At 50.7% G+C, this 558,741-nt stretch overlaps 6 protein-coding genes and 1 long non-coding RNA gene across 24 annotated transcripts; 2 read left to right on the forward strand and 5 right to left on the reverse strand.

The window, feature by feature from the left end:
• Window positions 1-869: 869 nt before the first annotated feature.
• On the reverse strand, window positions 870-178,677 carry EML1 (EMAP like 1). Of its 5 annotated transcripts, none has more exons than XM_027571729.2 (23): window positions 178,557-178,677; window positions 76,262-76,444; window positions 60,122-60,257; window positions 47,729-47,863; window positions 37,481-37,509; window positions 36,502-36,558; window positions 33,822-33,951; window positions 30,461-30,610; window positions 29,656-29,725; window positions 27,470-27,580; window positions 26,539-26,634; window positions 24,846-24,980; window positions 24,056-24,155; window positions 22,856-23,010; window positions 20,795-20,920; window positions 20,385-20,516; window positions 17,699-17,766; window positions 15,405-15,493; window positions 6,377-6,474; window positions 6,186-6,273; window positions 4,658-4,753; window positions 3,110-3,240; window positions 870-2,460 (listed from the first exon to the last, which is right to left on the reverse strand). In XM_027571729.2, the coding sequence occupies exons 1-23, from the start codon at window positions 178,582-178,584 to the stop codon at window positions 2,335-2,337; spliced, it is 2,469 nt and encodes an 822-aa protein (XP_027427530.1). In that variant the 5' UTR covers window positions 178,585-178,677; the 3' UTR covers window positions 870-2,334. The 5 variants fall into 5 exon arrangements, with proteins under 5 accessions (XP_027427530.1, XP_027427529.1, XP_027427528.1 ...); XM_027571728.2 differs by lacking the exon at window positions 178,557-178,677 and adding an exon at window positions 128,114-128,224; XM_027571727.2 differs by lacking the exon at window positions 178,557-178,677 and adding an exon at window positions 127,161-127,311.
• Window positions 178,678-188,023: 9,346 nt separating this feature from the next.
• Window positions 188,024-214,474, reverse strand: LOC113909603 (cholesterol 24-hydroxylase). The gene is made up of 15 exons (XM_027570951.2): window positions 214,159-214,474; window positions 207,488-207,568; window positions 206,894-206,975; window positions 201,052-201,125; window positions 200,045-200,131; window positions 199,195-199,333; window positions 198,337-198,447; window positions 197,347-197,497; window positions 197,074-197,136; window positions 196,194-196,266; window positions 193,627-193,711; window positions 192,913-193,023; window positions 189,730-189,818; window positions 188,982-189,048; window positions 188,024-188,784 (listed from the first exon to the last, which is right to left on the reverse strand). The coding sequence occupies exons 1-15, from the start codon at window positions 214,278-214,280 to the stop codon at window positions 188,617-188,619; spliced, it is 1,503 nt and encodes a 500-aa protein (XP_027426752.1). The 5' UTR covers window positions 214,281-214,474; the 3' UTR covers window positions 188,024-188,616.
• A 3,060-nt stretch (window positions 214,475-217,534) lies between these two features.
• Window positions 217,535-246,255, reverse strand: HHIPL1 (HHIP like 1). The gene is made up of 9 exons (XM_027572154.2): window positions 245,986-246,255; window positions 239,110-239,756; window positions 236,289-236,432; window positions 233,771-234,099; window positions 233,280-233,406; window positions 230,307-230,452; window positions 227,287-227,368; window positions 223,795-223,877; window positions 217,535-221,535 (listed from the first exon to the last, which is right to left on the reverse strand). Exons 1-9 carry the CDS (start codon window positions 246,253-246,255, stop codon window positions 221,000-221,002), a joined length of 2,364 nt encoding a protein of 787 aa, XP_027427955.1. The 3' UTR covers window positions 217,535-220,999.
• Window positions 246,256-264,745: 18,490 nt separating this feature from the next.
• LOC113909685 lies at window positions 264,746-273,501 on the reverse strand. The gene is made up of 3 exons (XR_003515787.2): window positions 273,353-273,501; window positions 267,177-267,305; window positions 264,746-267,052 (listed from the first exon to the last, which is right to left on the reverse strand). It is a non-coding gene; the product is annotated as an uncharacterized LOC113909685 (long non-coding RNA).
• A 409-nt stretch (window positions 273,502-273,910) lies between these two features.
• On the forward strand, window positions 273,911-348,386 carry CCDC85C (coiled-coil domain containing 85C). 8 transcript variants are annotated; one of them, XM_027572848.2, is made up of 7 exons: window positions 273,911-274,808; window positions 328,903-328,976; window positions 330,376-330,450; window positions 338,449-338,556; window positions 343,382-343,477; window positions 344,313-344,411; window positions 345,041-348,386. In XM_027572848.2, exons 1-7 carry the CDS (start codon window positions 274,004-274,006, stop codon window positions 345,128-345,130), a joined length of 1,347 nt encoding a protein of 448 aa, XP_027428649.2. In that variant the 5' UTR covers window positions 273,911-274,003; the 3' UTR covers window positions 345,131-348,386. The 8 variants fall into 8 exon arrangements, with proteins under 8 accessions (XP_027428649.2, XP_027428650.2, XP_027428651.2 ...); XM_027572849.2 differs by having other exon boundaries at window positions 338,452-338,556; XM_027572850.2 differs by lacking the exon at window positions 330,376-330,450 and adding an exon at window positions 335,143-335,181.
• A 396-nt stretch (window positions 348,387-348,782) lies between these two features.
• CCNK (cyclin K) lies at window positions 348,783-377,713 on the reverse strand. 3 transcript variants are annotated; one of them, XM_035727911.1, is made up of 12 exons: window positions 377,165-377,530; window positions 376,390-376,476; window positions 364,950-365,198; window positions 364,395-364,476; window positions 362,684-362,815; window positions 358,274-358,379; window positions 357,720-357,777; window positions 356,841-357,010; window positions 356,266-356,537; window positions 355,655-355,688; window positions 352,906-352,977; window positions 348,783-350,132 (listed from the first exon to the last, which is right to left on the reverse strand). In XM_035727911.1, exons 3-12 carry the CDS (start codon window positions 365,144-365,146, stop codon window positions 349,507-349,509), a joined length of 1,749 nt encoding a protein of 582 aa, XP_035583804.1. In that variant the 5' UTR covers window positions 365,147-365,198; window positions 376,390-376,476; window positions 377,165-377,530; the 3' UTR covers window positions 348,783-349,506. The 3 variants fall into 3 exon arrangements, with proteins under 3 accessions (XP_035583804.1, XP_035583805.1, XP_035583803.1); XM_035727912.1 differs by lacking the exons at window positions 376,390-376,476; window positions 377,165-377,530 and adding an exon at window positions 377,583-377,713; XM_035727910.1 differs by lacking the exon at window positions 376,390-376,476 and having other exon boundaries at window positions 377,165-377,529.
• Window positions 377,714-377,766: 53 nt separating this feature from the next.
• SETD3 (SET domain containing 3, actin histidine methyltransferase) lies at window positions 377,767-456,017 on the forward strand. Of its 5 annotated transcripts, XM_027569830.1 has the most exons (15): window positions 390,858-390,997; window positions 391,480-391,571; window positions 392,105-392,178; window positions 392,284-392,393; window positions 394,188-394,280; window positions 397,126-397,274; window positions 400,151-400,223; window positions 400,524-400,780; window positions 438,739-438,797; window positions 440,111-440,225; window positions 445,227-445,301; window positions 446,329-446,495; window positions 447,310-447,395; window positions 453,856-454,016; window positions 454,695-455,126. In XM_027569830.1, the coding sequence occupies exons 3-15, from the start codon at window positions 392,165-392,167 to the stop codon at window positions 455,124-455,126; spliced, it is 1,791 nt and encodes a 596-aa protein (XP_027425631.1). In that variant the 5' UTR covers window positions 390,858-390,997; window positions 391,480-391,571; window positions 392,105-392,164. The 5 variants fall into 5 exon arrangements, with proteins under 5 accessions (XP_027425627.1, XP_027425626.1, XP_027425629.1 ...); XM_027569825.2 differs by lacking the exons at window positions 390,858-390,997; window positions 391,480-391,571 and adding an exon at window positions 377,785-377,913 and having other exon boundaries at window positions 392,152-392,178; window positions 454,695-456,017; XM_027569829.1 differs by lacking the exons at window positions 390,858-390,997; window positions 391,480-391,571 and adding an exon at window positions 377,808-377,913.
• The last annotated feature ends 102,724 nt before the right edge of the window (window positions 456,018-558,741 follow it).

Here is a 558,741-nt window from a genome sequence, read left to right on the forward strand (position 1 = left end):
GCTGCCCCTGCTTCCAAGCCTCTTGTCCCAGCAGAGTCTTGGATCTTGGAAGATCGTGATCTCAGAGTCGTGAGATTGAGCCCCACGACGGGCTCTGTGCTGGGTGTGGAGCCTGCTTGAGATTCTCTCTCTCCCGTTCCCTCTGCCATCTCCCCCCTCAAACAAACAAATAAAAATAAAAAATAGACAAATATGAAGATAACAGTAATAGTTTATATAAACATCCTTTTTCCATTACGAGCCTGGAAGAGTGGGATTATATAGGAATAAAAGTAGATCTTATAAGATCAATAATGGGTCCCTTGCCCCTTCCTTGAGCTGGTGATTCCCTTAATTATTAATGTAAAAATAATTGTTTTTGCCAGTATTTAACCAAGTAAAATAACTAGGTATGGTAATTAAACTGAAAATTAATTTTAAGTTTTTAATTTTTTTTTTTTAGAATCTCTACCCACAACATGGAGTTCAAACTTACAGCCCTGAGATCAAGGGCTGCATGCTCCTCCGAGTGAGCCAGCCAGGCACCCCTCAGCTGAATTTTCTTTTTTTAAGATTTATTTATTTTAGAGAGAGAGAGAGAGAGTGAGCAGGAGAGGCAGAGGGAGAGGGAGAGAGAATCCCAAACAGACTCTGCACTGAGCACATGCGGAGCCCAACGTGGGGCACGATCCCATGACCCCAAGACCATGACCCAAGCTGAAGCCAGGAGCCGGACGCCCATCTGACTACGCCACCCAGGCGCCCTAAGCTGAAGTCTTATAGGCTTCGAATCTGACGAATCCTGACACACCATGCAAGCTAGAGTTCCATTTGCAAATGACCCAGGTGAAAACAAAAAATATGTCTATGAAACAGAATATAGTGTGAATCATATCTAATTTTAAATATTTTAATTTATATATTTTCATGATTATAGGTCAATAAGAAATCCTTTTCAGATTTAATTTCATTATAGAATATATTTGATAAGGATACATACAAACAGATTCATCTTTGATACACGTGCCTACTGGTGTCCCACAACTTGCTCAGCAGGCTGGCGATGGAATACACATGCTTCCAAAGGTTGTGCTTAATCGGCCACTCTGAACAACCAGCGCCATGGAGTTCACATAATTCCATTCATTTACTTGCCTAGAACAAGTAGAAATCTTAGTGTTTGTTTTTAAGTCTGTTTATTACTCTTCTATTTTAAAATCTGAGATGCATTCCCCAATGTAAACAATAAATTTCAATCTGTCACACAATCAAAATGGATAAGGCCTTCTTGACAAATGTATGCCACCTCCGTTTGACTCATCGGAACGCAATCTTATTTTGTAGTGTAGTGAGCCATCCATGCACAAAAGACGGGAAAAGAAGCTGCCCTTAGTACCCGGTGGAGCCTCCCAGACTTCTCCCCGCCACAGGTTTATTGTACACTTAAGAGATACCATTTCGACTTGGTCTACTTGGTCTTAAAATACAAATATACAATGTCCATAAGCATAAAATAGTAAAGCCTAGCCTTACGTCTTTATGATGAATTTCTACAATCCTATACAATACCAGATCATGCCAACTCATATACAGAAGAAGGTGGCTAGATGTCTCCACCACTCTTCCGGGCACGTGAGCGCGGGACAGAAGGGAGTGAAGTGGCTGCCTGCGCTGGGTTAGGCAGACAGCATCACTGAAACTCCACGGTGCCTGCGTACCCTGCTGAAATGGTTAAATTAATCTGGAGTACAGTCTGCTTAACACAAGAAGAATACAACCCCTTTCTCGTCAGCCTCCCTCCAGGAGGACCGAATGAACCCTTAGAGAATGAAACCAAATAAAGTCACACTTGCATTTCCTGATTCACCTGTGCAAATCAGTCCTCCACGCTCTTCTCCATCGACTTATCCTTTTAGGACCAATTAATCAATAGCGATCACAATTCAGTACCTCATTATCATCATAAATATTTGACTTAGCGAGCTAGATGGGGAAATAGTAAAGCCTATGTACAATATTTTAAAAGGCATTCTGTGACCATTTTTGAAGGGTTCGTAGAAAAGTTACGAAGGATATACCAGTCACTTCTGTTGATGTCACCATAATGTAAACCCTGGCATATTTTTTTTTTTTAATATGAAATGTGCACTGTTTTATATACTGTACAACAAAGGAGAACCGTGAACCACTGCTCCGGTGTGACGCTCACTGATTCGCTAAGCTAAGGTAACTGGTAGAGGGAGTGGTTTTCCTGAGGTTTGTCAGAACTTCTCAAACAGAACAGAAATCACAGTGGTGGAGCCTAGCACGAGTCTGTGCCTGCCCCTGTTCTGCTCCCCACGCTTCCTGCTGGGACTAAATGACCCGCCACTGCATGATGCTCGTGTCCTTGCCGCCCGTGGAGATGAGGTGGCTATCGCCACAGAGGAAATCGACGTTGGTGACGTGGCTGCTGTGCCCACTGTATACGTGGCTCGGAGCCTGGGGAAGAAGGACAGAGAAAGAAAGAGCTTAAGGCGGAGCGCGCTACGTGGAGTCAGAAGTGCTGGAATTCGAACGCTCGTTCTTCCCTCACTCAGCAGCTCTCACCTGCGCACCTGCTTTGTGCACAGGCACAGGAGGGGCGTTCAAACAAACGACACAGAGGCCCCCCCCGTACCCCGAGAATCTGGCCTGGGTGGGGGGGGGGCAGACACGGGCAGGGCGCTGCCCCGGGCTGGGATACGTTCAGTGCCAGAGCGCTGTTCCAGACGTGGGGCCACCCAAAGGAGGGATGTACCAGGTGCCACGGGTTGAGGGGGAAGGCCGAAGGACTTCAGGTCTGGGAAGGACGGGGAAGGGTGTTCTAGGCACTGGTGCTGGCTCAGCTCAGCAGGTGGGGGAAGAGGCGTGAGGCCCACGAAGGAAGCCACGGAGGTAGACAAGCCAGCTCGAAGGGGTCTGTGGATGGGGGTGCTCCCTGGAGAGCAGCGCGGAGGCCGGAAGGGCTCCAGGGCAGCGGGACGGCGGGGTCAAGTCCCCAGGCGTGACTGGCCGGTTCATGCACACAGCCTACCTAGTCAGTCACCAGACCGCCAGGGGAGGCCAGGACGCATGCGCCCCGAGGACAGGGTCCGTGAGGAAGACGTACCCTGAACTGTGAGCAAGGGTACGAGAACAGGTGCACTTTGCCGAAGTCGTCGCCGGTGGACAGCAGCTTTCTCTCATGGGCCCGACACACGGCATTGATGTCGGTTCCGTCCGAGCCTTCCGGCCACACTCCTAAAATGAAGACCACAGACAGAGCCCTGAAACCCCAGAGACACTAGGCCACGCCGCACAGGGACGGCCACTGAGCTGCCATGGAGATCAGATCGCCCGCAGTCCCTGGCTTTCGAAGCCGGGGCCCAAAGAGCTCCCAGCCTGCCTGCGATCGTCTCCGCCGGGGCAATTCCCAGATCACCCGTCCCGCCCGAGGCGAGAGCTCCGGCAGGCTCTCTGGGCCCCCACGACTTGCGGGGGCCCCTTCCTTCTTGACCCTACAACAGAGAGAGTGCCAGAAACCGTGGCTTTGGACACAGTGCCTTTCCTTTATTCCCCCAAAGCATCTGAGGGGAAGCTGACTAGTCCCCAGCCTACAGTTTCCTAACTTTTTGGTTTTTCTGGGGTAACTCTACATGTGAGTCTCTCCAAAGGACTGTTTAACCCTGTGTGTGCCTTTCAGGGGTTTTTGTTTTTTTTTTTTTTTTTTTTTAAGATTTTATTTATTTATGAGAGAGAGAGAGAGTAGCGGGGAGCCGAGCAGAGGGAGAGGGACAAGCAGACTCTGCGCTGAGCGTGGAGCCTGACCTGGGGCTGGATCCCACGACCCTGAGATCACACCTTGAGCCAAAATCAAGAGTCAGATGCTCAGCGGAATTAGCCACCCAGACGCCCCTCAGGTGTTTCTTGGTATCGGCTCTTTGTGGCTGCTGCTTGCCTGGTCTATCCGGCAGCTGTGGTGTCTGCCTGCCATGGATCTGGAGTCTGGTTGGGTGGGCAGTGTCTCCTGATCATTGCTTTGGGAAACCTTTTGGTCCCAATAACTTTTGATCTGAGACAGCTGAATGTACATCAGTTTCTCAACAGGCAGATCTAGAGTGAACCCAGGAGTTCCTAGCATTTATACCAGAAAATGATGAATGCCAGCTCTAAAGAGATTTGGGAAATTTTGACCACCTTATTGACTTATGGTCTTACAGAAAGAGATTAGAGGTACTGTCTTTTCTTTTTTATTCTACTAAACTGTGGTAATTTATTTTACACCATTTATAAATATATTCCAACCTCAACTTTAAAGGAAGTGAAAAATTTAGTTAAAGAACCAAAAAAATATAATAACTCTAACAAATGATAAAGAAATAGATTGAGTGCCATCTGGCCCATCTCTCTAAGAAGTTTGGCACAACCTCATAGGAGAAGATTCTAGGGCATTATCTCAGGACTTATTTCATACAATAGAAAAGGGTTAAACCCATCTCTCTGGTTCTTGCCTGGCCCTTCCCCTGGGAGCTGCAGGGAGTGTGTCCTTTTTGGGTTCATGTGGTAGCAGAGCAGCTGGACAAAACCAGTGACCATGAGAGTTCATAACTATTAGAGAAATATTCTAAAAGTGGATACACGTTATGTGTGAAACGAATGAAAGCTGCAGGAAACTTACCAAAGACATGGAACCCCAAAGTGCAGGTGTACGTAGCCCATTCAATGTCTCTCGTAGTTTCCACACTTACGACTTGCTTACAAGCAGAGGGAACCCCTGGAAAAAGCAAATCCAAGTCTGGTGACGTCTAAGCCGAAGGCCCCCTCTCCTCTCCTGACAAGGCTGGCCCTTACAGCCCTGCCCCGCCAGCGACAGAGCCCTGTGGAGTGAGACCCTTTCCACTTCCCAGCCCCGTGGGAGCCATGCTCGCGGCTGCAACTGTGCCTGAGCCCCGGGGCCTCCATGGGCACCGCCTCCCATCTCTCTCTCTCTCTTTGGGTCTGTTTCCTGCAGTCTGGCTTCTCTTTCCTTTGACCATCCATGGGTACCTTGCCTTCAAATGCTCAGTGTCTCCCTCCCCTGCCCGCCCACAGAACCCTCGAACAGCTCAGCTCTGCCGCCTGCTGTTCACGTCAGGCCCCCCTCCCCGGCCCACCCCCTTCAGTCCTGAGTTAGGGAGTGGAAGCTTACAGAAACCAGTCATGTCCAGGTGATTTGATTGCTCCCCAAACGAGCTCTCACTCACAGAGTATGAAACCGTGTCCGAGAAGACTTTAGACCCACGGCCTGTTTCTGAAGTCCATCCCCCCTCTTCTGCCCTGTGTCAGGCAGGACCTTGGAGAGGGCGGAGAGGGAAGAGCAGGTGCCACCTGGCACACGCTATTTCCCTCTTTCCTCCACCTGCAGCAGCTCTCCCTGTGCAGGCTCCTCAGCAAGTGGACGGCCGCCTCCCTACCTACCCGCCGGCTCTTGATGCCTACGGCCTCGTACCTGAGCCCAGATTTCCTGTCTGTGAAATGGGGTAAGCCTGGAAGAGCTATATGGATAATGACAGAAAATGTGTGTAAACTTTCTGCTACTTTTCAGTATTGCACTTCTTAGTACCACCCAGCAGGCGGGCACCAGGCCCTCCTCATGCCCCACAATCCCCTGTGCTTAGCCCAGAGCTGGGCACACGACAGGTGCTTGGCACACGTGCGAGGAGCCCGTGCCCAGGAAGTACTGGTCTCATTACCCTCAGTGTTCTCAGGTCCTGCCTGGACACAGACACCACCAGCAGGGCTCCCAGGGGCTGCCCCCCCCCCCCCGGCAGGAGAGACCCCACTGTGTCTGCCTGCTTGGGATGACGCCCTCACAAGGCTCCCCACTCTCTCCTGCCCCAATTGCCCCCCCTTGGGCCTTTCCCTCCAGGATGTGGCATTTTCCTTCTTGGAGTCCCTTGGACTCGGAGTCTTCTTGGATCTTCTTGTACCTTCTGCTCCGCAGGGGCCCATGCCAGCCCGAGCCCCCAAGGATCTCAGTGGCGGGAAGGATCTTCGCGGTGGCCCTGCCCAACTCCCCTGTTTTATAGAAAAGGAAACCGAGGCCTGGCGGTGACAGCATGTGCCGAGGCAGTAGGGGAAGTGGGGTTTGCAGGAGACCCCATTTTGATCTCAGAGTGAACGTTCTATGTGATCCGAACCCAGACAAGCCCCGGGGTGCTACTCACAGTAAAGGATTTCATAGTCTCCAGAATTTGACACGAGGAATTGGGAGTTCACAGACCAGTCCAGGTGAGTAATGAAGCTGGAATGACCCTGGGAGAGAAGAGCAGGATGCGTTTCACGCGCCTCGTAAATTCCCGGCACGAGGGACATGGGGTGACCACACACATCCCGAGAAAATGAGAAGAGCACCTACCGAGCACTTGCCGACACGCGTGTACTTCCTCCCGTTGTCGCTGACTCCATAGATGTAGATGCAGTTGTCATGGGAGCCGATGGCTAAGAAGGTCCCGTCTGCAGAAATACGCAGATGACATTTGTTTTAAAAATAAACACTTATCAACGACAAGGGGTAATGCTAGTGACATCACAGATTTAGAAAAATCAGCCAAATCGGTAACTTAACTCAAATCAGTAACTTAACTGCTTTTCGGGAAGTCCTATGCCACTTCCCAAGCTGTCTTTTGGAAATCCACTCCTGCCCAGATCTCTCCCCTTATTAGCCCCATCCCTGCCACTCCCACAGGGAAGGCTCGAGATTCATTCCCTCGAGGATGCGGCCACATGGCTCCTCAGTGAGCGCCAGGCTCTCTCAGACCTCTCCAGTGCTATCCTCCCTCCCACCTCACCTCTGCACACAGTGTCCCCCCTCCCACCCCCTGCCCTGCCTGGAAGGCCCCTTCTACCTCACCTCTGTGCACACTGTCCCCCCTCCCACCCCTGCCCTACCTGGAAGGCCCTTCCGGCCTCTCTTCCAATAGGCCATCAGTTACCATTTTCGCCTGGGTTTCTGGCCTCAGGAAAGCCTACGGAACGGGGCTTTGGTGCTTGTGTGGAAACACAGGGAAGGCGCTCAATGTAACATAAAAGCAGAGCCCGCCTTTGTAGCCGGCGGAGGAACTTGCCAAGTGTGAAGGCAAAGCAGGGAGATCCAGGATATACTGGGAAGGAAAGAAGGCCTGAGAGACTAATCCAGAGGAGGTCAGACTTTCCTGAGGCCAGGAAGCAAAAGGAAGGAGATAGGAACCGTGTGAGGCGCAGAACTGGAACACAGAGTGGCGGGGTCTCCGCACACTGGTTCAGGGACTGCGATGCGTCCCGGCTCACACCGAGCACCAGTGCCTCCATCCGCAAAGCACAGCAATTCAGAGGATTCCCTGGACAGTGTTTGTAAAGGTCCTGGCGGTCACTGGCCGTCATAAGTCATTTCCTCAGAGTTTCCTTCTCCTAAGGTAGGGAGTCCTACAGGAAACAGCATGGCCTGACACCATCAGGAAGTCGTGTTTCAGGAAGTCCTAGCCTGGGCCAGGTCAAAATAAGGGTGTTGGCAAGACCAAGTCGGCTTGTCCCATGTGGGAATCCTGGCGGGATGGGGCAACAAGCCAAGGACAGCGGAGGCCTGGAGAAGGAGACCGTCTGTGGCTGACGATTCTCGAGAAGGCCGGAGAGCTGCATGGGAAACCATCCACCCTTGGTTCCCGCAACTGACTGGGCCCTGACAATGATGATGATGATGGACACTAAAGGCTAACCATAATTATTATCAAATTATAACAGTCCACATTTATGTAATGTCCACTAGGTACCATCCTGTACTCACGTATTTCATCCTCATAAACCCTACAGACAGGTAGATATCAAGCCCATTTTTCAGGAGAGGAAAGTGAGGCACAAGTGGCAAAGTAACTTGCCCAAGGTCACACAGGTTTATGGGAGCTGGGACTCGAACCCAGGCAGTCTGACTCCAGAGCCTGGAGCATTTTGTTGCTGATTCTGCTGCCCCTGTGACACAGATTAAGGGTAAAGCCCCGCTGAAAGCCTGCCACATGATGTGTCGGCATGCTGGCTTGTACATTCTTAAGCCAAAGATCTCAAGAACTACCTTATCATCTGTTAACTCTCTCTCATAATGGAACCATTCATTATAATTCTGACTGCCCCAGCTCTAGGATTTCGAATATTCTAAGTACCTCCTGCAAGTGGGATCACACAATATTTGTCTTTTTGTGTCTGCCTTATTTCACTCAGCATAACGTCCGCAAGAGTCATCTGTGTTACAGCATGTGTTAAAATTTCCTTCTTTTTAAAGACTGAATAATATTCTGTTGAATGGCTATACCATAATTTGCTTATCCATCCATCTACTGATGGACACTGGGGCTGCTTCCACAGTTAAGAATAATTATTATAGAATAATAATGCTATGAACATGGTGTACAGATGCCTCTTTGAGGCAAGGGTCACCTGGTTAATGAAGAAAAGCTCCGAAGCCCGAGAGCAGAGTTGCTGGTAAGGAGAGCGCTCTGGTCTCCAGGGAATGGCCATGAGTATAACTGACAAGAAACGCAAATATACTCCCCAAAGCACCCTGCTCATGTCAGCAGGAGCTGATAGATCTCTGAGGGCCTTCTAGGAAGAGAGGCTATAGACAAGGGCCTCTTGCACTTCACAGACGTTCAAAATCACAAGAAAATGATGAGAAACACATAAAACAAATAGAAGAATGCAGAATGTTGGCCAGAATTAATAATAAAATAGGATACTTAAAACACCAAGAATGAAAGGCAGTCTGAGCTGAGTAAGCACCTTCGCAACATCGATAAAAGGTTCCAAGGTGTCTGGGGGGCTTGTCTGCTTAGGGTGAGAAGTGTGAACTTTGCTCGGGCACAAGGAAAACACATCTGGAAGGGTGCTCCTTCTCTAATGAGACCTGTGGAGATTAAGAACACAGCTCCACCCCGAGGTAGAGACCACTGCAAATCAGCTTATATAATAGAGGATTCCTATAGAGCAGTAGCAGCTCAGTCTTGGCCAAGTATTTCCAAGGACAAAACTGCTATTTCCGAGAGTGTTCACATAGCTGGATCTCCTGCATATCACAGAAACATAGCATTTCCTAAAACACAAGCATCCAACGACAAGGCCTAGAAGCAAGGGCCTGCCCAGCAGCCATGAGCCCTCCTGGCACCCACACTGTCAGGACTCAGCCGCCAAACCCCAGGGGCTTCCACTGGCCCATGACGAGAAAACTGAGCAAATATATGTCAGTTCACAATGGCACCCAACCCACCAACACCGACTGATCACTGTTAAGGGGTACAGAGAACAAATTCATTATCTTGGAAATTGGTAAATAAAGTAAAAGAAACCAGGCAGGGGCGCCTGGGTGGTGTAATCAGTTAAGCATCTAACCCTTGGTTTCAGCGGTTTCAGCGCAGGTTGTGACCTCAGGGTTGTGAGATCGAGCCCTGCATCAGGCTCCACGCTTAGCACAGTCTGCTTAAGACTGTCTCTTCCTCTCCCTCTCCCTCTGCCTTTCCCTGCTGCTTGCTCTCTTTCTCTCTCTCAAATAAATAAATCTTAAAAAAAAAAAAAAAGTCAGGCATTTATCTTGACTTTCCTTAATGAACGCTACCATGCTATTGGATAACGAAGTAGATGATTAGCAGTTTTTCTTTATAGAAATATGATACCTAATAAGTGAAGAAGAAAATCTAACATTGGCACACCACTCATTTGTAGTCCCGTGTGAATCTGGGCATTGGGCACCAACAGCTACTAATATAACAAAAAGTGAGAGAAGCAGATGTGAGTCTCCGGTGGCTGGAAGACAGCAATACACGCAGAACCTGAATGGGATCCAGCCTCTAGATGCAAACATCACATCAGAGCAAGTTCGGGGGACAGAGGAACATGTTAAAGGACACCACGGGGACACACTCAGCAAAATCCGGAGTGGAGAAAACACTACGGGAAAAATGAGCCTGTTCCTTCAACACGTAAATGAACAGTGCACACAAGAGCGAGTGGGGGAGGGGGTGGGGGAGGGAGGGAGAGAACAAGTACAAGGAACCATGGATTAAAAGGGACTTCAGAGACATATCAGACAATTAACACGGGACAGCCTTTTTTGAATCCCAATTTAAACTGTTAAAAAAAGTCTAGTGAAAATTTGAATACTGACTATTCGAATACCTGATGATATTAAGAAGTTAATGCTACTTGGGCTGAGGAGGTGACAGTGACACTGTGGCTATATTAAAAATAAGCGGGCAGGGCTTCCAGCTGTGGCCCAGTGAGCCCAGTGGATCCTCTCCCCATAAAGCAATGAAAAAGATGTACAAAACTGACAAAAATAACCACTTCCACACTCTGGAAATTGATCAAAGACGTAAATCCATCTGAGAAGTGCTTATACTTAAAAAGCTTCTGAGTTTGGGATGAGGACAGTAGGAGTCGACGGTGCGCTCGCCTGGGGCTGCGCTCTCCCTTCCCACCGGCTCGGCTGGCTCAGAGGTTGCGGCCGGGCAGAGCCGGCTGTGGGCACCAGTGGCTTTGTTTCCGTGGTCAGGCGGCTCAATCCATACAAAGCCCTGGGCGACGCCTATGCCCACACAGCAGCGTTGTGGACAGAAGTGACGATCTCCAGGGCGGTTGACCAGGGAGGGCCCACGGCTCTAGCAGCCTGCAGTCACGGCGGAGGCTGGAGCGAGCCTATCCCTGGTGATGGGAGGCTGCGCACGTGTGCATGCGTGGGGCAGGCAGGAGAGGACCCCAGCTACCCAGACGCCTGTGGCCACACTGAGGTTGCACGCATGCCCAGGGAGGATGCCAAGGGGCCAGCAGCAGCAGAAGCTGGGCAGACCCCGAAACGGCCTGAACGCCGGCCGTGCCCTTCTACCTGCACACACGTCCGCCGGCACAGGATGCAAGCCTTCCTGGCTGGAGGTGTTTGAGCGCAACTCTGTCCCGTCCTCCATCCAAAATGCATGAAGCCAAACCGAGAGAGCCGAAAAGAGAAACTAACTGGTTCCACGGTACCAGTTGGAGATTTCAATCCTTCCCTCTCAGCAGCTGCTAGACCAGCCAGAGTAGCGGCAAGGACACAGATGACTCAAACAACACATCATCAGTCAGCTCTGAACACTGTCCACCAACTTGTCCCAGCCGACCCATCAAGAACACTGCACCCAAGAGTGCACGACGCACATTCTCCGCAAGCACACCTGGGACATCGGCCGGGATAGGCCACGTGCCAGGCCATAAAAACAGGTTTGGATGAAGTAAACGTGATTAAAGTCATACAAAATACATTCTAGGCCACAATGGAGGTAAGTTAAAGAACAAGGGGAGGAAATACGGGAAATCCCCCAAATATTCGGAAATTAAACAATACATATGTAAATAACCCATGGGCCAAAGAAGAAATCATTAAGGAAATTAGGAACTATTTTGAACGGAATGGAAATGAAAACACAATATATCAAAATTTATGGGATGTGACTGAAACAGTGCTCAAGGGGAATTTTTTTTTTTTTTTTTGAGAGGGGGAGAGGGAGAGGGAGAGAATCTCAAGCAGGCTCCATGCTATGGGCTAACCCTGATTTCATGACCTGAGCCAAAATCAAGAGTTGGACGCTTAACCAACTGAGCCACCCAGACACCCCTCGAGGGGAAATTTATAGTTTTATACATCTCTACCAGAAAAGAGAGGTCTCCAATAAGTAACCTAAACTTCAAGAGCAAGCTAAATATTAATCAAGCAGGGGAAGGGAAAAAAATAAAGATCAGAAAAGAAAAAAAAGAAAAAGGAAAATCAATGAAAACAAAAATTGGTTCTTTGAAAAGATCAACAAAATTGACAAACCTTTAGCCAGACTGACCAAGAGGAAAAGAGAGGAGACAGAGTTTCCAGAATCAAGAATGAACGAGGAGACCTCACTGCTCACCTCAGAAAAATAGCAAATATTATGAATGATTTAATGCCAACCGAGTAGACAACTTAGCAGAAATGGACAACTTACCAAACTGACTCAAGAAGAATAAACACTCTGAGTAGATCTACAAAAAGAAACTGCATTAGTAATTAAAAACCCTCCCACAAGGAAAGATGGCTCACTAAATTCACATGAATTCTACCAAATATGTAATGGAGAAATAATATCAATCCTTAAGAAACTCTTTCAGAAAATAAGCAAGGAAGGAACACCTCCCAACTTACTCTGCAACAGTACTCTCATAACTATGCCACACAAAACTATCACAGGAAAAGAGAGCTACAGATTGATATCCCTCAGGAGCAGGGACGCAAAAATCCTTAATATTAACAAATGGAATCCAGTGATATATAAAAAAGGATTGATACACCATGACCAAGTGGGATTTGTCCCAGGAATGCAAAGTTGGGTTAACATCTGAAAATTAATAGACCATATTAATAAAATGAAGGATAAAAAAAATCACTTAGGGGCGCCTGGGTGGCTCAGTCGTTAAGCGTCTGCCTTCGGCTCAGGTCATGATCCCAGGGTCCTGGGATGGAGCCCCGCATCGGGCTCCCTGCTCAGCGGGAAGCCTGCTTCTCCCTCTCCCCCTCCCCCTGCTCGTGTTCCTTCTCTCGCTGTGTCTCTTTCTGTCAAAAAAATACAGAAAATCAAAAAAAAAAATACAGAAAATCTTTTTTAAAAAAATCACTTAAATCATCTTAATAGATATATTTGACAAAATAAAAAGCATTTGACAAAATCCAACAGCCATTCATGATGAAAACCCTAAACAAATTAGGAATAGAAAGGACCTTCCTCATCACGCTAAAAGGGCACTAACATCATACTTAATGGTGTATGACTGAATGTTTTTCCTCCTAAGACTGTGAGCAAGGCAAGGATGCGTTCTTGCCACTTCTGTCCAACACTGTCCTGGAGGTTCTACCTAATGCAAGAGAGAAGAAATAATTAAAGGCACCCAGATTGGAAAAGAAGAAATAAAACAGTCTTTATTTGCAGATGACATGATCCTGTAGGAAGAAAATCCCAAGGATTTTACACACACACACACGCACACAAACTACTAAGACTAATAAAAGAGTTTAGAAAGGTCATAGGATATAAGATCCATGTGCAAAAATTGATTTTATTTCTCTAGAGTAGCAACCAACATTCTGAAAATAAAGTTAAGATAATTCCATTGACAATGGCATAAAGAGAACTGACTTAGAAATAAACTTGACAAAGGAAGTGTGACTTGTGCACCAAAAACTATGAAACATTGCTGAGAAAAATGGCAGAAGACCTAAATAAATGGACAGATATTCTGTGTTCAAAGAGTAAAAGACTCAGCATGGCCAAGCCATCAAATCTCCCTGTATCGATCTACAAGTTCAACATTAAATCCCTATTAAAATCCTGGCAGGCTTTTTAAAATTAGAAATGGATAAGCTGGTCATAAAATTTATATACAAACGGTGAGGACCTAAAGTAGTCAAAACAGCTCTGAAAAGGAACCGCAAAGCTGGAGGAGTTAGACTCTTCATCTTTGAAACTCACTCTGAACTCCCAGTAATCCAGACTGCGTGGTACTGGCACAGGGATGGACATCTGGGTGAACGGGACAGAACTGAGAATCCAAAAACAAACCTTTATATTTTACGGGTCAATTGGTTTGTGACAATAGTGTCAAGATTATCTGATAGGGAAAGGACTGTCTTTTGAACGAATGATGCTGGACAAGTGGATAATCTACATGCAGAACAAATCAAACCTCTACCCCTTGCAATACACGAGAATCACCTGGAGGTAAGGGCTAAAACAATCACCTTTCTTTTTCCTCTCTCTTTTTTTTTTTTTTTTTAAAGAGGGAGAAAGAAGCAGGGGAGGGGCAGAGGGAGAGAGAGAGAATCTCAAGTGGACTCCACGCTGAGCCTGGAGCCTGACGTGGGACTTGATCCCAAAACCCTGAGATCATGACCTGAGCCAAAACCAAGAGTCAGACCCTTAACCGACTGAGCCACCCAGGCGCCCCAACCATCGCCTTTCTGAAAGAAAGCAGAGGGGAAAACTTCATGACTTGCGTGCGACGCTAAATGCATGATCCGTCAAAGAAAAATCTGAGAAACTGGACTTCATCAAAATGGAAAGCTTTTGCTTCAAAAGAAGATGAACAGATAAGCCACACCCTGGGAGAAAACATTTGCAAATCACATAGCTGGTAAAGAACTTACACACAAACTACAGAAAGCAGTCTTACAACTCAAGAGTAAGACAAACAACCTAACTAGAAAACAGGCAAAATACCCGGAAAGCTATTTCACCAAAGATACAGGAGTGATCGACAGGCACAGGCAAACATGCCCAGCATCTCTTATGGTTGCAGGGAGGTGCAGCACAGCGGGATACTGCTCCACCACTACCAGAAGGGCCGTCATAAAAGAGGCAGGTAATAGCGGGTGTTGGTAGAAATGCAGAGAAAAACCAGAACCCTCACACGTTGCTGGTGGGAACGCAAGACTGTGCAGCCTCTCTGGCAAGCAGATTGGCACCGTTTCATAAAATGTGAAACACAGCTTTACCAGGCAATCCATCAATCCTACTCATGTACCTAGGAGACGTGAAAACGAATGACCACAAAGAGGCCTATAGGGAATGTTCCCAGTGGCACTCTTTGTAATACCCAGAAACCAGGAACAACCCCCATGACCACTGACTGATGAACGGATAAACACAATGAGGTACATCCATAAAGTGGAATCCTATGTAGCAGTTAAAATGCATCAACTACGGATACATGCATAACAACCCGAATTAATCTCAAAAAACAGTATTCCAGGTAAGAGGTCACATGCAACAGGTTCTGTAGTATATGATTCCATTGATACGGAATGTCCAGAATAGGCAATTTATAGAACAGACAGCAGATCAGTGGTTGCCTAAGGCTGAGGGGTGGGAGTGGAGCTTTAATCGCTAAGGGGCAGGGAGGGAACTTTTGGGGGTGATGGAAAGGTTCTTGAATTGGTTTGTGATGATGGCTGTACAATGGCATGAATTCACTCAGAGTCACTGAGAGTCCATTTATAATGGGGAAAGTAGTGTATGGAAATCACTCCTAAATAAAGCTGTTAAAAAATAGAGAGGCCTCATCTTTTTAAGATCTGGACAGTAATATTAATGGATGAAGGGCTGAGTTCTGGGAACTGCTTCGGAGGGGCGGTGGGGGGGGGGGGGCTCTGGATGAGCCAGATCGGCTAAGCAACTGTATTTCTGCAGCTGGGTGATGAATACATGGGGATTCAGTATGCGAATCGGTCTCATTTTGTCTATGTTTGATGGTTAGACGCAGTATAGTTTGGCTCTGCTCAGGAGGCTTACTGAGATTTCTTCCTTAAAAGACATCTACACAGGATTTCATAACTGTCATAATTGTATGGCAAGTGGTTTGCAGCTCTCACCCACCCGGTGAGTAACGCATGACGGACAGCTGTTCGTTTCCATCCGTGTGAACGGTGACCAAGTCTTTTGTTTCCGTGTCAAACACAAACCACCTGTTGTGAACACGAGAAAAAGCACAGTAAGTTGTTTGGTGAGAAAATAAAGGGAGCCTAGTACACTTAACAGTAACTATTAAAAACTATTCCTCTCGGGGCTTAATAAATACTCTGTGTTGGCTTAACAAGAACGCTTATTCCCGGCTTAAGGAAAAGTTCCTTCTTACGAGCATATCCTAAAGAAAGCAGCAGCATGCTGGCTTCCCTTCGAAATGATTTGGTTCCCATGTGGTGACGGGGTCTTCAGTGTTTGAGTTTTGTCACTTACATGTCAAAGGACAGGAAGCCCTAAGGCTGGGCCCGTGGCCAGAGGAGGCCGCAAAGGCTGCCTGCACGGGCAGAGATCTGGCCCCAGAGCAGCGGGGTGGGTCCCAGGGGGTGAGCTGGGACAGCCCTGGGGTGTCTGGCCTGCTGAGAATGATGCTGGTGGCACCAGCCAGGGGAAAGCCAGGGTGGAGAGAGAGGTGGGAGGGCGGCCACAGGCCTGGTCTGGGCTCTGTGTCCTTGATTATAAAATGGGAATAAGGGCCAAGTCCACCGCAGAGGCCCAGGATTAAAGCAAACTCTAAGGGATACAGATGTGCTTCGTATCTGCCAGCAAGGACACGGTACTTGGTACGTGTACTCTCCGGCCTGTGTGTTCTCAGGTGGTGGCAGTAACAGGACTCCAGGGTTTTCAGGGATGAAAAGGCCTGTGGGTGCCCTGCTGTGGCAGCTTCAGACCCGGGGGACCCCAGACGGTGTACATTCCACGGACACAGCCAGTGAGCGCTGCTAGTTTCCCCACGGCCCACTTCATGGGACTGGCTGGCCCCTGAAATTTGGATTTGGCTTCTCAGCTTGCATCTTCAACAACCATTTACCTTTAACATGCTATTGAACGCGAACAGAGGCCAGAACATAAGAAGCGGAGAGGCTGGGGCTGATTGGGCTATGCTCTGAAGCCCCGTGAATGGCCCCATCCAGAGCTAAGGCTGGTGCGAGGCCGAGAGATATGGGAGGCATACGTGGAGGGAAGGACTAGGTTCCATGAGCCATCTCTTCCACCCACGGGACCTTGTCTGTGATGCTGAGCATCCTGGCATGGTCCCCAGGCCCTGTCCTACTGTGCATAGTCAGCACGTGGGTCTGGTGATCACTGGCTGTCAGCCATTCAACAGAGCCTGCTGAGTCTGAAGCTTCCACTGTCCCCGGGAGAGTTACAAGGAAGGTGTGTGTGTGCGTGTGCGTGTGTGCGTGTGTGCGCGCGCGCGCGCACACAGCAAAACATTTTCATGAAGAATTCTGTTGGGTATGAGGTGCCCAACTCTTAAGATACTGTGATCTGTGACTTATAAATGGTTCCTCTTTCCTTATACATAATCCACAGGCATCACAGCGGAGTCCAAATGCTTTGCTTTTCAGAGAGGAAGGATGGGAGGAAATCACCAAAAATATTTGAATTAAGCCGCAACGAGCATAAATGTACTATGACAAACAATATAAAAGTGCAATCAAAATGTACAAAAGAGTGATCACCAGAGCCACCAACACTGCGTGCCAGGCCACCCCGGAAAACACCTCACACGCCATCTCCTTCAGTCATCAGCACCCTGTGTCTAGGCAGATGATACCGTCACAGTTTAGGAAATGAAACACCTCAGGCTATCTAGCCAGCTTGGAGACACACAGCTGCCGAGGGGCGGAGTGGGGATTCGAGTGCAGGCCTACTGCCTGGCCTACTGGAGGCGCGTGGTAAATAAGCGTTAGCAGAATCTGAGCATGAGGCTCGGGATCCGGGCAGTTTCTAAAATTTCGAAAGGGCAGCAAGAAAAGCATTTTTAAATTCTCAGCACTTTGAAATGCTTTCTTGCCCGATTCCAAAGCTGAGGCTTCTCCCACAGCCTGCAGATCAGGGCTTGGGGAGCTCCACAAATCCCCCAAAACTGTAGGTAGGCGTGCGTGCGTGCGTGCGTGTGTGTGTATGCATGCCTGCATGCACGTGCATGTCTGTGCCTGGGTGGGTTGGAGTGGCTTTTCTAGAAGGGTCTATATCTTTGTCAGATTTTCCCACAGTCCCGAATGCGAAGGACCGCTGTCTTCGTGTTAGTTTTGAGTTCTGGCTTAATTCTCGGTAAGTGGCTAGAAGCCGGACGGGGCAGGAGGAGGGACCCCATGCCTGCCCCTGGGGAAACACAGACCTCAGTGCTGACACGGACTCACCTCCCAGTCAGTGTTCCAACTGCAACCACAGACCCTGAAGGATGAAAACCAGAAGACTGAGCTGGATCCTAAAACATTTTAAAGGAAGTGTAAATTGATGGCCAGACACAGTGCTACCGCAGAAAACACACAAGCACAGCTGTTCCAAAGGGGCTACGTGGTCCCATTTAAACCAACAAGGCTCTTTTCTCTCCAAGACAGAAAAACGTTTTCCTACTCAGGCGAAGGTCACATGTCCGTCATACTAAATGGTGATCCCTCTAGAGGTTTTTCTCTTTCTGTCTTAATATCTTTTCATACCTACAGGAGTCAGATGACAGACCAGCAAGTAAATGCTCTTCCTCCCAGTCTTGGGAGCCCCTTCAGTTGACCCCCATGCTGAATGGTCAGCCTGTCGAATGGTGTGCTTGATGCACGTGGAAATAGGACCACTGTGCCCAATGCCAGTGGTAACACTGCGTGAGAACCCCCCGGGCACACGCAGCATCCTCGGCGGGCCTGGAAGGATCTCGAGACAAGTAAGGCACATTCAGGTTTGGATCTAATGGTCGTTACTAACGTGTGCATCGCTAACTCTGACACAAGGTGGAACGGGATGGATGACAGAGGGAAAAACAAGCCGTCAAATCACAGGAGAGGGAGAGTTAGAGGGAGCTTGATAGGGAGGCTGGGCGGAGGCTTCCTGGTGCCGAGACCCTTGGAATCAGGCCTTCCGGTCCAGGAAGGATCAGGGGTGGTAAAGGTCAGAGCAGACACTCCACTCAGTATTTTCTTGGATCAGGTGTTACGGGGACAACGGTGTGATCAAAGAGGTCGGAGCGACCCAGAGTGGGGCATATTCGAGGAATGGCGGGTAGAGAGGGTGTTACAAGGTAGAATGTCCCGGTGGGACGGAAGGCACATGGACGACACGAAGAATGTAGGCCGTGCCACCATGGTCAGGGCTGAGACCACCGGGAAACAAGAACACGGTGACATGACTGGGGCACCTGGCCGGCTCAGGTGGCGGAGCGTGGGACTCTTGACCTCAGCGTTGTGAGTTCGAGCCCCATGTTGGGTATAGGGAGGACTTAAAAATAATAAAATCTTAAAAAAAAAAAGTGTGACATGATTGAATCTGTGTTTTAGACAGAAGATCCCTTGGTGGAGCTGCTTAGAATGGACCAAAGTGAGAGGAGATTGGTGACAGGGAGACTGAGAAAGAAGTACCCACGGGAATGGAAATAGAGAGGCACTGAGACACTACTGGATAAACTAAAATAATAAGACATCAGAAACCTTAAGGTACTGATTCTGTTCTCGGCAATGCTTTCTTCAAGGTGGGAGCTGTGACTAAGCTCAGGGCTGCCGCTGAGACCCAGAGAGAAATCACCTTCACCTGAAGTTTACCACGTCATTAATTCACTCAGGCTCTTAACATTTGCCAGACAAAGACACTGAGGCACAGGGAGCTTCCTGTCCAAAGCCACATGGCCAGTGGGTTAAGGAGCAAGGACTTAACCACAGATCTTTCCAGTGCCTGGTTCTGAGCCCCTTCGCTTCTGTTAGGCTGAGGGGTGACCAGTCAGAGGAGGGGGATGGAGCCTCTGGAATTGCTTTCAGGGGGGCTGCGCCGAGGAGCAGCAGGGGAGGCCACCCCCCCGGATGCCACTGCCCCTGCTGTGTCCCCCCATCGGTTCCTCCAAGCCCCCCAGGGGGACAGGTCCAACACAGGACACCACTTCCTTCAGCCCATCCTTCTGCCTGGGCCGCACCCACTCTTCCCTCTGAGCAGCTCGGGCCTTGTTGCCTCAGTGCTCAGCTCTACCAATGACGGTCAGCTCTAGACCCTTGGTGACCTCCTTGGAGGATAAAGGGCAAGGGGGCTGAAATGCAGATCCGGCATGCTGGGAAGTGCCGGGACCTCTGTGGGGGCTGTGAGGAGGAGTGGGGGCTACAGAGGGGCTGCCCCTGTCACGGGGCGGGACATGTCACCAAGGGCAGAGGCTACACACACAGGACGTACTGTACTTTAGACTCAGTGCAGTACATGCGGGGGAAGACCGTGGGTTGGGGAATCAGACTGAGCTGGGTATAAGTGCTGGTTCTGTCACTTGCTGACCTAGTGACCACGGCCAGCTGGCTGACTTGGCTAAGCCTCAGTTTCCAATCCAGTAACATGGCGCCTCGGGTGCTGCCAGGATTACGGCTCGTACGTGCCCAGCGCCCAGTACTAGTAACTACATCACTGCTGGCCCCCTGCCGGCAGGACAAGGACGTCCCAGCGCTCTAGGACATAATCGGAGTCCCTTCTGGGAGGATCACAGCGATGCCCACTGGAAGACTAAAGCCTTAGCGTCACGTTGGATGTGTAATTCTCATTTCAGAAGCGCGCTGTAAATGGTGCGCGGGCTCACGGCAGGGGCTGCTGAGCATGGAAGCCAGTGAAGGAACTCTGCGCTCAGGAGACCCCAAAACCAACTCCGCAAGGCTAGCTTGCTGTTGAAAACTTCACTAGCAAACTTCAGGATGACATGGATGGGACCACTTCAGGCCATGTTTAAAGCAATGCCGACCGAAGGAGGTAAACCGGGTGACGTTTACTTTGGGACAATTTTCTATCACTATCAGTTGCATGCAAAAACATACACGAACGTGTTCCAGATGAACTTTTATAAGAAAAACGCCATGTAACGTGCATGTCTACCTCTATTATTTTGTCCCAGATGGGCCGGTGACCAACAGCGTCCCAGAGAGTGGCGTGCCTGTCATGCCCACAGGTCAAGAACTGAGGTTTTGAGGCGTGGATGGCCAGTCCCCAGAGCTCATCAGTGTGACCCTGCAAAGGACCAAGACAGATGAAGCTCTCTGAAACACTCCAGTCAACACTCGGGGAGTCTCGGGGGGTGGGGTGCCCAGGGCATCCGCATGCTTTCGACTGCCCTCCTCGGTTTCCCTTCCCGCCAACCTAAGCCATGACAGCAACTGAAACTCTGATGGCAAGGAAGGTTATGTTGGTATAAAACAAAGGATTCATCTCCTCTTTGTAATGCTTTCTGATATTCTGATATTGCATCAGATGAAAGTGCTTGGTGGGCCGGCTGGGCTGAAGCATACCTGAGTGATGGGTGTGAAGTCCCCTGACAGAGTGCCCTGCAGAACGAAGTTTCGAGTTGTGCCTATCAAGATCATGTCGCCCTTCCCCTCGGCCACTGTCCGGATTGGGCCAAACTGTTCTGGAATCTGCATTGAAAAGAAAGCATCAAAAATGTCCTTAAATATTAGCTCCACCATTCCAAATACGTGTTTATATATCATGATGACAGCTCCTCTCTCCGTTTCCCCCCCCACACAATATGGAGAGATAGAAAGGTCCACATCCAGGACCCCACATCTGACTTTTAAACTCTAAACACGTATGTACCTTAAAACAATCAGCAAGAGTAAGGTCGTTAAAAAAAAAAAAATGAAGTGTCTTTTTCTTGATAGGATTAAAAAATAAGAAATAACACTGGTTAGTTTACTCTTTTCTTCTTGTGGCTTTGGACAGCAGTAGCAGGTAAAATTTGGAAAGCCAAGAATAACAGGGCATAAGAAGAGTTCCTAAAATTTACTCTAACTTAAAAGGGTAGATTCTTTGGCAACTTCACACGACTTAGTTTTGAAACCCACTGTTCATGTCGGTAAACATATGGAATTATCTAAATTTTAAGACAAAGAATTTCAAGATACGCCAGCCAAGAACAATTTGCTGTGATAAGTTAAACAGAGGTTCTCGCACTTTATAAAGGAACAGACTGTAGCTAGACTCCGCTGGGGGACTCTGGGCACTCCAGCTCTAGAAAGGAAAGAAACTGCCTGCTTTCTACAAACTTTCTGGTCTGTTGGCACAGATTTAGGAAAAGGTGAAGATAATTCATGCTAAGGAAGAGGAAGGTATGGATGCTTAAAAAAAATGATGAGTATCTTCTATGAAACTGGATGATGCTTTGGAGCTTCTGTTGCCGTTATGATTTAACATGGGTTTTTATCTAAACTATTTTCAAAATGGTAAGCTGAAGATTTCAATGCTGGTCAAATCTTAGGATAAAGAATGGCATCACAATTAAAATCCCCATGAACAGGGAAGCGATTTCCAAACCTCACCCAGCGGCCTTCCTTTATTAAGAGCAATAATCAACAGAACCATATCTCATACTGCTAAAGCACTGGGCCACGCTGCCCTCCAAAAGAACAGGTTACAGGATGTAACGTGTTGTGTTGTGTTGTGTTATACACATCTGACTCAGAAGCTGGAGAAGTTCTATAATGTGACCACTCGACGCTAGGGATGAAGACCCCACCAGCCATCACACTGATGCCCGCCTTGATGTCTGTCTGCTCCTAACTCCCCGGGGCCTGGGGGAGAGAGTTCAGTGAGTGTGTATGAGACAGATTAAACTTCTTGCCTGTGGTTTCTACTGGTGTGCAGGGTAATAAGGCAGTAAAACGGATACTAAAAGGAGACAGAGCTTTAGAGAATATGTTGGCACTCAGCCACGTACAAGATAAATACTCAGTAAATATTAGTTCCAGGTGGTAATGTCCCTAAATTCACACCTGGAAATTAAAGTGGAAAAAGAATAAAGATTTTTTTTATTTAAGAGATTTTATTAATTGTTTTGGGGGGGGGAAGCATGAGCAGGGGGAGGGGTGGGAAGCATGAGCAGGGGGAGGGGTGGGAGAGGGGTAGAGGGAGAGGGAGACGCAGACTCCCTGCTGGACGCAGAACTCAATCCTAGGACTCTGAGATCATGACCTGAGCCGAAGGCAGATGTTCGATGGACTGAGCCACCCAGGTGCCCCAAGAAGAAAGATTTGAATGAAAAATCAAAATGTGGATAATATTCCCTTGGAAAAGTGAGACTGTTCTCTTATAAAGATATTCTAAATGTGAAATGTTACAACCTAAAATTTTACAAACCAAATTCCATTTTAGTAGTTACACTTAAACCGCTTCCAATGATTTTAATAAAATGTTACCCTATTTAACAAAATTTTATCTCAACTATTTTCAAAACAGTAAGCTGAAGATTTCAAACTAACAAGGAAACTGGTTAGTGTAACAGTTTTAGGAGGTTCAAAATGAATTTTGAAAAAAAAAAAAAGAATTTCGATAATGCTGTTTGCTTATCTTACCTCAGTTTTATGAAGTTTCTGATAGTTTCCATTCCAAGAAATGAGCTTGCGGTCCTTCCCTCCTCCCGACACCAGCGTACCATCCCTTAACATACAAAGTGCAAAAATGCCACCCTCGTGGGCCCCTTGAACAGCGTAGCTTATCCGATTTGTACCTAAACAGACCAAGAAAACCATCCTCAGGATGTTATCAAAAGGCTCGCCTCTGTCCATCCCATTTCACTTTGGTTTTTTAAAATGTGATCTTGTCGGTTACGACATCTCTGCAGGATGAATCTACAAAGGACACAACTTGTAGACGCTCACGCAGCAGCAGACAAGCATGGCCTGGGTTACTTTATGATTCAGGAGGACATGCTCACAGGAAGCTGAGGATAGAGAGAGCATGGCGGGACTACACCCAGTGAAGAACAGGAGCTTGAGTTCACGTCCTTGACAAGTGACTTCACTGCCCTACACCTTGGTTTCCCCTTTGTCGGTAACGGGGCTCCTGCTTATCCTGCAGGATGCTGCTAAGGGTGAAACGGATCGACGTGGGACGCACTGCCCCCACGGTAGTGGGGACACTAGAGAAGTCCTCACGTTACCCTGAAATCATATCTAGGGGTCTGTTTCCACCTTCACCCCCAACCCAAACTCTCAGCCCTTTGAGGACAGGGATGGTGTGGTTTTCCTTTCCTCCTGCCATAAATGCTCACTGAACTTAACCGGATGGATTTTTCCTGAGTAATGACTCCTCTTTACCAGGCTGTGGGCTCCCTGACGGCAGGGCCTCGGGATCATCGCTGTGCTCGGTGGCTAGCACGCTGTCTCGCACGTAATTAGTTCTCAGTAACTATCTGCCAGAAGCCATGGGAACCAGGAAAGTTATTTAGGCGTTTTATAGCTAAATATATAGTCATTGACACCTTCACCATTATAATTTGTTAATAGATCTCCTAATAAAGCTGTTCTCCCAAACTATTCTGGGCTTGAAGAGCCTGCTGCAGGGACAGAAAGTGAACAGTGCTTGGCTATTCTTCTTTTCCTCTGTTCTAGTTTTAAGGTTTCAAGTTACACAGGCACCCATCCATGTACGTACCTATAAAACTTGGGATTTAGTGTAATTATGTTCATAGTTCACAATTCTTAGAGAAGTCGCGTTTGACCGTGCATAATATTCGCCCCCAGGCTTTTGCTCTGGGGACAAGCCTGTGTTACCTTTTCCCCACACCAAGATGTTGCCGCTTGAATCTCCGGTAATGGTGTCACCGTTTTCAGAAAAAGTCACGCAGAGGACAAACTTTGGCTTTTCTTGCTTCTGCAGGATGTTGTAAATATATATTTGTATCAGTCAAGACATCCTCTTATTTGTATTCCTACCACCTAGGGGCATGGGGCTCCCCAGCTGCATATGCCTTTCATTTTTATCTACCGTTATATAACTTATGCCATGAGATTACCTTCTCTAAAATAGAGAAACTTCTGGTAATTATAAAGTTGCAGACAGGTGGAGCAGAGGAGGGTGTCGGAGGGGCTGTGGGGTGGGCTGTGTTATCAGGATTAGAGCCTCAGGAACAGGGCCCTGGCACCGGAATAAAGTGGTCCTCTAACTAGGCCTCGTGGGGGGGCAGTGGTACTAGGCCCCACAGGGAAGGAGGCGCTGTCCCTCGTACTCACAAGGCCCGAGTGCCTTCTTGGTTGTTCTCTGCAAGGACCACGCGTGGGAGGGGGCGCCTGGCCCCCAGGGCGACTGTGCCTACACTTCTTCTTGTGTTGGTCCATCTTTCCTTCTGGACATCACCAAGGCTACCCACAGAGACACAAGGGGCTCCACAATTCTGTTAGGGATCCCCGGGAATACTCTTCATCATCACACCCCCAGATAGACTTCCTGATTTGCCAATTACAGCAAATTCTTAGACTGCAGTACGCCTCACAGCTCCTGTAGAAGCTAGCTGACCACACGCACCACTCAGTGAAGAATAAAACAAATGTAATTTAACGTTACCTCGAATAATCCTTGCTTCTTAATAAGGGAGTTTCCTTCTAACGTCCAAAAGTAGAGATGTGATTTTCCACAGGTAACTATTATGTTAGTGTCCGTGGGGTGGAAATCCGCAGCAAACACGGCTTCGTTGGAACACTTTGAGCAAAACAGGAGAATCAAATGTCTCAAATCTCAGAAGACACTCAGAAAATCAATGACATCCGAACTACAAATAACTCATCCAGGTTAGGCCCTAAGCTTCTTGATTTTTCTTCCCCCTGAACTCACCTTCCATACACATGCAACTTATGTTTGCTGGGTGCCATAACCTCTCCTTGTCTGTCTGTCTCCCCTCCTGGTCCACAGCCCTGAAGACAGGGACCATGGCTCCTCTCTCTGTGTGTTGGGGGGGGGGCGGCAGCACGCTATTGCTGAAGGGGTGGGTTAGGCGTGGGTGGAAAACTTAAGAATCCAAGAATTTGCTCTCATCTCCCGTCACAGATTCCCAGCTGAGGCTGAACAACAGAATCACCTGACGTGTGTCACAATGTGGACGTCAGGCCTCAGCCCCATCTAGGGACTGGAATCTTTGGGAGGGGCCCCAGAATCTGGATTTTATATAGCTCCATCGCTCCTGGCTGACTGGCTGGGATTCCCTCCTGGTTGAATTCCCAGGACTCTGCCGGGGGTTTGGTGACCAGGCTGGGGTTCCAGGGGTGGGGATCTGGCTCTCGGGTGCCACTGCACCACCGCCGACCCTGTTCTCTGGATTTCCAGCACCTGCACTTTGGTTAGATGAATCTGACCGTGATTGCTCCTTCTGCTTGAAATTCAGTTATACGCCTTAAACCTGGGTAATAATTTGCCTCCTAGCAAGAACTTAAATACTCGGCCGGAATATTAGAAGGCAGGGCTATAGCATGTAAACAGGTGTTAGGAAACATGCCAGATTAGAGTACGGACCCTGCATCCCAGACATTCAAGGGAGAAAGATAAGGCAATCCGATGGCAACCCTAATGCTGGGGGAGGAAGGTGGTCTAAGGTTAATGGAGGACAGGGTGGGAAATCCGAAGTCAGTTCTGTAACAACCGGGATCCGTTCATGATTTTCATAGGAGGAAAATACAAGAAAGCTTAAGGCGAGTTCAGTGACCTATCGCACAAGAGGGACCGGAGGCGGTCAAGGGAAGCCAAGCGCACCCCCGACAGGAAGAGTCCCACCGGACAGGCTGGGATCCGGCAGGCCCCTCAGCTTCGGACAAGCCCCATGCTGGCTGCGCTGACCTCCCCCTCAGCTGCTCCTGACCTGTCCCCACGCCCCCATGCCCCCCCTGGCGGTGCAGGGAGCACACCGAGGGGACCACCCTGGCCCCTCGACCGCAGGAGCGCCCATTCGTGGAATGAAATAAAGCAGCAGGGAACAGTGAGCAAGGGAGTGGCTTAGCAGGGGAGGGGCTGTAAAGGGAGGAAGAAGGAAACCTTACAGGTGTCCTGACGAGGGGAAGAGACCCTGCCAGACTTGGCACCGCACCCTGGGAGGGGAGCTGGGCGGGCTCGGGGTTCTTGGGTGCTGGTGTCAGGCCCGAGGGCCGCACTGGGCATGGGGAGCCTGTGGTCCACCGAGAGGTGGGACCGGGGCCTGGGAGCCAGCTGAAGGAGAAGGCTCCACACAGGGAAATTACAGCAGAGCCCCGCATCGGGCTTGGAGAGAGACCTTCACGTCGGCCAGCCGCTCTTCCTTCTGCCAGTCCCACACGGACAGCACATGGTCGTTGGAGTCGTCCACGGCACACAAGTTGCTTCCTCCATTCTGGGGGGAAAGAAAGGTATTCCCAGGAAGACTACATTTGAGAATAAAACAGGTTAAAAGTGATGAACAATGAACATTAACTTTACTTTTAATAAAGAGCCCATTTTGGTTAAAGAATACGTATGCACTGCTTATGAGACCTGTTTTCTTGGCCACTCAGGGAGAGCAGGCGAACGTGGGGCAAGGAAGGGACTGGAGCAGCAGAGAGGGGTCAGGGGTGACCCTGCCCCATTGGTTCTATTAAGATTAAGTCCAAAGGGGCTGCAGGGCCCCCTCCTGGAGGAGTCGGTGCCTGCAGGGTGCACAGCACAGTCTGTGACTAACGGGCAGGGTGACTGGGAGGCTGGGCAGGAGCAAAGACCCTGGGGCCGAGGCAGGTGGCGTTCTGATGTGAACACGTGCACTCATGTGTAAGTTTCTAGAACAGTGGTTTATAGGGTGGATCTGTTGAATGGGTACACCCTGAGGAAGATCTGGGAGACCACGAGGCACCTCCGACTCCTGCTAATGGATAGGCAGCCCGTGTGCGGAGAGCAGAGACACACTGGAGCCGCCTACCAAGGGGTAGGTGAAATTCAAGGTCAGAGCGCGCAAAACCGCCTTGAAGAACATGCAGACAGTGCTGCAGGGCCTCTTCCCATCACGTGTGTGACCCTGATGGGACACGCGTGACCTCTGAATGAGGGGACCTGGGGAGTAGGGTGGCGTCAGCCTGCAAATCCGCGCACGCGCCCGGGCAGCCAGCGAGCACGTTAACTTTCTCTCTCTTTAACCTTGAGCTGCTTCTCTCCTCCCTACGGACAAGGGCTCCCGTACCCACGGGGCTCGCACTTACAGATTTTGAGAAGGCGATACAGGTGATGGCTCGGTCAAAAAACCCGACCCCGATGACGTGCAGTGTATTCAGTGTCACAGAGTCCCAGATGCGCACGTGTGGGGGCAACTGCTGTTGAGAAGGAAATGCAGAGAGACAGTCACCGACTCTGACGGGCATATAGATTTATCTTTACCTTGAAGCTGCAAGACTACTTCAGTTCTGGCAAAACAAAAGGGCTTTTCCTGCTCAAAAATTTGAAGACTCTGCCTTTTGGCATCAAGGAACCATTCCCAATGGCTGCAGGACATCACGGCCCCCGTGGCCAGCTTAACTTCAGGGAGGGCCACCGGGTTTTACATTCTGAGTAGCCAATTCTTCATAACCGTGCCACAGGAACTGATGTTCTCCCTTGGGCATCCAGATGAGTCCGAATTTTAAAAATGAAGAATGACAACGAAAGTGGAATCTCACACAAGGGCTCTTCTTGTAAAGTCTGTACAGTCGGACACCCCCAAATAGTATTGAGGGTTTAACATTGTTGGGCCTCAGAGGAGCAAAGCGAGCAATCTGTTACGCACAGATGAAATTCAGAATTGTTCCCATTAGCTCAAAACCCTCTCAGTTGTGTTCCAAGGTGAATGGTCCTAATTTTCCTCTCCCTCAACAGAAGAAAGCATCCTAGAACCATCAGCAGGTGCATCAGGAAAAGGACTAGCATCATACCAGGTGGACGGAGTGGGGTGAGTTTTAGCCTGGACTTGCTCTGAGTAGCTGTGTGTCTGCAGATGGTCAGATGGCCTCTCTGAGTCTCTCTGCACTTGAACTGAAGGACTGGCTCAGACAGACATCCCATCTTCCCTGGCTCGAAAGTTCTGATTCAATTTCAACGCTAGAAACTGAAATACCCTTTTAATCCACTAGAGGGAGGAACACATGGTTTGCTACTAATTTCAAAGACTAAAAGCCACTTAACATTAGAGGGCACGTTCTGCATGGAGCGCTGGGTGTTATACGCAAACAATGAATCATGGAACACTACATCAAAAACTAATGATGTAATGTATGGTGATTAACATAACATAATAATAAAAAAATAATAATCCAAAAAAAAAAAAAAGATGAAGACCCTATTCCATTTATGGGTATCTACATAACTGTAAACTGATTTCCATCTTCCATCAACCCTGTTACTTCTTTTTAAGTATATAATTTTAACGGGAAATAGCATAGAGTTAATATTTAAAATTCGATGTTATTAAAATATTTTCTGAAAAATGGCAGCATTCATGTTTTTGGGAAGAAAACATGCTGGTAAAAATGGACATGCTCCGTGTAATGAGGTTTGCTTCATATGTGGTGCAAGAATAAGCTATACAATAGATATCAAAAAAGCTACGAGGAATTTTGGGTAAGACATGGCAAGGACCACAGACTGCGGTCAAGAACCAACTGGAAGACAGTTTTGCGTTGTTCTCTGTTAGAGTCCACTACCTCCTTCTCTGATTCCTTAAAATTCAAGTTAAAGTCTTGCTGATGTGCTTATAAAACTTGTGCCCAAACTCTCCTGCTGCCTTTGAGGACTCTGGGGTGACGTCAGGAATACAGGGTATTTCAGGCTAAGGGTCTAAAGTTTTGCTGAAGAGGCAAAATGCCCCCTATCCAAATGCTTATTCATTATGACTTCTCCTTATTAAATGTACACTTAATATTTTAATGTTTTCCATGTGTGTAAGTATCTTGAGAATTGCTGAATTCTTAGGCAAGAACAATGCTATTTAAAAACTGGCTGAAATTAAGGCAAGTTCGAGGCATTTTTAAGGTCACTGTAAGAAAATCTGCAGTAAAATTTATTAAAAAAATTTTTTTTTTTGCGGGGCACCTGGGCGGCTCAGTCAGTTAAGTGTCTGCCTTTGGCTCAGGTCATGATCCCAGGATCCGGGGATCAAGTCCTGTGTCAGGCTCCCCGCTCAGCAGGGAGTCTGCTTCTCCCTCTGACCCTGCCCCTTCCCCTGTTCATGCTCGTCTCTCTAAGAAATGAAAAACAAAATTAAAAAAAATATTTTTTGCAACAAAATATTCGACTGAGGGCTTAAGAAGCTTTCAGATACTTTACCTAGGCAGGCTTATTCATTAGCGAAATGTTTCCAGAAGATGACATCGAATCAACAGTTCATTAAAAAATATGAAAAGATAATGTAACTCACTTTTCCATCCTTAGATGTGCCTGCGACTTGTCCCGTTGCTATTGTGATCCTGTCAGGGTGAACTGCTAGGCTAAAACAAAGGATATTTATAAAACAACCACTCTTTAAAGACAAGCTTTACTCTTCTCTTGGCCAAATATAATCTAGTCAAAAATTTAAATACGAGGACGATAGGGTGCCTGACTTCTCACGGACTCACGACAAACTCCCCAAGCACCCCAACAACCTTGGACAATTAGTGCCTATTTCACTCCAGCCTTTCTTGAGAATCTCCAAACTCAAGGAGAAAGCATCCTTCACTTGGAAAATACCAAGTCTCCTACAACAGTCTTTATTAAGTATGTTAAACAGCAAAAATATCATCTTTTTCCAACAGGATTTTTATAACTGACCAGGGATCTAGGACAAATAGAAATAGGGAGAGTCACCGATTCAACCACCCATCCTTCCAAGACACATAAAATCCCTATCAAAAGCTACATGTGAATTATGAATGAATTAAAAAAGAGCCAAATCAGAAGCTATTAACATCTGTGCGAAGAAGGCCTCCAAACGGGGATCTATGGGAAGTGCTGGTTTGGGTGATATGGTTGGTTAAGATTATGTGTTAGATGGACAGAACCTAAACTAGTCTCTAGCATCTTAGAGAGCCAGGTAACCAGCCAACCACTAGCTGTGACAATGCAGAACATAAAGAAGAGCTTTTCCAAAAGATCCTGTTCTCTCCGATCTCTTCTCTCCTCTAGTTCTAGCTCAGTCCTGGCCCCTTTCCTGCGATGCTACCTGCATGAGGGTGAGGACTCACCACTTCACGTCGTCATTGTGGCCGGTGTAATGCCTCTGGAGCTGCTCCTCCACGTTGTACAGCACCACCACGGAGGCGATGAAGTACACCGTCTCCCCCGTCGGAAGCAGGTACAGGTTGTTCCGACAGTCGCGGCCCCGGTACCCATAGCTTTCCATGTGTCAAGAGAAACTTGATTTCCTTTAAGAGCTGACAATACATCAGCTTTATTCAACAGGGACAGACAACACAATTCCTTAAGACTCTTCCCATCATCTTCTCTTGGTTCAATAACATGAGATCATAAATACTCAAGTGCCAGATACATGTGATTCAACCGGCAGGCAATCGAGTTGGAAATGGCCATTGAGTTGAGGTGAATACGTATTTTTAATGGATGGGGCTATGTTTTTAGAAATGACGTATTATATTTTTGAAAGCTGGGTTTTTCAGCTGGATCAAAAATGTAATTTATTATTTTATTTACTAAAGGTAACTGGAGTGGACATTTGTGAAATTACCAGAAAGCGCACTCTTTTGAATTGAGCCAATCAATCATAGACCTTGGGAGCAATAGCCAGGGCCAAATTTCTTTGTTGAACTGTTTGGATTTTCCGTGGATGCCCGTCTTCGTCACAACTAGTCTGCCTTTAAATGTTGCCAAGGGCAGCCCGGCTGGTTCGGTCGGTGGAGCGTGTGGCTCTCAGTTTTGGGGTTGTGAGTTCAAGCCCCACGTTGGGTGTAGAGATTAGTTAAAAATAAGATCTTTAAAAATAAATAAATTTTGCCAAGCTGGTTTTCTGGAAGGCCCGCTACCCTCACCAGCTTGACTCTAGAATTAAAATCAGCTGGGAGCTGTATTTTGACCCTTCACAAGAATGCTGGAATATTTTGCTCCAAAATTTGTTTTCCCTTTCTTCTAGTTATCATACCACCTGCTCAGATCTACCTCAGTATCACGAGGTCTAGAGTGTATTTATTCTCCTTCCCGCTTGAGTGTTGGTCTGTCACAGGTGAGGGCCCGACTCTAGAATGGGGCCAGCTGGCTGCCAACTGCCTAGCCCATCCTGCCATCGTCCAACTTGGGGACTGACATCACCAGTACTCTGCGGCTTCACCAGAGGACTCACTCTGGTTCTAGAATCATGGCTGGGAAGTGAATCGAATCCCTATGACAGGTTGTGGCATTTGCAGCTCGTTTGGAATACAAAATAGATCTGAAAATGCAAGATGCCTACATTGTCTCAACTACCAAGCAGTGTGAGGTCAAAAGGACTATTCCAAAAAAAAACAAAAAAACAAAAAAAACCCTCTGAACTCTGACATTCCTTATATTTTATAGTATTTAAAAATAAATTTTAAGATGCTGACTTGTATCGACCTCAGTTCTTGAGTCAATCTTATTTTTTACTGTCCTCTAGGAGCTAAATCTTTTATTTAAATTTGTTTTCTTACATTATAAAAGTACTTGTAAAAGGTACAGACAACACTCCCACATACATATGGAAAGGGTAAAAAAACCTGCGATCCTCCTTGCCACAACCATCCTCACCTCCTTGGAGATAGTGACCTCCATTAAGATTTTGGTATGTATACTTTCAAACCCTGCAAACTATTCTGTGAGCAAAACATCCCTTGAACTTAGATGTGAAAAACTAATCTAACAAAAGTCCCATTTATCTAAAGTAAATTCTCCCATTTTACGTCTTGAAAATATGAATAGAGTAGGCTGAAAAAATGTTTTGAATAATGTTTTCCAGCTATGATCGAACCTAAAATGTAAACCATTATTGACTTAAAGAAGAACTGAATCACTTCGATTGCATGTGCCAAAATAGATGCACGTAAATGCTTAGGATATCTGAGTCTGAAAATGTAAAAAACATATACCCAAAGAATATGATATCATTTCAAAGAGCAATTTTTCCGACTGAAATGACAACAGCATTGATTTAAACCAACTTCTTAGAATTTATATTTGGGGCTTGGCATCAAACTGGTACTCGATAAAAATTTGTTTGAGGGTGAAGAAAGGCTTTTTGTTGTCTTCAAATCGCATGGGCTGGAAGGCTTGCTCTAAAGTTAAATAAATAGAATAAAATAAAGTAAAATAAGGGGGGAAAAGGACAATTTAAAAAAACCCCAACACTTCATTCACCCTTTTGCATAGGCTTTATTTCTTTGTGTTTCGGGTTTTGTTTTCTCCTTGGAGCTTGTTCACTTTTCCAAATCTCATGGTATGAAGGGCTCCAGCAGCTGCATCTCAAGAACGTTAGTCCTAGGGCTGACTCGGATTCTGTGGCTTAGATTGGGGCGGGGGGGGGGGGGGAGACGACTTTTCTTTCTCTTAAAGTAGCATTCATGTTGATTTTCTTTACACCTTCCCTGGACTCCCTTCATTTAGAACTGGGGTATTCCTGATGTTACTCCTTCAATTACTCTCCCAAGGCTGGCCAAGCCCCCACCTGGTTTGAGGGGGAGTGCCTGTCCTTCCTTCCAGGGTGTCTTATCACTCTTTGTCTGGGTGTGAGAAAACTCCTGCCTGTAGAGTTGAGTTCAATTTCTGATGGTCTCATTTTCCTAAGTGTGTAAGTTCGGTGTCTTCTTGCCCTTTCCACTGTTTTCAGGCAAGCACGTAGAGCTCCTGGCTTTTCCATCTGTCCCACAGGGCTGTCTGAGTCTATGACAGCTACTGTGAAAAACAATCCATTCTTTCAATTTCATTAGAATCCTAAACTCTACCCATTTGTGATTATTTTCAGTAAGCTTGCTTTTCTACTAGTTTTTAACTACATTTATTCTGTCAAAAGATTAAAATTCAGGACAGAAAGTGATGCATTTTCCCATGACTCTCTAAAAACAAAACAAAAACAAAAACAATGTCCAGCATATGAATACTTTCTTTTCAGGAGAGTAAGGTACACATATTTGAGCAGGAACTATAATCTTTCTTTCAGGACTGAAAGAAAGTGTCCCCCACAATCAGGAGCCCTCCTCTGCTAGAACACTGGACTGAGCGCTAACATACGACCCCTTTTGTTAAATTAATTTTTTTAAGTGAGAATAGAATATTTTGGTTTTCTTAAAAAGCTTAAGAGAACTTGGGGCTCCTGGATGGTTCAATCAGTTAAGCCTGCGACTCTTTGATTTTGGCTCAGGCCATGATCTCAGGGTCATGAGATCAAGCCCCACGTCAGGTTCCGTGCTCAGCACAGAGTCTGCTTGGGATTCTCTCCCTCTGCCCCTCCCCTACCCCTCTCTAAATAAATAAATAAATGCTTAAGAGAACCTAAGTTTTATGAATTTCTACAGTTAAACTTTAAGCTCAGGGCATGAATCCACTTAAACCTTGTGACAGGTCCAGGCAGTGAATAAAGGATACACCCACTCCAGCTTCAGTCTCTTGGTTGGTAGTTCTACTTTTGCTTCCAAATTGTAAGAGTCCACTTGATCTTTGGGCATGTACATGGTAACAGGGCGACCACGAAGAAACATTTTTACGTATCCTTCTTCTACAAAAAGAACAAAGAGATCAGTAAGACACCTCAGTGCCCAATGTAGCTGAAAACAAATGTTATCTTTTCTTTAGCCCTGTAACATAAAAGCGCAAACTTTACCCTTCATGTGATTTCTAATTAATGTGTTGGGGGAAAAGAACTAAAACATAACGTTAAACAGTTTAAAACAAAAGTTTTCACCCTGTTTATGTTTGACATGCTGCTTACGTAAGTACATGAAAGATATGAGAAACTGTAAAAGGCAGGGAAAAACTAGATTCCATTATTTTTCCACAAGAGACTTGGTGCTTATGTTTTCCTTAGCATCAGGAGGGGGGAAAAATGCCACCTCAAAAAATTACAACTAACACAAGAAATCCACTAAGATTTTTTTATTGATTTCAATGTATATACAATTTCAGTATCAAAATTCATAAGATTTCTTTCAGTATTTAAATTGGTTTGTTATATCGCAATGTAAAAATATGCATCTTTTATGTTGGACACATTTTTCAAGTGTAAAGAACACAAAATCGGCAAAAGTACATGCTAGGGTGCACGCAAGAAGGAAAAGGCTCAAGGAAAAGCTAGAAAGAAAATAAAAGAACAAAAGACCCATTAGAGAGGCATTGTGAAATAGAACCTTCTAGAACAAACATTTTTATAATAAAACAGCTTCTGGTGTTTCAAGAAATTATGGGGCAAGAGGAAAACCCAGTGATATGGGACAAGTGCAGTTTTAAAAAGAAATAAGTTGGGGTTTTCTGCTGGCTTTCAGGAGAAAATAAGAGCAGAGAAAATGTCTTGTGAGCTCCTGGTGAATTCCGTTAGAACTCACTGCATATCAAAGGCCCAGGCCTTTGCGGCCGTTAAACCGGGCAGCTGGAACCAGCCACAGCAGCACAGAACTCAACAGAAAAATCATCCGCAGGGGAAACAGGTGAGGAGAAGGCACGGAGTAATTACACCGCCAGAAGCACCATATTTACAGGTTAGTTATGTAAGTCTTGTTCCTAAGGATCTTCAAACAATGCCACATGCAATATAGCCTACAGATTAAGAGGCCGTCCCGGTTTTAGGTTACCGTGTGCGTGCATTTCCGGTCTCACATGCATGCGTGTGATGCACACTCCACTCTGCATAGTAAGTCTGACTTTTGAATAAGAACCCCCACATGCTCATCCTGCAGACAGATGGGTGTGCCAGGCGCTGAGTTCCGTGGACCCTCCCGTGAGGATGCTGCCACCAGGCTCTGTCCTCCCCAGATCCACCGGGACCGGCCCATCACAGGTCTGGCACCCCAGGCTCTCTTACTGCTCCCCTGGGGCATTTTACATTCTGCTGCCAAACCCATCAAGGCCCAAAGTGGACTTCACCAGTCCTTTCTCCACACAAAGTCCTTTGCCCACTGTCTTACCTGCTGGATCCAAACGTCCAGCGCCCTGCTGGCTCTCCGCTACGTAAGCTCCCGGCCCGCAGCCGTCTGTCTGGCCAAATGGGTCTCTAGCACCCTGCTCTGGGCCTCTGCCCTTGCTCCCGTCCTCCCCTGGAACCTCGTCCCTTCCTTAATCCCTCCCCCAAATCTGAGCTCACCGGACCGTGGGGCCGCCACACCTGTAGGACCCAGGAGCCCCCGGCAGACGACAGAAGGGAAAAGGAAGCAGGCACGCGCGAGCATGGAGCGAGGGGACACGCGGTGGCATGTTCTCTTTGTACGAGAGGAGGCACAGGACATGGATGGGTATAGAGGTTACAATGCCATCTCCGCAACACGACAGAGCCCTCCGCGGTGGCTGTAATAACCAGTGTGCGTGAATACCGAGTCTATTGGAGTGGGTGCCGGTTAAGTCCTCACAAGGGAGGCTTGCTTAGCACAATTCTAAATCACTAACTGAGGCAAAAAAGCCCCGGATCTTGCCTTGGCACTGTTTTGCACTGATAAATCAGAATTCTACATTTAAAATCAAAACGTGGGGCATCAGGGTGGCACAGTCGGTGAAGCGTCTGACTCTTGGTTCTGGCTCCAGGTCGTGATCTCAGGGTCGTGGGATCGAGCCCTGTGTTGGGCTCTGAGCTCAGCGTGGAGCCTGCTGGAGATTCTCTCCCTCTCTCCTCCCCCCGCTCTCGAAAATAAATCAACCTTAAAAAAAAATAAAATCAAAATGCAGCAAGGGAAAGCAACGGTATTTTCCAGGCATGTTAGGACAATAGCTCACAGCTGCCAACCCAAAGGCGCGGACGGAGAGGCCAGCAGCGGTGCAAGATACCAGGTCAAGCAGTGGGGCATTCAGGGCTGCCCTATAGCTCTCTTAAGGTTTTTACAGATTTTTCAAAGTTCCTGCAGTCAGCCAATAATGAAGCCAGATCGAATGTGTAAGCTACTTATTAAAACCCATCCAAGTAAATGCGCAGGAATGCTTTTAACTTAAAGTAAGTCGGAGTGGCTCGTGTGCCCAAAACATTTTCATACGAGGAGATTACCTGCTTGCCTGTATGAAAAAAGTTCCTGCAGCCTGGATAGCAGTTTTGCTCAGAGAGCTATGAGGTTTCAGAAATGCCGCCTACCTTTGCAGTGTGTCACCCGGCGTTTCCCTTGTGATTTCGGAGACAGGGACAGAAGCGCTAGATAAAGAGATGGCAAGAACTGCAAGAGGGACCAGCCTGCCCGCTCGCTGGGGGGAGCGGCTCTCGCTGCGGGGGCAGCTAGCTCTCAGTCAGAGCGGCCGCCCCGCCCCCGGCAGGAGAACCTGCCCTCTGCGCAGGGGTTCGGACCAGTGCGCTCAACGCCCGGCTCTGCATGCTTTTGGGGCAACTACATTTTCAGTGCATGATCTCATGCTTCCTGAAAATGAAATGAATACTAAAGCACGTGCTGATAAATACAGAACGCTGGCTTTTATAGAGGTTTTGATTCTGAATCGAAGGGAAAAAAACTGGCAAAGTTATAATTAGATGATTTTACTTAACTGATGCCACACCTGTCAATGATTTTGCATTTTAAATGTGCTTTTCAATCAGGTTAATAACCTAAAAATAGCATCTACCTTATTATAAAATGTGTGTTAAGAAAGGTATATGGAAAGGTACATATGAACTATTAGTTTGCAGTTTAGGAAATCAAAGGCAGAAAGAGAGAGAGAAAAAAGCTACTTTTAGACAAAGTTATAACTTAACGCATCAGAAAGCTTCCCTTTCGGAGAGATGCAGATGTTGAGCCGGAAGCCCCACGGGTCAGGGAAGAATAACAAAGGCAACACGGTGTCTTCACCTACAAGTTCTGCTTCTGCTTATGTGGTGGCATTTTACTCTTCCTCCTTGTTGGCGCATCTTAACTCAGGTTTAAGGGCGTAAATAAAGGGTCCAGTCTCTGTGACCACGGTATGGCCAGTCTCTGCGGTCTGAGCCCCGGAGCCCGGGCACAGGCTCCTGGCACTCAACCTGCCAGCCCCACCCATGCGGACACCATAGGTGACAAGCTACTTATTTGTCCCTCGAGTCCTGAGGGGGGTGAGGGGCACCCGCACAAAGATGAAATCAGACTTACCTGCGCTGAAGACAGGCTCCTTGGGTTTGCTGTGGAGATGAAAGAGAGACAGACTTAAAGGGAGGCTTGGGGGTGGGGGGCAGGGGTTAGCCTCGTTCACGTGGAGGCCGGTCACCCTGATGCAGCACCGGTGATACTCGTTAATGAGAAAAACAAAACCAGGCAACGGCAAGAAGGAACACGTATAAACGAGAATGTCTAAAAGCAGGTGCAAGAGATTGTAATCCCAGCTTTATCACCCCAACCAAGCTTTTTACCAGAGCAAGTGAGGGTCTAGGGAGAAAAACGTGCTTCACCAAGATGGGAATGGCCTCATCTAAATGTGTAAAGGTCTGCTTCTTCCCCATGCTCTTCTGATAGATTATTTAAAGAATTTATTTAAAACCAGCAAATTCCTGACACAGGGTTTTCTGCGTAAGGACCCTTAGAGCCCAGCTCCTAGCAGGGCGGCTACTGTAAGAAGAAGGAATATCGGGGGTGCAGCGATTTCATCAGTGCTGTGGGGACCCCACTGCAGATTTCGGCCAGGCTGAGACCACCCCCTGACTGTGCCTGGGAAACCAAACCCCCAAAGCATTCAAGGTCATCCCTAAGGGTAGGCTTCCAGGGGATGAGCTCGCCCGAGGAAGCCCCTGGGCAGGAGGGCCTGCTACCTCCCACCACAGGCACCTGCAGGGAGAGGTTACCACCTGCCTGCCAGAGCAGGGAAGGGGCTCTCGGGGCAGGCCAACAGGTGTGTCCTGTTCAAACACAGGGTCAGTGCTTGATCCCAAGTCTGCGAGACTCCAGGGTCCGCACCGTCTTCCCCTATACCACCCCGCTTCCTGGATGACCTCCCCGCTTTCAGACTCGGAACAAGACAGACTACATAAATGAAAGCCACCCCTGAGAGAGCTTACGGAAGCACACAGGTTTGTGTGTGCATGCATATTTTTTAAAAAGTACCTGAGCAGATATAGTCCTAATATGACTTTTCCCCTCCATTTCTCTTGAAAAACGTTAAGAAACACCACTAGTAAGAATTAGCCGTAACCTGGGGTCGCCTGTGAACCTCAGTCAGTTGGGCGACCGACGCTTGACTTCAGCTCAGGTCATGATCTTGGGGTTGTGGGATGGAGCCCCAAGTCAGGCTCCACGCTCAGCACGGAGTCTGCTTGAGATTCTCCCTCTCCCTCTGCTCCTCTCTCCACCCTTTCTCTCTCTCAAATAAATAAAATCTTGAAAAGAAAAAAATTAGCTGTAAACCCACAATATGATAAATAATATTATCAATGTCCTTCATTCCCAGATAGTTTTATGCAATGCCACGGGTGGGGGGGGGGGGCTCTGGACGGATGCTTTAGAAGTGCTTTGCGCTCTGCTCAAATGTGTTTTAAATAGTTGGACCTGTTGCATGACTCTAACCTTTGGTCACTGAAAACTACTCTGAAAGCATGGCACAAGCTTTGATGTGACAGTCCAAGTCTTAACCGGCCTCTAAGGCCGTCCTGACAATGCTCTTTTTCTGTCCGTGTCTCCCGTCACTGTCCCCTGGTCACTGAGTTAGCTGCCCCGTCCCTGGTGGCCCTCGTTCGTGCCCAGAGCTCCTGTGTCAGTGTCTGCCTGAGCTTCCCCTCCTCCTGGACACAGGTCCCACGGCCCCTGAGTTGTCTGTGCTTTGAGCCGCTTCCCAGAGAGGCCTCTCGGCCGCTCTCTTCTGCACCCTCCGCCGGCCCTGCCCCCGACCCTCCCCACGCCCCAGCCAGCAGTGTATCTCCCCATGGCACCGCTGAGCCAAGTCCTTCCACGCTGTGTCCCCCTGCCGCAGGTAGGCGCCTACAGAGGGCGGGGACCTCTGCTCTGCTCCCTGCCGGGCTCCCTGCCGGGCTCCTGGTGAGGCCGGGGTGTGGGGGGGTCCCCTCGGCCCTCCCCGCGGGGTCCTCAACTTCACCATGCACTGCACCTCCAGGGCTGTGGGCTCTCCCGTCCCTCCTGCAGGGGTGGTCGGCTCCTGCCATGCCCGTGCCTCACAGAAGATGTCCTTCTGCACGCCTGACCTGCTCCTGATCTGTCATGGGCTCACTGCAAGTCCACAGAAAGGCAGGAGTGTGTGAGTGTGTGTGTGGAGATCCCCCTGTGCCAGGGGCTCCCAAGACTTCCAAATGACCATGCCAATCCACACTCAGCTTAACTATTCTGTGAGCTTTCGGCTGCTTTCTTCCGATGTGCATCCAGGAAGGCTCCTCACCTCCTGCCGCTCTGCCTGAGATGAACGCAGCCGTGGGCCTGTCTCTCCCAAGACAGGCTTGTCACTTTGTGGATTTTAGCTCAGCATTATTACTCTGTGACCTCAGCTGCAGGGTGGGTTTAAAATAGCCATGCTTTTGCAGATCGCCGGTTTGTGCTCCCTGTCGGAGCAGGAGCGACATTCCTGTGATCGTCTGAGTCGAAGCATGAATCTTACCTCTGACTTTCTCACATATTGTTAGATTCACAGGCAGGGTGAGGACACGTGGGGTTAAAGCTGAAACGCAAGACTGCAGAGCAAGCCTACTGGTTATGGGAACATAATGACAGGGAATCAGAAGACACGAAAGCCCATTTTTCCATCATGACTTTGATCACAGAAGTAGGGAGACATAAAGCCACGAACACAGGAATAAGCCTCCAGAAACTTTCCTGGAGACTGAAAAGAGCAATTACGAACTATGTTCTTCTCAGAATGAGAGATCCATAGGGCAGTTTGAATTCCAAATGCAGCAAGGCCTGTGGACTTTTGAGGCTGAGCTTATAACATTAGAGGAACAATCAAAGATCTCTATTAAAACACTAGAAAGGGCGCCTAGGTGGCTCAGTCGGTTAAGTGTCTGCCTCTGGCTCAGGTCATGATCTCAGGGTCCTGGGATCGAGCCCCACATCGGGCTCCCTGCTCAGGGTGAAGCCTGCTTCTTCCTATTCCTCTGCTCCCCCCTCCCAGCTCGTGCTCTCTCTCTAATAAGTGTTTATCAAAAAATAAATAAATAAATAAAACACTAGAAACGGCAGTGTGAGTATTGACAAGCGAAGGTCACACAGAGAGGCACCAGGTAGCACCAGACTGCTCATAGTTCTTAAATTTTGCTCTGAACTAGGCAACACGTTTTGGGTCTATTATATTTAGAAAGGATACTATTGCTGTGTTTCATTATTTTAGAAAGCTACATTTTTATAGAAAGACATACTCTACTTGTGAACCCGTTATTCCTATCTGTGCACCAGCACCCTTCCTAAACAGCACCAGAGTGCCAGGGGAGAGGGAGTCCCACTCCTGTGTGCAAGTCTTGTGAGTACAAACCCATGAAGCGACAGTGAATCTTCCCAACTAGTAACAGAGGGGCAAACCCCAGAAGGTGCAGTGAGAACAGTGATCCAAGATTAAAGCCGCTGTGGCTGCTGCATGGGTGTGAGCTCACGGCTCAGAGCAGGAGCTTTTCCTTGGCTCAACTGTTTGGTTTTCTCCAGCTGCTGGTCTGGCAAAGGCTCTTGGCTGCCTCACATCCTCCGTGAGGCCCCAGGTACTGCTTATAGCTTCTAAGAGTCCCCGAGATAGTCTGAGCTATCAAGGATAGACCATGCTGTGGTCTCCAGTCAAAGTCTATTCATGGGAGCGGCACGCTGAACACCTGTCCTTTCCAAAACTCGCCATCGACACATTGAGAGTGGACCCTTGGAACCTGATGCTGTTGCCTGGGCTGCAAGTTCGCTTGGTGTGGGAGGAGACTGCCTGTCCAGTGTTGTGTGATTGGTCTCTGATGACCTGTTCCTTCGTGTGAGCTAAGTGGGGAAATGTGAGTGTGGCTCCAGAGGGGAGGCTGATGCAGATGTCCCCCACCCTCCCTTGAAGCCCACGAGAGACGTAAGCCCTGCGGAAAGGATTTCCGCTCTGCCGGGCAGACCCTCACTTCTTGGCTATTCCGCACCAGGCAGTGGCCCATCCCTCCAAAATGAACAGTGTTGCAGTCGGCTATGGCTTTTACTGCTGTGTTTTGGCAGGAAGATTTGCTGAAAGAGTTTGGCTGTATGTTTCCTTGAGCGGTTGGCTCAGACTATCTCAGGGACTCTTAGAAGCTATAAGCGGTACCTGGGGCCTCACGGAGGATGCGAGGCAGCCGAGAGCCTTCGCCAGACCAGTAGCTGGAGAAAACCAAACAGTTGAGCCAAGGAAAAGCTCCTGCTCTGAGCCGTGAGCTCACACCCATGCAGCAGCCGCAGCCACCCGAGTCCACGTCATGCATTACCCACACTCCGATAATGTTCACTGTGGACTCTGGGCACAGGGCCTGTCTCCTAGTGGTTGTCTGTCTTTTCATCTGCTAACACTCACCTTGCCCCCACGGTAGGCTGGGTGTGGATAAGGAGGGGAGACGGGTGGGGAACTTGCTCAGACTCCGATTCAACCCATATTCACCGTGCTCCTCCTCTGCGGTGGGATCTGCACTCAGCACTTCCGTATCTGTTACCTAATTTGCCCCACGTGCCGAAAGAGAGCTCAGGGGCCCAGGTCCTGCACACTGCAGGTCTGACACATGAGTGCTGTGTGTGACAGGGACCCCGGGGTGACCAGGATTAGAACAGAGCCAACAGGCATCAAATGCTGTTTGAGGAGAGACACTTGCTTCTGAAAATGATTACTAAGGCTCGATCAAGGAGAAGACCATTCCAAAGTCAAACGTGTTGTTTCCCTGAAATTTATTTGCCTATAAAAACTGTCGTTCTTGGCACACATACCACGAGTCCTTTTGAAAAGGACCCCACTTGAAATAACATTTCCACTGGAAATCAAAATACTTTACCAGGTAAGTAATGATTCTCCATATAAATGCCCTTAAGCGGCTTTCTACTAGAAAGAGGGTCATTTAGGAACCATCTAAAAGATTTTAGATGTCACTGGAGACCTCCCTGGGGACAAAGACTGCTTCATAGACATTTCCAACCAGTACTTCCAGCTTGATGCGGCAGAATGAGCCCAGATTTTGAAGTCAGCTGGATCTGCATTCAGGTCGGGCAAGTTGCTTTACCTCTGTAAGTCTTTCTTTCATCTACAAAGTGGGACTAAATCCACTGTCAGGTACAGGCCCAGATCAGATAAAGTGTGTCACAGAGCGCCCAGGACATGGTGATTACTTAATGTCACTTCCCTCTTCCTCCGAATTTCACTGATAAGAAACTACACCTATTTGCAGGCTCTCTGCCTACCAGCCTCCTAACTATAACAGCATACGGAATATTAGCACTTATTACTTTAACACTTATTAAAAGATAAATGACTCCATGGCTTGGAGAGTGAACCACCCTTTCTGTAAAGGGAAGATGCTTAACTTAAGCCATCTCATTTCCAGTGCAAAAGGTTTCAGAATCTGAAGTGTAGTGTCAAACCTATCTACCAATAGGTGGTGCTGTTGACACAGTTCTTAAATGACTATGGTTTTGGTTTTTGTTTTTTAAATTATATATTCTTTCTTTCATGCCACAAATACTTATTGAGCAGTTACTATGTGGCAGGCCCTGTGTGAGGTGCTAGTGATACCAAGAATAATAAGGGACAGCTTCTGCCTTCCCAAAGCTACCGGGAGGGCAAGGGGCGTGCGTGGGCATGGGAAGGGAGTTCCAGATCAAGCGAATGAGCAGGTACAGAGCAATCAGAAAGGCAACTGACTCAGACCAAAGAGCCAGGGCAGGCTTCCCAGAGAAGGGGGCATCCTGAGTGGGTCCTGAAGGATCCGCTGGAGTTCCTCCAAATGTACCCAACCATCGACCCCCGCCAAATCTCGGGACATAGACACGTCACTCAGGTTAGAAGGTGAAAACCCTCCATTTGCTAAGTGCTAGAAGGTGTAATTCATTAAGCTATATATTTGTTTGTGTGGGGTTTTTTCCTTTTTTTTTGTACCTGTGTTTTATAATACAATAAAGATTTTTTTTTGAAGATTTTATTTATTTATTTATTTATTTGAGAGAGAGAGAGAGAGAGTGGGGGGAGGTCCAGAGGGAGAGGGACAGGGACAAGCAGACTCTGCACTCAGTGTGGAGCCCGACACAGGGCTTGATCTCTCGACCCATGAGATCATGACCTGAGCCGAAATCAAGAGTCAGATGCTTAACCGGCTGAGCCACCCAGGCGCCCCTATACAATAAAGGTTTTTCTAAATACACTATGTTCTTACTTAGATTCACATTTAAGACTGGGTTTGATCATTGGGGCACACATGTTACTTGTGTAATAAATCAATTATCTCAAAGAAAAAATTCTTGCTGGGGAGAAGTGAGAGCTGGTGTTAGAGAGGCATGAATATCAGGGCCCAAGAGAGGATGGAGAGCCGGCAGATGAGGGGCCTTGCACCCAGGCTGAGGATTAAGATTCAGATTGCACTCTCACTGATGCTGAAGTAAAAGAACAAATTTGAACCCTGAGGACCTCGAGGTGTCACTGAAAAGACTATTTCATTGAACACTAGAGCTTTAGGAAGGATGGAGCTCAGGGTCTCCAGCTCAGGCTTCTGGACCCTGTAGTCTGGATAAAACGGCTGGCACCGGCATTCAGGTGGTTCAACACAAAAGAGCCTCTAAGGGGACATTTGCACATCTTTGCTATTTTGAAGTGTCTTTTCACTTTTGTTGACTCTAAAGATGGAGAGTTTAAATGTGTGTGTTTTTTTTTATTAGTAAGTGTTCCTACAAGGTTTCCAGCTGAAACATTTCTTGTTCTAACAAAATGAGCCCATTACAACAACTTTTTGATGGAAACAAAGTATCTAGTTTACAAAACTGATATATGTCTCTCCAGTCAGAATTACAAAGGGGGGGCCAGTTTTCTAATTGAAACACTTAATCATTCTAGCAACATCTAACATTAAACTGCATTCTAAGTAGTAGCTGTTTTTCTGTCTGATACAGAACACTTTTTTTTTAATTAAAAAAAAATCCCTATTGGGTTAGTACAGTGGCTACATTAGATAACACAGGTCATTCATCAGAATGTTACTGTTGATTTCCTAAATTTAATAAGTACTTCCTTATAACACAAATCACTATATAACTTAATATTTATCATCAATAATACATAGAGTAAATATTACATTGCCATATATTGTTTTTGTTTTTATAGAAGTTTTGTCAGTGTAAAGATTAAGTACTGTTGTTCTAAGCAGAGCATTTTAAGGTGTTAAGCACTCTAAGACAAAAATCTACAATGTCACAAGAACGACCATCAAATCCAGTGGCCATTTCCAGAGAAAATGAGATGTAGGTGCAGGAACATTGAGACTCATAAAAGAATATGGTTTCTATGAAAGCAAAACATACCATTATTTCTAAGTAAATTGGTCTATCTCAGAAAATGGGAATGTTGAGGACCTCAAAAACACTATTATTTTATGTTCGACATGAAGATTTAGACAATGTATATGGAGTCATTTATATTTGCTGTAATTATTATTAAGAACTATATATGCTGACGTGGGATTGTTTTTCTGGAGTGAGAGGAGGCTCTTTCCAATTTTCGTAAGAGTTCCACATGCACTGAAGATAGCTCTGCATATGGTGTGCGGTAACGTGAGCTCCGGAGCCAAGGGTCTGCTTCTCCCAAGTTACAGCCCCGGGGTGGGTGCACCATGTGCCTCCTGCACAAAGCGGGACCCATCCAGAGTCACCCCTGTGCTCTCGCCCTCCCTTGCATTCTGGCCAGCTCACCCGCAGCCCTGCTCCCTCTGGTGTGATGCGGACAACCGTGCAGACGTGTCACCCTTCCTTCCCCCCCGCCGCCCCCCGCCCCGAGCACTTCTAGATCTTGCCAGAACTCAGGTTGCACTCCTGGGACTGTGTCACGTACATGAACATCAGTGAATGTGTGTCAGACCAGAAACGAGACTAGTCACTTCTGCCACCCTGTAACTCCCTTATTTTACAAGCGAGCGAAAGAAAGCAACTGGTTTGGGAAAGCCTCATCACTTATTGTCCTGTGCTCTGCTCAGGTCTCGTTCTCTCACACCTGCCACCACCGTGATGCCCAGGACCAGGTGCCAAGCCTTGGGCTGGGGGTTCTCCTCCCAGTCAGTTCGATGATAAGATTCAAGGCGATTGGGTGTGCCACCCCTCGTGCACCGAGGCAAAAGCTGAGGCTCGGAGAACTTCCTGGTTTACAAACCCAGACCTTTCTTTTACTCCAGAGCCCATGCCCTTTCCCTTTGGTCTTGCCGTCCCCAGTAACCGAACACGACAAGCTCTGAAAATGTAGGACAGCATCCTGGGACCATGGAAGGACAGACACTGGAGTGATAAGGAAGAGATCACACCATCTTAGATTACTAAAGACCATGGTGTTTCAAAGAGGGTTATTTCAGGTCACCTCCCTACACCTTTCTCTGCACGCTTTAAGTCTCGGCCACTGGGCATCGGTCCTTGGGACTCCAGCTTTGCTTTGGAGCCAGATCAACAGAGCTCAGGAGGGGGGCTGGTCATGGGGGAAGGGAGAGGAAGAAGGAAGGAAAGAGTCAGGCAGAGACTGAATCACCAGCTTGACCTTCACTGCTATTGCTTCTTGGGGCTGCTTCTTCCTGTCTCAGTTACTGGGCTATTATTCCCACGGGCCCCTAAAGGTATCTGCCAGTACCAGCAATTACCGGCAAGAAGGCAAGAACTTTCTTTCTCAGGTGTGTGCCACTCAACCTTTTCAACGGTACGCAGACCTCAACTTTTCCTGGGTCCGAACAAAACAAGGGATTCACTTGTAAATGGACACGTTTAGTTGCTTGAGTTATTTTTAGGAAATGAGTAGATTTTCCCTACCCTTTATTTCCAAATCAAAATTTCCTACCGTGGCATTAAAAACAAAACAAAACCAAACAAAACCTTTTGCAAATATCTTTTATGGAAATATTTACCCAGTGCATTTATCAACGCCATAGGGTTTGAAAGATAAAACAGATCTGGAGTTTGCACAATGCAGATTCTTTTTGGAAATTCTTAATAAAAATCAGATGTGCACAGAAGGAGCCAAGTTTTTAAGACCTGCCAAGATCTAGACCTTTCAGGCCAACTTCCAAGCTTACCCTAAATTCAGAGAAGCCTGAAGGCCCCGCGGCATGACCCATTTACACTCTACTGCCAATGTAAGCCACGTGGCCTTCTTTCTAAGGTATTATCGTCCAATTAGCATAATCTTCTGATAAGAAGTACTAACAGTCTAAATTAGAAGACGGAAGCCCATGTCAGTGGTCTCTGAGGCTGTTATTCGACGGTGGGTGGCCCTAACCTGCTACAGATGGGGGAAGTGCCCACATCTTTTCTACAGACAATATCTTTTAGGAATAAAACTGAAAATGAATTTAAGCGTCCTTACAGGACTGAATCAGAGTGGATTTACAAACCTGGAATTTTTACAGCCTGTGGGTTGGAGTCAATTGCTTTATGACTAAGCCTTCTCCGTACATAAACATTTGGGGGGAAAAAAGCCATGTTTAGCCTGTGAAGCTGAAATTCCTTCCTCAGCCTTGCTCAGTAGAGAGAGAGTAAAATTAAAGCACAATGTTTAAAAAGAGAGAATAAAGTACAGCATCAGGGTATCTGCCCAGAGAAACCAGTCTCCTATGCCCCACACATTCGTAAACGGGATGCAGGTCATTAAAACGCCAATGATCAGCTTTCCCTAATAAAAGGTTACTATTAGTTGTGTAGGTATTTATCATACTCCATTAGAAATTAACCTCAAAGGGAAAATTCAAAATTAGAAGTAAGCGTATTTCATGAAACCAGAAAGAAATGGTCCTATTTCTGGTGTCAGCTCAGTATTAAAAATGGTTTCTGACAAACGATAAAACTTCAGCTTTTCACCCAGTCAACCTTGAAAAGTACTGTTGACAAAGTTAAACAACCCACTGAAATTAATTTCAAAATGGCAGCGGAACGTACTGGAAGTATAAAGTGCTCCGTATGGAAATTCAGAACGGCCCTCCCCATTCCACGGATTTGGTGCTAAGCAAATTCTCAGGAACTATTTCTGTCTGCATCGGGGGTGCTGGGATTTCAAGTTCTCACCTTTTACCTGGATAGTGGTTGGTGGGAACTGTGACGCGTGGCCGCCTCCAACGGCCATTGGATGACTACCCACAATGCTCCCAGGAGAATGTCTATCCGCTGGAGAGAGCTCGGAGCTCGTGTGCCTATCGGGATCTCTAGGGAAAAGGGGTAACAAAACATCCGGACAGCAGGACCAGCAGAGAAGATGCCCCTTACCTCTCACTGTTCTTCTTGCCACTGGAAGAACTACTTGTGGACCCCGTGCGGTTTCGGTTTCCTTTGGAATCCCCACAGCTTTCCCTTCGGCCGCCAGGACTCACTCGCTCGGAGGAGCTGGTCCTCTTGATGGTACTACAGCGAGAAGTAAAGGACAATGAAATTCTTAACAGGGCAATTTTATTTTATTGCCGAGTATAAAAATATATTACATAGAACATCCTACTTCCACGTGGACATTTAAGAGCTTGGCTCCTAACTGCAGAACGTCTCTACGTGTGTGTGAGCATGTCTGTATGTATTCCTCACTGCAGAATGTCACTTGGGATCAATGGCTCTGCTCACTGCCTTTGGAACGGGGGCAACTGGTACACAGTTCAGTGTCATGGCAGAAACTGAAAGGAAGGTCCCAACAGCCCTCTGTGAGAGCACTCCAGCGGCTTCGCAGGAAGTCGCCTGCCCCGGAGCAGTCTCAACCAGGGGTGCTCAACCAGGGGTGACACCCCCAGAGGACACTTGGCGATGTCTGGAGCCACTTTTGATGGTCACAGCTAGGGGGAGAGGGCGGCTACTGGCATCCAGTAGGTGGGGAGGCCAGGGATGCTGCGAAACATCCTACAGCTCCCAGGACAACCCCATGACGAAGAGCAGTCCAGCCCCCGAAGTCAACAGCACGGGTGTGGAGGAGCTCTGGTCTAGAGGCACACGCAGGACGAATGCAAACAGAACGCCCCCGGTAAGGACAGAAACACCCCACCCCGCGCATGATGCCTTAGTTTGGAGGTAGCGCCCATGCAAGTATAAGCAGGGGGAACTAGACTGGTGGGGGGCCCGGGGGTGATGTCTGGGGAGACTGCCTGAAGACTGTGAATTTCTGGGAGAGATGAAATGAATGGCTTGAATGTGCTGTCATTACACAGTCGGGAAGAGATGTTCTAGGGAAGAGGCAGGCCCGTGCGGCATGAAGGCTGTCTCGGCCAGGGACATGGCTGCGGGTACCACGGGACGCTCCCGGAGCACCTACGTGTATTAGAGGCATCCCTGCGGCGTTCGTTTCCTCACCACTAGGCCACACATTCCCTGGGACCCTATCTAATGGATCATTTTTACATACTTCGAGAGCCCGGTAAAGAAGCTGGATCCTTACTCAGTGAAAAAGGCTGAAATAAGTGAGTCAATAAAGGGGACTATCACGCTGTGAGCCTGTCACAGGAAGAGACATGAGGTACTCTAACAGAGCACCTGCTCTGTAAGAAAGGAGAGGGCTGGCTGGCGGTGACAGGCCCACGCTGGGGCTCTGGTGGAGGGCCTGCCCGGGGCAGGCATGCGAGCCAGGCCACAGGGAAGGCTGGAGAGGTGGGGAGGGGGAAGCCAGGAGAGAGGGGCCGAAGGTGGGAGGAAGTGGGGTGCGGGGGGCGCTGGGGCTGCAGGTGGAGGTGGGGACAAGACAGAAGTGCCATGTGGCTGCTGAGAGCACGGGCCCAGGGAGGCTGGCAGATCAGACCACACTTCAGCCGGGGGACGTGGGAGCCAAGGGACTCGAGACCAAGGCTACACCCCTAGGGGGAAGGTCCGAGCGCCCCTTTCTCCCGATGGCACAGCCCAGCCGCGCACTGGGGCTTCTCGGCAGCCCCCCACCTGCTCTTCCTCCTCTGTCCTCGGCCCCTTCCTTCAGGCCAGCTTCAGTCCCTTTCCCTTCGGAACCGCCCATCACTCAGCAAAGAATCTCTTAGCATGTTTTTAAAACCGGCATGGCGTATCAGCTTTTGAAAAACCATCTCGCTCTCTGGGTGAGCAAATATAAATAACGTGACCATAATCGCGATGACATGAATAGGCTTTCTGCACAGGCTTTTTGGCTAACTGAGGAAGCTTTGGATTTACAGCACCAGAATCTTACAACTGGGATCTGAACAGACATGCCTTAAGGTCAAAACGTGCGTTTTTAGAACACTCAATTTGGGGACAAGGAAATTACAGATCTTAGGAGAGCACTGCATTTCTGAAATTTGGGACTGAGGTCTAAAAATTATAGAAACCTTCCTGCTTCAAGTTCAATTCCTTCCAGAGATGAGAAACACCGAGCTGATTTAATTTCACGGGATCTCTCTCTGCCAAGCATCTAGCATGGGGCTCGGAGGCGTGCTGCCTAGCCCTGGTGGCCCCCTGGGAGAGTAACAGCAGCCACCGGCCCGGAGCGTCACCCACGTGGCGTCCCTAGGGGAGTTCATGGCAAGTTCATGGCAACTTAAAGACTGGTATAAAACACTCTTACAGATCTGGAAAAGTCATGGCTATTCATCAATTACAGCACACATTAACCGATTTTCTAGTAACACTGAGCTTGGCGGCTAGAAGAGCTACCAGGGGACACCGGTGATGGAGACACGGAACTGGCAAGTGGCAGTGATGGGCCACATATGCTAAGAACTTCACAACTGGTGTATGTGATTTAATCTAGTCCCCTGCAAAGGCAGCGTGATCCCCCTGATAGATGAGAACACAGATTCAGGGATGCAGCAGTTCGTCTGGGATTACTTTGCTCCTCGTGCTCTCTGCTGGGCTTCCTACTCAGGACTGCGTACGGCTCATAAGAATACCCATGTACACGGGGTTGAGGGCCTGCTGAACATCTCAAAGTCCAGCAAACGTCAATAATTAACATGGTTATAGGATTTGAGGCTGGACCAACAGGAGACACTGAAGATCGCTATGCTGCGGTGTTCACGGGACCTCACGCTCCTGAGCTGTGAAATAAGTCTAAGGACCCCTCACCTGCGAGTCCATCTACTCGGTCTGCATGCCTTCAGAAGACTCACAGACCTGTTTGGTCTACGCGTGAGAGCCACGGAGACAAAGCGGAAGAAACCGAGAGTAACAACAAAAGCGTGGGAAAAACATTTTGGTAAGTTTCAATAAATAACAGAACACACACCACACATCAAAATGGAAAACACTTCCGTCTGCATATACAGACTTGGATATAATTCATCACAGCTATTCCCAGATATTTGTCATCTGCCCATTTGCATTAAAATGTGAAGCTTTAAAAAAAATCCACTATTGTATACATAGAAAAAACAAGATATTTCCTTTTGAGAGCCAAGAGCTCTTATGAATTAAAGAGGATTTACCAGGACTCCAAGTGAAGGACAGCAAATAAAGCTGGAAGAACAGACATTCACAGCATCAAGGGCAGCCAGAAGGAGTATACTCACTGTGAGAAGCCTCCTTCAATAACCAGCAGGGAATATCAAAGAAGTTACGTTCCCTCTGGACAGCAAGGGGAAAATTCTGCTCTTCATTTTGAAAGTGGTAGAAGAACTGGCTTGTGAGAGACTGTATAGTAATGGAGTACATTTTTTAGTGCTTAAAGCAAGTAAAATATTTTTGGTGTAGAAATGCATGGATACCATCATTTCTTCTTTTCCCTTCTGGTCTCTACCCCCACTCCCAAACGAAAAACCTTCTAAGTTCTGAAAATACAGTGGTTCTTTACATTTCATTCCATACCCATTCGATGGTTTTTGCCAACTTAAACTAAATTTTAGACTTCATAGAAGTTTATGCAAGGGTGACTGGTGGCAAGCCTTCTTCTTATGGTTAGATAGTAACTCTAAGCATAACAAGCTACAATTATGTCTTTCTCTCATTATGTGATTTGGAATCAAGGATTGGTTCCAAAGTTGTGCAAGAAGATCCCAAACATTTACAGTAAAGAAAAAAAAACAAAACAAAAACGAACAAAAACAAAACAGAAACCAGACAGGTAGCCCTTGGGTGTACCGCCAGGGATCTTCTGATGATGTCGTCTATCATGACAGCTGGGGTGATGATGCTTGATTAGAACAATTATCCACTCTACCAATACTTATGACGCAGTGACTGTACACTGGGTGCTGGGCTGAGCACTGGTGAGTCAACATGGGACGAGGACCAATCTGGCATTTGTCCTGCAAGTTACAATTCCTTTTTTTTTTTTTAAGATTATATTTATTTGAGAGAGAAAGAGAGAAAGGGAGAGGGAGGGAGAGCACAGAGGGAGAGTGAGGGGGAGAAGCAGACTCCTCGCTGAGCAGGAAGGCTTGATGTGGAGCCCAACACGGGGCTCGATCCCAGTACCCTGAGATCATGACCTGAGCTGAAGGCAGATGCTTAACCAACTGAGCCCCCCGGGCGCCCCTGCAAGTTACAATTCTCGCAGATCGCTCACTTCAGTAATTACAAAATGCTCTCATCTCCCTCTCTTCCACTGTATCTTTGTGGCAGAAACCAAGTCATTGTCGAGGAAGGCTGGTGATCTTAGAGAATCTGACGGATCTTCAGAAGAAGTTTCTCTTCTACCATGCGAAGCCAGGTCCCTGAGCCCAGAGGGGTGACTGCGTCACTTCTGATAAAGGGATAGGTGCCAACTCATCTTCCTCCGTTCAATGGCAGAATGATTCTATCTCTATTTTGCTAGAGAAACAGACTCAAAATGTTTCAGTGGATCTGAGTGATAAGGAAATATATCAGAAGTAATAATAATAAAAAAAAAACCCCAGAAAATCAGGTTTCACTTTTCTACTCTTGAAATTGTGTGCACGTCCAGCACCAACTGGTGCATTTACAAATGGGTCTTTCTAACAAGTGTAACCAGTTTTCCAAAGGACTGTCAGCTGTTTATTTGGAAGCAGTAGATGTTTACCACCCTATTTTACACTTAGAACAGAGCATTTTTAAAATAATGCTCTGTTTTGTACCAGTTTAGTTCTTTTGATCTCTCTTCTCACAGCTCTGCCCTATTGTAAAACTCTACTTAGGAGCAGAAAGAATGAGTGATTGTCTCTGTTTTGAGCCAGTGGAAATGTTATTCTATTGTCAGCTTCAGCATCCCCACTGAGCAAGGTATGACCTACAATGTCTTCCCCGGATTTTCTGCCTTTTTTCCTTTGACTAATGGAAACAAAGCTTTTCCCAAGGATTCCAAATCAAGCCCCCAATCGAAGTCTTAATTGGCAACACAAAGCACAACTGCTGGGTGCTGGACAATTTCCAAAGGAGATTTTGTTCTTAAGCACTAGGCTGAAAAAACCCCAGAGGAAAGAAAACAAACATATACCCATCCACACTCTGCAGATGCCCCGACTTGGTTAATTTGGAACTCTGATTATAGAAAAATTCCTGCATGATTGTAAACATATTTGAAACATCCTGGAAGCTATTTTATTCCTAATATTCAGGATGCCTAGCGTGCTTCTTGCTCTTTTCAGAATTCTCTCCTAATGAGAGATCTATAGGAACTTGACCACAGAGGAATAATTAGATGCTACTGTTTGGGTTTCCAACGTCCAAGTGGATGTGAACTCACATCCATGGATGCCCATAAAAACCAGAGAAACAAAATTAATGAATCACTCTGTTCTACCCTGAAATCCAAGAGTTTTGAACACTCAGAAAACCATGTATTTCTGGTTGGCTGCTCGACAACAGTTTATCAGATGAACCAAAATGATTATTCCGTAAATTAAAAAGAAGCATCTACAGAGGCCTTAGAATATTTCTGGAAGGAAGGTTATTGTTTAAGTGTTAACACGTATATGTGCACACAATATGATGGCTACAAATAACCAACACTCCTCCCTCCCTCCCTTCTTTCCTTCCTTTCCTCCTAAGATAATCTTGCTGAGAGCAGTCCCTAAGCACAAGCTCTCACCTATAAGGCTGACACAGGGAGCAGAGGACCCAGGCCTCTGCTCACAGCACATGGCCGGTTCTATCCTTGGAGTCCAGCCCCTGCAGCCCCTAAGTACCTGCCAGTCCTATCTCTCAGACTTGCTGCCAGAAGTCTCTGATACTGCTCCTGTCGGTGCCCATAGGGGCATCTCGGAACATCGCTGCTCCTGACAGCAGCGTGCAGAAAGCAGGGGCAGACAAGAGGGATCGTTTCCAAACAGTAATTATATCAAGCACTTTTTATGAGCCGATGTAAGTGCTGACCTGGACGTCTTGCGGGAAGCAGCCTAGCGTAGCGGTAGGGGCATGAGCTCTGGATGCACGTGAACCTGGGTCTGAGCACCTTCCCAGCTCTGTGCCTGCGGGACCTGGGGAAGTTACCTCGTTTCTCTGAGCTTCAGTCTTCTCATAAAATAGAAATACCAATATCTACCTTGCAAATCATTTTGAGGATTAGTGATACCGATATTAAAAACCTGGTACTTTGTAGGCTTTTATTACCACTGAAGGATGATTTCTGCCATCATCACTGACTTAGAGGGGGCCCAAAGTACCCATGGATGCCTGCGCTTTTTCACACCCTGGGGAAAGTGTCCATCTGATTCCATAGCCCAGCCTCACTTGTGTGGTCAGTTTCAGAAACATCATTCCCCAGCCTTACCGTACCCTGAATACATGTTTCAAACACTAGAACTGAAAATACAGTTTGCCAGGAACTCTAGCAATCATGCCAATTAATCCTATGAGGTCTAAGAAAGCCATAAATAGTGAAGGGCATTATCACACTACATCAAAGTTACTTTGGACCAACCATAGAAAATTCTACAAAATCAAAGAACAAGAATGCTGGACATAAGCTCTCATGAAATGAACTGAAAGCTAGAAATTACATTTGCATTTCAATTTTTACTTTCATTTTTTTGCTCTGAAAATTTTTTAAATCTTATTTAAATTCCAAATATATAAGAGGTATAAATGATAAAATTCCATTTTATCCAAGAATAAAGGGAAAGAATCTCCTTTTTCCATTAATAATTTGCTACTTTATTTATTCTTTAAAAAAGATTTATTTGAGTAGTCTCCACACCCAGTGTAGGGCTCAAACTTACGACCTCGAGATCAAGAGTTGCACGTTCTACCGACTGAGCCAGCCAGGCACCACAATAATTTGCTACTTTAAAAAGTCACTCTTGAGGGGTGCCTGGGTGGCTCAGTTGGTTAAGCATCTAACTCTTCATTTTGGCTTGGGTCATGATCTCGGGGTTGTGAGACTGAGCCCCACGTTGGGTTCCGCACTGGGTATGGAGCCTGCTTAAGATTCGGGATCCCCTCCCCGCCTCCAAGTGCACTTGTGTGCTCTCTCTCTCTCTCTCAAAAAAAAAAAAAAGATAAGATAAAATAAAATAAAATGATACTCTTGAAATGAGAGGACTCACTCTTGAACAATCAATGGGTCAAAGAAGAAATCACAAGGGAATTTAGAAAATATCTAGAAACAAATGAAAATAAAAACAAAACACACTAAAACTTGTGGGATCAGAGAACACAATACTAGAAGGGAAGTTTATAGCAGTAAAGATGTGCATTGAAAAGAAGAAAGATCTCAAAACAACAACCTAGCTTTCTACCCCAAGGAACTAGAAAAAGAAGAACTGAAACAAAAGTTAGTAAAAGTAAGGACCTAATAAAGATTAGAGTAAAAATAAAACAGAGAATAGAAAAATAGAAGAAAATAAATGAAACTACAAATTTCTTTCAAAAAGATCAACAAAACTGACAAATCCTCAGCTAGACTAAGAAAAAAAGAGACCCAAATAACTAAAATTAGAAATGAAAGAGGGAATATTACAACTGATGTCACAGAAGTAAAAAGAATTCTATGAGACTATTAGGAGCAATTATATGCTAACAAATTGGATAACATAGAGGAAATGGATCAATTCCCAGAATCATACAACATACCAAGGCTGAATCATGAAGAAATAAAAACTCTAACAGACCAATAACCAGAAGGAAATTGGAACAGTAATAAAAAAAAAATCTCCCAACAAAGAAAAGCCCAGGGCGAGACGGCATCACTGGAGAATCCTACCAAACATTTAAAGATGAATTAATACCAATTCTCCTCAAAGCTGTTCAAAGAATTGAAGGGGGAATGGGGGAGAGGAAATTCTTCCAGTCCCATTCTATGATACCAAAACCAGACAAAGACACAGCAAGAAAAACTATAGACCAATATCCCTGATGAAGCTTGAAGCAGAAATCCTCAACAAAATACTATCAAACTGAATTCAACAGTACATTAAAAGGATTACAGGAGTGCCCCCTTATCCACAGGGGATATGTTCTAAGACCCACCAGTGAATGCCTGAAACTGTGGATAGTACCAAACCCTATTTATACAGTACATATCTATGATAAAGTTTAATTTATAAATTAGGCATAGTAAGAGATTAACAATAATTAATAATAAACTAGAAACAATTTGAACAATATACTGTAATAAAAGTTTTGTGACTATGGTCTCTGCCTATCAAAATATCTCATTATACTCTACTCACCCTTCTTGTGATGATGTGACAGGATAAAATGCCTACGTGATAGGATGAAGCGAGATAAATATGTAGGCACTGTGACATAATGTTGGGCTACTATTGACCTTCTGGTGGTATGTCAGAAGGAGGGTCTTATGCTTCTGGACTGAGGTTGACCATGGGCAACTGAAACTGAAGAAAGTGAGACCATGGGTAAGAGGGGACCATTATACCACAGCCCAATGGGATCTAGACCTGCAAGGCAAGGATGGTTCAACATATGAAAATCAATGTAATACACCACATTAACATAATGAAGGACAAATACCACATCCCTATCTTAACAGATACAGAAAAAGCACTTGACAAAACTCAACATTCTTTCATGTTAAAAACTCTCAACAAATTAGAAATAGAAGGAAATTACCTTAACATAATAAAAGCCATATATGAAAAGCTCACAGCTAACATCATATGCAACAGTGAAAGACTAAAAGCTTTTCCTCTAAGATCAGGAACAAGGCAAGGAGATCCACTTGCACTGCTCCTGTTCAACACAGTACTAGAAATCCTAGCCAGCACAGTTAGATAAGAAAAAGAAATAAAAGGTATTGACATTAGAGAGAACTAAAGTTATCTCTGTTTGCAGATGACGTGATCTTACATGTAGAAAGCCCTAAAGATTCCATGCACACAAACATTTTAAAACTAATCAACAATTTCAGCAAAGTTGCAGGATACAAAAATCAGTTGCATTCCTATACACTAACAACAACGAACACAAAAAAGGAAATTAAGGAAAAAAATCCCATTTGCTACAGAATCAAAAGGATAAAATACTCAGGAATAAATTTAACCGAGGAAGTGAAAGACCTGTGCACAAAAACTATAAAACACTGCTAAAATAAATCAAAGATGACATAAATAAGTGGAAACCCATCCCATTTTCATGGATTGGAAGACCTAATATTGTTAAAATGTCTATAGTACCTACAATGATCTATAGATTCAATGCATCCCCTATCAACATGGTATTTTTTGCAGAAATAGAAAAAAAAGCCTAAAATTTAAAAGGAATGTCAAGGGAACCCCAAATAGCCAAAACAACCTTGAAAAAGAAGAACAAAGTTGGAGGCCTCAAAGTATCTGATTTTAAAATATGCTACCAAGTAACAGTAATCAAGTTGGTAGAGTATCTTCATTAGCCCAAAGAGAGAAAAATAGATCAATGGAACAGAATAGAGAGCCCAGAAATAAACCCTTGAGTATGTGGCCAAATGATTTTCAACAAGGGAGCCCCAAGAGCAGACGATGGGAAACGGACAGTCTTTTCAACAAATGGCAAAGGGAAAATTGAATATCGACACGCAAAAAATGAAGTTGGACCCTTCGACAATAAACAAAATTAACTCAAAAGGGATTAAAGACCTAAATGTATGACCTAAAACCATCAAACTCCTGGAAGAAAACACAAGGGGAAAGCTTTGGGATGCTGTATTTGTCAATGATTTCTTGGATGTGACACCAGAAGCAAAAGTAGACACTTGGGACTACATCATACTTAAAAACTTCTGTGTATCAAGGAAACAATCAACAGAGTAAAAAGACAACCTATGTGACGGGAGGAAATATTTGCAAATAATATACTTAATAAGGGGTCCATATCCAGAATATGTAAGGAAATTCTACAGTTCAGGAACAATAACAGAAAAATGAATCATTTGACTTAAAAATGGGCAAAGGGCTTGAACAGATATTTCTCCAAAGAAGATATACAAATGACCAACAAGCATATAACAAAATGCTCAATATCCAGGTACGTGGCTGGCTCAGTCAGTAGAGTATGTGACTCTTGATCTTAGGGGTCGTGAGTTCAAGCCCCATATTGGATGTAGAGATTATTCTTAAAAAAGATGCTCATTATCACTTATCATATGATAAATGCCAAGCAAAACCACAAAGAGATATCACCTCATATCCATTAGGATTGCCACTAGCAAAAGAATAGAAAATGACAAGTTTTTGGCAAGGATGAGAAGAAATTAGGACATTTGTGCTTTGTTGGTGGGTACGTAAAATGGTGTAGCCATTATGGAAAACAATATGGTGGTTCGTCAAAACATTAAAAATAGAATTACCTTATGACTCAGCAATATCACTTCTGGATATCTATCCAAAAGAATTAAAAGCAGGATTTTGAAGAGCTATTTGCATAGCCACATTCATTATAGCATTATTTATAACAGCCAAGAGGCAGAAACAAGCCAAATGTTCATCAACAGTTGAATGGATAAAGAAAATGTGGGGTGTACGGGTGTGGGTGTGGGCGTGTGTATTATGCAGCCTTAATAAAGAAGGAAATCCTGTGATATGCTACAATATGGATGAACCTCAAGGATAGGATGCTCAATGAAATAACTCAGCCACAAAGGGACAAATAAATACTGTATGATTCCACTCATATGAAGTATCTAAAGTAGTCAAACTCATAGAAAGGGTGATTGCCAAGACCTGGGGATAGGAATTACTGTTTAATGGATATAGAAATTCAGTTTTGCAAGATGAAAAAATTCTTCAAACTCATGGTCAGCAGAAGGGAGGCGGGTGGGGGGGGTGGGAAAAGTAGGGGATGCAGAGGAAGGAGGGTACTGGTTGGGATGAGCACTGGGTGTTGTATGGAATTGCTGAATCACTATGCTGTACACCCGAAACTAATACAAGAAAAGATGAAAAGGTTCTTGCGATCTGCTGCACAACAACAATGTGCAACAGTACTTAACGCTACCAAACCGTACACTTAAAAATGGCTGAGATGATAAATTTAATGTTATGTGTTTTATAACAGATGGCAATCTGAATCCTCAAATAAAGTCAGCCTTGGCAATCTTCGGCATCTAGATGAAAAACAAAGACGGTCCATATTGACTGCTGCCATTTAGAATGCAGAAGGTCACTTCACGTTGATTAGAAATAAATGATTCAAGCAAGTATTAAACAGATACAACATGAGGTTAAGAATGTCATTTTTTAAGTTTTAAAAAGCCCTGCAAAATCAATTTTCTTAAAATTCACAAACAGTAAGTACATGAAACTCTAGCTGGTAAAAACACAATGAAAATTTGTTTTTTGAGGGAGAGTACAAACACTACATATTTGAAAAAGAAGTTAGGATTGTTATGTTTTCCTCCAAGTCACAGCCCAGCATCTGATCCAACACCTGCAAGCCCACTGGTGGCCCCAGCATGCAGAGTGGCCTCTGCACACTCATGCTCCCTGACCCGACACCTGCTAGGCAGTTAGCATTGTAATGAGCCCTAAGAGCTTCTACGGTGGGCTTGTAACAAGCCGGGGGGGTATCACCACACAAGAATTTCTTTAAGGTTTTCTAGGCTATATTACCATCATGTATTTAATTTTCTAGAGCCTAAAAGCTAAGGCAAGTGGCCTGGCATATAATATATGAAATTTTAATATGACAATCATGAAGTTATAGAAATATTAAGAGCAAACTATGCTCTGACAGACAACATCAATATCTAGAACTTCACTGTTAGGCACAATTTAAAGGTATGAGCTTATCCAAATTTCATAGATAAAAAGTTAACATTGGTATGGCAATCTGAATTTTGCTCCATGCCAAGTATGAAGCTGGGAAGAGCATATTCTTTTTCTTTTTTAAGATTTTATTTATTAATTTCAGAGAGAGAGCACAAGCAGGGGGAGAAGCTGAGCAGGGAGCCCGATGCGGGGCTCAATCCCGGGACCCTGCAATCATGACCTGAGCCAAAGGTGCTTAACCGACTGAACCACCCAGGTGCCCCTTCATTTTTTTTTTTTTTTAAGAGCATATTCGTTTTAACACAGGTTACACTCCCTTTTGTGTTTTCAAGAGACCCTCAAGCAAAAATACAAAATAGCACACCATGGTGTTAGCCAATGAAATTTCAAAAGACAGTAAGAAAAAGTCTAAAAAAGCAGAAAAATAAATGTATATAGGTCCTGATATGGCAACACACCAAATATTGTACTTTTATAAGTTTTAATTCAGACAAGAAATTAAGAGGTGTCACATAAAAAAGCAATATTTATTTTAAACCTGAGATGGAACTCTTTTTCGGGGTGGGTTAAGGCACTCTGTACCTACCTTTTGGTTGCGGCGGGCACAGCTGTTTCTTTCCTGGCCCCTGAGGGGGACGGTAGAGAGCCACTAGGTTTCTTTGGTAACACAGTGCCGTTGTTAACAGTGGTCCTTAAAGGCAGGGTCTGCACCAGTGGTCTTGCTGTGAGATAAGCAGAAAACGCCATCAGAGCTTTCCCCTCTGTCAAGGTGACTCTTTACAGAACTTAAGACAGGTAGGACAGCAAAGGACATCAATTTTAAAATGCTGGCAAAACTGACAAAGGTGTCAAGAGAATTCAGTGGAGATTTTCAACTAAGGATGCTGGAACAATGAGCCTAGACAAAATCTTCCCCCTTATGCAGAAACGAACTCGAAATGGACCAAAGACCCGAGCGTAAAATGCAAAACTATAAAACGTCTAGATGAAAATGCAGAAAACTCTGTGTGACCTTGGGTTTGGTGACTTTTTAGATACAACAACAAAAGCACAATCCATGAAAGAAAAAAATGATTGTTTGGACTTCATTAAAATTATAAAAATGTTTGCTCCGTGAAAGACAACGTTACGAGGATGAAAAGATGAGCCACAAACTGGGAGAAGATATTTGCAAATCACGTATCTGATAAAGGACTTGTATACAGAATATAAAAAAGAATGCTTAAAACTCCACAGTCAGAACACAAGCAGCCCAATTAAAAAAATGGGCAAAAGATCTGAACAGACACTTCACCAAAGAAGATCTACAGATGGCAAATAAGCATATGAAAAGATGCTCAACATCTTTTGTCATTAGGGAAATGCAAATTAAAACAATAATGAGATATCTCTATACACCTATTAGGGTGGCTAAAATCCAAAAAACAAACAAAATTGCAATTGCTGGCCAGGACCAGAGCAACAGGGACTCTCATTCATTGCTGGTGGGAATACAAAATGGTACAGCCACTTTGGAAGACGGTTTGGCGGTTGCTAAATGTAGTCTTACAGTATGATCCAGTCATTGTGTGACATTAGGTATTTACTCAACTGATTGGAAAACTTATGTCTATATAAAACCTGCATTTACTATTTATAGCAGTTTTATTCATAATTGTCAAAAACTGGAAGCAACCAAGTTGTCCTTCAATTGGTTAGTGGATAAACAAACTGCGGTCCATCCAGACAATGGAATATGATTCAGCAAAAAAAAAAAAAAAAAAGCAAGGAAGCCATGCACACAAGGACAGGGCTGAGTCTTAAATCCATGCTGCTCAGTGAAAGCAGCCAGGCTGAAAGGCTACATTCTCTATGATTCCATTTAAGGCAAAACTACAGAGACAAAAACCAGATCAGGGGTTGCCAGAGGTTGGCCAGCAGCGGGTGGGGGGCTGAACAGGTAAGGTGCAAGAGCATGTTAAGGTGGTAAAATGATTCTGTATGATGCTGATCATGCTATGCGACACCAAGCATCTGTCAAAACCTCCAGACTCTTTTTTTTTTTAAAGATTTTATTTATTTATTTGAGAGAGAGAGAATGAGAGGGGGGAGGGTCAGAGGGAGAAGCAGACTCCCTGCCGAGCAGGGAGCCCCTTGTGGGACTCGATCCCGGGACTCCAGGCTCATGACCTGAGCCGAAGGCAGTTGCTTAACCAACTGAGCCACCCAGGGACCCTAAAACCTCCAGGCTCTTGAGGCACACAGAAGGAACTTTAATGTACGCAGATAAAAATCATTTAGGAGACGGGGAACCCATGACGGATAAAAGAATCAAACTATACTTCAAGTATGGGCTCTAACCTCATGGAAGGGGGAGGACAGGAAGGTGCTGTGAAAATGGGGAGAGACTGAGGAGCACATCTAAGCACTATGCTCGGGTTAGTAACATTGTTTCCCACAGGGCATGGTCAACACCTCTGAAACCACTGTCATGAGCCCTAGCAGTGAACAATTAAGGAACCGCAAGGAGGATGGTGGGAACCAGGCTTCTCACTGTTGCAGAGGGAGGCTATAGACAAGCAAGGGGGATGGCGTTGAATGAGCCAGGGGGTAGGAGACCTCCGTATGAAGCCATGATAGAGCTACAGATACAAATTACACCTATGGATGTAAACACGGATTGGCACAAACACACTTTTTTTTTTTAAGATTTATTTATTTATTTGAGAGAGAGTGAGCATGTGGGTTGGGGGAGGGGCAGAGGGGGAGAGTCTTCAAGCAGATTCTCCAGAGCGGAGAGCCTGATATGGGGCTCGATCCCACAACCCACGAGATCATGACCTGAGCTGAAACCAAGAGTTGTATGCTTAACTGACTGAGCCGCCCAGGTGCCCCAGAATAAACACATTCCTTAGCTCTGCGTGCTGAGAGTACCGGAAGCAAGGACACCAACCAATCCCTGGTTTCTAACACAATTCCTCAACAACCAAGAACTGGGACTCCTCGGGGAAATGCCCGAATCTGGAGCTGGGGCAGGGCACATCCAACATGAGCCTGGAGCACCCTGTACTGCCAGAGAGTAAGGAAGTGCTCAAAAGCAATAATAAAACCCAAACCCTATACTGATGGGGTGAAGTCACAGGGACCCAGGAGTCAACTGAAAGAGCTCCCCCAGCAGCCAGAGCTGGGACAATTTCAGCAACAAAATATAGACAGTAGCACTGGATTATAGCCCGAAATATGAAATAAATATCCAGGAGTCCAGACTGATAGAATCATTGAGTAAATGATTAAATGGGCAAGAAAAGCTCATTTCTCCTGTGCAGAATTCCAGATCATATATGTAGATGCTTCATCCTCAAGCAGGTGGAACACAGTCCTCTGCTCCATAAATGCGGGCGGCATAGTGACTGCCTTCTGCACGGCACAGAGCGGAGGCAGGGTGGGGAGTCACTTCGCTGTGGACAAACCTGGAGAACTCCATCCCGGCCAGCGTCACAGTGACAAGTCACGTCGACAGTATGTACCCCGGGTAGGATGTGACAGCAATGCACTTTACCTCTACAGTCTTCCTCCCTAAAAGCCAGTACCTACCAGACAAACCCAAGTCAAAAGACAATGAACTATCTGACCAGGGCTCCTCAAAACTGTCAAGGTCATCAGAAACAAGGAAAATCTGAGAAACTGTCAGTCTAGAAGAGCCTCGGGAGATATGATTGGCCAAATATAATCCCAGATTGGATCCTGGAACAACATAAAAAGGATGTTAGGGATAAACTAAGGAAATTCAGATAAAGTGTGCCTCTAATTGATAAAAAATGTATCACTAGGGCACCTGGGTGGCGCAGTCAGTTAAGCGTGTGACTCTTGATTGCGGCTCAGGTCATGATCTCGTGGGTGAGACTGAGCCCTGCATCGGGCTTTGCGCTCAGTGTGGAGTCTGCTTGAGATTCTTTCTCCCTCTCCCTCTGCCCCTCCCCTCCATGTGCACGCACTCTCTCTCTCTCAAATAAATAAATCTTTTTTAAAAAAAGGTAAAATAAAAAATAAAAAAAGTGTCATCATTGTGGCATGCTAATGTAAAATGTTAATTGCCGGCGAAGCTGGGCGCAGGGTAGATGGCAACCGTCTGTACCGCCCTTGCAACTTTTCCTTCTTCCTTTTTTTTTAATAAAGATTTTATTTATTTACCTGACAGAGAGACACACAGCGAGAGAGGGAACACAAGCAGGGGGAGTGGGAGAGGGAGAAGCAGGCTTCCCGCCGAGCAGGGAGCCCGATGCGGGGCTCGATTCCAGGACCCTGAGATCGTGACCTGAGCCGAAGGCAGATGCCCAACGACTGAGCCACCCAGGCGCCCCGGTCCTTGCAACTTTTCTGTAAATCTAACACTACTCTGAAATAAAAAAAATTGATTTGAAACGCTAGCAGAATTTATTTCGTGCATCACAGAATTAAATGTGCCTTGACTGAGGTTCTTAAAAACAATGACAGGGCGCCTGGGTGGCTCAGTCAGTTAAGCGGCTGCCTTCGGCTCAGGTCATGATCCCAGGGTCCTGGGATCGAGTCCCACATCGGGCTCCCTGCTCGGCGGGAGCCTGCTTCTCCCTCTCCCTCTGCCTGCCTCTCTGCCCACTTGTTCTCTCTGTCTGTCAAAAAAAAAAAAAAAAAAAAAACGACAAAACTAAATAGAATGTTTTTAACACACCAAAACTTTTCAGTCCCTAAGGCAGAGGGCCAGGCTTCCTTCTTTTTTCAAACGTGACAGAAAGTGGCAAAAGGCAGAGGCAGTGCCCCAGCCAGAGCACCACCCCCTCCCTCCGCCACCCTCCACGCGCTCTCTTTGCCCACCTCCTGAGCACCTGCCCACCCGAGGGCCTAGCGTGCTGGGAGCCAGCATTCCTCAGCAAGACACCGCGGGTCCCGAACCAGGACTCCCCATCTTCTCTCGTGCACGTCTGCCGCGCCTCCCGGACAGGACCCTTCTCCCCCCAGGAGGACAGGCATTGTCACCGTCATTGTCACTACTCTACCTCCTCTCTCTGCTTCGTCCACCATTTCTGTTCCCATTCTGGTTTGGTTTTGTTTTTTAAATACATGGACCCTCAATGTTCCCGTCCACCCAGAACCTGGGGACATGACCTTTTTTGGAAATAGGGTCTTTGTCAATGTAATTAGTTAAGATGAGGTCATACAGTATTAGGGTGGGCCCTGAACCCAGTGATGGTGTCCTTGTGAGGAGCAGAGAAGAGACACAGAGGCTCCGGGAGAGAAGGCCAGGCAACGGCGGATGCAGAGCTGGGAGTGAAGCCTAGAAGCCGGGGAATGCCAAGGATGGCCGGCAGCCACAGAAACTGGGAGAGAGTCCTGGAACAGTCTCGCTTAGAGCCTCCAGCAGGAACCGACCCTGCCCACACCTTGACTTCAGTCCAGTGTACTGGTCTTGGACTGCCAGCCTCCAGCAGTGTGAGAGAGTAAGTCTGCTGTCTCAGGCCCCCGGCCCCACTTTGTGGTCATCAGTCACAGCAGCCCTAGGAGGTGAGAATGACTCATGTCAGCCCGGCTGTCCCTTCCCTTCCTGCTATTCCTGCCTGTCCAGCCTGTCTCTGAAGCATGACTCCTAGACCCGAGGGTGGGTCTTCTGGGCGTTTGGTCAGCCCTGTCCAGGCTTGTCTCCGCGTGGCCCTCACCTTGACGTCCCTCGCCACCATCTCCAATGGTGCGCGGGCGCTGCCTCGTGGTGTTACACATACTCGTTGTTGGGCAGAGTGGGACAACTGGAAGGGTGCTGTCTCGTCCTACTGGGACCTGCACATGTGGGGGGCTCCTACTTGACAACCAGCCCAGAGAGCAGAGGACACGGTCCCGACCCCTGGGTTAGCCCGCCTCCCCGCCACTAGGCCCGTCAGGATCTGGTCTAAACCTCTGAGCTGCTCTCATTCTGTCCATAGGCTTTATTTCTCCCACTATGTGCCCAGACTCTTCACTGCGCCACCCCCCCCCCCACAAACCAACAAGCAAAACGATGCCACCTCCTTAGCTTTGCCTCTGTCGGGCTCACAAATCTGAACGTGCACAGACTCACCCGGAGGGAGTGTTACAATACAGACCTCCAGGCTCCAGCCCCAGGGTTTCCGATGCTGGGTCTGGGTGCAGCCTGAGAATCTGCCTTTCTAACAAGCTCTCAGGTCACGCTGCCACGGCTCTGGGGACCGCACTTTGAGACCCACAGGCTATGCCGTTGTCCCCTCCTCGTCATTCCTGCCCTCCTGGATGGCCTCTCAGAGCTCCTACCCCATGCCAGTTTGGACCTTACGATTCAGCCCTTGCTTATTACTGCTGTTCCAGGTGGGCTAATCTCATCTTCCAGAGTAACAGCGGGCGGCAGACACCGGTGCTGGGAGGAGTGTCGCCTAGATCTCTCCACACTGTCCATGAGCTTTGCACGCCTAGCTCCAGGGGTGGGCAGCCCGGGCGGACTGCTCTGTCTCTCTGGGCTGATAGCAGAGCAGCTGTCATCCCTCCCAGGCCCCATGGACTTGGAAGGAGCCAAGGAAGTAAATACTCTGATCTCCCTCTCTCCCCTTCTTCCAATCCCCAGTGAGGGCCCCCGATGCCCAAAGCTAACTGGGGGGTGGAGGGCAAGGGCCTGCTGGTGCAGTCGCACAGGTCAGCCCGCAGGGCAGAGCCCGGCGGACGGGAAAGAAAGGACCCAGAGAGGCTCATGGACGATGTTGGCTCCTCTTGGGCCCCTGACCCAGGTCCGCCCACACCTCCCCACCATGCTTGCCACCAAACCAGGCTGGGTGACCTCCTCCCTGCGCCCACAGCCCTGGCCTGTGCTGCCATCCCGAGAACACTGCATGGCAATCGTCTGTTTATTCACCTGCCCACTCCATGGACGACGGGAGGCTCCTTAAGGAGGCACGCCTCCACAGAAGGTGTTCAACAGGGATCTGTGGATCACACCACACTGAATTTCAAGAACAAAAGCCCTGCTTCCAAGAGAAGGCATTATGTTACCATTTCTGGGTCATTGTGAAATTTTAATTTTTTTCTTGAGTCATAATTTCAAAGTTCAGTCTCCTAATAACCTAGTTCCGTCCTTCTCCCAGAAGGGGAATTAGGACTGTAGAAGCCCATGAAAGATCAGCTGTGTGCGGCAGGCTCTCTGACCGGGGCTAACAGATGTGTACGTTAAGCTATGACAGAGGGCGCCTGGGTGGCTCAGTCGTTAAGCGTCTGCCTTCGGCTCAGGTCATGATCCCAGGGTCCTGGGATCGAGCCCTGCATCGGGCTCCCTGCTCAGCAGGAAGCCTGCTTCTCCCTCTCCCACTCCCCCTGCTTGTGTTCCCTCTCTCGCTGTGTCTCTCTCTGTCAAATAAATACATAAATAAATCTCAAAAAAAATTAAGCTGTGGCAGAGCATCATCAGAAGCAAACAGAATCCTTAAAGTTCTGATGAGAAACCATGAAAGAAAAACCGAGGATGGGGCGGGGGCCCAGTGACCGCCCTCGGAGTGACGGGGAAGGTGGAGAGATCTGTTAGGGCTACACGCCGATCTGGGTAACATCCCCCGGGGTTCCTCACCACTGACTTTGTCAATAGCACAGCAAATGCCACCAAAATGCCTTTAACTAAGTGCCTATTGTGCACATGACACCTCAGCAGGTTGCTTCCGTGTTTCCCCATCTAGATGTGATTAGCCACTCAAGGAAAAAAGGCGGCCACCATAAAGGGAAAGTTCTGGAAGAAAAAAATGCCCCCTGGTGTCCAGTGTGAACGAGCACTAGCCTGGATTGGGAGGGCAGGAGGACACAAAAGCCGCTACAATGAGTCATTTTCAGACAAGTGATCTTTAAAACTGTGGAAGAGAAATAGCACAGGGAAAGGTTCAAACACAATTTCCCGCTCATCAGGATAAATGACTCCTTTGCCTCCACATGACACTAAGAGATGAGACATTCTTCTGGTTCATAAAAGGGATTTTTAAAATAACATTTTAATTGTTCCTAGGGGCAAAACGTAGACCCACGGCACGAAAGAAGGATTTCTCAAATAAAAGGAGAATGAATGATAAATGGTGTGTGTTTAGAATGCATTCATGGGAGCGGTATCAGGACGGCTGGAATCTCAAATCTCAAGGGAGACTGAGAAGCACAGAGGACTGAAGGGCTCAGACGGGACTGGCCTCACTCTCAGTTCGGCTTACTTACGGAGCCTCGGAGAAGTCACCACCTTTCCAAGCCCCAGCTTCTTTGTGAAATACGGGTAACAGCGGCCAGGCTGCAGGGCGCTGCAAGGATCAGGAATGAGCAGTGGGAGTTGTTAGCGGCGTGTCCAGGATGCTGCAGGCACACGAGAAGTGGGGGCTCTTACCCTATGGCTACATCCAGATGATGAAATGCTTTTGGACATCAGGGTGCAATCGAGTCCCCAGAACGCGATGTGAGTAGAATTAGTGTAGCGTGTCAGTTACGTTCAGAGGCACCTACGGTGGAATCAGACCCACGCGAGTGTCCTCAGCCGCATCCAGCACACCCAGGGACGGGCAGAGGGAGACACCTGGCAAAGTGAGGGTGGCAGGGGAGTGTAGGCAGGGGCAGGACCTCAGGTCTGGGCGTGAAGGCCAGAGCTCTAGGCCCAGTGTGTCCCCAACTGGCAGTGTGACCGTAGGCCCCATTTTTAGTCCAAATGCGCTCTAAGGATGTCTCTCCCCACCCTGAAATCAGATCCTAATTCATGCGGGAAGAGTGTGCTGAGTTTCTATGACTTCGCCACCCTGAGTCAGTTCATAGACAAACTCGACAGTCCACCAGGGAGCTGAGCCACGAGGCTGAAGGGGACAGGCCCTTGGTCCAGCCACATGTGCCGGACTGATGGCTAGTAGTTCCTTGGCATACTCATTCATAGAAGGTCCTCGATAAACTACCAGGAGTTAAATTTCCGGCAAAATGACTCCACAACATGGTAGCTGAAAATCTCTGGCTCTAACAAAAGTATTCGCAATCTCAGGTCTAAAACATTCACAATTAAACCTGAAATAAATTTTTTTCAATCTTTCTAGGTGGTAGGATTGGAATATCCAGACTTTAAGAACTGTGATGACATATTTTCAAAACTAGAGTTGATATAATTACAGAAATTTGAGTATAGCTCGCTGAACCTACCAATGCTTATTATTATGAACTGTTACAACCTAAAGACCAAGAAACCCTTTTCACTCACATCATAGTAATAACTCAATGTGCAATATTTGATAAGTAAAACATCCCATTAGGTTTTGAAATAAACTTAATTATGCAAAGCATGACTGTGTATGTGGTTATGTGGAGAAATCCAAAGTTTAATTTTAGCATATCTGACCACTATGAATCTAGAATTCCTAATTATCCATGTATTTTATTTATTTATTTTTTTTTAGAGAGAGGGAGAGAGAGAGAGAGAATCCCAAGCAGGCTCCATGTCCTGCGCAGAGCCCACCACAGGGCTCCATCTCACCACCCTGACATCATGACCTGAGCTGAGATCAAGAGTTGGATGCTTAACCGACTGAGCTACCCAGGTGCCCCAAACTGGAAGGAATCTATTTATAGGCTTCATTTATTTTTTTTAAGTAGGCTCCACACCCAGTGTGGACCCCAATACAGGGCTTGAAGTCACGACCCTGAGCTCAAGACCCCCCTAATTATCCATTTCAAAATTTATGAGATGTCCACGTTTGGAACTGGAAGAGGCAAACTGTGTCCACTATGCTGCGAGACAAGCGGGTAATTACTTAAGTTCTGTGGAAGATCCCGCCGCTGACACTCAGCAAAGTCACACACACTCTCATCCTCTGATGGACAATCCCGCTTCTAGGAATCTGACCTAAAGACATACTGGCAACAACGCAAAATGCCACATGCACAAGGTCAACCACAGCGGCATTACCTGTAAAACAAAAGACCACCCACAGGGGATGCTGGAGTCAACTGCGGCGCATCCCCACTGTGGCGCGTGCTATAAGAGTAGTAGGGAAGATCTCTCTACCCCGCGGTGGAAAGAGCGAGTACAGAACTGCTTTATCTGCTCTGCAGAAGCCTGAGGACATTCAGCAGATTTAAAATCTTAACTCTTCTTATATGTTTTTTTAAAAGATTTTATTTATTTAAGAGGGAGAGAGAGCACAAGAGCACAGCGAGGGGGAGGGGCAGAGAGAGAGGGAGAAACAGGCTCCCCGCTGAGTAATGAGCCCGATGTGGGGCTCGAACCCGGGACCTTGGGACCATGACCTGAGCCAAAGGCAGATGCTTAACCAACTGAGCCACCCAGGCGCCCCTCTTCTTATATGGTTTTAAAAAGTTTTTTAAATGATCAGACTACACATGAATCAAGTTTTAATAGAGCGTTGGCGGGTAGATGAGGCTCTCTCTGGTATCACGGGTTATTTGAATTCCTGGGCATTGGTCTGGTAATACAAGAATCCTCTAATGCTGAATAGTCAATATAATGGAAATATGTATGGGCAAAAAAGACATTAATGAACTGATTATGGAAAGTCATTTATTAGCAACCCGAATGTCCATCACCTGATGAACAGATAAGCAGTATGTTGCATCTCTATGCACCAGAGTATTATTCAGCCATCAGAAGGAATAAGGTATTGACACCTGCTATGACACGGATGTACCTTGAAGACCTGCTAAGTGAGAGAAGACAGCAGCAAAAAAACCACATACTGCGTGATTCCTTTTATACAAAATGTCCACAACAGTCACATCCGCAGAGACAGTGGATTGATGGTTGCTAGCGAAGGGGGGGCACGGGGGGCATGAAAGGGGGTAACTTTTGGGGTGATGACAATATTCTGAAATTAGAGAGTAGGGATGGCTGTACAACTTTGTGAACCATACTAAAAACAGTTTAAAAGGTTGAATTTTATGTTCTGTGAATTATATCTCAACAGGCTGCTATAAAAAAGTCATTCATTAGAAAACTGGAAAAATCTGAATGCTGACTTGATATTAAGGAATTACTTTTTAATAATAAATTTGTGATAAGGGTATTATGGGTTTTTTAAAAAGAGAATCCTTATATCTTAGAAATATATACTGACATATTTATAGATAAAACGATACAATGTCTTGGATTTGCCTTAAAATAATCCTAATGGGGTGAGGGAAGTAAGTCATAGGGGGCAACGTGTTGATAAATAATGAAGCCAGGTAAAAAATAAAAGGTATTTTTCTTTCTACTTTTATATACATTTGAACATTTCATAATATAAAGTTTTTTTTTAAAGATTTTATTTATTTATTTTAGGGGGGGAGGGGCAGAGGGAAAGGGAGAGAAAATCTCAAGGAGACTCCACTCAGAGCCTGATGTGGGGCTCGATCTCACAACCCCGAGATCATGACCTGAGCGAAAATCAGGAATTGGACGCTTAACCGACTGAGCCCCTCAGGCGCCCCATCATAATATAAAGTTTGAACACAATCCTTCTTAGTCTCTAGGAAACTGAACATATCTACTAAACCTCCTCCATAATTCACTAAATAATGCCTGTCTAAACTGGGGAGGGCAATTAATGGGGCAAATGAGAGAGATTACAGTGTGTTCTGTCTTAAAAAAACCCAAAAGTTATGTTCTGTAATAGAGCCATCTGTAAGGCGAAAGACAAAGAGAAAGCACAGTGTAAGAGAGAGGGACACAAACTGCTAACTGCAGTTAACCAGGATAAAGAACTAATTGTTAATTTCATTCATTGCAGAGAGCTTAGAATTTTAATTTGTTACTTGTTCCTCTCTAATAAAATTTGTGAAGGGACCATACATAGTATTTCACACAATCATGTGCCAAATATGACCTATGCTATTTGGGACGCTTTGCAAATCAAGTTAAACCTTGAGAACAGAACCCTCATTTCAAGTCCTTTGGTTACTCATTTCCTAAATATTTGGTTTGATTTGAATAATGCGAATTTAAATAATACTGCTGAGCAAAGCAACATAGATGGTAGAAAGAAGGCATGTCCAGCCAGGCCCTGGGGGCCAGTCCCAGATTTGTGTGACCTGGGGTAAATTATCCAGTCTCCTAGAGGCTGTTTTCTCATCTGTAAAATGGGCATGATAGCACCTACCTCCAAGAACTGTGGAGAGGGGAAATGGGCTCATATATCCAAAATGTCTATTGCAATGTCCAGCACCCAGCCAGTCAATAAATGGTAGCTATGAGTATCATTCTGAACATTAGGAGTAAGTGTCAACATAGCAGAGACTATTGAAAGGTTATCTGTAGTCTGCTTTCAACAGCGGTCTCAGAGTCTAAGTCCTGAGATGGGAGGTTTTGATGTCCCAGAACAGCAGGACCCACTTGCATATGAGTATCTCTACTAGAAAGTTTTGGTTATATTTAGTAATTTTCTGATCTGTTAATTAATGGGGCTCTGAATATAACCAATAAAAAAGTCTGCAAAAGGTATATTAAAGTTTACAAAAGGCAAGCTGCCGAATTATGGTCTGAACACACAAGCAAAATTTAAAATGATAAATAGGAATTACTTGCTAGTTAATGCATAACAAAGCAGACAATCACAGATACATGGGACAATGACTATATTTTAATCTACATTTTACAGTAAAATCTTATAGCACTCCCCTAGCACTGGAATGGAAATTAGCCATGCATGTACACAATGGGCCTATCAGGAATTTAACTCCAAACCATGATTCCTTGTCTTCTTGAGAACACACGTGAGCCAACTCCAGCCTCCGGACATTTGCTCTGGGCTCTGCTGTTGTGCTCAGTGCAGTGAAGATCAGATTCAGGGTAAGAAAGGAATAATTTTTATTTTTTAATTTTTAAAAAAATTTGTAAAAGATTTTATTTATTTATTTGAGAGAGAGAGAACACAAGCAGGGGGAGGGGCAGAGGGAGAAGCAGACTCCCTGCTGAGCAGGGAGCCTGATGCGGGGCTCGATCCCAGGACCCCAGGATCATGACCCCGAGCCAAAGGGAAACATTGAACTGACAGAGCCACCCAGGCACCCAAGAAAGGAGTCATTTTTGAAACACAAATTTCTTCTCCTTATTACACCAAAGAATATTTAGAAACCAACTAAAAATTACATAAGAAGAAACGCAATCACAATCCTACCACTCAGGAAAAAAACAAACAAACCATCCGTGATAACTCTCGGTATAGCTCTTTCCCATCTTTTTGTACAGATTTTGTCTATTTACTTGAATTATGCCATATATACAGTTTTATATCCTGCTCTCAACTCTTAATGCAATGTACAGGCACTTTCCCTGTTGTTACCAATAACACAGACATTTTTAAAGATGACACCGTACTCAAGCCTACAAAGGGCTGCAGTTTTCTAGCCATGCCCCTATAGCTTGCATTCCTTCCATTCCTATCCATTTATCCTCCACCACGCTTGATGTGACAGTGAGCTCTTATTTGTGAAGCGCTCTTCTGTATTTATCCTCACAACAGCGGTCTGTAAGGGGGTCTTGTCACTGAATTCTGCTAGTGACCAGTGAGGACTGTCCCTGCTCCATCCACAACACCGAAAAAACTTTATTACCAAGAATTTTTTCAATATGTGCCTCCACAAACAATTTGATTCTCTCTTCTCCACTATATGGTAACCCAAGCTCAGAATAATTTAAAAAATGCCAAATCTCCCCATCTGAGAGTCAATCTAACATAAACAAAGCAAACTTTGCAGGCTGAGGTTCTCTTGAGTGAAGATGCATGACAGGGCAACCAGTTCTTAATACTTAGAAAAAAATACCAAAGGCAAAAGGAAACAAGAATAACAAAGTCTGGGGAGCTTAGGTAGAGATGGAGTAACTCCTAAGACCCAGGGCAGTATCACTGGTTAAAAATCCCAGGAACAGGAGAATGTTGCCAAGGAACAGTGGTCTGAGATGGAGCTCCCTCTATATGAACTCGACGTCCACAGGCCCAGCATTGGATGGGTCGGCCACAATCTGCCCCCTGTCTCAGGAAGCCATGACCTCGGTCTGTCAGTGAATTATTTTCCCGAGACTGCAGTTCTCATTGTTATGCTAGTGAAGTCATACAAAAAATAATAAAGTAAGTCAAAGCTGAGAGGTCACGATAACTTCCTACACACAAGTGAAGTTCTGTCATGGAAAGGGATTAGAATCATGATGGACGGCCTCACAGGCAACACTGGGGCTACTGTGTGGACCCTGCCGTCTACCAGCCAGGGGTGACTGTGGCATAGACATGGCACCCACCATGCACCGTCTATGAGCTGAACCACGCTGAGCGCTTTGAAAGCTCACTGCCCACCAGTGTGGCCTGTTTCGTGGTGGCACAGCCAATCCTGTCACTGGGCAGGTGTGCCCCCAAAGCTTGATACTCACCCACAGCTCGAAACACTGAACCCTAAGCTTTTGACAACACTTAATGTTTAACAATTAGAATGCCGTGTGTCCCGTCTTCCTCAAGTCTGTATCAGGATGGCAGGGCAAAACAATGTAAAGTGTGATCATAATAATAATGTGGCCTTTTACAACCAAAGGAAGTTTGCCTCTAATCCATCTTGTCTGAACGACCCCCCAACCGAGCCGTGGCTACTGAGTACAGCCATCCAGCTAGAGGTGCATATATGCACCCTCACGACTCTCCCCAGAAGGGAAGCAGTGACCCAGAACCTCGGACAGGCCCCCTTCCCCACCTCCCCACCCCCGCTTCCACCGTCCTGTAATTAACTGCTTGGGGGAAACCGTGGCCCATTGCATCCAGGGGATGCCACCCCACTCACCAGCTTTCTTCTGATCTTTGTTCTGTTTCTTGGGGTGACCCCCTGGCTATTATGTTCTGATTTACTTTTACTTATGAAAAGAATATTATACAGAAATAGAGCTCACTATGAAAACAAATTTTTCCTTAGACGAAGTTTTATAAAAACCAAACTCTATTCTTAATCAAGAGAAGAAAACTCCTTGGTAGGGCTCTTGTATTATTTTTTTCCCTAATTTTTTTAAAAACAGAAGTTTTGGAAGTCTCATGTTTTATATGAAGCAACAACTTCGAATATACCCTTTAGGGTAGAGTAGTCATTGGTTTTATTTTTGGAAAGCTGAGCGGGTCAAGAAAACCTAAAATAACCTGGGTTTCTATTTAAAATACCCTAGTCATTCTGTAACTTAGGATGAGGAAAAAACATGACTTAAAAGGATTATTCAAGGGGCACCTGGGTGGCTCAGCTGGTTAAGCATGTGACTTAGGCTCAGGCCCTGATCTCGGGGTCCTGATCAAGCCCCTCAGCAGGCTGCTGAGCAGGGAGCCTGCTTCTCCCCCTCCCTCTGCCCCCCTCCCACCCTTTGTGCTCTGTCTCTCAAATAAATAAATAAAATCTTATAAATAAATAAAAGGGTTATTCAAGAGGTAGTGTTATGTGGTAACAGATGGCAGCCACACTTGTGGTGAGCAGGGCATACAGATATTAAATCACTACGTGGTACACCTGAAACTAATGTAACATTGTGTGTCAACTATACTCAGATAAAAAAAAATTACAAAAATATATAGACATTGCCCAGCATGTATCTCTTCCATGGAGCTGGTGATAATTACCCAGAAGGACAAAGAAACAGATTTCTTTCCACAGATATGCGAAAATATAGCCAAGTACTTGAGAAAAAAGTAACATATGCAACATCAGACAGTACCCTCTCCTGACTCCAAGAAAAACATGGTAACTGTGAAATAATTTGTTAAATCCAAACAACTAAAAAAAAAAAAAGCTAATTTTAAAGGGACATTTACATGCCAGTGTGATCTCAAATATTTTAATCAAAGGAATTTAACAGCCAAGATGAATTCTGTTTTCTTAAGTTAGCCACAAGGAACAGAAATCCTGGTAAACGATGAGCAATGTATATGGGTTGAAAGCAGACATCAGGGGGACTGACTATGATTAGTAGGACAGAAGCTTTAATGAGGCGTTGTACTTCCAGATTTTAAGAAGAGGGTCACTACAAAGTTACTTCAAACACAAATATTGCTTTTTTTATGTTTCACACATAGGCACCACAGGGAAATGAAATGATGATTTAAATTTGCTGGAAACCCACTAGGTACAGAATTCTGCAGTAGACTACATTCTCTCCTGGACGGCAGAGCAGGAGATTCGAAAGAAACAGGAGGCTATGCCCAGGAGGAGCTTCCTAACTACAAGGGGGGGGGGGGCAGTGAGTGATGAACTTTCGGGTTCTGAGCTCCTCAGGGAAGGGCCTGCCCTCTGGGCCCCCAGTTCTTGGCTCCGAGCTTCGCTGTGGCATAGGATAATTAAGTGTTGGCTGTGCTGAACTGAACGGTAGCAGACAAGCTGAGTATAGAGAAAGAGAGGAGAGTTATCAAGAAGTTTGGAACAGCCTCCAGGGCGCCCAAAGGATCGTGGGGTTTTTGGTTCTAGGTTCTGCCTCGCAAGCTACTTCCATCCCATGATAAACAATTGTTCCCAACAGTCTACCGTGAGTGGTTCTGAGCATTTACTGATCACCTCCACGTGTACACCCCTGGGCTGAACAACTCACTAACATTAAGCCGAACAAACCCCGTCCCGCTTTGTGTGATGATTCTGGTAATGCCGAGACCAGCTCATCAATGTTCTGAGTCTCCGGTCTCTGTCAACGCTGAGGAGTGCATGTATGCACTAGGGGCAAACACCTGCTACGAGACCAAGCCGACCGCTGTTCCTGCACATCTAAGACGCCCACCTTTGGTAGGTCCTTTCCTGTTCAGCACAGCCTGCTGCTCCTCCGTGATGTTCAGCCGCCGAACCACGTCCGCCAGCGCCGATTTGAGCAGCTGGATGTCATCCTCTTGCATCTGGACACGCTGTTCCAGGGAGGCAATGCGGTCTGTCACCTCCATGCTACTGGCAGCCGAAGCGCTGTCATCTGAACCAAAGGAGAGGAACCCGTGACTCTTTAGCACTCCCCAGAGAAATCAGACCAACACCCGTGCAGGCGCACATGGCTAAAACGTATAACTGCTCTTAGGCAGAAACCATGTGGGACAGTGTTTACTACCCAGAACCACTACACCTCATTCTGCTACAGTCTTTCTCGTTCTGCTTGTGCTTTTCACTTCTTTTTAGCTATGAGGTTTTTTTTTTTTTTAAAGATTTTATTTATTCATTTGAGACAGAGAGGGAGAGAGACAGAGCACGAGTAGTGGGGAGGGTCAGAGGGAGAAGCAGGCTTCCCGCGGAGCAGGGAGCCCGATGCGGGGCTTGATCCCAGGACCCTGGGATCATGACCTGAGCCGACGGCAGATGCTTAACGACTGAGCCACCCAGGCACCCTTAGCTGTGGTTTTAATTGTCATTATATTATTGTAACACAAGGCAACGTATTTTCTTTCCTATGATGTCGGAGACCTTGTGGGGGGGGCTAGGGTGTACCCACTTCAACTGCACACACACTGCCGAAATCCACCGCATGGCCTTCTAGCTTTTGTGCTATTGATGCTAGCCGACGGGGTGGTCAGATAATCCTATGACTACACTATCTCCTGAAACCAATATTACGCACTATACGCTAACTAGAATTTAAATAGAAATTTGGAAAAAAAAACTTTTTGCATGATTTCACTATGTACTTAAAGTTAATGTATCATCTTTCCCATGTACAATAGCTTTAACATAGCAGTTATCAAATGGGTTTTGGTCTCAGGACTCCTTTGTATTAGTAACAATTATTGAGGACCACAAATACCTTATTTGTGAATTATGTCCATCAATATCTACTATACTGAAAATTAAAACAGGCATTTTATAAATATTTAATCATGACCTATTTAAAAATAGCAAAAGTATGACATGTTCAATAACACATTTTTATGGAAAACTGCTGTTTTTCAAAACAAAAAGTTTTGTGAAAAGATTGACATTTTGAATATTTAAAATTTTTCTTTAATGTCTGACTTATTAGAAAATAACTGAATTTGTTTCTGCATTCCAATCTGCTGTGCTATGTTATTTTGGTTGGAATATATGAAGAAAATTTGGCCTCATGCTGACATGTAGTAGGAAACGGAAGAAATATTTTAATAGCCTCTTCAGATAATTATGGATAATCTTGTTATTCAGTCAAAACATGATAGATGGTAATGTTATAAAAGTTAGCAGCAATGCAGAATCTAAGACCATACAAATAAAATTTTTTACTTCATTAAAAACAAACAAACAAGACTACACTATGTATCAGTCATGCCTGCTAAGGTCTGGCTACTCGGACAAAGCAACACGAGTAGTCAAATCTGTTTGGTAAGCATCCCCTTACAGCAAAGGCAAGCCTAGTCTCTTGTATAGAGCCGTTAACTGCCAATTCCTTATCAAGGCCTCCCAGGTCCCACAGTCTCCTTGCCTCTGAAACTCATTTCATGTCATTCCTTTCACTCTGACCTTTTGCAACTGCCCTAAGAGTTTTGGTATCTGTTGTTGCTTTTACTTGAAACATCTCCTTTTTTATTTTATTTTTTTGAGAGAGGGGCAGGGGAGGGGCAGAGGGAGAGGAGAGATAGAATCTTAAGCAGGCTCTATGCCCAGCAAGGAGCTCGATGCAGGGCTCAATCTCACAACCCTGAGATCATGACCTGAGCCAAAATCAAGAGTCAGATGCTCAATGGACTGAGCCACTCAGGCGCCCCTTCTTGAAACATTTCTCAATGAGCTTTTTGCATGACCAAATTCTTCTGTTCTTTAGGTGTCAACTCAACCAGAGCCCTTCAGAGACCCTTCCTAACAACCTAACCTAAGGTCGGTACTTGGATCACCTCAACCTTATTTATTTCTTCCATAGCATTACTGTGCTCTTGTTAGCTTATCAGCTATCTCCCAACTACAACGTAAGCATCATGGAGTGGCTTCTGCTTCCAGGTATAACAGACCCCTTCTAGACAGCACCAACCCCCCCTCCTGCCCGCAGAAGGCAATTTTAAGCCTGGAAATGATACAAAAAAACAACTACTTGAAAGTACTGGAGAGGAGACACAGGTATATAGACTCTGGGGGGGGAGTTTACACTCACTTGGAAAAAATATAAAAGTAAATCCCTTTTGCGTGGCTTCTAGCCACATCTAAGTGGTACACGGAGGGGGTGAGAGTACATGTGGGAAACCCTGTAGCCATTTTGTCTGAAGAAAACCAGGAAGTGAAGTCCAAAAACTGTGAACACTGAGGAGAGTGGGGAAATTCCAGAAGGGAAGATGCCAGAGGGGGATTCCCAAATTCTGCCTATCCCAGCTCTGGCTGACCCGGCAATTGCATCTGCATGGAACAGACTCAAGTACCGCCGCTAACAGCAGAGGAGTGGTACTCAGATTGGAGGCTCCACCCAAGAAGCAGTTTGCAGTTCAAGTCCAGCCAAGGAATGCAGCCACAAAGACAAAGGAAAGGATACTTCTCAGAGGAAAATAAGAGAAGACAAAATCCCCACAACTTAAGATTTGTAATGTCCAGGATATAATCCAAAATTGCTCAACGTTCTAAGAATCAAGAAATGGAACAGAGTCTCAAGAGAAAAGAAAATACATGGAGTCCAACTCCAAAATGAACAAAATATTGGAACTAACAGATAAGGAAAATGAGATATTTCCAGTGAATGAAAATTTCAACGGAGAAGTGGGAAGCATTGGCAGAGAAACAGAAACAATAAAAATGAACCAAATGGAAGTTCTAGAACTGAAAAATACAATGTTGGGAGTAAAGAATTCGCTGACTGGATGCAGCTGCATGGATGTGATGGAGGAAAGACAAGTAAAACTGAGATTTAGCGGAGGACGTCTCCAGGGTGAAGAACACAGAGGAAAGAACGGAGAAAAAAAAATTAACTAAGTCAGATGGGGATTTGTTAGATGATCTCTAACAGTCCAACACACATGACACTGGAATATAAAAAGAAAGCGAATGAGGCAGAAAAAAATTATCTAAAATATAAAGGCCCCAAATATCCTAAATTTGGTGAAGGACAGAAATGTAAAAAAACAAAAACCACCCCAAGGTATATCACGATCAAACTGCTGAAAACCAGATGAAGTGTACTTATTGAAAGCAGCAAGAGCAAATGGACATAGTATATACTGGGAAAGGACCATGAAGATAGAAGACAGTAGAACATCTCTAAAGTACTAAATGGGGGCGCCTGGGTGGCTCGGTCGGTTAAGCGTCTGCCTTCAGTTCAGGTCATGATCCCAGGGTCCTGGGATCGAGCCCTGCATTGCACTGTCTGCTCAGTGGGGAGTCTGCTCCTCCCTCTCCCTCTGCCCCTCCCCCCTGCTTGTGTGTACACACTCTCTCCCTCTGTCTGAAATAAAATCTTTAAAAAAAATAATAAAGTACTGAATGAAGAAAATTCAATCCAGAATTCTATATCCAGCAAAAATATCCTCTAACAGTGAGGGCAAAGAAAAAAAATAAAAATAAATGAAAACTGAAAGAATTCATTGCCAGCAGATCAACATTACAAGAAATACTAAAGGAAGTGCTTCAGGGTAAAGGGAGATTATATAAGATGTAAACTCAGACACTCAGGAAAGAATGAAGAGCACTGGAAGTGATAAATATCTGAGTGAGTTCAAGACTTATCTTTTTTCTTGCATTTTCCTGTTAATGTTCTTATAAACCTTTAAACTGTTGAAGTTGAAAGTTATAACATCGCCTGATAGGATTCATAAGTGTGTATATATAAGACATGTAACTACCATAACATAAAGGATGGGGAAGATATGGATCTATAAGGCTTCAATATTTTACATAAGATTTTAATATTATACATTATCAACTATAAGGGACCTGTGAAAAGTTAAAGATGTGTATTGTAATCCCTACGGAACTACCAGAGAACAATGCAAACAAGAATAGCTAAAAAAAAACCCAACAGAAATACTAAATTGAAGTTCTATATTCAAATAATCCAAAAGGAGGGAAAAGAGGGACAGAGGAACAGAAAATAAACAAATAGGAAAAAACAGAATGATAAATGTAAACTTATCATAGCAATAATTACATTAAATGTTACAGTAAAGCAATAATTGCGTTAAAAAATCAATTAAGGGGTGCCTGGGTGACTCAGGTGGTTTGAGTCCAACTCTTGATTTTGGCCAAGTCATGATCTCAGGATCCTGAGATTGAGCCCTGTGTCAGGCTCCATGCTCAGCGGGGAGTCTGCTTGAGATTCTCTCTCCCCCTCTCCTTCTGCCCTTTCCCCCTCCCTTGTGTCCATCTCTCTCTAAAATAAATAAATAAATAGGGGCGCCTGGGTGGCTCAGTCATTAAGCGTCTGCCTTCGGCTCAGGTCATGATCCCAGGGTCCTGGGATGGAGCCCCGCATCGGGCTCCCTGCTCGGCGGGAAGCCTGTTTCTCCCTCTCCCTCGCCCCCTGCTTGTGTTCCCTCTCTCACTGTGTCTCTCTCTGTCAAATAAATAAATAAATAAATAAATAAATCTTTAAAAATAAATAAATAAATAAATCCTAAAAAAAAAGAAAGAAAGAAAACCAACACACCAATTAAAAGTCCAAGAATGTCAGGAAAAAAAAAACTAAGACCCAACAATATGCTATCTACAAGATACACACTTTAAATACAAAGACACAGGTTGAAAGTAAATGAATGGAGAAAAAGACATAGCACGCAGACAGTAAGCATAAGAAGGCTAGAATGCCAATATTAATAATCAGATAAAATAAATATCAAATAAAATATACTACCAGAGATAAAGAGGACCATTTCACAGTGAAAAAAGGATCATTTTTTCAGAAAGACAAGACAATCGTAATAATAGAGGTTTAAAATACACGAAGCAAAAATAGAATTAAAGTGGGAAATAGCCAATTCCACAATTATTCCTGAAGATTTTATCACTCCTCTCTCAGCAACTGATAGGACAATTAATTTAAGAAGTCAGTAAAGAAATAGAAAGTTGAAACAGCATTATAAACCACTTTGACTTCCTGGATATGTACGGAAAGCTACACCCAACATTGGCAGTATACATGGTACATTCACCAGGACACATCGTGCTCTGGACCCAAAAAACAGACCTGAATGAAGTTAAAACTAAAAGAGTATGTTCTCTGACCACAGTGGCATTAAATTAGAAATCGAAAACAGTAAGAGAACCAGGAAAATCCCTACTACTTATAAATTAAACACCACACATCTTTTTTAATAAGATTTTACTCATTCATTTACTTATTTGAGAGAGAGAAAGAGAGAGAGAGAGCATGAGCAGGGAAGGAGCAGAGAGAGAGGGACAAACAGACTCTGTGCTGAGTGTAGAGCCCAACACAGGACTCTATCCCACAACGCTGGGATCATGATCTGAGCTGAAATCAAGAGTTGGATGCCCAACTGACTAAGCCACCCAGGCGCCCCGAGCAACACATTTCTAAATAATCGTTAAGCCAAAGACAATATCACAGGAGAAATTAGAAAATATTTTTAATTGTATGATAGTGAAAATGTAACATATCAAAATGTGTTGGGTTGCAGCAAAGCAGGTCTTTGAGGAAAATTCATAGCTTTAAAAATCTATTAGGAAAGGAGAGAATTCTCAAATCAGTGATTCTCAGCTTCCACATTAACTAGAAAAAGAGGAGCAAATTAAAACAAAATCAAGCAGAAAGAAGGGAAATAACAAGGAGATGAAATCAATGGGATAAAATATGGACAAACAATGAAGAAAATAAATGAAATCAGAAGCCAGCTCTCTGAAAACATCAATAAAACATAAGCTCCATTACAACAGAAATTTTTTCTGCTGGTCCACTGCTCTACCTTCCCACTATGTAACACCTCTTAGGAACTCAATAAATATTTGGTAAATGAATGAGTAGATGGGTAAGTGGGTATCTCTTATGAAGCAAGCATCAAATTAATTGCTGGGGATATAACAATGATTGCATTAACACAGTTATTATCCTTCAAAAGCTCTCTGTGTAGTAAACAGGTCCACAAATTTCTAAGACAATTTGATAAGTTATATAATTGAGAAATACATAAAGTGGTTAGTGAACACAGAGAAGGGGATATTGATTCTATTTGGGAAAACAGGAGCCAGTAGGGGTTGGCCTTGATGGACAAAATCACCTACGTGGAAAAGCAAGAAGAATAGCATTCAGGCAACAGAAACACTTGAAACAAAAACATGGAAACAGGGAAGCATAATGAGTAGTCAGATAATCATGGCCTTTGAAATTGAAATCTACCATTTTGTAATTTTTGCTTACTGGATATAAATCTGCCGTGCCCCTAAATTCAGGTTCTGTTAACATTATAGGTAATAGATCATTGTTTCATAATCAAACTTGAGGTATGAATTTGCAAATGACCTTTCACACACTCCTCATCTTCCAAGAACTACCAACTCCAATCTCTACGCCCCTAAAATGGGAGATTCATACTGTTTCAGTTGGGAATACTGGTGAGTGTATCTTTTTTTTTTCTGGTCTCTCTCTGTGGATGGAGACGTATAAACAACTTTTAAAACCCAGCAGTGAGAAAGCAACACCCCAATTTAAAAACAGGCGAAAGAGTTGAATAGACATTTCACCAAATGGCAAACAGACACACGAAAATGATGCTCGGTGTCACTGGCCATTGGAGGAATGCAAATTCAAACCACTATGAGATATCACTACACAGCTCCTAGAATGGCTAAAATACAAAATACCAACAAAACAAGATGCAGCCAGAATATAGGGCACAGAAACTCTCTTACGTCTCTGGTGGACACATAAGATGGCAGGCTCACTCGGGAAAGCCGTTTGGCAGTTTCTTACAAAGTTAAAACGCACACATAGCTGTGACCTAGCAATCCCGAGTACTTACTAGAGAAATGAACACCCATGTTCATAAAAAGCCTGTACACCAAAGTTGGGAGCGGCTCTATTCATACTTGGTAAAAACTGGAAACAACTCAAATGTCCTTCGACTGGTGAATGGATAGGCTGCGTCCACAGAGTAATAAACAGGAAGGAATTATTGATACCGCGGTTTGGGTGGATCACTCACTATGCTGCGTGAAGGAAGCTAGTCTCTGAAGGTGACACACTGTATCATTGCACCGATGTGACATTCTACAAAAGACAAAACTATAGTGAAAGGAGCACAGATCAGGGGCTGCCAAGACTTGGGGTGGGGGCCCAGCACTAGGGAGTTTTGGGGAAAGATGGAAATGTTCTGGATCCTGACGGTGGTGATAATTACACAAATCCACACTGTATTAAAATACATAGAATTGTCTCCAAAAAGCAGATTTGTTGAATGCTAACATAAAAAATAAAATAACTCTTTGAGAGTCCAAGGGAGATAAGGTCTGCCCATTGGCTTTGCTGGTGTTTGGCTTGCGGAGGTTGGTTGCTATTATACCTTGAGATCTCAGCAAAGAAATATTCCAAACTGAATACTTGTTGCTCACTGGAAAGAGACCGTCCTTAAGTTCTACATAACTTCTTGTGAATAGACAGCAGTTCTGTGTGACTTCTCCATTTATCCTTTGACCTGGATAGGAAAGCAAGAAAGCCCCACTTGACCAGGTCAAGCCAAATGGAGGGGAGGAGGGGGAGATGCAAAGGTATCCTCCTCCAGAGAAGCAGGGAAACAGCCGAATAAAATCTTTTAACACGTGAATGAAAGGAAGGAGGGCAAGCCTGTGTAGCAGCTGTTGCCTGGGGGCCCGGGCCATGGCAGACCTACCTGGGAAGGTCTCTGGCCCCAGGAAGAAGGCAGGGAGAGATCTATGGATTGGGAGAAGCCATCGTAGAACTAATTTAGCTGGGGGGATATACTCTAGTCACGGAGAGTCTGGACTCTGGACAGTCAGGTTGCCTGGGTTCAAATCCCAGCCCTGCTACTTACTAGCTGTGTGACGTAGAGCAAATTATTTAATCTACACGTGCCTCAGTTTCCCCATTTGTAAAACAAGGACAACAACAGTTCTCTACCTCAGCAGGTAGTTGTACTATTCAACTAGTTAATGTATGTAGAGCACTTAGGATATATTTTTGCATATGGTAAATGCTTTATAAATGCAAGGTACAATTGGGCTACTGTCACTGTTAGTGTTAATTATTATTACTGATAAAAATCACCAAAGTTGAGCTTAACATTTCCTTCAAGATTCCTGTGTGTGTTGTCTGAATGCTGTTATGCAAAATAGCACTGGAAAATTAATTAGAAATTAGTGTTTGATTAGTAGTATGTGTTTTCTAAGTCGTAAAAGAATCTGGCATATAGAATCGCGCATTTCTAGGATTTGGGGATTGTTGAAGCAGACAGCAGCTGGGAGGGAGGGTGCGCACTGACTGTGGGGGCCAGCACGGCACTAAAAAGGAGTAAGTCGGCTGGAATCACACACCGTGCATTGTCAAGCCAATATCATAACAGCATACGAAGTAAGGCGAGGCAGGCCTGCTCCATGTTCTAAAAACTTACAAAGCAAAATAGCATCACTATGGCCTTAGTTTGCTCTAGAGGTGCCTTTCATAAAAGTGCATAGGTCAGACTCTATTTTAATTATACTGCCAAATTTGTATAAGAAAAACATCGATTTTTAATATTTTACCAAAAAACCCCAAAACTCAAAGCACAAAACCCCAACCACTTCAATGTCTGCCTTCAAATACAAGCGATTAAAAACAGAAAAGTCTGGTCAGCTTAAGAAAACTTCTATGTGCAAGACTTGCTGAAGTTGTCTCTGTGACATCATCCCTGTGCTTTGCAAATCCTGCCCTAACCTGCAGTGGATTCTCCTACTTCTGCTCCTCGGCTCGTTACTCTCAAGAAAAGACTGGAAGGCTTCTTGGCAGCAGTGTGAGCTGTCTGTAGTTCTTAACCTTCAAAAGGCCAGTGTTGTTCACATGACTCTACAAATTCAAATTCAGCTGGCAAAAAAACGGATTGGCCCAATAATGAAAAACAAAACACAAAGCCTGGTCTAACCAACACAAACCACTTCCAGCCTCGGAATATCTCACAGGATTCCACAGTGCAAGAGGAGAGAGTGCCTCTAAATTCCATCGAGAAAACTTATTCGATTGGGAATCCAGCATAGTAACACGTTAGCAAGTTATGAATTCTAAAATAAGGTTTATTAGAGACGATGGACTCTGAAAAACAAACTGAGGGTTCTAGAGGGGAGGGGGGTGGGGGGATGGGTTAGCCTGGTGATGGGTATTAAAGAGGGCACGTTCTGCGTGGAGCACTGGGTGTCATGCACAAACAATGAATCATGGAACACTACATCAAAAACTAATGTATGGTGATTAATATAACAATAAAAAATTATTAAAAAAAAACAGAAAAAAAAAGTAAAATAAGGTTTGTTCCTGTAGCTCTAAAATCTACCCATGGATGTCATTAAAACAGTGTTAACAACAGAATGGCTTTATCTTTTTTTCAAAATTTTTGCATTCTTGTCCAGCATCATTGCACTTTGTGGAGTTCGGGCGCAGGGGGGGTCGAAAAAGACCATCTTCTTTATATTTTCCCCTCTTGGGTTTTTTTTTAAACTTCTGTTTGAACTGGAGCTAGCATCTGGGGCCGTGGCACCTGCTCATGTCCTTAGGAAGGCTGGGGGATCTGTTTACACAGGACAAGTAGAGAGTCCCTTTATCTCGGCATCAGGAAACCATAAGTGATCAGGCTGCGCAAACTGACGGAACGGGCAAAGGGACAGACAAGATGTAATCAGAGGTAGAACCCAACCCACGGTGGTGTGAGGCCCGTAGCGCAGAGGACTTAGCGGGCCAGCTGCTCTAAAAGACACTCTGCATCCTCGGCCAGAGCAGACCTCCGCAGGGCCACGGATCCCAGCCTCGTGCAGCGTTCTGTCAAGGTCCAAACACGGCTCAGAAAACTAGTCCTCGGGGAGGCTGACGCTCAGGGAACCCTGCTCTGGACTGCCTGGGCCCCAGGACCCGAGAAAGAGCACTGCCTTGGAGTTCAAACTGGGCAGGGTTCAACGCCCGGGTGTGCCACTTATTAGCTGTGTAGTCTTGGCAAAGGACTTGGTTGCTCCAGCAGTAACACCACCTGTCTTCTGAAGTTCTTGTAAGGATAAATGTTGACTCATACCAACATCTAACACAATGATGGCAAATAGATGCTCAACACAAATGGTAGTTTAGTATCACTACAGTTCATTGCTGTTAGTAGTACTGTTTTCTAATAGCAAAAGCAAACACGGACCTTCAGTGAAGTCAGCATTGACAACAGTTACTGTGCAATTTTTGCAAGTACTGTGCAGCGCTTGGTCCACGAGAGAGGCCTGCACTAGAGTGAAAGGGACCATTTCTGCCTCTGGAGCACCTTGGGTCAAGCTGAGGAAATACGACATTGACCTTAAGGTCAGGCAGAGTCCCGTACAAGCTCTCCCATGACAGCCCACAATGAGTGGCCAGAGGATGGACCGAGCATTACATCCACAGCCCCGTCTCTGACTTTACTCTCATGAGAACCTCACCTCACATCAGCTTCTGAGTTTCGAGAGAGGTCACAGGTCCAAGTAGGTCCTACATCGCCCCTGGCAGAAAGGTGACCCTGTGGCCCTGCCCTTACCCTAGATCTTCATGTAGCCATTTGTGGATGTGACTTTTAGGTTTCATTGCAGTTTTACAGTAAAAAGTGGCATAGTAACTTGTCTGTTTTAAAAGGCAAAGGAAGTACACTTTGTCGCTTGTTCATAGGATTCTCTCATTATGTAAAGAGAAACAGTCTCTTGACTCTGAAATGTTGGTGTCTGAGTAATGCTCCTGTAGGTCAAAGGGGGACTATTAATTTTAAAAGGCTAACTTAGAATCTGTCCCCTTCATCTTGAGATGTTCTCTCTTTAATTGTTTTTTACATCTTTTCTTTTTAAGATTTTATTTATTTATTTGAGAGAGAGAGAGCACAAGCCGGGGGGAGAGGCAGAGGGAGAGGGAGAAGCAGGCTCCCCGCTGAGTAGGGAGCCCGATGCGGGGCTCGATCCCAGGACCCTGGGATCATGACCTGAGGCAAAGGCAGACGCTTAACTGACTGAGCCACCCGGGCACCCCTCTTTTCTTTAATTATTTAAAACAATAAGGAGAACACCAAAACAATAATGCCTGCCCTTCCTCCCCTCTTGGTACTGTCAGATGCTCCACCTTGGGTGCATTATCTCCAGTCCATACAATACTCCCCCACTTAGGTGTTGTCGCCATTCCATAGAAGAGGTTGAAGAAGTTAGGTTTCTCATCCATCTCTTCTAAATCTTCTAAAAATAGAAAGTGGCGCACCAAGGTGAGCTGCAAGGCATCTACTCTTTGCCCCACATGTGCTGTCCATTTAAATGACAAGCATTAATTCCAGTGGGACTTGTGTGGTACTAAGTAAAATATACACAGAATTTTTGTTTTATTTTACCTCTCCTAAAATATTAGACAAATACTATTTAGAAAAATATCTCATGGGGCACCTGGGTGGCTCAGTTGGTTAAGCGACTGCCTTTGGCTCAGGTCAGGATCCCAGGGTCCTGGGATCGAGCCCCGCATCGGGCTCCCTGCTCGGCGGGAAGTCTGCTTCTCCCTCTCCCACTCCCCCTGCTTGTGTTCCCTCTCTCGCTGTCTCTCTCTCTCTGTCAATTAAATAAATAAATAAAATCTTAAAAAAAAAGCTTTAAATAAAAATCACTAAATTTAAAAAAAAGAAAAATATCTCATCAGGTTTTAGCATTTTAGATCATACAAGCAGTAAGGAATAACAGTCTTTCACTCAATAATTTGCAGGCAGACATTTCCTATAAAAGCTGGCTCTCCATTTTACGTTAGACTGACCGTCATACTCTGAACCATTCTAGAGCATCCAATCACAAAAGCAACATAGACACAGTCAGTATAAGAAGCCACATGCCCTCTGTCAGTTTCAGGTGCGGATTCCAGCTCTGCTGTCAGATTCGCAGCCCTGTCCGCCACTCCTGGCTGAAGTGCACCAGCGTTATTTTTGCTCTCAGACCCCCGGTTCTCCTGTGATCGCCTGGGTCCGTCAGGCACTCCGAGTCTTGCTCATCTCTGGGCTGGACCTGCCACCTAAGCTCCGACTCTGAAATTCACCACTTCCTAGAAAATTACAAGAACTGACCCTCTCTGTCAATAAACCTATCTCGATGGATGCTCATGCTATTCGTATCCCTGACTTTGAAAGAATTCTACAGCTGTCCTTGACTGATTAAAAATGTGGCCACTGCCTATTGATTAAAGAGCCTCCGAAATCTGGGGAGCAACGGCATAAAGGTCTTTGATGAGTCTTTGGTCGTGAAAGAGTGGTGTTGGAGACCAGAAAAATACACATAAGACCTAATACCCTAAGAAGCATCATGTGACAGGGTTGGAATTTCAGTGACACAGAGCTTAAAGCTAACAGACTTTCCATCCAGTTCAATAAGTGTTCCTGAGCATCCTTCTAGTGCACTGAACACCACGACCTTCCCAACTGTAGCCCGCTCAGTCTAGCAGAGGAGACTGGCCCACAAATAACCATTGCAGAAATAAAGGAACACAGACGAGAGAGCAATTAAATAGTCCCTGCTCCGTCCCCCCCCACCCCAAACTTGGCAAAAAGCCCAGCTGGAGATGTAATGTGAGGACTAGACACACCTGCCTCAAAACACAGGTGAGGAAGGAAGAGCAGGATTTCAGGTGAGCTGCTGGGTTTCAACTACGAATAATGAATGAAGCAAAGAGGATGAATAAGAACAATCACTTAGGGGAAGAACAGCCTTGGAATTCTCTAGTCGAGCATTTAGAAAATGGGTTAATTATTTTATTTTGAAATATACTCTAATTTCATTTTGCCTAACCAGAGTTATGAAGCCAACAAAGACTTCCCATGAAGCTCTGAGATTCCCTAAAATCTCTGAAAGGATTAATACTACACACATGCGCACACGCACACACACACACACACACACACACACACACCCCTACCTCTGCAAGTAATTTTGTTTCTTGTTTCTGCCAGAAACTAAAAAACCTAGACACGTTAAGGTTGTTAATTCTTTTTTTTCCACTTTACACTTTTAAAGCAAACGAGAGATCCTGCAGTTGAGCAGAAAAGAAACCCCCAATAATATGTGAAGCGATGTGCTTTAAAACTTGGCCTTTGCTCCGAAGTCCAGCAGTGTGAGGAGCACTGAGGGCAGGAGGGGGTAGCCAGTCCCCGGCACAGCTGGGTAGGGGAAAGAGAAAGAAAAGGACCGAAGGAAATCACACAGGATTGCCAATCCCAACCTCAAAAGGGAAGATTAAAAATACGGAGGTGGGGAAGGGGAGAGCAGACAAAATAATGAGCATAGCATAGAACTTGAAAGAGGTCTAAAGCTGTCAAAGCGGTCATCTAAATTTTATTTTACAAGGAGACTCTTGCAATATTCACTTGTCACATTTGTTGTCCACATCTAGATACCATGTGGTCAGGTCCTAAACGGACTTAACAAAAAAGTATCTAAAAAGGTAGCTTCAATAAATTTTTATTTGAGGGGCGCCTGGGTGGCTCAGTCAGTTAAGCAGCTGCCTTCGGCTCAGGTCATGATCCTAGGGTCCTAGGATCTAGCCCCACATCCGGCTCCTTGCTCAGTGGGGAATCTGCTTCTCCCTCTCCCCCTGATTGTGCTCTCTCTCTCTCTGTGTCAAATAAATAAATAAAAGCTTAAAAATTTTTTTTATTTGATATGATGCTTTTAAAACATTTAGCAAAAAGAATAAAATGAAAGCTAACCTCACTATTTTTCTATTAATTTCCATTAAATTCCATATAATTTCCATTATAACATGTTTCTATTTAAAGTACTTTGGGCTCCATTCCCCATAACGCTGGTCATCTTCGAGACTGGACTGTTTCCATTAGTTTCAGACAATATTCCCCTGCATGGGAGCCTGTCCTTCAACTGTTAGGATGAAAGTCAGAAAAACAAAGTTTAAATGGTTGAAAATCTGCAAATGGGGGAAAAAGCCATGTAATTGGTCCTCCAAGATAAAACCTCCTAAAACACACTGACGGTAGCAGTCTGTCTTCAGGATAATTCAGTAGAGGGGTTTGGCTCATGGAAGACATTAAAACTGAAAATGCCTAAGTTCTCACAGTAGGACTTCTTTTTTAGGTTCCTATCAAACAGTGGGGCCACAACATTCTGAGGTTAGAATCCAAAGGACATCTGAGTCCTAACCACTACCCACATTCTTTTGCTGATCACTGCTGTTACTCTACAATGCTTTCTCTGCCCTTTTTATTGATATTATGTAACTACTTTTTTCCTCAAGTGCCATCAACTTCTACTTCCAGCCAAGATGGAGACAAAATATATTATACGAAGCCTTTGAAGACATTGGACATCAGACAGTGAGGGACAGTGATCACTCAGAAATGCTAAGCAAAAGAGGTGAGTGACCCTACAATTGCCCTGCTTACAGCCTGGAGTTTCCGGAAGTGAGGCAGACCCTGTAACTGTCCCACATACAGCCTGGAGTTTCCCAGAAGTGACACGGGCAGTGAACAGAGGTAAAGCCTGAAGGTCTCCCTAAGCTGGGGAGACAGAGCTGGAAGTCCAGAAAATCCATGAGTTCACAGGGCAGAGCACTGAAGAGGAGAGAGCCGCAGGGAGAGAACATTTTGGAAATCTTGCAGGGAGGACCCCTGAGTCTTCTGCTGGGGATGGATCAGCACTTACATGTGAGGAAATTACCCCAGGCCGGGGCAAGAACCACCCAAAAAGAATAGAAAGAACAACCACCAGAGCCTACACAGGGATCATCATCAGCGAGGGTGGAAAACCATATAATCCACAGGGCACTGGGTAGAGAACTCAGAGGATTTTGCCCTAGACTAAAATGCTGGTTGCCCCCCAACGAGGCTTAAGAGCAAGACTCAAAAGGATCAAACTATTTCCAAGTAACTTAATCACATCGCAGAACAAAGCTTAAAAGTGTTTATAGGAATATAAAAATATCTAGCTCCCAACAAGGTAAAATTCATGATGTCTGGTATCCAAGAAAAAATGAGGACCAGGCATTCCAAGAAGCAGGAAAACATGACCCATAATAAGGGAAAGAATCAACCAAGCAAACTAACCCAGAAATGACAGCACTGATACAATTAGTAGACAAGGAAAATTACATAGTTATTATAACTGTATTATATATATGAGAGCCAGATGAAAGATTGAATATGTTCGCTAGAGGCATGGAAGATATATATACATATTTTAAAAAGTTAAACTTCTAGGGACGCCTGGGTGGCTCAGTTGGTTGAGCATCTGACTCTTGGTTTCAGCTCAGGTCCTGAACCCATGGGTCATGAGACTGAGCCCCGCATCGGGCTCTACACTCAGCGGGAGTCTGCTTGGATATTCGCTCCCTCTGCCCCTACCCCCCAAATAAATAAATAAATATTTAAAAAATAAAGATAAAATAAAAATCAAACTTCTAGAGATGAAAACTACAATCTGCTAGATGAAATTAACTGAAAAAATTAGTAAACATGAAGAAATAGCAATAGAAACGATCCAAAATGAAATACGGAGAGAACACAGACTGGAATGAGGCTGGGAGAGAGGAAGGAAGAGAGGGAGGGAGAGAATATGAGAATAGAACACCGGGGAGTTTGTAAGACAACCTCAAGCGTCCTGATATATGTAACTCAAGTCCCCAAAGGAATGAGGTGGGGGGGTAGGGAAAAAAATAATTGGAGAAATAATGGCTGAAATTTTTCCAAATTTGATGAAAATTATAAATCCACAGATCAATAAGCTCAATAAATCCCAAGCACAACAAAATGAAGGAAATCACACCACAGCAGAGCAAAATCAAATTAAGACCAGTGATAAAGAGAAAATCTGGCAAACTAGGAATACAGAAGTTCCTCGACTTGATAAAGAGCATCTACAGAAAAACCTACAGCTACACTACACTTAACAGTAAGAAAGTGGATGCTTTTCTCCCTCAGAATGGGAACAAGGCAAGGACATCCCTCTTACCACTCCTTTGGACATCACACTGAAAGTCCTAGTGAGTGCAACAAGACGAGAAAAGGAAGTAAAAGGTACACAATTTGGGAAAGAAGACATAAAACTGCAGATGACATGACTGTCTACGTAGAAAACTCCAAAGAAGCAACAAAAACTCCTAGACCTAGTAAGTGATTATAACAAGGTTGCAGGATACAGATATACTAGCAATGACCAAGTGGAATTTGAAATTAAAAATGTGATACCATTTATTATAGTCCTCCCCAAATAAAACTCTTAGGTATAAATCTAGCAAAATATGTATATAGGATTTACATGTAAGACTACTATAAAGAAATTTTAAAAAGATCTAAAGAAATACAGCGATATTCCATGTTTGTGGACTAGAAGTCCCAATATTGTTAGGATGTCAATTTTTCCCAAATTGATTTACAGATTCAACACAATCCCACCCATAATCCCAGCAAGCTATTTTGTGAATCCTGACGAACTGATTCTAAAGTATATATGGAAAGGCAAAAGACCCAGAATAGCCAACAGGATACTGAAGAAGGGCAACAATGTTAGAGAACTGATACTCCCTGACTTTATGACCTATTATAAAGCTACAGTAATCAAAACATCGTGTTACTGGTGAAGGAAAAGACATAAGGTCTAGCACGCCTGGGCAGCGCAGTCAGTTAAGTGGCCGACTCTTGGTTTCCCCTCAGGTCGTAATCTCAGTGTCGTGAGATCGAGTCCTGTGTTGGACTCTGTGCTCAGTGCAGAGTCTACTCAGATTCTCTCTCCCTCTCCTTCTGCCCCTCCCCACCTGTGCTCTCTCTTTCCCTCTCTCTAAAATAAATAAATAAATCTTTAAAAGAAAAAGGAAAAGAGGAGGTGAAGGAAAATGACCTCAGCTACCGAAGAAACCCAAAGGAAGCAGAAGAAAGGAAGTGATACACTTCAGAGCAGAAATCAATGCACTAGGACAAAAAACAATAGGGAAAATCAATAAAACCAAAAGCTCGTTCTTGGAGACAACAAATAAAATTGACAAACCTGTAGCCAAATTAGTCAGGATAAAAAGAGAAAGGGCACAAAATATTAGTATCCGAATACGTGGTAACATCATTACAGATCTACAGATACCAGAAGTATCTGTACAAAGGGAATATTAAGAACAACTTCATACCAATAAATTCAATAACTTAGATGAAATGTACAAGTTCTTTGAAAGATAAAACCACAAAAGCTCATGAGAGAATACACAGATAATCTAAATAGCTTTATTAAAGAAACTGAATTTATAGTTAAAAACCTTTCCACGAAGAAAACCCTATACCTAGATAACGTCACTGGCGGATTCTACCGGACATTTCAGGAAGAAATACCACCAACTTTATACAAAGTCTTACAGACAACTGAAGAGAGAGACTATTTCTCAATTAATCTATATGCCAGCATGACTATAAGTCAAAATCAGATATATTACCAAAAAGTGTGGTTTAGTGTGTGGAGCAACTGGATCTCTGATGCTCTGCTGTGGGAATGCAAAATGGTACAACCACTTTGGAAAACGGTTAAACCCACACCCACTGTGTTTGGTCCAACCATTCCACTCCTAGGTGTTTACCCAAGAGAAAGCAAGGCATGCGTCCATACTAACACTCGGACACAAAAGTTCAGAGTAGCTTGGTCTGTAATAACCAAAAACTGGAAAGAGCCCAAATGTCCATCACCCAATGAATGCACAGACAAACTGTAGTATGTCCGCAGAATGGATACACTACTCAGTAATAAAACATTTTAATATCGATAGAAGCAACAATATGGATGAATCTCAAAATAATTATGCTTAGTCAAAGAAGCCAGAAAATAGAGTACATGCTGAATTATTCCATTTATATAAAATTACACAAGATGCAAACTAAGCTACAGGGACAGAGGGTCATTGGTTGGAAGGTAGGGGGATGCAGGGGGGATGATGAAGGGGCACAAAAAACTTTAAGGGACGATGATGTGCATCCTCTTTATTGTGGTTATGGTTTCACAGATACATGCATATGTAAAAATTCACCAAATTGTTCATTTAAATATGTTCAGATTACTGCACATCAATGATATTTCCAGAAAGTTTCTTTTTTTAAGGGGAGGGAAGCAGCAAAAACAAACAAAAAACCCTTCTGTCTTTCAGTAAAAAAAGAAGAGGAAAAAAATTAAATATACTTTAATGAATCTAGAAAACTTACTCATGTGTTACAAGATATCAGAATCTTCATGGAATGAGTCAGGATGCAAAAAATATGAAGAAGAAGGATGAGGAGGAGGTGGAGAAGAAGAAGAAGAAGAAGAAGAAGAAGAAGAAAATATTCAGTTTGAACAAAGAAGGGGAAAAAGATAAATTGGACTGTTTCTGGACCTAAAAATTAAGCAGATTTTTTCTTAAAAAAAAAAGGAAAAGATTTTTAATCAAAGCAAGGAATTCCATATTCCAGCAGCCACAGTGGAACTGTATTTCTCCCACCTCCCACCCCCCCCCCCCCAATTCTACCCTCTTAGACTAGCTTTGGAAATCCCACTGGGAATTCCTCATTCCAAATTCCACAAAAGATACAACCCCCCGGCGCACAGCTGCTGACGGTCCCACGGGAGCAGTGCCTTGGGGCTGGGATGCAGGATGCATTCTGCAGCACCCATCCTTGGGGGCTGCTGTACCTTCCCACCCCCAGCTCCCCCTCCACAGAGGGGGATACTGACCCTGAACACCTTACTAAACCACGGAGCTGAGTATAGATTTAGCCAAGACGTATGCCTCTCTACATTCAAAACCCTGCTTCCAACCCCAACCAAATACATCCGGGAAATAAACAGCTGAGAGTACATTTCCATAATGTTATCACTTTTACAGAGTGTTTTTGAGTAATAGGAATTGACAATCTAGTTCTCCAATTTCTTAGATGCATGTGAAAAGGATACTTGTGCATTTGAGCTGTAGCATTTTCCAAAGTGAAACTTTGCAGTTTGACTCTTTATTTGAGATCTATTTAAAATTCAATCTGAAACATGAATACTAGAAAAAAAGTGGGAGAAAGCCAAGAGACTTGGGAGTGGGGAGAGACAGGAGATGATTAAAATAACCTTGTCAATCTAGACGCTCTGAGAATAAGCTTCCTAGAAAGCCAAGTGTTAAGAGGTGTACACATTTTCTAGGAGTATACTTTTTAAAGTTTTGACCATTTTGTTCAATAACAAAAAGAAACCACCCAACAAAAAAAAAAATGGGCAAGGGACTTGAATAGACATTTCTCCAAAGAAGATGCACAAATGGCCAATAAGCACATGAAAAGATGTTTAACATTTTGGTCATTAGGAAATTGTACATCAAAACCACAATGAGACACCCCTGCACACACACTAGGATGGCGAGAGGCAACAAAACTGAAAGTATCAAGCCTTGGCAAGGATGTGGAGAGACTGACCCTCAGGCACTGCCCCTTTGGAGAAGAGCATGGTGGTTCCTCCAAGAGTTACACATAGAATCACCATTCCACTCCTGGGGTATAGACTCCAAAGAACTGGAAACAGGGACTTGAACAGATATTTGCACACTCACATCCAGAGCAGTGTTATTCACAATAGCCTAAAGATGGAAACACCCCACGGGTCCACTGGCCGATGAACGGATAAAGAAGATATGGTGTATCCATACAATGGATAGTATTCAGCAATGAAAACAAATAAAGTTCAGAAACCTGCTACCATGTGGATGGAACTTGAAAATATTATGCCAAGTGAAACAAGCCAGTCATAAAGAGAAAAATATGACACGATCCCACTTATATGAAACATCTAGCCTGGGAAAATTCATAAATGCAGACAGCAGGTCGGAGGCTGCCAGGGGCTGCTGGCTGGTGCAGGGGTGAATGAGATTACTGATTTGTGGGGACCGAGTTTCTGTCTGGGGTTATGTAAAAATCCCGGAAATAGATGGTGGTGATGGCTGTACAACTTTGTGAATGTAACTCACGTCATCAGATTTGTACACTTTAAGATGGTTCAAATAGCCAATTTCGTTATATATATTTTACGACATTACGTAGGTACCCCAATATTTCTTCAACCATTTTGAATGACTGGCTTTCAATAAAATGATATACAGTTTGCCCCTGAACAACACAGGGTTAGGGATGCTGAGCCCCCACCCCCACCGTCAAAAGTCCACATATAACTTGACTCCCCAACAGCCTAGCTACTGATTATCTGCTGTTGACGGGGAAGCCTCACCGATAACAAACAGTCGATTCACACATATTCTGTATGTTGTATGTATTACACATTGTATTCTTACAATAAAGTGAGCTAGAGAAAAGAAAATGCTATTAAGAAAATCATAAGGAAGAGAAAATACACCTACAGGACTGTATTTATTGACAAAACCCCCCATATAAGTAGACCCGTGCCATTCAAACCCACGTTGTCCTGTTCAGGGGACACCCGTATTCACGCTTTCATGCACCCACCCGCTCTCTGTGCTAGAGGCAGCACTGGGTGGTGGAGATGCAAAGTGCAAAGCCTTGTGGGCACCTACAATGGTACTAACAAAAGTGTAAGGGCAAGAATACAAGCCGATGTTCCCAAGAGGCACAGACAGGGGCCCTCAGGTGACCTCGGTGCATCTAGAAGGCTTCCTGGTGCTGAAGACAGTGGTGGCTGAGTTTTACAGGACCAAAAGGAGTTTGCCAAATAGAAAAAAGAAGGCATCCAAAGAAGTGCCTGGTTCAAACAGCAGGTGACAAGCTCGCACCCCCATTCTTTAAATTACAAAAATGGAACAAATACTGGGGGATGATGAGCACATGATGATTTGGATCCAGAAGGAAAAAGAACTTAACTATCAGCTGTCTAGGAAATGAACCCAGAGATCAATACCCTGCCTGCAAGCACGCCAGCAACTTCCAATTCCTGCCTTCCTCTTTCCAGGCGAGGACCCTGTGGAGGGAGAGCGCTCGGTCATGTTCACACAGCACACGAGCGCTGCGAGCCCCTGGGTCCAGGCTCTCTGCTAGGGTATTTGCCGTACTCCTGCCGACGCGGTCCAGCAGCCTTACGAGCTGTGTTTCCTGGGGCTGCCATAGCGACGTCCCACATCTGGGGAGCTTCAACAATAGAAACATACTTCCTCAGTGTTCTGGAGGCTGGAAGCCCAACATCAAGGTGCTGGTAGGGCTGGTTTCTCCTGAGGCCTCTCCTTTGGTGAGCAGACACCCCCTCGTCCCCGTGTCCTCACATGGTGGTCTCTGTACACATCTGTGCCCCAATCCCCCCCTTATAGGATGCCAGTCATATCGATCAGGGCCCATCCTAAGGACCTCATTGAATCTCAATTACCTCTTTAAAGACCTATTTCCAACTACAGTTGCCTTCTGAGGTGCTGGGGGTTAGGACTTCAACATACAAGGGCATTTACCCAGCACTAGTCCCCACCAGGTCGGGCTGCTCTGCCCGGGTATTTAGAGCCTGCTATGGGGCCCTCTGTGCAGCAGGACCAAGACCACATTCTGCACGGAGGCACTGATTTTGCACCTAATAGTGTATGATGCCTGGCTCCAAATGAATAAAAAACTCACTACATCCGTATCTGGAATCACCTCAAATAGCCTTCTGCAGTGTTCTGAGCCACAATCACATGCTGTTCCTGGTCAATACACAGTGTTTTGTTTCGCGGAACATCTCTGGTCACAACAATGTTTTCACACACCTTCTGTTCCCGACTCACTTTCACTCTTTGGCCTCAGTGTGCATGTCAGCTTTTTTCCCTCCAAAATGCGATCACATTTGTAGCGCTCACAGAATTCTCAAATAAACAGTCATTTTTTTTTTTCTTCTTTGCCCTAAGATGTTTTTCGAGGAGCAGGGCAATGTGACCCTGGGACACCAGCACTGGGCTATGTGGTGGTGGTCTTGCTCCAGTCGGTGAACAAAGGCGAGTGTCCAGGCGTGGTGGGGCACGAGCATTTTCGCAGACTGGTGGGGATCCGGGGAGAGGCCATGGTGCGCTGCTTGCATAAGGATGCTCTGGGCAACTGGATTCGGTGGAGGGAGTGGTCACGACCAGAGCCCCGGCCCTCACTGCTTGCTGCTCAGTACAGCCCCACCACTCAGCTGCGTCCTGTCCCTGCTCAAAATCAATGCAGGCAAGCCCCTTGACAGGCTGCGCACTGCCAGCCCTCGCAAGAACGAATGCTCATGGAAGCGGGCACCGTCACCTGTTACAATTTAACTGTGCCAAGGGCTTTTAGCTGCTGTAGGGACAGATCTCCACTCACTCACCTCAAAGCTGAGAGGCCAGACTGTCAAAAAAGTCATAGCTCCTGTGAACAGAGATGACTCCAAGCTAAAAGAGACTTCATGCCCCATGTTTTCTCTCCAAACATATCCCATCTGACGGTTCCCACCGCCGTCTGCAGGGCAGAATTCTGGAACCTATAAGTGAAAATCCATGGTGCCCTGTACAGGCAAGGGGCTGGCTGGAGCTGGTGATGAATTCAGTAAACTCAGGAGGAGCTCCCAGGAAGGGCTCAGCCCTGCTCCAGGTGCTAAGGGTAACAGCTCCCATCCTTCAGGAGCTCAGGAGCTAACAGGGAAAACCACATGAAACCATCAGTCCACAGGCTACAGGGAGTGATGGAACAGAGGTGGACATAAGGACCCAGGGGAACTGGGAGGATCAGAGACATGGTACAAAGGGCAGACACTGAAGGCAGGCGCTCAGCTCTGCCGCGTTCTAGCTCTGAGATATTGGCAATTGCTTGATCTCCCTGAGCCTGGGTCTCCTGATTGTAAAGTGTTATATATATTATAAGTGCTCTGTGTTACAGAGAAGAGTGAAGATTAGAAACAATGCCTAGTAAAGTCCTGCTAACAAAACACAGCTATTCTTGTTTTAGCCTGGAGCAAGCAGGGAGAGCTTCCTGGAGGAAATGGTGCTGAACACTGAGTGATACAGAGTGACGCCTGGACTACCCAATCCAAATCATTTCAGTCACTTGTTCACTTTCTTCAGGGTACCTACTACTCTAGGAAATTACCTTGCTCACTGATTTGCTTCCTTGCTTGTGGTCCCTCCCCTACTAGGCCATAAGGACCTTTTCCTGTTCTCTTCACTGCTCTTTCTCTAGAGCCTAGACGTGGGCTTGGCATGCTGGAGGCACTCGATAAATACACGCCGGAAGAAACAGCAAACTAACTCTCTTCTAGCACTGTTAGAGCCTGCAGTCTTTCCGCGCACGCTGTTTCATTTGTTTGTACAATGAGCAAGGTGTTGTGATAGGTACTATGTGATCGCTTGATCCAATTTTGCAGATGACAGAAATTCAGGCTCAGACCAGCCTTGTGATGCCAAGACCCATGACCCTCTGCCACACCCCCCGCCACCGGGAAGGGCCCCGGCTCTGATGGCTACGCTGGGACACGGCTCTGGTGAGGCCAGGGCAGGACTGACACCCACGGCAGCCAAGGAGGCCCACGTACGCGGCAGCCGCCGCTGGGAGCCAGGAGCCGGGAGCCAGCACAGGCATGAGATGCAGCTATCCTGCTGGCAGCTCAGTCCCCAGGGCGGCGATTTTATAAAAAGAAATCCAGTTGGTATAAAAAGACACGAGCTACGCATGCGAAGGCAGCCTCCCCCACCACCCCCTGGAACTGACAGGCCTGGCGGTTGGTGAGTCTCAAGCTGGAAAGGCAGAGGGGGGGGCCTTGGTCTTCTTCCCGGAGGAGGTGGCTTCTGGAGGGCCCGGCACTTAGGCAGGCGGGAGCCCAGCCTGTCAATGCTTTGACACTCCGGTGCGAATCCAGAAGACACAGATGGACTGGACCGCTGACAACCAGCATGTCTGGTGGAGCAAACTGGGCCAAGAAGAGGGAGTGTTAATATATGAGGAGGCTAGAGGGAGGTTTCAGCCGGCTGAAAATGGGGACCGAGGAGTGGAAATCAGGAACACGGCTGAACACAGGAGAGCACGGCGGGCTAGCAAGTCACTCCTACGGAGCTTCCTCTGCTGCCAACCTGTGCGGGCAAGTTCAAGTCCAATGCCTCCCATGGGGGACCCGCATCATCACAAAAGGAAAATCAATGACGTCTTAAAGTAAGACAAAGGTGATGGGTTCTGCAAGTCCCCGTCCAAGAGGCGTTGTACCGGGGAGGCTTAGGACAATTGATGTGGAGGGATGAAGACAGGAATCAGAGCATGAAGCAGAGAAGCGGTGGGGAGGGCAGACCTGGCAGGAGCACAACGACCTCACTAAACTATCATTCAAATGACACCTGTGGAAAGTACTTCAAAAATGTCACTGTACCTTCTACATGTAAGAGGTTATTATTGCTGGTGTTAGTCAAACAACTGAGCGTTGTTACATGATTATCCGTTGGTTACCAGGTCCCCCCTTACACACACGCACACACGCACGCACGCACACATATTCTCCTAGACAGCTCCTGCATCTGGTACTCCAAAATACCATTAACGACAGTGCCATGGTCTAAAAAAAAAGTGGAATTTTTTTTTTTGGAAAAAGAACCCTAGAATGATAAGTAGTCCTAACTGTACTGAAGAGACATGTCTGCCCTCTGGTTGGATGCCAGAGCTCCTATTTGCAATCATTTGCAACCACCTCATAGGCTGCAAAATGCCTTTGTTCAAAAAAGAGCAACCCAGTCTCTCATTTCTGCACACCAGGCTGTCTGTCTGCTCCTATTACTCAGTGTTTCGCAGTGATGTGCCATCATCTGAAGCCGCCGCTTCCTCCTGTCCTCCCGATTCACAGCCCTGCTGATCTGGAGTGATCACTGTGGCTCTCTGACCACAGATATGCTTACTGTTAACGGTCTGTGGTTAGCCGCAGAAGTATACCATGGAACACACATAGCAGCACATAGAAATGTAGTTGTCGGTCCTAATCTAAGTGATTTTTAGATCTGCTCCGATTCCATTTCATCATTTGTTGTCACATGGGGGAGAATCTCTTGAGCTGGAAGAGATAAATGTCCCCTTCCTCCTGGCGCAGAAGATAGCAGGTGCAATAAACAGTAAGAGCCCTTAAAAGACCCATGCTAGGGGCGTGTTACCCCGAACAGACCATCTAACCCTAGACTCAGTGTCCTCATCCATACCATAGGGATAATGACCCTATTTCAAGGGGTCACAATGCCGAGACACTCAAGTTTAAAGAGCTTTATATAAAAGCAGGACAGATTTAGAAGCTCATGCAAGAATCCATCCAGCAGTAATGTTAGTTAGCACCCAGCCTCGGCCTCTGCCTGCCAACGATTTTGGGGGATGGTACTTTCCTAAAGCAGGTGGTTCCACAGTTAGGAAGTGCGCCGGCTTTGTAAAAATCACAGCCGAACCCTGCCCCGGGCTCTCTGTGCCTTCCCAGCATGGCCGCCCCCTTTCATGCTCCCCCCATCTCCCTGTTAGCAGTGTGCTTCAGGTCGCTTTCTGGCCGCGGCTGCGACAGGACACCTCAACACAGCTGTTACCCGGAGCTGAACCCAAGCAAACCACGGCTTCGATTCTCAGCCACAGGTCCCGCGGATCCCGCAGATCCTCATCAGATGTTAGGGTAGCCTGTGTGAGTTGCACGGACGAATGAGTTTGCTCATAGGAAGTGCGTTAGGTTCATGGGGAAATGATGAGTCTGTCTCTTTGATCGGACGCTCTCCCTGTCTGTCTGGATATGTGTAGGACTGGTTTGCTAAGAAGTCATTTCAAACTAAAGAGTAAAACCCTGATGCAGAAAGAAAGTCTGGAAAGGTGCTCCTTTCATCCTGGAGAACCCTCTCCCTGCAAGCTGCCCCATCCTGAGCTCTGACAGCTACCCACAAGAACCAAGATGTACAGAAGTTTCCTTCTGAAGGTACCTCTACCGGCAACATGGTGAGCGACTGGCTTTCGATGACGTGTCAGCATTGATCACAGCAAGAGTAACACACCCTACAATTCACTTTCAGTAGACACAAAACTGAGAATAATATATCAATAAAATAAAATACTGTGTTAACCTCCCTCTGCCTTCAAAAGACACAGTGTATAGGCAGAGTTAAAAAGTTCTAAATGAAAACATATTTCAAGAGAGATCAATTTGCACACCCACCTCTAGGTGGTTGCTAAAACCCTTGCGGCCAAGTTGCCTGACTGGCAGACAGCAACACTTACAGCTGGTTCTTCCAGCACAACCCCTCCTGGATGCTGATTTATAGGGGAGCACCTTTAATAGACAGCTGGGGGTTATGAGTGAATTGTCTGTGTGCCACAAGTTTGGAATTAGGAGATTCTTTTGATTCTTCTTTTTTATTTTTTAAGATTTGTTTATCTTAGAGAGAGAGCTTGAGTTGGGGGAGGGGCAGAGGGGCAGGGAGAAGCAGACTCCCCACTGAGTGTGGAGCCCGACGTGGGGCTCGATTCCACAACCCTGACATCAGGGATCTCAGATCATGACCCAAGCCAAAACCAAGAGTTGGATGCCCAACCGACTGAGCCACCCAGGTGCCTCCTTTTGATCTTTAATCCATTTTGATTTTAGAAGTACAGAATCACATTAGAAAAACATTTTTAAATGTAAGGAGAAATGCAAAACAGTAATCATCAGACTGGCTGCCTGGTGCCCAGCCATCGTTCAGGGTGGGCCTGGGCATTGCCAGGGATGCCAAACAGGGAGAGGCTGAGCTGCCCCCTTCCAGACTCCCCCTTCTTCCCACCCATGTCTGCCTCACACCTACTGCTGCGGAGGGAAACCGCTAGAAAATGCTCCTGACCCGACAGGCTACTTTAGCTCTGAGATGAGCATGCATCCCTCCGACCTGCCCCTCCTGACCCGCAATGCCAAGAACCAGACCTCTCCTGAGCCACGCGGGGAAGACGGCATTTCCAACATTACAATTCCCTCTCTGGCCATCAGATGGAATGAAAACCCTAACTTCCAAAACATCATGAGTATAAAGAAAGAAGGGTAAAATGTCTGCAAACTATGAAACCACAGATGGGGGAAAAACCACCCTATTTATAAAAGAAAAATAGTAGGGCTGGGGGAGTAGAAGTGGAATGTAAACTGTAACTGGTATTTCTAATCACCCTTCCCAGACTTAAAGTCTGTGTTTAGTTGAGGAACAAAAATATGTGTTCTATAGGCCATGTTGCTCATAAAGGATCCTGTTCAGCCTGTTACATTAGAAGCATGCTCAGATCATAATGCAGCATTTAGTGGAAGAGCGGCTGATTTTTCCACTTTCTCTCCTCTCTCCTAGAGATGGCAGGACCAGGAAGACCCAGATCTTGGGCTGCCTTCCTCCCTCACCTGCTGACCCGCCCTGACTCCTCTCTGCACTTGAGCCTGTCTCTTCCTGGGTGGTCTCGCCAACTCTTGGGGCTTCAGCCATGTCCTCTGTCCTCTATGGATGATCCTCAATTGATGTCTCTGGCCCAAATCGTCCCTGTTTTCAGACCTGACTCCATTAGCCCACTGATATCTTCACCTGGAGACACAGACACACACATACATGTATATATGTGTGTGTGTGTGTGTGTGTGTGTGTGTGTGTGTGTGTGTGTGTGTGTGTGTGTGTGTGTGTGTGCAGATGAATATAATCCGTGAAGTTAAGGTCGCTGTCTTGCCTGTCATCACCTTCCTTGCTCCCTCACCTCTGAACGCACCACTGACAGCCAGTCATTAATCTACAATCTCAGCATGTCCTTAACTGTTTCCGTAGTTCTTAACCTCAATGTCAAATCAATCGTCAAATCCTGCCCACTCTAAATTTCTCAATATTTAGACTATGAAATAGCTGTTCAATTGTCTATGGATCCCATCTCTGTTATCCCTGCCTGGGGTTGGGTCCTGGGGTTTGCTCTCTGGGCTCCTGGGGGCGCCCCAACTGGCTCACCTACCAACAGTCTTACCAGCTGCCCTCCCATTTGTCATTACATCAGAGTGATGTGACTACCTCACAGCCCCGCCCAAATCCTGTAGCGGTCTCCATGTCTTTGGGATGAAATACTTAGCACTTGGGGTCCAGCTTCTGCATACACTATTGCCCCCCGTGACCCCCGACCCCACCCAGCTCCTGGGCTCCAAGTTCCCCCAAGGACTTCAAACTCTCTCCTGCTTCCAAGCCTTTTCCCAAGCCAGTCAATCTTCGTGGAACCCCTTCCCCTGTTCTTTACCTGGCTTACTTCTACTCTCCAAAGCTCATCAGATCATTGTTATTTCCTCCAAGAAACACCCCTCATCACCACCGCTAGATCCGTGAGCTGTTTGGGTGATTCTTCTCCATATTTGCAAAGCATCCCCTCAGCTGACCGTTATCACCACACTGACCTAACCCCTCTCCATCAGACCGTGATCTCCTTGCAAACAGGGACTGTGACAGTCCTTGTTGGTCTCTCCAGCCCCTAGCACAACACCTGGCACAAAGCCAGCCCTCCGTGGCGGTGCCACGTGAAGAGCTGTTTCCAATACTGAGAATAGTGATTCTAAAAGGAAGGTCCAAGACCCCTGAGAGCCCCGGAGGCCCCTTTATGAAGTCATGAGATCAAAACTATTTTCATCATAATCCCAAGATTTTATCTGCCTTTGTCACTGTGTTCATGTGTGCGGAAGCAGCAGCGGGTAAAACCAGGGGCGCCTTGGCCCAATCGAGGTGGTGGCACCAGGTCACTGGGCTCTTTGCTGCCACTTAGAGTAAAAATACCAAGTGCATGCAGGGATGTCTTTGCTGGAGCTGCAAACAATAGTAATTTTATTAAAGCTCACCCCCTTAAGAACATGTCTCTTTAATATTCTGAGTGACAAACGGCAAGTACATACAAAGCACTTTTGCTACATTGACCAAAGTACGCTGGTTGTCTTGAGGCAAAGCTCTGTGCACCCGAGCTAGGACCTTTCTTCAGGAACCAGCATTTCCACCTGCAGGAGCAGCTGAGAGACAGTGTGCCTAATTGGACGTAAGTGTTTGGAATCATTTTCTCAAAAATGAGTGGAGTGAGCTTGTCGCTTCAAGAATGACAATTGATAGTATTTTTTGCCAACGATAAAAATTGGAGCTTTCGAGAACAAGACAGAACTTTGGAAAATTTGTACCAGTGTCTGTGAACTTGATAACTTCCCAATACTTACAGGCTTTTCTGGAGGTATTGGTGGTGATATTAACCCATGTGATTTTGTTGGTACTATATAATGAGACGTGTCAACATTTGGACCATCAGCACAATCCAGTGCATCAGTATTTTTCGAGTGATCAAAACCACATATAGGTCCAAGGGCCATTCAAATGCCAGATGGACTAAAAGGTGAGACTTCTGACCCCCAGTGTCAAACTGAAGGACCCAGACTGGAAAGGCAGACACATACATCTCCATGACAATGGGCTCCCTCCTTTCCTTAGGAATTGGCTGGTGACTGTGTTTTGTACTTGCATCTGACAACTGCACCATTTCAACCCAGGCTTCCCTCATTTCAAACAAAATCTACAACTTTCAAAGCTGGACCAAACTGAGAGGTGATATGGAGAAAGCCTGGGGAGCAGGAAGCACAGGAACTGGACCCCAGATGTCACCAGGGGCACCCGGTGAGCTGAGCAGAGCATCCAGCATTGGGACCCCCCGTGTCTGTGTCTGCAGGTCCTTAGAGTACTGGCTGCCTACCCAGAGTGCATTGTGGGAATCCAGTAAAACACAGGTAAAGTACTTCCAGTCAGACCTCTGGCCACGGGAGACCCCAGGCCACACTGCACATCTCATCAACAGCATTTGGTATCAGTAATAACCCTCTGAAGGGAGGGGGTGTAAAGATCAATGGGACAAACACGGTATTAGAAAGAAAGAAGAAAAGAAAGAAAAAGAAAAAGAAAGGAAAGAAAGGAAGAAAGGAAGAAAGAAAGAAAGGAAGGAAGGAAGGAAGGAAGAGAGGAAGGAAGGAAGGAAGGAAGGAAGGAAGGAAGGACGAGGGAAAGGCCAGAATGAGGGAAAAGTAAAACAACGTGTCAACCTTTATGCTCTGAAGTATCAGCAGACATCCCACGAGAAGTACTCGCTACACAGGAATCCCCACATTCTCCCTCCTTGAGATCTCTACCTTGCAGGAGCCACCTTTTGCCTCCAAGCAAGTACAAAATGAATTCAGTGAAGTCACAGGGTATAAAATTAACATACGGAGATCTCTTGCATTCCTATACACTAATAATGAAGTAGCAGAAAGAGAAATTAAGAAAATAACACCATTTACAATTGCACCCAAAAGAATAAAATACCTAGGAATAAATTTACCCAAGGAGGCGAAAGGCCTGTACTCTGAAAACTATGTAACACTGACAGAAGAAATTGAAGACAACACAAACAAATGGAAAGCTATTCCATGCCTATGGATCGGGAAAACCAATACTGTTAAAATGTCCATACCACCCAAACTAACGTACAGACTTAATGTAATCCCTCCCAAAGTACCAACAGCCATCTTTCACAAGAGCTAGAACAAATAATCCTAAAATTTGTGTGGAACCCCCAAAGACCCTGAATAGCCAAAGCCATCTTGAAAAAGAAAAGCAGAGCTGGAAGCATCACAAGTCCAGATTTCAAGATATACTACTAAGTTGTAGTCATCAAGACAGTATGGTCCTGGCACAAAAATAGACACATAGAGAACAGAATAGAGAGCCCAGAAATAAATCCATGTTCATATGGTCAATTAATCTACGACAAAGGAGGCAAGAATATCCAATGGGAAAAAGACAATCTCTTTAACAAATGGTGTTGGGAAGACTGGACAGCAACATGCAAAAGAATGCAACTGGAGCACTTTCTTACACCATACACAAAAAGAAACTCAAGATGGATTAAAGACCTAAATGTGAGAGCTGAAACCATGAAATTAATAGAAAACATAGGCACTAATTTCTCAGACATGGGCCATAGCAACTTCTTTCTAGATATGTCTGCTCTGACAAGAGAAATAAAAGCAAAATTAAACTACTGGACTACATTAAAATAAAAAGTTTTCACACAGCTAAAGAAACAGTCAACAAAACAGAAAGGCAACCTGTGGAATGGGAGAATTTGCAAATGACATATCTGACAATGGGTTAATGTCTAAAATATATAAAGAACAGATACAACTCACCTCCCCCCAAAAAATCCAATTAAAAAATAGGCAGAGGACACGAATAGACATTTTTCCAAAGAAAACATTCAGATGGCCAACAGCCATCTGAGCATGAAAAGATGCTCAACATCCCTTATCACCAGGGAAATGCAAATGGAAACCACGATGAAAAAAAAACAACAGCAATGAGATATCACCTCACCTCTGTCAGAATGGCTAAAATCAAAATCAAATCAAAAGTAAGAAACAACAAGTGTTGGTGAGGATGTGGGGGAAAAAACTCAGTATACTGTTGGTGGAAATGCAAACTGGTACAATCACTGTGGAAAACAGTATGGAGGTTTCTCAAAAAGTTAAAAATTGGTCTACCATATCATCTAGTAATTCCACTACTGGGTATTTACCCAAAGAAAACAAAAATACTAATTCAAAAAGATATATGCACCCTATGTTTATAGCAGCATTATTTACAACAGCCAAATTATGGAAGCAGCCCAAGTGTCCATTGCTAGATGAATGGATAAAGAAGATGTGGCATTATAAACACACACACACACACACACACACACACACACACACACACACACACACACACACACTATGGAATGTTACTCAGCCATAAAAAAGAATGAAATCTTGGAGCGCCTGGGTGGCTCAGTCGTTAAGCATCTCCTTCAGCTCAGGTCATGATCCCAGGGCCCTGGGATCGAGCCCCACATCGGGCTCCCTGCTCTGCGGGAAGCCTGCTTCTCCCTCTCCCACTCCCCCTGCTTGTGTTCCGTCTCTCACTGTGTCTCTCTCTCTGTCAAATAAATAAATAAAATCTTTTTTAAAAAAAAGGATGAAATCTTGCCATTTGCAACAGCATGGATGGATCTAGAGGGTATAATGCTAAGTGAAATAAGTCAGTCAGAGAAAGACAAATACCTATGATTTCACTCACACGTGGAGTTTAAGAAACAAATGAACGAAGGAAAAAAGAGACAAAATACAGACCCTTAACTATGGAGAACAAACTGATGATTTCCAGAGGGGAGGTGGGTGCGGGATGGGGGAAATAGGTGAAGGAGATGAAGAATCCGCTTATTGAAATGAGCACTGTGTAATGTATGGAATTACTGAATCACTATATTGTATACCTGAAACTAATTAACACTGTATGTTAATTATACTTGAATGAGAAAAAAACCACACAAAAGGCTCATCTCCAGGAGAGAAGCTATTCAAGGGTCACCAACATGGTTTATCTTTTAAACCATAAAGAAGAGACAGAAGAAAAATCACCAACACCCTAAAAATCCCCTTAGTTTATGAAAACCCAACAAAAAGCAACTCAGACATGTTCCTCCATTGATCACTTGGGAGTTATTCTACGAATCTGTAATTCTGCCATCCAATCAAAACTGTTCTCCCAGACTGCAGAAAGTATTACAAAGAGCTGCTTCAATTTGACTATTGAAAATAAATATCTATTCATTCCCATTTTAACAAAGGCAAACAAAAAGAAACCATTGTTTATAGACGAAAAAGAGATGATTGCAATTTTTCTCTAAAATAAATCAGTGTTAACTACAACACAACAAGGGATGCATCATTACTGCAGTAGAAGATTTTACAGTTTGTTTCTAAAACAAAGCTTCATGGATCTGTTTAAGCACCGGGGAAAATACAAGCTCACAGTTTTCAAAATGAAGAGGCAGTGCCCCAAACCCCAAGCTGTGGGTTGCACAGGAAAGTTCTGGAATCAAACCAACCAGAGTTTGAATGCTGGTTCTGCCACTCCCTTAGCTGTGTGACCTTGAGCCAATTACTCCTCGTTGGGTCTCAGCTGTTCCATCCACAAACCTGAGCTAACTCAGCCTGCCCACCACAGGACTGCTGGGAGAGTAGAGAGCACATTGACCTAGCACAGTGTCCAGCCCAAACTCACTGGGAGTTTGGCTCTGCTCGAGTAAGGACCACTGAGACCCGCCTGCTTGATGGACACTCTGCAGGGGAGTAGTTGTGGCCTAGGAATGTGGGAAGAGGCGTCTTCATGGCTGGGAGCTGACTGGTCCACATGCTGTAGGATTCACGGAGGGGGGAAGGGAGGGAGGGAGGGCAGTTGGACGGGCTTCGACAGACGCCATTGGGCTGTGATGCAAGCCTCCCTCCGTGTTCTGTCGAACAGCCTTAACTTGCATTTTAACAAACTCCACTCTTTGCTTTATGACCTATTAATTTAAAAACTGCTTTATAATAAACTTGGTTCCTGTGACCTTCTTTTGGGGTTCTTATTTAAAGGTGAATTTCTGCTGAATCCTTGCAGGTCCTCTCCATCTCTAGGTTTACAGAAAAATGGACAACGGCTCCATGTTCCCTTTGCATTCTTTACCGTGTGGGGGGGAGAACAGTGTGGTCTCTTAGGAGTTACAAGAACAGCAAACACTGCAGAAGGCTACAGGTCCGTGGCCGCCATGGGTCCCCCATGGACCCCAGCCGGCTCCCAGGCTGGCGGTCCGCAGAGCCTCAAAGCCCATCAGCACCTCCATGCTCTGTGCAAAAGGGACTCTGGGTCAGATGTTTCAGAGCATAAACCTAAGCATCCACGTTGTCCAAGGTTTCATTAACTTTAGTTGATAACTTGTTATTGACCTGGATTAGTATAATTATATGCAAAGTTTACTGGGTTTTTTTGTATCTCTATATTTTATTAACAGGTAGTTACTTCTGTCAGTCCTGATAATCTACTAGATTGTCCTTTCTATAACCAAAACCCAGATAAATGTACACGCTACAGCATTTGAATTTTTGCCTTGAAGATTTTTTTTAAAGCAAGCAACTGTTGTATTTTTTTGCCTTAAATCAAAGCCAGTATTTCTCTTGCACGAATCTGTCATTTGTTGCTCGCTCACCGAGAAACATGAAATTGACAGGGTTGGTATTTCAAAGCACACAAAACTGGTTCAGCCATACCCGTAACCCTTTTGCAGGGCATAATAAGACTAATCATCTTTCCTCAAGAAAGGTAGCTAGCGAAGATTCCCGGGCCAAACAGGGCACTTCGTTTCCAAGGGCGGCACCTAATTTATTCAGCCTTGAGGAGAAAGACGTGGGGCTGACAGTGTGGAACGGATTTTTTGGCAGAGTGAATTAGAGATCCTTTGGCTGAAGGGCCCTCTGCCCACTCTCCCCTTGCTAGCAGTAGATCAGGGAAGAGAATCATTACACTTAGAAAAGCTTCATCCCTTCCCTTGCTTTTAAAACCATGTGAGAATGTTTAGCTAAAGAAAAGCAAATTGTAACAAAGCAGTTGGTAACTGAGATGCTAGTCACTGGGAACTCCAAACAAACTATTCGGGGCCTCTATTCAAAGGTTTATATTATTTCCTTGACCCCTGAAACTTTCAGCCACCCTGCCGAGAAGCCTGCGTTCCCCCCACCCCTACTTCAAAAGGGCCCTAAATCTTAACACTCTGAGTCTCGTTGGTATGGAGAAAACCTCTGAGCCAGACAAATTGGTAGAACCCATTGTCTGGGGAGGGAAGAGGGCCATGCACCCTGGGAGTGCATAATCAACCAGAAAGGGTCACGGAGAGGCTCCTAGCAGGGGAGAAACTCCCAGGAACACCTGAATGCTACTTGGTTCTTCCAAAAGACGACTAGGTTCAGACGTTCATTCCCCAGCCTCCCAGTTACTATTTCTAGTTATAGTAGATCAAAAAAGGAATGAATCATCGTGTGGATATTGCCTAAAATCTATATTTTTAGTTAAACAACATTCATTTGATTGACTTTCCCTGGTCTATCCCCAGAGGCTCTGATGTCCTAAAGATATGGCCTAGTGAGTGCCCTCAGGCACATGTGACTAAGGCCGCAGGAGCCCCACACCTGCCAAGGCGCCCCTGACAATGTCAGCAAGCCCAAACCACCAAGATTATTCTCTGCTGTGTAAACTCCAACTCACATTTATCGTTCGCTTAGGAAGCTAGGCAACACTCTTGAGGATGTCAGGAGTAGAGGAGGTGAACCCCACAAGGCATGGGGGGGACACCCCACAGACGTGTCTGCCTGCGGGGGTGGAAAAGCATCACCACCACGCCCCCATCTGGGCAGGGAGAGTGCCAGTTTTCACAAAGCACAACCACACAGACCATTCCACTGGCAGGGATCAGGAAGCCCACTTCATAGCACAGAAAACCGAGGCCCACCGAAGCTGGCAGCTTTGTCCCAGGAATCTGAAAAGAGCCACCACTCCATTTGGCTTGGGCTTTGAAAAGGTGGGTCTCAGAAGGTAGAAACTTGGTCCAAACCAACAAAGAATTGTGGGGGCCTCCGAAGGCGGCCGACCAGGGAAAGCACGAAGCGTGGGGTCTGCAGCTAGAGAGTTGGGTGTCGCTGAACCACGCCACCCTCAGTTCCTCGGCTTATGGAAAAGGCCAGTCCCAGTCCCGCTGCGGAACGGTGTGGGCCCGGGGCGAGGAGCTCCAAACAGTCTACCAGCTGGAGACAGTGAGCAGATGTGAAGTGTCACTGTTACTTTTTGCGAGGCAAGTGCCAGGCCTTGTTAATGGGAGACACACAAATTCCTGAGGATGGAAGCAAGGGAGGCCAGGTGGGAGGGAGGGACACAGCAAAGTCAGTACCTTCTCCCGGAGCTTTGCTTTCTCGGGACAAAAATTCGGCACAAAACCAGGCACAGTTGGCCGCCTGGCTCTGTGGGCACCCGGCTGGCTCTGGAGGACTCTGTGACAGGTGGCTGCCCGATCGTGGCTTTATGGTTCCCTCCAGGGGAACCCTTCACCCACAAACCAGGCTTTCCCCTGCATGTCGGCCAGGCATCAGGCCAGCATCCAGGACAGTGGGGGGACCCGTGCAGAGTCTCAGCAGGAGCCGTCCCGGGGGCACAGGGCCCGCTTGACTATCGGGTCCCACTGGTGCACAACCCCTTCCCCCCTCAAGCCCCCGGGGCCTGATACGCTTCTGAATTCAGATTCTGACTTCAGAATGGAAGCACGGAACACACATCTATTACCCAATAGTCCCAGAAGCCCCCGGGGCAGCATCCATAAAAACACACTCAAAATATAGGAAAGCTGAACTCTCATCTCAAAAGAAATAAATATAAACCATGAAAACCACATGCTTCAATTCAGATGAGCTGTTTTTTTCCTCACCAAGTAATTGCAGAGTAGGCCAAGACTAACTAACAAACGAGTTACCAAAAACACATTTGGTGCTCAGAGCCTTCTGATTTTGAAATCACAGATAAGGGATATAGGCTGACTTAGCAGCTACTCCTCCCTCGGGGCTGCTGCGTGTCAGGGCACCTGAGACAAAGCCCATGCTAGGGGTGGATCTAGCAAACAGGCCAAGCCCCAGCCTGGGCTCCGAGGCACCTGTCCGCGTGCCGGACACACTCCTGGCCACGCGCATAAGGATGGACTACTGTGACATCAGCAGTTTCTCCAACCCTTTAAGAAACATCAGATGGTGATTTCAGGGAGAACAGGAGTTTAAAAAACAAAAAAACAAGCAAGGCCCTCTACCCAGAATGTAGTCCTGAAGAATAAGATCAACGTTCAGTAAATACAATATTTAAGAAGATAAGAAAATTCACTTTTAAGAAAATGCTATGGAAGCCTGTAAATAATCTTCTAACGGCTTATGCGTTATGTATCCAGGTTTCTAAATGTCAGCTTTTCCCAAAGCGGAGTGCATTAATAATTTTCAAGATCCAGCAAAGCAACAACAAAACTTGCAGAATAACAGATGCAATTATCTAGACCATATTTTCTTTTTAAACAGAGTGCTCTGCTAAAGGTAGATTACCAGATGGAAGGAATCGCTGACATGAGGACAAGGAAGAGAAGTACAGCTCCAAGGGCCCTGGACGGAGACCTGTCCTCGGGGCCCGTCCCTCACCCACGTGGCCGTGGGAAGCTGGCGGCACCCATCCGTCTGCCAGGCCCTCTGTAAAATGAGTGTCATGAACAGTATTTCACTCACCTCCGAGTCTACTTGTGAGAAGTAGGTGAGAAACAGGTCTGAAGGAGCTTTTAGAACTCTAAGATACTAGAGAGGAGAGTGTTTTACATTGGGGTTATGTTTTTGGGTCAGTAAAGGGTGTGAAAATCGCATCAAAATTACTCTTGAAAACTCCCTTAGTCCACAGTGCACAGTGTATGGGGTTTTGTGTAAAACTGTCCCATCTCTCCATAAATCCCTCCCATGTTGGACCAGATGACAGTGGTTGGACTCTGTTTAGAGGCCATGGTGAACAGAAATCAGGTAAATAAAACAAAATAAAATTGCGCATATGGTTTTATTCATAGATCTAGTTTTCCACCAACTACGTGCACAATATGTGTCGTCCATGTGTGTTGCAAGTCTGTGCGCTGACCCCATCCCACACTCGTTAAGGGGCTTTGCTACATACAACTGAGCTACCTCACTACTGTAAACAACGAAGAAGCGCTCTTGGTAATACTGAAAAGCTCTTCAGGGTCAGGAAGTCCTCACTTCGCCTTTCGGGATGATTTAAAAATAGCATGGCTCTTTCTAAAATTTTACTCTTTACTTTTCATTCAACAAGCATTTATTAAACATACTCGACGTGCAAAGCACCTTGCAGAGCAAGGGAAGAAAGCGAAGTAGAAAGACAATATAGGGTCCCTGCCCTGAAGGAACTCACTAGCTGGTGGTGAAAACAAAGGCTGGGGAGCTAACCATAATGCAGTGACGGAGTGAACCGCGTGCCAATCAGAGGTGTGTGTATCGTATTCTGGAAGCACAGAGAGGAAAGATGAAGTGGCTCTGGGTAGATGCGGAAGAGTTCACTAGGACACAGTGGGGCCCCAGGATGAACTGCATCTCAGTGTGGGAACAGGAGGGGATAAGGGTGGGTAAAGCACGACCACAGAGCCACGGCAACTCTTGGCACACCGGAGGAACCATGCACACGGTAGGCAGAGGGATGTGCTAAGACCCCAGATCCAACATCGATGGGATGCCTACTTGGCATCAGGAAGCAGGGTAGGTCAACATGGTTGCAACCATCAAGACAGCAGGAGGGCCACACGCACGACTCAACACGAACCTCTCCACTGTAGACCACACTGCTGGACCTCTCACACTGGCCCTCCGCATCGTCCCTCCACTCTTCCGTCCTATCCTCTGCGCTGGGAGGCTGCTGGGGTTGGGGGTGTTGCCACATATGCTCCTTTGTTCTCTGGCTCCCTTTGCGTCTGCCCAGCGGGGCACAGAGCAGCAGATGGGAGGGAGGGAGGACAGTGGGGTCAGGGTGTCCATTCCCCCAGCTTTTTCATAGGTGACAGAATCAAGATTCCAACGCAGACCTGTCCTTCTCCAAAGCCCATGCTCTGAACCTTGGAAAAAGTGATTTGTTGATAGACCACAGAGTTGTCTTGAAAGAGATGCACATAATCTTTTGTGCTAATTCTCAAGAGCGAATGACTCATTTTGCACGTAGGACGCCTCTGCTTGCTTATTTTTTAAAACAGTACTGCAAATGAGATGCTCCAATCAGACAGTCATGTCATAGATTGTGCCAAATGTGTAACAGTGATCTCTAAAAAAGAAAGAAACTCAGGAGATATTCCAAGACTCCCGCCCAGATCCTTCCTAGATCATGGGTCTCACATCTGCTGTTTCCTTTCTTAGGTTCTTAGCTAGTTGTGAGAGAATGCATGCTATTGGTGATCAGAAGGCATATGTCACGGAATTTCTTTAGCAAACATATGCCCCTCATCATTTTTCTAAACTGCTCTAACATTTTTTTCCCACCTCCTCCATTCCTAAGAGAGCATAGACACTTGTGACCCTGCTCTGATTGTCAGAGGGGCCTCTGTTGCTGTTGGATGGGTGTAAGGACAGTTCCGAGCCTGAGCCTTGTTTCTAGAACTCTGCACCGCTCTTCTGGAGCCTGGCCTCATACTGAGGCTAGCTTGGGGGAAAGAACACACTTTTTATTACAGGGATTCCAGAGATAAGCAGCTTAGACTTTACATAGGCTGATCAGAGCTGCTGGATGGCATGTGGGTGTGATCAGGTGACACCCAGCAGGGGCTCTGACAGCCTTGAACTTTGAGGTAATTATCCCACTCTTTATGCTCGGCTTTGAACCCTTAGTTAGACGTTGTTCAGTTTGGGATTCTAGAACTTCATGAAACAATAGTTTTTAAAAGCTTCAGCAAGTGAAATAAGCCAGTTACAAAAGGTCAAATCCTGCATGATTCCACTTACACGAGGTCTGTAGGGTAGTCAAACTCACAGGGACAGAGTGAATGGGGGGCGCCAGGGCTGGGGGTGGGGCAGGGGAGTCTGGCGTTAAGGGAGTTTCAGTCCTGCATGAGCGTTCTGGGGATGGATGGTGGTGACGTCAGTGTGCTCCGCGCTACCCGACTGCAGGCTCCACGTGGTTAAAATGGTGCATTTTATGCTATGTGCGTTTCACCACAATTAAACATTTTTTAAAAGGGTCCTGAGAAAAGCAAGGGAATACTGAGAGTACAAGGGTGCAAGGGCGCCGGAGAAGAACCAAAAGCACCCGAGCTGTTCACAGGAAGACCGCCCAGCGTCACGAAAGCTGGGGACAGCAGTCGCAGGGGCCACTCGGAGAGAATGCTAAAGCTTCCTCGGCAGGCGGTTACCAGACTGAAATGGCTGGCTCTTTGGGTCCGTGCGCAGGTACAGAGGGCCCGCGGTGGGGTCCTCTAGGAGCTGTGGGTCTGGAGGGACGTCAAGGTTTGCAGTGAGACTCAGACAGGAGGCTCGGGGCACTGGGGGAGCTGGCCTCCAGCAGCTCTGAGGTAGGGAGGCTTCCCTAAAGGACGAGGAGCGGTCAGGTGAAGAAGGACGGGGAAGGCACGGCCCCAACATGTGAGGATGCACGTCAAGCAGGCGGCGCCTTCAGACGCTGCTAGAAGAAGCCAGGGTGGCAGAATCCAAGGGCACGTGCGGGGAGAGGAGGCCCCTGGGCCAGGGAAGGCAGCGGGGAGGTGGTTCCAGACCCAGCCCCTGTCCTCTGAGCTATGGGGAACTTCTGTGGGACTTTGAGCAACTCAGAGATAAACGGGATTTCCGCCTCAGAAAGTGCTATGGTGGGATGATGCGAAGGGAAACAGGGGTGAAGACAAGGAAATGTGTCCGGAACCCCCACAGCGAGCCAGTGAAAGGCACACAGGTCTGAGCCGGTATGTGGCCCGTGGCCCCCCCAGAGATGCAAGGCACAGACTGAACCACCCATCTCCTAAGCTCCCTCCGCGTCCATGATCATCCCCACCTCTGACCCATCACTCGCTCATCAAGCATAACTGAGCACTCAGCATGCTGTGGACAGCAGAGCCGAGTGCCTGGGTTCAAATCCCAGCTCTGAAAAGCACAGGCCAGGGGACCTTGAGCAAGTCACCCAGACTTTTGGGCCTCTGCTGCCTCACCAGTCAAAACAGAGATGATAACAGGCATCACCTCAAAGGGGTGTAGTGAGGATTAAGGGGGGGTACCCGTAAAACACTCAGTCTTGGACCACCTGCTCCTGCTTGCTGAGAGCACCACCCCCTTCCCTCTCCTCCCCTGCAGCCCACCCAGTACAACAGGTCCCAGCCCTGCTTCGGAAAGCACAAGCTCCAGTGTGGACATGGCTCTGTGGTGAGAGCTTTATCAGTCAGTACAGGATGTGGTAGGAACACATATTTTTATATAATTAAATTATATCGACTCAATACAAGGCCATTTTCATGGAAGGTGAAGATACCACGCACGGAGCCAGATTTTAGTCTTTGAGAGCACTGGAGTGTGGGCAGTCCTGCTTAATTACTTTCTAAAGGACTAATGTGATGGAGCCATGCTAACAGGTCATTATCTTTATTAGATCTCCCATACGGTCCCTGAGGAGCAGTCTCCATGGCTTATGTGGAATGGTTCGGCATTGCGAGGGACTCCATAACAGATGAAGTACCATCACTCAGTTCTCCTCCTAAGGATTTTCTGCTGTTTATTGCACTATAACTGGGACTAAAAGGCGTAATGATGCTCTAGCATAAGCGAGTCCTAAGTCCACCCAACTGTTTCTCGACTGGAGCATATTTTTCTAAGAATGGTAAAAACTCTTGTTACATAAAACAACTTTTTGGGGGGCTGATTTAACAGCCAAATCTCTTTTAATGTTAAAAATGCTGGTTTTGCCAAGAACTACTTCATTGTGTCAATTACTTCGGCTGAAAATAATGTGTTTTAAGCCTGTTGAACCGCTAAGTGCTTTTTGCAAATGTTTCTCCTTATTGATTCAAGAGCCAGCGTCCGGCTCGAGGCATTCTGTGATGTTTGTGCAGATGAGGCCCGGCTCCTCAAGGTCACACATTCACCTGCTTCTGGCTTTTCCCGATGAGGTCCCCTCGCCTGCAATGCCTTCTCCTTCCGAATGCCTAAGTCCACTGGTTCTTTGATGAGGGGGAAGAGTTAAATGTCACGTGATAGACGCACGTGTGCACACTCGCGTGACGTGTGTTCATACACACATACCGTGTAGCTATACGCATATGTGATGCATAACATATAAACATACATGTTATTTCAAGCATACGGAGAAGTGGCGTGAGTGCTTTCTCCAACCACGATTCAGCATACACCTGTTACATGTGAGCCATTTCGCTGGCGTGTGTGTTTGAGAAGACACTCTGGGATAAGGAGGGTGGTCGCTTATCCCACTCAACCAGTGTTTGGCAGGAGACCCGTTAGGTACCAGGCACTGCTGAAGCATGGACCCTGAGAGGCTCACCAGGAGACTCTGCCCGGAAGGTGGTGACAGCCTAAGGAGAGATGTGAAACTAAGCCGCAGTGACAGGCCTCTGGGATAATCGTGCTAACGGAGATTTATGCTAGATAACCACAAGGCCACCAGGGAAAGACCTCACTCTACTCAGGCAGGTGGGTGCCAGGAGGAGCCAGGAGCTGGCTAAGCCTGCTGGGTGCCCAGGGAGGGAAGGGGGCGCACTAGAGACTTTCAATCAGGAGCCTGTTATGATCAGATCTGTCTTCCAGAAAGAGCATTCCAAAAACGTCACGTTTTTCCTTAGGTGAGCTCATCTGTGCCATGGATTCAGCTGCTATTTACTGATTGCTCTCGAATTTTTTACGCCTACTCCAGACATCTCCCTGGCTCCAGACCCCACAGCCCACAGCCCACTTGGCTCTTCAGTTGGCATGTTCCACAGTCCCTCACACCCACAAGCCACACCGCAACCATCATCTGTCTGCCCATTCTTCTAGCTCCTTCTACCTCTGCAGATGGCACGCAGTCAGATGAGCCAGAAGCCTGGGTGTCCTCCTTGGCTTCCTCCTCTCCCTGTCCCTTGACGACACAAGTCCTGGTGAGGTGGGCCCTAATCACCCAAGTGGAAATCACCACCACTGTCCCCTGGCTTCACACAAAGGACCCCCCCCACCACCGTCCCCTACTCCACTAGCCTCCCCTCCACACTGCAGGGGTGCCCTCTTTCAAAAATCCCTGAAAATCTGGCCACGTCACTCCCTTGCCTCAAAAGCCTCTGCCACATTCTCTCTGCTCCTCAGAATAAGATCAAACGCCTTAATGTGGCCGAGAAGCCCCAGAGACCCTCCCAACTTCATTTCAAGCCACTCTGCCCCTTCGTCTTTCCCCATATGAGGTCTTTCCATTTCCAAAGGTGCTCCCACCCTCTATTTCCTCATCGCTTTCCCTGGTCTGGACTGCTCTTCTCCACCAACCCTGCCCACTACCCGCTCCCCGCCCCCCTGCAGTGTTTGACTTCCACTCATCCTAGAAAGAAACCCCAATACACATCCCTTGAGTCCAGTGCCCTGCAACACTCTACACTGTTCCTTATATTCGTTAGTACCGTCCATCCCCAAGGTCATCAAGTAACTCATCGTTAGGGAAACACTGAATGTCTAGCTCCCGACGGGCAGCTCAGGCTTCCAGAAGGCAAGGGCCACATCGACCATGTGTGTCCTTGGAACACATCCACCCCCATCAGTGTAATAATGAGCACAGTGGATATTCTACTTGTTTAATAAAAAAGGAACACGTTGAAGGGGGCTGAGACTGGAGGCAGAAAGACTAGTTTGGGGCTGCCATTTTCAAAAACACAAATGAAAACCCAGCTGAGAAGTGATGAGCGTCTGAACTGAGCAGAAGGGTTGGGTTATCAGCAGAATCCACCGGGCTGATTGAGACGGGAGGACGGGGCACAGAAAAGTCTACGATGAATCTTAGGGAAATCTAGGGTAGTTTATTAAACCCAGAGAGTTCAAATCTTTTCCAGAAAGCTGGCAGAATAAATACTGCATTTTGAGACATGCAAAAATGTGGTTTTCCACACCAAGAGTATTTTCCAATAAAGATACAACTTTAGAGGAAACAGAATTGGAAGTGCATCTACCTAACTCTTCATTTAAAAAGTAGCACTTTAAAGAAGGCTAAACTGTTTGAAACAGCTATTTCTTTATAGTAAACCAAAGAGGATGTGCACCTGTTGCTGCTCATACCCCAGGACACCCCCAGGCCTGGACTGCTTTCAAACAAATATGCCGCTTCCAGCAGAATATTAAATGTATGTGTTGGGGCGCCTGGGTGGCTCAGATGGTTAAGCGTCTGCCTTCGGCTCAGGTCGTGATCCCAGGGTCCTGGGATCGAGCCCCGCATCGGGCTCCCTGCTTGGCGGGGAACCTGCTTCTCCCTCTCCCTCTACTGTTCCCCCTGCTTGTGCTCTCTCACTCTCTCTATCAAATAAATAAATAAAATCTTTTAAAAAAATGTATGCGTCAAACATCTAGTGAGAAAACTATCAAGCTTCTGGGGGGAGGAGGCTGTATAGATAAATAGTTACATAGCATTTAGAGTTTACAGCATAGTTTTTTGGATTACTAATGTTTCTGCTGGCATTCAAAACATGTTGCTACTATTAGAAACCCTCTGTTAATAAGCTAGGATTCTAAAGATGAATAAAAATATTTTTCCTGAAAGATTTTTCGTAGTACAAAATACCATTGATTTCAAGTCCTTACTAATAAAAAACAATGCTTTAACATAGAATTTTCAACGCCATCATGACTAAGTTTTTCACGCTACCAGTTTTATGGCCTGAACAGACTGTAACACTAGAAACCAAGATGTTATTTCTCTTTCCTTATCCTACCGCCCACTCAACTAAAGTGTGTATTTCTTAAGAGAGTATATGAAAAGGCTTACGCTATCTCAGAAATTAACAATAACTAATTAATGGTTACTTTTTAAACACAGTTTTGTGAATTTTCCACCAAAACGCTTGGGTTTGTTTATAATGTCATAAATGCTTGTGGTTTGGCTATAAAATAAATTCCTTGCTGGGTGGAGTACCAAGTGTACCAAGAAGTTCTCCTTTAGCACGGGTGCTTGCTTTGCACTTTCCATGAAAGCATTTTCTTTTGATTCTGCTATCACAGAAAGCCTAAGTCAGTGCCTGGTCACCACTCGAGAATGCAGAAGAGGTCTGAAAATACGTCATAGTGTTGAGTTCAGATGATTTCCTCACAGGAGCTCCTTGATCCTGTTGCATACCCAACTATGTACCAGCTTGAAAAGTCTAGCATAATCCCCGTTAGGAGAAAGTCACTGGTGTTACAGATGCCAAAAGATGTTCAAGATTTTAAATAAATTATTCTTAATTTTCAAGATATAAACCCCTAGAAATTAAAAAGATCTTCCATTTCAAAAGTAGAAAAAATAAATAGCAGCAGCTCAAAAGATTATAGTGACTGATTTTAAAACGTGACTGGGAGTAGCAGGTACCATAGACTTGACCTGCTATGGTTATTAAAAAGTCACACCTGCAGGAGAAGAAGATCAGGGAACAGGTAAACTACGTAGAGGCTTTAGAAGGAATTTGATAGTCTCTCATGACATCTTCCAAAGGAAGATGGAGAAAAGGCTGCTATCCAGAACCATAATCCTTTAAGACAATGACCAATTTCCACATTATGGTGATGTTGAAGTATTTTATATGAGCGCCAGGATTATTTACAGCATTGCACCGCAAATTACAATTGTGTTGTAACTTGACAGGGCTCTGCCTGCTGGAAGAAACTCCCCCTCAAAAAGGAAAGGTAAAAGGAAGAAAAGAAAGGGCTTATCTATCACACATAGAAAACAGATAAGAATTTTAAGTGAAAATCAGTAAGGGGTAACAATGTGGAGTGATAAGCAAAAGGGCTAATATCATCTTAGACTGCATTATAAGAAGTATAAACTTTAGAATAAGGGAGGTGAAGTATCCTGCTCTATTCTGCTCTGTTTAAAAACCAATCCAAAAATGATTAGGAGCCTAAAATTGTATCTTATAAGGAATTATTTTTTTCCAAAGGTAATGTTTAGCTAGAAGAACACTTCAGAAAGAGCTATAATTGTTTTCAAACATGTGACAACCTAGTATACGGAAAAGAGATTAAACCTATTCTCTTTGGACCCAAGAGACAGAACTTGGGCCAAATTTTGAGTGCACACAGGAACCGACAGTCTGAACCGTCCACAGAAGGAATGGCTTCGTGGAGAGATAATGAGTTTCCAGTCCCTTGGAACTGCTCAAGCGGGGGCTGAATAACATTTGGATCATCCTCCCATATGCACCTGAGATTTCAAGCCTGGGAGGCTTGGGTGGTCTGGAGCAGTGTAAGGGTAGGGGCAGGTGAGGAGGGCCAGCACGCTGCCCTCTTCCTACTTCAGCTGAAGCAGCTCCATGTTCATCCACTTTACATTTGGGTTCCTGGGTAAGCGGTACTTTGAAGAAACAGCTCAAAGGCTTAAGAAAGGAAACCACAAGATGAAATGCCTGTTAGGTCCCCTCAAACACCAAGATCCTTCCAACCTACGGCATCTGAGCAAGGGTGTGTGCAGACTCCTTTTGGTGAGCTGCAATGATGAAAAGTATCCCAAGTGACTCACGGAAATGAAATAGCAACATTTTATAATTTGCTCCCACTTCGCTCCGTCTTTGATCCAGCTCAACTCCCTGTACTTTCATCCCCCGGGTGCAATGTAAAAAGAGGTTGATACTTAGATTTCAAAAGATTCAGACTGGTTCCTTAAAAATATCAAAAGTCAGAGTTACCATATGACCCAGCAATCCTCCTCCTGGGCATCTACCCAAGAAAGATGAAAACATACGGCTACACCAAAGCTTGTACGTGAATGTTCACGGGATCATTATTGAGAATAGTCAAAAAGCAGAAACAATCCAAACGCTCATCAACAGGAGAATGGATACATAAAATGTGGTATATCCATAAAATGGAATATTATTTGGCCATAAAAAGGAACAAAGTATTGACACATGCTACAACTTTGGGCAAACCTTAAAACATTACGCTAAGTGAAAGAAGCCCAACGCAAAAGGTCAAATATTAGGATGACTCCATTTACATTAAAACATCCAGAACCAACAGAGACAGAACGCAGACTAGTGGTCATCAGGGTCTAGAGTGATAGGAGAATGGCAGGGGTTTCTTCTGGGGTAGTGAAAATGTTCTAAAATTAGACATCGGTGATGCTGGCACAATTCTGTCAGTATATGAAAAACCACTTAGCTGTACACTTTAAAAGGGTGAGTTTTTATGGGATGTCAATAATATCTCAAAAGAAGCTGTTATTAAAACAAACAAAAAGATTCAGACTGGCATCCAAGCCTTAATGGTTGTGTGGTCTTATAAAGTCACCAACTCTCTCTCCCTCTCTCTTTTTTTAAAAAGAGATTTTATTTGACAGAGAGAGGCACAGTGAGAGAGGGAACACAAGCAGGCGGAGTGGGAGGGGGAGAAGCAGGCTTCCCGCGGAGCAGGGAGCCCGAGGGGGCTCGATCCCAGGACCCTGTGATCATGACCTGAGCCAAAGGCAGACGCTTAACTGACTGAGCCACCCAAGTGCCCCCCCCTTTTTAAGATTTATTTATTTATTTTGGAGGGGGGAGGGCAGAGGGACAGGGAGAAGGAGAGAAGCAGACTCCCTGCTGAGCACAGAGCCTGCTCAGTGGCTCTCCATCTAACAACCCTGAGATCATGACCTGAGCTGAAATCAAGAGTCGGATGCTTCATTTCTGAAGTCATAAGTAAGTGGATTCAGGTTCTAACCCTTTGCTGTACACAAGCAGATAGAAATGCATCTGTTATATGAGTGAGAAAAGGCTGTATGCTAACTGAGCGTGCTTTTTCCCTTTAAAAATACTCAGCATATAAACTTGCGTTTGAGCTTGCCAATGGTTTTTTTGTTGTTTTTGTTGTTGTTAATGTGTGTTCTCTCTCAGATTTTCTAATGTGCGCTGTGAATAACTCAAGAAGACCAGTTCCTTTTGGGTTCCTTATTTGATTTACTTAATTATATATTAAGTACATTCTAACATTGCAAACATTACCATAAGTGGGTAAAAGTAAAATTGGTCTTCTGAAAATGTGTCCTGTGCTTTTAAGTTCCACAAATACAAAGTACATTCATTTTCATAGAAACTCAGTATCATTTCTAAACCAGAAGTGTTTTTTCTTGTGCTAACAATGATATAAGAAGGAAAAGTAAAGGAGTTTTTTTCTGCTTAAAAATATATAGTTATTTGATTTCTAGCTACATTAAAAATAAAGTATGGTTTCAAACTGGAAAAAAAAAAAAGAGTCGGATGCTTAACTGACTGCGCCACCCAGGTGCCCCATCCCCAAATCTCTTTGAGCCTCAGTTTTCTCATATGTAATACGATTTACCTCAAAGGGGGGCTTTGAAGAAATATGGAGTAAAGAATGGTAAGTATTTCCCAAATCATGAATTGGCTTAAAAATGATAACTTTTCTTCACTTTTCAACTATGGTGGTTTTTCTTGGAGCAACAAAAGAAGTTTGTGGTTTCTCGCTCTTTGACCAGAGTTCTAAATACTTTGGGGAAAAAATGCTGCACGAGTTTTCTCCTGAAACGAGAGCCACCAGTTATCTGAAAGATGAGAATGAATAGTCTTTTTGGGAGGCTAGACACCGCCTGACTTTACATTTAGGATCCACTGCAAATTAGGTAGGAGACAGAGCAAGGGAAACAAGGAGAGGAAGACCAAGAGTTCATTCATTTGAACAGTTTTCTCTTCCTTCTCATTTAGATATTCGCTTCCTCCCCAGGAGGACGCTGACTGTGACAGTCATCCAACTGATAAGTATGGGTTGTATTTGCTGAAGCTAATATAGAACTATGACTTTTTAGCTCCTGTCATTAACAAAAGCATGAGGCTTCATCACCATATGAAAATGGAGGAGTTCATATATTATGCTGTTGTAGTCTGGGCCATTGTCATGTAAATCTCTAATTTAAAAAGAAAAAAATTTTTCTCAGTGCAGCTAATGAAATACTCACATGTTAATTTCATTCTTGGTGAAGCGGTGCTTCTGTGATCCGCTGCTTTAATGGAATCATCATAGTAATTAGCTAAATTGTATTCATTTATACTTTTACTTAATAGAAGCCTCTTAAAATGAATAATTTCACATCAAAACATCTGTTGCTTGAGACATCATTAGTTAACGCCCATTCTGTCCCATAAACTACTCTTGCTGTAAAGTTTATTCATATGGTAACCAAAACATAATAAAAACAGAGCTAAGAACTTTCTGAGAAAAGAAATTCAACAGCAATGATTCATTCAATTGTGTTTTGAAGTGATCTTACAGTTTGATTCTAGCTATTTTAAAGTGATTTTGCTTAAACTGCTACAATATACAAGAGCTGGCCGTTACTTTCTTCTAGACATCATTACCAGGAAGATACTTTACCAATATCTCTAAACTAGCAATTAACAAAAAAAGGCAGAAAACCAAAACACCCACGAATAGATGTATAGGTCAACTTGAGGAATGAACTGCTATTTAGGAATGATATGACCAGGCCCCCAAACAACTGCTCAAATATCTAGGCTCATTTCCATAACCTAAATCAAACTGTCAACATATATGCCCACATATTAATTTTTAAAAATCCTTCATGCCTGGAATTCATTTAATTTTTCAGCCACATGCCTTTCACAACTAACACAAGGGGAATTCTATCATAAACACGCAAGAGGCTGTAATACCTTTAACACCAAAAATAGTAATTCAAATAGGATTGATTGTAAGGCATTTAAGGAAACCATTCAAAATTTAATTGGGAATTCTATTCACCGGTGGGGAGAGCAAAATGCTCCCATGACTCTAAACTATAAGGGAGTCCAGTGGCCCATAGAGAACCAAATACATTCTATCTGCCTTCAATACGTTCAGAGAACCAAAAACACAGGGGCTCTGCTCTGGGAAACTGCTGTTACATCTGGAGAGTAAAAACTTTCATTCCACTGAAGAGAACATTACCAATTTAACGAAGGCCTGCATGTGATTAACATGAAAATTAAATCACTGCTAAAACTATCAGAAAAACTCTTCCATGAAAAAAAGACAATAATCAATTCCATCCGAGATTAAAATATCGTTAGAGGAAGAATCTACACTCAGTCATCTTTATTGCTACAGCAAATACCTCCTATTTGCAAACAGGTGTCGAAGAGCTAGAAAAGTTCCCCTAAATCACTATTACAATTGCAATAATAAATTGCTCAAGTTGTCAATGCCTCTAGAATTCCAAATTATTTCGATCCCACTATAGGCAAATTCTATAAAATACGCATTGTTTCTTCTTTAACAAACTTTTGGGATCCTCTGATAAAGCAACAAATCCAACGTAGAAAAAAAAAAACTGGTTAACTTTTGTGCATGAATTATCATACATCGTGTTCTCATAAAATATGCTGTGTGATGTGAAAATCTTTATCAACCCTGCTAGTGAGACTAAAATCTTTCAAGCACGTAGGATTTTACATTTTGTAAAAGATGCCATATTGCCAGTTATTACTGTCTTCTTGTAAAAAAAAAAAATCTACTATCCCATAAACAAAATAAATAGTGCAAGCACTTTCCAGCCAGGTTTCACTCCGCCTGTGCACTGCGTTGCACGGGGGCGATTTCACGAAAGTAGCACTGAACGGCCCCTGAGGGTCCAGCTGCCACAAACACCGCGCACATCTCCCAGGAATGTTCTGCTCCTAAGTGATTTGTTTTCCGAGTTCCTCCCGCAGAGCCTTGCAGGCGGACCCGAGTCGGGCAGCGGGCGAGCAACACGTCCCCGCGCCCGCGGCCGCCCGGCCTCCCCACGCGCCGCCCGGCCCCGTGCGCTCGCTCCGCGGGTCCCCGGCACCGGCCGCCCGCGCGCACCGGGGGAGCCGGGCGCGGGCGCGGACGCGGACGCGGGGCCGGGAGGGCGCGGGGCGCGGGCGGCGGGGGCGAGCCAGGCGCGGCCCGCTGGCCTGCACAATGCGCCCGCGGCGGCGGGAACCGCGCGCCTCCGCCGCAACTTTGCGCGGCCTCCCGGCCCCGGCCTCGCCCCGCGGCCCGGCTCCGCCGCCGCGGCCCCCGCCCTCCCGGCCGCCGCCCCTCACCGTTGCAGAACTGGAGCAGCGAGGACGTGTCGTACAGGCTGCTGTAGCTCGAGAAGCCGTCCTCCATGCTGAGGCCGCCGGGCCGCGCCTGCTCCCCCGGCCCGGCCGCGCCGCCGCCGCTCACCCCCACACTGAGCCGAGCCGAGCCGCGGCCGGCGCTGGCGCTGGGGCCGGCCCTGCTGTGGCGGCGGCCGCGGCCGGTTACCATGGCAACCCCGGGCCTGCCGCCGCCGCCGCCGCCACCGCCGCGCGGGCCCGACGCCGGCACTGCCGGCACTGCCCGCGCTGCCCGCCAGGGGGCGGTCTCGGTGGGGCGGAGGGGCGGGGCCGGGGGCCGGGGGCCGGGAGCCGGGGGCGCGGCCGGCCCTCCCGGTCCCGGCGCGCGGGAGGCCTGCGGGGGGGCTGGGGGGGCGCCGCTGCCGGGCCCCGCCTCCTAGCGCGGCCGGGGAGCCCCCGGGAGGGCGGGACGCAGGGTGGGGGGGGCGCGCGGGGACAAAGGGAGCGGCGGGGCGGGCGCGAAGGGAGCGGGGCGCCGCCCCGGCCGGGGGAGCCCTCCCCTGCGGGCGCCAAGGCCCGCGCTCCCGGGAGGCTCCATCCCCGCGCCCGCCGGCCGCTCCAGGACCAAACATGGACAGCGCGCGAGCCCATTTCGGCCGCGTGGTCCCCTGGAGCAGCTCCACTTTTGGCCACGTCCTCCGGCCGCGGCGCGCCCCTCTCCCCGCACGCCCTCCGCCGCGGCGAGGCCCTACCCGGAGGGAGGGTTAGCACGGGGTGGTGACTCCGCTTGGCCCTCTGCTCACGGGCGGAGAGGGATGCGGCCTCCCACTTCAAACAGAGGCCGCGGCTCATCCACATCGGGCCGCAGAGTCTGGGCGGCCTGGGAGGGAGCGGCATCTGCTCCGCTCCTTCCCCTCTGATCAGCCCCTGCGGCACAGATTTGTCACATTACACACTTGTTAACTGGTTCCAGGAGCCGGGGAGAGCTGTGTGCATTCTCAGGAAGACAGCGAGTTCCGACGAATTTCCGTAGCAGGAGAGACACCCAGCCCCGGCATTCTGTAACTTTTCCGGCGCGCGCGCACGCGCACGCGCACACGCACACACACACATACACACACGCACGCTGCTTTAATGACTGGAGTTCTACCACGCTCCGCCTGAAGTTCGGGTGCTGGGAAATGGAGAGAAGAATACATGCGCTGGGTGATCCTCTGGCCGAGTGCAGAAGATACTGCCAACATTTGTGCCGCTTGCCACACAACACTGACAATTCCCTTCCGCCTCATAACGACACGTGATCCGCTTACATGTTCTAACTCACTTACATGTCTGAATGGTTTCAAGTTGTAGGTATTCACCGATAGGGGTGGAACACCCTGTAGGTGAAATGCGTAGAAAGTTACCGTCAGGAACGCGTGTGGGCTCAGGGCCCGGGCTCCACACGGCAAGTGGCACGTTGGGCATGTGGGTTAGCCACGACTGGTAGTGGATGCTGTGGGCAGAAGGGAGGTTGAAGACCTTTCCCCTGACCTGGTCAGGGAGACCAAGCACAGAGGACAAGAGGGATTGTTAACATGGAAAATGCATGTGGGACCATGAGGGGCTGCAGGGGTCGGTTGGACTGTGCCCCAGAACTTGAAGGACAGTGGGAAGGACAGCATGAGTGATCCTGGGTCTGGCGACAGGCCAAAGGACTGCTCTGAGAGGAGTGAAGAGCTTGTATTGCAGACGGGTGGGAAATGAGATGGCACTGGGTGGGGGGGCAGGTAGGAGAGGCCCCAAGGGCCCGCAGAGGAGCTGAACACAGCTGGTGGCAGGTGGAGGAGGGAAGTGAGAGGCTTGCACACCAGCCAGTGGCTGCTGGAGCTGCATTAGAGAGATGAGTGTGTGTGGACAGGACAGCGGGGGCCGGGGCCCGGAGCTGGTGGGGCGGGGCCTGAGCACCGTCCAGTCAGAGGGATCGGCCAGAGGGCCCTCGCCGCCATAGGACAGACCGCTGGAGAGGCAGGAGAACCGAGAGAGGACCGGACCGCAAGCATCCCACTAAAAATGCTAGGAGCATTTGGAGACTTGAGAGGGCGTGGGTAGAGGTTGTTAATGAACTTTCAAAGGTGAGGAGGGTAAATCAACAGAAGTTGGGCGGGGCCTTGGGACGGGAGGAGAGAAATTCCAAAGGAGCCTCAGGAAAGAGAGGCAGGAAACCTGCACAGGATATTGTCTCATTAAACTAGGAGCACAGAAAGTGGCAGAGAGGTGGGCATTTTCACAGGATCCTCTGCAGGACGGGTCAAGGAGGACGAGGCTGGGCAAAGGCCCTTCCATCTGGTGGCAGAGGGCTTGCCAGGTAGCCTGGAGCATCTTGGTGAACAGGGGGATGGGAGCCGGGCTGCTGGTCATCAAAAGGAGAGCACACGTAGATGCACATTTGAGAACTTTGGCAGGGAAAGGAAATGCGGGCCAACTACAGAGGGCGGTGGAGGCAGAAGGGTAACATAAAGCCACCCCTGCCACTGCCCAAACAGGTGGACCCTGTGCATCTCTAAAGCAAGAGGCAGGTGCTATAGAGAAGGGGCTTTCCAAGGGCAAGACTGAACGCAGGTGCACTTTGATCTTTGCCCTTGTCTGTATTCTCATTTCCCACCTTCTCCCCTTCGAATCCAGTCTTAATGCTACATCTACTCCACTTTGCGGATAATTGCTATAAAAAGCTGACTGTGGCATTCTTCAAACTGGAAAGGAAATGATTATGAATAAATGATTAAAAGATGGTTCTTCTTAAGAATGTTAATATTCTTTTTTTTAAAGATTTTATTTATTTATTTGACAGAGAGAGACACAGCAAGAGCAGGAACACAAGCAGAGGGAGTGGGAGAGGGAGAAGCAGGCTTCCCGTGGAGCAAGGAGCCCGATTCGGGGCTCGATCCCAGGACCCTGGGATCATGACCTGAGCCGAAGGCAGACGCTTAATGGCTGAGCCACCCAGGCGCCCCGAGAATGTTAATATTCTTGATTTATCGTGTTCAAGGTATGCTATTGGACCACAGCTAAGAAGAGTTAAGAACAAAGAAAATTCAGAAGTGGGGCAGGAGAGAAATTGAGCTGGAGGTTTTCGTAGAAGATTTTACTTTTGCTAAGAGCAAAATTACAAATAACAATGAAGAACTCAGTCCACTTGCTTTTGAGATGATAAAGATCGTTATCACACTCTTAACCTAGAATACTTAACGGCTGTGTTTTTCCCACGATGGCAAAAGCTCACTCTAAAAAAAGCAAAATTTAGGATAATTACAAGGATACACATGTTAAGTCAATTAGGTATAATCTACACCACACTGAAAAAGATCCATGCGGGGAAGTCCAAGAAAAACCTCTGAACGCTTAATCATGTGTGATTTTTGCGCCCAAACATCTTAACAGATTGTTCTTCCATGTCATTTTGAGATAATTTATGGCCCAAGACCAAGAACTGTTGTCATTGTAATGAGTGATGTACTCTCTCTAGGACAATATAACCATAGCATTCAGTGGCATTAAGAGCAGCATATTGTACAGTGTGTGAAAAAAGAGAAAGGAAAATGGGAGCTCTGTAGCCTTTATTCGTAGAGAAGTAATTTTTAAAATTACCCAGAAATGTAGCTTGTGTATCTATTGTTTAATTCAGCATGTCTCCAAAAATAGCTTATCCAGTGCCAGGCACCGTGCTTGGGGCTGGGAATACGGCTGCGGAACACAGTCCTTTCTAAACTGCAGGCGGCCGTGTGTAGTGGTTGTAAAGAGCCATATGTGCACTTTAACGAATGAAGCAGAAAATTCTACTTCTGGGTATATACCCAAAGGAATTGAAAGCAGGGTCTTGAAGAGGTATTTGCACACCCATGTTCATAGCGGCATTATTCACAAGAGCCAAAATGTGGAAACACCCCAAGTGTCCATCGAAAGATGAATGGATAAACCAGATGTGATAGGTACATACGGTGGAATATTACTCAGTTTTAAAAAGGAGGGACAGGGGCGCCCTGAGTGGCTCAGTCAGTTATTAAGTGCCCTACTCTTGATTTCTCAATTTTGGCTCAGGGTCGTGAGATCGAGCCCCACATCCGGCTCAGCTCAGAGTCTGCTCGGGATTCTCTCCCTCTGCCTGTCCCCCTGCTCGTGTGCATGCGAAAGAAAGAAAGAAGGAAGAAAGGAAGAAAGGAAGAAAGGAAGAAAGGAAGAAAGGAAGAAAGGAAGAAAGGAAGAAAGGAAGAAAGGAAGAAAGGAAGAAAGGAAGAAAGGAAGAAAGGAAGAAAGGAAGAAAGAAAGAAAGAAAGAAAGAAAGAAAGAAAGAAAGAAAGAAAGAAAGAAAGAAAAAGAAAGAAAGGAAGAAAGAAAGAAAGAAAGAAAGAAAGAAAGAAAATCTTTTTATTTTTAAAGGAATACTTTTTTTTAAAAGATTTTACTTATTTGACAGAGAGAGACACAGTGAGAGAGGGAACACAAGCAGGGGGAGTGGGAGAGGGAGAAGCAGGCTTCCCGCCGAGCAGGGAGCCCGATGCGGGGCTCGATCCCAGGACCCTGGGACCAGGACCTGAGCCGAAGGCAGACGCTTAACGACTGAGCCACCCAGGCGCCCCTAAATAAGATCTTTTTAAAAATAAATAAGATACAAAGAAAGGACATTCTGACATCTGCTACAGTGTGGATGAACCTTGAGGACCTTATGCTAAGTGAAAGAAGCCAGTCACAAAAAGACAAAATACTGCATGATGGGACTTACATGTGGTCCCTAGAAGAACCAAGTTCATAGAGATAGAAGTCGAATGGTGGGCACCAGGGGCTGAGGAGGATGGGAAATGAGTGTTTCATGGGGACACAGTTTCAGTTTGGAATGATGAGAAAGTTCTGGAGATGGATGGTGGTGCTGGTTGCACAACAGGGTTATTGTCCTTACTACCACTGAACTGTGCACTTAAAAGCTAAAATGGCAAATTTTATGCATATTTTAAAACCAATTAAAAATGAAATGGAATAGGAAATATCAGAATACACTGAACTTACTAAGAATGAGAGTTTTTACTCGAAACATTGGTTTTTACTTGGAGTGTGTGCTGGGTCGTGGTGTAAAATGTGTTTCTCCCTAGAGGTGACAAAGTCGAGGAGACGTTCAGGCACATAATAACGAATCGTGATAAGTGCTAGATTATTCCAGAGAGCGTGAACACCGGACTGAAGGTGAAAGAGGAAATCAGAGCAGGGGAAGCCGCTCGACCAGATCAGGACCCAGGAACTGAGAAGGTCACCCAGGCAGGAAGAGTGGCCTGCTCACATGGGGGTTCTGCTATATTCTAAGAGCAAAGGCAAGTTGCCCTTAGGTGAGTGTTGGGGGTTAAACTGTGTCGGTCCCAAATTCATATGTTGAAGTACTAACCTCTAGCACCTCGGAATGTGACCTTCTTTGGAGGCAGGGTCTTTGCAGAGGTAATGAAGTTAAAATGAGGTCGTTCGGGTGGGTCCTCATCCAATAGGACTGATGTCCACGTACGAAAAAGGGGCCAGGACACAGACCCACACAGAGGGAAGACCACGTGACGACACAGGGAATAAGACAGTCGTCGGCAAACCAAGCAGAGAGGCCCGGGACAGATCCTTCCCTCGTGGCCCTCAGAAGGAGGCAACCAAGCCTTCACCTTGATTTTGGACTTCTAGCCTCCAGAGCAACGAGACAGTCAATTTCTGCTGCGTAAGCCCTACCCCAGTGTGTAGAACTTGGTTACAGCTGCCCTGGCAAACAAACATAGTTAATAAAGAATCCCAAAGTCAAGAACTGGCTATTCCATAGATTGAGGATACCATTCATTACTGATATTGAAATACAAAATACACTTCCTATGATAAGATTGTCACTCCATAAAACGAGAGGTAATCAGAGATTCCTAGCATCAGTAAAGAACATTAAACTCTGTGGTCTCCCACCTGCCTGCCAATACAGCTGTATTTCTTTACAACATCCCTGACAAATGGTCCCTCGGCCATTTCAAAGTTGAAGAGCTTGAATTATTGAAAAGATTGCTGGTTATTTTTATCCCAAATCGCCTTCCCCAAGGCATCCTTCAGAGATTCCACTTTTGTTGGGTCGATTTCATCTCCACGGTCCTGGTGCAGGTTGTCTGTTCTGGGACGCTGCAATCACAGCTTGTGTCCCGCTTTCCCAGCTCTGTTTCGTGATTTCAGGGTTAACTGGCCCAGAGAGGGGTTAATGATGGCATTTCATTCTCTGTTGCCTGCCCCACTAAGTGCAAATATCTTGGCACAGACTTCAAGTGTGTCTGGGTTCCTGAGGCAAATGCTGTCTTTGGCATCTGACACACTCCGGCTGCACCACGCTATCGGCAGCTCCGGTTCATGACTCTGAGTCATGCCATGCACTTGAATGCTCTGGACATCTGCCCATGCCCCAGCCCTGAATGCCTGCCTTCCCCCGCCCGCCACCACAGAAGCCGAGCAATCCTGTCTGCTACGCTTCCAACATCTGCTGGTACTTTACTGTATCCCTTATGTTAAGTGGCCTTGCCTTGTAAGAACTTGTGTGTGTGTGTGTGTGTGTGTGTGTGTGTGTGTGTGTGTGTGTGTGTGTGTGTCCATCTCTTCCAGGAGATTAGATGCCCCAAACACCCCTCGTGCTGGACATAGTTGGCACTGAGAACACGCTGAGTGAATGAATGAATGAATCAGCTAGACAAAATCAGTTGCTCATGACACACAATAGGCTTTCAAATGCTTTGAAGAGAGCGCTCCTGCTCTCCAGGCTGAAGCCCTCCATTTCCTCCCTGGCCATCCCGTGACATAGTTTCTCAATCCCTTGTCTGAAGAGATGCCCACCTCACTCAACTGGGCTCTTTTCTTCTGAATCCTGGCACCCCAGAACTGAATACAATAACCTCAGAGGACAGAACTGTGTGGCCTTTCCCTTTAACAACTTAGATATTATGATTCCGTTAATGCAAGCAAAGTCCGTATTGATTTATTTTTTCTTTTTGAGCAGTCAGGATATATACTGTTGGTTCATGTTGGACTTCCGGTCAATTACAAACCTATCAGTCTTTTCAAATGAACTGCTGTTGGGTCTTCTCCATCCTGTATTGAGCTAATCGATTAAAAAAAAAATCTAAAGAAAATTTATCTTTACCCCTGTTAAATGTCACGTTGTTGGTTCCAATCCATCCTCTTAGCCAACCCAAATCTTTAAACTCTGAAATCTGGCGTCTAACGCATCAGCATTCTGAGGGCGAGGAGTGTGTGGTAACAAATCCTTTACTGTGGGCAACATCCTTGTAATTGACAAACGCATCCACAGCACAGAAGGGGGTGGAGCTCTGAGCTCCGCATCTCCAGTGATCTATTTACCCATACCTTAAATATGTTTGTCCAACTAAACATCAAATTGTCCCAGCTGTTTGTTTACCCAGCCCATTTTTCTCTAACATGCACAGTGTTTTGTGAAGGATCTTTACGAGTGCTTTGTAAATCCAGTCTGGTAACGCCGTGAGAAAGGGAGAACAAAGTTGGTTTGGCTCTTAGGGACCGCATTCCCTTCCAAGTTCATGCACACTAGCTCCTCAAAGATCTGTTAACATTTTTGCTCAGAACCAATATTAATAACAAATTTATCATCCATATTTTCCAGAAGCCAACTTTTTCTGCTTTGGGGAGAATTATGATATTTTTCCCTTTTCAGTTTTCTGCAATGCCCATCTGGTGAGGTTTGAGATGGTTTGTCAAGGCCCAGAGAGAACGTATTCGCAGTAACTAAAGAGCCCCCACCGTTTCTCACCTCTCTTTGGGCTCTTGACAATTCCTCCAGGGATGTTTCTTCTACTCTTTCCAGTTTTACAACTCTTCTCCTTATGGGAGAGAAAGAAACCCACAAAGCAAAGTCCAGAATAGGCAGATGGCTTTCAGAGTCCTTCATGGCCCCTGTTCCTCTCACTGTTCTTTGTGTTCATTCACCAGCCCCCCAGCAGCCAACACGATGCCTTCATAGCACTCGCCCTGGCCTCGCTCCTGGGAGCCTCATCCTCACGTTTGGAAGCAGATCTATAGCTCATCTCACAAAGGTGAGTCAGCTGCCGTGGACGAACCTGGCTCCTGACTACCTGTGCACCACCTGTCCTGGCCAGGCTGGGGCGGGTGAGAAGCGCTGGCTGTGGAACAGCACACACAGCCTTATCAGGGGCCTCTCCAGGCTCATTACCCTATCATCGAACTGTTGGCGCCGTGGAACCACAAACGTCTGAGCCTTCCACACTTAATGTGTTCATAGTCCAGATGGACATGAAAACTCCTTGTGATCTGAGCAACCCATGGCTTTTTTCTCTCAGGTCATTCCTTCAAAAGCACTCTTGATGATTTGCCTCCATCAAAATAATTTACATATTTGGAAGTGTCTGAAATGAAGTGGAAATTTAAAAGTCATATTCAGTTTTCCCTTTTAAAAATTTTGTTTCATTTAGGAAACTCGGCATTGTGATTGTGATTCATAGAGTTATACAGGTGTTGCAGCCGATTGCAAACAAAATCTCCATTGCAACAGCTCCACTGAACGACGTCATTTTTGGGAATTTGTGTTCATTTTCTCCATTGTGTTACCCGAGAGGTTTTATGGCAGTTTTTGGCATATCACCGACTAACCACAGAGTAAATACACCAGTATTAGGTCGACTATTCATCCCAGAGTGCTGGGGCAGCTGGATTTGTGTCTGTGCCCTGGGTTATCAGTAGTCCCCCTAGGACTCTGGAGTATTCTGGTTTGGATGACAAATTATATGGTAATCCCAGCTAGCATGGAAAGACTTAGAATCTATCCATATTGTATGTTTTAAAAATTATTGAGATTCACACAGGTATATTGAAAGTGCTACCTTATTAAGCTAACTCCTGGCATCAAAGTTGCAAGAAAGTTGCCAGAAATCTGAATATTTTTCTGGAATGCCAGGTAAAAGACCTGTTTCTGAGGTTTGCCTGGTTTCTGAGGTTTCGCACCACCCCTGGCATGGGCTTTCACATCTCTGTGGGCTAGATACACAGTACTCATTTGTAATTAACCAAGGGTCCTGGAAGCCTTGCTAAAATATTTACCTTTGGACTTTAGTTATCCCAGTGATTAAGGCAAAGGGTTAAAGGGTCTTCTGATTAGAGATCACTGGTAAGACAGTGCTGCCCCTCCCTCAATCATGGCTTATTCACTGTGCTCTTCATCACAGACAGGGTGCTGACCATTGGTTCACTCCCTCGCACACAATAAGTGACTACTCTGCTGGGAACAGAGGACACAAAGGGGAATAAGGCACCAGCCCACCCCCTGGGGGTCTCACGGTCTAGGAGAGAGCATACGCATAGGAACACAGCAAACATACAGGAGGGGACCAAGGCACACAGGAGCCCATCAGAGATATGTGCCAGTTGCCATTCGTGTATCAGCTCCAGCCCAAACTACAAGCCTGTGGGGTAGGTAGTACTGCCTCAGTTTTACACACAGGGGGTCGCCCAGGTATCTCAGTGTCTGACTCTTGATTTCGGCTCAGGTCATGATCTCAGGGTCATGGGATCAAGCCCCGCATCAGGCTCTGGACTCAGCACGGAGTCTGCTTCTCCCTCTCCCTTGCTCCTCCTCCACCTCCCCACCCCCGCTCTCTTGAGCAGACTCTAAAATAAATAAATAAATAAATAAATAAACTCCCCTGTGAGCAGAGAGGCAGGTGCCCAGCTGAGGTCATGGGGCTGGTGAATGGTGGAGACAAGATTTAAATCTGGTCCTGTCAGGCCCAAACCTTCCCTCTTCTGTTCTGAACTATTCCCTCTGCAGCTGAGGATGAGATAAGAACCGAGGGGGAAGGAAGGGAAGACTTTACTCAAGAATAAAAGCTGACACCAGTTGCTCACAGGAAGGAAGAACACCCCGAGATAGGGTGGGGCCTCGGACATCCTGTAGGGTGCAGCCCTGAGGTCCAACTGCACCTTACCCATAGTATGCATGCAGAAAGTCTTTGCTGCCTGGGACAAGTGAAGGCATGAGGACTACTGCACCCCCAGTGGCTGGGGCAGATGGAGAGGAACCGTGGGTAGATGGATGGCCTGGGAGACGAGACAGTGGGAGGAGGAGGGAAAGCCATTCAGGGAAGAGGCTAGCAAAGCATGCCCAGCGTGTCTGGGAAATGATACACCATCCAGCTCTGTTCAAGTCAAGCATGGGCTGCGGAGGTCAAACTGGAGGCTCCACTGCAGAGGGTCTGGGAGCCCCTACCTACGAAGGGGTTGGACTCGGCCCATGGGCAGTAGGAAGCCCCTTGAACACCACACACTGAGGCTGTGCTTCAGGAAGGCTGATGGGGGAGCATGTAAACTGGACTCAGGGCACCCTGAGGACATGGAAACAAACCAGTGGATGCCTAGCGTATTTCTGAATGAGATGGTGAGGGCCTGGGTGCCGGCCTCCCAGGTGGGTAGGGAATGGGCTGGTCAGACCAGGTTGCTGATTCAGGGGACACCGAGGGAGGATGTCTTCTAAGAGACAAGGAGTCGGGGGCAGAGTGGGTTGTCAGGAAGTGTGGGGGGGCACAGGGAGAAGGCCATGGCTTTGGCAGTGAGGATGCCACTGGGGACACAGAAGCTGGACAGCTGAGCGGTGGCAAGGTCTGAGGGCTGGAGGTGGCCAGGATCAGACAGTCACACAGGAAGAGGAGAAAAGAGCAGGAAAACCCACCTCCGGGGCAGCATGGCCAGGGGGGACTTTGTCAGGACGGGAAGAGCAAGCCCAGTTGGGAGGAAGGAAGAGCCTGAGGAGGGGAAGTTGGTTTCGATTCAAGGAGGTGGGAGGTGGCTGCTGGGAGCGGCTTCCAGAGGACATGGTATGCGGGAGAGTCTCCTTGGGCAGAAGGAGGGAGGGCACGTCTTCTGGGAGGGGGGGTCAGAAGGATGAGAGGGGTGTAAAGCCACAAAAAAAGGTGAGGTTTCGTTCATTTGTTCAACAGGTATTTGTTGGCAACATAACTGTCCTTGTAAAGATCTAACGGGGGCTTTCCCGGGAAAGGTGGCAAACCAGGCATGTTCTGCGGAAGCTCCTCACACTCACAGGCAGAGAGGATGGAAGGAGAGGACCTCCGCAGAACCGCAAGCTGGGGAACAGGACAGCGCAGGTCGGGGCTCGTGTGCCCCCAGCAAGCTGCAGCAGAGACCAGTAAAGCTGGAGCAACCAACAAGCCCCCCATTTGCCACCGCAGAGCCCCCAAAAGATTCAAAAACTGACAGCACCAGCACCTACGGAAATGAGGGGCACAGGAGAGGCTGGAAACAGGACGATCGGCCAAAAGTGTGCCTAGGAAGCTGCTACGGACAGAAAACTGTGTGTCCTTGAATTCCTGAAGCCCTAAAGCGGCTGTGTGTGCAGACAGGGCTCTAGGGAGTAATTAGGGTGAAATGAGGTCATAATGGTGGGCCCTAATCTGATAGGATTGGAGGCTTTATAAGAGGAAGATCTCTCTCTCCCCACCTCCCTCTCCATCTCCACCATGTGAGGACACCGCAGGAAGACCAGGAAGCGGGCCCCCACCAGGAACCAACGCTGCTGGCACCCTGATCTCGGACTCCCAGCCTCCAGGACTGGGAGCAAATAAATTTCTGTTGTGTAAGTCCCCCTGCCTGTAAAGGTGTTTTGTTATGGCAGCCCAAGGTGACTATGACATAAGCAGTTAGACCCCCTTCCCAAAGCCCTTCCTCTCCCTGCAGAAGATTAGAGGCTTAATCTCTGCAACAGGGGAACTAAGGGGTTCTCTGCACCAACAGATACCAGGTGGCACCATCCTGAAGATGAGAAAGACGCGATCGCCTAAAGCCGAATGAGGAGCCATCACCCCAGTCCCTTCCTACGCTCAGCTCCGGGAATCCTGGCAGCCAAGTATCTACTCTCTAGAGCAGAGTATGGAAGACCCTTCTTTAGGGAAAGACCGGGAGGTGGGGAAGGTCAGAAATCACAGGGAGGTCCTCCTGTTGACAAGCCTCATCGGAGGACTCCAACCTCCAGACAATTGTTGAATGTTCCTCTCTAAAATGTGACTGGAGAGCCAAAGTCTCTAAACACTTGAGAAAATACAAAAGGATAAAAGGGGGAGGGTATGAGGAAACAGACAACACAGAGAACAGTAGGAAATAAAACAATCATTGACATCCTCAACGAGTCAAGTTATTGCAGCCACAAGATAAGGACAAGAGGCTAAAGTCAGATGATAAAAGAGAGTTTTGGGAAATTAAAATATGACCATAGAAATAAAATGTCCACAGAAGAGTCTAAGTAGAGTTAAGGAAGTCTCCCAGAAAAATAGCACAAAAAGACAGAGCAATACAGAATACAGGAGAAAAAAAATCTAGTAATCATATGGGGAGGTTCAGTCTGAAAACAGGAGTTTCAGAAAGCAAAAACAGAATTAGAGGAAGAGAAATCACCAAAGAAATAATTCAAGAAAAATTCCCAGAACAAAGGGACACGGATTCCTAGACTGAAAGGACCTACTAAATGCTCAACACAACGGAGAGAGAACCAAATTTCTATCCTGTGACACTTTAGAACACTGGGGATACGGAAATCATTCAGAAAGCTTCCAGGGAGGGGGTGCCTGGGTGGCTCAGATAGCTGGGCATCTGCCTTCAGCTCAGGTCATGATCTCAGGGTCCTGGGATTGAGTCCTGCATCGGGCTCCCTGCTCAGCGGGAAGCCTGCTTCTTCCTCTCCCTCTACTGCTCCCCCTGCTTGTACCCTCTCACTCTCTCTGTTGAATAAATAATTTAAAAAAAGAAAAAGAAAAAGAAAAAGAAAGCTTCCAGGGAGAACAATAGGTCTCAGACAAAGGATCAAGAATCAGAATGGCCTTGGATTTCCGAGTAGCAATGAGCAGAGCTCATTGCCTTCTGATGATAAAGAAATGCAAAAAGTAAGTTTTGCAAGGGTGCTTGTTTTCAACTTATGATCACAGGCCCAGACAAACCATCAAATCAGGTGTGTGAATAGACTAAATATATTTTCAGTCCTGCAAGCTCTCAAAAACTTAGCTCTTGTGTGCCTCCTTTCTCAGGAAACTACTGCAGGATGTGCTCCACCAAAATGAGGGATTTGCCAAGAAAGAAAAAGACATAGGATCCAAAAAAACAAGGAATCAGATCCAGGAGAGAGGTGAAAGGAATCCCCAGGAAAATGGGATGAGAAACCTCAAGACATCAACCGTGCAATGCACAGTAACAGTCGTGCTAGTAGGTAGCCAATCAGATACCAGCCCGAGGACAAGAGGTGCTGGAGAAATGCCACCAAGAAGATGAAACCAGAAACTATTGAAAGGAGATTTACACATAAGCCAGAGTATTGGGGGATGACTTAGTGATAGATACATGCAAAACCAAAGACAGTTAGTTATTCCAGGAAAACAAAAAAATGTAGAAGAAAGGAATCATATGCCACATGGCTTAGCCTTGGAGAGCATTTCATCATCAGAATAATATAAACACATAGTGATCAAATAGAAAAATAATGACATGACATAAACTTAACCAAGGAGGTAAAAGAACTATACTCTGAAAACTATAAAACACTAATGGAAGAAATTGAAAATGATGTAAACAAATGGAAAGATATTCCATGCTCGTGGATTGGGGAAACCAATATTGTTAAAATGCCCATACTACCCATAATGATCTACAGATTCAATCCAATTCCTATCAAAGAACCAATAACACTTTTCACAGAACTGGAACTAATAATCCTAAAATTTGTGTGGAACCACAAAAGACCCCAGATAGCCAAAGCAATCTTGAAAAAAACAAAACTGGAGGTATTACAATCCCAGATTTCAAGATATACTACAAAGTTGTAGTAATCAAAAAAGTTTGGGGGGCACCTTGGTGGCTCACATGGTTAGGCATCCGACACTTGATTTCAGCTCAGGTCATGATTTCAGGGTCATGGGATTGAGCCCCGAGTGAGGCTCTGTGCTCAGTGGGGAGTCTGCTTGGTATTCTTTCTCTCCCTCTGCCCCTACCCCCCCACATGCTTGCTCTCTCTCTTTCTCTCTCTCTCAAAAATAAATATTTTTTTTTAAGATTTTATTTATTTATTTGACAGAGAGAGAGGGGGAGACAGGGAGGGATGGAACCCAAGCAGTGGGAGTGGGAGAGGGAGAAGCAGGCCTCCCGCGGAGCAGGGAGCCCAATGCGGGGCTCGATCCCAGGGCCCTGGGATCATGACCTGAGCTGAAGGCAGATGCTTAACTGACTGAGCCACCCAGGCTTCCCTAACTAAATAAATCTTTTAAAAAATGTTGGGTACTGGCACAAAAGTAGACACATAGATCAATGGAACAGAATAGACAGTCCAGAAATAAACCCATGCTTATATGGTCAATTAATCTATGACAAAGGAGGCAAGAACATGCAATGGGAAAAAGACAGTCTCCTCAACAAATGTTGGGAAAACTGGACAGCTACAGGCAGAGTGAAACTGGACCACTTTCTCACACCACACACAAAAATAAACTCAAAATAGATTAAAGACCTAAATGTGAGACCTGAAAGCATAAAATTCCTTGAAGAGAACACTTGGGCAATAATCTCTTTGATATCAGCCATAGAAACATTTTTCTAAATATGTCTTCTCTGGCAAGGGAAACAAAAGCAAAATTAAACTATGGGGACTACACCAAAATAAAAATCTTCTGCATAGCAAAGGAAACCATCAACAATGTAAAAAGACAACCTACTGAATGGGAGAAGATACTTGCAAATGATGTATTCAATAAGGGGTTAATATCCGAAATATATAAAGAACGGATACAACTCAAAACCAAAAAACCAAATAATCCAATTAAAAAACGAGAAAACATAAATGGACTTTTTTCCAAACAAGACATACAGATGGCCAACAGATATGTGAAAAGATGCTCAACATCACTCATCATCAGGGAAATGCAAATCAAAACCACAATGCGGCATCACCTCTCCCCTGTCAGAATGGCTAGACTCAAAAACACAAGGAACAATGTTGCCAAGGACATGGAGAAAAAGGAAACTTTGCGCACGATTGGTGGGAATGCAAACTGGTACAATTACTGCGGAAAACAGTATGGAGATTCCTCAAAAAAATTAAAAAATGGGACTACCATATGACCCAGTAATTCCACTACTGGGTATTTACCCAGAGAAAACAAAAACACTAATTCACAAAGACACGCGCCCCTATGTTTACTGCAGCATTATTCACAGTAGCCAAGATATGGAAACAGCCCAAGTGTTCACCAACAAATGAATGGATAAAGAAGAGGTAAGATGATTGATTGATAGATAGATAGATAGATAGATGATGGAATATGATGCACCCATAAAAAAGAATGGAATCTTGCCATTTGCAACAACACAGATGGGTCTAGCGGGTATAATGCCAAGGGAAATAAGTCAGAGAAGGAAAAATACCATATGCTTTTACTCGTATGTGGAATTTAAGAAACAAAACAAATGAACAAAGAAAAAAAGAGACAAAAAACCAGACTCTTAGCTATAGAGAACAAACTGATGGTCTGGGGGCGGGCATGGGTGGAATAGGTGAAGGGAATTAAGAATACACTTATCATGATGAGCACTGACTGATGTATAGAATTGTTGAATCATTATAGTATACACCTGGAACTAATATGCCACTATGTTTTTTATACTTAAATAATACTACTAATAAATGATGACATGACTACATTGGATAGAGGGGGAGAAGTGTGTGTGCATGTGTGGGTGTGTAGTGAGCCACATGAACAAGAGCTAGGTCTTCATCCACTATGGTGGGACACTAACAGGTAACACATTCCTGAACCTGGAAGATCAGGAAGAATCAGTATACCCATGCTATTTCAAGAAAGATAAATACATACTGAAAGGAAGAGATACAATATTTGGAAGTAGCAGTTGGGTCTGGGAGGTTTGAATGTGGGGATGGCGCGTGAAGGAAGCTAACTGCTATTTTTTTGTATTAAGTCTTGTAGAACTACCTGATTTTTTAAAATACGTGCAGTATGACTTTAATGAACTGAAATTAAGTTTAAAAATCATATGTGCATTTTAGTCTAACTTCCCAAGCTTCAATTTATTTGTTCTTTAGTTCGTTCGTTCATTCATTCATTCTACAGACATTTGCTGTGAGCCTTCTTCTAAAAGTCAGGTGCCATGCCAATGAAGGTAAAATCTTAGTTCCTGCCTCTAAAGGACCTTTCTTTTTAATAAGAAAAACTTCAAGGAGGTTAAAGATTTATGTACCTTTTTACTTCGATTTTGTATAGTAGGTGGGTTTCTGAAGAACTCTAAATTGTGCATTTGAAAATCAGTGGAAGGCTTGGGACAATGTGGCTGGAGCTTCTGATATAAAGGGCCTTATGATAAATCTGTCGGAAAAAAATCCCCATAATATATCAATGTGTAAGCTCATATTTTCATATATTGGCCACTCTGGTGAGAAACAGAGGTGGTGGCAGAAAAGGTAGTTTGAGAACAAATTTATGGGCAGCACATAGCTATTTGGGAAGAGGGGGATTAATTTATGACCAATATTATTAATGACAACAAGTTAGAATTCATTTATATACCATATACTGTGATGCGGTCCTTAATTACATTATTATGTGCATTCTTAATGATGTCATTTACTGATTAAAAACTAACCATATCCGATGAATGGGATAATAAAATGTTCATCTATACGTCATCAGGATTCTGCACTAATTAATTTCACAGGTTTTTACACTTTCTCCGTTTATAATAGATAGAACTTCCTCCTTTCAGCTCCATCTATAAGGACCTCGAGGACACACTTTTCTACATATTTAATATATGAACAGCTGTTTTACCTGCTAAGATTTTATTTTTGCCCAAAGGACATTTTATTGCACCAAATTACAGCATCAGGAAATATTCTTAAAAGATAACCATAGTTTGGAAAAACCATCTGTTTTAGTTGGAAGAGTAGAAACATAAACTGTATCATGCAAATTTGCTAAGAGAACGCTTTCTTCCAAATGTTACCTTTTGTGCGATGACTATTTATAATGTCCTAGATTAATCTATAAATGTGTTCAAAGTCCTTGTTGCTACCCCAATACTCTGCCATTATGTGGGAAAGAGAAGAGGCTCATAATTTAGACCCTGTTTTAGGCACGCCTTCCAAATGGGTCCAAAAATGATATTCAACAAAATGCATCCCACAGTAATGAAAATGTATCTCCCACAGGGTGGCCAGGTAGGTCTGCTAAAAGGCAGCTTTAACGCGATCACTAGCCTGCTCAGAAGTTCGCAGTGGCTCCCCACTGCCCGGGACCAAAAAGTAAGCCCGGCCTGGGAACTGCTGTGATGGGGTCAGGCCAGACCTTCCAGTGCGGGGTCTGCCCACGCCTCAGCCTGCTCACCTGTGACACGGACCCCTTCATTCTCTGGATACACCCCCCACTCTGTTCCATCTCAGACTTCGTGCTGTTCCTTCCCATTGCTCCCTATTACAGACAGAATTTTGTCCCCCCCAATTTCCTATATTGGAGCCCTAACTCTTGATGCACCTGCATTTGGAGAGAAAGAGGGAATCAAGGTTAAATGAGGTCACAGGGTAGGGCCCTCATGTGATAGGATTTTCTCCATTTATAAGAGAAGGAAGACACCAGAGCTTTCATCTCCTCCATATAAGCGTACATGGCAAGGTGGCTATCTGCAGGACAGGAGAGAGTCTCCCCAGAAATCAGACTTGCCAGCACCTCGATCTTCGCCTTCCAGCCTCCAGAACTGAGAGAAAGTAAATCTCTGTTGTCTAAGCCCCCTGGCCTGTCGTATCGTGTTATGGCAGCCCAAACAGATGGATACACTCCGCATTTTCCCGGTCACCGCCTCTCAAGGGTCATCTTGGATGCCTCCCTCTCTGGGGACCCTCTCCTCCCTTCCTGCCAGATGCCCCCTCCCTCCTCTGAGCCCCTCGGCACCCAGTGCCAGCTAGAGGAACTCCAGTGTGAGACCTTGTCTCGGCACCCAGTGAGCTCTGCACACCCTGAGAACCCAGACTGGATCCCTCCTGATGCTCTGTAATTAGCAAATGTGCGGACACACAGCTTCCTGCAACTTTTCAGGGGGGCTGTGATTCTCTGCCTGTCTTGGACACCATGCCAGCAGGCTACATTCCTAATTATATAACAGTATCAGAATATAAAATGCATGTCAGTACGAAGAGAGGAACAACCTCTTTTTTTTTTTTTTTTGTATTTTGTAACTAGAAAAGCTCTTTATGATCACTGGACTCGTTTCCATTTGAAGCTAATTAGTAAATTGCATTTTTGGCTCTTTAACTGGCTAGGTTAATTTTAGCTCATCTTTTCCCTTAAACTCAAGCTGTCGGTGGGATTCGCAATTAGAATTTTCACTCTCAACTTTCTTCACCATTCAGGGGGTTGCCAGGAACGTGCCCCCCCGCCCCACTTCCAGCCCTTTCTCCCTGCAGCTTCTCCGGACCCAAGGCTTTCCGTGGATGCCCCAAGACAGCTCCTTACCCCTAAGCTTGCGGGTCACCCAGGAGCAAGGCTGACATCCTTGGCTCACCCCCACAAGCAGACAAGGCGTATGCCCATGGCTGCAAATCAGCGGGCGGCCATGCAGCCAGCAGCCCAGGATAAAGAAGGCCCCAAGGGACTTTAAATTAAACTCTGCAATCCCCGGCATGGCCAGGACTGCAGCAACGGCCTGGAGCCCCTGATGTGTTCGGCAGGAGCCCGTTCCTTGCTGGACATGGGGAGGTCGGAGGGGCCCCAGAAGGAGGCTGGGTGGCAGGGCAAAAGGGTGCACTCAGGGGAGGATTGGGGGTGAGGCAGCCTTATAGAAATACAGAGCAGTACAGAAATAATTGAATCTTAACAATCGCCATGGTCAGCCAGCCCCTAAAGATGCCTAAGAACACCGCGGTGAAGAGCATGGATGTGTGTTAGTGGGGAGGTCACCGGGCCATGCCCGCGTGGCCGTCTCTGGTGACCAGAGAGAGTCATTCTGAGGGTGAGGGCAAGTCCTCCACCCCTAGAATTCCACCCTCTCGCCTCCAAGCCCTCTGCTCTTTGCTTGGAGCTCAGCTTCCCTCCCTCCCTCCCACCCTGGCCACCCCCTTAGCCCTGCAAAGGGCTCTTCCCTGACCCAGGCTCTTCCTGCCCACCCCATCCACCCCGAGCATGGTTCAGAGGCCCAGTACCCCAGCCCTCGGCAGGACGGTCTGAGGGTGGGAGGGGAAAGATGCTCACCCAGTCTTTGTGAGGCAGAAGAAAGACACCTAGCCAGTTCCTCCCGGCGTGAGCACCCGGCCGCCCCTCCTCCAAGGGGGATAGGAGGCAGAGACCAGCCTTAGGAGCAGAGCGCCCGCATCCGACTTCTCTTGTTGTTATTAAGTAGGATGGGCTGGTGATTTCCAAGAAGAGAGACATCCATTATGCAGGCACTAAAGGGGCTCTGGGCCTCTGGTGCGCTGGGAGCAGGGCGGGTCTGCGGGGGGGGGGGGGGCACGCCCACCTGGCCTGGCGGGATCTTCTTCCCACCCCCCGCCTCTGTTCTCTGCCACAAGGCCCTGCCTATCTGGGTGGTGGCAAGTAGGGCAGAGGAAGCCAGCCCGGGGGACTGGCGGCAGTTAGTGAAATGAGCTCAGTGATCCTGGGAGTCTGTGGAGCACAGATGGGACCTGGGAGCAAGCGCCGCGTCTTTGCAGTCAGAGCTACTTGGAATCTTGGGTGCATTTTCTGTGAAAACACTGGAAAACATTTTCTCTCTCTCTCAGATGTGGGACCCTGGGCAAATGTCCACTCCATTGTGAGCCTGACACAGGAGGGAGGGAGGTGGATTCTGAAACCTCCCAGGGTCTTTCTAGCCCTGGCCTCCTGTGTCCCTGGCTGAATCCGAGGCTCCCAAACACCCAACTACGGAGTGAGAAAATGTGCAGTGGGTTTTCATGATGCACAAAATGAACTTGACTTCAGGCCTTTGCCTTGTTCTAAGATTGTCCATCTGACATTTTTGTGATTTTTTTTTTAATGAAATGATGGCTTGAGTAGATGGTCATTATTTAATGAAATAAAAAGTTTGCAGCCTTATGTTGCTGCCTTGGGGGTCAGGGTCAGGGACATGCAAGCAAAAGCCTGTGAATCACATGTAGCAGCAAGGCCTGGACCCTGGAGGGCTCTTACTTTGGACTTTGGTCATTGCAGGCCCCAGGGTGGGGGCGGGGGCAGAGGGGGAGGTGGGGGGGAGGGGACACAGATGTTCACCCATCTGTGAGAGCGTCATTATAACCACCCTGCTCCCAGTATGTTCAGGAAAACTGGGGCGGGGGAGGAGGGACCCCTTGTATTTTGTTTAATGAGCTCTTCTAGTAAGAGCACCTGCCTCTTGCCTGCCAGGCATTTGAGCACCGTGGGTCAAACTGTGGGTCGTGACCCACTCTTGGGTCATGAAATCAATTTAGCAGGGGACTGAGACCAACGTTTTTTAAATGAAATACTGTGGAGCAGAGCAGAAAATATCAAAGTATACCACATGTAAACATGGAGTAAGGTAAGTATTGATTCATAAACCTTTTTTTAAAAATATATATTCAAATTGACATGTATTTAAATATATATTCAAATATGTATTAACAAATACTCAAATAGATACATACATTCATACACACACACACACACACACACACATATATATTCTGCTACCGTATGGAGGAGTAAATTCCTCACAAACCAACCTTCCCACAGACATCTACCAATTAACAAACTATGGACAAAATGGCAAAAACAACATCTTGAGGGATCTGAGAGTAAACATAAGCAGGCAGGTTTTGGAGTAGCATTAAAACCTAGAAGAGGGGTGCCTGGGTGGCTCAGTTAGTTAAGCATCTGCCTTTGGCTCAGGTCATGATCTCAGGGTCCTGGGATCAAGCCCCGAGTCAGGCGCCCTCCTCAGTGGGAAGTCTGGTTCTCTCTCTGCCCCTCACCCCACTCATGCTCTCTCTTGCGTACCTCTCTCTCTAATAAATAAATAAAATCTTAAAAAAAAAAAACCCTAGGAGAATCAACCCACATGGGGCAATTTCCCATTTTTGTGGCTTTGCCCTGAAGGCAGGTACATTTGTGGAGGGAGGACAAGGTGGCTAAATTCCAGTAGGAAGCCTATTGTACCCCTGGACTGAGGAACCAGAAGGAGGAGGCTTGGACAACCAGAATGGCTGGAGAGTGGGGAGGAACCCCATAAAAGAGAGAGCCAGAGAAGGAATATATAAAATACATAAAAATACTGCCCAAATTTCTGGCTGACCCCCAAACCACACACGTGTGTGGCTTGTTAAAAGCATCTTGAACCAAGATCTGGGTCCCCACCCACCACAAGTGTTTGAGACTAACCAAGTTAGTTCCAAATATCAACCCTCTTCAAAACAATATCACAGAATCCAGAGTTTCTACAACAGAACACCCACAACGTCCAGGATACAATCCAAAATTACTCTACATATGCAGAGCCAGGAAAATGCAATTTATTCTCAAGAAAAATGTCAATCAACAGAAACCAACCTTAAGATGACCCCGATATTGGAATCATTAGATAAGATCTTTAAAGCAGCTGTTATAACAATATTCAATGACATAAAGAAAAGTATGTTCTAATAAAGAAAAGATAGAATATCTCAATCAAGAGATATAAAATATAAAAATGAACCAACTGACAGGATTATTCATAACAGCTAAAAAGTAGGGGAAAAAAATCCATGTCCATCAACTGATGAATGGGTTAAGGAAATACAGTATATTCATGTGATGGAATATTATTTGGCCATTAAAAAAAAATGAAGTAGTGGTACTGGCTACCACATGAATAAACCTTGAAAACATTCTTAAGTGAAGGAAGCCAGACATAAAGACCACATATCTTGGGGCATCCGGGTGGCTGTCAGTTAAGCATCTGCCTTCGGCTCAGGTCATGATCCCAGGGCCCTGGGATTGAACCTCGCATCAGGCTCCCTGCTCGGCAAGAGGACTGCTTCTCCCTCTCCCACTCCCCCTGTTTGTGTTCCCTCTCTCGCTGTCTCTCTCTGTCAAAGAAATGAACAAAATCTTTAAAAAAAAGATGACATATTTTATGATTCCATTTATAGGAAATTTCTATAATCAGAAGATCTATAAAGACAAAAAGTAGATTAGTGGCTGCCAGGAGCTGGAGAGAAGGGGGAATGGGGAGTGATTGCCAATGAATACTGGGTGTCTTTTATGAGTAATGAAATGTTTTGGAATTTTGTAGTGGTGATGATTGTACAATTTTGGGCACATACTAAAAAAAACCTCTGAATTATACATTTAAAATTAATCAAATGAAAACTTCCGAACTGAAAACCACAGTATTTGAAATGAAAAAAATTCACTGGACTCAGAATGACAAGGGAAAAATAATCCATAAACTTGAAAAGGGGTGAATAGAAATTTTCCAATCTGAAAGAGAGAGAGAGAAAGATAAAGACAATAAAATTAACAGAGCCTCAAGGAGAGGAAAACAATATCAAAGGTTTAAAAGTTCCAGAGGACAGGAAGAGAACAGGGCAGGAAACATTATCTGAAGAAATAATAGCTGAAAACTTCCCACACTTGAAGAAAAACACAAATTATAATTTCAAGAGTCCCAGCACATCTGAAGAGGATAAAGAAAGCTATGTCTGGGGCACATCGTAAAACACTGCTGGAAACTGGATAATGGCAATAGCTGGAAAGCAGACAGGGAAAAACCATGCATCACATACAAGGGAATCAATCTTTGAGTGACTGCAGACATCTTATCAAAAACCATGGAGGCCAGAGGACAGTGGAACAACAGCTTTAAAGTGTTGAAAGAAAAAATACCATCAACCCAGAAGTCTATATCCAGCAAAAGTATTCTTCAAGAATAAAGATGAAATAAAGACATTTTAAAATAAAGGAAACCTGGGTCACTCGTCCCCACCAGACCTGCGCTATAAGATATGCTAAAGGAAGTTCTCCAGTCTGAAGGCAAAGGAAGCGGGAGAAAATCTCAGATCTTCATGAATGAATGAATGGCATCAGAAATAATAAATACAAAAGATCATTTTCCTCTTAACTTAAAAAATTACCCATTTCTGGGGGTGCCTGGGTGGCCCAGTCGGTTAAGTGTCTGACTCTATTTTGGCTAAGCTCATAATCTCAGGGTCATGACTCTCTCTCTCAAATAAATAAATAAAATCTTTAAAAAAAAAAAAAGGAGGGGGCGCCTGGGTGGCTCAGTTGGTTAAGCGACTGCCTTCAGCTCAGGTCATGATCCTGGAGTCCCGGGATCGAGTCCTGCATGGGGCTCCCTGCCCAGCAGGGAGTCTGCTTCTCCCTCTGACCCTCTTTCCTCTCGTGCTCTCTATCTCTCATTCTCTCTCTCTCAAATAAATAAATAAAATCTTTAAAAAAAATCTCAGGGTCATGAGATCAAGTCCTGCATCTGGCTCCATGCTCAGTGTGGAGTCTGCTTGAGATTCTCTTTCTCTCCCCCTCTGCCCCTCCCCCTGCTCCCTAAATAAATAAAAATCTAAAAGAAAAATTACCCATTTCTGTCTGAAGCAAAAATTCCACCGTCTTGTGGAATCCATAGTAGATATGATACATATTGCAACTGTACTGTAAGGATGATGGGAATGAGGATAAATGCACCAAATGGGTGCAAAGTTCCTACATTTTATGTGAAGTCATCCAATTTTAACCTTAAGCATGAGTGAAAATTTAAGATGTATATTATAATCCCTGGAACAATTACTAAAAAGGCAGTGCAAAGAGGTATAGCTAAAAAGTCGATGGGTAGATTAAAATGGAATTCCCCCAAATATTCAAATAATTTCCAAAAGGGGCAGGAAAGGGGTGTCTAGGTGGCTCAGTCAGTTAAGCATCAGACTCTTGATTTCAGCTCAGGTCATGATCTCAGGTTCCTGGGATAGAGACCCACATCTGGCTCTGCTCTCAGTGGGGAGTCTGCTTCAGGATTTTCTCTCTTTCCCTCTGCCTCTGTTCTCCATTCACTAGAGCTCTCTCTCTCTCTCTCTCAAATAAATAAATAAATCTTTTTTTTTAAAGGGCAGGAAAGGTGAACAGAGAAATTAAAAACAGGTGATAAAGGGGAAATAAAAAATAAAATGATGGGGCGCCTGGGTGGCTCAGTCGTTAAGCGACTGCCTTCGGCTCGGGTCACGATCCCAGGGTCCTGGGATTGCGTCCCGCATCAGGCTCCCTGCTCTGCGGGAAGCCAGCTTCTCCCTCTCCCACTCCCCCTGCTTGTGTTCCCTCTCTCGCTGTGTCTCTCTCTGTCAAATAAATAAATAAAATCTTTAAAAAAATGATAGACTCATATCCATCCAAGCAAATAATTATGTTAAATGGTAATGGGCAACCACTCTAATCAGAAGGCAGAGGTTACTAGAATGGGACAAGAAGTGAGACATTACTATACATATGCTGTCTGTAAGAGACCCACTTTAAAGATAAAGTTATGTTGACGGAAAGTAAATGAGTTGGAAAGGATGTAACATACGACCAGGTTGGAGTGGCTCTATTAGTACCAGATGAAATGGGCTTTAGGACAGAGAATATCACTTGAGCTAAAGAGAGACACCACCTAATGATGAAAGGATCAATTCATCGGGAAGACATACCCATAATAAAGGTGCATGTGCCAAATAAAAGAGCCTCAAAATACATGAAGCAAGATGGATAGCTTTAAAGAGGAGAAATAGGGACTCCCCACTGACTCATTCGGTAGAATGTGTGACTCTGGGTCTCGGGGATGTGAGTTCAAGCCCCATGTTGGTGTAGAGATGACTTAAAAATTAAAAAAAAAATCTTTGAAAAAAAATAAAGGGGAGAAATAGACAACTTTACAATCATACAAGGAGATTTTAACACCTCTCTCTCAGCAATTTATAGAACAGTTAGACCATTTAAAAAAAATCAGTAATGACAGAGGATCCCAACACATCTTGACCTAATTGATATTTATACATATGAGTTATGATGTAAAATATATTTCTCACTATGACTCACTTCTAAAAAAAAAGACAGAAAATCACTCTGCTGGGACAAACACAGAGGACTAAATCATAGAACTTTAAAATTCAACATCTAGTGGGTAAGGCAGACATGGATTATTATAATCACAGTGGACGTTGCTAGAGGCCAGAGTAGGAAAGGGAAGGACTTAGTGTTTACTCCGTATGTACTAGGTGCCAGGCCAGTGCTCAACACGTCACAGAGTTACAGAATTCTCATTACCTGGCCAGGTGGTATTATGATCCCCATTTTACAGATGGGGGACCTGAGGCCCAGGGAGGTAAAATTACGGTCTAGTGTCAGAACTGGAATCAGAAGCGGCCCTGACTCCCACAAAAGGACTGGAGGAAGACGGAGAGGGCAATCCCCTTACTTCGGAGGAACGTGGGCAATAGCGTTACGATGGAATACAGGTGTCGTGGGAACTGTGTGAACACAAGAGAGGGAGGCAGGAAAGTCTGTACGTGACATTTATGGATGTCAGGTGACTAGAGCTTGGAGAAGGCAGGAAAGTTGGGTGCGACAGGAGCTGGAGGAGTGACAGGGGCTAGATCAAGCCCCGCTGGGCCCCTGTTTCTACTCCCAGGCAAGAAGGGAGAAAGGGGAGAGTAACGAAATAAAGGGGTCTTGAGAGTCTTGCTCATCTGCCCCTCCTTGGCTGGCTGCTCTGGGAGATGCAGCCTGGGGGGAATTTTCTCGACATTTAAACTGAGTGTCTCCAATGTACTGTCCCAAGAAAACCTGAGCATTAGGAGCAGGTACGTCTAGAGGACATCATGACACTTGTCCAGATGCTAAAACACATATGCCTTGTCCTTGGTCCAGACTGGTGTCTTAAAGGGTGGGGATGGGTAGTGTGGAGAGCGCCCCCTTCATCGGTTGTGAGGCCCCCAAAGGAGTGACATCAGGTGGACCACAAAAACCAAGGAAGCTTGGACTGTCTGCTCTAAATGCATGGCTGGGGGTGAGAAAGGGGCCTCCGGAAATGAGAGGGGCACTTGTTGGCCACGTGGGGTCTGCAGAGAAAGGAGGACCAGAAGAGGATCCTCTGGTGGGGTCCCCTCGGTGGTGGAGGGGTCTGCAGCTCTTGGCTGTCCTGACGCCACACCAAAACCTCCAACCAGTGCCAGGCTCACTCTGGAGCCCCAAACTGGGGACAAAAACAAAGACACAACCAGCATGGGGGCAGGGGGTGGTTTCAAGCGCACTTCAAAGTTTTCCCCTTCGACCAGCTGTCTGGGGCACAGGACCCACGATCTGAGCACGGATTCTCTTTGTGCCCATTACTTGAGTGCTGTAGTGTGTGCGGTCACCCCTGGCCAGCCTACATTCTGTCCACCTCCCTCCTCTTCTGCGCTCCGGCCGCACGGAGTGACTGACAGCTCCTTCCATCACAGCCCGCTGCCCTGCACCTTTGCACACAGCTCTCCCGGCGCCCGCCAAGTCTCTGCCTCTGTGGCAGCTCAGGCCACGTGGCAGCTCCCGGCCTTCAGCCTCCAGCCGGGACAGCTGCTCCATGAAACTCTCTGAGACCCCACCCCATCACACAGAACGAACCCTTCCCTTCTCTGGGCCACCTCTGCCAACGGGGAGGTTCTGAGAAGCTCACGCAACACGTGGCACCGCAATTAACCAGTTTCTCAACTCCGCTTTGCTTTGGAAGGTTCCTGAAATAAGGTTGAAGCTTCCATTTCACTGTGTACTTTTAAGGTAGGTGTGCTTCTCTCTGTCCCCCACCACCCCCTCCCCCGGGAAAGGCTGCTGTGAAATCAAAGGCAGGTCTCAGAATGGGGGTGACTCAGCCCCCTCCCCCAAGTTGTGTTTGTGGCCCCACAGCCTGGTACAGACTGAGCTTGGCAAGTACTTGCTGGATCCAAGTTTGAGCTCAATGCAAGTATTCCTTGAGGCCTGCACTAGGAAAAGTCATGTGCTCTGCAAATCGGAGGGATCGGGATGACAAAGTAAAGTTCCTGTCCTTGAGGAGGTCAAGGCTACTCTGTGTGTGAATGAGGGGGTCGGGGCGGTCAGAAGGAACGCAGCCAACAGCAACACCAGATAAAACCACCTGCGCCGGCACCTTGGCCGGGACTGAGGGGCTTTGTATTTGGGGAATTTTTTGTGATTTTTTTTTTAAATAAAGTTTTACAATTTGTAAATGTCTTGCATTTTCTCGATCAATTCCACAGAGAACCCTAATTGCCATTCTGCATCTCATTTTATAGAGATAGGAGCCAAGGCTCAGAGAAGGAAAGAGTCTTGCCCAAGGTCAACAACCAGAACGTGCCAGAACCAGCTAGAAAGTGCTGGAACCAGGACCAGTTGCCCAGCTGTTGTCATTCCCTGACTCCTGCTCTCTCTGAGCCCCAGAAAACTCAGCTTGGTGGAACCTACCTCTTCTCTTTAAAATAGAAACCTGTAGCCCACTCTCCAGCAGAAGTTGAATCTCAGTTCTGTGGAATAAGAAGGAAACTCTGAAGTTTCTCCCTATGCCTTCTCCTCACACGGTCGCCATGGCAATGGGAAAATATTATGCGGTGAAGGAATTATGGGAATATGAATCAGCAAAACCAGCAAGAGGACCTTGGAAAACTGTGATTCCCAGTGGATGTGCCGCACTTTCAAAGTAAACACTCCAAGATGATGGATTGCACTTTGCCTCCTATAGAAACTCCACAGCCAGCCTCACCCCATTAGCGACAGACCCGCTGTCTCTGTGCGGACACTGGTCTCCTCCTTCCTTTATAAGAAAAGCTTTGGCCGTTTGTGAGCACGATCGCTGCTTGGCAACACAGGGTTGTGGGTATCTGCTGGCTTCATTGCATTTTAAACATTTTCCCTTGCCAATTGGAACAAATTATTGATGTGGATTTGGGTGGACATTTAACTTGTCCAACGCAGTTTCAACGGTGAAGAGTTCAAACCCCGGCTTTTAAGTCTAGGGTAATGAAGCTATTAATCAAGCATTAAATAATGTGAGAGCGTAGTGACCGGCTCCTCTTGCTGTTGCTAAGCCTCCCTGAAATTCTCAATCTGTGGGTGATAAAAAATACTAATTCAGTTCCTCAAAATAATTGCACATAGAATCGCCATAGGATCCGGCAATCCCACTTCTGGCTGTCTACCCAAAACAGTTGAAAGCAGATATTTGCCTGCCTATGTTCAAGCAGCATTCCTTGCAAGAACCAACAGGTGGAAATAGCCCAAGTGTCCATTGACAGGTGAATGGATAAACAAAAGATGGTATACCCAGAAAATGGAATATTATTCAGCCTTAATAAGTGAGGAAATTCTACAGAAACACTAATTCAAAGGGATCTATGCATCCCTATGCTTCTAGCAGCATTATCTACGATACCCAAATGATGGAAGCAGCCCAAGTGTCCATCGACAGACGAATGGATAAAAAAAGCGGTGATATATATATATATATATGTATACACACACACACACAGACACACACACACACAATGAAATATTACTCAGCCATAAAAAAGAATGAAATCTTGCCATTTGCAAGATGGAGCTAGGGAGTATAATGCTAAATGAAAAAATCAGTCAGAGAAAGACAAATACCATACGATCTCACTCATAGGTGGAATTTAAGAAACAAAACAAATGAGCAAAGGAAAAGAGAGGGAGAGAGAGACAAACCAGGAAACAGACTCTTAACTACAGAGAACAAACTGGTGGTTACCAAAGGAGAGCTGCCGGGGGTGCGGTGGGATGAGAAGTAGGGGACAGGGGTTAAGAATACACTTATCATGAGGAGCACCAGGTGAAGTATGCAGTGTTGAATCACTATATTACACACCTGAAACTAATATAACACTGTGAACTATACGAGGATTAAAATGAAAACCTTTTTTTAAAAAGTAAGGAAATTCTGGTGCTTACAGGGAAGAATACACTTCTCTTCCTCTAAGGAAAAAAAAAAGGGGGATTCTGACACCTGCTACAACCTGGATGAACCTTGAGGACGTTACGCCAAGTGACGATCACAAAAGACGGTCACCTAAACGGGTCACGAAAAGACAAATCCTGTGTGACTCCAGCTATGTGATGTCCCTAGAGGAGTCAAATTCATAGAGACAGAAAGTAGAACAGTGGTTACCATGGGCTGGGGGAGGGGAGCGGCAGAATTAGTGCTTAATGAATGATGAATGCAGAGTTTCCGTTTTGCAGAATGCTGAGTTCTGGACAGGGATGGTGGTGGGGACTGCACAACAGTATGAATGTGCTTAACCCCCTCCTGAACTGTGCACTTAAAACATGGGTAAGATGGCGAATTTTCTGGTACGGGTATTTTATCACAAGAAAGCAATACCGGTTGAGGAATGCGTAAGGCAGAGGTTTGGGGGTCCCCGGACACTGACACAGACCTACCACTGGCCAAGCCAAAGGTCTACCAAGAACTTTTTGTGCATATTCACCAAGCATGCCGGCTTCCATGGCCATGCGTAGTCCGTCCTCCCTTTCCTGCTATATACCGGGACTGCAAGGCTGGTGGTGGCCGCTCTCCTTCCTGACTCCGTCGGCCACCAACCCGCTTCCTTCCAGCAGCACCTCCGGCGTCCCCTCCGGGAAGCCTGCCCTGACCCTCCACAGCTCTCTTTGCCCTCTGTTTACAAGTCCCGGCGCTCCACTGGGCTCCAGCCTCTGAAGACAGGAATGCAGTACTCAGCATCAGCGGCACCTGGGAGCTTGTTAGAAATGCAAATTATCCACCCAGTGACTCAATTTCTGGGCTCAGGAATCTGAGTTTTAACGAGTCCTGCAGGTGAAGAGAAATGCACCCCCATCCTCTCCCCTCGCCCTCCCCTCACCCCGTAGCTCTTAACCAACAGCTGCCCAGTGAGTGAGCACAAAGGGCCTGCCCTTGGCCTTGGGGCCCACTGAGGTGCCATTCACATGCAGAGCCCCCGGAGGGATGCACTTGCATCTTGTTTGGCCTCTTTCCTTCCTTGCCCTGCTGTCCCCTCTCTGGACCTGGTTCTCCCGGGAGCACGGCTCTGGGGGACCCCACCTCCCATACAGGGCAGTGGCTCGTTCATGCTTGTGCCTGGGAACTGGACCCCCAGGAGGTGTCCACCATTGTATGTGTTGACGTCTACGGCTTAACATTGATCAGTGCATTTTGAGAAGTGTTCTTGTTCTTCCCAAAGGTGTCAGTTCTTTCAGCCAAGGGAGCGACACCCCCAGTGGGGCTGTCTAGAGTATGGCTCTGTCCTCCCTACACAGACAACCCCCCGCCGCCAACCTTAGTGGGTGTCGAGGTGAATTCATGTGTTGACCGGGCTGGGCTAAGGGATGCCCAGATCAGTGGTAAAACGTTATTTCTGGGTGTGTCTGTGAGGGTGTCTCAGGAAGTGGGTTTGAATCCGTAGCCTGAGTAAAGACGATCACCCTCCCCAGGGTGGGTGGGTGCCACCCAATCCCCCGAGGGCCTGAACGGAACAAAAATGGGGTGGAAGGGCGAATTTGCTCTATGAGCTGGGACATCATCTCCTGCCCTGGGTTACCTGTGCTCCTGATTTCTGGGGCATTGGGATGCAGACTGGGACTTACATCTCCTGGGACTTACTGTCCCCCAGATTCTCAGGCCTTCGAACTGGGATTGCATTCTGCCGCAGGCTTTCCTGATTCTCAGGCTTGGAGACGGCTGACTGTGGGACTTGTCAGCCTCCATAACCAGGTGAGCCAATTCCTATAATAAATTCCCTCTTAAAGATCCCTGTATATTATCCCATTGCTTCTGTTTGTGGGTCCTTCTGCTCTGCCCAACTGCTGTCTCTCTGCTCAGGCCCCATGAGAGGCAGGCCGGACCCCTCTGGCCCCACAGGGGTGTGCATTTAGGTGGCAGACACCGTTCATTGGGCAGAGTATGCTTCTCCTGCCACCTGCGGCAGCCTTTTCTTCTAGAAAGCAAGAACCAGCCGGTGCTTAGGTGCCTTAGCTACGGATCACAGCAGTGTCCTGGCCGAGGGGCCACACAGATGCTTGTCTTAGGGTTGTCATCCACAGAGACGGTGGCTCCCCTGGCTGAACCCCCCTGCACGGCCAGCCCCCTCTGGGAGCTGACACCCCACAGGGGGCCTGCTGGGACCATGTCGGATCTGGCCTCACCTCTCCCACAGCGCGAGGCGCAGGCTCTTCCTGCCTCCTCCGAGTCTGGCTTCCCCGTGGGTAGCGCGGGTACAGCACGGCTCCCCTGCACAGAGTCTCACACAAGACCTGGCCCAGAGGGTAGGCCCTGCTGCCATTTTCCTTGTCCAGCTGTCTAGGGTGGGCCCATGCGGGCGGCGGCCCGGGCTTTGTGCTCCTTTGGGGAAGCGACCAAGAGAAAAGGCTTCTGGCAGCTCGAACCGGTGAGGTTTGCTGGACAAGGGCCCGACAGGAGGAGCTTAGCTTGTGTCCGGTGGGGAAGAACCACCCTCGGCCCCAGTGGTAGCCAGGAAGGCACGAGGGAGGGGCGATTAGGGCTGAATTCTGGCCCCTGCTCTTCCTGTCCATGTGACCTGGTGCAGGTCAGTGGCCTCTCTGAGCAGCACTTTATTGTCTGTAAATCTGCAGGGCTGTGGAGACAAGGAAGGGAAGAAGTGAGAGGGAGAGAGGGAGAGGGGAGGAGGGAGAGGAGGAAGAGGGGGAGGAGAGGGAGAGGGGAGGGGGAGGAGGAGGAGGAGGGCAGCCCCAGAGGTCACACTGCAAATCACTGGCCGGCGCGGGATTCGTGCCTGTCTCCGGCACCCCCACTCTGGCGCCCAGACCTCCTGGTCTGCTGCAAACCCTCTCCTCCTCAAGGAAGCGTTCAAGGCCCTGAGCTGGCCTGCAGCCCTAGCAAGAAGCAAAGTGCAGCCCTGATACCCAAACCCTGCCTTCGAGGGAGGGCCTCCATGGGTCAGTGACCTCTAGGAGCCACAGCCTCCCCCCCGGCCCCGGCCTGGCCCAGCAGAGTGGGTGTGGTGATGCACATGAAGGGTCAGAAGAGGCATCCCCACTGCCCTGAGCGGCCAGCCCACGTCACTCCCCGTGCTCAGTTTTTTAAAAAGATTTTATTTATTTTGTGTATTTGAGAGAGAGCAAGCAAGCAGGTGGGGAGAAGAGCAGAGGGACAGGGAAAAGCAGAGTCCACACTGAGCGCAGAGCCCACCGAGGGGCTCCATCTCATGACCCTGAGATCGAGACCTGAGCCAAAATCAGGAGTTGGATGTTCCACCGACTGAGTCCCCCAGGCGCCCCTCCCATGCTCATTTTTATTCTGTGCTGAGGCTCAGAGAGGTCAAGGAACGTGAATGGTAAAAGCTAAAATCAATCAAAACATCTGTCCAGCTTAGTGGGGGATCTAGAGGGAAGTCAAGAGAATAGTGATGCGGAACCACAGCCAAGCCCGCAGTACCACGTGTGAGTTCCAGTGGCCCCAGCTCTTGCCCAGCCTTTGTATTTGCAAACGCATGATGTCTAAAACAAGCAACGCTCATCTATAGGGTGAGGGGTCTGGACAGTGTTTGCCTTCGGGGTAGTGCCTGGCGGAGGTATCACGGGGGCCCCGGGGGGCTATATCATTCTGTCTCTTGAGGCAGGGTACTGGTGACAGAGGTGTGTGTTCACTTTGTGAAAAGTCACCAAGCGGTGCGCTTACAGCTTGCTCACTTTGCTGGATGCACACTAGATATCAATTTAAAAAAGCACACTTAGGACGCCTGGGTGGCTCAGTCGTTAAGCCTCTGCCTTCGGCTCAGATCATGGTCCCAGGGTCCTGGGATCGAGCCCCGCATCGGGCTCCCTGCTCAGCGGGAAGCCTGCTTCTCCCTCTAAACCTCCACCCTGCTCCTGATCTCTCTCTCTCTCTCTCATGCTTTCTCTCAAATAAATAAACAAAATCTTTAAAAAAGAAAAAAGTACACTTAAGAACAATCCAGGGACACACGTGCCGTTATTATCCCGCTGGTAACGGATGAAGATGCTGACGGTCCAGGTCACTGCCCCGGGGGTGGGGTCCGTCTCCTGGGCCCATCCCCACATCTGTTCAGTCACGGAGTTGGTTCAACCTCCGCGTTTCTCTAACGCCACCGGTTCCTACTGGTGTCAGCCCTCAGGCTGGATGGCCCCCTGCTTGCCTGTGGCTCCTCCGGGGCGGGTGTCGGTCGCTATGTGGCCCTCGGGCAGCATCTGAATCCCCGGTCTGTACCTACTGGCTGGAGACAAGTACGGGTGACACACTGTTTGCTCAGCCCAAGGTGGGACGTGTGGTGCCAGAGTGGAGACCGTCGGGCCCAGGAGAGGTGCTTCCTTGGTGGGAACAAGATGAACAGTGGTGGCTGTCAGCCTGAGTTTGGGAGTGGAGCGGGCTCCCATCCTGTCTTCAGGGCCCGTACAGTGAGGCTGGGGAGAGTAGCGTGTCTCCTGCCCTGGGAGGCTAGCCGTGTGGAGGAGGGGCGGGTCGACAGCTGTCCTCCAGTAGGGACACGACAGAAGAATTAAATTAATAGATGGCTGACGGGGCGCCTGGGTGGCTCAGTCGTCAAGCGTCTGCCTTCGGCTCAGGTCATGGTCCCAGGGCCCTGGGATCGAGCCCTGCATCGGGCTCCCTGCTCGGCGGGAAGCCTGCTTCTCCCTCTCCCGCTCCCCCTGCTTGTGTTCCCTCTCTCGCTGTCTCTCTCTCTCTCTGTCAAATAAATAAATAAAATCTTAAAAAAAATTAGCAGTGACTTTTTAAAACCCTGCACATAATGCCCAACATAAGGGAAGGGTCCCATGCATTATGTTCTGCCGTCATTAGCAGCAGTAATTCTGGAGATGACACAGCAATGTGAGAAACACTTATGACACAATGGTGAGACCGAGGGACGGGAGACGCCCTCTTCCGGGTGGCTTGCGGGGACGGTCCTGCTCAGCAACAGGTGCAGTGAGGAAGGAAGCCCACACGCTAGCACGCTGCGCCTCCAAGTGAAGGGACTGCAGGTGATAGCGGTTTCTTGTTCTCCACGTCTCTAACTTTCCATAGAGGTTTTGTTTCTTATACACATTTGGGAGTTTACTTTTTTAGAAGATGGAATGGTTTCAGCCTTGGCCCATAGCTCTTGATCCATGCGTGTTCACAGTGTTCTGGGGGCGGCTTCCTCTGGCCCTCCAGCAAGAGGGGTAGGGGGAAGGTGTGCCGGGGGCTCCAGCGTTCGGTGAGCCTGCTGCAAACCCGCAGTGCTACTTCCAGCCACTCGCCAGGATGGGCCCTTCCCTCTCCAGCTGAGGCCTGGACCGTGACGGGGAAGGAGGGAATGAAAGGAAGGGTCTGACGTGCCCACATGTGGGTAGCGAAAAGCAGCTGACGGTCCCAGAAGGACGTAGACAGAGAAACAGGACCCCCTGGCCCAGGGCTATCCTCAAGGGTGGCTGAGGTGCGACCCGCAAGACGTGGCAGAACCTCCAGAAAGCCACGGGGAAGCTGGGCCCACGTGGCAGCAGCTGGGCAAGAGGAGAGAGGGACACGGGGGAGGGGTGACCTCCATCCAGCCGAGCAGACCACGCAGAGCTCACCTTGAACCCCGACTGCCCATGTGTCTGCTGCAAGCACGGCAAGGCATCTGGGAGGCTGAGGGTGACTCTGGGGAGGGCAGGCGCCTGTGCTCACCCCAAACACCTCCTTCCCTTCCTGCTACCACCTGGGTCCTACCCTGACTCTCAGCCCAGGGCTAATCGCAAGATGTTAGGGCCACTGGGCCCTGAGCACGCTCCCGTTCGGAGGAATATGAGCCCTTGAAATCTAAACAACATGTAAATCACACGTCTGGGTGTCAGCCTCTGTAGGTCAGACTATCAGGGTCTGTGTGTCTGAAGCAAGTTGCCCTGGGGGGGGCAAGTGCATGCCTGCCCTGCCCCCCGGGACCAACCAGCCTTGCCATCAGAGAACCAACAGCCAAGTGAACTCCAGATTCTTAGAAGACCAGAGTGCCATGTTTGAATGGAGCCTGAGTGGCGCCCCGCAACTTCACTGTCACGGGGAGGGAGGGCCAGCAGGACGCGGGCTTTACCAGAAGAGCTTGTGAGCAAGCCTTGTTGGGGCTAAGCGCTCCTGGCCCTCCTTCCTGGGCAGGAAGCCGCCCTATCAAATGCATAATTTATGAGGATGAGCCGATGCATATTCATGAGCTCGTCGCCTTCCAAGGCCGGTTGCTGTCTCAGAAAAATCCTCCCATGATGAATTATTGCATGGGAAGCCAAGGACTGTGCTCAAGGCAGGACTCGGTCCTCAAAATTACTATAATCTCTAAAACTTGCTTTGAAGAAAATGCTCCCAACTGTGCCTACCTCTGGTCAAATGCGGGGGAGATGCAAAGAATGAAGCCTCGGGGGAACCCGTGAACCCCAAGGCCGCACAGATAGGGGCGCACAGTAGCATTTCAGGGAAACTGAGGCGGGTCTCTCCTCACCCCGGAAAAAAACAACCCCCCATGCATTTTGGGTAGAACTCTGGAATAAGTCCTCCTAAGCCTCTGTTCACATGATAGCAAGAGCCCAAAAGCCCCTCCCGGCTGGTTCTTACCCTTTCTGGACCTCCATCTTCCCCATCTGTGGACTGGGAGGCTGATCCCTCCCTGTATCCACTCTGAGACATGGCTTTTCACAGTTAAGCACCTCTGAGACCGGAGCGAGTTCACCCGCCTTGGCTGGTGTCAGGGTACGAATGGCGGTGTTTTCTCTTTCTTAGTGGTCCAGAAGAGAATGTGCATCTAACAATCAGTGGGATCCTAGGCTCTGATGAGCACAGGCATTCTTTGTCCTACTGCACTTTGCAGATACCGTGTTTTTTGCAAATTGAAGGTTTGTGGCCATCCTGCGTCAGGCAAGTCTCCTGGTGCCATTTTTCCAACTGCATTTGCTCATTTCGTGTCTCTGTGTCCCAGTTTGATAATTCTCCCCAATATTTCGTTATTCCTTTCATTATTCTTATATTTGTGAAGGTGATCTGTGCTCAGGCACCTGGATGGCTCAGTCGGTTAAACGTCTGCCTTTAGCTCCAGTCATGATCCCAGGGTCCTGGGATCAGGCTCCCTGCTCAGCAGGGAGTCTGCATCTCCCCCTGCCCCTCCCCCTGCTTGTGTGTGCTCTCTCTCACGCTCGCTCTCTCACAAAAATAAATAAAAAATCTTTAAAAAAAAGGTGATCTGTGCCCAGTGATCACCACTTGCTGAAAGCTCAGCATGGTTAGCATTTCTTAGAAATAAAGTCTTTTTTAATTAAGGTATGCGCATTGTTTTCGTGCCAAACACGATGCTCTTGCACACTTCATAGATAATTTATATCTGCGCTGCAAACCAAAACGTCCATTTGTGTCGCTTTATTGTGATAGTCCCCGTATCACGGCGATCTGGAACCGAGCCCACAACATCTCCGAGGTACGTCTGTACAGCACGAAGCTCCCCCTTCGGAAGCACTGACTGTGTGCGGAGCGGTGAGCCCAGGGCTTTCAAACAGGTGCAGAGACAAGGCCACCTGTCCGAGCATGCAGGCCGGCATGGAGCAGGTGCTCAATGAACGCGAGTCTCCCCTTTCCACTCCTGGAAAGCAAGGGCAGACCCATTCCCCCTAATTCGTCTGGTAGAGAAATCTGTTCACAGAATTCCTGAAGTCCACATTTCATTCGGTGCGTTTTGCGGCGTTTGAAGCGTGAAAGAAGTGCCGGTTTAATTTAGATGTTGGGGTGGGGGTGAGAGGGAGCTTAGACGTTTTCCCAAACTAGTCACAATCCAATTAAAATGTTACTCATGAAACCCAAGACAGTGATTCAGCTAATACTCCATCTGGCATTTCTTGCTTACAAGCAACTCACATATGACTCAACTTTGATTCTGCTTTATTAAACATCAACCAGCACACTTCCTTATCCCAATAAAAGGCCATCTTGAAAGCCTCACCGCACATGAGTGTGTGTGTGCCCGTGACCGTGTGTGTGTGCGTGCATGTGTGCACACGTGCGGGTGCCCGCACGATGGGCAAGCTCATCCATGAGTGCCCCAGGGTGTGTGACCTGAGTGTACGTAGGGCTTGGCCTTGTTGACATGTGACCTGTGCTGTCACACGGGGCACAGGCTTGGTTTAATGTCCTGCTGTCACCACCTTGAGATCCTTGATGATTCTTGAACGGGGGCCTGTGTGTTCATTTAGCACGGGGCCCTGCAAATGGCGTGGCCGGTCTGGGTGTGTGTGTATACATCTGCACGTCTAGCTCCCACGTCCCGGGGAGTGTGGGCATGAGCCATATGGATGAGGGCACGTGCCCATGTGAGGACATGTGACGGATGGCTGGAGAGAGTGAACACAAGGGGGTGTGGAGAATCTCGTGGATGTGCCAAGGGGCACCCGAGACCGGGGCCTGTGAGCCACACGGGAAGCCCCGAGATAGAGATCCAAGCGGCCTGGGTAGGGCTCAGGAATGCATCGTTTCGGGGAACCTCCCCCATGCAGCTGTAATGACAACACAGTTTGAGAACCCCAGGCCGTAGATTTGGGGCACTGAAAAGGGAGCCCCACGATTCTTTAAGGAGAGGTTTAGAACATCCCTGAGCTCAAAGCCATCTCACCACCCACCCTAGTATCTCACGTTCAGGTTCTTAAAGGAACAGAAGTCTGCCAGGAACACCAAGGAATGGATGGGCACCAAGGCTGCTAACCTCAGGGAACCCCAGCCAGAGGCCTCCCTTGGCTGCCTGGGCCCTGAGCCAAACAGTGACTCATGCTGGAGCGGGACGGAGTGGCCTTGATGGCCAGCCCTCCCCTCCCACCTCCCTGCTGCAGCGGGGCAGGGCCAGAGTTGCTACCCCTGAGACTTCTCCAATTTATCAGTGGGGGTCACGCCATGGACCCTGCTCCTTGGCACCCCCCACCCCCGCCCGGGTTCCTGGCCTGACATCCCACACCAAGACCCACCCTAAATCGGAAGTGATTGCTGGTGATCGGCAACACCCCCCCTCCGGTGCCGTTGCAGGGGGGTACCATCTCCAGCAGCACGGGGAAGGGTCCTCATCGCAGGCGCTGACCCTTGGATTGCTGGCACCCAGTGACCTCACCCAGGATAATTCTGTTCCCAAGCTCCATTTCACTGAAAGCCATTCCAGGGTCAAGACGTTACCCCCTCACTGAGTACAGCAATGGCGGGGAGAGGGGCTGCCACTCGCCAACTGGACCTGGGCAGGTCGCCTGAGCTCTCTGAGCCTCAGTTTCTTCATCTGTAAAATAGCCCATCCCTGTGCCAACTCTCGGCTGGGGTTTGGCTCCTGCCCCCTGCCTTCCTCAGGCACACCTCCTCCAGGCCGCCCCTGCTTGACCAACAGACACGTGTCATTTCCCGCCCCCCTGCCCCATGGCGAGGGGGCCGTGGGGATTGAGCCACTAATCGGCAACAGTGCAAATCAGAATTGGAGTCCTACCAGCTCTGGGGACCAGGAAAAGCCCCCTGTTTTCCCGGAGGGGAGGCGGCCCCTCCCCGAGTGCTTTTTCCTATAGCTGCCACTATGAGGCACCTACCATGCACCAGGCACCCTGCAGCCTCCCTGCTGGAGCCCTTGAAACCACCACAAGAGGTAGCGGGGATGTCATAGATAAGAAGATGAGGGCTCAGAGAGGGTAGGCCTCTTGCCCAAGGACACAGAGCGGGTGTAATCTGAGACTGAAGCCCAGGGCATTCATAGGGACCCTGATGCAGAGACACCTGGCCTCGCACAGCAGAGCCAGTCCAGCCTCAAGCCCTTCTGGGCCTCCAGGCTCCCGATGCCATTTGAGGCTGCATATCCCCATGGTTCCTCCCTCTGCTTCCCGACACAGCCCCGGTGGCAGGGAGCCCAGCCCTCCCATTATTCACGCCTCCCTTCGGCGGCCAGCGGGGACCTGGCCCAGAGGCCCCGGCTTTGCCAGGAAAGATAAGGCGCCAACACCTGACTCGTCGTCTTCTGAGCTCCATCTCGATTTTCCAAAAGAACACAAAGGCTTGTTGTTCCTGGCCCTGTGCCGGAAGCTGAACCTCCTTCTCATGAAAGGAAGATAAACCATTAGTAGGATTAAGGCCGGTTAGATGTTTTTTAAAAAAGACCGGTTAAATTTACAGCTTTTCCTAGTGACCACCTGTTCCCTCCTGTGACAGGGCAGGTGTCTGAGGGGCGGGCGCCTGCCATCTGCGGGGGGTCTGGCGGGGGGGCAGGGGAGGCCTCGGCTCCCGTGTGGGGTCCATGCAGCACCTCCCAGCCCAGCTGCTACTAGTCCCGCCTGAGAGTTGGGGAAACTGAGGCTTGCTCAGACCACTGAGCGGGTGGATGGCTTTGCCAGTGTTCCTTGCCCCAGGATGGCAAGCTGACTCACCCGCCCTCAAAACAAGACTTGAAACAAGTGAATTTTTTGTGTGCAAACCCTGCCCGTCCACCCCCGAACCTCTAACTTCACAGTTGGGGCAAGCAGAGATTGAAAACACGAAGGCCAGGCCACCAAAGGGAGTCCCGGGAGGTTGGTCTGCAGCCCCTGTGCCTCCCCTTCCCCCCCTCTCCTCCAGCACAGGGGGCCCCCCAGCCCGGGGCAGGCCAGGCTGGGAGTCGAGGCCTGGCCTCACCCAGAGGTCACGCATGCCAGTGCTGGGGGAAGCAGGGGGTGGGGGAGGCGGCATTCCAGGCTGAGAGGTGCCCCCTTCCCCAGCAGACCACGCCTCTGCCCCAGGATTAAGGGGATGTCACAAGGAGGGACACAGTGTGGCGGTGTCTTGTGCCCCCCACCTCCAGGGGTGAGGCTTCAGAAAGCACCACCAGTAGCCCCTCCCCCACTTCCCACATCAGGAAACTGAGGCCCGGAGAGGGAAGGGAATTGTCCAGGAGCCCCAGTGACACGGGGCAGGGACAAGGGGGGGGCAGCCCGCAGGTGAGTCCCCACACCACGCTGCACTAGCCACGTGACAATCCACCCCCTCTGAGCCCCAGATTTCTTGTCCATAAAGTGGGAGTGAGGGTCACCCCCGGTGGTGGGGCTGTCGGGGAGAGAGGAGAGGGTGCACAGAAGGGCCTTAGACGGGTCTTCACCCTGGTGCTTCCTTCGTAGAGGCCGCTGGAGGAAGAACAGCATTGGACGAATAACAAGGCTCTTTGTTGAGCACCTACTCTGTGCCCGGTGCTGGACGCAGACTCAGACGAGGATGCCGCCCTCACAACAATCACCGTCTGGTGAGGGGCCCCGGGCAGGGAGGCAAGAGGGGCTTTGCTAAGGATGAGGAGGTGTTCCCGGAGGAGCAACCAAACGGTGAGGAATGGCCCAGAAAGTGCAGAGTTCTGTCTCCTGGCTGCACCTGGGGTGTGAGGGGTGGGCGGCTGGCAAAGCCCCCAGAGAGGCAGTGCGTGCCAGGCCGAGGGGCTCAGACTACGTTCCAGTGGAGAAGAGTCCCCAAGGAGTCCCACGGGCTGAAGCGTCAGGAACCCCAGGCCACAGGGCTGAGCGGAGAGGCACCCCGCGGGAAAGGCAGGCGGTGGAGGCGTCTCCCTGGGGGAGGAGGCCTCGCCACTGTCTTTGCAGGCGGGACCCCCTCCACGTGTTTGCCTACTGAGCCGCCTTCCCCGCTTCCTGCTCGCCGCCAACCCGAGGTGGGCCTCGAGTTCCAAACAGGGAAACTGAGGCTCAGCCAGTGCAGCGCCCCCCCCCCATATGTGGTCAAGCGGGGAGTCCAAGCGGGGTGCCTCCCACAGAGGCCTCATTCTCACGCTCCCTCTCAGCTTCCCCGAGTATGTCTTCCATCATCCGCATATTTTAGGGTTTATTTTCTTATTCAGGCTTCTCTATTTAAAAAAAAAACTACTGTTTTAAAAAGTGTATTTTTTTTTAACGTGTATTTTTGGAAGGTAGCAGCTGATTCTCCCCGCAGTCAGGCCCCGCTGTACTCCCTCTCCCACCAACCCTGTTTACTCCAGGCCATAAATCGCTTTCTTCACTGGGGTCGGGAAACGGAGGGGAGACGGTTGCCCTTGGCGCTGGGCAACTTCGGTCCGACAGCCAAAGACGGTTCAGGAGGGAGGGAGAAGAGCGGGGCTCAGAGGCCAGGAAGGTGTGGGGTGCTCCCTGGAGCGCAGAGCCTTTCCCTTGGGGGGGATCTGAGCCCCTGAGGCTGCTTCCCTGGGCCCCCAGCCAGAGCCCTGGGAAGCCACAAGCTTCTCGGGGATCCTGTGTTGGTGCCGGCAGTGGGCTAAGGGCGCCTAGCTCTACTCACTAGGTCCTCGGAATGTCACCATATATGGGGAAAGGGTCTTCGTAGATGTAATTAAATTAAGGATCCCGAGGTGGGGGGACTCTCCTGGATTATCCAGATGGCTCTAAATGCCGCGGGGGGAGTACTTAGGAGAGAGCAGCAGAGATCTGATGCACAGAAGGGGGACAAGGAGGCCCCGGGGGCAGGGACAGAGGAGTACGGCCCCCAGTCAAGGAGCACCTCCAGAAGCTGGAAGAGGCCAGGGACGGATTCTCCCCCAGTAGGAGCATGGCCCTCCTGACACCTGGACTTCGGCCCAGTGTGTCCAATTGCAGACTTTGGGCCTCCTGAACTGTGAAAAAAGTCATTTCTGTTGTTTCATGCCACCATGTCACAGCTATTTGTTACAGGAGCCCCAGGAGACTGGGCAGGAGCCGGAGGGGAGGGTTGGGGGGGGACGGCCATGCCCTTGCGGGTGGACACCGCCTGACGCCCTGGGGCTGGGCACAAACCTCCTCCTGCCTCAGGCCCTGCGGTGCGGTCTACACTGCAGAGCTCCCTCGGGATCCCACCGGGTGTGACCCGCACCCCCCACAGAAGTAGAGGCAACAGGAAAGGCATGGTCTCCTCCCTCACTGGGCTGACACTCGAGTGTACAGACGTCGAACAAAATAAAGCTACACTTTGCCTGAAGCCCTATCCCGCCTCCCGCCCGCCACCTTTCCCACGGAGGCAGGTGCGTAGACCCGGACCTCCACCTCTATCTCTAGAATCCCCCGACCCTGCCCTTGACCATGAGCACTATTCCATTCGTGCTTGGCAGCCACCCTACAAGGTATCATCGGCTTCATTTTACGCATGAGCAAACAAAGGCCCAGAGAGGTTCTGTGGCTTGCAAAGGTCACACAGCACTGAGTAGCAGAGTTCGAATGCCAATGCCATCTCACCGATTCTGCAGCCACACTCCCGCCCCTGCTTCTCACCCAGTGCCCCGAGTGGCTATGGGCACAGCGGCAGCATCCACACTTAGCCCCAGAGCCTGGAGTCCCCTTGGGGTACGACCCACCGTTCCCAGATTATAGACTCAACTGAACATCCAGGGCCACAGGGGTGAACTCTGCCTTTTTCCCACTGGGCTCCAGAACAGAACATGAGTTGTTCCCTCTGGGGCAGCCTAATGAGCTTGCTATCTGGAAGTGGATTGGCTTTCCCTCACCCACCCACGCCCACCCCCCCCCCCCCCCCCCCCGCCCAGCTCCCGGCTCTGGTTACAGCTACACAATCAGCCTGACCATCGGCACCTCTGCCAGGCCCCAGGCTCCTGCCTGAGCTCACAGGAGGATGCTCCTGGCCTATTTCCAGAGCTCTCCATGGACAGATGGAAGCTTGCAAGTCCAGGAAGGGCAATGTGACCAGCCTCGAGAGAAGTCCAGGGGAAGAGACCAAATGACTTAAGATAAGAAAAACATGCAGGTGTCCCTCACCAGAAACCCCAGTGACGGGCCCGGCTTATCTTCCCTGGGCATGTGGTCTGGACACCTGCCTCATCTGGGTTGTGCCGAGGCGGCCGGCTCCCTTGGCCGGCCCAGCCCGGCAGCTAGGGAAGAAATCACCAGGGCTGGGCCGGTGTCAGCACCTTCTCTCATGAGGTTTGTCCCTTTCCTAAATGGGTTGGCAACTTGCAGAGACTGTCGGCTTTCCTACTTTCTTCGACTCCCTCCCTCCCACCAGCCTTCAGAGGAGGCACTATAAGCCCAGACTGCAGCCTCGAGCAGGAAACATTTGCTGGGCAGCCGCTCTGGGCCAAGACCCTGCAATTATCTCCCTGAATCCTCACCACAGCCTGGGAGGCAGGCACTGTCCCTGTCCCCATTTTACAGACGAGGACATTGAGGCTTATGGTCTCAGAGCTAAGGGGGTGATGCCAAGGAGCACAGGAAAAGACACTCAACACCACTAGTCACTAGAGAAAGGCCGATCAAAACCACAGTGAGATACCCTCCCACCCGCTAGGATGGCTGGAATCAAACAGGTAACGACCAGCGTTGGTGAGGATGCGGAGGAAGGGGAACCCTCGTGCACCCCTGGGGGGAATGCAAGCTGGTGCCACCATTGTGGAAGACGGTCCAGAGGTCCTCAGAGAGTTCAACGTGGAGCCACCCTCCGACCCAGCCATCCAGCTTAGAGGCCCGAGAGAGATGAAGCCATCTGTTCCCACAGCCAGTCATGACAGCCGAACCGTAGAAACCGCCTGAACGTCCGCCACCTGGGGACTGGATACAGTAGGAGGGTATTTGGCCACAAGAGGCATGAAGTACGGACGCAGACCAGACGTGGAGGAGCCTCAAAACGTTCCTGTACGGTTCCGTTTATATGAAACGGCCACAAGAGGCGAATCCACAGAGACAGAGAGAGGAGTGGCTGGGGGGCCGGGAGTGACTGCTGAGGGGTAGGGGTTTCTTTTCGAGGTGATTAAAATGTTCTCAAACCGACTATGTGAGCGTGGTTGCAAACTCTGGGAATAGACTAAGAGCCACCGAATTGTGCAGCTGAGATGGGTGAGTTTCGCGAGATGTACGAATTACCTCTCAGTAAAGCCGCTACTGAAAGCCAGGAGTAATGGAGCCTGCAGCCTGAGCATCACTGGGGACTCAGAGGGACCTAAGCACAACTTCCCTGGCCAGCTGTCCCCCAGGGGCCTCCCCGGGCCAGGGACCCAGCTCTTCCCTCACATGTCAGGGCCTGGTGGGACCCGCACACACGGGACGTGCCCGATAAGCACCGCCGAATCAGGTGGTCCACTGAGACCACGGACCCCTCCAGAGAGGAGCGGCAGGGAGAGTGTTTTCTGCAACTGCACCATGCTTGGACACTTTTCTTCCACCCAAAATAAATCAGGCGGGAACCCTAGAAGATGTGTTTAAACTAGGACGGGAGTTCTCTAAACAGTCTGGCTTAGAGGTTGGAACGGGGGGCCCGGGGGCTGCAGGGGCGTCTGATCCCCAGCAGGGAGTCCTTACTAAACCAGCTTTATTAATTTAATTGATATTTAATTTGTTTTAATTAATGAAATATTTACTTAGTATTTTATTTAATTAATAATATTAATGTATTAAATTCCAGCTTTATTTCCAGCCATTCGGGTGATGTCATTGACCCTTACGGAAAGGCTTCGAGACAACCTCTAGTCTTTGCAAACATTATTTTTAAACCAGGTCTTATCTCATCATACAAAACGACATGCGGCTTTCATGGCCACAGCCCTCCGGTTAAGCTCGTTTCGTTAGATGCTACTATTACTCAAACTGACCCGCGAGGCTCTATGTGGTGGTGGTGTCGTGGGTTCAAGGAAATAGTGCCTGCCTCAGAGAGACGGCGCACAGGCTCATAATTCACCTTCCAGTATATTTCTACCATCATTTCCTTCTAAACTCAGACCCTATTTCTTCATCCGTTGACTGCGTTGATTGAACAGGCTCAGGAGCTCTCCAGCCCAGCACCCTCTTCAGTGCGTGAGCAAATAATAAATCAACAGAGCTTCGTGGCAATTAACGGCTCATGTTTCTCTTGGTTATGCTTTTCCTTGTTGGTGTGGTGACCCAATCTCTCAGACACTGATGTTTGTGCTTTTAAATGCAAATTCAAATCTGTGGGAAAGAACACGTTTTGAAAAATCTTGTCCCTTGCTTTGTGACTTGCATGTTTGGAACGATTCATAATCTGCATTTCAGATGCTTACAGACTGCAGCTCAGATGATACGCTCCCAACATTTCATAATTAAAATGGATTACTTTTTTTTTTTTAAGTCAATTGGGGACAAAAGTCAACGGGGGGGGGCAGATATGACTGCCATTCACAAACGGAGGGCTGTAGTCCGCCTTCTGGCCATTAGGTGTGGCCATGTGATTCGCTCGAGCCAATGAAATGCTCGTAGTGGCAGGATGGGCCACTTGGGCACGGGAGGGTTTAATTGTCAGTGCGGTGTCTTTCTCTCTGCCGGCCTTAAAACCGGGGAAGCGTGGCTCCATATGGAGGCGTCAGGCTGAGCCACCGCGTAGGTAACCCGCCCTGAGAGTTACCCAGATCCGCAAAGAATTTTGCGTGAGTGGGAAGTATACCTTTGTTGCTTTAAGTGACTGGGGTTTATTTTGTTTTTTGTTTTTTTGTTTTTTTGTTTTTTTTCCAGCGCATACTGAGCCCATCCTGGGTGATATTATCAGTAAAAAACAAAGGATCTGTGTTGATGAATGCAAAGATTTGAAATCAGCAGTTGTGGATGACAATGGGTATCTCTGACTCATCTCAGCCACCAGTTTCTTTTATTTTTTTTTTAAGATTTTATTTATTTCTTTAAGAGAGACAACACATGGGGGAGAGGGAGAGGGAGAGAGATTCTGAAGCACACTCCAAAACTGAGCACGGAGCCCGACACGGGGCTCGATTCCACAACAGCAAGATCATGACCTGAGCCAAAACCAAGAGTCGGTGCTTAACCGACTGAGCCACCCAGACACCCCTCAGCCACCAGTTTCTGTCTTTTATTTTGACTGCATAGATTCAAGAAAATACAGTAAGTGGTTGCAAACACCAGCAGTTTCATTTAAAAATATAATAACAATTTTTTAAAAATCTGCCTTGCTTTCTCAAGAATGCTCAATTAGAATGAACCCAATCCCTTAAAAGAACAGAAATGGGTAACTTTCGTTTCCCAGGTGAATTCCCAACAGCTTCTAACCGGTACTTGTTGTCGTGTTAAGACCCATCCCAAGGGTACTTCAGACACCAGAGCAGGGACCTGAGCCACGCGGCGTGGAAGGGCATTCACTTGCTGCTCGGAGATGCCCAGGGCTGTGATGAGGGTGGGTGCAGAGCAGGGGCCCGAGCCCCACCTGATGTTGGAACACAGGACATGTGTGCAGAGCCATGTGCTCGCCTGTAGGATTCTATGAGGGTGGATGCCAACAAATCACGTCCCCGAGGCCAAAAAGGAAAGGAGGCTTGTCATGGGTCACCCAGCAATGAACCCCACCCAACCATCTCCCCTGCCATCCAACATCCTGTGAGCTGGACAGAGGTGACCAGGCGGGCACCACTCAACCAGATGGTTGGGGGGTGGGCGCTCCAAGGGGACAGGGTCCCCTAGGAACCGCAGAATCAAGGGAGGGGTCCTGGAGGAAGCAGAGCCCCACGGAGGCCAGATGATGGCTTTGGGCAGGAGGAGAGAAGGCAGGAAGACGGAACAAAGGTGCCAGAGGGAATGGGCTCATGTTTGGGAATCAAGCCTGAGTTCCCGCTCATCAGTCCCCGGTTGGGTGACCCCGAGCCAGTCTTCCTTTCCCTTGGGCCTCAGTCTCCCCCTCCATAATGCAGGGATCCCCCGGGTTGGGAGTGCGGACATGGCACTGACCTATGACAGGAGGGAGCTGTGAGGGGCAGGACGAGGGGGCTGTCTGGGTCCTGTGTCTGCCCCCCACCCCCCTGCTCTCAGCCAGGTCGTGTGATGCTGCTCAGGTTGAGCCCTTCTGCTGTCAGGAGCAGGTGCCTGGCACATCTATGGCGAGAGTTTTCAGGTTCACTCCTGAGCACCATCGGCTGCCCTCTATTCCTCCCCCAGGCCCACGGCTTATAAAGAATTTTAAGGCAACATCTCACGGAGCCCCCATGACAGTCCCTGGGGCTGTGGTGTCACCTGCACTCACAGATGAGGCGAGTGAGGGGGAGAGAGGCGAGCCTGCCTGCGTCCACAGCGTCCACGGCAGGGGCCGGGTCTGCCTGACGTTGGACACCATCCTCCACCTACCGTGTGTTTTTACAGACCAACTCTGGGACTTGGCCAGGTCACCCCCAGTCCCTTGGAGATGAGCATCTGTCCTCTGGACATCCCTGATGGGGGAGGCAGCACGGGGACGCAGCCTCCCTGCCCCCACATTCAGCCGTTGCTTAACCCACCTACTCCCCTGTCCCTCCCCTCCTGAGTCAGCCTCATCCTTCTCGGCCTCCTCCGGGCCTCCTGGCCTCCAGATGCTGTAGTCCCTGCCCCCCACACGTGGAAGCAATGCAGGTACCCCCTGGCTAGAGTTCTCACTGGCTCCCTATTGCCCAAGAGATGAAACCTGAACAACCTACTTACCTGTCTAGAAAGGGGGAAGACCTCATCAACTGGAGGGGGAACAACCTAGAGAGATGACAAGGCCCAGGGAGCAAGCCTGCCTCTCCTGGGGGAAGACACTTCCTCTCCAAGAGCAAGCCCTAAATAATTAAAATGTTTTGTTTTAACCTCCTCATAGACACAGGCGCAGACCCTGAGGTCAGTTGGGAAACACGAAGGCGAATCAAACCCAGGCCAGGACAAGGAGGGAGAAGGGAGTGGGGCTCTCTCCGGGCTCTGGGGAGGCCAGGAGGAATTGAGTGGGATATGGGGGTGGCCCACCCCTGTATCAGACCCTCCACCCTTGGGAAAAAATAAACCCTTGCATCCGGGCAAAGAGAGATACTTGGGGAGCCTCTGGGGGACCCCAGAAGCTGTTGGATCCCGGCTGAATCGCTCAGAAGAGCTCCAGGAGCTGCAGAGCTGAGGGAGGTGACAAAGACAGGGGAACGGGCAGGAGCAAGCCTGTCCACTGCCCACTGAACGAACAAAGGGAGGCTGGGGTCCCCGGGAACCACGGCCTCCGTGGGAGTTTACACAGGAGGACAAAGAGAGTCACTCTGTTGGCTGAGCCCTCATCACGTTAGGGGTGCCCGTCGTCATCACACCCTCCAAAGCAGGGTAAACGGAAACGCACCCCTGAGGCTCAGAGAGGCTGAGTGACTCACCCAAGGCCACAGAGCCAGGGGGCGGTAGAGCGGAGATTCGAACCCCCAGGCTCAGAGGGACTTGCATTCCTTGCTCAGCTGAGAATAACAACGGCCTATTCTTTGGTGCTTGGAATTGTAAAACTGCTTTGCTGGAAACTCTCCCAAATACGTGGGGACCGACAGCACAGAGGCTGGATTCTCTTCCTGCGTAGTTCTGCCGGGAGGGGAGGGGGCCGACCACGAGGTCAAAGGCAGGAAGAGACAATCAACAGACCCAGGATGCATGGAGCCAGCACCTTCCGGCCCCTCCGTCCAGGCCCCGCCGGCCCTTAGAGACACTGTCTCCAGACCCAGCGAGGGACATACGTGGTAGGGCCCCATTTTACAGACGGGGGAACTGAGTCTCCGTGGGAAAGGGGCCCGTCCCGTGCTGTGTTTCACTCGGGGGCGGAGCCAGGCCTAGAATCTAGACAGCTGTAAGGGAAGCCCCTTCGCTGGACCGGGTGCACGGGCTGGCAGTTCCTGGTGCAGGCAGCTTCCTGCTATAAATACAACGTCGACTCCCGGTAACCTTAGCCTCCAGGCTCCCCTGTCCAGGCACAGGGCCACAAGTCCTGGAGCCGACCGCGTGCCACTCTGCTCTGCTCTGCACAGTTTTCCTGACACCTTAACAAGGTACCACATTTTTTGGTACAGACTCCAAATTATTGGAGACAATGCTGAGCTAGCTCTGTCGGAACTGAGAAGGGCTGTTTTTCAGATGAGAGCCGCAAGGGCCTACAAGACCCCCCCAGCCCTGTCCTGAGTGAGGGGCGAGCAGGGTGGGATTTCCTGGATGGGGCCCTGAGTCTGGGTCTGGGGAGCTGGGTTCGAATCCTGACTCTACCATTTACCAGCGGGGTGAACTGGGGCCAGTCTATTTGCTTCTCTGAGCCTCAGTTTCCCTAGCTGTGCAGCGGAGTTCATGCATCCCCTCTAGGGATCGAGCAACATCTCCAAAGTGGCCAGGACAAGACCCAGCACATAATCTGTCCCCTTCGTTTTCCTCTTTGGCTGCAGCTCACTTACTGATTGAACGGTGATAACAGTTACACCTGCTAACAGTAAGCCTGGCATTATTTTAAGCGGGTTTATATGCTTCCCGCTTTACTCCATATGTTATATGCTTTACTCTTCATTGGCACTTGGGGAGCTAATATCCTATTATTGTCCCCATTTAACAGATGAGAAAACGGAGGCACAGGGACCTTCAGTAACCTGCCCTCGGTCACACAGGTCGTGGCTGGGGAGCTGAGAACTTTCCTGCTCTAGACACAGGCCCAGGGATTGGTTTCTGAAAAGAGGTAAAAATATTTCACAGCAGCCTCCTGGACCCAATCACTGCCCATGGGGCTGGACTCCTAGAAAGTCTTGACCTTCAGACAACACACTCTAAGAGACCCCCCCCCCCCAAATAAACACACATATACCACTGCACCCAGGTGTTGCCTCTCCTCCGGCCAACCAGATTCCCCAGCAAGTCCAGCACAGCAAAGACAGAAACCATCCGCTGGGACTCTACAGGCAGGAAGCCAAGTCCCAGGCTCGCCCAGGGTGACCCGCCCAGCCAGGGTGGGCAGAGCCATGACCGTGCCTGCCGGCCCCCAGCCCAGCTGACCCTCTCCTACACCGTGAAGGGGCAGTAAAGGCCGTGTCTCCTCCCAGCCTCCCGGACACACACACATGCACACGCACACGCTCAGCGCCCATTCCATCGCCCCGGCGGGCTAAATATTGTTCTGGCCTTCCTGAAATACCCAGCTCCGTGCGGGTGGTTTTACAAGCTGCTAAAAGCAGGGCCGTGTCCCTGGTGGAGGGAGGGAGCTATTCCGGGTTCATGTCAGGTGTGGGCAGAGCCAGCCAGAAAGGGCCTGTCTGCTGCACACCGCCCCCCCCCGTACTGGCTCCTCGGCAGACAATTCCTGGCAGCCTGCACCACTAACGCTTGGGGGAAGAGGGTGAGGTCAGGCCAGTTTTGTCGGTGTCCCCTCCCCAACACACACACACACACACACACACACACACACACACACACACACACACACACACACACTCTGTTCCAAATCTGACTTGGCCAGGCCCAGGTGCCAGGACTGTCCACCAGACACCACGCCGGGGGTGCCACACTGCTGTCAATCACAACCCTCCCAGGACCCCCAGGCCAGCCTGACACGCCCAGGATGCTCCACGGCACTGCGGGACAGATAAGGACTCCAGGGACCACCAACATGCAGCGGCTTAGGCAAGAAGGCGCAGCTGGAGGGGCCAGACTGGGAGGCAGAGAATCCTGCCCAGGACCCTCCACCTGCTGCTTCCTCGAGGCCATCACTGAATGCTCACTGCACGCCAGGCCCCGATAGATGGGCGGTCACACGTTATCACACTCGATCTTCACAACCACCCTGGGGGTGGGGGGACTGTTAGCCCGTCTCTTTTTTCACTTGGGGATACTGAGCTTCCGAGCAGTGAAGTTCCTTGCCCCAGGTCGGTCACCCAACCTAGAAGTGAAAGAATTGGGATTTGAACCCGGGCAGCCTGGAGGAGGCTGTGTGCAGCCCTGATTCCACCCACGGCCGGCTAGAGGGATGTCCACCTCAGAGCCTTCTTTCAGCTGGAGGGAGCTGAGGGTGGTCAGCCAGCCGCACAGGGGAGCCAGTCCCCTGGGGAGGGCAGTGGGTATGTGCGCAGACCCCAGTATCTGACCGCCCCTCTGCCTTTGTGTCCTGGGCCATTTCCAACCTAGAGGACTTGGAGACTCCTGGAGGGCCTGCCTTGCGCAGGCAGACCAGGGGCTCAGAGCTTCCCAGGGGTCTCAGATCTTCAGGGAATCAGATGGAAGCTGGAGGCTCCCCCCTACCCCAGATACACACTGGTTTGCATGCAGTTCCGGGGGCCTGTGGCACCCCGCGCCCACAGCCCAGCGCCCGTGGCGCCGTGGGTCAGCTCCGGACTCCCCGGATGGCAACGGGCACGGCTTCCTGCTCTAGCCCCACTGGGGAGACTGCGGGTGCAGCAGAACTCAGTTCTCAAAGGCCAGTTCCCCTGCCAGGAGCGCAGCCCCCCTGCCCACCCCCGGCTCCAGGCGTCAGGCTAGGAGGAAGGGGGTCCAGCCCCACAGCTGCCTGCAGCCTGGGGTGGGGGCGCCTGGTGCCCTCGGCAACAGCAGCCTCGGCTCTGCAACTGGAGCCGTGGTGGGTAAATATAGCAGTGCCACTCACCGGCCGAGGGGCCCTCGCCGTCCGACATGGTGCAGGAGATGGGCGGCCGGCCGGCCTACAGCCTGCAGGGGCGCTCAGAGCCGTCAGTGGCTGTCACCCACCTGGTGGGGCTTGGGGCTGCCGGGCCTGCTCCGTGTCCAGTCCCCAGGCAGTGTCCCGCCCCAGCCGGCCCAGCGGCCCCCCCTCCCCATTCTGGGCTGGGCAGATAAGAACGTGCTCCCGAGCCAGGAGCCCGCCCGATTGGTGGATAAATCTGGGCACTGCCCTCCCCTGCCCTGGGCCTCTCCCGGGCAGCCTCGGAATGTTGCCTGAGAAACTGCTGCACCCCTGGGTGCTTGGTCAGTCCCCAAGACCCCAGCCCCAGCCCTGGAGACCCCAGAGTGCCTGAGCCTCTCTCCCTGGGAAGGATTCCACTCAGCCGGTGAGGGGCTTTTATGGGCATTGGAGGAAAAGACGGAGTGATGCCATCCCCTGAGCCCGTGCCTGGTGCGGCCACGCGGGTCCTCTCACTCGGCTCTCCGGAGCAGCCGCGACCCACCCAAGGCCACCCGGCCAGTGAGGGGAGCGACCAGAGCCGGACTCTGGAGCCCGACTGTCTGTCTCCAAGGCTACAGGAATGCGTGGCCCTTGCCTTTGTTTGTCAGTCCAAGAGCAGCCACTTCTGGGCACCTCCTGGGTGCCAACTGGGTGCTGTGGGGGGATGGAGGGGGACTCCCTGGGGGAGCCACAGGACCCAGTGTCGGGCACAGAGTGGGGATAATAGGAAATATTGGTTGGGAGGACACATCTCAGCAAGCACTTAGTATGCACTTGCTGTGTGCTTGCCTAACAGGTAACCCAGTCCTTCTCGGTTGGAGGGCCTGGCCCAGAGACTAGGGCAATGAGGCAAGTGGAGGGCTCTGAGCTCCGCTCCCAGAGGCATTACCCTTGGGCTGGGCATCACTGGGCCCCCCAGGGCTCAAGGTCTACCTGGTTCTGCATGCAGGGCACAGAAGGAGTGAAGTGTCTTAAAGAGGAGAGAAGCTGGTAATCAACCCCAAATAGAAAGATACAGGAGGGCTTCCAGGAAGAGCCGGCATTTGAGTCACGTCTTTGAAGAATCCAAAAGTTTTTTTCAGGGAAAGAGAGGGCATTCCAGGAAAAGAGATGAGCAGGTGCATAGCTAAGAATTGGGAAACCTTGACTGGAGAGTGCCAGGCGTCCCTGGCAGGGGCTGGAGGTCATGATCATCCAAAGGAGAGGAGGTTGATACTTGTGGAAGGGAAGGGATCAAGGCTAGGGAAGTCAAGGGAGGCTTCTTGGAAGAGGGGGCAGATGCTGGTGCTCAAAGGGTCCATGAGCCTCAGAAAAATAAGAGGGGGGTAGAACAGCATCATCGGAGGCATCCAGCAGCTCCTGCAAGGCACTGAGGCCTTTCCCAGCTCCAACACCTGGGGGGGTGAAGACAGGAGGGCCCAGGCCACGGTGTTTCAAAGGAACTGCCTTTGGGAGATGGGGTAGGGGAGAGCTGCAGAGTCACACCAGCTGTGAGAGATAACAGCAAAGGAAGTCGGTCCCTATAAGGTGGTTCCAGGCCTCCTGGCCTTTGCCTGTGCTGCTCCCTTGGTCAGGAATTCCCTGTCCTCCCCCTTCTCCTCTGTGAAGCCTTGTCTGACTGTCCCTGAAGGTGGGCCAGGGGCCCTTGCGTTTGGCTCCACAACCTGCCCTCACTGTGGTCTGTGCCTGGCCCTGGTTTTGTCCACCTCTTGGTTGGCTCTTGCTGTATGATAACGAGCTCACTATCGCTGGAGGTACGTAAGCAGGGCTGGACAGCCACTACATGAGGACACAGTGGAGGGAGTTCAAGCATCAGGTGGGGTTAGTTTAATGCCTTTGGGGCCCCTCTAGAGTGACCAACTTGTCCTGGTTTCCATGGGCCTTGCCCTGTTTCAGCCCCGAAAGTCCTGCCTGCATCCTGGGAACCCTCAGTCATAGACAAACCAGGACTGTCGGTCTTCCTGGGTCCCTCCTGAGATTTTTAAGTGAGAAATGAAAAAAAAAAATTAAAAAGACAAAGCAAGGCTGAAACTGTCTCTGGAACCCCACAGCCCCCACCCCCTCCACCTGAGGCATTCCCCTCCTCCCCTCCCACCGCCTAACTCAATTCGGGGGGGGAACTCTCTGGGAGTGAGTGGAAACCCAGCAGCCCTGGGCCTTGGGCGGAAGAACCGGAGGCAGGTCAGCAGGGAGAGGAGAGGCTCCTGAGGGCTTTCCCACCTGCACAGGGGGCGGGGTCTCACCTGCTGGGTTTTGAGGATTAAATGAGATAAAGCATGCATGGCAACAGTGTGGCCATTCTCTGAAAGTGACAGCTACATCCCCAGGGAGGTGCAGGACCAGGAAGGGGCACTGCAGCCCACCTGCAAAGCCCTGCACTCAGCACTCAGCACTCGCCTCTCCCCGGGAGCTGCAGCAGGAGCCGCGGGCGGGGTCAGACCCGCTCACTGTGTGGCCTCGTGCAGGTCCCGGCCCCTCTCCGGGCCTCTCTCTGCACATCTGTGGAGCATTTAGGAGCACCTCCTATGTGCTTGGTCCTGGGCCAGGCTGAGGGCGGGAAGAACCCCACAGGGTCCCTGGCATGAGGCGCGCCCAGTCCCAGGGGACCACACTCGGTCCTCATCTCCCGCAGCACCTGCTCTGGGCTCCCTGGCAGGAGCTGGGTCGACAGAGAAGCGCACGGGGAACGCTCCTCGGGGCGTCCAGGGGGCAGGGGTGTGCCCAGTGCTGGACACACAGTGGTGCCACAGAAAGAGCCCCACCGAACCACCAGGCGTCCCAGACAAGAGGCCCTCGGCTCAGCCGCTGCTGGGGGGCCGCAGGACCGGGGCTGGGACGGACACAGGGTCAGATGGCCTGGGTCAACGCCACTCTGCCAGCCCTCCTTGGTGACCGGGACAAGCCCACCCCAGCCTTGGCTTCTCATCCGAACGTGGCGGTGCTGCGGGGGGATGAGCACCAGGGCCGGCACGCCCGGGAGGGGCCCTCCGCTTCCCCACCGTGCGGCCGTCAGCGTGTCTGCCCGAGTCCCCCGCTACCTGACTCCCTGGGCGCAGGCCACTTCCCCTTCCTGTCCCTGGCCCCAAGCGCCTTCCTGTTGTCTTGTTATTGTGGGAACATGCGTTGGGGAAAAAACAGCTCGATTCCTCTGCTCCTGAGGTCACTGCAGCCACTGTGGGCCACGGCATGCGTGTGCAAACGTGCGTGGATGTGCGTGCGCCGGTGAACACGTGTGTGACAATGCACGTGGGTGCGCACGGGAGTGGGTCGGTGCGTGGGGAAGTGTGTACCTGCGAGAATGTGTAAGAGCCTATCACACGTGTGGGTGTGGGTCTGTACAAGTGAGCATGTGTGTGTGTGCACATCTAGGTGTGTGGGAGCACGTATATGGATGTAGGAGAGTGTGGGTGAGTGTGAGCACGTAAGTGTGTGGGGGAGTGTAAACACGTGGGGCACGTGCGTGGTCCCACGTGAGCTGTGTGTGCGCGTGTGGGCACGTGTGTCCCCGTGTGCGTGTGCCCTTGGCTCCTGCGAGCTCACCCTGCGTCTCCGACCTGCCAGCCAGCTGTCTGTGTCCCGGTCCTGGGCCCTGGAGGCCTGGCACGGGGCCGGCCGGCCCCTGGGGGCCCCCAGCAAGTGGCTGCCACCTGTGGGGACAGGGCAGGGAAGCCAGGGCAGAGCCGTCCGCGCGAGTGTGGAGCTCGGGGGTGGGGGGGTGCTCTCTGAGCAGTGGCAGGCAGGCGGAGGCCTGGAGGGTAAGCCAGCGGCCTAGGCACGACCCAGCTCAGGTGCGCCCAAGGAGAAGGGCCTGCAAAGTGCTCGGGGTGCTGCGGGAAGGGCGGTGGCCAGAGAGCCAGTGTGAGGGACAGGCGGGCTGCTCGTGGGGCCTCCACAGTCTGCAGCGGTGCAGTTTGCTTCAAGGGGAAAAAGGCAAGACGGGTGCACATTTACTGGGAGTCAGTGGGGCCAGCTCTGAGCGAGGCCCCTTCCAGGCCCTGCCTCAACGGCAAGGTCTCAAGGGAGGATAGCATCCCCCCACCTGCCCCCACACCACTGCTGGAAGGAGGGTGCCCGAGGAAAGGAGGGTCAGGGCCGGCCTGAGCATAGGTGGGAGGGGCGCCCCAGCATGCTGGGGTCAGGGAGGAGGCCCGCTTCCCGCCTGCGCACCTGCTCACCCCAGATTCACATGGACACCAGCTAGTCTCGGGGGCACCAGTAACTCCCCCCTGCTGGAGACCCCGTCTTCCTGGGCCTTGGGTGCTCCCCATGAGAGAGGCAGGAAAGTTTTGAACACAGAGCCTCACCTGGGTCCTTGGGGGCCATGACTTGAGGAAGGACAGTGTATGTCCACACTGGATGGACCCTGCCTCCTGGGTGTGTGATCTTGGGCAGGCCCCCTCGCCTCCCGGACATGGAAGGGAGGGGGATGCGCGCGGCGCTGCAGGGGCACATCCCGGGTCTGTCCACTGCCTTAGGTTACACCAGACACCTCCTTACAGCTCAGGTCACAGCGCACACGCCCCGGTACAGGCAGCCTGAGACATGCAGGCATGGCCCCTGAGACCCACCCAGAAGAGACAGATACGCCGTGACAGGGAGGCCGCAGAAACAGAGATACATGGAGACACAGGTAGACACATACATGTGCAGTGTGGCTCTGGGAGCTGCTTTCCCGCACCCAGGGGCCCCCCCGTCTAGCCCAGCCTCCACGCTCCCAGCCAGGAGAGAAGCTCAGAGCCCTGTCCAGCTGCACGAGGTGACCCTGGGGTGTGAGGGCGGGGGTCGCTCCTGGGTCCTTCGGGCAATACCCTCGCCTCTGGGTGGGGGCCAAGGAGCCGCCGTCATTTGGGGGGTGTGAGGGGTGGGGGTGGCTCAGGGGACACGGAGCTGGTAGGGATGCTCTGGCTTCCTCCTCAGGCTCTGGGGCTCAGAGCAGGGCTGAGGCCCCCCAGGGAGGGGGAGGCCCCACCTCTTGGGGCCGGGGTTACAGCACAGCGGGCTCCGGGCTGGCCACAGTGGATGCTCAGTGGTGAGCTGGGTGCATCATCAGCATCATCATGGTATCTGGGCTCCTCCTCACCCAGGGTCCCAGGGCCACCCAAGGGTCTCAGATAAGGGCTCTCCCCGTGGGCAGGGGATAGAGGAGCCCTGCTAGAGTTGCTGTCATCGTCCCCCTCTGGCCCCCAAAGCCAAAGCCAGCAGAGGAGCTGGGCCCAGAGAGAGGGAACAGGGAGGGGAGTCTAGTCCTTTACCTTTGCCTGCCCAGCATTGACCCTGGGACCTTCCACACCCCACCTGGGAGGCCAGGCTCCTGCACGGAAGGCCCCAGCGTCCCCCTTGCCCCTGCCTGGCCTCACTGTCCTGAGGCCCATGGAGCCTCCTCCAGGGCAGGCTAGGGAGCTTGGCACAGCAGGGTGGGGGTTGCCAGCCGGGTTGGGGCTCTGGAATACCGCCGAAGGGACTGGCGCACTTGCCCCTGGCTACCTCCTGCTGGTGGTGACGACTCTGCCTGGCTGGCCCAGGGTCCGGCCCACCAGCAGGGACTACCTAAGGTGGGCAACACCAGGGTGGTGACCATGGTTTCCCCAAGTGAGGAGGAAGTGCAGGGAAGGCTGTGTTCTGGGAGATACAAATGTTTCTAAAGCTCCAGGCCAAGGAAGGGCCTTGACCCCATGTGTGCCCACCCCAGCCCTGATTCAGAGAAATGGCCCTCCGGCAGTAAGTCTCCCTCCCCTGCCAGAAATACCCCCAGGGTCTGCCCCCTCCCCCCAGCTCGGGTTATATTTAGACGTCCAGGCAGAGATGTCCAAGGCTGTCTGGAGCCCAGGGTGAGGTCTGGGCAGACATGTGGATTTAGGAGTCATCCACCCCAGGGGGGTGAGAACCTCCTTTGGGTCACACACTCATCAGGAAGCCTGCTTAGGAGGCAGGATTCTTGCCCCAGAGGAAAGCAAATGTCCTTGCAGAGGGGGTGAAATGAGGCAAGAGCCACTGGCTTGAGCCCCTCTTGCCCCTGCCCTGAGGTCCCCTCCTGGGGGCTAACCTCCCTCTCACTGATCAGCCAGGAAACACACCCATACTGTTTGTGAGGTCCACCTGGGCTGGACCTACCAAACTCTGGACCAGTATAAAGGACACCATGCCTGACTGGCCAAGACGATCAGGAGGGGCCAAGCTCCATCCAGAACCTGCCCAGGTGGGCAGCTCACTGTGGCCCTCTGTCCACTCACACTGGCTGCCACTGAGGCCCAGCAGCGCCACTAGGTGGCTCCAGAGCCGGCCTGCTGTCCTAGCGTGCAGAGCAGAAAGGAAGAAAACCTCCCGCCTCCCACGGCTGTACCAAGCTTCTCACCCGCAGCCTGGGTAGGCCAAGGCTCTCGGGTCCAACCACCAGCCCGACCTTGGCCACAAGCCACCCCGGAGAACCCCTCATCACCAGCTTCCAGGACCCTGGTGCAGCGGGCACTGGAGGTGGCTTCAGTTCAGCCAAGAGCACGTTGAGTGTTAGGGCAGCTCAGCCCGGAGGAGTCAGGTGGCACCACCCCCCCCCCAGCCCTCCCAGGCAGGAGGAAGCCGCCTGCACCACTGCCCGGCTCTCAGTGAGCTTCTCCACCGCGGGGCTTTTCTGGCCAAAGCTCCCCGCCCCCCACCCCCGACCCGCCGGCGTCCCACCGCCAGACCCAGCCCAGCGCCAGGAGAGGTCGCGATCTCGGCACGCCCGCCTGCGTGGCTGTCCCTCTAGCGCCCCACGCGCTGCCGCGCCTCGCCGCGCCTCGGCGGCCCCACCATGAGACATGGAGATGGCGACGCCCCCCCGCCTACCCACACCCGAGTGGCCTGCGGGCGCTCCAGACCGGCCACCGGCGCCCGGCCCCGCCCCCTCCGGGCCTCCGGTCCCCGCGGGATGGGGAGGCACCGCCCCCTCGGCTGCCGCGGCCGCTCCGACCCGAGCGCTGCGCCGGGGCGCCACCGAGTGGCTCTTCTGGGAACTGCACTGCCCGGCCTCCCTCCCTTCCGTAAGGGTAACAAGCAATGGAGATGCTCAGGCCATTGACAGTTACTGCTGGCGGGTCTGCAGCACTGTCGCGACAGGCTCTATGCTAAGTACGATCTATGCAGAACGCTCTTAGTTCTCCCATCAATCTTAGGATCTCCTATCATCCGCCCTCCCTTACAGATGGGGAAACTGAGGCCCAAGCCACACAAACAGTGACAGTGCAGGTGGGATTTGATCCCACGAAGCCTGGCTGCAGGGCCTTGGTTTCAATCCCATCCGTCTTGCCTGGATCCTAAGGGTTGCCACCATCCTTGTGCACATTGGAGTCTCCCCAGGGGGCTTAAGAAAAGTTTCGGGGTCCTGCCCCAAAGGCTGATCCAGCTGGCCCAAGTGACTCATCAATGCAGCGAGGGCTGAGAACCACCTGCTCAGTCCCAGAAAGCCCTTTTTACAGGAGAAAGTGGCTCAGGAAGGTCAGGATGGGTGCACTGACCCACAGACAGTGACAGCAGAGCAGGGGTGGGGGAGCCAGGCTCTGCTCTTCCCACTCACCTCAGGCCTCCAGCCTGGGTTTAAAGTGCTCAGAGGCAAGCCCAGGCCTTCAGCGACAGGGCTTGCTGAGCTGGTGGAAGGTCACTGAGTGCAAAGGGCTACAGGTTTGGGTCTTGACTCCGCTATGGCCTGGCTGTGTGCTGCGGCCTTGACTTTCTCATCTGTGAAATGGGTCATACTCAGGAGGATTTGAAGAAATAATGATGTGAAGACTCAGGCTCAGCAATGGATAGGTATCTGCTAAGTCAGAGGATGGTAAAGGCAATTTGAAGTTTCCAGTGGGAGCTGACCCCTCCAGACCCAACGCCAGGTCATGCCCCTGGAATGCTGAGGTTTGGTAGCCTGTGGACCTTTTAGATGGATAATAAGGAAGTTCTATCCTGTGGCGCCAAGCCTAGCCATGGCAGGAAGCAGGGCATGGAGCAGGGGGTGCTGGTGGAGACTGGGGGGGCTGGTGTGGGGGGCTAGTGGGAGGTGCCTAGGGCATGTGTGGGCCATGGAGTTTGTAGGGTAGGGGCAGCTGTGGGGTTATTGGAGGGTTGCAGGGGGCTGGTGAACCTCAGAGACAGGCTACAGAGGGTGGGGCCTAGGGGCCCCAGCAGGACAGTCCCTGGGAGCAATGAAAGGCTGAGGGCCCAGGGAGACAAGAGGAAACAGTGGCCTTTGAGTGGCCATGGGAAGGGACCACTTCTGGGCTGAGCAGAGACAAGCAACGGGTGGGTTTGGCCAGGCAGCTGGGGGCAGAGCTGAGGCACACTGTTCTCAGAGCCCCAGGAGGATCTGGGGGCCCCTCAGACAGGGCACTGGAAAAGGAGAGTGTGGGAGTATAGCTTGAGAAGAGCCTCGCCCAGTGCTCAGTGTGGGCGGGGGGCTAGGGAGCGGGAGCACTCTGAGTCTGCAGGGCATCTGCAGCTACATCCTGGAGGCTGGAGCCTCTGCCCAGAGGCCAGGGCAGACCACTGGTACCAGTCCCCATGACCCGCCTAGGCCGGGGACCTAGCTCCACCCTGGTGCAATATACCCACCTGTACTGAGCACGTCACTTCTTCCCCTGAGCCTCAATTTCCTCTTCTGGTAAATAAGAAGATCTCTCAGTTCAAGAGTGCACAAGGACTGAGGGGCTGATGTAAAGCAAGGGCCAGCCCAAATCCACACCCTCCTTGGTGTGGAGCGGGGCCCTCTCTGGGGCATGTACCCCAGGCAGTGGGCTTGGGGCATTTGGTTTCCTCTGCAGGAAGACAAGCTCCCAAGTGCTGAACGAGAAACTCAGGGGATCCTTTTGCTTGGACGGGCCCAGAGGACATGGCTAGTCCAGCCTTTAATGCCCCTTGGCCACCTGTAGGCCCTGGGGAGGAAGAATGATGTCCTCACCCAGCCACCTCACCCACTGTGAGAGCTCCGGTCTTGCCTCCTCCAAGCTGGTCAGGAGGGGAAGCATTGTGCCAGAAGGTGGGGAGGATGCCGGCAGGTGTGAGGCCAGGCATCCAGGTGCTCGGGTCCATCGAGCTGTCCCCAAGACAGGTCCCAGGGGCTCCAGCCTATGTGAGGCCCTCTGGGGCATCAGCACTCTTGTTGGGAGTAGACTAGACCACACAGGCCCCAGGGCCCCGGGCCCTGTCACATCAAGCCCTTCAATCCCTGCCTGTAATCCCAACCTCACACCACACACAGGAACATGGTCTTGCATACAACACAGGGAACAGGCTTCTACTAACACAGAACCCTCCTGGTAACCTGGGCAGTCTTCTCCCAAGATGTCTGGGCATCAGCAGGGGCAGCTTCCAGAGCTGCATGAGCCCTTAGACTGGTCTCAACATCGCTCTTGTTTACCGGATGAGCAACTGAGGCCAGAGTACTCTGGCCTGGTCTCGCCATTCATTCATGCAGTCAACACATATTTATTGAGCATCGACTCTGTGCCAGGCCCAGGGGGGGCTCAGAGACGAATCATACACAGACCTCGCCCATGAGGCGCTCCCAGCCTGGCAGGGCAGTCGGTCACATCAAAGGACACTCACGATACAGTGTGGTCAGTGTGGTGTTAGAGGTAGCACAGGTGACCAAGGGAGCACAGAGGAGGGGCCCCTGGCCCGGCCGGGGGTGGCAGGGAGGGCTTCCTGGAGGAGGTGACACCTGAAGAGGGTTTTAGGAAGTGAGCAAGAGTTAGGGTGTGTGGCAGAGGGAGTGGCCTATGCGAAGAGGTTCGTTCGGGGTAAGAGACGGCACATCTGGGCGGCAGCTGGGAGTCAGGCAGGGGCCAGTCCAGGAAGGGCATGGAATTAGCAGGGGACACGGAGCTCTGGAGGGGAGGGGGAGGTATGAAGCAGGTGGCGGTTGGCAGGGGGCCCATTGGGAGCCAGCGTGGAGGGTGCCCCTGAGGAAGGGGGCAAGGGAGCAGGGTGGGTGGCAGTGGGGTTGCAGAGGAGTGTGGGCGTGATGCCTTTGCCCGAGGAGTCCCATCCAGCCCAGGCCTGCTCAGCAGGGCGGTGGGGGTGCGGGCTGCCAGCCCCGGGGCAGCAGAGTACACAGCACAGGGTCCAGCGGCTTGAGCGTGGCCTGCTCCTGCAGCCCATAACGCTGCCCGGGCACCAGCCGGAACTCAAGCCTCTGCAGCAGCTTGGCCATGACCACCTTCACCTCCATCTGTGTGCAGAAGTGAGGAAGGGCAGGAGGCACGGGGTGTGAATGTGCAGCAAACCCTGCAGCCGGCTGGCCCAGCCCCTGGCCCCCGGCTCCCAGCCAGGGGTCCCAGAGCAGGGCTCTGAAATGCCTCCTGGCCCAAGACGAAACACCACCCCTGAAGTCAGCTCCGGGCAGAAGCCCCAGCCCTGGCCTCCTACCTGAGCAAACTGCTGCCCGATGCAGGAGCGCGGTCCCAGAGAGAAGGGGAAGTAGGTGAACCTCGGCCTGCAGGGAGAGAGGAGTCAGGAGGTGGCAGTCCTGTCACAGTTCCACCCCAGCGGTGACAAACCCATCCCTCGCTGATGTACGGCCGTGCACCAGGGCTGGGTTTTGCACACACTGAAAACATCAACAGCTGGCTCCATCAGGCTCTGCATCAGCATTTTCTCCCGTTATCCTCCTCTGGAGCCTTCCAGAAGGAGCTGTTATTATCCCCAGTTCACAGAAGGAGGAACTAAGGAGCTCACGATCCTATGGCACTTCTATGTTCAGCTGATCACATGTCCAGTTCTGGGCAGAGTCTGGATGCAGGTGGCCTGTCCCTGGAGCCGGCCACCCCACCCCCCGTACTTTCAGGCATTCACCCCCATAGCGAGCTCCAGAGGGAGCCATCAAGATTCCCATTTCTCAGAGAGGACCGTCCTAGCAGGGGGAGGAGCTGTCCCTGGCTCCTCCAGGGAGTCACAGGGCTTCAACCCCAGCTCTGCGGCTCCTGGCTGCGTGCCCTTGGACAAGTTACCTAACCTCTCTGAGCTGTGATTTCATCTCCATAAAAGGGGGCAGAGTGCAGATAACAACTCCCTCACAGTGATCTAAAGGCTCTGTGGGCTCAGGGGTCACAGGCCGTTCAGACCAGAGATCACTGGACATCCTTCTCCCACATGCACAGCTTGAAGAGAGACTTACTTGGGTGCTTTGGGGCTGAAGCGATCGGGGTTGAAAGTCAGTGGGTCCTCAAAGTACGTGTCCATACGCCCCATGACGTAGGTGCTGAACTGCGGGGCGGAGGATCCACTTGTCTCTGGTTCCCAAGATGGTCACCCTCACACCTCCCCGACCCGCTGCGGCCACCCAGTGGAGTGACCAGGAGCAGAGGAGGCCCACCCCCTACTCTACTCCACCCACCCATCTGGGCCAGTGTGGGACTCCACTGGCTCCTGGAAAGTGCCTGAGAGGAAGGAAGGGGACAGCCCAGTGTGCCAACAAGGGCATCTGGCTGCTGCATCATCCCATGCTTGGTCCCGTGCAGTGGGGGGACTACAACTATCCCTATTTTACAGATGAGAAAACTGAGGCTCAGAGAGAGGTTCATGACTTGCCTAAAGTCAGCCGGCAAGTAAGTGGCCAAACTGAGATTCAAACTCAGGTCTGCTTCAAGAGCATCTTTCTCAAGATCTCTGAGAGCTGTTATTTGACACAAGGCTTACATCCGGGGTGTGGAGGGGGGGCGGGGGCTGGAGAGGGGGTGAGGCAGAGGAGCCCAGGGGCGCACTAGCCTTTCGATGCATGCCACGTCACCTCCCTACTGGGGTTAATGTTCCGTGCCCCCGGCCTCCATGGGCCATACATGCCCCCCATAACTCGGGCCCTGGGTCTCAACCTCTGCCTCATTACTCCTGCACAAAAGAGCTCCCTGAGCCCCCTCTGCCCCTGGTTCTCTGTGCTGAGAGTCCAGGGCAGGCAGGGTGAAGGGAGGGCCTGGAATGAGGCTCTGAAAAGTGGGTGGGAGCATAAGGTGGAGAGGTGTCTGAGATCAGCGAAGGGCACCTACTGTGTGCTAGGGAACTTTGCCAGACATGTGACTACATTATTCTTCGACTCTTCTCAGTCAACTGTGACTCGGGCATCATCTTACAAGGAGGGCATTGAGACCCAGAGATGACCCAGCCTGCCAGAGCTGGCACTGGAACCGAGGTCTGCCCACTCATGGCCCACACAGCTGTACACCTGCCCAGCCAGACGTAAGGGCATTCTAAACCACCACCTCGGTCACTCAGGCAGGTGGAACTGGTGCAGGAGTGTTAATAAGAAAAAAAGGGGAGCAGATAAACAGAATAAAGAACACACCCTGATGTAAGCTGGAGAGGGCGTAGCAGAGTCCTGGGAAGCCCAGGTGGGGCAGGATGGGGGAGGGGGCTGCCTGATAGAACCAGAAGCATGTCGCTTTCCTTTGTGGATAAAAATGGGTCATGCCATGGGCTGAACTGTGTCCCCCTAAAATTCTTATGTTAAAGTCCTAACCTCAGAATGGGACTGTATTCCAAGACAGTCTCCTTAAAGAGATAATAAAGTCATAATGAGGTCATTAGGGTGGACCCTACTCCAGTCTGGCTCGTGTCCTTAGAAGAAGAGGAGATTAGCACAGACCCACACAGAAGAGGTCTTGGGAGGGCACGGCCAGAAGGTGGCATCTGCAAACCAAGGAGAGAGGCCTCAGGAGAAACTAACCCTGCCAGCACCTCGATCTTGGAACCGCAGCCTCTAGAACTGTAAGAAAGTACATTTCCACTGCTAAGCGCCCCATCTGTGGTGCTTTGTTCTGGCAGCCCCAGGAAACAAAACCAGACCCCTACCTCACACTATACGCAAAGTCAACTCCAGGTGGATTCAAACTTAACTTGCAAAAGAAAAGTGTGAAATTGTTAGAAGACAATGTAAGCGACAATGCTGACCTCAGGATGGGGGCGGGGGGGGGGGTGGGTTCCCTAAGACAAGAGAAGGGACCATTGGAAACTTAAGAACTGCAGATCATTGAAAAGGCTTTAACAAAGAGAATCCACAAACCTAAAGACGACATTTGCAACCCACATACCTGACAAAGGATTAACACACGAATTTTTAAAGAAGCACTGCAGAGCGAGGAGGCAGCCCAGAAGGAGAAAAGTAGCACAGGGGCATGAGTCCCACTGGGAACTAACCAGGAAAGTGCAAATCAAGACCACAGAGAAGTACCTTCCTTGCACTTGTTCAATTGCAAAAAATAAGAAGCTGGGCCATATTAGGTGTTGGGGAGGATAAGGAACCCCGTTGGTGGTAGTCCAGGTTGGCACAGGTGCTCTGGAAAACATTTTGGTGCTACCAAATTACCACACTAATCATTCAGCTATCCCACACCCCAGCCCTCCCGCCTGTCTGCACCGTCCACCGGTCACGCAGACAGGAACAGTGGCAGCAGCACTCAGGAGAGCAGGAAACGGGGCACCTCTCGGATGCCCACTGACCCAGAATCGAAAACGGGGTGGTGGTCCCCACACAGCAGAATATGATACAGCAGTGAACCAAGGGCCTGCAGTCACAAAGCAATCCTGGGACATATTACCTCGTGGACATACACACACGCACGCACAAAAAGGCGAGGCAATGGCAAGCACAAAATTCAGGACAGTGATTGCTTCTGGAGGGAAGCTGGACAGGGACACATTTCTAGTTTGGGGGTGGCTTTCCAGGAGTCACTGTGCATGAAGGGATGCCCGATGAGGGAATAAATGAATGCATGTGTAAACAAAGAAACAAGTAGGGGCGCCCAAGTGGCTCAGTCGGTTGAGAGTCTGAATCTTGATTTTGGCTCAGGTCATGATCTCAGGGTCGTGAGATCGAGCCCCGCTTGGGCTCTGTGCTCAGCATGGAGCCTGCTTAAGATTCTTCTCTCCCTCTGCCTCTGCCCCTCCCCACCCCTCTGCTCGCGCTCTCAAAAAAAAAAAAAAAGAGAGAGAGAGAGAAAGAAACAAGTAAAGGGGTGGGGGAAGTCACCCTCCGTGGGAGAAGGGGCTGTGGAGGGGAGACAAAAGGAATTGAACAGCCTGGGGCCAGCTGTGAAACTGGGCATATCTTGTATCTGCCCCCAGCCAGCTATGTGACCTCAGGAAAGTGACCTAACCTCTCTGAGCCTCAGTGTCCTCAGATGTAAACAGGGTGCCTCCCTTCCAGAGTCATCCACTGTAACCTTACACCAGTGTGAAAGGGAAGAAAGACCTCACAGTGTCATAGTGCAACTTGAATGAGAAACCCCAGTGGTGACAACGGGGCCACGGACGTCCCGACCTCAGAGCTCGGTCACCCTGGGGGCAGGCAGGGAGGGCCCCCACACACCAGGAGCGGGGTGTTTCCGGGCACTCTGACCCCGTCAATCAAGGTCTCCTCCTCCAGCAGGCGAAAGGTGCCCCACGCTGGCGGGTACAGCCTCAGCGACTCTTTGAGAACCTACAGAAGCCACACGGGGAGACAAGGAGCGAAGTCAGGAGACCCCCCCCAGAACGTGCCAGTGGTGTGCCCCAGACCCAACTTTGCTCCCACATCCAGGACCGGGTCCCAGACCCCCGCCAAGTTAGCCTCATCTTCTTGTCCAACCCCTCCTGTCACAGAAGGAGAAACTGAGGCCCAAAAGAAGGGGGTTGTGCAGAAACCACCATGGTGGAGCCCGGACCAGGACCCAGGCCTCCCTCTGAACCAGGGCACCACCACCCCGGAGGAGCCCTTCCCCAGCTCAAGCCAGGCCTCCTGCTGTGCTTTGTCAGGGACGGGAGGGGGCCGCTGAGTCTGGCCCCTGGTGGCCAGCTTGAGGCTCCTGGAAGCGCCTGGCCTCCCCCGGAAATGCAAACAGCGCCATTGGTCATTCGATCAAGGATCAAGGTCTGCTGGTCTGGGGAGTTTTTTTCGTTTTGTTTTGTTTTGTTTTAATATCCTGGGACATTCTCACGCGCAGTGAAGTTAGAGAACACCCATAGGAAAGAGTTCAGGGGGGCGGCAGGCCTGGCTTGACGAACCACCCACAAGCGCCCAGAAGCTTCTCTCCCGCCCCCCCACCTGGGACAGGTACTGCAGTCTCCCCAGGTCGTCACAGTCCAGGTGCCTCTTAGAACCGATGACCTCGTCCACCTCCGCCTGCAGCCTGTCGGGGCAGATAAAGACAAGCTCGTCCCCAAGGAGAGGTCACCCCCTACTACTTTTAGGAAGGAGGGATGGAGGGGAGCGTGGAGAGCTGCCTGGGGCACCCCATCGGTCGCACGCACGCACGCACGGCCCGCCCCGCCCCATTGTTGAAGACATCCAGGAACCCACGTCGCAGCCGAGATGTCTGAGCAGTTGGCAATTATGTTCCGGGGCCTTACAATATTCCCCCTCCGTGCTTGCTGCTTGGAACCGGCTGCAGAAAATAAACGCACCACCAAACAAGCTCTCTGCGCTGAGCAGCCTGGCTCAGCCTGGCTCACAGCAGCCGACAGCGGGAAACAGAAAGAGCATAGGGATGCCGGCTGAGTAAACCTTAAGACAGGCACCGTTAGAAGAATATGCAGCACGGAAAGTGGATTTGGACCACATCACGCCCACGAGGAATGTCACACCAAGCGTTAGCAAGGGTGTGGAGCAAGCGGAACCCTTGTGCATTGTCCGTGGGAATGGAACCTGGTGCAGGTGTATATGGAAAATGGGATGGCAGTTCCTCAAAACATGAGATGTAGAATTACCATATGCTCCAGCAATTCCACTCTGGGTGTGTGCGCCCCCACATTGAAAGTAGGGTCTCGTAGCTAGATACCTGTACACCCAAGTTCACAGCAGCAGCATTCACAGTAGCCGAAGGCCAGAAGCAACCCCAGTGTGCATCACCACATGAATAGATCAACAAAATGTGGTCTCTCCATGGGGCGCCTGGGTGGCTCAGCGGTCTAAGCATCTGCCTTCGGCTCAGGTCTTGATCCTGGGGTCCCAGGGTTGAGCCCCATGTCAGGCTCCCTGCTCAGTGAGGAGTCTGCTTCTCCCTCTCTCTCTGCCTCTCCCCCTGCTCCTTCTCTCTCTCATTCACTCTTACTCTCAAATAAATAAATAAAATCTTTAAAAAAAATGTGGCCTAACCATACGATAGAATAGTATTTAGTCTTAAAAAGGAGGGAAGTCTTGACACCTGCTAAAACATGGATGGAACTTAAAGACATTATACTAAGTGAGGTAAGCCAGACAAAAAGGTCAATTACTGTGTGATTCCTATACGAGGTCCCTAGAGGAGTTAAATTCATAAAGACAGAGAGTAGAATGGGGGCTGAGGGGGGCCCAGGGGCTGAGGGGGTTGGGAAGCTAGTGTTTACTGGGGACAATGTCCGTCGCAATGATGAGAAAGTTCTGGAAATGGTGGTGGTGTTTGCACAGCCATGGGAATGTGCTTAATGCCACTGAACTATGCCCTCAAAAATGGTTAAAATGGCAAATTTTAGGGGCGCCTGGGTGGCTCAGTCATTAAGCGTCTGCCTTTGGTTCAGGTCACAATCCCAGGGTCCTGGGATGGAGCCCCACATTGGGCTCCCTGCTCCGCGGGAAGCTTGTTTCTCCCTCTCCCACTCCCCCTGCTTGTGTTCCCTCTCTCGCTGTGTCTCTCTCTGTCAAATAAATAAAATCTTTTAAAAAGGGGGGGGCAAATTTTATGCATGTATGTGTGTGTGTATATATCCACAATATAAAAAAGGGGATTTGGAAGAAGAGTTTACAATAAATAATGTGGGGCAATGTGATAAAACACACGGTGAAATTCAGTAGTTAATCGTGAACTGCCTCCAGGGGTGGGGCACTGTGGGTGGAATTATTATTATGATTACTTACTGTTATTATTATAACTTTTCTGCTTTTTCCAAATTTTTATAAAGAGCATATTAGTATTATAGATATATTTAAAACCCCAACCAACCATCTTATACTCGCAAGCAATCATTCATGTCTGCCCGTGGACGCTGCTGATTAACAACTGTAGTCAAGGCTTTTCCCGCCTCTGGGCCTCCCGCCCCCACGCCTGTCGGGGTTTTCAGAGTGCTTTCACATTGGCGCAGTCAGTCTGTGCAATGGTCGTCGAGGGAACCGTTTGTATTTAAGGAAACCAATGGCCCAGCTCAAACGCCGTCTCCTGGGTACCCTCCTTTGTCTCGCCGGCCGAGGATAAGCCCTTCCTCAATGCTGAGTTGGAGTTCTGTTCAGTTCTCAGTGCCAGCCCCTGGCCAGGCACTGAGCACAGCGTGGGGAGGGAAAGAGCCACGGTCCCTGCTTTTTTGGAGCTTCTAGTTTCATGACTGAAATAGACTCAAAGCAAACCGGCCCTGGAGGAAAATGCATTCATGAGCTGGGAAGAGCCTAGGAGGGGAAAACACAGAATAGCTACTTTAGGAATGTGAGAAGGCTTCTGCAGGGCTGGACAAGGAGTTCTCCAAGAGAAAAGCAGGGAGAGGAGCTTCCAGAAGAGAGATTGGCACGTGCAAAGGCCCTGGGGTGAAGAGAAGCAGGACACCCTGGAGGAGGCTCAGCCGTGGGAGGCACAAGACAGCAGACAATCCCTTCACCAGCATCAAGGGGAGCCACTACCCCCCCCACCAAGTCTCCCCCTTCTGTACCTTGCCAAGATCTCAGGCTGGCGGGACAGCTCCATCACCGTGAATGCCAAATGATTGGCAGAGGTCTCATGGCCTGCGGGAAAGGACAGCAGCAGTTCTACATGGGGCTACCAGGCTGCTGCTGGTCCGGCCCACCTGCCTCTGAGACTCTGATCCCATGGTGGCAGTTCAGGTCCTCACTTCTGCCCCCTGCAACTGAGCTGGGTGTCCAGATAGGAAGGAGATAGGCTGCCCCCCCACAGATCCCCTGTGCCAGCCACTGTAGCCCAATAAATGGCATTTGCCCCCAGGCATCTGGTTTTTACACCCTAAAAGCTCCTTCTGGGGCGCCTGGGTGGCTTAGTCAGTTAAGCGTCTGCCTTCAGCTTGGGTCATGATCCTAGGGTCCTGGGATCAAGCCCCGAGTTGGGCTCCCTGCTCAGTGGGGAGTCTGCTTCTTCCTCTCCCTCTGCTGCTCCCCCTGCTTGTGCTCTCTCTCTCAAATAAATAAGTAAAATCTTAAAAAAAAAAAATTTGATGAGCAAAGGAATGAAGTTGCCTGGCACATCTTTTTGTGCTGGTCTAATGCAGGCCTCCTCATAAATGCTGAGGGGGTGGGGCCTTGACTTTACATGGCCAAGCTCTCCTGAGCCCAAAAAGGCAGCTTCACGCCCCCTCACAGTGGCCAGCTCCATCACCGGGTCAGCGGCCACCGAGAAGACCTCCCAGACCTCCCTGAGCAGAGGCAGGCCTTCTGCTCCTCCATTCCAGCCCCTCACTTCTGCAGCAGAACTCCACGCAGACAACTTGAAACCTCGCCCAGAGTCAGGTCTGAGGGGATGCCTGGTTCCCACCATTTCTGCAAAGCCTTGAGCCCTTGGCCACCCCTGGAGCCACAAACCAGCAATGAAGAAGGTGACGAAGTTGTCCAGCAGGATCTCATCGTCCTGGGCCCCCTCTTCAGCTGAAAGACAAGGAGGGTCTCAGGGCCCAGCAGCAGACACCTGCTACACTCATACCCCTTGTTCCCTTGCCCCACGGCCCAGCGAAGAAGCAAACGCCCTTCTCCCCGGAAGCCAGATAGAGACACCCGGAGTCAAGTGTGATCAGCCACCATGACAGGGGGCACCCCTGCCGCCCGGCCCTCCCAAGGCCCACGTGCGAGCCCTCAAACCTTTGAGGATCTGTGTGAGGATGTCGGCAGGGACGTCCTCCCCCCTCTTCAGGGCCTCCCGGCGGCGCTGGACCCAGTCCTTGCCAACCTGACGCAGAAAGCGGATGCTCTCCCGGATCTCGCGGACCTGCTTCCACTTCCCTGGCATAAACTGAACAAGAACTCCCGCTCAGGACGCCAACCGAGCACGCGCGTCAACCTCTCCCTCTCCCCCAGCTCCGAAACGACTTTAGAAACCCACAGCAGCACTGGCAAGCTGGGAGGTGGGAAGACTGTGAGAAAATTCTAGAAATATCTAGAAAAGATAAAGCAGCCAAGATTTGACCAACATGGCAGGCTGAGCCCAAGCATTGGCTTCCCTTTCCTGTACCAAATCCCTAGATATGATGGGAAAGGTGCTTGGAAAATTAGAAGGGATCCCTGAAGGTTGGAGGTGGCTAGGGACTGCAAGGAAGGAGGAAACCCCAGCCAGAGGGAAGGGAGGTAGAATCAACTGCAGAAAAGACGGGGTGGCATTAGGGGATCCCAAGCTCAGAGGCCGAAGTCCCAGGGAACAGGAAGAGGCCCTGGGCGTCTGAGGATCAACTCAAGTACCACCTCTCCCCCTTCTTCCTTCATGCCTGGAACAAGGAGGTGATAGCTGGAGCTGCAGCAGCTATCTTATAACAATGAGGTGATACGCTGGAGACAGCAGAACAGAAAGACAAAAAATTCCAGGAACATCTGACATTGTGGCCCTAGCACAGCCCTCCTAGACTGCCAGCTTCAGGATGATTTTACATGAGAGGAAGATTAACTCCTAATTTACTTAAACCACTTTGATTTTGATTCTCTACACTAGGTGATGTATGCAAATCCTAACTGATTCAGAAGTCACTTCAGTCATAACCAGAGCTCAAAACCCATTCTGAAAAAAGGTCACTAGAGGAGGTGCTGCAGCAAATTAGGACAATGCCAGCTCTGATCACCGGAGGGGTGTGGGGGCAGTACCTTCGCCAGAGTGTTGCGAGATGCAGTAATCCCCTCCAGGATGAGTTTCACCTTCCGGGACAGAGGCTTCTGGGCACCCAGCAGCATGCCTGTCTCCATCCCAAAAGCTGCCTGGGGGAGAGAGAAGGGCAAGGTCTTCCCTGGGGGAATGGGAAGACTTGAAGACCCAGGGCAGAACCTGGCGCTGCTCAGGTAGAGACCCAGGCCCTGGGCTAAGGGTTTATATGCATTGTGTCATTGACTCCTTATAATGACCCATGATGATTCCAACCTCATGGGATATGGTGAGGACTACGTAGCACATAGTAGCCACTCCACAAACCTTGGCTTCCTTCCTTGACAAGATGCATTTCCCCAGAAATGCAGCCTTCCTTGGTGTCCCTTCTATACCCAGCCCCCCAATGAATTACTGGGTGACAATGACCCTTCACTGTGTCTGCCCTCCAGCCGCCTGAACCGCCCTTATCCAGGCCGGTGGGGGGGTGGTTATTGGGCCACTGCTGAGCCTGCCAGGGTGCAGAGCCAAGCCAGACCCAGGGCAGGTGCTGAGGGGAGGTAGGTTTTGGGCTGGGAGGCAAGGAGACCTGAGATCCAGTCCAGCTTCGGCCACTGACTAGACACAGGCCAGCCCCCACACCTCTCAGGGTCCATTCCCAGAGAATGAGTTAGTAGCCGTCATCTCGTACAAGTTTCTGCTGAATATTCAAGGAGATATGAAGTTCCCCATGCAGAAGAAGGGGTTGATGTGTAGAGGATGAGGAGGAGGGGGGGGAACGCAAGGGAAGGGAAGAGAGAGAGAAGAGCAGCCCTCTGACCCCTGTCAGACCCCGCGCCCACGGCCCACCAGCCTCCCATCACCTTGGCCAGGATGTCCATGGTGGTGCAGGTCAGCATATCCTGCATGGACACCGGGGTCTGCCCATCTGCCTTGGCCTCCAGAATCTCCACCAGCTGCTCGGCTTTCTCGTTGAACGTTTCCATCAAGCTGACCAAGGAGCTGGGGAAACAGCATCCGTTGAAAGAGCCAAGAGATTGGAAACAATTCAAATGTCTATCAACTGATGAATTGGTAAGCAAAATGTGGTATGTCCAATACAATGGAATTTCACTTGATAAATAAAAAAGGAAATTCTGAAACATGCTTTGGCATGGATGAACCTCAAAAATCTTATGCTAAGTGAAAGAAGTCAGGCGCAAAAAGAAATGTTGTATGATTCCATTTATAAGAAATGTCTAGAATACGAAAATCCATAGAGACAGAAAGTAGATTAGTGGTTGCCAGGTGCTGAGGCCACTGAGGGAAAACAGGGAGTGCTTGCTTTTTGGGGTGATGAAAGTATTCTAAAATGGATTATGGTGATGGTTGTACAATCTTCTGAATATACTAAAACCCATTCAGTTGTAAGTGATGAATTGTATGGTATGGAAACCATACCTCAATAAAAGTTATTTAAAGCATAAAATGTAACCAAAAGCGAAAACTATAATAAGGAAAATGAAAAGCCCAGAGGAGGAGTGATGAGGGGAGACCCCCCACCCCCATTTATCACTGTCACTCAGTCCCTGACGTTCAGGCCCGTGTCCCTGGCAGCCTGCCTTGCTGTCTCGGACTACTGATGCCCTCACCGCTCACCCTTCAGCTGGGGTGAGGCCCCCTCCCGTGAAACTCAGCCCCCTTCCCAAGGCCCGCCATCTTGGATACACTCACCTGCGGCTGAAGGCCAGGTCCATGACCCTGCGCTGTTTGTGCCAGCGCTCATAGTCACATTCGGACACCAAGCCTTGGCCAAACAGTCTGCGGGAGACACGTGTCTGATGTGAGAAACAGGGAGGGAAGGGGGACTGATGGCTTGATGGGGACAGGGTCACCTTTTGGGATGGTGGAAATGTTCTGGAACTACACAGTGCTGACGATTACACCATATTGTGAACGGACAAAATGTCACTGAGCTGTAATTCCAACACGGTTAAAATGGTGACTTTTGTGAATTTGACCATGATAAAAAAGAAATAAATAAGAAATGGGGTGACCTGGGGTGGCTGGGTGATAGACATTGGGGAGGGTATGTGCTACGGTGAGCGCGGTGAATTGTGCAAGACAGTTGAATCACAGATCTGTACTTCTGAAACAAATAACGCAACATATGTTAAGAAAAAAGAAAAAGAAGAAGATAACAGGAGAGGAAGAAAAGGGGAGTATGTCAGAGGGGGAGACGAACCATGAGAGATGATGGACTCTGAAAAACAAACTGAGGGTTCTAGAGGGGAGGGGGGTAGGGGGATGGGTTAGCCTGGTGATGGGTATTGAGGAGGGCACGTTCTGCATGGAGCACTGGGTGTTATGAACAAACAATGAATCATGGAACACTGCACCAAAAACTAATGATGTAATATATGGTGATTAACATAACAATAAAAATTAAAAAAAATTAAAATAAAAAAAAATAATCCTTAAAAGAAAAAAAAAAAAGAAATGGGGTGATCATGTCCCCCGCCCCTGCAACCCCTCACCCGCCCCCTACTATCCAGAGGGGAAGGAGGAGAAGAAGGTGACAATGACAACAGCAGTGGCCACCATTTATGGGGCACCTGCTGTGTGCCTGGTAGCCTGGGCCCGGGCCTTCATGCTACGCCCAATGCCCTGGGCCCTGCGGCCCTCTGCCTGCTGCCAGAGGCTTTCCCGTCCTCTACCCCCAGCCTCGCCTCATGCCTTACCTCTCACCAAACACAGTCTGGATTGCGTGGTACATCTTGGAGTCCTTGTTGTACTTGGTGGACATCAGGAACTTCTAAACATCCCCAAAAAGCCAACATGAGCTCGTGCACCCGTGAGAGGCTGCAAAGGACTCAGCAGTTTTCTGGACTCTTGTGAAACAATGCCCTGACAGTCACCATTAACTGAGTCCCAGCTGTGGCGTGAGTACTTCATCCAGCACAATCTCACCTAACCCTCCAGAAACCCTGTCTTCAAGCAACAGCATCTCGTTTGGGGATGAGGAAAGCAGGGCACAGAGGGGCACAGTGATATCCTGTGGCCACACAGCTGGAGTGGTGCAGTGGGGGATCCTCACTTCAATGCCCACGCACGGACCTCACAGCACACCCACCACCTTCCAAAGCAGCAAGAACGAGGAAAGGCAGGTGCTGCTCTGAAACCAGAGTAGGGAAGAGGAGAAGCCCAGAGGGAGGGCTTCTGGGACACAGGAGAGACCCTTGGCACAGATTCAGTATTGTTAGTGCCAACCCAGGCATGGAAGTCAAGGAAGGCTTCCTGGAGGAAGGGTCAACTTGCCTCACCACAAGCTGGATGGTAGCAATAGTAACATTAGCTGACAGCTCTTGAGCCACTATAGCCGAGGGGTTAACAGCTCAGGCTGTGGAGTCAGCTGGCTTGATCCAGGCTCAGCATCTTCGCTCCACCACTTGCTAACTTTATGACCATAGGCAAGTTACTCATCTCCTCTGCCTTCAGCTTCCTCATCTCACATGATGGGGTTAAGAAGAGTGCCTGCCTGGGCAGGTTGCTGTGAAGAGTAAATTTGTTCTACGTGAAAAGTCTAAGAACACTGAGACACAGCAGGTGCTCCATAAATGTCAGGTGCACATCTGCATCCTCTAGCTCACTTAGTGCCCAGTCAGCCCTAAGCTGGGGGTGCTATTTTTATGCTCATCTTACATATGACGAAGAAACTGAGGTTTAAAATGTCCAAGGTCACACACACGGTGAATGGTGGACATAGGATTTGAATCCGGGCAATTTGCCGTGGGACAGAGGAAAGGGAAGGCTGTGATCCAGGCAGGAGAAGCCCAGGCCACATGCTGCCTTCAGGCAGAGTGAGAAGTGGGGAGGGGCAGCAAGGGGGCTGGATCCCAGAGGTCTGCCTTATAGTACAGTGAGCTTTACCCTGTGGGCGCTGGGAAGCAGCAAGATGATATCTCTACTGTACATTAATCCGGGGGCTGCTGGTATCTGGGATCTGAGCCTGGGGCTCTAATATCAATTTTTCAGCTGGAAGGAAACCCCCAAAATGGCTGACTTTGGATCATGAGCCACATCCTAAGAACCCACCCCACCCACTGTCATTTATAAACCAACTTCCGTTACTACCCACTTCCTGTCCCTATGACAATAAAGGCCCACCTCCCAGGTCCCTCTCAAACATCCCTAAATAGTCCAAGGTCTGTGCCAACCCTCCCAACCTAAACCCAGGAGTCCCCCACACTGAGGCACAAGAGGCTCCAATCAGGTGTCCGCATAGTTGGGGGTCCCCATGCCTGCTGTCCCTGGGAATGGGGATCCTTCGAAGGCCCAGTGAACTAGGTTCTGGGACATGAGGGGTACATGGGACACCCTCAGCACCTTCGCTGCCTTCTCTGGTTGTCCACACTGACAGCACTCTTCTGCGCATTAAGGGATAACTGCTGGGGACTTGCCCTCTTGCCATAAGCAATAAAAAAAAAAAAAAGGCAAAATGCATGAAATGTCCGTTTTCAGACACTAGACAAGAGGAGGTGCTGGATTATGAATCCTAAGCGAAGGAAAAGAAAAAAAAAAAAAAAAGATGTGAGCCCTACGACCAAAGATTACTCCAGCTTTCTACAATTTCAGGATAAAGGCACTAGAAGATAAAACTCAGGTACATCCCAGCAGGCTTTCCAAGTTGATGAGACAGAAATCAGCGTCCAGACAGGCCAGAGGAGGCTAGAATTTGTAAGGCAGAGAACCTGAGGGGAGGGGGTTATGCATATAAAGAGCTCCTGTGCAGAACTCTGCATAGGGATCCCCTACATCTTTGGATGAATACCAACCTGTGCATGCGTACAGTGAACACAAGACCGAGTTAAAAACTTCTAGGAAAAGGAGAATCACTGAGTAACTACAGGCTGAACAATTCTCAGAGCTTACGCAGGCCAAGAACTGTTCAAATTCCCACTGGCCCAAGTTAAACCTCAAACATAAGGCCTTTATGTGGTCCCCAGAAGGGTCACTCCTTAGTAGTGGGGCTAAACTAGCTCTAGAGTAAAAGTTGACCCAAGACCAACCCTATAAAAGCCTTAAAGCAAACCTGGAAAGGATCAAACTTATCCACAGGCAACTTTACCATCTTCCAGAATGAATTCCAGCACCCTTTAAAGGAATGAAACAAGAGCGAGCACTCAACAATATACAACTCACAATGCCCAGGGTCCAACATGCAATCACTAGACATACCAAAGAGCAGAAAATTCTACCGATAACCAGGCCCAGAAATAACAGAGAGGATGGAATTTGCAGACAGGAACTTTAACACATTTATTACAAATATTGCAAACATGCTCAAGGAACCCACGTATCCAAGAAGTTCAAGGACTCCTACAGAGCATTAACAAAAAGAAAAGTATGCCAAGGCAGATCATAATCAAATTTCTGACACCAGTGATAAAGAGAAAATCTTGAAAGTAGACAGCGATGAAGTAGTATATTATTTGAAGATAGACTAATATGAGGTAAAGATTGTACTATAATTCCTAGGACAACCACTAAGCACGTGGTGGAGATAAAATGGAATACTAAAACATACTCCATCCAAAAGAAGGCAAGAAAGGAGGAGAGGGGGACAAACAACAGACAGGACAGAGAACAAAGAACAGTGAGATTTAAACCTCACCATATCAATAATTACATTAAATGTAAATAACCTAAGCCCTTCAATTAAAAGGCAGAGATTGTCAGACTGTAAAACAGCAAGACCCAACTATATGTTATCTATACAAAACCCACTTTAAATATAAAAACCCAAATGGGTTAAAAGTAAAAGGATGGCAAGAGACATACCATTCAACACTAAGCAGAAGACAGCTGGAGAGGCTACATTCATACTAGACAAAATGTCCTTCAAGAAATGGAATATGACCAAGGATAAAGGGGGACATTTCTAAAGGTAAAGGGGTCAATTCATCACAAAGACATATCAGTCCTAAATGTGTGCACGCCTAATAATAGAACTTCAAAATATATGAATCAAAATTGATAGAAACAAAAGCAGAAATAGAAAAACCCATGATTGGGGCGCCTGGGCGGCTCAGTCGTTAAGCGTCTGCCTTCGGCTCAGGTCATGATCCCAGGGTCCTGGGATCGAGCCCCGCGTCGGGCTCCCTGCTCCGCGGGAAGCCTGCTTCTCCCTCTCCCACTCCGCCTGCTTGTGTTCCCTCTCTCGCTCTCTCTCTCTCTCTCTCTCTCTCTCAGTCTCTGTCAAATAAATAAATAAATAAAGTCTCTAAAAAAAAAAGGAAAGAAAAACCCATGATTGTGGTCAGAGTTTGACATTCCTCTCCAAGTAATTGCTAGAACAACTATACAGAAAATTAGATGAGGACTTAGAAGATTCAGCTAACACTATCAACCAACTCCTAACTGACATTTCTAAAACATTCCATTCAACAATCACCGAATATACATTCTTTTTAAGTGCTCATAAACATTTACCAAGATAGACCATATAGTAGGTCATAAAACAAGCTTCAGTTTGTTTAGGTGGATTGAAATCATGAAGAGTATTTTCTCTGACTTCACGGAATTAAACTAGAAATCAATAACAAAAGATATTTGGAAATACCATAATATTTAGAAATTGAATAACATACATCTAAATAATCCATGAATCAAAGAGGAAATCACAAGGGAAGTTAGAAACTGTTTTGAACCAAATGAAAATAAAAGCACAACATATTGAAATGTATGTTACATCTGTGCTATATATGAGATATATGAAGATTATACAGAGATATCTGGAGATATATGAGATATATGGAGATATATGGCTGTACGTGCTTATATTAGAAAGGAAGAAAGGTATAAAATCAAGTGTTTAAACTCCCACCTTACAAAATTTGCACAAGAACAAATTAAATCCAAAGTGAGTAGAGAAGGAAATAATAAAGAGCAGAAATGAAGAAAATAGAAAATGGACAAACAATGGAGAAATCCATAAAACCAAAAGCTGGTTCTTTGAAAAGATACATAAAATTGATGGACATTTTGCTAGCCTGACTAAGAAAATAAGAGAAAACCTAAATTACTGTTTGCAGGAATGAAAGAAGGGATATCACCACAGAGCCAGTAGACATGAAAAAGTTAATCAATAAATATTATGGACAACTCTATACCAATAATTTTAACAATTAGACAAAATGGACAAAATGCCTTGAAAGACATGAATTACCAAACCCAAGAAAAATAGAAAGTTGGAGTGGTCATAAATCAATTAAAGAAAGTGAGTAATTAAAACAAAACAAAAAGCATTTCCTTCAAAAAAAATGCCAGGCTCAGATGGCTTCACTGGTGAGTCCTACCAAACATTCAAGGAAGAAATAACACTACCCCATACAAACTCCCTCAGAAAACAGAGGAGAGGGGACCTTTCCTGACTCATCCTACAAGGTCAATTAAACTGATCCCCAAACCAGACAAAGGCGTTATAAGAAAATAATAAATATAGAAACAAAAATTCTTAGCAGAAGATGAGCAAATTGTATCATGACCAGGAATGCAAGGTTGGTTTTAACACTTGAATATTATCAACCAATGCAATTCATCATATTTAACATGTATGGCTCAACTTTTCTCGTTGAGAGTCATGAAGTTCTTCGTATATGGTTTTTGGTAGCATGCTTTAAAAATCTTAAACTGTGTCTATATTTGAAATTGAATTAAAAAAATTATTTTTAGCATCTTCTTAGAGACACCTGGTTGTTCAGCCTTTTCTCCTGATATGGACCCTAAGTTGCATTTTCTCCTTCTCATGCCAAGAATCACCCTGCACATCTGCTGAGTTCCCACTGTGAGAACAGAAGCACCATCATTCATTGAGCAATTGCTGTGTGCCAGGCACGGGCTAGGTGGCTCACACATGTTATTTCAGCTTCATGCTGACAACCACCTGTCACAGAGGCATCATCCCTATTTTACAGATGAGGAAACAGAGGCCCAGAGTGATGGCATAGCCACCAGACTTGAGCCCTGTTCAGCCAACTCCAAGGTAAATGATCTGATGGCCATTCTTAGTACCCACATGGCAGGTGCCATCCTGTACCTAGTACGGACCGATTGGAGCTCCCTGTCTGTTTCCTCATCTCTGACACGGGGCTGATGAGAGTCTCTACCCCTGTGAGGATTAAATGGGTTAATAATCGTGAAGTACATAAAGAAGTACATGTCTAAGTATCTTTTGTCCCTTTGTTTGTAAATAAATATTTGTTTATATAAATATTTGTGAGATAAATCAATTGATCTTTATTCTCATGATAGCCCGGGGACAGAGGGGTTATGATCCCACCTTGAAGATGAAGGAACCAAGGCTGAGAGGTGAGTGAGCTAAATGTGTGTGCGCCGCCTGGGCCACACTCCCAAGTGGTGGGTGGTCAGAGAGAAAGATGCCATTCATTTCTGGATCCTTGGGAAAACAGCCCAAATGCTGGTGCCTCCGGGACATTTCTCCTACAGTCCCTGGGGCTGAGTTTCATGCCCCCAACGAGGGAAGGGAAGGTCCCTCCCCATGGAATCCACTCTGCTTCCTACCTTGACCGATTCAGGGCTCGTGACAATGACGGAGGTTTTGTGGAAGACGTTGACCCGCACGACAGGGCCATACTTCTTAGCCCTGGAAACCAAAATGACCCAAAAGGAGGCTGTCAGCTTCGGAAGATGTGAATATCACCATCACCACCCAGCAGGAGGATCAGGGTGTCCCACCCCAGGACTCAGTGCTGAATCACACCCCCCACTGGGTCTCAGTTTCCACATCCATGAAATAGGGTTGCTACACTCCTTTTCTGGGAATCAAGCCAGATGGTGTCTTTGAAAATGCTTTGGCAAGTGTAAAACACCGCATACACTGACTGTTACTGAGTCACACCCCACACCGAGCTTACAGATGAAGAAACTGAGGCTCAGAGTTTCTGATGGCTAGTCTCAGGTCACACAGCTGGAGAAAGGCAGAACTTGTCTCTGAGCCAGTCTCTTCTGACTCTCCACTCAGAGGAGGAACTTTGGGGGTGGCAGTGACCTGGCCTGGGAGGGGGGAGTGTGTGTGCTGGCCTGGGACATGGAGGGGGGCTGCCCCATGAGGGACCTGGGCTGGAGTAAGGGCAACAAATGACAACTAGGACCCACCAATCCAAAAACACATCTTGGAGCACGCGGCCACAAACCTCATCCTTTTTCCAAAAGTAGGGGAGGTGTCCTAGAAGGAAACTAGAAGAAACAGGAAACATTTAAGATCACCAGAAGTCACCATTAAAGAGAGCCCCCTCCCCCACAGGACCCCGTGAGGTTGGCGTTATTAGGCCCACTTTGCAGATGGAAGGACTGAAGCATGAGTAGATATGGTGCTGGCTCAGGGGCACCCCGCGGCAAGAAAGCAGGCAGGACGCGAAGCCGGGTCCGACCAGCTCCAGAAGTCTCCATAGAGGGGAGAGGCTGGGGGCTGGCACGTGGAAGGTGACCAATAATACTGTGTGCAATTACCTTGAGACATCCACTGAACACTGGCTACATACCGGGCACCATTCTACGCCTCACTCCATCTGCCCTCCCCCACCGCCTGGAGGTAGGTCTGTTGTTAACGTGTCTTATAGGTGGGGCAGCGGGGGCCAGAGAGGTGGTCATCTGCCTACCACTGCACGGCTGGGACCAGGTCACCCCAAAGTCCTTCTCACCAGGGGATTGTCTGGTGATGCTAAGTCTGTGTAAGTAAGTGTGTGTAAGTGTGTGTGTGTAAGTCTGGTGTGATCCTCAGAATGTGAACAAGTCTGTCTGGCGTCACGTTGCGGCACCTTTTAAGGTATGTCTTATCCCCTGTATGACTTATTCTAGACAAGCTCACTAACTACACCATCTAGAATGGGTGACAAAACGGCAGGTGGGGTTTTCTGGGTCAGAGAACTCCAGGAGGGAGATAGAGAGCAAATAAACAAATAGGTAAGTAAATGTTAAGTTGGAGAGTGATGGGAGAAAAAGCAGAGGGGTAGGTAATCAGAGGTGGGGGTAGGAGGGGGGTTGCCATTTTCTACAGGCAGGTCAGGAAATGTCCCTCTAAGAAGGTAACACGTGAGCTGCCATAAGTGAAGGACTTGGCTGCCCGGGCATCTGGGGGAAGAGCATTCAAGGTCCTGAGATAGGAATGTGCTTGGTAAGTTCAAGGAACAGGGAGCAGGTGTTGAGGCTGGAGTAGAGTGCTTGAGGGAGATGTGGTACGGGATAGGTTCCCCGAGGCAGGGGGCAGATCCCCAATAGCCTTGTGGACTTCTGTCAAAACTTTTGCTTTGACCCCGAAATGGGGGCCACTGGAGGGTTTTGAGCAGAGCAGAGAAAGGGTCTGATGGGTTTTCAATGGCTTGCTCTCACAGCTGCTGTGCTGAGAGTAAATGGGATGGGCGGGGGGGGGGGGGCAGGAATGGAGGCAGGGGCACCAGCGAGGGGCTGTGAAAGGGGACAGGGCTCAGACCAGTGCAGTCAAGAAGCCTGGTTTCTGGTGTACGTTGTAGGAGGAGCCAAGTGGACTTGCTGTGTGTGTGTGGGTGTGAGAGTGGTGTCAAGGCTGACCCAAGTCTCCTGGGCTGAGTGCTGGAAGGATGAATGGGGCTGCCATTTACTAAGGTGAGGAGGACTGAGAAGGAGCTGGTAGGCACAGCAGACCCCATCGTGTCCACCTCGGCCCTTGTCCAGGCAGGCAGTATTTGAGGGGCAGCACGGAGGCTCTGCCTGGGGTTCCTGGCTCTGCCTGCAGGAAGCGTGGGCCAGAAGTTCCAGCTCAACACCCCCGGAGCAGCCTCCACCAATGACCCTGCGCCCTCCACCTGGGTGGGGGTCAGCTCTCGGAGCTCCCAGGGAGGTTGCACCTCAGTTGCTCCCAGAGGTAACTTGCTTTATTGGCTGTCTGACTTCTTCTCTCTATCTAATCCCCAACTCCCCCCGGGGATCACCCCCCATTAAGCCACTCATATTTCCATTCTTGTCTCAGGATCAGCCTCTGGGGACCAAGCTGAGACAAGTGGATTGAATTAGGAATTTGGCTTTGAACCTGTCAGGTTTGCAGAGGAAAGCTACTAAGGGAAGCAGGCCAGTACATACTTGAAGCCAGGCTAGAGATGTGAATGTGACAGTCCTCATCAGAGAGGCAGCACTTACAGCCCAGCAACTGGATCAGACCACAAGGGGGTGAGTGGAGACAGAGAAGAGACCCAAGGACTGAGCCAGGAGGTCAGGCAGCAAAAGGACCACCAGCCAGGGAGACTGAGCAAGAGACGCTGGGGCGGCCGGAGGTGAGCAGTGGGGAGTGGAGTGCGACGCCTGCAGAGCGACCCGGACAGGGGAGGGGCAGGCACTCGCCCAGGCTGCCCTGGGCCCGGGCAAGACCAGGACTGAAGCGCTCTGGCGCGTGGGGCTGCAGGGAGGTCCCTGGGACCTCGGCCAAAGCAGGGTGGGCGGAGAGGTGGGTGCCAGAGCCCGATGGGGTGGTGGGCCCAAGAGAGGAGGGGAAGGAGGAATGGGGGCCCAAAGATAGGCAGGCTTCTCAGAAGGTTGCTGAGGGGGTGCAGAGCCAGGGGGTGGCAGTTGGAGGGAACGGGAAGGGAAGAGACGGGTGTTTTTTGTTGTTGTTGTTTTTTTTTTTTTTACAATGTGTTATATAAAAATGGGAATGATGCAGGAGACAAGGAAAACTGGTGGCAGAGGAGGGGGGCGCGCTGCCGGGGCCAGGGCTGCTGAACTAAGGGGACGGCTCTCCTTGGCCGCAAGCACTGCGGTCCCAGCGCAGGGGAGGGGGCGGCTGTGTGGTCCTACAGCCCTGGAAGGAAGTTCTCCCGGGCTGTTCCATTTACTCTGGGAAGTAGGAGGCAAGAATAAAGGCTGAGAGTGGGGATGGAGGGGGAGGTGGCAGGGACTGAAGAGAAGCAAGAACACTTGGGGAGTGGGCGGGCAAATGCAGGAGGAAGGAAGTGCAGCGTGGCCCCCGGGCAGCCGAAGCCCGCTCAGGGTGAGCGGCCTTGAACTTACACTGCTCCACTGCAGAAAGATGGACCGTGGACATCACATACGACTGGCTGTATTTCCATAATAATCTAGCGTCCGTGGTCACTCCCCATTGCTGCACGTTTTGGGAGAATGTTCTCTTTTGAATCACCTGAGCGAGAACACAGTCTAGACCCTCCTCACCCTCCCAGGCCTGTCTGAGAGCCCCCTTATAAACACTGGGGCCCGCTGCCATTTGGGGAAGAAGGTGAGTGACACTTCAAGAAAGCCCAGGGGACAGAGTGGCGCGCAGTCCCCACGGCCAGGCCCGAAAGGGAACTAAAACCCATTCCTTCCAGTTCCTGCAGGGGGCGCTGGGGAGACAAAGGCAGAGCAGGAAGACCAGGTGTCTGGAAATAAACAGGTAAGGGATGGTAGAATTCCCGGACCGTAGAATACTGGGACTGGGCTTGCGGGGCTGACAGAAGCAAGCCCCTGTTGGTAGACTGGATATGGCAGAGCAGCCCAGGGAGAGAGAGGAGGGTGAAAATCCCCCTCCCCTGCCCGGTCTGTAGCACAAGCCGTTTCCTATAACACTGCGGTTGGCACAGTGGCAATCCAAGGTTTCTTGAGGGCAGAGAAAGTCTTGGATGGTAAAGAAGGAGAGGTCATCTGGAGAGCCCACTGTGAGGCCAGCCACAGGGAGGAAGGGAGCCCACGCGACGGCTGAGGGGTGGGTCGCTGCCAGGAGTGAGGGTGAGGGGTCATGACCGTGCCTCGTGCCAGTGGAATGGGGTGGTGAGTGCTCAGCTGGGCACCCAAAGTCCTTTGGATGCGCCACCCAACGGACCCAGCAAGGGGTCGCCACCATCGCCAGGAGCCAATGGGCAATTTGTTGAACAGACCCCACCTCGGGCAACATGGCAAGTAGGAATGGGAGGAGGGAGCCCGTGCCACCCAGGAGCCACACTTGAAAACTCATTCCAAAATAAACAAAAACTAGAAGAGAGAGGCTTTTTTGTTGTCAAGTTTACATTCATCCCACGCTACCAGGAGAGTGGGGGCTGATGAGGAAGTTGAGAGCAGTGAGAGAAAAATGGAGAAACCACAAATGTTTGCGTGGGATCCAAACGTGGGGTCTGAGTTTTCAGCTGCTACAAGGATGACTGCAGTAGGATGTTGTTTGTGGGGAACTCCAGGAAGACATCCTGGAGGAGAGGGCATCCTGGTGACTCCCGATGAATAAGGGGGAAGATGGGTGGGGGCAGGGGGAGCACAGCAGCTGCCCTTTGTAAGGCAGAGGGATCCTTGCCTGAAAGTTGGCAAAGCCTGGAAGCACCAAGGGGCAAATGTTACTACTAGAGATTCGATATGTACACTTCTTTGCCAACCATGGTGTTGCCGATCATGGTTTGAGGATCCAGGCTTTGAATACCAAAGCATCTGATCCGTGCTAGAAGAGGTTCCAGAACTTTCATTTAGTGCAGTTTTATATGTGACCACCAAAACAACTGTTAATCCCAAATCTTTCTGCATATGCATCGTTCAGTTCACCTCCTTAGAATAAAGAGCCCAACTAGAATTATATTTAATTATATAATTAAGTATTATATAATTAACCTCCTCCCACTCCCCCACCCACCCACATGCACCTGTAGGTCACACGTAGATTCTGCAGTGTAGGATTTGGGGGAGAATTCAGGCATAAAAGGAAAGAAATACAGACACATACTACTACATGATGAACCTGGAAAACATGATGCTCAGTGAAAGAAGCCAGCCACAAAAGGCCACATATTGTATGATTCCATTTATATGTAACGTGCAAAACAGACAAATCTAGGGATAGAAAACAGATTAGTGGTTGCCTAGGGCTGGGGGTGGGTGAGGGGTAAGGGGAGATGAGGAGTGACAACTAATGGGCACTGGGTATTTGGAGTGATGGAAATGTTCTGGAACCGGCAGTTAAGATTGAACAACTCTGTCACTATACTAAAAAGCACTGATTGTACACTTTAAAAGGGTAAATTTTATGGCATAATTTTATTTTTAAAATGCAACTTAAAAAAAGAGAGAGATGGGCGAGGGGCAGAAAGGGGCTTGATTTAAGGTCTGCCTTCTCAAGACAAAGAGACTAGACCAGGTCTGCAGTGCTTGAAGCACGTGGGTTTAGACCAAGTCATGATGAGACCCAGCAGAACGAGCACAAAGCTCATTCAACCCCAAGCTGTTGATGGCTGATTTGAAAAGTTGGAAGGGTGACAGTGTACCTAACAGAGCTGGTAGGCGATTTCCACCATCCACTTTGAATCACTGTTTATCGAGTGTCTACTCTGCATGTACCAGCTGCATGTGCCAGATGTCAGGGACGCAGCAGTGAACAAGACAGACACAGGCCTATGGGAAAGACAGACATTTAACAAGAGGTTGCACAAATAATTACCCAAATCTTACAATGACATAGAGTTTACAAAATGAACATGATATATTCGGGCATGGAAGCAGGTGGGACCTCCCTGAGGAGTTAGCATTGAATCCAAGCCTAGAAGGTGAGGGGAAGAACCACCTAGGTGGCGTGGAAGACAGGGCTGGCTAAGCACGGGAAAAGGAAGACCCCAAGGTGGGCGAGGGCACCTGGGAAGACAGGGAGCCAGCAGGGAGAACAATCGCCTCCCCGTGTCACCAGCCACAGAGATCTTTCCCAAATCCACCAAACAGGGATTCAGGCTTCCAATGCCAGGTCATCTGGCTTGGGCTGGAGGTGGGCACCTTCCAGAATGTTCATGTCCTGAGGTTTTAAAAAGTGTGTCTAATACCATTGTTTATTCATTCATTCAACAAATATTTATTGAGCATCTGCAATGTGCCAGGTGCTGGGGATACACGAGCGAACACACAGCATCCCTGCCCTCCCGGGGCTCACATTCTAAAGGGGGGAGACAGACACAGTCAACAGGTGAACAGACAGTCAACAAGTGAACAGAAGGTAACTTCGGGGGTGATGGCCCCTTAGGAGTCTGGGACTAGGTGGGCTTTACACAGGGTAGATGGGGAACAGCAAGACCCTGGAGCTGCAGGAAGGGGGGTTGCAGAAAGACTGGGGGCAGCAGTGAGCAAGCAAGGGGGGGATGAGAACAGTACAGAGTGGGTTTTGAGAGCTCAGCAGGGGCCTTGCTGGCCACAGAGTGGACTTAATCTAGAATTAGATTTCCTTCTAAAGTGACGGAGAGCTTTTGGAGCAGAGAAATGACACATTTGATTTAGCTTCAGAAAGGTAAGCTTCTGGTGTGGGGGGGAGGTAAGTTGGGTGGGGGTGGGGGGCAAGGATGGAATGGAAGTACTAAGGAGAAGACAAAAAGGATATACCAGGACAGAAATACAAAGGGGAATGTGACCAAAGTAGAGTGTATTGCAATCCAGTTTGAGTGACCCCGTTCCAAGTCTCAAAGTTCAGAGTGCCCACTTTAGAGCCAAGGCTGACCCGGGCTTAAATCTAGGCTTACCAACTGTGTGACCTTGGGCAGGTGACTTTGCCTCTGCGCGCCTCAGTCTCCTCGTCTGAACGATGGGGTAACAATAGCGCCTACCTAACAGGGTTGTCGCTGCCATCACGTTTGTGGGGCCCAGCAGAGCGCGGTGGGCGCCGAGCAGCTGCTGCGGCTGTGAGTAATTTGTTACTAAGAATAGTTAGCGCCCCTCTCCAGGCCGCCGTCTCCAAGCGGCCACGCGCAATGGCGAGGCTGGACCCCCGGCCCCGACGCCGGCTTGGACGCGGTCCCCCGGCCCCCCATTCGAGCGCCCCATCCAGGCCCCCGCCCCCACCCCCCGCTCACCTGGGCCGCGGCGGCCCGGGGATGTGCTCGTAGCGGCTGCGAGCGCGGTGCACGAAGGTGCAGCAGAGGCCGAAGGCGACCAGGACGGCGCTGCCGAGCAGCAGCAGCAGCCCGGGGCTCATGGCTCCCGGGCAGGCCAGGCCAGGGTCGGGGCCGGGCACCGAGGGGGCGGGAGGCCGCGAGCCGACTCAGCTGTCAGCGCCGCGCGCCGCCTCGGCCCCAGGCCCGGCGCGACCCAGCACCGCCCACTCCCGCCCGGCTCCGCCCCCGCCGGTTCGACCCCTCCCCGGGCGCTCCGTCCCCGCCAACCACGTCTCCGCCTCCGGTTCCTGCTCTCGGGGCCCGTCCCCGCCCCGCCCCAAGCCCCGCCCCAACTTCAACCCCGCTCACGCTCAGGCCCCGCCCAGAGCATGGGATTTCCGCCAGTCACAACGCCGCTTCTGGCTCGGAACCCCCCCCCCCATGCTCCGCCCCCTCCCCGCCTCCCCAGGCCCGGCCCTCGGCCCCTCAAGCTGTATCCCAACAGCAGCTCCGCCCAGAACGCGTTGTCCTTGGCAACCCCGATTCCTCCGCGCTTCCTGCCCCGGCGACAGCGTTAAGACCTGCTGGCTGGTTCCGCTATCTTGCGCGCCTTCAAATAACGCCGTTCTCCGCGCGCGGACCTAGGCCCCTTCCCTTCTCTCTCAAATCTTCCTGGGAACCCCATCCCAGCCTCCAAAAGCCCGTCTTACTCCGACTGTTCCCATGCCTCTCTCTGGAACCCCCAACCCCCAAAGCTGGTTCCCCCTGCCTGGCCGGTCCCCGCCGAGCGCCGACTGTCTTCCCGCGGGGCCCACGGGCCAGGTAGCGAGGACCCCGAGGACACAGGGAGGCTGTGTCTGCGAAAGAAGAGCGCACAGCTGGACCGGAATCGTCCCTCCTCGCGTCTCGACGCCTCCGGAGCCTCCCAGGCGCAGGAAAGGTCGGGTCGGAGGCGTTGACCCAGGTCAAAAGGAGCCGCAGTTAGAGGGCGTGCAAGTCTGGGTGCGCAAGGTCGCCCTCGACGGAAGGCGACAAACGTGCCCGCGGTGGCCAAAGGGTATTTGTGAAGTAATAACTGAGACTTCCCTCCCGTTTATGTAACCCCCTTCTCCTCACCCGTTCGGGTGTGACAGAGGATGCCCAGCTCTGCACTTTTAGTTCTCAGCCCAACACTTGGCGCCCAGAGTGGGAGCACCCAGAGTGGGAGCAGTGGATGGGAAGGGCCGGGTGTGCATGTTCCTAGTCCCCCTCAATTCCAACGGGCTGGGGGGGGCGCCCAAAGATAGATGCTGCCGGGTTCCTGAGAAGGGGACATGCCCCTGCCCCATTCGTGGGGCAGCCCCGGAGAGGTTTAGGGTGTTGGGAAACTGAGGTCTGTGTACCTATTTCCCAGGTGCAGCCAGGGACAGTCCCCAGGAGGGACATGACTGTGAGGGGTGTGTGGGCTTCAGGGTGACGGAGAAGGCCATGCTTTAAGAACTGGACCCAGGGCGCCTGGGTGGCTCAGATGGTTAAGCGTCTGCCTTCGGCTCAGGTCATGATCCCGAGGTCCTGGGATCGGGTCCCGCATTGGGCTCCCTGCTCCTTGGGAGCCTGCTTCTCCCTCTGCCTCTCTCTCTCTCTCTCTCTCTGTCTGTCTCTCATGAATAAATAAATCAAATCTTTAAAAAAAAAAAAAAGAACTGGACTCAGAAGAGACAGGATTTCTGTCCCCTACCACCGCAGCCTGGGTGTCCATCCCGGCGCGGGGAGCTGGATGCATCTACCGCTGGGGCTGGGAGACGTTGGCTTGTCGGGGCGCCCCCATGTGGCGGTGAGGAGCAGCGGCTGGCTGGTCCTGCTTGGGGGTGCTGATGGTGGTAGGCAGGTTAGACAGCCCCTCCTGGGCTGTGAAAGTTCCAGGGGCTGGGGACAATTTGGAAGGAGGACCCCTCAACCACTATTTTTTGAAGATAGATCCTAAACTGCTCTGGGCACAGTCTGGGGTCTCACATGAGGCAGGCATGGGGGAGCCTCAGGGTACGTTTGTGAGTCTAAGCCTGTCCAACGAGAGCTAAGGAGAGGAATGGGCATTAATATTCTCTGGTGCATTACTCAACACCAGTAACCTCTGGCTCAATGCGACCAGGGCTCAACTGGCATTTCTGTCAACAGAGCACCCCTGTCCCTGACCAGTGTCCCCTCCCCATGTACCAAGTCTACTGCTGGCCCACTGCCACTTCATCTGATTCTCCCAGCTCTCCTGTGATCAGATGGGGAGTGATGAGAGAGGGGGCACCCAAATGCTCATGTGGGTCTCCAGGCCCCTTGCCTGGGCAGGCAGCACTACAAGCTGCCAGCAGAGGGCACTGCCGGGAAGCACGTGGCCAACAAGCTGCCCGCCCCCCCTTTCCTGGAAAGGTCTAGACACCGCTATCCAATATGGTAGCCACTGGCCAGATATGCCAGTCCAGCGCTTGAAACATGGCCGGTCCAAATTGAGAGGTTCTGTGTGTGTAAAATAGACACTGGGTTACACTGATTGGATATAAAAAAATGTTTTAAAAAATTTCATTAATAGGGGCACCTGGGTGGCTCAGTCGTTAAGCGTCTGCCTTCGGCTCGGGTCCTGATCCCAGAGTCCTGGGATCAAGCCCCGCATCGAGCTCCCTGCTCGGCAGGAAGTCTGCTTCTCCCTCTCCCACTCCCCCTGCTTGTGTTCCCTCTCTCACTGTCTCTCTCTCTGTCAAATAAATACATAAAATCTTTTTTAAAAAATAAAAATAAAAAATAAAAATCTCCTTAATATTTTTATATGGATTAACTGTTAAAATGGTAATTTTTGAATATGCTGGGTTCAAGAAAATATATTATCAAAATTAATTTCACCTATTTCGTTTTACTTGTTTAACACGGCTACTAGAAAATTTTAAATGACCTATGTGGCTCATATTATCGGACAGCACTAGTATAGACAGTGGTTCTCAAAGTGTGGCACCTAGGCCAACAGCATCAGCTTTATCCGGTGTCACAAGGCAAATTCTCGGCCCCACTGAGATTTACTGAGACAAAAACTCTGATAGGCCCCCAGCCCCTTGTGTTTTAATTAGCCCTGCAAGTGTTTCTGCTCAAGTTTGAGAGCATGATATAAGAAGTGGTTCCCCAGGGGCACCTGGGTAGCTCAGTAGGTTAAGCGTCTGCCTTCGGCTCAGGTCATGATCCTAGGGTCCTGGTGATCGAGTACCGCATTGGGCTCCCTGCTCAGCAGGGAGTCTGCTTCTCCTTCTCTCTCTGGTGTTCCCCCTGCTTGTGTGCGTGCGCATGCTCTCCCTCTCTCTCTCTGTCAAATAAATAAATAAAATCTTAAAAAGAAGCAGCAGCAGCAGTTTCCCAGCAGGAATCACTGAGGGAGGTTGCAGGCTCCAAAAGCTGCCTGCTCTGAAGGGGCTGCTCCCTGGAGTGGTGCAAAGCTGCCTCCCCTCTGAACATGGGACCAAGGCCCTGGCCTGGCTCAGGCTTGTTAGGGGGATGCAGGCACACAAGGAACAAAAAAGGCCCTGTCAGGGACCCGGAGTGTTGTTCCCCGAGGCTGACACCACGGATGCAGTCCTGGGTGCCAGCCGCACCTGGGACATCCCTGCAGCATCGGGCTCCAAGGGCACAAGAACTAAGCGTGTGATGCCGGGTGGAGGCAGGCCCTCTCTGGGCCAGGTTCTGAGAGATCACTCTACCTGCTGACTGGAAGCCCGATTACAGGGGGTGATGGCAGAGGCTGACAGGGAACAGAGGGAGCCTTGGCCAGGGTCAGCCCCTATCCCCAGAGACCCTGGAGGACTCCACGGCAGGATCAAAGTCCCTGGGGACAGAATCACTTGTGAATGCTCCCTCAGTAGCCAGTTGTAGGCAGTGCAGTGAAAGGAGCACTGGACAGGGAGTCTGAAGCCAGCTCTGCCACTCTTAGGGCTTGTGCCCCATGTGCACAATGACAGGGGCCGATGGGAAGTGGGGGGGGGGACACTGAATTCAATGCTCTTCAGGCAGCAGGGTGACAATCCAAAGCTGGGGCTCCAGGGGCCCTACTGCCGGCTTTCAAATATTGACTATTTGACAACTGGTAAGTAACGAAGCTTCCCTGGGCCTCAGTTTCCACATCTGTACGATGAAGGGTGAACAGAACACCTGCCTCATATGGCTTAATATGAGGATTAAGTGAATGAAAACTGAGTAAAACTTTTAGAACAGTGCCTAGCACATAGTAAGTGCTCAGCAGATGTCAGGTGTCCACCCTTGTTACTATGTAAGGGGCAGTGAGTCTGTGTCAACCTCCTTGTCAGGAGTCAGCCTGAAGCCTAAGCCCTGTTTGGAGCCTGAGGGGTCAGGAGGTGGGGGACCGGAGCGGGGAGCACCCCACCAAGAGGAGTGCAGGGGCCTGAGACAGCTCCCAGTTGCCCCCCAAACAATAGTGACACTCCGGGCCCAGCGGAGAGCTGGACCACCCCAGCACTTGGGGGAAGGTATCAGGAGCCCCACCCAGATGGTGGCTCCAGGCTATCATGCTGAGCAGCAGTGGGAGATGCCCCCCATCGCTTCTGTCCCACTTCCCAGGCCACACCTGGTGGCATCATTGTCCCCACTGCCATCAGGCTCTGAAATGAAGAGGGGGCTCGACAGGGCGAGAAAGGGCAGGGAAGAGCATGGAGGAGCCCCAGGAAGAGGCTGTATGACCCCCCCACCACCACCTCCCCATTCTGGGCCCAGGGGGACCAACAGCTTTGGTTACCCCACTGGGTAGGGCCATGGTGCTACCCTGCTCTGGAGGGCCACCCCCCTTCCCTGGGCTCTAGTCTCGGCTCAGCCCCATCTGGGACAGGCTCAGGACACTCAGCTTCCCAGGCTCCTTTCTCCACGGGAGCAGTGAGGAGTTCAACCCTCCCAGCTCCTAACACTGTTCAGAATTTCCCTGTATCTAGGGAAGATGCCTGTCAGCTACTGCTGGGCAGTGGGAGGAGGCAGGGGTCTCCATCAGCTGCTTCCCAGCCCACAGTGGGCAGGAGCCCCGGGGGATTCCCTGGGCCAAGCCCCGTTTTCTGCTGGCCTAGCAGCCCTAGGGTCAGGCAGGGCAATGAACGGTGAGGATGCCAACAAGTGCGAGAGCCAGGCTGCGTGGGTTCTCATTTGGCTTCTCTCCTCCCTGGCTGTGCACCTGTTGCCCCATCTGTAAAAGAAGAGGGCTGTTCAAAGGCTCAAATGATTTCACGAGTGCTATACTGTGCTTACAACGGTGCCCCGAAGACAGGCTGTGCTCAATGGCAGGGCTATGGTTTCCAGGCGGGGCTCAACGGGGAAGGCAAGGGGCCAGGGCCCAGGGCCCTTGCCGACCCCACTCAAGGCAGAAGTATGAGGAATCCGAGAGGTCACTCTGAGCTTTCTTCGGCAGTCCCGTACTCCACGCTCAGCTTCAGGGAGCAGCCAGGAGACGCCCCCCCCCCACCCCCCCGGACTTGCCTGCACCATTGCCTCTGCTGGGCGCACCACCCCGGGTGCCGGCTCAGCTCTCAGAATAATGGACAGGTTGGGCTGGGATGACGCCCCCCATAGCCCTGACAGACCCTGACATGGGCTATACCCTGTTCCCACTGCCCAGTGACCATCTGCTTCTCCTCTCTACGAGAGACCATGCCCAACTGTACTTGACACACGGGGCCAGTGTGGAGGCCCTTAGTGGGCAAAGGAACTTCCACCTGTGAGCAGGAGGGAGGCTTCAGGCCTAGCCACCCCCCTGACCTCCACCTCCAGCCCCCCGGCAGTACAGGTCAGAGAGAAGAGGCAGGAAGGGGGTTGTAAACAGTCACATTGTTGGCACAGCTTCAGGTGACAGAGCATCAGTAGTCTTTCTGGACCCCTGGGAGGGGGGGGATGCTGGAGGAGTCAGAGGGTCCCCTGGGATTTCACTGAGCAGCATGGGGATGGAGAGGACCAAGGTGGTTCCAGTGGCCCTAACACAGCCTTTAAAGCAGAGAAACCTGATGCCCCCCCATTCACTGGGGGGCCATGGTGCTTGGAGTGGCCAGGTGGGTGGCTTCTCTCCCAGTGAGCCCTGGAGAGTCAAGTCTCAGGGCCCAGGGCCCCAGCACTGTCCCCAGAGCATCCACATGGACCCACGATGATAATGAAGTCCAAGATGACCAAGAGGCTTCTGCCAGAGGTCATCCAGAACCCCCCTCCCCCAGCCAGCCCTCACCAGATGCTCACTTCCCCCAGGCAGCCTGATCCTCGCTCAGACGGCCATGGCCCACAGTTCACTCTGGGCTCATCGGTCTAACAGCTTCCCTTTGCCCCACTGGACGCCTTCCTGTTTTCAGTACCTCTACCTGCCGGGCCACCTGCCCATGCTCTCTGAGTCACCTTCTGTAGGCCATGCTCCAGATGGTCCAGGGCCTTCCACTCAAACCCTGGGCAGGACAGGCCTGGTCCCCTCCCTCAATCTGCCAGCTATGCCTCTGTTAATGCGGCCAAGGACCAAGTCTGCCCTTGAAGGGTGGTAGCCCTCAGTGCTGAGGGTCCATGGCCAGACTCTGTTCCTGCATGTGCCGGAGATGTTTGGAGGTAAGAAAAGAACACCTGGGGCCGGTGACTACACAGACCCCAACACACTGTGGCTTCTGGTCTGCGGAAGGCACGTGGGCAGGGACACAGAGCACGGGAGCACTGCACACACCTCACACGCGCCCACAGGACAGCATTACAGATGGGCCCCCTCTGCCCGCAGGCTTGTGCGCGCACCAGGCGCGCTCAGGGCGGAGGGGCCCTGCCAGGCTGCGGCCGGCCGGATGGTGCTCGCCTACAGGTCAGGGTCCTCGTGGCTGCACACGACGCCCGCGTCCTCCTCGTGCCCGCAGTTGTGCGTGCCCACGCCTGCGTGCGTGCACTCCAGCAGGTTGCGCTCGCTGCCCGCGCAGCGCACGTCATCCAGCAGGATGGGCAGCGCGCGGCCCTCGCCAAACTGGGCGCGCTTGGTGGCCCGCACGGCGTGCGCAAAGCCCAGCTGGCGGCACACGACGGCGGCAGCCTTGGTGTCCCAGGCGTCGTCACACACGGTGCCCCAGCGTCCACCCGCGAACACCTCCACACGCCCGCGGCCCGCACTCAGGCCCGCGGGCCGCACCAGGCGCACGGCGCCGTTCGAGGGCGTGGGGTCCGCAGTGCCTGGTCGACCCCGCCGCCGCCCGCCACCCCTCCGGCCCCCGGGTCGCCGGGTGGGCCTTGCGGGCCGCGGGGTGGGTGCGGGCAGAGCAACTGTGGGGTGGCTGCGGCGGGGCGCCTGGGTGGGTACACGCGCTGTGGGCCGTGGGGTGCTCTCTGCCCTCCGGATGAACTCTGCGCGGAGGAAGAGCGGGCGGTCAGAGGGACCCCAGCCGCCCAGGCCACCCCAGCTCTCCACCACGGAATGCAGACCCCTAGGGAAAGTTGTTCTCATTCTGCCCTCCAGTCCGACCCTGAGGTTGGGGTACCTCTTGGGGATACCAGCCTGGAGCTGGTGCAGGGTGCTTCTTCAGTCATTCTGCAAACACTCGTTGGCAGCTGATTTGTGCCAGTCTGCTTCTGGGGTCTCCCCCTGCCCCTAGTCTTGCCCTCCTGGGAGTCCCTAGTCTGGGAGCAGGGATGGGGGAGGGCAGCCCCTCCCACTGTTAACTCATGAGCCCAGTGGAAGAGAAGTGTCTGGGAGGGCTTCTCAGAGCAAGTGACCCTTTCTGGTTCCAGTCTTTGGTTCAGGGGTGAGGAAGCTGAGGCCCACTGATGGGGAAAACCTGCTGAGGATCTAAGGCAGACAGGCAGGATGGGAACTGGCCTGCCCAGGGCGGGTCAGGGCAGGGTGAAGTCTCCCCTTCACGCTCCCAAGGCTGCTGGCTGGGGGCTGGGGCCCGCCCTGACCAGAGAGAGGGGGCAGGGTACCCCGACCTTCTACTGCACCACAAGGCCTGGATACAACAGGCATGGGTAGCTGAGGTGGATAACTCCCTTTGTCCCTGCAGCACCCCAACACTCACACTCCGCCCTGGTCAGCCAGCCAGAGATAAACCTCACCCTGCATGAGACACTCTGTCCGGGGAGGCGAACTCCCAGACTACTCCCTTATTGTGGGGAGGGAACCCAGGGTCACCAGTCCGAAGCCCTCTAACCTCCCACCTCAGCTGAGATGAAAGCTGATGAAGGGCCTTGATTCAAGGCCAGGAGCAGGTCAGCGGGACATGGCCAGACGCTCCCCCTCCCTGCACCCTGGCCCCCACTCCACCCGCAGGGTAGGACTTCCAGCTCCCCAGACTGCTGGGGAGCCTTCTGCTTTGGCTCTTGCTGGTCCAGCTGCCCAGACTGCCCCCCCACAGTGCACCCTTCCTCTTCATTCCAGTCTCAACCCTCAGCCTCTGGGAACCTCCCACCCCCACCCCAGTCCTGCACTGCTCTGGGGCCCCGTGGCTGCTGCCACACACTTCTGTAACAGCCCCGGGACAATAAGTGACTTCTCGGTCTGCCCCAGCCAGGACAGGGCCTGCTCTGACTCCTCCTCTGGCCCCAGCATCCAGCATGGAAGGGGTGACAATCGAAAGTGCCAGAAACTGCTGAATGAATGGAAAACTGGCCCAGGCCTGAAACCAACTGCAGCTAGAATTAACTTCCCCAAACGCTGAGCTCATTCCTTCCCCCAACTGTCCTCTGCTGGGGGCTCCCCTTCCTCAGGGCTGCCCGCCCCCAGCTGCCAGGTGCCCAGCCTCCCCCTCTTCCTGTTCCCCCACCTCTCAGTCCACCAATGGGTCCTCGGTCTGTTGGGCCCACTGGGCCCACTGAAGGATTTCCTTTGGCCTGCAGGGTGATTAAGATTTTGAGCCAAAGGGGCCAAAATTTGCAAATGGAGAGACTGTCACAACCCAAGGAGGCGGGGACCATGTCTGTCTTGCTCAGTGGTATGTCCCCCTGGAAGCACGCGTGTGTGGTAAGTGAATGGACAGATGGATGGATGGATGGATGGATGGATCCATTTCCCACCTCTTAAGAACTGGATGGTCTGACAGCACTCTCTCTATGCTCCCACGGGGCCCAGGGGAACAGACCCCCTCACAGACCCCTTGTCACGCCTGCCCTTTCAGTTGGCCCCAAATGCCAGGGGTCATCATTTGTGGCCTTGCTTGGCCCTCAGGTCATGAGGGTTTGTGCCCACCTCCCTCCCCACCAAACTTGTCAAACAGAACCAGCTTATGGCAGCCCCAGGCAGATGCCCCCCTCCCCTGAGGCGCCTGCATCGAGAATGACTCCTTCCAGTCTTGTTCCCACACAGATATACCCACTATCTGTCTGTCCCGAGGGCTCTGAGCGTACCTGGCTTAGCACCAGCCATCCCTCCCCTTCCCCTGACCCCCTCTGAGGTCTGCAGCCCCTTGGGGCCACTTACCCGCCTGGGTTCAAGGAGCTCCACCCACGTTAACTGAACATCTAACGGGTGCCATTCCCAGTGCTAGGCATTGGGGCCCAGGAAGGGCATCCAGGGTCAGCCAGAAGGACCCATATCTGCGGGAGGAGCAGCTGGGCCCCGGGTCACAGGAGCTCCCCTCCCCCGTTGCGTCCTTGTTGGCAGGCACTTACTTTCTTTGGGCACAAACTGGATGAGGCGGCTCCTCACCTTCACCTGGGCAGGCTGGATCCGACACTTGCCGGGTGGTGCCCGTCTGCCAACACACAGGAGGTCATGAGTGCCACCCTGGGAGCCTGCCCTGAGCATGTCCCTCTGACACCCGCTCTCCCCTGGCAGCCAGGCACCTGTGCATTCAGGCCTGGGCAGAGGGGGACGCGAACAACAATGGTGGCCATTGGTGGGGCACCTACCGTGTTGCCCCCAGGGCTCAGGGAGCCCAACCCCAGGGCAGAAATCTTGTATGATGGTCTGCCAGGTGTCCGCTCAGTGTCTGCTTTTCAAGAGCCTGAGGGCCGGTGGCTCAGGAGAGGCTGAGCTTCTGAGTCAGGGCATGAACTGTCTTGGGAATGTGATCAAATGTCACAGCCCCTTTCCTTCCACCACCAGCCCCACTGCTGTAACTGTGACTGCAGCCTGATCCCCGCACCCCACCCTGGTCCCCGCACCCCACCCTGGCCCCTGCACCCCACGGCCTTTGAGAGTCTCTCTCTCTCTCTCTCTCTCTCTGCCCCTCTGGCCCTGGATTTTGGTGATGCCGCATAGGAGGGAAAGGTAAGGTCAATCTAAAGATAAAGGGTCGGAAAGAGCCGCAGGGCTGGCAGCGGAGATGAGGGATGGGGGGGGTGGAGGGCGGGGCTTCAGAGAGCTGGGGAGAGATGCTTCTGAGAAGGGTTACCAGGGCTCTGAATTGGGTCTCCTTTGACATCTCCGAGGGGCACAAGTAAGGCATGGAATTCCATTTTAATTAGCTTTTGGCTGTCGATCTGTGAGTCTTTGAATGGGACAGACCCTATTCTGGGACTGGCCCACGTGGGTCCAGACTTCAATAGGTTCCAGCCGGCACAATGGAAAAGCCCGAGGGGTGAAGTGGCCATGTGACAGGAGGTGGCTTCCAGATAGGCTTGGCCGAAGAGGGAAACTGAGGAGGGGTATGGGTCTTTCCCCCCAGAGGTTGAAGAAACACAGCCAGTCACCCACGCTTCCCAAAGCTGCAGAAAAAGTGGGTTTTGCTCTGAACCCCAGATAATATCCACATGCTGCAGACAGACCCAGCACGGTTTTGTTCCTTAAGGAAATGATATAAAAAAAAAAATCTGTTAGGCAAAAGGTAGGAGATGCACCCCTAAATGCCACAGTGGTTTTGTCTGGGCAGTGATGGATGCCCCCACCCCACTCATCCACTCCGGAGTTCTTCATTCCTGTGTTCTGTAATGCAGCCTCTATGCAGGATGTTGTGGGTGCAAAGAAAGATATGCATTCCAAAAGAGAAGCACAAAAGAGATGAGGGAGGGCGGGAAGGGAAGGAATCTAGCCTGTTTCTGGCTCCTCCCTCCAGGGGACCTTGAGCAGAACTCCCTAAGCCTTGGGTCCCCTCCGTCGCATGGGGAGAATGAGCCAATAGCGAAAGAAAGGTACCTCGTGGCAAAAGGAGAGGGTGGGTCTAAGGCGGCCTCTGACATGAAATTACGTGCTTCAGATATGTGATATTTCCTTAGAGAAGCACTCTTTAAAAAAAAAGAGGGGGGGAATAAACTTCATGTCGATGGAACGCATAAGATAATTGTGGCCCAGTGACTCAATAGCCAATTACACAGCCATTCAAAATGATGCTTTCAAGAGTGATGTCACAACGTGGAAATGTTTACACAAAATAGGGAAAACGAACAAAGAAAAATGCAGTTTGCATGTGTTCCTCTGCATGTGTTCCTCGGCATCGCCATAAATCTGGGCGCCAGCAGATTTGGGGGGGGACCTTGGGGAAATGGGAAGGAGGGATGAAAGGAGGAAGTCCTTATGTTTCTTGATAAATAACGATGTCAATAATGAATAGATTTGTCTTTAAAAAAAAAAAAAGCATGGTCAATAAGGAATGTCTGAGAATCTGTCATAGACCAGAGGAAGCTAAGGAGACACAATGACTGAAGGGAATGTAGGATTCTGGGTAGGATCCTGGAGCAGAAAAAGGACAGTAGGGGAAACTAGAGAATGTTTTAATTAATTAATAGGAATGTACCAACATCGGTCCATTAACTGTGACTAGTGTACCATGACGTTGCAAGAGGCTAATGACAGAGGACATTGGCAAGGGGTATATGGGAAATTCGGAACTATCTTTGCAAATTATCCGCAAATCTAAAACTACTCTAATTTCTTAAAATGATTTTTTGAAAGAGTGATGGTGTTTCGGGATTTCTCCCAATCCAGGATGTTTCAAAGGTGAGGATAACTGTCCGCATCAGGGGCTGCTGGAGGTGAGTGGATTCTTTGAGGGCCTGGGGCGGCGTGGGGGTGGGGGAGTTGTGCTGGGGGTGGGCGCAAGCTGTGCATACGTGGGGCAGCTCGCCCAGGTGCTGAAAGGAGATACAGAGCCGTGGGAGGCCAGCTGAGAAGCAAAACTGAAGGGCTGAGAAGGAGCTTGAGAAATCAGATCATCCATTCATCGGTCAAACACACCTGAGTTTCCGCTGTGCTCCGGGCCAGGGCCAGGGCCGGCACTGACTTTGAAGGGGTGGAGAGGGCAGTCTTAGCCCTTGGAGACTCCCGAGCCAGGGGGAGATTACAGATTACGGGTCTGAGTGGTGAGAGCCGTGGGGAGCACTGGACAAGACCTGGAGGGAGAGGTCCCTCGGAGACAGTGAGGCCTAAGGGTCAAGGGGTGGTGATATGCTGTCATGGGGTCAGAGCAGGGCTCTGGAGCCAGCTGCCTGTCCCAAGCCCAGCTCTGGCTCTGGCTGGGAGGGCGGTGTCCGCCTTTATAGGATTTCCACCTCTGTAAACTAAGCGGCTGAGAAGTCAAGGAGTTGTACATGGCAAGAGTCAGAACACCACCTGGCACTGAATTAGTGGGTCTACGTAGAAGCAAAGCAAATGGAGATGGGCATGGGGAGGGCCAGGGAGGTGTTCGGAAAGCCCCAGCATGTTCCACACAGGAGCCAGTGAGCTGGTTTCCCCAGGGGAAGGGGGGACTGCTGGGGAGGAGGGCAGCCTCATGGCGGGGACAGGTGGAGATCAGGGTGTCGCAGGCAAGTTAAGGGCTGGGGGAGGTGGTGCACAGGGTGGGTGGCCCAGGAAATGAGGAGTGAGTGGCAAGTCAGAGAGGAGAAAGGATGGGGTCGGGTGGGGAGCGGGCCAGAAAGCCAGGTCAAGCCCGTGATTATCTGGCCCAGGAGGCATCCTTGGCCCCCTCCTACCATGAGTAGAACTGGATTTGAGGCGGCAGATCTAGTTTTGAGCCCCGGGTCTGCCCCTCACCAGCACTATGGACCTGGCCGGTCACTTCCCTTCCCTGGGTGTTTTCCCTTCTGAAAAATGGGGCTATGAGTCATACCCTCCCATAGGGGGTGGTGGAGAGGGCAACAAGACAATGGAGACGGGGGTCCGGGGGGGGGGGGGGGCGCCTGGCAGGCAGCAGGAGTCCAGACAGTGCAGCGGGCGGGGCTCACCTGGAAGGGTCGATCACCTTGTAGACAACCCCACGGGCCGCTGTGGCACTCGGCACGCCTGTTGACATGAAGTACAGCTCCCCTTGGGCGAGAAACCAGGCAAGGAGTGAGAACACTGCCTGGGATATGGTCCCGGCCAGGCCCCTGACCCTGGGCCCCCCCAGCTCCCCTCAGGCTCTGAAAGGGACCCCAACCTCAGGGAGGTCTGCGTAGCCCTTCAGCGCCCAGAGCTGGAACCAGAGGCCGAGAAAGAACCAGCTGCCGGCCGCTCTGCTCGGACTTAGCCAAGTTCTTGCCTCCTGCTGGGGACCCAGCCCCGCCCTGGTCCCTGCTTGGCCTCACGCCCAGCGCACACAACCTCTGGGCACAAGTGAGGGTCCACAGCCCAGCTCCCCAGCCTACTGCTACTGGGTGACTCCAGGCACATGTGGCTCCTTGAGCTTCCGCTTCCTTATCCCTAACACGGGATGCCTCATGGACGAAGGATTAGAGGAGCACAGAGTAAATGCTCAGTCAATATTAGCTATTGTCGTTGCTATGACGGTCATCCTCCAGGATCCGGGTCCCGCCAAGGCCTTGAGGCCAGAGTCTCTCCACTGACCCGAAGGCACCTCCTGGGCAGGTGACGGGCACAAGAGTACATGCTTGGGGGGTCCCTGGTGTGAACCCCAGCCCCTGCACGTAGCCCTGTGGGAGCACCGGTGGCTCTGGGACAGTCCCACTTGGAGCCTCGGTCGAGTCTCCTCGACCTCTCAGGGCCCCTGGCACCACGGATGCTCTCAGTGAACGTGAGTTCTCTCCCTCCTCACCCTCATCCCAGCCCCTGGCTCTCGCTGCCCAGGAAATAGGCTTCTTTATTCCCATCTTACAGAGGCTCAGAGAGGTTAAGTGACTTTCCAAAGTCACACAGCTGGTGAGTGGTGGAGCCAGGCCTGGAACTCAGGAATGTCTGCTGCCCGCAAGCCCTCACATGCAGGACACATGGTAGCTGGGGGGCACAGACACCTCCCATGTGTGATTCAGTGTGATGGTTCAGCCATGCTTATACATCTGCCTTTGCAAGAGGACAGTGAATGTTCTCCCGAAGATGGGGGCGGTCCCCAAGGAGAGACTAAGACAGACAGACAGGTGAGAACTCTGAGGAAGGCATCTTTGTGGGGATGGGCAGTCAAGGAGGGCTGCATGGGGGTGGGGTCTGAGAATCAAGGCCCAGGAAACCCAGGGATCTCTACAAAGGCAAAGACGCTGGGGGGGCCAACTTGTGTAACTGGGGTAGACCCAGCTTTGATGGGGAGCTGGGGGCTGGGGAGGGCAGCATGCTGAGTGCTCAGTGACCTCTGACTCCCCTCCAGGGGCACCAGCCCTGCTTTGGTGGGGGGCTGGGGTTGGTTAATTGGTCCCCAAGGTGATACAACCATACCCTTGGCAAGACAGTCCCTGCTGGAGAACCCACAGGTACAGACATGAATTTGCTGTGCAGTCTTGGGCTGTCTCTTCCCTCTCTGGGCCTCTTTCTGAAGAGAGGACTCTGGGAGCCGCTGTCCCCACCTAGCTGTGCAGCCCTCACACCTACTCTCCAGCCCCCTGGAGCGACCCAAGTCTCCCTGCACGTGTTGCTCCCTCTGCCTGGAATGCCCTTCTCCGTGGCCTTCCTTTGGCTGACCAAGCTCGAGCTTAGGGCCCTGCTCTGGGAAGCCTCCAGGCGCCAGGTCGGGTGCAGTACCCCCCACCCCCACCTCTGTAAAGGGACAGGCCTGTACCAGGCACACTCCTTGGCCCCCAACCCCACGCGTGGGGGGAGGGGGCCCACCAGCACTGCCCAGCAATACCCAGGGCCACACTGCCCTCTTCTGTGGTGTGGACTGTCTCTGGAGGACACCAGGCCAGCAGAGGTCCTTGTTTTGCAATTTGCAAGTGTCAGAAGAACAACTAGAGAGCTGGAGCCGGTGGCTGGGGGAGGTTTGTTTGTGTTGGACCCCAGGGCTCTGTGCCTTCCAGGGGCGGCCTGCCCAAGCTCACTAGCACGCTGTCCCTGGGCCGTGTGATTTCGAGCAGGCTCCTCCTGGCTATCGGTTACTTGATGTCATTCAGAGGGCTGAACAGGGGCCCCTTGGGAACTGCACCTTCCAGGCCCTGCCCCTGGGGTGGGGGTGGGGGGCGCACCTCCTTCCAAAACACATTAACCCCCTACTGACCAAAAGAAAGGGCTTTCAAGGCCCAGTGGGCTTGGGAGGGCAGTGGGGGCTGGGGCTGCCCTTTTGAAAATTTAGATTGTGACGGGTGTCATCCAACAAAGGTTTCCCAGACTTAGGCCTGGGGGCTCTGGGCACTGGGCCCTGCAGGGGATACCCCTCCAAAGGCCCCTGGGTGGGCGTTGCCTAGCAACCCTGCCAAGCATTCCCCAGGCTCCACTGGGGGCCCCTCAGCTTTTGTCCAGGGACAATTGGGGCCAAGGACAAAGGCAGGACGCTGGAGCAGGATCCAGCCTCCATGGCCCCCCATCCTCTCCCCTCCCTCCCTGTTCCTTGCATTGAAAATACAAGCGCCTGAATGGGAACCCACTAACAAGTGGGTCGACAAAGGGGTGTTCAAGAAGGCGGTGTCTACCCAATTTCTGAAGATAATGTGGCTTATTTTATAGGCCAGATTTCTTGGTCATGAGGAACCCAGGGTAGGTAGAGTTCTGGGATACATTCTTCCCCCACCCACCTGCATTTCCACCCTTACAAACCCTTTCCTGGTCGGCTCACTCCACGGCCTAGAAGCAGCCCTGCAGGGAGTGGGGGGCTGCGACATTGCTCCCACCTTCCAGATGAGGAGACAGAAGCCCAGGATGGTGAGGACCGATGCCCAAGCAAAGTCTCAGGCTACTGCACACTTGCTCCCCAGCCCGAAGGGGGTTTCAGGCCTGAGACTCCATCTCTGGAATCGCACCCAGGCCAGAGGACCCACAGGGTGGGGGCATCAGTCCTAGGCATGCAGCCTGGATGGAGAGGCCTCGGGGCCTCAGGAGTGCTCACCAGCCTCATCCTCAGCAAAGGAGATGATATGAGGGTAGTAGTTGTTAATGAGGCCCGGGAACGCACAGGTCTGGCCTCGACCCATGCAGATCTCGCTGTACCGCCACTGGCCTGTCTCCATGTTCTCTCGGAGGGACATCAGACGCCTGCAAAGAAGCGTGAGCCGTGGGGTCATGCCTGGCAGGGTGCCCAGGGGAACCCCACCCACAATCCATCCACCCACTCATATATTATCCATGCATCCAGGACCATACAGCATTTGCAGGATCCAGGGTAAAACATGCATGCAGGGCCCCTTGTTCAAAAAGTACTAAGGATTTCAAGGCAGCGATAGCAGAACATTAAACCAAGTGTGGGCCCTTCTGAGCATGGGGTCTGTGCATCCACACGGGCTGCACATCCGTAAAGCTGGCCCTTGAGGTTCCCTGGTAGCCTAGTGGTCAGGATCCGGTGCTCTCATAAAGCTGGCCCAGCGTGCAATCTTCAATGGGTACCTCCAATGCAGCAGAAAAGGGCCAGGGAAGGAGACCAGCTTGTCCCCTGCCCCCTCTGCTCAGCCCCAGCCACTGACCCACAGGAGGCAGTCAGGAGCTGCAGAATCCTCCAAGGCTGGTGAGCAGAAGTTCGCGCAGACTCTGGAGCTGTCTCCGCTCCGGAGCATGAGGTGGAGCTCGGGCATCTTCAGAATATGCTGATCTTGCCCTTACTCCCTTCTCCACCTGTCAATCACCACGTCCTGCTTGGATGTACCCTCCTCTGAGGAGCCCTCCTGACTGCCCCTGCGCTGGGCACCCCCAGCACCACGCATGGGCTCTCTGAGGCCGGACTGGAGTGGACCAAGCATGGGTCTGTCTCCCTGACTCGGGCCCGAGGTGCTTTCAGCTCTGTTGCCCTTACCCTGGCACAAAGCCTGGCCCAGCGGAAGGGCTTGGGAAAAGCTAGCAAAATTAGTTGAATCTCTGTGGTCAGGTGACTTCAGCACTCCTGGGGGACAGCAGAGGGGTAAGGGATAAGCAGACATTGAAAGAGAGGCTTCGGGAAGCCTTGCTGGCTCAGTCAGTGGAGCATGTGACTCTTGATCTTGGGGTTGTGAGCTCAATCCTCACGTTGGGTGTAGAGATTACTTTAAAAAAAAAAAAAAAGAGAGAGAGAGCGCCTGGGTGGCTCAGTCGGTTAAGCATCTGCCTTTGGCTCAGGTCTGCTCCCAGTGGTCCCAGGATCAAGCCCCACAACAGGATCCCTGCCCAGCAGGGCTTCTGCTTCTCCCTCTCCCTCTGCTTGCCACTCCCCTTGCTTGTGCACTCTCTCTCTCTGTCAAATGAATTTAAAAAAAGAAAAGAAAAGAAACGGAGGCTTCATCTAGACCCATTTCCAGATGGAAAAGCTGAGTAGCAGGGGCAGACCCTAAGGGAAGGGCGGAGCTTGGAGAGGCCCCTGCATCAGAGGCCCAGCTCAGGTTCTCCCTCAGCTCCAGCTGCAGATGTGCTGGCCACAAACCAACCTTGAGCCAGCACCCTGCAAGACATGGGGATTCTCTGGCCAGCCTCGAGCTTCCTTACCTCCTTGTTTTCACTCCTGGGGAACCCTGTTCAGCTTCCTCATGTGGAGAGGCAAGGGTGGGAATAATTTTTTGTTCTGTTTTGGTTTTTCTTTAAGTAGGCTCCATGCCTAATGTGGGGCTTGAACTCACAACCATAAGATGAAGAGTCTCATGCTCTACCAGCTGAGCCTGCCAAGCGCCCCAGGTAGGAATAATTAGGAGTCACCAGATATTGAACGCATACTAGATTCCAAGTGCTGTATGCGTCCTAACTGACCCAGTCCTCAAACCCTAGGAAGCGAGTACTATTATCATCTCCCTTTTACAGATGGGGACACTGAAGCACAGAGAGGTGACATACCTGACCCAAGGTCACACAGCTTATAAGTGGGCCAGGATCAGACCCAGGCAATCTCAGCTGCATTTTTTTTAAGATTTTATCTTTAAGTAATCTCTACCCCCAACGTGGGGATTGAACTTATGGCCCTGAGATCAAGAGTCACATACTCTACTGACTGAGCCAGCCAGGCGCCCCTCAGCAGCACTTTTAAGCCTTGTGCCAAGTGTATGTCTTCCTAGGGCCTCTAGGGCCCTCAGTTTTCTCCTCTGTACAATGGGAGAATGAGGTGGTCATGAGGCTCCACAGCTCTCTTTGGGGAAGAGTCTGACCCACAGGCTTAGGAGATATGTTCTCTTTTCTCCCTCCAAAACCTGTTGGGGTGTGACACATCCCAACCCCCACCTCATCCAAACACACACACACACACACACACACACACACACCCTTTAGGGGCTCAGTGGGTGGGGAAGCACTGCCATAGAGTGTGGGGATTGGGCAGCAAGGCGCCAGGGGCCCCCATGGTCAGACCCTGGCTGGAGCACCAGCTACCCCCTCCCAAGCAGAATGACCTCTCCAGCCTCTTCCAGACGAATGCTCCCTGGAACCCCAGTCAGTCAGTGCAGTGACAGACACGTCCTGGATTTCCCCAGAAGCCAGGTGGCCCAGAGTCCATCGAGGAAGGCGTTCATGTTCCCCCCACCCCCACCTTCCACCTCTGCCCTTCCTGCCCCTCGGAACCTCAGTCAGGCCCGGAGCCCATGAACCTCGGGGGGGAGGGGAAGACCATCGGATCTGCACTTAAACAAGCATCCCGTCCTTAGTCGGGAGCCGTGCCTTCATGGTGCCGCCTGAGGCAGCCAGCAAGGCTCAGGAAAGGTATCAGGAGAAGAGGGGGCGGGCTGGGTGTTTGCTGAGATGTGACTCCAGACTTCTTCCCAGAGGAAGACACCTGCTTGGCTCCGGCTGGGCGGTCCGGGTCGGAGAGCAGCTACGGTGGGCTTGCACCTGCGCATGCTCACACGCACAGCGCACCTGTACTCCGCTTTTTACAGAAAGCCAGGGGCAGCAGCGCTTTAGCGCAGGGGCCACTTACCCACTCATAAAATCACCGAAAATGTAGAGGCCGTTCAGGTTGGGGTACTCACAGCCCCGGTACACATAGCCTCCCGTGACCGACTTGCCCAGTTTGTGCGGGTAGGCGAAAATCGGCAGCACGTCATCTGCACAGGGGGGAGAAGCTGGGATGAGCTTGAGGGTCAGCCCCTCCCCCACAAGGAGCTTGGCAGGTGGTCTGAGTCTGGAGGGGCAAGGGGAGGTGAGGTCACCGGGAGGGCCCGAGTTGGGGGCCCCAGAGTGTCACGGAGGGAGGAAGGTGCTTACAGTTTGGGTAAAGCAGGGCAGAGGGAGCATGCGTTTGCGAGTATGGGGGTGGGTGGGGAGATCCAGGATGGGCGATCCACGGGGTGGGGGACGGATCCAGGGGCGTGGGGGGCAGAGGGAGGCGCTGGGCACAACCATGGGGGGGATGCAGATCCGGGGTGGTGGGCCCCCGGGGGCGCGGAGAGGGTCGGGGGTGGCGGTCACCGAGGGAGGTGTTGGCGCACAGCTTGCGGTCGTAGCACTCGAAGCCTTCGCGGGCGCGCCAGCCGTAGTTGCGGCCGCGCTCCACCAGGTCCACCTCCTCGAACTTGTTCTGGCCCACGTCTCCGCAGAAGAGGCGCCCGCGGCCCGCGCCGCTCGTCGGGTCGCCGCGGTCGAACGAGCAGCGCCACATGTTGCGCACGCCCAGGGCGTAGACTTCGGGCCGCGCGGCGGGGTCGCCCACGAACGGGTTGTCGCGCGGGATGCGGTAGAGCGGGCCGCGCTCGTTGCGGTCCACGTCGATGCGCAGCACCTTGCCCAGCAGCGCCGACCTGCGGGCCGGGGTGGGGGCGGGGGGGGGGGGGAACAGGGCGCGGCTTAGGCTCGCCCAGTGCCAGGGCTCGCCCCAGGGCACCAGGGCGGCCCGCAGCAAGTGCCAGGCCAGGTCAAGGCCAGCCTGCGCTGTGGGGCCGGAGACCCTGGTTCAGGTCCTCCCTAGCTGCTTACCAGCTGGGTACCCGCATTCATTCATTCATTCATTCATTCAGCATTTACTGGGCACCTTCTTATGTGCCAGGCTGCGGGAAGGGAAGGGTTGGACATACATACCCTCTATTGTCCCATCTAATCCTCACCACCAAACTTTTAGGTCGGTGAGTACTACTGTGATCCCCCCTTAGAGATGGGGCAGCTGACCTCAGAAAGGTCACATCATGTGCCCTGTTGTCATACCGCTAGTAAAGAGCAGGCTGGGACCCAGCCCAGACGGCGGGACCACAGAAACCCAAGCTCTTGGCCACAACACTCTTTCCAACTTCCCCATGCCTGTCTCCTCTCTGTCGTGTTAGGGAGCTCCCTCTCCCTCCTGCCTCCTTACAGGGTTGTCCCAGGGAATGAAAACACTCCTAAAAATGACTCAGATGTACTGTTTTCTTCCAACACCCAGGACAGTGACCGGCATGTAATAGGTGCTCATTCAGTGTTTGGCGAGTGAATGGCTTGCAACCAGTCAAGTGCACCGTACAGAAGTACAGGGTAGGGCTCGGGGGCGGGGAGAGAAAACACGGCAGAGCTCAGCAGGAAATGGGAGGCTGAGGTTCTTGCTTTCTCTCTCACCATCAAGGGCATCGGGGAAAGAACCACCCCATGTGAGTGAGCCAGACAGGCCTCAGAAGCCCTTCACCCTATACTCTACACCCACCACCCCTACCTCAAAGATGAGGCCACCCAGCCTGCAGAGGGGGACAACTTGCCCTCTCCCCCAGGCAGCTCTGGGCTGGAACCTAGGCCACTCCCATGGTACCAGGCGACATCTGCTTCTGGGGCCCCGGGAGCGAGGAGGCCTCAGGACTCGTGCTCCAGAGCACCTCCTTACCACCCGGCTCTTCTCCTCGCTGGGAGCACCCCCCTCCCCACCCCGGCTGCTTGCGTGCACATTTGCTGCAGCTGTGTACCCTCATTCCAGCCTAGCGTCCGCACCCAAGCCTCCAGCTCACCATCAGACATCTCACCAGTGTCTTCTCTAACCGTGTAAGAGGCTCCCACCCAAAGATGCCCCACGGTTAATCCCCCATTGTGGTCTTTTAGGTCTTGCCCCAAGGAGTCCCCCTGACACGCTCCAGCCTGCTCGGCACCAAGCCGCAGATCACACCCCTGAGCCCACACGCTGCGCAGCCGGCTTCACGATGGAAGTGGGCAAAACTCATAGCAGCAAAATAATGTTTTAAGTTCTGTCCAATTACCCACAAATCCTTAATTTCTGTTTTCCCCACTACATCGCTAAACACATCCCAAACATGAGAAGGCTGCAGTGATTCTTACACTGTCACGTATGAACGGGTGCATCACAGATTGTGAACACTTTAATTACTGTAATCAACATCATCCTCGCTATTTTTACTTTCTGGGCTAAGGAAGGTTTTGTCATTTTAGCTAAGAGAATGGAGGAGGCTGCCCTAGATATCCTCATTGACTGTGTGTGTGTGTGTGTGTGTGTGTGTGTGTGTGTGTGTGTGTGTGTGTGGAGTAGAATATTGGCAGGCCATCTGCTCAAGCCAAGAAGTAAGTAATGACAGCAAGACTATGCCTCAGTTTCTGGGCCATTGCTGGTGACCCTTGGGGCAGAAGACCCTCAGGCTCATACAGCCCCGCTCCGGCCAGCTCACGCTCCCCATTTGGTCTGGGAAGGCTCCCTTTCCTTCCTCTGGTTCAAGCAGGGCTGGACTGACTTCCAGCTCTGTGATATCCCTTATCAGGCACTTGTGACAAGTGGGTTCTGGGCCTGGCCCTCCATAAAGAAGATCACCTTCGCTCCTCACGACAAGCCTCCCCCTGGAGATTATATTCTTCTCTCTAACTGGTGAGTGGAAGTGACTTGATGGGGGTCCCCCACTGGCTAGCGGCAGACTGAGCTGGGGCCCAAAACCCTTTCTACTGCCCTGCGCTGCATGGCTGAGGAAGGAACTCCCCCTCCAGAAGAGTATGTAAACCAACCCACCGGCCAGCCAAAAGCAGCACATACTTGTTTTGGGCATTTCCAAACTTTCCAAAGGGGTCTCCAGCCATCCCGCCATCACCAGTAAAGATGTAGAGGTACCCATCGTCCCCAAACAGCAGCTGGCCCCCGTTGTGGTTCGAGGCTGGTTCTTCAATCTCCAGGATTATCCTAAAAGAAGATAAGCCACCCCCACCAAACAAACAAACAAACACCAACCTCAGCCAAAAACACAAAACAAGATCACAGCAATAAAACCTCCTCTCTCTTGGATGCCATTTCACAGTTGAAAAGACTTTTCATGTATTTAATAGCAAGTGATTTTTTATAAGGATCAAGTAGGCTGGGCAGGGATAATTCACTCCATTGTGCTGAGTAACCAGAGGCTCAGAGAGGTTGAGCAACTTGCCCGAGGTCACACAGCCCATAGGTAGCAGAGCTGGGACTAGAACTCAGGTCTTTCTACTGCTCCCCACCACTATCTCCCCAGTTATGATCATGCAAAACTGTTGACCCAGTCACTGGCACAACTGGTTTCTTCATAATTGTAGCTACCCACATACCAGCCACTTAAGATGAGCAATTTCTACACACCCCTGTCGTTCATTGTGTACTGTTAATTTCTAAGGAGGTGTGCTGCATGGTGTGGGTTGTGCTCAGCTACACACTCAACCCCTCAGCCATCTCCTTTACTGCCATGGCCTTCCGCTACATGGCCAGCCCCCAAGCTGGCTTCTGGTTAGGGTTTGCCAGTGGAGAGTGGAAGGGCACGAGGGAAGGGAGAAGTCACGCTTCGTTGGCTTCTGGTGCTGTCTCCGGAAGTGGTCGATGCAGGAATGGGAACAGTGGCTCTCGAAGATGGACTCTTGGGTTCCACCCAGACATCTTGGAACCAGGAGCAGCAAACTTAGCAATGCAAAGATCTTTTCCCTTCTGTTCCCCTGGCTTCTTGCAATTACTAATCTTCGGGTAACTTTGACCTTTCCCTTTTCCTTCTCCAGATCCTCCCAATACCTTTGTAGCCAACTCCCTGTTTGTGAGGTTTTCCAGGATTGGTCATTGACTTACTAATCCCTTATTAATACAGATAAGAAAAACCAAGGCACAGAAAGGTCAAGTAAATTGAACCCAGGACTTGAGGGCTCCAGAACCAAGACTGGAAGCCTTTCCGTTGAGGCTAACACACAAGATTTGGGGGGTGAAACAGACCCCCAAACTCCAAGTCCTCCCTGGAGAGGACAGCTCAGATTGTGAGGTGTCCACCTACCATGGGGATCTCAGCCCTGGGAACAGGGACTGACCGCTGACTCAGGCAAGGATGACCACTCAGTCCTGGCCCCTCCCGGAGCCCCTAACTCTTCCCGTGTGAGTCAAGTTCGAGGCTTGTACTTGACAGGTCCCCAGAGGACCCTCACTGAACACTCACTCTGAAATAGGCTCCTCTGTATACCGTGTGTCCCACCTTCAGTTTTTATCGGGAATCATTTTTTAAAAGTCACGAGTGAAGCACATCCATTCTGTCCCTTTGCTTCTCCTCTGTGAGAGCCGTGTGATAAACTTGGTGTTTCTTGGAGAACGGGTTGTACAGCCACGTGTCAGATAATGAGAATTAAGTTTACTCCTTTTGCTCTGGCTGCCAGGATGCTCATAGTCAAAATTAATGCTGTATGACAAGACCTGTATTAGCCCTCATGTTCACCAGCCTATTTGATTCCTTCTCCTTTTTATACTTTCAATGTCAAGATTTTACAGTTTTGTTAAATGCCCAGTGTGCCATTGTTTGCTTATTTGCCTCAGATTAGTCCCGGTTCGGCCCCTACCTGCTCTCTACTTCAGAGACTCAGATCCTGCAAACTACATTTCCCATGCTCCTTTGCTGGCTGGCCTCCAGCTAGGGTCAGCCAATGGAAGGCACTGGCAGGAGACTGGAAGGTGGGAGGAAGGGAGAAGACAGGGTATTTCTCCCCATCTCTCTCTCTTCTCTGCTTGGCCAATGTCTTGGCCATAGATGTCTTGCCCCTCCTCCATGGCCCCAGGTCCCCTGCCCAGGCCCACTGTGGTTCCAGCGGCCACTGAGTGGCCCCAGCTCTGGGGCTCTAGCAACCCCATCTTCTCACCTTGTCCCTCCAGCCTAAAAGGTGGAGGCAGCTTCCTCCCGTTGGGAAATTCAGGGTTACCTTACTTCCTCCCCAAGATGCTCTTTCATTTCTAAGGCCTGAGTAGCTAATTCCCAGTATCCAGTCCTGCCTGTTGACCTATCTACCTGGCACAGGGTTTACTTTCCTGTTGGACCCAGACTGACGCATACGCCCTTCCTGCCAGGGTAGGTCAAAGCGGTTTTGAGAACAGTGGGGGGCGCAGATAACACACAGAGAGGAGGCCTGTGTTGAGAGTGGATAAGCCTGCTGGGGGCAGGGCGGGCAGAGGGTCCAGGGGAGGAGACGTGGAGTGTGGGGCTCAGAAGACAGACACACCCGGGGATCCCAGCTCTGCTGTTTCCCAGCTGCGTGGCCTGGCAGGTCATTTTACCTCTCCAAGCCTCCACTTCCTCACCTGGGAAATGGGCAGTATACTACTCCCCCCATTGGGCGTGAGGAGAATCGAACGGAATGAACCACTTACGGTGGCTGATGCAGGAGTCTAGACATGATCCTGGGATGCTGTTTTGCGACTGTTCTTCCCCTGAGCCCACAACACGGCTTAGCCCCCTCACTGGAGGTGATCAAGGATTTAAGACGGGTGCAGGCACACCCCGTAGATTGGTCCGGTCCCACTGGTGCGAACTGGTGCCGGCCAGCCAAATATCAGCCCTGCCCAGCCCCCTCTCACCCCCCCCGGGGGAAAGCACCTCTCAGAGCTGTGGTCCACGGTGTTCATGTCATCTGCGGAGACCTGGAACTCGCTGATGCGGATCCACTCGTCGAAGCCAAACCCCACCGAGTAGTAGACGTAGAGCTTGCCGTTGTGCCGGAAGCTGGGGTGGAAGGCCATGCCCAGGAAGCCCCGCTCGTCACCCTCCCAGGGCGAGGTGAGCACGGCCCGGCTGATGTTCAGGAAGGGCTTCTCCAGCCGGGAGCGGTCCGGCAGGTAGGCCCACACCAGCCCCACCTGCTCGGCCACGAAGAAGCGGTGGGTGCCATCCCGGGCGTGCACCATGGCCACGGGGTTGCGCAGCCCGTTGGCCACCTCCTCCAGGCACAGCTGCAGGCAGCCCTTGGCGTCGGCCACCACGCGGCCCAGATTGGAGTTGAGGTTCTCATTGACCAGCAGGTGGGGGAAGCAGTAGTCCGTGTCGTCCAGCGACAGGTAGCGGCAGAACTTGGCCTGGTTGCCCTCCAGGGCCCAGAGCTCTCGGTCCGGTGACAGGTGGCGGAACAGGCCCCGACACGTCTGCCACGTGTCCAGACAGTAGTCCTCGCAGAGCCCGGGCACGGTCCGCAGGGGCGTGGACGGGTCCTCGGCGTCGTAGAGGTGGGCCGCGTACGGCGAGCATTCCTGCAGAGACAGGGCCGGCCCAGGGATGCTGTGTGCAGGTGCACACCAGCTGTGTGACCGCTGGCTGGGTACCCACCTCCTAGAGCCTCAGGCTGCTGGTCTATAAAATGGGGGCAACGCCATCTGTCCAGCAACACGGGAAGTCTCACTGCGGGCAGCAACCCTCAGCTTCCTATCTCCTCACCTTCTTCCTCTTGCCTTAATGTTCCTACTAGCACAAATAACCACAACTATTACTATTAATACTGGCGGCAGCAACTGCCCTGGAGCACCTACTGTGTGCCAGAAAAGGTTGGAGGCAGTTTTATATACGATGCCCTATGTCTGCCCTATATCTGCGTGACTTACTCCTTCGCTTTACCTAGCTCCCCACACAAGGGACACCACCTCGGAGACCACACATCCATCACCCCCGCTACCTCCCAGCCTCTGACTCTGCTTGAAAACAACAACAACCCCCCCCTCAAGAAACCCCAAACCCAAAAGCTTACCATGACCCGGTATCATAATAAAAATTAACATGTTTGCGTGTTTACTGTCTGTCTTCCTTGGAACCTAAATCCCACGAGGGCAGGAGTTTGGCCTGTCTGGTCACTGTGTGTCCCAGGACCTAAGACAGTGTCTAGCACATCGCAGGCCCAGAGTGAATGCTTAGGGAATGTGCTGGATACCAACTTACCCGTCCTGCCCTTAACGGTGAATGGTGCTCCTATCTCTGTTACTCAATCTTCACAAGGGCCCATGAAGGGGAGAGTGTTACAGATGGGGAGACCGAGGCACAGGCCAATGTCATTCAGTGCCATTGGGTCAGCATGGAGGAGTCGGGGTTTGGTCTGGGGTCGACTCCGCTCTCCCCTGTACCATGGAGGCTGGCTCATGTACACGGGCAAGGTGGTAACACCCATGCCCACATGTCCCCCTGGCCCCAGACCCCTCTTCCTCCATTGCTCAGGCACCTCAGGCAGGGTCCTGGGCTGTCCTCTGCTCTGGGGCAGATGGAACAGCCGCCCTCGGTCTCCCCAGCCTCCCACCGAGGGCTCCCCCTCTGATGAGACACTGGGGACGCCACCCGGTACCCATATGGGCACGATCTGGGATGCAGAGCGGTTCACGTCTCCTGGGGCAAAACTTTGAGCCCTGAGAGGAGGGAGCTGTTGGATAAAGTGTTCTGCTCTCCTCCCCACCCAGCAGACGGTCCTGATCTGCAGGTGGGATGGCTTCTTGGAGCCACGCTCCCACCAGTTCAAGCATGCGTTGCTCTGAGCAGTCGCCAGCCCAGAGCTGCCTCCTTGGCTCGGCTTTCCCTGGACCCCATCACTCGTGCTTCTGGGTCCTCTCACCCCAAGAAGGAAATGACCCACGAACTTTGCCCCAGGTTCTGCTTTCTGGGAACCCAGGTAGAGGTGACAAACCTGACCAGACCTCTCCCCAGCTTCTAGCCTCCTGCACCCACCCCCCAGAACTGAGAGGATCCCCCAATCACTCCCCCCTCCAGCCTGAGAGCTAACACAGGTACCAGCACCTGCTGATCCAGCTCTGCCCACAGCTCTGCCGTCCGCTCCCGCCTCGGGCCCACCTTCTGTTTCCTGACCCTCCCGGCCAGTTTCACCTCTGAGCCTCAGCACACACTGTTCCCCTCATAAGCATGCCCTTCCCTCAAACACAGTGCTCTATCTGTCCTTGAATAATAACCACGGCCAGCCTGGAGAAACAGTACTAACAATAATAACAACCCTGGGCACTTGGGCAGATCATGGGCCAGGGCCTTGCTGGGTGCTCCAGTGAATCTACATTTTCCCCCCAAGGCAACTGACTGCCGCCAGGAGGTATATTCTTAGTCCCATTGTACAGACGGGGAAGAAGAAGCTGAGAAGGGAGCCCCTAATGAAGGTCACAAGACAGACTGAACTTAGTGGGGTTGGAGGGTGGGAGAAAGGGAAAAGCCGGGGCATTTGCCCAGTCTACTGGCTGGCTCCTAATACCACCTCCAAAGCCTAGTTAAGTGTGCCCCACCCCTGCCCAGAGTAGGGGCCTCAGCTCTGCAGGCTCTATAAGCACCTCCCTCGGTTAGAGCCTCTGACCTGAGCTGAGGTCATTATTTATGTCTGTGCCTGGCACCCTCTAGCCCCCCTGCCCCGCCATGAGCTCAGCAGGCCAAGGTCTGGACCCCGAGAGGCCTCGGGGGATGCTCGTCCCGCACTAGGGGAGGCCCTCGCAGCCACACACTCGCCTCCTCACTGGCAGGGCCAGGCTGGGTTCCAGCAGGAGGCCTCGAGGGGCAGAAGGTGGCAGACTGCCCTCTTGCGTGTGCGTTCAGGCTCTGGGCCAGGGGCGACTTCCACCCTGTAAACAACTGTGGTCACACCACGGCCTGTCCTCCTTAGTGCTACTGTGAGGCTGAGGGCCACTTGGCGATGTGTGGCTCATCTCCGGTCAGTCACTGTCCCGGGCCCAGACGAAGAGACCACGTTTCACATGTCCCCCTTTGCCGATGAGGCCTCTGTGCAGCACCATCTCTCCCACGGTTCCTCGGGAGCCTCCTATGCGTCCAGCCAGCAGCTGTGGGTGGGCCAGGAGGGTCTGGGTGCACACATGCCTCACTTAATTTTTGCAAGGTAGGGTCACTGTGACTCCCGTTACATGATGAGGAACTGAGGCTCTAGGAAGGCCATGTGCCAAGAAGTGGTCACACCAGGGCTCAGGCTCAGCCCTCTCGATGTGCTGACTGGGGCTCTTCCCAGATTAGTCAGCAGTGTTTCATTCAGCAAGTGTTTACTGGACACGGACTGTGAGCCAGACACCGTCCTCAGCTCCAGAGACACAATGGGAAGCAGAAGAGACTTCTGGAAGCCAGTCTCAGTGCCCTCCACTCATCAAAGCCCAGCCCAGAGCTAGAGAGGGAGCCCAGAGGGCCGCCAGGGAGCCAGGCTGGAATTTGAGCATCCATGCTTCCAGCGCTGGGCCTGGCAAGCCCTTACTCGTGGCCTAGGCACCCTTACTTACACACAGTGCAAACCTGGTGCTCAGACCTGAGTAACCCAAAAGCAGGACGGGGCAGGGGGGTGTAATGATAGCTGCTGGCAAGGATGCTCAGCAACTGGCCCCACAGCAGTCCGCGGAGGAGGCAGGAGAAAAGCCAAGAAAAACCGATCTAGTATCACACTGCTCAGCCGCCTGGGCCGTCCAGCGTGGGAGCAAACAGCTTGCTGCCCTGAAATGGCCACTGTGGAGTTGCTGACATCCATGACTCATGGGCCTGAGTCCCGGAGGTCTCTAATGTCCAGCACCTATTCCTTAGGAAGCCTGACTCTTTGTACGCAGTGTTCTCTTGGGAGGGTATTCCCTCCTCTCCCATTTCCACATCTGCCAAACTCCTATTCATGACTCCAGGCCTAACTGAGAAGTCTTCTCTGACTCCTCCATCCTCCCAGGGCCCTGAAAACAGGCAATATGACAAAGTCATTAAGGGAAGGGCTTTGGAGTTAAGAGTGCCCTGGAGACTGAGTTTACTGTTCCCTGCGTGACCTTGGGCAAGTTCCTTAACCTCTCTGTGCCTGTGTCTTCATCTGTAAAAGGGGGAAGGAATTCCAACCTCATAGTTGTTGGGAGGAATAAATGAGATGATGCATGTGTTGTTCAGTAAATGCTCAAACAGTATGAACTATCAAGATGCAATGCAATGTTTCCTCTTCCAGGAAGCCTTCCCTGACTTTTCCAGGGAAAGTGCAGCCTTTGTCCCCATGCCCCATGGTGTTCAGTCACCCTTGGGAAGCCTTTTGTGCATTCTGCTAAGATCAGTGTGTCTGTCTCCTGACTTGAACAAGGGGACTTTTGAGGCTGGGCTTGTGACTTGCCAGCTGCCTCTGGGCCCAGGCCCCAGCACAGGGCCAGCTCCTAACAGGCTCTGGGGAAACGTCTGTCCAGTACATGCACCTGCAGAGCATGTTCCACGTAGATTTCCATCAGAAACCAGACTTTGATGCCTTCAGGTTATGCAGAGAGGCAAGCTCAGTTAACCTGGAAGGTTGTGGTATGGATGCTAGGAACCCGGGTACCATGTGTCACAAGCTGCCTTTTCTCCTCTTGATGACACAGGCATCCATTGGATGAGGGCGAAGCCCTCGGAAAGAGTCTGAAGGGACCAGGAGGGACAGTTGCCCTCCAGCTAAGGAGCCATCTGGGCATCTGGAGGAGTTGCGGGTGCCAGATGGGGGCAGGTTCTGGAGGGGACTGTGGGAGTGAGCATGTTTTCATGGTGTCTGTCCTGTCTGGAGCCAGTCTCCCTACAGCAGATGCAAATGCTTGAAGGCTGTCATTGACTGAACCTTGTAAATAAGGCACCGTGGCCACCTCCTGGGGTGGAAATCAGGAGGTGCTGAATCCAGACACGGCCTTGGCTCACAGACAGCACGGTCCTCCCTCTAGGCTCTCCTGCCCTCCCTTGAGGCCCTGCCAGAGAAAGTGTGATCCAATCTCCACTCCTCTCCAAGTTCACTCCAGACATGAGGTCACTCTCAGAGACGCCTGGGGTAAAATGCTAGTGGCCATTCCACCCCTGGTTGCTCAAGGCCAAGCCATGCTGGGAAGATTCCCAAGGTAGCAGGACTGACCCTTCCCTTCCTCTTCTGAGGACCCACCCACCTGATTTGCTCTGCTGAGCCTGGCACATAGTAGGTGTTCAATTAACAAATGTGGAGTGGCTACACGAACCCAGCTATGTGACCAGGGGTGGGAGGGGCTGGGTTCCAAGGAACCCCCAGGCTAGTGAAGGAGGCAGATGCTTGACCATACCACTCTGGCTCCCCTGAGATGCACAGCACTGGGGCTGAGCAGAACTTACCCCCCCCCCGACCTTTGCTTTCTGGCGCTCCTCAGGGCCCCCTTCCTCATCCACTCCCAGCGCCTCTTATTTCTGACCCAGATGGCCCACCCACACTGGCACCAAGTGTGGTCCACGTGCCCACCATGGCCATAACCGAGCTGTGTGACCACTGAGCAATCTCTGCCTCTCTGGGCTTTCCCTGAATCGGCCTCTGGGCCCCACTCCGTCCCTGCCTAGGGCCGAGAAGCCAATGGGGGCCAAAGAGGCACTAGAGAAATCTAACCAGAATCAACCACTGAGCCCTAAGTATGTGCCCTTTCGTCTGTGTGGCAACTCCGAGGGACGGCTAAGAGTGCCCCCATTTTAAAGATGACACAATGATGTACAGTGGTGACCTGCCCAGGGTCACACAGCCAGGAAGTGGCAGGGCCAGGATTAACCCAGCAAGTCTGACTCCAAGCCAGCCCTCCTGCCCCTGCCCTGGCTGGCTGAAGGGTGTCAGCTACGCTGGCCAGCAGGACCCTTCCACCCAGGCTTCTCACTGCCTGCATGGTGGGCCAGGGCCAGCCTAAGGGCTTCCTGGCCTTGACTCCATTTCCCCAGGGATTCTGGTCAGTCACTTGGGAATCAGACCCATGCAGGAGAAAAAGAAACAGCTAGGGCACAATCCGGAGCCGGCAGAAGTAGGGGCTCTGTCCTCAGAGGGGAGATGGGACAGAGAGGTTACACCAAAGGGATGTCACTCAGGTGGTCTGAAAGGACGAGAGCCCCTCTGCCTGGTGGGGGTGCCCCCAGAGAGAGGGAACAGCAGGAACCTCGGTAGGGGCATGGCAGGCCCGGCTCACCCAGGGTGTGAGCACCCTGCAGTTAGGTCCAGGAAGGGGGCAGGAGCTCGGAGACTGTGTCCTCAGGGCAGGGGAGGGGCCCTCATTGGGAGCAGTGTCCCCCACACCCCTCGGCAAACCCAAGTCCAGCGCATCAACCACGCTCCCTGCTCCTGGCAGGTCCAGGCTGCTCCCACCTCCCCTGGGGGCAGCACGGGCAGCACTGAGCGAGCGGGACAAAGGCTTCCCATCCTGGTACCCCCATAAGGGCGGGGCTCCTCGAGGCCAGGACACTGGGGGGCTGAGTCCAGGAGGTCCCGGGACACAGGGGCCCCCAAACTCCAAGGGACTGATGACATCGGTGTGTCCGCCCCTCTTGTTCCCAAGGGGAAACTGAGGCTCAGAGAAGGCCCAAGTCACGAAACTTAATGAATGGCAAAGCCCGGCTCCCCGCCCCGCGCCGAGAACCCCGCCCGGGGCCTCAGGGTCCCAAGCCCGCCGCCCGCCCTCGATCGCCACCCGGCGGGGCTGCCCCCGCCGCCCTCCCGCCGGGCCACCGAGGCCCCGACGCGCTCCCGCTCACCTGGCACAGCAGGTCGAGCGCGTAGCCGGCGCACGCGGCCCACTCCGCGGCGTCCACGCGCGCCGCCAGGGCTCCGAAGCGGCGGGCCAGCGCCTCGTCCTGCTCCGGGGTGCAGCAGCCGAAGGCCGAGTACTGCGCGCAGAAGCGCAGCGGCTGCGGCGGCCGGAAGGGCGGCCTGAAGTCCAGGCACTGCGGGTGCGCCGCCGCCCCGAGCGCCCGCAGCGCCAGCAGGGCCAGCAGCGCCCCGGGCCCGGCCCGCCCGCCCGCCATGCCGCCGCCGGCGTCCCGCTCCGCCCCGGCCCGGCCCGGCCGGCGCAGGAGGAGGCGGGGGGCGGGCATCCCGGCCCCGCGCGCCCCGGGAGCCGCGCCCCGAGCGCCCGCCCCGCGCCAACCCGCACCCTCCCGGGGCGCCCGCGGCGGCGGGGAAGGGGCCTCGGGGTTGGGGATCTGCCCTGCGGGGAGGCCACCCCTGGCCGGGGGACGCCCCGGCGGGGCTTAAGGAGGAGGGGCGCGGCGCGGAACTCCACGCCCGGCGCCAGCTCTGTTCCCGCTGTTCCAGCGGCCCCTCCCTTCTGGACCGGGAGCCTTTCTTAATACAATAGCGGTGGCCTGGCCTCCTGGGGCGCCAGGTGCCGACTGGGTTTCCCGGATCCTTCCTCCCCCCGCCCCGCGCTATTTCGTCCAGGAGGTGCGGAGACTCCGGGGTTCCAGTCCCGCCTCTGGCTGGGCCAGGGAGGGACGCGAGGGAGCCAGTGGCTGGGAATTCTCACGGAAACACTTAAAAATGGGGATGCGACAGGGTAAGGGGCAGGCGGTGCTGCCCGGGACTCATAAGGAGAAGTGAAACCTAGGCCTGGGTTGGGGAGGGAGAGTGGGGCAGCTCCCCATCCCAGGCTTCTTCCCTTTCTCCCCTCCTGGGCCAGCAGATCGCCCTACAGCCTGGGCCTGCTGGGCCTCGGGGAACCCTCCTGCGTACCTCCTGGGTGGGCATCCCGCTCTCCATCCTGCAGCCCCTGCCCCTGCTTCTTGCCCCTATATCACCCTCCTGGGTTATGGGTCCGGCTATACAGAAGAGGGAGCACAGACCCCAAGGGAGTGGAGAGCTCACCCAGCCTCCCACCGCACGCTTGTGGCCGAGAACCCAAGCCCCTCTGTTTCTGCTCTGACACATGAGGAGCCTGCAAGTTGTGGCTTCTGGCCTGCCAAGAAAAAAGCTGAACAAACTGAAAATTGATGACTTTTCTCAGACCCATCAGAGAACAGAGGTCTCAGGGCTAAGTGCCTTCCCCGGACCTGGAGAGACAAGGAAATGCAGAGTCTCATCTGAGATCTGCTCACCTGGAGCAGAAGTCCTTGAAGCTATAAACTGCTAGGATGGCTTAAATGATCATTTTGGGGAACTGCTGGGGGCTGCGTGTGGACTAGTGCCAGGCTGAGAAGCTCCTGGGGAGAGGACCAGAGTCAAAAGGAGGAGGCCACAGGTTAGTGATTTGACCTCCAGACATCTCCCCAGAGGACAGGTTACCCCTGTGAACTACATCCACAGCATTCTCCATATCAAAGGCCTGCTCTCCGGGGGGGGGGGGGGGGGAAGCTGTACCAGAGCCTTACCCACCGTGGGGGGTGGCATTTCCCCAACTCCAACCCCCTCTAAACTTCGAGGCTTACTAAGAAACACTAGTGAATGTCACAGCCCAAGGACGTAAGATTATAGAACATTTCTCCTCCCTGACTCCTTACGGCCACCGTACAGGCCTCCCGTGTAATAACAGTGGTCACACGCTCGATCTAAGGGAGTCTTAGGATCTCAGGATCTTAGGGAATCTCAAAGACAACAGGAGCCAGCAGAGGAATTTGAAGCCCAGAGCTCCTACGGGTACGGGTACGGCAGACATAAGCCCGAAGTGCAATCCCAGCCAGATCAACATAAATCCTCACACTAAAAGCCCATTTGCCTCTGTTCCTGTTACCCAGTGCAACATGTCTGGCTTTCAAGAAAAAATGACACAGTGTGATAAGTGACAAGAGAAGACACAGTCTGAAGAGAAAAAGCATTCAGAACCAGGCTCAGGTAAGACACCGATTTTGGAATCATCAGAGAATTTAAAATAAGTATGGTTAATGTTGTGGCTCTAATGGAAAACGTTGACAGCATGCAGGAACAGATGGGAAATGTAAGCGGAGAGATGAAAACTTTATGAAAAAAATTGGAAAGAAATGGTAGGAATCAAAAACACTGAAACAGAAATGAAGAACGCCTTTGACGAGCTCATCAGGAGACCGGACCCTGCCAAGGGAAGAATCAGTGTGCTTGAAGATACGTCAGTAGGGACTTCCCAGCCTAACATACAAAGAAGAAAAAAAAATGTTAAAAAAGCAAACAGAACAGAACATCCAAGATCTATGGGACCATTTCAAAACGGCCAACACAGGTGCGATTGGAAAACCAGGAAGTGAAGAAAGAGACAATGTAGCAGAAGAAAAATTTGAAGTAGCAAGGGCTGAAAATTTTCTTTCTTTTATTTTTTAAAGATTTTATTTATTTATTTGACAGAGAGAGAGACAGCGAGAGAGGGAACCCAAGCAGGGGGAGTGGGAGAGGGAGAAGCAGGCTTCCCGCCGAGCAGGGAGCTGATGCAGGGCTCGATCCCAGGACCCTGGTACCATGACCCGAGCCGAAGGCAGACACTTAACGACTGAGCCACCCAGGCGCCCCAGGCTGAAAATTTTCTAAAGTTAATGACAAATAACAAACAGCTGATCTGGAAATCCAAGAAAATATAACGCAGGATGAACACCAAACAAATCGACACCTAGGCGTATCATATTCAGAACCGATGACAAGAAAAGCTTGAAAGAAGCCAGAAGGGGGGAAAAAAACCCACCTTGCCTGCAGAGGAACAAAGAAGAACCACAGCACATCGCTCATGCAAGCAAGAAGTGCCCAGAGTGGAGGGTTTACAGAAGCAGCAGAAAAAAGAAAAAAAAAAAAAAATCCACCTAGAATTCTAGACTCAGCAAAACCATCCTTCAATGTGAAAGAGAAATACTTTTTCAGAAAAACAAAAGCTGAGGGAATTCAGCAGCAGCAGACCTGCCCTACAAAAAAATGTTAAAAGAAGTTCTTCATGGAGAAGGAAAATGATAAAGGTCAGAAACTCAATGTGTCGGATAATGAGAGCATATGGATGGGTGAATGCATAAGAGCGGGGCCGCTGGGTCGGAGGGAGGGAGAAGTGGGAATACCCCGTTATAAGGTACCTGTGCCACACAGGGGACAGAACAGTATTCACTGAAGGTGGACTTGCATTCATTAAAAATGTATGTTTCCTCTGTACTATCTGCTGGAATTTTTCTGTAAACCTAAAATTGTTCTAAAATAAAGTCATAAATAAAACGTATATTGCATACTCTATAACACCCACTAAGGTCATTTTTTAAAAAGCATAACTGATATGCTTCGAAAGGAAGTAAAATGAAATGATAGTGGTAGATGCTCAATAGAAATCGGAGAAGGCAGATAAAAAGGGGAAAACCAAGAACATGTGTAATCAATAAAGAACAGTTATGAACAGCAGATCCTAAGTTTTAAGATATTAACCACTTTAAATGTGAATGATTGAAATAAACCGATTTAAGTTCATAGATTGTCCGAGTGGATAAAAAACGAGGTCCAGGCACCCCTGGGTGGCTCACTCATTAAGTGTCTGACTGCAGCTCGGGTCATGATTTCAGGGTCTTCAGATCAAGCCCTGAGTCAGGCTTCCCATTCAGCAGGGAGTCTGCTGAGGATTCCCTCTCCCTCTCGGTCCCCTTTGCCACTCCTCCCACTCCTGCTCCGTCTCTCTTTCTCTCTCTCAAAATAAATAATAAATAAATCTAAACAAACAAAAAAATGAGGCCCAGCTATAGGTTGTGTACAGGAAAGCCCATTTAAATGTAGAGACTCAGAAAGGTTGCAAATAAAGGGGTGGAGAAAGACACTACACACCATTATTGATCAAAAGAAACCCAAGTAGCTATGTTAGTTTCCGACAAAGTAAACATCAGTATTAGAACTGGGTCCTAGGGACGCCTGGGTGGCTCAGTCGTTAGGCGTCTGCCTTCGGCTCAGGTCATGATCCTGGCGTCCTGGGATCGAGCCCGGCATCGGGCTCCCTGCTCAGTGGGGAGTCTGCTTCATCCCTCTCCCTCTGCTGCTCTCCCTGCTTATTCTCTCTCTCACTCTCTCTCTCTCCCTCAAATAAATAAAATCTTAAAAAAAAAAAAAAAAAAAACTGGGTCCTCTAGGGACACCTGGGTGGCTCAGTCGGTTAACCGTCTGTCTCAAGGTCCTGGGATCGAGTCCAAGTCAGACTCCACGCTCAGCAGAGAGTCTGTTTCTCCCTCTCTCTCTCGGCCCTCCCCCACCACCCCTCATGCTCGCTCTCTCAAATAAATAAATAAAATCTTAAAAAAAATAAAAAGAACTGGATCCTCTAGTCCCTACCAGACTCACCTCCCTGAGGGCAGGGGTCCTGGCTGTTGAACCCCCAGGGTACAGCATCTGACATGTGCTGGGCATTCCATTATTTGTATGAACTAATCAGCACATGATTGGGATGAAGGAATGAGTGAGGGAGCGAATGCATGAATGAATGCTCAGACTTTGCTGTTTCCATGAGGCTTGAGCTCCTGCCACAGGCTTGGGTCAGATAGGCTGGACAATGGGGCGCCTGGGTGGCTCAGATGGTTGAGCGTCTGCCTTCGGCCCAGGTCATGGTCCCAGGGTCCTGGGGTGGGGCCCCACATCGGGCTCCTGGCTCAGTGGGGAGCCTGCTTCTCCCTCTCCCTCTGCCTCTCTCCCTGCTCGTGCTCTCTCTCTCTCGATCTCTTTGTCTCAAATGAATAAATAAAATCTTAAAAAAAAATAGACTGGGCAATTTCACCAAATGCCTCCTGGGAGTCAAGGATGTTTATGGGAACACAGGGAGCGGACACTGCCTGGGAGCAGGGACAAAGCTGGTCTTTTGAGCCTGTGTGTCTTCAAGGTCCCCCCCGACCACAAACCCCATGGAAACAGCCATGGAAGCCAGCCCCGTGGCTGAGAAAAACCTCTGGATTTTCTTCCCCAGATATAGGCTTTATGCGGTCAACAGATGATTCAGGGCCCCTTGCTGTCCATGCAGGCTGAGCCTGGCATGAAGGTTCTGCTGTGGACTCCCCCAGTGACCCCATGCAAGACCAGCCTCCACTTTCAGCCCCGGTTTCCCTACCTCTTGAGTGAGACCAAGCCACGGCTACAGCCACTCTGAGTCCCAGCCCTTTGATCCTGAGGGTTGCATGAGGGTCCAGGAGCTTTTCCAGAAGCCCAGTGGGCACCGTCGGCTGCCCAAACCAGGACACACAGGCCAGCAGGACCCCCACTTCTGCCCAGACTGGGTCATTCGGGGCAGCCATGCCGTTGGCTCCTGGAGACCAGACATCCGTAAATTACATGGTCATTAGTTCCTTCTCCAGAATGACGGGAAGGCCATGGGCAGCCTGTTTGCCCACTGGGCTACCTGCCTTCCCGGTCTCAAGCCCAAGTGTTGGAGATGGTCCTTTCTCCCAGGTCCCAGGCCTCCTGTGGCCATCAGCTACAGCAAAAGCATACGCTAGGAGTCATCTCGTGAACCCTGGAAATGAATTGGTCATTGCCACCCTGGCAGCGGGACGGACTAGCCTGTGTGATGTGGAATATCGCTGGACAAGGCCTGGGGCCAGCAGAGGCCTCAGGCCAGAGCCCAAGGGCTTTTGTAAACATTTCACACCTACAGAAAATTATAAAGGAGAGAAGAAAGAAAACCCAAGAACACACCACTGGACTTTGCCAAAGTGAATATTTGACCGCATTTGCTCCAGAGGTCTTCAATCACTTTAAGACATGAGGAACTGTGAGACACAGGCGAGAGGCCATCCACACGGCCTTAGTAACCAAGAGCCCTGGGCTTGAGCCCTGGCTCAGCGACCTGCTAACTGGGCGACCTTGGACAGGCTACTTACCCTCTCTGTGACTCGGTTTATTCATCTGTTAAATGGGGATGATGGGAGAGGCTGTAAGAAGAGAGCCTGGCATGGAGTATGTGCTCAGTAAGTGGGAGCGATTACAGACCCATGCCCCGTGGCCTCACACCAGCCTCATGGCCTGTCCCTCTGCCCGCAAGGGAAGGTTCTGCTGAAGGTCCCCTGCTATGTTCTTAAACTTTGTATAAATGATCTCTTGCTGCGCTTTTCCCTTTGTGACTTGCTTCCTTCCCCTCAATCCCGTGTTTGGGATCCGTCCACACTAATCAGGGCATTCTCCCTAACTGCTGTCTACAATGCCGCTGTATGTACCTTCCACCTTCTGCAGAGGACACAGATCCCCAAAAAGGCAGCTCAGACCGTCCCTGAAGACCGGCCTGCTTGCCAATCTGCTGGTCTCTTGGAACCTCTATTTTTAAGTTTAAACCTGGAAAAAGAAAAAAGAAAAGCAGGAGACAGAACTAGTGTTTAGCGCAGACTGTGGCTTGCCGGGGGCTCTGCCCGTGCCACCTCCCACCATCCTCGCACCCGCACCACGGCACGCGGCAGCTGCCGGGCACACAGGTCAGCCCTCAGGTCCCAGCCGGGGCCACGGGAATGGGGACGTCCTCCCCCCAGATGCTGCCCCACCCCCACCCCTGGGCTGGCAGGACCCCCCGGGCCTCCCCTGTTCTTCTGAGTTTCCGGGGGTCTCACATGAACTCAGGGGCACCTTTGCTGATGTGCTGCGGCCCCACCATCTCCCTCCCTGCCCTGCCCACGCCAGCCTTCGTTGCCCTGTTTTCTTCACCACGTGCAGATGGGGAAACTGAGGCACAGCTTACTGACAACAAGGAATCGTAGTGGGGTCAGGAAGTGGAGGGGTCAGCATCTGAACCCAGGGCTCAGTGGAGGACACCTCCCCTGAGGCCCCCCGAAGGTGAAAGCCCAGGTGGAGTCAGCAGCAGGCTGTCACTTGGGCCTGCCGGGTCTTCCCCCTCGCCACCAGCTGTGGGGCCTCATGGCTCCAGCACTCTGTTGTACTGCTCATCCGCTGCTTGTTCACTGCGCCCTGTGGCTTTGACAAAGCATCTGGTTTAATTGTGAGCACGTGGCAGGTCTTGGCACCGGCACTCTCTGGTCTTCTTCTGGAATGGGCACTGTCTGCTGATTCTCCAGGACCTTGGCTCCCCCCAGGAAAGTGGCCTGGACACCAGATAGCCCTGAGCTTAAATCTGTACTCTCTTTCTGGCTTAACCCACCCTGAACCTCAGTGTCCACATCCGCACCACCACCGGACAGCCCAGCTATTCTGGGGAATTCAGATTTCCAGTGTTCTCCTTTGACGTTTCCCATGCTCTGTTCTGCAGACCATGGGTTCTGGGTGTTCTTATCAGGGGCTGGGGCTGCATAGGGTACACGGCTAGGTAAGTTTGGAAATATCCCATTCCAAGCCCCTCCTAGAGATTCAAGACGTACCTCTGCATGCTAAAGGCTCTGAAAAGTCCTGCAGCCAAAGCCTGTTTCTTTTATTTGTTCAAGTAAGACATCTGATTCCCAGCACACCTATTAACACTATTCTTCTCCATTGCCTTAATACACATCAAAGTCAGAACTCTCCGAGTTGTGTTTCCTCTCTGTAAAAAGGAATGGCACCCTGGCCTGGCAGGGGCAGAGAAAAGTCAGGTGGAAGATGCCATGGGAGGGGCTCCAGAGGGGGCTGGCTGGTGCTGCCTGCTCCTGGCATCTTGAGGGTAGAGGGTCCTCCACCCCCCGCCCCTGACAGAGCCCCACCCTCGCTCCTGCTCAGAAGTCCCAGGGGAGACCCAGTCACACACCCTGTGCATGCGGCCCCAACGGGCCTGGGGCTGGGAGATTTTTCTGGAGCCCACTGTGAGAGCTCCTGCCTCCTGGGAAGCCCAGTGCAGCCTGCCCTTCCTCATCCCCAGCTGCTTTGCTCTTCTCCTGCCAGAGTCCCAGACATGGGAGCTACAGCCCCGCCCTAACTTTGTGCCCAGTGCTCTTCTCACACACCATGCATGGGCTGCTCAATCCTGTCCTGGGCATGCGGGGGGGCGGGGGCGGGGGGGGGATTCCAACCAAAAAATATCAGAACACTCGTTTCAAAACCAAAGTTCCAGGGAAAATCCGTGGACGTCAGAGCAGGAAAATGGGCTATCATTTTACACTTTTTTTTTTAAGGTTCATTTATTTATTTGAGAGAGACAGTGAGCGAGCATGGGGGGAGGAGCAGAGACAGTTTTGAGCAGACTCCGCACTGAACGCAGAGCCCAACGTGGGGCTCGATCTCACCACCCTGAGATCACGACCCTGAGATCACAACCTGAGCCCAAACCAAGCGTTGGACACTTAACGGACTGCGCCCCCCAGTTGCCCCTGGGCTATTATTTTAAAAACAGGAAAGCTGAGGCTGCCTGTTTTCCTCTGCCTTCTCTCTGTCTCCCACAAGGACAGGGGGAGCCCCTAAAATGAAGGCAGGTCCCTGAGTCCATGGAGACAGCGCCCCTCACCTGATGACCCCAGATTCGGTAAGTGGGATAGGGAAACCTATTCTACGACACTTGTCAAGTCTCATCAAATTGTCACGCCTCTGTGCAGAACCCTTCCACAGCACTACATGGGGCTGCCCAAATGCAGTTCGCATCCTAATTCCAGCTTCAGAGAGCCCCTGGCTGGTCTCAGATCTGGCTCATCCCTCCCAACCCTGCAGCGCCAGGTGATGTGACACCACAAAATGAGGGGACGGGGGCTTTGGGCAACAAGGCTTCCCCTCCATCGTTACCAACAGCGGCCTGCCCCATGTGTGGAGGGTGAGTCCTGCTTTGGCTTCAGAGTCCTGTCCATTCCTAAAATTCCAGAAACTGTGCTCTGAGGTTGTTGAGGGCTGAAACCATGGCCCCTGGTAGCCAGGGAGTGTTCAGCTAATACCAGACATCTTATAGATACCCAGCAGGTCATTCCAGAAGAGGGAGTTTTGACCAGGGAGATATGTTTCAGCCCATAGAGAGAGGGTCTCTCCAGATGGGGAGTTGGCCAATTAAGGGGTAAGCGCCCCATCACTGGAGGCATGCAAGTAGTTGCTGAGCAGTCTCCTGTCCGTGCTGCTGTAACTGAGGGCTCCCTGCTCTGCGAGAAGCCTGCTTCTCCCTCTGCCACTCCCCCTGCTTGTGCTCTCTCCCGCTCATGCTCTCTTTCTCAAGTAAATAAATAAAATCTTAAAAAAAATAAATAAACACACTTCCACGTCATGGTTGTTCATGGGCAGCCTCCTGCTTTTTTCACTGACAATGCATTTTCAGCAGCAGCCTGCTGATCCAGGACAGTCCCCTCCAGGGGTCCACATCTATAACGTGGGGTAACACCCATCTCACAGGGCTGTTGGTTTCCCTGGTGGCACCCAGCAAAGTGTCTGGCACAAGGTCTGGGTGCTGGGAGAGGTCTACCTCAGTGGATGTCCAGGAACGAGCGCGCCCTGGCCCATGGGGCCGCAGCAACTGCTTGGGCCACCAGGGGGCTCCTTGGAGCAGCTACCTGGTCCTGCTGGTGGCCATACCACCGCCAGAGGTGACCGGGACAGCATAGGAGATTCCTCGGAGGGAGGGAGGCTCCTGGGCTGCGACGTGGCATCTTGAATTCCCAGAAGCATTGCCTTACCCTCCTCCATCCTCCTGCCATCTTCCTCGTCCAGGAGTTTGGGGACGAGGAACTGGGGTCACCTGTGACCTCACTCCTCTGGAAAAGAAGAGAAGTTTTCAAGCCATCGTTTTTGTTGTTGCTTTCATTCGGAGGAGGCAAAGAGGAAGAGGTGGTCTTGCACACACAGCCAGAGCCGCCGCCCCGCCCTGTCCCATCCCCTCTGAGACACCTGGACACCAGGCCCCAGACGTAGCAACACTCCCTGGGGGACCTCATGGCCTCGGCTCAGTCCATTTGCCTGTTTCTGAAGGCTCCCTGCAAGTCTACCTCTCCTGCACCTGCTCGTGCTGGTGCCTCTGCCCGGGGCACCCCTGCGCCTCCCAGCCCCATGCCTGCAGAGCCATCCCTCTGGGGCAGCCCGCAGGCCGTTAGGAGCTCTGGGCTGCTGCAGGCACTAGATGCCCCCATCTTGAGGCTGCAGACTCAGCCTCCAAGCCCAGAGCTGAGGCCGGTGGGTGGGCCGTGTCCCAGAGGCCCGAATTGGGTCGTGCGCTGCTTGCATCTCTTTCCCTCAGCCCCAGGCGGCAGGATAGACCCGAACAAGATCAAGCTGGAACGCTGACTGGAGCAGGGAAGCTGGGAACCTGTCTCTCAGGCTCTACTATGGCCTCCGGGGACTGCAAAAGCCTGCGCCTAGATCCCCACGGCCAGCAAGCCCCCTGGCTTCACCTACCCAGAGCCGACACCTGCTGGGGACCTGGCACTGTCGCAGCCACACCAGGCACACATTCAACACGCTTGAAGCCAGCCAGCCATTCCAGAGTCAAACTCAGCCGCGAGGTGGATCTATAAACAGGGAGCGCCCCTTCCCTCTAGCAACAGGCCAGACAGCTGCTCCAGGGGTACCCACCTGAAGGGCTCCAGACGCAGACACTTACCGGGCACCAGCCAGGGTGGGGCAGGCACAGTGCGAGCTCACTCAGTCCTCCCAGTGGCCTTGGGGTGTGCACCGTTGTGCAGATGGCGAGAGGGAGCAAAGTGGATCACTGGTCCAGGGCCACACAGGGAGCGGGCAGAAGCCCCAGGATTGGAGGCCAGGCCAACTGGGCCCTGGTCCATGCTCTTAACCAGCAGGATGCACCGCCTTTTGGAGCAGGGGTGCTAGGCTTGTGTGGAGGCAGGGAGCTGTGCTTTATATATACATATATATATAATATATATAGTTTTTTAATGATTGTATTTATTTATTTATTTAAGAGAGAATGAGTGAGAGAGAGAGAGAGAGCACGAGCTGGGGTGGGTGGGGGAGAGGCAGAGAGAGAAGCAGACTCCCACTGACATGAGAGCCTGACATGGGGCTCGATCCCAGTACCCCGGCACTCTGACCTGAGCCGAAGGCAGACACTCAACCGACTGAGCCACCCAGGTGCCCCGGGATCTGTGTTTTATAAAAACAGTGATTGCCTCTGCTTGACTTTTCAGTCTTCCCACTCACGAATCTCCCCCGGGTCCGTCACCAGATGCATCCAGGGGCAGATGGGTAGGAGTGGCTGCCTGAGTCCAGGATCCGATGAAGGGTGGGGAGAACCCCATGCCGTGACCCAGGCTGCCTGACGGGGCCTCTGATCTTCAGCATCGTCCTGGGGCTGGCTGGGACGGGACGCCGCCCAATGCTGGGCATTGGCCACGGACTCAACCCCAGTGAGGCAGTCACTCAGATTTGCCTGCCTGGGGCACTGCCCTCAATAATAATACTAATTATGACTATTATTAACATTCTATTGTGATGATGGTAGTAACCACAGAGGCGTGGTCTGTGGAGTTTGGCGTCGTGGTCAGGAGACCAGACTCTGTGTCAGGCAGACGTGGCACACCTTTGGCTGCAGGATCCTGTGATTGGGCCTCCCTGTGCCTCAGTTCGTCCTCTGCAAAGTGGGATGAAGTTGCCAGGTGACGATGAAGAACCTGATGAAGGTGTCAGGTTCTGCGGGCCACCTGGGGCTCCTGGCCAGCCTGTCAGGGACAGAGCCTGAGCTGTAGCCACAGCAAGGGAGGCCCTGCACCACCACCTTGTGCTTTTAGAGTGAGCCCCCCAGAACCCAGGGAAACTGCAGTCTCAAGAGTTCCCACAGCTTCCCCCCTGCTGTCATCACCGGATGAGCAACTTTGGGTCCTGAGATGACAGCCCTCAGGCCGGTGGCTTACATACTTTATCCTCAAGGCACCTTGCAATTTATATTAGGTCAGGACTAGTTATTTCTCCAGATTCCTCTCCTTCAAGAAGATGGGAATTCGACGGGCTGCCCCCGTTAGAGATAGGGTGCCCGAGGCACACAGGAGGGCCAGTGCCTTGCTTCTGGCCTTCTTGGCCTTGGGGTGTCAGACACACCCCAAGGGGCACCAAGGTCAGGGTTCAAGTAAGGATTCTGAACTTGGCTTCCCCGGTGTAGTTCCTGAATTAGGCTCCCAGAGAAAGAGAATGGGATACAGAGAGTGCTCGCACACACGATCATGGGTGGCTATACGGGGGCAGGGAGCTTCCAGAAGCCACCCACCCCATGAACAAACTCCCACTACAGGCCAGTAGGTCCCACCCACCACCCGCCTTCTCTCCACAGATCCCATGATGGGCACACAGGGGACAAGGAGCTGGCCCCCACTCCTGCTGCTGCCCGAGTCGGAGAAGGGGCAGGGGTATCCCCGGGTTGGGAGCTGGGGCTGTACATTCCTCAACCTGTGTGCGTTGATAAGAATATGCAGACTGCCCTTTACGGAGCCCCAGCCCAGACATGGCGTCACCAACTCTGCATATCTCCTCTGTCCTCACAACAGCCCTGGGGCTGGGGCGCAGTGTAGGTGCTCTGGCTACGCCATCCCCAGGTGGGGAGAAATCCAGGAGGTGAAGGTTTGTTCAGGCACACAGCCACCCAGGAGCCCAGGGCTGGGCACCCCCGCAACCCTGGCACCGTCTCATCTCCTCCTGCAGGGAGCCGCATGCCAAGAAGGCGGAGGACTGTCTGGCTGACCGGAGGCGGAGAGCCTGAACTCTGGCTCTGCCCCCCTCGGCGTCCCATTCTCCCACCTGCAGGGGTGGGTAACCGCCCTCACCAGGTTGCCCCGTGGATCCGACCACGATGTGGCGTGCCCACTCCTGCAGTGGGCACACGATGAATCAGTTTCCATCTTTCTTTCCCTCAGTGGTCAAGCAAAGTGCTCCCACTCCCAGACAAAATATTTACATTTTCACAGAAGTGCCTGTCCTAAGAAGGGGCGGGAGTGCTGGTGGGATTTGGGGCAGTGTGTCTGGCCAGGCGGCAGCTGGGAAAAGCGCTCCCTGCTCCTCAGATCCCAAGAGCGGCGGGCCCAGGGAGGCATGTGGGGTCCTCTGCCCCTCCTCCCCTCAATCTCAGAAGCACCACTTCCCCCAAATCACCCAAATTCTCCTGGGCTGAGCTCATGTCACAATTTTGAGCTAATGGAGGACTTCTCTTCACTCCGACCTTAAGGGATTACGGTTCTCAGAGCGAGGCTTAAAGGGAAACAGACACTCAAAGAAAGGCAGTAAGGTGCTCCAACACCCTTATATCCCTCTGAAATCAGACACACACACACACACACACACACACACACACACACACGCACGCACGAGCGCGCGCACCATTAAATGATAAAAGCCAGCCTGGTGGGTCTGTAGGAAACACCACACCCCCAAGGATCTCTTCCTTGGATCTTCTTCCCCAACTCCGCGGCCTATAGAACAGGGTAGCCCCTTTTCAGGCTTAGCCACAATTCTCCCCGACAGCGAAGCCCTCCTAGCCCCCTGTCAGAATCACTGCGCCCTCCTGGAGGTTCCCAGAGGACATTGGCCTGTCTCTCTGCCTCCTCCTCTACTCCAGCCACTCTCAGCCATTCATTCGGCCAGTTGACACTGAGGTCGTATGCTGAGCACTTCATATACGTGGTCGGGGGTCCTTCCCACAAGCCTTCACGTGGCGAGGATCCTGTGACAAATAAAGAAACCAAGGGTGATTTGCCCAAGCCTGGCTGGTCCCCCACCCTGAGCACAGTGCCGTCTCTGTAGGGGCCTGGGTGGACTCAGGAGACCCCGGGATCCCAGGGTGTAGAGAGGGGCAGGGCAGGTAGGCAGATGGCGCCCGCATGGCACTGCAGTACCACAATCGGAGAGCCTGGGGGCCTGCACGAGCCTGATGGGCTGCCAGGGGGCCATGGAGAAGAACTTGACAAAGCTTTGTCCTGGTGTGGGAGTCAGCCAGGTGAGGGAGAGGGACAGGAGGTCCCGGACAAAGCGAGCACTGTGGGCGAAGGTGTGGAGGTGAGACAGATAATAGTGTATCTGGGGAACAAGCTCTTTATGTTGTCCTTTTGGCAGAGTGGAAAATGTGGGCTGGAGAGCGGGGCAGTTAGGAGGAGGTCGACTCCCTGGACAGAACAGCCCAGAGATGATACTTTGTAAATCAGTGCAAGCTGAAATAAGAGAGTCTCTAAGGGTGGGCCGAAGGTCTCAGGCTTCGGCCCTGCCTGTTTCAATCAAGCATCTGGATGGGGCTGTGGGAGGCTTGCTGTGCGGATGTGCCAATGGCCACAGCTCGTGAAAACATGGCATTTCCAGGAACCTCAGCAGATGGAACAAGGGACTGAAACCGACACAATGGAGCTGAATAGGGAAAACCAGAATAACCCGCATTTGGGTGCAAAAGGTCAATTGCACAGACTGACAAGTTCTTGGCCAGACTTCTTTCTGTCCCCAGTTGTCTTTAAAAAGTGCATCTCCCAAGGCTGGGATGTTTCCTGGCCCTGTGCACCGAAGGTCTTCTTTAAAAATTCTGCAGTCACGGGGCACCTGGTTGGCTCAGTCGGTTCAGTGTCTGCCTTTGGCTCGGGTCTTGATCCCAGGATCCTGGGATGGAGCCCCACGTCAGGCTCCCTGCTCAGCTGGGAGTCTGATTCTCTGTCTCCCTCTGCCGCTCCCCCTGCTTGTGCTCTCTTGCTCATTCTCTCGCTGTGTCTCTCAAATAAATAAATAAAATCTCTTTGAATAAGCTCTGTGGTCAGTGGCACCCAGTGCTCTGCACCACTGGGTGTCCCGGCCTTGGGAGAGTCCTGCGAGGAGGTGGCCAGCGCTGTGGCACCAGCAGGGGCTCAGCCCAGCAGTGCCGGTGAGGCGCTCCTGCTGCTCACCATAGCCGGGGCTGGCCTCGCCCACATACAAGCCCCCAGTCCCAGCCAGGAAGTCGTTCATTCGAGCTGCCCAGAGACCAGGCAGCGCCTCAGCCAGGCGAGCAGCAGCTTCGGGGTGCGGCAGCGGGGCGTAACTCCCTTCCTGTGGGAGTGGACAGAGGGCAGCCACTTTTGCCTGTGATGAGCTGTGGATGGTGGCTATGCAGACCGGTCAAGGGGAGATTCAGGAGGCCTGGCACACAGCAGGCACTCAATAAATAGTTGATGATTCATGAAGAGTCAGCTATCTTTAGGTCTCCAGGCCTTTTTAGCTCCTGTGTCTGTTTGCTCAGCAGTAAGGTGGGCATAAGTATTCGCCAAATGGTGGCATAGGGTGGGCACTCAGCCCACAGAACTCCCCGCCCAGCCAGCAAGTCCTCCCTGCCTCTGAGACATGTTCACGCTGCCTTAGTTGTTTTACCTCCAGAGACGGAGAGCTCACTACCTTGAGTCTACAACACAGCAGACACGGGTCCTGCCTTTAAGCATTCACAATCTTGTGGGGGAAGCACAGAGTGACCCCTGGACACTGAGAGGCTGACCTCACAGGGCTGACTCCCTCCCCTGGTCCCGTTAGAGGGTGCTCCCAGTAGAAGGGCCAGTCTTCCATAGATGGGCCCTGGAGGAGTGACCCCCACCTCAGGCCCTGCCCAGAGGCCTGGCTCACTGGTTTTCTGCAGGGAGGAGTGACCCTCTGTGCTGGGGCAATTGCCCAGAGCTTGCAAAGGCTGGAACCCCAGCCCTCCTGTGGGGAGCCAGGAGGCTAGTGCCCCCCCCACCCCAGGACTGTTCCACAGCTCGCCCTACCCCACCTTCATCTGCTGCTCCCTCAGGAGAGCGGAGACTCTGGGGACCCCTCTCCCCAGTGGTGACCATCTCCAGACCTCCTTTCTGGCCTTTCTCAGCACTGCTGACAGACCTGCTTCCCCAGGGAGCGAGGCACCCTTTCTTCCCTTCCTGTGACCTCCACAGGGAGAACCACCCCGGCTGCTGGAGTGGCCTGGGCTGCCCCAGAAACACCGAGTCACCTGGGCCCTCCCGCTCTGAGGGCCATGACCTCGGGCGTGGAGGGGTAATGAACTCTTCCAGGAGAGCGTCAGATCTGTCGTTCTCCTCTGGAAGTGCCAGGTGGCACTCGCTGGCGGCCCCTCCTTGGAACCATTGAAAGGCCGGATCCCCATCCTGGGGCCGGCCTAGGTTAGCTTTGGGGCTTAGGAGCGGGAAAACGGCCATGCTTCCACTCAGGAATCCCACTTCTGGGAACTTATCCCAGGGAAACAATCCAACAGGAAAACCACGCTGTGCACAAACATGTCCCACACAGGAGTTATTTATAATGGTCCAGCCCCGGAAATAACCCCGTGTCCAGTGGTGGGGGAGCCGCCAAGCGCCTCAGCTGGCTAAATATCACAGGGTTATGAAATAGGGTGAGCGGGGCAGGGGTTCTTGGAGGCCCTGAGTCAGCCCCCCTGTGATTCCTGAAGCCCCGCCCCGCCCCTCCCCCACCCCCGCCCCTCCCCCACCCCCCACCCCGGCACTCCTTAAAGAGACCCATCCCAGGATTCACCCAGAGGTGGTGCGTCAGAATCTCCAGAAAAGGAATCTGGCTGACAAGCGTCCCACATGGTTCTTATCACCAGGTAGTATGAAAACCCCCAGTCCTGTGAGCCGTGGTGGTTGCCTCTGTGACATGGGCCTAGATCCACGGCCTGCCCCTGGGGTGGTGACAGGGTTAGTGATGGCCCCCGTGGGGGCTCGGCTCTGTGAGCTTCTGTCACCCCTCACACAGCCTGTGTCTCCCTCTCCCACTCCTGGGGCCCCGTCTACCTCTCTCCCTGTCCTATGACTGCCAAGGAATTCACATCTGCACACTCCATCCGGGCCACACAGCCTGGTCTGAGGACATCCAATGCCCCGGAGCTGTGGGAATGTTTCTTTAGGGGTCTCTACGACTCTCCCTCTGGCTGAGAACCCCTGGACCAGGAGAGGTGATTCTGCCTCTGAAATTCCTTGTGTGCCGCCTCTCCCTGGCTCTTGGGCAGGTTCTGCACTGCCTCCATAGGAGGGTGCACCTGCCATGGGAGGTCGACCTACTATGGACCCCCAAATACACGCCTGAACCTCAGCTTCTGTGGGTCAAATGGGCATGATGACTCCTGCCTGCCTAACAGGAGGAGAAAACGGCCCAGAGAATGCTTTGTGACTGGACAGAGCCTGGGTCACGTGGGGCTGGGCAGGGGCCCTCCAGCAGGTGAGGCCCTGTGGCCTGGGGGCCGCTGAGGAGGGTCAGGTCTGGGGCCTCCCATCAGGGAGCGCTCCTGCCTCTCCCCGCCCTTGGTTCACGTGCCACTGTCTGGAGGCACATTTTTATGATTATTTAGAGAATCTTTATATTGTAAACAAAATAATGCATGCACTTAGGTTAAAAAATAAATTGGATAACACCAAAATGTTCAAAAGGAAATGAAACGTCTCCCTAGCCCTTCCTCCCCTTTCTTTCTTTTTTTTTTTTAAGGTTCCTTTTTTTTTTAAGATTTATTTATTTATTGGGGCGCCTGGGTGGCTCAGTCGTTAAGCGTCTGCCTTCGGCTCAGGTCTTGATCCCAGGGTCCTGGGATCGAGCCCCGAGTCGAGTCAGGCTCTCTGCTCCGCAGGAGGCCTGCTTCTCCGTCTCCCACTCCACCTGCTTGTTTTCCCTCTCTCGCTGTGTCTCTCTGTGTCAAATGAATAAATAAAATCTTTTTAAAAAAAGATTTATTTATGTATTTATTTATTTGAGAGAGAGAGAGAGCATGAGCAGGGGGAGGAGTGGAGGGAGAGGGAGAGAGAATCCTCAGAGAGCTCTACCCCCAGCATGGAGCCCAACCCCTGGGGGCTGGATTCCACAACCCTGAGATCAAGACCTGAGTTGAAGCCAAGAGTGTGAAGATCAACCAACCGAGTGACCTAGGCGCTCCCCCTTCCTCTCCTTTCTTTCTCCCAGGAACAACAGTTTCCACGCGGACTTGTTCCTTCTGGTTTTGGCCTGACGTTTCTCAGTAAGACGTTTCCGTTGCTGCTTCTTGATTTTTCAATTCTAGACGTTTCTGTCGCCTTCTGGTCAGGACAAATGAGGCTTAGCTCTCTTCAGCCATTCCATTCTCCTCCCCTCCCTCGAATCCCCCGGAGGGCTCTATCCATTTCTTCCTTAACTGCAGGTCAAGGGTTTTATCAGGATTAGTAAATATTACTCCAGGAAAAGTCACCTAGTGGTCAATGACAGTTCCTTTTCTTTCTTTCTTTTTTTTTTTTTTTTAAGATTTTATTTATTTATTTGAGAGAGAGAATGAGATAGGGAGAGAGAGAGTACATGAGAGGGGGGAAGGTCAGAGGGAGAAGCAGACTCCCCGCCGAGCAGGGAGCCCAATTCAGGACTCGATCCCGGGACCCCAGGATCATGACTTGAGCCGAAGGCAGTCGCTTAACCAACTGAGCCACCAGGCGCCGGACAGTTCCTTTTCTTATAGTTTTTTTGTGTGTGCCCTGGAGTTAATGCATTAAAAAAACAAAAAACAAAAAAAACCTTGCAAGGTATTTAATTTTTCCAGCTGATTCACCCTGCTCCTAGAGACAGTCGTGTCAAAAGCTCAGGCATGTGGCTATTTTATCTGGTCTTCACCAGGGGCCCATCCAGGCTGAGGGCTCCTTTCTCTGCTCTGGGGCCTCTGAGAGCTGGAGGCTGGAGCCCAGCCAGACTTGGGAAGCCCCCCCCCCCCCCCCCACTCCTGGGGAGGCTGTCCTGTTCCAGGTTCTGTTCTCATGGCCTTATGAGGGCATGTGCTACAAAAGCTTCTTGGGAGATGCACAGCAGTTATTTATTTATTTATTTATTTATTTATTTATTTATTATTTTTTTGCGACCTTGCATTTCCAAAAAAGTTTATATTCCAGTCTCATACTTGGCTGATTCTCTCCATGGGCATAGAATCCAGGCAGAAAATCCTTTTCCGTCAGACTTTTAAGGCAACTGATTGCTCCAGGGTCTTCTAGCTTTCAGAGTTTCTAATGAGAAGTCCGATGCTGGGCTTTTTAAATATTTTATTAATTTAAAAACATACGCACAGAGTTTCAAAAATCAAATAAAATTATAAGGCTTTAAAGGAAAAAACTGAGATAACCTAGTCCCCTGCCTCCTGTCTCCACCCCTGATTTGTGCTTTCCGGAGGCAACTAGATTCTTCCGTGACTTATCTGCATATTTGCAAACAACACACCTTGCCCTTCGCTGGCTCTCTGGTATAGGTGTTAGCGCAGCCTTTCTCTTACGGACCAGGAGGGTTTAGACAATGTAGGCACTTGCTGTCCCCTCCCCTGTCCTCCCAGGACAGCGATATCACAGTTTTTGATTAACCAATATTGTCTTTGTAATATACCATGTGTATAAACATTATGGCCAATGGAGCCACCATATGTCCTATGACTAAATTTCCTTCCTTGTTGGACTTTTGGGTTTCCCTGGGGATTAATAATTGCCTTCTTGTTTGACTTGCTTGGTTTGCTTTTGTGCTTATCACTAATACAACCGCCAAACTCTGGCAGAGCTCTAATATTCCTTGTAAGAAAGCCAAGCTCCTGGGGGGGAACCCATGAGTTGTGCTCCCTGGCTTGGCCAGCTCCTCCTGGAGTCCTCTCTCCCTGTCCCACTCTGCATTGATTGCTCCTGGCTCCCACACCCTCACCCTCCGACTTCTCCTGCACCATTGCTTTGGGGATTACCTGTTTCCTGCATTTCATGTCTTCGAGTCTTCTTATTTCTTGGTTTCAGTCCTAATTTTAGAGAAAGGTTGTCTGGGAAATTTTGTCTTTTCTCTTTTTTAAAGATTTTATTTATTTGAGAGTGAGTGAGCGAGAGAGAGAGCATGAGCAAGGCAGAGGGAGAGGGAGAAGCACACTCCCCGCTGAGCTGGGAACCTGACATGGGGCTCAATCCCAGGACCTGGGATCGTGACCTGCGCCGAAGGCATACACCTAACCAACTGAGCCACCCAAGCACCCCTTTTCTTTTCTTTTTTAATCTGAAAATTTCTTATCCTACCCCCACACTTGATGGCTTAGGTACTGGAGTATTTCCCTTCTGAACACTGAAGGCATTGCTCCATGGTCTTCTAGCTCCTGGAGTTGCCTTGAGAATGTCAGTGTTATTATGCATCCTATCTTCTGTGTGTGGCCTCCTCTCTCTCTCTCTCTTTCTGGATGCTCTTAGGATCTCCTCAATCTTGGTGTTCTGAAATTTCACAAGGATTGTCCAGTATGGCCATTTTTTTCCCCCCAATTCTATGCTGGGCTTTTCTATCCGGCAGTTCCAGATAACTGTTTGCTATTATATCTTTAACACTTTCCTTCCCTCCATTTTCTCCCCTTAGATATGGGACAAAGAGTAGGGGTGTTAAGTGAACACCACAGACTCCAGGATCCCTAGCCCCCTTTCCTATCATAGGCAGCACATTTGAGGATTATGTGGGGGAATTTGGATAATCTTAGAGAACTATCTCTAAATCCAGATACTTGGGGAGGGTATGCCCCTCCCCCCAGAAACGGGGATGTCTTCTTCTGGTGCAGCTTGATGCCAATGAACAAGACCTTGATCTAACCCAGTGCTTCACAGCCCTGCCCACCAGGCTTACCTTCCAGATATTCTGATTGAACTCGTGTGAGGTAGGGTCTGAGCATCTGCATTTTACCAGTTTTTATGTAACAAGTACCCAGGACCAAGAACCACTGGGCTGACCCACTGGCCTTGTTTACAGAACCTGACCAGCTGCCTCATTAGGACCCTGACTTGCTTGCAGGGGCTCTGGACACACAGGATGGGCTAAGATGGCAATTCTTCACTGCAAAGCTGTGTCCGGTGTTGGGTCTGAGCCGGGCTGAGCCTTTCTTGAGAGAGGGAGCAGCTCTTCTGTTAGTTTTTCAGAGTCTCAAGATGCTCATTCCATGTGGACTCTGGGGTATTCCCAGGCCTGTCAGCAATTTCCCCAGCAAAGCAGCATCCCATCTGCATCACGGTGTGCCTTAGGGTTCCAGCCGGCCTCTTCTTGTGCATTTGAAATGATTCCATCTCCAGGTGAGATCCAGAGGCTCAGAGAGGGTTGTGACTTGCCCGGGGCTACCTGCCAGCAAGTATCAGACCAGAGACCAGACTCTGAGTCTGGGTTTTTCTACTTAACCCAGCTTCCCCTCCCCCCCCCCCCCCCCCCCCCCCCGTCATCATTCACTCACTCGACGAACACTCACTGAGTTCCCAGGCTCTATGCTGAGAGGGCCCTGATAAGAGCGGTGATCAAAATGGTGGTCCCAACGGCATGGTTGTTAGAATGACTTCTGTCCCATCTTCTTTCTGCCCAGCGGTGGGCTCAACTGGAGCTGGGGGTGGGGGAAATTACTGTTATTGCTGGGATTGTATCAGAGCGGGAGGCAACCTGGAGGGGGCTGGGAGGCTGGGCCTGCAGGACAGAAGCCGCATTGACAATTAAGGTCTTTGCCGATTTTTATTCCATACTCAGCCCATGAAATATTCAGGCACCGGAGAAGATTGGTCTTTGATCTTTGCAGCGGGGAGCATTGCTGCTTGTAGACCCGGGGTGAAGGCAGCACCCATGCCTGGCATGCAGGGCACTTGGGGGGATGCGGGGGCCGGGCAGGTGTGGCCCAGAGGTCTCTGACACAGATGGCGCACCTGCAGACACCCAGACACCACCAACGGGGCCATGCCCTGAGGGTCTCAGAGAAGAGCCAGGTTTGTCCTCAAGGAACGTACAGCTGGGGAGTTGGGAGAGGCAGGCAGAAACCACCCAGCACAGGTGGGGACATTTCACCTTTCCCAGAACGGAGGTGATAGGGATACACAGCCAGGCTCAGAGACACAGTGTCTGGAACCTGGAACTTATCACCAGCAGTAAGTCCTCTAATTATCCCACAGTGTTGCATTGTACCTGCTTCAGTTCCATAAATATAAACATTTCAAGTTACAAGTGTTTAAACCTGCTCCACTGTTTCCGCTTCTGTTTTTTGTTTGTTTTGTTTCCTAATAGAGTGGGCACCTCCAGTATGAAATTTGGCCTGGGCTTCTCTTGTGCTCTGACAGCCTGAGGGAGGCAGAGTGGGTGTGGAAAGCACATGGAGGTTCACCCACCAGAGTGACAGCATTCTATACCCTGCTGGCTGGATTGTGAGTTAGCACCACCTCTTTGGGAAGCGGTTTGGCCTCATCCAGTCGACCCGAAGCCATGTGAGCCCTATGACCCAGCCACTCTGTGTCTTGGTCTAGATTCAAAGTTCAGGCTCATGTACATCAGGACTGTACCAGAATGTCTATGGTGACATTGCTGTTTACTGCAAAACATGAGAAACCAATGTCCTTCAAGAGGAAAGTAAAAGTGACATATACATGCAATGGATATTAGAAGAGATTCTCAACTGGGGGTGATCTTGCCCCTGGGAGCCATTTGGCAAGGTCTGGAGATAATTTCAACTCTTGCAACTAGGGGTGGGGGTGCTACTTCCCTCCAATGGATAGAGGCCAGGGATGCTGGTAAACATCCTACGATGCACAAGACAGTCCTTCTCTGTCCCCACGCCAAAGACATAAAGTCCAAGATGTCAACCTTGCTACACAGCCAAGCAAGTGAGCGAACTATAGCTTCCGTGTATCAGGGAAATAATGAGGGAGAAGCATGTTGCCAAAGAACACAGGAAGCACAATACAGTTTAAATAAGGTTCAAGAGCATGAACATCAAGCAGTCTATTATAAGGGGGAAATATAGTATGCTGATGGAATAATTAATGCAATATTCAGAATCATGGGATCAGGTGGGCTGGGGCATGTGACCAAAAGGAGCCCCAGGGGCCTTCAAAAGTGGCAGTGACTTCCTACGCTGGGCAGTGCCTGCCAGGCACCTGCTGTGTCCCTGTTTGTTGTAATATAAAACAGTTCCTTTTTTTAACTTTATTTTTAAGATTTTATTTTTAAAAATTCTCATTTATTTTTTTCAAGATTTTATTTTTAAGTAATCTCTACACCCAACATGGAGCTCAAACCGACTGAGCCAGTGAGGTGCCCCTAAAATAGTTCCTAATAAGAATAATGTGTGTTTTTTAAACATTTTATTTATTTATTTGAGAGAGAGAGAGAGAGAGAGAGCATGAGCAGGGGTGCAGAGGGAGAGGGAGAAGCAGGCTCCCTGCTGAGTAAGGAGTCTGATGCAGGGCTCAATCCTGGGACTCCGGGACTATGTCCTGAGCCAAAGGCAGCCCCTTAACTGACTGCGCCACCCAGGTGCCCCAAGAATAATGTTTTTAAGTGTGATAAGGTAAGAGGTAGTCCTGCAAAGAGCTCCCTGACTCAGTTTCCCTTGTGGTTGAGCCTCCTTCCTACCTTGCTCCTCAGGGCAATGGAATGAGGGGATGTCAGCAGCTGAAGGGGGAGGAGGGAAATTCAGTGGCTCTAGCTGGGAAGGGAGTGGTGCAGATGCAGACATCTCCCAATTGGTCCCTAATGGGCCCTTCCACCCTAGGAACCAAAGGGGCTCAATCTGCCAGAAGTCTGCTTCTCCCTCTCCCGCTGCCCCTCCCCTCCCCATGCTCTCTCTCAAATAAATATATAATCTTTTCATAAAAAAACAATTATGGCCGCTTTTCCATGGGCCCTGACTTCTTAGGCATGGAGGCCTTTCAGCCCTACATGGTGACTCCCCTCTTACAGGGTCCCCCAGGGTGGGCAGAGAAGAAACCCCAGAATCCGGCCCCAGTCCCGGTCAGCCACCATCACTGTGCTGGCCTGCAGACACATTCAGCCATTGGGCAACCTTCCCCTGGCTGTCTGTACCAGAGTCCTTTCATGTCCACACGCTTCTGAACATCACCCATAAGTTCCCATGGTCACCTGAGCTTTGTGGAGACAAACAAGCAAGCCAAGAGAATCAACGTAGGATCCTAGAAAGACTAATGACCGTCTTATCGGGTTGTTATGATCATCACATGAGGGCCGGCCTGGAGTCCCCGGCTCATACTGGGTGCTGGGTAAGCAGTAGGTGGTGGTGGTGGTTAGTATTGCTGTTAACTACTGGCCCCAGGGAGAGGCCACACATGCTTGTCCCTGCAGCTCACAGACCCCTCCGCACCCCCACTCTATTGCCTCACCTCACTCCGACACCCCCCACCCAGATCACTGTCACCTACCTTTGGGGTCTTGGCTTGTGTGGTTCCCTCCATTTGGACTATCCCAAAGCCCTCCTTCCTCCTCCAGAATCTGACAAACTCCTACTCACTCTTCAAGATTCAACTCAGGGGGCGCCCGGCTGGCTCAGTCAGTACAGCATTCGACTCTTGGTCTTGGGATCGTGAGTTTGAGCCCCATGTTGGGAGTAGAGATTACTTAAAAACCAAAAAGATTCAACTCAGACATCACGTCCTCCAGGAAGCCCAGCCCAGAGCTTCAGGATGCTCCCTTGATGATATATTCTACTCATCTCTTTGGGGTACTCACCACAATGCATCTACATGTGTTTTATAGATATGCTTGTGCATATGATTATGCGTATACATGCTTTTATGTATATATACTTACCTAATTATGTTTGTGTGTTCAGTAAACCAATGAACGAAAGTGACCTTGGGCAAGTCATTTCCCTCCTGGGGCTCAGCTGCCTCATCTTCAAAATGAGGGGCTCAGATTCAATTGGTCATGTGCTGAAGGGTCGTGCATTCACCCTGCAAACATCAAATGGTATCTGCCCTGGGCTCTGTACTCCCTTCTCAGTGGGGAGACAGGCTGCTTACCACCAGTGTGGTCTTATTATCAGGTCCCAGGGTCACAGACCCTGTGTTTTGAAATAGTTTGTCTATTATGTGTCCGTATACTGGCTCTCACTCCACCTGGCCCTTAAAAACATTTGTGTGCTTTTAAATGGACACAAACTGGGAGATTCTGAAGGAAAAAAAAAAATTGGAGAGTTGGGAGTGTATCTGTATTATTGAAAAGACCCCTGACTACTTTTCCTGGACATCTAGAGAGTCACTGTGCTAAAGAGCCATGATTCGGTTTTATTGTTTTCATGACAAAGCTGAGCTTGTCATGACTGGGAAGCTGGAAACCAAGACACATGACATTTCTGAGCTCATGGCTTGGGGTACAAGGTCTGTTGGACTGAGAATGTTCTAGGGATCTTGGCACCTTTTGCTGGACCCTGAGGGACATCGGCCCTTAGGGAGGGAGCTTTGGTTTAGCCAGTCCCTCTTGCTTCAGGACCCTTTCAACCTCCTGCCGTCCTATTTCATTGTGCACAAGCCTGTGCAGCCACGTTGCGGTGCGGCGAGCAGAGAGTCTCCGTCAGGTCACCTGGTAGAATCATCTCTAGTGGTCTGTCTTTGCTGCACCAGGGGGGGATGTTAGGGACGCTTACGTGGGTCCTGGCTGGGGGACTCTTGGTCCTACAGTCTGTAGACGCTGCAAACAAACCCTATGTAGATGCAGGCTTCATTTTTCTCTTGGAAAGTTCAGCTGAAGCTGCCGGCCCCGGAGAGACACAGGACTGAGAGGCAGGCACAGGAACCATCTGGGGCCATGCACAAATGGGAAGGGAGTTCCCACGAATGCAGCGTTACCCATCCCCACCACTTCCCTAGTCTACCCAACCTCTTAGCACCTCTCCCAGAAGCAGCTCTGTGCACAGCCTTCAGGGAGCTGTTTAATCTGGCTTCCTGGGGTAAGACAGGCTTGCGGCTTCCCAGGTGTGAGCTGAAACCCTCTCCAAACCCGGATTCATCTGGGCTGGGCGGGGCCCATGGAGAACAGTGGCTCACCTGGGCCAAGTCCTGGGAACCCTGAGCTCCTCTGGGACTTCACCCTCAAAGCTCTGTTCCTCCACTCATCCTCTCCCTACCACCCCCTCCTGAACGTCTACCTGGGGAGAGGGGCAAATGGGTGCGGAATGAGGTGCTGAATCTGGACCTCTCTATGCACCTCCCCCATCCCTCTGCAGGCAGGCTAGAGTGAGCCTCTTAAAAGGCAAATCAGGTCAGGTTGCTTGGTGTTAACCCCCCTACTGCTTTCCCAGCTGCCTTAGAATCATGCAGGATCCGGCCCCTCTGACCTCATCTCTCACCCCTTCCCTGGCCCATTCCCAGCCCCACTGGCCTTCTTTGAATAGGCGGCTAACAGGCCAACCCTAGGGCCTCTGCACTAGCTAGTTCCCTCCACCTGGAATGCCCTTCCCCCCTCATCTTTGTCCTTTCTGCTCAGGTCTCAGCTTAGATGCACCTCCTGAGAGGTCCTCCTTGACCACGGGATCTAAAGTAACTGCTTATCACTTTCTGTGACAGCAGCCTGTCTTAATCCCCTGCACAGCACTTACTACAGCCTCGTGGTTATCGAGTGTTTATCATCCGCTCTCTCCTCCTCCCCACAACGGCAACGTCGCCCCAGAGGGCAGTGACCTCTGCTGTCCTGCCCCGCGAAATCCCCCGGGGGTCTGGAACAGGACTAGCTAGCTAGAGAAGATGCTGGGTGCGCAGCTGTCCAACGAATGGTTGAGCAACTGGAAATGGGGACATCAGCTACTGCGCGGGCGCGCGCTCCAGGCCGTGGCGGCTCACAGTCGGGCGCGCGGGTTTTATCTTATTGCGGGTCTCGGGGGAGGGACGCCCCCCTCGGGCCAGCTAGCCGCAGGCGCGCCGTGAACACGCTTTGGGGAAGCGAGGATAACGAGACGGACTCACAGGCTGGGGGAACCACACCCCGGGTGCCCGACGAGGCTGCCGATGGGGCGGGGGTTCTGTGGCCGGCTCAGCGACCCCCGACCCTGGCGTTTAGGCCCCCGTGGGAGACCTTCCTCCATCCCCTCCAGTGGTCTCCACCTCAGGAACCCTTGACTCTCCCTCGAAGCCCAGGGACTAGCGGTCGGGTGGGCAGGGGAGCAGTGCTCTGAGCGCGGCTCCGGGCGGGGGGCAAGTTCCCGGTGCCCTCGCCCCACCTTGGGGCAGGGGAGAGGGTACAGACCGTGCTCAGAGACACGGCTGGCGAGGCCCTGGTCCTCCGGGGCGCAGGAGCCACAGCCCTGGGCTGGAGTTGGAAACGCCGCCCCTCCGCAAGCTCCCGCAGGGGACGGGAGTGGAGATGGGGCGGAGGAGTCGGGGGCAAGGAAGGGGACAAAGAGCCGCCCTGCCTCCGGGGAGAGCGACCCCCGAGTCAGAGTCCCATTGTTCGTCTTATCTCAGACTACGCCGGACTCTGGTGCCCCCGGGAGGGAGAAGCAGAGCTGTCCTCCCGCTCGCGGGTATTTGTTTATTTGGGGCGGGGGAGGGGGAGCGGGGGACGCAGGCCTGGGAGGGGGCTCGGCGTCCATTTCCGCGCGTCTCCTTTAAGGAAAGCCCTGCCCTACCTTTCCCACCGTCCCCCTCCCCGCAGCCGTACCTGCATTTTAAAAGCGCCCTGTAGCCCAGGGATTGGCCAAGGCCGCGTCCTCCGGGCGCAGAAACTTGAACCGCCGGGAGGGGGGTTGGAAGCCGGGTGGCTGGACTGTACCATCTCCTCGGCGTCCCCCGCGTGCGCCCCGCCCCTCCCACACACCCCCAGAGAGGTCCAATCGGATGGGCGGGAGGGCGGGACCGCGGCTCAAATGCGCCTCTGGCAGGGCGCCGGGCGGGCGGGCGCACGGCGCTGGGGGACGTCGAGGGCCGGCCGCGCCTCTGCCCGTCCCCTCGCTCCCCCCGAAGGCGGAGCCGGCCGAGGCGCCCCGCCCCCTCCCCGCCCGGAGTGGGCGGGGCGGCCGGGGCTCCGGGAGCTGGGCCGGGGGCGGGCCTCCGCCTGCTTCGCCCGAACCCGGAGAGCGCCCGGCACGGCGGACGCCGACGCAGGAGCGGTCCCAGCTCGCCGAGCCCCGAGACCCGCGGTTCACCGGCAGCCCCGGGCGGACGCTGCGTGAGGGCGCGCGAGGCGGCGCGGGGCTGCCCGCACGCGCCCCCGGCCGCCCCCTGCCCGTGAGCGGACCGGCCCAGCGCCGCCCCGGCGCGGGGAGCGCCGGCCGGGCGAGGGCGCGGGCGATGCCGCGGTGACGGCCCCGCCATGGCGAAGCCCCCGGCGGCGGCGGCGGCGGCGTCGGAGGAGCTGAGCCAGGTGCCGGACGAGGAGCTGCTGCGCTGGAGCAAGGAGGAGCTGGCGCGGCGGCTGCGGCGCGCAGAGGGCGAGAAGGTGGGCCTCATGCTGGAGCACGGCGGCCTGATGCGCGACGTGAACCGGCGGCTGCAGCAGCACCTGCTGGAGATCCGCGGCCTCAAGGACGTGAACCAGCGGCTGCAGGACGACAACCAGGAGCTACGCGAGCTCTGCTGCTTCCTCGACGACGACCGGCAGAAGGGGCGCAAGCTGGCGCGCGAGTGGCAGCGCTTCGGGCGCCACGCGGCCGGCGCCGTGTGGCACGAGGTGGCCCGCTCGCAGCAGAAATTGCGCGAGCTCGAGGCGCGCCAGGAGGCCCTGCTGCGCGAGAACCTGGAGCTCAAGGAGCTGGTGCTGATGCTGGACGAGGAGCGCGCGGCGCTGGCGGGGGGTGGGGGCGGCGCGGGCGGCGGCAGCGGCGGCGGCGGCGGCGGCGGCGGCGCGGGCTCCCGCAGCTCCATCGACAGCCAGGCTAGCCTGAGCGGGCCGCTGGCCGGCGGCGCGGCGGGCGCTGGGGCCCGCGACGTGGGCGACGGCAGCAGCACGTCGAGCGCGGGTAGCGGAGGCAGCCCGGACCACCACCACCACGTCCCGCCCCCCCTGCTGCCCCCCGGGCCGCACAAGGCCCCCGACGGCAAGGCAGTGGCCACGCGCCGGTCCCTGGACGACTTGTCCGCGCCACCGCACCACCGAAGCATCCCCAACGGCCTGCACGGTAAGGACGGCACCGGTCGGGCAGCGCGGGTCTCAGGCCCACGGCCTCTTCCCGCCGGGGGCGGCCGCCACTCCAGACCCCTCCTCCAGCTGGTATCCAGACTCAGGGCTGGGGGATCCCGTACCTACCCGCAGTGGCGTTTGGGTTATGTGTTTCTGGTCAAGTGATGGAGGCGTGATCCTGCCCAGATGCGAATCCGCAGCCGGGCCGGGGACCCACTGGACCCCAAAAAAGTTTCTCTCCTGCGGAATTACCAGTATTCGTGTAGGGCACTGCAAGGCCGGCTGGGTACATCCCAACCTGGAAATGCCTTGTCCAGGAGAGAGAAGTTCTTGGGGGGGGGGGGATGCGTGGAAGGGGGAAAAGAAAGGCCCTTTGAGTACAGGTGAATTTCCCCTTATTTGGAGCAACAGGCAACCCCAAACCTGAGTAGCGTCCACGTGTGTGGGGGGCTGGGGCTGGAATTCCACCTGGGCTTCTCGGGGCTGCCTGCGGGCTCAGAGGGAGCGCAGGTAGCCCTTGAGACTCCCAGGCCCCTGGGCCAGAGGACCCCGGGCGAAGAGCCTTTCTGGTTTGCTGTCAGTCCTGAACTTCTCAGGGTGGATGGACCTTTCTCAACCGAGGCTCTAAGACTTTCCAGAGGGATATGTGCTTGGAATGGATCCTGGCTTTTCGCCTCTGCCTGCCTCAGTTTCTTTAATCTGTAGAATGGAGTTTATGATCCCTGCCTTGTGGATTTGGGGCAGAGATAAAGTCTCGCAAGGGATTTGTAAACTGCTGGTCGCCTTACAGGAAGTGCGCCGGTGGTAGGTGGCCTGGGTGTGGGTGGAGGACCTTTGGCCTCGGAAAGCTGGGCTACTGTCTTCCACGCCCATGTGACCTGTGGGCCCCCCACTTGGGTCCGCCATTCCCAGCGCCCTGATCCGTGGCTCTCTCGGCCACTCGTGCCTCTCCCTGCCTCCCTGTTCTTCCACATTTTTGGTGGCTTGGCTCCCAGTTCTGGTGGTAGTTGCTGCTGCCTGAACTATTTGCCTGAAGGTGGAGATTAAACAGCCCTTTCTGGTTCTCTTTAAAGGCTTTCCTGGTTCAGAGAAAATGTGTCTAGGCTTTAAATGACTGTTCTTCCCCAGAGTGACGCCTGAGCAGAGGAGGGACGCGCACTCTCTCTGGTTTGGTGGCCGAGTGGCCTCTGCGGGGTGTTGGGATGGGAACAGGACCCACGCAGGTGGTGTGCTCACCCATCACAATTTTTCCTATATTTACCTTCCCATCCTCTGAGTTCAGAGCAGGACTGGGTTGAGAGGGATATTTTGTTACTGATTAGCAATCTACCACTACCACTCGGGTTTCCCATTGTAACTCTGTATTCACCCCCCACCTCTCACCACAGGCTGCTGGAGGCCAAGGGGAGCAGCTCAGAGTTAGGGGCTTTCATTTGTGGGGGTTTCCGGGGCTGGGGAGTCAGGAAGTCCCAGTCCCAGCCTCTCTGGCCTTGCCTTCTTGGGGGCCTCGGGAGGGGCCCGACTTCTGGGCCTCAGTTTCTCCCAAGTGCGAGGAGGGATTGCTGCAGTCCTGTGGCTGGGAAATGTTGCTGGTTTTCGGCTGCGTCATCAGTGACACTTGCCGAGAGCGGTTGTCGGCACAGGACTGGAGTGCCCAGCGTCGTAGCATATTTGCAGGGAAGTTCTGTCATGCTTTGGACAAGGAGATGCGGCCTCTGTCTGGCTCAGTGTATCAGCCGCAGCAGTGGATGATGTCAGGGCAGGGGACCAGGGGGTGGCTGGGACTTGAGGTGTACAGTTTCCCCGCAGAGTCCGTGCCCACCCCCCAGCCCCCCAAGTCCCATGCTCACTTGGAACAGGCCTGCCACCGGTCTGGTGGTGGCCAAGCTCTGTGTTGGGTGAAATACAAATGAGCACTGCTATCACCAATTTCAGTTACAGGCAGCTTGGGGTTTAGCCTTGTCTCTTAAAGTCATGTGCAGCCTTGAACTGTTCTCCCAGCAATGTGAATAGGATGGCCAGAAGCAGGGCAAGGCCCTTCTCTTAAAAATGACTTTTGGCTAGTTTTGAGTGGAGGGAGGAGGGAGCTGGTGGTAGGAAAGATAATGCACTTCAGTCCCAGTGGTGGGGTGGGGGAGAAAGTGGGGTCAGATGCTGGGCTTCTGCCCTCTGTATTTGGTCTCGGTTTGTCCTTCCAGGAACCCTGGAGGTAGTAGTACCCCTATTTTCAGATGAGCAAGTGGAGGCTGAGGGAGGTTCTGAGCCTCGCCTGGGAAAGCCGTGGAGACTGGCGGTGTCTCCGCTCCCTTGCCTGGGTGGGGCTGCCGAGGTGAGGCTGTGGGGTTGGGGGTGGGGGTTCCCCCGGGTGGGACTGCTGGGAATTGGGGCGTTCCTTCATGGCTCCGGCTGACGGCTGGCTTGCATCTCTGGCCTCTGTCACTGTCCAGTACTCTTAGTCAGCAGACAGCACCGGTGACTCTCTATTCTTGATTCCTGACCCAGGTTTGCTCTCGTTCGCCCATTCTGGGAAATGTCACTTCCTTATCGGTGACCACTGAGCAGATGCTTGATAACCCTGTCACCCGGCGGGGTCTCACCGTCTTGCGGTGGAATCTGCCTCCTCCTTTTCTCCGGGGACAAGTTACTTCTCTGCGCCTCCCTCTGCTCTTCTGCAAAGTGGGGCAAAACCCAGAATGCCCCCTTCAGCCGCTGAGGCTGAGGGCGGTCAGGGTCTGCGCACAGTAAGTCTCAATAGTTGTCAGAATCCTTGTCATGCTTGTTTCTTCCCAGGCTCCTCGTGAAGAAGCAAGAGGGACCCCTTTGGGGGCTTGCCAGACAGACTTTGGTGTTGTCTTCAAAACTCTGCTGTTTAGACAGCTCGCCTCAATGTTTGCGACCACAGCACCTGCTGACGAGCTGGGGGCCTGTGGCCCTGTAGTCAGTCCTCTTGTAAGCGGCTGGGGTGGGCCTGCAGCCCCGCGGGGTGCCCGGGGAAGGCCCCTGCGGCTGTGGTGGGAGGTGGCCCATCTGTATTCCAGGCTGTCCTGGGCTGGGCTGGGCCTGGCCGCCGAGAATGCATATGCAAATGACCTTTTTCCCTCCGGGTTGTTTTTGATCGAGCTCTGGGTTGTGCTGACCGAAGTCCGGGCTAGAATGCTCTTTGCTGTACTGCAGCGGGCAGGCGAACCCCAAACTCTAGAAAGTCAGGTTTGCCCCCTTGAACTGACGGTTTTCAAACAAAAGCATTTTCAACAAGGTCTCTCCTTCCCCTCCCCCACCTCTCACTCCCCCTCCCCCCAAGTCCCTGTGTTTGCATCCTGTCCTCCCCCATCACCGCGGCCCGTTCCCTCTTAGCTAACCCAGAGAAACCAGGACCTCCAGCAAGCCTTTGTACAGGCCCTGTTTACTTTTTAAAAGTTTGGATTAAAAATTTGAGCTTCTCAAAATAAGATGGTTTTGTTCTCCTGCTTGTGTGTTTGTTGGTTTAAAGGATGGATGTGGAGTGAGGGTGGTCTGGACCTTTAAAAAAAGACGGCGTGAGTCGGCATGCTGGCCCTGAATAGGTCTTTTATTAGGGGCCTCCCAGCTCAGCGCCTCCTGGGCAGGATCACTAATAAGGCGGCTTTTCCTAAACCCAGCCAGGCCTGGGAGCAAAGGTCAGTGAAGACAATGGGGTGGTTTAGATAAGCCTTTCCCCCTCCCTCCCCAACCTGACCCTGACCTTCCATCCGGGGCCCCGGGTGTTGGGCCCCCAGGGCCTTGCACAGAGGGAAGACAGGCCAGAGGGACTCACTGGCAGGTAAGCCTGGGGAGGACCAGGGCAATCCCCAGCACTTCACAGTTTACCATACAGGGCCTCCCAGTCCCCACTCCATTATGGTCAGAGCTCCCAAATGGTCCCATATTGTAGATGGGGAAACTGAGGCTTGGAGAGAGCAGTGACTTGCTCTGGGTCCCGTGGGGACCTGGGCTCAGTGTTGGGTCTCCTGTGTCAGAGTCTGGGCCTGCCACTCTGCCTGCTTGCCCCTCTGGGCCCAGATAGTCTGGCTCTGTCGGGCTCAGAGAGATTCCCATGGGAGGCCCCACCAGCAATGGAAGGCCTCCCAGACCTTGGTCCTTGGCAGGGCCCCGGTGACCTGCAGATGGACATGGGGACAGTTGGGGCTCGGGGGAGCTCCAGAGGCTGGACCTGTGTAGCAAAGGGATGGCATTTCTTCTGGGGAAGCCAGACCTGTGCTTCATTTCTGAGCTCCTGTGTTCCTGCACGAGCCAGCATGGCCCATCCACAAAATGGGGAACGTGGGCTCAGGGCAGGGCGTCCTTCCTTCTTGTATTTTCATTCCCTCACTCCTGCCCCAGGCCGGCTTCCCTCTGCCGTGGTGACCCCACCCAACCCCTCACCATGGCCTGGCCTCTGAGCTCCCAGGGCACGACTTGGTTTATAACCTTGTCCCCAGAGCAGCACGATTAGCAAGGAAATCCTCTGCTGCTCATAATCTGTGTTTTCCACCCGTGGGGATTTTCCACCCCATGCTTGTCGATGATATGAGCACAGAGAATTGGAAGCCTGGGACCTTCGGTGAGTTCCAGAACCTTTGTGGGCCTCTGTTTTCTCCTCTGCAAAGTGGGAGACTACTACCAGCCCGTGGGTTGAGGGAGGGAAGCAGGGACTGTCTCCCACACGCCAATCCTCCTCCCAGCAGGAATAACTCGGTGCTGGGTATGCTTAGGAATAAGGAGCCTTGGGTGAAGCCTGACCTTGCACCTGCTGTGTGAGTGGGCAGCTTACTAAACCTATAAGCCTCAGTTTCTGCACCTGTCCTGGGGATAACAACACCCCAGTCCTAGATATGGGCCTCCAGGGGTAGGCTCGGTGACCCTCCACTGTCACCTGGACCCCCTGCAGATTTGCCACCTCCTGGTGGGGATGGGGGATCCCCTGTCACATGTTTGCGAGGACAGCCTTGTGCCTGCCCTGTGTCAGAGCCAAGTGAGCCCTTGTCTAGCTGAGCAGAGAAGGGAGACAGCATTTCAACAGGAATAAGGCAGAAGCAGGTCTGCAAGTGGGTCTGACCGCGGTTGCTGAGAGCCCAGGGTCTGTGCCGGGAGCTGGGGTGGGCCCTGGGCCTGGACGCCTCCTCCTGTGAACAGAAAGAACTGGAATGTGGAGCCCAGAGGAGAAAAGCCTTGGGGCCAGGGAACTGCTGCGAGGCTGTCAGCCCAGGGGGGTTGTGTCCAGCCCCTGGGGGTGGAGCCCCGGAGTGGCAGAGACTTTCCTTCAGGGGGCCACCCAGAAGAGGGGTCCAGAAGGACTGTGTCGCCTCTGGAGGCCAGCAGCAGCCCAGGGAGCTGGGGATGGGCTTTCCTGCACCCACAGCGGTGGGACACCCCAGACAGTGCTGGGAAGGTGGTTGGGTGAGCCGAGGACAGGGCGAGTCAGGAGGCGACAGGGCGTTGCCGGATTGTTGAGAGCTGGCCCTTCAAGCCGGAAGGACCGCATCAGCACACGTTTATCGAGCGGTTACTCAGTCTGAGTTGTGGGTGCCATGCACACAGTGATTCATGTGGCCCGGCTTGGGGAGTGGCCGTTCAGGAGCGTTTGTCCGTGGCTGTCGGGGTGTAGGCTGGGCTGGGGGCAGCAGGGGAGGAAGCTTGGAGTTCCCAGGTGGCCATGGTGATTGTGGGCACAGGAGAGAACCATCTCTGCAGGTTCTCAGACCCGGCGGGGTGGCTCCAAAGCCATGCCCCCAGCCCCTCTTGGCCTCCTCCTCACTTCTGAGCTCAGGCGTCAGGCTGTCCGCTGTTGGGGGCTTGTGCTCTCTGGCCACGGCTTCATTCCCGATCCTGCTGCCACTCTCTGTCCCTGCCTACAACCTGGGTGCCCCGGTCCTGCTGCCACTTTCTGTCCCCGCCTACAATCTGGGTGCCCCGGATCCGTGCAGGGGTGACTCTGGGATTTCTGAGCTAGTAGGCAGTGCCATCTCCCTGGAGCAGGATGATGAGGCGACCTAGGTGGCGTCCCCAGAGGTTTGGTGACAGGAGCAAGCTTGCCTGTAAAGGGACGAGCTGCTCCTTTGATCCTGAAAAGTCAGGAATCCTAGCAAGCACCCAGAGCTTGTCACTGTCACACATTGCCCTGCTACTGTCCCCTGCCCCCGCAGGGTTCTTGGGCAGATTTGGAGCTGGGCCACCCGGTGGTGGATGCCTGCTCTTGAACGAGTCACTGTAATGGTCTCCAGCTCTCCGGGGAGCAGGGCAGAAAGCTCAGGAGCTTTATTGATTCGCCTCTAAGTGTTCTTGGGCTCACCCGGTGTGTGATGTTTAAACAGAGGTATATTCATCAAGTGGGGAGCAGAGGAAAGGGAGGGGATGTTGCTATGTAAAGGTTTGAAGGTGGACCACTAACAGAGAACTCTGGATCCCCTAGGGAAAGCCCATCAGAAAAAGGTCACAGCTGGAACTGCCTACAGCCTGAGGAAGAAGCCCAACCCAGGGGCTTGGGGGGCAGGGTGCAGGTGCAGTGGGAGGGGCTTCACAGATCCCACCTGCCCCAGCCTGTCCATGACCCAACCCCCGGCCCTTCATTCCCCCCTGAACCAGATGTGCCTGGGCTCCAGCTGTTCTTTCTGCCGTGCCTGGCCTCCTCCCGGGTCAGTTCTGCTTGTACCAACCTGCTGCACCTCTGAGGCTCATCTCAGCTCCTGGTTTTAGCCACCCCGCTCCTAGCTGAGCTCCGAGCACCCCGAAGAGGTTGAAAGCCAAAGCAGGGCGGTTACGGGAGTGAAAGGGGCATGACAAATAATCACACCAGGTCAAGAGGTCCACCTGGGCGTGTGTGGCCAGGAAGGTTCCAGGGTCTCGGGGACTGGAGCTCTTGGCCCCACCCTCACCCCCACCCCCACCCCCACGACCTAGTGTGACTTGCCTCACCGCTCTGAGCCTTTTCCCCAGCAAAGCTGGGGTCCCAGTGGGGCCCAGCAGGGCTTTTCCCTGCTGTGGGAGCCAGGAAGCTCGTAGCACCATGCCAGGCACGTTTGGTGCCTGTCAAAAGACTTTTCTGGAACCTGCCCCTCTGTACCGAGGCTGTGAGTCAAGAGGACCAGGGTCCCGGGCACGCAAGCTCAGAGATAGATGATGGACTGAGGGCCCCCGGCTGGGTGGCCAGGGAGGGCTCCAGTTCCCGTGTGGCTGAGCCTGGGGGCGGGCCCCCTTCCCTTCCAGCTCTCGCCAGTGCCTTAGGACTCTGGGCAGTTTGCTCAGGGGTTTCCGGCTTTCCCAGGCACGGCATTTCCTCCACCCTGAGATACCATCAGCCACAGATGCCCTGTGTACTTAACAACAGCTCCTGCTGGGAGGGGAAGACCCTACAGTAAGTGCACGCATGGAGTCTGAGCGGCACCCCACATTGTAACTGAAGGGAAGATGCTCATCTTTGAATGCAGGAAATAACAAATGGCAAAGGACAAAGGCCTCTGGTTGATGGGGACGCCAGAAAGAAGGGAAATAGACCCTCGTTTACTCCCAGGGCCCCCGGGGTTATCTGCTGGCCCTGACACTGGCCTCGTCAGCTGATGTGCTCCCCACATCTGGGTTTTGGGGGCCCGGCGATGTTCTGTGCTTTGGACAACACAGGCAGAACCAGTGGCTTCAGCCCACTCCTGAACCCTACCGTGTGCAAGTGCCTTCCTCTCTCCAGGCCCTCATGTTCTCGTCCATAAGATGGGGGGTTTGGGGGGCCTGTGCCGAGGCTCCCAGAGACCCTAGCTTTCTGTGACCCCTTGACTCAGAGTTCCTGCGATGCACAGAGCCACAAGGAAAGAGCCTCCCGCCCTCCCCTCCTGCTTCTCTTCGGTCATCGGTCACATTTGTGGTTTTGTGTCTTGCCCGGTGGTTGGTCCTCAGCTTGGGGCAGGTCTCCCAGTTGAGCTTCTGGGGTGATGGAGGTGACCTGTCCAGCGCAGGCTGAGGCTCCTGCCTGTCCAGCCTGTCCTCCCGAGGGGCTGATGGAATTACCTAGGTCTGCCATTTGATCTGCTCTTATGGGACTCGGTAACGGGTTTGGCACTTGGAGAGTATGTGGGGTTCCGGTGCCCTGGTGTGGGGTCTGCCCGGGACAAAGCCGCCGGTCTTGGACTTGGGGTTCCTCTGTGTGCAGTCCCGTCTCTGCCTGGTTCATAAACTTCTCAGGGCGGTCTTCCTGGCGTGCAGTAGGTGCTCGGTGTAGATCGGGGAGGGGAACGGGGAGGTGGGAGGCACTGCCCGATGTGCTCCCTCTTGTCGCTTTAAACCTGACAGTGGTCAACCCACTTTGGCCACCTGACCCGTCCCCCTGCCCTTTTCCCCATTTGCTCCATTTGGTGCCAAATGGCCTGCAGTTCCTTTAGAAAAAAGAAATCAAACCTCCCCACTGAGGGTGGGGGCTTGCCTATTTCCCCTTGCCTGTTTCCCTTAACAATTACTGCAAAGTACACACTTGCTTTTACCAGTGGTTCCTAACCATGGCTGCATATTAGGTATCACTCGGGGAACTTTAAACAATGCCAGTGCCTGGATGGGCCCCCAGGGACGGGCCCAATTGGTTCTGGAGGCTTCGGTGGTTTTAGAAGCTCCCCAGGGGTTCTGCTGGGCAGCCGGAGCCTCGGTGGGAAGCTCGGGAGAAAAAGGAGAAAAGCCACCGAGTCTGCTGTGGCCGCCCAAGCTTAAGCTGACCCGTCAGCAGGTGGGCGGGAGGCGGACGCCGCCCCACGCTGGGGCGTCTGGGGCATCTGGGGCATCGCAGAGCCCGGCCAGTGGGGTGGGGGGAGGCTGAGGCTGGTGTCAGCTCCTGTGAGCAGTAAGAGAGAAAGGGGCCTGTTTGTGTTTCCCCTTGCTCACCTCTGCTGCATGGGCGCCCAGGGGGGCTGCCTGGCAGGCGTGGAAAGCAGGGCTTGAGCCCAGCCCTGGACCCCCCCCGTCCCCCCCCCCCCCCCCCCCCCCCCCCCGTCCCCCAGCTTGCTCCCCACCTCCACACCCTGGCCGCTGTCAGACTGCCAGGCGCTGCCTTCCCCACCCCCTCGGCGGGGTGCTGGCCCGCCCCAGACGGGGTGGGAGCCTTTTCAGGCTGCATTCGAGGGGACAGATGCAGGCAAGGCCGGTGGCACCGAGACGGCAGCTACCGAGAAGAGCCGACCCATTTCCAAAAATAGCCCATCCACTGTCAGGGGAAGCGTCTCTTTGTCTCCCCAAATCAGTCTTTCCGTCTCCCGTCTCCCAGCTTGTAAGGCAGTAAGGAGGCATGCTCTTGTCTTGGAATCAGAGGCTCCCGAAGCACCCGCCCCCCGCCCCCCAACAAGGGCGCGATTGTGTGCGGGCCCTGAATGTGCCCGCCTGTCCCTGAGCCGAGCGAGCGCGGCACCGGGGCACCGGCTCCTCTGTGTAAGGAGCCGGCTCTGGGAGTGGCCCTTTGTGGTGGGTTCCGGGCTCTCAGAAGGCTCCATTTCCCTGCTGCCCGCCGTCCCTCCGAGCTGGTGGCCTGCCCTTTCTCCTTTTTCTGTGTTTTCCATGTTTTCTGGAATGCACACGCCCCACTTTTACACCTGGACCGAGAATGAAGCAGCGAGTTTCTCCCTCTCTCAGCGCCTTCTGTTCTGGCGGGCCCCACTCCCTCCTTCCCCAAGCCCTCCTGTGGGACCTCCCTGCACCATTGTCTCCTTCCTCTTGTGCTCCTTCCCCTGCAAACAGGCTCATGTTTCCTCGTCCAGAGCAGTAAACAAAATCCTCTCCCTTCTGCTCTCCTGCCCCCATCCCCAGGCCAGCCTGCCTCCTTCCCACCCGTTGCTTCTTGCTGCTGGGCAGGCCTGGCCTGGGAAAGGCCCAGTGGCCTCTTGTCCTGACCTCTGGGTGGTGGCTGGGGCTCACTCTGGGCTTGTCTTCTAGAACAGGGCGGTGTGCGTGCTGGTTACTTCTGTCTTTCTCCGATAGGAGCTTCTGGCTCTCTGGCCCCCCCTCCAGCCTTGTGCTGAGCCCCCAGTCTCTCTCCCTTGTTGCTGCTGACCTTGAGCCCAGGCTTCCAGTGGCCTCCCAGTCACCATCCTGTCAACTCTGTTCTTTGAATTTGGGTCCCTTCCTCTCTCACCTGTGTGTCCATACCCTCTGCCTCACTGGAGGCCACTCTGCTTCGAGGTTTCCCGGCTTGAGCCGTCCACGAGCCACGAGTAGCTGCTTCAATTCCATTTATTTAAGATCAAGTAACACAAAGTTTCAGGTTCTGAGTCACACTAAGCCCCTTGCAAGTGCTTTGCACCTGTTGACAGTGCACGAACGGAATATTTCTGTCATTCCAGAGAGTCCTTGGGGCAGTGCTGATTCAGATAACTCCTTGCTGGGTGGTGGAACGTTCACCTGCCCCCGGAAGGAAGCTCTGATGCCTGAGCATGGGGTCGGGGGTTCCTGTGGTCCCCTTCTGTGGGCCTCAGGCACACAGCAGGCCCTTAGGCCTGATATTTCCTCCCTCCCGCCACCACCAGCATCTCATGCCTCCTTTGAGGCTTGGGTCAACCCCTGGAGGTGGACAGTCATGGGATGTGTGACTATTGCTCTTGTCCACTCGGAGGCCTCGAGCCAGGCTCTTGGTGGTCGCCCTGCAGCCACAGGTGCCGCTTCTCTGCTGGTGGCCTTGTTGTCGGGGGGGAGGTCCACATGTATGCGCGGGAAACCCAAGCCCAGAGAGGCCACACGCCTTCGGGAGGCTCTCGAGGCCTCCCCTGCAGAGCCTAGCCACCAGCTCCTTATTCTCCAAAGGAGGCCAGGAGGCCTGCAGAATCAGAAAACAAAGAAAATGGCTTTTAAAACAGTAGAGTGGGATGGGCAGGGCAGGGGAATGGACACAGGCCAGCCACGCTCCCTTCTCTCCCTCTGCTCCAAGTGGGGAGCGTTCTGGAGAGGCTGCACGCCTGCCCTGGCCCGGTTATGACCAAATTTGAGCATGGCTCCCCTCCTGCCTTTTTTTTTTTTTTTTTTTTTTAAGGTTTTATTTATTTATTTAGAGAGTGTGAGCAGGTGGAGGGGCAGAGGGAGAGAGAGAACTTCATGCAGGCTCCCTGCCGAGCCTGGAGCCCAACGTGGGGCTTGATCCCATGACCCTGAGATCATGAGCTGAGCCGAAATCGAGAGTCAGGCGCTCAACCCACTGAGCCCCCCAGGCGCCCCTCCCCCCCTGCCTTTCGAGCTGTCGATTCCCACGGCTGTGACTGTGGCAGGTAGTGGGCAGCCTCACCACCAGGGCCTCTTGGGTTTACCTGAGCTTCCTGTGCCCAGCCGTGGGCCGTCCCTGCAGCCAGTGCCTGGCAGGGAGATGCCACACCTGGGGCTCTGCGCATGTGGCCCCATGGCTCGCTGTGCCTCCTTGTGCCCTAGCCACTGAGGCCGCTGGTGTGTGTGTGTGGCGGGGGGGTGGTCAGGGGTATATCGGTGAGATCACAGTGAGATGGAGCTTTCTCCCTCGTCCCCTGTGGGAGCCTGGGAAGAGGGGTAACGTTCTGGCTTTGATGACCTTGGGCGCCGGGAGGGTCTGAGGAGAGCCCCTATTAAACTGTCTTATTCTGGTAATGCAGACAGTGTTGATGGTGGTGGGAGTTATGGTGGGTGGAGGATCCTTGATGTCATGCCCTGGAGGTCCCCCCTACAGCCTGGGTCGGGGGGCATTCTCCTCCTGCTGCTTCCTTCCCTCACCCCAAGGGCGATCCCCGTGAGCCTGCCTCTGCCGCCCATGCTCAGAATTCCTCCTGCTGACCAGGGGCAGAGGGCAGCTCCCCGAGTGTGGTCAGGATGCCCTGGGGATGCTCCCTGCCCTCCTGCCACCCAGGTCCCCACCCGGAGGGTGGTCTGAGCCTGGCGCTGCTTTCATCCTGCCTTTCCCCCTGCAGAGTCTTTAATCCCCTTCTGCGGAGTTAAGACCTTGTTCCTGTGACTGCCAGCCTGGCTGTGGGCAACGTGATCCACTCCCAAGCGTGTGGTGCTGACATGCCGTGGGAAATGCTGATGAAAAGACCCCTTGTTTTGGGGGCAACCCGAAGTCTTGAGCATGAGGGAGGGCAGAGAGCGGAGTAGCCAGCCCCCCCTCCCCCCGCTCTGCCTTCCTGTCCTCCACCTCTTGGGCACAGACGGGGGCACTGGAACGGCCTGGCCTGGGGTTTTATGTTAGGGAGATGCCTGGGCCAGCTCGGTGCCTCTTCTTGCCCCTCAACAGTCCCCGCTGCCTTCAGGGTCCGCTTTGCCCTCCCTTCTGTGCTGATCTGTCAGCGGTGCATTCACCAGCTTCCGTGACAGGGTTCAGGAAACCCCTGGGCCCCTGAGATGACTGTGGACTCATGCATCACCCACTAGCTTTCATCGGGGCTTCCGAGTGCTCCATGGCCCAGGAAAGACCAGTAGCCACAGTAGGAGGGTTGGTGGGGTTCCTCCCGGAAGCCTTTCCTCCTCACCTGCTCATGGTCAGGAAACCCCTCAGGACACTGAGGCAGAGGGTGAGGGACACAGGTCTTCTTCCTTCAGCTCACCGGGCATCCTGGACACCGACAGTCTTGGCCGGTGCCTGTCATCTGGCAGGTTTGGACAACGAGCTCTGTCCCCACCCCTGGCCACCGTCCGTCTTTAGAGGGCCCACCACTTTTGCGCCCCTTCTCCGAAGTGGTTTGTGTTTCTGTGAGGGTTTGAGGGTTGTGCTGATGTCTTTGTGTAAACCTTTGCTTCCTGGACTCTTCTCTCCTTGTTTCCTTTCTGCCTTGATTCCTACGCCATTTTCCCAGAGCCTCAGTTTGCCCATCTGTGAGATGAGGCCGTTGGACTGGGTCCTTGGCGACTCAGAGACTCTGGAAGAATTTGGTGAAGTTCTAGATGCCTGGGCTGTCCCCTGTCATCAGCCTCGTCCATGAGGCTGCTCCCAGCCTGGCCCCTTCCCATGAGGCCAAACCAGTATCACTTGGGTTGTGTGTGTGTGTTTTTTTTTTTTTTCCTTTCTGCTCCCCGCAAACACCTGCTGCTCTGGAGCTTTCAGGCCCCAGAGTGGCCCAGTTTCTAACCTCGGGCCCTCACCATGCAAGTGCTTGGCCGGGTGGGGGAATGATCTGACCCAGAATCAGGAGGCGGCAGCCAGGAGGGAGGGATCATTTGCCACCCTCCCCCCAGCCCACCCACCAAGGCTTCTCTTTCCCAGCGCATCCCCCATAGGTCTCACATGCCCTGTCCCCAAGGCTGCCGGGTACAGCAGTCATTGCCATTGCCGGCAGGAGCAGAATAAAAATGGGAAAGTCTTCTAATTTTCTTCTTTTCAATTGCAACCTTGATCCCTCCTCCCTACTCCTACAGACCAGGCCTCTGGTGACTTTTGAATAGTCCTGCAGGCTCCCTTTTCTCTGGCTAAATATACATGCATTGGTGTCTTGTTTGCCTTAATGAAAATGGCAGGCTTGGGAGCATCCAAGGGAGGCCCAGGAGTGAGGAGGAGGTGATTTGGGCGCCGGACTGACCCAGCCAAGGATGTTTGACTTTGAAAGGTGCTAATTTACTCCCATGCTGGCTGGTGTTTTCTGTATCCTGGGCACTGGCGGGGTGGGCGGGCTGGCTCTGCGGGGAGGAAGGAGTCCTGTATCCATCTGAGATGCCTGTCTCCCCAGCCTCATCTCCATTTGCCCCTTGGTGGTTTGCTGATTGTAAGCTGGAAGAAGCAGGAAGGAGGGTCCCCATGAGCGTATGCAGCTAGGAAGCCTGGGTGGTCTCAGGGTGTGCAGGGAGGCTTCAGGTGAAGGGTGGCCAGGGGAGCGGGGAAGGCCGAGGGGAGATGGAAAGGGTGCTGGACTGGGCTTGCTGGGTTCTCCCTGCAGATGAGGAAGCTGAGGCTCGCCACGAGTGAGATGGGGCTTTGCTTATTTGTGTGGCAGACATTTCCGAGTCAGCCTAAGGTGTGGGGCTCCAGGCTGGAGTCACCGCCTGCTGCCATGTCCTTCTGCACCTGGGAATGAGCTTTCGGGGGAGGTGGGATCAGCCCACCGCAATGGCAGGGAATGGGGATGGGCAGGGAGATCCTCAGGCCACACGGAGGGGTAGTTCTGGTACGGGTGCACTTGCTCGGCCAAGACCAGCTCCCACCAAGCAAGGTGCACTCCGGCCAGTGGCTCCCCGCCACGCCAGGCCCACAACTGGTCCAGTTTGGCTGGGGAGACCCTCAAAGCAGTGGTGAGTGGCAGTGTGCTTTGTTGAGGCACTCGGAGGGGATGGGCCCTCCTCTCCTTCCTCTCCTGCCCCCTCCCCCCCCCGGCTAGATCTCCTTTGTCACCTGTGAAGCGGACCCTTAGGTTAGGGACCCCTAAGGGCCACCTCACAGGGTCAGAATAAATCCAGTTTGTTTTTCTAACACATGAGGAAACAAACACAGTCTCCATCGGAGGCCTTGAATGGGACCTAGTTCTGACCATGAACATCATGCACTGAAGCTATTTTTGGTCATGATTTGTAGAGGATGAGGGGGAAGAAGGTCTTGGAAGGGAGTGACCCACCATAGTTGGGCAATGACATGACCCAGTGCCCTTTACTCCCGTTCCTAGATCATATCCTTCTGGTCCCGCCGGTTGTAGGAGGCCTCCAGCAGGCCTCAGGTCCACATCTTGCTGTGCTTGGCCAAGTCTCACTCACCAGCGGGTCCCAGGTGAGGTGATGGTCTGGTAACCTGGCCAGCTCCTGAGTGGGTCCCGAGGAAGGGTTCTCACACCTGAGCTCTGGTCGTGGGTCGACCGCCACGATCCTAGACAAGGCAAACCCCTGTGCCTCAGCTCCCCGCTTCTGTTGGGTGGGGTGACCCGTCTGTTGTGTCCACGGGCAGTCGAGGATGGCCCCCGAGGCCTGCAGACACAGCTGCAGCAGGTAACAGGGACTCTTTGCCTTCCACACATTCACTCGCTTAATCCCCACGGAGCCAGGGCACTAAGGTTTCTCCATGTGACCAAAAGAGGAAACTGAGGCGCAGCGGGCTGAAGTGGCCTGGGGTCCAGTGCAGAAAGGGGCAGAGCTGGGATTGGACCCATTCCCCACCACGAGCCCGTACTGCCTCTTGGTGCGGCAGTGGCATTTTCCCGGCCATAACTTTCCTTCTTCCCAAACTACGACCCATTTATTATAGAGAACTTAGAAAAGTAGTCACCTTGGACCCCCAGCCCGCAGGCGGCCTCTGCGAACCGCGTAGCTATGGCCAGTGGGGAGAGAATCAGTAATTGCTGTTTCCTCACTTTCCCCCGGAGGACGGGCTGTTGAAATGTGCGTATTAAGGAGATGATTGGGGACATCGTCGTTTCTGGTGCCACTTTTCTCCTCTCCGTGGGCAGGGGGGCAGTTGCGTGGACTTGGAAGTTGAGTACCGGCGAGCACTCACTGTGGAATTTCTTGGCTCCAGAGCTGCGCAGGATTTCCTCTTGCCACATGACAGATTTCTCCTGGCGCGTCACGCATCCTAGGTGTTGTCTGTGCCTTCGGTTTGATCTGAGATGCACAGCGCTGCTGACTGGTCCGGGGATCCCCTGACAGGGGCTCCGCAAGGCCAGAACGTCTGCTGACGTGGGAACCCCACTGGGGGTGGGAGGGAGGACGAGGTTGCTTGCAGGCTCCAGGCATCTCTGCGGACCAACATTTGTCCGGCTGGGGACGCGTGGGGGGGTGCCTCCTGCCGCGGCTCGCTCACCTGGTCCTTCCACCCTGCAGGCTCCAACCCTCCTGCCCCCACCCCGTGATTTATCACCGGTGGAGAGGCAGAGTATCCCTTCTCCCCATGGCTCATTGTGGAGAGCTCGGAAGACACTGGGAGTCTGAAAATGGAAATTTAAAAATCGTCTGTGATCCTCTCCTCTGGAGAGAACTGATGTTAGCATTTTGCTCTGTCCCTAGATGAGGAAACGCTGGGTCCAAAGGGAGCTCTATACACATCTTTCTTTAACTTTTTGTTTTGAAATCATTACGGCCTCTCAAGAAGTTGCAGAGTTGTAGAGAGGGCTCCCATGTACCTTTCACCCCGCATTCCCCGTGGGGACATCTTCGTGTGTGATCGAACCAGGACCGGGGCATCGGTACAACACGATGACCGGACACAGGTCTTCGATGGCACTGAGTTTTCCCTGCGTGTAGAGTGTATAGAGTTGTATGAGATTTTATCACATGAGTAGTCTTGCTCTTTTAAAAATAAACTTTGCTCTTTGGAACTATTTTTAGATTTACAGAATCATTGAGAAGATAGATGGAGTTCCATGATGCCCGCACGCGCCGTCTCCCCACTGGGAACTTCCTGCAGAGCTTTGCACCTTTGTTGCAATGAATGAACTGATAACGATACATTAGTATTAGTGGGAATCCACGTTTCATTCAGCTTTCCTTAGCTTTTACCTAATGTCCTTCTTTTTAGCATCTGATCCAAGACACGCTTTTTATTTTTTATTTTTTTTAAAGATTTATTTGAGAGAGAGAGAGAATAAGTAGGGGGAGGGGCAGAGGGAGAGAGAGAAGCGGACTCCCCTGAGCTGGGAGCCCACTGCAGGGCTTGAGCCCAGGACCCTGGGGTCATGACCTGAGCCCAAGGCAGACACTTCACCAACTGAACCACCCAGGTGCCCCCAAGACACACTTTTTTAAAAAACAGTTCGCCACATAACATCCCTGCAGTTGGTAATCTCACCTTTTTTTCATGAGATGTTGAGAATATCTTATTGCATCATTGAGTGTTCTTTGAACACGTCTTTGCTTGCTTCTTCCATCGCGTGCACAAACCTCCCCAGCGGGGGAGTGTCGCAAGGGGGGCCGTGCTGCATCTTGGCTTCTTTGGTCATGATAGCCGGTCCTGACACGGCGGTCCTAGGGGCAGGTCTGGCACAGCCTTCCATGTGAGGAGGGGACGGCTTTGGAGGCACACAAGCCTCCCCCAGTAGCCCCCTGGTCGCCCTCCTGGAGGGGCATCGCCTGGGACAGCTGAACCTGTGTGAACGCAAGGGCATGCGTCTGTGACAGACTGAATCAGGTCACACAGAGTGTGGCGCAGAGTGTGGCAGTGGGGTGGGGTAGGGTGGAGGAAGCGGTTAGCGCACGGCTCTGCCCGCACCGACCCCGTGATCTTGGGTAAGACCCATCACCTCTGCGAGCCTCAGTTTCCCCTGGGGAAGCCGGGCGCACTCAGATGTCCTTCACAGCCTGTGGAGAGAAGCAAATGATGGTTTGTCTGCCAAGTGCAGTGACTTGCCGAGACGGAGTAACAGCACCACAGATTTTAAGACTTGGAGACTGAGCCGCCTCTTCTCTGACCTGCTCCTTGTAGCACCACACAGCCCAGAGATGGCTTGGTTTAGACCAGTGACTCCAATCTGGGGCCATTTCCAAGGGGTCGTTAACCCCACCCCTTTGTGGCCTTTCAGGGCCAGGCCGTGAACAGCAAGTCCCGCCGACAGGATGTTTCTCTGCAAGCCCATTGAGAAATCCCTCTGGAAATCCTCCTTTGGCTCTGGTGCAGGCAGGCGAGAGAATTGGACACAATGGGGACCACGAAACAAAAGGCACAATTGTTGGGGCCGTCTGGGCAGGGTCAGTGGATGCCCTGGGCCAGGGCAGGCAGACCCACTGGGCAGGTCGTTGGATTTCTGCCCACCAGTGGTGTGGCCACGAACGTGCTCTGAAGGAGGGGAAGACCAGATTGAGGCCAGACCCCGGGCTCGAGGTGCCATGCCCCGTCCTGCCTGGCAGTACCCTCCTTTGACATGGGGCTTGGCATGTAACTTCTGGGGCTGTGTCCTTTGCAGGCGGGGTCCAGACCTGCTTGGCGTGGCATAATGGGCGGCCTGCTCACAGGGCTCGGTGCACCCCACCTTGCCCAGATCTTCACTCTGCTGAGAATGGTGGTGTATGTGGACCTGTGCAGTGTGACTCTGGGTCTCCTGGTTGTTGGGCTGACTTGCCTCTCTCTGTCCCTCTTGGTGCTGGCGCTTCACCCTCCCATGCCCACCCTTTGCTCCAGGTTCCTGGAGCCAGCCTCCCAGCTGGCCTCCCTACCTCCAGGATTGTCCCGTCCAGCCCTCACTCTGCCCTTCTGGAATGTTCTTCTTGAAACATAGCCCCTGCCCTGCCCCCAACCCTGCAGGGACCCTCTGCTCGGCATCGAGTTCAGGCTCCTGGGAGGCGCTCTGGCCTCTGACCCGGACTCCTTTTCCACACCCTCTCCTGTCTCTTCCTGAAGCTTCTGGGACCCCAGGCCGGTAGCGGTCCCTGAATACCGTCCAGGCATTTCCATACCCTGGGCTTGGCCTGGCCCTGGCTGTCTTCTTCCCGACCTCCAGTTCCTTCCCCCTTCCTGGCTGCTCTCGCCTCCCCTGGAAAATCCTGCTTGTTTTCCAGCTCTGGCTGAAATGCCATCTCGCCGTCCACATTTCCCCTCCCCCAGTGTCCAAACGGCCCCTCTTGCCTTCACCCTCCCTGCTCAGTATGGATCTCTGAGATGTCTTTCACTCTGTCTGGGCTGTGACTGTTTCAACACAGGCCCCTGCCATGGATTCCTGGGTCAGTGCCGGTCCGGCACCTGGTGGCCATTCACTTCCCTGGGGACCCAGCAGGCCGGGCCTGCTGCTTCCCGACCAGGGGCTCTGGCCACCTGGATGGCGGAGTTCCTGGAAGTGTGGCTCTCCAGTGGTGGCCCCCGGAATGTGAGGATGAGAGATGAGGGGCGGGCCCACCCCACCCCAGTGACTCGCCCCAGGTGCCCAGGGGGGTCAGGCCTCAGGCCACTTTGGGGCAGACAGCCTGACGGCCCTCTGTGCCTTCATCAGTCAGATGAAGATGGTGACATCAGGAGAGGTGATGGCAGGTAGAGGCTGGTGTGTGAGCCTCTCCCCGGCTGCCCTGTACTCACGGCCCCTCAGTGGGGTGGGGGGGGCAGGGCCCGAGAGTCACCCTGGAGTCAAAACTCTGTCCCACCCTGGCCTGCCTTCAGTGATCCCAAACCCACATCCTTGCCTTTGGGGCCGACACCATCCTGTGTTTCTTGCCTGGGCTGTTGGGGCTAGGTTCTGGGAAGGCTCAGAAGATACAGGGGGTGGCTTGCTGCCCCTAGGCATCGGGAAGACTTCATGGGTGCCCTGTGGGTCCTGTGGTGTGAGCTGGCAGGAGCCTGGGGTTGGGGGCTCCCCTGCCTGTCCCAAGCCCCGGTTCTCCTCAACCGTGGAGTCAGCCGCCAGCTTCTCAGATGAATGGAGCTGCCAACAATGACCCAGGAAGCCGAGGCGAGGGGTGCGTGTCCTCTCTCAGTGTTCCCTTTGACCAGGGTCCCTGAGAACAAGGCCCCAGCTTCTCTCTGGCCTGCCCTGTGCCCAGTGCCCGGCATGGGGCAGGAACGAGGAACGGGTCCCTGGGTTGGAGGGGAGCCCAGGAGGTTGGTTTGGGGAAGGCAAGGGGTGGGGCAAGGTGTGTGTGTGTGTGTGTGTGTGTGTGTGTGTGTGTGTGTGTGTGAGAGAGAGAGAGAGAGAGAGAGAGAGACTATGTGAGTGTGTGTTTACATAAGTGTGAATGCATGAGTGTGTGTGTCTGCACGAGTGTGAGTGCATCTATGTGAGTGAATTAGTGTGTACGAGTGAGTGTGTAGACTGTGAGTGTGTGTTTACGTAAGTGTGAATGCATGAGTGTGTGTGTGTCTGCACGAGTGTGAGAGCGCATCTACGTGAGTGAGTGTATTAGTGTGTACGAGTGAGTGTGTCCACAGGAGTGTGCATGCAGGTCTGCATGTGAGAGCATGTCTGCATGAGTGTGTAACGTGTATGTCCGCATGAGTGTGTGTGTGGGTGTCTCTGCAGCCTGTGCCCACTCCCTTTGGCTACATTCCCTGGCTCAGAAGCCTCCCCCCCTCTGGCTTCTATTTTTGCTTCGCCCTTCAGTGGCCGGCTCAACCACCGCTGGGCTGCTGGTGCAGCATGGCATTTAGCACGTGTAATTGGGAGAGAGGACAATTTCATTTCTTTTCATATTAACACTGCTTCCCTCAGCTCCTCCCCAGAGCAGAGCTGACTTCCCTAAGCTCTTTCCCCGCTGGGCAGTATGACAGCACCCATGGAAGGTTCTAGGTGACATGTGGTGTTCACGGCACTCCCTTGTCCAGAGTTCCCACCGAGTGCGTGGAGGGCGACCCCCTGCCCGGTGCCCAGGCAGGTGTTGGGAGCGGCACCAAAAACATGCAGCCCCTTCCTCCCTTGTGCTTACAAAGCCTCATTGCAGGTGAGGAAACTGAGGCACAGAGCATGGAGGGAGCTGCTCAGGTCATGCCTAGGGAGCCTTGAGGTGCCCCTGGGTTCCAGCATGTGTGTTTCCCCTGTGAGATGGTGCCCAGGGGGTGCCGGGCCCACGAGATGGAGACACGGAGGGTGTGGGTCCCCACTGTGGTGGGCAGCATCCTTGCCACAGTGTCCCTGGGGCACAAGTCTGGACCCCTTGGCCAGTGGAGGAGGAGGTGCCCTTGGGGGTGCGCGGGGGAGGCCAGGGGGACTTCGGCTCCTGCCGCCCACTCTCTGGGACGATAGTCTCAGCGGCTAGCCTCAGTCTGCTCAGCAGTCACGTGGGCTGAGGGACGCTCAGGCTGTGCTGTGCAGATCGGGGATGCACACCTGCACCCAGTAGGTTCACAAATGGTGGTGATGCTGTTGTGTATTGTGTTTATTGAGTGCCCTGCGCAGGAGTGACCGGCAAGATGCAGACTTGAAACCACGTAGAAGACAGGCTGGGAGTGTTGTTCCTGGGGAGGTGGGATCCGGCCCAGCTGGGTGCAGGTGCAGCCGGCCAATGTCTTCCTCTGACACGTGAGGCCTCCAGCCGCAGGGCTGATTGGGGAGCGAAGTCCCTGGGGTGTCTGGTCCTTGGTGCCCCCTGTGCGCCCAGGTGGCCCGGGTGGGGTGGGAGAGCACGTCCGTGGGTGTGGGTAGGTGCTCTGATGAAGGCATCTGGGGTGGTGGGGTGGGGAAGGGGCATGGAAAGAGTTGCTGACTTGCTGTGTTACCTTGGGCATGTGGCCTACCCTCTCTGAACCCTGATTTCCTGCAGAGTGACTGACAGGGTCCCCACCCCTGAGGCCCCAGGTAGAGGCCATGCAAATAAATGTTTGGTGATTTCCGAGCAGCCCTCATCAGAACCTCATCGGAATGGGTGGGAATAGGTGTGGGGTGAATAGGAGGCTCTGGGGTAAATGGGAAGCTCGGTAACCTTTGCACCCCACCTGTCTTAGCATCCCATGTAGATGTGGACTTGGCTTCCTTTTAATAGTCCTGGATCCCACAGGTTCTTGGGGGTGAGGCTGTCGGGCCGGAGAGGCAGGTCCCCCAGGGGAGGTTCGTGGCATGTGTGTGGATGGCACCATCCTGTCTCAGGGACCGAGCGTTACCAGGCAGAGGTGGGGTGAGCCTCCTGGGGGCTCCTTCTCCTGGGCCAGTTTGGTCCTGCTCAGAGCAGGAAGGGATGCCATGTGCTGTCTGGCTGGCTCACCTGACTTGCAGTGACCCTGGGACCATGTTTTCTGTCTTGGGGCTGCTGTCCCTGGGTTTCAGATGTGCTCAGTGGGGAAGCAGGTGGGTTCTGCCGCTTTGTTGTCCAATTTAAGGGGAAGAAAGCCTGCCGTACAAACGTTTGTGAGTGATTTCCTCTAATATTGCCAGCATGCATGTTTGCAGTGCTTTGAGCTCTTCTGAGTGATTACTAGGTGCTGGGGCCCTGCGCGGTGGGCACTCCCATGACGGAAAGGAGTGGCTGGGGCCTGGCGTGCTGAACAGTGGGGCCCTGATAGCAGAGAGGGGCCCAGGATCTGTGCTCCTGAGTCACGGGGCCTCCGTGTCTCCTGAGGTCTTTGCCACTCCCCTGGCACAGGCTTGGCCGACTCATGCCCGCTGAGCATCCTAATCCCTGAGTGCTGGCCGTGGGTCAGGAAGCGGGCCCCACCCTACAGCTCCTGAGTCAGGGAACTTGGGCAGAACAGGCGGGATCCTGGGGTGGTGCCAGTTAAACAGGAAGGAGGAGGCACTGACCGTCCCTGCAGAGGCTGGGACCTGGCCCCATTCCGGGTGAGATCTGAAGGGCCACCCTCTGTCTGCAGGCCCCACCCTCCAGGAAGCCTTTCCTCCCTGTTGTTAGATGAAGCCATTTGCTAAGTGCCCTTGGCAGGCACCCACTTCTCAGGGGGCTCCAGGGGTAAAAATGGGGTGACCTACAGGGTGGCCAGTGCCCGACTGAACGGCTCCCATGGCCCGTCCCTGGGGGAGGACCTGACCTGTGATCCTGTTACCCTCCGGATTCCCCTGCCGCAGGCCCTCCGTTGGCCCTGCTTTGCAGAAGTGGGAGTGGGAACGGGCTTAGGAACGAGCCCAGGTCACAGAGCCGGGAGCGGTAGGGCCAGCAGGCCGACTGAGCCCTGCCTGTCAGCTGATACAGTCCTTGGGGCTTGCATGAGGAGTAACCAGATCACTTCATGTCACTGAGGCCCCCACCCTGAGCTTGGCACACCGGCTGCCTCCTTTCCTGGCTCTCATCTCCATGTATTCCCTGCTCACCTCCCTCATGCTCTACAAGTGAGTCCCCCGGGGCTCCTTCAGCTTCGTCTCCCCACTGCCCTGGGTCTGGATTGAGCTTTGCAGGGTTCTCTGTGTCTTGGCCTGGGCGGGGGGGGGAGTGGGCAGGGAGAGCATGCCAGGCGTGCGTCAGGTCCTGGTGGGGAGAAAACGAGCCGGGGGTGGGATGCTGCCCAGCCAGCATCTCTGCCTCCCCGGTCCAGGCAGGATTCCCACCGAGAGCTGCCTGTTTCTATGGCCGAGTACACAGAGAAATCCCCGGAGCGCATTCACTTCATCAAGCCGCCCGGGAGCAGGGCCCCCTAGTCTCCTGCGGTGGCCGCAGTGTGGTGGGAAGTCAGAGAGCGCGGCCGGGCCGGGAAGACAGAGCAGGGTTTCACTGAGAATTTAACCCTCGCACAAAGCCGGCAGCCAGGGGTGCCCTTTTTCAGTGAGGTTGTCCGGTCAAGATCTGGGGTTCCATGTGACAACTCCTGCGTGTGACCATCCCCCTCTGTCCTTCAGATACCAGGATGAGTGAGGAGCCTAATTCCAGCAAGGCAGGATCTGGGCGACACCCTGGGGCAGCCCCTCAGTGCATAGGCGCTGCAGAGAGCTTGTGGCAGCCTGGGATATTATGCAGGTCAGGTCCGAGGCAGGCATTCGCATTTCCAGAAGCCTGAGGCTCAGAGACACAGGGGGTCCTGCTCAGTCACCAACAGGTGCAGTGGGCCTGGCCGGGCGCACCTGTCTCCCCCCGTACCCTTCTGTGGGGGAGGCCCAGGGGCTGCTGAGGGTCTTGGGTGGGGCTGTGGTGAGGGGTGCATTCGGGGAGCGGTGAGTGTAAGAACCGAGCTCCCCCGGGAGGCTGCCATTGGTCCCCGCCCCGAGCAGCCAGGCCACGCGGCCTCATCCCTGGCCACCTGCTGCCAGCCAGGCCCTGCGTAGCCCTGTCCTCTGTGGGGAAACGGGCCTGGCTCTGGGGCGGGGCGGCTGACCTTGAGGCCGTGGCCTCGGCTGGTGCTGGCATGTCGTCGACAGCTGACGCTCCCTGGTGGTCTAGTGGTTAGGATTCAGTGCTGTCATCTGTGACAGCTGAGGGTCCTGCGCTTCTTTGTGGGGGACTTCAGTGACCTTCACTGGCACTGAAAACAAACTTCCCTAAGGTGGGGTCTTGGAGGCAGCACCCCCTTCCTAGTCTGTTTGGGCTACGGTGACAAAACAGCAGAGACCGGCAGGCTTATGAGGAACAGAAATGTACTGCTCACGGCTCTGGAGGCCGGGAGTCCCAAGATCAAGGCTCCAGCATGGTTGACTTCCAACGAGGACCCGCTTCCCGGTGCCTCGCCGGCGCCTTCCCGAGGCGTCCACACGGTGGACGGGGCTGGGAGCATTCTGGAGCCTCTTTTATAAGAGTGCGATCCCACACATGGGGCTCCACCCTTCTGGCCTGAGCACCTCGCAGAGGCCCATCACCTCTGCGGGTCGGGATTTCAACATGAATTTCGTGGAAACACACACATTCAGACCATCGGGACGCCAGCCCACAAGCCAGGCAGAGGCCCGATCCTGTGCGCTCCTTCTCTTTAGGGAGTCTTGGCCTCCCTCGCCTCCTTACCCTGCAGGGAGCCCCCAGGGTGTCCCGTCCTCTGCCCTTGTCTCTGCACCTCTGGTGGTCGCTCTGGCTGCTGGACGGCACCGGGGACGTGTTGGACGGCGGCAGCAGCAGGGCCGGGACGGCGACGCTGGGGGCTCCCAGAGACCTGAAGTGGTATGCGGGTGGCGGCCGGTGCGGTCTGGGCGCTGGGCGCCCCCAGAAATGGTGGCGGCTTTACTTGTCCCCTTTGGCACCAGGCTGCATCCTTGGCCTTTCCATGTCGTGTCTCCTCTGGTCACCATGACGCCCTGGCTCTGAGGTCACCATCGTCCCATCCCACACACAGGGACAGCGTGGCTCAGAGGTCCAGGAGCCTGGTCGGGGTGGGCCCATTTCCACTCCACGCACCTGGGATCCTTCCAGGAGTGAGACAGACAGTGGTCTTGCTGGGGAGATGGATGAACTAGCACTGAATCAGCGGAGGGACGGCTTCGGACACTGGTGAGTGCTGGTGGGGACGCGTCCGTGGAAGTGTCTGGAAGCGGGGGAGGGATGAGCCGGCTGAAAGCCATCCTGGCTGGACTCTGGTGACCGAGGGATGGAGTGGATGGAGCTGTTGGAGTTAGGATCCTATCCGGAGCTGGGCGGAGGGGACACCACCCCGTTTACACTTTTCGGGGCTCTCTGGTTTCCCAGTGGAGCATGGGCGTGGCGTGGGGCGTGCGGGGCCTGATTGGAGGCCCTGTGGTATCCTGGTGGCGAAGGCACAGCCGTCAGCCCTTCTGACAAGCTGCGGGGAGGAGATGGCCGTGGTGGCGTGAACACCCCCACGTTCCGGCCTTTGGACTTTCATGTTATTTCTTGGAAAAAAACCTCATTTTCGAAGGAGGTGCAGCTGTCCCCCGGGACCGGAGGCATGCCCAGGGCAGGCCGCGGTGCGGCCATTCACAGACGGTCCCGGGGCTCATGCAGGCTGCCCACGGTGGGGCCAGGCATCACAGGAGCCCGTCCTCCGACGCCTGTGGGACCTACCACCCTGCGACCGTGAGCCAGTGGGCTGAGGACGGGATGTGGGGAATCTGACCCCATGCTGCTGACTTCCAGAGACTTCCAGGGGCTGGGTTAGGGTTAGGGCTCTAGGACACTGTGTGGGGAGGCTCTGGACCTCTTGCTCCTGGAGACACCCTTGTGAGGGTAGGATGCTCAGGCCGAGCAGTTTCTAGTTCTGTTGCCCGCGCCCCTTCCCCCTGTCCCCCTCAACCCCTCTTCTTGTGGCTCCGGGCCAAGATAAAGGGGCAGGAGGCTGGGCAGGTGTGATGCGCCCCGCGTCCAAAAGGTAGGACCGAGGGGGTGGGTGGGATCTGTTGTTCTAATCAGCCTGGTGGAGCTGTGCTCACAAACACAGCCATGGGGCTTGGAACCAGGCCTCCACCAGCCCGAGATACTTACATCCGTCGGGCCCCAGACAGGCCACAAATTACCCTGAGCTCTGATTCAATTTCCCGTTCACCTTTTCTCTCCAAGGAGTTCCTGGCATCATCAATCTTGCCGCAAGTGCGGCAGCAGGGAGGAAAAGAATTCGAGGGGCTGCAGGGTATTCTAACAGCCGGGAGGGGGCCCGACCCGCCCGGAGGTGGAGGCCCCCGCCTGCTCCGCTCCGGACTTCCCTGCCCCGACCGCTGCCTTGGTCTCCGCGGCTCTCAGCTGCCGCGGCCCCGATGGGCCGAGGGTGCTGCTTTCTTGTACACATCTGGCGCCACGTGTGTGGCAAAGGCACTTGGTCATCCCAGCAGTTGGAGCTGGGGTGTTTGTTATAAATTAGTAGCCGTGATTATTATGGGGTTTGGGGTTTTGTTGCTGCTGCTGTGACCGGTTGCCATAGTAGCCCCTGGCCGCAGACCTCGTGAGACGTCCGTGGGGTGGGGCAGGTCGGATTCTGACATAGTAGTTCTGGAAAGGCTGGTCTTCGGTGTCCCCGAGCCCCCTCCCTGGGGCCACATCTCTGGTGGCCTCCGTGCCTGGGCTTCCTTTGTCTTCATCCCTCCTTCCTCCATCTTGGTGGAGTGGGTCTCCAGGGGGCCAGGTTGGGCAGGTGGGGCTGCCAGGGCACGGGTGGGGACAGCCGGTTGGGTGGATAGTAGGCAGGGTGCTGGTGGGAACCTTGCAGGCGGGCCTTGCTGCTTGGAGTCTGGGAGATGGGAGGGGAGGAGGCCCCGTTTGTCCTTCTGGGACCACCCAGAAGGCTTGCCATCCTAGCCTAGGGGCGTGTGCCCACCCAGCTGGGCCTCTGGGTCCGGCCCTCCTCTTGTTTTTGGCTTTTGTCCCTCCAGTTGTATTCAGGGCCTGGGTCTTCCTGCTCCTCCAAAGCTGCATACACCCATAAGGTCTGTGTTTCCTGCGCCTGCTCGCTTGGTGCCTGGGATTAAGATAAGGTGCCTCTGGCCCTGGGAGCACTCCTTGTTCCCCGGGGGCCTGCAGGCTGTATCCTCAGGTCCTGGAATGCATTGTGTGTCTCCTGACTGGCTCGGTAGGTTATAGCCCAATGCAGTCCTCTGACCCTCCCCTCCTGGCGAGTCATCCCCTGAGAAGCTTCAGGCTGGTATGACCACCCCCAGCCCCCAACCCCTGCTGCCCTGGGCTCTGCCTGGGCCGATCTAGTTCCTGCTGTGGTTCCTTATCTATGAAGCGGAATCAGTAGGAGACCAATATCACAGGGTCTCTGTGCAGGAAGGGGCCAGGCACGCAGAAGCCCCCACTTTTCTCACTATTCTTGATCCTGGTGGGAGGAAGCTCTGTCCAGGGGCCCAAGGTTCTCAGCAGGCTCCAGTGTTGGTTGCTGTGTGGCGTTGGGCTTGCGGGTTAACCTCTCTGTGCCTCTTTCCTCATGCATTAAGTGGGGGGATGCTAGAACCTTCCTTATGGCAGGGTTGTAGTTAGGCTGGATGGGATGAAGTGTGTAAGATGCTCAGGTGTGTAAGGAGTACGGCCATGATGTCTGTACGTGGATGTCACTGCAGGGGTGACCGGGTCTCAGGAAGGCACATTTCCAGCTTTACATCAGAAATTTCCCCTTTGGAGCCATCTCTGGCCCCACATCCTATTCACCTTGTTGAGGCCAGCCATTAGCTCAGGATTGCTCTCACTGGCTCCAGCATTAGCAGATGTCCTAACCGAGTCTGCTTGTGGGTTCGGAGCCCTGCCTGCCCTGGGACAGTGACCTTAATGGCAACGGTCGACCCATCTTCTGTGTGCAGACACCATGCTCGGCACTCTCCGCGTGCCGCCTCGGAGGTATGGAGAATGGGCAGATGTCTCAGGCTCTAAGGAGGCTGCCCGGGATGCTGCGGGATCCCGATGTGAGGCCGGTTGTGTCTGTGTTCAGGCGTGGGCTCTGGCGTGTCCTGGCTTTCTGGCCTTGGATGGCTGGGTCCCTGTCTCTTATTTTCTTGGAGCCCCTCTGGATAGGCAGTGTTGGTCTTCACGGCTGCAGGTTTGTGCCAGCACCGGGGGCCAGCCTGTCATCGCTCGCAGGCACTGGGCAGTAGTGGGTGTGCGGTGCCCTGGGACACGTGTGCCATTTTGGAAGACCTCCTGGTTCTGCTCGGCGCCTCCCTGCCGGCTGGGCGGCCCGTTTGCTCAAGGACGGGAGCACTCCAGAAACCAGAACCCTGTGTTGTGTGATTCCCAGGTTCCCGGTTTCAGCCTCCTTGCATAGGGTCCTCCCAGTTAGAAATGGGTCTTCCTTCATGGCTGAGGCATGGGCTTGCACGGGGCTTGATTGCGTGGCTGGGTTTGGGGACAGGGTCCGGACGGCCAGGCCGAGCATTGGGATCTGACCTGTATCTGCGCCCTGCCTCCCTGTGACCGCCTCTCTGCAGCCGCCCCCTCGTGGAATCCCTGGGAGGCCCCCCGCCCCGATCCCCTCGGTCAGCCCACCTGTGTTTCTGAGGCCCATGTTCCTGCTTCTGTGCCAGGCACCGGCCTCCCCAGGATCCTGCCTGCCTTCTAGGACCACGTTCAGGCTGGAGCAAGGGCGGGAACTCTGCAGAAGCCCGACAGGAACCCTCCCCCACCCCTACATAATTTCCAGTTCTGTCGATGACGGGGTAATCCTCCCTGTTGTTGACAGCCTGACTCAAGTCATGTTTTATCTGCCCTTTTCTTGGAGCCTGTGTCTGGATTTTGGCCAAACCACTAATAACGCACCACACAGTAATCCTTCCCATTTGTGGGGTGTGTGGCCTGGCCTGCCCTGTCCCCGGCCCCAGGAAGGCCCAGTTTCATCCTCCCAGAGGGCCCTGCCCTGCGCCCTCTTCCGCTGCTCTGTCCCCCCTTGGTGTTGGCACAGGGTCCAGCGGCCTCTTGTCTCCCGGGCAGTGTCCTCAGGTCCTTGTTGGTGCGCCTGCCAGCCCATCAGCAGGGCGCTGCCTTCCGATTGTTTGCATGTGTCCAGGGGTTCGTGGAGGATGCCCCTGGGACTTTCCCTCACCCCACAAGGAAGCTGGGGAGGAGGGATGTGCCTTGAGATGCCTCAGGCAGAGGCTCTAGTGCCAGGAGGTGCAGAGGAGGTTGGTGGAGCTCGGAGGAGGTTTAGCAGGCCCGGGTGCGGCCCCTTGGACGTGTGCACACCTGGCCAGCAGTCCCCTGCCTTGGGGCCAGAGACCCGGGTCACTCAGCAAGGTCATGGGCCCTTCCTGCAGCTGCTCAGTTGAACAGCTGTGGACATTCCCAGGTACATGAGACCGGCCCTCCTTTCCCAGCAGGAAATGGCTAAAGGCACCCAAGTGGCAGAAGCAGGACTAGGTGCTAGGACTTCGGCTCCCTGGGCCCGGGCTGGCCCTCCTCCGGAGGCAGCTCAGTGCCCCGATGTGGTCCAGTGGTTCTGCACAGACTTAGTCCCAGGCTCATGCATGGAGGCCATCTGGCTGGGTGGCTGGTGTGGGAGTGAGGGGTCACAGACTCAAGACCTTGAGGCTACCTGCCCCCATCCTAAATGAGCTTGTGTCTTCGTGTCCCGGGCCAGGGGTCCCTTCTGCTGTAAGAAGGAGGGCTCTGCCAGCTACCATTCTGGGTGATGTGAGCAGGTTGCACCACTGTCCAGAGCCTCAGTTTTCACATCTGTGAAATGGGGCACCAAGAGTGCATACCTCAGAGGTCTGAGATAGTTGGTTGGCAGAGTGCTTGGCACCTAGTAGTGTCGTGTGGACTTTGGTAGTGGTGATGGGTGTGGGCAAGCTTGGTGCTCAGGAAAGACCAGTTTCCTTTTAAAGCTGCATGCCGCACAGATGCCCAGCTGGGAGAGTGTTTGCAGCCTCCTGTCTTGCTCTTCTGTGTCCCTGGACAGAGCTGCCTGTCTGCTGTTGGAGCTGTCTCTACCAGTCTTCCTTGGCCGAGTCCAGCTGCCTTCCCTTGCCCTGCGGTGGGACTGCCAAGCGTGCCCCTTATGCATCCTTCTGCCTTTACTTTGGGGTTCACCCTGCCCTGCCCCGCCCTGGCCTGTCGGATGCCTGTTTAAGTTTGTGGCTGTTCTTGTCTCTTTTCTACTTGAGTTGGAATGCCCAGAGTAGAGTCCTCTGTTAATGGAAGAGCCAGACAATGGGTTATTAATCATCAGGGGCGGGCTAGCGGGTGGGCGGGCTCCCATGTCCCCAGTGCCTGCTACAGCCTGGGCCTGCGCACGCACGACCCTCTCCCATGGCCCCCTGAGCCCCGGGCCACACGGTGCCCTTGTTCTGTGAGTGTGGAGTGTGCTACCAGTCTGAATTTGAGGCCTTCAGTTATGCTAGAACTTGCATTTGTCCCAGGTTAGTGTTACTCGGGTTTTGGATCATCCCTCGTAGGGGTCCTGGGTTGTCTGACTTTTATGGAGGGATTGAAATCCCTTCTGCACGTTTCTGCTCTCAGCTCAGTGCGGGGCATTGTGTGCCAGGGAGGGTGCCCCCAGTACCCACCCCCTGCCCCACCCGGGGTCAGAGCTTCCCGGCACACCAGTGCTCCATGACCTGGGAGGTCATCTTAGAGCCTGCGTCCTGGGCTACGGTGGCAGTGAAGGAGAGGGCCACCACGAGGAAGGGGCCAGCATGTCAAGGCACACGAATGAGCATGGAGGCCATCTCGCTGGGTGGCTGGTGTGGGGAGGGATGGTTGCTTACGCTTCTTCCCGAGGCTCCTGGAGGCCCTTGGTGCCTGGCGCGGCCCTTCTCAGCTGATATTTGAAAGCAGTCGCTGCCCACTCACCAGAAGGTCTGGGGAATACAGAGGGAGCCCCGGCTCAGCCCGATAGCAGGACTCAGCTGCCTTTTCACCCTCAGTTTCCAGGAGGAAACCCTGGGCTGCCCATAGTCCCATAACCCGCTGGGCTGCTCTGTCCCCAAGTGGCAGGGACCCTGGCCCGGTAGCCGGTGTCCGGGGTTTGCTTGTGACCACCCCTGTTTTTAACTCACGGGTGTGCAGTGAGGACAGAGGGGTGTCCTGAAGCCATGCTATGCTGCGCCGTGTGGGCTTGTGGTGCTCAGGTGGCCCTGTCCCCCGTTTTATGGTGGTGTTCACCCCAGTTGGCAGGCAGGTGTCTGTACCAGGCCGGGTGGTACTCTCGACGGGGCGTGTTGCTGCTCTGGCCCTCTAGGCAGACAATCTGGGCACATATGCTGGTGCTCTCATTTGTGGAGTAAACTTGGTGAGTCATGGACTCTCTCTGAACATCAGTTTCTTCATCTGGAAGAGGGGAGAAGGTAATAGAAGCCCGTCAGAGGAGTTGTTGTAAGGCTCAAGCTTCGTGGTGGGGGTAAATGAGCCTTCTGTCTGTAAATCTTCACACTTTAAAGAGCCATAGAACATTCCAGCTGGGCTTTCATTTTGTCAGCGGGCACACACTCCTGGTCCCTGTGACAGTGAGCTGCCGAGGGCGGAGCCATGGCATTTCATTCCCAAGTGAGGCGCAGGGAAAGTGGCGGGGGGTGCATGCTCGTCTCAGGACCCCCCAGTCCCCTCCATGACATCCCTTCTCACTGCCGGCCCAGACCTGCCCTGTACCTTGACTTCCCTGCGCTGTGGGGGCTGTGCAATGCAGGGAGGCCCCTTGTGAGCTGCGTCACGAGTCAGCTCGGTGATGTACCCGCATGCTCTGTGTCTCGGGGACCTGGTCTGGTCCTGCAACTGCCACCTTCCTGCACGGTGACCCTGGGGAGCTAGTTCCTTCCCACCAGACAGCACGCAGCATCTCAGCCTGAGTGGCTGGGCTGTAGGAAGAGGGCCAGGTGGCGGTGGTTCATGGAGCGTGAGGGGAACAGGGACCCGGGAATAGGGTCCCCAAGTGGCTGCACTTTAGTTTGAGCTGGCTCTCATTGGCAAAGTCAGCTGGGGGACAGTGTGATCAGTGGCCTGTGACTAAGCCCAAGCACAGCCACTTGACTGCATGTTCAGAGGCCGGAGGCTGCCCGGGGTGGGTCTGTTTCCCCTTTTTTAAAGGGACTGGTTGTCCCCAGTGGCTGCCGCTGCCACCCAGATTCCTGGCAGTTCCAGAGCATTCCGTGGACGAGTGCACGTTCCTCACTGACTGTTTTCTCCTGCATCTGCCCCCCTCCCCCACTCCCCACTGGCTTCCCCTAAGCCAGCCCAATCTGTCCAGAAGGTCTCAGATTGGCTGGATGCCCATCTTTCTGTAAGGATGATTTAGTTTGGACAGTCCCCGGGGGGACTTAACAGGCTGGACATTGTTCCTGGTGTCGTGACATGGGCCTGGGTGAGCCAGCAACCAGCCCCCGCTTTAGCTTCCTAACGGTCTTAACCAGGCACTTCCCACCCTCGGGACCCATGCCAGGCACCACGCCAGACCTGGGGAATGCAACATGCCTCAGAAGAGTCCCTGCCCTCAGGGAACTCAAGTTGGGGAGGAGGCTGATTTGGGGTGGGAAAACATTACGGGAGGAGGTAAGAATCAAAAAAAGCTTAGGGCATTGCAGAGGGCAGGTAGGAGAGCACACAGCCTCTCCAGGCAATCCTGGAAGGCTCCGTGGAGGAGGGGGCCTCAGAGGAGCACTGATTCTTTCCTGCTGAGCCTGACCCTGGGATGCACCTGCCCCAGCCGCAGGGTGGGCCCAGGGAGGTGGGTATGTTCGGGTGGCAGCCGGTCCCACTTCCCCTGTCCAGCCACTCCAGCCACACTGTGAGTGGTGGGAGAACAAGGGACAGATAAGAGGCATTTCCTGGGTTAAAGGACCAGAGGGCATTGAGAGGCAGCATGCAGAGCTCAAAGACCTCCAACTGGCTAGGGCCTTCTCTACAAAGAACAAAGAACAACACAGAAAACTTTTCTCATTACATGCTAATGGGAGACGGATGCTCTCATTCACGCTAATGGGAGTGTGAATTCGGTAATTTTTAGAAAATTGCAAAGGCTTGTCCCCTTTGGCCCAGCACTCCTGCTGCTGGGAATTTATCCTACAGGTGAACTGGTATGTGTGCAAATGGCTCGTGCACCGGCCACACACTGCAACAAGTCTAGAGACAGCCCCGGGGTCCCTGGCGAGAGCCGGTGCCCGCCACCCACCAAGTGCTCCAGGGGACATCGTCGGGGGGTGCAGGGGGCTCTCCCAGCCTGGTCTGGCTCATGCCCAGGAGCTGCACAGCCCACCTGCTGTCTCGTGTGCCCTTCACAGGACCCCTTAACCGCGGAGATGTGCGAGGGGGATGCTGGCCCCTGGAGGCTGGGCAGCCCACGGGAGGGAGTGATTTATGTCTGTCTGTTGGCAAGCTCGGCACCGTGCCTTCTGCGAACACTGGGGGAGAACGGTGCCTGGCACGTCCCCGCCTGCTCTCTTGCCCTCCCACTTCATCTTGGTGTCGCACAGGGCCAGAGGGACCGCTGAATCACCTGGCGCTCCTGCCCGCTCCCCTGGTGGGGGTGCACCTACCTGCGGGACGTCGATGGCCCAGCTGTGCCCTAAGCCACCAGTGCCTGTGGGCGGGGGCCCGGGAGGCGGTCAGGGCAGGGCGTGTGCGGTGTGGGCTGCGGCTTGGGCCCGGTGTGGGCCGTGGCTTGGGCCCGTGCCCGGGTGTCCTGCCCGCAGCCCTGCTGGGTCCCGACAGGATGAGCGATTGGCTTGAAGAGGCTGCTCGCCACGCCGCGCCATCTGGCGGGGCTATTGTGGACCGCACAAAGGAGGGAGTGCGGCGGGGCAGGGGCCGGAGCGGACGAGCCGCAGCGGGGAGGATGCCAGCCTCCCTGCACACACCGGCCGGCCGCGGGAGCCAGCCGAGGCCCCGGCTGCGGAGCCGAGATCTGGGTTATTGCTTCCTGGGGGGGGGGGTGACAGATGACTCTGTGCCCCCCTGAATCTTCAGCGAGAATGCTTAAAACAGCTCTGGTTCTGAGCTGATTTACTGCTCTGCTAAGATGTGGAGGCAGTTTTATGTACTAGGTAATTAAGTGGCATTATAGTAGCTGCTGTTTTAATAATTAAAATAAATGACCCCTTGACTGCTCCCAGCTCGGTAGTGTTTTCCCTCGTGTCGAGACCCCAGAGAGAGACAGGGCATGACTGCATGAGAGTGTGCACACCTGTGTGTATGTGCATATGTGGGTGTTGAGTGCACCTGTGTGCACACCTGTGTGTATGTGCACATGTGGGTGTGAGTGCACCTGTGCGCACCTGTGTGTATGTGCACATGTGGGGGTGTGTATGGTTGTGCATACCTGTGCACATGCATAACCGCGATGTGCGTACATGGTGTGCAGGAGTGTGATTGTGCATAGCCGTGTGCATGCACACGTGGGTGTGAGTTGCTCATATGCATGTGCTCGTGTGTGTGTGCATCCCCGAGTGTGTATACGTGCACGGGTGTGAGCGCGTGTGTGTATGTATTCAGGCGTGTCCACATACACGTGTGCACGTGGGTGTGAATGAATGTGTGAGAGGTGTGTGCATGTGTGCCTACGTGAGTGTGAGGTGTGGAGGGGGTTGCTGCTTTCCAGGACAGATCTTGTGACACACACATAACCCCGGGCAGGCAGTGCCCCATCCTGAAGAAATGGTTGGGCTTTGGACGTGGTCTCCTGTGTGGGGGGCAGCCCTGATTCAAACCTCAGTCCTGGTGCCGTGTGGCTGTGGCCGGGCACAGTCTCAGCACCTGCATGAAGAGGTAACCGCGCCTGTCCCACTGGGTGCTAGGTACCCGGGGCACGTCAGCTCTCCTTCGCTGATTGAGAGGCATGGGGACTCCAACTCTGTGGGGGCAGAGTGATGACCCTGGTCCCCCACTGCCCTTGAGGCCCGAGTGACCAGGAGGGGTGCCATGGCGGGACAAGGTCATGGGGGTCATGGGCAGCAGAGATAAAATGGGGAGCAGGACCTGAGGCCTGGGGGTGGGGGCAATCTTGCCCCCAGCCAGCCAGCACGCCTGTGCCTCTGGACATCTGCTGCCACCTCAGGGCTGCGTGGACCAGCCTGCGGGAAAATGTCCTTATCTTCTGGTCCAGACTGTCCTTTTGTTTGGAGGAAGGGTGGCCTTCCTCAGACGATGTGGACCGTGGCACAGTGTGTCGTCACCCTGTGGGGCTGACCCTGGGCTGGTTGGGCATTTCTGGGGAAGGATGCAGTTGAAGAATGCTGGAGACCCAGTTGGTGGCTCTGCACCGAGGTGAGCACGCCGGGGGCCCCGGGAAGTGGAGGGAGGAAGGAGGGGGACGCACAGATTGCTGGGGCTCAGGCCCGGTACTAGGCTCTTCACATTTCACGGAATCTCACCAGCCCTGCAGCGGAGAGGTATTTCTTTCATAGCCGAGAAAGTGGTAACTCAGGGACCTTCAGGTGCCAAAGTCACGAGGCGAGGCCGGGATCCCCCACCCGTGCCTCCCCCATCCTCCTTACCGCTGATGCTTCCTAGGCCCCAACCTGGGCTAGACCTGGGGCCGGGAGCTTGTGGCTTCTCCAGGCTGGGCTGACTCTGCGTCATCCCCTCATGCCCCCCGCTCAGCCGAGAGCCCCAACGGTGAGCTTGCAGCCCTGGGCTGCCGTTCCCCGAGCTGTGCCTGCGTGACCGGACACGCACCTCCCGCCTCCCAGGCCTCGGCTGTGCCTTCTGAAGCCCCCCGGGAGTGTCTGAGGCAGCTTCTCGCCTTTGTCGTGCCCAGCCACGGCCATGCTGTGCCGTGTGGAGGGACGTGGCACGTGACGGCCCCCTCCCCGGGCTTTGGAGGCTGTGTGCTGCTTCTGTCTGTGGGGGCCACCCCTGCCTGTGGGGGCCTCAACCTGGTCTTACCCCCCCCCCCCCCCCGCCTTGCTGCTGTGAGCTCCTGGGACAGGCCCTTGTCTTGGGAGTCTGTGATGCCAGGGCCCACAGGGAGGAGGCAGCCATGAGCATCTCTGCCTGGGTCTGCCCACCCGTGAGATAGCTGTGGGTCCCCAGGCTCCTCCCTCTGACCCTGCCTTTCTAGGGGGCCCCGGCTGGCCCCCAGCGCATTTTTCCCCCAGCAAGTGTCTTTCCAGGCTGGGTAAATGGAGTCATGCCAGTGTGGATCGGTTGCCAGAGTAACTTGCCCAAGCTCATGCTGTCCCAGTGCTCAGATCCAGACACGCAGAGGCCTCATTTTGCCTAACACATTAGTGGCAGCCGAGAGATAGTTACCCTCGGGCGTTCCTGTTTACTGTGGGCCCCCGGGGCTCCTGGGGACGGACTCTGGGCAGACACAGCCTCCTGATGCTGCCTGGTGAGCGCCGCTCCCCATAGAGTTGCAGGCTTGGGTCCTGCTTCCCGTGGGAGGAAGGAAGGCATCTGCAGGCCCGGGAGGGAGGTTGGGGTATAGGGCTGACTCGGCCAGGGCCGCCTCCCACTGTGGCTTCCTGTGGACTTGCTGCTTGCCGCCTGTTCCCCTCTGCCCCATCTGTGTGATCTCCGAAGCTGAGAGGCTGGAGGTAGAGGTGGGCGGTGGGGGCTGGGCCCCCATGGATTGCCCTGAGGATCTAGGAGGATGTCCAGTGCCAGGAAGTGTGTACTAAGCCTTCTCTTCTCTCCCCTCTGAGTCCAGGAGAAGCACCTGTACTGCCTGAGCTTCTCTCCCGTGGTTGGGTGGGCTCGGGCCCAGGCAGGGTTTGGGGGTGAGCAGTTGGCGGGGGGTGGGCCCCCAGAAGCCCCTGGGTGGTCTTAGTGTGGTGAGAGGGGGCAGGGCAGAGGTTGGGGCACTCTCAGGGCTATGGGTCTGTGACCACGGAGGACCCCGCCCTCTCACCCGAGCCTCTCCCTGGCTCCCCCTCCGGGAGCTCCCTCAGCTCCCTCAGGCCTTGTGCTTCTGGTCACCAGAGAGGGGACCCTGGGAGCTACGCCTATCAAACATGTTACCGCTAGCTTCTATGCAGTGAATATGGGCCACATCTCCAAGTGACCCACTGAGGACACCATAGCGGGGCTGCCTCTGGAGCCCCTGAAGCTGAGGTGGGGAGGCCTGAGGGTCGGGATCCTCTTGACTGGAGCGGCTGGGCAGCCAGACAGGACCCCACGCTCATGGGGACTATTTCCTTCTCTACCAACCGAGGAGCGTGGGATCTGCCTGCTTGTGGTGACGGCTCATTGGGTAGCAGCCGAGGTGCCCAGCCCCCGTGTCCAGGGTAGATAGCGAAGCTTAGTCCTGCCCTGATTTTTGTAATGGGAGGGCGCCGGCCACCCCCTGAGCCACTGGCCACGGGCCGAGCCACACTGAGGCCACTGGCTTGTCCCGGGGAGGGATGAGGTGCCTGTTAGTCTCCCTACGGCCTCTGTGGGTCAGGAAACATGGGTCTCCCTGCCTCAACTTTAGGTCTGGGGTGGGTCTTTTCACATCTGCCCTTTCAGAGGCTCTTCTGGCCGGGAAGTAGCTGCCCATTTCTGGCTTCCACCTTGGCGTCGTGGCGGAGGTCATCCTCATCATTTGTTGCATGGATGGAACAGAACTTTAGCACCAAGAGGGGGACTTGGTGGGCAGTGGCTCATAGGCTCCGTTGAAAAGAGCAGCAGAGCCCCCTTCTCGAAGGCAGCCTGTTCTTGGGGAAAGCTCCAGGCTGTGTCCTGGTGCCCAGCGCAGGTGTAGGCAGCCCTACCTTGGCCAGGCTGCTTGGGCCTTGTAGTGGGAGGATCTCGCCACGAGCGGAGAACTGTACCAGAGGTCACCCGGCCCAGCCCACTGTCCAGGCTGGGGCCACATGGCGAGGGGCGGCAGGCCAGCACTCAGCTGGCCTAGCCCCGAGATGTTGCTGATGCTCCTACATGGTACTGTCCCGGGGCGTGTCAGCTGATGCTGCATGCTTGTGAGTTGTCCTAGCTGGACGGAGGGCTCTGGTCTGTGGCTGCAGTAGGATGTGGTCCTGGCTAAGCCGGGGGGTAGCTCTGCCAGAGCATGGCTGTCTCCCTTGTAAGCTCTTTGGCCCTGGGGCTGGGGATAGCTGTTTGGCCTGCTCAGTGCAGCTAGAATCCCCCTGGGTTGGGGCTTGATTTCTCATCCTGGCTGTGACTCCCAGGGAGGCTCAGCTCCTCTCTGGACCTTGGTTTCTTTCTGTAGAAGGGATTTCTCAGGTTCCCATAGGCTCCAGCATTGTGGCAGAGCCGGGCCGTGGCTACTGATTAACCAAACTGTGCCCTTGTGGGGTGTGTGACCAGCATGGCCCTTTCTTTCTCCAGGCCATGGGGCCGGGTGGCGGGGCAGGACATGCTGTGAATGACAGAGCTTCCTCTAGGGCCCTTCTGAGAATGCTTTTCCCTGTACCCTCTTCTGATGGGTTTAAATGTCCATGTGGAAGGGGCTTGGGCAGGACTCCCTGGATGTCCCTGGGGGTCAGAATTAGGAGTGCTGAGGGCCTATCTGGCAGCTGGTGTGATGGAAGACCCTGGAATTGCCAAATGAGGCCGTAGTTCCTTACAGCGATCCTGCCGTGTGTGTGTGTGTGTGTGTGTGTGTGTGTGTGTGTGTGTGTGTGTGTGTGTGATCATCACTGTTTCACAGATGGGAAAGCTGAGACTCAGTGGGTTCACGGGCCGTCCTAGGATCTCTCAGCCCAGCCCCAGGCCTGACCCCAGCTGCCACAAGTTTGAACTAAGATCCTTCCCACACTGCACGCGTGGGCAGGGGTGAGGACCGTGTGTGCCGGCTACCCACGTGCGCCGGTCTGCTCGCCAGGACAGGAGGGCAGCATTCAGCTGCATCCACAGAGAGGTAGCTCTTCACCAGAGCTCCTGGGGCCCCATCCCCGGTATGGAGGAGGCAGCTTGCCTCCTGCAAGGGGAGAAGAGAAGCTCCATGCTGTGTGCACAGGAGGGCTGAGGCATTTACTTCTGAGAGGGACATGCATTTGTTAGAGACAGGAGGATTTGGAAAAGTAGCAAGAAAACAAAAACACACGTCTAACCCAGTCCCCCAGATCCTGCTCTGAAGACTTTTCCTTTCTGGTTGAGCTGTTGGTTTTCTCCGCCGTTGCATGAGTGTTTGGGCTGCTGGTTGTCTCGCCACGGGTTTAATGTGGAATCTGGCTTTTCTCGCTCAGTGCTGCATCAGATGCTTTCCTCTCTTGGTCTTCGCAAACCTTGTTAGTGTTGATAAAACATCCCTTCGGGTGGGCCAACCAGAAGTTACGTACCCTTCGCCTGTTGCGGGACAAACACAGACGGTCTCCTGATGGTACGGGCAGCCTCGTGTCCCCGGCGCTGGTTTCGGCGGGCACAGGTGCAGCTGGTGTGGGGCTGTGGCTGGGGCTCCGAGTTACCTCCGTGGAAGTCACTCTGGGGGATGTGCTGCATGGTGCTTGGGATGGCCGTGTTGGCGGTGATACAGTGGGACTGGCCTTTGCTCAGCCCTTTCCCGTCTTGAAAACATCTCCAAGAGAAGGTGCGTTGGTTTCCCGGGGCCGCCTCATTCCTTTATCGTTCTTGCCGGGTGCGTTCGCTTCTTCGTGTCTGCTGTTTTTCCTGAACCGAACACTTGGGCTCACTCACGTGGGGACCGCCCTGGGGGTCAGTGCGAGCAGGTGGAGCGCCGACCTGCTTGTCTGGACGCGGAGCTCTGCCGATCTGGCCCCGGTCCCGGCCACACACTGCTCGCTCTCTTCAGCCTCTTTCCTGCAGAGCCGTCCTGTGACATTTCATCAGAGTTTTTGAGGAGTGGGGACCTGCCGGGTGTTTGGCTCTGTCTCACGTTACCTCAGGATTGGAGTCGGTGTGTGCGTTTGGGGCAGGGACCACGGGTGGGGACGCCGAGGGGTCACACGTCTGGTCTGGAGGCACCTGGCTGGTCCCAGCAGACTTGGATCTGTTGGGTTCTGAGGTTTCCGGAAGGACCCCCCCCACTGTGAGGCGAGAGCAGTAGATCTTTGTGGCTAATAGATAACCCGTGGGGGCACGTTGAGGCGGCGGTGTCCTGGTCCTCACTGGACCCTCGTGTGCCGGGCTGGCATCTGCTGGTTGTCACTCTGGCCTGCGAAGTGGGAACTTCTGGCTCCCTCTTCCTTCCACACTTAGCAGTTGGCGTTCTGCCAGGAGGGCCTCCCCCCCGCTCCACGGCGGGCGTGTGTGCATGTCGTTTTTATCAGTGTGGACACAGGGATTCTTATTTTATCCAACGTGGTTGTAGTCCCCAGCTCTCATTAGGATCGTCATGGTCACCTTGCCTGGGACAGACTGCTGGCTGCAGGCCAGAGAGGAGAGGGAGTTGGAATTTGACGTGTCCTCATAGGGTCAGTGTGGTGCCCGGGGCGCCCACTCTCGTCCTGGCCAGGCCACGGGTTGGGGCAGATACTCTGGGGTCCCTGGTTCACCCCGATGTCAGAAGGGGAGGTTGGACAGGCTGAGCTTGAAGCCCTCTTTGTCCTGACCCCCCTTCGAGCTCCCCTCGGGGTCCCCCTCCAGGCCTTGTGCTGTTCTCCTGAGACCTGGAGTTGGCTGTGGGGCAGTCCCTGGTGGCTGGCAGTCACCTGTCACCCGTGGGGGTGATGACACATTCCTTAGTGCCCCACCTCACCCCGCTCCCTCCCTTCCTCATGGCTCTTCACCAGCTGGGGGGAGGGAGGCTGGGGGGGTGGGGTTTTCTCTGCAAGACGGAGGCCTGTTTGTTTATTCTAGTTAGTAACCAAACGCTGAGCTCACCCTGGCACCAAGTCTCCTGACCTTCGGGTCTGTTCTCGTTCCTATCTTCCTTCAAGAAACACAGCTGCGTGGGCATGTGCATGCAGCAGTGGCCCACGCCCACCACGCCCACCACGCCCACCCATGCCTACCTGTGCCGGAAGGACCCTTGGAGGCTTTCAACTTCCTTGTTGTACAGAGTAGTGTTCCGGTCCCAGAGAAGGCAGGGGCAAGAGGTGACACAGCCAGAACTGGAGCTCAGGCCCTCGGTGCTCCGAGTGCGTCCCTGACGGCAGGTGCCTGGGTGTCCGGGAGGCCTTCTTACAGTGACCAGCTTCCCCGGTCACGTCTCCCAGCCCCAGGTGGGTGTTTGACCCTGTGGAAAGGGCTAACGATTCCTGCTGTGTCTCAAGGCGGGGGGCTTCGAGGATCAACAGCAAGGTGCAAGGGTGTGAAGGTTGCTAACTTTCCCCGGGCATCAGGAGGCTTGGTGAGTGCCGCACCCCTGCAGCAACGGCTAAGGGGTGTGCTCAGTGCCCTGTAACTGGACTCGGCCTGGGTCCTGGGCTGCCGAGGCTGGTGGGGGCTGGGGGTCTCTCCAGCAGCTCGGTCTCCGCCAGAGGCGCCATGGGAGAGCTTTTGTGTGGGGCCAACCAGCACTCCTTCAGCAGAGGGGTGCAGGAGGAGCAACACTGGCGAGGGCACTGCTGGGGCGTTCAGGCAGGAAGACAGTAGGGACAGGTTCATGGAGCAACGGGAACAAGACTGCTCCGTGGTCCCAGATGGCGGGGGAGGTGGTGGGGTCTGCCTACAGGTGCTCAGCACGCAGTCACAGAGTTGCCAGGTGCCACCTGGAGGGGCGCCCAGTGTGGGCTTCCTCCAAAGGATAGCTCTGAGAATGAGGCCTCCGTCTAAGCTGGTGATGCCCAGACCCCAGGGGAAGTCCCTTGCTCAAGTGTTAGGAGGGGATTCGAACTCCAAGCTTGTGATTAGAAAGGCTGTGGGGGGGCTGGTGAGAATTGTCAACTGCCCTCCAAATTCCTGAGCTGCCGTGGCATGGCCTGGGTATTCCGGAATCCTCCTGGCAGCCCGTGAGGGGGCCTTGCTCCTTCCTTTACAGATGGCGATGCAGAGGCTCAGAGACGTTGATTCCCTAGTGCGAGGTCACACAGCTGTGAACACGCAGAGGCCCAACTGACCCCCCTCCTCTCCTGACCTTTGACTCCGGCTCTGCCAGGGGAGGTCACTCTTCCACTGAGGGTCCCTGCCCCGGCCCATCCTCAGTGGCCAGGGGTAACCAAGTGCCTGGCCCGCAGGACAGTTGGCTTTACAACCAAAGGGGACTCCGTGTTTGCTTCGAATACCCTACCAGTGTGCCGTGACTCAGTCGGATTCATGCTCCACTTCCCAAGGTCTGTGGTGATAGCCAGCCTTCGCTGGATCTGACAGCGAGGCAGGTGTTGCGGGCCTGGGTGAGCGAGGTGGGCGTGGCCTGCCATGCAGGCCATCCTGGCGGCCTGGAAGCCCCGGCTCGCCACTCCTTCCCGTCAAGGTCGTGCCGTCCGCGTGTGGGCAGTGGAGCCGACGGGCTGGTTTTGCTGAGCGCCCACTGAACGCCCAGCCCTGTGCCAGGAGCTTTCGGACCTGCTGCCTCGGTCAGACCTCACGGCAGCCTCCCAAGCTCGGTTTTTATCCCATCTTTAAGTGACACGCAGGCTCTGCGGGCCTAGGCGGGTCAGCTAAGGTCACGGCCTGCCTCTTGGTTCCTGTGGCTGCCGCACATTGGCGTCTTGTCTTCGGTTCCCGAGGTGAGCAGTGCTAAGTCCAGGCGTCAGTGGGCTACGCTCTTCCCCGGGCGCCTGAGGGGAGGCTCTGCTCTCCTGCCTTCTCTAGGAGGCACTGCTCGCTAGCGGCCCCTTCCCCATCTTCTGAGCCAGCAGCCAGCTTTCCCTCTCTGCGTGGTCATACCGCCCTGTGACTGCAGCGGGGAACGCCCTCCCAGGCTCCGGGACCGGGGTTCAGGTGTGGGCACCTTTGGGGAGGGGGGGACGGTCGTCTGCTGAGTACATGTCACTAGCCCAGGCTTCGATCTTCATCCCCAACGAGTCCCCTGTGACGTCACACGGGGAAGTCGAGGCCACGTGGGCGGTGCTGCCGGGGCTGGGACCCTTGACCCCTGTCCTCCCGCACACCACTCTGCCTCTCCCTGCAGGACCCTGGGCGGCGGCGGCCATGTGCACACGACTGGCCTGGTTCTTTCCCTTTGTGACAAGCAAAAAGGCTTGGAAGGGGTGGGGCCCTCCGGCTGCTGGAGGAGCACCACCTACCTCCCCAGGACTTGGTGGGGGGAGTGGTGGCACCTTTAAGCGGGTGATCCTTTGGTCAGTCTTCATCCTGCTGGGGTTTTATGTGCAATGGGAAATGCGGCTTGCTGTCCCCATGCCAAGTGTGTGTCGTTTCTAACTGGGTGGGTCCTCACTGCCCCACCTAATTGCAGGGACGCTGTCTTGCAGGGGTTCTGAGTCGTGTCGCCCCCGTCCTGCCCTGAGAGCCCCCTGGGTCATTTGGGACTCTCGCCCCCATTTCTCAGGGGCCTAAAAGGAAGGGGCTTATCCAAGGCCACAGAGCAGGTGGGGCAAAGGGGCCTGCTCTTGTCCCCTAACCGTGTGCAGGAGGGCGACTTCCGCCTGTCAGCCTCTCCATCCTGTGGACCTCTCCCCTCCCTGTAGGCTCCTGACCTGCCGAGGTTGGACTGCTCCCAAGGGGTGAGGGTGGCACTCAAGGAGCCCGTGGCCAGGGGTGTGTGGGGGTCTTCCGGAAGCAGCCTGGTCACCGGGAGCCAGGGAGGGGGTGTGCTGACATCAGGGGTTTGCAGTGTCTTTCCTGGAGGGTCTGTTGTGCCGCCCTGACTTTTTTCCTTTTACTTAAAAAGCATTATTTTTTTTTGTTAGGAATTCTATAAAAAACAACAAGCTTGGACAATAATGAGACAACTGTTTATTCCACTGCCTACCTTTGTCAGATTGTCAGCAAGAATGCATGTTAGTTCCAGAGCCTTTTCTTTTCAAGAAATAAAGTGTTACGGGTGGAGACGAGGTGCCCGTGTGTGTCCTCTCCGCCCACCCCCCAACCCCGAGAGACGCTCAGCCTGGAATTCAGGGCCCATCATTCTCCTGCAGAGCTTTTTACTTCTCTTGTCGGTCACAGATCCATGAAGGATGTGTGATGATGAGACTTTGCAGGAACGATGTCCTCTCTACATGTGTCCCTCAGCTACTTGCCCCCTGTGTTTTTGAGACCTGTCCTCATTCATACCTCTAGCTCTTTTGTTTCTGCCTCTACTGTTTTGTTGTTGGTTGAAACCAGTTTATCCTGTTTTCCAGGAAGACATTTAGGGGGTTTCCAGTTGTTCCGCAGCAGCTGTAGCGGGTGCTGGGGATGCGCTCTTGCATCGTCTCCTCCCGCGCCTGTGCTGGGCTTCCTCCGGGGCGCGTGCATCTTCTAGAGCAGGGAGCCACGCCAGGCTGCGCTCCGATCTGCTGCGTCAGTGGGCACCCCGCGTCCCTGGGTTCTTCAGCGCTCGCCATCGCCAAGTTCCCATGTGACACTCTGCTGTCTTTTTGTCTTCATTTGCATTTCCCTGGTGACGCCCACAGTCAGGCATCCTCTGGCAGATTTCCGCCTGTGACTCACCTCCGTGGAGCCTTGGCTCCACATCCTCACGTATTTCCTTATTGATTTGTAGGAGTTCAGTGTGCATTCCGTGCGACCCTCTGTCCGCTGTGGGCCGGACTTGCGCACAGCCCTTCCCGGACGGCAGCCGTTCTCCTAACGGTGCCCACGGATCCGCCGTCCACTGTCGGGCGGGGCTGTAATGCTCACACAGCCTTGACAACCTTTCCCTTGATGGTATGTTCTTTTTGTGTCTTGACTGAGAAAGCCTCTTTATCTGGAAGCAGAAGTTGTTCTTTTTAATAACTGCTGCACCGAGACAAAATTCACATGCTTTATATGTGCATATAGGACAGTGTACAACTCTGCGTTGTTGGGTCTATTCACAGAGTTGCACAGCCATCAAAACTAATTCCAGAGCCGGCGCCTGGGTGGCTCAGTTGGTTGAGCGACTGCCTTCGGCTCAGGTCATGATCCTGGAGTCCCGGGATCGAGTCCTGCATCGGGCTCCCTGCTCAGCGGGGAGTCTGCTTCTCCCTCTGACCCTCTTGGATCTCACGCTCTCTCTCTCTCTATCTCATTCTCTCTCTCAAATAAGTAAATAAAATCTTTAAAAAAAAACAAACTAATTCCAGAGCATTATCATCACCCCAGAAAGAGGCTGTGCCTGATCATTGTCATCACCCAATCCTCCTTCCCCTTGGCCCCTGGCACCACCGATCGACCCTCTGTTTCTGTGCATTTGTCTTTTCTGGACATTTCATGTACATGGAGTTCTACAGTATGTGGTCTTTTGCGATCGGCTTCTTTCCTGTAGCGTCAGGTTGTTAAGGTTCATTCTACATGTTGTAGCATGTGTCAGAAAGGCCCCGATTTTAAATTTGTTCTTTCACGTAGAACCCTTCTGACCCTGTTGGAACTGCTTTCCGTGTGTGGTGTGAGGTTGGGATCACATTTTGTTCTAGAGAGTGGCCAGGCAGTTGCTGCAGATCTGCTCATGAAACACTCCGTCTCTCCCCGACGTGGGCCACATGGCAGGTGTGCAAGCTTCTCTGGTTCCCGTCTGCCCCCTTCTCCCCCCGCCCCACGTGGCTTTGGTGTCTTTCCATGGAGTCCATTCCACGTGGAGCTCTCTGGACTCCCACCATCCTGCAATCCCACCACGTGGCTCGTGATAATTCTTGTTTTCACTGAATCAGTGAAGCACTGACCAGACGTGACGCTGCTACCCGAGGTAACCGCCTGGAGCCCTGCACCTTCTCTTGCTCCTTGGAGCCTTGGAGCCCCACCGTTGCTTCTCATGTATAGGGTGAAGTGCTTGCCGAGACCAGAACTCCTGCCTCACCTCCGGCTCCCCCGTGTCTGGGAACAGGGGTCCCCTGGGTCTGATGACCCTGCCACACCTAGATTTTCCCAGTTTCCTGAGCTGGCCCCACTGACCACACATTGCCGCCTCTGCATGTGGCTGGAGTCCCCTGGTGTCCTGCCCCCACCAATGCCTCCCCACTGTTCCTGCCTCCTCTGAAGGACAGTTGGCCCCATCACACCAGGGCCTGGCACTCAGTAGACATCTGCTTGACATCGAATGATAAAAACAAAATCCCTCCTTCCTGAAACTAGTTTATGTCTCCCCTTCTTGCTACCGAGGGGCTTGGTGCATAGATTTTGGGGCTCAGTAAACATGGTGTTCCCAGCCTTGCGTGTGTGTGTTAGAGTCTCCCGGAGGGCGTCTAAAATGCATATGGACATTCAGGCACCTCCCCTGGAGTCTAATACTGTTGGTCTCATGGGGGAAGAGATCAGATGTTAAAAAGTCCCCAGGGAGTATAGATGGAGCCATGCTGAGAGCCACTGGGCCAGGTGTGACTTGACCTCGGTGTGGCTAGGTGACCCTGCCAGGCAGGCTGGTAGACTTCCGTTCTTTGCCTCTACCCGTAATTTCCAATCACTCAGAGTGAAATCCGGGTTGCTGGGGGAGGAGACTGTGAAAGTGCCCCGTTTGTTTCTGGGCATGAAATTAACAGGAAGGAGATTCTTTTTCCCCTCTTCTCCTCTGGCTGGAAACAATGGCACAGTTTCAGTTGGAATTGCCAGGTTTCTCAAGCGCCAGACGGAGAAGTGAGGTTGAGTGTTTGGGCTGAGAACACCAGAGGCTACCAGGCAGATCCAAACTGGGCCCGTTCTCAGTCAGCTAAGTTGGACACAGCCCCCTTGAGATTGCAGTGTAGGGGGGGCCTTGTGGTTTTCCCTGGAATTAAAATGCCAGGCACCCCCGAGGCCCTGGGTGCTGATCCACTGGGATCCCCGGAGCTTTGCATGAAGCACACAAAGGGGCCGATAGGTAGCCAGGGGATGGCCATGGGTCTCAGGAGAGGCTGAGTGGCCAGCATGGAGAGATACCAGTTTTCATTAATGCAACTGTTTGGTTTTCTCAGTGCCAGTTTTCTTTCTTCTGTGGATGGAGAGGGTGGGGCTCCTGTTTGGCCATTCCATTTCATCTCTTGAGTTGGTGGGGCGGGATTTAAGGTTTCCGTGATCCCGCCTGCCTTGGTTTGGAGGTGGAATCAGGGGAGTGGCCGGGTGCCAGCCTCTTGGCCCAGAGGCTGCTGGGCGAGTGTTTTCACTGTATGACATGGGGCTTGATACTTAACCTCTCTGAGGCTCAGGCTCCTCTTCACTCAGCAGAGATAGTAATAACAGGGCCTCCCTCATCAGCTTGGTGTGAGGATTACAGGGGGTGACGGCTGGGGTTTTGCTAGATGCCTACTGGCACCTAGCAGATGCTCGGTAAAATTTGTGTGGCCAGTGGGAGAACAGGTTCCCTTCTCAGTGCCCTGCGTGGACGTGAGAACTCTGTCCTACATCCAGGGCTTGGAAGTCGTTTGCTGAGCTTGTGGCTGGCTGCCTTGGCCCGGGCCCCTCTACAGGCTCAGGTGGGAGGCCGAGCAGAGGAGAGGGCAGCAGGGGCCAAGGTGCCCAGCCCTCCCAGCCTCCCTGGCTCAGTGTGGCCACCCCTGGGAGGTGTCCTCACGGGAACCTGATGTTCCCCTGATATGCCTCCCTCAGCCCTCTCGTCCTCATCCATAAATAATACGTGTCTCACATTTAGCCCGCACCTCCCGGAGCCGCAGTGTGTGCCAGGAAGCAGACGCTAGTGGGGATCGGCTCGGATGCTCCTGAGCCTGCCTGCCACCGTCCCACCTCCGTGGCTTTGCTCACGCTGTACCCTGCTCAGACTTGCCTTCCATTCCCACTGCACTGATATGCCTGTCAGAGTCCTGCTTGCTCTTCAAGGCTCAGCTCAGATGCCACCTCCTGCAGGAAGGAGCCCTTGATTTCTCCCTGTCAGCACATCCTTGCCCTCTGCCCCCTCCCCCAGGCTGTACTTCTTCACTCTTTCCCCTTCAGCAACTGCGGTTATTCCTGCAGCTCCTTCATTAGGCGGAGGGACCCTAACAGAGGGGGGCCATGCCCTTGGACAAGCAGGTGTGGCTGCTGGTCCTGCTGGTGCCTGGCTCTGTGAGCTTGGGCGGACCCATTCACTCTGCGAGCATCCTTCCCCTCCTCTATAGGCCAGGCTTTCTGCCACCCTCCTGGCGGAGTCCCCGGGAGGGGCAGAGTGAGTGCACTGCACTGGGGTCGGAAGAAGCTTCTCGTGCCTCCTCACCTATGTCAGGAGCCTTCAGCATTCCAGGGGCTTCTATCCAGCACAGGATGCCCAGCAGAGGCCCAGGGTCCAGGGTGTAGGTGGGCCTGGGGTTAGAACATGCTCCAAGTCCTTTAAGGAGACGGACCATTTCCAGCTTCTACTGGATCGGTGTCTGGGGCCTTGTCGAGGGACACCCCAAAGTGCCCTGTGTCAGGGGTGAGGGCAGCTGAGCGGGCGGCTCCAAGACCTGCTGAGCCTGGCTTGTGGGCAGGGTGGGGGGACAGAAGCCACTTGGGGACTGAGCATGGGCTAGCAGGACCGGGTCCCGCAAGAAGTGTGGTCTTTGCTGCTTTCTAGAGCCCAGGGCTGCACTGAGCCACTGAGCCAGAGGGAAGGCAACGCCTCTGGAGAGAGAAGCGGTGAAACCAGCTTATGGGGAAGCAGATGCCCTCAGGAGCCACGTCCATCCGCTGGGAGCAGAGATGGAAGCCTGGAATGATGAGGGAGCTTCTGTTTGATGAGGCCCTTCTGCCCCGATGGAGCCACCGGCCCTGGCGCCGACCCCTCTTAATGAAGTGGAAGGAGGAGAGAATTGAATCACTGGAGTGGCAGTGTGGAAATGTCAGCCACCCCCACAGAGGAGGCCCTAGGCGGGGTGCTGCTGGGTCTCCTGCTAATGACCTGCCACAAAGCTGCCCGTCCCCAAGACCTTGTGGGCAGCCCCGCTCAGCGGGAGGAGGCTGGAGGCTTGGAAGGGGACGCAGCCGGTGGGTCAGGCCCAATGTGTCACTGTGCGTCATCATGCAACCCCTGCCTTCCAGCCCCCACTTCTTCCTCTGGGAGGAGGGGGTCGTACTTTCTTTTTTTTTTTTTTTAAAGATTTTATTTATTTATTTGAGAGAGAGAATGCGAGAGAGAGAGAGAGCATGAGAGGGGAGAGGGTCAGAGGGAGAAGCAGACTCCCCGCCGAGCAGGGAGCCCGATGCGGGACCCGATCCCGGGACTCCGGGATCATGACCTGAGCCGAAGGCAGTCGCTGAACCACCTGAGCCACCCAGGCGCCCGGGGGTCGTACTTTCTCCTAAGCGGTGACAGACAACGACTGGAGCTCTGCCCAGATCCCTGTGGCACTTCCTGCTTCTGTGTCCACTGCCCGCGTCACCTGCCGGTACCTGCCTCTCTGCCTGGGAGCCCTTCCTGTGCACTCTCCAGCGGGGCAGTGCTGGGGCTTTAGCACCTCTGTCCCCCCACAAGCAGCCCCCCTCGTGAGCCCTGGGGCAGGTAGGGGTAACTCCGAGACCCCCGGAGTCCCCCAGCAGACTGAAATTGCTTTCGCCCGCGCCTTCTGTTCCCCACCTCACCTCCCGCTCCCCTACCTGGGCTTCCCAGGGTCACCCCCCTACGCCGTGCATTGCCCTTCAGTCCCCTGCCTCACCCCGACTAACACGCGAGCCCCTGGTGTGGCCACGCGAGCCCCTGGTGTGGCCGGCCGTTGCTGCTGAGGGACATTCTGAGCAACACTTGCTCTTTGCACCTGGGATGCTCTGCCTTCTGTGTCTTTGGCAGTCCCTTGTCGGGGTGTTCTGTGTGGGGTGTGGGTGCTGTGTTTCAGGCGGAGTACCTGCTGCTGGTGGGAGCTTGTAGGATAGAGAACTGACCCGCCAGCAGGATGCGTTCCTGTTAGGTCTTCAGGCTGTTCCTGAGCGAAAAGGCTTCTCCTTTTGCCTAGTGCAGAGCTGGTGAGGAGGGTTTCCAGGGCTGATTGGATGTGACCTCCTGTGGCTCCCATGTTCTTACCGCTTGGACTAACAGGGAGGCTGAGGCCACACTGCCTACCTGGGGAGGCTGTCAGGCTGGGGGAGATGTGACCCAGCCCCAGACTCAGCCTCTGAGAAGGGAGGGTAGACTGATGGTCTGCACCCGTGAGGGGAGCTTGCAGACCCGCGGGCTCCGTTGAGTCTCTCCATCCGCGGGCTGGAGAACCCTCCCCCATCCCTGGGGAACACAGGATCCTCAAGGAGGCCGAAGCTAGGGCTGACGTTCTGGCTCTCGGAAGCAAGAATGTTGCAGGCCCTGACCCCTTGCCGCCACCCCCTCCCCCCCAGATGGAAACTGGATTGTGAATCCTCCAGGATAGGTCCGGGGGGGGGGTGCTGGGGAAGGTCTGAGGGGACACATTGGCCAGCCCATCCTGGGGTCCCTTCTGTAGTCACCTCCTTCATTTTCCCTGCAAGCAGCCAAGCCGGGAAATGACGCATACCTCCCTTGGGGCCCCGTTCCTCACCACTGCAAACCCTGGGATTAATTTAATTACACGCTCATCTCCGAGAGGCTGGGGCTCAGAGGCGCCCAGCGGGATCACGAGTTGCCCAAGGCTGCTGGGAAGGATCATCCTCCCAGGGAGCCAAGCCCTCCGGGGCCTCCCACCCCTGCCCGAGAAGGCCCATCTTGCAGCCACCCTGCCCTGCCGCAGGACACCTGCTCTGACCCACGGGCGACATGATGTCTGGCTCCTGGGCTCCTGGCGGGCGCAGAGCCTGGTCTGGGGAGTTGAATGTAGCAGAAGAAGAGGAGGCTTCTCTAGGACATGCGGGGGGCAGCCTCAAATCCTCTTCAGATCCACTGGAATGGGCAGACTCAGGCTGGCCCCAGGCCTCGGGAAAGGCCCCCGCACCAGAGCTGGGAGAACTCTGATGGGCCACCCTTCTGCTTCCGTGGTGTCAGTGGGTGGCTCGGCACTGTGCCAGTGCAATAATTTAATCCTTTCTCCTTTTTTTTTTTTTTTTTTAAATAAACGAAAGATTTTTTTTCCCTATTTTGGAAGTAGATTATTTGAAAATTAGCAAGAAGGGGTGTGAATGAATAAAAACTCCCTTGTTCTCTCATGTGAACAGCGCCACCATCAACATTTCCACGTGCCTCCTTCTGGAATTCACTTCAACACAGATATTTTTAAACGTTGAGAGCAGTTCTACTTCTCATTTTGTGTCCGGTGCTTTCCACTGGCATGTGAAGGTTTTTCCTTATTGTCGAGAAGAGAAACCCTTCCTAAACATCCTTTGAATGACAGGGTATACCCCTCTGCTTCTCCTGGACAAATAGTTATTTCCATTTCTGGCCGCCGCTGCTACACCATCTTTATAATTAGAATTCATTCTTTAGGATAGATTCCATTGGAAGTACCGGGTGATTTAAAATATTTCAAGGCCTCCTCTCTTGTTTGGAGATTAGAAAGAAAAGTCCACCGAAGCCTGGTGGTGTGAAGTGGACTTTGTTCTCTGTAGCTGCTTGGAGTTTGGGGCAAACGGAAACTGGCGGGTTAAGCGAGGACAGCGCCTTGGCCGGTGTCCACGCGTGGCCTCTGAGGGAGGACAGCCGGCCCGTGGGCCCTGAGGTCTGGTCCTGACGGCAGTGGGTGGGCAGGTGGGCTGCTGTTGGGTCATTTGTCGCCCATAGCATTGCCTCTGGCCCTGGCCCTGGCCCCACTCTGTTCTCCTAGGGAGTGTGGCAGACCCTGCTGGGGCCGAGGACGCTGAGGCTGGCGGGCACATCTGCTGACTCCATCCTGCTCCACGACTCTGACTGCAGTCTGACCAAGAAAGGAAACGCCGGGAGCTCCCGGTTGACCCCAGAGAAATTGGCAGAGGGAGCTAGAACTGTCCCCATACCGGGACACTGGGTGTGGGGGCAGGGGCCCCCCTTCCTCTGACAGTGAGTGAGCTGATGGCCTGGCTGTGCATAGGTGACAGGTCCTCTCCTGAGTTCGGGGCTGTGCCTGGCAGCGCGGGCCCACGGTGGGGGCTGCGGTGAGTGGCGGTGGGGGCGGCTTGTCGTGGAGCCGAGGACTGGGCAGTCGAGCGTCCCGGAGAGAGAGGCTTGCACAGGAGCCATGTCTTCTTTCTGGGACCCGTGCCAGCTTCTTTCAACCGCATGGTGCTGTCAGCTCTGCTCAGAGCAACCAGGCACTTGGGGTCCTGAGCACTGACCCGCAGGGGGAGCGGGATGGTGGGGAGAGGGTCTGGCAGGGCCCAGCTCACCCACCAGCAGGTGGGGGACACTGGTCCTCTCGGCCTCCTCATCTGGAAAGTGGGGAGGTTGCCTACTGGACCCTCCCCAGGTGGGTGGCGGGTCTCCCCCGCCCTCCACTGACCCCACCCAGGGTCAGACCACGCAGGGGTCCGCTAGTTATTTGGGTCTCCTCGTCTTAACGTGTGAGGATGAGAGAGCTGGAAGGATCTTTGTAGGTTTTGCCCACTGTTTCCCAGTCGGTGTTCCGGGGAACCCTTCCTGCTGACAGCATGAGGCCCCAGAGAGGTGGGGAACCCAGGCTGCACCCCAGCTCCGTCCCAATGCCCAGAGGGGCCTGGCACACCCTGAGCCATCAGTCCTGTTGGCATGGGAGTGATGTGGGAAGGGATGTGGGGAGTGTCTGTCAGTCCCGGCTGGTTGAGAATGAACTGAGGCAGGAGGGCAGGGGGCAGGCACAGGGCATGGGCTCTAGTGACCACCGGCTGAAGAAGGGTGTGAGGAAGGCCTCTGTACAGCTGCGGCCACCGGGCTGGCCAGGGTCCCCTGCCTGGGCAGGTGGGATCTGCCCAGCGCCGGGCACGCACGCGGGGTCCCAGTGGGGAGGCCCTTGGGGTCACCCTCCTGGGGTCCAGCCCCCCCGTCGCTGCTGCCCTGAGTTGTGCCGCGAACAAGCCCCTTCACGTCTCAGAACCTTGATTTCCTGGCTGTCAAAGGGAGCTCTGCAGAGCTGGGGGCTCGGTGAGGTGGCGTGGGGAGCAGCAGGAGCCCCCCCCCCAGCTGCCTGGTAGTTACGTGCCATCCCCAAGGCTGAGGGCGGCAGGCCTGGCGGGGAGTGGCCCTTCTCCCTCTCCAGAAGGCCGGCATTCCTGAGAGCTGACTGCTGCTGTCTCGGGCAGGAGGAGCTGGTTGTGTAATTCCCCAACAGCTAGTGGGTGGGCCTGGCCGCCCCCCATTCCCGCCACGGGCTGGGCTGATGCTCCTGGGCCTGGTCCAGGGCTGGGTGGGCGGAGCTCTGAGGGTCCTTCCCCTGTGCTTGGAGAACAAAGCACCCCACGGCGGGCAGCTCAGGGGGCAGAGGGGCACCTGTGTGTGAAAGCTGGGGTAGCCTCAGAGAATGGCCTTGCCAATGGGCAGGCCCAGGCCGAGCCCCAGGGGAGGGAGGGCAGGGCATTCTGGGGAGGGGGCCTCCCGCTGAGCACCAGTGGGGGAGGGGCACCGCATCCGTGTCCGCAGGGGGCCGGGCTCATGGGCTATGCCAGCTGTGTGCTGGGGTGGGCAGATCTTCATCTTCCCACCGGTCCATGATGGTCCAGCTTGTTCTCTGACAGCACCCAATCCCCTTTAGCCCGCCCCGGTGTGTTAAAAGTCCTGTGGGGTCCGTCTCCCAAGGCTGCAGTTTCGAGAGGTGGCTTTGGTCGGAGGTGTGGTGACTTCTGAACTAAAAGGCTGGTGGTGTAACCAGTGGAGACTCTGTCCTGTCGGGGGCAGGTGGGTGCAGTAGGGGGAGCAGTGACTGGCCCAGTGGATGGCATGTAGGCCGGTGTCTGGGCCATGTGAACTCTGGCGAGGTGCTCATGTGGACGAGAGGCGCTAGCCTGTCCCTTACTGGGTGGCTGCAGACCACGCAGGGAGGTGCCCCGTGCATCCAGTTGGGACCTGACTGCCCACCTGCACGACTGCACCTGCCAAGATGGTTTGGTCCCCTTGCCTTCCCTGCCCTGTGGTCCACATCGTCTCCTGGCCCCTCTGCTCTGTTGCCCTTGGCTCCCACCTCGGTAGTCTCCCTCATCCCAGCCTGGCCTGCAGTGACTTAGTCCTTGCTTTTCCCCTCTGCTGGCCCAGCTGATCTCTAGCCTGCTGGGGAGGCAGGACCAGGGCTCTGGGAGTCCGGGTGGTGGAATTTTGCCTGCCTTTCTGATGTGATTGTAAAACAGGTCAGTGTGGTGAGGGGGGGGGTGGATTTCAGAAACCCTGCTGCATTCCGAAACTGGGGCTGCATGGCTGGGGAGTGTGTTACTGGCTTGGCCCAGTACCCAGCTCCCGGCTGCTCTCGTCAGTAGAGTCCTTCCAGAATGAGGGTGTCTCACCTGCATTATGTACCCCCTCCCCCCACCTCACCAGCTGTGAATTGTTTTAGAAGTTCCTGTGTGTTAGGCAGGGGGGAGCAGAGGAACCCTGGATGCTGACTTGGTATGCTCAGGAGACTCAGTTTCCCTGTTGTGCTGGGGAGCGGCTCCCTGGACCCCATTCCCTGCTGTGTGCTGCCCCCTGGCTGTGAGGGTCCTGTCGGGGGGGGGGGGATGTTTGGGAGCACTTTTTGGATGCGAAGTATGACAGAGGCTGAGGGAATAGGCACAGGACAGGTGGTAAGGGAACCCCTCTCCTTTCTGCAGGTTCTGGAAACCCCGGCCCAGAGGCTTCGGTCAGGGTGGGGGTCTCTCCCTGGAAACCGAGTCAGCCATGATTAACGTGCTCCCCACTTGTGTCGTTACAGATCCCTCGTCCACCTGCATCAGGCAGCTGGAGACCAAGGTGAGGCTGCTGGAGGGTGACAAGGCCCTCACGCAGGTAGGCTAGCTGGGGGGAGACCGTGGGGGGGCAGTGCCTACTGCACTCTGGGGGCCGGCGTGAGCCCTGCCCCTGCCCCCCTGAACCCCCGCCCACCTGTGTCCCAGCTTACCTGGGGCTCCCTTCCCCCCTCACACCCATAGCCGCCCACCTGCCCCACTGCCATCCGAGGCAGCCCCTGGAACTTTGGGGTCATGGACCTAATCCTCACTCCATGGCCTTTGGGGCGTCCCCTGGTGGTCTGTGAGCTCCTCGGGCCAGTCCATGGTGTGGAATGCACAGTTGCTGAAGAAGGGGTTGCTTTGGCCCTCAGGCAGGCAGATCGAGGCCGGGGCGGGGGCTGGCGCACCCCCACTCTCACCCACACGGAGGCCTCCCCGCTCCTGCCACGCTGATCCTCCCCCGTCTGGGGCGCACCCTCCCCCCTCCTGGGCCTGGCCGGTGCCCACAGACAGATGAGGCTCTGTCTCATCCCCAGCACGTCCCCAGCAGAGGGATGGCGGGTTAGAGGCTGGAGGATGAGGGCCGTGCAGGGGAGCGGCCGGGCAGGGTGACAGCCAGAGCAGGGGGGGACAGGCGGCTCTGCTCCTGCTGAGTGCGGCTGGAGCACAGAGGGGTCGTGACTGTCAGGACGAGGGCCTTCTCTGCTGCGGGTGGGGTGGGGATGGGAGGCTGTGGTCAGCCCTGCACGGGGTCCTGGGGGCCTGCTGGCTTGGCCAACCCCTCCAGCCTCTCTCCCTCGTACCTATCCTGGGCTTGATCTCCCGTGCCGCCACCCCCCCCCAGCCAAGTGGCAGCCGGAATGCCCAGAGCGTTTCTCTGGGAACCAACCCCAGGGAGGGCTCAGCTGCCTGGCCCCGTTGCTAGGCGACCAGCAGGCTTGGCGCCACTGTCCTGCTCGGAAGCCCGCGGCACGCTCTCTGCCCCTGGGCGGCTGCTGGGAGGCTCAGGGCCCAGGCACGGAGTCCAGGCCCCCCCCCCCCCCGCTGCGCCTCGCCCCTGCGTGGGCTGTGTGGGCAGTTCCTATGTGGGCCGAGTACACGGTTCACCCCCGACTCCTCCACACCCCCAAGGCCACCGCACCCATGTTCAGGTGTGGAGCCAGGCATCGAATTGCAAGGCTGGTTTGGTAACTTTAGATGGTTTCAGGTCCTGTGTGGCAGAAGGGCTTGGCCACGAGGCATGCTGGCTCCTTTGGCTCCTCGGGGCTGGGGGGAGGCAGGGAGGGGCTGGGGTCTCATCTGGCTGGGGGCTGGGGCACCTTACATTCCATGTGGGCCTGGCGTGGGCTGATGAGGGTGTGTGGGCTGGGCTGCAGGAGCTGAGGCCGAAGTGATGCCAGGAGGAGTGGGGGTGGTGGGGGCCAGCATTAAGGCTTGGGGCCTTTGCTTTGGAGCAGGTGCCTGTCCTGCTTGCTGCAGCCACTGGACAGCAGAATGAAGGCCAGGACCACGATCTGGACCTGAAGCCTTGGGTCAGTGGCCTCGTGAGTCTGTCCCCGTCTGACTGTTCTTTGTTTCATGGTTCCCTTGGAGAAGCAGGGTGAGCGCCCAAAGCCCCGAATTCAGGATGCTGTTTGCCATGTTGTTCTGTGGTCCAACTGGACGTTGCTTGTGGCCCCTTTTCCACAAAGACGGGCATGGCCCCAGCCCCGTGGCCCCTGCTGTCCCCGGTCACATTGTCCCATTGGGAAAATAGACCCCAATTCCCAGTGGTGGACCTGGCCGTGGACTTGGGGGAAATGTGCACACCATGGAGGGGTGGCCCTTCTCTTTCTTCCTCCCTGGGGGCACCCCTGGTGTCACAAGGGAGGCCCCCCTAGCTGTGCCCACTGGCCCCATGCCCACACGTACAGAGGGGGAGGTTGTCAGGGGCCCTGTGTCTGGGCGTCAGGGCATGGCAGCTATCTGCCCACCCGCCCCCCCCGCCCCAAAGCCTGCTCAGACCTGCTCCCAGGGGTCAGACCTGGAGCCATGGCCCGGGGGCAGCAGCAGTAGGGTTCTGGCCTCCATGCCTGGGCCGGGCCTGCTGGGCAAAGATGTCCATTAGACGGAGGGATGCAGGCCGTTGCCGGGATCCAGGCTTGCTGGCTGCAGGCGGTTAGACTGGGATTTAGGGACAAGAAGCTTTTTTCTGGCTTATGGCCAGTAGCGGGCAAGTACTGGGAGCTGAGCGTCCGGTACAAAGGGCTCCAAGCGTCTTATTTCTCTGGTAGAACTTTTCTTTCTCCCCGAAGCCTCGCGAAGCCAAGCTGCTGTGAGGGTAGCTGTGTGGGCTCGTGTGGGTCCTGGGGGGTGGGGCACCCGGGACCCTTCCCTGGTCTCTTCCTCAGCGGGACTCTGCCCAGGGTCTCCCAGTGAGCAGGTGTTAGGTCCACACCCAGCATCCCAGGAAGGGGGCAGCCCTGTGGTGCTAGGGCCTTGGCCCCCCGCAGTGCACTGTGTGCCTTGTCCCCTTGCTGCAGCGAAAGAGTTGGCCCCCAACCTACGGTCCGCAAGAGCGCCCAGGAGCTGTCGGCGTTGGCGGGATGTCTCCAGGGTCCTGGATGGGGCTCCTGCTGTCCCTGCCACCTGCTGTCACCAGAGCTAGGCCTTGAGGGTGGGTCGGTGGTGCTGGCTGCGGAGCGGGGCGCCACTGGTGTGAGCCAAGCAGGAGAGATGAGAGAGAGAGAGACAGAGAGGGGCCCCCTGGCCTGCTCTCGGCTGCCTGGTGGCAACTCACACCTCACTTGCTTCTGGATTCCTGGGGCAGCTCAGATGGCACCACTCTGTTTGCTCGCCTGGAAAATGGGCACTCACACACTTCGTGTGTAATTGATGGCTTTAGGGGTACAGGGTTGACCAGGCCCAGGCCTGAGCATCTCCTTGTCCCAGCTAGCCGGACTCGTGTGCATAGGGGGCTGCCGCAGGCCCATGATGACAGTCCTGGCCTCATTCTAGGGGAGTCCAGGGAAGAAAGGGTTTACTTTCTCTTCTTCCTCAGGAGGAAGGCATGGCCTCCTACCAAGAGCCTCCCCATCCACCCCCAGGGGGGCTCGGCACTTAGTCTGAGCTCTCAGCCCTGTGAGCTGCTAGTTGTCATGATCCTCCCTTGAGGAGCTCGGCCCCCACGTCTGTTGGACTGTCAGGTACTCGGGTTGGGTTGCTGGCTCTCTGTGGTCACATCTGCCTCTCCAGCGCTTAGCACAGCTGGACTGGGTGGATACATCTTGGGGAGCCCCTGGCTGCCCCCTACCCAGGGTCCAAGGCCGGGAGGGGAGGCTGGCTCTTGCCCAGAATAAGGAAGTTCTGCTTCACTAAGGTAGTGAGCGTGCCATCTTTGGAGGTAATCAAGGGATGGATGACCACGTTTGGGAATCCTGGAGAGAGAGAGAGTCCTGCCAGGGGTGGGATTCTGGCCTGGACCTCATGGGCCTGGCTTGTCGGACTTGATGATTCTGGCACTTAAGTCTTGCCACTGAAATCAGATTGCACAGAAACCTCCAGCTCTACAGAGGGTGGAGAGCACCTGCCTTTTGGCGAGAAGCGGGAGAGAGTAGGATGTGTCTTTGAACCACCTTCAGGGCACGTGGCTGCGGGGTTTGGGCGGGAGGGCGGCGAGCCTCTGCGGCCCCCATTTCCCACTGCCCCCGCCCCTCCCCTCATGGCCTCTGTTTAACTCCAGAATAGCTTTAATTAAAAATGTGCCAGCGTGTTCACAGAAGTAAATTATTATATTGCAGTTCGTATTTTCTTTCTCACGTTGGCTTTAAAATTTCGTCAACACAGCTGCTTCCTCCGTGATGATTCACTTCGAGCCCCCCCACACACGTTATTATTTTTCCTGGGGATTCTGTGCCCGGCCGGGCTGGGGTGGGGGCGGCTGGCATTGACGCTGGGGCCTGGCTCCTTTGGTGTCCGCGGTCCCCTCCCCTGCTGGGCTGAGAAATGAAGCCTCCGTGTTCGCCCAGGAGCCAGCTTTTCAAAAGAGCAACAAGTGCTTGAGCGGATCTCCCGTGGGGCAGGTGGGCCGCGTGGAGGGGAGTGGAGGTGGCCGTGCAGGCCCGCCCCCCTCCTTCTCACCCCTGTGCCACGCCGCGCAGGGTCGCTCGAACACTCGGGTTGCAAGTGACCCCAAGATTGACACCAAGGGTTGCTGTAACAAAGCATACACTGGGTGGCTTCAGCGACGGAAGTGTATTTTCTCATGGTTCCGGGGGCCATGGGGTCAACAAATGAACCTGGGGGGGGCACAGTCCATCCTGCAGCAGGGGTGTGGTGGGCCTACTTGTATAAGGAAGTGGGCTTGGGCCCTGGAGGAACCTGAGTTCCAACGACCCATGCGCCAGCACTTGCCTGCACTATGGCTTTAGGCAAAATGCCTTCTGTCCTGGTGCCTCGGTTTCCTGACGTGGAAGATGGGGGTGATGGTGATGGCCCAGTGCAGCGTGTGCCATGCTGACTGTAACCTGGGGGGTGCCCAGTGCGGGGGCCTGCCTGTCTCTCCCTTCCCTGGTCTCGGGGACCTGGGATGTTCGAGGCCTGGCCCGTCTCTGAATGAACGGTTCCTCCGTGGCCCTCGTCTGTGTTTTGAGCCATACAGGCTGGGGGACAGGGGAGCAGTCTGCCACCATCTCAGCCCGTGCTGGACCTCCGTCCTGTTGTCTGAGTGCCTGAGGAGGATGTGTCATCCCGAGTGGCTGGTTCCCTTGCCCAAGCCCTCCAGAGAAGCTGGCCTCCAGGATTTTTGCGGTGGTGTCTTCTGTGACATGTTGCCGGTTGTCTGGCTCTGAGCCGTCCCCGCTCGGCCTGGCTGGTGTCTAGGGTTGGGGGTCACATCCTGCTCCCTCTGTTGTGAGTGGGTGGTCTCTGCGTCTCTGGAGGGCTTTAATTACTTCGTTAGCAGAACCTTAGAGCCGGTCCAGGCTCTCCCTCGGCCAGGGAGGAAACCTCTTCTTTCCAGCATCTGAGCACATGGTCTGGCTAGCAACGTGGGCAGAAAGAGACTAGGAATTCCACCTCTGTCCCCTCTGTGCCCGAGGCTTAATCACTGTCCACTGTGAGCCACATGCTGGGTGGCCGTCAATGCCAAGCCCAGGACTCCAGAGCCACAGGGCCTGGTTCAGATCGCCCGAGTGCCGCCTTACCAGTGGGGCGGCGTTGGGCCAGGGGCTTAACTGCTCCGTGCCTCAGTTTTCTCATCTGTCAAATGGGACACCAGTGGTGCCCGCCCCAGGTTTAAAGGGCTGATCCCGCAAAGCACCAGGGTCCAGGGCCGGCCGGCGGTGAGAGTCGTGGGCCGTCCAGCAGGTGGGTGCCCTTCTTGACCCCAATTTATGTGTAAGCAACAGAGCCTGGAAAGTTGAGGAGTTGCTCAGACTCACCCAGCCCGGGTGGGATTTGGATCTGGGGAGTCTGTGCCCCCACTAACCCCCCTCACCTCCTCCTGCGGGGTCCTGTGGCCTGTCTCTTGCTCACCTTATTGGAACCAGTACTGGGTTGCCGAGGGGACCCGTGAGGGTCGACGGTCACTGTGGCGGATGAGACCTGGGCCGTGTGCTGTCCCGTCAGCTGCAGGCCACCGGTCCCGGGCAGTACGCACACCCCCACGTTTGGAACCTGGGATTTAGGGCCGGAAATCACGTGCGGCGTGGGGATGCGGTGCCATCTCCCCTGAGGAGAAGTCCTGTGAGCCGTGCCCCAGCCACACGTGGTACGTCCGCGGCCTACTCTGAGCACTAATTAGGAAGAAACCTCTGGGCCCCAGCCATGCAGCAGCCGCGTTCTTCGTAATGGCCTGCAAATGAGTTCTCTGAAAACTAAAGTGGCAACGAGAGAAAGCCGGTCTGGTTGGTAGGCAGTGGCAGGGTGCCCTTGTGAGCGGCCCCGCAGCGCCCCTTCCCTTCCTCTGCCAGCTGGCGCACCGGGACCTTGGGGCGCCTCTGGGCCAGTGCAGCGGGCCGGCCTGTCGGGGTTGCAGGTCCCCGTGTGAGCCCCGGGAGGGCTGTGAGCGAACCGGGGGGCCGGCCCGGTCAGTCCTTGTAGACGGGGGGTGGTTTCTAAAAACATGGGGGCTCTCTGGAGGTTCCCACCCCGGCCCCGCCGAGGTCCCGGGTATCCAGGGAAGGGGTTGGGGTGGGGGTTGTGGCTGGCGTTTGCTGGGTGACACTGCTCCTCTTCCCTTCCAGTTGGCCCGTCCCTACGGCCGCCCGAGAAGCTGGCTTCAGGTAGAGCCGCCTGGCGGGACGCGTGTGCAGTGGTGTTTGGGGTGGGGGCTGCCTCGAGTGCTGTGTGCTGCTGTGTCTGCTGTGGGTCCCCTCCCATCCCTTCCTGGGAGCTGACCACCACCAGGGGGCCCTGGCTCTGCCCTCTCCGAGCGTGCAGTCGTGTACAGCTTCGCCACATGACAACAGCAGCGGAGCCAGGAGCCCACGGCCTCCCGCGGCCCTTCTCACCCAGCTCTCCCTGCCTGAGTCCGGTGGTCCGAGTGGTCTCGACACCCCTACGTCACCGCTCACCCCAGAGTCCCCACAACAGTCCCCGCGTCACCTGTCAGACCCTGCCTCCCTGTCGGGTGCGCTCAGGAGGTGCTTCTGCATGACACGGTCCCGCGGGGACCCAAGCCCTTTGGGAGCAAGAGGGAGGGGTGTGACTAGCTGCCCGGAGTGAGCCCGCCCACAGCTGCCGCCCAGACAAGGAGCCCCAAGCGGCAGGTGGGGGAGGTGGGCGGGGTCCTCCCTCCCTGTCCTGCTGTGGCCCTTTTCTGCTCCAGCACCCCTCTGACGGTGCTCCCCAGGGGTCCCCTGCCACGCGATGGCAGGCGAGCTCGCCGCAGGACCGCGGGGGCCCGGAGAGCCTTGGGTCACCTGAGTGCACGCCGGCTTCGAGCCGGGTGTCGGTGCAGTGACAGCCCTGGACGGGGTCCTTAGTGGACTTGGGGGCCCTGCCGACTCCTGGGGCTCGCCCTCCCGGTCGGAAGGGGCACGTCTTTGTCTGTACCCAACGTTTCTTTTACTTTTAGGGATTGTGGGAGTCCCGCCCACTCTGCGTGGCAGATCCTTTCTCCCTGTGTCCTAAGGGACCCACGTTTGGGATTGCACTCCCTGCAGGTGCAGGCCCAGCCACCCCAGAAGGCCCCTTCAGCTCCACTTCTCCTCCGTGATAAAACCTAGGGATTTCATTCTTCCAGGTCATCAACAGGCGAATCCCAGAATTTTTAATTTGGTTTTAAGTGCAATTATGGTCCCTCATTTTGATGCATCATTAGTCACATCGCCCCTAATGAGAGATTGTACGTTTTTCCCGCCAGCTTTGTGCTTCGCTAATAAAGTTCTGTGGACGTGCAAATATTTATAGATGATCGCTGAAGGCAGGGGTGGGAATTGCACGCACTCATTTAAACCCGCCCCCTGCCCCCTTGTACACACAAGGAAATTATCTGGCGGGGGGATGGGGGGGAGGGAGGGAGGAAGCAACATAAACCTGTGTTTTCAGTAACAACACATGGGTTGCTTCTGAACCCATTTGGTCCCGGGCCAGAAGAGCTGTGGAGGAGGTGAGACTTAGCTCAGAGGAGGATCTAGACGGTGGGGGCAAGGACAGGGCAGCGTCCAGGTGTCCTGGTCCCAGGGGCCGGCCGGAGAGGGCAGGGCAGTGGCTCAGATCCTTGGCCGTGTGGTCAAATGTCAGTGTGTGTGAGCTGGGCTGAGCCTTACCCCTGGTCCCTTTCGCCAGCCTGGCAAGGCTGGTGGGGGATGCTCCCGCAGAATGGGGTTGGAGGGCCCGGCGAGGGCCTGGTGGCACCGGCTGCAGATGCTCGGTGTCATTGGGTTTAGAATGCACTCTCCGTTCGAGAAGAGTTTGTAAGTGTCCAGACGCCTGGCCAGGAAGATAATTGCCTTGGAGTGAAGCTGGGTTGACGCCCCCGCCCACGGTGGGCGAGTCAGGGAGGCACAGGTGCCCTGATGGGCGGAGGGGTACCCCCCCAAGGTGGGGAGTGAGGGTTGGCACTGTGGCCTCTTGTGTTTTTGGTGCCTGGTGACAGGGGGGCTCCACTAGATCGGGCCTCTGCTGGGCCAGGGAGGACTAACGTGGCTCTGGTTAGCAGTCGGCCATAATCAGGGGTGTGGCAGTCACATTTTAAGGGTTCCTGGGGATACCCTGCCACACTTCAGGGGCCACCCCGGGGGGGGATCCTCATTTCTGTCACCGCTGTGCGTCTTGGTGACCTTTGTTTACACTCAGTTCCTCCCGGAGGCCATGGGAATGTCCCCCGCTCTGGCCAGGTGCCTGGGTGGGGGCTGGTAAGTAGGCGAGCGATGGCGTGGGTCTGCTTTCTGATGTTTGCCCTGGCAGCCTGCACTGGGCACCTGCCTTCATTGTGTTTTTACTCCAGTCCCCCAGCCACTTCCAGAGTGCTGCTGTGTGTGTCCCCTGAGCCGGCCCCTGAGACCGAGGGGGTTGGACCTGGGTCTGATGGGGATGGGAGAGCAGAACGCAGGGAGTTGGTGAGGCTAGAGGCTTGTGAGAAGTGGGGTCTGGGTCCAGCAGTTGGCAGGAGGGGAGCAGCTGCGTGTGGGTTCCTCCGGACCAGCATGGAGGGGGCTGGTGCGCAGGGGGAGGGACCCCCAGGTCTGGTCGCTGTGCCGTCTTGCTCACCCCGCCCCTGCCCTCCAGGCTTTGTTTGGGGACTTAGGGGACATTCTGCTGTGTTTTGTCTGCCCAACAGTGTGCCCTCAGTTCCTTTGAAGTAGAAAAGGATGTCTGGGCCAGAAACACCCCCTGGGCTCTGAGTGATGCGGAGGGCCCAAAAGGCCACAGCTCCTTCTCAGAGGGCCAGTGTTGGATTAAGCGTGACCCCTGGGTCCCCTCCCTCTGCGGAGCCCAGCCCCCAGCCCCCAGGTTCTGGGGGCATTTGCTTTGTCCTGAGGGGAATTACCTAAGGCCAAATATATGTCCATCCCTTCCTGTCTTCCTCCCTCCCTTCTGCACCTCCCCCTCCCTCCTTCTTAAGCAGGCACTGGTTCCTGTCGACATAGAGGGCAGAGACGCAGGGCCCACATTTGGGAGCTCCTGTCTGATGGCAGAGGCTGAGGGCAGCCTGAGCAGCGCACAGGGACAGGTTCACCCATGGGAGGCGGGAGGACCCCAGGGGCTGGAGTGAGTGTTCCCCAGGCCAGGAGCGGAGACCCCGCGTGCAGGCTGCTGGAGCAGAGGAAGGAGGGAGTGCCACATACTCATTTACTCCTTTATCCTGTTCAAGAAACGTTGATAAAGCAAGCACTGGGTGGGGCGGGGGGCAAAATGAAGGCCCCCGGCCACATGGCACCAGCACGTGATGGACTGAGGACCCGCGGAGCAGGGAGAGGGGAGGGAGGGTGCAGCCCCCTGCCGAGGGTGGGGGACAGGCGGGAGCAGCCTGCCGTGTCCTGACAGCACGGCCCTCCGCCCCCCAGCACAGCCGCTCACCTCTAACCTTCCCCCTTGCCCCACAGCAGGCAGGCTCTGGAGAGTTCCGGACTCTGCGGAAAGGCTTCTCCCCGTACCACTCGGAGTCCCAGCTGGCGAGCCTCCCGCCCTCCTACCAGGACTCCCTGCAGAACGTAAGTGCCCCTCCCCTAGAGCCGCACTGCTCACCCGTGGACCTTGAGCCTCCAGAATCCTTGGTCCACATTCCAGTGCAGGGGTGAGGCTCCGCCCGTCTCGTGACCCGCCCGGGCCAGGGGACGGTCTGTGGCTGAGCGGGGACTGGGACCCTTGTCTCCTGCCTGAGCAGCTTCTGGGTCAGGCGAGGGTGACGGGTCAGAGCCTGGGCTCTGCCGGAGTGGCCTTCCTCCCTCTCCGCACCGCCCCCCCCCCCAGCCCGCTGCTGCCAGGAAGGGGGCTGGGCTCCTGGCCTTAGGAGCCCTGTGCAGGCCCAGCGTGCTGGTTAGAGGTGGAGGCCCACCAGAGTGACGTGGCCGTGAAGGCCAGTGTCTGGAGGCCACGCGAGAGGCTGCCCCGGCCCGGCTGCCGCGCGTCTGTGAATTTGGCCACGGTGGGCGGGGGAGGATATCCGACGGGGGCTTGGGGCAGTGCATTCACACTACCCAGGCTTTGTAACCGAGGCTCGGGGGGCAGCTTAAGTGTGGGGTCCTCCCGGGTGGTCCTGGGCTCTGGGGCTGCCCCGCATGGGAAACGGAGGCGTGGCGGTGTGGGGGGCCAGCTCTCTGGGATGTGGATGGCTCGCCAGGATGGCTCCCTGTGTGACGTGTCCAGAATACACAGGTCCGTGGAGACAGCACGTTAGTGGCTGTCGAGGGCTGGGAAGAGGGGGAGTGGGGATTGCTAATGGGTATGGGGTTTCTTTTTGGGGTGATGAAATGTTCCATTGTGATGATTGTGCAAAATCGCTGCCCGCCAAACACTTTTTCCGCATGAGCTGCAGACGATGGTGACCAGAGCCGTCGGCTTTGCTTGAACGCTCTGGGCAGCCAGCTGGGACAAGCCCCACGAGCAAGGCAGGGACCCTGGCCATCCCCAGGGCACGAGGGAGGAGCTGCCGGGCCGGCCTGAGGTCACTCTGCCAGGTGGGCATGTGGCCTGGCCCCCCCGCCCCGGGATCCCAGCACCGCTGTCTCTGCACGGCCCCGGTCAGCAAGGATGACCCCGGGGTGCCCCTGCAAAGGCTCGCAGGGCCTTGGTGCGGGCAGCAGAGGCTGGGGCCACGGCTGGCTGCTGGCCAAGTGCTCTGTTGCTTCCCTTTTGCGGCCCTCACACCTCCAGGGATGCAGCTGCTGAGGCTGACCAGGCGGATCATCCAAATATTCCTCCGGGAGCTTGTGGCTGAGTTAGGCTCCCAGTGCTGCATGCTGAGGGGCCCTGAGAAGCCTGGGGTGCCCCGGTGGGGCTTGGCTCCCCCGTCCTCCACTTGGCCGGCCGCACAGTTCATTCTGTGGGGACCCCGATGGCCAGTGGCTGTGGGGTGCTGCGTGCCGACGCTCAGCGATCCACGGGCTGTGAAGTGTGGCGCATCTGTCCGCCGGTGCCGAGCCCCCCTGGGCCTAGAAGCCACGGTCAGGGTGAAGCGACTCTGAAGCTGGGGGGCAGGTCCCTGGGGTGCACAGAGAGGGTTGGGGGTCCTCTGGGAGATAACAGCCACGGAGGCTGCTGAGGCAGCAGTGGAGGGCCCGGGGCCGAGGTGGAGGCCCAGAGATTCTGTAGGAACACTCTCGGGGTGTTGATAGGGCAGCAAGGCCTTGCTGGGCCCTGGAGGGACCCTCTGTGCTCGACACCGCTGGGGGCACAGACTCTCCCACACCTGGTTTGTCTTCTCTGAGGTTACCTGCAGGTCCCGGGCCGGGGTGGGGGGGCGGTGAGGGCAGGTAGTCCACATATCAGAGGGTCCCGAGGTAAAACAGATGACCCTGTGGGGCAGGGACCCCCTTTCCTTGCCAGGCTGGCTGTCCCCACCCTCCCTACCTCTGTTCCTGTCCACTTTCCCCACTCCCTGCCCACCCGAGTCAGAGGCCGAGTGTCCGTCCAGGGCCCGCCAGCTTCTTCCCTATGAGGGTCACTGGCCCCGGGGCTGTGGGGCAGGGTGCAGGGCCCCCCGGCCGGCCCTGGGGACTCAGGACCCCGTGGAAGGAGCTGGTTGTGGAGGACCTGTTGACAGGTCCCTGGGGGAGACTGGTCTTCCTGCCTTTTTTTTTTTTGGCCAGTTGACTTTATTTTTGAGCATGCCCTTCACTGGTTTTTAGCGTATTTACAGATCGGTGCAGTTATCATGATAGAACATCTCCTTAGCCCACAAGGGAACTCTGCCCCCTTTAGCAGCCCCTGCCCACTCTCCCCTGCCTCGGCCCAGGGACCACCGATGTGCTCGTGCCTCTGCAGATTAGCCTATTCTGGACTTTTCTTAGCAACAGACTCCTGTAACAGGCGACCCTCTGTGACTGGCCGCTTCCACGGAGCGCTGTCTGTCTGAGGCTGGTCGGCGCCGCCATGGGCCCGAGCCTCGTGCCTTTGCGCTGTCGGGCGATATTCCGGGGGCGGAAGCTCCGCTCACCAGCGGCTGGACGTCTGGGCTGTGTCCACGCTTCGCCCGTCGTGGGGAGCGCTGCTGTGAACATTGGACAAGTGGATGTGGGGACGTGTGGCTTCAGTTCTCTTGGGGACACATTGGTCTCCCCACTTTGGGCACCAGCTCTGGAACCCCAGACCCGGCTGGAGCCCCATTGTTCACCAGCGGTTTGGCCGTGGCCTTGTGTCAGCCCCACTGTCCCTGTCCTCGCCTGTCAGATGGGGGTGCAGAAAGATGGCAGCAGGGTTGCAAGCACTCAGCGGGCTGCTCACCCTGGGGGGGGTGCCGAGGAAGCAGGAGGTGTCGCCCGAGGGGTCTTCGGCGGGGGGGGGGGGGGGGGAGCTGTGCGTGGGGAGTGCTTGGTGAGGGGGTCTGGAAAAGGCTGTCCCGGCCACTCCTGGCTTGCTTCCTGCCTTTGCTCCAAGGTGTAGCTCCCTGGCCCCTTACAGATGGGACAGGAGGCCGGAGGTGCCAGGGGCCAGGCACCTGGGGCCTCCCACACCACACACGTGTGGCTGTCGCCCCCTGCTGGCTGATGGTGGAGTGAGCGCAAGGAGTGAGCTCAGCCTTCTGCCTCAGGCGGTGGGGGGGGGCGGGAGGGGTGGTGTGTGTGTGTGCGTGTGCGTGTGCGTGTGCGTGTGTGTGTGTGTGTGTGTGTGTGTGTGGCTGATGGTGGAGTGAGTGCAGCCTTCTGCCTCAGGCGGTGGGGGGAGTGGGGGTGGTGGTGGTGTGTGTGTGTGTGTTTCTCTGCCTTCTACCTGCCTCCCTTGGGGGCGGGTGTGTGTGTGTTTCTCTGCCTTCTACCTGCCCCCCCCCCCCGGGTGTGTGTGTGTGTGTGTGTGTGTGTGTGTGTGTGTGTCTCTCTCTCTCTCTCTCTCTGCCTTCCACCTGCCTCCCCTGAACCCCCCTGGGACACAGGAACCCTTTCCATTGTCCAGACGAGGAAACCAAGGCACAGAGTGGGTTGGGCCCCTCTCAGGTCACAGCCCGCAGAGCCTTGCCCAAGCCCAGCTTTCCTGGCCCCCAAGGCTCTGGGGCCCATCCTCTATGTGAAGCCCGGAGAAGGTCCAGAGGGGTGGGCAGATGGAGAGGGTGCAGAGGAGCTGGCCCACGGCAGAAAGTTCTGGGCCCTGAGGGTCTCCACACAGCGTGGCCTGGCTGGGCAGGCCCCCAGGGTGATGGCCCCATAAACCAGCTCACCAAGTCTTCCTGGTCACTGGGGTTCAGTGACTGAGAAAGAAACCAAGACTCAGAGAAGGGACGGATGTGCTGGGAACCCCGGCTCCCGGGCTGCCTCCCCACCTGCTTGCACACGTGCTGGCCGGGGTGCTGGGCGTTTCGTGTGTGGCCTCCCGCACTTGGCTCCCCTTAGACCCACTCCCAGTGTCCTCGGACCTCCTGGGGGGCCCTGGGGAGCGCCATCCTCCAGTCCTTGTTTGGGCACTCCTTTTATGGGACCCTAAGCTGGGCCCCCTGCAGCCCGAGGCACCTCACCTGGGCCAGGGCTCCCGTGGAAAAGCGGCTGGGGACCCTGGGCAGACGCGCAGCCTCTGACACGGGCGGGCTCGACACCAGAAGGCCCGATCCCCTCCCCACCCGGCCTTGCCCCTGCTCCTCGGGCTGTGGCGAGTCGGATGCCCGGTTGCCATTTAAAGTGTTCGCTGAGGGGCGCCTGGGTGGCTCAGTCGTTGGGCGGCTGCCTTCGGCTCAGGTCATGGTCGCGGGGTCCTGCGATCGAGCCCTGCATCGGGCTCCCTGCTCGGCCGGAGCTTCTCCTTCTCCTTTTGTCACTCTCTTCCCCCCACTCCGCACTTGTGCTCTCTGCTCTCTCTCTCAAATAAATAAAATCTTTATTTTATTTTAGTTATATTTAGTTTTTGAAAGTGCTGAATTTGGTGGCATCCGTCAGGTGCCAGACCGGCTGGGAGCTCGGGGCAGGGAGGCAGCAGGGCTCAGGGCTAGAGGAGTGTCCCTGCGGGTGGGGGCGGGGGTGGGGGGGAGTCTAGTTTAACCCACTCACCTGGCGTCGGGGGAAGGGTGGCAGCTTTGGAGGCAGGTGGGGCTTGCTGGGGGCTCTTTCCAGCCCCCCCACTTCTCTGAGCTGCACTCACTTCCTCTGGGCAACAGATAACAGACCCTGCCCCTGGGCTGTGGAGAGGAGCCTGCGGGGTGGGGTGGGTTTCCGAGGGCGGCCACCCTGTCCTCTGCCCTGGCCCCGGCCTCACACCCTGCCTCCTCTCCCGCATCACTCAGCCCCCCTGTCCGCCTGCGTGGGCCCAGGGACCTCTTCCTGCTGCTGGTCACACCTCTGGCCACCACCTGGGAGACATTCAGGACCAGCTAAAACACGCGATTCCTTCCCACAGGGCCCAGCTTGCCCGGTATCTGAGCTGTCCTCACCCCCCTCCGCCAGCTACAGCTCTGCGGGACAGAAGCCAGAGGCTGTTGTGCACGCCATGAAGGTGAGGGCCAGACCTCACTCCCTCGGGGGGCCCCCAGGTCCCTGGTGCAGTGCGGGACCCGGAACCTTCCACCCCACATTTGCTCGGGTTCGTGGGTGTCTGAGCAGCAGGGCGGGAGGGGCGCGGCCCGGACGCCCGGAACACCTCGGGGGAGGGACTTGGAGGTGTCGGTTGGCAGTAGCAGGTGGGCCACAGGTTGTCACCTGTCTGCCATCCCAGTAGCAGGAAACTGATACCTGGGCCGGGTAGGGGGCGGGCAGGCACTCCCTCTAAGTCAGAGAGGTGGGGGCCGGGCTGGGGTAGGACTCAGGCTCCGGCCTCCCAGGCCCAGCCCCGCCTGCAGGTGCAGCTCCGGGGGAGGGGGATGGGGAGGGGGCTGGCTCACCCGGCCCCCACACCTGCCATGGCTGCGCCCCTCACCCCCCATGTGTGCATGGACGCGAGCACGCCGTGCCGCAGGTGTGGAGGCCTGTGCACGTCTGCACAGATACAGCATTCTTGTACCGGTGCGGGCAGTGACCCCATGTGTGCAAGTGGGCGCTGTCCTTGTGTCACTTCATCCAAGCGGGGGGCCCTGGGTTGCAGTGAGTGCACCTGTCCGAGGGTAGTCCCCCCGCCCCCGCCATCTGTCGTCCCTGCTCCCAGGTGACCCGTCCTCAGCTTTGCCCCCAGCGGTGATGTGGGGGTGTGGCTTCCCTTGCGGAGGGTCGCTAGGGTGAGGGAAGAGAACCTGTCCCTCGGGTCTCTCCATGGCCCCCCCCCTCCCCCCCCCCGGCTGGGACCCAGCGGCTCCGGGTGCAGCCTCCCCGCTGACCCTGCGGCCGGTTCCCCGCAGGTCTTGGAGGTGCACGAGAACTTGGACCGGCAGCTCCAGCACAGCTGTGAGGAGGACCTGAGTGAGAAGGAGAAGGCCATCGTCCGCGAGATGTGCAACGTGAGGCCCTTCCCGGGGCCCCCGTGTGGCCACGGCCTTCCCCCCGTGGGCAGGGCTGCGGACCTGGAGGCCTGGCCTGTCCTCACCCCACAGCCTGCCCCACTCGTCCTGAGAGTGGGGGCCCTGACCTCTGCAGGCCTGTCCATGCCCGGAGCGCGCCCCCCAGCCCCCTGGGACGGGTCCCATTCACCCCACATACCCCATCCCTTGGCCCCGGGTGGCTGTTGGCCACACCCAGGTGGTGGTCAGACCAGAGGTGCAGGTGGGCCCCTACAAGGCTGGGGCTGCATTTGCTTCTGGAAGCCGGGCTATTTCTGTGGCCGCCCAGGACTGGGCGGGGGGGGAGGGTCTTACCCCCGACCCGCCTGGCCAGTGTGTGTCCTCTCTGGCCCCTTGTAGGAGCCCGCAGGGGGCTGCACGGGGCCTCACCTGGGGCCCGGTGTCCTGAGCGCCCCTGCCTCCTAGGCTGCCTCCTGCCCCTCTGGACCCCGTGTGGCCTCAGTTTCCCCTCCCGGCCCCATGGCTCTGGGGACGTGGGTGATTTTGAGGGGCCCGAGGCAGTGTGGGTGCCCAGGGCCGGCGGGTGGGCTCGGGTGGGCTCTGCACTCACCGCTCGCCCCCGCCCACAGGTGGTCTGGCGAAAACTGGGAGACGCGGCCAGCTCCAAGCCCTCCATCCGGCAGCACCTGTCTGGGAACCAGTTCAAGGGGCCTTTGTAGGGCCGCGCCTCCGTGGACGTGGACTGGCCCCGCGGGGCGCCCAGGACGAGTCGCAGCCACCATGTTCGTTTCCTGTGGTGAATTGTACATAGGCCGCCGCCCGCCGTGGCCCGGGCCCCCTCCGTCTCCCTCCTCACACACCAGCACACGGAAGACGAGAGGCTGCCGGCTGTGCCCCGCGGCAGAGCGGCCCGGACAGCCTCGTTCCTGCTCTGGGGCCCCACTGCCGAGAGGCCGAAGGCCGCTCTGGGACGCCGGGCCCCGGGGTCACCCCAGGCTGGGCCCGGCCTTGGCGGAGGGGCACCTCATCGAGCCTTCCACCCCCAGGCTGCCACCCACGCTGGGCAGAGGCCACTGGCAGCTAGACCTGACGCAGGGGGCACCGCTTCTCACCCCTCCGCTGCGGCCTGAACACCAGCTCACCGAGCACTGCGTCCCGAGTCGCGGACAGGGAAGCTTGGTGCGTGTGGCTGGCTGGAGGCCCCGAGGCCCTTTCCTCTGGCACCCCCCCCCCCCCCCCCCCCCCCGCCGCCCCATGCCCAGCTCCCTGCTGCAAGCTGCTGCTTGGTTTCAGGGTTCTTGCCCCCAGCCCCAAACACACACACTCGCTGCAGAGTCCCCCCACCCTGGGCCAGGTCGTGCCCTAGCTTTTCGGGTCCCTCCTGCCCAGTGCCCGAGGCCTCTCCATTTCTGTGGTTCACATGATGGGCCAGGGAGGTAGGAGGCTGAGCCCCACGCTCGCTCTCTAGGTGGGCAGCACCGGGCTGAGCTGGGCCTCTGGTATCCCCCAGAGCCTGGCCCCAGCCAGGGTCACTGTGGACAGAGCTACATGGACTGGCCCTTGGGAGACTTCTGCCCTCTCTGGAAGGAGCCTGACCTGGCTCTGGCTTTAATTGGCTGTGTGACCTTCAGCAAGTCACTCAGCTTCTCCGGGCCCCTAGTGGGAAAAGGAGGCCTCAGGTTCTCTGGGCCGTGCTCACCACCTGAGGCCACCGGCTTTGTTCAGCCTGGGCCTCCGTCGCGGCCCGCGCGCCCAGGTGGTCCATCCAGCCAGAGGCTGCTGCTGGCGGGGCTGGATGGAGCCAGGGACCGAGCGGGGTTCCACTGCCTTGCTGCCTCCTCATAGGTGCTGTCACCTCCCCTCCCTGAGCCTCAGTGTCCTCCACTGGAGAAGGGACAGCCTCAGGCCCTCCTCGCAGGGCTCGGGATCGAACGAGACCTTCAGTGTAAATGACCATGTACAAACTATAGAGTGTGATAGAGAGACGTTGAAATTGGTGAGGAAGGTGAGGCCCAGAAGGTGGGTGATAGGGGGCACATTACAGACGAGCTCCCGGATGCTGGGAGGTGGGCGGGCCACTGTGAATGCTGTTGGCGTCGGCCCTGACGGCCACTCGGTCCCTCCCTCCTCCTTCACTGTCCGGTGGTTGCTCAGCTCCGTGCCGCAAGCATTGACGAGCCCAGAAGACCGCTTTTGCAGCAGGCAGGCCTCGTCCAGGCCCACATGAGGGACGGGGGCCGGGCGAGGGGATGGGGGAGGCCACCCTGTTCCTAGAGCCCCAGCGGGAACTCTGCGTCATTCCCGCTGCCTGTCGGCCATCGGCGCCCTTGGGTCGGTCGTGCACTCTCAGGGGAAAGGCTCGCAGCCCTCATTGTGCCCAGGGAGTGCCAAGTGGGGGGCTGGTGGTGGCGACAGGCGTGTTCCTCTTGCGCTGGGTGTTACAGGGAGCTCTGGGCTCTTCCTGGAGGGAGCTTGCCAGCAGGTCAGGTGGTGAGCTACCTGTCACTAGGGGTATGCGTTTGAAGCTGGGGAACACCCTTGGTCATGGTACCAGGCAATTCTTGTCCTAGTGGGCAGTGAGCTGGGAGGTAGAGGCCCCCTCTGGATCTTGGAGTCCAAAGAACCATAGAGCAGCCCGGGGTGGGGGGGATGGGTCCATTTTGGGTGGAAGCCACATCTGGGAGCCCAGTTGTCATGTCTGGATCAGGTTGGCTTGGCCACCACTGAAAATAAGCAATAAGTAAGGGCTCCTGGTATCTGCAGATCCGCAAACTGACCCAGGGAAGCACAGCTTTGATGGGACCGTCCCCGCCTCCGGAAGGAAGTGACCCTGTCCCTCATGCTGTGGTGGCGTCCGGGGGTCAGGTGCAGCCTTTCCGCCTGGACCCTCCTGCGCACCATAGAGGCAGCAGAACCAGGCGCAGACCCACCGCTGCTCGTGTTCCTGAGCCAAGTGCATGGGGATGGCTTTCGAGGACAGAACTGTACCTGTGACAGTCATCTAACGTAATAAGCTGTTAAAAAAAAAAAAAAAGCCAGCAGCACCCCTGCCTGACCCCACGGGGCAGGGGGTGGGTGGGTGCAGTGGGACCCCACAGACGGGGGAGGGTCAGAGGAGCCTCACGACAGGGGCGGCCAGGGGCCAGGTGAGCACGAGTCCCAGCCCTGCCAGCAACACGGGCGTTGCGTCCGGTGACGTCGGGTGACCCTCCCCCCCTCCGGAGCCTTAGCTGTAGAAGCTCACGGTGGGGGGAGGGGTGTTGCCGAACTTGGTGCCCTTTCGTAAAGGTCCCTTTACGTTTCAGATACTCTGATTCTAGATCTTGAAGCCCCACGTGACACCTGTACTGGGGCTTCAGTTCCCACTGTGATGGATGTCACCCTTCCAGCCTCACCCCAGGTGGCCAAGGCCATCCTGGGATCAGAATCTGCTGAGCACATTTTTTTAGGGTGGCACATTTTTATCCAAAAGTTATTAGCTACACATCAGTGTTTAAAGAGAAAAAAGTGACCTTTCATTTTTTTTTTCTTGGAAACTTGAGAGGAAACGAAATACATACTACTGATTTTTTTTTTTTTTTTAAAGGAACAAGCTAAATGCATGACTGCAGAGCGGTAGAGGTGTATATTTTTCATACTGTAGGGGGGGGGAGTATTTGTGCTGCTTTCTGGAATTGGGCTGGAATGTTTGGTTGCTGGCCCCGGGCCGTCAGCCATGCTGTTCTCCATGGTGGGTGACTGCCGTGAGAACAGGGGCCAGCCCCTCACCCGGCTCCAGGAGGAGCTGGGAGCTGTGGACCCCTGTGCCCGTTTCTACCTTCCACTGAACCACTTTGATTTGGGGAGAGAAAAAGAAATAGAACTTTTGATAGTGTGGTAAAAACATTGATTTGAACTATTTTAGTAAAAGGAGTAACAGAAGATTGTGATAGTGTATACTTTGCGCTAGATAAATAAAGGCTCTTTGCAAGCCTCTGTGGTGGGTGCGCAGTGCTTGTTTTTTTGCGGGGGGTCCACCGGGCGGAGGGCCACGGCCCCTGGGAGCACCTCAGATGTGGGGGCTTGGCCCGGTGCTGGAGACCACAGACGGCTGCTCCCTTGGGGGTCCTAGGAGCCCGTGTCCCGCGCAGGTGCCTCTGTCCACACTGGTTTGGAACTCACCAGGTTCCTCCGAAGGGACCCCACGCAGGCACGGTGTGGGGGGGGCTGGCCCGCAAGGACAGACCCAAAAGGGCACTGCCTTGGGGGGATGTGGGGGTCAGGCCTGGGGGTTGCGAGGCCAGTGTCCCCCCGCACTTCACATCCTAGGGCTGCTTACGGCCTGGGGCCCCACCTTGTGCAGAAGAAACAAAAGGGTCGTTTCCGAACAGGTTTTATTTGGATAAATGACCAAAGGAGCCGCATCTGTAACCAAGATGGAATTCACAGTATGTTGTTACATTCACACTTAAAAAATATATCTCTATGTACAGGAATTTGCAAATTGATGTAAACATACATTACTTTCCAAGTACATTTCTCCCCTTCTCTCTGGAGGAAAAAGAACAAAGCCATCCAACAAGGCAACCCCTTCAAAGTAAGTTTAATACAAAGGATGTAAATATCTCTAAATCAAAAAAGTGGTTCGTCTGACCTACTGGGTGTCGGGAGGGAACGTCACGGAATGAAAGCGATGACAACAGCTTGACTTCAGATGGAACTGGACTATTTAAAATGGATTTTCCAGGAAAAATAGGCACTGATTTCTAGAAGGAAATTCACTCCTTACTGAAGCTATTTCTTGAGCCAATATGGCTGGTTAACGTTTTCACGAGTACAAGTAACCCAGGGCAGGACCCTCCGACGCCACCAGCTGAGACCAAGCGCGCGGTCGGATCGAAACCGGCGCTGCTCAGGCTATACTGAAAGCCACTGGCCCCATTCTCCAGATGTGGAGGACCACCCCAATTTCATCTCGGGTCCGGGCCGTTTCTTCCCATACTGCAACTGTCTAGCATTATATAAGGTACCCTGCTGCTTACCCACTTAAACTACTCTTCAAGTTGATTAGAAAAACTTGTTAAAAAAAAAAAGGGGGGGGGGGAAAGGCATCACGTTATCTCATCCAGGCTGCCCGCCCCAGGCCCCCAACCGGAGGCATGCCAGGTGGGGGGATGGGTGGGGGCACGGGTGGCTGTCCTCCTGGGGGGACGGCCGGAGGTGGGTAGCTAGCCGGTGGCAGGCCCAGGCCTGGAGGAGGGTGAGGGGGGACTGCGTGGGTGGGGGGCAGGCGTGGGGGTGGGGGTGGGAAGTTGGGGTTGTAGGTGGGGGGAGGAGGGGGATAGCCCGGAGTGGGGGGAGGAATGGCAGGAGGGGGGAAGGAGGCTGGGGGAGGGGGCACGGGCGGAGGGGGCGGGTTGGGTGGGTAGACGTGTGGGTGGTAGGGCAGGTGAGCCGGCGGGCCGTAGGCTGGGGGCAGGGCACCATAGGAGGGGCCCTCGGTCTTCATCATGGACTGCAGGCTCTGGTAACCCTCTCCAGACATGTAGGAGCTGGTGGTAGACATCCCGGTCATGTAGCTGGAGGGTGGCGGCGGCGGCGGCCGGTGTGGCAGCGGCGGCGGCTGGTGCACGGGCGCCGGGTGGGCCGGAGGAGGAATCTGGACTTTGGGAAGGTCACTGGTGTCCACGGGGCCCGGGGGCTCCGCCTCGCCTAAGGGAGCTGAGAGGGGAGGCTTCCGGTCTGCAGAGGAGAGACAAGTGACTGCCTGGCCCTGGGGTGGCTCCCAGGGCTTGCTTGTGCAGGGACACGTCCACTGACAACCTCAGGGTGGGGAAGGCCACCCCGGGAGCCAGGAGCTCCACAGAGTTCTCATGCCCCCCTCTCCCCCCCACCGGCTATAGCACCGGCAGGGCTGCTGCTCTTCCCCCAGGGCCAAGGTCACAGAGAACAGCGACAGCTCTTGCTGCCGGTGCCTGCTGCCCCCACGAGGACCCGCTCCCCCCAGCATGGCCGGGTCTCCCTCCCTCGGTCCTCACCACACCGGCCAAGGCCGAGCCTGCAGTGCCCGGAGCCCCTCCTGCTAGTACAGACAGACGGGAGTGGGCCCTTCTTCCTGCCCGTCTCTGCCCAGAGACCGTGAGGCCAGGGCCATGTCACCTTACGTCTGCAGCACGGGGCAGCGAGCGCAAAGCCTGCGAGTCAGGTGAATGAGGCAACATTTAAAAACGTACGAACAAGTCTCTGACATTCCCGACGAAGCCGCCAAAGGAGCAACTCTGGTTCGAGTTTACTAAGGGAAGTGACCTCAGCCCCTAGTGCGTGCTCTCAGGAGCGCTGCTGAGCTTTCGGGTGCTGCCCTCCGTGGTGCTTCCCAGCGCAGTGCCCCCCCTGCTCCCTTCGTCCAGAGCCTCACTGCAACATTTCTACCTGTGATTCCCCTCTGCATTCATGGTCAGATACCTGGAGAATGACACCGGGGATACCCCACCAGCAGTGGACAATCACTGAGAAAGTGTGTTCTTAGGATAATTCCTAAGGCAGCCCAGAAGTCAAGGGCAAAGCATAGGAGCCAAGATCTCGGTCCAGAGAACACAAAAGAGTAAGGGCCACGAAGGGGGTTTCAGGTCTCCCAGCACGTGGCCTCGTGTGCTCCCTGCGGCTCCGAGCAGCCCTGACTGTGCCGACACGGACACGCAACGTGCCCAGGCTGGGCATCCGCGGAGGCCTCACTGCTCTCGCCAAGTGAGCTAGGACATCTTCGCCCGACAGCAGTGTCCCTAGGGCCTGGCCTGAACGAACCAGCAGGCCCACCCAAGGCAGCAGGTCAGACATGCCTTTGGAGAAATACGGGCTCCAGGGTAGGGCCAGGGGCCTTTGAGTTCCAAAACTGACTAGAGAACATAAAAGTATGAACTTGAGGCCTGTGGACAAAAGGGCCAACCACCTTGAATTCCTCCCGTGCGTCACTCCACGGCGCCTGGGTCCACTAACACGCTCTTCCGCCTTTGAGACATCACTTCCAGTCACCTACAACACTGCTGCCTCCCCAAGTCACCCGTTCATCCACCTGTCCTCTGTACCTCGGCCTGGAACAGGTGGTCTCTCCAGGCACCTGTGCTGCTTCTCTTCATCCTCGCCTTGACGCCTGCCACCACCAGCCGCCCTCGGAGACATCCCTGGTGACCTAAGTGCCTCTTCCCGCCTCCTGCACCTCATTAGGGACTGTGGTTCCCCAAACCACAGACCCTGCTCCTCCTCTGAGCCTTCTTTTCCACCCACCTCCCATTGGCCACAGGCCCCTATGAAGTAGTGGCGGGACCTCGCTGGAGTGAGCTCCCGTGGCCTGGCCCCCTGATCCCTCTGTGTCCAGCTCCACTTGCAGCAACTGCAGCTGCCAGACCCCACGCTCCCTCCCACCGCGGCCCTTCTAGCAGCCCAGCCGGCTCCCACCACCTGCTGCCGGGACCTTCGCCCTTCCCGCCTGCTGCCCGTGGTGGGAGCTCCGTGCGTTCTGCGGGGCTCCTGACACCATGCCCAGGCCACCCCTGCCCTGCGGTGTGCAGCTGTCTCCCTGCCCTGGGCTCCCCAGGCCACCACACCTCTTCTCAGCCACACCCCTGGGCACAGGGGCTGGGGATCTGTGCTTGCTTGCAGAGGAGATGCTACATAAATACTGAAATGACCTACTGCAGGTGCCTTTTTAAGCAGGCTTCATACTAGAATGGGAACTGTAGGATTTGTCCCAAAGCAGAAAATGATGGCCCTATTTTCCCAAAGCTTCTAAAGTGCTATGACTGACCATAAGCAGAAAGAAATATAATGGGTGGTACCTCTGCCCCAGGCACTCGGCACTGGGAGCCCAAATGTGAGCCGTGGGGTGGGGCGGGTCAGCCCAGCACCCCTCAGAACACAAACAACTCCTGCCCACCCCAGCCTCCTGCTCCATCTTCCAGAACGCTGTCCCCGGGAGAGAATGCTATATCCCTTACAAGGCTTCTCCTCTGGGTTTACATGGCGCCAAGGAAGCTTCCCAGTTCCCTGTGGGCCTGTCGAGAACTCGTCATGCTTTATTCTCCACTCGACTCTGAGCAACTGCTTATTCTTCCAAATGTACCCAGACGATGTCCTACCACTAGAAGCAGACGCGAGAGAGACTGGGGTCTAAGATCTACACCAGTCCTGCAGGTCAATGTTCATAAATTGTCAGGGCATTGTCAGGGCTTTGTTTTCCTAAAACTGATTCTACATTTATTTATCCTGCATAGTTTGGCCTTTATGCACACGAGAGGCCAGAGAATATCCAGACATACTTGGAATTTACAATATCCTCAAAAGATCTGGTTTGTGAAAGACAAACACCATTTTTTGAAAGATCCTTGGTCATTATCTTCTTTTAAAATTCTGGCTACCAGGTCTCCCTTCTATAGACTTGGCCCGGGCCTTCCCAAGTCTGCCCTTCAAAAAAGCAGAGAGAAAAGCTGGCCTTCCCACGCTGCTTTTCGCAGACACTCACCTGGAGGTGGGTGGGCCGGAGGCAACGGAGGGTGAGTGGTCTCGATTTTGGGGATTTTAGGTGGTGGTGGTTCTAAAAAGGAAAAGGAGATTGAAAAACAACTCATGCTTCTTCATGCGAACAAACATGTCATAGTGAAAGAAAAAGAAGAAAAAGGAAAATGTGCCATTCAGGAATTTCTTTGGGGAACAAGAGACAAAAGCTTTAGCGAACTTGAGGGAGACCTCAGCAAAACCAGTAGGTGCTAATCCTTTCATGAGAACCAAACAAGTCTAACAAACACCATCCCCCACCCCAAATAAAACAGCCTGCTGGCTTCTCATAGCTGTTTCTACATCTACCTGACTTCCTTGCTGACCATCCCGGACAAGGCCTTCCAACATGAGAGAAGCAGAGTACTGTCTCAGTTACCTGGGGTGGGGGTGGGGGGGGAAGGGGGTGGCTACCGGGTGCACGGTCATGTCACCCAGCCCTGAGGGCTCACGGGAGAAACCTTCCACCTTTGTATTCTTCATTGGGCACATTTTAAGTCTATTTTCTTCGTCACAAATATGTGCTCCCACGTCAGAAGGACATTAACGACGTCAGAACAGATCTAGAGGCTGCAGAGCCAGCATAAAAGCAAATAGGACACTTGGGAGCGGTGCACATAGCCCACCCCTCGGGGTCCAGCGGCTATGGGCAACCAGCATCCACGGCGACGACGCTCAGTAGCCAAGCCAGGCTACGCCAAACCCAGGATCTTGTGTTTATGAGGGTAGGGAGTGTGTACACGTAACGCGGCACATTGCTTGTATGTTTTGACCCTTTCTTACAGAGACTCGCTTTATTCTGGCTTGTACACTGTTCTGATCGATTCTACTCTAGCATCGCTGAGCTGTCCTGGTTTCCTCTGTCCAAGTCCAGGGATGTGTCTGTCTGTATCGGCTTCCTGGGGGATCAAGTCCTCTCTCCTCTAGGTGGACGAATGGTACATGTGTGCCTCTAGCTTCTCTCTCTCTCTCTCTCCTAAAGCCGTGGACCTGACTTTTGAGCTCCACCCTAGACCCGGCAGCTCGCATGATGCCTTCCCAGCTCTGCTGCGACTGCTATTACCGTCACCACGGACGCCCAGAAGCTGTCTGGATCAGTGCCGCCCCCAAACAGAAGAGCCACACACGTGATTTAAAATTTTCTGGGAGTCACCTTAGAAAGGGCATTGATTTAATATTTAATTTAACCTGATGTGTAAAAATCTGATCACTTCAATGTGTAATCGACATAAAAATTTATCAGTAAGAGTTTTTACCTTCTTTTTTCTTAGTAAAACTTAGAAATCTGGTGTGTATTCTGCACTGAGGATACATGATGATTTGGGTTAGCCACACTTCAGCGCTCGAAAGCCCCCTGCAGCTACTGACACGTAGCGCACAGCGTGGTCAAGGTCCTACCTGCAGGCCATGTCTGCACCCTCCGTTTGTGGCACCATGTCTCACTGAAAGGCTTGCGAGCTTCTTCCCATTCCCAACCACCCGTCCTATTACTGCCGCCAGGAAACTTTTTATAAAATGAACTCAGACTTTGCCATCCTCCTGCTCAAAACGTCTTCAGTGGCTCCCACTGCCTACGCAAAAACCCACATTTCCTCCACACGACCTCTGGTTCCGATCACACCTTCAGTCCCGTCAAAGCTCCTCCCTTTTACCCCCTCACATTCTAGTCAGACCTCCTCTCCACCTGTTCCCAGTTCCTTTGCCCACTTGCATCCTTCCACCCACAGGCCCAACCCCCCAGCTCAGCTCCAGGTGCTCAAAGGCCAGTCCTCCTCCAAGGTCACCAGTGGCTTGTTTCCGCCTCATATAGATGTACACGTCTAGCACAGCGGCTCGGCTCAATTGTACATCCACGTGGCAAGAAGCGCAGCCCACCCTTGGGTCTCACACTTACTTTTTGCCCAGATGGAGAAGAAAAATTCACCTGTACTGAACTCATCATTTCCCCAAAGACCCTGAGAAAAATGTAGCTTTATTGTAACTTGAAGATCTCACAACAGTTCAATAAATCATTCACTGAGTGCCCACCCTAGAACTTAGCAACAGAGAAGCAGAAATGAGTAAGCACTGTTGTGCCTTCAAAGAGTTTAGCACATCAGGGCCCATGACACAGGGACAAAGGCTTCTAAATTTCTGTTTTGTGACCTTCCAGATTTTATGCACCCTTTCCATTTGTTTCCAATATAGAAACAAATTAACCAACTTTTGAGCTCTAAAAAAAAAACCCCAAAAAACCCAAACCCAAACCCAAGCAGTATTTGAAGGTCTGGCCTGCATAAGCAGCAGGGCTGGGACACAGGGTGGTTCTCTGGGCAACAGCACTGCCTATCACTGCCATCCTGTCTGCCCACCACTCTGCCACTTGGTGTTCAGGACGGGGACCCCCCAGGCCTGTTACTGTCTACTGCAGTGGGCTGAACCCAACCTCTAGAAAGGAACACTGTGGTAACCCTCCCCCTATGTTCATGATCACATTTGTATATAGGCTACCTAAGTACATTTTTATGGCTGCTCATGTTTTTTGATGACTTTGGTCAGAACACAGTCTGAAAACATAGTCACGGCACTTTTTCTGTCAGGCAGGGTAAAGTTTTGGATGGACTCTAAGGGTACATTTTAAGGGCAATCTAAGTCTTGCAGAAATGTTAACTAAGGATTTAAAGTTTTGATAAACAGACATATAAAGCTAAAAAAGCCCTCTAAGAACAGGAAGTTACCTGCTGCTTTGTTCTCTTCTTTGGGAGAAACAACCTGTTACAAAAGATAATACACAAGTGTTAACCAAGACCCGGGGTGCAGTGAGGAAAAACAGATTATCCAGGGCCCAACAGAAATCGCAGCAACAGAACACAGCTCCAGACAGAAACCAGCTCTGGCTTAGAGCCGCACGGCAGACTGGACCCCCGGGAGATCACCCTCTGCTTCCTTCCTCCTTCCCTTTCCCCGGTCAGATGGGACCACCGAGGATTTTCAACAGTGGCTTCCTAACGACACTAAGTTTTAGGGCCTCTAATGCAGTGGCCTAAATTCGATGAGCTGTTTGCTGAGCGCGCGCACACACACACACACACAGCAGTGGCTGGAGGAGGTCGGAGCCCTCCCTGGCTGCCTGTGGCCCCCTTCCTCTGACCGCAGTTCTTGCACTGCCTGTGGCCCCCTTCCTCTGACCGCAGGAGTTCTCGGACTGCTCCCTGTGGACGTGCAGCCAGGTGGCAAGGCCAGGGGTCGCCCTCCCCGCTCCGTGTCCTGCACAAGCCCGGTGCTGCCCCCCACCCCCGCCCCCCTCCCTGGAGAGCAGGCCGCCCCTGGGGCTGCCTGGCCCACTCACCACGGCTCGCTTCGCTGGGCGTGGAGGACTGGGCTGCGGGGATGGCTTCTTGGGCTGCGGGGCCTGCTGTGGCGGGGGCTGTGGGGTGGGCGGCTGCACGTCCTTCTGCTGTGGCTGGGGCGGGTCGGAGCCTTGAGCCGGCTGGGGCGGTGGCACTTGTGGCACTTGTGGGGTAGATTGGAGAGGTGGGGGCTGCTGCAGCTGGTGGGGCGTGTGATGAGGCATCTGTTGTTTTCCTTGTGAGTAAAGATCCAGGATTTGGTGGCAGATGTCTAAATGAGGGACAATTACATTTGTCACAAATTAATCTGCCTAGGAAAAAATCAGCCCATTTCCCCTTCCGGCTACGATTCCCCTACAGGGTCCGATGAGCAGGGATCACATCTGCAATTCCCCCAAACTCTGCTACGCACAGCGTGGACAGAGCGGACGTTATAAGAAAACCAGATTAAAGGTGTTTCTGAAGAACGGCTTACATTTACTTATGTGGGGAAGTCCATTCTCGGGACTCAAGGCTGACAGGGAAGGATCCCCTAAACATGGAACCCCCTCAGGAAAGCCCAGCATGCCAGTACCTTCCAGAACATCCACAGGGACATCCTGCACAAACTGCTCCCACCATCTCCTATACATGGGTTTGGAGGTCCACTCTTGTATTTCAAATTTGCACAAACGTCCTGCGAGATACATCACTGCCACTGCTATGATCTCCGGTTCCCACTGCAGTGACAAGGTCGTGCAGAGACTAGTTCAACAAGAGAAAGGGGTGACGTGAGTTGGGAGCAAACAGCTATGTTACCAATGAATGGAGAGTAGATGCCGCAACTAAGTATCATTTTGCCTATTCCTCTCTAAATAACCAAATAAAGAATTAGAAATAAAAGCAACAAGTTTTAAGTCTTCTAAAGGTACCAAAATAACTTACTTTAGCCATAGTTACCAATTTGTTCTTTAAAGACTCAGGACACTAGCACACTAAAAAACTGCTATGTCACGAAATACAAATGAACATAGCTCATGTTCTTCAAATTGTTGAAATCCTCGTCACTGAACCATGTTTTCAAGTGATGGCAACTCCCCACACAGGCCGTCTGTCCCCGCACAGCACCTCATTGGATCCCTGGCTCTAAGAATGGCCAGGCTCTAAAACCATTACAAGGAAGTCTATTTGTGCAGAACCAAATGGGTTCTAAGTATTTAGTTGTCCCAATTCTCTGGTGTATTGTTTTGGACTATGTTTTAAACCGTGGGTGATATTTTCGCTTCGAGACACGGCAGGGCATCCCTCTGCTGGGGAGCCGACTTCCTGGACGCTGGCCCCAGCTCTGCCATTAGCTGGCCTTTCAAGCTGGGTGAGTCAGAGTCCTCGATACAAAACAAGGAGTCTGGATTCAGTGACCCATAAAGTCCCTATTGTAAAAACTACAATCAGACCGACATTTGAACACATGTACCTGTCATTTACAAATGTCCATGCCATTTGAACCAACTTTTGAATTTTGTTTTTATCACCTAGAAATGGGAAGAAAAAGGTAAATTAGTAGTGATAATAACAATGAATGAGCACATAAAAAGCACCATTTAGTTCAAGTCCACTGTGTGCTCAGCACCGTACCAACACACAGCAAAGAGCTGCTGCCTGGGAACAGAGGGCACACGGGTGGGTCTGAGTCCTGTCTGTTCTCTTCCCACAGGACCTGCACTGAACCGCCGTTTACGGGAAGCCTGCTCCGAGGCAGATTTTATTAGGCTATTTAAAAAATTCTGACTCATTTTCCTGCCTCCTATCACTTGGCAACTGAATGGCAGAATGTGTCGACAGCTGACAGGAAGCGGTACTAACAGCTACATTACTGGGCTGTCTGGACGCCTGACGTCCTGGGCACACATGCTCATACACCCAACTCTTCTGCTTTCCTGTTTCGAGAAGCATAATCCGAGTGCCATCGAATCATCGTGAAGACTTGATTTCACAATGAGAAGTTCTTTATGTAACTTTCCCCCTTACCTTTGAGTTGTTTTGCATATTTGAGAAGGAACTGGTATGGATGCTCCACCTGTAAATCAAACTTTATGGTCTGGAGTAGGATTCTCTCCAGAACCATCACTTCTTCCTAAAAATAAAATAACAAATGTTGGGATGTGATTTCAATCACAGGTCTGAAGCCACGTTCAACAGTGAACTTTCCCACTTCCTCTCTTCCAGCTCTATTTTAGTGACTCTTTTTCATTCCTTCTCTCCTCTGCCCTCCCAGGCTTTCACCTTGCTCAGAGACAAGGAGAAATTCTGAAAAGAACTAGAAGGACGAAGATGAAACAATTGAAGTTGATTTTTTAAAAATACTGGAAACATTCTTAGAAATATTTTTAATTTTTTAAAAGATGTTATTTTTTTAAGTCATCTCTACACCCAGCGTGGGGCTCCAACCCATGACCCTGAGATCAAGAGTTATAGGCTCCCACGACTGAGCCTGCCAGGTGCCCGAGGAATGTCATTACTCTCAATACACGAGCCCTTCTTTACAAAACAGACCTTCCCTTTATAAAGAATTTAACTGTAGTTTCTTTCCAGATCTCCATCAAAACCGCAATCCTTTAGGGATTTCCACTGAAAACTTTAAGTGTATAAGCAATGATGATGATGCAGATTCACGCAAACTCAGACTCAGTATCTGTTCGATATTCGATATGTACGTGTGTAGCATGTGTGTTTTTACAGAATACGTCATCATTTACTCTTCTACTAAACCACATCCTAACCTGTCCACACACACAAAATCTTTTCTGGTCACTGATCTGTTTGTCTCCTTCCATCTGAGGATCAAAGGGATGTAGTGTTTGGAAAGGAGAGTGTTAAGCATTACTCCTCTTTCCTTGTTTTTGCATGTCTCCCCCCCCCACCTAATTTTTAAGTTTAATTTCCATTTTCTTGTTTTCTAGAGGACAGTTTTTCTTCAGTCTTAAGGACTTAGTTCTCACATGGATTTTGGTGGAGGTTGTGGGGCAGGACCCGGAGTCACGAGAACGATGCCTGACTCACAAAGGAAAGGAGCTTCCCATGTACCATGGGTGGGACACAGGTGTTGAAATCACTTGCTTTGGAAATGTCCCTGACAGTGGCGGCCACTACTTTGCTTCCAATAATGAACTTCATTTTTTCATTTTTAGAGAGAGAAAGAGAGTGTGCGTGCATGAGCGGGGGGAGGGGCAGAGGGAGAGACAGAATCTTAAGCAGGCTCCATGCTCAGTGAGGAGCCGATGCAGGGCTGGATCCCACAACCCGGAGATCATGACCTGAACTGAAATTAAGAGTTGGATGCCTAACTGACTGAGCCACCCAGGCGGCCCTCCAATAATGAACTTCTTGATGGCCTTGTCCTTGGGCACACAATGGGCGCGCAGCTGGCGTAGTGAATAGGCTGCACGTGGCCATGGGTGCTTTTTGGCACAACACTTCCTTCTTTTGTTGGTTATCTTGGCAGCGATGACTCATGGGAGTGCTCCATACCTCATTTTAGTATCGTTTTACTTAGTATCAGTCCAGAAGAAAAGGAAGCTATCAACGTTCTGATTGGGAACTCAGTGGGTCCTAGGACAATTTAGGGAAAATGGAGATTTTTAACTTTGAATCTTACCAAACATTTATTTATTGGAATTTTGTCATTCCTTCAGTGGTTTTAAGTTCCATGGTTTCCACAGCTTCTTACGAGGCTTCATTCTGGACATTGTATTTTACTGTTGCTGTCATAAATGGAATCTCCCCTTTCACCATGCTCGGGAACTAGCTAACACCTACAAACCGGAACTTCCTGAGCCCGGCCTCTGTGCAGCCTGGCTGCACCCAGCACTTAAAGACAAGGTGCACCCGCAGTCACGGTGGTCTAAGCGGGCAGAACAATCAGACAATGACTTGTTTATTACACCACAGAAGACAGGGCTTGGTAGGGGCCTGAAATCCATTGCCAACAGGTGCACAAGTCCATTAACACCAGAAAGAGAAGACGTGCTGGGAATGGGCTTTCATGCTGAGGTCTGGCCTCACTTCACAGAACACAGACAATTCTTTCAGGATTAGTTACTCCAAGCAGCATGGCAGGACTAAGGTTTTTCTACCCTAGCGCTGCAAGCATTCTCTCAGGAAAGCTTTCTACCATCTCAGAAACTTCCCCACGATATAAAACATCCTGCTAACTTTGCCTGGTTTTGTCACTACCTGTTTCCCAGTAGTCTCACCATGACTCTAAATTTAGAAACGGTCTTTCACCAAGTGCGCCTACAGGTTTGGAGGCTGTGGCCCATATAGTATTACAGGATAGCCCAAGGCCTGGCCTCCCTTTCTGTTTCAAATATTCAAGTAATGGGGTAATGATAGGTCTGTGTGCAAGCATCATTCCTCAGGGAATCTTCCCTCAGCCCCACAACACTTGCTGGGGGACTTGTCCAGGTTCCCAGGTTGAATGCCCTCATTGCACCTTTAAATAACTTTTTATAGTATTCCCCACAGCTCATAATCCAATAGTTATAGAATTATTTGATTAAAATCTACTCCAACTCCACTATAAAATGTAGGTGAATGGCAAAGGCCATGTCTGTTTTAGGTCTAGTGCCTCACACAGTGGCTGGAATAAGTATTTGTTGAGCACATGTGAAATTAATATGATGCGGGGGGAACCACACAGTTAAAGCAAAGCTAATTAAGGCAAAAATGTCCCAAGTGATTCACCATCTTTTTTTCCTAATTGCTTATAAGCCTCCCCCTAATAACTGCCCTGCTCGTTCTCCTCTCGGGCAAAGGAAATGTCCTCCACAGTGACTTCACTGCTCCCAGGTCCAGCGTACTTTCCTGTGGCCCTTGTACTCCAGATCATTTCTGGGGAGACCGCACATGATAGAAAGGAGGGGCAGGTTTCAAAGCCCCTTTGCCCTACTCGCGACAGGCTGGGCCCTGCTGTATAAGCCCGACTAGCATGGCCGTTCCCCTCTCCTACCATCTGGGGCACTGCAGCTGCAGACCCTGTACCTCACTGTGCCCGGCCAGGTCTCGGTTTCCTGATCTGAAAGTACAGTGAGTGGGTAAAGGCTGAAGGTAAAAGCGGACTTCCCCAAAGGCACCTAGGATAACACATGCCAGTGTGCTGCACATGCCCACAACACGTTCCTACAACTGTCTCTTACTGTGTCAGAATCAGACACCCACAGGTATCCGATGGTCACATTACTTCTATTAAATTGCATTTTGATCACTGTTAGCATGAATTCCTAACAGACTGACATTTTCATAAACAGGTGAACAGATTTATAAATCAGTTCAAGGAACAGAGTTACCCATATTGAACAATACTTATAAAGTTATTAGTATTCATCGCAGCTACACCATATGCAAAAGCACTCAGCCTCTGTTACCTCCTTGAAGCAAGAAGGAGAATGAACACGTTTAATATACACACATACAAACACTGCTTGGCAGACAGAGGTGTCTACTGTGGCGGGCAGCAGCAGCGAGGGAGGAAAAGCAAAACCAGACAGGGCCGAACTTCCCTGCCTTGGTGAGCTCTGCCCTACCCGTGCTTTTGAGTTTGTCATTCAGTCAATAAGTAGCTGTTGAGTAGCTACTCTGCCCAGCCTCTCTACCAGGCGCCAGGCAAGAGAGACATGGTCTTTGCTCTCACAGATCCTACAGTTGAGAAGAGGCGAGTTCTTTGTGTGATTATTTGATTAAAATCTATCTACCAGCTGTGATCAATGTTGTGAAGCATGATGCACAGGTGCCATAAGGGTTACAATGGGGGGACCCTGGCAAGAGTCAGGGGTGGCTGAAAAGCTGCCCCTGGGCTCTGAGAGTGGCCTTTTTAGACCTAATAAAAGCATGTGCACAACTATTTTAGTACCATTTCCTGACACTGTCAGGGAGTGTGGGGAAGGGACAGGATGGATGGTACGTCCAATAGCAACATTGGTGTCTGAAAATAGCAGCAAATGTTAATACTTGCCAATATTCTCAGGAAGCAAAAAGACACATAGCATAAGCACACACAAGTGCATGTCCGTCTATCATCTGTACTTTCTGCCTGCCCAGAAGCTGGATGGATCGGGCCTTGCCATCACTGCTGAACCAAAGAAACCAAACTGCTTCTGGGTCTAGGAGTGCTAATGGTGACAAGAGGATCTCTACTCATATCCAATGTGCTCTAGCCCCCGAACGCACTCAGAACGAGGGAGGCGTGTGCATTAGCAAGTGCTACCTAAATGTAGGCCACATTATCTTCCTTCCTCTCTGACAGAAGCAAGCACAAGTACTTTCTGCATAGGGCCTTCTCAGGGCTCAGGGGCCTGGCAGATCTAAGGGCCATACAAGGAACTTTACCATAATGCTACCGCGAGGAATTAAGATTTGAAGGCAGGAAGTTAAGATTCTTACCTTTGGGTCATCTCCAAACTGGCCAAATTGTACATCATTTAATAAACTACGAGCTGTTTTGATGATATCTTTACACTTTTTGGGCGTTTCTTCTACTTTCCCAGCCAGAAAGAGACAACAAGCTCCCGTCACCTAAAAGGGAAACAAAAGTTCTTGAGATACTGTTAACAGAACTCATGGAGAAACAAGTAAGGATTTTTGGCCTTCCCAACTTGGCTTCATAAATTATTTTAAATCTAATTTTCTAAAGAAAACATCATGTAAACAAAGTAGATGCCAGAAAGGAAAAGAATCATAGGAACAAACTTTCATTTTACATTGCAGTCTTAAAGATAATGGCTCCCTGAGGGCGCCTGGGTGGCTCAGATGGTTAAGCATCTGCCTTCGGCTCAGGTCATGATCCCGGGGTCCTGGGATCGAGTCCTGCATCGGGCTCCCTGCTCCTTGGGAACCTGCTTCTCCCTCTGCTTCTCTGTCTCTCATGAATAAATAAATAAAATCTTTAAAAAAAAAAAAAGATAATGGCTTCCTGAATAGTGAGCTTTGCTGCAGAAAAAGAGCACAATTAAATGCTTGTCCTGTGGAATCCATCTCGACACCACTGCCCACACTTTCTCTCCCCGCTCCAGCTGCCTGAATCCACATGCACATCCTTACACCCCTGGCCTTCTCACTGCTTGGCTTCTGGCTGTTCTCTGTGCCAGCCTCCCCAGCGCGCCCCTCTCTCCATGGGACCCCGAGTGCAGTGCGTGTCAGACGCTGTGCTGGGGCAGCAAGATGATTCTGCTACAGGCTCCTTCCTCTAGAACTTCACAAATTAGTGTGGAAGACGTGTACAAAACTCAGTAAAATCTTAAGAGGAAGATCCCCAACAGATGAATTTCCTGGTAAGACTTCTGTCAACTTCCTCATGAAACCCTTCGAAAACTTCACAGTCTACCTACTAAAGTCAGATTTCCCTGGTCTGGCTTTCAAGGCTCACTATGGGCCGTTCCAGCTTACCTTTCCACCATTTCCGTCCTCCCAAATGGACCCCCCCGGCTGGGCTGACATCAAATAGCATGCTTCCTGGTGTGTCTGCTCATGCCAGCTTCTGTTGGACTAACTGCTCTGTCCCATTTTGGCAGGTCTAAGCCCTACTTAACTAACTGCTGGCAACTCCTTGCTGGCATTTTCCCTGATCCCTCTAAGATGTAATTAATCTCTCCTTTGACTGCTCCAGCTTTCCTTCCTTACCTCTCTTACGGCTTCACTACTGACTGTGTGTTCTATACGTGTCATACCATCGATCCTGGCTACTTGAGGCAGGTTCCCTGACTCCCCCAAAGAGTATAAGACATACGGCATGTTTAAAGAGTAACTGAAGAATGAGTGATATGGCAAAAGGAACTTCTCTTCCATCTTGGCCTTTTTTTGGGGGGGGGGGGTCTCAATTATAAGTCCCAATTTATCTTGTAAAAGGTAAGAAGGAAGTAAATTCCACACAAAGTGCAATATGATTATGGTCCACAGTGGCCTAAATAAAAAAAGATTTAAATATAGTTAACTGGAAAAAACAAAAAATTCAAACTTGATTGTTTAGAGATAGCATGTATTATATAAAAATAAATACTTTCTGGAAAACAGAATAAAAAGAGACTATAACCAGTCCACTAAACTGTGTGAAAATATAACATGTGATAGAGAACTATAATAAAATTCAAATACTTACATATCTTGGGAATTGCTTGAAGGAATGAAACATATAGAAGCGATGAAAATAAATTATTCCAGTTGCCAGGGTATCATAGTGTCTGTTGTTTTGGTTAAGGACTTTACCAAGAATTTTTACAGGTTATGTTCTTAGTTAAAAGTGGAAAAATAAAGACAAAAAATAAGAAAATCAGTGTTAAAGCATATACCATCAGTGACCAAGCAGGCAGATGGGGAATCTCAGGGTGTCAGAACTCTGACATAGGAATTATCAAGTTGAAGTTTATACTTATAACAAGGCGGGGCTTCACCTTCCTTTAGGTGCACTTCCACTATGGTCACTAGGCCTGGTGGCCACTCGCTCAATGGCTAACTCTACGCATTTAAATGACAAATGGGAAACAGAAATCCCCCGAAGAGCCAAGTAAATGAGAAATAACATTTAAATAAAAATATTTAAGAACTGTTTAGTAAAGAGACAGTTCTATATACTTTGTATATAGTATCTAACTTAATTCTTGGTGGTGGTGGTGGGGAGCCTATCTGTAACAGATTCCAGGGAGACTTAGGATACAGTCCCAAGCGTGTGCCCACATCGAAGATGAACCGAGCTCCCTCTCGGCGATACCGGGCCTCAGTGGCTGGATCAAGTCCTTCCAGCTGCGAGGGTGTATGAGCCAAATCTTTCTTATCCCAGTACCAACATGGTTTTGTGTGATCCAGGTTTGCTGAGGTTACTGAAGGGCTTGAATTTTCTTTATTCTCCTTCATTTATTGAAGTAGACTTGTTCTTTCCAAAAGATTTTCTGAAAATGTTAGAATCCTAGGAGAAAGAGAAGCGGCAGCAAAGTTGGAGAGGAACTTTCCATATTAAACAATCCCGATCATTATAAACAGTCCTCAGTCACAGGTTATACTTGATTTTGGATCAAAATTTCCCAGAGCAGCAATACTACTGAACGACTGATACAAGCCCATGTTTACCTCCAAAGCCAATTTAACACCTAAGTGACCCTCAGGATAACAAATTCCAAATTTCATGGTAGTATAAAAGGAAGAGCATTTCTGTCTTACATTCCTTTCTGCCTTTCTTCAGTAGACCCAATCCCCTCACGCTAGCTTAGGTTCCATTCTTCAGTAAAACCCAGGCCTGTCCTAACCGCCTAAAAAGACTTATGCTTTAAAATTATCCATCTCTTCCATTCACCACCCAATCAAAATTTTGGTTTTTTGGTTTACTTCATTTCACTGAGAAAAGCCACCAGATCAGATGATTTCACATCTACATAAGTCACTGAACTGAGCAGTATAAATCAGGTATGGGTGCAGTGATTTTGAGGGGAGCGGGTGGAGGAAGGTGGTCCACAAGGGAAGAAGCGAGTTCCTTTAATACGTTCTAGCTTTCTCATCCTCTTTTTTTCTTTCAGAATAAACAGATTTTCTAAAAGTGTCATGTTGGGGTGCCTGGGTGCCTCAGGCGGTTAAGTGTCCGACTCTTGCTTTCATCTGAGATCATGATCTCGGGTCATGAGATCGAGCCCCGTGTCCGGCTCCACGCTCAGCAGGGAGTCTGCTTAAGATTCTCTTTCTGCCCCTCACTCTGCTTGTGCACATGCACACATGCATGCACACACTCTCTCTCGTGCACGTGCGCAAATGGATAAATCAAAAAAAAAAGTGTCATGTTGAGAAAAGAATATAAAAAACAAGGACTCTCATCAAGAGGCCACTGGAATATGTAAACTGTAAATGTGATCAGAGAATAGCAATTTTCAAATAGATCAAGGATTTTATTTATTTTTAATTTTTTAAAAGATTTATTCATTTACTTGAGAGAGAGAGAGAACAAGCAGGAGGAGTGGCAGGCAGAGGGAGAAGGAGAAGCAGGCCCCCCACAGAGCAGGGAGCCCAATGCGGGGCCCGATCCCAGGACCTGGGACCATGACCCGAGCCGAAGGCAGACGCCCAACCGCCTAAGCCACCCAGGTGCCCCCTCTATATTTAATTTTTTGAGGAATTTCCATACTGTTTTCCAAAAGTGTTTTTACCAATTTACATTCCCACCAATAGTGCACGAGGGCTCCCTTTTCTTCACATCCTTACCAACAATAGTTATTTCTTATCTTTTTGATAACAGCCATTATGACAGGTGTGAGGTGATATCTCACTGTGGTTCTGATTTGCATTTCACTGATGATCAGTGATGTTGAGCATCTTTTCATGTGCCTATTGCTACCTAGATATCTTCTTTGGAAAAATGTCTATTCAGGTCCTTTGCCCATCTTTTAATCAGGTAGGTTTTTTTTGTTGTTGTTGTTAAGAGCTGTAGGAGTTCTTTATATATTTTGAATATTAACCCCTTAACAGATACATGATTTGCAAATATCTTCTCCCATTCAGTAGGTTGCCTTTTCGTTTTGTTGATGGCTTCCTTCAGTGTGAATTAGTGTTTTAGTTTGATGCAGTCTCATTTGTTTATTTTTTGTTTTTGTTGTCCTTGCCTTTGGAGTCTGATCCAAAAAACATCACTAAGACCAATCTCAAGGAGATTACCACCTATGTTCTCTTCAGGAGTTTTATGGATTCAAATCTCACATTCAAGTCTTTAATCCCTTGAGCTAATTTTTGTATATGGTGTAAATTTCATTCTTTTAGTGGTGCAATTTCATTCTTTTGCATGCAGCTGTCCAGTTTTCCCAACAGTCCTTTCTCCATTATATACTCTTGCCTCTTCTGTCATAAATTAATTGACCAAAGGGGCGCCTGGGTGGCTCAGTCGTCAAGCATCTGCCTTCGGCCCAGGCCGTGATCCCAGGATCCCGGGACCAAGCCCCGCAGCAGACCCCCCGCACTGGACCCCCCGCCCAGTGGGAAGCCCACCTTTCCCCCTCCCACCCCCTCCGCCCACACTCCCTCTCTCGCTGTCTCTCTCTGTCAAACAAAACAAAATCCTTAAAAAAAAAAATTAGTTGACTATATATGGCCAATTTGTGGATTTCTGGACTTTCTATTCTAGTCCATTGATCTATGTGTCTGTTTTTATGCCAATACCACACTGTTTTCAACACTACAGCTTGGTAGTATAGTTTGAAATCAGGAAGTGTGATGCCTCTGGCTTTGTTCTTTCTCAAGATTGCTCTGGTTATTCAAGTCTTTTGTGGTTCCAAATAATTCTATATTTGTTCTAGTTCGCGCTTGTTTTTGGTGCCGTGCCTCTTGGTGGCGGTCAGCTCCTGCTTGATCTTAGTCTCCAGGAATTCCTGCTTCTTACTTAGCATCTCCTCTGTGTCCCGCAGCCGCTGGCTGGCATCCTGAGGGGTCGGGCCGCCCTTGCCAGCCTTGCCACCTCCTGCCCCGAACAGTTTCCCGAACACTGACATGGTGGCTGCTCGCCGTGCCGCCCACTCTGGCTCGGTTCCAGCGCCCGCTCCTGGCCCTGCTGCTTCCTGCGCCGCAGGCCTCTCCGCTGCCTCCGCCCTGGAGCTGGGCCCCCAGGTCAAGGATTTTAAAGAGGCAGCTAGAACCAGGCTGGTCTGCTTAGCAAGAAAATAGCAGTTCACTAGCTAGAGTCTGGGCCAGAGGCATCTGGAAGCCTAACCTCTTCTGTGTGCCACTTCATTTCTGGTGGGAAAGGTGACGTGGCAGGGCTGAGTGCATCCCTCCTCTTCCTCCTACCTGGGAACCCTAAAAATCCGATCTTTCCTCCAAAAGGAAGAAATTAAGTATCAGGAAAAAAGCAATCTTCTTCCACTAGTTTGTACTTGGCCGTGTTGCGGAACTAGGCAATGACTGTGGGTTGGGGGAGGTCAGTTACCTAAAGCCTAGGTAAATATGGAAAGTGCACAATCAGATGCTCAGTAAATTGAAGAGTTCATAGTCAGATGTCATACTGAGATATATTTCTCAACTCTCAGTTCGCAGAAAATCTAAAAGCGTGACTATATACTATGTTGGCAAGGCCAGGGAGAAGGAGGCGATCTCATATAGTGCTGGTAGGAATACAAAATGGAACAACTCTCACAGTGGGGGATTTGGCAATATTTAACAAAATTGCATATGCATTTGCTCTTTTACTTAGTAATCCCACTTCGAAGAATCCACTCTGAAAATACCATTACAAGTACGAAACAATGTGTGCAAAAGATTATTCACAAAAATGCCATTTATGATAGCAAAAAACTGTAAACAACCCAAATGTCCCTCAATAGGGCACTGGTTGAATAAAATACAGTTAACATTAACACTAATGATGTACCATGTAGGTATAAAAAGAGACTGAAAAAAACCTTTCTTTAAGTATTAGTAAGGAGACATTTCCAGGATCAGCTACATACAAGACAGTGTACACGGTACGTTAGCATACATGTAAGAACAGAGGAGAAATGAAATAGACATCTCTGTTTTTTTAAACTAATTAAAAAAAAAAAGGTTACCAACAGGGAGCAGGGAAGAACAGAATGGAAAGGACAGGGATGTGAGCCACACTTCTCTGGGTACACCTTTTTACACAGCTTTGACTTTTTAAGAAATCTTTTATTTGAAAATAATTATAGATTTACAGAAGAGTGTAAAGATAGGAGAGAATTCTCATGTACCTTTCACTCTGCTTCCTCCAATGTTAACATCTTACACAGCCACAGTACATTTACCAAAACTAAGACATCAATTTTGGTACATTATCAACTACAGCCTTCACTCAAATTTTGAGTTTTTCAAAAAATCCCTTTTCTGTTCCGGGATGCCACACTGCATTTAGGAGCCATATTTCCTTAGTATCTTCTAGTAACAGTTTCTCAGTCTTTCCTGTTTTTTCATGAGCTCAGCAGTTTTGAAGAGGACCTAGGCTGACTGAAATGTCTCTGGTTTAGGTGTGTCTGATGTTTCCCATGAACAGACTAGAGTTCTGGGGAAGAATGCCACAGAGCTAAAGTGCCCTTCACCTTACCTCACATCAGATACCAGAATGACTTCCTACGGCTGATATGAACCACGAGCACTTGGTGAAGACGGGGTTGTGCTCAGTTTCTCACTGAAAGTCACTATTTTCTCCTTGCCATATTCTATTCCTTACAAACGAATCACAAAGTCTAGCCCACTCTCGAGGGAAAGGAATTAGGCTACATCTCCGGGAAGGAGAAATATCAAAGAATGTGGGGACATAGGTTATTATTACTACAGTAATTAGTAAGCATCTTAGAGAAAATATTTTGCAATGCAAAATACTAAGCAAATAACCTGTTTTTCTTAAAGTTTTGCCCATTAATTTTAGCATTCACTGAAGGATCTTGCCTGCAACAATTATCATGGTGTTCCAATGGTGACTTTCTATTTCCTTCCTTCCTTCAACATTATTTGGATTTCTTCTGTAAGAAAGGTCTGTTCCTTCTCCCTCATTTATTCAATCATGTATTTATATTAGTATGGACTCATTAGTATTTGTTTTATTCTTTGAGTTATAATCCAATACTATCATTATTTATTTTGCTGCCCAAACTATTCCAGCTACAGCCACTGGAAGCAGCTCTTTCAGGTTGACTCAGGAGTCCTTCTGCAACTCTGACTTTCAAATTATGTAAATATTTAACACATTCATGAACTTAACTAAAAAGAAAAAAGCAAATCCTAAAACTCAAAATAAGCCCAGTGTATAGCAAACAGGAAACATAACCACCAGAAAATCATTATAAGTAATTATTCCTGATCTTGTTCCATCCTGAGTGAGATATATTCTAAGGACTAAAGAACTGCAAAGAAATCTTAAACTTCTCCAGTAATGTTTTGTTAGTAGTGGCATTAATATTGTTAACTGTCAAACAATTTTGTCAAACAATTTTGTGTGTGTGTGTATTGTAGGATAAAGCAAAGATATATAAATGTTAATGTTGTTAGGAATCAAGATTTTCAGTTCAGTGCACAAGATCAAAGGTTAAGTAAAATCTTTAATGCTGAATTTTAATTGAAAATATAAAAATAAATTATGGTTAAAAAATACATATCCTAGCTCTGTCCACTGAAGTATCCAGAAGCAATGACACTCCCTTAGTCAGGAACACATCAGGGTGCACATCTTAGTTACCCTCTAAAAGGAACCAGGTCTCCATTCTCCTTTCCAGTCTGGAGTAGGGGTCTGCCTGGGATGTGCTCAGACGAATGGAAGCTTATAAAAAGACACAAGAGGCAGCATCAACTCTCACTGGACAAAATCAGGGAATTGGAATATTATAAAGAAAAATGACAAGGATTGATTGTAAAAGATCCATAAGTCTACTTTGCTAGCACTGGTATTAATTATTGTAGAAAAAAGTACCTTTACCTTAACAAAAAGTCAAGCCTGGCATCACTAATAGGGTGAAAACCTGCTATTCTGTGGCCTGATATGATGTGATATGGAATAAAAATCAACCACCTGTGTAGTATTCTTACCTCCAAAAAGCTGAAGCTAAATCCAAGCAAGCTAACTTGGTTAAACCTAACTTCTAGTTTACAGTAAATACTGGGAGTAGAAGAACAAGTTAAATGGCACAAGGAAACTATTAGTCACATCCAGAAATGTGACACTCCACCAGACGACTGACTGGTTGCTTCAAAAAAGTCAATGTCATGAAAAAATAAGATGGGAGGAACTGTCCTAGATTTGAAAGACTACAAAGGCATAATGTTCAAACTAATGTGTGAACCTCGATTAGATCCTTATTTTTTTAAAGAAAAAAAAACTATAAAAGAAATTTTGAACAAGTAGAGAAATTTTGATATGGACTGTATATTAAAGGCTATTAGGGACTGTTAATTTTCTTAGGGGTAATAATGATATTGTGATTATATACGAAAATGACTATTCTCAGGCTGAATGAACTATTTAGGGGTAAAGTATCATGTCTGCAGTTTACTCTCAAATGGTTCAGCTAAAACACAGGCTCAAGCAGTAAAGGTGGTAAAACGTTACCAGGTGTCCAGTCTGGACCACAGGTAAACAAGTGGTCCCTGTACTCTTCTTTCACTTCATGAAAAGTGGGAGAGACTCAGGTAAGACTACTTACCAGACCTCCTCCTTATCCCCTCTGGATCAGAATCTCTCAGCAGCCAAAGAATGCTTGCTTATGTGCTTATGATTTTATAAATTCAAACAATGTGTAATTGCATTATAGCATACAGAAAAAAATTTTAAGTGTATGGTTTACTAATTTTCACAAAGCGAATACACTTGTGTAACACCATCCCGCTGAGAAGCAGAATATTACCAACATCCCGGGCATTCTCCTCACTCTTCTTCTAATCATGATCCCCCCAAAGATAGCCATTATCTTGATCTCTACTCCCAGCAACCAGTCTTGCAGGTTTCTGAAGGACTGTGGAATGATAGAGTATCACTCTGTCACAACTGCTTTCTTTTGCTCAACATTATGTTTGTGGGGTTTATCCTTGTTGTTACATAAAGCACTATTCATTTATTCATTCTGGTTTTCAGGGGCGAATTTGACCCCCAGGGACATTTGTCAATGTCTGGAGACAGTTTTGGTTGTCATAACTAGGGAGCTGCTGCTGGCATCTGGTGGGTAGAGGCCAGGAATGTTGCCAAACATTCTACAAGGCACAGAACAATCCCCCAAAAGGAATGAACTGATCCAAAATATCAACAGTGTTGAAGTTGAGAAAGTCCATTGTACAGTATTCCATTCTATGAATAAAACACAATTTACTTATCCATTCTACTATGAATGAACATTTGAGATATTTCTGGTTTTTCATTATTAATAATAGTAACAAACATTCATACACATCCTTGCGGAGCAGAAAGCAACTGGCCAATTGGCTTGAGGGAATCAATATCTCAAACTGTAATTTATTCACGGTACACTAGTTGGGAATACCTACTTTAAGATATATTAACCCAACAGTTCTGCATGTAGTTATTCATTCAAATATTTATTATTTACTATGAGCCAGGCTGCAATGACACAGCAGGAAACGAGAGGTCAGGTCTTTGCCCTACTACAAGTTTATGTTGTAGTGGTAGAGACTAAGAGAAACAAATATGTGCTTACTTGTCAGGGAGTGGCAAGTGCCATGAAAAATAATAAGGCCTGGTAAGGGGAGAGAGAGATGAAGTGGAGGATGTTTGGAGATTTGCAGGAGGAAGACCAGCCAGGAGACTATAGCAGCTGTTCAAGAAATGATGAGGGCTTGTCCCCACAACATAGTGTTGAGTAAAAGAGGAAGCACCACAACTGGCCGTGAGGCAAAAAAAGTGGCAAGAGATGATTTCAGGTTTGTTTGCCTGATGGAAAGGGTAATACTAAAAAGAAAAGTGGGAAGAGAAGGGGTTAGTTTTGATGGGGGGACCTGGGGCGGGGAGAAGAATTTTGGTTCCAAAAATATTAGGTTTGAAGAATGTGTAAGACGTTTGTATGGAAATACCCATCAGATAAACAGGACTGTTGAAATCTGGAAAGAACACATCTATTTGGGATTCATCTATACAGAATTGACAATTAAAGTCATGGTCACAGGTAAAGGGCTGGAGAGTGAAAACGGATGGGTCTGGGACAGAACTTGAGAAAGCAGAAGAATCACCAAAGGAAAGAAAGGGAAGGAATGGTCAAAGAGGTGGTAAATTTGCAACTTCAATTGCAAGAGAAACCAAGGGATACTGACCGTAATCCAGATGTGGTAGGCAACAGTGACAAATGCTAAAGAACCAAGAAATAAGGAAAGGTTACATTGGTGATTAGTTCTTAGAGACAGTGAAAGTCCACTGTAGTAATGGCTGCACAACCCTGTACTGAAGGCCACTGACATGCACACTATTTCAAACAGGTGATTTGTATGGTTTGGGAACCATCTCAATAAAGCAGACACATACACATGTGCAAATAGCAGAATCTTGGCAGAAGTGCAGTGGGGCAGAAGTAAGACTACAAGGGGCAAGGAATGAATAAGCTATGAAACAGGTTATTCTTGTTTATTTAGCATAAAGGAGAAGGAAGGATGTCTGAAGCAAGAAGGGAAAAGAGCCACTAGAGGCTGAATAAGCCACTGAGGGGTTCACTGGCCAAGGGATCATAAAAAGCATAGGTAAAAAAGTTAACCTCAGGAAGGAAGCTCTTTCTCTGAGACAGAGGGAAGGAAAAGTTTGAGGAAGATATTGGGAAAAACTCATTTAAGGGGGAGGAAATAAATCCTAAAATTCCACTGGGAAGTAGAGTGCCAAGACATCCACTGAGACGACAGGGGCAGAGTGAGGATAAGGGTTCGGACCCAGTGAGGGTGAAGCACAAATGGAAGACAATCCCAGTCCCCCAGTGAATAAGCCACAAACAGATTCAAGCCTGTTCTGCCTTGCTGTCAGTGGCCAAACCCCATGCTAATGATCCAGCGTAGGTGCCTTTAGACTCTGGGGCCAAATCAACAATACATGAGAGGAAGTGAAAATAAACGTACACAAATAGAATAAAAACAGTCCTCTGAATCATTCATTCCCCTGAAAAAGTTCTTACATCAGTTCTATAACCCTGTTCCCTATTACTCTTTAATTATTTTTTCACAAGACCCTAAAGTTACAGGTTTTCTCATTAGCAGCTCATGATTACCATGAAAATGACAGAGACGTTTATGAGCTCCACAAAGTAAAAAAATCTCTCAATAAACAAGCAGCATGTCAAAGTATTTTAGCAACATGTTTCAGGTATGTGCTTTGGATATGTCATTTTACATGATGAAAGAATAAATGCATTTTCAAATTTAGAATTATGGACACTTACAAGTTGGAAACAACAGTAAAGGTCACTACTCAATTTTCTCAGCTAGTACAGAAATTCTAAATAACAGTAATATTTGGTCACTCACTAACCTTCATCTGGCCACTTTCATTAACGGGACGTTAATCGTTTACCAGACAGCCTATGACATTGCTGAGTATCAAGAACTAGGGTTCACCTTAATTCTTATATTAATCTTACATTGATTTTTCTACCTTTCAACAACACTCTGACGCTCCTACCTTGCTCCTACCTTGCTCCTACCTTACTCCTACCTTTCAAGGCTTCAAAGCCTTGAAAATACCTTTCCCTTATCTGATTGCCTTTCGAATACGTGAAGAGAATTTTTCCATTCCCTTCTCTTCTCCAGGGTAAACAAACATCTTTATCTTCTCAACATGGTTTTTAGTGTTTCAAGATAACCCCTAAACATTAGCAACCAAAATGGAAAACAGCACCTTTTATATGATCTTCATAGCAAATGGGGGAAGGGACATTCCTAATATTCAGCACCATGTCCACTGTGTGCCCACTGAGACACAGTATGCCTGCCAGCTATATTTTCCTATCCTCACAATTTATCGCGGAGAAAATAGAACTGAAGAGACATGAAACAACTTGCTTAATTCACAAAGGTTGTAAATGGCAGAGCCACAGTTTGTCATTAGACAAAGATACTGCTTTCCCTCAATCTGGGGGAAGATTCTATACTTCACTTCCCTATATGGAACATTACTTTCTAGAATCCTTTTTTCAAGTCAGGTCTTACTTATCTCAAATATGCGTCATTGAGTTTTTGTAAATTCAACCTGGCAAATGTACATCTTGTTAGTTTTGGCCTATTGTTTCAACCTTTAACAATTCTTTATAGTACGGCTTTTGAGTGCATTGATTAGTCTGAGAAGCATGCCTCCTATCAAGTTGGTAATAAGAAAGTGCTAACCAGAGTAAGGGCAAGACCAGAGCCCTGTAGCTCATCTCTAAAGACCTCTCTTCAGGCTGACATCAACCCATTAATCAACATTTTGGGTTGGGTAATTGTAATATAAACCCATCCAGATAGACCTTACCCAATGTACGTTTCTCTCTTGTGTCTACTAGGATAGGAAGAGAGACTACGTTCAGCATCCTAAGGAAACCTGAATAGATCCATGTCTAACAATCCCTCATTCATCACCAGGGTATAGTAAACTTCTAAGGAAAGTAATTAGATATATGTCACCTGGCTTTTTTTAGTTAAAACTCTGCCAGTTTGAAGGAATCAGCTCTCCTCTCCCAAGTATTTACAAACTCTCTTTTTGCCCTCCCAACAAGATTCCAAAAACAGATTAGTAACAAGTTCTAGCGTTCAAGAGCCACCCATCTAACTGCTCTCTGCAAACACAGACATTTACGACTCCGGTCTTCTACCGTTAACTGTGCTTTTTGGATTCCTCAAAACCCATGAACAACAATTTTACAATTTTACCTGCAAGTACTCTGGTATATCATTTATCTGACCCTAAAAATATGAACTGAACTTAACCTGGTTTAATATTCTTTGTAATCTCCTCAATTACCTTGAACTTAATTCCTTTTGGTTGTTTGTCCTTACCCAGTTTTTACAAACAAAGCAAACAAAACATTTTTCTCCCTCAGCGAACTCCATGCTTTTGAACATAATCTCCTGAAGTAAAGTAGTTCATTTAGTAAGCCAAAACTATGACCAGTTTTTTCTTTATGACATTCAATTTCAGAAGTGGCATTTAAGGACTTCATTAGCAACTAGAATGTTTCTTTATTGCTCGTGGGTGCAAACTACATTTTCAAAATGAAACAAATGTTAAATATGTTTTATGCAAGAATCAACTAAAAAAATCAACCAGTATGTTTGAATAATGCATCACAATATAATCAAAATGAAACAAAACCCCCCTTAAAATCAGATATCAATAGTGTCACTCTGAAGAAAATAAAATAATCCTGGACAACTCATATTTATAGTCAAGATTATTTAACAGGCAAGATCCTAAGGACACTAACAATCTTAACCAAAATGTCGATCAATACCACCGCTACTACCATCGTTCAGCAATCTAGAAAGCTTACTATACCTCAGCAGTGTTCTAGGTGGGGAGGATACAAAGCTCCTCATAGAGTTTTCATTCTAGCAACATCATGCATACAAACCTTTTAAGAGCGCCTACAATTGAAAGGCACTATGCTAGATATCTCTAAAGACAGATTTAGAGCGAGACACATAAGCATTATCAAGTTTACCTTAAAAACACAGAAGACCACACTCTCAAGTAATTGCTCTTGGAAGTCGTGCCTAACGTCGGATGATTTGGCGAAAGCACGGTTTAACTGCAATTCAAATTGAGGGAGCTTTATCGACCATGCTTTGTGCTGGTAACAGGCTAAGGGCTTCTAGATAAGCTCTACACTTACGCCTCAACTTGCTAAGGAACAATTCCTTTAATAACAAACCAAACCCAGCAGAGGATCGGCTAAGGACCACGTCTCGGAAAGAACGAATCTAATCGCGGAGTGCTTTTTTCTCATTCCCAGTCCCACCCTGTTACACGGTTCTTCAGACTCCAAAGTCGGAGTACCCCAAATGTGGAATAATTCCCGAAGTCCCAGGCCTAACCACGATAGGGGCCGGCACGCTGCGAAATAACTGGAAGATGTGGGTAGTTTGCGGTTGTGCGGCTCAGAGTGTGCGCGCGCGTGTGAAAAGACCCCCGCTCCTTCTCCCCACCTGCTAGAGAGTCCCCGAACCCTAGCCGCCCCTCACTCCGAGGGTCGCTGACTGTTGTTAGGGTCCGCACCGACCTCCCTCCCTCGCGCCTGTTCCTCAGACCCTCTCCCGGAGCCCGTCCCGCAGCCCCGCTGTCGCCCGCTAACTTCGATTTGCACGGGGGATAGCGGAGCGAGGCGGAATCCGCGAAGGGAGACTCCGCCAGTAAGCGGAGGAAAGAGGTCATACCCTACGCCGACCTCCAAGTAAGCGGGGATGAGCGGCGCCGTCCGCGGTCAGTCGGTCACTTACCCCTCGCCTCAGGCAAGCCCCTTAGCGACGTCTCTCCTCGCCGACTGTGGCCATTTTGGACACGGAATGTCGGGGAAACTACGTCATCGCGCTGCGACCGCGACGGAAAACAAGCGACCGGGCGCAGCCCCGCCCCGCCACCCCCAACGGTTCTGCTCGGCTTCCTCCCCAGCCATTGGGCCTGCGGGCCAGAGCGGTCTCGGCCCCCGCCAGCTTCGGGGTCACAATTGGCTGGGCTGCGCCCACGCCAGGCGCTGATTGGAGTACGGGCGACTCAGGCCCCGCCTCCCTCGTCTAAGTTCCGTTAGCACGTTCGGTTGCTCCCGAATTCCTTCTCGCCCCGGGGGGCGGGACTGACGGGATGGACTCCCCCCCCCCCCCCGGCTGGCTCCTCCTCCGGCCCGCCGCGACCACTGACCCGCGGGGAGGGGCCGGGGAGAGACGGGCGACACTTTCCTCTTTGGAGAGCTCTATTTTCTTCTGATTGGCTGACAGGCGCTCCCCATGCATCGGAGCCGCGGGCCAATGGGCGGCGGCGGCGGCGGCCCGGGGGCGGGGCCCGGGGGCGGGCGGAGCCGGGTTGGGCCGCGGCGGCGAGGCCGTCTCAGGCCGCCGTCCCGCCCCTCCCGTCCGGCCGCTGCCGCCGCCGCCGCCGCCGCCGCCGCCGCCTGGGGCTTGGTTGAGGCGGACGGTGGGTCCGGGCCCGAGTGTGGCGCCGCCGCCGCTGCGCAAAGGGGGCAACCGGGCAGGTGAGTGCGGGCGGCGGCCCCTCGGCGCGCGCGGCCCGCAGGCAGACTCGCGCGGCGAGGCCGTCCCCCGCCCCGGCCGGCGCCCCTCGGCCGGGGTCTTGCGCGCGCCCCGCCGGCCGCCCCGGGCCCGAGGTGCGGGGGGCGGTGTGCGCCCCGGGGGCCGGGCGGGAGGGCTGGGTGTGGGGGCCCGGCGGGTCAGGGGCGCCGCTCGGCTCTGCCGGTGCGGGGGGCGCGCTGGCCCCGGCCCCGCGGCCCCTCGGGGCGTTCGGCCGGAGGCGGCGGCAGGTGCAGGGAGCGCCGGTCGCTGGGCGCCCGCCGGGTGGGGCCCGGGCCGCTCTGGCTTGCGCTGGGCGGCTGGGCGGCTGGGCGGCTGGGCGGCGTGTGCGGCCGGCCCGCGCTCGCGCTCCCTTCCTTCCTTCCTTCCTTGCTTGCCCGCCGTCGCCCGGGTGAAGGCTGTGTGGCTTCTGTGTTCCGCTCCCCAAACCTCAGGTGCTCGCCGGGGCGCTCGGGGACGAGTCCCTGCTTTTCTTCCTCACTTTCCAGTTATAAAAACAGGCGTTGAAAATAGGTCATCTTTCTTCCCACGCGCCCTGGCCGTGGTCCACACGTTCGGCGCCCTACTAGGGAGAAGAATTCGGTGCTTTGGAGTTTGTCATTCTGGCCTTAAACTCTTCTTCCTCGCGGCTCCGGCCGGGCGCTGCAACTCTGCCTTTGCCCCGCTTGTCCTCGGGGGACGGTAGCCGCCGGGTAGCGGGCGCCACTCGCTGCGCGGCCTCGCCCCCGCCGTTTGTCGACACGTGTAGGATCCCTTGCAGGGTATTGCTTTGCTTTTCCAAATGAAGGAGGTGGTGTTTGAAGAGCAAACATACTTTTGAAGTATGTTGACAGGTTACTTTTGCTTTTAAAACCCTCCGAAGAGTTAACCGTTTAGCGATGAATCTGCTCATGGCTTGATTGTGGTGGTTGATTACGTAGCCGTATGCGTTTGTCACAACTCGTAGAAGTGGACACCAAAAAGTGAATTTTGCTGTTGTATAAATGGTACCTCTCCCCTGTTTTTCTTCTCGATGGCCCCACTGGTATTTCAAAATTGAAATAACCAGTAATAATCTTGGAGAGGTTTTTCTTACTATTTTAGGTGAATGCATTTAACTCAAGAATATAGTAAAATAGGGCGCCTGGGTGGCTCAGTCAGTTAAGCGTCTGCCTTCGGCTCAGGTCCTGATCCTGGGGTCCTGGGATCGAGCCCCGCATCGGGCTCCCTGCTCGGCCAGGAGTCTGCCTCTTCCCCTCCCTGTCGCTCATGCTCTCTCTCGCTTGCTCTCTCTCAAATAAGTAAATAAAATCTTAAAAAAAAAAGAATATAGCAAAATAAAAGCAGCTTTCCACTGTTAAAGTTTGGCAAGACTTTTGCTTGAACCATGATATATTATGTCTATGCAGGCTACTGTGCATGCAGTCCCGCCTTACCAAATTAGTCCCAGGGACTGCTGTGATTGATATTCTGGTCAAGTTCCAACAATTTAAGGAGGAGTTTTTCTCTGGCCGGAGAAAGTAGTTTGCAAAGCCAAGTTCTCAAACAGCTACAGAACAACCTCTTTATTGGAATTCCAAACAACCTCAGTTTTTAACCTTCTGCTACCCCTTCCTGTCTGCCCTCCTTTCTCTCAGTGTATTCCAAATTTTAAGTTAATGTCTGAAATGCAACTCTAGCCTGAGAGAGTAAAGTGGTTGCTGCTTCTCATTTCTTCAGTTTGCTGACATCTCTTGGTGCTTTTGTTCCTGGTATGGGAATGATGTTGGACTTGAAGATTGAAACATTTATGCTGTGGAAATGAAAGTTTCTGTTCAGTTCTGTCAGTAAGAGTGCAATAAGATTGTTAATAAGAAAGTAACACTTACTGAACTTCTCTTCCATTTGGTGAACGTTTTAAGTAGTTAAATCTTTGCTTTAGAAGCCCCTGGGAAATGAGGAAAATGTAAAGGTTGTACTCAAACATCTTCCCATTCTAAAGTTTAACCACTGGAAACTGTTTTTGTTATGAGCACTCACAACAGCCTCCTTAAAACTTGATGTTTTCATACCTAGAAGAGCATGAAAGATGACAGCTAGAGAAAAATGTCAACATTAGCACAACAGAGGTCTGCTGGTACCAGAAATATTTAGTAGACAATTACTGAATTCAGTAAAACCAGGTACACAGTTTGTACTATGTGGAATTTTAGAAGAAGTAGGAGTAAAAATCTTACTAGTGGAGGGTTACTCTGGATTCTTTTTTACTAGATGTCCGTTTACTTTGAGGCTTTCCAGTTTCTTAAAATGTTTGAATTACATGGTCTCCTTTTTTTATCTTTAATCTGAAGTAGCTTTTAGAAATGTAACTAATCATAGTGTATCTTTATGTGTGTGTGTAGTTTGATGACTATCTTCCACTGGGAAGTTTTTTCTTTAGAAACTGGTTTGCTTTTCCCTGGCTGCTGTGTGAGGTGCTTCTGTTGGGGGTGGGGATGAAGAGTTTCAAGTGTGTCTCTTCTCCTTGTACCTAAGTCCTGGGAATGGAGCCATGATTTTGTTCTCCTGTTAGAGGAGCAGAAGTCATTTATTACTATGGCATTAAACATTTTTAACAAGACAGTGAACATATCTTTATTCTTATGTCACTTGGGAAGTTGCTTGTGGCCTGTTGTTTTCTCAGTTAGCTAACATTATATTTGGGCCCATTATTTTACCATTGAAGACTATTTTGATTTGCTCTGCATCCTTTTTCTTTTGCTACAGTCGTAGATGTGTTTATTTTGGACATCGGTTCATTCCGAGTTCTGCTTAACCAGTTAAAAGTAATAAACTAAGGGTTCCTTGCTTTTACATTTTTCTAGGTTTCATTTTTGTTGCAGTCACAGGTGTACCTTACTTGGCAAAATTGACTTCTGTACATTGGATTTCCTGACATCATCTTGTTTTCCTAGTCCTAAAATTGGAGATGTTAAATATTTTGATCTGGAAATAGAATTAATTTGCATAATGCTTATTAAAGTAAAATTGAAATTTTCACAAAATATTAATATATATAATGTTTGTACTAGAAAGGAGTTGAGCTTTTTTTTTTTCTAAAGTTGCTTAATAGTGTTATGTAAAGAAAGCTTAGTTAGCAGAATTGGCAAGATTAGAAGTCCTACTTTTGTTGTTAAATTTATCCAGTAACTCAAGCCAGAGATTAGCTGTGTCGACTCTATTTCCATTTGGGGGTTTCCTCTAGTTTTTAGAAATAAACAGCTCTGAAACAAGAGGTATAAACACAAGTATTGCCAATTTGCAACTGAAATAAATTTGAATGGAAGAAAAATTCCAGATGATTATAAAATTCAAGTACCAAAGTTAAGACTTTGAAATTATTTCTTATTCTAGTACTTTCTAAGTAGAAGTTAATTAACAATCAGGATAAACCCAAGTGGAAGACAGGTCCAACCCTGAAGTTAAGATTTTGAAAGGGATCTGAGTGATAACTGATTACCAAGCCAAGTAAGATCCTAACCTGTTACTTGTCTGGCTTCAGTGATGGGGATGTGGAGGGTGGGTAGGGAAAAGGGACAGAGCAGAAGAAATGTTTTCACTCTTTTTCAGAAGGGACTAAGGAATTGTCCAGAGGATGTAGATAATCAGGTGTCTACATGGAACTCTTAATAAATGTGCAGTGTTTTAGGCTTATTACGTATCTATAATCCTGAATTTCACTTTTCAGTTTTTTTTAGGATATATTTCTTTTTTTTTTAATTTTTTATTTATTTATTTGCGAGAGAGAATGAGAGAGAGAGAGAGCACGCACATGAGGGGGGAGGGGCAGAGGGAGAAGCAGACTCCCTGCTGAGCAGGGAGCCCGATGTGGGACTCGATCCCGGGACTCCAGGATCATGACCTGAGCCGAAGGCAGTCGCTCAACCAACTGAGCCACCCAGGCGCCCTAGGATATATTTCATTAGCACATAGCAAGGTCTAAAAAATTATATGACTAAGTGGTTTAAAGGTTTCAGTCTCAGGAAATAGGCATGACTCTTCAATATCAATACTTTTCCAGTGAGTACAGTTAAAAGAAAGTAAGGATTAGTATTGAAAAATAACCACTGAAGTTGCTTCTGCCATATTTACTAATGATTAACAAAGTTTTCCATTTGTTGATTGTAATGACTTAGCATTGCTACATGTTATCGTCACCTGAGTAGTTATTGCAGTTTCTTGATCCACGACAAGAGTGTAGCATTGCAAATCTCAATATGGGCTATGTGAGATTGGGCAGAAGTTTATTTGGAAGTTTTGCTCATGTTTCACATTTAAGCTGAGGCCACTCCTGTTTATTTGGACAAAGCCAGCAAGATGGCTCTATACTTTAAAAGGCCAAAGAGGTAAAACCTTTACATAACATGTTTTACTACTGTAAGGGAATATTGTTATTTTGAACTTCAGAGGTGATAGCCAGCCTTCCAAGCCTTCACAAGTGGGTTGCTTTTGAGGTGAATCCATGAAACACTATTGAGTATCAATAAAGTTTGCCATCAAGGTGTGTTGGTGAGGCTCTGCCACCAATTGAGCCTTCATCTTGCACAGAATTTATTAACCTCTCTGAACTTCAGCTTTCTCATCTGCAAGGTGGGGGTAATATCTATATCTATTGTGTAAAATGCTTACCTCGGTTCCTGATAGAGTAAGTGCCGGATTGATGCAGTTATGATGAAGATGATCAAGTTGGGGACCTGCTATAGGACACTGTGTGGCAGGGATGATGGTTTCAGTAATCTGGAAACAGTGTGATAGCATGAAAAATTGCATTTAGGTTCAGACACTCGTTTGATATATAGCACATCTGTCTTGCTGATCAGTTTATGAAACAGGTTTTAGTTGATTACCATCTTACCCTAAAGGCTATGGGAGTGCGCATGTGTCACTCATCTGTGCATTTCAGATCAGATACTCAAGAAATGTGCACTGAACGATTGAATGCGCTCCTTTGTTTGCCTGACTCGGAGGAAAGCTAGGGCAGTCTCCAGCATATTAGTAAGATCCCCTTGATCTGAGCTCCAGGGGAGGCGATTCCCACAGAGCTGTGTCCCTCTCAGAGCTCATCCAAAGGGTTTTGTTGCCTTGGGAAAAAACTGTTCACCAAGGTGGTTTTGTCCACTTTTGAGAAGGGATATGCTAAGTCTGGAGAAGAGAAGACTTTGTTGAGGGGACAGAAAGCGTCTTCGGAAATTTGAAGGAGTTGTTTCTTTTGAAAGGCGGAATTGGGAGGTGTCAGAGAGGATGGTGAACTTTCAGACCATGTGCTGGAGCAGCTCATGACATGGAGGGGGACAAGTGGCAGCTGACAGCAGCGCCCTGTGTAGGGAAGCAGAGGAGCACCCCCAGAACCACTCAGCAGCAGCAGGCCACAGGGGGCGCATTTCTTCTTGGCCATGACATGCTGCACCCTGCCTCTCCCAGGGGTTTTCAGACCTGAGTTTGCCAGTGGACGGCAAGGCACTCTGACACCTGTCATTGCTTCATGACCTTAGGTGTTGTTATTTTAAACATGTGCGAGGTGGAGCGTTAACACAGATAACCTCAAAAGTCTCTTCCAAACCTGGTATTCCACAGTTCTCGAATCTCGAGTCCTTATGGGAGGAATGTGGGTGGTTTGAAGGTAATTTCTTGACAGATTACAGCTGTTTCTTAACATTTTTCTATTTTATTTTAGAAAGAGATAATAGGAAATGATTATTCATGATACCAAATGATTCTTTGCTTTATGAGAGGTTTTCCCCCCCAACTTCCTTTAAATAGGAGCCTCATTTTAAGTGTATTTACAATTTAATTGAACAGCAGTTTAAAACTGAAACTCTTGTGTATTGAAAAGTCAATCAGAAATGGCTTAAGCGTTTCTAAAATTACCATGTAAATTAGTGGAAAATTAGCAAAAAACACTATAGAAAGCAAGAAACATCTGTATTTTTTTAAATCTCAAATTTGTGTATATCTATCTATCCGTGTCTGTCCATCTATTTATATGACAGCCCAAATTGTTCTGTATAGAGATTGAAATTTACTTACATGTAACTTACAGGCCTTTATGCATCCCCCTACTTAAATAGCTACTGACTTGAAATTAATTCCACCTTCTTGCCTGCCTGCTTGCCTTCACTTCTTGGTACCTTTGAGTTGTGGCACATCAGCACCTCTTTTGATAGGCATTGGAATGATGGATGCTGGTTATCTATTTAAACTGGTAAAGTTCGTATGGCTTAAACCCACTGTAGGCCCTGCTACTGTGTAGAGAGTGCATATTTCCCACATGCTAGCTCCAGTTAACATGGTCGCATGCAATACTGGTCTGTGGATGCCTTCTCACTTTCTGTAGGACAGAAGACACTGCGCAAATACTTTTTGGTTGGAGAGTGCTTTAATTTTCCTAAGCCATCATCCTGTAATCGGTATATTTAATTCAGAGTGTAGTGATCTGATCCTAATGGCCTGCCAGGTATTTTAGTGAGATTCTTTTCTTCCTGCACAAAGATTAGGCAGGCTCTCATACTCCCATCAAGTACATTTACAGCTGGGTTCCTGAGGTGGGAGGAGGAAGCCATAGGACAATTCTCTGCTTTAGTCAATCCAGCTGTAAAGTAGGGTAGATTCAGGATACATTGAAAAACAGATGCTGGGTTGGAGCTAAAATTTTCTGGTTAAATTGCCAAATAAGTGTAATCAAAAATGTTTATTCTATTTGTATTTAGTTGAAAGCAACTCAAGAAAAATACAGATTTATGTACTTCTCATTTAGAATTAAAAAAAAAAAAAATCCACCCAGCTGAAACCTATCTCAGTGTGTTCAGTGTACGTGAGCTAGACTTGGTAATAATGGTTAAAGTAGCTCCCTCCCTCACTGTCCCCCACCCATTAGCCAAGTTGTCTAAATGTGCTTTATCTTATTTCTCCTGAGTTTTTATTCCACCATACAGATTATATATAAAATAACCACTTGCTTGGTCAGAAGTGGCTGGTGATTACAGATGCCAGTTCCTATTGGTCAGCAATTTAAATAATTGAATATTTTACAGTTTTATTTATTTTATGGTTTTCTAAAGTATTTTATCTACTAAGGGGAGAGATTGTTGGTGGGCTTCCTAAATAGTTTATAGTGTCTTCAAGAGCCACATTTTGAGGATTCTGTAGATTTTTAAAATATCTTGATGGTGAAGAAACGTAGACATGTGTGAAACTCCTGGCTTCCTGTTTCTTTTCATAGATGCCCTTCCTTTGAACTATAACTGTTTGTAGAGTCCATTTGTCTATCAGTCCTGTATTGCTTTTCTGCTTAGTTTCTTTTGTCTTAAGTATTTTCTTTTTTTACTCTGTACTTTGGTTTGTCTCCAGGTAATTCCATAAGAATTTGTAAATGATACCTGATTTCAGTCTGAACTTTGGGAAAAAAACTTTCAATTAGTGTTGTACCTTCTAGGTAATATTTGGAATTTAACTTGAATGTATGTGTGTGTGTCTGTGTGTGTGTACATGTGTGTATACATATTTAATTTAGACATCTTTATACTTGTATAAGTATTTGAAATAAATATTGAAAATAAATATTTGGTCTCTGTAGGAACTTGATGAATTTCTAGTAGTTTTTTTCCAATGGGGGCATAAAGGATGCTCAGGCTACCTGTTTGTTCATTTGTTGAAACGTGGAATCTAGCCCCAGATCAGCTGAAATCACAATGAAAATTATTCATTATGTGAAACACATTCTTGAATCGTAAATGAAAAGGGTAGGTAGTTATTTCTAATCCATAATGTGGAGGAAATCTTCATTAGCTAAAAAAGGCAGATGGGGGTTGAATTTAGGAAACCACTCAGACTGGATTCTAACACCTTTAACGCTAACTGCATCTTAAAGTTTAGTCATCCTTCTTTAATTGTACTTTTTCTCTTGCCCCTTTCTGTTCAGCTACTTCTCTTAGGTCTTTGAGGAATTACCCATGCTGTGAGTCTTGGTTCCCCACCTCATCATCCTTGACGCCTGCAGGGCTGGCCTGCCTTCATTTTGTGTTCTCTAGTGGCTGGCATAGTCCTAGGCACATAGACTGGCAGGAGAGCTTGTTTAATGGAGTGCATGCATCTGTATTCAGAGCCTGCCTATATGCTGGGAATGCTACAGGATTTCAGGTTTGAAGCTGTGGGTCCATGGTTTGGTGGTTGTGGGCTCTTGGCCAAGTCACAGCCATGTTTAAGCCCCTCAACATGGCTGTCATCAGCGCTGGCCTGTGCCGGCTGGGGCGGGGGGTGTATCTGGCCAGTGTGGAGCACCCTGGTCATGATGGCCCACAGAGTTTCAAGCTGTGTTTGGGCCATAACTCTTTTTTTTTTTTTCCTGTTGGAAGTGGACTGGTTCCTGCTTTGTTGCTTTCTAAGACACCAAAGACACTTAAAAAATTTGGATTTGTATTTATCAGAGATTTTCTGTTATGAAAATATCCAAAGCTTTTCTAATGATAAACTATGGACTCCCAAAAGAAACTGTCTTTTAATTTTAAGGGTAAATTCTGTGTATTTCATGTATACATAAAAATTTACAACATTATTTTTAAGAGTCATCTTAGTTCTTTAGCAGAGGTAGATAAATATTTAGTAAATGTTGCATTTTGACTACTGTTTTATTCACCGGTGGGAGAATATACGGCAGTGGTTCTCTGACACAAAATCTTATTGTTGTGATGGGAGATAAACTTTACCCATGAGTAACACTGATGTATCCAAATATGATATCTAGAGATTTTCATTCCTTCAACAAGTATTTGACCTTCACCTGTGTCCATGGCACCGTGCTGGACCCTGTAGGTAATTTAGAAATGGAAACTTTGGGTTTTTTCTGCCGTGAGACAGCGGGCAAAATAGGCACATCAGTAACATAGACTGTGGTGTGTGAGCCTCTGGAGGCTCTGGAGCTGGGCTCCAGCAGTGCAGGGAGGGTGACCTTAGGCGAGAGGTGGGGTCTTAGCCGAGATGTGGAGACACGTGTTCACCCTGGGGTAAAGGCATACAGGCCTCAGTGATGGAGGAAAGAGTGAGGGTGAGCAAATGACAGCCAGGCCAGGGGCGGAGGGAGGGCAGTGTGTGGGGAGCTGGTGGACTGTGACAGGGCCCAATGGTCAGTGGGGTGAAAAGAAGTAAATGTGTATACTTCTAGGTATACTTTAGCTAGGGATGTCCTACAGAAACTAGAAGAATTGGTGCCAAACCATATCTAATCTCGAGGTAAATGCATGTCGCAGACATCGATGGTTGTGCAAGCTCAGAAGATTGGCTGCTGGGCTATAGAACTGGGTACAGAGAACCCTACCCTTTGGAATCCTGAGTTCATTCAAACTGAAGGCTGGGCGACAAGCCCATGACTACCTCTGATTCAGTGCACAGGGGCCCGAGCTTGGTGGGGACTCCCAGGCAGAGCAAGTCCAGGGCAGCTGGGGAGCTTTCCAGGAGGGGGTCAGTGCAAACCTGGTTTCTGGGAGGACAGATTAAGACCTGGCCTGGACCTTGGTTCTGTACCCTAGGGAGGTACGTTCACTGGGAACAAGGACAGACAACCCCCTCAACCTTAATTAAGATGAAGTGAGTTAACGTCACTGTGTAAGATTCTTACTGCCTTTCCCAAGCAAGCTGCTTTCTCTCCAGTAGGGTCTATATCCCTGTGGGAGGGAAGCAGTCCAGAGAGAGTTGCAAAAGACTGAATCTCAAGGTAAGCCAAGACTTTAGCATCTATTAATCGCCTTGAACTTGGCTTGTTCTTACTGACTTTCATGGGTTCAGTCTATGAAACGAATAGAGGAGCCTAGAATTTCCTCAAGGACATTGGGGATGTTTTTTGGCTGCATCTTTACGTTTGTGAAACATTTTGTCAGGAGAAGACAAAGGGGGTAGTGGAGGATAGCTTCTTTCCAGAAAGTGGGGAGAGAGCGAGCAGATCCCTGGAGTGTGCCGTGTAAAGGGGTGATGGGTAGAGTGAAGGCAGGTGAGTAAAGTGGGATGGGGCGTGAAGGACCTCGAGGGCTGTGCTGGGGAGGTGGGACCACCCTGTGAGCTGTGCAGAGACCTTGTGCTGAGCAAAAGAAGCCTACATGTTTGTGATACGAAGTTCAGGAACAGAACAAACTAAGTGATGGTACTGGAGTCAACGCGATGGTCCCTTGCTGGGGATGGCTGTGACTGGGAAGGGGCCCGGGAGGCTCGGTGAGTGCTAGTACCTTACTGGAAGTGCTACCCAAGCACCTAGCAAGCAGTGCACTTTATACCTCCACTTATAAAGGCTAACTGTCCACGTGTGGTGGGAAGGAGATTGGAGGCGGGGAAAGAGAAGCCGGAAAGTTAGAAGGAGCTGGACGTGAGGGTCTAGCTGGGTGTGGCTTCAGTCAATGTCTCTATAAACACTCCCCCGGCCTTTGAAGGCTGTGCTCCATGTACCTGCTCTCCCCAGTGCTAATTGACGGATGTGTTTGGAAATTTGGCCTGCATTGTATTTCTATGCCTATTACTCATTTCTAAAAGCCGGCAGTTTTCTGGCTTAAGGAAAAGACATCTTGAGAACAGTTGTTTTAAGTATTCAATGGCAGAGTATTACTGCCAAGGGAATCTGTTGTGTTTTCAAATCATTGTGACCAAATCTTTAATGGCCTCTCACCTGCGGCAGGAATTAACACATTTTCTTAATGTTCCAAGGAGATTGAAGCTTGGGTAGGAGTTTCAGCAATACAGATTTTGACCTAAGAGAGCTGCCCAAAGGAGGCAGCGCTTTTCCCTGGGAGCTCATGAGCACCCTATGCAGAGAGCCTGCTGTGTGCTGGGTTCTGGGCTGGAAGTTGGGGACACAAATAGAAATAGGACAGGGTGCCTCAAGGAGCCTGTTACCCGGGAGGAAAGCCAGTGTGTGAGCAAGTCTTGCAGTGCAGTGAGATCCAGTGGTAGAAGAAGTGGTACAGAGGAGGGCATATTACAGCTAGGGGGATCAGGAAGAGGTGATACCGGCAGGGCTTGTAGAGGAAGCAGGGTACTGAACACCTGACTCATGTATTGCAGGTAAGGGGTGGGGTGGGACAGATGGAGGGACAGGGCACGGAGGCACGAGACGACACCTGTATGAGGGACTGGGCGCCATTGGTGGTGGTGGAGCCCGAAGTGCTAGGGCAGGGATGGCAGCGTGGGGCAGATTTAAGTGGTAGCGATGGGCTTGGCCACAGAGACCTGTAAGAGGCTAGTGTTACAGTGTAAACAAGAGATGAATTCAGGAGGCGGGCAGGAGCAGATAGCGGGCAGTTGGCCACATCCAGGGGTGTGGGCCCTTGGTAGGGTGTTGTTGGGTGTCACGTCTGGAAGACCTTCTAGCCCTCCTGCCCCCTGCAGTGCCCTGTGCTTTTGCTCTGCGTTTAAACAGAGGCAGTAGGGCAGTGGCCAAACTTGAGAGTCACACAGATCTGAGTTCCAGTTCTAGCTTCATTTCTTACCTGATGTGTGACCTTGGACAAAGCTGAAGGACTTCACCTTTCTGAGAATGCCATCTAAAAGATGAGGGTATGATCTGAGGCGCCTGGGCGGCTCAGTCGGTTGAGCATCCGACTCTTGTTTTGACTCAGGTCATTACCTTAGGGTCGTGGGACCAAACCCCACATCAGGCTCTGCACTCAGGGTAGAGTCTGCTTGGGGATTCTCTCCTTCTGCCCCTCCCCCTACTCATTCGCGCGTGCATGCGCGCGCTCTCTCGAATAAATAAATCTTAAAAAAAAAGATGAAGCTATGATCTACTGATAGAGGGTCTAGGAAGATCAAATGAGGAGATTATCTTAGCCCAGCACCTGGCAGAGCATAAGCACTGCATGCATACAGGGTCACTGGTGCTGTTTTAATTGATGATCATTATCTCAAGACAGGTATCTACATGCTGGGAGTGATGGCGATCTGGTAATCCCTGCAGGAAGACCTGGGGGGAGGTAGGGGTCTGCGGACAGAGTGAAGAAGCCTGTTTGGTAGTGGGTCCTCACGCTGTGGGGGCTGGTGTAGGAGAACATGGCTGTCTCGGGCTCACTTTCCCCAGGCCTGCTAGGAGAAGGCGAGGGTCCTGGAGTGCCTCATCAAAGTGATGTTTTCAAGTTGTTTGGAGCCTGACATGCAAAAGACTTGCAGACAGGGCTGAAGGGAGAGGCCAAGCAAGCCCATCACCAACAGTGGCCAGTTTCTGTGGTTCTTCCTGCAGAGCTGTATTTGGAAGTGTAAAGTCCTTTCCAAGGGGGGATCTGGGGATGGGTAAAATAGAGGAAGGGGATTAAAAGGTACAAACTTCCAATTATAAAATAAGTCACAGAGATGTAACATACAGCCTAGGGACTATAGTTAATAATACTATAACAACTTGGCATGGTGACAGATGGCAGGTAGACTTGGGATCACTTTGTAGCATGTACAAATGTTGAATCACTGTGTTGCACACCTGAAACTAATACAATATTGTATGTCAGCTACCCTTCCAAAGAAAGAAAGAAAGAAAAGAATTAAAGAAAAAAAAAGTCACCCCCCCCTAAAAAAAGTCTTTCTTTCTAGACTTGTGGGTAGTTTTGGTCATCTTGGGGTCAGGTTCAGTGGTTCTCCGCAGAGAGCCCGAGATGCGGAGAAGAGCAGCTGGTGCTCCGATCAGGCCGTGCCTTCACTCTTGGCCATGAGCAAGTGCACGTGCGGAGCGTTATTCTCTTTTAAGAGGCTAGTCCTTCACTTCAGAAAAAGCCGCTTAAGCTCTTCCTCCTTCTACCCCCACCCCCATTTATTTATTTTTTTTCTGCTTCTGATCTCAGAGCAGCTAATTCCGTGCTGCAAAGGTTGTTGCAGATACTTCTTTTTATTTTATTTTATTTTTATTTTTTTATTTTTTTATGTTGCAGATACTTCTTACCTGTTTCCTTTGATTCTGGGATGATGTGCACTGTGTATCGCACACTGTTTTAGAAGGCTTGTTAGATACATGAAGTTACATGTTGTATTTCACACCTTAGAGACAGAAGAAACATATCCTGGCCCTTTGAGGTAGGCGGTTTTCTATTATGTTAGCACACGGGCCCATGCCCTTACTTCCGATGCAGTCAGGGATCATCTATATAATGGGAGAGTATGTCTTTCAAAGCTTTTATCCCATCCCTTCTGGTTCCCCTTTGAGGTGACGTGTAACTTGTAAGAGGCATCGTGGTGTTGGTTATTAATCAGCGTGTGGGTTGCTGCAGTAGCTACTTGGCTGGGTACTGTCCATCTTTGCTGGGCTGTCGTCCTAAGGCGCTTCTCTCTGGTAGAGGAACGCGGGCCAGACGCCTCAGGCAGCCTTTGCAGTCCTCCTGCAGGGGGCGGACTCTCAGGCCCCACTGCTCCCTGGCCACCTCTCGACCTCTTGAGCCAGGCCCCTTTCCTCCTGGGGGGCTCCCCCTGGGGCACCCTCGTGCCTCCCCCATTCCTTTCCTGGCCTGTGAATCTCCCTACCCTTTCTTCACACATCCTGATCCCTTACTTTCCTCAAGGCGCGTCTTGAAATCATTGTGCTGAAGCGTTTTCAGATGAGTCGTCTCACAGAGCCTGTGCCCGGCGTGCTGTTGGTGTATTTATGTCCCGCGTATGTATGCCTCATCTGCTTATACAATATTGTGGTCACTTCTCACCCAAGGCTCGTGGGTGGTCAAGGTGCCGCGTTGGGGGATGCTGGGAGACCTTGTTCCAGTGTAGGATCTGCCATCACCTTCCCGTGAGACCCTGGGCAAGGCACCTTGAGTTTTCCAGTGAAACAAACCCACAGAGTTAGAGTAGCTCTCTGAGGCGTCTTTGAGCTCCCACATGTCTTCAGCATTTGTCCTGAGAGCCTAGTTTGCCGCTTGTGGTGCAGTTGCTCTTAACGGGAAATGATTCTTCCAAAGCAAAGTGGGGAGAGGAGATGGAGGTTTTTGTGCCCATATAGCAGTTTGTGATACACGTGTGCATATGCATCTTTATCTGTGTAGTGTCATGGAGTAAGCATTTGAGCATACACAGTAAAAATCTGTGTAACTTGACAACATTCCAGAGTAAAATTTGCCTCTCCTGTAGTTTTTGTGGGTGAAAAGGAATGAACTTTTCTTCCAGAGACTACAAAGCAATTTTTTTTTTCTTTAGAGAGCCTCCAAATACTAATATTTGGTACACATTTCTTTTTCTGGAAGGAAACTTCAGAATATGGCACTCATGAGGTAAGATGCTAGCATCTTGAGGCTAAGCCACTGCTGTGCCACATTTTATTACTTGATTTGATTCTTTGGAAATGTAACACTTTTTGTCTTTTCTCTTCTCTGTAGTTGGAAAATGGGTAAGAAGAGTCGAGTGAAAACGCAAAAATCAGGCACTGGTGCTACAGCAAGTGTGTCACCGAAGGAAACCTTGAACTTGACTAGTGAGCTGTTGCAGAGTAAGTTCCGCCCTGGGCTTCCCGCCCTCCCGTGGGGCTTTGTGCCTTCACACCTTCGCGTCCTTGGGCTACGCAGAACAGCCTCTGGCCCGGGGAGGCAGGAAGTGAGACAAATCCCAACTCGTTAGCCACATGACCTGGGCACATGTCAGAACTTCTCTGACCCGCCGTCTCCCCGTTCCATAAAGCTGGGGATATTGGTCGTGGGTAGTGATGAACGAGGGCTGGATGAAACAGCGAACTGCCCAGAACATGGGCTTCCCTGGGCTCCAGTGGGCAGGGACCTACTCGACTACCTCGGGCAGATCATGCCACCCCGCCGAGTCCTGGTGTCCACAGCCGTACGTACAGCCTGCCTGGGGAGGGGGAGGGCCGCGCCAGCTGTGGCGCATAAAGGTGCGCCGTGGCCCTCAGGCCCAAGGTGAGCACGGCAGGCCTCTCAGAGCAGACCTTTGGAACTCTGCCCCCTTGTTAGAGTGGCTCCCCTTTCGTTTTAGTGATTCAGTAATAGTTTTCCAATTTCTTGGCTCAAGGAAGTTAAATATCTGTTAAGTGCCGGTACTTGCTTTAATACATTAGTGTAAATTGGTAAGTTCTTTTCTTAATGGTGAATTTAAATGGGTGCTATGTAGTTTTCAAACTTAGCTGTGGTCACTGTACTAACTCACTCCATTGTCTCGTTTTCTTTGCCCCTTCTGTTCAGATTATGTGACAGGCTAAACCCCACGTAAAAATTTAGCTTTCTCTTCCCGCCAGAAGCAGGCAGCAACCGAGTCGGGGTCAGGTCCTTCCCCAAGTGCTCCTGTGGACTCCTATGACCCCTGTGGCCCACAGAGCAGTGTGGGCCCCCCATAGAGCACTGAGGTACTGACTGCTTACCACCTCTCTCCTGCACTGGACTGCGGGCAGCTTGAGGACAGGCTCTGTCTTCTTATATTCCAGGGCCTCAGTCAGGACTTGTTGATGGAAGGATGACTGGTTAACCTTAATAGTTATGAGTCAGCCCATGCGTTATGACTTGTTAGTGTTAATTGTTTACCACATACACTCTTTTCCTCAGAGAACAAAGATGGCCGTGGGAAGAAGGCTCTCTCTTTAAACTCATACAGTTGTTGAAAAAGGAAAGAGCTTGCTGATAGGCCGGGTGCCCAGGGCACAGCCTTCCAGAACCACCAGCACCAGTCTCGAGTGCTGGTCTTTGCTTCTGGCCCTACAGCAGAGTCTCAGCTTCCTTTTGAGCAGTGACTGTGCCATCTCATTTTTTGACTCCCCCAGAGTGCTTAATATAGAGCCTTACACATGGATGTGCAATGTTTGTTGAGTAATTTTCCTTATGTCCAACTTAACTGGTTCCTTTAGAGAGCCATTGTTCTAGGATTTAACTAGAAAGAAATGTTGACTTTTAAGATGACCTTTTTTTTAAATCCATCTAGAAGAGTTTTCAGGGAAATGTTTTGCATTTTTAGCCTAGCTTTTTAGATTTTCCCATGTTCAAGTATATTCTGAGGAGAATTTCTGAACGGCAAGTGTAAGAGAGTTGCAAGCTCAGTGCTCACACTTAGGTACGGGGGTCCCCGTTTAGTAAAGTGGCATGTGGTTGGGTTCGGAGGGTTTATATGCTTTGAAAAGTATACCTGGTTAGTACTTCCCACGTTTATCAGCATGGCTGTGGTATCTTTGTCCCTTAAAAGTAAACCAGGAGCGGTAACAAAACCCCAGTCCTCTTTGTGCTGAAGACTAGCTGGTTGAGTTGAAAGCAAGCAGTAGTTGAGTGCCATGGCTTTTGTGTTACAGAATGCAGTAGTCCTGCACCTGGCCCAGGAAAGGAATGGGAAGAGTATGTGCAGATCCGGTCTCTAGTCGAGAAAATACGAAAAAAACAAAAAGGTACATTTTCTAGAATAATCTTATTTTAATAAAATCATTTAGAGACTTGGCACAAGTCAGAAATGTTTTGAGGTTATGTGAAAGTCTCGGTGTCATTCCTGCCTGTGGAAAGTCACAGTGGAAGGGGCTTGGAATTTGGGAGAGCTGTACTGGGAAGCTCTCCCAGGATCTGTCCCATTTCTGAGGTGCTGCTACCTGCTTTGGAAGGGGTAAGAATAGGGGAAAAGTGTGTGTATCTAGGGACTAAAATGACACAACTTTTGGGGCACCTGGGTGGCTCAGTCGGTTAAGCATCTGCCTTCAGCTCAGGTCATGATCTTGGGGTCCTGGGATCGAGCCCCATCTTGGGCTTCCTGCTCAGCAGGGAGTCTGCTTCTCTCTCTCCTTCTGTCCTTCCCCACCACTCTTTCTCTCTCTCAAATAAATTAAATCTTTAAAAATAAATAAAATGACACAACTTTTATTTATTTATTTTTTACAAAATATATATTTAGATCTGTTTTTCCACATTGTGTTTCCTTGAGGGTTTGAGGTCAGTACATAATGCCATGAGTGGTCAACACACAGATATACACTAATAGATTAATGTCTTCACAAGATTTATGATGAACTCAAACTCCTCTTGGTTAAATAAGAGATGTAGTTCTATTTCTGAAGCTCTGTTTTTACAGGGTGTATTCAGTAGGCGTCTTAATGATTCTCAGCCAGGCCAGCGACGGGGCCAAGTGTCAGCTTGGAAAAGCCTATTCAATATACCTATTGTTTTTGTTCTGTAAAGCACAAAAAATAAAGATTGGTATGCAGGGCCACATGGAAGGTGGAAGGAGAAAACATAATAAGGAGCCTGCGTTTAAAAGGGTGAGAAGAACCTTCTTAGACTCCATTTTTATTTACTGCCATGAAAGTCAGAAGAGGGTTTGGTTTTTTATTTGCTCTCTGAGGTTTTATTGCGCTCCCGTGTACTTCTACAAACATGCAGTCTTTAGCTTAGATGGTCTCGAACCCCAGATGGTGACGGGTTCCTTTATAATGTGGTTCTTTGCTCTAAATGGTAGACGTGCCAATCCTGGCTCACCAGATCTATAGCGGGACAGTTTTTGTATGTCCTGAGCGTTTGTTGTTAGCAGAGATGGCTAACTACAACTCACACTAAGGTTAGAGCATTCCTGAATTCTCAGCAAAGAGTGACTTCTGTCTCAGAATGTCCCTAACAAAATCAGCTTGCTGCGTATGCAGTGTGGCACAGCCCTGTGCCGGGCTGTCCCGCTGCAGAGATCCAGGTGACTGCTGATGGTGTCGTGTTGGCGTGGCCGCGGGCACCTGGGCTGGGCTCCACACCCTGCTCCTCACGTTTGTGAAGTTCCTGTTCCTCTCCTTTTATTTGTCAAATAAATCTTGGTTTTTCCTCTGTGGCTTTTCAAATAACAGAACGCCTAAGAATCTCCTACCCAAACTGAATCAGTCCCACCGGTCAAGTTCTCCCTCCTTCCCACCTGCTGGTCTGATCCCTGTCCCTCCCTCCATCCTTTGTTGTGTTTTCATTATTTGTTTTTAAGAAATACATGTTGCAGATGTAGCTGAAGCCCCACGCTTCTATCTCAGTCCCTTTTTGGCCCCCTTGGGAGTTTGTCTTGACCGAGAATATTTTTCTACCTCTTGTATAACCCCATAAGCAAGTGGTATTTTAAAATTTTGCATAAATGCTATCAGAGCACTTGAATTTTTAAAGATTTATTTATTACTTGAGAGAGAGAGCATGTGCGCGCATGTGAGAGAGGGGAGGGGCAGAGGGAGAGCATCTCCAGCAGACTTCCTGCTGAACTCAGAGCCCGAAATGAGGCTCCATCTCAGGACCCCGAGATCATGACCTGAGCTGAAACCAAGAGTCAGACGCTTAACCAACTGAGCCACCCAGGCGCCCCAGAACACTTGAAGTTTTAGAAACACGGTGTTCTATTTTGTTTTCTTTGTAGATACATATGATCCAACTCATTCAAACTGTTCAACAGAATTCAGTTGCAGAGCTGTCCAGTTTTGTGCTCTTAGAATCAAGCCTGTAGTGCTCATCCTTATACACACTTCCTGTGTGCATGTCAGCTACAGATTTCTATGTTCTGGGAATTCTGCTGAAGCAAAGCTGCCTATGAGACACAGCATGCTGGACTTAATGTGGGGGGGGGGGGTGGCTGCTGTTATGTGTGAGGTGGTGAAGCCCTCCCCTTTCTACTGAGTCGCCTCACAGAACCCAGTAGTCAGTAGCTCTATGTCCTGGGCTCAGCAGACTCTTCTCTGCAGCTGACGAGGGTTTAGGATTGTACTTCGCTTTTCCTGCCACTAGTTAGGATATGTACTGTGACTGTTCTGTGATTTGTTTTTTTGTTGTTTTGTTTTTCTTTCCTTGTGATTTCTCCTTTTGTCCATGGGTTATTTAGAAGTGTTCTGCTTAATTCCAAATATTTGGGAATTTTAAGATTTTTTTCGTTGATTCTAATTTGATTATGTTGTAATCAGAGAACATTGTATGATTTCAGTCCTTTCCAATTTATTTAAACAATTTTTAAACCAGTTTATTTTTTAAGCTTTTCTTTGTAAGATTTTTTTTTAAGATTAAAGCCTAACTGCCATACAGTATTGTATTAGTTTCAGGTGTACAACACAGGGAGTCGATACTGCATACATTACAAAATGGTCACCCCCGTAAGTCTCGTTACCTGGTGATGAGTTTTGATTTCAAGATTGGAGCGTTATCACTATTTCCAGTGTGTGTTTTTTAGTTTCTGAGAGCAGAAAGAATGGTATGGGTCCTAAATATAGCTCTTGTTTTCTGACACATGGATTGAAACAGGTCTGTCTGTTACTTTTGATGGAAAAAGAGAAGATTACTTCCCTGACCTAATGAAGTGGGCCTCTGAAAATGGAGCCTCTGTTGAGGGTTTTGAAATGGTCAACTTCAAAGAAGAGGGCTTTGGTTTGAGAGCCACAAGAGACATCAAGGTGAGTTTTGATCCCTTGTTCCGGGAGCCCTCGGTGTGCTTGGATTGTGCCACAGGGCGGGCACAGGATGGGGAGACAGGTGTCTGGGCTGATTCTGACTCAGGGGCAAGCAGGCAGTGCACCACACCGTCAGCACTCTGCTTCCTGCTGCAGGGTCTCCGGGCTGACCAGGGGCCTGGAAGAGCCTTACCAGTGTTCTAGGCAGCCCCTTCCGGTCTATCTTCTCTGGGAGCCATGCTGCTAACCAGTGACCTGGGGCAAGTCAGTTCATGCTTCAGAGCCTCTGTTAGGAGACCACAGAACATGCCTCACAGGATTCTAAGACTTCAGGAGAAGGATGTAGGCTCAGGCGGTTGGGGGGGGGGGCACGCAGGACCTGTGATAGAGTGGGTGTGCAGGGGGGTGGGTTGAAGTGGAGGGTGGGCAGTGTCCAGGCTCAGGTGGTTGGGGGGGGGCACGCAGGACCTGTGACAGAGTGGGTGTGCAGGGGGGTGGGTTGGAGTGGAGGGTGGGCAGTGTCCAGGCTCAGGCGGTTGGGGGGGGGGCACGCAGGACCTGTGACAGAGTGGGTGTGCAGGGGGGTGGGTTGGAGTGGAGGGTGGGCAGTGTCCAGGCTCAGGCTGTTGGGGGGGGCACGCAGGACCTGTGACAGAGTAGGTGTGCAGGGGGGTGGGTTGGAGTGGAGGGTGGGCAGTGTCCAGGCTCAGGCGGTTGGGGGGGGCACGCAGGACCTGTGACAGAGTGGGTGTGCAGGGGGGTGGGTTGGAGTGGAGGGTGGGCAGTGTCCAGGCTCAGGCGGTTGGGGGGGGCACGCAGGACCTGTGACAGAGTGGGTGTGCAGGGGGGTGGGTTGGAGTGGAGGGTGGGCAGTGTCCAGGCTCAGGCGGTTGGGGGGGGGGCACGCAGGACCTGTGACAGAGTGGGTGTGCAGGGGGGTGGGTTGGAGTGGAGGGTGGGCAGTGTCCAGGCTCAGGCGGTTGGGGGGGGCACGCAGGACCTGTGACAGAGTGGGTGTGCAGGGGGGTGGGTTGGAGTGGAGGGTGGGCAGTGTCCAGGGTGCTTACTTGTTTTCTGGAGGGGGATCTGAGTGGTTGGCAGTGCCACCTACTGACACTGTACCACCAGAGCTGAAAGGGAAAGAAGAAGAGCAGTATACACCTGGTAAGGGACAAATGCTTTTCCTCTGCTCTGGGTCCTTCCTTCCAGATGAAGGGAGCAGCAGTACCCTGACATTCCCAGCCTCTCTCTGCCCCTCACTCGTGCCTTTCTGAAAGAGGAGGCGTAACCTAATCTGTTTGAAGATTTGGGAAGAAGGAACCAGTCTTGGCCTGTTTCTTGGTGGGAGCTGGTTGCCCATATGCATCCATTGCGCTCTCTCCGCTGTGTGCTTTACAGGGCAGGCCACACGTGGGGAGGCCCGTGGGGCTCCAGTTCTGCCTGTAACTAGGTGGGGGAGTTGGTCTAATTCTGGGATTCAGTAGGTGATATTTTGGGTGACCATCTGTTGTAGTCTTGTGTCTCTCGCAGTGGGTTCAGAACTTGGATGGAGGAAATGAGTGTTATTTATTCGGGTCCCCTCAAACCTCAGGCAACATTTTTGGTCAAGTTTAGTTAACCTTTCATTGATAAGTTGATAAACCATATGCCAGTTTATTAGATAGCTATTAAGTGTCTAGTGTATGAATAGTACCTTGCTCAATATTATACCAGCCTTCCAAAAAAACTGAGGTTTCTTCCTTCATGATGTTTATAATCTATATATAGTAGGAGAAGAGACACACATAAACAGAATCCAAATGGTAGACATTGGCAGAAGGCAAGAGTAACCAGGATGTCACACATTCTTCTCATGTATCAGAGAACCATCATTCATGTGGATGCTGCCCCAGTTATCTTAACTGTGGTCTGTCTTCACCGTGTGCATTTTTTAAGCTTTATTGAGGTATAATTGGTAAAAAAAAACTGCACATATTCAATGTTGACATTGTGATGGGTTGGACGTGCACACACACCCATATCGTCACCACAATCGAGGCACTTGTCTTCGCATGTTTTAAGCAGTGTAGGACATATACAGCACATGCCAAAAAGAAACCTCTCATGTTGGCAAAAAATGAGATAATGTTTTTGGGAAAAACCTCAGTAAATCAAAATATGTCCTAGGGACTTGTGCTTTTGCTGGTAACTGTTGTGCCTTAAAGACAATCATGTTGAGAAAGGAATGTTCCTCTGGCTTAAAAAATACAACAGCAAGAGCAGTTTACATCGACAGGTTCAAGTTTTTATTGGAGATAGAAATTTTGTTTTGTTTTGCTTTTCGAACTTAAAAACTTGAGTGCAGCAAAGAATTAATAGTTTTGTGCTCCACTCCAAATGGCTATGTTTACTTCAGATTAAAGTTGAAAGTCCCATTTTTTTTTTCTTAATGTATATGGTTAGTTTTTCTATTGGAAGTAGGATTTTAAACCCTGCTTGTACTCATCTAAGTATACCACAGATATTTACATTTAAAAATACATTTCCGGGCTCCTGGGTGGCTCAGTTGTGAAGCATCTGCCTTCGGCTCGGGTTGTGATCCCAGGGTCCTGGGATCGAGCCCTGCATCGGGCTCCCTGCTCAGCGGGGAGTCTGCTTCTTCCTCTCTCTCTGCCCCTCTTCCCTACTTGTGCTCTCTCTCTTTCTGTTTCTATCTCAAATAAATAAAATCTTTAAAAAAAATAAAAATACATTTGATAGTTAGAAATGAAGTGCTAACTTGTAACCTTAAACAGTATTTCATGTGTGTTGTGTGATTGGCTTTCTGACCACAGATGAAGGGGCTGAAGATTGTGACATGTTTTGATGATTATATGATTTTCTTATTTTTTTCCTCCTAGGCAGAAGAATTGTTTTTATGGGTTCCACGAAAATTACTAATGACTGTCGAATCTGCTAAAAATTCAGTGTTGGGTGAGAATAATTTCTGACTGTTCAAGGCAAAGTGCAAATGATAAAAGTATGAAATTTTATTTTGTGGCGCTAAGGACCATATTTGGATGTTTTCTCAAACTAGTGAAATGTTCCCCCAAATTCACATTGTTTTGCGTGCTTGTAGTCTGACATAGTAGAAGAGTGTCGGAAGAAAGGGGCTTGTTACTCTAAATATTACAGAACTTTCCAGTTATTTCTGTAACTTAAATATATATTTTGAATGAATACTTTTTAAGTCGCTTTTTGGAACTTACGCTGTTAACTTCTGGGTTGATTCAGGGCCCTTATATTCTCAAGACCGGATTCTTCAAGCTATGGGAAATATCACACTGGCCTTTCACCTGCTGTGTGAGCGAGCTGACCCTAACTCTTTCTGGCAGCCCTATATTCAGACCCTCCCCAGCGAATATGACACTCCTCTCTACTTTGAGGAGGATGAAGTTCGGGACCTTCAGTCCACACAAGCTATCCATGACGTCTTCAGCCAATACAAGAACACGGCTCGGCAGTACGCCTACTTCTATAAAGTCATACAGGTGAGTGGCTGGTTGCTGTTAATTCTTTTTTTTTTTTTTTTTTAAGATTTTTATTTATTTATTTGACAGAGAGAGAGACACAGCGAGAGAGGGAACACAAGCAGGGGGAGTGGGAGAGGGAGAAGCAGACTCTCCACTGAGCAGGGAGCCTGATGCAGGCCTCGATCCCAGGACCCTGGGATCATGACCTTAGTTGAAGGCAGACGTTTAATGACTGAGCCACCCAGGTGGCACTGGTTACTGTTTAGATGCATGTTTAACAGAGTGCAGAAGAAAGGGAAATCGATGGCATAAATGTTCTACCTCACATTTTATTACACATGTTTAAACATTGTGCTTTTTAAGGTAAAAGGCATTCTGATTCTAGTCCACTCTCTTTTTTTATACAGAAATATCCCTGAAGTGTGATTTGAACATATCTGACTTCCCTTGTTAATAGAAGCAGCCCTTGTTCCTGAGTTAGGAAAGTCTCTGAGCTTTTCTGAAAAGGAAAGATTATAATACAATACAACTTTAGAAGCTATAAAATATATCTAATACAAACAGGTGCTCGTGTATCAATTTTCCAAGAAAGTGAAAGGCCCTTTCTGGGTTCTTCATATATATATATGTTGACATGTATTTTACTGAATTATAGCGACAGTTAATTTACTAACTTAGAATGCTTAGACTCTTCGTGTCTTTCAGAGTGTGCTGTGTATTATGTTAATTTTAATCAGTTCTGAGTGGAAGTGTCCTATAAAAACTTCTGTAAGGTTGTGAACATTTGAATTACATCTGGTTACTCCTTTCTGTGTTTTGGCAGTTCTCCCCTTTCTCAGTTGCTCAAGAATTAGCTCCAGGGCTGCTGTACCTGATACCTGGCCTTGGGGATGCTGCTAAACTTCCTACGATGTTCAGGGCAGCCCCCAAACGAATTTTCCAACCCAAAATGTCAGTAGTGCTAAGGTTGAGAAATCTTGCTTTGTGGTTATATATAGAACAAAGTGTCTCAGGTACCAACATGATACCAAAGATCACCATCATTCCTGACTGGTTGGATTCCTAGGGCCTGACTGAACAGAAGGAACTTAAGCTTCGTAGTGAGATGAACCCGAGCTGAAACCCAGATTCCATATCTCACTTGCTATTTAAATATAATTTGAAATTACAGTTGATCCTTAACACGGGTTTAAGTGGTATGGGTCCACTCATAACATGGTCATTTTCGATAAGTACAGTGCAGTGCTGTAAATGTATTTACTCTTATGATTATCTTGATAACATTTTCTTTTCTCCCTCTTTATTATGAGAATACAGAGTATAGTATGTATAACATGCATAAATCAACTGTTTATGTTATCCGTAGGACTTCTGGTCAACAGTAGGCTATTGGTAGTTAAGATTTTGGGGAGTCAAAAGTTACGTGTAGATTTTTGACTGGGTGGGGGTCAGCACCGCATCCCCTGCATTATTTGGGGGTCAGCTCTAGGTGCTTTACCCCTCTGATTGGTTTCCTTATCTGTAGGATAAAAACATATGCCCCATTTTCCAGTGTAACTATTGTCAGCCCAACTTGGGCTGTTCATCAGAGGACCTACCGAGGTGCTAGGCCTCGGTGCCTGTGGCCATTAGGAGTGCAGTTTCTTCTGGGAAGCACGGAGGACATCTCGGGTGAAGCCATCTCAACGGGGGCAATGTCATTGAGGCGGTGGGCTCCGGAGCTGGCCTGCCAGGGTCCGAATCCTTGCAGCACCCTGATTGCTGCGCTGTTTGGGGCGTGTCTCTGTACGTCTGTTTCCTTATCTCTAAAGTGGGATAATATAGTGCCCGATTCCAGGGCTGCGGAGCTGACCAAATGAGTTGACGTATGTACAGCCCTTGATGACAGCAGTGTTTGCTGTAGGAATTCTCAATTTGTGTTACTGTTCTGTGGCTCGTTCTTCAGGCCGTGTGACTCAGTTTGAGTTTTTTATTGTTTTACGTGGCTTCTCCCCCTGTGCCTGCAGGGACTTACATTAGTGTGTCTTAACCTTCCCTACTGAACACCCTCGCCGCCAAGGACAATGAAGCTTATTCCTGCAAGATGAGGCTCTCCACCCAGAGTGGGCCATTACAGGCTCAGAACTGCTTCAGAGCCTCATGCTTTTGTCGTTGTTGGCTTCGTTTAAAAATATCAATAGTTCGTGCAAATGTGTATGTTTGCTCTAGTTTGAAAACCATGTTCAGTGACATACTATCAAGTCAGGTTGGCATTGTAGGAAAACAGCCTGGCTTCTCCTGGGGCTGTACCTGCCCCTGTGTGTGCCTGGGGGCCCCCGTTCCGGCTTGGCCCGTAGTAAACACTGTTACCCCGACATCGTGGCCCGTCCAGGTGTGCTGCTTTTTCAGAAGAATGGGGACACTCCACATTAGTAGAAGGGAACGATTACAAACTGAAGATACATCCTAATGGGATTTTGTAGGAAATTTCCTAGGCAGTGGTTTAATTTAAGTGCGGGCCGGAGTAAGACCATAGACAGCCTGATGGGGTGGAGCCGCGGTGGCAGCAAGGAGGGTCCAGGCCCGGGAGAAGAAGGGCTTTGCACGAGCGTTCCTGACCAAGAAAAACGGACTCAGGCAAAAGTTATCTTTTTAAAAATTAGAGTTTGAGACCACCTGCTTTTCTGGTTGTAGAATGTTCTCATTGCTCGTGGAATCTTCGATAACGATCCAGCTTAAACACAGACGTTAGCATTGTGCTGCCATTATTTTGTAGATCAGGTTTTCTCACCTTGGCACCAAACCCTCCCTCTTGCTCATGCTGTTCCAGGATCAGCTGTCTGGCTTTTGCTCCGTTTTGGTAGATCACTCCATCAGTGCGCCGCCGCTTGGGAAGAGAGAGTGAGCGGGGTTGCCTCAGTTCGTATTTAACGTCTTCATTGCCGTGACCTGCTCTCAGTTTTGTTTTGTGGGGCATGGTGGCTCTTAACCTTTTCAGGGTCCTGGGGCCTGTCTTCCCCGAGAACTGTGCACATGTCCTCTATCACAAATGCTTACGTACCATTTGAGGGGGTCCCAGTTCCAGAACCTGATTTGCGGTTTTTAATGATAACTTCCCATTTAAAGTCATTTTCCTGCAGCTGGGCACTGGACCTGAAACCCGTTATTTTTCTTCTGAGGTCTGCCAGCCACAGCTCTTAGCCACTATCTCGTGTCACACCAGCAGTGTGAGTGCAAGCACGACTTGTTTCCGTGTGCCCCCACTGGTGATGCCCAGACCCTGGGAGAAGGGTAAGGAAAAGGGAAATAGTCACACCAGCCTTCTGTCTTGCTTCAGGTGCTAGAATGTTTATTCTGAAAGAAAAGTAGCATTAGTACTACCTCCTAGTCATTATGAATTCCTGTAGGTAGACTTCCCTGCATTGGGTTTGTATTGTCATGTTTGTCTGTCTCTTTGGTTGTTGTTGACTAAAAACTAGAAAAATAATTTCCCACACTCTTTTCTCCCAGAGTGTTTTCTTAGTCAAGGGTTTTTTTTAGAGCAGCCGGGTGTTAGTTCAGATTACTTTCTGTTCAGAAGTCTTTCTGGGCCTCTGCTGGTTCTCATGTATAGAGAAGGGGTTTGGGCTTTATGATCTTTTCAGTTTTTTATATTATATTTACATTGTGTTTTTGAGATGTTCTACATACGGGGTTTTCTCTAGGTCTTCAGCAGATGATAGTATGTAACCAGGAGCCTCAGATTCAAGGAATTTGGAGAGCATACCTTGTATGAAGATAGAGCACCTGCTGGTGAAATCTTATACTGCAGCTTAACAGTTGAGAAATGTCAACACGCAGACTCGAGAAGCTAAATTAGGAACTGTGGCTCAGCCAGATCCTGGAAAAGGCTTGTGTGGATTGAGAACCCTAAGTGGTGGTAAAATTTCTGTCATTTTGTGAAACAGGGACCAGCGCAGAAGAGAGGATTAATGGTAGAGGGCAGAACTTTGCATTTAAAACCACTGCAGAGTTTTGAGCCTATAAGAGTACACTTCGCAGACCAGGACGTTCCAAAGTTCAGCTCTAAGTTGAGACTTCTGTCTGGAAATATGGGACCAATTTTGTGATAGGAATCACTGGAAAAGTAGGACTTGGCTTACACCCAGCTCTGAAGCAATGTAATTGTGTAAAGGTGAAGAAATCCTATCAGATGTGACCTGACTTAGCACAGATGACCGATAGTCCACATATTGCTCACCCCTGCCAGTAAAAAAAACAAATGAACAGATCCTGTGAATGAACTGTGTTTAATTTGTACTCCCATCTATCAGACCAGGCACTGCGATGTGGGGTGTCAGCTTCTCCTGGGGTTAAGAGCTGTCTGGGGACATGCACGTTTTCCTGTGTTGCTGAACTTGAACATGATGCTCATGTAAGGAAATACAACTGTGTAAGGTTTAATAGAATAGAGGCATAGGTATAAAATTACTGTTTTTCCATTGATCTCGTAGTTTACATGATTTGTCCCACCTTACTTGGGTTTCGTCTTTTGTGTTGGTCAGACAGTTTGAGAGGTTGAGTGGAACGGATGGAGATGGAGAAACCACTTGTGTGTCAACTGCCGTGAGTTTCAGTTGAGCAAGCTTCCACTCTATCTGCCTTATGCTTCAGGATGGAGTCAGGCAGTCTTGAGTTGGCTCTATTCCTTGAACAGGCCACTTCTCCTACCTAGTCAGAGCTGTAGTGGCAGAAGATTCGAGCAGTCATACTCACAACTTGGCTGAAAACAGAGCCCACCAAGAGGCAGAGGAAGATGTCACGCTTGGTTCTTGGCATCCCATGGCAGTTGTGGCCAAATACAAACAGTTGCTCCTCCCATTTCTCGCTGTTCTAACTTGTCTCTGACAGAGGCGCACAAGAATAGCACAAGATGGGAGTTGCCAGATAGATTTAGCCTGTGTTTTCTAAAACTCGCATCTACACATAGAATCTGCTCCTACATAGTGCCTTCAGGGCTGAGCATCCAGTTAGAGTAAGAGGCTCTGGGCACTAGCTTACTCTAAAGACCCCGACTCCCAGAGCCTCACCGTGCAGAGCTGTTTGTAAGACCTCCGTGTAGATAGTGTGTGCTATCTACACACGGAGGGCAGCACCGTGAGGCAGAGCATGCATGTGTATTCCTGTAACTTCTCCTCTGGAGGCAGAGGCTGTGGGCAGGCGCCTGCAAGTTTGTGCGCAGGTTGTGGCCCCCAGGCAGCGTGGGGTTCTCCGTGGTCAGCTTCTCCTGCTGTTGGTCTTTCCCCTCCACCTGGAAACCTGCCTAAGAGTCTTCCTTCATGGGTGTGCCAACCCACCGCTTCCTCCTGACCTTGGATTTACTGCCCTGTCTTCTGTTTTTAACCTGTGTGCCCTCTTGATTATTGCATTTTTCAACTAATACGTGTGTGTGTGTGTGTGGCAGCACACCCGGATCCCTGGGGATATAGAGATTTTCTTTTCTTTTTTTTTTTTTTAAGATTTTATTTATTTATTTTAGAGATAGCACGAGGGAGGGGGTAGCAGAGGGAAAGGAATAAGCCGACTCCCTGCTGAGCGTGGAGCCTGATATGGGGTTTGATCCCAGGACCCTGAGATCACGACCTGAGCCGAAATCAAGAGTTGGACACTACAGACTGAGCCACCCAGGCGCCCCTAGAGATTTCCTTTTTAAATGTTTTCTTCTGGAATGAACTTTTAGGCTTACAGAAAAATTGCACATGTAGCACAAAGTTGAAAGTGTGGCTGTGGACGCACACTGCTTCCTGGCTTCCATCCTCCTGACCTCGTTCCCACTTACATGTTTTTCCTCGGAGGCAAACGTGTTCCAAATGGGACATTTTTGTTCTCAGCCAACTTCATGGCAGTGCCACGTCTGTGAATAGCTGCAGAAGTGAAGAGGGAAGGAATAGAGTCAGAGGTGACGGTGACAGTGAGCACAGAGGAGGCTGATCGACAGGTTTGGAGGTGTTGGATGCAGGAGCCATGAGTCCATGTTTCTTCCTTGGCTGCTGTGGTAACGGACTGGATAGAGGCTGCGGGATGCAGAGAGAGAGGATGATTTCCGTTTGCAGGTTGCTCATCTGAGTTGACCGGGGCCTTTTCCCGTCAGGTAAGGAGTTTCTGTGCTGTGTGCCTCGTGGGACTGGCCCGAGGAGGAAGGGCTGGTCCAGGGCGGGTCGGAGTGGCTCCTGAATACATGGCAGGAAACCCAGAGCCCAGCCCATCTCCTATCCGGTCAGAGCCTCTTGCTCTCTTCGCAGGGCTATAATCCTTCCAGTTACCTGTGAGGGTGCCCACGCCCTGAGCTGGGGTTGGAGCATGTCTGCTAGCCCCACGCCTGTGTCCTTGAATCTCTAAAGTTGTTTCTGGTCTTAATTTGGGGACAAAAAAGTGGTCTGGTTTTCAGGGCAGAGCAGTCTTGTTTACAGTCTTCCTTGGGCTCTTTTACAGAAAGCTGGGTGTGGCCTGCTGGCTTCGAGGCCGAGGCTGGTTGGGCCCAGGGCGGGAGCCTGCACGGGGCTCACCTGCTGGCTGCTTTTTCCAACAGCACGGATGTGCCTCCTGCCCAGCCTGGCTCCCGCTGTACAGAGGTGGGAGAGGCTCCCTCTCAGAGGAACCCATGCCCCTGCCCGGGGCTTTCTCTGCAAGCTGTGAGGAAGCCACCAGTCCTCTCTTTATTGTCATCCTTACTGATTCCATTTGTAGTAATGTGAAAAACATGAGAACGCTGGAGCTTAGGAAACCAGCGTAGCTTGGCGTGTTCCCTGGAGAGTTTCCAGTGCCCTTCCAGTCTTTGTTAGAGCCTCTGGCTGTCTCGCTGAGCTGTCGTGACCCACGTCCTTGCTTGTTCCCGATAGCTGACCTTGACCATTATTAATTTGTGTTAAATGTCCAAGAGTGTTGTCCTTATTGTGTCCTTACGTAAGCTTTCTGATTTTGTAACGTATCCATTCTAAACATGTTTGTGATTTTCATCGTTTTCATAAATAGAGGCTGCAGATATGTCATTAAAACTCTTTTTAACTCTGTTTCTTGTTTTGCATAGTGTTAGAGCAGGGCAGATGGGTATGGACTTCACCTTCCGGAATCCAGTAAGTGGTCCTTGTCTCCTGTTTTTTTCCAGCTTAAGTTTCAGCAGCCTCTGGGAGGCTCAAGAAATGAAGTGCTTTCTCTCTGTGTTCGCGCTTCTAATTGGGGAGCGTGGGCCTGATGTCCTAGTGGTGGTGGGTGGTCCTGTCTTGTCGGCTGAGGGAAGACGTCGCTGGAGGGCATTCAGTGGTGTGTCTGTGCAGGGGGAGACTCGGCAGCCCCGTGCTCCGTGTCCTCCTGTTGAAGTTCTCACATGCAGATTCGGCATCTCCCATCTGCCCTGTCTGCTGGTGACAGCGCGTCTCCCGGCCTCGCCTGTCCCTGCCGACTCTTCTCACTGGCGGCCCTCCTCCCGAACCACAGCCTCCCTCCCCTTTCTCATCTGCTTACCTGACTTGGGATCCTGGGGCCCTTCGGAAATCTTCCATTGTTGCTAATTAGGGTTAGGGACACGTGCCCAACACAGCAGGCACATAGATTGTCCCCGTCTCCTACTTTACGTATCACTCGGGTGCCAGCGTGTTCATAGAGGCCCCCCACGGGGTTGGCCGACAGACCCACAGGGGCGAGATCGATCGTGTACACGTGTCCCCTGGTGGCAGGACTCGGGAAGGAAGGAGAATCGGCATTTGTGGTGACGCCTGCTGTGTGTCAGGCCCTGTGATGAGAACTTTCTCTTCTGTTATTCTTGTGGTTAGGAGGAGTCGGGAACTAGTGTCTTCCCATAAGAATTTGAGACAGAAGTAGCCAAACTGGATTTTGAAGAAACCCCCAATACCAGGCCCAGGTCACTGGTAGTTAAATTCATGTCTGGAGAAGTTAAAGCCTCAGAGGTCAGAGATGGGGCCTCGCTCCTAAGACGCTGTTCACTGAGCCGATGCTTCTGCGTGCCGCTGGTGGGCTGAGGGGCTTGGCAAGGCTCCTCCAGTCCTCCCTTTTACCTCATAGCTGGGCATCACCCCGTTTTCCAGGGGAGGAGACAGGCTGAGGGTGAGAAAGGTGGCTGGAGCTGCTGAGGGTGAGTCAGGATTGAAGCCCCAGTACACCCCACCCACCCACCTGGGGGCTGTGGGTCCCACTTCCTGTCTCTGCAGACCCATCCTTCTTACAGTTCCTTTCCTCCACCAGCCCCGCTTTACCAGTCCTGGCTCTTCCCAGTAGTCGGATCAATGGAACTTTGTGAAATCCCTGCAAGTTTAAAAACAAGCCTCAAAAAAAAATCTTTCTTGAAACCTGCCTTTTTCCCCCTTGGCCTCCCTGAGATCTGTATTTGTAAATTCCCTCACCTCTGGGACAGGATTTTGGGGTTTTGTTTTCTGTATGCTAGGGGACAGGACTTGCTCGTGTTTCTGAGACCTGGGGTAAGTGCCCTTATGAGTGAACACACTTGTGACCACTCTTGTTGGTTGATGTTGCTGCCCAAGCTCCATTCCTTCCTGGCAGAACTGTGCTGTGTGTGATGTCTGATGATCTGAATGATTTAGGCTGCAGCCACTGTGTAGCCACTGTTGGTATTCGTCATCCAGTCTCAAGGAAGGCTGCAGAACCAATAGAATGTGTATGTACGTAGAGAAGGAGATTTATTTTAAGGAGTTGGCTCATGCAGTTGTGGAGGCCAGTAACTCTAGAATTTACAGGCTGGACCAGCAGAGGCAGACCCTGGAAGGAGCTGATGCTGCTGTTGAAGTCCAAAGGCCCTCTCTCATAGGATTTCCCCTTGCCTGGGGGAGCCAGCTCTATTGAGGCCGTCAGCTGATTGGATGAAGCCCACCTGTATTAGGTAGGGCAGTCGGCTTTACTCCTAGCCCACCAATTTACATGTTAGTTTCATCTAAAAACAGCCTCACAGCAACATCCAGAATAACCCAGTATCTGGGCACTGTGGCCCAGCCAAGTTGCCGTGTAAAATGAACCAGCACAGTGAGCATGCTGTTCATCTCTCTCACAGCACATGTCACTGTGTGGACTTGCTCTTGCATTTATCTGTTCCTTCCTCTGGCGCGCGAGCTTCGCGGCCAGGGGCTCTTGTCCCTGGGCACCTTGTGCTGCTGCCCTCTGCACAGCGCCCACCACATAGGAGGCTCGGGCAGGGGAGCCAGTGGCCGTCTGGGTCCCCACACACAAGCCACGTGTGGCCAGGGCCTCTGGGGGCGGGGCAGGGCCAGAGTCTAGCCTGGCCTCACTCCCCAAGCTGGCCCCTGCAGAGCTGCGTCCTTGCAGATGGGCAGCCTTTTCTGGTTTGTACACAGGTCCCTGGCAGACACACTCGCCCCAGCAGGGACACATGCTTGACTTGCTGGGACGTCCGAGGAGCCAGCGTAAGTGAGGACTGTGCCGAGTGTCCCAGAACATTCCTCCCTCTGCTTGAGGCTTCTGTGGCCGTGGACATCCCTGCCCTGTCCTTTTGTCTTTTGTCTTCCCAGAGATGAAGTTTGCAGTGAAGGAAGAATTTATCAGATCCCCTGCTTTTATTTAATTTTTTTAAAAAGATTTTATTTTTGAGAGAGTGTACGAGCAGGGGGAGGGGTAGAGGGAGAGGGAGAAGCAGACTCTGCTCAGCAGGGAGCCCGATGCAGAGCTTGATCCCAGGACTCGGGATCAGTACGTGAGCAGAAGGCAGCTGCCCAACCGACTGAGCCACCCAGGCGCCCCTCTCCTGTCTTCTTACCGTCCTCACCCGATGTTCACTGCCTGGCCTCTATGCTCAGATTCTAAGAGTTCTCTGCAGGTAGACCCTGGGCCATTTTTCTTCAACCCTTCTTACTGGATCTCCTTTTAGATGATGCACACCCTCCTGCTGCTGGGTCCTGTGGTGAGTTGGGGCTTTTTGATTGTGCTGAGCCTCACGTGTACTCTGTGTGTCGCTCCAGTGAAATGCGCCTCCTCTACTCTGCTTGTTGACCTGCAGACACCTGAGGCAAGAAGGTTCCTCCTGACCCTCTTGCTGAGGGTTTCTTCTTGGGGGTCGCTGGACATCCCCGCCTCACATGTGACTGCAGCAGAGCACCCTGCGAAGGTCAGCACTTCAGATGTGAAGTGCATTTTTGGAGAGCTGTTCCATTTGGCCCCCACTTTGTTCTTTAGTCCTCGGGCTTCATCACACATTTTGATTTGGGTAGTTTTCCCTTTCACAAGTCAACTTTATTTTTTCAGCTTAAAAGAAAAAGTGAGTTCTAGATAGTAGTAGTCAGAAACACAGCCTGGATACTGTGCTTATCTTTATTTATGTTGAATCTTGTCAGGAAAAAAAATATTTTCTTTTTTTAAGTAAGTCAAATAACTATTTGAAATATTTGCTGATAGTAATGGAGTTTTACTGAATGCTTCTCCATTCAGTTTTACTGAATGGTCTCCAGTTCAGTGGTAGGTGCTGTAAGGAGATCAAAAGTAATACGAGATCCTTGCCTTTTCAAAGTTTATGGTAGAGATGGGAGGGACTCAGTTGGCAGGAAACAGAAGAACAAAAATGGTAAACTGAGGCAGTGACTGCTCTCTGAGCTGTGGGATGCCTGGGGCAGTCAGATGGTTGTGGCTTTGAAAGGCAGGATTGTCTGGTTGAGGGAAATACTGTCAGCGAAGGTCTGGACTTGGGGGCAAGCAGGGCATATCCAGACGAGCCTGAGAAGACAGCCCAAGCCCAGCAGAGGCCACACAGTCCCTGGAATGGTGGGAAGTCATTGCAGGTTTGTGGGGACCAGCTCCCAGAAGTCTGATGCCTGAACCTCTCCAGGGTGCCTGTAGCTTCTGTGGCTCAGGCCAGTGTGGGATGAGAGAGTTGTGGCTTAGCTGAGGCTGTTTGTGTGACACCTGCTCACGTCACTCAAACTCCACGAGCCTCAGTTTCCACAGTTACAGTCTAGCCTGTCTTAGGCTGTCTTTGCAAGTGCAGCTGAGATACAAGTGGCTATAAATGTGTTTTTAAAATGCCAGCCTTGCCCTTGATGTCATTAACTGGCAGCTGGGTTTGAGCGTCCTTCAGTGATGTCGTGAAGGAAATTTCCTGCACTGGATGTAAAAGACAAGAAGATGCAACAGCAAGGCCTGTTCATAGGTGCTAGGATGGAGGGCACAGCAGAGAGGGGGCAGGGATAGACAGAAGGAGGGAGAGCATGAGGCTGAAAATGTGGCAGGAGCCCAGCTCGAGGACCATCAGCAGGCCTTGGGGTTTGTGTCCTCCTCATGTGATGGGGAGCCATGTGGGACCACACCAGCCTGGGTTTGCTTGCTTGCTGCTCTAACCTCAGAAGCAGGAAGACCAGCTAGCCCGAGGGATGTGAGAAGTGCTCGGAGGGAGAATCGGTAGTATCCGGGATACACTGGGCCTGAGGAGTTAAGGACGGTCACGAGGTTTCTGGAGTTTGCTGGCTTTAGGTGCACCTTCTCCCCTTTGCTCCTACACTGACTCTACCAGCCTCTCTCTATAACTTCTGTGCTTTAGAAAGGACATTTTTGATCCTAAATTTCTAGCTTATTCTAACTTGTTTAAACCCGAGACCTACCAGAAGTAACTTGTATGTGCGTTTTCCATCCAGACACCTTTATTTTGTACTTTGGAATATATATTTCAAGCTGAAATCTTTTGTATGCAAAAGTCAAGCCTGGAGCAAATGTTTATTGTGAAAGTATAAGCCGGTGAGAGTGAAGGTTTTAATGGGAGTGCTCGGCCAAGCTTAACCCCGGTGGCGCGCACACAATGGCACGTCTGAAGGAAAAGCTCTCAGAAGAGCAGCTTTCAATTTGAATATATCTGGGATCTCAAGATGGATTCTAATGAGTTTTAAAACCTTTGTGTCAGCCTCATGTTTTTTCTTTAAATGCTGTGAAGTCATTTAAAATTAATAAGCCAGTTTGTATTTGACAGCATCTGCATCAGAAATGATGCCTCTGTCGGCTCTGAAGTCTTTGCTCTTGTGTGGTCTTATCATTTCTCTAAAGTGAATTAGTGGCTATGGCTTCTAGAACCACTAGAAGGACATCCACTGCTCGTTCATGGGCAAGTTGACTACCCGACAGACCACCTAGGTCCAGCTGCTGTGTCTAAATGCTGACACCGTCACCTGAATGTGGGCCACATAGTGAGAAATGAAGGATTTCAGCGACGGGGGGTGGGCGGCGTGGCGCGGAGTTTCCCTGGGTTAGTGAGGTGCCGGACCGGGGTACGCTGGGACTCAGGGACAGCATTCCAAAGCCGAGGAAGGTTTGTCGGGGAGGTCAGTCTCCTCGCACTTGCGCCTCCTCCTCCCCCACGAGAAGTCTCACCGCATCTGGGCCTTTCTGTCTCCAGCAGCTCTGCTGAGACACGAGTGCACTTGTGGGTGCTGCTGGGCCGTGGGGCGCTCACAACGCAGTTTGTGCTTCCACAGAGCTCCCAGCCTGGTGGAAAACCCAGTCAGGACGGTGATGGAATAGCAGTTCTGGCGGGGGGCGTGGGGGTGGGCAGCCCAGAGGCAAGGGGAACAGCAGGAAGAGTGGGGAGTCAGGAGAGGCTTCACAGAAGTGGGAGGGCCCCTGACCCTGAAGAAGGTCCAGGAGTTTGCCAGGCAGAGGGCAAAGGGCACAGTGAAGCTGCCCAGTGCGCTTGGGAAGAGGAAGAGAAGGTGGAGAGACAGAGGCAGGCAGGGAGGGGGCCAGGAGCATCACATGGCTCACAGTGCCACCTGCATCAGGCACAGCTAGCTACATGTGACCCTCACAACAGCCTCACAAGGGGTCCGCTTGCTGTTATTTCCATTTGAGGGGTGACAAAATCGAGGCCTGTTTGCAGGTCTGCCTGTTCTAGAAACTTAAATGCAGACCTAATTATCAGTACACCAGAAGAGAGATTCACGTCTGATTCTGAAGTATCTTCTCTGCTGTATGGTGCTGCCTTCACCTCGTAACCATGGAAGCCGGTCACTCATCCCATAAACATTTATCGAGTACCAGCTGCTCAGGGAATCAGATTTGTATTTCAGCACGAGATATTGGAATGTTTCAGGCAGTGGCTCTTGTTCTCAGGAGTCCTGCTGAAATGGAAGCATCACCAAGGCAGGGGTTGGCCTGTGTTGTTCAGGCACCGAGACGGTGAGTGCTGTCACATAGGAGAACTCAGTAATCAGCTAGTGGGGGGTGCCAGGAGAGTAGTGACTGAGGTCACGCTGCCAGCACGTGGCGACACAATTCTTTGTTTTCTCTCCAGTGTGTGGGCAAGCACTACCTTCCTGGAGAGGCTGCTCTAGGTATTGAAGCACCCTAAAAACAGGACCATGGGCCACATCAAATTTGTGTCAAGAAAAAGGCATTCTTAACCAGCTTTATGGCTTTTTTAAAGAGGGGCGGAATCCTAGCAGACAGGGCTCCTCCGGATGCCGCAGTAGAGTGCACTCTGAATGTGGTTAGGGAGGGCTGATGGCTGGTGTCAGACCACGGCCTCCGAGGCCGACTTACTGGCCCTGTTGTGCTTAACACTTGGTGGGATAGAGGTGAAGACCTAGGAGGCACGCCGACCAAATTTCTGGATGGTGGAAAACTGAGAAGGAGGCTTTGTAAGTAGATCAAGCCTGTCTTGGTTCAGAAAACTCTGACCCGCGAGAAGGATGGGATTGAGCAGGAGTCATCTGGAGGCAGGAGGTGTGGGGAGAAGACTGGTGGCAAGACATCAGAGCTCCGGACCCTGTTCTTTGTCGGTGGCTCATTTGTGACCATAGACAAATCACTCACGTTCTCAGCCTTGTGCCCCGTTTCCCCCGCAGAAGTATGAAGCCAGGTGAGAAATGGAAGGAAATGTGTTTTAGATGAGCATTTTACAAATGCATGTTTCTTAAAGAGAAGCTCCCTCTCACTGCCCTTCCGGGTCCCGGTATGCGTCTTGGGTGAGGTACACGCTGCTGGCCCCTGGTGGTTCTTCCAGTGCAGTGAACTGCAGGGGGACTGTCCCTTCAAGGCCCTGTGGGCATAGAAGGCACACGCTTAGCCCCGTCTCTCCGCAGTCCCTAGCTCACAAACTAGTGGGGGAAGTAAGACAAGTAAGGAAAGCTAAGTGATGATACAACATCAGACTGACAGTTGTTGGCAATAGGAGTTCACTTGGTGGTATAGGATCAGTTACCAAAATTCTAGGGGAAAGTTGCTAAGGGAACTTCAGATGCGAGGAAGATTCTAGTGATTTAAGAGTTTACCACATAAAAAATATGACTCAAAAAAAAAAAAAATATGACTCTGCTTTAAAGGCAGTAAAGGTCAATCACAGCTTCCAGCTTCACACATCGAACATTATAAACTTTTAAAATAAGATTAATGTACCATCTCCCCAGGCATTGTACATGGTAAGAAATAGAAAAAGGTAAGAGTTATGTGTGCCTATTGATGAATTCTATCCTAGTGATACTGAATAGGCTTTAGACTGTATCAGTTATTCTTGAAAATGGCTTATGTTAACAGAATAAAAATGTAATAGAAAAAAAAAAGGCTGGGGACATTTAGTAACCCCCTGTAGTAAAGACGAACAGTTTGGGTCATTTTCTGTTGATTTTTAATTTTCTTTAATTGAGGTTTAACTTCCACATGTAAAGTACAGGGATTCCATGTCGATTAGTTTTTATCCTAAGTAACCACAACCGAGATCAAGCTGTGGCACGTGTCTGGCACCGGAGGAAGCCGCAAGGCTCCTGTCTCAGGCGGTAGCCACCCTCCCTTTTCTGGAGGGAGCACCCTTCCGACTGTCCGCACAGCTTAGTGTGTGAGGCCGAGCGCTTCTGTAGGTGGACCCGGCGGTGCACTTGCTCACCGCTGGCTGCTTTCACTCCCTGTGCTGTCCGTGGGACTCCTCCACATGTGGGTCCGCGGTACCTCCCTCCCGTCCCCGTCCCTGCTGCTGCTGCACCGTTCAGCGTCCTGTGTGCACCCCGCATTCTGCGTATCCACGCGGTGCCTGGGCCTTTGTGTCGTTTCCGGCCTGGGGCTACAGGAAGCTGCTGTCAGTGATCTTGTCGTCTGCTTGCGGACACATGCATCCCTTTCCTCTGGGCACTCTCTGGGGAGAGGAATTCGGGAGTTTCGGGCAGTCACATATGCAGCTTCAGTAGATACTGGTAAAGTGGTTTCCAAACTGGCTGAACCAGTGTACGTGCCACCAGCAGCATGTGAAAACATTCTGGTTGCTCCCCGCCCCTGCCCCCCCCCCCCCCCCCCCCCCCCGCTTTCTGTTAGGCTTTCTTTGCGTGTACAGGGGTGTCTCCTCGGAGCTCTGACTTCCCTTCCCTGGTGACTGGTGGGGTCGAGCGTTTGCTTATTAGCTACCCGGATATCTTCCTTTAGGAGTGCCCAACCAAATCTCTTACTCATTTAAAACACAGTTATTATCATGTATTTTACCTAACTCAGTATACACGAAAGAGTATTCTTTAAATATATTAATAATATAAAATACTTAATAATACACTTTATATTTCTTTATACGAAATCTTGACAATGCAGTGCATTTTTTTTTTTTCTGCAGGGAGTATATTACATTAAGGTTTTTAATTGTGGTAAAATATATGTATCATAAAATCTGCCATTTTGACTCTAAGAGTACAAGTCAGTGGCATTGGTTATATTCATAATGCTATGTATCTGTCACCACTGTCTGTTCCCCAGAATTTTTCATCACCCCAAACAGAACGTCTGTAAACATTTGACAAGACCTCCCCATCTCCCTGCCCCCTTCCGAGTCACCCATTTGTAATTTGTTTTTTTCTCCTGGATCTGTGTCCTTGATGAGGAGTGATTTATGCCTGTGTCCTCCCAGTGGCTCACCTAGTCCCTTCCTTAATGATGAAAGCCTTTGATGATCAGAGTTCTTTATTTTAACAAAGTCTAGTGTATCAGTTTTATTTTTCAAATACGGTATTTTTTGTGCCTCTCTAAAGAACTCTTTGCCTAGCCCTGGGGTTCCCAACTGAGAGTGGTTTGCCCCTCAGGGGACAGAGACAGTTTGGCTGTCACAGCTGGGCTAGGGATGTTGCTGTACCTACAACGCACAGGACAGCCCACAACAGAGAATGATGTGGCCTGAGAGGTCAGTGTGCTGCAGTTGGGAAACCTTGTCTGGCACAGGACCATGCATGTGTGCTTCTGGAAGCTTTGTGGCTTAGCCTTTCACATGTAGTCCAGGACTCACCTCTCCTTAGCCCCTGTGTATGTGAGGAGAAGAATTTGAGAGAAATCTGGATTCTTCCACATCTGTGTCCCTAGCCTTTTATTTAAACCAAAATTCAGTACATGATCAGGAGCTTTATATGGAACATAGTAACGTACAGAACGAAAGTTTTGGTAGTTGGTGACCTAAGAGCAGTATTTGGAGCATGAATGTAAATGGCTTGGCATTTGCAGAAAATGGAAAATTTTTCCCCTTCCAATCCGATTAGTAAAGACTTGATTTAGAGCTTTGTTGTTGTTACTTTGTAACTGTCAGGTTGCCACCATAATGAAAACTCCACACAAAAGGGACAATTCATAAAATACATTGACCTGAAAGTGTGCTGTTTTTATCAGACTCTTACTTGGTTCTTTGCACATAGGTATAATGATTAACCAGACGTTTCTCAGACTGATGGGGATTTGTTACTTTTTTCCATTGTAGTTCAGTTGTGTGTGTACTTGTCAGATCTGTACACCATGCACATAAATACGCAGATGTTTGCGGATAGTTAGGAGCGGGAGAAAGCACCTGCGGAAGCAGTGTCCTGGAACATGTGGACAGCTGGTCTTCACGAGGATGGCAAGGAGGGAAGAGTTGCCGGAGCTCTTTGCCTCCGTTTAATGGTCATGCCGACTCCATTCCTAGCATTCTCACATTAAAATCTAATGCTGTTTAAGAACGTATGGCCATGGCGTGGTCAGATGGGAAAAATCACCTTGTCCAGAATGTGCTGTGGGCTGTTAATGCTCTTCTATTGAAATGGACTCTAGCAAGGGGGTGAGTTGTTCTAGGGTTAGAGCCTTAGGTCTTACTTGAAGAACACACGCTGTTTTGGGGGTACCTCTAGTTCCCTTTTACTACATTTGTGGATGGTGTGCACTAGAAAGTGCTAGGTTTGGGAGCAACCCCTGGGTCTGAGTCACAGCTACGCCTCTAAGTGACCTAAGGTTTGGCAGGTCGCTCCGCTCATTGCCTCATCTGGTACTGGTGGGGCCAGCTTCTGCCTCATTTGGTACTGGGAAGAGTCAGTGAGAAGTGGAAACCTTTGCATAAATGCAAGGTACCCACCTTGTGGGACCACCCAGTTTTTAAAAGAGTTGTCACTCCAATATGTGTTAATATTTGTGGAGAGACAGCATGTGGGGTCGTTAGGGGAATGGGTTCAGAGACTCTTCTGCTTCCTAGCCGGGTGGCCTGGCTCATCATTTATTTGTAAAGTGGAGTTGCTGGTAGTACCTATCTTAACAGGGTTACTGTGAGGTTGAAAGCTTATCTGTGTAACATGTCTAGGACATTTTATGTGCCTGGCATACACTAGGTGCTCAGCAAGTGTTAATTTTTATTTTTATTGTTGCTGTTCGAGTTGATTTGGCAAAGAGTGGAATTCAGGTCCTGCCTCAGTCAGCACTTTTCTTCATAGACTCGCCAGTCCACTGAAAACAGGTGTGGTTAGCTCTCGAAATACAAAGTTTTGGTCGTCAGCATTGTGAAGTTGATTAGGGGTCGTGGGGCATCTGCTGTGGGAGAGAAAGAGATGTGAGCCAGATGCACAACTTGGCCTGCCTCCTCACTGGGGAGCCGGTTCAGAAGTTTGATGGTTCATTGACGTTCACCTGCTCAGTCTCACCAGTTTACAGGGCTGTTCCGAGCCCCAAGAGGGTTGAGAACAACTTGCTTCCATTCTGTTCCCACAGCTCCTAGCCTGATGTTTGGCACATAGTAAATGTCTGTTGAATAAATTTTCCTTATTTGCAGGTTAAGTCCAAAACCGTATTCGCGATCCTGAGGAAAAAGTAATGTGAGAATTTTTGGCCGTATGGTGTCAGAGACCTTTTTGACTCTTTTTTTAAGTGTGAAATTATTTTTAAAATTCTAAATCATACATATGTATAACAGAAAATGTTAGAAAATATTAGCATAATCGCTTGAGGAAAATATAAGTCTTATTCTAGTTGGCAGGGTTTCAGTGACCCCGAACCTCAAGTGGGCAGATCTGGATGAGGAAGGGGCCAGAAACCCTCGTGGGAAATGCAGCTTCTCCCAGACTGCATTTTGCTGTCCTTCATATGTATGTGCATACGTACACGTGAAGAGCAGGGAGAGGTTTCATCAGATAGCAAAGATCTTTTCTGTTCTCTTCCTCGGTGGCAGCTAGCAATGAACCCAGGTCCTGGCTTCAGCTCAAGCGAGCGTGCATCACTGGGGACACTTGTCACAAACAGTGCTTCCAGGACCCCACTCTTGGGGTCCGTAGGTCTAGACTGCAGGCCCAGCTGCAGCACACCCAGAGAATAGTGTCCTGGGCTGTCGGACTTTGGGGTAGCAGAGCACTTGCTGTTGCAGCCTGTCTGGAGTAGCTTACAACTTCCTTTATGCTTCACTATTTTCATCTATTTCAAAGGAAAAAACAGGTGTATGGAACTAAAGAGACCGAAATAAATTCGTAGGTGTAGAAGGCAGGCCTTATGGAGGCCTTCAGATTGGCTGGTTTTCATGAGAACTTTGGAAATTGAAGAGACTCGGAGGGCTTCTCTGTGGATTTGAGGCTGCGGAAGCAACAGTCTCTCACTAGGTCCTCCGTGTCTTTATCCAGAGCTGTCAGCATAGGAGTCCAAGAACGCGAGTATCTCCGAAAGCTATGCCTTTGGGATTGAAACAGTCTTAGTTTTCCGGTAACTGAGTGCTGAGTGTAAGTGGGTGCCAAAGGGACAAGAAACTGTATCACCACGTTAATGATGATCGTGAAACAGACCAAATGTCCTTCATTTTAAGCAAAGTCTCCTGCCTCTGATTTGAAGAGAATTGAGGTGTCTTGTTACTTAGATTCCTTGGCTTCTGTCTGCCCCTCTCAGTCTCCCCGTACCTGCACTCACCCTCTTTGTGTTCCCTCTTCTGTCCTTACCCAGCCTGCCTCTGCCCCCTGGGCTCACGGTGTTTTATTCTGCCCCCTATGTCTTTGTTCTTTTGCTTCCTCCCCACCCTCCATCGTCTTCTGGCTTTCCTGCAAAATATGTTCATTTCCTTCTTCCTAAGAGGCAGAAGGTCACTAGCATGTGCTGAGTGCCTGGGTCCCAGAGTGAAGATGCCACGGAGAGGAGGCATAGCCGAACCATGGTGGGCCTGCAGTGAGTGAGAAATAAAACTTGGTTGTTTTAAGCCACTGAGATTTGAAAGACATTTGTTACTACAGCAAATCCCAGCCTGTCCTGACTGATACCATATGTATATGCTTCTGTGAATTGTGTTGCAGAAGTTAGGCCTGGCCCACATTTGTTTGTTTGTTTGTTTGTTTGAGGCTTACAACAACCCATATTTATTAGCTCAGTTTCTGAGCGGGAATCCAGTCATGGCCTGGCTGGGCCCACTGTTTCAGGGTCTCTCACAGGCCATGGTCCCGTCTGAAGGCTCAGCTTCGAAAGATCTGCTTCCAAGCCCACTCATATGACTCGTGGCAAGTTTCCATCCCCAGGGCCTCAGTTCCTTGCTGGCAGTTGGCTGGAGGCTGCCTTGAGTTCCTTGCCTTATCAGACACATAGTCTTGATCAGATTTTCGAACTTCCACCCCCCCCCCCCCATTCTCTGCTTCCTGCTTGTTCAGAGACCCAATTCACATGCCTCTCCTCCACAAGTCATGGCCAGATCTCTCTCTTTCCAACAATGTCTGCAACCTCTTCTCTGTAATTCCAACACATGTCGTTTATTCTGGTGTGACACGTTATATTTTACCCATCTGGATTGTCTGTGACGACACTGTTAACTTCTTGTGATGCCCATCTTACTCATTGTTCCCCCCCACAGTGCCTTACATTTAGCAGACAGTGGTGTTTGATGAATCGATGGACGAAGCTTTGCTAGAATGCATGGAAGATGCAGAAAAGATGCTTTAGCAGGCCGGGGGTGAAAATGTACCACTTTTATGAATTTACTCCTTTATTATTATTTTGTATGAAATAATAGCTATTTAACTTTGACAACTTCCCTGAGAGTGATCAAACCCCCCCTTTTTTTCAAAGTTTCTTAACACTTGCTCCTCTTCCTACTTTTTGCAGATATATTTTATCCTGTAGGACACAGAGCATCACGGTCAATACTACATTTATTACATTATGTCCTTTTTTTTTGTGGACATAAATTTTAAGCACAGTGAGGAAGCTAAAAGATGTGATTAATATGGCTATTCTTATAATGGGTGTCTTATTTCCTCTAAAAGTCAGTGAGCATTTTCAAATCAAATGGGGAAGTTGTTGTCTGTCTCTCCAGAGGATGTTTTCCTTGTCAGCATCATGTGCCCATCGGGTTACTGGGGCGTAAGTTGAAGTACTTAGCTTTCTTTTTCAAAAGTAGAAGGTTAATTTGCAAAATGACCACACTTGGAGTAGTTAGCCTCGTAGTAGCAGTAGTAGTAGTGATTATAATAACAACAGGAGGGAGATAGGTGAGTGCCCAGGACACTGCTGTCTGTCCCCCAAGCTCCTGGGATCGACCACACTTCAGAAGCAGCCACTCAGAACCAGTCAGTGTATCACTGCCTCCTGCTGACTACACCCCACCTGCTGCACGGGGAGAAACGGGTGCCGCACGCTGGAGCATGTCAGGCCATATTTATCAGCTCCCTGTGTTTGACAAGTTCAGTGGGAGAGCCCAGATCTCCCCCTGCCGCCCCTCTCTGGCCTCCTAACCCCTGCCGATTAGACCACCTCTACCTGCCTGTCTGGTACCCCCTGTCCACCGGGCAAGAAGCCACGTGGGGGCAGAAACCAGAGCTGTCTTGCTCACTGTGTCCCATTCCTGGCACAGCATCTCACCCACGAGTTGGCACTCCATAAATATTTGTTGAGTGAGTGCCATGAAGCAATGCACGGAGCAACACAAGAGCAGTTTAATAAGGTGTGGAATCAGGTGCTAGGTGGTGTTTTGCAGAGTGTGTGGGTTAGAATTTCAGAGGTCAGGAGGTCATATGAAGGTTTGAAAGAGGAAGGACCTTAAGCTGGCCTAGGGTTGGTGAATCAGTGGAAGAGGTAAATTATCCTAACTGGGAAAGTAATATCAAATATTAGTTGTGAAAATACAGTTGACCCTTGAACAACATGTTTGAACTGCGGGGGTCCACTTGTATCTGGATTTTTTTCAGTAAATACAGCCCAGTATTGCAAATGTATATTCTCTCTCTTAGGATTTTCTTAATAACCTGTTCTTTTCCCTAGCTTCCCCTATTGTGAGAATAGAGCGTATAATACATACAGCATACGAAACGCGTGCTCATTGACTATGTTGGTAAGGCTCCTGGTCCGCGGTGGGCTATGAGTAGTGAAGTTTGGGGGAGTCAAAAGTTATATGCGAATTTTTGACGGTGTGGGAGGGTTGGTGCCCTAATCCCGTGTTGTTCAAGGGGCAACTGTGGTTATTTTCCACATCAGGTTTTATCAAGGATAAATAAGGTTATTACTTCCAGATTTTGCAACTTTTTTTTAGAAATTAGAGGATGAGTCGAAAAAAACAGTGGTCATTTTGCCAAGCGCAGAGTCTTAACTGACAAAGCTAATGATCTAGAAAAACCTATGTTGGAAAATGTCACTTTATTATATGTGTCTGGAAGTGCAGATGGGAAAACAGATTTTTTTCTTTTTTCAGTAGATTCATTAAGTGTTTGGGAAGAGGCTCTCTTCCACACCGTCCCCAGCCTGCGTTGTTTGAGACTAAAGCTGAGCCCCACTTGCCTCCTGTCTCTCAGGGCAGAGGCAGCTGCTGATTTTTGCTTACGGACCCGGGCCGGCGGCAGGCCTGTGGCAGGGAGTCTGCCACCGCCGCGTGGGGGTCTGAGGGCCCCGCACGGATGAAGCCAGCATGGCGGGAATGAAGAACGAAGAACCACTGACACTTACTGCTTACACAGAAGCCTTGGCGCTTGCCCCCGGTCATCCCCTGGCCCTGGCTTCGAGCGGAGGCCTAGGGACCCTGGGCTGGGGCTGTGCGCGCGGCGCTGTGAGCCAGGCCACATGTCTCCCGGGGCTGTGCGTGCCCCTGGCACGGGCCCTGCCAGCCACCGTGCACCTCGGAGTGGCCGTCTGCTTGCCACCTATCAGGCCGACCCAGCGGGTAGAGCGTTACTCCGTGTGGTGACGCAGCAGTTCACCGTCCACACGGAAGTCACGTCCGGCCTGGTTGCTTTTGGTCTGCTGCGGTTTGATTTCAAAGACGTGGAGCGTACTTGGAGGAAACCTGGCCTTGCCGTGGACGTAGCCTGTCACACCTCCTGGTGGGTGACTTACCCCCGGCCTCCACGGTGGGCACCCTGCAGCACTCCCCAGTTTCTCCCATCCTGACTTTCATGAATAATGAGCTCGTCCTCACCACCCACCTTCTCAGCTCCCCGCTCCAAGGGTTAGGGCCGAGGGTCGTGAGCTGAGTCAGACCTTCTCAGCCCAGCAGAGAGATGCGGTGTCACGGCCTGACGACCTGGGTCTCATTCCCCTGAGGATTGTTCCAGACTCCCTGCAGCTCCTTCCGTCCTGCTTCTCAGAGAAAACTGAGACCTCTCCTGCTAACTCTTGTCTCCATGTTGGAGCTGTGTCTTCACCTCCCTTCATCCCCTGAGAAAGAACACCCCCCAGTCGCCAAGGCGAGCCCGGGGCCTGTGCCAGGAGCTCTTTAATACTGCTGTCCTAGCTTTGTCCACTTGGTTTCCAGAATTTCCCTGTCCTTTGACGTAATATCCTGTTCACCTTCTGCCTTTAACCCCATTTATCATGAATATTCCACACTCGAGGCTTCTTCAGGCCCCTGCAACCCCGGTCCTCCCCACTGCCTTGCTGTGCCCTCTGGTGGATCTTGGGACTGCCAGTCACCCATTCCCGTGTCTGTTCTTGCTGCCCAGTCGCCTTGCATCCTCCCAAGTTGCAGGACTCTGGGTCAGGAGTCAGATCCACTTTTCAAAACCCAGTTCTAAAATCTCTTCTCACTTGTGACTATAATCAAAAATCATCTTGGATCAAGAGATGACTTAAGTCAGTATATTGGATTTCTCGCTCTCTGTTCCAAGTGAACAATTTCCTGTTTAATAGGTAGTGCTTAGAAGAGAGGCACTGATTAAACTGTTCCATTGGAAATTTGTGTCTAGAAGCTGCTCCAACAAAATAGCATTCTTCTTAAAATGTGAGATTGTGTTTCCTCTGAAAAAAACATGAGTGAAATCCATTACATAACTGTTGATCAGTAGAGCATTTAATTAAGAAAATATAAGGCAAATCGTAATTTTTTGGAGAAGGAAGCAGTCATATGGACCTTTTCTGCCTGGTACTGCTTGGCTCTGCTTGGCCCTCACTAGGCTTGTCATCCCGAGATGGGAGCCGGTGAAGCTTGGGGTGGTCCCTGGACTGCCTGGCCTGGCCCTTCGTCACTTCATGCCCTGCACAGTTTCAGGGTAAATCTAACTCTATATTACTTCACAGAAGAATTTTTTTTTATGACATCTCTTTTCTTCCCCCTGGGAAGTGTTAATACTGATGGGGAAATAGCCGGTAACTGCTGACGACGTCTTGGTGCCTGCTTTTTTTTTTTTTGGTACAACTGTGTTTAAAGAGTTTTGATACCTATTCTGGACTCTTCATGAAATGAGAGAGGAAATTTTATCAACTAAAGAATATAAGACGTTTTTGCTTCTCCACTACTCTATCCAAATTCACGGACATTTGAAATTACGTTTGGTTAGTCAAGTCAGTGTCTTGACGGAGTGTGAGAATGTTTTGTTTTGACTCTAATAAATATAACCTTATAATTCAGTTCATTGCAGTTTTAATGGGGATATTTTTACCAGTAAGGTTAAAATATTTATCATATCTCAGGGTAATACTTTTGAAAGCCCTCTTTTCAGGAGATACAAAAGTTACTAAGACTTTTCTGAGCTAGCCTTTTCATCAGCAGCTTTCTTTGACAACGGGGGTACAGTGGCCTCTTCACCTCTCTTCCCTTGGTTGGAACTTTTGTAACCTGCTGTCCCACCAGTGACCCAGGGAAATAGTATTGGGATAGTGCATTCACCATTGACATGTCCACAGATTGTGGATAGAAGTGGCTGCTGGCTGCAGGGGCCATGGGGATGCACACTTCACCTTGGAGCTGGGTTCTCGGACATGCACCCCCACCCACCTCCTGTGACCAGCAGGTACCTTTGCCCTAGATTTTGTTGTGTTGGGATTGACCAAAGTAAACTTGTGGCCGCTGGTGACAAATGTGTGATGTATGGACTCCGATGGTATGCCTGGGAATGTGGATGTTTCACAGGCTCTCCGAATTGTGGGGATCCTCTTATGTCATTAGGATCGATTGATTCCATCAGAATTTGGCCCATCTTTATCAGAACCCCAAGTCTGATACCTGCAGGTTCTCAGCTTCCATGCTGCACTCTACTAGCTACTTACAGACTCCTTCAATTTCCTTTAGGCTTAAAGGCAGAACATTTAAGGGGCCAAGGTTCATTTCCCTAACAACATGATAACTAGGAGAGGTGAAAGTAGCCAAAAAGTTCATTTCGATTAAGAACTTGGAGATAGGGGGCGCCTGGGTGGCTCAGACGGTTAAGCATCTGCCTTTGGCTCAGGTCATGATCCCAGGGTCCTGGGATCAAGCCCCACATCGGACTCCCTGCTGAGCAGGCCCTCTCCCTCTGCCTGCCACTCCCCCTGCTTTTAATCTCTCCCTCTGTCAATTAAAAAAAAAAAAAAAGGAACTTGGAGATAGTACAGTTTTAATGATTGATAAACCTGTGGGGTGTTTTAGAGGCTGTTCAGAGTTATCACAGAAATGGTAGGAATTCCAGATAATGGAATATTGGAAGTTGTTGGAACACTAATGTGGCATAATTCTAGTGAAGAAAATACTGGAAAGAAATTCCAAATAATACCCTAATGTTTTGAAATATAATGAAGGGAAGGGGAGCATATATATCTAAATGTATTTGATACACGTGTGGTTTCTGGGGCCAGCATTCTTCATGACCAACATGAAGGGAATTGGGCCAGATGATCTCTGAGTTATCGTCTAGGTCTGAGATTTTATGACAGTGGAGGTTACTTTTCAGTAAACACAGTATCCTTTCTGGTGGTTGGGAAATAATAGATTCACAGTCTTAGTCTCGCTGATATCGCTTGCCTCTAAGCTTTATAATGTTCTTCAAAATATCTCTGCGCTGCATTTTATTTTATTGACGTGTAGCTGACATACAATATTACATTAGTTTCAGGTGTACAACATAGTGATTCAACATTTATATTCATTACAAAATGGTCACCATGATAAATCTAGCTTCCATCCATTACCATACAAAGTTATTATAGTATTATTAACTGTATTCCCTAAGCTGTATATTGCATCCCCAGGTCTTATTTATTTTATAACTGGAAGTTTATACCTTTTAATTCCCTTCCCTTATTTCACCCATCCCCACCCCTCTCCCCTCTGGCAATCACCACATTGTTTTCTGTGTATATGAGTCTGTTTCTGTTTTGTTCTGTTTTTGGATTCCACGTATCTAGAGACCACATGTGTCTTTCTCTGACTCGTTTCACTTAACATAGTATTGTCTAGGTCCATCCATGCTGTTGCAGATGGCAAGATTTCATTCTTTTTTATGGCTGCATAATATTCCATTCTATAGATCTATAATAATTAAAATATTATGTTATTATATATTATGCTGAAGGGTATAATATATAACATGTAATCGTATCGTGTTATAATTAATATGTTATAATGTATATTGTACACACACATACACACCACATCTTCCTTATCCTCTCATCTATCGATGGACACTTAAGTTGCTTCCGTATCTTGGCTATTTATTGTAAATAGTGCTGCAGTGAACATAGGGTTACATATATCTTTCTGAATTAGTGTTTTCATTTTTTCAGGTAAATACTAAGAAGTGGAATTGTTAGATCATATGATAGTTTTATTTTTAATTTTTTGAGGCAGCTCCGTACTGTTTTCCAGAGTGGCTGCACCAGTTTGCATTCCCATCAACAGTGCATGAGAGTTTCCCTTTCTCCACATCTCTGCCAACACCTGTTGTTTCCTGTGTTGTTGATTTTGGCCATTCTGACAGGTGTGAGGTATATCTTTGTGGTTTTGATTTGTATTTTTCTGGTGATGAATGACGTTGAGCATCTTTTCATGTGTCTGTTGGCTATCTGTATGATTTCAAAAAATGTGTATTCAGGTTCTCTGCCCATTTTTTAATTGGATTGTTTGGCTTTTTTTTGATACTGAGTTGTGTGAGTTCTTTATATATTTTAGATATTAACTCCTTATTGATTATGTGATTTGCAAGTATCTTCTCCCATTCAGAAAGTTGCCTTTTTATTTTGTTGATGGTTTCCTTCACTGTACAAAAACTTTTTAGTTTGATATAGTCCCATTTTGTTTATTTTTGCTTTTGTTGCCCTTGCTTGAGAAGACATACCCAAAAAATATTGCTCAGACCACTTGTCCAAGAGCTTACTGCCTTTGTTTTTTTTTCTAGCAGTTTTATGGTTTCTGCTCTTATATTTACATCTTTAATCCATTTGAGTTTATTTTTGTATGTGGTGTAGGAAAGTGGTCCAGTTTCATTCTTTTGCATGTAGTCGTCCAGTTTTCCCAACACCATTTATTGAAGAGACTGTCTGTCTCCCTCTTGTGTATTCCTGTCTCTCTTAAAGATTGACCGTAGAGTTGTGGGTTTATTTCTGGACTCTATATTCTGTTCTGTTGGTCTGTGTATCTGTTTTTGTGTCAGTACCATATGGTTTCAATTACTATAGCTTTGTAGTATAGTTCAAAACCTGGGATGGTGATGCCTCCAGCTTTGTTCTTGTTTCTTAAGATTGCTTTGGCTTTTTGGGGTCTTCTGTGGTTCCCTACAAATTTTAGAATTGTTTGTTCTAGTTCTGTGAAAAAACTGTTGGTATTTGATAGGGATTGCATCAAATTTATAGATTGCTTTGGGTAGTATGGACATTTTAACAATATTAATTGTTCCAATCCATGAGCATGGTGTATCTTTCCATTTATTTGTATCATCTTTAATTTTTTTCATCAGTGTTTATAGTTTTCAGAGTGTGGGTCTTTCACCTCCTTAGTTTAAATTTATTCCTAGGTATTTTATTCTTTCTGGTGCAGTTGTAAATGGGATCGTTTCCTTAATTTCTCTTTCTGATAATCTATTATTAGAATTTGGCACTGCAACAGATTTATGTACAATTAATTTATGTGTGTTATTTGTATCCCATAACTATACTGAGTTCATTTATTACTACTAATAGGTTTTTGGTGGAGTTTTATGTTTTGACCTCATATTGTGCACATCTTGTTATTTTGTGTATCCTTTGAGAAATTATTGTAGGTCTAGATGATTTTACTACTTTGTCTTTTAACCTTCATACCAGCTGTGGGCTCTGCATTTACCTTTACCAGTGAGTTTTTTCTTTTATGATTTTTTTTATTTCTAGTTATGGCCTTTTCTTTTCTGTTTAAAGAAATCCCTTTAACCTTTCCTACAAAGCTGGTTTGGTAATGATGAACTCCTTTAGCTTTTGCTTGTCTGGGAAACTCCTTAGAGATACCCAACCTTGCTGGGTTGAGTATTCTCGATTGTAAGTTTTGGCCCTTCAGGACCTTGAGTATATTGTGCTACTCCCTTCTGGTCTGTAAAGTTTCTGCTGAAAACTCATTTCATAGTCTTAGGTGGGGACTCCCTTGTACAAAACTAGTTGTTTATCTCCTGCTGCTTTTAAGATTCTCTCTCAAACTGTTGAAACTTTAATTATAATGTGTCTTGGTGTGGGTCTCTTTGGTTCGTCTTATTTGGAACTCTCTCTGCCTCCTGGATCTGATGTCTGTTTCCTCAGCAGGTTAGAGACGTTTTCAGCCATTATTTCTTCAAATAGGTCTTCCATCTCTTTCCCTCTTTCTTCTCCCTCAGCGAGCCCTATAGTGTGAATGTTAGTGCAACTTATGTTGTCTCAGAGGTCCCTTAAACTATCCTCATTTTTAAATTTCTTTTTCTTTTCTTTTTTTTTTTTTTTTTTTTGCTGTTTCAGTTGGGTGATTCCCACTACCCTGTCTTCCAGATTGCTGCTCTGTTCTGCATCCTCTGATCTGCTGTTGATTCCCTGTAGTGTATTTTCCGTCTTAGTTACTATATTCTTCAGCTGAGTCTTTTTTCTATTTTTATCTCTTTGTTGAAGTTCTCACTGTGTTCATCCATTCTTCTCTTGAGTTCAATGAACACCTTCATGATCATTGCTCTGAACTCTTTATCTGGTAGATTGTTTAACTCTTTCATTTATTCTTTTTCTAAGGTTTTGTCTTATTTCATTTGGAACATATTCCTCTGTCCCCTCATTTTTGCCTGACTCTGTTTATTTCTGTGTATCAGGTAGATCAGTTATGTCTCCCAGCCTTGAAGGAGTTGCTTTATGCAGAAGGTGTCCTGTGGGACCCGCTAGAACGAACCGCCTTGGTCACCCAAGCCAGGTGCCCCAGGGTGAGCACTGTGCGGGCTGCCTGCACCCTTCTGTTGTGGCTGGATTGCAGTTGGTGCACACTCACTGGGTGTTGGGCAGGCCTCTGGCATGGCTGGCTGCAGGGTCCTGGCTGTGACTGTTGTGGGCCTTCTAGTGCATGGAGCTAGATTCCCGGAGCAGGCTTCAGGTATTGGCCTGCTGGGGATGGCAGGGGTGGGTTTATGGTGAATTTTAAGTTTATTTATTTAACTAATCTCTGTACTCAGTGTGGGGCTTGAACTCACAACCTTGAGATCAAGAGTCACATGCGCTTCTGACTAAGCCAGCCAGGTGGCCCAATATGCTGAATTTTACTTTATTTTTTTTTAATTTTGAAAAAAAATTAAAAAAAATTGATTTTATTTATTGAGAGAGAAAGAGGGCACACACGTGAGAGAGAGCACAAATTGGGGAAGGGGCAGAGGGAGAGGGAGAAGCAGACTCCCCACTGACAGGACCCTGGGATCACAACCTGAGCCAAAGGCAGACACTTAACTGAGCCACTCAGGCGTCCCGATATGCTGAATTTTAAATGAAAGCAATATTTGCCAAGCATTTTTGTAGGATTTCATCAAGAAAAAATGTATTTACCATATCAGAACTTATGCTATATTTATAGAAGTAGGACGACTGATTGTCCTTTGCCTTAAAGTAACATCCAGAAAACAGTGGCCTAAATCTTTCCCCCAGCCCCACCACTTATTACTGGGCAGCTTTGGACATAGTGGTAACTTCTGTGCCCATCAGTTATGGCATCAATAGCACGGGGCTAATAACAGTGCCTATTTCATAGGCATCACAATGATTAAATTATAGTTGACCCTTGGACAATGCAGGGGTTAGGGACACTGACCCTTTCCACCCCCAATGAAAATCCACTTACAACTTTTGACTCCCCAAAAACTTAACTACCAATAACCGGTTGACCAGAAGCCTTACGGATAATGTAAACAGTTGATTAACACATATTTTGTATATGTATTATGTACTATATTCTTACAATAAAGTAAGCTAGAGGAAAGAGAATATTAGGGAAATCCTAAGGAAGAGAAAAATACATTTACAGCACTGGACTGTAAAAAATCCATATATAAGCAGACCTGCACAGTTCAAACCATGTTGTTCAAGGGTCCACAGTATATATAATACATGTAAAGTTCTCAAAAGAGTTCCTTGCACAGAGTGCTTAGCAAATGGCCATCGTTGATGTCAACCTCCCTCCCTCCTCCTCTCTGTCTCTCTCTCCTGGAGACGCAGAGAGCTTTCGTATGTACCAAGCATGGTACTTCCTTTTCTAGGACAAGAGTTTATATGCATGCTCTGAATGTCAGTCACCCTATCAAGGAAATTGGTTTCACAGTGGTGGTCATAATGCTCTCATCTTACAAATGACTGGGGACTCTGATCATGCTGGATTGATGAATTTAACCAGAGTCCAAAGTCTTTATCCTGAATCACTGAAATCTGAAATAACTGCAATGAAAAGTAAGGTACTATGAAGCTCATGACAAATAATTCTAGCCTGCTTCCTTGATACAGATGTGTCCTTCTGAAACAATAACTGCTTTTTACCATTCTGTGTATTTGCACTTTCATTATTGATAAGTTTGAGGAGCTGCAAGTGTAAGTTACCTTATCAATAATCATGGATTATGTGGTGGAATTGTCTTCTTGATTATGGTTTAGAGTCCTTAGGTTAATCAGTAGATTGAGATATTTGGGTGGGGGAGTGTCAAAAGACAAAGAAACAAAGCTAATTAGAACTTAAAAGATAGAAGTTGTTTGTCCAACCCCCTTTTCCGGCAGGGAAGTAGAGGCACAGGGAGCTGGGTGATGAGCATGACCCGGGAAGGGACAGGCTAGCCTTTTCCAAGGGTGCACGCTGCTGGATGAGGTGGAGTATGGAGGAGGGAAATCTGGTGACTCTTTGGCACAAAGGACTGCCGTGCTTGGTCCCATTTGCTCCCTCTTGGATTCTTAGAGCTTTCTCAAATAAATGCATTTAAAGGTAGATTTGGGGAAAGAGAGAGAGAGGGAGAAAGAATATTCTCTGACCCCTAGATGGTGGGAGAATATCCTCATCTTAAGGGATGGCAGCTAGAAGAAACGGAGAAGGAAAGCTGTGTCTCTGAAGCCTGTGGGAACAGCTCTCAGACCAGGAGCGTGGGGTCCCCATTTCCCTGGTGATAACTGCACTGCAGCCAGATCGCCTGGTCCCCTGGCCCTACCTCTCATCCCCCGTGGAGTCCTGGTGGTTTGGGAAGTTATCACCTCCTGTATCTTGCCTCTAGTTCGGGCTGTTCTGGAGCCAAAGACAGGAAATCTAATTCCACAAGGTCAGTGCTCTCCTCTGCCACCCAGCAAAGGAGGGTGTTTCCTTAGCACTTGAAGGAGGAAGAGCCCTTTGAATGAAGAGCCCATGCGAGCCATTGGAGATTCTCTGGTGATCAAAACAGGCGTGGTCCCTGCCTCACTGAGGTTCCCTGCTGTGGGAGAGAAGCAGGCGTCAAATGCTCTCACGCATGTGCATATATGTGCACACGTGTGCATACACACGCACACTCACGGAGCGGCAGACTGGGGTCGGCCGGGAGGAGGCAGAGCAGGGAACCCAGGGTGGTTGACCAGGGTGACCCCGGAGAAGGGTCTCCCGGCTTGTTGTTAAGTGAGTCCTCTGACTGCCGGTAGGCAGAACCCTCTCCCCACCGCCCCCCACATGTCTTTTTGCCCACCTGTCACACGGCATCTGCCAGAGTGCCTTCCGTTTCACATGGTCAGTAAATACAACATTTGTTGAATGAATGAATTTCTGGTCCTAACCTATTTTCACCTTTTTCTTCCCTGAGTCAATAAACATTTGGTGAGTGGATAAATGGTTGGCAGTCAGAAAATGCTGATTGTTCATAACTGTATTTGGTTCATGGTTGTCTATCTTCAGGGTTTACAATTGGTGACTAGTAAAGTTTTTGAAGAGGCATATCTTTTGCAGTGTTTCGGCAGATTTCAATTTAATTTAAACTGAATACAGGTCATAGATTTCAGTGCCTTCCAGTGAAAAAAACAATTCTTCCATCTTAGAGTAATTTTGTAAGTTTATTGAATGACGTTGATACTTCTCCACTGATCTTATTTTCTTAATTTTTAAACACTTTTATTACAAGGTAATATGCATTTTTGTAGAAAAATTAAATATATATAAGTGATAAGCAAATAATTTAAATTTAATGTGTATTGATGTATTTATTTGATCATATTGAGTGAATTCAAAGAACTTTATGATGGAAAATTCCCTGAAGAGTTGGATGTAATCTGTGTTTAAAAATAAAAGTCTTAAAAATTGATTTTTTTCCCTCAAGAGCCAAATACCTGAACCATGCTTTGATTCTGATTTATGGTCATCAGAACTAAATTTTAGATCTGGTAGCTGTTTTGCAGCTTGTCATTCTGTTAAACTGTGTTATGTCCACTTAGAAAACGTAGGGCAGGTTGAGCATGAGGAGCATGCCGCCTGTGCAGCCTTCCCTGGGAGAGAGGCCTCCGTGTTCCGTGTAAATCTCCCTTCTGCCCCCCACCCCCGCAACCCCCACTCTTTGCATTTCCCCCGTTCCCTCCTGCTGTCCTCTCCTGCCCTGTCCTTCCTCCTTTTTGTTTCTCTTCTGCCATCTCCTTCATTCAACTTCCTGCAGGGGAAGCCCTTCTTTCCTTCTGACCACCCTCGTGGAATTGCGTTGAAGAGGAGAGGTCTCCCCAGGCGTCAGGATAGGGCGTGGGTGAAGCTGTCTTTTGCCTCTCTTTTCTCCTCAGTCTGCATGGACCTAACATTTGCTGAGACCTGGATCCACACTGGGCTTAGGGAGGATGCCACGGGGCTGCTTTGTGGAGGGTTCTCTCAGGTGGCATTGAAAGCACCAAAGAGCTCTTGCTTCCCTGAGGAGTCACAGCTCCCAAACGTATAATTGCATCCACCCACATAGTTCAGATCTGAGGTTTGGTGACTGATTTTATCCTTGTAGAAATAAGAGAAACAGAACCAGCACTAGAGTTAGGTGTGACTACCCACAGGTAGTTAACCCTGCTGTCCCTTTTAATACACACTTAAGTAAAGCCAAATATAATCTTAGTTGGAAAATTTTAATTGCATGCTATTTTTTTATGAGCTTAAACCAGGTACAACTTCTGAATTATGTATTTTGCCCTTCCTGATACTATAGTACCATTATTAAGTCACTGAACTACCATATATATTTTTGAAATTAACAAGTACATATTATAGCAGGCTATAAATTGTTTAAAATACAGTATTTAGGAGTCATTTTTATGAACTGAGCCGCTCTCCTTTTAGTATGTTTAAATGCCTCTTTGAAGGCGATTATTAAATGTGTTCAACTTGATTTCCTCATAAAAGTCTGTGTAGGTGGAGGTGAGTGTCTTTTAGAAAAGTAAAGATCCGATTTTGAAGTGCTTGGTGTTTGTGTCTTAGAGGCCATTTGCGTGTTCTAATCCTTTTTTTTTTTCTTTCCCTTAGAGGGTTTTGAATCTGTCCTCAGGTTGAATACAGTTCCTTCTGAGAATTATTTTAGGAAATGCCTCTTTCTCTGTATGTGGGAGCATTTATCTTTGGTTTGGTTTATTTTAAAAATGCTTTCTGTTGGCTGTTAAAAAGAAAACAAACTTTAAGTCAAATGCATTTTGTTCGTGTGCAGAGCTGTTGCAAAGCTGTTTCCCATACTAGATGTTTCTGAATTAGGAATTCACATAATAACGAAGTCTGCTTATTTTGGTTCTCCACAAAGGTTTGTTGTATGAGCTTAAAAGAAGGCTGCAGCTGATCCGTGTAACACGTATTAACTGTTGGTCTAGTTTAAGCGCACGTCTGTATCTCTCATTTCTGATCAGCCCCAACAATCGGCACGCCGCACTGCAGCCATCTTCTTTTACACTTTATTAAATCTCTGTCAATTATAAATACCAAGGTTTTACATTAATGTCAAGATAGTGCATCAAAAATTCATGGAATATGTGACTTTTTCCAAGGGTATTTAATACTTAATGCATTTGTGTCATTTTTCTTTCCAGAGATATTGACAGGTTTTATTAAGTGTTTGTTAGGGAGATTTCATTTTTATCAAGGGACTATAAAGAGAAGCTGCATGCTAAATCAATTTTTTAAAGCCAGAATATTGTTCATTTTTTTCATCTTCAAACTCTTGTAATCCATAGGTTTTATTTAAATTTCCTCTCGGTTTATTTTTGTTTTATGTGAGTGATAGTTCAAGACAGAACTTTAATAAGGATCAAATATGCTGACTGTAGTGGTTTTTAATTTCCTTAAGCATAGCTACCAGACCCATGCAATATGGTAAATTCTTCAAAATGTCATACTTACATATTTAGCAATATTACTTCTTTTTATTGAAGCCAAACAAGCGATTTTAGATATTAATCTTTCCCAAACACAGTGATTATTTTGTACTGGATACAATATTACTGCGTCTCATCTGGAATACCTCCTTTTGGCAAAAAAGGGGATGGAGGAGGACTTCACTGGGTGTTGCCTGTTCACATAAGGAAACAGGAGCCCTCTTTTAAAAGTGAGCTCTTCAGGGCTTCAAGACTGATTATGAGCTTCCCCAACTGTTTATTTCTCCAACTTTAAATATTTATAATGCTCAAGAAAGCAAAAATATCGGTCACTTAAAAATCTGCAGAAAAATCTGTGGCTAGTGTCTAACCCTGTCTTTGTGGGGGTGGGGAGGGAGTTAATGCTTTGGCAGATCCCAGACTTGCCCCTGACACTGCCTGATGGCCCTCCTCACCCATCCCAGGTATATCATGTCTCGGAAACAAGTCACAGCGAAAGCTAATTGGCCACAAAGAGTAAGCTTTCTGTTTTAATTTACTTTTTATTTTTTTTAAAGATTTTATTTATTTATTTGACAGACACACACAGTGAGAGAGGGAACACAAGCAGGGGGAGTGGGAGAGGGAGAAGCAGGCTTCCCGCTGAGCAGAGGGCCTAACGTGGAGCTCGATCCCAGGACCCTGGGATCATGACCTGAGCCGAAGGCAGATGCTTAACCGACTGAGTCACCGAGGCTCCCCTACTTTTTTATTTTTAAAGTACAACTTAGGAATGTCTTCTCTTGGAGAAGATATGTCATGATAAACAAAGCCTTGATCAGATTTTGCTTTATAAGGTGAGGAATGTTTAGTTATCCTGCCTTTAATGGATGACCTTAAAGACTTCATCCAAGAACATTTTAGGAACGTTCAAATAACTTTGGGTTAATATTAAAATTTTTGCAAGTTGTGTTTTTAAACCTTAACTGAAGTCTTCAGAGGGAAAAAGACTTGGTGTTTAAAAAAAAAAAAATCATTGGGTCCAGAGCTTCAAGAGTGTTTGAAACCGGTATGTTTCTTATTCTTGTTCATATTTTCAGGATATGTGAAAATACTTCTTTTCAAAGTTAAATGTTTTTCACACGCAAATCATTTTCAATATTTCAGTGGTTCAAGATCCTTGTAAAACTATTGTACGATACTTTTAAGAGGTAGGGTAGGTGGTTGTTTTTTTTTTTTGAAGCCAAATTTTGCTTGAGTAAAGCTGAAACAGTAGCTATTCTAGATAAACCCTAGTTTGGGTTTACGGTAAGTTGCTTTGTTAGGCCTTAACCCTGGGAACGAATTCAGGCATTCAGGAACTCTGCGGCTCTGCCTGTTCTACCCTGAGGCCAGTAGGTGGCGATAGTGCCACAGTGGTGAGAGCCCTGTTGAAATGAAGTTACTTGCCGTTCTCCATAGTGTCAAATTAAATTGTGCCTCAGCATAACTGTTAAGTACATGTGTTCTGTGGCAGAATAGCTTTTTATACCAGAATTACATACAGGAAGCACACCCTAATTTTTAAGCATATAAGAACAATTATTTCTAACGGATTCTGCAAATATTACATAACCCTACAGCCAAATAATCATCAAAATTAATCTGAAGAAAGCATTTGCTAATTTTTTCCCCCTGAGTTGTCTTTACGACTTCATCAGGACTATGAGCATGAACTTCTCTTTTCGGTAAGAAAGGTATATAAATAGGAGGAAGGGAAACATTTTGGAGAGTTAATTTTCCATCTTTTTGGCCCTTGAGGAGGTCACCTTGTTTGAGTACGGTTGCAGAGTCCACAGCTGTTTCAGGGTCCTGCAGTGGTGGAAGATTGTTGCTCAAGTCGTTTTGACATTCAGCATTCCAGTTTTGAAAATTGTCATCCTTTCTTCTATTCAGTAAGTCAGACTTTTTGGGAGGGTGGGTCAAATTCTTAATACCTATGGGATTGAGTGTTGGAATTTACCAACTCTCAAAATACCATAGTGCATTCCACAGTTTAAATGAATTAAAGTATTTTAAAGTAGCAAAAACAACAATGCTTCCCATGTCCTAGAGTTTGAAATGCGATGGCATGTGCACCATCCTGCCCCCGTCCGCTGTGGTGCAGATGTGAAGTGTCACTGTATTGTAAGTGAAGGGGTTTCGGCAGGCGAGGTCCTTGCTGTGGTGCTTCTTACCGGCACAGTGGTTCTGGGTTTGTGGAGGGACAGTTCTTATCTGCTGAATTTGTACTTTTATAAGGAAAAACCTGAACACTGTTATGGTTAAGTTTTATAATGGTAAATGGAAAGCATCTTTAGGCTGTTAGAACATGGCCTTACATTTCATTCATTACAAAGAAGAGGGAAAGAAGCTTCAAGCTCTGGGATTCTCACATCATCGCTGGGGTTGACCAAAGCATCGGATTTTTTTTTTTTTTTTTTTAACAGAAAATCCCAATCTGCCACCAGCAGCTGGAAAATTCCTCTGGGCGATATGTCATTTTATATATTGACTTGAGACATACCCTCTTTAATTTCATTTATGTTCCTGCAACATTTCAGACTTACACACATATTATATTTTGACTTTTCTTCTTAAGGGTTAACACTGGGTGAAGAATTAGAGGAGAGAGCAGGCACCTGGGAGCTAACACCCAACTGGCAGCCTTTTGTAGTATATAATTTGCCTAAAATTGCGCACTGAGCACAAGCTTTTGTTTTCTAATTGATTTACGGTTTGAGCCACTTTTACCTCATCCCCTACTGTCCTGCGCGCGGTGCCAGCAAGTACATTACAGAGAGCGATGATAAATGGTCGTGCACTTGTGATGCTAATGCGTCAGGATACAAACTGCATGCTGCACAGAGCTGCACGCATCAGCAGCGGCGCAGAGACTGGACAGCGGGGTCTCGCCGCATCTCAGGGATGGCCGTTTGCTCACTTGGTCACTTGCTGCCGTCTGTCTGTCAGACCGGAATTGAAACCGAAGATTAAAATTATGCTGTTACAGCTTTTAATTTCTTAACTGACAAAAAGTTTTTGAGCGCTGGAAAGGTCCAGGGTCAGGGGGTCATTGTGCTGAGAGAATAGGGAATGGATAAAATGTTCTCATAAGTGTGACGTTTGAGACATCGTTACCAAATGTTCTTTTGTCCAGAGGGGGAGAAATGTAGTCCGATTTAAATAGGCCATTCTCTGTTTTATCTTTGTCTTGTTTGTAAAATTTACGATTTCACAAAACTCTCTTGATTTTCTGTACTTGAGCCGCATTTACTACGTATATGATTCATTTGCACATAAGTTGATTTCCATCCAAATGATTTAAGTCGGAGATAAATGAAAGAACCTTCAATTTATTAGAGTGCCTTTAATTGCTCCTTTTATGGATATAAGACGAGATTTGAAATGTATTCATGAGGGATGTGCAGCTTGTGGGTAGAAGGATTTGAGGAAGGCCAGGACAGACCCCTAACTTCGGAGGCTCCCGGTTTCGGTTTGGATCAGATTCTCAGAGCGTGGGTGTGCCCACCTTTGGTAAAGTCAGTCCACCTTAAATTTTATTTTTGCGTGGTGTCTATGGGTTCTGGTATCGAAATATGAAGAAGCAGATTTATGGCGGCTGCTGGGCACAACAAATTAAGTTGACAGTGATGTATGAGAGCATAATAGCATGATGATCCCTCAGTAGCGCGGCTGGACGCCTCCTGCTTCATTTGGCTCTTGTTAGGATCTGTTAGGCAGCTAAATAATGAAATTCTGCTGACTGATTTCTGTTTTCCCTTCTTCTCTTTTCACGTCTGCTTTCTGAAACTTCTAATTCCCAGACCCATCCTCACGCCAACAAACTGCCCTTGAAGGATGCTTTCACTTATGAGGACTACAGGTTGGTGTGGGGAGGGGGGGTGTGTGTGTGTGTGTGGGTGTGTGTGTGTGTGTGTGTGTGTGTGTGTGTGTGTGTGTGTGTGTGTGTGTGTGTGTGTGTGTGTGTGTGTGTGTGTTGGGGTGTGGCGGGGGATGGTTGTGGTGTGTGTGTGTTTACATCTTTGGTGTGTGTTGTGTATTGTGTGCGTTGGGGGGCTGGTTTCTGAGTGATTTGGGGATCTTGGAAGTGGCAAGTACTTCAGTAAGAAGTGACCTGCTGTCACCAGTTAAAGCCCCCAGACACGTAGTCCTGCAGAAGTTATAATGGACAGCTGGGGTAAGGATCAGCATTTTAATAACCACACAGAAATTGTCCTCACCTGTAGTGGTGGGGGATTAGCCGAGGTGGCCAGGTGATAGTGGAGATTAACTTTCATGTGAGGTGGTCGTGAGGACTTTTTCCCCTTTTTAAATAGACTATGTTAGTGTGAAGTGGGGACTTCTATAAAAATTTAAATTCAGTCAATTAACATATAGTGTATTATTAGTATCAGAGGTAGAGTTCAGTGATTCTTCAGTTGCGTATAACACCCAGTGCTCATTACATCATGTGCCCTCCTTAATGCCCATCCCCCAGTGACCCCATTCCCCACCCCCCTCCCCTCCAGCAAGCCTTGGTTTGTTTCCTATGATTAAGAGTCTCTTATGGTTTGTCTCCCTCTTTGATTTCATCTTGTTTTATTTTTCCCTCCCTTTCCCTATGCTCCTCTGTTTCGTTTCTTAAATTCCACATATGAGTGAAATCATACAATTTTTTTAAACAAAAAGATTTAATTGACTGCACACCGTAATAAAAAATAACATGCCACATTTTGTTGAGTTCTTAGAGGGTTTCTGCTCAGAAAGGAGTTATGTTGTTTGTCTTTCACTGAGGTTTCGTACAGGTGCAGAGTTAGCATTTGGGTAGGAGAAGGTGGTGTGGGCTCAGGGGCGGGGTGGGGGTTCCCGGCCGTGGTGAAGACTGGAGGCCTGGAGATCTCTGTCTCCGCCCCTCCTTCCAGACCCTCTGTCTCCCTGGATGGAACATCCCCCCTTTATCCTCACCCCTGGGTTTTCTCTGTCTCCTTTTCCCTCCCAGTTTCCCCTTCCTCCCCCAGTCCTAGATTTAATTTTAAATGATGATAAGAAGGCCAGTCATGGATGACCTGTGGTACTTAGGATAAGGTTTTGAACACTGGTGAGACATCAGACAAACCATAGTTTCTCGTTGAGGTCTCACTGCACTGGGCTCTGAAATGTGCCTACCGTAGTTCACCTCTTTTCTGATCGTTACAGGTGGGCAGTCTCTTCTGTTATGACTCGACAAAACCAAATTCCCACGGAGGACGGTTCCCGGGTGACCCTGGCGCTGATTCCTTTATGGGACATGTGCAATCACACCAACGGCCTGGTAACGCCCCCTCTGCGTTGTGTTTAATCCGGGGAGCTGTGGTGAATAAGCTTTAGAGTGGACATTCCACCTGCAAATCCTGCCCCCTTGCTGCCTCCCTCCAGAGGGAGCAGGCAGAACCAAGCCGAGCCACCCCTCCGACCTCCCACAGAGAGAAGCTGGTGTTTTTCTCTCTCTGCGTTCGCTGAATCCTAAAAACCAGGAAGTTGAATCTCATTCCACTTTCAGAAACCACAGTGAACTGCATTTATTTGCTAAGCCATAATTCCAGCCTAAACATTCATTTTCTTATCTTATTGAACCACAGACTAAACCAAAGTTTCTTTTTTCTTACTGTCTTAAAATACTGATTTATTGAAGGGAAAAAAAAAAAAACAAAAAAACCTTTCTTCTTTCTTGTGTTTCCTTTTCTTGTTCCTTGTTTTCACTCTTTGCTGACTACGTTCCCGGCTATTATGTTCTCTGACTGCTCGCTGTTCCCTTTCCCTTCACCTGACACACTGCCACATCCTTGGCCCTGCTTCCTAACCTGCTTTCGTTCAGGAGCTGGGGCTGGTTTCCCTGGTGCTGGGGCAAGGAGGAGGCACACTGGGGCATTTGGCTCCCGGCCTCGCACGCAGGGTTGGCGTGGGAAGCACCGGGTAGGAGACACTGAGAAAATAAGGAAATTTTAGGGTGATTGTTAATTATGACATGTGAAAGGAGGAAGCCACGGAAGCCGGCTCCCTGTTCCTCAGCGTTCCTTGGGGTCCCGGCAACGGTGGAGGTTCACGCGTTCTCTGTGCTGAGGTGGTTGTCTGAGCAAGATTTCCTGATACCCGTATAGAGAAATAGGATCAACTTCAGAATGTTTTGAATTTTTAAGCATAATAACTGGAATACCAGCTTGGTTACTTTTTTGTTCATCTTTTCTCAACATCAGCTCCCTTTGTTATTATTAGCAGTACTGTAAACGGGCTTAAAAAATGCTGTAAATGAGTATTTCACATCTAACCCCACGAAATGTCCAGAACACGTGTAACATGGGCCAAACACTTGAAGCTAGAATACCCTGGTGCTAATTTGGAAAGGTGTAGCAACCAGCATACTCTTAACTTGTAGAGAACGAAGAGTTCCCCTCTTATAATTATATTTCTGCCTTAGTTTAGATATGCTTAATTTAATTAGCCATAGTAAGGAGCAGCATATTTTATTTACTTTCATTCTTTTTTGTTTTTGTTTTTGTTTTCTTTCAGAGCTATCTTAACACTGATTACAGGATCGAAGTTCTAAAATTTTTCAAAAAGCTTTTAATATTTGACTATAGTATTTTTCTTTTTGCTTCACTGGATTAGATCATTGGTTCTCAAACTTGATTGATCATTAGAGTTTATTGTTTTATTTCTAAAATTTAAAAAAGTCCATACTCTATTGTAAACAAACAAAAACAGTTAAACAGAGGCCTCTGCGGGAATAAAATATGGAGGTTCCCTTCCCCTCCAGCACCCCACCAGCACCCGGCCCTGCCCCTGGCCCGGGTCCCTGTGCTCAACACCCTCCAGGTACATGGTTAATGGTTTTGTGCAAATCTTTCTCTCCTTTGTGTGCATTTGTGCCCTCATACCCTTACATACACACTGGGTTTTGTGTTGCTTTCATGTAAATCAGATTAAACTATTCACTCTTTTCCCTCTAGGAGTAAAAAACAAAAAGGTAGTGCATCTCAAAATAAAAGTAATGCATGGGTGACAACCACGAATGCTGTATTTTCTCTAGCTTTGTTCATAAACTCTGCATCCCACCCCAGGGCTGGCGAAGCATCGCTGGCCTTTAGAAGGTTTCTACAAGATGGTAGTGCTTTTTCTTAACAGTGGTCGTCTTCCCTGAATACTTAACTCCATACCTTGGTTGAACCGTTTTCCCTTGTAATTATAAGGCTTCAAGGGAAATTGCATCTGGTAGAATCTGAGAATCTATTTTAACACTATGAAGTTGTATATTACATGTACTAACAGTTAATCTCTTTTTAAAAATAAGGTCCTTGAAATTAAGGCTTGGCTTTTCAGACGGTCGATTTTCTGTTTTGTGTGTGTCTATCCTGACAGTCGTTGTCTGTCTGTTCTATCACCGAGGGTGTAGGTAGAAATTTGTAACCCGGCAACGCTGTGCTTCTGACAAAAACCTGCTTCTGGGAGCAGAGATGGGAGAGCCGAGCCTACAGCAGTAATTCCAGACCAGGAGCAGCAGGGAACTAGGGGAGAAGGGAAAAGCCTGGGTTGGTCCCTGGGCCAGAGATGGTGGCACGTTGTGAGCCCATTTCCTAGCCACTTGGAGAAACAGAGTCAGACAAGTTCATGGACATCATATTAAATTGTAAGATAAGATGTATCTTTAAATTCTGCATGACTGGTTCAGAATTAATGGAAGCAGCAGTTTTCCTTTCTTGAGCTGGTTTGGTTTGTGCAGAGGACAATGCCAAGTGGTTTATAGGCCACTGTGTCCGTTCTAGTAGGTAAAGCATGTTGGAGTAACCAGCCCTTGTATTTGAGAGTGTAACTCTCCTGGAAATTTAAGCAGAATTGAGAGAGGCTCTTTTTCAGGGTCTTTCTGGTTGAGTATTAAAACATCTAAAACATTTAGATTTATACAAGGCTTCCAGTCTCAGAGTGAAAGCCCAGGTTTTTATAAGTAACAGACAAGGCTCCCTGCTCAACTTGTCCCCACTATACTTCTAGCACACACAGGTCTGGGACCTGGGCTTCCTCAGACACCAGCACACACTCATCTCTGGGCCTTTGCATGGGCTGTTCCTGCTGCCTGAAGCACTGTCTGCAAGACCACTCACAGACTTCCTCAAGGAAGGCTGCCCTGGGTGCCCTGTGTAACATTTCCATGCCTCCCCTTCCGTGGGCCTCCCTTCCCGGCCTGTTTCTACCTCCCGTGTTTCTACCTAATTATTTTTGTTTCTTGCTGGCCCTTCCCCGCCCCTCCTGCTTCCCTGCCTGCCCTCCTGCTCTCTGCGGCTCCTGCTGGGGCCCGTGTAAACACGGCTGTGGAGCTGCAGACTTTCAGGGCAGGGAGCTCTTGGGCAGTTCCTGTTCCATCCTTGTCACCTGAATCATGTTTTGGGGTCAGAAAAGTGATTTTGACATTGGGCAGGAACTTCCCAGAGCTGATCTTATCAAGTGTTGAAACTGTCCTGTGAGTGGAGATGTGCCAGATTCCTGGGAGCTGCGTTCATCTGTCACCGCTTTTGTGTCTCTGTTGGCTTTTGCAGAGCAGAAGCATGAGGGATTTCTAGGTAGATGGTTCATAGGCCATTGGTTCTGGGGATACTGGGCTTAAGGATGATCGTCCCATGGCCCTCCATCCTAAAAATGCCGTTCCCTGGATTCGGAAGTAAGTTTTTGGATCCAAGCTGTTGATACCTTTATGAGCAAGTAGCACTTGCGGCGGTCTGGAGTGTTGCTTCTCAGGACAGAATGAGGAGGTCAGAGTAATTCATGAACAGTTTCAGACAATCTAAGAGATTGGGGAGGCTGCTCTGAGGGGTGGACGTCTAAGAAGGAGCTTTTTTTTTTTAAGATTTTTTTTTTTTTAATTTATTTGACAGCGAGAGAGGGAACACAAGCAGGGGGAGTGGGAGAGGGAGAAGCAGGCTTCCCACTGAGGGGAGAGCCTGACGCGGGGCTCGATCCCAGGACCCTGGGACCATGACCTGAACTGAAGGCACACGCTTAACAACTGAACCACCCAGGTGCCCCAGAAGGAGCTTTTAATATAAATGGGAGACCCTGTTCCTTACCCTGGTGGTTCATGCATCAAGTAAATATTATCAAAGAGTTCCAGGTGTCGGGTACAGGGTGCTCTGCTGGGGACACAGGTGAAAAGGGAGCTCCAGGTCTGGCTGGTGGGGCAGGTGTTAGGGGAGGGGTGACAGCACAGGGGCTCTGGGAGTGCAGGGTGGTTGGGTGGGATGAGGGCAGGCACCCCTAAAGAAGCCAGGGCTCGGGTAAAACAGGTGCGAAAGGTAGTTGTAGGCATGAGGGAGCTGGAGCAGAGACCGGTGTGGCAGGCAGTCCGGTCAAGAGGCCGGAGGGAGACATGGGCCTCCTCATAAATTGGCTGTGCTCCAGAATTTGCATTTTTTCCTATGGGTAGAGTGGAGGGCCACCAAAAGGTTTTAACCAGGAGGTCAACATAGTAGTGTCACTAGAGATGCAGGAAGGACAGTGAGGAATTTGAAGCCGGTCGGAAGGTTTTTGCAAATGGTAAGGACCTCGGCCACGCAGGGCAATGACGAGGAAGGAAAGAGCCCAAATTTAGGAGTTCAGGTGCCAACCGGTAGTGGCACCAGGGATATCGTTGTGCCCTTGTGCATCAAGACATGGACTTGCCTGGCCCCCCAGGACAGGAGAGACTGGGGAGAGATGCAGGTTTCTGGTGTAGGGAGCGGGTTTGGGGCAGCGGGCTTAGAGATGCTAACAACCTAGCACGCAGCTGAAAATGTTTAGGCTACAGCTTAGTTATTTTATTTTCCCTTTGCTTATCTGAAAGTTTCAATTTCTCTAATTTCAGGGTAAAATATGTACGTAATCTAGAAACAGGCTTTTCTTTTTCCCTGATTCTTTATCCAACGGAAGACACGCTTTCACTTCTTGGTGGCCAAACGTGGGAGAAATGATATTTGCCATTCAGCTAGAGTTCTCCAGGAGACCCTGCTTCCATCTGTGGGGCTTGCTTTGGGACAAGTGACTCTGCTTGAGGCCAGCGAGTGATAATCTGTACACTGTATTTTCCTAATAGTTAGGTCCTTTACTCGAGGTGCGGAATCTTGTATAAGAATCTCTGGTATAAACAGGATTAATGGAAATTACCAAGCAGTTCTTTGTCAGCTTAGTAAAGCATGCAGAGTGCAGTACCTTTGGGTATCTTTTATCTTCTAATTGCCGAAAAAGACCCTCATGAGCGAGGGGACTGCAGACCTTGGTGCTAACAGTTGTCACCCTCTCCCCCACCTAGATCACCACCGGCTACAACCTGGAAGATGATCGCTGTGAGTGTGTCGCCCTGCGGGACTTCCGGGCCGGAGAGCAGGTAGGCGGCATAAGGTCGGCTGGCCAGTGGGCATGGGGTTAATACTGCGTGGATCAGTTTGAGAGGGTATTTAACTCAGAAAAGTGGGGGATTTGTATTTAGGACTAGTTAGGGAACACATCTTGAGACCCAAAGCTGTAAGAAACATACTGTGCTTTGGGTCCACAAAGAAAAAAGACGTGAAGGCACTTACTTGCACAGTTGACCTAATATTTGTGATCCTGTCAACTGAAAATAAACTTTGTGTTATGACAGTAGAACATAATTTTCCATTACATAATCTGCATTGTTCTCTCTGTTGATTAGAACCTTCTTTATAAAGAGGCTGTTTATTTAAATGGCAAAAACAAGGGGACTGGGCGCCGTGGATCTTATATATCCACTTTAATCCGTGAATTTTTCTCTCATAACCTGGGTTGGGGCAGGGTCAGGCCTTTCAGTACATTTGAAAATGCGCATCTTTGAATGGCTGCTTTCTGCCTCTTGGGCTTATGACCAAGCAGTTAACCCCCAAAAGCAGAACTGACGTTGGCCGTTGACCGACCATTGACGTTCCAACTGAGACAAAACCAACAATATTACTCTAACGCAGTGCTGATCGGCCCTTCCTGCAGAAGAGTTAGAAACCCTCCGACTAGGTGCCGAATTGCTACGGGACCTGGAAATGAATGTCTGACAGACGTTGTCTGAGATCTTGTTCCAGGAGAGACTCTTGTATTAGAAGGGGGGGGGGGGGGTACGGTTGCCTGTTGTCAGCCGTATGTACTAGTCTCGCTGTCCCGGGGACGGGGAGGAGGCAGGGAGCGCCGCGGCAGCGGGAATAGACACCCTCTGTCACCCGGCTCAGTCCGGGTAGCTGGGGGGTTGCGGGATCGCAGGCAGACGCGTAGTCACTGTAGAGCTGTTGTGTGTCCCTAGTGGAAAGGCCAGTTGAACATAGGGGAACTGATCCTTTGCCCTGCTCTGTATTGAGAATGATGTTGAATTTCTTTTATATCCCTTTATTTTTTTCTTTACTGCATCTCAGATTTACATTTTTTATGGCACTCGGTCAAATGCAGAGTTTGTGATCCACAGTGGTTTTTTCTTTGACAATAATTCACACGACAGAGTGAAAATAAAGCTGGGAGTGAGTAAGAGTGACCGGCTGTACGCCATGAAGGCTGAGGTCCTCGCCCGTGCCGGCATCCCCACGTACGTACGGAAACGCTCACCTCTTTCCCGTGTCCCTTGAAGTATTTCCAGTTGTGTAGTGTTTTGTTGGTGCGTTAATACAACTTCTCTAGAGTGGTTTTTCTTCATGTCTTCGTCCCTGCTGCACAGCAGGTTTAAACAGAGATGCATGGTGTCGTTGGGAGCAGGCCTGGTCCATTCCAGGGGACACGGCCTGAACTCCTCATTAAGTTAAATAAATACTGTGGATCGTTAGTGTCTTTCACCTTGAAAAGGTTAATGACCCGGATCAATTTGTTTCATTTAATTCTTTGCCACCATTAGTTTCTGTAATGAAGTCATGATCCCCATTCAGGAATTTCTGGCTAAATTCTTTGCGATTTTCTTGCATTTGAGGTGCAAAATGATAAAGAGGACAAGAATTATGATTTATTAGTTCTCCGGGGAATGGAGGAACCGTTCTTAATGAAAATGGATTATCCAGACCTGTTTTTATTGAACTTGTCAATATTTGATTAATGATTAAAATGTGAACTCAACATAAATTATTGTTAACATTTTTTGAGAACCACGGGCATACTTAATTCTCTGAGCATGTCGTGTGCACCCTGAGGTGAAGGCTTTTAGACGCCGGACAGCCGGCAGTCACCGCCGTCCTCTCCGGGCAGCCCGCCGTCCTGCGCTTTCCAGGCATCCAAGGCAGTACTCGTGGGGCTCGGGCGAGGGGTGGGCACCCCTTGAGGACCCCCACCCTGCAGAGTGTAGAGTGAAGGGATCTCACTTGCCGGGAGCAGGTGCCCAGGCAGGGGGCTAATGCCGTTCCCACTTTTGTCAGTTCCAGTGTGTTTGCGCTGCATTTTACCGAGCCACCGGTCTCTGCGCAGCTCCTGGCTTTTCTCCGCGTGTTCTGCATGACCGAAGGTAAATGATTTCTGGGGGGGAACAAAGATGTTGACTTTTTAAAAAATTCATGAGGTGTAAATCATAGATTTAGATTAAAGATTCAGATTAAAGATACAATTGTTTAAAACTAGAGCACTTTTTGGGGAGAGGGGAGAAGGCACTATTGGAAAATGAAGTGGATCTGTTTGACCCTGGGAATGTTTTATTAAATCCTTGATGTGTTGTCAATATTCATCTGTACTAAACAACTGGTTCCCTACTGGGTTGGAAGAAAACTTAAAACATCTGGGGTTGTCTGCATGAAAATTCTGCGTTTGTAGCGGGGAGTCTTTGCTGTCCTCGCTCTGCAGACAGGCTCCTCTCACTCGCGCGTGCTGACGTGAGTGCCCTCTGACGTCACGTGGTCAGCGTGGCATACGTGGGCCACAGGACTTCACTGGGCAGCCGACTCTGCGTTCCAGATCTGAAACTGCTGGCAAGCTTTTAATGTCAGGCATCCTGTTAGAGTCATTAACGCTGCAAACAGAATCTGTTTACATCACAAAATGTTCTTGTCTGTAGCCTCTGATTTCGGGTACAGAAAGTGTTAAATGTATGTATTGAGCATCTACTTTTATGTTTACTTAAGACAAGACATTTGGGGTTTCTTATACTGACATTTGACCTATTGTGGTTGCATTTTCATTTTTTGTCTGAAAATGTATCCCCCCGCCCCAATCCCATGGTCCTGAGGTTTCACTTTTACATTTTTTTTAAGTTTTTATTTAAATTCCAATTAGTTAATGTATAGTGTAATATGTACAATATGGGAATCATATAGCCCCTGTGCTGATCACAAGTGCACTCCTTAATCCCCATCACCTATTTCCCCCATCTCCCCCCGCCCCGCCACCTCCCCTCTGGAAACTATCAGTGTGTTCTATAGAGTTAAGAGCCTCTTTCTTGGTTTGTCTATCTCTCTTTTTTCCCTTTTGCTCGTTTGTCTTATTTCTTAAATTCCACATATGAGTGAGATCATATGGGGCACCTGGGTGGCTCAGTTGGTTAAGCGACTGCCTTCGGCTCAGGTCATGATCCTGGAGTCCCGGGATCGAGTCCCGCATCGGGCTCCCTGCTCAGCGGGGAGTCTGCTTCTCCCTCTGACCCTCTTCCCTCTCGTGCTCTCTGTCTCTCATTCTCTCTCTCAAATAAATAAATAAAATCTTAAAAAAAAAACATGAGTGAGATCATATGGTATTTGTCTTTCTCTGACTTATTTTGCTTAGCATTATACTTTTTATCTCCATCCGCATCGTTGCAAATGGCAAGAGTTCATTCTTTTTGGTGGCTGAGTAATATTCCATTATATGTATACACCACAGTTTCTTTATCCATCAGTTAGTGGCCATTTGGTGTCTTTCCATATTTTGGCTATTGTTAGATAATGCTGCTGTGTACATCGGGGTGCCTGTATCCCTTGAAATTAGTATTTTTGTATTCTTTGGTAATACCTAGTAGTGTAATTGCTGGATCATAGGGTAGTTCTATTTTTAACTTTCTGAGAAACCTCCATACTGTTTTCCACAGTGGCTGCACCAGTTTGCATTTCCACCAACAGTGTAGGAGGGTTCTCCTTTCTCCGCATCCTCACATCCTCGCCGACACCTGTTGTTTCTTGTGTTGTTAATTTTAGCCACTCTGACTGGTGTGAGGTGGTATCTCATTTTGGTTTTGATTTGCATTGCCCTGATGGTGAGTGATATTGAACATCTTTTCCTGTGTTTGTCGGCCATTTGTGTGTCTTCTCTGGAAAAATGTCTATTCATGTCTTCTACCCATTTTTTAACTGGAATATTTGTTTTTCGGGTGTTGCGTTTGTTAAGTTCTTTATATATTTTGGATACTAACCCTTTAATCAGGTACATCATTTGCAAATATCTTTTTCCATTTAGTAGGTTGCCTTTTAGTTTTGTTGATTGTTTCCTTTGGTGTGCAGAAGCTTTTTATTTTGATGTAGTCCCAATAGTTCATTTTTGCTTTTGTTTCCCTTGTCTCGGGAGACATACCTAGTCCTACAGCTGATGTCAAAGAGGTTGCTGCCTGTGTTCTTCTCTAGGATTTTAATGGTTTTCTGCCTTATATTTAGGTCTTTAATCCATTTTGAGTTTATTTTTGTGTGTGGTATAAGGAAATGGTCCAGTTTCATTCTTCTGCATGTTGCTGTCCGGTTCTCCCAACATCATTTGTTAAAGAGACTGTCTTGGGGCGCCTGGGTGGCTCAGTTGGTTAAGCGACTGCCTTCGGCTCAGGTCATGATCCTGGAGTCCCGGAATTGAGTCCTGTATCAGGCTCCCTGCTCAGCAGGGAGTCTGCTTCTCCCTCTGACCCTCCCCACTCTCATGCTCTCTCTCTCTATCTCATTCTCTCTCTCAAATAAATAAATAAATAAATAATCTTAAAAAAAATAAAGAGACTGTCTTTTTCCATTGGATATTCTTTCTTGCTTGGTCAAAGATTAATTGACCATATAATTGTGGGTTCATTTCTGGGTTTTCTGTTCTGTTCCATTGATCTATGTGTCTATTTTTATGCCAGTACTATGCTGTTTTGATTACTGCTACTTTGTAGTATAACTTAAAGTCCAGAATTGTGATGACTCCAGCTTTGTTTTTCTTTTTCAAGATTGCTTTGGCTATTCGGGGTCTTTTGTAGTTCCATACAAATTTTAGGATTGTTTGTTCTAGCTCTTGTGAAAAATGCTATTGGTATTTTGATCGTGATTGCACTAAATGTGTGGATTGCTTTGGGTAGTATAGACATTTTAACAATATTTGTTCTTCCGATCCATGAACAGGGAATGTCTTTCCATTTCTTTGTGTCTTCCTCAATTTCTTTCATAAGTGTTCTATAGTTTAATTTAGAGTACAAATCCCTTACCTCTTTGGTTTAGGTTTATTCCTAAGTATCTTACTGTTTTTGGTGCAATTGTAAGTGGGATTGATTGCCTAATTTCTCTTTCTTTTGCTTCGTTATTGGTGTATAGAAATGCAACAGATTTCTGTATATTGATTTTGTATCCTGCAACTTTACTGAAATCGTTTATCAGTTCTAGCAATTTTTTGGTGGAGTCTTTTGGGTTTTCTCTATATAGTGTCATGCCTTCTGCTAATAGTGACAGTTTTACTTCTTTGCTGGTTGGGATGCCTTTTGTTTCTTTCTGTTGTGTGACTGCTGAGGCTAGGACTTCAGTACTGTGTTAGATAACAGTGGTGAGAGTGGACATCTCTGTCTTGTTCCTGACCATACAGGAAAACTTCTCAGTTTTTCCCCATTGAGGGTGATATTAGCTATGGGTCTTCGATATATGGCCTTTATTATGTTGAGGTATTCTCCCTCTAAACCTACTACTTTGTGGAGGGATTTTTATCATGAATAGTTGTTGTACTTTGTCAGATGCTTTTTCTGCATCTATGGAGAGGATCATATGGTTCATATACTTTTATTAATGTGTATCGTTGATTGATTTGTGAATATTGAACCACCCCTGCAGCCCAGGAATAAATCCCACTTGATCATGGTGAATAATTCTTTTAATGTACTGTTGGATTCGATCTGCTAGCATTTTATTGAGAATTTTTGCATCCATGTTCATCAGGGATATTGGCCTGTAGTTCTCTTTTTTTGTGGTGTCTTTATTTGATTTTGTTATCAGGGTGATGCTGGCTTCATAGAATGAATTTGGAAGCTTTACTTCCTTTTATATTTTTTGAATAGTTTGAGAGTAGGTATTAACTCTTCTTTACATGGTTGGTAGAATTTGCCTGTGAAGCCATCTGGCTCTGGACTTTTGTTTGTTGGGAGATTTTTGATTACTTGATTCAATTTCTTTGCTGGTAATCGGTCTGTTCAAATTTTCTATTTCCTCCTGTTTCCATTTTAGTAGTTCATATGTGTCTAGGAATTTATCCATTTCTTCCAAATTATCCAATTTGTTGGCCTGTAATTTTTTATAATATTCTCTTAAGATTGTTTGTATTTCTATGGTATTGGTTACTATTTCTCCTCTCTTGTTTGTGATTTTACTTACTTGGGTCATTTCTCTTTTTGGTAAGTCTCGCTAGAGGTTTATTGGTTTTATTAATTTTTTTCAAACAACCGGCTCCCAGTTTCATTGATCTGTTCTATTGTGGTTTTTTTTAGTTTCTATATCATTTATTTCTGGTCTGATCTTTATGATTCCCTTCCTTGAGGTTTCACTTGTAATTGTGTGTGTGTGTTTGCTGTTGTAAACTACCTTAAATCCTGTGCAAACCAAATTGGGTAGGAAGAAGTAAGTGAGTGACCATCTAGTTGAGCAGACAGATAAGCACTTCTCCGAAGGAAGCTGCCCCAGCAGCAGGGAAGGGGCGATTTGGTCTGCAGAGGCAGAGCCTACTGGGCTCTGCTGTCCTTGGCCCCCCTGTCCTCATGTCTGGTTGCAGGAGATATGCTGTCCGGTCCAGGGTTTGACATCAGGGTGGAGGTGGTAGAGACAGTCCCCAGACCCAGGCAGTGTAGACACCAGCTACTGGAACCCACCGAGCTGCGAGATGGCACTTGTCCCTTCTGAGCAGCCACATTGCTATAGACTCACTGCCCCTCAAGTTAGAACTTCCGGCTAGTTTGTACTTCGGTCGTGGCTCGAGTTAAGGGTTTCCTGTGGGCTTTTCTTGCATACGATGCAGAAGTATAACATTGAAGGTCACAGTTCATAGCCTGTAGGAGTTTATAAGAAGAGATGACAGTGATACTGATCCCTGTCATTTGTGTCGGTGCTCAGTGTGGGGCGGACTTCGTGCTCATTCTCATCAGGCTCTGCTCATCAGAGCCCGCGTCCCAGGCATCCCACGTGGCTCCTGCTGGTTTGCAAAGAACAGGATTCGTGGAAGAGATCCTAGGAGTCCAGGGGTCTGGATGAACCAGCGTTCAACACAGAGCCAGGTTGAGGAGTGAGGGCACTGGTCACTGTCTGGGGTGATGCCATGTGTACTCCTGTGGTGGCCGGGTGAAGGCACAGAGCCCCGGGGGGGACTCGGAGGATCTGTCAGGGCTTTGTTAGCTGTAGGCAAGCAGGGGAAGGGGCCCACTCACGAAGCCTCTGGTCACAAGGTGACACGGCCTCATGTCGCCCCCCCACCCCCACCCCCCCTTAGTGGTTTCATGTTCCCATGCATAAGTGAATAAGCCCAGTTTCACTGTTAAAAGTAGCAGAGAGAAAGGCTCTGCTTCTGCCCCTTAGCTTTTCAGCGTTGAGGGCAGAACCTGGGCGGGTTTAGGGAGAAAACAAAACCAGTGACTTTAGTGAGGGGGCTTCTGAAAAGAAATCTCTACCACTCGGGAAGCATGTTTTAAATTTTCAGCACTTTATACAAAATATAAAAACCCTGAATTTTATCATGATCTTTTGCTAACAAATGCCACTTAATAAATTTTTTTTGAACCTTAGATTAACTTCTTTTTTCCTTAAAAAACAAACTGCCTGAATCATTTTAGGTCTGCTGATTCTCTTTAGTGTCTCTTTAGTCATAGAAAGATAATTTGTCGTGTCAAGACAATTGATGTATTCTTCTTTGAATTGCTCTAACTAATACTAATAAAAGTTTGGTTTGCTGGCAGCAGATTCTTCAGTTTGAATTGTAAATAGTGACAGCTGTGGGGCATTTTGCTCTGAAAAAGATACTGTCTCATAATTACATAAGAAGTTGGGGTGTATTTCTTGAGCATGAATAGGATCAGCATGTTTGGGTCTCTTGAAGATAATGTGCCAGGAGCTGAAATGCTCAGAGCAGTTGCTGAATCCTTTCCTCTTCTTAAATATATTTGAAGGTAATTGAGATGTTCTCTTGTGTTTATTTGTAATTTCTGTTTAAATTCCTGACAAGTGAGGGAAAAAGCACATTTTTCATTAACTGAGATTTTTATTGTCCATTTTCTTATTTCTTTCGGTTTGTGGTTTATGTGTTGTAAGAGGAGATAAATAGCGTTGTCAGGTCCACTGCTGCCATGAGCACCAATCTGATGTAAATTTAGAAGGGTCACTGGATTGTTGTGCTGTCACCCGTTTGTACTATTTACATTGTTCACCTGAATGTCTGTTTGACCCCGTTGGTGTGACTGAGCGCGTGGTTTGCGAGAAGGCTGTCGTCAGAATAAGGGACGTGTCCCTGTAGATTTGTCCTTAAAACACATCTTGTGAAACTGTCTAAAAGCTCTCAGTGTCCCTCATAAAAGCAACGAGAGATGGAGGGCCGCGCCAAGGCTTGGTGTGGACTCCCAACCAGGAAAGCCAGTGCTGACTTCCTCTGGAGAGCCCGGCCCGGTCCGGCCCATCGATCCCGGAGAGCTTTTCACCACAGGCGGGTGACGTCACCGGGGCAGATCTTTTCCGAGGTGGGCTGCTTGTTAAAATGAGAAGCCGTGCTGTTTCCTCCCTCACAGATGGCTGTTTGTATTTCTGCAGAAGAATTGAAGGAACATTTGCTGGGAGATAATGCTCTCGACAGAATCTTCACTTTGGGTAATTCTGAATATCCCGTTAGCTGGGACAATGAGGTCAGACTTTGGACATTTCTTGAAGATCGAGCCTCGCTTCTTTTAAAAACATACAAAACAACTATTGAGGTAATTAGATCGCTTCAGTGAGGATTTGAGCTTTGTCATGTTTTCAGGGATTTTTAAAAAGAGATTCCTTCCTAAATGTAAATGACTTTCGTTAGCAAAATCGTTGTATATCGGATATTTTTCATTCAACTTATTAATATTTTCTTATTTAACACATTTATACTTATCAAAAGAATCCTCTTGAGGCATTGTTGACTGGAAGATGAATTTTTAAAAATTATTCAACACTTTTCCTGTAATTCTGAGTTTTCATTTGTGCTTTCCAGGTTTACCATTGCACCACTAACTTCACATGCATCTCGTTCCTTCATTCATTCATTCCGCCCAGTGCCGAGCCCTGGAGCTGGCAGTGCACGAGACAGACAAGGAGTGATTTTTAAAATAAGCCAAGTTCCCTGTCAGATGTGGTGGGACACCGTTTGATTTAGGCTCACCATTTTGGTTTTATGGTCACTTTCTCGGGGTGTAATTTAAATACAACCCACGCTTCTAAAGTGTACGTTTTGATATAAGCACATAGTCCTGCAGCCACTGCCAGAGTCAAGTTCTAGAACCTTCCGTCACCCCTCACATTTCCCTCGTGCCCCCATCCGTGGCCACAACTGATCTGCCTTCTTTCGCTGTACTTTTGCTGATTTAGACTTCTTATAATTAATTTTGCTCTTTCTCGTTTTCCAGGAAGACAAATCCTTCTTGAAAAACCACGACCTTTCTGTTCGTGCAGCAATGGCCATCAAGCTGCGCTTAGGAGAAAAAGAGATTTTGGAGAAAGCGGTGAAGAGCGCGGCTGCGAATCGGGAGCACTATCGCAAGCAGGTGCAGGCGGGGGCCCCGCTGCCCCGGTGTGAGGAGAGTGGCACGGGGGGCGCCAGGCTGCCCCTGGCCTTGCGGAGCCTGGAGGAGGAGGCTGGGGTGCAGGAGGCCCTCACCCTCACCGAGGCCGTCGGCAGGGTGAAGGCTGTGGAAAACGGGCTCGTGAATGGCGAAAACTCTATCCCCAACGGGACCAGGTCAGAAAAGGGAAATTTAAATCAGGAGGAAAGTAAAAGAGCGACTGAAGGCACCAAAGAATCTTCTTCAGATAGCACTGAGCGTGGTAGAGAGCAGTAGCCCTGAGAGGAGGTGCCGTCTGGTGGGGGGGGGGTTGAGTTGAGCAAAAGTTTATGAACCGTCCATTTACATCGCTGTGTTTTCTTGTTCACATTTTTCTTTCTGCAGAGAGGAAAAGATGTTTTTGCTGCTTTATATAAAAATGATTTTTTTTAAGTTATTTAAAAAAATCTAGCTTCCCTCTTTGATTAAGATTGCCATCTTGCTTCTGGGCAAAATGAACAGGTTATCAAGCCACCAACGAGGTGCTTTGGAAGACTCTGTAGACCCATTGTGGGCAAATGTGTTTTCTTCCTGGGGAAGAATGCAGTTCTGCTCTCAGCTGTGCTTTTGTGGGCCTGTCATCTTGACAACCAGGACGACAGCAGGACTGGGTGTCGGCGCTCTGGGGGCTCAGCGTGGGGGAGGGGGGGCGTTGTACAGCACAGAGCGGGCTTGGGGTCTGGCAACTTGAGGGTTGGGGCGAAGCCTTTTTTTTTTTTTCCTAAAAAAATAACACCCTGGTACTGAAAGAAAAGTGAAGGTGGCAACCTTATTTTTAATAGTTTTAAATGTTGATGATAATCCTAATTATATAAATACACACACACACACACACACACACATCTAGTGATTTCTAAAGATTTGTTTACCTTTTGTGTTTTGTTTTACTGTGTTAAGAACTTGTCCTTTCTCCTTGAATCACAGTAGGACGTGCATCATCCTTTCTAATTTTAAATGTTGGCTCTGATTTTAAAGTGTTGCATTTGATTTCCCGCGTCGGTCCAGCTCGCCATGGCAGTGTTCGAAGTGAGGCGGCTCCCTGGCTTTTCTGGTTTTCACAAGCTAGAGATTTTCAAAGCTACACTTTTGACTAAAAAGCCTTATTAAAAGGAAAACATGATTAATATTTTTTGTCTATTCCTTTTCTTTAAGTGGGGACAGGCCCTTTGAATTGAGCCTTGACGCAAACCATTCTGCTTACTCTGGGAGCAGGTCCGAACGTGGCCTGTGAATGTGGCCTGTGCCATGAGCTGTGCTTGCCCTGGGGACGCAGAGATGCGGGATGGGCCTGAGGTCGGCCACTCCCCAGCCTGCAGGGGGCTGCCCTGAGGAGGACCTGGTGGTGGCAGGCACACACCAACAGGGCGCTCTTGGGTTTTCGGGGAGGCCAAGGCCTAGGGATGGTGTGCCCAGAAAGCCACCGGTTCTCAGGCCGCGGATGGCCAGTCTTCCTCAGCTGCAAGTTTGCACATCATCTCCGAGGTCCTAACTGTGAAGGACATCACTTATTTTGGAAAATGCTGTGTAAATTCTTCACCCTGCCATTTTGGTGACATTGCTGCACATAGGTGGTTTTTTTTTTTTTTTTAAGATTTTGTTTATTTATTTGAGAGAGAGAGAGAGCACATGAGAGGGAAGAGGGTCAGAGGGAGAAGCAGACTCCCCGCTGAGCAGGGAGCCCGATGTGGGACTTGATCCAGGGACTCCAGGATCATGACCTGAGCTGAAGGCAGTCGCTTAACCAACTGAGCCACCCAGGTGCCCCACATAGGTGGTCTTAAGGACGTTCTCCCTGTTTCTTCTCGGAGAAGATGCGGGTCTGCAGATAAGTTGCTTAATCCTGCACTGAGGATGCATTGCCTTCTAGAGCTCAGGAGGCCATTAAATGCGAGGGGCAGGTTTCACTTTTACACGTGGTTGGTAGCGTTTATCAGTGTTGACAGACACCCGTAACTCTCGTCCATTGTTGATGGGTGTGCAGCTTCGACCTGTTCCATAATGATGCCTGTGATTGCAAACTACCCCATCAGCCTTGTATCTGAGATACTTTACCAAAGATATGAATAGTCTGTAAAACCTACAGATCAATTTCCAAAAGGCAGAACTGTGTATGTGAGGCGCTTTCTGCTCTGGCATAGACTAGGACTTGAAACACCACTATGTCTGTAGATGTGTTTTCGCATTGGTTTCAGAGTTAAGTCTAGTATTAAATATGTCCTTGGAAAAAGGATATACACTTGAGATGTAAAATAGTGTCTTGAGATGGGGTGACAAAATATTCCCTGGAAAAGACACGAGTCCGACGGAGCTGACAGAGCCCTGGGTGGGAGCTGGACTTCAGGTCCTGGCCCGCAGGGCACCGCTGATGGGGGTCGTCGTGGCCCCTGGGGACTCCATTTCTTCTCTTACTTGCAAGGTGATTATCAAAAGTCCCTGCTTAAAAATTTGCAGACTATTCTGTCCACTAAGTCCCCACCGATGGGTCTATTTGTTCAGGTAATTGGACCAAAAAGTGATTATATAAATTAGGCTTCCAATCAAGGACAGTCTTTGCCTTTGTGACATAGAAATGGTGCTCATAAGAACAGAACTTTTTTTTCCCTTAAGATTTATTTATTTATTTGAGAGAGAGAGATCTGAGAAAGGGCGTGAGTGAGCACACAGAGGGAGACAGAGAGGGAGAAGCAGACTCCCCTCTGAGCAGGGAGCCCAATGCGGGGCCCAATCCCAGGACCCTGGGATCATGACCCGAGCCGGAGGGAGATGCTCAACCGACTGAGCCACCTGGGCGCCCCAAGGACAGAACTTTTCACCGTGGGAGGACGGAGTGTCTGTTGAGGAACCTCGCTTTCCTAAGCTGGGCGGAATTGCCCTCGGCTGACCGTGAGACCGAGGCACACGTTAGTCACCCTCCTGTCCCGTTTCAGTGCAGCAGATCCAGCACTGGTGCACAAACGCTTGGAGCCACAACTTAAGCACTTGAAAATCGAGGAAAAGTGATTAAATTGGCATTGAGGAGCCCTCATTGCCATCAGTCATGAAAATAGACCTTTCTCTCAAATCATTGTCAAATTTACTTTTTTCTTAATGCTTTTGGATCTGAGGCTGTTCGGGCTAGTGTCCGGGAGAGTCGGCCTCTGCTTCTGTTCCTTAGCTCTCTGTACACGCTTAGCAGTTAGATTTCACCGGCCTAGAGAACCACCCCATTTCTCCACGCAGACTGGCAATTGATAGGTGACTTCCCCCAGTAGTTTCTAGAACAGGCTCACTGAAAGATGTTTTTTTTTGTTTTGTTTTGTTTTGTTTTGTTTTTTGAGAGAGAGAGTGAGAGAAAGGGTAAGACATTAAAAAATTCTCAGGCTCCCAGTACCAATACACAGGGTTATGCTAAATTAAGCCTTCACTTAAACATAGGGATTTTTCTGTAAATCATGACTTACCATATTTTTTGGTGGTTAATTTGTACGTGTTGGAGTGAAAGAATAAAGAAAAAAAACCCAAAACCGAAGAAAGTACCCGTGACTTGAGCTTAGTACTAAAATAGGACTGTCCGTAAAGAAAATGAGGAGTCATCGTGGCTGCTGGTTTTGGGGGGTGAGTTTCAGAGAGCCCAGATCTTAAAGTGCTGTATCCATGGCTACGGGAAGAAGCTTTTTATGTGATATATTGTGCCACGTTCATATTATTGATCTGGCAAAATGAGTGTGTTCAATTGGGTGTAGCTGATGCCCCGAGCCAAGATTTGGGCTCAGTCCGATTTGAATGTCAATTTCAGGCAGCATAGAGTAGAATCCAGTGACCTCTTTAGGGGTCAGCCTACTGTTTTCATCCATAGCACCTTACATAATGTATTCCTAAAATTCTGTGTGTAAATTGAATTTGAGTATCTGGAATTGTATTTAAATGCACTGGTGAATCTGTTATTCAAATGACACTGCTGTGCTGGTCCTGGGTGCGCTTGGGCTGAGGGGGAGGAAGCCTTGGGCTGATGGGGAGGAAGCCGTGTGATGTCCACGGAGCATAGGAGGGGTGGGCCCAGTCGGAGTCTCCGCAGAGGCAGAGCCGAGGCCAGCGTGGGGGAGGCAGGTGGCCCCTGAGTAAGGGAGCACTTTCTAAGGACGCCCACCAAAAGGGTGACTGTGCTAAAGACAGTGTTCTAAACATCTGGGGTGCTCTGATTTTATTAATCACTTTGCAGAGGCTTGGGGAGGCCATCCATGATGGCTAAGTGTGCGGATTCCAGACACAGACTCGGGTTCTCCCGCCATGGGACCACGCACAGTCCTTGCAAATTTTTGTACCCTCCTGTAGGATAGCTGTGCTTCCTGCCTCTCCCGTCTCTGGGACGACCAAATGAGATCATGCATATACCGGCTGGTGGCACAGTGTCTGCGCGTGCTGAGGGTTCAGAAAGTGTTTATGGGACTGGGGTGGCAGAAATGACCCGTGCTCTGCAGACACACAGCTTGCCTCTGTCCATAGATTTGAGGAACTTCAGACCCGGACTCAACAGGAGTTGTGTTCCTGGTGCGATGGCAGTTTCTGTGAGTAATTCAGGATTCCCAAAACCCTTGCTGCACTCAAGGTGGCGGGGTGGCCATTTGAACAAAGAATCCAGGCAGACCATGCCATGTGTCATTGGAGGGGTAGACTGTGTGCTCTGGTACTTAGCGGGCAGAGAAACGCTGGAGGAAGGACCTTGGACGGGCTGTCAGGGGTTCGTTTGTGCGTCCTGCAGTGGGGACAGGGAGAGCCAGGAAGTCCACGCCTCCTGGGGAGGAGGGATCCTGCAGGGACTGAATCCTGAACACTGTGCCCAGCCACCGCATGGAGAACCCCAGGGGGTTTATGAGCTTCTTTAGGTGGGAGAAGATAGCAATCGCCAGGCCCTTGAAACACAAGTGCCGCCGTTGTGTCTCCTTTAGAAGCAAGACAGTAAGGCAGAGAAGTCTGTGTTCGTGGACTCAGCACGATTTGTGGAGTTGGGAATGTCCATCCAGACTGTCACACTCCTGTCAGCTCCGACTCACACATACCTGTGTGTGTGTGTGTGTGTGTATGTGTGTGTGTGTGTGTGTGTGTGTGTGTGTGTGTGCGCGCGCCCATACGTTTTATATACGCAAACGTGCACACAGACACGAAGATACGCCTACATGCACACAGCTGCGTGTATGCGTACACGTGTGTGTGTTCATTCAACTCGCATCTTCAGTTCCAGGCAACTGAGAGCCCCCCGGTGTGGCCTGGGCCCCGCTGCACCCCAGCTCACGGGTGCGGGTGTGCAGGTGGCGCTGCATGGCCATGCCGGCTCAGCCTCGCATCCCTGGCGTCTAGCGTCGGAACTGGCACCTTGGGCACGCCCCGCACGGCTCCCCAGCTTCCAGAGTGTTCCAGTAGAAGAGGACCGTGCTGTGGCTTGAACCTCAGAGCATCCTTTCCTGTCTTAACAGCACGTGGTTCTGGAGAAGCTACTTCTAGGCTGACCAGGGCTGCTGACATCGGGGTGCCCGACCGGGTGGTTGCTCTTGTGGCCCGCACGCCCCCCGGGAGGTTCGAATCCTGACCGCTCCTTTCTCCACCGTAGTCTGGGCCCCATGGCAGGTTTCTTGAGGTTCAAGGCCTTGATTTTCTTCTTTGCAGAATGGAATGAGCTCGTGGTTGCAGGAAGGAGGAGCCGTGACGTTGTGTGTAGTCCCGGCGCGGTGCGGGGAGCGCAGTAGGTGCTCAGGAGAACACCCCCGGCGTTACTGGTGCATCGTGGCAGTGAGGCTGGGAGCTCCGCCCGTGGTAGGACCCCAGGTTCCACATGCTGAGGGAGGAGGTGCTGCGTGGACGCCAAGTCTTCCTGTCAGCCCTGCGGTCGCAGGAGGCGGGACCCGTACTGTGTGTCACGGTCACTCCAGGCGTCATCCTGACCCGGCAGATCTCCCAAACTGACCATAGTTACTTCTCTTATACGGTCCTGTTTGTAAGCATGAAGACCCGTCCTAGAATAGGCACGTCTGAATTTCTTGGCTTTCGGTTCTCAAGTAAATCTCGCTCAGAACAAACCCTCCCCTGAATGTAGGAGCACATGACATATGAGGGCCACCCCCGCAGACCTCATTTTGGAAATAATGCTCTAGCTGGCTCCAAATCCTTTTGTCAGGTGAGTCCTGACCTGCACCTAGAGAAACACTTACCGCTTTTTCATGCGAGACTTGCAGGAAAAGTTTGGTTTTATTTTGGTCCCTGGCAGTTGTCACAATGGGCAGCTTCGGGCTTATGTCATCTAATGAATTAAGTGTCATGCCGTGAAGACTGCGGGGTAGTGACAGTCTGGAAATTGGGGTGGAATACTCCTTGGGTTTTAAAAGGACCAGGATGGGTGTTTGGGAAAAGTTGGAGCAGGAGAACGGGAGGCTGGGATTTTCTTCCCTGCTCTGCGCTTGGTGCCGAGCATCAGGCCGATCAGCTGAAGGGCATGTTCATCGCCTCCGTCCCCTGTCACCAGCCTCCTCCTCCCCGGAAGCAGGTGCTACTCTCACTGTATCAGCTGCTCCAGCAAAGGTGGCGTTCCACAGAAAAGCCCTTACGGTGGTGTTTCCATGACACTAGGGTGCTGAGCGGGTTTGGGATGCGCAGCGGCCTGGTCGTGTGCGTTTTGGCCACGTGTACAGGAAGGGTGCTGTGGGAGCCGTTGACTCCTGCACCCGGGACGTCGGCAAGAAGCCACCAGCTCGGCACTGAGGGTTGAGCACAGTGGGCCTGGCCGGTTCGCTGAGTAACTGGAGCGAGCCTGCGGGGAGCCGGAAGCCCAGTAACACCTGGCTTTCGGCTCTTACTTCGTGGTGACGGAAGAGGCTGTCTCCTCCAGGGACTCAGTGCCATTCAGCCTGACGTGGCCAGGGGAGGCACAGGGGTGAGGAAGGACGTGCACCAGGCCCTTGGTTTCTCCTAGGGTTAGACCCAGCAGTTGCCCCCAGGCTGTCTCCTTGGAGGCTCGGGACAGCAGGGGTTTAACTGAAGAGCCTCGAGGTACAGGTGCTTCCCCACCAGGACCCACACATACTTGACCTGCTGCTGCCTCCACCTCGCCCAGGTGGCAGGGGCAGATGGCAAAGGCCCTGTTTGGCAGACGATAAAGCGCTGCAGGTCCAGGTGTGATGTTGAGGCGACACGTGTCACCCCAGGGTCTTGGAGCCACAGGGACTTGCCCCAGTGTTGCTTCCATGTTGCGCTTTGGGTCAGTGACCAGCAGTGACTTGATACCCGATATGCGCTGGGCGCCGCACAAGGCCCCAGGGTGCACAGCGCACAACGCGGGTGCTTGCCCACGATGGGGGGGGGGGCTCACGGAGGACCCCACGCGGCCCTGCCCGAGGCTGCTGCGGCCTTCGCCTCTTCTCTTCTTAACAGAAAGGAGCCTGGCCGGGGCTTTTCATTCTGCCGTATACAACATCGTAGGTGACCTGCTTGCTGTTTCTCTTTTACCCCCTTCCTCCCCGAACAGGTTCATTTCTGTAACCAAACAATAGAGAATGTAACTCTGATTTCTTTTCCCACCTTCACTTGAGTGCTTTGAAAACATGCCTCCGGGAACGGGGGTCATCTTCAGGTTTTCTGACATTCTGGGATGTTCGGAATGAGTGGTGGAATTCTAAGAGGGGACCCAGCGTCACCGCTTTAGAGGGACTCCATAAATGACAATGAAGTCCCTGTGCCCTTTGTGGAAACAAATGTGTTAAGAGGCCGGCCTGGGAGAGCGTACACCGTGGGGATTCGTCCTGTTTTTCCAGGCCGGTCGGCAGACAACCATCCCCAGATGAGGGCATTTAAGAAATGACCTGTTGGTCCCGTGTGGGGTTGACTTGACCATCTACCAGTAGCAGGACAAATCACAGGGCCACACCTACGGCACCCTATCCTCCATGGACAACTAACAAGGAAAGGAGAGGACCCAGGGTCAGGGATAGACCGAGTCAGGCATAGAAGCTGCCCTCAGTGTCCACTTCACTCCTGGGGCTCATCCTGTCGTTTACGGCCCAAACCACCTTTGGTCGAAGCGGCCAGGCTCTGTGTCCATGAACAGTGTCTCGCGGTGTCTGGAAATCCCAGTGAGCAAGTATACCTGCCTGAAACAAATACAAAACGATTCGTGTAAGCATCAGATAATTCTGCAGGCTAACTTGAAGGAAGCCAGGATTTCCAGCAGCAATTAAATTGCGTGATTGGATACAGGGAAAATTTTATAATTGCCCACAGGTAGCAATTTATTAGGATAGATGTTACTTATGACATGTGTCAAGAAGGTCAAAGTTTATACTTCCTTGGACATTAACCTAATCTTTGAAACTCTAAAAGTTACACTTTTTGGTCATTAATTTTTTTTACAAGCAGAGATTTTGACAATTAACCCAGTTAATAAAGGTCAAATTTCAATTTTTTTTCCAATTTCTGGAGCACTTAACTTATTCCTTTTTGAAAATGGGCAGATAGAGGATGATAAATAGTTATTAAATGAGTACAAGGATGTAGTTCTGCTGTCAGGGTGATGATTATAAAACAGCTGATCCTGGAAGAAGAGAATTGCTGTGTATCTGATGGAAGGGGAATAGATTACAAGCCAAGGAAATAGAAAAATTAAGCCCAAATACTGTGTGCAGTTAGTAGGATAATATGAGTACATGCGCTTGTTAAATCATCTCAAGATTCTAGCCATTCAGTTATGTAGACTTCAGGCTTCAACGGTTGAACCTGCACATTTTAAAATAAGTAATTTCTGCAAACTTGCACAAAGTACAAGGTGAGTTAAGAACCAATGTGTCACCCACTAGGCTGCATCCTTCAGACGAACCCGCAGATGGGCCATCGGCAGTGGAGGCAGCTGAGTGGCCCTGACCAGAGGGTGGGCGCGGTGGGAGCCCTGCGCCCCCCTCCACACCGCCCCTGTGGGCAGCCCCCCCAGAATGGACAACACACAGCAGCGAGAGCCCACAGAGCCCTCCTCTGCCACCCAAGCAAGATAAACCAAACCTCCCTTTCCACTGTCATCAAAACCCCCCAGCGCTTAGGGTCAGCTCCCCCCAAGCCTTCGTGGGGGCTCCTACCCCGGCAACCCCCACGCCCCTGCTTCGACAGCGCCCCCAGGGAAATGGAGCCCAGTGCTGGCATCCCACACCCTTGGGAGCCGGTGCCTTCCCGGACCTGGCTGAGAACCTGACCTGAGGGCCAGGCTTTCTTCTCGCTGTTGTTATGTGGCAGAAAGAAACGGATGTGCTCATTGTTAAAGAACCAGTACGTCAAGACCGCAGGTACCTTGCCTCCGTGTATCCCACAGCACCCGTGATGTGCAAGGAGCCAGCACCCTGCCTCATCCGCCCGCTGCCCTCTGGCCCTCCCCGTCGTCCCCACCTGCTTCTCTGTGCTTAAACTCTTGGCCGGAGGCCTGGGCTGCCCCTGCGCATTGCTCGCTTGACCTCTTGCAGTGGCTACCTGAGGTTCTTTGCAAAGGAAGTCCGAGCCAGTTAGCTCAGCAAGAGGGCTTGAAAGCGTGCATAACAAAAACAGTCTTGTTAGAAATTGTTAGAAGAACAGAATATGTTCTGTTTCCAGCGATCCCTCCCCAGCCCGTGCCGGCGGACGGTGTGCAGGGGCAGGAGCTCATGGGGTGATTACAGACTGTGAAGAAGGATAGATCATTTCCCCAGAGACGTGGTCGGGAGACAAAAATGTGACTCCGTTTACAAGGCTCCGGTGAGCTGCAAGTCCTCGGGAGCTGGTGTTGCTTGCAGTGAGTGCCACCTGCACGGACGCCATGGAGAGGAAAAGCCGGGGAGTGGAGCAGCATCTGCTGTTCCCTGAAATACCCCCGCAGGCTGCAAACCTGGGTTACATCTGAGCGCACCTGATGGCTGAGCCCTTTGTGGGGCTTGGTGTTAAAATAAGCTGTTGTGTCCTAGCCAGGAACCTGCAGGAAAGACGACTTTGGCCTTGCATTTTCCTTCCTTTGGACCTCCAGCCCCCGTGTGGGACCTGCCCGCTGCCCTCCTGCTGTCTCTCCTCCCCGGTCTCTTTGGTAACCTCCTCAGCCTTCCCGCCACTTCATCCGTCCTCCCTCTTTGCCACCCCAACTCTGCTCCCGTTTCCACAAGAGATCGCCTCACGAATTTTATTTGATCTACAATTTGCTCAGTGTTTGCAGGGGTCAGACCCCCCACTCTGGATGGGACCAGGGCAGGTGTGGGCACGTCAGAGGGACAATGACCACATGGGGGGTACCCGGCCCCAGCAGACATCTGGGGCAGTTTTCCCAGTGGGCAGGGAGGTGGGTGGTGCCTGGCTGTTCCGAGGCTGGGGAGCTGATCCAGGGGCTGGGTGCAAGGGAAGAAGAGCCCTCCAAAGGGAACCCGAGCCCCGTCACAGAGCTTCCCATGCCTGGCAAGCCTGGCTTTTCTCCAGGGAGAGGCTCTCTGAACTTCCATGAGGTCCCTGTGGGGCCCTACGATGCACTGGGGGGACCTACATGCAGGCTGGTGCCGGGAGGTGCCCAGGTGTCTGCAGCAGTGGATGTGGGCAGGGGGAAGAGGGAAGACCTGGGGTTGCCTCAGACTCCCTATTCCACCCCTGCCTCTTTGATCGAGGGAGGGTCTTTAGCAGACCCTGGGTTGCTCGGTCTGTAGAATAGGAGAGAGGTCAAGGAGGACGGAAAAGCCCTAGCATGAACCTGAACCCCTAGATTTATGTGTGGGAGGGATGTGGGGACTCTGGTGGTCGTGTCTCACCAGGAAACACAGCAAGCTCTTCATGAGGCATGGGTGTTTCGCTCAGTTTTGGCAAATCTACCCAAATCTAAAGTGTTTTGGGGAGCCACGGTGTGAGCCCCTTCATAACCTTTTCAAGGTCACAGTGAATCTGCCTTGTCTTCCTTTTCCAGCAAAGCCTCCACCTTCCCCTTGTTGGCCCTGCCCGCCCCGGGGTCCATGGTGAAGGTCTGCACGCACGGGAGGAGGAGGCTGGAACTGTCCCTCAAAGCCCAGGGGCGATTCAAGATGGATAGATCGGACTACAGACATTTCCCTTTAATCGCATGGAAGAAAACTCCACCATAGTAAACAAAGTCAAGGGCGCCTGGGTGGCTCAGTCAGTTAAGCGTCCGACTCTTGGTTTCGGCTTAGGTCTTGATCTCAGGGTCGTGAGATGGAGCCCTGAGTCGGCCTCCACTCAGTGTGGAATCTGCTTGAGATTCTCTCTTTCCCTCTGCCCCTCCCCACCTGCTTGTGCTCTCTCTCTCCATGCCCACCCCCAAATATAAATAAATCTTAAAAAAAAAAATAAAAAGTCGAAAGTCAATATACTGGGAGAAAACATTTACAACATTTGCTGTAGACAAAGGACTAGTATCTCTATTATATAAAGAACTCTTAAAAATTGAGACAAAGGACCAAAATCTTGAAAGAAAATGGAAAAAGGATGAATACACGGTTTACAGACATAAAGTCATCAAACAGAAAAATCATCCCAACCCACTCATCATTCAGAAATGCAATCAAAGCAACACCAAAGCACCGTTTCTATCCTATCAGGCTAACAAAAATTGAAATGTGACCCCGCGCTCTGTTGGCAAGGCTATGGGGACCCCCATGCACGCTGCATTTGGGCTCTCATGCAAATTAGTGCATAGCTTTTGAAGGGAAACTTGGCGACACCAAACAGAACCACACATACACATGTACACTTAACCTTTCAATACAGCAATCCCACTTCGGGGACTCTGTTCTGAAGATATGCGTGCAAAAATACAGAAATAGATATACAAGGTGGCTCAAAATATGGGAAAGCACCCAGAAGTCCACAGATAGGAGAGGGGCTGAGTGAAGAGTGGTACCCACACACCATGGAGCATTATGCAGCCATAAAGAAGCAGGGCAAGAGCTCCGTGAACGGATGTGGAGTGATTTCCAGGACATACTGTTAAGTGCAAGCAGCAGAGTGCAAGAGAGTTCTATAGCATGTGATCCTTGTAAGAAAGAAGGAGATCTGAGAAAGTACACACGCACCTGCTCATCTGTGTGCCATTGATACGGGAAGAATAAAATGCACACTAAAGACTGGCGCCCAGCGGTGGGAGGGCTGGCGGGGCTCAGTGTGTCCTTCCGTCCAGGGCTGTCTCAGCACCTGTGCAATATTTCTTAGACCTTCACGCAGCCCCCCAAATAAACAAAATACACCTGGATGGGTGGAGCCCCGAATGGAGTAAAAACCCCCAATGAGCCACACCGGCTTACAGGTGAATAACATGACCACCCTGGAGGGGCTGGGGACGTACCTCTAGATGGCGATGTCTTGGTGGGGTTGGCAGGGCCGCAGGCAAAGGCCAGCAAGCGCTTTTCTCACTGCGGGGCAGGTGGGCAGCTCAGGAACCGCCCTCTAGAGCCATGGGCGCTGGACGATGAGTGACCAGGTTGCAGCTCATAAGAGTTGGGTTTCTTTCTGTTGGAGAAACCAGTTACAGCCGAGGAAAAGAGTGCCAGGCTGAAGCGGGCCACGTGGTGCAGGAAGCTCAGGTGTCCAGAGGAACTCTCGGTTTGTACAGTGCACCGTATGACAGGTGGACACAGAACCACAGATGCGTGTGCTTGTGGCTCTGCACAGGGTGAGCACCTGTGTGCTCAGCTCTGTCCACCGAGTGGCCTGGAAGCCGTGAGCTGCAGGAACAACGGGCACCCCCCAGCATTCTTGGTTTCTAAGGAGCACCCCCAATTAAAGCTCGTTGGAGGAGTGGTCTCAGCCCTGGGGCAGGGAAGATACCAGATGAGCTTGGGGGATCTTGTGGTGTCAGAAAGATGGGCTTGTGGAGAGAACACAGGAGGCAAAATGAAGAGGCTCCCGATGGCCAAACGGAAACAGTTTGTGCCAGAAAATAAGTAATAGGACTGCATTATAACACACAGAATACAATAAATACCCACGAGTCCACACTGATATAATCAGTCTGATAAATAAATGGGGAGAAGGGACAGTTCTTCCTTAGAGTCCAAATCCTATGATGAAAAGGAGAGAATTAAAAACAGAGTCACCATTTAGCAGACATTACAGCAATTACTGTTCTGGACAAAATCTGCTAAGTGATGCTAAAGTCAGCGGACCCAAGTTTGAGAAGTCGCCAAATATCTCCCTCAAGACATTTATAGGAAAGATGGAAGCTTGAGGGTGGGGGAGCCCAGCAGATGCCACCGTGACCAGGGACCAAGATCATCATCACAGTGACCGGACATGGACACCATGAACCCCCGACAGGAGGCATGAGCGAGACGCAACATCACCTCTGTGGGGTTCTTGCCAGAAAGTGTTACAGCCTTGTGGGGGGGGGGCGGAGACCCAGCAAAAGCAATGTGGGGTCCCCGTGGCGTCCTGGGTGCGTAAAAGGACATGCACGAGTGGAAAACCTGTGTCTGCTGACCACACTCTGGTCGTGCGTGGAAGCTGAGGGCTTGAGAGGTTGCTAGGTGCGGAATACATGGAAACTGCACGATTTCTGGGGCTTTTCTATAAGCCTAAAGGTAGTTCACAAAACCAAGACAAAACCCTGTGTCCTGGCGGAGACTGCTGGGTCTGAGTCCTTCTGTGCCAGTCAGCACTGTGCATTAGGGTCCCCGGCCTGCCTGCGGGGACCGGTCTCAGAGGGCAGAGAGCTCTCGGAGCGACACCCGGGGCCCGGGGCCGCCGGGAAATCAGCCCTGGGCTGCACAGATTTACAAATTATTTTTTCATTTCTCTTGTAGAAGTACGGAAAGAACTGTAGACAAATCTGTCACAGCGCATCAGGGTCCAAGGGGTGCTTTTTTGGTTTTTCAAATGAAATGCGGGGAGGCTGATGGTAGACCACATAAAGGAAAAAGGGCAGGGTTTTTAAGGCAATTTAGAAAACTCAGCCAATAGCAAGACAGGCTGAGGCTCGTCTCCAGGGAAAGGGGAGTTGCCAGCACCGAGCACTTTCCTGTCTGGTACCCCAGCACTCCTGGCCGGCCAGGGTCGGAGGACACCCCTCCACCTCACAGATGGCATCCTCCAGCGCCCCCATCCTGCCTCCCCCTCTGGCCTGGAATGCCCTGGAATGTCCATCCCGCCACCCTGTACCTAACAAATCCCTCCTTTCTGACTCTGCACACCCACCACCCACCTGGTGACCCCCCCCACACACATCCCCCAGCACCTGTAGAACTGAGCCCTCCCCCCAGGGAGGCCAAGAGTGCCCCCATCAGCCCCCCAGGACCTGGTCAGTGCACGGGGGCTGGTTTATGGTCCCTCTGAGGCTACCGGGGTCCCCTCGGTGAGCAGCAGAGACGGGAGGAAGAATTAATTCGATGACCAAGTGGCAGCCCATGTATCGGGCACTTACACATGCCAAGCAACCCCCCCTCAGAGGCTCCAGCCTTGCTCGGCAGCCCAGGAAGCGGAGGCCTAATGAGGTGAGTGCATGTGTGTGCGTGCACACGCGTGTGGGAACGTGTTGTGCCTGTGTGTTACACGTGTGCCTGTGTGCCTGGGACCCAGGGAGGCTGGCTGCTGAGCCCCACCAGACACCGCAAACTGTGATTACCTGCTCCAGACAAGGAACGAGGCCCAGAGAGACCTGTGGCCCACGAGGGGCACAGACGGGGAGAGAGGCCAAGTGGGGCTTCCCTCCAAGTGGCCTGCCCTGGGTCCAAGCAGCAGCCCCTGCGACCGCGGACTGAAATGACCAAGGAGCATCATGCCATGACAACGGAGATCCTTTTCCTGCAGGATGCCGCTCAGACAGCCCCTCCTCAAAATCAGTAGATCCTTCCCGCTGCCCCTTCCGTTGGCCTCCTCAGCGGGCCTGTGATGATTTGTGTTTATGACTGCGGACACCTCAAAGTCAGAGACGTGTCCGATGCGGCGTTGACACGGCCGCGTTTCTGCACCCTGCGCACCCCGGGGCCCTGCCCTGATGGCCGTTCGTTCCTGCACCCAGGGACACTGACAACGGCGTGGCTCTCGCCGTCTCCCGAGTCCTCATGACTGGAAGCCTTTTCTCGTGTCCCCTTCGCTTTGCAAGCCTTCCTCCGCCCCTACACCCCGGAAGGACGATGCTAAACGTCTGCACCAGGAGGAAGGTAGATTTTATTACCCCATTTTCTGGAGGTAGAAACTGAGGCCTTGGAGGTCAAATTCATTCCCTCCCTTTCGATGGAAGATGGAGCGGTGACTTGCCCCCAGCCCTGGGACTCTGCTCCTGCTCTCTTTCCAGCACATCGTGGCCTGCGTCCGGAGCTCCCTCCAGGGCTGTGTGCACCCCGCGTCTGCCTCCCAAGTGCTACCGGCAGGATGAAGTTCTCACCTCTCTTTCTTCCTCTTGAAAAACAAACGAAACTATTTGTCACCACCCACATGCTGCATCCAACTCTATTAAAATACTCCCTTCCTTGGCTATATTCTATTAGGTGGTATTACTTTTCCGTCAGCTATTCATCTTGCAAAAAGAAACCATAATCCTGAAGACACTTACTCTCCATTAGAGAAAAGAGGTTCAGCGTTTATTATTTAAGTGAGTCCACGGGACTGAAATTGATGGTGTGCCCAGATAGCTTGGGGACGGGGGAAGGAAGCTCAAAGCACAGGACAAAGGGATGTTTCTGCAAAGGAATGGTCCTACAGAGCACAGACTGGGTAGCAATTGGGCATTTCTCGGCTTTCAGGGAGCAGCTCAGCCGAGTGAGGCCAGCGTGAGGCTGGTTCATTACGGAAGCTTCACAAGCACACACTGCAGAGACTTGCGGTCCCATCTGACGTCAGCACTGCCCAGAGACAGGTGGGGTGCAGGAGGGGCTGGCCAACGTGTGGATGAGGAGACAGGGCTCATAGAGGCGGGCTGGTTCTGGACCGTGGGACCCGGGCTCCTACCCGGCTGGGCCAGGCCGGGCCGATTCCTTTCCCAGGTTGGGGAGCTCCTGGACCACGTGGGTCCTGCATCAGGGAGGGCAGGGGCAGCAGTCCCAGGCCCTCGTGGGGCTCCCATCTGGAGGGAGAATCCTACAACAAGGCAGGAACAGATTCCAGAGGATGACAAGTACCTAAAGGAACAGAAAGCAGGTTGGTAGGTTGGCAGGTGGTTGGAGCAGCCAGGCCCCTCAGGGTGGGAAGGAACCTGGGTGGGGGGTGGCTCAAGCACAGAAAGGCCATCCTGGCCTCATGGGCTGGGCAGGGAGTGGTGTGGGGCATGAAGGTGATGAACTGGCTGTGAGGGAAAGCAGGGAATCCAGTTGCATCAGGTTTCGGCTGAGCCGCTGGGTGAGTGGCGCAGACGCCATTTCCTGGGCTGGGGAGAATGCAGAGAGGGGAGGAGGGGTCAGAAGTCCCATTTGGGCCCAATTACATTCAAGAAGCCTTCCGGGCAGCCAAGCCGGGTGGAGGCAGATGGACAGGGGCGTCAGAGGTGGGGCTGCAGACAGAGACGTGCGCCTGTGGGACAAGCCCTGGAGACAGTGCTGCGGGTCCCTGAGCCCTCTGGGTAGCCGCCCTTGCCCTGGTCCTGCAGCACGAGATCCAAAATGGTACTCGGGCCAGGCTGCATCAGCCGGGAGGGGCTCGAGTCTGGCCATCCGGCCCCTGCTCTGCTGTCCCACAGGGAGAGGGAGAAGCTCACGGGCCTGGAGAGGTGGCTCTAACATGTGCCCCAGCCGGCCTCAGCTCCTGCATCCACAGGGCTCCAGGCTGGCTTGGAGTGGAGGGGTTCCTTGAGTGTCCTGAAGGTCCCCTTGGACCCTCACTCACTCAGAAAGTATCATCTGCAACCGCGAGCTGTCTGGTGAGGAACCCTGGGGCCCAGAAGCCGGCACCTGATGTGTCCTGGCTCCTAACTGTGCTCAGGCCAAGCCCATGAGTGGGGCTGGTCAGCAGCAGGGCGCTGAGGCGCAGGTGCTCTGTAAAGATGCCGGCAGAAGCAGAATGGAGCAGAGGGTGCAGGACTCTGGCGCATCAGCCACGGGGAACCTTGGTGGCCCTTCTTCCACCAGATTTGCCCATGGGGAGCAAAATGGGGCTGGGGAGTGTGGGCACAGCTTGGAGAGGTGGGTGGATTTGGGGGCGGGGAGACGAGGGTAGAGATAAACAGGGCAGACTCCTCACGTGGGGTCAGGGAGCAGAGCAAACGTCTGGGGAAAGGTGGAAAGGTGAGAAACGGTGGGTGTTCGGGAGCCAGAGCCGGACCACCCGGGGAGGAGCTCCAGGTGAGTGGGCCAGGCGGCGTGCATGGATTTGAAATGAAACCCGCCAGAACAACTGTGCCCTTCTCTGCGGCCACCAGCGGCTGCTTCCATGCATGCGTGAAGAGTGCAGTTGAATCCACTTGGCAAAACCCCGGCTGCAGTTTGGGGTTTGGAGGAAAAGGGGCAGGGGTTAGGAGGAGCTCTCCTGGGGGTGAGGTGACAGGGGAACGCTGAGAGGTGTGTTGGGGGGGTGCTAGAGAGGCAGGGTGTCCGGCTGAGCCCCAGACTGCAAGGGAGGAGGGTGCCGGAGGGCGGGAGGGGCACGCTGGAGCTGCTTTTTGGGGGGGAGGTGAGGAAGGTCAGGTGTGGCAGGGGCCGTGGGTCTGAGATGAGGTGGAAGGGGGGCCGAGATGCTGGGTGAGGACTTGTCCCTCAGGGGACAGAGAGCGGCATTCCAAGCCGACTTCATTCTTTGTTCTCCAAGGACATCATCTGGCTGGGCCGGGGGAAGCCCACCCTCTCGGCCAGGGGTCCCCGGGCACGCGGCCCCTCCCCGGACCAGGAGGCCCAACTCTGCAAACAGAGCTGGCAATGCCAGCCTTATTGAAAACGCTCAGTAATTTCTGGTAATGACCAACCAGAACCGAATAACAAGCTCTTCCAAAAGGTCACTTCTCCAGGAGAAGAAAATTATTCCTTTTCCTGGAGTCTGTCATCTTTTGCTTTAATTAATATCAAACGTGCACATGCTTGGCAGTGGCTTCAAGGGTTTGAGTGGACTTCCTGCGACATTTTTAATAAAAAATTGTAAATCTTCCTGGACGAACAGAGGTGTTGATCAGCGCCTCCTCGGCGGCAGACAGGTGCGGGCCCCAGCCAGGACAGCTCGGCACGCCTGCCGGCGGCGGGGAAGCGATGCGTGTGACAAAGGATTGCCTGTGGTCACCTCAGAGCTGCCTGGGCAGGTGAGTTGGCCTCCCCGTGCTTCAGCTCTAACAGCCCCGGTTTCACAAGGCTGCTCTACGGATGACGCAGGATGCAGTGCGGGGACGGCTTAGCCCAGAGCTGGGAGCCCGCGGGCGGCAGCCAGAGCCATTTGTCACTTTGTGCCGGGCACCAGCAATGAGCTGGACAGGAGGCCCTGCCTCCCAGCCGAGTCGAGTGGTTCTGCTCTTCAGACCCTGGGCAGCTGTGGGTCTCTTCCTCTCCCTCACCTCTCCCCGCCCCGCCAGGGGTCCCCAAGGCACGTGCCCCATTGTATCGTGGTCGTTTCTGGGTCTGCTGCCCCGACCAGACTGAAGCTGGGAGCTTGTCCGATTTCCCCTGGTCCACCTGCGTCCTGGGGCCTTTCCTGGGGGAAAGAGGAGCCAGCATGGACTGGGTCTCTGAGGAGTAGGAAGGAGCCTCTGTGGTCCAGGGGTCCAGGTGGGGAACAGGCCCCCGACGGACACTGAGACTTTAGCTTCTCTCCATGCAGCTGCAGAGGATTGTCCAGTCCAATTCTGGTATTGTTCCCGTTTTTCCAACAAGAAAATTGAAGCCGAGTTACAGGATTTTGCCCCAAATCACAAAGCCGACTTATTCCTCAAGGAATCAAGAGATGAACACCTGCCAGGTTGCCAGGACACCCCCTCAAGCCCACTAGGGCCGTTGAAAGCCCATGTCGGTGGCCCTCAACAAGGAAAATCTCGCCCAGCTTGGGCCCATCTGGTCTCCCACGCCCATGCTGGGCTGCCCACTGCCTTCCTCCTTCCGGGGTGGGGGCACATCTACCCTGCTCAGCCTCATCTAGGCTTTTGGTCTGAATATGCAAGAAGAAAAGCCAGCAGGCGAGCTGCATATTAAATTTGAATAGCTATTGCCAAATTGGTCTCCAAAGTGACTTTACCCATTTGCAACCCCACCAGCAGTGGATGAGCGAACTATTTCCCTACATGCTCTCCAAAACTCGATGTTGACACGTTTAAACTTTTGCCAGTTGATGGGGAAAAAGTATGTCGAATTAATTTACATTTCCCTTTTTTTAACTAGTAAGTTGAGCATCTGTTAATACGTGTCTTAACCCTTCCTAATTTCTGTTCTGCATCTTGTCTATTCAGATCTTTATTTTCTTATTAAAGGAATTCTTTATATATACATATATTTTTTATTAGGAATTCTTTACATATTTTGGATACTAATCCTTGGTGTGTTATATATGGTGTGAACATTTTCACCTTATCTGCTACTTCTCCTTTAATCTTGCGTTATCTTTCTTCATACAGATGTTTAAAATCTATAGTAAAATTTATGAACTTTGCTTTTCTTTAAATCTTGCTTAAGATTCCTCAAGGTCATAAATATATCCTCTTAAGCTTTCTTCTGTTCCTCCTGTAGGGTTCTTAAAAATACACTTATGTCTTTATTCCATTAATTTTTGTTAATGGCATGAAGACAGAATTTTATTTTATTTTTTCCAGGTAGTAAATGGTTCTACTATTTATTGAACAATCCACCTTTCCCCCAGTGATTTGAAATGCCACCTTTGTTCACGTACTAAATTCCAGTATATACATGGTCTATTTTTTTATCCTCTATTTTTGTTCCAAGGATCTATTTATCTATTCATGTGCTAATATCACATTATATTTATTAAAATTACTTTATAATATGCTTTGACATCTTGTCGGGCAAAATTCCCCTCTTTGTTTTTTCTTTTTTCAAGCTGTCTGGGCTATTCTTGAACATTTACTTTTCCATCTGAATATTAGAATCAGCTTGTCAAATCTTATTAAAATCTTGATCAGGTTTTGATTAGAATTGTGTTGAATTTATAGATTTATTGGGGGGATGAAAAGGGAGAACAAATTATTAATGTTTCGTGTTATGATAGGGTCCAGAAAAAGGGTACAGTCATGAGCAGGCTCTCGGTGGAAGGTGGGCAGCCTGAGCTTCCATGGGCCACTGAGCCTAGCTCTGGCCCTGGGGTCCAGGAAGGAGCCTAGTGTGTGGCCCGAGTCATGCAGAGCCGCCGGAACTTCTGCCTGTGGGGCCTCCTCGGGATATGAAATCCTGTCCTGGAACGATCGATTCCAACACCACTCATTTACCCTCAACACATGCTGAGTGCCTGTCCGAGGGTGTCCAGGTGCCAGGTGCAAAGATGACCCAGGCAGGGGCCAGGCCACAGACTCCTGCTTTGTGGAGCACGGTGTGGGACCCCTGAGGAAAGAGCCATTGACTGCTTCCTGGGGGGGACAGCCCAAAGATGGACTTCATAGGATGGCTAAGTTTCCTAGACAGCACTGAGAATGGGGCTGTGCAGCAAAGGGATGCTTTGTGCATGATGTAGCCATGTGGTTGGGATGTGGGAGGAGCGGAGTGGCCTGCATCAGGGGAGGGGCAGCTGGGTCATGCCAGGGTCAGTCCAGGAGTCACGTGTGCCATGTAGGGGGTGCCCGGGGAAGTGAGGTGGGTGCCAGGAGCTAGACACAGGAGGCCTGGGGTGTGTCCCTGTGGCTCGGGACAGAGAGGAGACCAAGCAGTTCTGCGTGGGGAGTTGCTGAGTCTGTGTGCTTCCGGGGCCAATGGGATTTATTTCCATGTAGACGGCAACGTTTAGGGAAGGGTAAGGAATCGCATGTGCTGACCTGACGTTGCATGTATGTCTTCAAAAACAGTTACCACGGCATTTGTTTAGGACTCAGACCAACGGAGGATTTTTTCCCAGGGCGGGCTCTTTATCACTGACATTGTATAGAATTGCAGACACATGGTGATACTAAACATTAGATTGACTTTTAATCTGTTCTATTATGTTTTGAATTCCCTACGAACAGCGCACCTGGGTGGACCCTTCCTACTGCTCCCACCTTGGGTACGCTGGCCCCTGGTCCCGTGTGGCCCCCCCAGCACCTGGCTGCTTTTCTAACTCCCTTCCACGGCAAACCCCTGTGCCCTCATAAACCACGTTCTTTACAAAATGTCTGCTTAGTTAAATAGTGAGACCAACAAAAGAGTATTTGTGAAAACACATACGGTAAAAAGGAATAACAATATAGGAGACCTCATTACCCACCACCTAGCTTAAGAGACAAGATGATGCATCCTTCGAGGCCATCTGTGGACCCTCCCCGTCCCATCGCTGCCTGCAATCACATGCCTTGTTTTATCAGAACAGTGCTACTCACACAGGACCAGTCTCCTGGTGCTCATGGGCCAGAACTTTCTAAGGCATACACCCCCGGGTGGCATTGCAGGGTCATGGAGTATTCATTTCTTCAACGTTATTATGTAATGTAAAAAAAAAAAAATGCCTTTGGTAATATAGACTCCTGCCAGTATGAAGTTCCCATTTTCAGATCAAAAGGGCACACCAAGTTTCAGGTAGGATTAGCCCGGTGAAATCCCTAAATTCTGGGGAAAACTTTTTTAAAGCCTTCAAAATTCCAGACAGATAAAGTCAACTCACTAAGGGAATCTAGACTACAATTAGACTTCTCATTTGATGCCCTGCAAGTCAGAAGACAGGAGAATAATGCAATCATCATAACAACCCTGTAATACAGGTCACTACTATTATTAGCCCTGCTTTACAGATAAGGAAACAGAAAGATTAAGGTCACAAATCTAGTAAGGAACTTAGGATTTAGACTTACATGGTCTGACTCCAGAATGCACACTTCTAACTACTATACTCTCCTAAGTAAAATGGGATATAAGAAAAGTACTTAAATATGTAAAGCCCTTTTACCCAAAACTGAGCAGTAAACAGAAATGTTAAAGCCGCTGCCGTTCAAATTGGGACCAAGAGAAGGTGCCTGTTATCACCACAGTTATTCAACACTGGTCTAACTAAGGCAACTGGAAAGGAAAATGAACAAAGGCAATCTAAATATGTGAAGAGAAGTGATAATATTGTCTTTATTTGCAGGTTATATAATAATGTGTCTACAAATTTCAAGCAATTCAACAAAAAAAGCTAAGGTGGCTGGTTACTAGATAAATAAACAACAAAAAAAGAACCTTTCTTTATTTTAGCAGTAGACAGAAATGGAAACAGAAAAACCACATCCATAATGGGAACAAAACTATTTTTCCAAAATATCTGATATTTTATATATATCTGATATAATATTTTCCAAAAATATCTGAAATACCCCATGTATGATAGCATAAGAAAGAATAAACTATGTAGGAATAAACTTTTTTTAAAAAAAGCACACAATTTATACTCTGAAAACTACAGAACATTGTTGAAAAAAAGGAAAGACCTAAACAAATGGAAAAAAATCCTGTATTTGTAGACTATAAGATTTATTATTGTTAAGATGGCAATTCTCCCCCAAATTATGTACAGGTTCAGTGTAATCTGTATCAGAACCCCAGCTGACTTCTTTGTAGAAATTGCCAAGATGATTCTAAAATTCATATGGAATCGCAAGGAACCGGAATGGTGAGAATAAGTTTGAAAAAGAGAAACAAAGCTGGAGGACTCACATTCCAGCTTTCTAAACTTACTACAGAGGAGGGCGCCTGGGTGGCTCAGTTGGTTAAGCGACTGCCTTCGGCTCAGGTCATGATTCTGGAGTCCCGGGTTCGAGTCCCACATCGGGCTCCCTGCTCGGCGGGGAGTCTGCTTCTCCCTCTGACCCTCTTCCCTCTCGTGCTCTCTATCTCTCATTCTCTCTCTCTCAAATAAATAAACAAAATCTTTAAAAAAAAAAAAAGAACAGTAGTTCAAAAAAAATAAACTTACTACAGAGGAATAGTAATGAAGATGGTGTGGTATGGGCGTGAGGATAGACATCTAGATAGGTGGAATAGACTTGAGAGTCTAGAAATAAACCCATGTGTATATGGTGAATTGATTTTTCACAAAGGTGCCAAGACCATTCAACGAGGGAATAGATGGTCTTTTTAACAAATGGTGCTAGGACAACTGGATGGTCACATGCAAAAGAATGAAGCTGGACCCTTACCTCACACCATATACAAAAATTCAGCTCAAAATGGCTCCATGAACTAAACCAAACCAAACCAAACCATAAAACTCTTAGAAGAAAACACAAGGGTAAACCTTCACGACCTCAGTTTTGGCGCTGGATTCTTAGGTATGACACCAAAAGCATGAGCAACAAAAGAAAGACTAAATCATTTGGTCTTCATCAAAATTAAAAATTTTTGTGCTTCAAAGGTCATTACCAATCAAGTGAAAAGGCAACCCGCCTCGGAATGGGAGAAAATATTTGCAAATTGTCTATCTGATAAGGGAATTGTATCTACGATATATAAAGAACTCCTAGAACTCAATAATAAAAAGACAGATAATCCAATTTAGGAACAGGCAAAAGACTTGAGTAGACTTGTATATCTTTCTCTGAAGAAGATATACAAATGGCCAATAAGCAGCTGAAAAGAGGCTCAACATCATTAGTCACTAGGGGCATGCAAATCAAAACCATGATGAGATCCCACTTTACACCCACTAAAATGGCTAGATTAAAATGTGAGCTAATCACAAGAGATGATAAGGATATCGAAAAATCAGGACCATCATATACGGCTCTCGGGAATATAAAATGGTGCAGCTGCACTTAAAAAGTCTGGCCGGGGCACCTGGCTGGTTCAATCAGTGGCGCGTGTGACTCTTGATCTTGGGGTTGTGAGTTCAAGCCCCATGTTGGGTGTGGAGATGACTTAAAAATAAAATCTTTTTTTTTTTTTTAAGAGTTTAATTATTTACTTGGGAGAAAGAGGGAGAGGGAGAGAGCCAGAGAGAGAGCATAAGCAGGGGGAGGGGCAGAAGGAGGGGGACAAGCAGACTCCCCGCTGAGGAGGGAGCCCAATGTGGGGCTCCATCCCAGGACCCCGGGATCATGACCTGAGCCGAAGGCAGATGCTTAACCGACTGAGCCACCCAGGCGCCCCTAAAAATAAAATCCTAAAAAAAAAAATAGTCCGGCAGTTACTCAAATGACTAAACATAAAGTTACCGTATGACCCATCAAATCCACATGTATGTGTGTGCCAAGAAGAATGAAAGCATTTGTCTACACAAAAACCTTCATACAGATGTTTATTCACATGGACTGTTATTGCATCATTATTTATAAGAGCCCAAAGGTGGAAACAACCCAAGTGTCCATTAACCTAATGACAGGATAGACCAAATGTGGTCTAGCCATACAGTGGAGTGTTATTCCACAGAGAGGAAGGAAGGCCTGACACCTGCTACCACACGGATGCACCTTGAACACTTGCTGCTCAGGGAAAGCATCCGGCCCCAGAAGACCACATATCACATGATTCCCTTTACATGAAATGCCCAGAACGGGAGAATCGACGGAGACAGAAGGTAGCTTAGTGGTTGGCGGGGGCTGAGGTGGATGGGGGGATTAAGGGTAAATGGCAAGGGGGTGACCAGTATGGGGTTTCTCTCTGAGGCGATGAAGATGTTCTAAAATGGATGGTGATGACGGTTGCACACATTTGTGAGTACACTAAAAACCACTGAATTATATGCTTTCGATGGGTCAGTTGTATGGTGTGTGAATTATATCTCAATAAAGCTGTTTGTGTAAGTGTGTGTGTGTTTTGTTGTTGTTGTGTTTGTTTTTAAAGAATGAGTTGTGACAATTATACTGACCTGGAGAGATTTTTATGATAAACACTTAAGTGAAGAAAGAAAGTTGCAAGCTGTTATGGGTTGAATTGTATCTTGCCCCCCACCCCAATGTATACAGTTAAGTCTTAACCCCCAGTACTTCAGAATGAAACTTTACTTGGACATAAGGTTGTTGTAGACATAATTAGTGAGGACGTCATACTGGGGTAGTGTGGGCCCTAATCCAGTATGACTGGAGCCCTTATAAAGGGGAGTGTGGACACAGACATGCACAAGGGGACACACGGGGCGAGAATCAGAGTTAGGTTGTCATGAGCCGAGGAGTCACCGGGAGTTGGGGAGGGGTCTGGAGCACAACCCTCTCGAGCATCTCAGAGGGAGCACGGCCCTGCAGGCGCCCTGGTCCCCGACTTCCAGTGAGGTCGGATAATCTCGAGACGACACATTTCTGTTTAAGCCGTTCAGTTTGTGGTACTCGGTTATGGCAGCCCTCGCAGACCCATACAGAGTAACCGTGGAGATAGAAATTAATTTATATTAATTCACTTTGTTAACATTGGTTATCTTATGGGATTGGACTTGGGAGAGAGAGGATGTTAGTTAGGTTGTTAAACATGCATTTACTGTTTGAATTGTTGTAATGAGCACGCCCCCCTTTTCTTTTCTTTTCTTTTTTTTTTTTTGCATTTATAAAACAAGGATTTTTTAAAAGACAGCTTTGCCCGCAAGGTTTGAGGACTCTCCATTTTTTCTTTTACCTTCCAGGGTTAGACATTTTATTTATTTTTATTTCTTTAAATTTTATTTATTTATTTGAGAGAGAGAGAGAGCATGAGCAGGCGAGCAGCAGAGGGAGAGGAAGAAGCAGTCTCCCCCCACTCCCGCCCGAGCAGGGAGCCCGATGGGGGACTCCATCCCAGGATCCTGGGATCATGACCCGAGCCAAATGCAGACGCTTAACCGACTGAGCCAGCCAGGCGCCCCAGGGTTAGATATTTTAACTGTCTTCTGTGAAGTTCCTCCTTCCCAGCATCCAAATTGGTTGGCCGTATTCTCTGAAGCAGTCAGGAAAGTTCTATGGAACACGAGGTATGGTGAAAGCAAGGCAGGAACGTGGCTCTTGGGGCCTGGGACTGAAGACCGTCACTGTGGGGGTGAGGATGAGGAAGATGGTGAAGATGTTGGCGGTGGCGATGGAGGAAAGTGTTGAACTTGCCGGTTGGCACTCTCCCTTCTCCATCCAACCTCATGCAGGGCTCCAAGGCAATAGCTACAATGTATAGATTTGGAAACCGAGGCCCCACGAGGTCAGGTGATTTGCGTAGGGGCCGCCATCAGTAAGCCGGGGAGTCTGGATCAGAGCCTGAACTGGCCTGGCTTCCACCCCCTTCCCCTCCAGCTCAGCTGCTTCCCACAGCACAGCGGCTGGGAGAGGTGCGGTGCTTCGCCATCCGCAGGCCCCAACCCGCCCCACGGAGCAGGCCTCGTCCCCAGCCCCGTGGGAACCTCCTCTACTTCAAAATGGTCAAGGAAACAAATCAGGAACCCCCCAGGCTTTCTACCTGCAGTTTCCCACCAGCCCCAGTTGGTTTGCTGGGGTGCGGGAGGCCTGCATTATTCAAGCCCATGGAATATCGAGGCAGTTGGGCAGAGGAGCTGAATCTGTCAGGGCTGGCGGAGCTGTTCTCTCGCAGAGGGCCCCAGGGGCTGGGGAAGCTGCAGGGCTCTGGGACAGATAGGGCAGCCCGGCCTGACCCAGGCAGGGGCGCACGCCGCCTCTGCCACCTGATGGATGTCCTCATTTGGGGAGAATGCATTATTGAGCACAGGGCTCTTTCCAACCAGACTCCTGGGCCAAATGGCTCAGCTGTGTCCCCCTGGTGGGAGCGTCAAAGAACCCACTCCCAGGGGGAGCTGGTCCGCTGCGCCAGGCCTGTGCGGTCCAGGGTGGCAGACACCCTTCCCTCTGTTCCGGCACGGAGTCACCTCCAGCAAGAAAACCGAGGACTCGGGACACCTGCTTTTAGCGCTGTGTCAGCCGTGTGGCTGTGGGCATGTCAGAACTGTCAGGTTGGAAATCTTGGTTCTCCGGGCGAGTTGAGCTCAGTGTGAATGGGGTCCTCAAGAAAGAGGTGGAATACCAAAGCCCATGCTCCCAGAATCACGGAACGTGTTGTTCCTTAGCCTTTGCCCTCTTGAGCCCTTGGGTATGGCTCTGGAGAGCCCAAATGTCATGGTGTGTAGTTCTGGAACTCTAGAGCCATGGGCAGTTCTGGAACCTTGGGGCAATTTCCTGAACCTCAGCGTTGGTGGCTCTAGAACCCTGGGGGTGATTTTGGAGGCTGGTGCCATCCAGGCTGGAAAACTGAGCTCCCAGTCACACTGTGCAGAGCTCACCTGCTCCCTCCTGAGCCTTCTGGGGCAGAGTCCGTCAAAGGAAGCCTGGCTTATGGGGCACCTGGCCGGAGGGAAGGCCCGTGGTTTGCCGTTAAAGGTACGATTAAGGAAGAAATACTGGAAAGTTCTGCAACCGTGACATGGTTACTTGCAGTCAATCAGGGCTGCCAGTGTTCCTGCCTTCCTGTGCTGACTTATGGGAGGGACGGGACACCCCGAGCTCCACGGTTCACTCACTCACCCGCTCCCTCGGCAGCTCAGGGGAGCACCCCTCCCCCCGCCGGAGGCACCTGTTGCTCAAGACCCCCTCTTCCTCCCCCTGCCCTCTGGGCAATGGCAGGTTTCGGGGTTTGGAAGTCTCCTACTTAGTGGGAGTCCCCCCATGTTGCAATCTCCTTCTCCTCTTCCTGGTTTGCAGAGAGGGACTCTGAGCCTCTGAACACCCTCCTTGGTCTAGTCCAGAGCTTCTCAAGCTCAGCACTATGGACATCTTGGACTAGGTAACCCTCTGTTGTGCATTCAGAGTGTTCCGTCACAACCTTGGCCTCAGTCCATTAGATGCCAGGGGCTCTCCTCCAGGGTGACGGCCAAAAATGTCTCCAGACATTGCCAAATGTCCCCTGGGAGGCAAAAATCTCCTCCGGTTGGGAGCCGCTGGTCTAAGGGATGGATTCCTGAGCTCCATGTTGATTCCTGAGGTGGGCCTCATGGTTGCCCCACCAACCGTCTCTACTGCCTCACTGGTCCCTGTTCCCAACTTGAAGATGCCCCATGAGGGTCCCAGGAGAATAACCTGGGTATCCCCATTTTGCAGAGAAGGAAACAAAGGACCAGAGACATTTTTTTGTTAAAGATTTTATTTATTTATTTATTTGAGAGAGAGAGCATGAGAAGGAGTAGGGTCAGAGGGAGAAGCAGACTCCCCGCTGAGCAGGGAGCCCGATGCGGGACTCGATCCCAGCACTCCAGGATCATGACCTGAGCCGAAGGCAGTTGCTTAACCAGCTCAGCCACCCAGGCTTCCCGACCAGAGACTTTAAAAAGAGGCTTGAATTGTACCAAGGTCCTGCAGCAAGTCAGTGGCAGAATTAGGATTCAAACTCAGATCTGTGTCTTGCAACTCAACGACACCATCCCCTTCATTTCCTTTATTTTATTTATTTATTTATTTATTTATTTTATTTGAGAGATAGAGAGAAAGTGAGAGAGAGAGAGAGCACGAGTAGGGTGAAGGGCAGAGGGAGAAGCAGACTCCCAGCTGAGCAGGGAGCCCGACGTGAGACTCGATCTCGGGACTCCAGGATCAAGACCCAAGCCGAAGGCAGACGCTTAACCAACTGAGCCACCCAGGCGCCCATCCCCCTCATTTCTGCTGCGATCCTGAGCTTGCTTGGGCATTCAATAAATCTGCATTGAGTATATACAGTGGACCGAGACCTATTCTAGATGCTGCAGCAATAGCAACCAACAAACCAGACAGGGACCCTTGCCCTCATATTGCTGATATTCTAGTGGGGAGAGTGGGTGGAAAATGCCCAGCTTGGCATCAGGATTGAAGGCAAGCGAGAGGAGCCTGTGACTGCTCGAATGCCCCCTCTTCAGCTCGGCTGTGACTTGCAGCAATAAAAGAACAGGGCGGAGGAGCCAGGTCAGGGCGGCCGCTCCCAGCAGACCCCCTCGGGGTGCTTTTCCATACTCCCACATCCATTCCACTATGAGCAAGCGGGCGCCCCGCCTGGCTGTGCAGACCCAGACCCCCATAAATTATGTACATCGCTCCCATTTCTGGATGGAGAGCTGGAGAAATTATAACTGCCATTAGCGCACACTGCACAGGCAGCCCAGCTGTTTCCCCAACTCTGGCCTTTCCGGGCTGGAAGGACGGGCTTGGCTGCGGGAGGGCCGGAAACGCACAGCCACCCTGGGGCCTCAATGCGCCCCTCTTGTGATTCTTTGGCAGAGAGGAGCCTTCCATCCACAGCAGGTACGGCGCTGGTGCCCTGTGAGCTGGTCGGATGCTTGAAAAGCTAGATGGGAGAGGAAGCAGGCATGCAGAGGCCAGATGCCAAGGCGCAGGTGCTGCCTGCCCACCGTGTGTATGAGGGGCTGGGAGTGGGCATCTCCAGCTCCCCTGAGGACAGTGCCACACTATTAGCTGCCTGCATAGCTGGACCCAGGCTTGCCGGGGTGGGTGGGGGAGGGGGGCGGAGCCAAAGACCAGTGCAAGTGGGTGGCGGTGGTGGGCATGAGCTCTGTCCCACAGGAGCTGGCCCTGTCCTGGAACGCTATAAAAGCTCAGGGATGCCCACATGGGCTGTCGGCACACCTCCTCCAGGAAGGCCGATGTGTAGGAATCCCCACCGTGACTGGGGGCCGAACCCGATCTTCCCAGTGGCTCAAGCGCCCTGCCAGTGCTCTGGGACCGAGTTCCCAAATGGTGCGGACACTACCGGGTGAGAACTCGGGGCGTCCCCGGACCAGGCCTCTGGAGGTGATCAGAGACTCACAGCAGGGCAGCCAGCCAGCCCAGGTACGGCTTGCCAGGATGTCACGGCTAGTGAACGCCGGCGTCTGCAGACAGACCAAGGAGGTTAGATATTGCAAGGTGCAGCGATATCGATCAGCATCAATATTTATAAAAGTGGTAACTGTTTCCGTACGGAGGGGCCCTGTCTGCTGGCCCTTACGGATACTCATTCACGGGCCCAGGGATATCAGAGCTGAGAGCCAGGCAAACCTAAACTCCCCGCTTCACAGGCTGGAGAGGGGGCCCAGCCCGGAGCAGAGCCCAGCCCCCACACACCCAGTCCTCTGCTCACAGTCTCCTTTGCGTCCGAGTGACCCCAGGGCCCCTCTCCTTTCACCCGACCTATATTCTGTGGGCAGCAGTAAGCAGGGCCGGCCACCATGTACTGAGTGTGTCCTGGCACCTGGATTGTGCTGGACACTTAATATAAACTCTCGAAATACATGAAGCCCTCACTGGCAAGCTTCCTCATCCTCTTTATAAAGATAGGGAAACTGAGGCCCACAGAGAGTACATACCCAAGACGCTATCGCTAGAAAATGGCAGAGCTGGAACCTGCAACTTAATTTCTGATTCCAAAGCTCTGCTCTCATTGCCGGTCAGCCCCCGAGTTGGGTCTGGACGGGGAAGGCTGGAGAGCATTCATTCGCTCCCACGTGCACACACTCGTTCCTCCCACACGCCGATCTCACAGTTCTTACAACATCCTTCTTAGGCCTCGTAATCTTTTCCTTGTGTAGCCACCTGTCTCCTGTGAAATGTGAGGGTCCATAAAACACACCAGGGTCTGCGTGTTTTATGGACCCCCCACCCTATGCCCAGCACTGGGCTAGTCCTCGAGAAACGTTGGCTGAATGTTGAATGGATTATAGGAAATTAACAAGTCAAGATTTATTCATCGTTGAATGAATGGGTGAGTGATCGAGGCTGGATGAATCCACAAATGAGTGAGCGGAGGAGACAGGTCCTGTCTCTGAGGCTGTCTTCCCTGTGAAGGGAGAACACTAGCATTCGTAACAACCGTCTGCCTGCCGCGGGGAGGGTCAGGGAACACGTGTGTGGAAGTCATTAGGGCTGGTCACAGATTTTCTAGATCCTTCTTTGGGTTGATTAGGAATGTAGTTCCCTGTCTCCTTGAAGTTAGGCGTGGCCAAGTGAGTATCTTTCGCGAATTAAATGTGAGTGGTAAGGGTGTAAGTGAGTGTAAACGTGTAAGTGAGTGTAAGTGTCCTTTCTGGGTAAAAACTGTAAGAAGCACCAGTGAGATGTTAACTCCCCCCCCACAATGGCAACCAGGCAAACATGCAGGTGGGTGGATGCTCCGGCTAATCCCCGTCCCTGAAGACCTTGCCGAGCGAGCTCCTGGGCAGCCTGTGTCAATACACAGGGATAAGTCAGTTTTGTTGAGTGAAGCCACAAGAGTTTGGGTGGCTCCTGCATCACCACGTAGCCCCCCCGACTTAGCAGAGTGGGCGCACCCAGCCCGCGGGGCCAAGGGCAGTCGGTGTTCCCCAAAAGGCCACCGGGCCGACCGTCCTGCCTGTCACAGTGAAGTGGGCTTCTCCTTCCTGGATGCCAGGGGCCCTGTCTAGGGACAATGGAGACATTTTTCTCCAGCTCTTTCCCAGTTGGCTCTGCAGCAGGAAAGCAGAGAAAACCAGACATGAAGTCACCGCTTGTTTTCGGCGAGAGAGCAAGAAAAAAGCTGCCGCAGTATTGTGTTTGCCTTATTAAGGCTCATTTTTTCATTACAATTTTCCCTCCTAATTGCTAATTTCTCCAGCTTCTCCAAGAGCCATTCTACTTCTGCCTTGTTCCTCCCCCCACCATCCCCCCCCCACCGCCACCTCCAAGAGCTGGTGCTTCGAGAAACTGCCACAGATGGGCAAAGGAGAAACACACATGCTTGTTTTTCATTTACTTGAAATCCTCTTCTCTTGGGGCTCCTGGGACGGGGGCTTCCAGGCTCTGGTGGCCATGAGGCTGAGGACTCAGCCCTGAGGACCAGCCCGGTGGAGGGGGCGAGGCCTGGGCCGGGTTGCCCACTCTGTGCCCCTCCCGAGGACCTGGCTTTCTGGCGGCCAGGTGGCCCTCACCTGGCCAGGACTTCTGAGCATCCAGAGCACCGTGCTCGACAGAGAGGACCAGGGTCATGAGTCCTTGGGCTGTAGGACTCCCCGAGCACCTGCGGCGCACCCAGAGCGGGGCCCGGAGCTGCTTCCCTGTGCCAGCAGGGCATCCACCATCCCCGCAGTGGGAGGGAGTCGTGGCCACCCTGTTTTCAGATGGGAGACGGACTCAGAGAACCCAGGAGACTTGGCTGCATCTGCTTAGCTAGTGGCAGCCTGTCTAGGTCAGTCTGTCTATCCAGTCCAGGGGCTTCTTCCACTCATCAGCAACGAGCCCATCACAAGTGACGGAAACCTTTCTCGGATCTTCTCTGAGCGACCTCTCCGTCAGGTGGGCCGCTGTGCACTGGCCATGGGACCTAAGTATTTTCCCTCCAGCCTCCAGCCTTTTGACTGAGGGGATGAAATCACGTGATGCCTGTAGGTCTGATATTTGGGACCCCAGGCATGATAGTCTCCCGGGTCTCCCAACCCTTGCGAGCCAGGGAGGACCTGGTGTTCCAGGTAGAATCAGACCGTGATCCATGCAGGAGAGTGGTCTGGAGTGGTCAGGCTGGCTCTGGCACGGGTGGGCTCTGTGAGTTTGGGCCCACCATCTCCCCTCGCCAAGCCTTGGCTTCGTCGTCCACGAGAGGAAGGTAATAATCCCTCCCTCCCTGAGTGTAAAGCCATTAGCCCAGCGTCTGGCAGCAAGGAAATATTCCGAAAACACTAGTGGTTACTGCTGTTTATCACCACCATCGTCATCATTGTTGTTGTTACAGACTTTTTTTTTTTTTTTTTTTAGGATTGGAGAAAGTCATAGCCATCATATACCAAAAGGTCACTTGGTCCAGCTTCCATCGTTTTAAAATTGGGAAACCAAGTCAAGAGAAGGGAAATGCTGTGCTCCACCTGGGGTCTACAGAGAGTTAGCAGGACTCTGTTTTACCCTTCTGTCTCCTCTCCCCTCTAAATGGAAAAATCAAAGCACCTGCATGTGAAAACTGGTGTGATTTGTCAGATGCCGGAGGGAAAGGACCCGTGGGGACAATTCCTGCTGAACAGTGTGCCGTCATCAGATTCGGTGGCGGGGGGGGGCGCCCTGTGCCTGGTCAGCAGAGGCCTCAAGAGTGGGGTCCCGGTGGTCCACACCGGGGAGCTTTGGGGCAGGGCTGATGTCATGGGGCGAGGGAAGGTCCCACTGAGTTGTCTACAGGGACCCCCCCGAACAGCGAGGAGGCAACTGTTCTTCAAGGAACACAAACCCACATCACTGCCACCGACCGGCCAGACTGTCTTTGTCCTTCCCGGCACTTCTCACAATCACAGCGAGCATGGGGGTGACTGTGCCTTCAGAGCCTGACTCCTGCTGTGCCGGGGGCTCGGACCCTGCACCCCCAGGCTCCAGCCCAGTGCCTGGTACTTCAGAGGGACTTGTCAGGATGAAAGAAATGAATCCAAGGTTGCTGAATGGGATCCTTTGTGGTTTTAGTTTTCAGTTCATGAAGTTCCTTTATAACCACCTATCTCATTTTATCCCTCAGATCCCCTGGCAGGTAAGGATTCCTCATCCCATTTCATGGATTAGAAAACAGAGGCTCAGAATTGGAGGCCAGTCTGGTAGCCCCATGGGGCTGTTTCTATCAAAATTCAATACAATTGAAAATGTTCAGGTCCTCCGTGGCATTAGCTGCATTTCCCGTGCGTGATAGGCACCTGTGGCTTGTAGAGGGGAAGCTCTCAGAAATTTCCTGGGCCTGTGGTTTCCTGTTGGGCACTTTGGATCCGGAGGGCCACCTTGCTGGGCAGGTGGGCAGACGTGAGATTCAGGAACAATCTTTCATTCTTCTCCAACATCATTTTCTAAGGAAAGAGCATATGTTCCCCAATCGATAGGATGTCTCGAGTCTCCCCCTCGGATTCTGCTCATCTTCCTCCAGTGTTGGCCAAACCTGGAGTGCACGCTTCCCCAAAGGGCGCCCGTTCGGCCTCCTTCTCCACCCAGCTGGACAGAACCTGGCTCTGAGCTCTGTGCTCCCTCCTGGCGTGGCCTGTGTTGTCCAGAACCATCCTATCTGGCTGCTGGAGGATGCGGACCGGCTGCTGCCCAGGGGAGGAGCCCTGTGCCCACTTCCCCAGGCCAAGCTTAGGCCGCAGGATTCGGGGCTCAACACGTCAGCCCCGCAGGTAGCCATAGTCCAGGGGACCCATCAGGACTGGGCTGGGCCAGGCCCTTTGTGGGACCGCTCTCCTCTCTCAGTGGCCTTTTCCCCTTCTCTAACCTTGGGACTCCGGAGTCCTGATAGATGTCTTTCTGTCCACCTCAGAGGACACAGCTCTGCCCTCAGGGCAGGGAGCTACCGAAAACCAAGGTGATCTTTTGTCACCTGTCACTAGAGCAGAGAGGGAGTGTAACTTTTAGCGGGACCCCTTTCTATATACCTGGGGAGGGGGTTGGAATTTGAGTAAGAGGTTGCTTGAAAAAATAAACTTAGGGGGTGCTTGGGTGGCTCAGTCAGTTAAGTGTCCGACTCTTGATTTTGGCTCAGGTTGTGATCTCAGGGTTGAGGGATCAAGGCCTGTGTCAGGTTCTGTGCTGGGCATGGAGCTTGCTTAGATTCTCCCTTCCTCTCCCTTTGCCCGCCCCCCCCCCCCCACCTCACGTGGGTGTATGCATGCTCTCTCTCTCTAAAAAATAAAATAAAAAAACAAACTTAGAAGCCACTGGTCTTGCTCATCTCCCTCGTTTTATGGACGGCAGTTGGAGGCCTGGGAAGGGCAGGGTCCTATCCAAGGCCAGCAGTGACTGACAAAAGAGCTGGCTTGAGTGCCCGGGCCATCCCTTTAGATTCTCAGAAATGTATTTCCCGGGAGCAGGTGACCTCACCTTCCTTCCCAACCTCGGGCCCTCCTGTGCTTATTTTCATCAACCTTAGGACACCTGGGTGGCTCAGTCATTAAGCACCTGCCTTTGGCTCAGGTCATGATCCCAGGGTCCTGTGGATTGAGCCCCACGTCGGGCTCCCTGCTCAGTGCGGAGCCTGCTTCTCCCTCTGCCACTCCCTCTGCTTGTGCTCTCTCTCTCTGATAAATAAATTAAAAAAAAATCAATCTATTTTCATCAACCTTGTGGGCTGCCCTGGGGCCCTTCTAGACAGAGGGGCCGTGAGAACCCTGCGGGGGGCGGTTCTTGGGGCGGGGGTTGGCTTGGGAATGGAGCATCTGGAGGGGTCATAGATTCGCTGCAGAGCTGTTATCTGCCCAAACCCAGTCCTGCCCGCAGGCCCCAAGCATGATCTTGGACACCTCTGCTGCTGCTTCTCCTTCCCTTCTTGCTCACCTGCCACCAGGCGCCAAGTCCTTGATCACCTGCCCTGCCTCTCTTCTCCTCCAACTCTGCCTCTTCAGTGCCACCATCCGTGGTTTGGTTTATTGCTATAGCCCTGCCTGGTTTTCTGTCTCTTCCCTGGCTTGCTCCCAACAGCCGGGGGTGCCCTGCTCACATCCAGACCGGACCAAGTCACTCCTCTGGGGGCATGGAGGGGGCTATGCAGCTCAGTAGCTTCCCTGTCATGGGCAACAGGAATGGCAAATGGATTCTAGCCTATTTGCTACCTCTAGTCAGCCTGGGGCATTGACCCTTAAGAAGAGTTCTGAAGCCATGTCTCACTTCAGCGGGGGAGGAATACTGGGGTCAATTAGAAGTGCCTGCCAGGGCCTGAGAGGGAAGAACACTGTGTGTGTGTGTGTGTGTGTGTGTGTGTGTGTGTGTGTGTGTGTGCGCGCGCGCGCGCGCGCATTCTTGCCATCCCTGATTATAGACAAACATTTATCCCTTAGCATGGCACTTAGGCCTCTTATGATCTGACCCTGCCCATCCCCCCAGCACTATCTCCCACAGTTCCTCTCACCCCACCATGCACACGACACCAGGTCTATCTTTCCCACTCCAGGCTGTTGCTCACACAGCACCCTCCGCATGGAAGCCCCCTCCTTGTCTCCCCATGTCCAAAGCCGCCCTGGCTTTCCCACCTCAGTACCAGCACTGCCTCCTCCAGGAAGCTCTGTACTCCCCGTCACAAGGGGCCTCTTCCTTCACAGGGCGTCTCGGCCCTCCTCTGGCCTCGTGGGCTCTCCCTACCGTTCTCATCAATAGTGCAGATTCCCTCCTCCACGGGTCAGGGCGAGATGAGGCAGGGCGTTTGGGTCCCAGCTGGAGCCAGCTCGGGCAGAAAGAGACCACAGGCCAGTGGACCCGCCTTGCCTTGTGGGAAGGGTAAGGATGCAGCAGGGATGCAGGAAAGAGTGGGCCCCCAAGGGGCTTGACTCCCATCTCCCATCTCTGCCCCTATCATGTGTTGGCCTCAACCTGTCTCTTCAGAGCACCTTCTCCAAAGGCTCACAGCTTAACAGCCAACACAAGACCAGTCTCCCCACCCTCCCTCTTGAAGAAAAACCCCAGGGAAGGGCTCTGATTGGCCTGCCTGGGCCAGATGCTCACTACTGGACCAGTCAGCTGGGGCCAGGAGTGGGCTGTCCAAGAACGAAGCCACGGGAAAGGGGACGGACACCCCAGGGCAGAGATGGAGGGCTGCCCGCTCCAGCCCCAGCCCCCTTGCTTCTGCTGTGAATGCATGTGGCTATGCCCTAAGCACCCAGAGCACAGGACGTGGTGTAGGGAGAGTGAGGGGTTGAGTGGGTGGGCTTGGAGCGCCCGCCGGACACAGGCAGGGCTGGGGGCTTCTTTCCATTATACTCTTGCATTTAATCCACCCAATACTCCTTCCGTGGGGTAGAGATTCTCTGTTTACTCAAGGGCGTACAGCTGATAACAAGCCATGAACTGCTGAGCACTTAGTTGTCTCCTTGGGAAGCATTTTCTCTATCCCTCCACTTCAGATGGGAAGAATGGGGTGCAGAGAAGCTGAATTACTTGCCCCAGGGCACACGGTTAGCAGGTGGCTGAATCTGGATTCAAACCCAGCGCTGTTTGACTCCCTGGCCCGTGGCTCTTAAGACAAAGGAGCCAAGACTTTTTTTTTTTTTTTTTTTAACCTCGCAGCTCTGTGGCTTTCAAAGCTTTGAAGGGTGTGGGGCTGTGGGAGGGTAAGGTGAGCCCTTTCTCCAAATCTGGGGGTCATCCTGGAGTGCTCTCCTTGTAATTCTTGTTTCTGCTGCCCTGAAGTTTTCTCTGCCTCCGTATGTTAAAAAGAAAGAAAACAATTTAACGACAACAACACAAAAAAACTTAGATCATTTAAAAAAAATACAAAAAAGTCTGACTTATGTGAAATTTAATTTAATTTATTTTTATACCAGCAGCTGTCAGTTCAAAGAACAACAACAAAGTAGCCATCTGTGCTTAATTTCATCAATCCACTGCCGATGGTCACGTGAGCGTGGCTTTTGGACTGAGGCAGAGCACGTGGCCAGATCGCAGCGCCCCCTCCCCCGCCCCCACGTGCCCTCCGTCCAGGTGGGGGTCTGGTGGCTCTGCGGGAGCAGAGGGGGGCGGCACCTGGGCCGTTGGGCCAAACTTGTTGCCAACGAGGAAAACCCAGCAGTCTCTTCTCAAGACACAGCAGCCCCCGCCGCCGACTCTTCGTTTGCTGAGCCCTGCATTGTCTCACCAACTCCTGCCCGTGGTGAATGGGCAGATCAGCCCTGCTGAACAGATGGGGAAACTGAGTCTCGGAGGGCTGTCTCCCCCAAGGTCACACAGCCGAGAAGCAGATTCAAACCCTGGTTTGTTGCATTCCAAACCCGTGTTCTCAGTAAGCCCAGCAGCCTCCTCAGCCTGGAGCTACTGCACACTTTGCTTGGGGCTCGGGGATCAGAGATGGACACAGGGTGGGAGCGGCTCTCTGGGTCACAGACCAAGCCCCCCCTGCACAACAGGAAGAACGTGACAATAATGGGGTGCAGCTGCCTCCTCCCGGGTGCATTCCTCCCCTGGGGGCCGGGCAGGGCGCCTCGGGGCTTTGCGAGGCAGGTGGGCGCTGTCCTTCCCCGTCCACAGACCGCAGCTGAAGGCCCGTCCACTCGTGGGGAACCTGCCCAGGTCATGTGAGGAGTGAGTGGTGGACGCAGGGTTTGCTCTTAAACATCGGAACATGGTGCTCATCCAAACCACTAGAAAATCTATGAACAAGAAGCCCAACTGCAGGGCGGAATCTCAGGACCTCACAGCCCGAGAGCTTGGACATCAGCCCGGGGAGGAGCGGGACCTGCCCAGGGCCGTGTGGGCTCAGCTGCCGTGTGGTCCTGGGACAGGCAGCCCGGGGCTCCGTTCACGCCGCAAGGCCAGCTTGTCTTCAGCCACGGGGCCACGGGGCCTCGGCCGCCTGTCTTTCCTGGAGTGGGCTGGGGTTGGGGGGCCTTGCCAGGCCCCGTTTCCTTGGGATTCAAAGAGCAAACTATGGGATTGAACAGGTCCCTTCCAGGGGCAGTCAGGAAAGGGGTAACCTGGCAAAACCCTTCTCCCCCCAAAAGAAAGACCCTAACCCCCTAGGCAGAATCAGAAGAAGCCCCCGTAGGGATTCCTGGGCCAGTCACAGCTTTATTTACTGCTGAATTAAGAGAAGTAAGAGCGAGCAAGTCAGAATCATTAAAATATGGATCAAGAGAGTCACATTGTTCGATTTGCCATATTAAAGAGAAGGGGGGGGAAACACGCCAATTGGCTTGTCATCTCGTTCAGTAACAGATGGTGGCTGAGTCACCGCCCCCGGCAGTCAGGATGCCGCTGTCTGCCGGCTTCCTCACTGGGGCCCAGCCCCTCGGGACTGAGGGGGCCTGTGGGGGCCGGGGAGGAAGGCCCACTCCTTCCACCTCTTCATCCAGCCCCACTCCAAGCCCCACCCCCACGTGCCTTCTCACGAATGGACCTGAGTCTCCCCATGTGCCCCCAGTGTGCCCCCTGCACCTGTGGATGCCCCAGGCAGGTTGGGGCAAGAATGTAGTACCCTGATGCCGGGGTTGTGGGGGAGGAAGACAGGGGAGCCAGCAGAGGTCCCTGACTCAGTCTGAGGGGAGTGGGACTAAGGTCCATGTAGCCTGGACAGGGGTTTCTCCACCCTAAGGACCACTGAGGCAGCCACTCCCGGACCCCCCAATGCCCCTGGGGTCAGGATCTTCTTGCCTGAAATTTGCTCCGTTCTACCAAATTCCTTGTCTCTCCCGCCACCCCCAGCATCCCTCCACCCAGCCCTCCCTCTAACCCCCACCACATATGCTTGCTGGGCACCTGCCACCTGCAAGCCCCAGGGGTGGGCTCAGAGGAGCACATTCCCTTCCCTGCAGGGGACATTCTGACCCAAAGACAGTCACCCATTGTATCCTTCTTCCTGGCCTGCTGGTTCCCATCACTGTTGCTCTGGGGGACTCGTGTGCACACCCCACTGCTGTGGATGTCTCCCCAGGTGGGCAGTATGTTTTGGACGCTGTCCCCGCAGAACTCTTGGTGGGCCGAGCAGGGCAGTAGCCATGGCTGCAGGGTCATTTGAAGGGTGGGAGAGAGGTCTGTGATGGGCCGATGACTTTTAATGAGGTCTCTTTCAAGGAAAAATTTGGAACATTTGGAATTTTTGTAGGAATTGCATTGAATCTATGGATGGCTTTGGGTAGTATGGACATTTTATCGATTTTAAATCTTCTGTTCCATGAACATGGGCTAGCTTTCCATTTGTGTCTCCTTCAATTTCTTTCATCAAAGTCTTATAGTTTTCATCAGACTACAACGGAATGGAAAGGATCTTTCACGTCCTTGATTAAATTTATTCCTAAGTATTCTATTATTTTGCATTCGAATGGGATAGTTTGCTTCTTTTTTTTTTCGATGTTTCATCATTTGCATATAGAATCCCAACCAATTTCTGTACGTTGATTTTTATATCCTGTAACTTTACTGAATTCTTGGGTTAGTTCCAATAGGTTTGTGGTGGGGACTTTAGGATTTTCTATATATAAGAGCATATCATCTCCAAATAAAGACAATTTTACTTCTTCCTTTCTGGTTTAGATGCCTTTTATTTCTTTGTCTTGCCTGATTGCTCCAGCTGGGACTTCCAGCACCAGGTTGGATAGCAGTGGCTGGAGCTGGCATCCTTGTCTTTCCCGATCTTAGAGGAAACGCTTCCAACCTTTCACTGCCGGGTGTGATGTTAGCTGTGGGTTTGTCATATATGGCCTTTATTATGTTGCGGTATGTTCTCTCTGTACCCAGTTTGGTGAGGGCTCTTATCGTGAGAGGATGTTGTATTTTGTCAAATGCTTTTTCTGCATCTATTGAGAAGATCATATGATCTTTACCTTTCATCCCAGTCACGTTACACTGACTGATTTGCAGATGTTGAACCATCCTTGCCTCCCCGGGTAAGTCCCCCTTGGTCATGGTGTATGATCCTTTTAATGTGTTGTTGAGAATTTGGGCCACTGGAGATTTGCAGCTCGCACTCTCTGGTTTCTCCTCAGGTGGTCAGAATCAACTGGGATCTGGGCCCCATGAGCAGAGAGGCTTTGCTGTGATGGATGATAAATGTCATAACTGATAAATGCCCAGTGTCATAACTCTGGTTTCCATCACATTCACAAGGAAATAATGGGCAATGCCACATGTGTAAAATAGCCAGGTGCCTCTTACACGGCATCACAAGTACCATGGACACCAGTCCAGCTTGATAAAGTGAACTTGGGTCTGGGAATCCCAGCTCATTTGACCTTCAAAGTGTGTGTGGAAATGGGCTCTGCTGGGTCCCAGCAGTGGGAACAGGCAAAATTCCTTCCTTCTCTGTCCCTTGGACTCCTCTTGAGGCAAATGGAAGGAGAGTCCCTATGGCCTGGGTTGTGGGGGGACCCAACAACAGAGGAAGGGCCTGCCCAGGAGGGGGCCTGGCCCCCAGGAGGAGGACAATAGCAACACTGGGTTTTCAGGTCCCAAGTGTACCCAGGAAGGGTATTCCGAATGTCCAGGTCATAAGGCTCCCCCCGGGAGCCCAACCTTGGGATGTCTGCATCCAGATGTTGCTTCTTTTCCATGGCAGTGTCTCTGCTCTCAGGGCGGGCGTCGCTGGAGGGGTGTGTCTGACGCCACCTGGCATCAGTTGGTAACGGGCAGTCCCCTTTACCGCCCCTACCCGCCTGAGAGTCCTGTCTGGCCTGTAAGTCCGGGCTGCCTGTCCCGGCCTTAACAGACTCCTCTGGTCTGTGGGATGAATTATGAAATTCTTTGCATTTTTTTGGTGCAGCAACATCTGGTCTTGTTGACCCACAGCCCTTGACGAATGGGTGACAAAGCCTTTTCCCCGTCTCTCCTTGCTGGCTCGTATCTTCCAGCTGTTTGAAATCAATATTCTCTGGTGTAGACTGTGGCACGTCCTCCACACTGTGCCACGGTCCGGTCTCACTCCAGACAGCTCCTCACTAAAGCGTTGGCTGGTGGGTGCCCGCCCTGCTGGCCCAGCGGGCGACATGACTTCTGCGGTCTCAGCTGGCAGCTCGCTGGGCCCAGCGCTGGTGGGCATTCTCTCTTCGCCCAGTGTCCCCCGACACTGACAATCCAGCAGGTCCAAACCTCACCCCCTCTCCCAGGTCGGCTCCTCTCGGTTTTCTGATTTCTGTGAGGGTCCCCACCGCCCCCCCCCCCAGTCACCCAACCAAGAAACCTGCATGCCTACAATGTCATTGACAAATTTTATGAGGTGACGTACTAAACAATCTAGGGCCCTCCCTCTTTTCTCCTGTTCGTAAATCCTATTGAGGAACTCTGTGATTTCCCGGTCTCCAATCCCATTCCTTCCTAAGCCATCCTCCCGACAGCCACACGAATAACCTCTCTAAGACACACGTCTCATACATTCACCACCCCACCCCCCAAGGTGAAGCCTGGGGTTGTGGGCATTGCGTGCACCTTGCTCGGGACCTTCCTTCCCCTCGCAGCCTCTCCCGATCGCTCCTGGCCTTCAGGTGGGCTGCTCTCAGTTCAGAACGCCCTTTCCACCCTCTTGAGTCTTGGAGATGTCCGTGACTTTTTCAAAATCTGAGTCCTTTCCGGATTTAATCAGTATTTCCTCTGTGTCTTACAGATACTTCTGGTAATTTCCCTCCCACCTGCCTGTAGCAGAGAGGAGAGGTGTTGCCTGCCTCGGTGGAGTCATGCGGGGAGGGGACTTTCCCAGGTCCCTCTGCATCTTGATGGAGCCTCAGAACTAGTTCTTGCCAAGGAACCCAAAGGGAAGGGGTAAGCGCCCTTCCAGGCACAGCGCCTGTCTTGTAGGTCTCCTGTCCTCTCTTCCGCCCTTTCATGGGCCCGATGCCAATGAGCACGGTGCCCTCAGAGTCCTGCTGGATGTCGGAGCTCCATGGGGGCAGGCATCTGGGAGTCTGAATCAGAACTTAGAGGAGAGCCGCCCACTGACCAGAAATGCCTGTTTTGGGCTTTTCATTAGTGAAAGAGAAACTTCTATGAGGATAGTTTTGATTTGGTTTATAGCAGCAGCTAACATTACCCTCAACCAAGGACAAGCAAACCACAGCCCAAGGTCCAAATCTGCCCGCCACTTACTTTTACAAATAAAGTTTTATTGGAACACATGCCCATTCACTTACACGGCAGAGTCGAGTGGCTGTGACAGAGATCACATGACCCGCCAAGCTGAAAATTCTCTGGCGGTTTACAGAAAAAGTTGACTGACTCCTGCTTTCAACTAATGTACTCTTCTGTATTATTTGATTATTTGATTCGAATCAAATCGGTGTTTGATTCCTCTACCTGATGAAGCTCTAAAACTTAATCAGTCTGTCTACCTGATCTCTGGAAAGCACCTAGCCCAGTGTAGGCCGAAAGTGAATGAACGGATAGTGCTCGATGGTCATTGTTCTCCGCTGGTATTTCCACTGCTGCTGAGTCACCTAGGAAAACCATACATTTCCTTCTTTCAGACTTTACTACTCAGATATCGGACAATGCAGATGGGGCCTGGGTCCACGAGCCCCCCTCCAGGTGGGGAAAGGTAATATAACCTGGGGAGATCTCTTCTCCCACCTCCTCCCAGAACCGTCTGAGGAGCCTGGAGAACGCTGGGGGTTTAGCAGACAGTGGTGCCCAAGGAATCCAGGGGTGACCTGAAGAAGCGGTGGATGCCTTTCAGGTGTGCTGAGGCCAGGCAGGTGGGCTATAATGGGGTGGGGGGGGGCTGGAAGCTGGAAAAGATGGGCCTGCCACATGACTGTCCTGCAGCTGCTGTTTGCGTGCCCAAGCCTAGGTAGGACCCCTGCAGGGGGTGTCCCTCAAATACGTGAGCTGGTGTGTGTGTGTGTGTGTGCGCGCGCGCACGTGCATGTGTGTGTGTGGAGTGGGTTGATTTTGTAGTGCTGTGGACCCACATTGGTTGGTAGGAGCAGAAGACAGTGAAAGGTGGGCCCCACATTTGTTCATTAAACGAACATAGCAATGGAAGTCTTTCCAGCCTTTGAGGACAGTCTCGAGCTGGGCAGGTTGCGGCGTGGGAGCTTGATGAAGCTGGGGCCCCTGTTCTCCGGACCCCAGAGTTCAGTAGGGGTTAGACCACGGACAAAGGACAGTGGTTCTCTCTTGGCTCAATCCACCCCTTGTTCCTCCACCAGGTGCCCCATGTTTCGGATATACAAGGCTACTGCGCACACAAAGAAACCTTTAATATTTGATTTGTTCTTGGGATTTTTAAACAAAGGTACATAAAACTGCTAGTGGGGGCTGATGTAACCAGATTGATGAAGGTCCGCTAAATGCAAGGTCATGTACTACTATTTTAGTGTGCTCGAAAGCCCGGAACACGGGTTAAGATTGAACTTCCATTCAGCTCCTTGGCCTTGGTGTCACCAGCCAGGCCGACACACGAGGCCTGTGTGCACAGAGCCGAGCTCCTGGGTGGAGGAGGAGCGGGGAGGGGGGAGACGGTCCATGAGTCATGGCAGGGGTTGGGAGTTGAAAGAATAAGAATAAAGAATAATATTAGGAGATTAATGTTTCAGCAACATTTCCCCCTTTTCTGTGGTTAACTATCCAACCCCAAGTACATTTTCTAAATGGCACTTCCTGTTGTGGTGGCTGATCACCTCCAGGAACTTATGCCCCACTGTGCCCACCTGGATCGGGGGCCTGGTGCTCTGCCAGAGCCTCGCAAAGGCAGGACCGTCCCTTCCCTGTCTTCTAGAAAGCTCCTGCCTCCTCACAGATCCTTCTCTTAGAACCAGCTCTGCTCTCGGGACCTACCTGTTTCCCTCGGATAACTGGCCATGGCTTGACTGACCCCTGACCCCCGACCCCTGGCATCTCGAGCCCTTGGAATCCACCACACCCCCAAACCGGGGCTTTTTAGTTTCCTACCCAGGTCCCATCTGAGACCAAGTGAGTTCTTTCTCCTATCTTGCGGAGTGGTGGGAGATCCCCCACCAGGCTCCCTGGAACTCCGGCAGGGTTTCTGGGAAGCCCACGACAGGACAGCACCCAGGACAGTGCATGGAACCCCATCCAATGCCAGGTGACAATACCACACTTTATGAGCCCCTGGCAGAATGCTGGAGCATTCTACAGTCTTGTTTTGTTTTAGACCTCTAGAGGACAGTCCTCAGGGGCTTACAAAAAATGCATTGCTTAAATGGGGTGATGGAGTCAAAATGGACAGATGGCATGGGGCTCACTTTTTGCATCTACCTAAAGGGGCTTGCTTACAACTCAAGCCAGCCAAGATGGACACATAAATGAGCTAAAGCCAGGATCGGCAAGACAGATGCCTCCTCTGGGAACATGTATTCATCCACATGGCACTTAGAGTCCAATAAGACACAAATGTAATCATGAGTGGGCAATTCTGAACACTACGGTACAAGCAAACCCCTCCTGCCTCCCCAGCCACCCTGCGGGGGGGGGGGTGGGGGAGACGGGCGGCTGGTGACATCAGCACATCGCTGTGCTCCGTGCGAGCTCTGGGATCCAGTGCTGGGACTACCTCCTCCTGCCACTTCCTAGGACTCCGGGGCTCTGGTGAGGCAGAACCCGGTTCACAGAGGGCAGGACCACAAGGAGCCTTGGGGCACATCCAGTGGGCCAGCCTCCCCCTGGAGCAGGGAGAATCGGAGATCAGAGAGGAGGGCTCACCCAAGGTCACCAGACCGGAGCCTGCATTTCTCCATTCTCCATCCAATTAGCTAAAAATAAAATTTGAGAAATGCCCACCTGCGCATGGGGCTTAGTGGCTGGCAGGTGGCAAAGCATTATGCTTCCATCCTGACAATAATGCTGTGAGGTAGTCCAGACAGAGGCTTTCATTTCATCTTGCTGATGAGGAAACAGGCACACTGGGGAAAAGGGCGACTTGGAGGTGGAAATTTAGATTCAAATGCACAGATGTCCTGGATGTTCCCTCCTTGACTCACTTTTCTCTCCTCCCCCGTGCCCTGAGCCACCCTTGCTTCCCCCATTAGGCTCATGCGGTTCCCGCTGAGCTCCCTGCAGAGAGCAGGACTCTCAGAGCTGTGATGGCATTTGGGGATAGTCGGGCAGAGCCTTGCACGGCAGACGAGGGCACAGAGTCTCGGGGATGTCATGTGACCTGCCCAAGACTCCTCGGCGTCCAGGGTCAGGTCCTCGAGTGCTGGTGCAGCCTTCTTTCCATCAACCTGCATGCCCCGCGGGACAGACATGGAGGACCACGGGACACTTGGTTTGGCACATTTTCAGGACACACCAGTGTGCCCCGCAGTCACACGTGGTCCCATTTCGTCATCCCTCTGCTTGGAAGCCGGCTGGCCACATTTGCGTCTCTGCAGATTTTAATCGCTGACTCTGGAGCTGGGCTCCAGGGGTCAGGGCAAGCCTCATGGTGTGATGGGCGTCAGGCCACCGTTGATGGCCCCTGCTTCCTTGGGGACTGGCTGATCTGTCTTCAGGAAGAGTCATCCCCCACCATCCTCCTGGTCAAATGGAGGTGGGAGTTCATTTCCCCACGTCTGTAGCGCCGAACCCCTCTCTTCATACTTACCTCCTGAGAGCAGATGCCGGCCTGTGCCATCCCGGCCGGGTCCTTCCCTCTCTGGCCTGGCTCCTCACCTGTAAAGGAAGGCTGCATGTGTGAGTGTGCATGGGCATGCCTATGCGTGCACACGTGTGGCCCGCAGGGCCCTTCTCAGCTCCGGGCTTCCGGCACTGGCTCTCTGCCCATCTGGGATATAGGTGTTAAGCTAATGGTATTCGCACATGCAAATGTGTCCAAGTTGACCCCATCACACCCTCCTGCCTTCATATCTCAGGAGTCCCCACTGAAGGGGCTCTGGTCGTTCAGAACATTCAGACCAAACTCCACATTTCCACCCAGAACTGCTCATTTCTCTTTCAGCGGCCTGGGCTACAACGATGAACACACAGCCGAGCAGTATTTAAATGAATCAGACTCCGAGCTCCGCATCCCGGTGGCTCCTGGAGTGTCCTGTGCTGCTTCCCTTCCTGAAGTCTCCAATCACCATCCAAGAACTGCAGGGGTGGACTCTGCAAAGGCCTTGGTCCCCGTGTCACCCTTGAAATCCGACTCAGACACTACCCCTTGAGGCCGGAGGTCTTCACCACAGCCACTAGAGAGGCATGGCCCCAGTAGGTTGACTGGGGCTCCCAGCTGGCTTTTTAGATGTTCCTTTTTGTGCCAGGGTGGCTGAACCAGACCATATTCCAGCAACAAACCCTGCCTCGCTCAAGAAACTAAAGGTCACCTCGCAAGATCTCTTGTTCCTCACCGTGCTTTCCCCTTCAGGAGTCCCTGGAACTTTCTGCCAATGGGCCTACGATAGAGCCATTTCAGTACCTTGATTTTTAGCTTGTATATTGCTACGCATCCAAAAGACTGTCTCCCAGTTTCCCTTGCAGCTAAGTGACTAATTTATGGCTAGTAAAGGGTGAGCATAAACGTCCTGTGGGACAACTAGGAATTTCTCTTAACAAGTTAGAAGCATGCCCTTCTTTGATACTTCCTCTGTCCCGCTGTTTGGAACGTAGATGTGATGGGTGGAACTCAAGCAGCCATTTTAGATCACAAGGGTCACACCTTAGTGATGGTGGAACAGTATGCTAGAAAGAGCCCGGATTCTTGATGGCCCTGTGTCCCTTACCAGTTTTGTGTTTTCTACTTCTGGATCTCTTTAACGTGAAAGACAAAGAAATTTCTCTAGCAACTGAGTTACTGTTATTTGGGGTTTTCAGTCACAAGTGGGTGAACACAGTCCTAACTGATACACCAAGCAAGCTTGATTTCTAAACAAAGGGGAACCCTGAGGGTATTTGCAGACCTCACGTGTTCCCTTCCCCGCGGCAGCTCGAGAGCCTGTCTTCTGTGAGGGGACACACAGATCCTTGTGTACCTTGCTTAAGAAAAAGAGACAATAGTTACAATCTGTTAATCCCATCTGTTTTCTCTAAGAGGGGAAAATGGTTACATGGTGATGATAGAAATTCTCGGGCCGGGTGGAGGGGATGTTCCCTGAGTGTCCCCTAACAGGGACACTAGAGACGGAGGGGACACAAAGAAGCGATGCTCATGGCGCCCATCACAGGAGACTTTTCTTTGTCCGTACTCGCGGAGTTTGTATTTTCAAAGCCCACTTTCACTCTTTATAGACACATTAACTCCTGCTTCTCCTTCTCCCAGCGAGTGCTCCCGGTGATATCGGTCTTATGCCCGTTTTACAGGGACGAGCTTGAGGCCGCAGGGGTGGTGTAGCTTGCTGGGGTGGTAAGTGGTGAAGCTACTCTGCCTGGCTCCTTTTTGTTGTGCTTTCTCTTAGTGGAGGCAGAACAGTCTAGAAACCACATACACCAGACTTTCCGGAAAAATTTCAAGTTCATTAAAGGCCGTGTTCCCTCCCAGCCCTCAAAGCCTGTTTGTCCAGCGAGAACACACAGACACACACACTGAGGTCCGGCTTGGCAAATATATCAGTCATTGGGAAAACCTACCTTTTAAAACCATCCTCGAAGTAGCATGCATTTCTGAGAAAGAGAACGTGCTGGGGAATTCAGAGGAAGTCAGAAAAGACTTCCCAGAGGAGGTGGGCTCTGATCAAGGTAGAGAAACGATGCTGAACTGGAAAGGAAGAAAGCTCTTAGGGGGTGGCTGGGGCTCCAGATAGGACGTAATGACGAGGAGATGGTCGTGGAAGGTAGGAACATTCTGGAAGAAGGAAGAGCCCATGACATGCAAAGACCTCGGGGCTCTTGGTGAAACATCGGGGGTCTGTGATGCCTATGACGAACTGGAGGGGGCAGGAGGGGAGCAGAGCGGACAAGACCAGGGGATGGCCCCAGGGAGAGATGGGGTGATGCCAGCTGGAGTGGGGCAGAAAGAGAGGACGGGAGGGCAAGCCTCAAGGGCCTCAAGGAGGCTGACAGGAAATGGTCGGACTGGTATCACCACACGAATGACAGATGCTTTTTTTTCTCCACAGCGAGGCCTGTGGTCAGCACATACACATTAGTCATTAATGTTGCTCCCCACCGCCATGCATTTTCTTTAAATATTCACTTAAAATTAATTTCATGAGCTCAAAGAGAGAGTGACTTTCTATTAATAAAACCTGTATTCAGAAACAGATTCACTTGCTAATTCTCTTCCAAGTAGCGGAAAACGTTTAACCAAACATTTCCTATGCTTTTGTTGTTCGTAATTCTTCTCAGGTCAGCTTTGAATATCAGCCGGTGTTTTACATTGGGGAAAAAAAGATCAAAAAGGCATCAAAGTATTTAACAGTCTTATCCATGTTTGGGGTTGATTATAGGTGATCGGTTATTTTTCTTTTGTGTTTCTCAAGTTTCTTTCACTGAGCGGAGAAGTATTAAAAAACAGGCTACCTAAACAGGAAGAAAACACAGGCTTGCTCCAGATTTCTCCTCTGAATACTATACAATGGAAGCAAATACAAGCTCTCTTCAGACCTTTGAGGGGAAAAGTTTGGGGGCCAGGAGCTATGTGCCAGCCACGTGTCTCTTGTGAACGAAGGGCACAGGGACATATCCTTAGATAGGCGAAGACTGGGGAACAACGGCTCCTGTCACCTTCCTGGAAAACAATTATCCAAAGATGTGTAGCCAAGGGAGAGATGAGGCAAAATGAAGACGGCGGTATCAGGGGCTGGCCCCAAGCGCGGAGGCCAGACCAAACACACAGGTGGAGGAATGAACGCTGCTCTAAACAGAGCAGCACGATAGAATGAAAAAAACCAAAAAACACCAAAATTCATGAGAAAAAGATTTATAAAATTAAAAACGATCTGAAGAAGAGGCTGGATCTATAACCCCAAACTGAAACCACCAGGACTTGGGGGGCAGGGAGGAAGGGAGGCATTCCACCAGGGCTAGAAGTGCTGAGCAAGCAGGCGGGCTCTGTTACATTGTTCTTGATTTGGGCAAATCTAGAAACAGAAGCTTGGGTGTGCATTTGCTTCTCCTTTTAAAGGAGAATTATGCTAGAAGCAAAATTATGCTAAGGTATACTAGATGAAAAAAGCCACGGCAGGAGAGTTTTCACGTTTGCGTAAGAAGGGAAGGCCCCCATTCTGGCCCTGTCCGCAGGAAGCAGGGCTGCCACGGGGAAGGGGGCTGGGGTCCCAGAGGCTGGGGTCCCAGGGCTGATCTCCAAGGACGTCACAGATCTTTTAGAACAAGGTGGCGGGCGTTTCGAATCAGCTTCCCTGGGGCGCCTGGCTGGCTCAGTCAGGGGAGCATGGGATGCTTGGTCTTGGGGTCGTGAGTTCGAGCCCCATGTTAGGTGTAGAGATTGCTTAAATAAATAAGTAAATGTAAAAGTAAAAACAGCTTTATTGAGGTATACTAGAACGTACAATAAACTGCACGATGCTTCAGCCTACAATTTCACACACTCTAGCGTGGACACCAGAGTGGCCATCATGCTAGGGCATGAATCCATCACCCCCAAACGTTCCCTCCGTAGCCCCCTCCCCTCCCCGCCCCCAGAACAGATAAAAGTGAGCAAAACATCTAATAAAATGTTAAGAGTCTCAGAATAATAATAACAACAAATGGCTCCTTTTGTGCACAGAAATAAAGAATGCACCTTATTTTTAAGCATCCATGGGACAATGACCAGAGCCAGAGATGTGTTAGGTCTTAAAAATCCAGTTGCGTTCCCAAAAAAAACCCATAAATTTCACAGATCCACAGTATTAAATGCGTTATTTATCAAAAGAGAAAGCTAAAACAGGTGTGATTGAAGCATTCAATTCAATAATCTAGAAAAGGAGGAAATGCAACCAGAATAAAATAAAAAAGATAAAGCCCAACTTAATGTAGTAAAAAAACACAGCTGACAGAGAAATGTGAGTGGATTTGAAAAATAAAAATAAACTTTAATAATCTGGTGACTCTAATTAAATAAAAAGACACAAAATACATACAACATGGCAAAGATGTAATTGCAGAGAGGGGGCTCACAAGAAGAATAATATATATAATTATGCTAATGCTTTGGAAATCTCGATGAAAATAGGCAATTATCTGGAATGCTATAAATTACTAAAAATCTTGAGAGGATATCAAAATCTTCCATAATTACAGAACACATTGAAATTTTAATAAAAATACTTTCAAAAGAAGGTTGTAGGCCAGGTAGTTTTTTACATGTAAGTTATTGAGAATATTTAGGAACAGACACGTAACTTTTCCAAAGCACAGAATAGACCAAAACCTCCTGAAATAATCTTATGAAACTGAAATAATCTCATCACCAAAATCTATCAAAGCTAACCTCAAAACAATTGGCCTGTCTCACTTGTGAACATAGATATGAAAATTCTTAATAAAACACTCACATGTCAAATTCAATAGCGTGTTAATTATTCATCAAAGTCCGGTAGACTTTGTCCCAGGAGTGTGAGAATGGTTTCGTGTTTTGGGTAATCTGTTAGAAGAAATCTCATCAATAGGTTATACGAGAAAAGAAAAAAAAACATATGATTATCTCAATCGATGCCTAAAAAGCATTTGGCTAAAATAATAGTTTATTCCCATTCTTAAATAGCACCATTTAACAGAAGAATAGTTTTTCCTAGGTGCCAACCACCCGGCTAAGTACTAATGGGGTTCATATCTTAACTGTCCATGGTGACCTTGACATGGATCTGCTCTACCCACGGCCTGCTCCTCCTCCTGCTCATCAGGCCCTAAATCCTTCCCATCTCAGGGACCTTATACAATCCGTTAACTACCCCTTTCCTATACTTTCACCTTTTCCGTGCCTTCCCCCCAAATCTGGCTCCCTCCCATCAATATTTCAACAAACTAAAGACCTTTTAAAAAATTTTGTCTGAGGGCACTGACTGGTGGCTCAGTCATTTAAGTGTCTGCCTTCGGCTCAGGTCATGGTCCCAGGGTCCTGGGATCGAGCCCCACATCGTGCTCCCTGCTCAGTGGGGAGTCTGCTTCTCCCTCTCCCACTCCCCCTGCTTGTGTTCCCTCTCTCCCTGTGTCTCTCTCTGTCAAATAAAAAAATAAAATCTTTAAAAAAATATTTTCTTGACTCCCTGTGACCCTCCCCAATGAAGACTTCCTGAAAGAGCTGTCTGTTCATCCCCTGTTGTCTGGTGCTCCCACCCTGGGCCCACCCCAGGCTGGTTTCTGCTCCTTTCACGCCCCTGAACTGATTTCCCAGATGACCTGCATGCTACCCAGCCCGTGGATGGTGACTACAAAGGTGCACACGTGAGCCAGGGGGAAGCCGTGCTCACGAAGGAGCCCCCGAATCCAGTGACGCCATGAAGACAGGAAGGGGGTCCGGCTTTCCCGCAGGGGTCTCGTTTGGTGGGCGGCTCTGCTCCTGGTGGTGACTCAGGGATTTGGGTTCCTCCATCATCCTGTCACTAACGAAAACAATAATCCCTTATGTACAGATGGTGTTTTCCACTTTACAAAGCATGGATGTTTTACAAAGCACAGGACCCCTCTGAGCTATTGATCATTATCCCAGTTTTGTAAATAATGAGCCTGAAGCTCTGAGCCCTTGTCAAGCAGACAAGCACTCCACAGCTACAGAGAGGACCGGTCCCATGTCACATAGCAGTAGACAGGGGTCACCTTTCACGGGTTTACAGCCCTGCCTGCAGCTAACCCGTGATTGGGGGAGCCGGCCAGCAGGTGCGTTCCTTAGACTGCAGGCTCAGAAAGTTCCCTTGGTTTCTGGAAGTCTCTTCTCCCCCCTGCTGGAGTTTTTCCAGTGGGCCCAGCAGCCCCCTCCCATGTGTATTCGGGGTCCTGCCAAGAGCTTTTCAAATGTTCCCCAAGAAAAGGCCAGACCTGTTCATTGGGCTCCAGGGCTGGCCAGACACCACCCTCTTATTCGCTGCATAGAAATCAAACACGGAGGTGACAAGCAGCTTGGAGGAGTTGAAATGTCAGCGCGACACCCTGAAGTCTCCGCCAAGCGTGTAACTCAGAGATGGTAAAGGTTGCCCAGAAAGCAAACTGTCAGCTAGGAACCGAGGGAAGTTCCTCCTCTGGGTTCTCGGAGCCAGCAGCTCCAGAAGAAACGGTTTGGATGCCAGGAGCCCACCCTGACTCTCAGGCAAACCGTCGGCAAGTGCCAGCAACCCGCTCCACCCACCGCATGCTCTCGCCGCCAAACCACTTGTAGCTTCTGAAAGCTCGCCCGGCCCCGTCCCCTCCCGCATCCCCTTCCCGAATGCCCCTCCGGCCCCTGCCCTCTGCTCTGCTCTGCCAGGACGGCCGCCCCCCTGCACGCCTGCCACCGCACCCCCCCCCCCAAGAACCTCCATCTCCTCAAGCACAGAGATGGCAGCATCTTTGTTTTCCATACCCTGGGGTCCCGGCACACAGGAGGGCTTCAGTCGGTCTTTGTGTCCAGTGAGCCAGTGACACTTCCCGGAGCCCAGCCTTTGGAGTGGGCTGGAGGCCAAGCCCAGAGGTCCTTCCCACCATTGGCTGGCAACCCATTGCTGGGACTCGGTTTCTTCATTTCTAGGAGGATGGGACACCAGCTTGGGGCCCAAAGGCAGAGCAGTCCTGGTCTTGTTGCACAGTAGCCTTGCTGGGACCTGACTTCCAGCTTTGACTCAGCGGCTCCCCCATGCCCACCCACCCTCTGCTCCCTTTGGACCTGAAAGGGGCTCCTGGAGGCTTGAGCTCCGTCCACTGCACAGAACGTCCATCTCGGAGCAGGTGCTTATGTGCGTGCATCGGCGCACTGGCCTGGGCTGACGTGTGTGTGTACATCTTAGGGAGTGGAGAGGGTGCGTGGGTGTGTGTCGGTTTGTGTCTTTGAGTGTCACCCTGTAGATTTGGTCAGAGGCGGGCCAGAATCAAGAGGGGAGCTCTGGGGGGGCGGACATAGGGCCAGGCTGGGCACCATGGAGAAGGGTGGTGTGTGTACAAGGGCACCTGCCACGTGGCTGGCCGTGCCCATGCGCAGGTGAGGGGGGGTGTGTGTGTGTGTGTGTGGCTGATGGTGGGTCTGTGGATGTTTGTGAGTGTGTATGCATATGTGCACATGTTTCTCTGTGAGTACGTTTGCACACATGCTTGCTGCGCATGCGTGCGTGTGTGTGTGCGTGTGCGTGTGCGTGTGCAGGCCCCACCTTGGACCTCTTCAGAAGCCAGGGGAGATGTTCTGCAAGGCAGGTGGAGGCTTTGGGAAGCAGGCACCCTGCTGGCGCCCCCACTCACCTTTCCGCTTCTACCCGATTTTAAGTATTGATTGTCACGTCTGAAAATGCTGGAATGGCAGCCGCGGTTCTCTGAGCCAAAGTGCCGTGTGAACTGTGAAAACTGTCTACCCCGTGTGGGAGGCAGAGACGGCTTCCTATTTTAGTCTTCTGTGAGACTCCAAAGGTTAGTGGTTTCTGCAGAGCAGACCTCAGGGTCACACATGTGAGCCCTGCACAGATGTTCCTGGTGGTTGCGGGTGGCCGGGGAGACTTTTCTTGGGTGCCTGGTGGCCCTGTGGAGGGGCTTCTCAGCCTGCAGCAACTCTGGCTTTGGAGGCACAGAGCTGGGAGGGGCTTCAGAGTCTCATGTCTTGAATCTTTCCCGTTCAGAGCTGGGGACAGACATTCAGTGGCATGTCCGAGGTTATACGGAGCAGAAATTCAAACCCAGCTGTGTCCTGCCCCAGAGGGACGTAGAACAAGCAGTGGCTGTAAGTGGGAGTGGTGGGGGGGTGGCGGGCAACAGGCCCGGGAAGGCGGAAGGCCAGGCAAGGACCTGGGGCTGTCCCACAAGCAGTGGGAGCCATGGATAGTTTCTGAGCAGGAGAGGAACAACGCTCCTTGGCATGTTTCAGGGAACTTCACCTGACCTCTCCTCGGTGCTGAGTGATTTTGGGTGAGATGGTGAGACCCGCGCTGGGGGTCCCCTGGCGCTCTTGGGAGGCTTCACGGTGGCCAGGCGTGTTGAGGGGGGAATGGAAGGAAAGCAGAGCTTCAGCAGGTAAAGGAGGGCAGGAGGGGCGCTCTGGGCAGAAGAAACGGCAGTTGTCACGGCAGCAAGGGGCAGTACCATGTGTGCGGGGGACGCCAGGCATTTCACGGGGATTGGAGGGTCCCCACCAGCAGGAAGCCAGGCAGGAGGGTCATGAGTGCCGTGGGGGCGCTGGCCTCTCCTTTGAGGGCGCCCCCAGATCCATATTAGCAATGGGGGGGTGGATTACTGAGGGCAGGGAGGAGCACAGCTGTGGCGGGAGTGGGGAGTGGGCTCCTTTCTGGAGGGGCTTGAGGCTAGCACAGCAAGCGTGAGAGGAGGCAAAGGCCCCCTGCTGCCCCCACACCTCCCCTTCTTCCTCCCAAACTGTCTTCACGCATGCCTGGGGGGCGGGAGAGATGGTTAACTCCTCCCTGCCAAGTCCTGCGTGAAGTGGGGGAGGGGCCATGGGTGCTTCCGTCCTCCTGGGAGGGCCCCGGGGACCAGGAGCACCAGCATGCTGTTTCCCCACCTCTACGTGAGGGCACGAGGGCGAGTCTAGTGCCTCCTTGTGGGGGGGGTGGTGCAGGTGAGGAAACACAGAGAGTGTTGGAGAATTGTCTGCTGCGCAACAGTGCTCAGCGACCCCCGTCGTTCTTGGGGTCAGCATCTGACTCCGGAGCCCATCCTCCCTCCCTCTGAGGCAGGAAGCTGGCACACACCTCACTGCCTTCCAAGTCCCACCAAATTCCTACCAAAATCTGCATCCCTTTGCTAGGCCTGTCGGAACAAAGCACCACGCACTGGGGGGCTTAAACAACAGACAATTATATTCCCACAGTCCTAGAGGCTGGCAGTCCAGGCTCAAGGTGTCAGTTGAGCTGGTTCCTTCTGAGGCTGGGAGGGAGAATCTGTTCCCGGGCTCGCCCCAAGTGGCTGGCTAGTTGCTTGGTGGTCTTTGGTGTTCTTGGCTTGCAGACACATCACGCTAATTTCTGCCTTCATCGTCACAAGACACTGTCCCTGTGGGTGCCTGTGTCCAACTTTCCTCTTTAATAAAGACAAGGTCATATTAGATTAGGGTCTACCCTCATGACCTCATCTTAACTTGACCCTGTTCTGTGTTAGTCTCCGCCCGTGAGCATCATGGTCTGCTGGGAAAATCAGACACGCCCAAGGCAGGTTGAAGATGGGCTAATGTGTGCCCTGAAAGAGAGGGCACGGGGTCCCGAACCCAGGAGAGGGTGGGGAAGCTTGGGTGTGCCCTGCTGGCCTGGGACACAGAAGGTGCTCACTGCCTCTGTGGATGGATGAATGAATGACCGCAGATCAGAAGAGGGCATACGGGATGCCAAGTACCAGAAGCACCAAAACCATTTAAAGAGGCAGGAAGGAATTGTTTGCCCCAGGCTCCAGCTCCTTGGGTGTTGAAAGATCCAATTCCTGGAATTCATCTCCTCTATTTGGGCCATCCCTTTATCAAGCTCAGAGAGCCGGGGAGAAGCTGGTAGCCTGTCGGGGCTTGGTGGAGGGGTTAGCTGGGCTCCACGTGCAGCATCGGCTCCAAAGACTTTCAAAGCCAGCTTGATGTGTGTGGGGGGTCTCAGCAGAGAATCTTTCCATCATCTGACGGTCCCTGTCTAAAAACTGGACGAAGAGTCCCTTCGAAGTTGATGTCTTGTTTTCTGGAGCCATTAGGTTAATTCCTGGTGTGGGGACTCCTACCAGCCTGCAAAAGTAAAAGCCCCCGTGTGGCCCAAAGCAGGGCTGATGGATGTGGCTTTGCTTGCTGTCGTGATGGCACCATATTGTTATCTGCACCATCCAAACCAGTGTTTGGGTGCTTTTGGGGCCGGAAGTCCTGTGATGGGGCCGTAGAGTGCTTTTAAGATCTCTTCATTTGGTTCAGCGACCAGAGTAGGGAGTCCTCTGCCAGCCACCCTGCCCACCCGTGCAATCCTGGGCAAATCACTTTCCCCCTCTGAGTCTCAGTTTCCCCATCTGTACAATATGGACTAAGATACTGGGCATAGGTGATTTTTTTAGAATTCTCTCAGTTTGAAGGTTAGTAGTTCTTTAGGGCTTGAATGACTTATTACCACGGTGGAGGGTCTGAAGACCTTATAGGCTGTTCTTACGGGGACCTTGGTGATAATTTGTCATTTGGGGAAAAACTTGGCAGCACCAAGTTGGTGCTGAACCTCACAGCGGATGGGGGAGTCGATCACTGACCTGCTGACCTGTCCAGCAAGGGTTCACTTTATGTCCTATGTGGTCAAGGCAGGAGACAGAGGAAGGTCAGTGGCCCCTATCACCATCCCTCCCTTTGCCTGTGACCCTCTTTCTCTCTGCCATTGGATCCTCTAAGCATGAAGCAAATAAAATGGCAAGATGTGGGGTCCACCTAATGTCAAGGTCCATCAGCTCCTTCTGGCATTAGCCAGAGAGGCTTGGCCAGCGTCTAAACTTGGAAGACCAAACCACCCTTTCCAATATGTTCGCCATTAAATTGGCAGCCCCGAAAGTCAGCATTTGTGAGCATTTCAAGTGTGTGGGTGATTTTGTTCTAAGCACCATCAATGAGCAAACCTTTGGTGTTTGTTGAACAAATGGATGAATGTTTATTCTGGGGCAGATTGAATATTGGTTGAGCCTCTCTGTCTTGCTAATCTTGACACTAGCCAGATTATCTGCTTTACCAGTATACAGAATCACAGAATTTGGGGTAGAGGAACAAACTTTAGACTGCTTGACAAGCGGGACTCTTGCAGATGACAACAAAGAAACAAGGGTGGCGTAGATTGCTCCAGATCACGCAGTAACCTGAAGTGGAAGGTGGGGTGTGGACAGTTCTGCCCAATCTCAGTCACGGATTCGTACCTCTAATGGCTGGTCACAGGCCAGGCAAGTCTGTCTGACAGGGTTTGAGGTTTGTGGATCCCCTCAACAGACGCGTCTTCTCCGCCAGGAGACCACGGCACTACCGTTTCTGTCACGAGCTCCTCAGGCTCTGGACTCAGAGCATCTGATCCTCAGGAGACACGCGGGCGGAGTGACCAGAACTGCTGAGGCTGCCGGCCAGGGATTGGGAGCAATGAGCCTGGGCTCAGCCAACACGATCTGATTCGAGAGGGAACACGAAGGGAACAAAGCACTTAGGGCCAAAGAGAGAGGTAGAGAGAGACAGAGACAGAGACAGAGGAGAGAGGGGGCCGGGCAGGGGGGGAAGGCTGGGGTGGAAAACCACGCGGGGGCCCTGTATGCACCACGGGGCCACGTTAAGGGTGGTGATTCATGCAGGGTAAGGCAGGGTGGCCCCGTTCCTAGTCTCTCTGCTCATCCCCTAGACCTGAAGGGAAAAGGGACTCAGAGTAAAGGAGAAACAACGGTGAAGCCATGAGTGCGGTAAGTACGTAAGATAGAGGCAAATATTGCACGGCATGTACTTCTACTAAAACAATTGTTCACCATCTACTTGAAATTTAAATTTATTGGGTGTCCTGCATTTTTTTTAACTTTTTTTTCTTTTAAGTAGGCTCCATGCCCAACATGGAGCCCAACACGGGCCTGAACTTACTACAACCCTGAGATCAAGACCTGAGCTGAGAATTAAGAGTTGGATGCCCAACCAGCTGAGCCACCCGGGTACCCCTGGGTGTCTGGTGTTCTTATTTGCTAGATTTGGCAACCATCACCCAGTGGAGAGGGGGTGACGGGGCTGCCAGCATCCTCAATGTCCCACTCACCGGGAAGCTTCCCAGCAGCTTCCGATATTGTCTTTAATGTGGGCTGGGGGCCATGACGCAAAGTGGGGTTCTGCCAGGCCCAGTCTGCGGGTCCAGGTAAGCGGGGGTTCTGATGCTGAGCTCCCATGGGGACTCTTGGCAGACGTGATGGCTAATTCTATATATCAACTTGACTGGGTCATGAGGTGCCCAGATACTTGGTCAAATATTATTATGGTGTTCCTGTGAGGGTGTTTTTGGATGAGATTAACACTGAAATCAGTAGCCTGAGCAAAGCAGATTAGTCTCCTGGATCGGGGTGGGCCCGACCCAATCAGGCGAAGGCCCAACTAGAACAAAAAGGCGGTCTCTCCTAGGAGTAAGAGAGAATTCTTGCTCCTGACTGGCTTTACACTAGGACATTGGCTTTTTCCCGTCTTTGAACTTGAACTGAAATACCAGTTCTCCCTGGGCCTTGAGCCTTCCAGACCACACGGGAACCACCCACTTGGCTCCCCTGGGTCTCGGGCCTCAGGTTTGGACTGGGATCATAATGTCGACTCTCCTGAGTGTCCAGCTTGCTGACTGCAGAGCTTAGGACTTATCAGCCTCCGGAATCATGTCAGCCAATTCCTTATCATCAAATAATAATAATTTCTTATAATAAATAAAAATAATAAATAAATTCTAATTCCTTATTAGAGATTCCTAAATATTAAATATTGGTCCTTCCTGTCTGGGGAGCTCTCACTAGGACAGCAAGCATGGGGATAGGGAGCTGGCATGGCTCCCTGCAGCTGCAGCAGCTCCCTGTGGCTGGCTCCATGTACGTCAGGGTCCCAGGGGTTCACTGAACACAAGAGGACAGCTGAGGTGCTGGGGGGCCCGGCACAGGCTGCCGCAGTGGGCGCTTGTCTCCTGCCCCTACAGCAACTGAGGGGCTCTGGAGCAAACACTGATTCTTCAGGAGGGAGACGTGCTTCTCGTCTCTTCTAAAATTCACCGGGATGGCACAAATCTGCTTTGTAAAAGCAAGGAAAATGTCACATTGCAGGAAGGAAGCTGGGGAGGAGGCATTTATTTAGTGCCTTCTGTGAGCCAGGCTCCCTACAGACAGCATTTCATTCTGTTTTAATTCTTGTGAGGACCTCAAAACACAGGACCGGGTCCTGAGGTGGTCCTTGGTTTACGCCTCACACTTGTGACTGGCCCAGTGTGTTTATAGTTTAGGTATGTCAGTAAGAGACCCTGGGACCCACCACCTAACACGAGAACCAGAACATCGTCAATAACTTCTTCCCACCCAGGGCCACTGCTCTCCCCTCACCCAGGTGGCCACACTCCTGAACTCGGGTGTGAAATTAAACAAGAAAGTGATCTGGTTTTTCACCTGTAAATAGTAGAAGAGGTATGTTGTCTGGTTTTACATTTTTAAAACTTCAGAAAAAGGTATCTCTTCTCACGAACTTCCCAGGAATCATGTGGAGCAGGCTTGCCGTGCCCATTTCACAGATGGGCAAGCGGCGTCCCAGCATGATGGGGGCAGAGCTGGGATCTGAACCTGAGTCTGTGCAGTTGGTTCTAAGGCCGTGTTCCTGCAGCTCGGGGCAGCTGGGCCCCTGAGGGACAGGGAGCCCCCTTTGGGCAGGGCCGCGCCATCTGCCTTGTTCAACACAGAATCATCAGGGCCTGGAATGTGCAGAGCATTTAGTAAACATTTGTTGAGCAAACAAACAACATCCTTCCCTGTAGGTGTATATGGGAAAGGGGCATTGTAGTGACCGTCCTCAGGAACGTAGAGGGGTGGGAGGTGGTTGGATTGTCCTCACGGGAGCTCACACTGAAATTTCCCAATTGACTTTCTTTTTTTCCCCCAGTAAGGAAAAACAAAACTGTTTTCCGTTCCACAAAATCAGGGGGGCACAAACAGAGTTAGGATCCAGGAGCCAGGCAGTATTTCCATGGTTCCACGCTACCTGCTGTAGCAGGATGCAGAGGGCCCCCCCCCCCCCACCGAGGGGGCTCCTAGAAGCTTCCATCCTGTCTTTCTCCTCCTCCCTTGCTCTGGTCCCCCAGAGAGACCCTCAGACACTGCGTCGTGTGGCTGCCAGAGCCTGGGTCAGCTGCTCCATGACCCCGGAGGGGTCACCCCTGATACCACACTGAGATGTGGGCAAGGCTCTGCACCTTGTGGGTGCCACTGTGGGTGCTCAAGGTGAGTAGGGGGACCCACCGCCCTGTGCTTACACTCACCTCTCCAGGGCCAAGTCCTGAACCTCACTCCCCTGTTCCTCAGGGCAGTTCCTTCCCAGGAGGCTACTTCATCCTTCAGGCAAATAGAGTCTGGGGGGGCCCCCCAGACCTCCAGACTGACAGTAGCAATAACGGTAATGATAGCTAACATCTAGTCTGTGTGCCAAGCTCTTTATGTACATCATCTCATGCAATCTTCACTAACATGCCCATTTTATAGATGAGAACACTGAGGCTCAGAGGAGTCAGGTTATCTGGCATAGGTCCCACCACTGATACATGAGGAGCTTGGACTCAAATTGTGGTCTGACCCAGCCCATGTTCTGTGTTGGTCTTGGAGTGGGGATGGGGCACAGAGCTGAGGTGGACAAATAGGGCTCCCATTCCTAGCCTGGGTCTCCTCAGGCAGGGTCATTGTAACACCCGCCTGCCCCCAGTGCCCAGCCTTGACGTCTGGGGAGCCATTCTAGGGGACTCTGATAATGAGACGCTGGGCCCTTGAACCTGCCAGTTAAGTTCCTGATGACTCAGACCCCATCTGCACACATTCCTTTTCAAGTTCCTGTTTGCTTCTGCAAGTTTAGGTTCTTAAAAGCCAGCTTTGAATCTTGAAACTGTGGGACAGGGCAGGCATTCAAATTTGGCAGAAAACATCGTCAGAAAATGGCACGGTAGCAAAATGTAGGGGAGGGTGTAGGGAAACACGGTGTGTGTGCTCCCCTGTGATCTCCTGCGTACACACGGCCACAAAACAACATGTCTGTCCCCAAGAACACACCTGGATATCCCCGAGTGCTTGCAGCGACGCGAACACGCATCTGTGTGCACAGGGCCATTCCTGTGCGCGTGTGCGCGCGCGTGCGCGCGCCTGGGAGGCGGCCTGTGGGGATGGACACCCAGACGGTCAGCCCTTGCCCTCCCTGGGCTGAAAATGCAGGGGACAAATGAGATGCTGGCTGAGGACGTTTCGGGAGTCAGTTCTCCCTCGCTTTGCCTCCTGACTCTCCTGACAGTGGGGCAGGCATCTTAGGATCTGAGCTGGGCACAGATTTTAGAATCAGCATGACTGTGCGGCTGTCACCAGGTACTATGGTTTGAATGTTTGTGTCCTCCCGAGTTCGTCTGTTGAAGCTCTGATGGCCCATGTGGTTATGTTTGCAGATGGGGCCTCTTGGGAGGTAATTAAGGTTAAATGAGGTCATAAGGGTGGGGCTCTGATCTGATAGGATTAGCGTCCTTGAGAAAAGGGGCCTCAGAAAGCTCACTCTCTTGCCTCACGTGCCGAGGAAAGGCCACGTGGGCACATAGCGAGACGGTAGCCACAGGCTCAGGGGAGAACTCAGAAGAAATCATCTTGGACTCCGGCCTCCAGGACTGTGAGAAATCAATGTCTGCTGGGTAAGCCCCCGGGTCAGTGGTATTTCACTGTGGCAGTGTGAGCGGACGAAGACACCAGGGCGGCTTGTCCTTCGTGCTAATGCGTACATTTTTCATGTCTTCATGCATGTGAGATGCATATTCCCCAAGCAGCTGTGGCCTCGAGTAGCCTGTCCCCATGCCAGCCTCCCGGGACGCCCGGTTTCAGCCAGAGGCCAAGGCAGACTCGGCGTGCCCGTTATCTGGTCTCCGGTGCGTAGGAAGCTGGGCTGGGCCTGGGCCTCCCTGCTGCCCCGGCCTGGGCGTCTGAGCTCCTTCATGACTGCTGAGCATCTGAATCACACTGTGGACCCACGTAGCCCGTCTCGGGGCCGTGTCTGCTGGCCACGTCCGCAGAGCCCCGGGAGGAGTGCTCGAGCTCCCGGGAAGAGGAGACGGGCCGGTGGGCAGCTGGGCAGACCGGCCCAGGACAGGAATTCAAGGAGGGACCACTTGACAGCTTTGCTTTAAGGAAGACAGGTGCAAGAGGGAGAGGCCTGTGGGTTCAGGCTTTCTTTTCTAAGTTGCTAATTATTAAGCGCTTGCCAGGTGCCAGGCTGAGCACTCAGGAGCAATCCTCACAAATCCTCACTGCATTCTGGAAGGCAGCACCCTTTTTATCCCCATTAGACAGGGCGGAAAACCGAGGCTGAGATTGGCGAGGTGAAGTGATTTGCAGCCCGGAGGGGAGGAGTCAGGGCTCCTTTGGCCCCCAGAGGCCTCAGACACCTGGACAAACCCCATATGGTGGCACATGGCTTGGCCTTGAGCGAAACTCCTCTGAGCTGTCTCTTAATTTCTTGAGAAATTAATCGGGGAAGAGTTTGAGGAGGATCAGGCTATCTGGTGAAGTTTGGGGCTTGATGCTGAGTAGGGGGGCTCAAGGGGAGAGCCATCTCTGAGGCTGGGCTACAGGAGGGCTTCCTGGAGGAAGAGACACCAGAGCAGGGAAGGAGGGGAGAGGGGCCTCTGGGCCGGGCCTGGCCAGAGTCAGGGTGCAGGGGTGGGCAGGCTGGCGGCCTGTGCAAGGAACAGAAGCAGCACGGGCGGGAGGAACAGGCATACACCTGCTCACTTGATCCTCTGCAGGCCTCCCTGGGTTGGGGCCACGGTCCTCGTTCTGCTATATGAGAACGCCCAAGGCCCGGGTCTCATGGTGACATAACAGGCCAAAGTCAAACCCCAATGTCTGGATTTGTGGCCTACTGTCTTCCCTGCAACAGGGTGGTTTCTGAGGCCAGGGTCTGGGGTCAGAGTTGCAGCAGGTGAGAGACTGGAGGGGGTGCAGAAGCAGCATGAGCTGCAAGAGGTCAGGGACCAAGGGTCAGGTGCCCGTCCCTGGAAGGAAGAGGGCTGGGACCCAGGGGACAAAGCCAGGGCAGGGGAACCCTCAGCTGGGGCCAGCCTCCCAGGGCGAGGCCAGGTCAGGGGCTTTGGTTCAGGCCAGTTGGCCCCTTCCCAGACCTTCCTTCCAATACCCCAGAGAACTGGAGGCAGGAGACAGGGGTGCCTGGGAGGGAGAACCACCTTGGGAAAGGGGAGCCCCCTTCACAGGATCCAAACTTTGTTGGGCAGGAAGATGCTTCCTGGAGCTTTGGAAGGAACTGAGAAACACGGAGTCCTGGGGTCGCTGCCAAACCCAAAGTTCGCTCCTCAGGCGAATGCTGTGCGGGGAGAGACGCAGGGAGAGAAACATATGGAAAAACCAGTGTCTTCCACATTTGCTGGGAGAGGCAGCCCCCCTCCACAGCCTGCTGTCCCGTTTCCTTTCTGTTCCCTCCGGTGCCTTCCAGGGACGGTGACTAGAGTCTCTATGGCCTGGCTCTGAGAGGCCTCTGACACTGGGCACCAGGGTCACCCGGGCCCCTGCCTTCAGGGGGTCACAATGTGTAAGTCGAGACACAGGAACAGGAGGTAACAGGGACCATATAGCCAGAAGGCAAAGTCACTGACTGCCTGGGGAGATCAAGGAGAGCTTCCAGGAGGAAGCAGCCGTCGAAGTAAGCCGGAATCAGGCCAGAGTAGAAGAGGGGATGCAGGCGTGTTTCCACCTATGCATCTATTTGGGATGTTGAAATACAAGCACAAAGAAATGGAGGCTCAGAAGTGTTACACGAGTTTTGCCCAGGAACACACAGGAAGGAAAATGTCAGTGAGGTCAGGATTTAAACCCAAGCACCAGCCTGAGACCAGGGTCTGTGTCTGGGTGCACGGAGCCACTTTGATTCCTGAAGAGACTTCCCAGTAACCAGGCTAAGGAACCAGGGAGGTGCTGGGAAAGAAGAGGGGCTTGCTCATATTGGGGCCTGACCTGAGGAGTGGGTCTTGGGACAGAGAGGAAGGGACATCCTCAGGGAGGCGGGCCAGTGTCTCAGGGGCTGGGCCAGTGAGGGGAGGGGAGGGGTTGGGAGAAGGAGTTGACTGGGGTTCCAGACACATCATACAGCAGGACCTGGAAACCTGCAGACTCTTCCTTCCTGAGGCCATCAGCGTTCCCTGGGGTACGAGGTGTGTGCATGTGTGCATGCATGTCTGAGTGTGTGTGTGAGTGCATGCATGTCTGAGTGTATGTGTGTGCATGCATGCCTCAGTGTGTGTGTGTGCATGCATGTCTGAGTATATGTGTGTGCATGCATGCCTCAGTGTGTGTGTGCATGCATGTCTGAGTGTGTGTGTGAGTGCACGCTTGTCTGAGTGTGTGTGTGCATGTGGACAAGAGTGCCCTCAATGAGCAGTGGTCCATGAACAGATGCACAAAAGGTCAAGGTTGGGCAGACACATCAGAGTGTGTCTGGGCACGGACTGGGAGTGTGTAGACACTCCCCAGGCGCTTGGCCATATGCTCAGGGCTTAGTGTTGGGCTTGTGCCCTATAGTCTGCTGATCACCTGTGAGTGGGTGAGGATGTCATGTAGGCAGCTGGTCACCTGTGGTTTGGTGGCAGTGCCCCGTGGCTGTAGTATCCACAAGGGCTGAGGAGAACCAGGTGTCCTCAGCTGGCTGACCCTCAGGTACACCGGCCTGTCTCCCAAGAAGAGGGGCCAGAAGCAGGACAGGAACACCCGAGGAGCTGGCTGGGGTCTCAGCATTGCCATGGCAGACGGCCCAGGGCAGCCAAGAAGCCTCCTCACTCTGGGCAGGCAGGGGGTTCGCATCCGAAACTTGCAACGTGACCTCACCTTGAGCCCTGACAGGTGGAACAGGGAAGGTGTGCCTGGGTGAGGTGCCCCCTGGCATGTCTGGTCAGGCAAAGCATGTCCTTGCTCCTGGATGTCCCCCTAGGGACACCAGCAGAATGACCTGCCAGGGCCGGACGCCTGAGGACAGTCCAGGGAGGAAGTGGAAGCGAGGCCACATGGGTGGGCGGAGGTGAGAAGCCAGCTCAGCTCAGGAGTGTTTTCTCACCCTCCACGAAGGCCTGGCCTGGCCGCCCATCTGTGTGGTCAGCCAGCCGGTGCAGGCTCTGACTCCGGAAGGTCACCCTTCTGTGGCCCCCACAATTGCCCAGCACTGGGGGTGTGCTCCTCTGCTGGGGCTCATGTGACAGCCTGCAGACCACACCCTGCAGCTGTCCCAGGCCTCTGACCTTGGCCTCCCTGGGCCCCTGAGAAGCCTCCTGACCTCCCTGGGGCTGACCATTTTCTGCCCGTCTGCCTCCCAGTCTGTCCTAACCAGCCCATGGGGGGCGTCCTCGTGGAGCTCCTCCAGGTGGGCCTCCCACCCACCTCGGTCCCTCACACCACCCACCTGCTCTCTGCACAGGTGGCCAGTCCTCAGACCTCCCAACCAGCAGGGCAGCTGGGACCGGATTCGGGGACAAGGGTGTACTTGCTAGAGTGGCGCCCCCTTGTGGCAAGAGCAACAAACACATTTACAGGGCCCTCTGCCCCATCCACCCTGAAATTCCCTGATTCCTTGACGAGCTTTTAAATGGGGCGGGGGGTGGGGGGAGAGGGGGGAGTTTACCTTAATTCCAATTTTGTCCATTCGCTCAGACTTCATTCATGTTGCCATATCATGCTGCAGCAAATCCTTGTATTTGGGGTTACCATAAAGTGCAAATCACCTGTGTGCGGGCTTAATCTCTTATTTGAAAATCATAACCCCCAAAATTATGGATTAAAGAAGCAAAGTAACTGTATTCATTATCCCAGAAAACACTTCCCACAGCCGCCCCGTGCCCCATGTCAGGCCTTATCCACGGAGCGGGGCCCACAGTCCGTCAGAGGAGACAGACGTTCACAGACACTCCATCTCCAAAGCACTCCAGACACTGGGGTCCCTCATGCTCAGTCTAAGACGAGGACAGGGAGGCTCAGAGACATGCGGCCACCCAGCGAGGGGAGGCGCCGGGTCAGCTGGCGAGCTGACTGCGGCAGCGTGTGTGGAAGGGCTCGGCAGCTTGGCAGTGTTTGGTATACGGTGAGTGTGTATTAGATGCTTAAGAAATGGAGACAGGTACACCGCTACTTCAGCCCCCAAGTCTTCTGACGTTCAAGTTCAAACTCCGCACCCTGCATGGCGCCCTCCCTCCTGTGGGCTCCACCCCAGCCCCAAGACGGCGATACTCGGCGGGCTCACACACCAGTGGCACCGAGGTGGCCCGAGGTGGCTCCAAGGTGGCCGCTTCGGCACAGGACAGTGTGGCCACAGGAGGGGACTGAACACAGAGGGGAAGGGGGGCAGGTGGAGGTGCCCAGTCATTCTTCTATTCCAGCTTCACTGGTCGGGATCCTTTGAGCTTAGGTTTCTCAAACCTGAGGGTCGGGGGCCTTCCAAGCATTACCCACCAGCCCCTGCTGGGCAGGGCCCAAACACAAAATGGCTTTCCTTTTCTCCACTCTCTGGCCCCATCTGGACAGTGTCACATCTCCCCTGCCCTCTTTTAACCCCTGACCCCTTGGTCCCTGGGCGGCTGGCGCCGTCCAGACACTGGCTGTCATGAGGCGGGCGGTTGCCAGGGGCTGTCCCGCTGCACAATTGCTGGCCGGGCAGGCTGGCTCTATTCAGCCTTGTCCAACGCAGCCAGGCCCCCGTGGCCTGCAAGCATGCCCTCTGCTCCAAGGTGGCTGTGAGCCACCTTGGGTGAGCCCAGACCTCATCACCTTGCTCTGCGTCCTCTTGGTCTTAGGGAGATGCACGCATGCCCTGTCTCGCCAGACGGTGCTCCCTCTGCTTTCTCCCGCCTGCCACGGTCCCCTCTTGTTCTCTTTTCCCTCCCCGAAAAGGTGGGCTGCCACGGAGCAGCCAACCCACTGCCCCGACAGACGACTGACAAGGTCACCACCTGTTGTGGCCTGGGGGTGATGGTCAAGGACAACGGGGCAGCCACCAGCCTCTCGGCCTCCCTGAGGGTGGGCTTTGGTTCTCATCCAGCTGAGGTCCTGCAGGAAGCAGAACTGCATGCAGGAAGGGAGAGTTACACCGAGACGCTCTACAGAGGTGTGAACCAGCTTAAAGGAACCAACAAGGGGCCAGCAGCAGCAGGAGGCTGGGAGCCCCACCTGGGCACTGGGGGTGGGGTGGATGTCACCTGACAAAGCTGCAGTCATGTGAGGACAAAGCGAAGGAAGCCAAGAATACCCCGACCTCAACCACGACCACCGTCTCATCCCCAGGGGGGGCTTCCTGTTGGCTGGCCCCAACAGGAAGTCAGAGGGCAGAGCCACCCAGGAAGTGCTCGCTGCTGGTCCCTGGGCCGCAGAGCAGGACAGAGGAGGGCAGAAAGTGACTCATGGGGTGGGCAAGGGGTGGCACCCTGGGGAACGGTGGGCAGAGTCAGTCACCTATCTCTGGTGGCCAGGGCATCAGGAAAAGGCTCATTCCACATCCATGGCATTCCCCATGTTTTAGAGAGGCGGTGGGGGGGCGGGGCGGCTCTGAGGTGGGTGTGAAGATCCTGCAGATTCGCCGAGTTGGCGATTCACAAAATGCATGAAGTGCCGGTCACCGTAGGCATCAGTCTCCCTTTCCAGCATGATCCTTGCAGTCCAGCCACAAAGGATGACCCCTGACAATCTGCACCATCCAAAGGGGTAAGTTCCTCACCCCACGGTGCCCACCGCCCACACAGGGGCTACCCTGGCCTACAAGAGACTACGTTCCACCGGAAACATCCAGGTCCCCTCACTCAGCATCCACAGGTTGTGAGGCCCTGGGAGGGGAGGGGAGCAGCCCAGAGCCTTCCAGCCTGTGGGCAGAGTCAAGCAGAGCCCCTCCATCCTGGGCTTCCCTGTCCCCTGTGGCTCAGCACCCACTGTGTGACCAGCACAGGTATGTTTCCGAGGCCAGTAGTGGACTCTGGATGATCATTTAGATTGGAGGGGGAAGGTAAAGCTGTTGTTGATGCCTGTTTATGTGCCCTGTATGGGTCATAAAGAGATGGTACCGCTAGGGGCCACACTCCTGTACCAGTACCCCCCCCCCCCCCACTGTCTCTCTCTGCCTTTTATTGCCCCCTCCTATCTTTCTCCCTCCCCAAGCCCCACCCTTGTGCAGATCCCAAGACCATAACCTTCCTCAAATTGCTGCTGGCTTTTCCTGACCTTCTGCCCCAGGCACAGAAGGTAACTTTATTAGCAGGGCTTGTGAGGGCTTGGCTGGGGCCCCAGCCCTGGATGGTGCAGGGGGGGGGGGGGATTCTGCCAGCACAGCAGAGACCCAGAGCCGCCCAGGTTTGAGAAGGAAAGGGATTAAGAAATCCAATCCAGACTAAGAACATCCTATCTCTTGGTGTATTTTCCACCTGTCTGTAGCCTCTACCCCTTGGGGGTGGAGATGGGGTTAAATTCAGCCCGGATCTCCTTGTCTGTCCTTCCCCTGCACAGTGACAGTGGGTCTGATCAAAGAGTGAGGTGGCTGACTGGGACAGGCACTCCCCTGTTACCAGGGCCCATTAGGGAGTCCCAGGTCTCCATCTTTGCACCTTAAAATGGACTCAGACCCTGGCTCTGTGTCTAAACCTTCTCATGTTGGTGATGATAGTTGCCTATGGGTGTGGGCAGCCCTCCTCAGTTTGATAGGAAGTAAAAAGGACATGGAATCAAATGACCCAGGCTTCGACCAGAACCCCCTGTTCACTTGCACGGGGGCTGAACCTCACTGTCATCCTCCAAGTGAAGCCATGATCCCTACCTCACAGCCACCGTGAGAAGGCTCAGTGCATGTTTGCTGGAAGGGCTTGCCTTGTGCAGTAAAGTGGAAAGAGGACAGCTTTGTGGTCATGGAGAATTGGGTTCAGCTCTTGGCATCACCATTGGGCAAGTCTGCTCTCTGCACCAGACTTGCCAGTTTGCAAAATGGAGACAGTGAAGCCCACTTTTTGGGTGTTGTGAGAATTGGAGCAAAGTGTGTCCTTGGTCATAGCAAATGCTCGGCAATGGCAGCAGCTCGTACTGAAGCTGAGAGGAGATGTTAGAGGTCCCATTTCACAGGGAGGAAACTGAGGCTCCAGGAGGATGGTCAGATGAATGGTGGAGCCCGATCAGCTGGGCCTGTCTGATGCCCACCCCTCCCACTGCTCACCCTGCCCCTCTACCCTCTTGACTGACCCCAGCAGAAGTGTTACTCCTGGAGTGGGTCCAGCTAGCCTTGCATCTCAGCCACAGGTCAGGGGTGATCATGGCCGGCGTGGCATTTGCCTTCATTCCCTGAACCTGAGTGACAAGCTAATAGCCATTCCCCAGGGTCCTGCGTTCCACCACCAGCAAGGGACAGATGTCAATGGCATCCCAGGGGTGGGTCTCACCATTTGTCCCCCAGCATTCAGACCAGCTCTATGGCTTGGGGGTGTTGGGAGGGCAAGGCCAGGGGGGTGGACGGTCTTCCTCCAGTTCTGATTCTCTTGAGTCATTCTACTCTGGTGCCCAACCCATGTTTGTTTTGTCTTTCTGGGTTTCAGCCCTTTGGCCAGTGGGAGGTTAAAGATTACTGAGGCAGCTGACAATAAAAGTGCCCGGCATGCTGGCCTTTGACCATGCATTAGACGGCAGTGGGATCACATCCACACAACTGCCACAACGGTGAAAGTGGCGAGGGTGTGGGCAAGGGGCACACCCTCCTTGTATTAATATTAAGAGGACAGTCGCTGCTGCCTGGGCAATCAGGCCAAGTTTCTCTTTCATCTGAAGCCAGGGCCACAATGTGGCATTGTTCTCTGTCTCAAAGGCCACTGTGCGGCCCCAGAGTGGACCCAGATGGACTCCACCTGGCAGAGTAAACACTCACCCAGAGGTGGCCGGTGGCAATGAAGAGAGGAGCTCTCTTTTTTCTCCTAGAAGAGATACTTCCTTCCAAGTGAGTCTGAAAATCAGAGACCTTGAGGTGTCGTTAGACCTCCCATCTGGGCCTCAGTTTCCTCATCTGGACCATGGTGGTCAGCCTACAGTCCACATCCCAGGGAAGGTTCTTAATCTTTTCCATGCTGTTGGAAGCTGAAGGACCCCTTCCTAGAACCATGTTTTCCTAATGCATAATATAAAACCAGACGATTGCAAAGGAAATTGATTATATTGCAATACAATTATCAAGATATTTAAAATCAAGTTTGAGATACAGAAATACATGTGCTTCCTTCTGAATGTATTAAATCATAAGCGCTTACCAACTATTAGTTCTATCAACTACTGTAATTTGAAAGTAAGGATGAGTGAACATTACATTGCATGATATCTACCAGAGCAAAGTCGCAGGCACTATTTGTACCTCTGAGTTTCCCTCCCCCCTTTTTTTGCCTAGATTTCTTTGAAAACAATTTTATTTTGAGATAGGTATAAACTCACAAGAAGTTGCAAAAATCATAGAACGGTCCCATTTACCCATCACTCAGCTCGCTCCAACGGTGAAATCTGACATAATTATGTACATTATCAGAACCAGGACATTGGTGGGCACAATATGATGAACCTGATTAGAGACCTTAACTCAGATTTCACCAGTGTGTGCATGCGCTGGTCTTCGGGGCATGTTTCTGATATAGCCCTCTGGCATTTTATCACACCTGTAGATTAGTAATGCCACCATCAAAGTCAAGATGCAGAATTCTCCCTCATAATGGAGAAGCCCCCTCATGCTGCCCCTTCTTAGTCCCTCCCACCCCTCTTTCCTCACTGCCGCGTCCATCCCACTAATCTGTTCTTCATCATGTGTAAATAGTAATAGTTAACCTGTGCCAGGTACTGACCCAGCACTTTCACATGCTCCAAAGAGGTCAAAGCTGAGGCTCAGAGAGATTGGGTAATTGCCTGCGGTTGCTCAGCAATACAAGCAGAACGGGTGCCGCCTGTGTGTAGGTCTTCTCCCTTCATCCTCTCCTACGAACCTCATAATCTCTAGAAGGAATAACCTTGGACACAAATTGGGAAACCTGGGCTCTGTTTCCAGCTCCACCTCCTGGTAGCTCTGTGATGCGGGGCATCTGAACCTCTCTGAGTCTCAGTGTTTTCAGCTGGAAGATGGGTGTCTCAGTGCCCAGGTAGTACGAGGGGAAGCCATGATAAGCTCACCTTGATGAGGATGCATGCTGGATACACTTGGAGGGAACAGGGCTCTCACTTGTTGGAGCTCCAGGCATCTCCTCTGCGTGAGCTGCCGCCACCCCAGTGGAGTGTGTGTGTGTGTGTGTGTGTGTGTGTGTGTGTGTGTGTGTGTGTAGCCACTGAGCTTCCCCAGGCTCTGGCTCTTCCCTGGCTCTGAACCCCCCCACCACACACACATACACACCAGCCCCATCACCTTCAACACACACACACACACACACACACACACACACACACACACACACACACAGAGTGAGAGCAAGAGAATAAGAGTGAGAGACAGAGAGAGAATGCTTGGTGGCCAGAGCACCTGGGCCGAGTTCCTGGGTTATAGGTAACTGGAAGAAAGTAGAGGTGGTATCTGGAAGAATTCTCTGCTACTAGTTGCCAGAGGAAATTGATAGAAAACTGTCTACATTTAGACAATAACTGATTGAATAAACAAAGAAGTCCATATATGTCATCAAAGTAACACACCATACAGTTTTCTGAATTCATTGAAATCTTTTGATTGCAAATGATAGAACTCCAACTCAAATTGCCTTAAGGGGGAAAGAGTTCATGTGATAAAATGTCCTTCAGGGCAGGGGTACAGCTGCCCTCAGGATAGCTGGAGATGGGAGATGGGGGCTTAGACATCACTGTTCCCTCCCCTTCCCATCTTTCTCTCTCTCCATTTTATAACCTCAGTTTCTCTAAATGCAGTCTGTCTGCATGTGCCTGCAAAACATATCTGGGAGGAGTTTATGACCCCAGGCAGTTCCTGAATCCTACCCTTCCAGTTTAGTGACTTGATAGGGAAGATGACCCTTCTCCATAAGCTCCATCCAGAAAACATGCTGGAGAAGGACCCAACTGGCCATCTTGTATCCCACAGCTATGTTTGGACCAATCACAGTGACCAGCGGACTCAGCCTTGACTGTGAGCTCATCCCTGTGGTTAGGAGGTGGGACCTCTTCTCCTGCCACCTAACTGGGGAGCTGTGCTAGGCTGAAGAAGCAGTAGGATGGGAGGTCTCAGAATAGTGTCTGGATGCCCAGGGAATTGTCTGGAAATTTCTAGAGAACCTCTTCTAGGACAACAAGAGAATTCTGGAACTGCCAGTGAGTAACGAACAACAGCGCAGATCACTCAGGGGAACCTCTGAATGCATGCTTAGAAATGTTTATTAAAATTATTTAATGTCCCATCCAAATATGTAGCTACAAAGAAATCCAGACTAAACTAGCAAAGATGCAGTACATGGCCTCAATTTAAAGAGGCCAGACCAATAGACTTCACCCATCCATTCATCCATCCATCCATTCATCAAATGTTTGTTGAGTGCCCACAATGTGCTAGGTGTTGGACAGAAATTGAGTGAAGCAGACATAGCTGCTGCCTCAGTTTAACTCACAAACCTGCCAGGGCTCTCCAGTGCCTAAGAGCAGAGTGGTAATTGCTCATCCTGGTATTTCAGGCATCAACCATCCAGCACCTACCTTCCCTTCTAACCTCATCTTCACTCCCCTCATGGGATGACCTGTGGTTCCCCGCAATTACTCTGCCTTGGCAGGCCTCTATGCTTCAGTTTGTGCTGTTTACTCTGCTTGGCATTCTCTCCCCCAGTCTCTTCCTAATCTTGTCTGAAGCCCCTTCAAACCCTGGCTCATATGTCACGTTGTCTCTGAAGCCTGTATTCCTACAGTTTTTGTAGGGAATGGAGTGTCATGACACTCAGATGCTGAGGGTCAAGTGGGCAGCGCAAAGGGTCTTTGTGGCATGGAATGACTGCCTTTTCTTGGGGTGGGATTCACCTGAAGCCCGGGACTGTGGGCCCTCGTGTGAATCCCCATTGATTTCTGAGGTCTTTGACCCTGTTTTCTCAAAGCAGAAACATTGGTTTACAGCTTATTTACAAAATTGCTAGCTCATTTGTTCCTCCATCTAACCTGGAGAGCAGGGATAGTAGCCCACTTTGAAGACAGAAAAGCCAAGGCCCAGGAATTTCTATTTCTGTCAACACTGTAGACAAAAAGGATAATTCTCTTATTGGAATCAACTAAAAATCTTGGATTGAAAGAATCCTAAATGCATTTATGAGTTGGCAAGAAAATAAGATATGCAGACAGGAAAAAAGTGAAGACAGAGAGTCAGGAAGGTGAGCAGAGGCCTGAAGCTAGCTTGGACTTGAGGATATTTGTTGAGCCAGGTATAATTAAGCATTGATTTTATATATTCTGAGATGAGGAAGTAAAAGTTTAAGAGTGAACTAGAAATCAATGTCCCCTCCTAAGACTACAAGGAACACTGCCTGTCTTGGACCTGGGGACTGGGTGGAAGTGAAAATGAAGCTTCCTCTCAGAATTTGTCACCAACACAGTTTGTAGCCTGAATTAACACAACCTGGGAACCCAAAGAACTTCAAGTCAAAACTTTATCTTAAAGTGGTCCCATCCTGACAGTGAGTCCAGGTACTTGACAGAAGAGAACACAAGTTCTTTCAAAAGGAAACCACTTCCATCCTAGGCTTTAAACACTTCATATAAAGGTCCATGGAAAATGAGCAACTCTGATTTAAAAATCACTAGACATACAAGGAAACAGAAGAGAGAGAGAGAGAGAGAGAACAGAATCAATCAGACTTTGAAAAACTTCAGATATTAGGACTATACAATAAATGAAAAAATACATTTAATATATTTAAGAAATAAGAGGAGGTTTAAAATGAGTGAGTAAAAAGTAGATTAGAGAATGAACTAAAAAAAAGAAAATGAATTCTTAAAAATGAAAAATATATATAATAATTGGAGTTACAAACTCAGTGGACAGATTTAATACAAGGTTAGATAAAAGTTAAGAGAGAATTAGTGAATTTGAAGATGGAAATGAGAAAATTATTGATAGCCCAGATAAAGAGGCAAAGATGAAAATATGAACAGGAGGCTGAGACTTAAAAGATAGAGTGAAGAATGAAATGTGGCCTAATAACATCTCCAGAAGCAGAGGAGAGGAGATAAGAGAGTGGAGGGATAATGGGAGATCAAGGAGGGCAAGGAATGGGGCAAAGCCAATAATAAGGGCTGAGAACTTTCCAGAACCGAGGGAAGAACAATCCTCAGAAGCCCAATAAATTCTAAGCAAGTTAAGTTGAAAGAAAAACATAACACAATGAAACTGTAGCAAAAACAAAGAAAAGATTTTGTAAGCAGGAGTGTAAAAATAGATTTAACATAAAGGAAGGACAAGGTGACATGTGACTTCTCAACAGAAACAATTAGAGCCAAGGCACAGTGGAATGATATCTTGAAAATACCGGGAAAAAACGGCCAATTCTATACCCAGTGAAAGTATCTTTTAACAATGGGAATTAAATACAGGTATTTTTATATAAACAAACCCCAGAAAATCTGCCACCAGTAGACCCTCACTATAGGGTCTATTCTAAAAAATATACTTTAAGCAGATAGGAAATGATCCCAAATGAAAAGTGTGAAGCGAGAGAAGGAATGAAGAACTAAGAAAGTGCTAAAATGTGGGTAGAAATGGCTTTATATGGAGTATAAAACCATCAGTGGTTGTGATGATGACGACGATGATGGTGAACACGACTTGGAGAATGGATACATAGAATGAGTGCAGGGTTAATATCAGAAAAACTTAGGCTTGATCGTAAAACTTCCATCTATGAGCTGAGTAAGTTTGAGAAAATTGAACTGTCTGTATTTTTGTAGTATATTAGATAGGGATAAAAATAGTGTTCACAGGATCTTTGTGAGAAATACATTAGATAATGTGAGAAATAATCAGATAATCAAAACACTAATCACAGGACTTGGTGCATATTTGGAACTTTGATCTCAATTTGAATCTCAACTTCTCAAAGTCTAGAAATAGAGGAATAAGAGGTTGAGGAAGGTGGACAGGGGATCAATCACTTATGAATGTTTATAATGAAAGCTACCATGCATTGAGTATCTACTATATACTAGGCACTATGCCACGAACTTTGTATACTTTTTCTTACTGAATGCTTACAGTATCCTTGTGAAGTAATCAGTAGCATATATGTGTGTTTAACTCCTGCAGCAGATGATTTTTTTAAAAAAAATTTATTTATTTATCTGACAGAGACGGTGAGAGAGGGAACACAAGCAGGGGGAGTGGGAGAGGGAGAAGCAGACTTCCCACGGAGCAGGGAGCCTGATGCGGGGCTCGATCCCAGGACCCTGGGATTATGACCTGAGCCAAAGGCAGACGCTTTAATGACTTAGCCAATCAGATGCCCCAGCAGATGATTTTTTTAAAAACACTTTCCCCTCTTCAATATAATAAAATTATTTTCAGTAACAATTATGCAATAGTCAGTAATACTCATTATTTTCTTGATTATTTTTTAGTTCTAAAACAATTAAAAAAGAAATATCAATGTTAAATATATTTAAATTCAGTAAAATATTTTATTTGTGAATTAAAATTTTCATTTATCAAACAAAAATGCTACCCCTTTCAGTTTACAAACTTGAACAATTCCCCCAACCATTATGAACTCACTTTCCAAATGAACACATGTAACTGAGTGCATGTGTGTTGGGGGCAAATCATTTAACTAGAAGTTTTTTGAATTAATTTCTTTGTAGGATGCAATATTCAAGAAAGGGTAAGTAATAAAAATGTGCTAATTTGGAACTTGTCTACATATTATTAAAACTCAAATGTAATAACAGTAATTATTTAGAACTTAGACCAACAAAATTTTTTTTTCCCCCCAGGAAAGTATTTTATTACTGGCATTATTTAGAATGGCCAATGCATGGTGTTAATAAAAAGCAGATCAAATTTTAGTTGGTTTTATTATTGTTTTAAAATTATCTGTAGATAATTGCCTGTACATGAGGTAGACTATGCTCATGAACTTATATTTGATATGCCATGATATGCTACTGACTTAGATATTTTCTTTGGAAATGTTCCTATCGGTTGGGACTCTTTTGAATTTCAAATTTATTATGTTTGTGCTTCATTCAAAACTATCAGTTTATTATCTATTTTTTCAGCTCTCCATCCTTCTAAAATGAATGTGTGCTTATACATACACACACTTACATGTATAATAAATACATCATTTTAAAATTTAATGTCATGCTATATAATTTTTTTGGTATTTTCCTTTAAGGTGTGTTAAGGACATTTTCAAATTAGTGCATATAGGGAAAGTTACCTCATTAAAAAATGGTTACATGACATTTTATGGTGTAGATGCACCATAATTTTAAAAAATTTTTTATTTAAATTCATTTAATTAACATATACTGTATTGTTAGTTTCAGAGGTAGAATTCAGTGATTCATCAGTTGCATACAAAACCCAGTGCTCATTACTTCAAGTGCCCTCTTTAATGCCCACCACCCAGTACACATCCCCCCACCCACCTCTCCTCCAGCCACCCTCCGTTTGCTCCCTATAGTTAAGAGTCTCTTATGGTTTGCCTCCATTTCTGTTTTCTTCTTATTTTATGTTTCCTTCCCTTCACCTATGTTCATCTGTTTTGTTTCTCAAATTCCACACATGAGTGAAATCATATGGTACTTGTCTTTATTTGACTTAATTCACATCGCATAATACCCTCTAGTTTCATCCACAGCGTTGCAACTGGCAAGATTTCATTCTTTTTGATGGCTGAGTAAATATCCCATTGTGTGTGTGTGTGTGTGTGTGTGTGTTTGTGTGTATACACACACATATACACATTACCTCTTCTTTATCTATATATATTTATCTTTATATATATTACCTCTTCTTTATATAATATATATATATTAATATATATATTACCTCTTCTTTATCCATTCATCTGTTGATGGACATCTGGGCTCTTTCCATATTTGGCAATTATGGACATTGCTGCTATAAACATTGGGGTGCATGTGCTCCTTCGAATCACTATGTTTGTATCCTTTGGAAAAATACCTAGCAATGGTCATAGGGTAGCTCTATTTTTAACTTTCTGAGGAACCTCCATACTGTTTTCCAGAGTGGCCACACCAGTTTGCATTCCCATCAACAGTGTAAGAGGGTTCCCCTTTTTCCACATCCTCACCAACATCTGTTGTTTCCTGAGTTGTTAATTTTAGCCATTCTGACTGGTGTGAGGTGGCATCTCATTGTGGTTTTGATTTGTATTTTCCTGATGCCAAGTGATGTTGATCATATGGTTCTTGTCCTTTCTCTTATTAATGTGATGTATCACATTGATTGATCTGTGGATGTTGAACACCCTTGCAGCCCAGGGGTAAATCCCACTTGGTTGTGGTGAATAATCCTTTTTATGTACTGTTGGATCCTGTTAGATAGTATCTTGGTGCAAATTTTTTCATCCATGTTCATCAGGGATATTGGTCTGTAATTCTCCTTTTTGGTGGGGTCTTTGTCTGGTTTTGGGATCAAGGCAATGCTGGCCTCGTAGAATGAGTTTTCCTTCCATATCCATTTTTTGAAACAGTTTCATAAGAACAGATATTAATTCTTCTTTAAATGTTTGGTAGAATTTCGCTGAGAGGCCATCTGGCCCTGGACTCTTGTTTGTCGGGAGATTTTTGATTACTGACTCAATTCCTTTGCTGGTTATGCATCTTTTCAGGTTTTCTATTTCTTTCTGTTTCAGTTTTGGTAGTTTATGTGTTTCTAGGAATGCATCCATTTCTTCCAGATTGCCTAATTTGTTGGCATATAATTGCTCATAATATTCTATTATAATTATTTGTATTTCTTCAGTGTTGGTTGTGATCTCTTCTCTTTCATCCATAATTTTATTTATTTGGGTCCTTTCTCTTTTCTTTTTTATAAGTCTGGCTAGGAGTTTATCAATCTTATTAATTATTTCAAAGAACCAGCTCCTACTTTCATTCATCTGTTCTACCATTTTTAAAAAAAAATTTCTACATCATTGATTTCTGCTCTAACCTTTATTATTTCTCTTCTCCTGCCAGATTTAGGCTTTATTTGCTGTTCTTTTTCCAGCCCCTTTACATGTAAGTTTAGGTTGTCTATTTGAGACTTTTCTTGTTTCTTGAGAAAGACCTGTATTGCTATATACTTCCCTCTTAGAACTGCCTTTGCAATGCACCATAATTTTTAGATGTTTGGTAGGATTTCACTGGGAGGCCATCTGGCCCTGGACTCTTGTTTGTTGGGAGATTTTTGATTACTGATTCAATTTCTTTGCTGGTTATGGGTCTTTTCAGGTTTTCTCTTTCTTTCTGTTTCAGTTTTGGTAGTTTATATATTTCTAGGAATGCATCCATTTCTTCCAGATTGCCTAATTTGAACTGTCTGTGTTTTTTCATTTAATGTACGTCCATTGCAGATAGTAGTTAGCTGGGTTTTGCATTTTCATCTAGTCTGAGAGACTTGCCTTTTGGTTTAGTGTGTGATCTATTTATATTTAATGTAATTACCCATTTGGTAGGGTTTAGGTCTATTATTTTCATATTTGTTTTCTATATGTCTCTCTTCTTTGTTCTTTTCTCTTTTTCTGTCTTCTCCTGTCTTAGTAAAATTTTCTGATGTTTTATTTAAATTTGTTCAATGGCTTTCTAGCTCTATATTAGCATTATTTTTTAATGGTTTTCCTAGAGATTACAATAGGCATCTTTAATTTATCTACTTAGAGTTTATATTGAAATACTTCAGATAAATGTAGGACTCTTGAAACAATGATTTTGTCTATAGCTCTCATTACATATATCACATCTGTATTCATTATAAACCCAACAATACAGTGTTGTTAGATTTGTTTTAAGTAACCATAAGCCTTTTAAGGACATTAAGACAAAAAATGTACATTCCAAAATTTATCCACGCATTTGCCATTTCTTGTGCACTTTATTCTTTCCTATAGATCTAAATTACCGTCTGGTGTCATTTCCCTCCAGTTTCATTTATTCTTTCTTGTAAAGTGGAACTAATCATATAATTTTTTTGTCTCTATTTTGCTCTTATTTTTGAAGGACAGTTTCTTGGTTGACAGTTTTATTTTTCCTTGAGTACTTCAAATATGTAATTTGAATACATTTTAGTCTTCACTGTTTCTGATGAGAAGTCAGTATTTAATTGTATTCTTTTTCCTCTCTATGTAATGTGCCATTTTTCTCGACTGCTTTCAAGAATTTCTCTATATCTTGGATTTCAGCCTTTTAATCATGGCGTGCTTAGGTGTCATTTTCTTCGTATAAATCCTGCTTGGGTTTGTTTAGCTTCTTGGTCAGTAACTCTATATATTTTTTTCTTTTTACCAAATATGGGAACTTTTAGACCATTGTTTCTTCAAATATTTTTTCAGACCACTTCTTTCTTTGTTCTCCTTTTCTTTGTTCTATATATCTCCAATTTTACATATGTTGGACTTCTTGATATTCTTTCTTAGTTCTCTGACATTCATTTTTCTTTGATCTTTTCTCTCTGCTTGGGATTGGATAGTATCTATTCATTTATTTTCAAGTTCACTGATGTTTTTCCTTCTGCCATCTCCAATACGCTGTTAAGCACTTGTAGTGAATTTTGATTTTTCATTTCAGTTACGTACTTTTCATTCACAGAATATTTGACTTTTTAATAGTTTCATCTTCTTTGTTAAAGTTTCCTATTTGTTCACTCATTAAGTTCACATTTTTGCTTAATCTTTCAAAATACCACATTTCTGAGGCCACTGGATGGCTCAATCAGTTAAGCACCTGACTCTTGATCTAAGCTCAGGTCTTGATCTCAGGGTCATAAGTTTCAATGCCACATTGGGCTCCATGGTGGCCGTGGAGCCTACTTAAACATAATAAATAATAAAATACTACATTTCTTTTTATATATCGTAAGTAACTATAATAGCTACTTTTAAGTCTGTGTTTGCTAACCCAATGTCTGTGCCCATTTGGAATTTCTATTGGCTGTCTTTTTACCCTGCATATGTATCACATTTTCCTGTTTATTTGCATGTCTAGTACTTTTTTGTTGAAAACTAGACTTTATAGACAACATATTGTTGTGATTCTGGATTCTGTTTTTAAAGGATTGTTAGTTTTTTGTTTTGTTTTTTTTTTTTGTTTGAGCCTGGTTGGGATTCTCTCTCTTCCTCTCCCTCTACCCTTCCCCCAGCTTGTTTGCTTGTTTGTTTGTTTGTTTTGTCCTAGAAGGCAGTTAATTTGGCAGGACTCAGTCTCTGAACACCATACCTTTCATCCTCAATTTCTCAAATTCTAGCTGTATTTTTAGCTTGGCTCCTTGGTGGTTGGCCAAGGATTTGAACAGAGTTTATACCTACATTTTGGCATTCACTCTTCCTCTGACTTCCTTGTTCTTTTGGTTTCTCTCTTAAATTTTTAGCAGTCTGCCAATCCTGAGCCGTGACCTCTAAAGCCAGTAAGGATTCAACTTTCTGCTGCCTGAGCTTTCAAAGCTGGGGAATGCCCTTAGAAAAAAAAATGCAGCCAACTTACAAACCTTTCCCAGTGTAGTTCTATCTTTTAAAGGCAGACACTTCTGTGATTTCTGTCTGCTTTTTCCTGGGCTCCCTGAGTTCTCCTCTACGCATATAAAATTAGCAATCAGCCAGGGATTTGGGCAGAGTTTACACAGATATTTTTAAGTCTTGTTCTTCTGTTGCTCTCTTGCTTTCAGGACCCCCCTCCCCACCAACTCCCATCAATACATTTCCAGCTACTCTGCAAGCTCTGAGCTATCTTCCCCATGCCTGTAAACATAAGGTTTTCTGCCACAGAATTTGTAAGGATTGGAGATCACTCTTAGTCACCTCAGAGGGAAAAAACCCCATATATTTGCAATTCTTTCCCATTGCAATGGTCATCTTTTGTGACAAAAGTCTCTGGTTTCTGCCTTCTTTTGATTGCTTTACAATACCTTCAAATGGGGGCATCGGTGAGCGTCCAACTCATGATTTTAGCTCGGTCGTGATCTCGAGGTCTTGAGATTGAGCCCCACGTTGGGCTCCACATCTGGGTGGGGAGCCTGGTTGGGATTCTTTCTCTTCCTCTCCCTCTACCCTTCCCCCAGCTTGTGCTCTCTCTGTCTCTCTCTAAAATAAATAAATAAAATCTTAAAACAACAACAACAACACCTTCATACCTTCAAATCGTTTTTCTTTTGATAAATTTTTCCTTGACCTTACAACTGTTACCTTTGCAAGTAGTTGCCCAACCAATTCACTCTGCCATTATAAGCCAAAAATCTAAGAGGTATTCATTTTCCAGAGAATAAAAAAAGAGGGAATACTTTCCAACTGATTTTATGTGACCGGCATAATCTTGTTGTCAAAAGACATAATAAGAATGGAAAATTACAGGCCAATCCTTCTCATGAAGATAGATGCTGAAATCCTAAATAAAATTTGAGCAAGTTGAATCAAATGATTTATTTAAAAAGATAATATATCATGACCATATATTATTTACTTCAGAAATGCAAGGATGGTTTAATATTTGAAAATCAACCCATTTGATCCACTATATTCTCAGAAAATGCAGGAAAAGGATATTATCATTTGATAAAATTCAACACGCTCTCCCAGTTAAAAAAAAAAAACCTAGCAAACACAGAATAGAAATAAACTTCCATACTCTGGTAAAGAGTATATATTTTAAAATCTACAGTTATTATCATCTCTATCTTTTCCCCTTAATATAGAAAAGAAGACACTATTTCTCACTTAAATATCTGAAAGAATTCACCAGGGAATCTGTATGTGCAAGGACATTTCTTTTTGGGAAGATTTTAAATTACAAAATAATTTAAAAATATTTACATACTAGTCACATTTAAAATTTCTTCTTATATCAGTTTTGAACAGTTGCATTTTTCTACAACTTTGGACATTTCATCTCAAGGTTCAAATGATTTGGAAAATATTCATAATGAGTCCGTAGAACCTGTAGTGATGTCATCTCTAAATTGGTAATCCTTTCCTTGTTTCTTGTCTGATTTTTCTGAATATTTATCAATTTTAATCATATTTTTTGAAGAACAATTTTTGTCTTTATTATTTCCTATTTTTGTCTTTCAGCCTTTCTTCTTTTGTTACATGTACTTGTGAGGCCATATATGTCTCTCTGATCACAGCTTTAGGTCTGTGACATGTTTTTATGTGCTGTGTTTTTACAATAATTTCATTCAGAATATATTCTAATTTCTTTTTGATTTATTGTAGACCAAGGGGTTATTAAAAGTGTTTTACTTCACTTCTAAACATTTGGAGGTTTTTAAAAATTATTATTTTCCTTTTGTTACTGATTTCTGGCTTAATTCCACCATGACCCCAAAAAAACTTTGAACAATTTCAATCTTTTCAAATTTGTTGGGAATTGCTTTATGGTCCTCACTATGGTTCCAATGTCTTAAAAATGTTTTTTAAACTTTATCTTGATTTTCTTCTTGTTCTTAAAAGGCACATTGGTCTCCTGAAAGCTATTTCATTCTAACTGAAAGCAGAATTCCATTACCTCATAATTTAATTAATCACACTTTTATTGCTAAGCATTTAGTTCATATCCAGTCTTGTGTGATATTAAAAACCGTGCAATGGACATCTTTGTGGCTCCTTTTTGTGCACTTCTGTGGCTCTGTCAGAGAATCAGAAATGCATAGCACAGTGATTGAGGGCATGGGCTCTGAGCCAGATTTCTGGGTTCAAAGCCTGGTCTTTTATCTTGTTAAAAATACACATTCCTGGGCTCCCCCTCAGGCCGCTTGAATCAGTGGTATCCTAGGAGATTCTCATGCTTCTACAAGTTGGAGAACTATTGCTCTAAAAGGAGGGCTTGAAATGATGAAGATACATTGACTAGAATTGCCAAAGCACAACAGCTGATTATAAATGTTCTGGAAGGAAGGAGAGAGAGAGAGAATGAGGGAGAGGAGGGGACAGCTATACAGGTATTTTCTCTGCAGCATTAACTTCCTTGGATTCTTTTGCCTCTTCCCAAGTTGTTCCCAAACGTGTGTTATAAACCAGGCATTCTGGGATCTTCCACTGTCCTCCAGCCATGCCTACGAGGAAAAGCAGAGTATTCTCAGAGATAATATTTAGGGGGTTTTAACTCATAGTCCTGGGTCTTGGTGGGTTCTGGAGGCTGCCAGATTGAATTGATTTCCATTTCACCTCGGGGGCTAAGTAGAATCATGTCTCAGGTTCTTCTCTTGGCGCCATGCCAACAGCAGCCTCACTCCTGTTGGAGTGAGGCTTGTCCAAACGAGGTTAATTAACAGCACAGTTTCCAGTGACAGCCTGCGGGGGATGCTCTATCAGGATCTCCCCATTAATATTTGCTTTCAAATATTAATTTTGAGACCCTCACCTGAGGGATGTCTTTCGCTAGAGAGGACCTCATTTCTTAGGCCCAGCTTAACATTCATTTTTCCCACTCATGCACTCAACAAAGAGATATGAAACACAACCAGGCAAATCACAGATTTAACAAATATTTATTATAAAATTCTGTGGTAGTTACTGTTCTAGTGGCTGGGCACACAGTAGGAAATAGAAGAGATCCAACTCTCTGCCCTCATGGAGCTTATATTCTGTTAGGTGAAGAGAGAAAATAAACAAAATGAGTGAAATATGCTATACTGATTTATCAAGAACAGCTACAGAAGAAAATAAAGCACAGGAAGGAGATAGGAAGGGATAGGAATGGTTTGTAATTTACTGCATTCACGAATTAATTACTTGATATTATTTTAGACTTACAGAAAAGTTGCAAGAATAGTACAAATATTTTTTAGACACTTCATCCAGACTATCCACATGCTAATATTCTGCTACATTTACTTCTTCTCACCCTTTCTCTTTTTTTCTGCCTATTTCTTTCTCTCTCCTTCCGCTCTTTCTCTCTCATGAACTATTTAAGAATAAAATGTAGATATTATGCTACTTTACCTCTGAATATTTCAGGGTCTGTACTTCCTAAAAACAAAGATTTCTCTTACCTAACTACAGTCCAATCATCAAAATCAGGGAACCAATATTGGTACAAAACTATTATAAATTGTCGTCCTTATTTGGATTTCATCGATTGTCCCAATGATGTCCTTTATGCTAGAAGAACACCCAAGGTCACCCACTCTACCCATTTGTCATGCCTCTTCAGTCTTCTGTTCCATGATGCTGACACATTCGAAGAGCGCAAGCCAGTTATTTTGTAGGATGGGTTTGTTGATGACTCCTCATATTCAGATTCAGGTTAGGAACTTTTGGTGGGAAAATCACAGAAGGGATATGTCCTCATGCATCATATCAGGAGGCATATATTGCCATTTGATTGTATTGGTGGCAATGTGAACTTTAATCATTTGGTTAAGATGGTGTCTGCCAGGTTTCTCCAGTGTAGTTACTTTTTTATCTTTTGTAATTAAAAAGTATCATGGGGAGACCCTTTGAGACTATGTAAATATCTTGTTATTTCTCAAACTTTTATCCACTAGTTTTGGCATCCATTGATAACTCCAGGTGGAATTATTTATTAGGGTTCTTATCATCATCATTATTATTACCAGATGGTGATTTTCTAATTATGTCATTCCTTCTACTTTTCTTCACTGGCTTTCTACTGTAAGGAAGAGTTTTACTTCGCATGTATTTATTTTTTATTTTATGAGTCAGAATGACCTCATAGATTCTTACCTCATTCTGCAGGTTATCATCCCTTGTTGTCATTATTTATTTTGATGCTTTGTTTCAAATTGGTCCAGTGAAAGCCCCCCTCAATCTGGCTCTGTGATTTTCACATATTTCCATCAGTTTGGGGTACTTCTTTACTTTTTGCCACAAGAAGATATTCAAGCTCTTCTCATACTTTCCTTGCTCCAGCCCTGGAATCAGCCATTGATTCCTTTTAGTGGAGATTGGAGTATTTATAAACTGAGATTTTGTCTATACATATGCTGATTGCTACTCAGCTCTGTTAGCACACAGAGCTGGGGAATTTCACGCACACACATGTACACACACTCATATATGCAGCCATACACATTTATATTTATTTCTATATCTAGCTATCTATGTATATTAAAACTATGAGTTCACATTAATAACTCCAAATCCAAACAATGCTTCATGGTCCATTTTATATTTCCCCTTCTCTGTATTTGCAATTCCTTTCTTGACAGTGAACAGCCTGGCTCCCATTATCAATATATTTACTTATCTGTTCTATTCTGGAATGTGCGAAGAGTAGTTTCAGAATTGATAACCCATTCCTTTGCAAAAAGGAAGAATACTAATTAGAATTCAGTATTTGTTTAAAGTTCTTATTTTCTATTGTCTGAGGGCATATAATGCAAATATTGGGTTCAACAGTTACTTAGTTCTTTCCTTTCAGTACAGTTATGTCCTTTGTTTGAAGTATCACTCTGTATTCTGTTTGTATTCTCATTTAAGTCCCCTTCCTTGTTCATTTTCTTTTCTTTTTTTGAAAGAAACATTAACATGGTCAGGATTATACAAAATATTATAGTCAGAAAAGTAAATTCCACTGTCTCCCATCTTCTCTATTCTTCCCACTGCGATTGTGCCCAAGCCCTGCACGTAGCTGTTACAGACTGAATGTGTAGCTCGGAAGTCTGTATGGTGAAGCTTTAACCCCTGGCACCTCAGAATGTGACTGTATTTGGAGACAGCGTCTTTAAAGAAGTAATTAAGGTTAAGTGAGGTCATACGCGTGGGCTGGTTCCTTTTAGAAGAGGAGATTAGGACACAGATAAGCACAGAGGAAAGATGGCCATCTACAAGCCAAGAAGAGAGGCCTCAGAAGAAACCGACCCCACCAACACCTTGATCTTGGACTTCCAACCTCCTTACTGTGAAGAAATAAATTTCTGCTCTTTCATCCCCCAGTCTGTGATACTTTGTGATGGCAGCCCCAGCAAACTGATACAGTAACCAATCTCACTAGTCCTTGGTTTCTGTCTTGTTTCTCTTTGTTCATATGAGCACATGTGTGCATATTTCCTTATTTCTCCTTTTCTCTTACACTAAATATAGTATACTATAGTATGCTTGCATTTTCACTTAATACTACATCCTAGAAATCACTCCACATCAGTACATCAATTGCTGAATAATAAATCAACCATAGATTCCAAGAATAAACCCCACTTGATCAGGACATATCATTCTTTTAATACATTATGGTATTAAATTTTCTAATAATTTGTTTAAGATTTTCACATCTGTGTTGATAAGGGATAAAGGTCTGTAACTTTCTTTTCTGGTGGCATCCTTGTCAGGTTTTGGTGTTACTATTATTTGTCCTAATAAAAGGGGTTAGGAAGTGTTCCCTCTTTCTCTACTTTTGGAAAATAATTGTATAAAATTGGTGTTATTTCTTCCTTAAACATTTGGAAGAAATTGCCAGGGAAATCGTGTGGGTCTTTTTTTTTCCCATTTGTTTTGTTGGGGAAAGGTGAGGAAAGAGGTAGGAGGGGAGGAAGGTTTTAAATTACAGATTCAATGTTTAACAGACATGACTGCTAAAATTTTCTGTTTCTTCTTATGTCACATTTTATTAGTTGTGTTTTTCAAGGAATTTGTCCATTTAATCTAAATTGTTGGTGTTTTAAAGCGAAATAGGCTGGTCCAGGAGAGGCTGTCTGAGAAAGCAATATATGAGCAGCCACCTGAAGGAGGAGAAGAAGCACACCATGAAGATGACTGGGAAAAATATATCAGAGGGGCGCCTGCGTGGCTCAGTTGGTTAAGCATCTGCCTTTGGCTCAGGTCATAATCTCAGGGTTCTGGGATCGAGTCCCAGGGAGCCTACTTCTCCCTCTCCCTCTGCTCCTTCCTGCCACTTGTGCTCTCTCTCTTGCTCTTGATTTCAAATAAATACAGTTTTAAAAAATTATACCAGAGGGAGAAAACAGAAGGTGCAAAGTCCCTGAAGCATGCACGTACCTGGCGTGCTGAAGAACAACAAGCAGGCCCGTGGAGAGCAAGAGTGAGAGTGGGGAGAGGGGGATGATGGTGATGAAGTCAGCAAGGTAATGGAGCCCAGACAACTTAAGACCATCTAAGCCATTGTAGGGTCATTGGTTTTTATTCTGAGCAATTGAGGGTTTCAAGCAGAAGAGTGTTGTGGTTTGACTTATGTTGCAAAAGTCAGACTGACTATTGAGAAGAGACTCAAGGAGAGAGAGAGAGAAAGACCAGATTGGAGGCCCGTGGTCCAGATAGATGGCTGTGCAGGTAGTAGGAACTGGCATATCTGGAAAGCCTTTTAATGCAGAACCAGTGGGATGCACTGATGGATTGGTTGTTGGGTGTGGGACAAACAAAAAGGACAAGGAAGACTCTGAGGGTTTTGGCCTGAGCAATGACCATTTACTGAGTTAGGGAATATTGCAGGAGGGGCAGGTTTGAGGGAGAGAGTTCAGAACTTGGTCTTGGAGAGGTATTATTAGTTTATTATTAGGCACCCAGTGAGGAGTTAGAGCAGGTGGCTGATACATGCAAGAAGAGTTCAGCGGGTAGGGACATAAATTAGGGAGTGATTGTCATGTGGATAGTATTTAAAGCCATCGGACAGGTGGATGTCACCAAGGGGGGTGAGTGTAAATTGAGAAGAGGTCTAAGGGATGATTCTGGGGTTGTCCTATGTCCAGAGGTTGAGAGATGAGGAGGGACCAGGAAAGAGACTGCTGACCAGTAAGATAGGAAGAAACAACCAGGGGCATATGGCTTCCCTGAAGCCCACTGGAGAGGAGGGAGAGGTCAGCCTTACTATAGCCAGTGGGTCTGGTACAGTGAGGACTGAGTGCTGACCATTGGATTCAGCAGTGGAGGTCACTGGTGACCTTGACAAGAGCAGCTGGGCAGAGCTGGAGAGCCAAAGCCAACAGAGTGCCTTCAAGGGGGAATGGGAAGATGGTAATTCAACCAAGTAAGGACAGACAACTCCTCTCAGGAATTTGCTCTTCTTGGAGAAACAGAGTGGCACCTGGGAGAGATGTGGAGAAAGTACAGCATATTTTAATTAAAGCCACAAATACAGGAGCCATTTTCTCCTACCAAGAGTGTGTCATTGCTATAGCACTCTGGGGACTCAGAGGTGAAGGAAACACCATCCCTGCCCCCATACAGTTCAGAACCAGAGACAGGTCTACCGAGATTGAAAGCCCAATGTGAGATGTACTATGATGGGGAAGTCCAGGGCCTAGTGAGACCCTGCAGAGAGGCCTGAATCATCTGAGCAATCAGGGGAACCTCCCTGGAGGAAGTGGTGCTGGGTTGAGAGTTGAACAGGAGGTAAAGGGGTCTCTACCCTTGGGAGGGTCATGGAAGGCTTTTCCACGATCTGCCTAGTCAGTTCCCCATCCTTGTCTCCTTAGAACTGGTATTGGTATTGGTATTGGTATAGGTCATTTTTCTGGATTCCATTTATGTGTATCAGGCACCTTCCATACCCAGATGCTAAGCTTGGTACTTTCCCCGGCATTATCTCAGTGAGTCTTCAGAGAGGCACCAAACTGCCCCTTGCCTTCCTTGATGATTGAAGATTCCCACCACACCCATCATTTCCCTGTCACTTGGTGTTGTCCTAACCTTTGCCAGGCCTAATGGAGACAAAGTCTTATGGTTTCCCAACACCTTGTTTCTCATTTGTTGATTGACAGCTTTAGGAGAGATTTGGGGAATGGCTGGGGCCGCAGCCACAGACCTGGGGACCAGAGGCATCATGGCCCACGTAGGAGGACTCAGGCACCCCTTTGGGCATGTGCCTCCTCTCCTGGCCTCAGACTCTCTCCTGAAGTAGGTGGACAGCATCATCTCTCGGTTCCTCCCAGCTTACAAGTTCTCTGTTCTAAATCCATCCATCAAACACTATTTTGAGGGTTTCGAAGTGCAGCCTGGGTGTTTTACATTATCCCACACACCTACCTCACACCTTCTAGAGTTCAAAAGTCTCTTTTGAGTGGCACGTCAAACGGACACATTTCTGGGCCCGAGGGGCTCTCTCTGGGAGCCTCTTCCGTCCGAGGAGCTGACTGGTCACTTCCAAATCCTGCAGGTGTCTTTGCTCCTGACAGCAGGTTGCACAGCGAGGACTTAATTCTCCGAAATTAAGACCTCTCTGTATTACCCTGACGGCCCCTGAGTTCTTCAGTGTGATGCGGCCAAGCGCAGTAAGAGATGGATGAAGACACAGTGGCGTCAGTAAAATACCAGAGGATTGAGGGAAAGAAACCCAGCTGGCTCAGAACAAGTAGCCGAAGTACAATTTTGTCACAAATCGGGCATGTTATCACTGCCACGGGGCCATACTCCTGCCCCGAAAACTGACTGATGAATAAATTCCTAGTTCAACCCCCTTCACCCTCAGTCAGGACACGCCACATAAGTGCATGCGGTTCCTGGGTACCGTGGCCGCGAGAGGGCCAGCCCGCCGGTATCCCAGATGCCCATCCACATCTCCCAGACTCCCTTGCGGGTAGGCGGGGTCACGTGACTGACCGTGGCCAATGGGCTGTGAGTGGAAGTGGGCGGGGGCCGCGAACAGCAGGTGACACGCTGCGAGGTCCCCCTTCCTTCGCTGTGGCCATGGAGGCCCCGAGGTGTGACTGGAGCAGCCCGAGGGCTGCGTGGAAGCCTCGGCCGTCGGGGGGAAGACTTGTGGGCCTCTTACAGCTAGAGGTTACTTTGTAGCGCAGCCTGGCTTCTCCTGCGTACGTGAGGACGTGGAAAGGAGTCGGCCACGCCCCTGGAACAGCTGCCGTGGGGTCGCGCCTCTACTGCGCGCCGGAACTCCGTGTCCCCTCCGTAGTAAACTGGGATGCAGGATCTAACCGGCGGGGTGGGCGTGCTGGAGGAGTGCATTTAAACGTCCAGCCAGTGCCTGGCACCCGGGAGGGGCCCGGGCGATGTCAGTTCTCGTCCGGAACCCCAGAGCCATGACTCCGCTCCCTCCGGAGCTTCACGGTCTCACAGGGAGACAGTCCCCTCCATGGGCCGAGTGATATCACCTTGCCATCCGCGGGTGCATTTGGTCAAAGGTGCAGATGCCTGTGTCTGGGCGTGAACCCAGCACTTCTCAGAAGTGTGAATTCTGCGCTCGCCTCCCCTATGGCTGCACACCCGGGACCAAAAGCGGCGGAGCCGTCCGGAGTCAGTCCTGCCGCAGGCCTGAGCTTTCTTAAGCGGGTAGGTGGATGAGGAAGGTAAAGAGGCTTCTTTCTGATCTTCCACACGCCAGAGCAAGGCTGGTTTTATTTGCCTGAATAATTTCAGGGATGTGTGGTGGGGTTCGGGGAGAGCCTGGTTCCTCCCTTCATTACATCCAGAATGGTTTCAGTAAAAAGCCGAGACGGGCCTTTTATCCAATTCCATTTTCCTTAGCACTGTTATGGTCAGTTGCTACCACTAAATAGTTGGTTCCTGTTTTCTCTTGTTTTTTTTATTCTTTGCTTGTTAAACCTCAAAGTGAAAATGAAACCCAAACACCCACCAAGCTAACACCTCCAGGGGCAGAAGAGTTTCGGAGGGGTGCTGGCTTGTTTTGAGTGTGCTTCGTTGGGGGCTGTGATCTGAGGCTCCTGGAAGGACACTTGAGCTCCAGGATATTCCCTCCACTGAAGTGTGGCTCTCCCCCAGCTTCGGCCATTATAACTGGAGTTTGAAGTATGCCCCAAGCACGGAGCTAGGACGAGAGGTTGGCCTGGGATGTACCAGTGGGTTTCAGGATGGAAGGATGAGTCTGCCTTCCTCTTGGCCTCAAGATAGTTATAGTCCAGTTATTAACTACTCTTTTTTGAGGGTGACAAGGAGGGTCAACAATTCTCACCAACGTTCTTTGCAAATATAACATTCATGAGTTGTAGGGAAGGCCTGTGGCCTCTGAGTCCCCGGAGGGTAGGGTCCTCTTCAGCTCTGCTCCCTTGTGCCGTGCTCATAGAGGAGCATTATTAGTTTCCTGTGGCTGCCGTGACCAAGGTGTCACAAACTGGGGCACTTAAAACAACAGACATTTACTATATCCCAGTCCTGGAGGCCAGAAGTCTGATATCGAGGTGTTGACAGTGCTGTGCTCCCTCTGAAGACTCTAGGGGCGTATGCTTCCTTGCTTCTTCCAGCTTCTGGTGGCTGCTGGGCATCTTTGGCATTCCTTGTCTCTGTGGATATATGACCTTTCCCCCTGTGTGTGTCTGTCTGTGTGTCCACTCCTTTTTTTTTTTTTATAAGGACAGCAGTCATTGGATTAAGTTCACCCTGATCCAGTATGATGTCACCTTAACTTAACTAATTACATCTGCAAAAGCCCTATTTCCAAATAAGGTCATATTCACTGGTACAGGGGTTAGGACTCAACATATTTTTGGGGGGACACAATTCAACCCAAAACAGAGCACAATCCATATTCACCAAGTGGAAAATCAGATGCCTGAGAGCAGAGAGCTAATGGGAAAATGAAGCAGAACGGGGCACAGAGAGGAGGCTTTGCATGTCAGACGTGCTTTCTATATCCACCCGCACATCATGGCACACTGTGATACATGAGAAAGAAATGCTTTTTACCCAGTTCTCCACTTTGCTGAGGCCCAGGGTCTTTCTCTTCTAAGGGCCATTGTGCCCTTTTGCAGGCCTTTCATTCATTCAGTGACTATATGGAGGCCAGACCCCAGGCTGAGAAGTATAAGATATACTTCCCTCCCGGCAGGAGCTCCCAGCCAAGGAGGGGAGGTGGTTATGACAACAGGGGTTTGGATACCTTAGGCTGGTAGATGTAGATACAGAACCCTATAAGGAATTTGGGGAAGATGCGGCAGAGCAAGAATTTTTTTTTAAACCTGCCCCCTTCTCGAGTTTTATTTTATCCAAATCAGGACCTCTGCTCTGAAAACTATTTGACCTCATGATTGTTGGGGAAAATCTGGGTGCCCTGACTAGGGTTAGGATATTCTCTACAAATAATCAGGGCTGCAGTGCTGATGACAAGCGTACTTCCCCACGACTGCTCAGGGCTGGAAGCAAAAGCATCTCAAACATCAGTTGTGAAAGTTCCAGGGGCTAATGTCCTCTGCAGGAAGAATAAGAGCCATCCTATAGACTTCCCTGTTCCAGAAGGCTCTGTGGTGAATACATAATTAGGCCCTCTGTAATTACCAGTTTGAATCTGCCTAGGACACTAGGGCTCCCACCCCCTAATTTACCTTATAAATTTATTCTGCTAAAAAAGTCGAAAATGTCAGTCTTCTGTGAAAGCTGCATAAATGAATTATCTCCCCGGATGACAGAAGGTGGGAAGGAGGGGGAAGCTTCAAGAGGACATTCTTCATTGTGAGTGTCTAAAAGTACCCCACACTTAGCGTGCACCCAGCACAGAGCCCAGCCAGGCTGCTTTCCGAGTCCAGGGCCGATGCTGCGGGGTGGAAGCCTGAGCTCCACCTGGACCAGGAACATGAGCTCCGCATCCCTGGCGGGTGGGGTGGGGGGTGGCATTTAAAATCAGCCCCTGTGGACATTAGAAAATCTTAGCTCAACGAGCAGTTTCAGATGCTGGAAATGAGGGAAAAACAAAGCAGCTTCTTGTAAAGGTTCTCATCCAGCCTTGTCTGACAGTCTCCCTGCACCCAGGACAACCCCGTGCGAGCACAGGGTCCTCCTGTGATCGCATGCATCTCAGATGCCCCGATGGAGCTCTTCACAGCCCAGTGCCAGCTTCTTTGATTCTTTCACAAACCTTTATAAAAAAACATATGGCGAGTCTTTAATGACATTTTAGAAGGTTTAGGAAATGAAGTTCTTCTAAAAGCCCTTCTAATCCCATAATCCTAACACAGTAGCGCCGCCATTCCTGTATCTCCTTCCAATCTTTTTTTCCATAGGAGGTTTCCCACCCCCAAAGCACTGTTGCTGCAACTTTTTTTTTAACTTTTGGGGGGCTGACCATAAAAGGCACAAGTGCTGATTCTGGGGAATTTCGAGACTATGAGGAGGGAATGACTGGTGGCTCTGTGATCCCCGTTTCTCAAGCGACACCCATTAACGTACTGAGAGGCTTCCTCCCAGCCTTTGTTCTGTGGGCTCGGCTTTTTCAGCCCCCATGCCAATTTGCAGAGGTATTAGTCTTGTAGTGAGGTCTAGCTGGCTCACCCATTGATGACCTACTATGTGCTCGCGACAAGCAGGGGAGAAGAGGCACGCCCTGGCTGTCTGTGTGGAGGTCAGGGCCCAGTTGATCTGTGGCAACCTACTGGCCGATAAAGAGTGTCATGTTTTCCTCTGGGCAGTTCCGGAGGTTAGCTGGGTCTCTGGCACATAGTGGGAGCTTCACCAGTATTCGTTGAATCTATTGATGAGTGAAACCTGGGGCAAATTACTCTTTTCGTGCCTGAGATGAAGTGCTGAGGTGTGTGCCATACTTCGGATGGATGTGGTTCTCCTCCCGAGCCCAGTACAAGGCCTCCAGATTAATAGTATATATTATTTATTAAATGCCCACTATGTGCCAGGCCCTGCGGACGGATGATCTGATGCACTCTTCATGACAGTCTCGGATGTGGTACAGGAGGACCTGGGACGCCAAGAAGAGAGGCTGCTTGCATGAGGTCTTCCAGCTCCCAGTGGGCCCTGTGGGGACCCAAACCAGCACCTCAATGGAGGCGTGCATCGAGTTGCTTGTGCCCTGTCCTGCATGGCTCACAAGGTTGTTGGAAGGGCAGATGCAAGCAGGGACGGGGAAGGCCTCCATCCCCCGTGACACTCTGCACCTCTGTGAGCTACTTGTCTGTTCCAGAATCTCACCAGGAGATCCGCTGTCTACTCCACCCCCTCTCACTACACCAGCCCCTTTCTTCTGGTCAGTTCTCTTTGGGACGCAACATCTCCAGATCTTCTTGATCTGTCCTTCCTCCCATTTTTCTCCCCCTCCGTTATTTGGTTTCAGAGCCGTGGTCATGTTTTTCTGGATTTTGCCTTCCCGAATGAAAAGAAAAAAAGCTTCTCTTACAGACCCCACTGTAGACCTTGTTTCTCTTTTAATTTTCTCTTTCGTCCTCTGTGTCTTCATCCTGCATTGACCCGGCCTTTGCTGTTCTAGTTCCACATCTGGTGGTGTTTCTGGCTGCCCGCTGCAGGGGGGCTGTAAACTGAGTCTGGGCGGAGACTGGTGTGGTTGTACGTAGAGACAGCCTGGGGTTCGTTCTGTCCCTGCCTCTTGGCAGCTGGCCCTGGGTTTCCTGGGGATGAACGTCCTTGTCTTGCCAGGATAAAATAAGATAAACCACCTAACGGTGTCATCAGACCATCTCTCTTTGACCTAGTAGGCCTTGAGGGTCTTGGAGAATCCTGTCATCTGTGACCAGGACCTTTGCCCCTTATTCCTTTGCTCCCATGTCACTTGGGGCACGCAGGCTAGAGTACTTTCGGTGGGCTGTATTAGGATCTAGAATAGTCTTATCACCATGTTATTGACTTTTGCTTTACCTTTTATATTTTTCAGAGCGGGAGCGGTGACAAACCTGATTTGTCTGGTTTGAATTCAGACAAATTCAGGTTTGTCTGAATGAGGAACCCTGGGTACTAGCCATCATACAGTGCTGCCATCTTTGGGGCCCAGTATTCCACATTGTGCCTGGCACAGAGCAGGTGCCCTGTCTGTGTGTGCTGTTGAAAGGACGAAATCACAGCCTGGGCCAGGCCCGCTTACCGCTGCTTAGACCGCCAGCCCACAGGTGTTCAGAAGCCCCGCGTGACAAGGGAGATCACCTTGTGGGGAAGTGAACACTCTCTCCTCTCTCCCCAGACCATGCAGCCACTGGGCGCCTTTTACACGGTCTGAGATACCAGGTCTGCGCCCCTGGTTGCATGCAGGGCAGGGGCGGGAGGGGGGGGACCCGACACAGCAGGCAGCCCTCTTGGTTGGTGGGGAGGGGCCTGATGACTGGCCTGGCTGCCACTCCTAGCAGGCAGGGTTTAGATGGTGGACGCCTCATCCAGCCCCAGTGTCCATTTTTCACTCAGAGGAAACCCTTGATGGGCGCTGTGAGGCTGGCGGGCTGGCTGCGGCTGGCTTGGTGCTGGGGCTAATGAAGCCACCGTGAACCTCGTCACCTCCTAACAACTTGGCGGGAGCTCCTGCTGGACTATGTGGCTGTTCAAGGGCCACGTACATCCATGGTGGATGTCACCACCAAAGGCCGGGCTGGGCACTGATGCAGCTAGGGAACCCGTGCCATGTCTTTCATTAAAGGAGGATCTATGTGACCACTGCTCAGCCTAGCAGGTCCTTTCTTGTTACCAGGGAAGTTGCAGTCAAAGAGCTTGGTGGGGAGCGGCAGCCAGGCACAACCCGGCTCATCTCAGGAGGGGACCGTGTCTCTTAGCGCTTCTGGGGGAGAGATGGCCTCCGACTGGCACGGCCATCCTAGCTGTGGGGGTCTCCCGCGGCCTCTGCCTGGGAGTCCTGGGGCCCCACGTGCCTCTGCCCCTTACTTGGGAACTGTAACCCTTAGAGATCAGAAGGAGCATGGGGATAAGACAATTCAATAAACTCACAATAAAACATCCAAAGCCTTTCATACTTTTTCACTTTCTTTAACTCAATTTATTTTTCATTTTGTGGACAGAGATTTAGTCTGGGTATTAGTTTATGATTTTTTTGCTGAAGGAATTACTCAACACACACACATATAAAAAGGAAATATTATTTTTATCATTTATTTTGTGCCATGTATACCATCAGAGAAAAAAGTAGAGCGAAATCACTTCAGCACCGCTGTGTTTTTCATTACAAAGTTATTACATATAGAAATTACTCCAAATTATCTGAAATGAATGGAAATTATGAGGTTTAAATTCCCCAGGTTACTGCAGGCACCGCTCTGGAAATTTATTTTGTCATCTTGCTGAACATAATTGCTACAACAGAATTTCTTCCATTTTACAACTGCAGCATAACTTATTTATACCGGTGTAGCTGTAATTTTACATCAATAAGTTGAATGGGAAGGAATACACAGGTGGTAATTGAAAACAATAATTTGTGCTGAGGTCCAGGTGGAACGGTTGGCTGAGGAAAAGACTCCAGTTACCGTGGGCAACAGCTCTGTGTCACTGTGGCCTCTTCCCATCCCATTCGCCAACACCCCGCACACGGTCCAGGCCGCCTCTGCCGGGTCCCCTGGGGATGCCTCAGGGAGAGCCTGGGCTTGTCCCAAGTCATCCCAGCCCGTGCACCCTGGTCTGCAAACCGAGGCTGGTGGGGCCGGGGGCCGGGGGGGGGGGGGGGCGATGGAGGGATGGAGGGATGGAGGGAGGGGCCCTGGGCTGCCTCCTGCATGTAGCGCCAATCCTCTCCTCCTGCTTTCCAACTTGCCTCTGGGTTGGGTGCTTGTAGGTACCCACAGCTAATTAAGGTGTTTGATAGATTTCAATTGGAGTGTGAGTTCTTGCCAGAAACATCGACAATTCGATTCCCCAAACACAACACAAGAGTGTTAAATCCACTAATGCTCTCTGCATTACTGTGTTCCTTCCCAGCCGGAATGTGTGGTCTGGGTACAATACCGAAATGGTCCCCAAGCAGGCGTCCTCACTCTTCAGTTCTCTAATTGTTCCTGTTAAGCAGATACAAATAATGAAACTGCAGATGCCTGTGCTGAATCCCAACAGCCGAGGAGTCTACCCGTATGAATATGGAGGTCCAAATTCAGATTAAAAAAAAAAAAAAAAACAGAACCAAAAAACCATGGACGGTAAATCTGTGCTCCTTATATGGCAGCCCAGTGGGGACAGGTAAGAGATAGGTGTCCGTGCTCCTGTCTCGGGTTCCACTTCAGGACACATGTGGGAGGGGAGGAGGAGCTTTGTCGCAAGTTCAAATGGGAAATGGTACTGCCACAGCTGTATTTTAGAAGCCATTGTTGTTTCAGTGATCCCAGCGGCTTAAAATCACAGTGAAATCATCTTTTTTAAAGGACTCAGATTAAACTAATACCAGAATGCACAGCAACCCAGCATCTCGGTTTTCCCTGGGTGGCATTAATTATCTTTTGTTGTAGCAAATTGTCTGCCTTGTAAATTGAGCCGAAAGTGCGTCTTCAAGCACATGCAATGTTTTAATATGCCCACAATGAAGCAACTTTTATAACTTCCACGTATGTTGGATATATTATTCCATCCCCAATTATGTGCCTGCAGTTCAAACTTTGTATTGTAGAGGCTTGTTTGTCATCTTGCACCCTGAACCCTTCTCTATTAAACAGAGGGGAAGCCACGTAAGTGTTTTCTAGGATACGAAGTACCTTTGTTGAATTCACTCGAAAGCATTCCTGGCTGTTTCTGAAACTACAAAACAAAGGATGAGACCTCCCAGATCCCCTTTTCTTTTCCAGCTCTGGAAGGCATATCTGAAGCAAGGTGTTGGCTGGTTCTTATTTTTATTTTTTGGTAAGCGCCCCCTTGCAGCATTTTCATTAGCTGTGCCTTCAGAGGGATGCTAGCCTGACTCATGCCTCTCTCCCCTTCTCTGTTTTTCCCTAAGCGAGGACTTCCCCCTCACTTCCCTTTCCACCACTTCCTTTGTAGAGAGCATCACAGCTCAGACAGGAGTTTTCAGAACCTGGGATTGGGGGTGGGGGCAGAGCTTGCAACTGAGTCACACTCACCTACGACTCCAGTTTAGTGTTCATCGAAACTTCCTCTTTCTCAAACTGCTTAAGGATACAAACTAATTAATCCTCACAGCCTCATAAAACCCTTGTTCGGAAGGTGACCACTATTGCCTCCACCCCTATCCCCTCCCCGTTTCCTATCACCAGACACCTCATTGTAGTGCCAGTCCTCATGGCAGTGGCTGACAGCCAGACTCAGAACTGAAAATTCCCTTCCGGATCCCGGTTCTTTCCCCAACTGAAGCATTTCAACTCTCTTTCTTTTCCTTGTCTATGCCCCAAATAGCGTAGATGGACGGTAACTAGACCGCTGGATTCAAACTAGCATATGTGTGTGCGCACACACATGTATGTTTTGCATTTTCAGTTACACAATTTGTAGACTCAGTGACTAGAGGAAAAGCAGCAGAGAGACCCTTTCTGTGCAACACACACACACACACACACACACGCTCTCAGCCACTCTTATCTCTGCGTACGTGGGGGTAGGGGGTGGGATTTGATGGAGTTTGATCGTCTTTGTGAACAATATTTTTTCCCAAGTCGACCAACTGGGTGATGCCAGTCCCTACCAAATTTGAATTGATGACTCAGAATTAAAATTAGCAAGGCAAGAAAATTCCAAATGAGGTGAGAAAGCAGTAGAAATAGTTCCAGATCCCCTAGTACTGAGCCATTCAATATCATTTCTGATGACAGGGACAGAGCTAGGAACATTCAATGTGGGTGTGAGTCTTTTTCATATACGGAGAGTTGGGTAAGTATTTTTAAGGAAAATAATACATGATTCAGGAACAGTGACTTTGGTTTAACCCCCTGCAGGCTGCAGCTATAAAGACAGCAGGCAATGATGCCTCTTAGTTTTCCTAGAACTTACCTATGCCTCATGTCCTTAAAGCAATAGTCAGAAATCTACCATGGTATCAAGCCCAAGTGTTGCTTGCAGAAACAAATAAGGTGCAATGATAATCATGTTTTAACAAAAGCAGTGTTGCTAAAGTCATTACATGGAGAGAATCAACCAAACAATTGCTAGAAGGCAAGTTTTGTGGTCCTGCCTCTGCTATAAAGTGACAATGCAAAAAACCCCTCCAAATCCAGCACAGCCTTAATTGAGTCCTTATGGCATTTAGAAATTTGCCATAATTTTCAGAAATGGCTTAAAATAATTGTAGAAGATATGTCAGGAAGCGCAAAAGGCCTCTTTCCGTCTTTTTATGCTTCTGGATTGGAGAGCTCCTAGAGATTCTAGAAGTGTAAGGAAGAAGATAAGGGCCATCTTGAGAGCCTTATTAATATGCATATTAACATGATTTGCTTAGTACCTCCATTACAGTTTCCTCAAAAGTGAAAACAAGTCAGTCCACTGATCAGATTGGTGCATTTTATTTAACCTCATCTTCACAGTCAATAGTGTTTATAGATCCTGAGGTACAGAAATTAACAGGCAGTTTGCTTCTGAGTTCGCCCTACACCTATGAGTATAAAAAATTTGCCTTTGCAGATTTTTTTTTTCTTTTTAAGCACCAGAAATGAAGCCCAAAGTAATTTGGTAAGATGTGTTCCTCAGTTTTTATATTGCTACAAAGTTATTTGACTACATTTTAGAGGGGTGGATCCCTGTTTAAAAAAAAAAACAAATGAAATGTGGATTTTTTTTCTGCAGAAACATTGGGAGTTCCCATTTCTATTGACACTACTTATCTTGGTTCTTTCCAGATTTTTGCAAAGACGTAATATAAAATATAACCGTTCAGAAGGCAAAGATAACATTGTAGGATCTCAAATAGAGCCCCACCTCAGCTAAGAGCTAAATATTGAGAATCATTCAAAGAATTTCAAACAAGAAGCCTGGCTTAGGGGGTCACGTGTCTGTTTAATCTGTCCCCACTGCATGGAGTGCGACACGCAGCACACGCAGGGAATCAGAACCCCACACGAGGTTAATAAAAATGCACTCTGATTTGATGAAATGATTTATGATTTCTGAGCTACTCCTCTATAAAGAAATTTAAAGAGACTGAGAATATGAGGGATTATCTGCTGGAATGCACTGTGAAGCTAGAAAAAGAAGAGCAGGGAAATATTTGTGAGTTCAAAAAGCTTTTTGACATCTGCTGTTTCTTTTTTTCTTTTCTTTCTTTTAGTTAGTGCAGAAAATATGGCATTTCTTTCCTTCTGATTCCAGTCTGCACAAGACCCCAGTCCTGAGCCAGGCACATAGTAGGCCTACAGCAGGTGGTGGAGAAATGAGTCTGAGGTATTGTAATATTACTTCAGGAGCACATTTGTACTGTACTTTTTATATTTTCCTATGTTAAGCACCTGCACACACACACACACACACACACACACACACACACACACACACACACACACACACACACACACACCTCCCCTGTTTTTGGGGATGGGAGTGACTTTTATTCTATACAAAGGTTTGGTAGATCAAGGGGTGGGGTGGGAGCGTGTGTGTGTGTGTGTGTGTGTGTGTGTGAGTGTGCAGTGACCTTCTCAGAAGGGTACTGGACACCCTGCCAGTCTAGGGTCCTGAGTAAAGAGTAAGGCCCAACCTCCGCGACCCGTTCCCGCATCGCCTGTCTGTTGTCTGGGCATCAAGAGAGGGGACATATTACTGGGGGCCAGCTGCCAAAGCCAGGCGGGGTCGAGGGAGAGGTTAAGGTCGGGGGAGAGGCGGCTATTGATCCGGCGTGGAATGCGAGACAGAGAGCGCAGCAAGACTAAAGGGGGAGCTGTGAGACCAGACATTAACAGCTTTCAGCGCTAATGATGCCCGTGCCAGACGGGCAAAGGGAAAAAAAGGAGACTGGAGCAGCAGCTGGGATTGCTCGCTGCCTGCACCCGGCCGCCTCTCGGGCGAGGAGGACGAGGAGGAGGAGGCGGCGGCGAAGGAGGAAAGGGAGGAAGGGGAGGAGGGGGAGGAGGAGGGGGAGGAGAGGGCGAGGGGGCCAGCGCAGGGCTGGGCAGGGGCAGGGCGGCCTCTCCCCGGCCGCCGCGAGGTGGAGCGCGCCGGCGGGTGGCGGCGTGTCCGGCCCTGCGCCGGCCCGCCCGCGCGTCCCTCTTCCCGCCGTCGGGGCAGCGCGGGGCCAATGAGGAAGTGCTCCCCGGGTCCGTCGCGACCCGCGCCGCCCCCTGCCCGCTACTTCCTGCCAGGGGTGGGGCAGGGGTGCCCCCTCCGCAGACCCCGCCGCCCGAGCCACAGCGGAGTTCCTGAGCGTCCTGCGCAGTACGCGGAGGGGCCCCCTTTCTTGAGGGGGGCTGTCGCAATCCCCCAGGCCGCAGACCAGGTCCCCAGGCCTTGTAACCAACGTCCAAGGCCCGGGGTCGCAGGTTGGGATTTTGGGTGCCGGACTGCCGGCGGAGCCGGGCAACAGGCATGCCGCGGCGATTTGAGTCAGACCTGCCCCCGGCGCTGTGTGACCTTGGGCAAAACGCTGGCCCTTTCTGGACTTCACAGTGCCAGTTCTCAGGCGGAGAGCTGACAGCCCTCCCAAATTTAGGAGTGGGCAGGTTGGGATGACCAGTTTGTGGTTTTCTTAAGAAGTTTATTAAAGGTGCGCGTGAGCATTTTTTCTTACTTAGGCCACTTTCCTGGAAAGATTTTCACCGTGGGGCTAGATGGGGAGAGGAAGAGGTGCTTCTGGACTTTGGACCACTTGGAGGTGGGGTGTGGGTGGGGGTGGTGGGCAGTTGTGTGTAGTCGAGGTGGGGGGAATGCCGACTCCTACCCAGCCCCTCCCTGCCCAGTCCCCACCTCCTCGGACGCCGACCCTGCAGCCCTGTCCGCAAAATTGCATGCTAGGGCACATTTTATTGTTATTAAATTTTGGAAGGGGGGGTTGGTTTGGGCAGGGAGTTCTTTCTCTTCTCACTGCGCTCTAAGTTGTTGGTACCTTCGCCCCACCCAAGACCTTGGGGGCGAGCAAAAACTCCATGTGTCCCCCAAGCAAAAGGACCCGAGGGAGGCGGCGCGCCCGGAGGCGTCACCGCCCAGCCACTCGCTTGAGTGAAGCCGCCAGAGCCTGGCCTGGGGGCGGGGTGGGGTGGGTGCAGCTGGGCTCGCCGGCGAAGCCCAGCCCTGAGCCAGGCCCCGACCCGCCCTGGCCGCCTCCTGGCCCAGACCAGAGGAACCCTGAGATGGGAGAGGGGTCCAGCGCGCCCAGTCATGGGGCAGGTCATCAAACAGACGAAGTTGGCCGCGGCCTGGGGAGGGACGGGGCGCGGGGTGGGGGAGATGCCCACGCGGCTGCGGCCTGGCCTTGTCCCCAGGCCACGGACAGGCCCCCACAACTCCTCTTGTCCTCGCCGGCTGGAGATCAAACGGCTGACAAGGCAGCTAGGTCCTTCCCAGTCTGACGGGCGATTTCAAGTCCTGCCCTGGGCGGAGGCACACTGGAGGTGGGGGGGTGTGGGGGGGGGCACGTTACTTCCAGGTTTCAGTAATTGTCATGGGGGCGAGAGGGGACTGGGGGACCTGAGGGAGTCCCCCGCACGAGTATCTTCAGACATCTGACCACGCCCACTTCTGGGTCAGCCCGTGCAAGTCCCTCTCCCACGCGGAGCACTCCTGTCTCCTTACCCCACGCCTCCCACAGACCCCGGCCTCCGGGGACGGGATCCGTGTTTGATCCCAAGGAGTTAATGGGGGGAGCGCACAGACTTGGATGACTATTTCTTCCGGAATGGGACTCACACAAGGTCTCAAGTTCCCCTTCCCCCGATTGTGCTCTTAATTCTTTCCTTCTCTCAGTATCTTTTATTTTGTCCACTTGGCTCTCCCAGAGTTTGTAATATCAAGATTTCTGTGGAGGCACTTTTTGGAAGTTTAACCCCGACCCCCCAATAAAACAAAAGTAAAACCAAACAAGCTACTCCTCCAGCGAGGAGAAACAAACCGGCCATCGCCCCCAGTCCCCGTGTCGACCCCAATCCTTTTACACAGCCCCTCCCCTTTTCAATCCAGAAGAGCTTTTGGATGGGTGGGTGGGGACTTGGGTTGATTCAACTTACTTCCACGCACTCAGCTCTCCTCCCTTCTCAGGGGGTCCTGCTCCCAGGAGGGGAGGAGGGATGAAGAGGATTTTCTTTTATTTAAAAATCTCCTCCTCCCCCCCCCCCCTTTTGCGCTGCCAGTGCACAGGGAGAAGAGGAGCGCACAAAAACGCTGTTTGCACGTGTGGCCGGCCTGGACTGCGGGTGTGCGCACGGGCGAGTGTGTGTGTGTGTGTGTGTGTGCGCGCGCGCGCGCGCGCGAGTGTGTCTCTGTGTGCTTTCTTGTTCTCTTACAGGGTACAATGTTAAAAAGCCACCGCTAGTCGCCCCCAGTGCTCCGACTCTCTGGGTCTTTTTGTCTCTAGTGCAGATTAAACGTCACGTCCGCACTTGAACTTGAATTTTATCCCATTGTACAGAGGCAGCCCCAGCCATAGAGAGACCGAGAGCTCCCAGAGAACCCGGACTCCGCCATCTTCACGTTGCAATCTATAGCTCCCAGTCCGCGCCCGCACCGACCCAGGCGCACTGGGCGAGCCGCCCCTCAGCCCCGCTCCCCCCGGGCCCGCGGCGCCAGGGGAGCGCTGGGGAGCGCTCGCGGGGAGCCGGCAGCTTCTCCGGCCGGCGCCAGCCTGCCAGGTGAACTGGGAAGGAGCCGCTCCTGGAGTCCCCCCAGAGCCTCGGAAGGGTCAGTCTCCGAGAAAAAAACAGGCAGCCCGCAGAAAGCCCAGAAACAACCGAACCGGGGCAGTTTTACATTGCTTTGGGTTTTTTGAGGGGGCGGGGTGAGGGGGTACGAGACAAGTCCCCAAGTTTTCTTTGCTTTTTTTTTTCTTTTTCTTCTTCTTTTTTTTTTTTATTTGTTTGCATTTTTTTCTCCCCCACCCCCCCTCCTGGTAGAAGTGCGCTTTCCACCTACCAGAGCCTGAAAGAAAGTGTCAGGAGCCGGTGCAAAATCCGGTTAAGTT

Source organism: Zalophus californianus, chromosome 6 (assembly GCF_009762305.2).
Source record: "Zalophus californianus isolate mZalCal1 chromosome 6, mZalCal1.pri.v2, whole genome shotgun sequence".
NCBI lineage: Eukaryota > Metazoa > Chordata > Mammalia > Carnivora > Otariidae > Zalophus > Zalophus californianus.

What these genes read in the sequence shown, in the direction of transcription:
- EML1 (XM_027571727.2), bottom strand. Translation starts at nt 127,227, where the DNA reads ATGGAGGACGGCTTCTCGAGCTACAGCAGCCTGTACGACACGTCCTCG. An exon ending in GGAGCCTGTCTTCAGCGCAG is followed by an intron (nt 36,559 to 37,480) that starts GTAAGTCTGATT and finishes CTCTTTATCTAG; the next exon opens with CGCTTCTGTCCCTGTCTCCG. An exon ending in GTTGGAACACTGACTGGGAG is followed by an intron (nt 15,494 to 17,698) that starts GTGAGTCCGTGT and finishes TGTTCACAACAG; the next exon opens with GTGGTTTGTGTTTGACACGG.
- LOC113909603 (XM_027570951.2), bottom strand. Translation starts at nt 214,280, where the DNA reads ATGAGCCCCGGGCTGCTGCTGCTGCTCGGCAGCGCCGTCCTGGTCGCC. An exon ending in CAAGATGTGTTTTTGGATTG is followed by an intron (nt 206,976 to 207,487) that starts GTGGGTCCTAGT and finishes TTTGGTTTCCAG; the next exon opens with GGCTAAGAAGTATGGCCCTG. An exon ending in CAGCCTGAGATCTTGGCAAG is followed by an intron (nt 193,712 to 196,193) that starts GTACAGAAGGGG and finishes CTGCCCCGACAG; the next exon opens with GCTGCAGGCGGAGGTGGACG.
- HHIPL1 (XM_027572154.2), bottom strand. Translation starts at nt 246,255, where the DNA reads ATGGCGGGCGGGCGGGCCGGGCCCGGGGCGCTGCTGGCCCTGCTGGCG. An exon ending in CGCTCGACCTGCTGTGCCAG is followed by an intron (nt 239,757 to 245,985) that starts GTGAGCGGGAGC and finishes CTGTCTCTGCAG; the next exon opens with GAATGCTCGCCGTACGCGGC. An exon ending in TTCGGTGATTTTATGAGTGG is followed by an intron (nt 230,453 to 233,279) that starts GTAAGTGGCCCC and finishes GCTTCTTTGCAG; the next exon opens with GCGTCTGATGTCCCTCCGAG.
- CCDC85C (XM_027572848.2), top strand. Translation starts at nt 274,004, where the DNA reads ATGGCGAAGCCCCCGGCGGCGGCGGCGGCGGCGTCGGAGGAGCTGAGC. An exon ending in CATCCCCAACGGCCTGCACG is followed by an intron (nt 274,809 to 328,902) that starts GTAAGGACGGCA and finishes GTGTCGTTACAG; the next exon opens with ATCCCTCGTCCACCTGCATC. An exon ending in ATCTGGACCTGAAGCCTTGG is followed by an intron (nt 330,451 to 338,448) that starts GTCAGTGGCCTC and finishes CTTGCCCCACAG; the next exon opens with CAGGCAGGCTCTGGAGAGTT.
- CCNK (XM_035727912.1), bottom strand. Translation starts at nt 365,146, where the DNA reads ATGAAGGAGAATAAAGAAAATTCAAGCCCTTCAGTAACCTCAGCAAAC. An exon ending in TGGACATTTGTAAATGACAG is followed by an intron (nt 357,011 to 357,719) that starts GTACATGTGTTC and finishes TTGTTGAACTAG; the next exon opens with TCTCTGCACGACCTTGTCAC. An exon ending in AGAAGAGAACAAAGCAGCAG is followed by an intron (nt 352,978 to 355,654) that starts GTAACTTCCTGT and finishes TTTCCTTTTTAG; the next exon opens with AACCACCACCACCTAAAATC.
- SETD3 (XM_027569825.2), top strand. An exon ending in GAGCCACAAGAGACATCAAG is followed by an intron (nt 397,275 to 400,150) that starts GTGAGTTTTGAT and finishes TTTTCCTCCTAG; the next exon opens with GCAGAAGAATTGTTTTTATG. An exon ending in TTCACTTATGAGGACTACAG is followed by an intron (nt 438,798 to 440,110) that starts GTTGGTGTGGGG and finishes TGATCGTTACAG; the next exon opens with GTGGGCAGTCTCTTCTGTTA.